This window comes from Rhinolophus sinicus, chromosome 1 (assembly GCF_057876585.1).
Source record: "Rhinolophus sinicus isolate RSI-liver-muscle chromosome 1, RSI-T2T, whole genome shotgun sequence".
In the NCBI taxonomy this organism is placed as follows: Eukaryota; Metazoa; Chordata; class Mammalia; order Chiroptera; family Rhinolophidae; genus Rhinolophus; species Rhinolophus sinicus.
In genome coordinates, this window is record NC_142501.1 from 189,557,131 (window position 1) to 190,133,846 (window position 576,716).

At 37.9% G+C, this 576,716-nt stretch overlaps 3 protein-coding genes, 1 long non-coding RNA gene and 2 pseudogenes across 9 annotated transcripts; 4 read left to right on the forward strand and 2 right to left on the reverse strand.

Annotated features, from left to right (window-relative positions):
• Positions 1-634: 634 nt before the first annotated feature.
• PGCKA1 (PDCD10 and GCKIII kinases associated 1) lies at positions 635-83,700 on the reverse strand. Of its 5 annotated transcripts, none has more exons than XM_088792528.1 (5): positions 83,561-83,699; positions 39,119-39,159; positions 25,132-25,181; positions 8,795-8,848; positions 635-7,821 (listed from the first exon to the last, which is right to left on the reverse strand). In XM_088792528.1, exons 4-5 carry the CDS (start codon positions 8,824-8,826, stop codon positions 6,903-6,905), a joined length of 951 nt encoding a protein of 316 aa, XP_088648654.1. In that variant the 5' UTR covers positions 8,827-8,848; positions 25,132-25,181; positions 39,119-39,159; positions 83,561-83,699; the 3' UTR covers positions 635-6,902. The 5 variants fall into 5 exon arrangements, with proteins under 5 accessions (XP_088648654.1, XP_074178354.1, XP_019597505.2 ...); XM_074322253.2 differs by lacking the exon at positions 39,119-39,159 and adding an exon at positions 38,904-38,966 and having other exon boundaries at positions 83,561-83,692; XM_019741946.3 differs by lacking the exon at positions 39,119-39,159 and having other exon boundaries at positions 83,561-83,700.
• Positions 54,589-54,744, forward strand: LOC109452758 (large ribosomal subunit protein eL39-like; annotated as a pseudogene).
• LOC109452759 (uncharacterized) lies at positions 83,609-109,929 on the forward strand. Of its 2 annotated transcripts, none has more exons than XM_088792537.1 (3): positions 83,609-83,938; positions 84,134-84,367; positions 109,747-109,929. In XM_088792537.1, exons 1-3 carry the CDS (start codon positions 83,615-83,617, stop codon positions 109,753-109,755), a joined length of 567 nt encoding a protein of 188 aa, XP_088648663.1. In that variant the 5' UTR covers positions 83,609-83,614; the 3' UTR covers positions 109,756-109,929. The 2 variants fall into 2 exon arrangements, with proteins under 2 accessions (XP_088648663.1, XP_088648662.1); XM_088792536.1 differs by lacking the exon at positions 109,747-109,929 and adding an exon at positions 84,537-87,683 and having other exon boundaries at positions 84,134-84,371.
• Positions 87,790-258,494, reverse strand: NWD2 (NACHT and WD repeat domain containing 2). The gene is made up of 7 exons (XM_019741957.3): positions 257,233-258,494; positions 189,110-189,198; positions 168,950-169,066; positions 109,726-109,929; positions 103,004-103,148; positions 97,889-98,478; positions 87,790-93,970 (listed from the first exon to the last, which is right to left on the reverse strand). Exons 1-7 carry the CDS (start codon positions 257,381-257,383, stop codon positions 90,038-90,040), a joined length of 5,229 nt encoding a protein of 1,742 aa, XP_019597516.3. The 5' UTR covers positions 257,384-258,494; the 3' UTR covers positions 87,790-90,037.
• LOC141569360 (uncharacterized) lies at positions 166,718-177,116 on the forward strand. Its single transcript, XR_012492901.2, has 3 exons — positions 166,718-166,828; positions 169,938-170,072; positions 176,526-177,116. It is a non-coding gene; the product is annotated as an uncharacterized LOC141569360 (long non-coding RNA).
• Positions 189,436-197,382, forward strand: LOC148759316 (6-pyruvoyl tetrahydrobiopterin synthase pseudogene; annotated as a pseudogene).
• Positions 258,495-576,716: the final 318,222 nt, after the last annotated feature.

Genomic DNA, 576,716 nt, shown 5'->3' on the forward strand with positions numbered 1-576,716 from the left:
ATCCTTAGTGATGTAGGTAGAAAAGGACTTACCTAGTTTAGAAATTGTTTGATATTATTAGAAGTTGTTCAGACAGCTTTGGTGGTCATAGCAACCAAAATTTAGTTTTTTGAAAAAAAGTGTTGAGTGTTACTCCTAAAAAGTGGTCCAATGTGAGATGATTTTTACTGGGTAATAAAATCACACCTAACATTTATTCTCTCCCTCGTGCCACGTATGTGCTAACCACTTGACACTCTGTATCTATATACGTCTCATTATAGCTCAGAGGGAGGTGTAGCCATCACATCTGCTTCATAGGGGACAAAACTGAGGGAAGGAATCTCAAGATACGTTGTACTGGCAGTTCACATGGCAAGCATATATTGGCCCTGGGTCCAACATTTTTAGGATAAGAAATTCGTGGTCCCACGGTCAATGTAAAAACACAACTATCATTGATGGTAGGCAGTCTCAGATATTTTAATGATAAGACCTTGATTATAACTTTTCAATTCTTTATTAAAATCTTCCTCAGAACCAGGAAAAAAAACAAACACCAAAAACTTTTTTTCCAATTGATAATACATGTAACTTCACGTTTCCAAAATTGAATTGTCCTATCTTCGCCGCTTTGTTTTAAAGTCCCCTCACCTTTCAGATATCATAATTCACTTTATTGTTGTGATCATTGAGTTCCATGAAATAACGGAGACCAAAAGCTTTCTCTGCTTAGACGTTTCACATTTTATTCAGCCCATCGTTTTGTCTAATGGCAACGTGGCTGCCTCCACAGAGAGGCTGTATTATGTTTTCCTTAAAAGGACCAATTTGTTGTTCAATCTGGGTTCAATGAGATTCTGCCACTGGCTGGTTGTGTGACTGTGAATGAGGTATGTAGCTTTTTTGAGCCTCCATTCCCCCATCTGTGAAATGGGATAATCATACCAGCACTCATAGGGTAATGGTTGACCTAAGTGAGGTGATGTGTTGTACTAAATGCTCAACAAAGGGTAGTTTTAAAAAACGTTAAGCTACATTTGCACTATCAAAAACCATAACTTGGTGGCTCCCAGAAATTATTACTGAATAAGCTTTGCATATCAATAATTGCACAATTTGGCTAATAATGATAAAATAGTTTCTTTGCAGACATGTTTTTCTTGTTATAAATTTTTTTCCCCTACAAACTTTTATTTTAAATACTGTAACAATTCTTGGTTCCTCTCCTGGCTAATAGCTTATGTCATAAAATTGTTAGAGCCTACGATCGTACGGCTTCATAAATGGGTAATTGAAAACTTTTGATTCTTTCGTAAGCATCAACATTTAAGACAGGGAGAGCACGTTAGTTAAGAAGAAGAAACCATAAACCCTCCTTGACCTGTGAAATCTTCTTTTCTTATATTAGAACCAAGGTTTACACGCCCCATTCTCCAGAGCTTTAGGACTATTTTGTAGAATGGAAAAGGATGAAATTTTTGTTTCCATCCTGGAAATGAAATTATTTTTGTGGGATTTTTTTTGGTTTGTTTTTAAGGTTGGTAACTGACATCAAAAGAAAATTTTATGGTTTTGCTTTTAAAATAGCAAGATCCAGACTAAACAAATATTCTGATCAGCCTGTCCACCAACTGTCTCATATTAATTAGTTTGGAATGTGTAGGTTTGATAAGGGAGGTAAGTAAAATTCTTTTCCTACCTTTTGGTCTCTTGGTCATATTTTACCCTAGTTTTAGATCAACTATTCCAAAAATGTTTAAAAGCAGAAAATACATGTTTCCTGAAAATCGGGCTCAAAGGGTGAAGTAAGGACGACCAGCAGATGAGTGCTATTGGGATGTGCCTTTTCACGTTTGCTCATATTCTACGTGTATGGCTTACATGCGTACGTATGCCATACTTACATTAGTCTGCTTTTGTCTATTTACAAAGTGCTCTTATAGATAGTTCATTTGAGCTTCTAAATCAGTGGTTTTCAAAGTAGGTTTCACATAACTCGTGGGTGTAGAAAGAAAATATTAAAACTCTAATATTTAATTATCTCATCTTAATATTACTTTATAAAGTACATTATTATTACAAGAGGATAGTACATGTATTTGTGAAAGTACTAGGGGTAAGAGTGCAAAAATTTTTACTGATTAACTGGTGCAAAATCAAAAGGATGTGGCAAATCTTGCCATCGTCTTAGTGTTTCTCTAAATATGCCTGGAAGATTACACATCAACTCTGCAGTTGCCAGCGCCCCACCCAAGACCTACTGACTCCAAATCTCTGAGAAGTGAGGCCGAGAGGATGGCTTTTTTTTTTTTTTTTTAATAAAAAAGCACACTGAAATTTAAGAATGTCTGCTTTCAACTTTGCGACGTAGGAATGATCCCCATTTCACAGGTGAGAAAACTGAGGCTCAGAAAAGCTAAGAAACTTAAACCCAAGGTCATACCATCAGCAAGAGACACAAGCTGATGCCATCCCAGGTTTACGAGAATGAAAGAGGTGCATGTGTGAAGTGCCCTCTGAAGGCCTAGAGGTCACGACGCATGGCTGCAGGTGTTACTACAGAGGCAGCCTCAGGTACTGTTCTCACAATTGGGAGTCAAGAGAAAAGCAACATCTGAGTCTCATTACAGAAATACATAGCTTTTCTTTCTTTCTTTGCCAGGATTTTAAAGATTGAGTTCAAGCTGACTGAAAAATGTGGTCAGCCGAGCTTCCCACTGCTTGTCTCAAACATTGGTTTTCTTATGCTTTTTGTCTCAATTTGGGATTAAGTTCCTGAAGGTAACATGGTCTCACTAGAGACCAAACCTTCACTGGCTGTTCAGATTCTACTTTCTGTCCACAGCCTCCCATAAAGCCTCACTGTTCTAACGGAGCAGGGAAGTCTGAGAGTGAAGACCACGAAAAATAAATGTAATTTCTTTTCTCTCAAATTCATACAGACGTGTACTCCCGCAGCTCTGCATTTATGCCTTTATGACAACATATCACAACTGTACTGTGACAGCTTCGCCCTTTCACTCCACAAATAACATATTGAGTTCCCACCTTGTGCCATAAGCTACTCCAGATCCAGGCAAAAGGCACTTATTAGTCACTTCAATTGGAAAAAAAAATTGCTAATAGTTGACTCCAAGTGACAGACTTAAATGTGCAGCTGTAATCAGCATATTTAATGGGTTTGCATAAAATGTTGTTTCTTGAAGTAGCTGAGGGGACTTCAAAAGTCTGACGTTTAGATATGTCTATACACCTTATACACTGGAGAAACTTACATAGTAAATAAACGAGCAACTTATTTTTTCCATAAATTAACAGGGAAAGCATTTACCATGAAAAATATCCATTTCATTAGCACTAGTTCCAACATAAAAAATTTTAAAATGAAGGAGATTTAATATAGAGGGAGAAAAATAAACAGGAAGGAAGAACTACCACATTTTCATCATAAAGCCTCATGAAAATAGGAGTCCCCTTGGTGAAGTATAAAGTCCAAGACTGGAAATGGGCACATTCCTGTGTCTGCACAGATGACAAAACTAAGGACGTCAGGAAATCTTTGCTTACAGACTTACATTTGGTGCCTCTGTCATTCTTCCTAGGTTCTCCTGCTTGGAGATACTGATGGGAGAGTTAGGAGGAGAGAATATTACCCTTTGGGTCAGAGGCAGAGTGAGGCAGTATGAGGGAAAGGGTGAATGGCCAACAACTAAGCATGGACAAATGAGTGTGCGTGAGAAAGCTCAAATTCTCTTCATTTTACTGGGGATCTGGTTTGACAGCTATAACAACTTGATATTATTTGCCTTGGAAACCAGGGGAAAACCTTTACTTTCATATTTATATGATAGTTCAATTTCCCCCAGTAAAAAGTGAAATGTAACTTCTTATCTCAAGAAAGCTATAGGTAACATAGAAATCTTAAATCCAAATCAAGATTTAACATGGTAAATATCCACATAATGCCATTAGCTAAGATCGTGAACTGGAATGTTCACTGCTAATCATAGCCAGTGGCTTACATTCAAAGCGCATCTGTGCTTTCAAATTGTCTAGAATGTTTGCCAAGGCTCACTGCTGTCAGCATTACTCTTCTGTTACGAGGTAGCACCAGGCCCCAGAAAGAAGACCCTCATAGAGCAGGCTGCTCAGACAGCTGCTAGACAGCCTGGTAGATAAAGCTCAAGTCTGGAGTTGCTTTTCAACCTAAAGATTTTGACTTTCCTCTGACATCCCTTGGAGGAGTCTGGATATTGGGGTGAAAACAAGTGGCCAGGATTGACATAAACAAAAGAAGAAAACAAAGAAACAAACAAAAAACTTGGAATCCTTGGTCTTCTGTTAATCTTTTTGAAGAAATTATTTGCATAGAAGAGAATTCTCAAAACTTAGAGGAGTTCTTAATCATGGTGAAATATTTGCAGCAGTCTTCAAATGTAAAATAATGCACGTATGTAAATGCAGAAGTGTGTTTCTGGGCAAGGGAAGAGAGTTGTCTGCACTAGGACCTCACCTTACCCCTCTCGTCTGAATTTTTTTCTTTCATTCTTCTGTTTGAGATACCAGTGGGAAGTTGAGATGGCTGTAGAGGTCCATCCAGTCTTCCTTCCCCTGGACCAAAAGTTTAAACCCCACTGTGTTCGACTAAATGTAAATATAATCTTCCATCCTCTTGCAAACTGGCTCTATCCCTGGCTTTTGTTTTGAGGACCTGATGTGGTAAACACTGTAAGCTGACCACCTCCAAACTCAGTGTCTGTTTTCCCCTTCTCAGTAGCTGAATCCTGAATTTACTTGGGAAAGCCATACACACAGCTAGAAAAGATAAGTTTTCTTAGCCTTCCTTGCAGCTAGACGTGACCAAATGACCAGATGTTGACCAATGAGGTACAAATGGAAGGGTTGAATGATACCTCCAGGAGGTCCTTCATAGAGAGGGAGATCTTCTGAACCTTTATTGTTTTTCCTACATAGAAAGCAAATGTAATGACTGGAGTCCCAGCAGCCATTTTGGACTACAAAGTGATCTTGAGAAGGAAGCCAAGATAACAAAAGGAACATGTGTCACTGATCCCATGGGACACACTACCAGTCCGAAACGCTACATCCAGACTTTTTTTACTAAGAGGTAAATCTTTATTTTTATAAGCCATTTATCACATGTGGGACCTAATCTCAGCAGATATACTTGGGAAACTGTTGAAGGAAACACTCTGAAATAGTAAGCACTTGGTGTACTAAATACAATAGCAAACGTATCTACAATGCAATTAACAATGGCAACAGTTTATCTTTTAAGGGCTCTGAATAGCCTTGTATGTAGAGATGGTTTGTCACCAAACAAACCCAGGGTAATGTATGTATGTCTGTTAAGCATTTTCAAGGATACCATACTTAAAGATGCTGGAAGGCTCAGAAATCATGTTTTATGTTGAATGATTACCAAAATGCAGTGGTGACGTTGTAGATACTTCACAGTATTAGAGTTTTCAGTTGTGACGATGTAGAAATTCATTTAAAGGATATGTTTTTAATTAATAAGACTTATCATTTTATTGCGTGCTTGCTGTGTGCCAGGCATTGTGCTGAAAACACCTGCGTAATCTTGTTTAATCTTTATGTGTGCATACTATTATTATTCTCACTTAACAGATAGGCAAATAGAGGGGATAAATTACTTGGCCAAGGTCATGTGGCAAAGCTGGAAATCAAATCAAGGCCAGTCCGATTTCAGAGCCTGTTATGAAATACCGTACTATAGCATCTTCCATGTTTCTTTTTTTCTAGTCTTGGTCATCCTATAAATTCTCCATCAAGCCATGTAGAATGGCTGTCCCTGTTTTGTATAAATTAGAAGGCTGAAACCCAGAGCAGGTTTGTTCATCTTTAAGGCACATGTACGTAGTCATGGTGTCGAGAGTTTGGACCCCAGGGGCAGAGAGCCAAAGCCCTTCTCAGCAAACCGACCTGGTTTCCTCCTCAACTGTGGTTTTAGTAGTCTAGCTCTTTAAATTGAAAGAAACATCAAGGGTCATTGACACTCAGTCTGGGAAAATTAGAACCACCATTGACTTATGACAGGCAGCAGTATATGTTGTTATATTTTAATCAGAATCAGACATTAAATGGCATAAAACACTCCATATATCTCTTTGCGATTCCAAATCTTCATGGAATCTGTGGTTCCATGAACTTCAAACCCAAATATGACAAGCAGTTTTAAGAATTATTTTGACCAGCCTCCCCTATCCCAAAGGAGATTTAAAAAGTAATAATGTAAAAAAAGTTAAGGTCAAGTTATCTTAATACCATAGCTAATAACTAACCATTTGTTTACTAGTGGCTGCGGCTCCACCCTGAAAGCCGCTGAGCTTAACTTGCTGTCAAACAAGTGGTTAGTTATTAGTTCCCTGGGTGATTGTCCCTGAAGGTAAGCCATGCTCTGATGACACAATAGGCACTTTAAGTGGGGGTAGTAGTTACCTTTTCCAGTTTGCATCCAACAACGTTTGGCTCTCAAAGGCAAGATAAAGAATTGACAGTCGAACAGAAGGTTCTGTGAGTCTGTGCTCTTGGGATTAAGTGCTGGGATTTCAGAGCTTTCTCAAGAACACCTGTACCAGACGTTCCCGGGGTGCAGGGAAGCTTTGTGGGTTGGCAGCAGGATGTTTAATTTCTAGCCACCCGGCACCATGACCTACTCTGGGTTTTGTTCTCATGTCCTGAGTGACAGCCCATCTCCACAGGGATGCTCTCAATATTCGACAAACTCACAATCATCAGAACAGATGCTGGCTGTAAACAACTGGTGAAGCTGCACCCGTGCACGCAGCAGAGAATCAGCTCAGCGACCACGAGGAAGCAAACACATCTGGAAACGCCCGTGACACTAGCTCCTTGGCCTGCGTAAAGCCTCTCCTCTAATCCACCTCGTCCACGTCTTCTCCTGCAGTCGCTGCTTCGAGAGCTGCGAGGGCTTCTGCCACCTCCGCGTCCTCGTCCGCTGTCTCCCCACTGTCTCCCGCGGAGCCGTGGGCATCCTCTGACCCGTTTCTCGAATCAACCCCAGACGCGGCCTGGGCAGGACCCTCTTTCAAGTAGACGCTAAGGACCTCTGCGGCCACGGCCTCGTTTAATGAATCCCAGCTTCTCTGCACGGAGAAGGGCAGATTCCAGCCCTGCTCCCCCGCCCCGGGGCGCATTCCCTCCAGGGGCTCCTCCTCCGTATGGCTCTTGAAAAGGCAATCCTTTTCTTCGTGATCCCCGTTGTCTCCAGCTGAGCCCCAACGTTGAGGGTAATCTGGGGCTGGTATCTGGAGGACACGGTCTTGTACTTCCACGGCAGGGCATTCTGCCTCGGAAGGGGCTCGAGAGTGTCCATTGTGGATGACCTGGGTCTCTTCTGAGTCCGGCAGCACAGAGGCCTGTGCCCTGGTGCCCCCTCCGTCGAGAAAGGGTTGAGTCGGGTGCATGCTGTCCGCGGGACTGGCCCAGGACCCCCAGCCACCCTGGTGGGGCCCAGGATCCCCAGTGGGCTGCAGAGCTGCCGCGGGGCCAATGCCATTGATGGTACCCCCAGTCTTCACCGCAGAGGGTCCCCCTCCGGTGTCCCCTTGCGGGAGTGCTCCTTGGTGAGGCCAGCAGGGCTCCTGCGGACCAGCTGCTCTGCTTCTGCTCAAAGTCCTCTTCAGACCCTCTCTCGGCACCGCATTTTTATGCACCAGGACTTCGGGGCTCTGTTTGCCTTTTAATTTAACGGTGCCGTCTTCGTCTAACTTGCAGCTGCTCACTTCGTTGACGTAGCCAGGGGAGGGCACTTGAACTGGATCGAAGAGATAGCTGGGGTGAGAATAATGAAGATCAGTCGGGTGAATCATTAACTTTATTAATAACTTTATTAATCATGACCTTTCATTAATACTTTCTACTATAGGATCTGCTTTCTTCCCGTCCTGTTAATTTCTGTGATTACTTTTTTAAGCTTATATGTGTGTCTAAATCAAATAGATATAGTTGGTGTAAAAATATTCTGCCCCTGGAAATAGATCTTCAGAAGAAATCCAAAACAGGGCGGGAAGGAGGTAAATTACAAAGTGGTTCATAGAATTTAAAAAGAAACAAACAAAAAGTAAATAGTAAGTCAAACAAATGTCCAATAATAGGGAAATAAGTGGTTAAGTTGTGATGGTATATATTACCTCAATGGAATATTATACAGTCACTGGAATGATAAATGAGAACTCTGGACTAACATGAAAGATACCTATAATAAATGTTGTTTGAATAAAGCCTAAGATTACACTATGATTACAGTGGAGTAAAATGTATATATGTATATTTGTGTGTATGTATATATATGTATATGTAAAAAAAAATATATATGTAAAAAATATGTGTATATGTATACAGATACAGATAGGGAATAGAACTACAATAATAAAGATGATTTTATTTGTAAAGGAAGCAAAATCATCAGTTCATTTTTTCCTCTTTATTTTATGTAGAATTCTATTTGCTACCCAAATTTTTATGAAATAGAATCTGGACAATATTAGAAACATAGAGGTATGTGACTGGAGTGATTTGTTTTCAGTGATGCCATTTCAGATGCAGTTTACAATCTAGGCCACATCTACAATCTAGGATATCCTCTTAAATGATATCCAAGGAGTTCCAAACTCTTAATTTCCTGGCAATGCTAGTTATGCCCCACGGTGGGTAAATGCACTGAATCCATGCAGGGTCTTTAAAAGTGACACCTTGGTAATCAAGCATTCCTCCATTCGATTGAGGTATTTTTTTTTAACTTTACCTTTGTATCATTTTACAGCACCTGCACCCCATCTGGATTATTTTTTGTTACCATCTGGAAAAGAAAGTGTGAAAAAAAGAAAACATAGTGAATGACATTTTAATAGAAATTTGCTTTTTCTTTCCTAGGTACTCAAAGTTAGTGGGTCAGGGAGGTACTCGAATGTCCTTAGGTATTGATAATCAGTATTTCATAGTTCTCAAGCATTAATGTCTTGTGGGTCTTTGTGCCTGACCCTTTCCCATACCCTAAGAATTACGTATGCCATCTCCATTTTGCAAATGAGGAAATACAGGCTGAACAACACTAGGGACAGAACGGTCGGATTGAAAAGGATCAGTGCATTTTCTAGTCTACTGCCTTCTCTGGGGATACAGGAAACTAACTAGGGTGCAGCCACCGTGCAGTAGCAGGAGATGTGAGAGTGAGAGGCTCCCTTGCCGGGGGATTAACTATTCCAGTATTAAAGGACATCAGGATAAGGCAGCTAATCTGTGTTCCATGTTACAGACCTGAGGAGGTGACGGCCAGAGTCATCACCACAAGCTTTACTTGGACTAAAAACTGCTCCTGCTTTGCCTTTTCTATCCCTGGGCCAATCCTGGCTAGAATTTATCAATTCCATTTTGTTGCAGTTCAAGCATATGCCCTTTTGGACTTCCTGGTGGCAGGTGGACCCAGGTCTGTGTTGCTCTCCTTTCCCACCTGTCCACTGCCCCCCGCCCTTTCCCAAGGTTGCATTATTTTCCTGATAATTGCCCTCTGAATAAAATCTTCTCTTCATGTAAAAACCAACCAACCACATTGTTCTGGTCTTTCCTCTAAAAATCCTAAAAATGAGTGTGAAAGAATCTTTAAGTTGTTCTCCATTTCTAATATCTACAACCTTTAAAAAGACAAGCCAATAACATAATCTAAAGCTCCAGTCCCTCTGTCTCTATAAGATGCGTGCACTTGGAGGAGAGAGATCATTCATTGCTGGCTGTGTCACTGCCTCCCTTGTTCTCTTTCTTTTCTTCTTTCAGTCATGGATGAATTTCCCAGGATGCTACTTCATAAGCCTTTACCACAGAGAAAGTACCTAAGAAGTACAGACTTGTTGGTTGCTTATAGGGGACTAGGTTTACACTGATAGATCAAATCCACAAATAACCTCCTATGGAGGGCTGATGCCCTCCCCGCCCCAAGATATCCACATCTTAATCTCTGAAACTTGTGAATGCTAAAAAAACAAATCTATGCAGCATGATCACAGATCTGAGATGGGGAGATTTGCTTGGATCATCTAGTTCAGAGCCCAACTTTGCCTCTTACTGGCTGTGTGACTTTGGGCCTCAGCTACAGTATTTCATCTGTAAATGGGGATAACATATCTAGTGCATGGCATTGTTGGGGAATATACGAGTTAATAGTCATAATAAACATATACTTATTACTCAGCATATACTTATTAAAGCATACAGTGTGCTTTAAAAAAATGATGGAGGCCCCACACCTAAGAAAGATGCAATCTAGTTGCCATGACATGGACATACAAACAAGAGCATTAAGAACACTACGGAATACTTGTTTCTCGCTTAAGGGCCAAAGGGTATATTTCTATCAAACTGTGGCACCAATTGAAAGACACAAACCCCAAGTGACTAGAAGTTCCACAGAGAAATCACTGGAGTTTAGCCAGTAATGTGTGTACAACCTTTTCCTTCTTAAATTACTCCATTTGCAAAGCCCAGGATTCTGTATTCAGCCTCTGCTCCCCATTTGTGTCCATTTTCTGCTAATAATTCGTGTATCAGCTGGATGAATAGGATAAAAAGTACTATATGAACCTCACCTCCAGGCCTCCCCCTTCCACACCCTGCTCTAAAATCCTGCCCCCTTCCATGCTGGCAGTACCTTTGTTTATCTTGGGTGCTAAAACAAAACAAAACAAAGCAAAACAAACAAAAAACCCCAACCAGCCAGGATAGGGGGCCCAAAGAAAAAGAAAAAAAGGCTTTGAAGTGTTTGAGAGAAGGCAGACTGTAGGTCAAAATAAAGCAATTGAAGCAATTGTGAAATATTAATCATTGGAAAAGATCAGATAGGTCAACTTTAGGATGGTGAGTTCAAGAGCTGCACATAGGGAAGGTTTTCTTCTGAAAGAAAGAGGCACGTCGTGAGTGACACCTTGTGTTCCCAGCGTCGCAGAGACTAAGGTCAACTTTGGGGAACCCTCGCCAGGCTAGAGCTGGAGAATCTGTCCCCACTCTCTGCTGCTGTGGCTGTGGCCACACAAGCAACATGCGTCGAGATGCAATGACGCTGAGATTTCATAGCCCAATTCGGGAGCCACTACTTCCTCGTTTCTTATATAATTCACACACCATCTGTGGCTTTTAGGCTCCCCTCCCTTTCCCCAATGTAAACCACAGGATCTATATTTTTCTTCAAAGCCATGCAATTGTAAAGGGTGTTTTGGTGGTTCTCTTTTCGGGATCAAGTTTCCGTCCCCCACTGCCTCCCTTTAGGGCACACCACATGGGTTTCCTACAGACCGCGTTGCGTACCAGAGGGCTATGCTCTGCGCCTCTCACAAGCTCTATGGAGGCAACCTCTTCCTGGTTAGAGGCTCTGCCCTCTCTCACCTGGCCCTATGTTTTCCTTCCCCAGGGATATTCCTTCTCTCAGTGAGACTGGCTCTAGTGTCCAAGGTTGTGTGACCACTGAAGAAAAGGGTGAGGACTAATGTAGTTACACCCAATCCCCTGCCTACCCATATCTACAATTATTCTTACTTATAGGATGATTCCTAATGTCAAATTCAATTTATTTCTCTTTTCATATGTCACTCCCACATCTATTAGGCTGGTGCAAAAGTTATTACATTTTTTTTGGCAATTATTTTTAACCCTTTAAACGGTATTAATACGTTTGCACCAACCTAAGACACCTTGCTTTTCGTGAGGTGGTCTCCCATTGCCAGATGCAAAAAGGAAACACCCCTTGTCCAGCGTGACATATGGAAATGGAAAAAATATATGTCCTTTTGAAGACTGAGTTCAAAATGGGCAGCCTGTCTACTTCCTCTGCCCTCCCCCTTCCTTCCACCCCATTGACGACAGCTAGCTTAAAGGTGAGAAATCAGCTGTCAGTTGCCTTTTATTACTGAGCAGAATCAAAATTTGCTTTCTCTTTGGAGTATAAAAGAGGAACAGAAAAGCAAAGGGCAAATCCTTCACCACCATCACCTTGTTTACACAGAGGAAAAGCAAATACCGTTAGCGTGGCGTATCCCTCACCACTGGCACCTGCCAGCTCCTGGAGTCCTGTGTTGGGGGTTGACTCTGTCCTGTGTTTTGTGTTGAAGTTAAACAGTCCCGTGCTTGAAGATGGACCTAGCAATGTCCCGCCAGTTACCAGTCAAGTCTTCTTGCTGGGAAGAAGGGGGGAGACTGGGGCGAGCCAGGAGTTTGCTAACCAGGCAGAGAAACTGAGTATTCACCAGGAAATCAAGGGAATGTAGAACAAGGCTCTATCCAGCAGGCAAGGACTGCCGTTGTAGATTAGGTAATGGTATTAAATCAACATTCATTTCCTGATTTCAGTCATTGTACCGGGGTTATATAAGAAAAAGCCCTTGTTCTTAGGAAATACAGAGTTAAGTATTTAGGAGTAAGGAGCAGGGGATCTGAAACTTATTAAAATGATTCAGGGAAAAAATGTGTGTGTGTGTGTGTGCGTGTATGTGTGAGTAAAAAGAGTAAGAGAAAAATGAAGTTAATGTAGTAAATGTTAACATTTGGGAACTCTGGGTAGAGGAGATATGGGGATTCTTTGTGCTTTTCTTGTAACTTTCCTGTATGTCTGAAATAATGTCAACAGAAAAAGTTAAAAGAGAAAAAAAGAAGTGTAAATGAGCTCATCAAAATGCCGCCGGCCTTTCTGAATTTAGCTGTCCTTTTCAGTATGCACTGGAGACCGTTTCTTATTAGTCAGTCCCAGGCCCACAACCCTCGAGGCACATGTGTGGTTCCAGTCCTCAGACTGCTGCATCTGAGACAGGGACTTCCGGTCTCGTGCTGTGGAGTTCGTCAGCTGTCTGCCCACCCTACTCAACCCACGCTCCCCACAGGCAATGCCTAACCCGGCTTAGTGGCCAGCTCACACAGAGCACTTCCTACTTGCTATTCAAAGGAAGGACAGCTGGTGAGTGACAGGTGAGAATGAATGAGTGATGGGTACGACACTGTAGAAGTTATTATTCCAATAGAGGGTCTTCCTTTCCATGATCAAATCTCACACTACCCTGTGGTCCAAAATAAAAAGCCAAGTGCATGCATTGAGAGAGAGGGGTGGGACCGTGGTTTCCCCATCCCTGTTTGGGAAACAGCAAAACTTCCCTTAAGCAATTCCAAGGTCAAGGCTATTCTGCTTCAGGGGCTCTATTCTACGAGCTTTTAAAGCAGCTGCTGGAAAGTGGTTTGAATTTATAGACGTTGGACTGCTTGGAAGAGAGACAGAATAAAATTAAATGTTTAAATCACAGCTCCGTTTTGAACCAAATGGCCAACAATGTTTCTAGAAAACCATTGGGATTTCATGTAACCTAGTCAGCTGGTGAAGTTGACCAATATTTAGTGAGTCGCTTCTGAGCACTGAGCTCCTGGACGCAAGAGGAATGAATGAAAATACCGTGTTTCCCCCAAAATAAGACCTAATTGGAAAATAAGCCCTAGCATGATTTTTCAGGAGGACATCCCCTGAACAGAAGCCCTAATGCGTCTTTTAGAGCAAAACTTAATATAAGACCTGGTCTTATTTTCGGGGAAACATGGTATCTATCAGGCCTGAAGGAACGAACTACCAGCTGCTTTATACAAGCGACTAAAGGCTGCCTGCCCAACTTCACAGTCAATACTCAATCTATAGTTGAAAAAGGACAAGAAGATAAATTCTTCATTACCCAATCTATTTCCTTGGCAGAACCACTACAACCTTTCTGGGCAGGCTTTGAAAACTCTCTGGGACAGATTATTCTGATGTGCTTTCCTTTCTCCTAAAGAGGCTGAGCTTCAGTGACTTTGGAGAACCTGAAAGACCATTTGAAGACCTTTACCAGCACCACCAAACAGTCTATTTCATGCATTCTCAACAGTTGATGCCCTATGATATAAATGTTAGCATCACCGAGAACTGGCTTTGATGGGATGTCTGTGTGTAGATGTGTTTGTGGGTCCTCCCACTGCCCCAAAAGGGTTCCTGGTCAGATAGGTTTGGGAATAGCAGAGAGTAAAGATGAACACATTCATAGTTATGAGAAAGAACTGTTTCACTTTGTATAACCCAGGATTTCCCAAAATTATATGACCACACAACCTGTTTTTTTTTTCCCCCCACGAAAGACTTCTTAACCAACAAAACCTGTATTTTGTGGAATATGTTGAGGAAAACAACTGTCGAAACGACAGTCCCAATCATCAGAGGGAGTTGCGTGCCCTGAGCTAACAGTGTAATGTGGTGTTTGGGTGAACTCAGCCAGGCAAAGTCTGTGCCAGGTGTCCTGGCAGCGGCTCCCTCACCAACCTCGGAGATGCGGGAAAGCTGTTGAATCTTTTGATTCCTCCATCTTTCAACATGAGTCCATGACATCAAAGCTCTCTCCCACATCCAACAATCTAAATGGTGAATCGAGGAAGAAGGGGAACTCTTTAACTTGGTTTACATAGTTACCTCATTGAATCCTGAGATTATACTGCCACGCAGGCACCAATATGACCCTTTTGCAGGTGGGGAACCCCGCTCAACGGTTTGTAAACCACCCCATCATGCTACTGTTGAGGTGTATTTGGGTTCAAAGTCCACACTCACCCACCTATGGTCCTAACTGGATGTAAGACGCTTTTCCTACTGTTCCCTCCGTCCAGGCCCCAAGTTCTCCATCTCATTCCCTTAAGTCTGCAGCTGTCTAGTAGGAGTCTCCTCGGCCTCTCTGCCAGGAGGAACTGCTGGGGTCTTGAGATGCGGAGACAGTGTAACAGCAATGTCCCTGGGAGGGATGAGGACTCAGGCGGGGGGACCCTGTGAGGGAGGAGGAGGTGCATCTGCTGAACCCCCCTCTCCACTGGAATGGGCCAGGGAGGTGCAGGTTACTTGGCCAGAGGGCTCCCAGTGGGTCCCAGAGCACCGGCTGGTGGGTCTTGGTCTCCCGGTAGAACTGTATTTTAATAGGAAATGATGTAAAAATTATGTTTTCAGGAGCCAAAGGAATCAGTTTCTGAGGGTGAAATGTCAGGGTTGAAGTTGGTATTTCTTGATGAAAGGCTGCCCTGGGTCCATGCAAACCGTGTTTCCCTGAAGATAAGACCTAGCCGGACCATCAGCTCTAATGCGTCTTTTGGAGCAAAAATTAATAGAAGACCCGGTATTATTTTACTATAATATAAGACCATGTATAACATAACATAACATAACATAACATAACATAACATAACATAACATAACATAACATAACATAACATAACATAACATAACATAACACCGCCGGGTCTTCTATTAATTTTTGCTCCAAAAGACGCATTAGAGCTGATGGTTCGGGTAGGTCTTACTTTCGGGAAAAATGGAATTTACTTAAAAGGCTGCCTCCCTGTCCTTTTCCAAGGCTGGTGCTGTTCACCTGAAGAGGTGTCTACACTGTTCCGATGGCATCTCCATTGCCTCAACTCTAAGGAATAAGCCAGGTCCTGGTCTCATGACCTTACTGCTGCTACGTGTACAGGACTCTTGATTTCTGTGTCAAATGGGGAAACAAGACTTTTTTTTTTAATACTATAATGGTAATGTCATTCCATTTTTATTTCCTATAGTCCTTATACTAGCATTTACAATCATGTTGATGAATCCTATAAACATTTCATATGATATTTTCCTCTATTCAAGATCTGATACCTTGTTTTTTTCTTTTCTGATGTCATTAGTCTGTGGTCCTTAAGACAGATTTTTTTCATGACTTGTCACCATTGTTACACTGTGCCTTCACTGACGTCCACTGAACCCTGGCATGTATCAGGCACTGTGCTAAGTTCTGGGGACAAAATGGTATCCTGAGTGTTCCCTGAGAAAATTTAATAGTTGTGTGTGTGTGTGTGTGTGTGTGCGCGCGCGCGCGCGCGCGAAGCGGGATGGCACTTATATAAACATTCAGGAGGATTCATCGTAACACACTGGCAGTCCAGCAGAATGGTTACATGAAAAATCTAGAGTTGTGGGTTCCAATTCCACCTCCACCACTTATTAGCTTTCTGACCTTTAGGCAGATTTCTAAGCCTCTGAGAGCATTAGTTGTCTAATCTGCCCAATGGTAATAATAATTCCTGTTTGTCAGGATTGTTTTGAAAATCAGATGAGACAAAAGTATGTAAGGCATTTATTATAATGTCTGGCATATGGCCAGTACTTATTAATAATTATAATAAGTAGGTAACAGTTGAGTGCTTACTGTGCATCAAGAACTCTTTTAGGTATTTTCATGTCCTCGTTCATTTCAACTTTACAATAACCCTTTAAGGTGGAAACTGGTATTTTATAGATAAGTAAATGGACATGAAAGTTAGAAAGTGGTACAGTATAGCTATTATTAATGCTGTTGCTATTGTCTCTATTAATATTTCCTGATTATATTATATATGTTTATATTATATAATATTTATATAATTATGTATATTGTATCTGTAATATAATATTTCCTATTAATTGGTAGGTTCTGTTGTTTTCTGAGTCCACTGGATTACACAATAAGAAGCAGCCTGTGATCCTGTAGCTTTTTTTTTTGCGAAAGGGAACTGGATCGCCTTGATTTGGGTTCTAACCGAATTTCATAGGTGTGGTTTTATCCATTCACCACCAGATGGCAGTATATAGTGGTTATTTAATCTAATTTCAAGAGTGACTTGGTATGAGAAAGGCCTCAGAAAAACAGGAGAATTGGAGCACAAATAGTGTAGGTGTGTTGCCATGTGGCAAAGTTAGGCAGTAGGTGACGTGGTAAATACTTCAGACAATACTGTCACCTTTAACTCCTGGTGGCCATGGTACCACTATATGGCAGGGCCTCCTCAGCTCGGCCAGGCATGAAGTTTAATCTATAGTCTGGCCACACCACTATGGGATCAAAGTCTCCTGCAATTCTATAAGGTCTCTTTTGTCACAATGGCTGCTCATCAACTCCCCAAATGGCTGAGTTCAGATTGCTCTCTTGCACCTGTACATCTGGACAATAATTCTGTGGAAGAGGATGGGGGTGGAAGGCACCTGTGGGTATGGAAAGGTCCAGTTCTTCCCCCGGGACCCCAAGGCCCGCCCATGACATGAGCTAGTCTTGGGGCCCCATCTTCTGAATAGGATATTTGGCCATGCAGCAGGAGGTAAAGATAAACCACAAAATACATATGGCCAAATTTTTGGGAAGAAGTCCATTATTTTTTTAACAATAAATTCAGAATACTGTGTTTGAAAAGGCAAAATTTGCATGTATTAGAATTAAACAAAAGGCGTACAGAAATTGTGAGTAGCTAATGGTCAGCCCTCTAGATGCCTCACCAGCACCCCCAGATCCTTCCGTACGCTTGGTGGGAACTGTTTGAGGGAAAAAGTTTGAGAAACTATGCAACTATTCTCTGGACTGTAATTCCTGGGAGTAGGTTCCTGTCTGGAGCAGACGAGATGCATTTCATTATTGAATAAAAACTGGGGTGTGTGTGTCGCAGTGGTGGGGATCCTGGTGGACACACAGAGGGGTAGAGGGCATGGGGTCCATAAGGAATCCACCTGGGTCTGAGTGGGCCTGATAATGTGCGTTTCTAACAAACTCCAAGGTGGTGCTGGTGATGCTGTCTTTAGTGATGCAAGAAAATCAGGGCAGTCCAGGCTTCTCTGCTTTGCTGTGTTGCTGGTTGGTCTAGGTGAGGTTTACTTAAAGGGGGAGGACTAACACTAAGAATGCTTGTGGCTTGTGGAGTTTTTGGCAAAAAGTGAGGTACTATGTTTCCCCCAAAATAAGACCCGGTCTTATATTAATTTTTGCTCCAAAAGACGCATTAGGGCATAGTTTCAGGGGATGTCTTATTTTTTCATGTACAACAATCTACATTTATTCAAATACAGTCATGTCATCTTCTTCTGGAACATCGTCATAACGTACTAAATGCGTACTGGTTGACGATCTTAACTGGGGCTTATTTTCGGGGTAGGTCTTATTTTCAGGGAAACACGGTAGCTATTATCACCACTGGCCCCTTTGGTGACAAAATATATAGCCCAAATGAAGATGGCCAACATGATAATTTGGTTAGAACATAATTTTGGTCAGAAACTAAGACACATAGTCACTTTTTCCAATCTCATCCCCAACTGGTAGTTTTATAATCCTCTTAAGTTTCTTAAAATTTTGTCTGTTTTTCAGAATTTGCTTTTAAACACTTTCTAATTTATGTTCAGTTTTTTTATTCTTCTCTGTGGGGGTTGTAACAGGGAAAAGTTAAAATAAACCAAGCGTCCAATAATACAGGATTAATTTGAACCCAAATACTTAATAATTGGGGAACAGTTGGAAAAAACCTAAGAATTGCACTGGTCCACTGTCTTCCTGCTTCCCTTGCTTGTTTGGTTTCTCAGGGTCCCATAAAGCTGAGGAACCATTGCCCTCTGGATGCTGGGAGGTCCTACCAATGGAAGGTGCTGGTAGAAGACTAGGTGGGAAAGATAGGAGATGCCAGGGTAGTTTTCCCTTTTGCTCTCTCTGCTTTGGACAGTATCCTGTCCATCTCGGCAATGGCTGTATCTCCTCCACAGCCTAGATGCGCAACAGCTCCACCCTCCACGGTGCCAGTGAGAACCAAGGTGTCTGACCTTGGTTTCAGCTATTGCCCCAGTGTCTGGTTCAGTGTCGCACCCTGGGGTTGTAAGGTCTTCCTGCTCTGACCATCTCTGTGTTACCTCATCATCTCATTTGATTTCCCAGCTCTTCCAATACCTGCATAACCCAATGGCTATATAACTTATCTCTGTTTGAAAGGAGAGGTTCCCCTTCCTGGCTAGACCTTGCCTAATACAAATAGTATCCTGGCCAAGGATTTCTGGCTATGTTACCAAATAATATACAACAACAGTTTTGGACTCTGCAAAAATTAGTATTGTCCACAGTACATATTACCGCTTGCTCCATGCCTGACATAGGACAGATCACAGGAGGATGTCAACTGTGGTTGGGGAAGGGACTTTAGCACCTCCATCATCTCCGTCAAGTTTTCTTCTCTTTCCTATCTCAAATCAGTCTGCTTCACACTGTAACTACTGGACAAGTCTCTTAGATTCCCTTCCAAGCTCCTAAACTCCTCCTATATAGATATTCTAAAACTGTCACTGGAGAAAGCATAAGCAACACAAGGACCTTCACACTATTTTGAGTAATCTCTTGAAAATATTCAACATCTTAAATGGGTGTGAGGTATGGTGGTTGATAAATAAGTTTAGACGTTCTCTATGTCGGCTCACGTACAGAAGGTACTCCCTATTATTTGTACAGGCGCCAGGCCGTATTACCCCATCCCTGTGATCAATACAGGGGAAGGAAGCTGGTTTGTAATACGCCCCTCAATGCCTCAGTGAGGCTGCAGTTCAACAGCTTCAGACAAACATCTAAAACCCTTGGACTTGGTCATCCAGATATCACCACGTGCTTATCACTCTGCTTTTGAAGTATGTAGTGAGGAAGTCACGCACATCATCACACACAGCCCAGAAGAGAAAGTGGCTGAGACCATATAGAGAGATGAATTAATCATACACATAATCTCATTGAAAATGGCAGATGTTCATCAATGATACGGAATTAGACATTTCCCCCAAATTCTGCTACTTGGGTAGCAGCTTGCTCGCTGATGAACAGACCATGCCATTCAAAACCAAACCAAGCGTTATTGTTCAGGGCTAAACACTGCAGCCCCAAAAATCAGACCCAACGGAAGTTGGGGGCAGACAGGACCTTCTGGATAGCTTTCGGTTTCTGGTAATATGAACAAGTACACTTGGGGGAAATCCTCAGGTAACACAAGCACAGTTTATCTGAGAAGCAGATTTTAAACATCTGAAATGAAGATGATGTGTTTTCACTTAACACGTGCCTCTATGTCTTTCGTGTGGGATTTAGTGGGCTCCTTCTATCATCCTCTTGACCACATGGTAACAGTATCATCTGACAAATCTGATCTTGACTCAGCTTGATGGGGTAATTTACTTGACTTTTGTTCAAGTTACATAGGAAGCTCAGTGTCACCAATCTTTCGTAGGGTATCTGCTTAGAAACATCAGAGACACCCTTGGCATTAGTGCCTGACCGATTTTATTTTTATGTCCATATGACCAGAAGGACTGGTCAGAAAATATGTATAAAATCACATAGGGAGTCCAGAATAGCAAGAACTTAAGAATCCAGTACCTAGAAGACAGTCTGTCTGTTGTAACTAAGGGAATGGGCTCTGGAGTTACAATCTGGATTGGCCTGTTCTAAGCTGAGTGACCTTGAGTAAATTGCTTAACTTCTCTGAATCTCAGTTTTGCCAACTAGATGGAGAAAACAGTAGCACTGAATCGTGCAGGGTTCCTATGAGGATCACATGATTTAAACATGTGATGGGCATGACAAAGTGTGTCTGGGAAGTAGTAGGTTCTTAATAAACGTTGGCTGCCACACATGTTCCTGGCTGTCGTCTGTGAAAATATTCTTTACTGGGTGCTAGTTACTTTTAAACATTCCGAATAAAAACGGGTGCTGTTCTGATCAAACTCTGTGGAGCCCCATGGGAATTGGTGCATGTCTCCCATACAGGGTGTGTCTCTACTTTTAGGAAGTACCCACATCTAGGAGGTAGGAGAAATCTGGAAGAAATCTGAAGCATTTAGAAAAACTTAAGTTCTGGAAATGATGAGGAAGTCTTGGAGGAGATGATATGGAGAAAAGTTTATACAATACAGCCTTATTAGGCTGCAAATAATGATGGCTTTAGAAGCAAGGGCAGCTTGGGGTTAGATGCTTGGGAGAACTAGTTCTGGGTAATTCCTGGAATCCTAGCGTGCCCAAGCCACAAAGAATCTTAGAGAACATCCTGCCTGAGCACCTTATTTTAAAAATGTGGACTCAAGGCTGGAAGAATGAAATAGAGGACAAGAAAAAGCCGATTGTCCCATCTTTGTAGATGATGCTATGTGTGTAGAATTGGGACCCCAATGTTTCTTTACATTATAGGAAAAATACATTTTGCATTTGAAAATACTTCAGTAAGGTTCACTACTGAGGACTCACTTGGAGGCAAGACACTCTGCTTGTTACTAGGACATAAAGAGGAAGAAGAGCTCTGTTGTCTGTTAGAAGGGTCATCACCCATTCATGCAACAAATATTCCTGAGCATCTATCATGTGCCAAGTACTGAACTTGATTCCAGGGATCTGGAAAGAGTTTACAGTCCAGCAAGACACACAGGTATACAAATGAATGACTATTACCGTGTTATAAGTACTAGATTGAAATGTCATGTAATATGTTACATAAGGTGAGGAGCCCCTGCATAAACTTGGGAAGACCAAAAAAGGCTTTGTGGGTAAAAGTGAGCAGATCATATGCTGGTGGAGTTCCAGGGCACGGTCCGGGGGGCATGCAATGCCCACTCAGGAATGCAGGGATGCTACTTCTTAGACTGGCTCTCTTAAAGCCACCCTTTTCATGTGCACTGCCATCGCCCTGCTCTAAATAAAATCATCATCACCTCTTCTTACCTGGATGACTGCAATAACCTCCTGTCACCTGTATCGCTCCTGTCTCCTAATCCATTTTCCACATAGGAGTCACATGCTCTTTTTTAGGACATAATTCGAATCATATCACTCCCCCTGCCTAAAACTTCACAAAGGTGTCCAACGCCCTCAGGATATTTAAAAACATGTAACAATGAAGAAGATGATAAAAATATCAAACTTACATAGAGCTTCCTAGATACCGAGTGTCAATCTACATGCTTGAGGTACACAACCGATCCTCTTTATTTGTGGACTCTGTATTTGTAGATTCACTTACTTGCTGAAATTTACTTGTAACCCTAAAACCAATACGTGGGGCCCTTTTGAGGTCATTCGTGGATATGTACAGAGCAGCAAAAAAATTTGAGTCGTCTAATGCACACGTTTCCAGCTAAGCTCAAACAAAGCAACACTCTGTCTTCTCTTCAGCTCTCATATTGTAAGCAAGTGGCCTTTTCAGTCTATTTAGTGCTACATTTTTGTGTTTCTTATTGGTAATTTTGCTGTTTAAATGGCCCCTAAGCAAGGTGCTGAAGTGCTGTCTAGTGTTCTGAAGGGCAAGAAGACTACGATATGCTTTACAGAGAAACTCCTTCCTGAATGAGCTGTGGTGCTCTTAGCCCTGAGATCAGTACTGACGGATTAACACTATATTTATGTTTACATATATAATATGTATGTATATACCAGGGGTGCCAAACAATGTACACATGTTAAGAGATGTTATCTATGTATTACTTTTTGAAGTTGAATTGAATTACAGTAGCAATGTGTAGTATGACGTTCGCTCAAAAGATGGTGTTAATCAAATGAATGCTAGCATCATTCATTGTATTACAATTTTAATACAGTTTTTTTCCTTGCTTAAAATGTGTATACATTTTTTGGCATCCTCTGTATATTAAATAAAGTACCTTTAAACAGAAACCCACATAAAACAAAGTTATGTATTGCTTGATTGATGATAATGTGGTCACCAGAGGTTCCCAGGAACCTAACCACATACGTGTTGAGTATGTATTTCTCCAGGGAGCGATGGTTCACTATCCACTGACTCATTGCTTGAAGTGACTCTATGGAATATAACTACAGTGACTAATGAGAATCGACAGAAATAACTCACTTAAAACTAGTAAGAATCTCCTAAAATAAAAAAACAAGTCTTTCCTATACCCTCTCGTGCATCATCTCTCCTTTTTTCCCGTGGCCACACTAGCTTTCTTTCAAATCTTTAAACTTTTAAATTGTTTTAAATTTATGTTTCCTGCTGGTCATAGGCTATTTCTTTTGCCTTCTCACACCACCTCCAGCCAGCTTAGACCTTGGTTATTCCATACCCATCTCACCTTTCACCTTGCCTTCTTAGCACAACTTAAATAATTTTCTTTAATTAATGGTTGTGATGTCTTTCTTGCCTTTTCCACTATACAGATCCTGTGAGTCTCCTGGTCACTGCCATCCCCCACATAGCTGCTCTTAGTAGGTGAGCTCTTGAGGGAGACTGAGAAGTATGTTCAGAGAAGGAGGAGGGAAACCAGGCATTGTTATCAAGAAGCAAGAGAGGAGGGAGTTAGAAATGAGGGAGTATGTCACCACACGGTGTCAAATGCCTCCGAGAAAAGGAGAGGATGGAAAAGGGCACATTGGTTTTAGTAACAAGGAGGTTAACAGTAAGAAGTGAAGGAAAGTTACAGAACCAGGGAGGTGGGTGTTGGGGTGCAGTGGGTTGAGGAATGAATGGAACACATGAAAAGGAGAATTGGACTTGGATGGCATGGGGACGAAGAAGGGAGTAGTCGTAATGTAGAAAGATACAGGACTATAGGATGCTTTTGCAGGGACTGAGAGTTAACTATGTTACATGCTGAGGAGAAAAAAGATAATTAAAAAAGAAGTTGAAGATAACACAGTGAGGGGAAATAGAGGAAATCAAGTCAAGATCAATCGTGAAGGTATAACCTTTAGAAAGAAGTGAGGATACTCATTTCTTCCTTGGAGGCTAGAAGGAAAGAGGTGAGGCTAAGAGGAGATACTCTAAAGGCTTGACTTTCTTATTGATATGCTAGGCCAGGTTGTCTGTTGGAGGGATTAGGAGTGAAAGCTCAAAGTGTCAAAGGTTTGGAATGCTGTGTGGTGGGGAAAGGCAACCTTTGAAAGATGGCTGAGCAGTGCTGATAGCTAGCTGCAGTCAGTAACCAAAAAGTTGAGTGATGCCAATATGTGTAGTTCTTGTAATGTTTTCCTCTCCCAGCAATGTTCAGCCATCTTGGTAAAGACCCATAAATGTGGGTTATTACATTGGTCCCAGGTTAGGACAACAGGGCTTGGATCTTACGGGTGCTGACAAGAGTGGCCGAAGCAATGAGCCATGGGGTCTATAGTAGATAGGTAGGGCAGTCTGCCAAGAGTTTGGCTAATGGAGAAGGGCGAGTCTTGGGGACTAGCGATCCTAATGAGGTTTAAAAAACACCAGTGGCTCGCACCTTTGAGTATGAGAAATTTGGAGAGCTAAAAGATGGTGTTTCTCCATTGGTATATTTAAGTTTATAGTTAATGACATGGCCCAGGATGTGTCCATGGAAATTAACTGAAATGTAGTGGAAAGGGGATAAGTGGAGTGCAGACAGTCAGGAAGGCTTGGAGCCTAAGGTACCGAATGATCTGGAATAGCTGAAAAGTCCCCAGACAATAGCAACAAGTAGGGACAATGACAGAGTAGGTAGATGTCATGAACCTCAAAGGCAGATAAGGTTTTGAACGAAGGAGGCAGCTTGGCCATGTAGAATTTGCAAAGGGGAACAAAGACAGTGTACATACTACTTTCAGGATCACAATGTCGGGAGAAAAGGCTTGTTCCACTGGAGTAAGATATATAACTAAGCATGTCGCACGTCAGGCTGAAGATGGAAATGAAAAGGGAGTTGGGAGGAAACCCAGAAAAAACAAAAGAAAGGAAGATCTACAATCCCAGGGTGTGGTTCCTAAATTTGAGAGTGTATCAGAATACCTTGGACGGCTGGGCATCACCCCCAGATTTTTGAAAGTAGGTCTGGGGTGGGGCCCAAGAATCTGCATTTCTGACAAGTTACCAGGTGAGACTGATCATGTTGGTTTTGGGACTACACTCCAAGAATCACTATTTTAGAAGGATGGTCTTTATTGGAGGGATGGTCTTTATTGGCGGGATGCCAAATTGCCTGGGGAGATTAACTGAAAATCTTTCAGTGTCAAGATTTAGTTGGGTCATGCCTCATGTCACATGTTTTAGAATTGTATCCATAAACAACAAAAGTAGAAAGGAAATAATGGAGTTCAATTCAAACCCGAACGCACCAGAAAGAAATAGATTTTGGGGATTGTTCTGTCTCCTGGCTTTAACGTTTTAGGTAATAAAAACTGTAGTGAATGACAGAGTAATAGAAAATTTAATGGAAAGTAAAAAAAAAACAAAAACAAAAACAATAGACTTTTTCTTCCTAAAGCATTAAGGAAAAAAAACAATGCTTACCTGTTGAAGAGATTGTCCATTTGATTTCTCTGGAAGTTTAAGTTGTCTTCCTGCAACAACAACAAAATTGAAAGTTGAAGTCTACAAGTTGTCTACGTGTTGCAGCCAAGTTGCACCAACAAAGTGACAGTAGAGAGCATTCTCTGAGGGGCACTAGGCAGTGGTGTGACAGGAATGGTGTTTCGGACCTGGAACAATCAACCCTGACAGACAGGCACTTTAAAATTCACCAGGCCTGCCTGGATTTGCAGTCTCGCTCCTGACACTTGGTAATCAATTAACAATTTACCCACATTTCAGTGTTTCTTCTATAAAATAAGATTGTAGTGATTTTTAAATGGCACATGTGAGCTGTTTATCACATACTGGGCAGGTTGGAATTGTTCAATAACCAAAAGCTATTGCTTTATTACTGTTGACAAACATTACATGACAACATGCCTTTTCTTTGATGGGTAAAATTTCAACTAAGCAGAAAGAAATTCAAGGGATTTGCTTCTTGGAGACATAGCAAAGTTCATGAATATATGTATAATATTTCAACAAAATACATTTACAAAATAGCTTTGCTTATAACGAAAATAATGTATAGAATTTGAAAGTAAAGCAAATGTTTAGATTTTTTTTTACCGACTTCGCCGTGATTATTAGAACTATTCACTATCTATAGACCCAAATTTTTCAAAAAATGCTCTTATCCTACTAGCTACTTCCCTGTTAAAAAGTCTTATGGGGTTACATTGCCTTCCAAGTCTTTAATGAACTCAGCTAAGTACTGAAGCCATCCCTATACGGCACGAATGGCCTTCCAAGATTATCTCTGAAACTCCTCCAGCCATTATTTCCAGCCAGCATGGATTTGTCACTATTTTTGAAACACACCTATATTTTTCTGTGTCTATGCCTTCATACATATTATAATATTTTCCCCAGATGGCATGCCTCCATCCTCATCGATATTTTGCAAAATTCTACTCGTTCTTTAAAACTTATTTCACACACCATTTCCTCCATGAAGATTTTTTTGAATCCCAACTAAAGGCAATTACCCCATTCATTTAATTTCTATAAGATCTTCAACTTCTTGGATGGCTCTGATCACTTTCTGCCTCTGGATGATACGTAGCAATTCATTTATATAACGTTCCCTCCATTAGACTGTAAACTCTCAGTAGGGGAAGGTCATGGCTTCATTGTTTATCTACATGTTATATTTCCTCGCACAGTGACTTGCATTTAGGTGGTATATTGCATGTCTTTTAAGAATTTCACTGGAACATGTCATTGATAATTTTAAGATGCCTAATACCAATGTTTAATATTACAAAACAATAGTGTACATGTTTTATTAAATCCAAGATGCACATGTATTCATTTTTTTTTTTAACAGCTCTAAAATTAGAATGTATCTTACAATCATTGGCACGACATGGTTACACTAGCAGAATTTTTTCTTTTTTTTTTTTTTGGTGAATAAGATAATGGTACATGTTAAAATTAATGACATCTAACATTCAATGAAATATGATATTTGAATCCTACATTATAATTTTATCTCAGGAATATATTATGCATACATTTTATTAAAAATATGCTATGTTAAATGAGTGTCTACCTTGGGCACAATTATACAGAGAAGTATAAGACCTGGTCCAGTTACCAAAGAACTTTCTAAGATAAAGACTGACAATAATAAAAAAAAAAAAAGACTGACACTATCCAGAGATGGAACAAGAATTCTAAGAGCTCTACATACACTAAAGATCATGTATCACAATAAAAACAAAAAATATAAAATAAGACACGTCAAAGAAATTCTGTTTTTTTTCTCAGTCTGACATTTAGAATTAATAAGTTCTTTCAGAAAATATTTTTGGCATATCTGCTTTGCTGGTGCCTTGGGTACATGGCTAAATGATGGGCAAACTAGCATTGACATTATATTGGGTTGTACATGGTGAGGATCCAATAACTAGTACAGCTAATCAGTGCTAAGCATCATGGGAGTTTGGGAGCAAAAGCAATCCCTGTGGGGTTGGGCTTCCAGGAAATGCTTTATGGAAAAATAGAGCCATAAGCGATGGGTAGAAATTAGTTAGGTAGAGAGGACAGTTTTAGTAAAAGCAAAAGGGTAGGAAAGAATATGACTTGTGCAAAGAGACCCATGTTGTGGATTTGGGGGATGGCTCTGGCATGTATGATCAGGCTACCACGGCTCTTGAAAATAGGCCCAGAAGATCAAACATGACATGATTGGCAAACGGGAGTAGATTCTTGAGCAGTGAATGACAGTATGGCAGCGATGTATTAGAAAGCTTTGTCTGCTAGTAGTAAGCAGGGAAAATTAAAAGGGTTAAGTACAGAGCAACTTGCTAAGAGTTGATCCTTTGAATTAAGTGACACATGAAAAGAGCCTGGTGTGAGGTTGTATCCAAGGGAATCCAGAGGAAAAATGCAAATTTAGAAATCTAGTTTTTTAAGTTTTCCTTGATTTTCGAGTTAAGCATTAATTTCTACTATCCCAGCTTTCTCTGAGCACATTGGTTTATACACTTATTTTATATAGTGTCTTGGGAAAGTTTTGTTGCCTCGCTACCTGTTTCCTTATGTGTAAATGACAATTACAATAGCACATTTTTTTGTTTCAGAGAATAGTTAGGATTCAGTAAAAGAACACAGTAGAGTATTAAGCACAATGGTTGGCACAAACTACAATCTAAACATTGTTAGCTATGATTTTTTTCATTCATCATCGTCGTCATCATCATCATCATTTGTTAGTCAGTTTTCTATCTTTTCTCCCTGCCACTATTGGAAATTCCTTGATTCCAAAGACAGCATCTCATTATTGTTGTTTCTTTAAAAAGGAATACAAAGTAGGATTTCCACACATATGTACTGAATTTTGGGGGGTGGGAGGGTGGCGATGCCAGAAATCCATGAAAGCAGGAATCTGTGTGACAAAGGAAGGAATTATTAAAATTATTCTTACTTTTGGAGGCTGATAGATGGGAAGAATGGTGGTTCCATAAACAGAGAAGATGGAAGGAAAACCATGTGCAGTATTTAAGAGATTCTGAATTCAGCATTTAGCCTCCTGAGTTGAAGTGATCGATAAGAGAAAGATGGGAGAGAACAAAGGCATGCAGTCATCTTTCATTAAAAGAAAAAAAAGGGCATGGGGGCAGCCAGTTAGCTCAGTTGGTTAAAGCGCGGTGCTCTTAACAAGGTTGCTGGTTAGATCCCTGCATGGGCCAGTGTGAGCTGCACCCTCCACAGCTAGATTGAAATGACTTGACTTGGAGCTTTAAGTGTGGGAAAACACACTTAAAAAAAGGGGCGGGGGGGCTAAACTTATATAGAGAGCAACAAAAGAGATAAAAACAGAAAGTCCATGGATGTAAAGAAACTGATCTGGTAAGTCAGCAGCTCAATATAGCCTGTAGAATCCTTAAAGGTGTTAGGAAAGTTGGAATGAAGAGGCGAGGACTAAAATCAGGATAATTTGGAAGGTGTTTAAAAAGCAGTTAGGCTCCTAAATCCCTTTTGGTACACCGGGCTTTTGGGTGGTTTCCACTCTCTATCTCAACCAAAGAAGGTAAATTTAGTGTCTAGGAAGAGTAAAAGAGGGTTTCTGGGCCAGGAACACAGTAGCAAACACACAGCAAAGGGTAGGGGTTTTGAACCCCAAAATGGGTGATTAAGTGCATGTATGCACATGGAATGCTGAGACCCTCAGCCTGCTCCCCTCATTGGCTCTGGGAATGCTGGCAGTCACCTATAGTTGTCCCCCAGACATCTGAGGAAACTCTCTAACATGCAAGGCACGAAAACCAAGCAACCAACAAACAAAAAAGTTCTTGAAACAAAGAGTAGGAAGAAGAAAACAAAAACAAAAACAAAAAAAATCAACAATTATAATCTTCATCACGTCACTTTGTATCCAAAAAGAACAAAATGCTATTTTAAAAAAACAGAGAATAACAAAAAACCTCTTTGATTTAAAAATTAAAACAAAACATTTCAGTAGAGAATCTAAGGAAAAAGGAAATCTCACATAAAGTAGCAAACATGATAAAGACATAGAAAATCGAATAGAAAAGATAAAAAAAAAGTTAGCGGTCCATCCATGAGGTCCTATATCCCTATAATAGGAGTTCCGAAAGAGAGAACAAACAAATGGAGGGGAGATTTCATAACAAAATAATTTGAGAATTTCACTTAACCGAAGGAGTAAGTTTTTAAGATGAAAGCGCTCACCAAGTGATCAACACAATAAATAAAAATAAACTCAACGTCAAGACACATCATTGTCATATTTCGGAACTGGGATAAAAGATCCGGCAGGCTTCCAGAAAGGAAAGAAGTGATATACAAAGATCTGGAGGTCAGAATGGTTTAGGACTTCTTCAACAAACACAGAAATCATTCTAAACCTGGCCACACTACCAATTAAGTGAGAGGGTAGAACGAAGACATTTTCAGATATAAAACCTTTACCATCCATATACCTTCCTTTCCTGGGAAGGAAGCTGTTAGAAGATGTAACAAACAATGAAGGAGGGAACCAGGAGGGGGAGGCAAGGATACAGGAAGCAGAGCATTAAACACAGGAGAGAGACCAAAATGTCCCCCAGGACGATGTGATGGGCGACTCTAGAAAGCCAGCAGTGTGCACAGTTGAAAGGACAGCTTGTTCACATTGGAGAAGGTAAGAAGGCTCTGGGCAGTTTTCTTTAAGAGATGAAATTGGTAGAATAATTGAAGTGTCCGAAAGAGAAAGATTTACACAACAGGGAAAAAATTTGCAGTCGAATCAGTGGTAAGTATGTGGGATGCTTAACAGTGGAAAAAAAGGGACAACTGTTACCTCCAGAGAAAAAGCTGTGCAGAAGGGAAATATAATTCTCTACCTGGCTTATTTATGAATAACATTTACACAGTTATAAGAAATACTAGGTATTCATCTAACTAAAACTGGAGGTTGGGTGGGGTGGGATTCCGTGGGGAGTGGGAACATTCCTTATGTGTGGTGGGCCAGAGACTAAGAAGATAAATTATCTTCTGTAGTAGAAGACGATGTTAAAAAAAATAAATAAATCAAGAAATGGTAATAGAAGCATTCATTTAGAGAAATAGGCAAAGAACCAAACCAATGAGAAGGTGATTTCCTTTGAGGAAAGAAAATGTGCTCACAAGTGAGCAGTCTGGGCTGCATTTGAAGATTTGAAACCAATCTAGTCATAAGAGTGAGTTGTGAGAAAGGGTAAGCTAGAGCAGGGGTGTCCAAACTTTTTTCAACGTTTTTCACCAAGGGCCATATGCGGTAAAATACACAAACAGCCGGGCCACTCACTCGAGGTGAAGTACGTATTGCCTCACCTGGTTTATTTAAGTAAACCAAATATATTTTTGGAATTTGCTGCGAGCCAATAAAAAATGGATCGCGGGCCGCAGTTTGGACACCCCTGAGCTAGAGGATAGCGAGTGAAAACAAGGATGCTTTTGAAAATGCAAGCTCACAACCATTTAACCTACATTAATTAGTTAACATCAAGCGCTGTGGGCCAGGCCATGTGCTTACAGATGATCAGAGCAGGATGCATAAGACTTAAAGCTTACAACCGAGTCAGGAAGGCAAAACGTAAACAAATAATTATGATCCAGTGATATAAATGAGCTTATAGGCAAAGTATTATGAAAATGTGGGGACCAGCAATCAACATTGCAGAATAGTCTACAGCTGTGCAGTCCACTATGGCAACTACTAGCCAACTCGCCACATGTGGCTCTTTAAATTTACATTTCTTAAAATTAAATACATGAACAGTTTCTTGGTCACACTGGCCACCTGCATTTCAAATGTCCCAAAGCCACATGTGGTTAGTGGCTACTGTATTGGACAGTGAGACATGGAACGTTTTCCTCATTGCAGAAAGTTCTTCTAGATGGTGTGGGTCTCGAGGTTCTTAAATGGTGATTTTTTTTTTAACAGAGTTTTCAAGTACATTAAATCCCTAAGGGGATCACATTCCATGGGTCTATTAGTAAATAGAGCCTTACAGAGCTTGATATTTAACCAGCTAAATTATCTGTACAAGGAATGGAATTTTTACTCTGTTGGAAATTTAGTTTTCAAGTGGAGCCACCCCTTGAGCCAGGAAGGAGTATTTCTTACACCTCCTGATACTGTTTGGCCACCCACAGATGTTGGGGGCAAATGCTGCTGGAGACCAGAAGTCTGTGAGTTTTGGGAAAGCGCTTATGCGTAGTGGAAAGAGGGGAGAGTTTGAATGTTAGCTTCACTACTTATTAGCTGTGTGACCTGCAGCAAATCTCTCAACTGCCCTGGGCCTTAGTGGTTTTAGATGTGAAGTGTATAGATAATGCATGAAGCAGGATAAGCAGAAGCACAAAATGGCAGTTGTCATTCTTCTCTTGTTCTGAGTCTCCAACTTTCAAGAAGCGGTTGGTAAAGAGGGACCCCCTCAATGAAGAGAGCTGGCTCTCCTCACCTCTCGTTTCTTCTCATCACTTCCATTTTCTGGCTTTCTGTAAAGGAGCTACTATTGACCAGGAACTTAAGACCAATCACAGGAAGGGGGATTTCTGTTCAAAGCAGGGCAGAGGGAAGACGGGGGAAGAGCAGTGACATTTACCTGAAGGCCTAGGGCACGCCAGACCCACTTGCAAGTATTTTATGTCATTCTATAAATCCTCCCAAGGCCTAGAGGGAGTTGAAGAAGTGAGGCAGGTGGCTGGAGGCGAAGGTTTGTGGGTGGTGGGAAAGACAGCCTGGTGGGAGATAAATCCACAGAGATGAGCTGGGGTTAGGTCGGGTGGGACCCTGGATGCCACGCTAAGGGCCTCACTTGATGAGATTCGTTGTTCATAATAATAACTGGTGACAACACGTTGGACGCACTGGAAGAAGCCAAGGTGAATTTGAGCCTGGCGGTGACTTATCCTCAGACAGGTTTTTACTCAGGAGTTTTTACCATACAGTGGATAGCCCATCTCTGTTACCTTGTTTAACTTCCATGAGAAAAGAAAAAAAAAAGTTTCTTTCCAAGGAGAGTTAAATGCTAAATATGATAAGCCTGAATTGGCACCAACACTCCTTGCAAGAATTAACTTTCCCTTGTAATTTGTAAATGCATTCAGGCTTGTTTTCGGCTTTCTTTTATGGGTTTTCCCCACCCCCACCCCCAGGCAGGGCCAATATCTGAATAGAAAGAAAAGCTCTCCAGCTGGGCTCCTTTCTCCGAACAAGCTTTGCAAGCTTCGCAACATCTTCCTTGGATACGGTTCAGCTGGGGGCCTTCCCTGTATTCCAAGAGGAATTCCTGCCTCCTCGCACAGGGGCCCCTTTGTTGTCTGAGGTTATGAGAAGTTAACCACTACTTCGCACAAGGAAATATCTTCTCATTGTGTGAAGGAATGATCAAAGAGGAATGTCATTTAAACCAAGGAAAACAAAACCGTGATTTATATCTAGAATCTCTTCAGAGAAAAGAGAGAGCCTAGTTACTTCAGTAAAGCACAGATACCTGCAGTAGTAGAGTGTAAAATCCACTCATATATTGATGGGTTTTAAAATTGAGTCCTTAGAATATGCCAAATTCTAAGTCTTTTTTTAAAGTAGAAAAACTTTTTTATTTTGCATTTGCTCTGCTCATAAATATCTCTAATCTTTTCCAAATGCTTAAAGACCTTTTACATTAAAAATGATATATTATGTATATTTGTATGTATACATATGTATATCATATATATATATATATATATATATATATATATATATATATATATATATATATAAATCCTCCCAAGGATTTACATTTTACATATAATATACATATGTAAACGTAGATATAATTATAAAAAAGTTTGGGGAAAGGGGGGGGGAAAAAGGTGAGCCATAACCATAGCAACCTCACCTTGTGTTAGGTGTAAAATTTTTTTCCAGGATTTGTTTTAGTTTGTGTCCATCTACATACCAATTTCACATAATATTTACATCCTGTTTTTTTTTTTGTCCACTTAACATGTCTCTCTAGCTTTTTTCCATGACAATACAAAATGTCCACAATGACTGATTTAAATGACCGCATATTATTCCACCAGTGATGCTCTGTTAGCTAACTAACCACTCCTCTCTATAGCTTAATATTTTGGGTACTTTCCATTTTTGGTAAAGTTACCCTCCTTCCAAGTTCAAAGTCTACGTTGCTGATTATAAACTGTACGTAATTGTAATGTGTGAGATGATAATGCTTTTCCTTGCCTTTCCATTTTTTTCATTTTCTTCTGAAAGAAGTCCAGAGGACCTATAGGACCCGGCCGTTAGAGACCAGCCAGGAAGTAGTTTCTCCATCACAAACCAGGAAATGCTGGATCCAAAAGGCATCACTGCTATTCAAATTCAGAACTCCAAGTAAAAGAGCAAGGACAACCTGCCCTGGGCAGCAATGACCTGTCCCAGGCAGAAATCCTCCTTTCCCAAACAGTTCAAGACCCTGCACAATAGACCACAGGGAATCAGACTTGAATTCTTAACTTCTTTTAAAAGTTATTCTTCTCTCTGTCTTTGCAGCACAAGCTCTTCCCAGGTGGAGGCAGCAAGGTGTGTCTCTCTCTCAGCAGCAGGGTTCCCAGGACCTATCATCCCATAACTCTGCAGGTGCCCCAGTGCCCTTTGGATATTACCATTTCTATTGATAAAATTCTTATTCCGTCTCAGTTTTCTCACAGATGCAGCAATAAAGGATTTGTCTCAGATGTGCAAACTATGTTCAGTTACAAAGGCAGGTGAGGGAGGGCAAAGGGAAGCTGAACCCAGGGCCAAGTCCTGCAGCTGTAGCGCTGTCAGCTCTTTATACACAGGGGCTCAGGGAGGCGAGTGCCAGAAGTCACTGGGCCCAGGCAGATAGTATAGCTGCACTCAACAGATTGTCAAACCAAAACTTGGGGCTCTGAATCTGATGCATGAATGTGTGTGTGTGTGTGTGTGTGTGTGTGTGTGTGTGTGTGTATCTGACACTTGAGCATGCATGTGTTTGATACTTTACAGCGTATCATTTTCTTCCCAGCAACTATGAAAATAACCATTACTACTAGCTCCATTTTATGAATAGCAAGTTAACTAACTCACGTAAGTTTACACAACTAGTAAATGGTGGAACAAAGATTCAGAGTTCAAGCTTTTTCATTGACACCCTGGAGTCTTCAATATGACAGGGTGTATGCAACCAAGCCTATCATTGTGAAGGTAGGCAGGGAATGTGGGATACAGGAGGTCAATTACCTGGGCTACCAGGTAATTCATGAAGGGTCTCAAATGCAGACTCTTGACAAGCATCTCCAAATACATGCCCAGTGCTATATTGACAGGATTGAAAGTTAATGTTCGCCACACAGCTTTGAACTTTAGCCCCATTTTTCCATAATAAGTCAGCTGCAGTTTCCTATGAACTAATACTTTATCTTGAGAATAGGAACATTTGATCACCTTTATGCATGTATGCAATATTGTGATTTGTATATGTAAGCATTTAAAATATTTTTCAATTTCTTATAATCCTGTTTTGCCATTATTTCACTACTTTAACATATGGAGAGCCTCGAAAATAACAACAAAATGTAATCTAAGCCTCTTTCAACATCTGAGACCTTGATCGGATACTACTGCTGCTCGAGAAAAACCAGGTTCTATGTTCGCCACAAGTGTGATACCAAAGGAAATACTAGAGACAGATTTCTGTGCAATTAGTTTAAGGGAAATTCTTGGGGGGTGGGGGTCCTACTCTCACATACCTTTTGCAGAGACTCCTCTATGTGTGATTTCCTTAAGTATTGATAGTGTCTCAAGAACCTGAAATGCTGGTAGCTCAGGGATTACATACTCTGTATTAGCGCAGGTAAGCAATCGACCACCAGTAGCCATACTATGATGGCCCTGGTCCTCTAACTTCTGGGCCTCTCATGGAGGCAGGCAAGACCCCTGCAGTCGTGAGCCCATCGCTCTCTGCCCCACAGCTGGCCAGCCACACCACGCGTGACTGAGGCTACATGTACTAACAGGAGGAATTTGAACGCATCACTTAAGTTGTCCCTCGCGGAGTATCTCCCATTCTACAGTGAGATTTGTACGGTGACTTGACAATCTGGTTAGTCTGTTAGTTTTAGCAGAGAGAGACAAAACAAATAAATGGCTATCAAACTGCTGTGAATGAAGACTAAAGTTAGACTCACAGCATTTGTGGGGTGAGAAGGCCCTGGGAAAAGATTAATCCAACCCCCAAGTATTACAGATTGGGAATTGAAGCTCTGAGAAGCTAAGTGACTGCCAGTATTATTTTTGTTAAACCATGCTGCTGTCCTTGTAGAGATTTAGAACTGGAATTAGGCCACTTTTTTTTTTTTTGTAAATAAAGTTTTATTAGAACACAGCTTTGGCCATTCACTTATGTGTTGCCTATGGCTGCGCTTTTTCGCTACATAGCAGAGCTAAGTAGTAGCGACAGATACTGTATGAATGGCAAAGCCTGAAATATTTACTGTCTAGCCCTCTACAGAAAAAGTGCTGACTCCAGCTCTACAGAAGAAAGTATGTGAGCAGAAACTAAGGCATGCCAGCAACCAGGTGAGTGAACTTGAAAGTGAATCTTTCGAGGCCTGCCAAAAGGCACCTGAGTGACCTTGAGGCAGATTCTCCAGCTCCAGTCCATGCTGCAGAGGAAAGACCAGAGCAGCTCTGGCCAACAGCTTGACTACAATCTCAGAGAGACTCTAAGCCAGAGGCGCCCCATTAGGCTGTGTGGATTCCTGACCCACAAAAACAATGAGGTAACAAATGAGGTAATTTGTTACACAGCAATAGGTAACTAATACAATTGTGCCTCTTTAGCTGGGCTCACCCTTTCAAAGTGAGCAAAATTCTACCTTCCATTGTGATCTGCTCTGTGGAGACTTTTGGACCCCTCTTCCCAGCTCCAAATGGTCCCAACCATTTAGATGACACCAACCATCAAAGCACTGTGTCAACTGCTCACTCAGAGTCTATCCCACAGCCATGTGATCAGTTACATAGATGTCTGCCTCCCTGGCTGGTGCTGTCTTACTCAGTTTTATAACCACAGAACCTGATTTAGTGCCCATTATTCATAATGGAATACTAATGATCCTTATTGAATGCTTACTACGTGTCAAGCATTTTCTGTGCATTACCTCATTTAACCCTGAGAACAACCTTATGAGGTTGGTAGTACTTTCACACCTATTTCATAGGGGAGGAAGCAGAAGTATAAGGAACTTGCCTCATATCCTGTAGCTAGCAAGTGGTGGAGCCAAGCTCTGAACTCTGACTGATGCGGAAGCTGCTTGGGATCCAAAGTACCAGGACATGTGGCTCGTGTCTTGGAGCTGCCACTCTGTGGACTTAGCAAAGTCACTTACACAAAGGAAACCAATTTCCTCACCCATAAAGTGATGATGATGATGCCATGTTCCTCTCTCTCATTCAATTGATTTTAGTTTAATAAAAAAAAAAAAAAAATTTCACACATTCTGGCTGTGCTATGCTGGAACGTAAATTTTATAAGGAAACTACTTAGGGTTCCATCCAGTGATAAGCACACAGTAGAAACTCAATAAATTGTTTCTTGGGCCGGCCTGGTGGCTCAGGCGGTTAGAAGTCCATGCTCCTAACTCCGAAGGCTGACGGTTCAATTCCCACATGGGCCAGTGGGCTCTCAACCACAAGATTGCCGGTTCAACTCCTCGAGTCCCGCAAGGGATGGTGGGCTCTGCCCCCTGCAACTAAGATTGAACACGGCACCTTGAGCTGAGCTGCCTCCGGATGGCTCAGTTGTTGGTTGGAGGGCGGGCTCTCAACCACAAGGTTGCCAGTTCAATTCCTCGACTCCTGCAAGGGATGGTGGGCAGCGCCCCCTGCAACTAAAATTGAACATGACACCTTGAGCTGAGCTGCCACTGAGCTCCCGGATGGCTCAGTTGGTTGGAGCATGTCCTCTCAACCACAAGGTTGCCAGTTTGACTCCCACAAGGGATGGTGGGCTGTGCCCCCTGCAACTAGAAAACGGCAACTGGACCTGGAGCTGAGCTGCGCCCGACACAACTAAGACTGAAAGGACAACAACTTGAAGCTGAACGGCACCCTCCACAACTAAGATTGAAAGGACAACAACTTGACTTGGAGAAAGTCCTGGAAGTACACAGTGTTCCCCAATAAAGTCCTGTTCCCCTTCCCCAATAAAGTGTTTAAAAAAAAAAAAGACAATTATAAATTGTTTCTTAACTGACTTGTCCTAAAAATCTGACCTCATACTATTAGATTCAAGATAGTATGGTCTGATTAAAGGAAGTAGAATGCAAGGAATGGCTTCAAGGTTAAGAAGACACCTGACTCGAGCCAAGGCCCTAACTGTAGCCATGCCAGAATGGACTCCAACCTTCTCAGACATGGGTTTTTGTAACTTAAATTCCTAGACTTCATGATACCATAACATCAATGTTGTGTGTCCATCCTCTGGGAAACGTATTATCTATTTTGGTCAGACTGCAGCCAATGACCTTGGATTTAAATTGTATGTTTCCTAGAGCAGTGATTTTCAAAAGTTAAAAAAAAAAAAAAAAAAGATTGCTACTTCTGTATGGACTATCTATCTCATCTTGCTTCTTTAAATGCCACTGAAAAAAAAAACACGAAGAACGAAAAACAATATTGTTCCCCACTAGGGAACAAAAAAATCTCAAGAGTCCAAAAACTTGGTCAGGCTTTCCTTTTAGTATCATTTCTGATGTAGACATCCCAAGAAAATAGAGAACCTGATATTGTTTAATATCAAAACCAGAAAAAATTCTGCCTACGAATCACCAGGAAAATGTACATTGCAAGTAATTCCCACAATTACTTGGCAATTCATCTACTTTTCTAAGGGAACCAAGAACTCAGCAGATATGTTTTGTCTCCATTAGATGACTGTTCAAATTTGAGTCAAATATAACTTGCCCAGTTATTTTTATTCCTTTCACTTAAGCATTCCTAATCCTACATAAACACTTTTTCAGAAAATATTGGAAGTCGTTCTTTCATTCATTCTTTTTTGTTTTTTTATTAACAAACATTAGGTGTCTATCAGAGTAAGATGGGAAGGAAGGCTGTTCTCAAAATTTTGTGTACGAAAGTTTGCTCAGAGAAAGTAAAAACGTTTGGTCACAGAAAGTTTGCTAATTTGTAAGTTAAAATCAACAGAACAGCCCCACCTTCTGCAATGTGGAATGAAATGTAATGCGGAAACACAGTGTTGTGGAAACAGTCCAAAACCAATTAAAGTAGATCTAAGTAACTGAGCATATAAAAATATGCGTGACCATCCACAGATCACAGGAGTATTTCTAGAGAGTGGTACGGGATAGAAGTAAAACAAAACCAGAAATTGATAAGCTCTTGACCTACTTTTAATTCACTCAACTAAGTAAATATGAGACCTATTTAAATTCCCAATTTTTCAAACCTTAATGTTTTCTTAACTTGATATGCTAACACATAAAGTGTATTAATTTACTGTTCTTTGGGTGGGTGGGGGGGAATCCTACTGCGTAAGCCAGAGATAGCTGGCAATGGATCCTATAATCTTCATTAGGAAAAAAGGGCACAGGTACACCCAGAAACAAAATGCATGACATTTCAGGAGAAACATATCGGTAACCCATTTTGGGTAGTTTGAAGATTTCTTGACAGTACTCACTCTTGGCTGGTGGACTAATGCAGACATTTCAACACCAGAAGAAGATGGCATGCTTTTTAGCCTCTTTTTTAAAAAAAAAAACAAAAAAACACACACATCGAGATAAAGAGTTATGTTCCTGTTTCAACTACATTCAAAATAGTGCCAATGTTTTGGGGAAGGCATGAATTTTACCCTGCAGTTCTGGCACGTGAAAAGTTTGTGACCAGTCATACCTCACAGGCAGCGTATGCTGGCAAATGTTTAACAACTGGATCTACAGAAAAAAAAAAAAAGTTTATTATAAATGAAGGCTGTATAGTACACAGTTTACAAAATAAGATAAACAATACTTTCTTTTTATTATAAACTCCACATAGACAAACTGATTGTCACAGAAGCTTTAACTGAATTTTGCTGGACTCTTCTATTCATAGTCAATCTACAGTTGCAACTGATGAACAAGTATAGTTCCGACATGAAGGTTAGTTGATATTTTCATTTATATTAACTAGTTAGGTGACAGTGAAACTATGAGCACATATGTTGGAATGCCACTTGTTTGGTAATGACATGAGCAGATTCTTTGCTGAATCAGATAATAGTTTTTGAATACTGAAAGAAAAATTTCCTCAGGAATTTTGTGTTATTCTCACGTAATGGTTACAGACAACAAACGTTTACGTTTAATTCGCGTTAACATTTTCTTCCTCATATTCTTAAGCATAGTCAAGCAACAAAACATTAAACCGACACTTTGAAGCACTTGCCAGTTTCCATGGTTTAAGTGCTCCTGTCATGGCTGATTTCAAGCTAGTAATTAATGTTAAGTCACTGAACACAAAGTTGAAAAGAAATGTTTAGTTGCGTACCATTATACAGTATTTCTACCACACAGATACAATAGATGTACAGAACACAGAAAACAGTAAAAGAATTAGGAAAGGATGGGTTCTGAGTACTTATTAACTTTGTTTTTAATATAATTTGTTTGCCTATATATTTTCATAGAATTTAATTTTTTAATATCACTTCAAAAAATTTCTGAAATTCTAAAATTCCCCAGCCAGTCCTGGCTGGCTCCAGCACAAGATTTCAGCATTCTGAGCCTGAAGGGCAAATGCATTTCTCATACGTCCCCATGGCTATTTTGTAACTACCAATTTGTACTTCTTAATGCCTTTACCTTTTCTACCCTGCCCCTGAAACCCCTCCCATCTATCATCCCAACAAATTTAGTACCATCTGACACCATACATAGTTATTACAATATTGACTATATTCCTTATGTTATACCCTACATCCCAGTGGTGACTTTGTAAGAACCAATTTGTACTTCTTAATCCCTTCCCCCTTTTCACCCACCCCCAAACCCCCTCCCATCTGGCAACCATCAGCTTAGAAAAGCAATTTTCAAGTGTGACTGACTGAAGAGTTTGACAACAAGCCCGGTCACAATCAGATTACTTGAGTATATGGAAGATTGTTACCTGCCTCCCAATGATTACTATTTTCACCTCTTTTCAGGAAATACAAAAAAAGGAAAGCGAGCAGGTAAATATGTAACTGGAGAGTGTTAGCACAGACCTCAAAGGTAACTTCTGACAGTAAATATTTTAAGTTGGAACCACGGGCTAGAATTTAGGAAGGCTCATTTGCCACCAGTGAAATCAGCACAGACAACTGTCGTTTTGGGGAGCATCATGTTTAAATGAAAGATAAAATCTTTTAGAGTTTGTGATACAATTTTGATAAAATCTTTTAGAGTTTGTGATACTTTCAAAAATATGTTGCCCTGAAATATTTATCATCACTTTTGGGATTCCATGCCGCTTTAAGATCCTTTCTTTACCACTTCTTTTTTATATTTTAAAAGCAGGCATTAAAAAAAAGAAAAAAGAAAACAACAAATACAAAAAGGCTTACATTATTTTTTAATATGTGAAATAGTGGTAATCATGCCGATCTCACAGGCTTATTATATTAAATGAATGAAAGGATTCAGTCCATGAAATGTGTCCAGCACACCGCCTGGGGTGTATAACTAATGGTAGCTGTTGTATGTAGCATACTGCATTCTCCCCTCCATTCAGATCAACTCAAGGTTACCTGCGGTGGAGTGGGGTGCACAGACAAAATACTTATGAAGAAGCCAGCTTCCTCCTGTCTTCTAAATGGTCAGGTAAACTGGTTGGATTGATTCCATTTTTTACCCCTTGATAAGATAGTATTTTCTTCAAAAAAAAAAAAAGAATAGAAGCCCATTTGTGGTAGTTATTAACCAGATCAAATCTCAAAGAAGTCCGAGATTCTAAGAGCTCCCTTGCTTTTTTATTTTATACACATTTATAAACCCTATTTTTTATTCTGGATTTCAGGGACACCAAGGATTCACTGTCAAGCCATGGGCAATTTCAACAAATATCAAGCATTTCAAGCATAGAAGGTACAACAGAGCCACCAGGAGTCAGCCTAGCCTAAAGTAGTAAGAATTTATAGCATCAACAATATATGATCATATGGCTGGGGAGAAAATACAAAGGAAGAATTACATATGAATCATAAAGCTAGAATTAGTAAAAGAAAATAATTAATAGTTGCAATCTAAAGTACCTACATTATAGTACATATATTTATAAAGCACATTATGGAAGACAATTTGGTATGTGTTTCTGGGGAAATCACAAAATTTAGCCTAGAAACATTTGAAGGTATAAAGACTTTAGGTAACCTTGTTAAATTTAGCATCATTCAAATTCTGAGATTTGAGTTCTAGTTGCAATAGCATCAGGTTTCATAAAAACTTGCTATATTCCTGGGCAGAAAACATTCTAAATTGAAAAAAGTATAAAATATGATAAACCAAATGTGACCAGTTGTCAGAAATAAAATCTTAAACCATGAACATTGAACCAGATTACCTAAACAGAATTTTTTAAATAAAAAAATGTGTGTGTGCTGTGTGTGTGCATGCATATGTGCAAACTTAAGCTGGAAAAAAGTAGTAAGTTTTTCTTTCCTGGTGTTTACATAATGTACACTAGGGTTAGAATTATTCATGAGAACAGTTCCTTAAAACTATAAAACTTTTAAACTTGAATATACCCTGCTGTACAGTTCTATATGAATTTGGAAGGAATGCAAAGTAAATTCACAGGATCAGTTTCTCTAATTTAATTGCAAACCCTCCCTTCCCTGGACTATAGTAGGTGGGTTTCCTGCCGAGGGGAACACTGCGGGGAATCAGTATGGGCTTCCTTCTCTCTCTGGGCAACTGCAGGAGGAACTACGTTTTTCTGTATTTTTTCTGAAGCATTTTCTTACCTCACCAGGCTTGTGACGTTATGAGACCTATACTGGAACTGTTGTGCTGGTTCTTCTCCTTTCTTTCCCCAAAAGAGGCGCCCCCAAAGATTACATTCCAAGACTAGCAGGTTCTTAGAACTTTACACAATTGTGCAATGGTTAAAAACCAAACAGAAAACCCAGCCCTGGGCCCTTCTGGCTGGGGTGTGGCTGCAGGTTGGCTGTGTGGCTGAGGGATATTGCTTCACAAAATCAAACACTCAGCACTAACTGCTGATGAAGTTCAGTGATTACATATTAAATAGAAGGAGCTGTATACCTTTCCTCGCTGAAGACATGAATGAAAACATGAAATCCCTTTAGTCAAGGCTCCTCAGGGTCAAATATTGTGGTGTTTTCAACCATTAGCATTCAAGCACTGCCTTGAGTCAAAAAAAAAGCCACTGCTTACTTCCATCTCCTAAAGTTGATGCTTGACATAATTAATTCGGTGGAAATGGAAAAACCTCAATGTAAAAAATTCTAAAATGAATCCAAATATCACCATTTATATTGGCATATTATGGGTTATACTTTATGCTTATTCCCTGATGAAGCTTAATATATGTTAGGAGCAAGGCTCTGAATTGACATTAAAAAAAAAACCCAAAAAAAACTATACAAAATGTGTATACCATTTCCATCACTCATTGCAAATTGCACTGAATAATTTCAAGTGAGCTAGGCAGTTTTTCAATGTCATTAGGTCCACTGAGGCACTTTAGAACTTTGAAGCAAATATAGAATCCTTAGGCCCAAATATTTTGTAAGATATTGCTATAAATTTTAATAATTAAAAAGTGTTTATTGCACACCCATATGTACCTATATGTACTTAGCACTGTGCTAGCCATTGTTGAAAAATTAAAAAGGATATGACTCACTCTCTCCAATAATTTTAATAATCTAATTAGGAAGCCCAATCCAACACATGAAGCAATTTGACAATAACCATAAAATAACATGGTACTGGATTCCAGTGGGATGGCAGTGTTCAACTTAGCTCTGCCTGCATCCACTCTCTCGGCTAAGAATTTACAGGTTTCCTTTACTTTGATGTCTATAATTTACTTCATCTCAACCAGTATGATATAAATGTTTAGCTTATGAAACCCTAGGGGTTGTCAGAAATTTACACTAGTGATCAACTAGTGTGTACTCAGGAAGATCAGACACAGAAGAGTCACTAAATGTAACTCCAGCTGTCCACTGATTAAGATATGAACTAATGAATGGCATAAATGCTTTTTTGTTGGTGAAATCAGTGGCTTATTAATCAGGAAAATAAATGTTACAAAATCCCACTACTTGTGGGTTTCTAGGTATACAGGTGGCTTTTCCAGCCCAGTATGAACAGAGAATAAGAATCCAGTGTCTCCATCCAGACACCTATTAACACGAAGCTGGATTCCTGGTTCTCTGACCTGCCATTGGATTACACGGTTCCTGGTACCTGATGCTGTCAGTAAGAGTAACAGAAATCTAGTACGTATGGAATATTGTCGGGTATGACTCAAGTATCTTTTCCGTAAAGTGGTGGTAGGAGAACCTAGAAGGGTAGAGGATTGGGGTTCCAAGTTTATAAAACAGACTGATGTACTGTTTCGTGCCTGCTTGCTAATAGTAAACGTGGTTTCAAAATATATGTGTGGAATATTTGGTCTGAGACTTGGTTTCATTATATCCTCGCAGGGATGATGTTGAGAGTGGATAATTCTCACCTACTTCAAGCTTTCCTGTGGCTATTATCTAACCTTGATCCAATTTAGTTTGATTTTTCAGATGCTGAGAAGATCTACCATTTTTAAAGTTAAGTACAATGGGCCCTTACTAACTGGTTATGTGGCTGACCATAATCCTCTAGGTTCAATTTTAGTTTCATTTAAGGAGGATCATAACACCTCCTGGGGTTACTGTAAATATTAAAAACAACTGCATACATAGCTCAGTTAGCTGCTCATTCATTGCTGGTTTCCCTTCTCTGCATTACTGTCCCATTATTCTACTTTTCCTATCCCAGAGGAAGCATACAAATGTTTGCAGAACTGAAAGGTATAACCTCTTTCTATTTTCCAATTTTAGTTTCCTGGGACTGAACAAATTTTGGAATTGTAAAATTGGCTCCATCTTCAATCTGGATGCCGTGAATCACCAAAGAGAGGCTGGAATCCTCTGGCCTGTACCTTCCCTTCCCTTTTCTAGTACCCAGAGTTCTTCCTTACCCTCTTCTGGAACCCCTTGTGCCCACTGACACTTCCTGGACTCTCCATGGGCAATCACTGCTTTGGCCTCTCTCGATATCACCTCAGTCATTGCCTTAGATACACTTAGGAAGAGGGTATCTAGTAGTTAGCCTTCATTTCATTAAACAAGCAAAACAAAACAACCCTTTCTTTACTAAACAGTAAAAGGTGAGAAATGGTTAGTAAGGTCACATTCTTGTATAGTGCTCTTCCTTCATTGAATTAGGGCTCGCCTGTGTGACAGACAGAATATGGCAGAGGTGATAAAGTGTGATTGCCGAGGCTGGGTAAGGAAAGGCATTACAGCGTCTGTAATGGTCTCTCCAGTTGCTCACTCTGGGGGAAGCTGGCTGCCATGCTGTGAGTGGAAAAGCCTCATGGGGAGCAATCTACTTAAACAACCGTGGAAGTCTATCCACCAGTCCCAGTGAAGCCTCCATGACTCAAGCCACAACCGACATCTGACTGCACTCTTAATCTTATGAGAGACCCCAGGCTAGAAAGGCCTAAGTAGGCCACGCTCAAATTCCTGAGCCACAGAAGCTGCCAGAGATGATAAATGTTTACTATTGTTTTAAATCACTGAGTTTTGGGGTAACTTGTTATGCAGTGATAACTAATACGTTAAGAATGCATTTCCTGTTCTCCAATGGCTTCATGCTGGAGATAACCTAATGTAGGCAAAGTCTTTCAAAGAAGGAACCCATTTTATACTCCACTGTTATACTCTCTACCACTTTCTCTTTTTGAAATGTAAATGCTAATATAGCTGAGAGGAAAATACTATAAACTGTACCTCCCAAAATTCATGCAGAAGCCCTAATCTCCACTGTGATAGTATTTGGAGGTGGGGTCTTTGGGAGATAATTAGGTTTAGATGAGGTCATGAGGGTGGAGCCCCCATGATGGGATTACATTCAATGTCCCAATAAAAGGGAGAGACTCAAGATCGCTCTCCAGCTCTCTCAGTGTGCCCACACGAAGGGAAGGCCATGTGAGCACATAACCAGGAAGAGGGCCCTCGTCAGGAGCCCGGCTAAGCTGGAACCCTGATCTCAGACTTCCAAGTCTCCAGAGCCAAGAGAAATAAACGTTTGTTGTTTAAGCCACCCAGTCTATGGTAATTTGTTATAGCAGCCTGAACTAAGAAAGGAATGTTTCACATATGTGTATATAACACACAAGACAATGTAATTTGTTCACTTGTGGAGGAAAACAGAGACAGCACATGACCCTCCTTTTGGTCTTTGCTATACACTGAATGTTTGTGTCCCCCCAAATTCCTATGTTGAAACCTAAACACCAATGTTATGGTGTTAGGAGGTGGGGCCTTTGGGAGGTGATTATTAGGTCATGAGGGAAGAGCCCTCAGGAATGGGGGATAGTGCCCTTATCAAAGAGACCCAGAGAGCTCCCTCACCCCTTCTGCCAAGGAAGGACACAGTGAAAAGGTTGACATCTATGAATCAGGAAGTGGCCCTCACTAGACACCGAATCTTCCTGCGCCTTGATCTTAGAATTCTCAGGCTCCAAAACTGTGAGAAATAAATGTGTGTTGTCTACAAGCCATCTAGTGTACGGTCTTCTGTTATAGCAGCCTGAATGGACTAATACAGTTTTGTAAGAAGACGGACTGGCAAACTCCAATAACTGCAAAGTACAGACTCATGTCCTGTTAGGCACACAAGGCTACAGGTGTGTCAGGGAAGTCACCATGAGGGGCTGTTTTATTGCACAAATAATACACGGTCATTGCAGAAGATTCAGAACATACGGATGGAGTAAAAATGTAATGAATACCATGCAAAGATACCCATTATTTGTGATTACCTCTAGCCATTTTATCTATTTAAAATTATACCATGAGTATTTTCCACATCACAATGAATGAGCTGTATAGAACCTGCTACAGTGTTATGGACAAAGCAGATATGCAATAAATGTTTGTTGATTAAGTCCAGAATGATCATTAAAATGATATGCTAGGAAGTGAGAGCTAAAACAAATTTATGTTCACAGGTGCATTAGATTATTTACTTATTTATTTTTTTGATAAACAATTTTAAAAAACCTTATTTTGGAATCCTGTAATTCATTAGTAATTATGATGAATAATTACATGTTCTTGGACTTCTGTGTGGTTACATGTGGGTAAAAACCACCTTTATTTAACAGACTCATCAATTTTGGCCTGCCCCTGAATCCTGTTAAAACTAAAATAATTATATGAGTACACACACACACATACACACATACATATACATGTATATCTTTTCAATAATAGAAGTGGGAGGGTGACACTAACAGCATTTTGGAAGCTAGAAAGCCGGTGGATGAGTGGCCATTGACTCAGTGGACCTGAGAAAGCTGAACTAGAAGCTGGAAGTGAGACAGATGAGTACCCACAATTCACACACAGTGTCCTCAAAAGGCTCCAGGCTTGGTGGCAGCAGGTGCCTCAGGCAGAGGGGGGTACTGAAAGGTAGGAGGGGTTGAACTGTGTTTAAGGAGCAGTTGACACACCCCCTCCTGTCCCCTACTGCGAGCATCTGGGGGACAGCACTTCCTCCACCTCAGCAGAAGCCTAAAAGTTGATCCTGGGGTGAGGGCAAAACCAGAGGGTCTCTGGATTAGAGGAAACACCAGGCAATATTGGGGGTGGGCTACTATATACAGATAGGAGGATGAAGTAAACACGCATGTAGCATACTGAGATTCCTCTAGTTTACTTCTTACCGTCATCTCCCAAACACACACTGACAACCAGGCCCTCACTCTCCAGGCAAGAGTTTGGGGGAGTTTTCTTAGGGGACCTGACCAATCCATGAAGAAATCCTGAAAGATACTGATATGGGAAGTTTCCTAACAACTGGCTCAGCCAGGTCATTCCAGTGAAAGTCACCATCAAGGAGTATCCCCCACCCCCCAAGTTCATGTTTAGAACTTCACTTTTCAGTACCCTACTCTCGCATATGAGCAGAAAACCAAGTTTACCATGTTTCCCCGAAAATAAGACCTAACCAGAAAATAAGCCCTAGCATGATTTTTCAGGAGGACATCTCCTGAACATAAGACTTTTGGAGAAAAATTAATATAAGATCCGGTCTTATTTTTGGGGAAACATGGTACCAACTCGCTGAGGACCACAAGCATCCTGGAGGGATCAAGAACTATACAGGAAAAAGAAACTTTCAAAAATTATTAAAAGCTCATAGAAATACGAGAAATACAAAGTATCATGAAGCAAGATGATGATGCTGTTAAAAAAAAGGCATTCAGATAGCAAAAGAGACCTCTTATAAATTAAAAAACATGACAGTGTAAATAAGGATCTCGACTGAAAGACTCTAAGTTAATATTGAAGAACTTAGAGTGAAAAGACAAAGAAATAAATAACAGGAAAGAAAAGCAGATAAACAATCCAGGAATGTCAAGGAGATCTAGAAAGTAAAACAAAACCAAACACCTATGAGAGAGGAAAACACTAACAAAATAATTCAAGAAAATTCCCCAAAACTAGAAGATTGAGTTTCTAGATTTAAAGGGCAAACTGAGTGCCCAGTACCATGGATTTAAAAAAAAAAAAAAAAAAAAAAATGTACTGAGGTATATCACTGTGAAATTTTACAACACTAGGATAAAGAATATTTAACCAACTTCTAGAGAAGAAAACAGTTATATGTAAAGGACTGGGAATTGGAATGGTGATAGACTTTTCAATAGCCAGAGGAAAAAATGAAGCAATGACACCAAAATTCTGAAGAAAAAAAAAAGTTTTGAGTGAAAATGATTTCCAAAATAGACCTTTCTATATGATCACTCTAACCAATCAAGTGGGGAGGTAGAATACAGACATTTTTAGACAGGCAGGTATGTACTTAAATCATTTTTATCTCCATATAACTTTTTCTTAAAAAAGCCTGTGGAGGATATGGTCCATGAAAATTAGGGATGAAAACAAGCAAAAGGAAGACATGAGGTCTAAGAAACAGGGGCTCCAACACACGAGAGAAGTGAAGGGACTCTTCAGATGGTGTTGACAGGAGATCTCAGTGTTGACAGGAGACCTCAGTGTAACCTGGCAGAGGAGACAACAGTCTAGATAAGCAGGTCAGAAGTGTCTGAGAGAGATTTCTATAAAAGCGTGAATTTGATGTAACACCTGATATGAAACTGACAGAATCATGGAACATATTGAGACACTATTTAGACAACTGGCAAATATCTAAGTATTGAATGAATGGTAATTACATAAAATACACACACAAGAAAAACAAACGGACAAAAATAAATAAACAAGTAGAAAGAAAATTATTAACTCCAGGAATAAGCTGTGGTGGTAAGAAAAAAGTAGTTTCATATATGCCCCATGTCTGAGTAGCATAGATAGTCATAATAATGTAAATCCGGAATATTTTTCTAATCAAAACTGAGCTGTAACTGTATTGTGATGATGGGAATTGATTGTGCGTGGTGTGGATGAGGAGAATAAAGTACAAAGTCCTCATTTTCCATAGGGGAAAGTCACCATACAATGCCCAAAGTGAAAAACTCGGTGGCAATGCTTACGGCCACTAAGGTATAGGAGGGAAGTACAAAGGCAGAGCTGAAAGTGGTTTCTTTGGGGAAGAGGAAATGAGGAACTGGGGAGCTGGGACCTGTTGTTTTTCATAAGAAACATCGTAGAACCAGCAGGTCCTTTAATCTGTTTCCTACCACATAACTTTGATGAAAAATTTTAAAAGTAATTTAAAATGTAATAATGTACGGAGAGCTAACATGTGACTGCTTTTCAAAATAACAACTATACGATTTTGTGAAATAATACTTTGGGTGTTCACTTTCCTTTGTTATATTATAAATTGAGATGCTCAGATTAAATAATTTCTAAGGTCTGTTGACCTCTACATGTGTTTTTTGCATTTCTTTGTACCACTGTCTGGACTTGTGAACACAAACACACAGAGAGCTGATAATCAACAGTGGAACTCCCCTGATTATTCTGATCATTAAAAATTAGTATGCATTATCCACATGTCTACAAAGACACAATCCGATCCTACCGAATGAAGGAGAACAAGGCGGCACAACCGTGTACGCATTTGGAGAGAAACACCTGAGGCTGCATTTCTGTCTTCCTCTGGCCATGTGAGAGGAGACCCAGGAAGAGACGAAAGTTCCCTGCTGTTTAGACTCTGGCCTGTGACGCAAGGTGATGCTGACCGAAAAGTTAATATTTATCCACCTTAGTGAGTTAAGCTTGGCTGGAGAATTTGGTGGGGGGGGGAAGGAAGGAAAGTGCTACAAACCCTGGTAGGGATTTGAGTTAAGTCAATGTTAATCTTAGTAGCATAGCCAAGCCACTTGCCTCCTCTCTAGCACATGCCAAGGAAGGGCATGGCTAGTCCTTTAACAATATCTACACTAAAACAGAGAGGGGCAGGTATGGAGCTTTGAATAAAAGAGAAAAATGAAGATTGTCCAGTTCAAACTTCCCTTTACCTCCTGGCTTTGTGACTATAGGTGAATCACAATCTCTGGGCCCTGAGTTTTTTGTCCATAAATTGAAAATAATAATACCTATTCCATGTGGGTTAGGAGAATTATGTGTGTTAACACCTGTCGAGCACGGAAAATGGTGCCTTGATATAACTTCTCTAAAAATAGATGCAAAGAACATGATTGATTTGCAGAGACCTTGAATCTCTCTTTCCCTCTCTCTCTCAGATAGGTAACCTGATCTTCAGAGTAACAGACGATCTAAGAGGAGAGGATTTCTCATGACAAATTTGGTAAAGTCAATCTCAAAAAGTCAAGGAATATATTGTTCATTTACCATAGCAATCCTGTTTGGTAAAATCTCAGGTTATATTCATTTGCACTAACATTTTGAATCTGACTCTAAAAGTTTCCTTTGGTTGCCAGATGTATTTGGCACTCGGATGCATGAGTATTTTATCAAGTCTTATTCTAGTGCCAAGTCATGTAGTCCAATGACTGATTTAGGAACACTCCTTCTTCTTATCCCAGGTCTTCAACAATATTTGGCACAGAGAAGGTGCCCAATAAATGTTTTGTTGAATTAAAACTGGAAAAATACATTGGGTATGCTTTTTATAGTTTTAAGTTAAATAATCACATCACACAGTCACCCACAATTATCTCATTTAAGAATGTAATCTTATTTTTCTGATTCATTTTTCTGCGTATACTAAAACCTTTATAGGTTAAACCACTATGTTAAATGAAAGGTTACCATATCACAAAATAATATGTGTAATTTACATTTAAAAAAAGTTAATAAAGACTGTCATCCTAGGGAAGTGGTACTCTTTAGTGGTGAGCTATTTTTTTTTCTCCTAAAAATTCCCAGAAATATTAACCCCTTATCAGATATATTGTTTGCAAATGTTTTCTCCCATTCCATAGGTTGCCTCTGCACTCTGTTGGTTACTTCTTTTGCTATGCAGAAGCTTTCGCTCTTGATGTAGTCTCACTTGTCTATTTTTGTTTTTGTGCTTGTGCTTTTGGTATCACACACAAGAAATCACTGCCAAGAAGAGTGTCACGAAGGTTTTCGGTTGTTTTCTTCTTGGAGTTTTATAGTTTCAGGTCTTATGAGTATGTTTACATCTTTAGTCCTTGTGAGTTCATTTTTGTGCATGGTGTAAGATAAGGGTCATCCAATTTCATTCTTTTGTATGTGGGTATTCAGTTTTCTTGTTGAAGAGACTGTCCTTTCCCTATCGTTTATTCTTGGCAGTATGAGTTTATTTGTAGGCTTTCTATTCTGTTCCACTGGTCAATATGCCTATTTATATCAGTACCATACTATTTTAATTACTGTAGCCTTGCAAAATATTTTGAAGTCAGAAAGTGTAATACCAGATTGCTTTATCTAGGGTTTCTGGGCAGGACTTCCCACACGTTCTCAGGAATTTTTTTTTGCTTTCCCGTTCCTGAATCCTGAGAAAAGTTGGTTGGGAAATCAGGAAACTTGGCTCCTTGAACCCAGTAATACCGACAATGGGAAATAAATGTACAACTCACAATGTATCTCTTAGACGTTTTCCCTATTTATCGCTAGGGTTTCTGGGCGGGAATTCCCGCCCATTCTCAGGAATTTTTTTCATTTTTCTGTTCCCGAATCCTGAGAAAAGTTGGTTGGGAAATCAGGAAAATCGGCTCCTTGAACCCAGGTGGTTCATAGTATCGGCCGTTACTTTGTGGAAACGATTCATCTTGGAGAACAGAAAACAGTTTGTATCTTGGGATCCAGGAATGGGAAAGCGAGAAAAATTCCTGAGAATGGGCGGGAATTACTGCCCGGAAACCCTAGTTTTAACTATCTTGGGCCTTGTGTAGCTCCATATAAATTTTAGGATTCTTTCTTTTTTTTTTTTTTTTTGTCAAAAATGCCACTGGGATTTTGACAGGTATTGCGCTGAATCTGTAGATTGCTTTGGGTAGTATATATAGACATTTTAACAATATTAAGTCTTCCAATCCATGAATATGGAATATGTTTCCACTTATTTCTGTCTTTATTTCTTTCATCTATATTTTGTTGTTTTTGGTGTACAAGTCTTTCACTTCCTTAGTTAAATTTATTTCTCAGTATTTTATCCTGTTTGATGCTACTCTACTGAGATTGTTTTAATTTCCCATTTTGGATAGATTGTTATTAGTAAATAGAAATACAACTGATTTTTGTATGTTGATTTTGTATTCTGCAACTTGATCAAATTCATTTATTTGTTCTAATGTGTGTGTGTGTGTGTGTGTGTGTGTGTGTGTGTAAAATCCTTAGACTTTTCTACATATAAGATTCCATGGATTTTTATAATTATTTCATAAATGGTGCCAGGACAACAGGTTATTAGGAAAAAGTTAGATCCTGAATTATATTAAATGAGAACAAAAAATATTTTGAGGGAAATACAAGTGAATATTCATAGAATTTAGGAATAAGGAAGGCCTTTTCCATTATTAAAGTTCTGAAAGAAACGAAGGATTAATAGACTACATAAATAAACATTTTTCACCTTAAAAGACACCATCAACAAAAATGCAAAAACCAAATGAAACAGTATTTGTGACACAGCTAAGTGGTTACTAATCCTTAACTTTAAAAGAGTTCATAATTCATTAGGATATTTATTAAATACACCAAAAAAAATAATAACAAACAGCATGATCAACCAATTAAGAGGAGAATACAACAATGAACATGAAAAATTATTCAACTAAAGAAATAAATGCAAATAACTGGATGACAGTTTCCCCTAATAAATTGACCTTTTTGTTTTTAACAGCTTCCCTTAAGAAATTGACCTTTTTGTTTTTGTTAACAGCTAGTAGTAAAATGCCTTTAAAATAGCAATAACTTTTGCTCCAAAAATTCCTGTTCTTGAAGTCTAACCAATTTTAAAGGGTGTTCCACTTAGTTGTTTTTAATAGTGTAGATCAATGTAAACAACTTTAGTGTCCAAAAATAAAAATATCTTTAACTATGATATATCCATAAATTGGAAAAGGGTAAAATAACACTTATGAGAAAAAACAAAACAAAACAAAAAACAGGCTATGAGACCAAATGAAAAAAAAAAGAAGGGAATGCATATAAAATGTAGTTTCAATTTTAGCATAATCAAATCACCACATATATAATCAAAAGTAATACACCCAAATGCAAACAAAGGTCATCTTGGGATAGGTAGTAGGATGAGCTTATGAGTTTTGTCCAAATTGGGCCAGATTTTTTTTTTTTTAACCATGAAATGTATTATTGGCAGTCTCTCTCCATAGTCGATTTGTTATCTAAAGATGGCATGTATCATATGATGCTGGACAGGAATATTATTCTAAAGCACATTTTGGAAAGAACTATTGAAAAAAAAGCAAAGCATGTTTATTCTACAGATTCAGGGAATATCCTGGGATACTGGAAGAGTTGTGTTAAATTTTCCCTCCACATTTGTCCTTTGTCAATTTCTTCTTTATCTATTACCTTTTTTTCTTTTTATATCTGTGGCTGAGTTATCTGACATATACAAAAATTATAATTTTAATTTTTGTTGGAAACTATACTCTTGACCAAAAATTGAAGTACCATATTTATTTTTTTCTCTTTAAATGTAGTTTTTTCTGCTATTAATATCAACCCCTGAGTTTTCTCTGTTGCATTTGTTTGCTTATCTTTGACTCTCTTTTGATTGTTTACTTCCTGTGTCACATTATTCTGGGTGAACATCAATTAACTTTATTTCTTTTCTCACCCAACCTTCTGTATCTGATGTTTAATTTATAGAGGTTTAAACTATTTACATTTATGTTATGTGCTGAATCTCTCTTCTGTTGTCTTATTTTACCATTTCCTTTTTCTTTTTTTTTAGAGGAGCAGAGATTTTTATTAAAGCAAAAGTACAGCTCTCTTATGAGGGAGGGTACTCGAAACTGGGATGCCCACCATTTTCTTAATGCCTCCTGGTTATTTCCTTTATTTTCAGACTTTTGTTTTTAATTTTTGCTTCAATTTTCTCTAGCATGTTGCAAGGTATATGGTGTGTTTTAAAAATTCTCCTTGTGAGAAAAAAGAATTCTTTTTATCCTCCTCTTTAAAAAGCATATTTACATAAAGTGGTATGCAGATGAAGTTTTCATGCAAGGACAACAAGTGTCAACTGGAAGCATCTTGGGCAAATAGGGATGGATGGTTACCCATCTCTGGGTAATAGGAATAAGGAGGTGGCAGGTGTGAGGATGAGTAGAAGATTTCACTTTGGTACATTCTGTATTTAAGGTACAAAGGGAGGTGTTCAGTTGGCAGATGAATATATCGGCCAGAAACTTATGAGAGAGATTTGGGCTCAATATAAGGACTTCAGAGTCACCAATAATATAGCCAATAAATAGGACCATGAGATTCATAAGAAAACAGAGACACTAAGTATACAGTAATAAAGAAAGAAAAGACTGAATTCTGAAGAACACTGCTTAATATTAAAAACAGCAAACAAACAAACAAACAAACAAACAAAAGACTACAAAAGAGATTCATAAATGGCAGCCAGAGGAAGTAGGGAAAAGAATAAAGAGGGTTGACTCCATCCTTTGCTATGTCTTTTCACGAGACTTTCAGGATCAAGTGATTTCTGGCCAAGAAACAAAAGCAGAATTGTCCTATTCTGTCATGGATTTGGATGAAAACTGGTAATAAAATCAGATACAACTCAAAAAGGAGACATTGGAGAAGAACCAAGCTGGGTCTATAAAGAATCACACTTTGAGATGGCACCATATTTATATTTTACCAAAGTCCCTAGCATCTTCCCACATCAAGCTGAAAACATCACCATTATCTGGATAGTTGGACAAGTCTTATTGGGAAAATAATTTTTCTCTTTGTTTCTATGCTTCTGTACTAGTAGGTTGGCTCAGTAATGTGACACCTTTTATTTGGAAAAAAAAAAGAGAGAGAGAGAGAGAGAGAGAGAGAGAGAGAGAGAGTGTAGTGTAGTAATGGAAGCAGGTAAAGCATTTCAGAGAATAAGGACTGGCCAATCAGTGTTAAATGACTCAGGGGTACAGTAAGAAAAGGACTGTACATGCCTCTTAGAGATAGCACCAAGGAGGTAATTCACAGTTTTGGTGAAGTGACTCCAGAAGCTAGATTGCTATGAGTTAACCAGCAATAGAAGGTGAGAAAGTGGAAATGCTAAGCATATTAACCCTTAGAAGAACTGTGAATGGAAGCTGAGAGTGAGAAAGGAGGAGGTAGGATTAAAGGGAGGTTTGCTTAAATTGGGCGAGTTTTCAAGTTGTTGGGATATGTTGATAGGAGACAGCTGGAAAAAGGTGAAGCGCTGAAGCCAGGAAAGAGATAGGATATCACTTGGGTGAGGTCTATTAGCAGGCAGGAGAGAACAGTGAAGAATTAATGAAACTTAGGAGACAGGTGAGGAATAAGGTGGACTTGAGCACAGGGTCTTCATTTTATGTGTCTTCCTGTTCTGCAGAGACTAGAAAGCAAAACAAATGTCCCAGATTCTCCTGCAGACTTCGATTCAGACAATCCTATGCAAGATGAGGAATGTGGCAGGAAATGAGGCAGAGGTTGTATTCAGCGACTTCTGCTTTTTCTGCTGGCAGGCCCCATGGGGACCCACTGGGTTTTTCTTTAGCTGTGTCTCAGTGTCCAGGTGCTTTGTGGACGGCAAGAGGCAGAATGAGGGGCATGTTTCTTTTTGTCTATGCAGATCCATTAGGCATGGTGCGACTCCTGGGCCATCACTTGCAGCAGCTCACCAGCTCATCACAGCTAAGGCAGTCTTCCTGGAGTCAAGAGTTCCAAGGATCATTCCCAAATCCCCATCCTTTCTGGTTGTGGAAGAGGAGGCAGTACTCGGGGAGGATTCGTTTCTTGGTGTTATCAAGCTTACTTGCTACTCTAACCTTTCCAATGGTATTGTAAGAATTGAATTCTATGCGTTACATTTCATTTTGTTTGCAATAGCTAAAGTAATTTCCGTTTTCTGCAAGTGAATTCTGACAGAGGGGGACATCTATTCTTGAATCAGGAGAGAAGGAAGAAAGGATGAATGTAGGTATAGATAAATTCTTTTGGTGATCGCAATCTCTTCAAATCCAGAAAATTTTAAACTGGGGTGTGCAGAGACAAAGCGGTTCCTAGACAGAATTCAGAGCATCTGTGAACTTAAATGAGAAAAAGTCACATCTCCTTCTTCACTAACTTCTAATTAAAATTTAGTATTTTCTTCCGTTCTGAATGTAGGCATCAAACTATAGCATCATTAGCAGTTTCTGTGACTTTGCCTTAATAGAAATCACAGATATTTTCATATCTTGGAGTTGTTGTAGACCTCAAAATACTGCTTATGCTCGTAACGATGGTAATTATTAGACTCCTGCTGGACCTTGCTCTATAAAGCATTTATAAACAAGCACATATTACTATACCACAATTTTGAAAAAGTACTCTTTTCCTTTTGTAATCCTACGTATGCTATTTTATGCATTTACAAATATCATTCTGAGAAGGGCTCCATAGGGTTCAGCAGACTGATAAAGCATAGTACCTGTTAAGAAGCCTGTTTTATTGTCTTCTATTTTTCCCTGTAGAGCAGGGTTTCTAAACTTCGGCACTACAGACATTTTTGAATGGATAACTTTCTTGTGGGAGACTATTTTTGCATTGTAGGATGTTCAGCAGCCTTGATCCACGGTCGGCTAGTAGCACCCTTCCTGACTACCTGACAATCAAAGACATTGTCACCTGGGGGTGTCAAAGTGACCCTGGTTGAATACCACTACTCTGAAGTAGTACTAAGAGCAAGGGGTAGAAGGTGACTAGGTCTGAGACCTGATTAGAGGAAAGGGAATTTAAAATGGATGCAATAGAGGATGGCAGAGAGAAGTGACAGAAGAAAAAGGCAGTTGAGCGATGTTGAGGGACCAGCTGACATTAACAATGCTAGAGTAGCCCACGGATAAGAGAAGAAGGTCTCAAATTGTTTCTATTCTGTTCAACATACATTGTGAATAATAGCCAAATGACGGACAGTCTGTCATCAACTTCTTGCAGAAGGGGCTGCTTTACAAATGAGATAAGCGGGAGTTACCTACAATATCCAAAGTGCTGTTTTCCCCACCAATCCCTACGCCAACGTGTCTTAACATACTGGTTGAGAAATACGCTGTCTTCAAGCAGAAACATCATTAGAACATTTAGAACCTAAAAATAACTGTTATTGCCCCTTGTTCTGCTATTGTATGGGGAAAATATATATTCTGAACTTGAACGGATTTGGGGGTTTACTGCCCCAAGAAAATCTGAGCCCAGCAACATGACTATGAAGGACATGGAACAACCCTGTGACTCAGCAATCTGATTCCTAGATATTTACCCAACAGAAATGAAAACATGTATCCACATAAAGATTCGCCCAAGAGTGTTTATAGCAGCTTTACTTATAAGAGCCTCAAATTGGAAACAACCCAAGTCTTCATTAACAGTATAATACGCTGTGGTATAGTCTTACAAGGAAACACTACTGAGCAATAAAAAGGAATGAACTATTGGCATTTGCAACAACATGGATGAACCTCAAAAACATGCTGAGTCAAAGAAGCCTTACACAAAAGAGAGCATACTGACAGACTGTATGATTCATTTGTATGAAGTTCTGAACAGGCTAAATTAATTGATGGTTAAAAAAAAAAATCAGAATAGTGACTGAAACCATGGGGATAACAACAAGAATTGATTGCAAAAGGGCATGGGGATTTTCCTGGGGTGTTAATATTCTTTATATACCTCGATGGGGAGCTGGGTTACTCAGTTGTATGTAGTTGCCAAAACTCACCTAATTATACCCTTAGATTTGTGCATTTCACTGTATGTAAATTATCCCCGAGGAAGGGAAGGGGTGGTGGGGGAAAAGGAGAGGAAGAAGAGAACAGTAAGTAAAAACAACTCACAGTTCACAAAATACATGCTGAAATGTTTGAATGTACTGAAATCTGCAACATACTCTGAGATGCAGTTAAAAAAAAGATGGTTTGATGGAGAGCGAGGTGGTTAGATATGTGATAAAGATACAAAATGTTAATTGTGGATTCTAGATGGTAAGTGTGGTTCACGTGCAATTCTTTCAACTTCTCTGTGGCTTGAAAAAATTTCATACTAAAAAGTGTGAGGGTATGTAGGAATATCTTTTTGCCTTTTTGAAAGATTTCATTAACCTTTGGGCAAAGCTACTGTCAAGCAAAGCATTTCATACGGTTCTTGCCCTATTTTAACAAATGGATCTTAAAATGTCACACATAGCATCTTCATTCTGGTAATAACGACTATCGATCACTACCAGTCTGCCACCACCATCTCTGGCTCACTGGGGCTGTCCTAGGCACTACACTAATTACTTTACACATTATCCTCACCTAGAAATTAACAGCTTTATTTATTAACAAAAAGCTCTAGGCTGAGTCATCTTCAGAACGACCAGATGGCCAGGAACTAGAACAAACAGATGTCTAAGAGGAAGACAATGTTTGTGACAGACGTTGTCACAGATCATGTCTGTTAGCAAAATGCATTATTCAAATAGGTTATGACGGTATAGGACGGTGTTTGTTGTGTGTATGTTTGGGGGTAGTAGCTGAACTGAGAGAAGAAACATTTAAGAAATAAGATACATATTATAAGCCATAAAAAGGAACAGTAACTTTAATCCAGTTTCTACAGAGGGAGAAACCTGGTTCCTGTTCTTTTTTTTCTTAAGCTCGTATCCGATGCCATATGATACTGTCACCTGGCAATGGGGTGTGACAAAGGCTGCCCGGATTTGGCACCTCCAGATCTTGTGGCTTTTCTTTCTCAATAAACCTTTGACAAAAGGTCAGGTGTTTGAAAGGCTGGGTTTTTCCTTGTTTGGGCTAAGTGTTTCTTGCTCAGAAGAATGATTAATGTCTGAGTGTCAATAAATAAATGGTTTCAGTGAAGCTTTTTGGAATATATTTCCTTAAAGGTTGCTTGGTGGCGTGCCTGGGATTGGTTTGGTTTTGTGTGAAACTAGTAAATAAACAGTGTAATTACCGGGCTGCCTAGTCCCCATGGCTCCTGATACCTGCAGAGCCACACATGTGACAAGAGAGCAGGGATAAAATATCTTCACCTAAAACAAGGAGTCAGAGGCTCTGAACTTCCACTTTGACTGATAAAGTGCCAAGTTGGGAAAGTGGCAGAAGCTGGATTTGAACTAAAGCCATCTCAGGAGCACTGTGGCAGCTGTGGCAGCACTAGAAACAATATGAGTTATGTAAATATCTACTGGAAAAGAAACATAAAAATCTAGTAAGCTAACCTTGAACAAAGACCTATCGGTCTCTGATTAACTTTTTTTTGAGGTATGGATAGAGGCCATAAATTCAAACCTGATTCATGAAGCAGCTCTACTAGTACTGGCTGTGCACAGGCGGATGTATCAGAACGAACTAGCTATAGGGGCCCCACGTCAGACAAGTTCAGGGAGATCTTGTCAGTTCCTTCTATTTTTATAGATACCCCCCACCCCTTGCTGTGCTGTTATTAGGGAGAGAATAGTGGTTTTTTGTAAAGCAAGGTCAATCTCTTCTCAGGAAGTAGCTGACTGACTTGCAATTAAGCCTCTTCTGTATGTCATGTCGGAACAGGACTCGATTCACGGTATCCAGATTCCAAAAAGCAAGTAGACTTTGAGACTTAATAGGATTGAGGAGAAAAAGAAATCCTGGCTCCTTCTTTAACATAAATTATACATAATCAGCAAATAAGCAGGCAGTTTTTATTGGTTTGTGATTCATTTGAGACTTAATTCCAATAAAGATGATGTGATGACATTTAAAAGCTTGGCTGAAACTGGGAAAACTGCAGGTGTCTTTGGTGGAGAATATAGAATATAAAATAGCGTGCAAAATAACAATAAAATATTTCCTTCTTGGGTGGGTTTAATGAGCTGCTGATTCAATGTACCCATAGTGTTCTGAACATCTGACTACTTTCCTAGTTTGATGGTATGGGATAAGTGAGTCTTATAGGCAGTGTTTTGGTTTGTTTTATTTTAACGATAGAATGATCCATCAACATAATCTTAGTCATTCGCCCAGGATAAGAAAAAGTTGAGTGAACTGCTTTGTGAGCAGAGAGTGAAGTAAGGATCTGAACTTTAGTTCCCATGTATCTCACAGACTGCTTGCCTCGCACCCCACAGGGAAGAGACCTGATTAAACAGATGTTGGTTCACCTAGGCTTAGGTGCTTTGCTGCTTCCAGGTGAAAGGCTGGTCCTTCTGGCTTAGAAGAAAAATCCAGATACATGCTCCCTCCTCCACTAACCTCTCCGTCTTTAATATATGGCTATCGGGTGGATCAGAGGATACTGTTTGCGGCATTTTTCTTATCCTTTGTTGGTATTTTATAGGGTTACTAATAAAACATCTGCATAAGTAACAAAAATCTTTCCACAGTGCGTACTGGGACTTCGCCATGGACAGTGCTGACGACGGGGACATTTTAGGGTGACTCTTCATGACACAAGACCACCAGACCTTGGATGTAGTGTAGGGAGTGGATGCTCAATGGTGGCACCGATTCTAGAAGAGAAAGTTTTTGCGTCTGGGGTTGTTTTGGGCTGAACTGTGTCCCCCCAAAATTTGCATGTTGAAGATGTAACCCTCAGTACCTCAGAATGTGACTGTATTGGGAGAGAGGACCTTTAAAGAGGTAATTCCGGTAAAGTGAGGCCCTTAGACGGGCCCTGACCCAATCTGACTGGTGTCCTTATCAGAGAGATCAGAACATGCAGACAACACTCAGACCAAGGGGTGACCATGTGAAGAGGCAGCAAGTGGTGGCCATGTGCAGGCCAAGGAGAGGCCTCAGGACAAACCAACTCTGCTGACGGGATCTCAGACTTCTGCTCTCTAGAACTGCAAGACAATACATTTCTGTCACTAAAGCACCCCAGTCCGTGGTATTTTGTTATGGCAGCCCTAGCAGTCTAAAACAGGGGTTTTATTTAAAAAAAAAAAAAAAAAAAAAAAAAAAAAAAAAAAATATATATATATATATATATATATATATATATATATATGAAGAATACTTGAAATTGTTTAAAATAAAAGCCCACTTAGCCTAACTCCTAGCTGTCTGAAGGATGTTCCCAGGAAGTTAGTAACTGTTACCGGAAAAAGAAAAGGGGAATTCTGGGCTCAAACGGTTGGGGAAATGCTGGATTATAGTCAGGTTTCTTTGCTATAGAACTTCTCAGAAGCTTTAAGATGCTGCTGCACATATTATTATTGGGTTGGTGCAAAAGTAACTGCAGTTTAAATGGTTAAAACTAACGGCGCAAACCGCAACCTAGCAGGATGCATATGATCTGGATGTCTTCTTTGACACCGTTCTTGCCCTCACTTTTCATTTCCAAACCATAGCCTGATGACTTCATCCCCGAAATAGTTTTTGAACTAGTTTCCTTCTATCTGAACTCTCACTGAAACCTGGACTCTGCCAACATTGCCTGACAATTTCATTTTCTAAATATTTCCTGCATTAGTTCACGTCTCTCTACCAAGCTGCCATTCAAACATGGACGACATGAGCTACAAAACCTTTCTGACGGGTCTCCCCACACCCGCTGGGTGCTCTGCAATCAGTTCTCCACAACACAGCAGGAGGAATCTTTTGCAAATACAGGTTGGATTATGCCAACTCCCTAATTTTAAAGACGTTTCAGTAGCCTCCCATTGCTCCTACGACGAGAAGACAAAATTTGTTCCATTTCTTCAAACTTCTCTTGAACCATCGTCCTCTCTGGGTTCCATCTTATGGGTCTCCTTTCAGCCTCACATTGCTTGGTTCCTGCCCACCAAAAGCCTTTGCTCACGCTCACCTTCTTCCTGGTTAACTCCCCCTGGATAACTCGTCCCCAGAGACGCCTTCCAGTACTTCCCTTATTGGGTCAAATTCCTCCACTACTGATTCACACTGCACTTGTCACCACTGCCAGTTTACATTTGTGTGATTATTAATATTTGGTTAATACCTGACTCTCCTTCTTCTAGGCTGAAAACGCCGAGTTTGTAGAATGTCTTTTATGAAATACCCAGTTAATGTATTGATTAAGGTTTGGGGAAGACACATCTGAAATACAATGTAAAGAAATTTTACAAAGAAAGAAAATGAGCAGGGTTAAAGGAGAAAGGTCTTGTAGTTATTTGCTGTAACTTCGCAGCTTTTGAAATAAATAACCCATTTGAGAAGCTGAATAAGGAAAGGACATGATATTCTGGAGATGTATGTGGATGTTCAACTTTTTTTTTTTAAACTTTTAATTTTGAAAATTTTCAAACTTTTCAATGACTTGAAAGGCTAGTATAATGAACAGGCACATTTTTAATGTTTTGATTTTGCTCCCCCAAAGTTATTCTTTTCTGCTTTCCTGTGGACAGTAATTCTGATTGTCCCTTTAGGAAGATATAAGGCTACATAATTAGATCACAAATGCCCATACTTCAGGAAGGCTAGACATGCTTACTGGCAAATAATTAACTAAGAGATAGCTAGAACTCAGCCTTAACTAAGGCACTGTGGGAGACAGAAAGATGTTTATGGGACACAGTTAAACAATTTATAACCATTTTAGAAAATAACACTTTCACATGAAATAATAACCAGCAATACAAACAACAGATAGGGGTTGAGTGAAGGGGAGGCAGGAAGTGCTGAGAGAGTTAAGACGACGAGATTGTTTCTAGTTATGTTTCTTCATAGAAATGGATTCCCTGTGGAAGGTAGCTCACATTATTATCAACTCATTTCCTTGAGACCAACTCGGGAAAATAATTTTATAAGGTGAATTATAAATATTTCTTTTATGAACAAACTGTAAGAGATCTGGTTCCTTATCAAAGCACTATTTCCAATGTTTTCAGTTTTATTACTGAAGAACAATCTGGAGCTGGGGGATGTTTTTGTTGCTCTAAGTGCCAGCCTTAGTGTGGTGGGCTTGAAGCCGAGGAGTTAATCTTTTTTGTTGCCTAACAAAGAATAGGCACTATATTCATCTGATGTATTAAGTCAGCCCCACGCGAAGAAGTCTCCCAGGGGAGAGTGTGATTTGCCGGCCTAGAGACCCAGGCAGCATTTCCCTCATAACCCATTATTTCCAGAGGTCCCCATACAGGCTTAGAGAAATCGGAACCAGGTAAATAATGAATAATATTACCAACTGGCATAAATAATAAAAGGGAGAAAAATACTGTGTACATGGTGGGGTGGGGTGAGGGAGACAACTAATGGCAGTGCAAAGTTAGTGGGGCTGTGTTATTAAATTAACACAAACTGTGACTGCCTGTTATCTAACCTACACTAGACTGGAATCCATCTTTAGAAAGATGAGATTGTCAGGTCCAAGGGATCATTTTAGAAATGGTTCTATTAAAACGTAGTTCATGTATGTACTTGGCGTGAGAACTTGAGTCTCTAAAACCTAAGTTTTAGATTAGATTTTCCCACCTGCAAAAGAATCCAGAAGGGACATTGTTCTGAGTCACAGGATTGCTTGTGTTCTATAATTTATGCATTGAACGCACACTTCCCTGAGTTTTCCTCAATGTGTATATATTAGGTTGGTGCAAAAGTAATTGCGGTTTTTGCAATTATGTTTAACTTTTTAAACCGCAATTACTTTTGTACCAACCTCACATTAATTTGTAATCAGGAAAAAAACCCAATAAAACTATTAAACAAAGATCAGAGTTGAAGCTTCTTGTTTTTATACAAGGGAAAACTACTGCTCTGGGTTCTCAAAAGCTACAGGCAAGTCAAAAACCCATCTGTGACGGGGTAATTAACAGACGTCTACTGGCCTCTTGTCTAAAAAGTTTTAAGCTTAAAAGGTTACCGAACTCACTTAGAAGTCTGACTCTTTATTATTTTTTAACAGTCTTATTGAGATATAATTCACACACTTTATCATTCACCCCCTTAAAGTACACAATTCAGTGGTGTTTAGTATGTTCACAGAGTTGTGCATCCAGCACAATTAATTTCAGAACTTTTTCATCACCCCCAAAAAGAAATCCTGTATCCTTTAGCCACGAACTTCCAAATCCACCCCTCTCCCCGACCCCCACAGCTCTAGGCAATCACCAACTTACGTTCTGTCTCTGTATTTGTCCATTCTGGACCTTTTATATAAATGGAATCTTGTAATATGTGGCCTTTTCTGCCTGACTTCTTTTACTTAGCATGATATTTTCAAGGTTCATCCATGTTGTAACAGGTATCAGTACTTCGTTCCTTTCTATGGCTACATAATAGTGTACTGTGTGGATGTATCACATTTTATTTGTCCATTCACCAGTCAGTGGATATTTGGGTTGTTTCCTCTTTTTGGCTATTAGCAATAATGCTGCTATGAACATTCGTGTACAAAGTTTTTGGGTGAACATGTTTTTATTTTTCTTGGAGTAGAATTTCTCCGGGAGTGGGACTGCTGAATACTACCGTAATTCTAATCTTAATCTTTTAAGGAACTGTCAGAGTGTTGTCCAAAGTGTGTGCACCATTTTACATTCCTGCCAGCAGTGTCAGAGGGTTCCAACTTCTCTACACCTCACCACCACTTCCTAGTGCCCATATTTTTGCGTATGGCCATTCTTATGGGCTGCTATCATGAAGTAGTGTGTCTTTCAGAGTTGTTTCCTGCTTATAGAAGTCCTACAAAGTAACATACAAAATTTCTTCACATGCATGATTTGATTCCTAGCTTTTAGGCCGACAACAATCCCATCTATGTGTCAGCACAATTTTGATTCCAATTTTACAAAGCAATGGAGACTTACGAGGTTAAGAAGCTCTAGAGCTGGGATTTGAACCCAGTGTCACCCCGTCTCAAGGGCTACTATGTGTACACATAAACACATGACCGTCAAGTGGGGTGATGAAGTAACTCAACTTTTTGAAATTAAAGCATATAGTAATGATGAGCAAGATGCTGAAGGGACATGGCTTTTGGATTACAGCAACAGGCAACTTGGTATCTACTGAGAAATTAAGGAATAGAGAGGTGATTTCTGTGGCCACAGAGCAATTTAAAGGAAGACCTGAGACTAAGCGTCCCTCACCCCACCTGGAAAATGAGAACATCAATTATCCTTGGGTTATGGTGATAAATAGCATTAAAACATGTGCTATTTACCTTTACTTTTTGGTCTGTGCACTTGAGAGAAGGAGGCTAGTTTCTCTTGAATTATGACAGTCTCTGAATGCAACCAGATAGGTCATTTCACTTTTGTGGCTATTTCCCACCTTATATAAAATAGTTCCTTTTACTCCTTGTAGTTGAGGAAACATTATCTTCCAATAATAAAAATTAGTTTGAATTTTGGCCACAATCACAAGCAATTCTGGAAATTAAAATTCCTCATGCTCTAGTTAAACACTGTTAGTAAAAAGGTCCTGCTCACTGCAACCCCTTTCTAGAAATCTATTTTGTGGTGCTACGTATATAATTATATCTCTATCGAGGTTCTTCCCAATTTTCAAACTTGTATATATGGCTCCATTAAATAGAAGAGTTCAAGGAAATTGATCTTCTAAACTAATTCATAAATAGAGCTGTAGGTGGTATATTTTTATATACAATTCCCTGAAGAGAAACTACACCGAAGTTCCCCCAACTTCAAGAATCTTCACAAATACAGCATTCTAGTTTTGTCTGGGACAGAATTAATTAGGACTGGAAAATATAGACTAGAATGCTCATTATTTTAAAAATGTTTATTTTGAGCAAAGGATCCTTGTTATCACAAATCTTTAGCTTGTACTTGGCAGCCTGTATTTAAAGGGTTTATCCTCCGTAGGGGTGGGACTATGGGTGGGGTGGATGAGGATAAGATAGCAGGTCCAGTTTTACCACTCATTAATTTTCTGCTGGGGTTGAAGTGCTCAGAGGAAAAAAGGAGCATTGTTTCTATGAACTGTATAAAAGAGCGGGAAGGAGGAAATGTGAGAAGGATGATTTCTCAATTTTATTTCTTAAAAAGCACTCTTGTGACTGCATGTCCTTGAAATCCAACGTTTTGTGCCCAGTTTGACCAAGACGCCTCTTTCTTGGTCTGGCAGTCTGTGGAAAGATCGAGAACGTGTATTTCCTAAACCAGCATCAGGTCAAGCAGAGAAGTCGGGAGAGCTGATTCTGTTAATGCATCTTCAATAAGTGTCAGTGTTGGTCTTTGAAATCATTAAGCCTGGGTATTCTGATCTGTCTAAAAGGTGAAGGGAGATCTTTTAGCAGGAAATGAAAAAAAAAAGTCTACTAAATGCTGATAAACTAATTTGTGAGTTTCTAAGTATCACTCGATCTTCACAGTCACATCATTAACGCCACTGCATAAAAATCAGTCAGAGGAAATCTAACCCATAAACTAACACGACAGCAGCTACTGTGAGGTGAGGCGGGTAAGACTGAAGAGCAGTCTGCTGGCTAAGAGGGTGGGTTCTGGAGTCACACAGACCTTGACTGAGTCCCAGCATTGTCACTTACTAGCTTTGTCATCTTGAACGGCGTGCTTAACCTCTCTGAGCCCACACCTTTAAGCTAAATAAAGTGTATAAACCACTTAGAATGCCTGGCACATTGGTGCTCAGTAAATGTCAGCTATTCCTGCTCTCCCGACAAAGAGATTGTAACAAATACCAACATGATATGGGGCCTTTCCCTTCTGCTCATCCCCAAATATGTATTCACGTCATTCTATATTTTATTTGGCCTTTGTATTCACTGATTGAGTGTTTCAGTGCTTACTGTTGTCAAGTAGTGGGCATCGTAGGGTCAAAGATGCCCACGCCACAGTCATTGCCCTCCAGGGCCAGGGAAACCAGATGATGTTATCAGCTGAGATAGTAATAGGAGGGAGAGGAAATCAGTGGGGGTGGGGTAGGGCAGTGATGGGTTCCTGATGGTTAGATTTAGAGGCGTCAGGGGGATGCAAGTACATCTGCCCTGCAGGAAGCTGTTTTCAATGGCTCTGTAGCAGTGTGGGGAGAGCAGGGCTGGATGCACGTGTTTGGTGTCATGTGTATATCAGCTATGGGTAGTGCACACACTGTGACACTGTCAGAGGTTGGTCAGTGAGCCAGATGAGTGGGCAGAACTGGGTGGGGGTTAGGAAGAAGCCCAGGGGCACCCCAATACTCGGGAGAAGGAAGTGGCAACAGGGACTTTGGCGTATCCCCTAGGGACCCAAAAGACAAATATGTGCAGTGATTTGGGTTTTTGATTAATATTTAATTTACTAAATAAGTTAAACTACAGTCCAAAATTGTAGTTTTCCCATGAGTTAGGATCAACTACAAATCTTACACTCTATTTAAAATTCTCCAAATCCTGTCAATCCTTGCAAGAGTGATTTTTCAACTTGGTTAATTCAAGTAAAAGACAGTTTAAGCACTTACAAATGTAATAGATTAGATTTTCTTTTTAAGTATTTCAGTTTTCTAACCAATAAACAAACCTTTCCCCAGTACTTAAGCCATTTTATAAAACTAATAAATTATACTCATAAATAAGGTGAAGCTTCACTTCTCGTAAACATTTCAATCTAGTATAAAACATGGCAAAATTACCTCAAAAGTTTCAACTTAAAGATCCAAAGTCTAAATCAATCATCTAATGATATGTTTTAAAGGGGAATCACAAGACTAAATCATGTTAATTAACAAATTATCTTAAACATTGTGAATATTGTATGCATTTAAAATATTAAATACAGACATTTCCACAAACTTATCTGAAAATACAAATGCTTTGGATTTTATTTGGTACATCATATTTATACTTCAGTCTAAACTTTCCAGGGTTAAAACACTATCTTGTAAGGAATTTGCTTCAAGATGGAACCCAAACCTGACAGAGGGTTCAGTCTTCTCACCTCTGTCCCCAGGATTCAAATGACTAGTTACCTAATTCTCAAGTTCTCTTTGATTCTTCACCTCCCACATAGGCTGCTTTGCCAATTGACCTGAATTAATGAATCTAGTCACCATTTAATCCTACTGTGAATGTTCTGTACATCCTTCCTTGATGACAGTCACAACTCATAGGATCTGCCACTGGATTCTATGTCATCATCCCCCCCCCCCCATGTCCCCCAGTCCCCTACACACATCAGACCTGATAAATAGGTGGCAGACGAATAGAGACTGGCCATAGAAGGAGAAAAACCTGAAATGAGGAATGTAATTGTATAACAGAAGTCAAAGGAAAGAGAATTTCAAAGAGGAAGGCATCATTAATGTCAGTAGCTTGAAATGTAACAAAAAAGTTTATAAGGTAAAAAGATGAAATATGACCATTAGCTTTAACAGTCATACATTTACATTTAAGATTTCAAAGTTCATCAATAGCTATATATTAGGAGTGAACTGGAAGGGAGAAATTGGCAATTACATGCAAAGGCAGCGATGTCTCAAGAATCCTTTAAAAAGTTTTAACTTAATATTTTAATAACGGAAACAGTGAAGGAGAGACTGAGAGAAAGATGGGGTAGTGGCCAAAAAGCAGAAGAATGAGGCTCAAAGGAAGAGGTATTTGCTTTGTATTTTAATTAAAAAAAGAAAACAAAAACAAAAACCAGTTGAGTGTATTTACTGAGGAGAGAGCTGACTGCTTTTTGGGGGGAGGGAGGAGGGCTGAGAGAGAGAAGATGCAAGTCAGAGACAGGATTAACTGGTGAAGCACCACCCAGAGGACAGGGGCTAAAAGTAAAGCAGCGTTGTGCAAAGGCTGACCTTGAAGAGGAAAAGGAACACTTTATCCTCTTAGAATGGAGGGAATGAGGAAAGGATTGATACAGAAGTAGATAACGATGTGGATTCGGGTGGACCAGGAAGTTGAGGTAATTTAGCCTGAAGAACTGCCTGAATCTGGCCCGCCCTGGCCAGCCTGGCAGGGACTCAGAGCACAGTTTCTGGGAACACAGAATCTGGGCTGGGATGATGACAGTTCCAGACATGGCCCAAAGCGCAGCCATCACAGCTCCCCAGCTTCCCCGGAAGGTAGCAATTCCTAAGAGGTTTCTATTCAACTCTGATTTCTCAGTTACAGAAAATGAGACAGTGGTGAAGACATGCTCAAGGGCCATGTCATTAGCATCTCTTCAACTAGAAACTGGGTTTCTTGGCTCCCAGAACAATACTCCCCAACTCCTTACACACACACGGTCACACACACACAAACACACACACACACCCTTTTACACACACACACACAACCAATCTTTTACACACACACACCCTTTTACACACACACAACCAATCTTTTACACACACACAACCTTTTACACACACACAACCAACTTTCTACACACACACACAGCCAATCTTACACACACACACACACACACACACACACAAAACCAATCTTCTCCACCCCTCTCCCTGGCTACCTTTCCCTCATTCTTCCACTTTTGGCATGTCACTTTCTCTGAAAAGTCTTCCCTGACCTCTCCCTCCTCCACATCTAAATCAGATCCCATAAAGGATGTTATACACTTCTTTACTTTTCCTTTGTGGTGCCATGATTTCAAATTCTATTTTTATTTACATGATTATTAAATGTTCCTTTTTCCCCTGTAGGTATTATAAGCCACATGAAGGCAGGGACTCTATTTGTTCACTTCTGTATCCTGGTCAGCAGGATACAGCTCAATGTCTAGCATGTAGTTAATGCTCAATAAATGTGATGAATGTGTATTCTAAGCATACAGTGTGGGAGAATAGCATTCAATAATTTTATTTGCAAATTCAAGTTCTGCATTTGTGAAAAATGCCCACTATGGCATTCTGGGAATGTGACTTAATACTTTCTCTGTAGGTCAGGCACATGGGAAATACTCAATACACATTTGCTGAGTGAATAAGAATTTCTGCACTATTAGAATTTTAATTCCCTTAAGAAAAAAAGTACCTTGCCTCCAAGCCACTCAAAATAATTCAAAGGTATTAGTGAAACGTCAAAACAAAACAAAACAAACCTATTTAAACAAGCAAATTAAGATTTTTCCAAAGAATATTTAGAATAAATATTAGACTTCATCAGTACTTTGTTAAAAACTGATTTTAAATGAAAATACTGATCCATATAACTAAGGTAGCTTCTGGGATCATGTATAACTAGAAAACCCCATGTTTAATTCCTGAAGTTTCACACTTTTGAAGTACTTCAGAGATAACTTCTCGTAGACAGGACTCTCAGATACTAAATGAACTTACTAATTTTTAGTACAGAAATCATGCATTAGCAAACATTTAAAAAGAAAAGGTATCACCAATGAATTGCCTACCTCCTTTCTCAGGAACGGAAATTTGTGAACACATGCATGAAGATTAGTACCATACAGTAGGCAAATATTTTTCCATGTCCCACCCAAAGCAAACAAATGAAAATAGAAACTTCAAGGACAATTATGAAATATCTCCAAATTTAAAGACACAGCATCCTTTTCTGCTTTGGATTCCCTCTATCCTTTCATCAGAAATAAATACTCCTTAATCGACCCCAAGTGATAAGTTCTATCAGAAAAACATTTCTGCTCTTTTGATAGTGAAGTAATTAACTTTTTCTTACATTTCTTTATGAAATGAAAAAAAAAAAAAAGGATGGAAGGTATGCAAATGTGTGTTAATATGGACATTAGGAGACAACACCTTGTCTAGCTCTTAATTATAACTACAGACCCTCACTTTCTAATTCTTTTATGGAAATTTTAATTTCCAATAGAGGCTATTACCCCCATTAACAATATCTCCTCCCAAAGTGTTGTAGAGTCGGCATAAAAACGCTTTGTAAATATTCATTTGGGCAAGTTATGGGGAACATCAAGCCTTGAGTTTTCAGGGCAGACTAATTTCAGTCTATCCCGTTGTCCACCTAACACGTTTTGCATTTTATTAGAAAATTTTGTAACTATATCTCATACCAAGATTACTATCAGTGAGATAGATGATTGCTCAGTCCAGCCACAGCTGGAAAAAAGGAAAACAATGAGAAACAACCTTTTCCAGGTATTTCTGAAGGCACACACAGTCCAGGGCTGGGTTATAAGGATATGGTACCAACTCTCTAACAAGCTCAACAGAGCTGTCATCTAGGAATTCTCTGCCTCTAAGGTGTTGAGTGGTTCACTCACACTGCTTCCTGTTCCATTTGTAATGGAGGTCTACTGCTTATTCTCCTGCGGAAGGGCATACCCTCCCCCTTACTACAATCTCAGCCTCTACGTGAGGCTCGTATTTAAGAAGCTACATTTCTGCATTTGTCAAAAGCATAATTTTCTGAGCTTACTGAAAGGCAGATGCATATATAACTGGATGAGGGGAAAATAATCCTTAGTACTCGAAATGTATCCTTACTTTTATTACATGAAACTACTAGATTGCTTGATGAAATTTAAAGGCATATCGCAGTTGTGACACTTAACTATTTTTGTTTTAATAGTTATTTTAAGATAAAAATGTATAAATGCACTATATGGATACTTTAAATACAGCATTGTGAACCCATACAAAATTAGCAATAGAAGGAGAAACTCATTTAAAAGAGCTTAAAATTAAACTTTATATAAAGGTGTGTGTATGTCTCGAGTCTAAAAAATAAAACAGGTGGTAATTTTAAAATGGCAATGTTTAAGATATGGAAAATGCTGAGTTGAAATACATTAATAAAACACTGGAAACAAGCTAACCAAATTTGTAAAGTGGGAGCAGAACAGTTTCCGACAGACAGCGGCCCATTTAGGTGATAAACGCCAGATGCCAAGTGTAGTTCAGTATAGACAAAAGTATTCTGATTAGCTTCAGGGGAGGAGAAAAGAACCAGGCACCAAAGGTGGGAAGCCAAACACAGACCTTAACAGACGGGGCCATGTGGCTCCCTAATCTCCCCAGGGGAACTAACTCCTAGTCCAAGGACAAGGTAGTTCTCTACCCTCATTTCTGTCAGTGAATTCTGATCCAGAAGCGTCCAGTTTGCTGGGCCACCACCACGTGAGGGTGGGCAATCTGAAATATTGCTCTGAGCCCACAATCAGGCTGGGGTTGGCTGCAATTCTGTAAGATAAGAAACAGTCCCTGAAATACACTTTGTGAAAAGGGCCCATGTAGGAAGGGAGCCTTCTGGAGACAGCTGGGAGAAATCACTGACATTATCAATTAATTAGAAGAATCCTAGAGTAGCGATGCCATTTCCCTTAGGAAGTCTAGGATATTGGTGTATTGTTGTAGGGACGTGGTACTCACTGACCCTCCCCAAATCCGAAGTCCATTTCCCCAGGATAACCAATTAGGTAATGCAGCTGAGTGCCCCTAACTTATTCTTACTGTGTGTGGAGGGGTGGGGGGTGAGGGTGGGAGATGGGGGATGGAAGCTGTGTGAGTGACACCCAAGTGTGGGAGTCTCTCTCCTCCCTGTCGTAGTCTTGCCTCTTGGACCTGAAGTCTAACTAACGTCTATCGATTGCTTTAATAAGTGTTTTACAGTATGTCGAACATGATGCTGGATACTGATGGAGTCTGAGCACGTAATTTATTGAAGGAGAAAGACAGATTTATTCACTTGACAGTCCAATAAAAGCCAGGTTATTCATAGATACAGTGAGTGCTAGAGGAGCCTTAGCTTGCTATAGTGGAAAGCATTCTAGACTATGAGTTAGCATATCCCTGGATTCCTGTCTTGGCCCTGCTATTAATTTAGGGTCATGTGATTTTGGCCAAGCCATTCACCTCTCTGGGCCTCAGCTTCCTCAGATGTGAAATGGAGGTGTTGAACTAAATGACCTCTAAAGCCCTTTTTGGGTCTAACACTCTGGAATGAATGTGCTCTGTGTTCAGAACAGGAAGAAATCATTTTGGGATAGAATGATCAGGAAAGATACAAGTAGGATAGTTTGCTTATTTTCTGCAAAGTTTGATTTCTCAGTTGAAAAAAAAAATCTAGAGTGCAGAAATGACAAAATGTAGACTGCAAATGTCCCTGGTAATCTCTGCCTCACAGATTCAATGTCAGGAATTTTTTCTTCCAGATATTTTACTTACATGTACTAATTATAATCATTACTACTGATAAGTGCTAATTAAAATCGTCACTATTTGTACTAAATGGAAAACTAAGTGCACATTTCTTCAACAAATTTTTAAAAATTTAAGATTCTATCCTGGACATCTTTCTACCATGTCATCACATATATATTTCAGTTTTTCCTCAGTGCAGAATATTACATTGTATCCATAAATTGCACTTCATTTAACCATTGTATAATGACGACATATGAATTCTTTCTTTTTTTCTTTTTGGTCACAAACAACACTGCCACAAAATTCCTTGTATATCCTTGTTCTAAAATTCAATCTTAACACCTCCTCCCTCACTTCCCATTTCCTGTCCATCATTAGGTCCTGGTCATTTCACCTAAAATATCTCAGGAACCCATCCACTTCTCTCCATCTAATTACGTCCACTTTATTCAAGTGGAGAATCAACAATATCCATGCAACAGCTCTGTAATTGTTCTCTTCTCTCTCCAAGTCTGGCCTTCCGGTTTCCCAAACTACAGCCAGAGATGCAAATCTTAGTACTTTGCTCTTTAAAAACTTCAATACCTTCTCACTGTTCTTAAGATAAAGGCCATTGCCTTATGATGTACTGTCTATAACTCACTTTGAGATAAGTCAGCATAGACAGTCTGAGATTTGAGTGTGTTTTTAATCTGCCCCCTAGGATGTAGATTAAATTACTTGTCCCAATCAGGAATACACACTTCAGAGAGGATTAGTAAGAATGTTTTTATCAGAAGGCTGGTTCAGAGGCCGTTTCTACAGTTATGTTAGCTTCTCTATCTCTAATCAGCACAAAGAACTTTATTTTATGTGTGTATATTGTCAATCTTTTAATTTTTAAAAGATTTTTTATTAAAAATATAGCTAACTTACAATATTATATTTGTTTCAGGGGTACACTATAGTTATTCAAGATTGATACACCTAAAGAATTGATCATGATAAATCCAGCAACCATCTAACACTGTATACAAAGGACTTTATTAATTAGCAAATGGATGTTAGAAGTTATTTTTCCCTGGTGCAGTCAGTTTTGTGTAAGATGTGTGGACTGGCTGGAAACAGTGTAGAGGCATTCTCATTCTTGTATCAGCATGGGAGATGGGTGGCAATCCAGGAACCTGTGGTTACAACGGTTCCCAATGTTTGCTTCTGAAAAGTGCCATGTCCAGTGGCTAGCTTAAATGGGTCCTGCTGAGTAACTCTTAGGTTAGCTCCACCTTGCCTCTAAAGAGTGTCCATGAAATATATAGTTGGAGAAACTAAAAGAACAGAAGAAGGGACTTCACCAAACTTACAAAACAGAACACATGACTGTTTCAATTCCTGCTTACTAATCAATGTTGGAATGTGGGGGGCTGAATTGAGCTGAAGATTAGCTTTTGGAACAAGTGTGAGGCAGTGAGGAAGGAGACTTTTACCCTCACCCACGTCTCAATATTGGAGGTTTCAACATCCACCCCCCCAAAACCCCTAAATAAATAAGAAGGCCAGACTGGTTGAGGTCAGATTACAGCCTGTGGCCTACAAAGTCCTGCATGATCTAATCTCCACCTACCACCTACCTCTCCAGGTACTCAAGGTACATTTATACAATGGAGTATTACGCAGCCATAAAAAGAATGAAATCTTAACCATTTGCAACAACGTGGATGGACCTAGAGAACATTATGTTAAGTGAAATAAGCCAGACAGAGAAAGACAAATATCATATGATCTCACTTATATGTGAAATCTAAACAAAAGAATAAATGAATGCATTGATCAGAAACAGTCTCAGAGACATAGAGGAAAAACTGAGGGTTGCTAGATGGGAGGGAGGAGTGGGGATAAGGGGCAAGGTGAGGGGATTAGAAAGTACAATCGGTAACCACAAGATTGCCATGGGGATATGAAAGTCAATTTGGGGAATATAATCAATAATGTTGTAAAGATTTTGTAGGGTATCCTAATGTCTCATTAGGAAGACCACCTCAGGGATGATGTAAATGCCGCATCACTACACTGTACACTTGAAGCTGAAGCGGAACAATAATGAATGTCAACTACAATTATATATATATATATATATATATATATATATGTAACTATATATATTTACAAGAAGTGGAGTACAGCATTAGGAATAGAGACAGTGGAAATGTAATGGCTGTGTGCGATGTCAGAGGGGTAGTGGATGGGGGGAGGAGGGTTATCACTGTGTGAGGGATATAAATGATAAATGTTTAACTAGTTCATTGTTTTGTGCACCTGAAAGTAATAATAAAAATAAAACAACACAGACATTTTCAGGAACACTGTCACCTCGAAGTGTGAGAATGCTGTCTACGTCCCCACTGCTGTGACTTCCTTTGCCTGGTGAGATCGTTCTCACCCTTCCTTAGGGAAGGGGTTCCTGCCTCTCAGGACAGATCACAGCTGGCATCGCACCCCTCACCGTGCCCAGGACTTGCCTCCTTGCGGTCCATACAGGAATGCACAGTGCTGTGCCTGTACGGATACCGCATTGCTGACAGTTAAGAGACTGTGTCCAGGTCCATTCTGTTTGCCTTTGCATCCCTGCCACCTGCCACAGCCTCCATTTGTTCAATAGAAGGTTGTTTAGATTTTAGTCTACACAGCATTAATAGGGGGGAAAAAGAGCTTTTTATGTCAACTAAGTTATACTCAGTGGAGTGAGCTTTCCACAGTGAAAACACTACACACAGACAGACAGACAGACAGACAGACAGACACACACACACACACACACACACACACACACACACACACTGGGGATCCCAAAAAAATGTATACAAGTGAACACTTTGGTCAACGTTGCTCAAGCAGTAGTTCGCCATAATCAGAAGTGTCTGGACACTGATGGTAACCACTTTGAGCACCTCTTGTCATTGCAGAAGTCAAACATGACTTGTATTCATCTTTTGTTATCGAGTACCACAAATTTAATTACAATTTAAAATGTGTACACATTTTTGTGGCTCTCTCTCTCTCTCTCTCTCTCTCTCTCTCTCTCTCTATATATATATATATATATATATATATAATTTATGTTAAGTCCAGCTAAACTCATAAAGTGAAGAATGAAGAGTATATAAAATACCAAGCCGAGACGATGGCCCTCTTTTAAATACTACAAATGCCAACTTCCTTATTTTGAAAATTCTTCATGGAAATGAGGACCAGGAAAAAAAAATCACCTCCCTCATCTCTCATTTCTCCATATTGTATAGTTTCTTTTGGCCTCAGCATTTACAGAATGATCATTTCAACTTGCAAATAAGTTCTGCTTTCTCACAGAACTCCACTTTTACTTTGTTTCCTTAAAACTAAGTCATTGCACCATCCCTACTTCCCACTGATACAAACACAGAGCTGTTCCATTTCACCCCAATGGTCTTTACATGCTTGAGGTACAGGAAGCATTTACAAGTACCCTTGGTCTAAAGCTTACACTTTACATTTGAGAAAACTGAAGGCCATAGAGGCTGAGAATCTGATTTATTAAACATTTACGAAGTACAGACATATGCTTGGGGAAACAATTAGCTTCCCAGTTTTATAGATAAGGAAACTGAAACCCAGGGAGATTTGTGAAATTCCTCCGGAGGTCCCACAACAAATGGCAGAGTAAGGATTCAGGCCTTGGGGAGAATCCAGTCCTCATTCCAGTCTCTCCTGGGAGAGGGGCTCACACCTTTTAGTCCTCTGAGACTCACTCAAGAAGTGCATTGGACCACACGGCTTAGTGAAGGATGAAGACACCCCTCCCCCCACCCCAGGTGTCTTTTCAGAGGGTTCACACAAACTAAATAGATGGTGAGCACCTGCAAACAGAAGTGAGTAGAGATTTAATGGGACCAAACAAGCATATGATGCTGTCATCCTTGTTTGAGAGGATGGTTCTGATGATTTCTGACTTATGGGCGTGTGTGTATGTGGGCCTCACCTAGTCACACATGCCATTAAGAGCCCTGCAAAGTGCTAAGGCAGGGAATTTTTGAGTTTTTATTTGTTTGCTTGTTTTGCTATTTGTCTAACTCTTACAGGACAATTGTCTAGCAAGGTTTGCGACTTTAGTAATTTTACTTTCTCTAAAGCTGCTTTAGCTTTTTTTTTTTTTGGGGGGGGGGAGTGGTATATAAGTCACACTCTTTTGCCCTGTTAAATCTTTGAATTTAGGCAGGGTATTTAAAAAACAACAACAACAAAACCCTCTGGCTTTCTCCACATCAGTGGGCTGTGACTTCTCCACCTTCCTTTGAGTTCCGGCTCACCGTTCCAGAGCCACAAACTAGCCCTGTGCTTCAGCACCAGAAAGGGTTTCATCAATAATAGAGCCAGAACTCATTTTAGGGCAGGGGATCAGGCCTCCTCAGCGGACCTTTGAGGCTGGGCCTCTGTGGGGTGGCAGTGTCTCTCTGAAGCTCTCATTACGTCCTCTCCTAGAACACTTGGCTTCCTTCACCAAAACCAAATCCTAGTGAGAATCATAAAACTTGCCCCATCAAGTTGAAAAGAGAATGCAGATATATTGTACTTTGCAAACTAAATCTTGACTGCCTAGCCAATTAATTCTTTTATGATTCTCTTCAGCAATGACTGTAGCAGTAAATACATTTTGTTACACGCTAGGCAGCTAGCATCCCAGGATTCAAACCCAGGTCATTTTGACTTCAAAATGTTCACAGGAGCGCCCCCAACTTCCTCCCACAGGGTCAAAGGCTGGGAAACAGGACAACAGGGAAAGGAATTGCTCTTGAAGTAGTTCAGTCAGAGCGCAGGGCTAGGGGTGAGGGACAAGGGGTCCAACCTTAGTCTGAGTTGTCCTCATGGCGTGCCTAGATGACAGCAAAATCTCACAACCCGTGTCCCGCTCCCCTCCAGCCCACCCTCAAGGCTGCCTGATTAGTCTTCCTAAAAAGCACTTACTCAGGATCTGAGGTGATCCTGTCAGCCTCACACTATTTCCCTCTACTCCAAAAGCATGCCCCCCCTTCTGGAGTGCAGGAACTCCTTCTCGGGCCTGGAAGACTCCAGACTCAGGCCCTCTGCTCTTGCTGTTCTCCCTGCCTAGAAAGTCCTTCCACTAGCCCGTCTGATTAGCAGTCATTTCTGCCATCATGCTCCCTTTAGTGCAAGGCTTCTCAGACTTGACTGTGCTTGTGAATCATCTGGGGATCTTGTTGCAACGCAGATTCGGATTCAATAGATTGGAGGTGGAGTCAAGGCTCTGCAGTTCTAACCAGCTCTCAGGTGCCACCACGCAGCGGCCATCACTCACCGGGGGCACCTTCTGCCTAACGCAGACTAACATGTCTGGGTTTCAGTTTCTTCACCTGTAAAACAGGCATTCTCTCAACCTCCAGTGCTGCTGTGAGAATTCAGTTAGGTAAGTTATGTGAAGTGCTCTGCCAATGTGGGAGATTGCAGAAATGGCCACAATTCTCCATCCCACACCATTCTCTTGACTTGGTTTTAAAAGAGTTTGGAAGACAAACAACTTGTGTCCGTTTTAGGCTTGGCCTCAAAGAGCCTTGCTTCCATGTTCCTCCTTACTATACTGAGCATGCCCAGAGACGGGAGGCATGAGGCTCAGCAGCTCCCCAGCTGACTTAGTCAATGGTCAGCCAATACTCAGAGGCAGAGCCACCCTGTTGACCACAGAAGCCCAAGGTAGCCCGGACAAGACCAGCAGATTCTCCAGGCCCAAACTGCTGATCCACTAAGTCATAAACTAAACACATGGTGGTTGTTTCAAGCCATTGTGGTTTAGAGTGGTTTGTTACATGGTGATAGATAAATGATACTGTATATACAAGTTATTTCTCCATAAATAGTGGCAATAATATTTTAAGAAAAAGGTACTTAACAGAAAATGAATTTTCCATACCACTAAAATTTGCACTTTTGGATCAGTTGTAGGAAGATACCTGAACTGGGAATTGGGACTCTTTGATCCTGGTCCCAGTAGCTTTTCCAGTGGGCGGCCTGAGGACCTTGGACACATCATTTAACCTTTCTGAGCCTCAGTTTCCTCATGTCTAAATTAAGGTGGTTAGACCAAATGACTTCTAAGGTTCTTGTCTAGCTCTAAAAATGATTGACGGTGCATTTTTCTAAAACGCAATACTTACTTCCTTGCTAGCAGATAGTTCTGAACCCAGTTTTTCTTTTCTTGTAGACTTAAGATTTATTCACAGACAACCTGCCTGTGTTGCCTTCGCTATTGAGCAGTTGGTTGTGGCTACGTTTCACACTTACCATAGCCATACACTGAACCTATAAGGCGGGCCTTCTTCCGTGGATCAGGAACCCAGCTAGCCAAGCTCATTAGGAATCAAAAAATAAATAATGCCATATAAGTTCTAGTGAGAATCTAAATATGTGGCCTTAACAACTACTGTGTTTCTTCGAAAATAAGACCTAGTCGGACAATCAGCTCGAATGCATCTTTTGCAGCAAAAATTAATATAAGACCCGGTATTATTTTACTATAAGACCCGGTATTATTTTACTATAAGACCGGGTCTTATCTAACATAAGACCCGGTCTTATGTAAATTTTTGCTCCAAAAGATGCATTAGAGCTGATTGTTTGCCTAGGTCTTATTTTCGGGGAAACACAGCATTTGCAAATGAAGCGGACTTCTTGTGTTCATTTCTAGGTTGCAATAAATATTCTGGAGGAATGAGGTTGTATAGTTTGATCACCAAATAAAAGGGATACTGTTTTACAGCCATCAAGTATGAATCCAATCTGCCTTTATCATACATAAATGACCCAAGATATGTACTCAATTATCAAATGCGGGTGCGGGGAGTAGACTTAACACGAAAATTAAAAACAATTTCAGAACTCGTATGTGTAGAGATTGACTCTGGGACTAACAAACAAGTGAATTACAAATCTATCCAAATACATGTTACATAAAAGCTATGCATGTGGCAGTGAGTCAATAACTAAGGTGACTTTTCTTCTATCACAGGCAGGCAGCGCCTCTCACATACCACTAGCACATACTCTAACACTGTACTCCTGCAAATATAATACAGGTGTGCCTATAGCGGGTTTCGTTCCAGGCCACTACACAAACCGAGTTGTCATCTTTTTGTTGGTGGAGGGTCTTGCCTTCAATTTGTTAAAAACGCAACATCTGTGAAGTGCAATAAAACGGGGTCTGCCTGTACAGTCATCTCTGTGACATATAGCAGGCCATATTGTGGACAACTTAAAAAAAAAAAGCTGTTCTACTGCCCACATCCACTACTGTTACACCATCAAGTCAGGTAGTTTTACTCCTATAGGGGGTTAAGCTAAATCAGAGAATGTATATACAATATGAGGAGAACAGTTTATCTTAACGTGGCCTTCAGATGTATATATTTAAGTCTCCATACATAAAGAAGCACTGGGTTGTTGAAAGTGTGAACTATATTTGGCTCATTCTTTATCAAAAACTTTTTTCTGTGATGGAAACAAACTCTGCAGGGCCCTAGAGTAACTTCAGTCAGTAAGGAAAGCATTGCAATGGGACATGGCTTATGGTTATCTACCTGGAACAAGTGTATTTCAAAATGGCATGTAAATTAACTTTAGACTTGAACTGCCTAATATATTCTGAGTTAATAGCTTAAATACCTTTTTTGCCCCTCTAAATAAGTTAATAGCTTAAATACCCTTACCCCTCTAAATATCTTTTGAATCAATTCACTTCTCTCTCTCCTCATGGATGTTTACAGCAGTTGCCTTGCTTGTATCTTCCCTGTTTCATTCTTCTCATTGCAGCCAGAGTGAACTTGCTAAAATAGAGACCTGCTCTACCCAAAATCCTCCATGGCTTCTCTGAAGACTGTAAGATCCCTGAAGTCAAGGAGTGTGTCCCCAGCATCTCGCTGAGTGTCCGGTGTCCCTGCGTCTACACACATGCCGTCTCCAAGGCCAGATGAAGGTTTCATTTAAGTTGAGAGAGCTACTTGTACTCTGAACAGAACAGTGTTCACTACTCGTAGTGAAATTTGAGACATGATAATTCCTTTTGTCTTATGTTAATAATATTCACTGCAGCTCAGGGGTGTCTTTTCTAAGATGCTTGCCTCCCCTGAGTCAGTACTTTAAATTTTTTTAAGTATCTGCGTGAGGACACATATTCGTCTGATGGGTATGTTAATATACTCAGGTGAAAAGGGTGCAAACAGATAAAATATTTCATTTTCATTTTATCCTTTTAAATAGCATTCAGGTGGTGACCAGACTACAAAAGGCTACAACTGGGTGACCCACCTGACCTGCAGATGGGTGAAGGCTCATGTGTGTCCTCCTTTATGATAACCTATCAACTCTTTTCTAGATACCTAGAAAGTTTATCTGCAACATGATAATCAATCTAAAGACCAAAAAAGGAGGGAAAAAATGGCAGGAGCCAGGTACTATTTAACCAAGATCCCCAAAGAGCCCAACATTCAGGGTTGTTGGAAAAATTGTGGAACTAGTGGAGTTCGAAACATTCCAGGTGGAGGAAACCCAACCACTGGGAGGCTGGTATTCAATTATTTGGAAACTAGAGTCCGTTCCAGTCAGTGGGCTCTTGGGGCACCCAGGGCAGGGGAGTTCTGGAAGGCAGGAGGGCAGTATCTGCCCTGCCTTGGGCTAGGGCTGGTTTCCGGCCAGAGCTTAGCCAGGTGGTGTTTCCAGGCTCAGAGAGGTACTAAGTGCAATCCTTCCATTTTTTTTAGGTTAATGAACATATTTAGTTGATATACAAGTTTCTGTTTTAAATTCTAGATATGCAAAAGCTCTTAGTACACTGGTCAGAATTATCTTTCCATGTCATTAGATACCTAAATCTTTAGAACCATTGATCACCAGGCCCGGGGGCCAGATGCCCTGCGACAGGCACTTGTCACAAACTTGCTGAAGGAAAAAGCAGCATCAGGATGGACTTAGACTAAACAAAGAAAGTAAGACAAATGTGCCTTCCTCTGTTAGCCTCGGCTCCATTTCTCCTCTGTCAGCAAGACAGCGTCCTATCACTGCCTCTTCACACTTCAGAGAAATACAAATAATAACCCCAGAACTTTACCCTTAGAGCTTCAAATGATTGTTTCAATGATCTGTCTCATGACTGTTAAGGTGTTCTTTAGGCACGGGTGGTTAGCCTTAAAAGGCTTTAACATCTGTCTCCTCCTTAAAATAGCATTGGCTGGAGGATTAAATGTGGGAATAAGTGGCAAATATAGAATCTATTGTCTTTAAAAGCAGCAACAACCACTTTTTTTTTTCTCATTCAGCTCTCCAATGTTTCTCATCTTTTCACCAGCCATTACTCCTCACAATAGCTTGTTTACAACCACCCAGGACACTCATAAGCCATGTGAAAAGTGCCATCAGTAATTCTATTAGCGACAGGAAGAAAATAAACACCCTATTCTTTTGATTTCAACCACCTCGAGGAACTCGGACTTCCTCTAAATTCCCAAGGCAAACATCTATACCACAATGTAACATAAAATGTACTAAGTTACTAAAGGGAGTTTTTTTTTTTTTTTTTAGTTTAATTACAGTGCTGGAGAAAAAAACCCAAAACAATGATTTCGGTCTTACATCATTGGAAAAATTCTTCAGTGGTGGTTTGTGAAAATCTCACCTCATCAGAGCGGCCAAGGTCAATGAGACCCAAGTAATCGACCTGGAGGTGCTTGCCTAAATATTAAATATTCAGCAAACAGTTTGTGACCACTTAAGCGTTTGCACCTGGCACCCTCTTTCAACACGTGCCGCTTCCTAGCACTGCACCCTCTTCCCCCCACCCCTCCCCACCGCCACCCAGAGCGCCAGCACCTCAAGGGGGCAAGTTCTGGGACCCAAGGACATTTCAAAGAAACAGCGGCGGTCACATTCCATTTCCGTTTTATTAAAAAAACAAAACACACACACACACACACAAAAAACAAACAAAAAAAAAAACCTCAAATGCTTACAAATGGGGAAGGGGGAACTTAGAAATACGTATGGGAAAATCTCTTGCAGTTTTTCCAATTCAAGTTCTCAGGCACTGTTGAAAGTTCATTAATTAGGGATTTAAAAACAAAAGCGTTTCATACACCAATTAGATGCCAAGTCTTACAAACCGTCTTGATCTTTCGTTTGGGGAATTTGTAAAAGTCCCCCGTCCGCCCCTCATCCAAGACTTTGCCTCTCCTGGCCTTTGTTGAATTACCTGACTCTTCCGAAGTAATCAAACTGAGAATCACCGCACCCCATTTCCCCCCAAGGGCAAAAGGAAATAAAGAAATAAAAGTGACCCACGAGAGCAGGGGGAATAATGCCCCACAGCCAAATTCGCAAAAGTCCGAGTCCTTGACCTCCCCACCGCAGCGCGCGACGCGCAGGGCGAGAGACGGTCCCTACCTGGGGCCGGGCAGCGGCGGCGGCGGTGGCGGCGGTGGCGGGGTCGCGGTGCCCATGGCTTCGCCGGCCTCGGGCAGCCGCGCCGGGAAACACCAGCGGCTCAGCGCCGCCCGGAGCCCGCTGCGCCCGCTGCGGCCGCCCAGGCTCGGTCATTGGGCCCGCGCGTCACGTGGCCCGGCCCGGGGCGAGCCTCCCGGCACGTGTAACCCTTTACCAGCGCGCCCCACACGGCGCGGCTCCCCTGGCGGTCCCCGGGCTGCAGTCAGGGCGCACGCCAACCCTCGGAACCCTACTGCCGACCCCCCGCGGCTGGGGCTGGCCTTCGTGCGCACTGAAGCAGAAAATCCAGGAGCTCGGCCTCTGAGCACCCACACCCAGGTAGCATGCCAGCGGCCTGCCGGTGCTGGGAAACTTTTTAGTGCCTACTTTTCTGTCGTGCTGTCGGGAGAGGGGAGCTTCCTAGGGCTCAGGACGAAAGTAAGAACATAAATAAATGCATCCGTGGTGCAGAGATCTGTACCCCTCACCGCCGCGTACTTGTGTTTTTCTGTTTCCTCTGCACTACCTGCTTAGACCTGTGAGATAGATGATTGGAGAATCAGCGCAGACGCTACCATGATAATTCCCAAGGAAGCTGCACAAACTTGCTGCTTGCACCCTCAAAACCACAGTGGGAGTTCAACGAAATCATGCTGCCCCGCCCCGCACCGTCCTCCTCTTTTCCTGGGGTGTAGGAACCTCGGCTGCAACACTTCGTCCAACCTGCTGAACTCGACGCCCGTACTTGTTGCAATCCACGCACCTAAGGTGGGTGGAGAACTGTTTCTTTACCCTAAAATACTACTTAAGCATGGGACATTCTTTTCACCTGCGCTGCGAAGTAAACTACGGGCTTGACAGGAAAATGTATTAAGCAACTGCGCCACCTAGCTTACCTAACTCTTCTGTTTTTTCCCCCTCCAAATCATCCGGGGAGAATCAGGATGAAACAGGATGCTGGAGAAGCAACGGAACAGAACACTATTTGAAGACAGACATACTGCCCTTAGTTTTTAACGCGTCCACTTTAGAGACTTCAGCGCCATTTACAAGACATGTGCCTTTATGGACTAAAACTCATTTTCTGAATCTCCTCATTCGCGTAGTAGTAGCTGTATGTTTTAAAATGATAGATTTATGAGGGAAGTTATATGCTGTTTTAAATCATTTTCTGATTGAACGGTTTGTCACCACTGCAAGCTGACACGTTAGCAATGTGTACAGGATATTGGCACATTTGTCAGGTTATTCTGACCAAAAATACTTTGGTATTTATCTTGGGTTTTAAAGTGTGGTTACCAAACTGGCAGAATCATCAGCACCACCTGGGGGGAATTTAGTAAAAATGAAAGTTCTTGGGCCCCACCCCAGATATATCAATTCAGAAATAGTGGGGGATAGGGAGAGTGAAGAAATCTGTGTTTTAACAAGTGATGCATAGTCGAGTTTGCAAACCATTGCTTAGTATGCTCCAGCGGCTGTTTAAACTACCCTCATCTAGTAAAGGCTGGGATTCTATACAGCCAGAGATGGTGGTGTTATTGGTAATCTCAAATTACCAGTGTTATATAATTTGTCATATTGATACACTGAAACCCAACACGCTGATGTGTCTATACAAAGTGTAATCTGTGCTTCCTGCAGATCACATGAAGTACTAAATGGAGATTTGTGGGGTCCTTGTGAAAAATACAGAAGAAAAATCTATGGTTTCTTGATGCACGCAGGAATGAAAACATAATATACTGTTTTCAAAGTGTGTTCATGTTTTCGTTGGCATATAAATTGTTTCCAACTGATGAGTCATGGAAGCCAGGAAAGCTAGTTTGAATAATTTGTTAACATAGTTCTAAGTTTGTCAATATAGTTCTAAAAAAAAAGACACAAATTTAAAAAGTGTATGCTATTGGCTTATATCCCAAAAAAGCACCATATGAGGCGTTTTAGCGTCAGCCCATTTCGTATCTCCATCCCTCATACTAGTCTTGATGTGGCCTCTTCTTTATATCCTTAGTTATAGTGGTTCTGTTCAACTAGTGTTGAGATGAATCTTGAGGTTGGTTGTTCTATACTTTATTTGTAATTGTGGTGTCATCCTGGGATGCAGTAGGCATAGGAAGCATTTACCTATTCTGCCATCTTGAATCAAATCCCTCATGAGGCATTTTAGACTTTCGAGAAAGAGATTCTTTATCTCAGCTGGATTCTTTATCTCAGATTTCTCCATTGGATGGATAGCATATTTCCAATTGCCCTGCATAGAGGTCTTAACTTTTGAACTCTCTAGGTCCAACTTTATTATCTCCCCAACTTTCATCTCCTAACCTATTCATTTTACATTTGCACCTCTGCTATCCACCCAATTTCAACTGAAAACTGAAATTATTTGTTTTCCCTCTCCTTCATCTCCCACCACTGTCAGTTAAGTCCTGAAGTCACTCTTGAATTGCTCCCCCTCTTAGCATTCTCACTAAGATAAAGTTCTTACACTTTCTATCTCAGATCATTGCCATAGGCTCTTTACTGGTCTCCCAGCTTCTGGTCTTTTCCATCTCTAATCCATCTGACAGAGTACTGCCTGAGTCATTCTAAAATATCATTCCAATATGACTATTCTCCTTTTCAAAATATTTTTCACGATTCCGTTGACTACCGAATAAAGTCTGAAATCCCAACATAGCATTTGAACTTATCCAAAATATGCTTCGACTCTCCCTGTTTTAGCTCATAGATTCCTTCACCTGAAACGTCTTTTCTGACATTCTGAGAACTAAATTCTACTTATTCTTCAAGCCTCAGCTATCTGTCACCTCGTCTTGAACACCCTTTTTGATTACCAGAGTTAATTGCTCCTCTGCAATGTATTCACTTTTATTAATAACTTTGTATCACAGTCTGTCTCACATCTGATTTAGTTGTGTTTCCTTTAGATTGTAAGGTTCTGGCAGGAATTGTATGTGACTAATTTTCAAATCACCGTAGGGCACAGTATAATGCCTTGGACATAACAAATATGCAGTACTTGTGTTTTTGACCCTGGGATAAAAGATATTTAGTTAAACAACAAATTCCATGTATATGAAATGCTTTTATGCAAATATTGATGGCCAGCTTCTCTACATTTTCTCTTGAGAACCAAGAGAGAAGAGGCTTTAACCTTCAATGAGTCCAAAGGAATTCCCCAGCATGGGTAATGGAATCATTTTCAGCCGGAGTAAATTTTAAATTAAAGTCAGTCTTGAGGTCACATGAAAATGGAGGCAATAAACCCAATGGCTACTCTAATTGTTTTCTTGACACCTTGATTTTAAGTTTCTTGGAGAATAATTGTTTCGTGAAACTAGGTACAAAGTTTCACCTGATTATTTCCTTGTTACCATCACTTAAGCTCTTATTGCTGCCCTGTTTTAAACAATTGTATGTGTGTGGGGTGGGGGTGGGGAGGGGTGGGAGTGGATTCTCAGATCCAAGAGGCAAGAAACAGAAAAAGTACATATGGGAAAATTCCCCATGGCATCTTACCTGTAGAGAATCTATGAGTAGGATGACTCCTTGGTTATCCTTCCCACCTCCACCCCCAGCCCCAGAGGAAAGCACACTGTCCTTGAACTTACGCATAGAACTGTTTCCTATCTGTTTTCCTGTTAAGACTTGGAAATCCTAGAAGGCAGGAGCTATTTTATTAACCTTTGTATTTTTGGCAAAATGTAGGCCCCAATAAATATTTGCTTAACGAATAGTACATCAACTACTGCAGTGCACCTGAAAATCCTGAGAGTTTGCAAAGACTGCCAGTGATCTTCAGAACCTAGCCTGGTTTCTCATCTATAAGTAAGAAAACATCTTATAGGTCATTGTCAGTAAGGGCCTACTGGATACGCAATATTATATTGGTATGTGCTTTGAGAAAGTTGACAAAAAAGACATTGATGATACATTGAAATGCTGTTCAGCTGTTCTCCCTGGACCTGTGTTTCTAGGTTTCTTCATATGTAAATTTGGAATACTAACAGCACCTGCCTCATAAAGCTGTTGTGAAGTTTACATGGCTTAGTATATATGAAGCTCTGAAAATAGTACCTGGTGTACAATAAGCACTCAGTAGGCATGAACTATTACTACTACTACTACTACTACTACAGATCTCTAACTATATCAAAGTTGGGGGAGAAAAACAAACACCACATATCTACATAGTTTATCGTTTATTCATACAAACAAAACATACACAAGACTGTATATTGTTTGAAGACTGCAATAATTTTCTAGTGTAACAACTCTGTAACAAAATTTAACTAAAGGTAACATTTATGAAAATATAAATCTCTGATTGGGTAATTCTTCCCAACAATACAAAGTTTACATAAAAACATTCAATATGAGCTATCAGTTGCAAACAAGTTAGGAAAAATCATTCAAGTCACTTGTTAAACTCTATTGGCTGTTACACAGAACATTCACACACGACATTTAATCCACCTAGACATTTAATTTAGAAATATGTGCCTTGGAGGTCCAACTGATAACGACAGGAGTAAGATGTGTTGCCTCCAAAGAGCTGAAAAAAGCATTGACTCATACAATCAACTGCAGGCGATCTGTACGTGCGCTGGGCCTTTTCCCGGCTACCACCTCCCTGGCTGGTAGCCAGACGAGGAGGAACATACTGGAAAAGTCTTTCAACATGGAGTTGGGTGTTTTATCTGAATCATATCTCTTTCCAAAGTGAAATACAATTGACTTGGATTCCCTATGGGTTAGATTACGTTGTCTTTCCAGTGTCAACAGTCAAGATGTCACTGCATTTTTTCTTATATTGCTCCCCAATATCCCTAGAGGGGCTACAGCAGATGCTACCATGATCTTTATTTAGCAGTTTACATAAACAATACAGTGGGGAGGTTAACGATCTGCCGACAGATACCTGATGAGTTCATGGCAGAGCTGGACCGAAAGTGCGTCAGTTCCTTGTTCATTATTCTGCCTTCTCTACTCACTGCTGCCACTTTGAAATCAAACCAAACCAAACCACCACTACTGACAGGCTTTGGAAGTTATCCAAGGACATGCCAGGTGGAAGATATGGAAGGGAGAAAATCACTCTCCCCTTTCGGGATGTGGTATTTTCTTTTAAATAGATAAAGTAGTTTTTAAAAAAGATTTAATACATTTCACAGCTTCTGCTTTGAAACAGAGAAGACTAGAAAAGTCTCCGAAGAGTCCTCAATTGGAAAGGGTGACAGTTAAAGAAGCATACATACTGTGTGTAGAAGTAAGAAAGTGATTACAAACAGGGACATTAAAGAACCTTTGGACACCCTTAAGATTTATGGAATATTTTAGCACAAAGACAGGCATATTTCAGTTTGTCCCCGAGTATTTGGTCATCTATCTGCATTTTACACAGGAAAAAGGAGGAATGAGAGAGTAAGGCAAATGTCATCAGTATACCATAGATGGCATGTTGAGAAAGCTGTCTTTCTATTAAGAGTTACTGCAGGGAATTAGGAAATAATGTATGCTTCCATACAATTGACTGAATAGCACACACTTTTGTTAATACAATGATAGAAATGAACAGGTGTTTGGACCAAATCTGTAATGCCCTTTCTGTAATTCTTCCTTACACCCAGCACAAATAGGTATTTCAAAAAGACATGAGAAGATTATGGACTCTTATTAAATGTGTTCTTTTGCAGCCCAGGAAATAGTTTAAAAAATACTATGTTCCATTATACGGAAACCCTCGCATGCAATTGTCACAACTCCATTTTCACGAAGACTGACTCTGTGTGTTCAGTAGCCCTATGATAGTGGTAGGTAGTTCGTGTTCCAGTCCAGTTTGTGGCCTCTCATTTCATGTCCTTTCTCTTGTGAAACTGGGGGTACATCTGGGCATTTTTGTTGCATTATTTTGCACCTTTAGACCTTCCATCTACAGACTGGGGTGACACAGTTGTCAGGATTGTAAAATGTAAAGAGAGGTTAAGGCTGTGTTTACTTAAAGCCACACAATCAGGTAAAGTCAAATAGCTGTTTGTGTTCACAATTTCAACCAATTTCTGTAGCACTACTTCCAGTCCAAATGGTCTCTAGCCTCTCTCATCTGAAACAAGGGGGCGAGTTATGCTGCTGCTTTCCACACGATTTTAAAACGACCCTCTCACCTCCAGCTGATGGAGCCATTTACATACGACTTCTAGAAATTCTGTCAAGATTTCATTTCTGGATAAACTTTGACAAAAAGACCAAACTCAGAACCAGCTTCACATTTCTGTACATCTCACGAGCATTTTAATAATGAACAGTGGAACTCTAGCATCTTTCCCATCTCTTAAGAAATGAATAGTTTATCATTTGGGATACAGAAGATACTGTTTTGTTTTTTTCCTTTTCTGTGTGTACCATGTATTTCTGGTGAACAAGATAAACATTTTGTCAGTTGTCAGGGGCATAGCTGTGGCCCCTGGATTCCAGGGCAGAGCACATCCGATCATAGGAAGAATTGTGTTTCTTGGAGGGTGTCGCCTCGTTGGGCTCAGTGGAGTCACTGACGGTGATGGGACTGTCTCTTGCAAAGACCTCAGTGGACTCTCTCCATAAGCAATCTACAGATACTTTGAAACAGTAACTATTACTTTTTGGTCTGGAGGTCTGTGTTGCATTGTTGAATATCTGTCTGCTATTTGAAGTGGCAATTTTAATTTTCAGTGCGGCATCTACGCGGTCCACTACCGTGTATATCCCTATACTCCCGTCGTCAAAACCCACAATGATGTTGAGGTGCCTCTGTGAGAGGGCAAGAAAAGTTGGTGTTTTGTAAAGGGAACAAGCACCAATATTTTTTCCATCAGCCAGTCTCATTACAATTAAACTGGATATTGCCCCATTTTCATCCTCTTCCTCCCCATTTCGGAAACAAATGTAGACCAGGTAGCGACCATCTCGAGACAACTTTTGGCGCCAGATTACCCCAGAGGCGTGAACCACCCGTAATTTACCGCTGTGTAAGTCTAGCACGTTGATATTTTCATCTCCCCGGGATATAATGCCTAGCTTTCCATTGGGAGAAATTTCAAAATCCTCTAGATTTTTCAAGAAGTTGTTTGGAAGCTGCACACGGCGACAGATCACTTCATCTGTCAGACTCCAGATATTCACCGTCTCGGCTGATGTGATAAACACGATGATGTCTGGACAGTCGGGGATCAGTTTAAAGTTCACAATGGTGGTGCCATCTTCACAGCAAAATTTCTTGGTGATACTTCCTGTCCACAGACTGACTGCCAGAACTTTGCTTTTGGTCATTCCCACCACGAAGGTATTTGCAGAGGTTATAAAGGCATTCTGCAAAGTGGTCAGAATGTTACAGACCCGGTGGCCCGTGGCCAGTCTCCAAACCCGGGAGGCATTTTCCTCACAGAGAGAGACCACAAACTGGTCATTGTGTGTAATTAGCAGCTGAGATATTCTCTGCCCATTAATTCGGAAGAGGTTTTCACCACTGCTGGTGTGCCAGACGTACTGGCTGCTTTTGTCATCTGATGTCACCATGATGTCTCCAGAGGACGTCAGCACGCAGTGTTCAACGATTCCTTCATGTTTAAATACCGCTTCAATGAACCCACTGCTGAAGTTCCACTTATGAACACAATCAGAGCCATCGAGGGAGTAAATGATTTCCCCTCTAGCTGGTAACACTAGACTCTGGATGGGTTTTCCAGTCTTATCTATGTTGGACATAGCTGTGATTATATCTATGTCCCAAATGGAAAGAACACCGCTGGTTGATAAAGATAGCAGCATGTTGTGGTGACTGGATTTCACCAACTTAACTATGGTACCTGAGATTTCCTGTAAGCTTGCCATACATTGTCCTGTGTCCCGCCTCCAAAAAAACACGGCTGAGGTATTTTCCATGGTCGCGATGATGCAATCTCCATTTTTGGACAGCACGGCAGATATAAAGCGTTCATTGTGCTTAGCTCTAAACTTTTCAGCCACCTTCCACATGCCTGTATCTAGGAGCTCAATGCCGAGGGCTTTGCAGATAAGAATTGCACTTTGGTCCTCCGAAAGTTCAATGCTGACCACCTCGCTGTCTTCTCGTCGGCAGTCAAAGTCATCAGTCAGCTGGGGGTTGGAAATGTCCTCCGTATTCCAAACAGAAAGGCTTCCCTCACTATCTACCATGACCATTTCTTGAGCCGTGTCCAAGATAAGAAGAAACTTCACAAACCCACCAGAAAATTCAGATGTCACCGTACATAACTTTTCTCCACTCCCTAAATGAAATATGGTGGTGGTGTTCAAGTATTGTCCACAGAAAGCATACACGCCATCCAGAGAACACTGGACACAGGTCACTTCATACCAGCAGTGGAACTGGTAAAGGGGCCATCCGTAGAGCAAATCAATGACAGTGACATCTTTGCTGGCTTCAAGCCATGCAAGGGCATGGTGGACGGACAGTGTGAATCCATTGATGTAGGTGGAGCCACTTCCATGCTTGGTACCTTTGATTTCCACTTCAGACAGCAGACAAGAATTTACATTGTCATAAATCAACAAGGTGTTATTTGTCGTAGCCACCACTAGATACTTTTCATCACTGGTGAGTTTCATGCCCAGGATGACAGACTGGGCTGTTGTGATTTGCCTGAGTAGTTGACGAGTTTCCACATCCCATGTGCTGATAGAACCATTTTCTAAAGCTGTGAGAACAGTACTGGGGTTACACGTAGGCAGAATCTCAGTGACGTGCAGGTGACTAGATGACAAGGGAAGACGCTCTGGGCTATATGTCACATCCATGGATGAATGTAATGGCACAATGGAGCAATATTTGGGCCCGTCTTTATCACACTCTAGTAGAAGGTGTCTCAGTTTGGGCAGGGAACTTATGACAGGCAGCAATCTTTGCTGAAGCTCTGCTGAAAGGGAGCCGGGAAATGCAATGACCTTGTTTTTGATGCTTCGTAGGGTGCTCGCCAGGAATTTCAGCTCCTTCTCTTGTGAGTAGTTGTAAGCCAGCTCGATGTCTGAAAGCACTTTGTCAAATTGGCCGATTTTGATCATGGTGTAAAGCCAGCTGAAATTCATGATGATGCCATAAAGCAGGTCATCGGTTTTTCCACACCTCGTCAGATGGTACAAGAGCTCAGACATTTTCCGATGATTGACGAAAAAGATGTCTGGTTCCAGTGGATTACACTGGAAAACCCAGGGCTGTTCTGGGGCCTGCCTGTCAAAAGAAGCCTGTTCCATGAAGTGCTTTTCTTCCTCAAGTAGGCTTCTGTTCTCCAAATCAAGACAGCCATTCAAGTAGGGATCTTCAAGGCAGAAAGCTTTCCTCCTCCCCCCTGACCAGACCCCCAGAAAATAATCTGCCAGGATGGTGTGCATTTCACGTAGGTCACTGTCGCCCTGCAGATACAACTTCTGGGCTATGAGCTGTAGGTGTCTATTGGCCCAGACCAGGAGTGTGACGTTCTTCACGTGTCTTTCTATTAAGTATCCACTAAGACCCTCCTTGAGCCTTGCGATGTACAAGTAAGGGACTCTCAGGGGATTGCTGGGCCTGGTGTTCTCATTGAGTTCATTCATAACACTGTTGTCTAGAGCCAACACGTCCTCCAGTTCCATTTCACTCAAACCCATTTTGGCCATGGTGATGTAACCAAGAGCCCTGGAGACCAGTTTCTGACCACACTTCTTCTCCAAGGACCAGAATAGCTGCTCTATACTTTCATGAACGGTGACACAAAGGGAGGATTCATCAACATCTTTGTGAGATCGCCAATATCTCACCTCCCTGAAGGTCAGGTTCACAAACATGGGCAGCGTGCACTTGGAGAACGCATTGTTCACGTATATCTGCTGGCCCGAGGTGACCTTCCTTTTGACTCGCAATAGCTGGTGTTTGAGGACCTGGCTGCACATCTTCCTGTCCCTGGCAGTCAGCTCGATGTAGTTGTTTTCTTCATGGATAAGGCACCTTAGTTTCTGCAGGATCCCGTGTTTGTTGGGCAGTGTGGAGAGGATTATCCGTACGAAACGGGGAAGGTGAGCTGGGAGCCACCAAAGCTTCCTTGCCTCGTCACTCTCGGAGAGCTGCTCTAGGGCGTCAAATATTATTACCAGAGGTCTCTGCAATGAAGACTCATTCAAAAGATTTATAAACAAGTCACGGAGGTCATGTATCTTCTTAGGGTAGCTCTGAACCAGACAGCGGTAGTTAACTGCCAGTTGTTCACAAACACTTACAAGGAGAGTCCTGAGGTCAGTGCTCATGTCTGTGCTTCCTAGAAATCGCACAACTATTACGGGGTCCGATTCTGGTCCTGTGTCTTCATGTAGCCAGCCATAAGCCTAAAACATAAACGTGGCGTTCAGAATGGTAATATACATTCACATGGTCATACACTACGTTTCTCATCTCCACAGGTTAGACTTCTGGTAACCTTGACCATGCACAAAGTAGTCTAGAACCAGGAAATGGAAAAACCTTGTGAGAAGGTCAAAGAACGATCACAAAGCTCATGCACTCAAATCTATGGGTGAGACCCTCAGGATTACGCTACTAAAGGTAATAAAATAGTGATTACCTTTTATTAATAAAATAGTGATGATAGTGTTATTCAACCATGTGGCAACATTTCGATTGTATTTTAAAAGTTACAAAGTGTTTCATAAACAGTAAGTCTGAATATCTAATACGGTCAGTTTTTCATCGCTGCATCCCATTTCCTGGCATGGTTGTCGGCATATAGTAGGTTCTTAGTACATATTTGTTTAATGAATAGATTAAATAATGATTTAAATATTATAGAGTCAAATATTTTCATTGGTTGAGGTCATATAATGCCATATATGGCTGACCAAATTTCTAGTTAATTAAAACGTGATAAAAAATACTCAGTACTAAAATGACACTGACTTTAATCTTTTATGATTCAGAGACATTTTATTATATTGTGATGCTATAGGGTCATCATTAGGATTATTTATCACTGTCATAAAAATCTGGTTAAAATAGATAATGCTGGTTAAAAGAGTTTTGCTAAATTTGTGCATTGTAACAGTTACTATATAAACAGGTAGTTTATATAGTCCTCACATTCTCTCTCTGTAGGGCACATGTGAATTACAGTATCATGTAACAGAAGGGGAAACTGAGGTCCAGGCTGGAGAAATGACTTTCTCTGAGTTAAATGGTTACCAGCAGATGAAGTTGGAGAATTCAATCAGACTTTCATTCTAGTGTACGCGTTCTCTCTCTCTCTCTCTCTCTCTCTCTCTCCCCTCTCAATTATGAAGTTACAGAGATAAAATATATGAGGGGTTTGCTAAATTTAGTATTTTTCTGTCTGGAAACACAACGAGAAGGGATATGATCCAAGTGTAAAACACTCCAAAGCGTATTTTCAGGGTGATAATCTTTCAGTAATCCTTGGAATTCACAAGGATAATCCTTAGGAAAGGAGGTATAATTTAATACATTACAAAGCAAGTTTATGAAATTTCGTTCCTCAAGAGAAAGTTCAGGTTAAAGTATGAATATGTTTAGAAAAGATTTATGGCTGTCCATTTCAGAATGAGCTATTAAGGAAAATAAGCATTTTATTGTTGTTGCTTAGCCCCAACCTTGGAAGCTGATTTGGAGGAAGATAATCCTGCCATTCTACGGCTGCCTTTGGTGGCAAATCAGAAACAGAACACAATTTGTGGTCCCTACATGGATCGCTTCTGGCGATTATGTGCATCGTCCTCCGTCCTCCCAATTCTGTGTTGCTGACTGTGTAACAGCTGTAGAGAGTGTTCCTCTGATCATGAGCTCACACCCACGGACATGTTGGATACACAGGAGGTACCCATGAGATTAACACACGTGTCTGCATCCTCACAAATGACACGAAGTCACGAGAGCACAGGTTGTTGTTGGTGGTGGTGGTTGGGGGCAGACGTTGCCCAGGAGAGAGGCAAAAGAAACACGGGCAGGGAACCTAGAAACAGGCAAGGCTCCTGGGGGGCCCAGAGTCCCAGGATGTGACCAGATGCACTCTGATAGTTGGACAAAATATCCAGAACAGTGAGAGCTCAGAAAGCCATTTTCATGTTGATCAACTGGACTGTCACCACCCTGTGTCCGCTTCGATTGCTTGTGTATACAGGCCTACCAGCATGTCCTACGTGATCGTTTACCTCCTGTGCTAGAGAACGTGGCGTTGCATAACACGCACATTTCACATAGCCAAAGTCAACAGTACTTGGCCTCCAGCCACTTGTACCCTTCCTTCCTCCACAACGAAAAAACTCTAGAGTGAGAAATAGCACATGTGAATGTTTTCTCTCTCTCTTTCTTTGCAGTTCCTGTGGGCCTGTCATAGTGTTACTATCTTGCTTACTTGGAATACTTCTGAAGTTTGAAAATTCACATACAAATTTGAGTTCAAAGATACACACACACACACACACACACTCACACACAGATATTTATTTTGATGCAACGTGACCCCTAAATGTAAGCCAGCCACTTCATCTGGTGTTCAACTAAAGAAAGAGCTGTATCTTCTGACACAAGAAGGAAAACCAGCAGCTGGGCTTGGCATATTGAGCAATGGTCAATTGGTCTTCCTAAGGACTTTTTAAGAGTAAGTTGGAGATACCTGATTTTCACCTGTGAGCATACTTTGGCACCTAATCCCCATATAAGGTGCAACACAACTGTCCCTGTTCTCGTCCTCATGATGACCTAATTGAATGTCATAGATTATGAGAATGTTCATGAAGTTAAAGAAAACCCTGTTCTTAAGAGAGTAAGCACAGGAAGAACACTACAGAGATTCTGAAGTTACACCAGATAATAGAAACCATCAGATGTTGATATTAAGTGTAAGAGAAGGTTAAAAATGGAAGTAATTGAGTCCAGTTTAGACTGAGGGGCCAAGACAATAGATAGCACATTCCAGGGTGAGGTTCCAGACCTTCATGCAGGACTTGAAAGGAAGTTGTGAGAACCAGTTTTTCCACCTTTAGTGGACTAACCCTCTCTAGACTTAAAAAAGAGAATCAAGAGGCCAAGAAAAAAGTTGGAGATTAGGGTACTGTGGGTTGTGTCTGTCACCACCTCTCTCCTAAAGGGAAGGCTGAGAGATGCCCACCCCTCACTTCCAGTCTAGGGAAAGGGGCTACAATGGACCGCTTACATGGTGTCCCCCGCAGCTTGGGGGATATGGCCATTTGTGTCTGAGAAATATGGAGGTTGCCTGACTGAGGCTGGCTAGCTGCTGTGATGGAGGAGTGAGAGAGAACTGCTGTATTGGAGCTGAAATTTCTCAGGGAAAAAAATACCCGATTGCTTCCCATGTGCCAGATGTGGGCCACTGAAAAGAGTGAGCTGAAAAAAAGTTTTCGTTGGTTTTTCCCAGGTCCTGTCTAAGGGAGTTTGCTGGGCTGTGGAGAGGATCTTGGTAGAAAGATGCTTAGACATGTGTTGCTGGATGTCTAGGAGCCAAGGAAGTGACCAGCTAGAAAAAGATGCATTCCCTGTGTCTAGGGAACTGTAGGTGAGAGCTGCTCAGTAAGGACAGGGGATGCAGAGAGGAAGGACCTCTAGGAAACCATGAAAAAATCTCAGAAGAGACAGGACGCAGCTTTAAACACCTGGCAACACCAGAAAGTACAGAGCCCAGTTCAGAACAGTACTGGCCATGTAAGAACTTTCTGGCCACTTACCTTTCCTACATCCTCTGAACTGCAACCTTACACGGTTCATAAATGTGGTTGGGATTAGGGACAGAGGGGAGGGAGTGCCATGTGGAGAAAGAAAGGAGAAGATGGCCATGTCCCTATCTACCACTAAAGATACCCTGCTTATGGTAAGCCTCCGCTGGGGGAGAGAATTGGAGACTGAACTTTAATGTTTCATTTTAGACTAGACATATTCATTGCTGAACTAAGACTGATTTCATGAACTAACTGGAGGGTTTGTCTTTGTGGAGGAATGAGAAGGGTTGTGAGATCTGCCCTCGTTTTTATCCAAATGAAAGCTAGACCCACAACATGAGTTTGAACAGTGGGAGAAAAAAATCAAGCTGTTCTGTAATTACACCCCTATTCTTTCAGTATGACTTACACTAGCAAAAAAGGAACAGTGAAATGTCCATCCAAACGGACTAGTTATAATTCAGATAGTAAACACAGAAAATGGAAATGAATTTGATCAGTTTATCTCTTCCCAAAAGTAAAGGCGTTTACAAATATACTCATAAAAGAATAGGCTTTTACCTTCTTTGCTGCTTCAGCTAGCAGAAGGGTCTTCCCAGTACATGGTCCACCATATATAATAAGTGGGTTGATGTGCCCGGTTTTGCTTGGAAGAATGTATTTATGCACTATGTTTAGAGATTCGCATTTGTACTCGTAGAAAGAGGCATACGTTTTACATAATGACGAATGCTGGAGGATTTCGTCATAGAGTGTATCAGTTTCAGTGTCAAAATTCTGTTGAACCGTTGCCTGTATTATATCAATCATGTCCTCATAAAATTGTTTACCAAGTCCTTCTATGTAATGATTTTCTATTTCCTGGGAATAGCCTAGTTTCATGTCACAATGAGTAACAGATGTGTACACTCTCAGATTAGATGACGCAACAATCGTAGGAATAAATTCATCCCTGAGTTTTATCAGCTTCTCTTGGGCTTCTGGGTCCCGAACAATCCTTGGTTCTGTTCCTGTTATATCCATGTATTTTCCCATCTCTGGGATTTTCACAAAACGCTCAATGTTAGCAATTTTCCTGATGTAGCAGACGCACTTCTTTAGGAATGCTGGAGTTTGCTTTCCTAGAGCGAAGTCAAACTCATCCTCTACAGCTGCAAGAGAATAAAACAAGGAGTTCACTGCCTAGAACAAAGGAGCCACGGGGCACGCTCCCAGCACTTAACTCTCAACTCATTCCTGGTAGATTATTTTGCTTATAGTGTGTAGCAGAGTCGTCTCTACAATGAATTCTTAATTTCCTATTTCTGTTTTCCTAGACAGCCTGGAACCTGGAACACTGGGTTTTAAATAAAATTCTTTAATTTCTTCCCCAATTGGAGGGAGAGGTTGAACATAAGCATAAGAAAGAAAGCATACCAAGTGTGTAGCTGATTATTTTAAGTTCCTGCTTAACTTTCCTCTCAGACTTCAATGGGTTCTAAGAGTGAAGAGCAGGGACGAATTAGGGCCAGGAAAGAACTAGGAAGAGGCCAAAAGACATATCTACGTTACTCCTTTTTTGTCAGTCTCCCCTTTACATTGTAGCTTCACCATTTGTTTGAGGTGCATTGTACCTCAGGTAGATACGTCTAAATATAAATATAATAGCATGTTCAAAATATAATGTTCTTATTATTGATTGATCTGAATTATTTATGTCACTGTTAAATCCCATTATATCTATCAGCATAGGTACAGAAAAATAACTTAATATGTAACTTTATTCTAAGATAAACCATGTGTTGGTTTACAATACATACTCTTACATACAAGTAAATATACATCACAAGTCACTTGAGGCCCCATAAGAACATTTAAAATTATATCTGTAGTAATAAAAACATCACTTGTGCATGATTTTAGGAAAGAAAAAGAAATGAAATAATTAAACCAATGGAAATGAATTTTAAGGCAAGCGGTCTTTTAAAACTAGCTGTCCTCCCTTCTTTCTTTTCTCCCTCCCCTTTTGCTTTCCTTCATCCAGTTGGTCTTAACTGAGCACCTACTATGTGCCAGGTATGCTGCTAGGTGCTCAAGATACAAAGGTGAGAGAAAACAGACAATCTTGAGAGAAAAGGCCATTATAGAGCTTACCGTCTAGTAGAGGACGGCAGACGTGAATCACAGAGTCCCACAAATACATGTATTTATTATGATTGCTTTTGGTGCCATGAAGAAGAACATGGTGTGATGAGAACAAATTTTGGGGGGTGGGTCTAACCCACTTGGAGAGGTTAGGGAAGGCTTTCCAAAGGAAGTGACTACTGAGCTGGATTGGATGGAAGCATGGGTGAAGGGGTGGGGTTCTGAGTACACAGGGCTGAGCTGGCCCTAGGCTGAAACCATTTCAATGTGCTGGCCGCAATTCCAACATCAGTGCATACATGTATTCTATTAAGTAACTATTTAGGTGGGAAGTTTTTAAAAAAATGATGCCTTTTAGTAGGACTCTCGTGATGGTATTTTTTCAGTAATAATTGATAAAAATTTGTGACTCACATGAAAAAGATATATTTATAGCCACCTGTGTTGAGCGAGTTGTGCCATTTTCGTCAGTATTGTTTTGCACAGGGTTTTAATCAGGCAAGTTGGTTAAGAAGGCCAGTTAAAGGAGCCTGTACAACAAATGTCTCGTCTTCTATTTATAGAAAAATAAGAGCTTATAACGTAGACAAGGGAAGATGCAAAAAATCTCAACATTATGGGATTCTGTAGAAAGCAGCTTTTGGCCTATATCTTTTCCAGGCATTTGTGCAAAATGCTAGGGGCATGCAAGATTAGATGGGTGCTACATTCTGAGTATCACAAAGAGAAAGAAAGTGGCCAAACTATAGTACCTACAAATAATGGATGATAATCAGAGATGCACACTATGACCTCTGACGCCCAGAGAAGAAGTCAACTGTACTGTAACCTAACTGACATTGTCATCACCTCTTTGGAAAGAGTATGTCAATGAGGGGTGTTGACAGTAAATGCAACATAGAAAGAGATGCAGACAAACTAAGGTGGCAGAGCCCATCTAAGCTTGGCTCAAGGGGAAAAAAAGAGGGTATACATGAGAGTGCCTGGCTGATGGTATAGACTTAATAAATATACCTGAATAAATGAATCATCTGAGACAAAGCCAACTTTATAGAGTTATTTTTATAAGCAAAGTGCATCCTCATGATTTTAGAGGAGTTCTATGAATAATTTCTGATATTTGCTTGTCTATAAATATTACAAACTTTCCCCCTTCTTACAAGAATATTATATAGTATTTGTTTTCTGTCTTTGCATTTTTCTTAATATCCTAAAATTTAACCAGTCACAGCACCTGATGGAGGAGATGCCCAGCCCTGGCAACTATCATTCATGAGACATTCATCTCTTCACTACCCGCAAGACCACTCATTTTTGATATTCACAGTAGTGTACCATTTTGAGGTCTAATTTATTTCTCTTCCTCTCCTGCCAGTTAAAAATGTGAACCTGGAAGTGTTGCAAAATGTTACACTCAAATATAAATATTATACCTTTCCAGATTCTACTATCCATATTTTCAAGATTTCTGAAAATAATAAATATTCTACATTTTACCCTTAAATACCATGGGTTTGAACTGAGCAGGTCCACTAATATATGGATTTTTTTTCAATACACGTAGTACTGTAAATGTATTTTCTTTTCCTTATGATTTTCTTTTCTCTAGCTCACTCTTGCAAGAACACAGTATATAATACATAAAACATACAACATATATGTTAATTGAATAATTTATGTTACTGGTAAAGCTTCTAGTCAACAGTAAGCTATTAGTAGTTAAGTTATGGGGGAGTCAAGTATACGTGGATTTTCTACTGCTCCTTGAACCCCTACGTTGTTCCAGGGTCCTCTGTAGATCCATTTTAGAGAGTTGGCACTTCTCCAGCAATTTTCACTGTACAGCATGGTCTTCCAATGAGTTTGAAATGTAAAATAAATAAAATTGTTCTGAGCATGTGTATCTTTAAGAGATGTAACCCCAAGCAGAAAACAGTTCACTTGTAGTAGTTCATACTACATAGTATGGAATTATTTATTTAATTTGGCTATCCACATAGACAGAGTTCTTCAGCATGGAGAAAATTAGGAGAAAGCATTTGCCAATGAAGTAGTTGAACAACTATTTGAACAAATAGTTGAGCTGTATGATTCTAAATGAGAGAATGCCTTCCTCAAAGTGGTGTCTCTTATATTAAGAACAGGAAAGCTTTTGCTCTGGGCATTTTTTCCCCCTAACACAGAATGTTTTTTAAACAATATGGTTTTACCTTTGATAAAAATGAAGAACCAGAGCCTCAAAAAACGGATCAAAAAGATCCCAAAGGAACAAGGTATTTGTTAATCTGTATATTCTGAAGATAGTACTTTTTGCTGCCAATTTTAGTATTTTCAGGAAGACCTGAAATAGGACCTAATTTTTGACACCTTCCAGAGAATGAATTTTTCAGAATTATTTATAATTTCTCTGAGCTGGAATACATACATCCAGGGAGAATGGCATCGAGTACCTTTTAGGTTTTCACAAATGCTTTGCCAAGCGCCATTCCCAAAACCAATCTGAAGATGCAAATACTATATTGCTTTTTCCGCAATAATTCTTTACTATCAACTTTCAAAATAAATGTTACATATCTGATTAATTTTACCCAGTAGTTTTTGTCCTCTGAAAACTGGCATATTCCTTCAGCTCTGTAGTTTCCTGTGCAACTTCTACAAATAAAGCTTCCTTTCTATGACTGAGAAAGGTGGGCAAATGCGCCTCTGCTTACTAGTTGGGGAGATTTTTATTTTAAGGTTAAATTAGTCCTGCTATTCCCTTACTTCATAACCTTGGATAGCTTCCCCTCCTACCCAGAATAAAACATAAGATTCTTATTATGGCCTGGGCCCACTTCCAGGATGTGGCTACCTTCATCTTCTTCCTTTCCTGGAGCTCACTAAGCACATTCCTGTCTTAAGGATCTTGAACTTGGTGATCTCTCTGCCAGGAATTCTCTACCTTAGATACAGGACTGCTGGCTCTGATTCCGTCTGTCATGCAGCTCAAAAGCCATCTCTTTCTTGCCCACTCCGTCTAAATCTGGACTCCTGCACTCTTCATCAGCCCCTATCATCCTATTACTGTGTTTTGTTTTATTCATAGCACTTATCTTTCTGAAATAACCTTGTTCGTTTATTTGATTACTTGCCTATCATTTATTTTGCCTACTAACAAATAAATTTTGGGAGAGCAGAGACCATGCCTTCTTATTCACTGTTGTATTCTTAGTGTTTGACACATAGTATGCATTCAATAAATGTTTGCTGAGTGAGTGAGTGAATGAGTGAATGAACAAACAGTTCAACTGAGAAACACTGGCAGAGTTTGGTCTATTATATCCAGCCTCCTCTGACTTCTTTTAAAATCACATTTTCTGGAGAAATCCTCAAGTAAAGTCTTATCTATGAGTGAAAACAAAAGAACACTTGTCTCTCCAGTGGATAGAAACATTTAGAAAAATTAAATTTCACCAGGCAGTAAATGAAATGAAATTTATGGGACCATCAAAGGGAAGCAGTGAAAACATCTATTATTTATTCCTCAGTGTCCTGAGGATGTATAAAAATTACCTGAGAACAGGTACCTCTTAGCTTGGCTGTGTTTTATTTTCCCCTTTTCATGTAACAGTTTTACAGCAGCCTTAAATATCTTCTTAATCTCATCTGACATCTCTTGCCAGGTCTTCTCATTCTCAGCATTAGCGGAAGGCTGCAACTATGGAAATGTAAAAGTGAGATATAGTCTTAAAACCATCAAAGAAAAACCAACATTTAAGAGCAAAAGAACTTTTATTATATGAAGGTTTACTATGTGCCAATGCTATGATAGGTGCTTAGCAGACAGTATCTAATTTAACACCCCCACTAACCATAAAAGTTAGAAATCATTTCCATGTTATATGTGAACTTGCCCAAGTTATACATGGGTGTGAATCCAAGCAGGATTTGTTTGTTGGGCTTTCTTATTATGCCGTGTATTTCCCTTTGGTTTGGTACAACTGTCATCACAAAATTATCTCTTCTGTATACTCTCAAGAGGAGAGAAAGTTAAAGGGGAGGTGCTCCTATATTACTATTTAATTGTCTTTAGTTGTTTCTTCATCATTTGTTTTTATGATCCTTTAGGAAATGAAATAGGAGGATTGCCTACCAAGAAAGTAACATTCATAGAGTCTTGAGGATAATTTTATTCATATATTCACTTATTTAATCATAGTTTATGCAGAAACATCATGCAAGGTTTAGAGAAAAATTTAAGTTCCCCTAGACGATCATAGAATCAAAAGAAGGAGGAGCAACTAAAGCCAATTAAATAGTAACATAGGAGCAAGTACTCCCAAGCCACAGCGTAAACCTGGTTTCTTGAGGTATCATGTTTAATGATAGATACATTTACGTTTACTCCTGGCATATTTAACTGGGGAATGGTTTGTGTTCACCTCGACATTCCTCTTCACAGAAGCAATATTCTTGCAGATAATTACTTTGAATAATACATGTGAAGGGGGAAAAAGAATCAAGGATTCTGACATGATTTCATATTGCATGTATAAAATGGTTTATGTTAAATATCAGAATGGCAATTATACAAGGTCCTTCAATGAAGAAATATCACTGATCCAGGTCCTTCCTCCTCTTGCAGCTGCCTGGGTGCTAAATGTATTGAGGATATTTTCTTCGGAAAGGGATGGAATCTATGCCTTCTTTACAATCTCTCCAAAAATTCTATGCAATGAATGGGCTCACCCATTTTCTTTTTCCCTTTCATGTAGTATTAGGGCACACATAGTAGATACATTTGGGAACCACGGTGGAAAGGAGACAACAACGTTTCCACCATACTCATGCATGAATCAACCTCACTCCAAGATTCTACATACGAGGCAAGAATATAAATTAGCTATGTACGAAATGTTAAAGGAACAGTATTGAATTAAAAAATGAAAGATTATTAAAAATAAGCAGATTTAAAAAGACTACCCCACCAAACAAACAAACAAACAAACAAAAAAACTTAAACAGATTAAAAATATAACTGCTGAACTTGAAAACTCAGTGATGGACAGAGTGGACACATGCTGAAGAAAAAAAACTGGTGAACTGGAAAAGAGATCTAAAATAATCTTCTGGAAAGCACCACAGAGATATAAGGAAATTGTTAATGTGAAAGAGAAATAAGAGACATAGAAGATAGATGGAGATGATCTAATGTACGTCTAATTAAAGAGCAGAACAGAAAAAAATGGCGGCGTGAGGTGAGCCTCTGTAAAGCTCCCCTGGAATTTACAACAAATTGAACAACGATAACTCCACAAAGGACTCCCTGCACAGCAGACAGGCAAGACGAAGAGGCCGACTACCGAAATCACCTACAGGTGGGCTAATCGCGCGAGTGGGGGAGGAGGAAAGGGAGAAGTGCGGAGACGGAGTCGCGCGGGCGCAGGACGCAGACCCAGCTCAGTGCGCCGAGCTCGCTGCTTCCCGGAACTACCGCAGCTGCGGGAGAGGGAAGAACTCGGACTGCTAGGGCTCCGCTTATGGCCCACAGGGCTGAGGGGACAGCATATAACACGGCTGAACCCAACGCTCACAGCAGAGACCTCGGAGAAAAGACTGAGGGAAAAAGGCTGAAAACGGTGGTTTAAGCCCTCACTGCCTAGCAGAGAATGGAAGCCTTAGGCACTGAGACTAGCCGCCCCCTCCCTACCCATCATAGAATACCACCACACAGAAATACTATACAACAACAAAAAGGCAAAGAAACAATTGAGACACAGTCTTACCAGAAAACTAAAGATAGAATGACAGGAAATCATCACATATCAATAATCACCCTAAACGTAAATGGACTGAACTCACCAATAAAAAGGCACAGAGTAGCAGATTGGATCAAAAAACTAAACCCAACCATATGCTGTGTCCAAGAGATGCATCTCAGTTACAAGGATAAGCATAGACTCAAAGGGAAAGGATGGAAATTGACACTCCAAGCAAATGGTACCCAGAGAAAATCAGGTGTAGCCATAATGATATCAGATGAAACAGACTTCAGGGTGAAAAAGATAACAAGAGACAAAGATGGACATTTCATAATGGTAAAGGGGACTATATACAACAATAAGACATAACAGTCATCAATATTTATGCCCCCAATCAGGGAGCACCGAAATATACCAAGCAACTACTAACAGAACTAAAGGGAGAAATTGACCAAAACACAATTATACTAGGGGACTTAAATACATCATTGACAGCTATGGATAGATCATCCAAACAGAAAATAAATAAAGAAATAGCAGCCCTAAATGACACATTAGATGAAATGGACATAATTGACATATATAGACCACTTCATCCTAAAACATCAGACTATACATTCTTTTCTAGTGTACATGGAACATTCTCAAGGATAGACCATATATTGGGACATAAAATCAGCCTCAGCAAATTTAAGAAGATTGAAATCATACCAAGCATATTCTCTGATCACAAGGCTTTGAAATTGGATATCAACTGCAAAAAGAAAGCAGGAAAAAACACAAATACATGGAGGTTAAACAACATACTTTTAAAGAATGACTGGGTCAAAGAAGAAATTAGAGGAGAGATCAAAAGATACATAGAAACAAATGACAATGAAAACACATCCTACCAAAATTTTTGGGATGCAGCGAAAGCAGTTTTAAGAGGGAAATTTATATCATTACAGGCCTATCTCAAGAAATAAGAAAAATCCCAAATAAATAACCTCATGATACACCTTAAAGAACTAGCAAAAGAAGAACAAATGAAACCCAAGGTCAGCAGAAGAAAGGAAATAATAAAAATCAGAGCAAAACTAAATGAAATAGAAAACAAAAAGACAATAGAAAAAAATTAATGTGACAAAGAACTGGTTCTTTAAAAAGATTAACAAAATTGACAAACCCTTGGCTAGACTCAATAAGATAAAAAGAGAGAAGACACTAATTAACAAAATCAGAAATGAAAAAGGGGAAGTTATCACAGACACCACAGAAATACAAAGGATCATGCAAGAATACTACGAAGGACTATATGCCACCACATTCAATAACCTAGAAGAAATGGACAAGTTCTTAGAAACATAGCCTTCCAAGGCTGAACCATGAAGTCTGGAAAATCTAAACAGACCAATGACCGGTAACGAAATTGAATCAGTCATCCAAAACCTTCCCAAAAGCAAAAGTCCGGGACCAAATGGCTTCACTAGTGAATTCTACCAAACCTTCAAAGAGGATCTAATACCAGTCCTGCTCAAACTCTTCCAAAAAATTGAAGAAGAGACAGTACTCCCTAACTCATTTTATGAGGCCAACATTACCCTGATACCAAAACCTGGTAAGGACAGCACAAAAAAAAGAAAACTACAGACCAATATCTCTGATGAATACAGATGCAAAAATCCTGACCAAAATTCTAGCAAATCGAATACAACAATGCATTAAAAAGATTATTTATCACGACCAAGTGGGGTTCATCCCCGGGCACAAGGATGGTTCAACATCTGCAAATCCATCAATGTGATACATCACATAAGCAAAATAAAGGACAAAAATCATATGATTTTATCAATTGATGCAGAAAAAGCATTTGACAAGATACAACATCCATTTATGATTAAAACACTTAATAAAATAGGTATAGAAGGAAAATACCTTAACATAATATATGACAAGCCCTCAGCTAATCTCATAATTAACAGTGAAAAACTGAAGCCCTTTGCTCTACGTTCAGGAACACGACAGGGCTGTCCCCTATCACCTCTGCTTTTCAACATAGTGTTGAAGTCCTTGCCAGAGCAATCAGGCAAGAGAAAGAAATAAAAGGCATCCAAATTGGGAATGAAGAAGTTAAATTATCACTCTTTTCAGATGACATGATGCTATATATAGAAAACCCTAAAGACTCCACCAAAAAGCTATTAGAAACAATCAATGAATACAGTAAAGTTGCTGGCTACAAAATCAACGTACAAAAGTCCATTGCATTCCTATATACTAACAATGAAATCTCAGGAAAAGAAATACAAAAAACAATTCCTTTTGCAATTGCAGCAAAAAGAATAAAATACCTAGGAATAAACTTAACCAAGGATGTGAAGGACCTATATGCTGAAAACTATAAGACACTTTTGAAAGAAATTGAAGAAGACACAAAGAAATGGAAAGACATTCTGTGCTCATGGATTGGAAGAATCAACAGTTAAAATGGCCATATTACCCAAAGCTATATGCAGATTTAATGCAATCCCCATCAAAATCCCAATGCATTTTTTAATGAAATAGAACAAAAAATCATCAGATTTGTTTGGAACCACAAAAGACCCCGAATGGCCAAAGCAATCTTAAGAAAAAAGAACAATACTGGAGGTATCACACTCCCTGACTTTAGCTTGTACTACAGGGCTACAATCATCAAAACGGCATGGTATTGGCAGAAAAACAGACACATAGACTAACGGAATAGAATTAGAACCCAGAAATAAAATCACATAAATATGGACAGATAATTTTTGACAAAGAAGCTAAAAACATACAATGGAGGAAAGACAGCCTCTTCAATAAATGGTGCTGGGAGAATTGGATAGCCACGTGCAAAAGAATGAAACTGGACTGCTATCTGTCACCATGTACCAAAATTAATTCAAAATGGATCAAAGACTTAAGCATAAGACCTGACACAATAAACTGCATAGAAGAAAACATAGGTACTAAACTTATGGACCTTGGGTTCAAAGAGCATTTTATGAATTTGACTCCAAAGGCAATGGAAGTAAAAGCTAAAATAAATGAATGGGACTATATGAAACTTAAAAGCTTCTGCACGGCAAAAGAAACCATTGACAAAATAAAGAGGCCACCAACTGAATGGGAGAAGATTTTTGCAAACAGTGCCTCCGATAAGGGGCTAGTATCCAAAATATACAAGGAACTCATGAAACTCAACAACAAAAAAACAAACAACCCAATTGAAAAATGGGCAGAGGACCTGAAGAGACATTTCTCCAGAGAGGACATACAAATGGCAAATAGATATATGAAAAAATGCTCAACATCGCTAATCATCAGAGAAATTCAAATAAAAACCACAATAAGATATCACCTCACCCCAGTCAGAATGGCTATCATGAACAAGACAAATAGTAACAAGTGTTGGAGAGGCTGTGGAGAAAAAGGAACCCTTATGCACTGTTGGGAATGCAGACCGGTGCAGCCATTATGGAAGGCAGTGTGGAGGTTCCTCAAAAAATTACGAATAGAATTACCGTATGACCCAGCAATCCCTCTCCTGGGTATCTACCCAAAAAATTCTGAGAACATTTATCCATAAAGACATGTGTGCTCCAATGTTCCTTGCAGCTTTGTTTACGGTGTCCAAGACATGGAAACAACCAAAACGTCCTTCGATAGATGAATGGATAAAGAAGTTGTGGTATATATACACAATGGAATAATATTCGGCAGTAAGAAAAGATGATATAGGAACATTTGTGACAACATGGATGGATCTTAAACAAGTCAGACAGAAAAAGCAGAGAACCGTATGATTTCACTGATATGAGGTATATAAACCAAAAACAACAGAAGAACAAGACAAACAAATGAGAAACAAAAACTCATAGACACAGACAATAGTTTAGTGGTTACCAGAGGGTAAAGGGGGTGGGGGGTGGGAGATGAGGGTAAGGGGGATCAAATATATGGTGATGGAGGGAGAACTGACTCTGGGTGGTGAACACACAATGGGATTTATAGATGATGTAATACAGAATTGTACACCTGAAATCTATGTAATTTTACTAACAATTGTCACCCCAATAAATTGAAAAAAAACCAAAAAACAGAGGTAATAGAGAATAGACAGTATTTAATGAGATGATGGCTGAGAATTTTCCAGAACTGATAGAATACATGAATTCACAAACATGAAGCATGTGTATATCAATCAGAATAAATAAATATATAGCAAAACGGGAAAAATAAGAATATTTTCATATAAACAAACACTGGGACAGTTTCTCTCTAGTAGACCTTCATAAGTGGAATTTCCAAAAGGTATACTTCAGGAAGAAGGGAATGACCCCAGAAGGAAAGTCTGAGGTGCTCAAAAGAAAGATGAGACAAAAATTGGAAGGTTTCTTAGCTTTGAATTTTGTTGTTAAAAGGAAATTTAGGGCCCAAGGCAGAATAAATTTGTGTCTACTGTGCCTTTTTTGTGGAGAAAACCACTCCTGAATGACAAACCGTTTAAAGTAATGGACAGACACTTACTGTATTTTTATTGCCTTTCAGCATTTCTGATTTGGGTCTGAGGTAATAAGCTGCTGGCACTGAGTTCTCATCTCGACAGTACCATTCTTCCAGTAACTTGGTCTCCAGCTTTGCCTCTATGGCAGCATCCAAAATCATTTCAAACTCTGAGGCTTCCACTTCTCCAGGGATTCGGATGTTCCCATATTTTTCACCTAATAGTCCCTGTGTATCAACAAGAAAGTTCATTTTAGTATTCAACATCATGTGGTCACTCAATAAATACGAACAAATAGATTATAAGATACACTGTTCCATCAGTTTTCTCTTCTAATTACAGTGGATAGTTCTTTCCCATGGATTATTTCACAACTAAAATTATATTGTAGTTATAACAAATTCTTCACATACTGAGCAATGAGATTGGATATCATGGATAAATTAAAAATACAGAATTTTGTGATAGATTTATGTTCCTTAAGTTTACATAATACAACAAAAGTTGTTCTACTCATGAGATCTTTTGTTTGTTCATGACAAAGAAAAATGACATGCTGGACCCTATGAAATATGAAACACGTGAACTCTCAAACAAAAGAATTGTTTTGTAAGGAGTTAATAGTATGATGTTTAAGCCCCAGATTTAACAGCTATAAATGAAAGAAGTATGAAATCATTGAATGCAATGTTACTATCAACCCCACTGCTACTGAAAACAACTCAAAATATTAAAAATATATCATATTCTCCCGATTAAATTGGCAGAAACTTGTGGAGGCAATGTTGTGTGGAAGTGTGAGAAAATACCCACGTAGTGCTGATGGGTCTATAAATTGATCCAATGTTTCTTTGAAGGGTATTCTGGCAGTATGTATTAAAAGCCTTAAAAAAAATCTATATAAATTTATACAAAAATCTATATAAATTTTGACTTAGCAATTTTTCTTCTGGGAATTTGACTTTAGAAAACAATTAAGGGTGTACATAAAGATTTACCAGAATATTTATGCTGAACCAATTTTAACAGTAAAGTGCTGGAGTAATAACTTAAGTGCCCAACAAAGGGGAACACTGAAAAACAGAGGGTGCCAAAAAAATGTATACACATTTTAAGAAAGAAAAACTATTAAAATTGTAATACTTAATATATACTGATAACAAAATATGAATACAAGTCACATTTGGCTTCTGCAATTACACAAGGTGCTCAAAGTGGTTACCATCAGCGTCCAGACACTTCTGATTACAGCGAACTACTGCTTGAGCAACACTGATCAAAGTGTCCACTTGTATACATTTTTTTGGCACCCCTGGTATTTATAGTATCTCTCTTCAGATGTACCAAATTGTGTTCTAGAACTGTATTGACAGAAAAAGATGTTTATAGTATACTATTAATTGAAAAGGTAAATTACAAAACAGTATCTATGATTCCAATGTTTCAGATATAAATTCTCTCACATATATGAGAATATTGTTTATGTACATACATAAACATACACATACACATGAAAGAGGTTGTATAAGGATACACAGCAAGGTTATCAATGGCTATCTTTGAGTCGGTTGTTTAAACTCACTTAGGCTGTTTTATGAATTTATTGCTTTTTTATTAGAAACATGTAGTTTTTTTGGCAATACATATGTATTGTTTCGTAGTGAGTAAAACACCAGATGTTTAAAAAATTTAAACCTAGTGATGCTGTCTACACCCCTTTGTGGAGCAACACTTTGAATTCCTCTAAATGTTTACATAAGCTCGTGATTCTCAAAATGTGGTCCTTGGACTAGGAGCATGGCAACACCTGGGAACTTGTTAGGCATGCGAATTCTCAGGCCCCACCCCAGACCCATTGAACAGAAACTCTGGGGACAGGACCGAGCGATCTGTTTCAGCAAGCCCTCCAGCTGCCTGAACCACTGGCTTAAACTCATAAAAATATTAGCTTGGGAGCACCCAGTATTTCACTTTATCTTCAATGACTAATGTGATGGAAACAAGGAAGGAACATAAAGGAACTCTAACACAAATCTATCTATACTTTGTCTGCGTGATAGTATCCATGGGAAGATTTCTGTCTCATTTGTGGGCATCTTCATCCTTTCCTCCTGTTGACTAGCACCTTTACCATGAACTTTAAGCCTGTTCACCCAAGGAATGTGACTGGGTGGTGAACTCCAGTTTGGCTTCCTTGGGGCACTTCTTACTACGTCTACTGCCTATTACTACAATACCTACAGTGTTCTTTTCATCTTCTACAGGCAGGTGAGAGAATGTAAGTTCTGGGTAGATCTATGTCCAAAATAAATTCATAACCTAAACTCTATTACAAGATGGTAAACCCCAGGATGACATAGGCTGGAGCTGTTTATTCCTAGAACATAGAAAATATTAGAAAACATATTTGTTGAATAAATGAAGAAACCAAGACAGAAAGAAATCCCTAGAGTTTATTCTATTCTCTGCAGCTTTTTCTTGTATTCAAGTTCAGCTCTCAACAGGTAGAGTAACAATTTGGGATGGTACCAGTTTTGTCTGCAATCCTCTTTTCAGCCCTTAGTCTTTTAGCAGGTACTGTTTAAACACATCCCTGGTTGGGCCATGCCCTCTCTATCTCCTTGGGACATAATCCATCTCATCTAACTGGTTTACTCAAGGTGACTGTGGCTAATTGAACTCACTGTTTTGAGCTCGGGTCACCTCAGTACGAACCTCAAGTACGAGGCCGGAGGCAGGTACAACCTGTTTATTCTCTTTAGCTGCATAAGTCCCTTTAGAAGAGACTTGAATGGAGGAACTCCACATCATCTGTCTCCATATTTCAGCATGGTAAACGAGGGTTTATAATGGGTTCTTTTGAGATAAGGGTATTCTAACTCCAACTCAGTGTATCAGCCTGAAGGCCAATTAAAAACATTTTTACTTTAATTTGCATCTATTTTGGGCTATTCTTGACCACAGGCTGTATGCAACAAAAAGGTTATTTTGAGTTTTCTCACTTTTACCAGTCCCTCTTCTAAGATCTCCTATGTTAAACTTGGGTATATGAGTGGGCATGATCTCTCATTCTGCCACAGATACAGAGGAAGATGATCTTTTTTGGAGCAGCCAGCCTCCTGATTATCCTATACCCCTTGGTCGATTCTGGACACAGACAATCAACATCCTCAATAAGGTCTGGCTGTCATGAGGAGTGAGGTTTTAGTGCAGGGATAAGCCATCCAGCAAACCCACATGGGCAAGGTCTGCAATAAGAAGTCTTGTAAAACAGTAGCCACAAGAAGAATCCAAAATAGGCATACAGGTGGAGTCTGGCCAGGTTGGAGGACCTGGTGGACAGGCAGAACATTACATATGGGATTTAGTAGTTGATAGTTCTCCATCCAGCAGTCCATGAAGCCCAGGAAGGTCATGGACTCAGCTGCCAAGATCCAAGGCTGGACTTTGGGCATGAAGTGGGGAAGAAGACAAAGTGATGGCTAGTGACACAAGATCATGTCCAAGGGCAATAACATCATCACTGCACCAGCAAGTTACAAACTGTTGGTTCTTCCTCTTCTCTCTACCCTAAATAGGGCTGGTTCCAGAGTCTAGGGCCGGGTCACGTCTATGGATCAGTTTCTAATATGCTCCATGGATTACCTGCATCTGGATCACCCAGAAGGCTTGTTACAATATAGGTTATTAGATCCCTTCTCAGACCTATAGGACACTGTGGTAGGGGAGCCGAGGAATCTGGGCTTTAAAATGAGATTATAAATGAATCTAAAAAATGAGAACGACTGCGATGGAGAAGCCATGCATATGTGATCTCCTGAGTAATAGTCAGCAAACACTGAAGGGGCAGGATGGGGAACACAGCAGATGACTACAAAATCGAAGGCTAATTTAAAAATAATTTTTTATTGGAGTTGAACAGCTGGCACCATATACTATAATTATTTAATCGATATAGTAAGGCAAAATGTTCCTTAGAGTAGAGATTACTGAAGAAGAAAAAAATCCTCATCCAATTCAAATAACAAATATATATCGAGCGCCTACTATGTATAAAGTGGTAATATAGAACTTCAGAACAGTAATAATGTGCTATAGGCTTAAAGTTACTTATTGGATTGTTCTCCCCAAACCTTTTCCTTCTCTCTATTGATTCTTCCTATAGATGGAATGCTCATAAATCATGAAGCAGTTACTTTTCAGGCATCTTAGACAGGATTTGGCCTCACTCAATCTTATCTTGCTACTTGAGAAAACAGAAAAAAAGAGAAATAGAAGAGAAGTTTGCTACCATATTTTTCAGGAAGACTTTTTTTTGGGTTCTAGTTGGTTTTTAGTTCTAAGGTGAAACGCAAAGCATGTCTATATCTACCAGGGCTAGAAGAGAGTCAATTTAGAGAAAAAGTTAGCCCAACTCAGTCGCAAGGTCCAGTTCCTATGGCCAATGGTTCAGAGCAGGGGTAGCAATGCGGGGCTAAGGCTAAGAGACTGGCGGGAAAGGTGGAGGTGGCAAGAGGGAGTCCAGGCTCAGTTTCCTAATCAGCCTACTTCTTAGCTCTGAAGCCATGAGGCGTATGCGTGGATGACCCTAGGGCAGCTACAGAAAGCATGAGCAGGAAAACAAACTTCTCTCTTCAGTGGCAATAGAATATTCACTCCCGCCACCAAAAAGTAACAGATTTGACATATCTTTCTGACAACAATGTTTAAGAAGTTCATTTTTTGCATAGTTAAACCAACTTTGCCAGTTTGTAGAAGAAATTTGGTGGAGAGTTGAGGGACGATATTTGATTTTGCATTGAGGCCCGTGTTTATTAGTTATACCTTTGAGCAATCTGCCTGTGTGATCCTGTATGGAAAAAACGCATACTCTTATGTCTGAAATAATTTTCCACTTTTTATTGAGTTGTTCAAACACTGTCAATAAACATAAACATATGGGATTTCACCTGTCGGAAGAAATCCATAGGCACCTCTCCTATCCATCTAATTTAAGGTGAAAACATTTAAATTGGCCCATTCTCAGACACTGAAGATACATCACATTAGTTAGACCGGAAGCAACAATCCAATGGAGTGCTCAAATACAGTCGGGGAGTTAAGTCAAAATGGATGAAAAGTCTAAGAAAATATTCGAAAGTTTTTAAGTGTACTTTTTACTTCTAGCCTAAGAAATACTTCCAGATGCTGTGGGACTAGACAGAGAAGGCAGTTGCTCAACATTGTCAATGTACTAAATGCCACTGTATTGTTTACTTTAAAATGGTTAATTTTATGTTATATGAAGTTTACCTCAATTAAAAAAATATTTTATGAACTATTGAGTTCCTTATAACTGGGAACTTAAATGTAAAAGGACTCTCTACTTTTTGTATCTCCCTTTCCTTCTCTATATGCTGATAGAGATACATCTAAACCACTGCTTTCAAAGCCTTAGAGATAACATTTTCTATCCCCTCAAATGATTTTTCTTTTCCATTGGGCAAACAGTGATTCCCCCTCCCCCAGCCCCCCTTTGCTCTTTATAGGCAGTTAGTTCTGGCCAGGCTTGCGATCTGAGAATCTTTTGGGGCTGAGTCTGATTGTATGCGATTTTTATTGTAGCAAACAGAACAGAGGGATTTAGGTATTGTCGAAGGTGTTGGTGACCTCACTATGTCCTTGTCATTACTCTGTTGTAGGATGTCAGGAAAGAAGTGAGGACAGAGTCTTTTGGGGGGCTATGGATGCCATGCTTTGCAGGGAGGTGGGCAAGTGCTCCCTGGGCTGCTGTTTCCGGAGGCAGCTGGAAGGGAAAGGAGAAATTCCCCCCAACAACGGGTGCTGTAACAGGCTGAAGCACCTACTCTGTAAATGTCCCATTCCTCCTAACCCAGTCACTAAAGCAAGGCAGGTGGGACTATTCCTTCCTTTCTATAAGCTTCCCCTTTAATTATGAAAATAAAGCCCCCATTTATAGATACAATTTTCCCTCATACAGAATCTCTTTTAATGTTCATGATTCTGTGAAGTAGGGTAAGTTGCAGCAGAGGACATCAAGGCTCACAGCCCTCAGCTGGCTTGCCCAAGACCACTGCTCTAAGAAGATACAATAGTACCAGCACCTGAATGGGGGGTGTTTAATTCAATAACTCCTCCCTCCCTTCCCTCTCTTCTCCCCCCCTCCCTTCCTCTCTCCCTCCCTCTCTTCTTCCCTCCTTCCCTCCCTCCTTCCCTCCCTCCCTCCCTTTTATAGTCTGTGAAGCACAAGCTCACTATGTACAAATTGTGGAAATGGATTTTTTTTTTGCCCACAAACAGATGCCAGCACTATCTAATCATTATATACTGTGAATTCCGTCATCGATATCTGGATAATTGAATGCATTGAAATGAAAAATACTAAACTTCATATGCTAAATATGTCTGCTGGTATCCATTCTTGGCAACCCGGCATGCAACAGTGTGTCTCTAATACTGGAGAGATGAACAGTTTTCTAAAGATATTACCCTTATGTATGTTGGTGCCAAAGATATGACCTTTCTTAAATATCTTATCCAGATCAATATAAGATCTAGTATCTTTGGTAACTCATCATAAAATCGTTGTAAGGGGTAAAGTCATAAATGATTTACCAATTTCATTTATGCAAAGAATAACTAAGTTGGTGCTTCAATCTAGTTTCTTTGAGAGTCTCTGCTTTCTCACAGTCAAATTATGTTACCTTTTTTTCCCCTTAAAACTGGTATTTATGGTTTAACTATGGTTATGAAATTTACATACTTAAATCACTGCTGAATTTAGGTCAAAAATTACTTATATCAATAATAATTCTGCTATTTTTACTGCTTGTAATGTGCTTTTGTCTGTAAGAAAGTTTCATTACCTGGAAAATACTGAACACAAGTATTATTCTTGAGAAACATCAGAACAAAGGGAACCATAAAGGTGAAACAACTGGATTAACAGACCACTGGGAATGGACTCATTTTGAATAGAATCATCAGTTCCAAAGAACAGATTACAACCCTAACCCTGATCGGTTATCTTACAAAACTGAGAACTGAGAAATGTGTCAGGATTATTGGAATTCTACAATGTTGGAGAAAAAATTCACTGAGAAAGTGAATACAAAAGAGCAGGTTTTTTTTTTTTTTTTTTTTGTGTGTGTGTGTGTGTGGGGGGGGGGTAGAGGTGGAAGGAGTTCTGGACATATTAGAAGTGGGATGCCTACTATTCAAGTGGTGCTCTCCATGAAGCAATTAGAGAGCTGGAGGTCAAAAGAGTCATCTGGCTGGAAAAGTAGTCTTGGAAGTCATCATGCATTCATTCAACAGACATTTGTTGAGCCCCTAACTTAACCTGTAGGATGACCAGCTGTTTCAGTTTGGTCAGGGTTATCCCAGTTTGAGCACTGAAAGTCCCGGACACCCCTTTATTCTCAGGCAAGCTGGGACAGCGGATGACATTTACATGACCATCACAGTCCCTGCTCCTTTTGAGTTTTCATTCTAAGGGAGCAGTCATGCAGGTATACCTCATTTTATTGCGCTTCACAGGTATGTTTTTTTACAAACTGAAGGCAAGACCCTCCACCAGCAAAATGATTACAACTTGTTATGCTGCAATACGTGCTTTACTGCAGTGGTCTGGAACTGCACCCACAATATCTCCGAGTTATGCCTGTATCTGCAGGGATTCGATAGCTCAAGGGGGACTTACAGAGTGGAAAGAGCAGGGCTGAGGACCACCAACCTTTATGGCGGCATAGAAGCAGGAGGAGGAAGCGTGAAATGGTGTTACAGAAGTCCAGAAGAAGAGAATGATAATAATCAAAACACTTATACAGGGCTCTATAACGCAATGGAAAAATGGACAAAGGACACGGATAACTCTTGGAAGAAGAAAAACAATTACCAGCAAGCATGAAAAAGAATGCTCAACTCTATTAACAATCATAGGATTACAAATGAAAACACATGTGATAAGATCTTTTTGCTTATCAAACGAATCGGGGAAAATAATAATAATAACACCTAGTGGTGTCTAGGCAAGGAAATGGGCACACTCAGACCAGAGTACCAATAAAAACAGGCATAACCCTGCTGAGAAGGTAATCTGGCAGTTGGGATAAAATTCCACTTTTAGAAATCCACCCTACTTTTTGCATAAAGATGTGTATACACAGAAGTTGAGCAATGTTTAGCTTATATCCTGGACTTATTCTATGAGACTTTTAATGTACTAGTGTTAATAGAAACAGGAAAATGGAGAGTAAAATTGTCCAATATAATTACAAATTCACAATGTGTAGGACAGAATTATTTTCAAGTTTCTATTTTTCTAATCCTGAGAAACTGAAAAAAAAAAAAAAAAGAGAACATACAAGCATAAAATAACTATGTTTCCACAGTGCAGCTTGACAACTCAACATTTGGTCATATTTTCGATGTGATTTTTAAAAACATTAATAGACTGTTTTTTAGAACAGTTTTAGACTTACAGAAAAATCAAGTAGATAATACTGGAAATTCCCATTTAGCACCCCCTCCACCAATTTTCCCTATTATTAACATCTTACATAAGTATGGTGCATTTGTTACAATCATTGAACCAATACTGGTAGAGTTTAGTTGTAATTTTGATATGGTTGGGAGAAGAGGCAAGCAGTATTTACCTGCTCTATCATCTTCACCAGAAACTTCTCCAACAGATAGTTTTTAAATAAAAGAAATAAAACATAACACATAAAGTTGAATTCCCCTTTGACCTGCAAATTTGGGCTGATACCCCCTCTTCCTTCTCAAGATGCACATATTACAAATTTTCTATACACCCTTTCAGTCTATTTTTATATTTTATATTTACAAATGTATATATATATGGGCATATTCTGCACCTTTTTCATTCTTATATTTTTGTGATGACGGTCGATAAATTTAGATGTAGTTTATTCCTTTGTATTAGTTATAATATCCCACCATAAGCATACTCCCGGTATTCTTCACCCTTTTCCTTACTGATATTTAGGTTCTTCCAATTTCTTTTTTCTTTTATAAAAACTACCACACTCAATATCCCACACTAAGCTAGCAAATATTGAGGGCCTTATTTCAGTGGAAAGGGCATCAATTATTTAACGGATAAGAAGTCCCATACTCAGATCTGATTTCTCACCCCATCCTTAAAAACATGGATTCCAGTCATGTTTCAGTGCCTGCGGAGCCTGGTTCTTGCAGCCCCCATCCAGCTGGCTGGGTACTTATCCAGGCTTGGATGCACTGCACAATGCCTGGTCCACAGCAGGCTCCCACTTCTCATTCTGCGGCCTTGCAGGGGTCAGCATGCTTAAGGCTTCTTTACAAACTGCCTGTGTGTGTGCACAGGTCCTGGGGAGGTCTTTTAGCGCTGCTCTGCAAGCCTTACAGAAAAGCTGAATTGCCCCTGCGCACTGCTGGTCCACAGTTCCAAGAAAACGTTCTTCTTTGGAACTGGGGATGGAGCAGACAGGCCTAGGAGGAAGGCTGGCATATGCACTATGGGCCTGAGAACTGGACAGAAGGAAAGCTGGCTCATTCAGTGTTACTGTCTGAATGACAACACCAGCATTATTAATGGGTATCCACTATAAGAAGGCCTAGGCGACTGAAGGTCCACTGCAATTTACAAGTGTCTCTGTCAGCATATGCCTAATCTGTAATCGGGAGTTTCACATTTATAAGTCCTTCTAACATCTTGCATAATATTCTCTCTCCTTAGATCAGGGGTGTCCAAACTTTTTTCAACATTTTTATACCAAGGGCCATATGCGGTAAAATACACAAACAGCCGGGCCACTCACTTGAGGTGAAGTATGTAAACTAAATATATTTTTGGAATTTGCTGCAGGCCAAATAACAATGGATTGCGGACCGCAGTTGGCCCGCAGGCCGCAGTTTTGACAGCCCTGCCTTAGATGGTAGTAAATTGACCCAGTATTTTAAAATGCATTTCAGCAGTTTTCATTAAAAGGGATATGCATGTGAATATCATCTTTCTTTCCTGTTGGAAAATATTGAGTATATGTGGAAATGCTCCTCATCCATATTTCCTAGGCTCTAGCAGCTGGTGATAAACGAGGTTCAAAATCATTGCCACGAAATGGGATTTATCTGGCAGTGCATCTACTTTCTGTGGAGCTTAGGATGCCTTGAATTCCTCTACAATAGTTCTGGGAGGTATGAGGGGGGATTTTAGCTATACTCTGGGGGCTGGTGCTCTCGGTGTGGCTGTCTGCCTTTTTACCTTGGCAAGCCTTCTTTGTCTAAGGCAGTGTCTCCAGAAGCAGTGGCCAAAAGCAGCCCCTGGGTTGTTGGGGCCTAAAAAGTGCAGCTGCTGCCATCAGTACCCACCATGGACCATGATGCTGGAGTTGATGTCTGAAGACGTTTATGCCAAGGTTACTGGTGACTGATGTCAAAGCCAGGTGTTTGCACAGAAGGTTGTCCCTCACTCCTACTATCCTCCACGGCTTCCCAGGGGCAGGCGCTGCCTTCTGGTCCCTGCAGATGCACGGGCTCCCGTACCACTGAGTCCCACGCTCTTCCCTGTCCTCAGCTCCATTTGCTCTGAGCCCCTCCCCTTCCTCTTCCCAGTCTTAGGACAGGTTATACTCAGACCACCCCTCCCTTCCATGCTGGCTCATTTCCTTGGGACCAAACTGTTTTGTCTTGGTTTACTTTTCCTGGAGCTAAGGTATTTCCATAGGCTTTTCACATAACCTTCTCTTGAAGGAGCCCTCCACCATTCCTCTCATCTGCTAATTTGCCTGAATTCTGGGATAAGGGCAGTTGATGTGGGTGCATTTTAGGATTTGTCTTACAGTAATTTTGATGATTGTGCTTATTATAAAGTAACAGCTCATTTATCTCGCACCACTAGCTTTTCCACATGAGGGGGAGGAATATGGTTTTCAAAGTGTGGGCCCTGGGCCAGCAGCTTCAGCATCTCCTGGAGCACGAGGGGAAATGCAAATTCTCTTCTCAGACCCCATCCTGTCTTACTGAAGCAAACTCTGGGAGCGTGGCCCAGTGATCTGTGTTTTAACAAACCCACCAGGACCAGATTGGGTATCACTGCTGTTGACTATCCCACTGTGTAAATTTGGCCGATTGACACATCCTGTTGTCACTTACCTTCTTTAATTAGCCTCCACATTTCCTATAAACTGGCAATTAGATTTAGAGCCTTGATTATATTTAGGTTCAGTTTTTTTTTGTTTTTTTTTTGGCAAGAATAGTTCACAGATGATGCTATGTTTTCCTACTGCATCAATCATGAGGCCGTAAGATCTGTCTGACCCAAGGTCAATAATGCTGAGACTGACCAGGGCCAGGGTGGCGTCCACCCAATATCTGCTTCACTAAGTGGTTTTACTGACCACTGATGATTGTTGTCTAGACCTATTATTTCCTTTAAGATCACAAGCTGATTTCTAACATCTTCCATTCTGCAGTTATTAATCATTTCAGCCCCTGATGTCACCACTTATTTGGGACCATGACAACCTCCATAGCATATTTACAGTCTAAAAGCAGCATGAATTAATGTGACTCTGTTTACAAATTAAAAAAAAAATCTTTAGAGAATTTTTTTGATAATCCTTACCATAATCACAGACCCGATTTGCATGATTTTCATTTCCTGAGAAACTACTCATTTAATTAGTGAGGAAACTGCAATTTAACAGTTTGAGTCTGGGTCCTGGTTCTGAGTCAGTTACTGTCTACCTGTGTGCCTGTGTTAAGGCAAATGGGCTGGTCTCCCATGGTCCGTTCATTACTCTGTTTAAATGCCTCAGCCCCCGTGACTCTATGATGACATCACATACTCCTACCCGCCTGATAAAAATTTTAACATAGTCTGAGATAATGTATGTCAGAGTACTTTGGGTGAAATCATGAAAATGTCTCTTAGACCTCTTTATGAGATAGAGCAATATGTTTGTCAAACTTTTTCAGCAGTGACCTAGAGTAAGAAACCCATTTTATATTGTGACCCTGTTCAGACACACACACACACACACACACACACACACACACAATTGTTAGAAATGAAAGTCTTGGTCTTAATGGAATTTAAAGGACAGGTGGCCCAACCAAGTGGGACTGGTGGGGGAATGTGGGCATGATTCCACAGCCTCTGACTACTGTGATGTTAACTGTTACGGAAAAGGAATCACTGTAGTTGTAATGAAAAATTATTAGGGCGAGTAACAGTGACCTTCTTACTAATTTCCATTGTTATACATTCCTGAATGGGACTAAAAGGGGCAGAGTGCCACACATGGCTCATGACCTGAAGCCTACTTCTTTTACGCCATGGGCCATAGAAATACCTGGGTCTGCCCACAGCAGACTTGCATCAATGTAAACCTCATCTTGTCATTAAAAAAAACAAAACAAAACAAGTGGAGGGTTGCTGTTATATGATATCAAAGATTATCTATGCATTTTAGCTCTGCCCTACAGAGAATCTGAGCTTTGAATTGGGTCTGAAGTTGCCTCACCTTTAGAGAATCTGTCACCACTGGGGAAAATGGACCTGACTCCTAGTTTGTTTCCCCTAGAATAGGCCCACTAAAACCCTGACTTATGTTTGGGGAGCCTGACTGGGGCCCCCAGGTTTTCATGTGTGATTGACCGAGTCATTCTAGTGTCAGCTCAGATGTCACCTTCTCTGTCTGCTTGAACTACATTAGCGATTCAAGTACCTATTATAACACTTTGCCTTGTTTCTTATTGTGCCTTATGTATTTCTTAATTCTTATGTTATTGTACTAAAATGACCTTTTAAAAATTCATGTATTTTCTTATTCATTATCTGTTTTCTCTACTATAAGCTCCAAGAATGCAGGGTCCTTATCTGTCTTGCCCATCAGTATATTCTCGTGCCTACAACAGTGCCTGACACATCAAAAAGGTTCAGTAATTATTGTTGGATGAATACACGGCAGCTCATGGGAGTGGTGTGCTGTGGGCCTGGTAATATTCCCAATGCTTTTTCTTCCAGTAGACTTTATTCTTGGTGATTTCATAGAAATATCAGGAAGAAATAAACACCCTAATTCTCTCTTCCAGAGGTTCATGACTTGGATTGAGACCTCTTGACCATCAAGAAATCCTCAGCATTCAAAGTATAGTTGCCTATGCTATGAAAATGGTTCTTCAAACTTAACAACTAGTATGTTTTGTATAACAAGATCTGACAAAAGATAATGGTGATGGCTAAAATAATAAAATCTTAGACTTGGTAGAAACCTTAGGAAAAATGTAGTGCTAACCCCTCACTTTACAGATTGACATGCAGGGTGTCATGCGGGGGTCTCTGGTTCTGCTCCCCACATAAGAACGCAGGGCATGGTAAGGTCAAAAAGGAACATCCACAGAGCCATAGCTAGGGGAGTCATACCACTATAGTCTCGCTGGCGGGTAGGTTGGAGACACAGGAAGCAGGAGCCACACGAACTGCAATCCATACTCTGCCACTTGCTAGCTCAGCCACCATCTTCTTGCTACCCCCATTTACTGCGAGAGTAGCCACAGCAGTTATATTACTGGCCAATGGCTCACTGGTTGCAGCTGACGGCCAACTAGCCACAGCTGATGGCCATGCAATCACAGTTGATGGTCATTTACTACCTGAACCAGCACCTTTCCACGTGAGGCCGACAGCCTGGAAACTGCACTCCTGGCTCTGTCCCCACACAGATAAAGAAACTGAGTCCTCCCCAAAGATTAAATGACATGCCAGAACCTATGGTGCTGAATTAGTGAAGAAGAACCAGGGCTAGAACTTCGAATTTCTAATTTTAGCCTTTTCTTTCTACCTCACACAAGGGATTCCATAATGGTGAGGAAAGAGTGAAAATAGGGAATATATAAAATGGAGTCATTTTAACCAAGCTACTAAACTTATTAACATTATGAAGGTTGAGGCATGAGGAAAGACTCCCTTCTTGTTCTAACTAGCCTGGGAACTTAAACTTTTTTGAACTTTCCAGAACTTTTTTGAACTTTCCAGTCCTGCGTCAATGCCTGGATATAAATCTGGACCTGCAGTTAACTGTTTAATTTTCCCCTGAAGGACTCACATATCCATCCACCTGCTATCCATTAACCAGACCATTGGGAGTGACCAGATCTCCTGGTACCCATCATCGTGACTGCCTGACAGCTGACTGATAACTGTCCTGGATGAATCCTAGGGCTAAGAATGCAGGACTGATACTTATCAAGAATGTACTTTTTACTATAAGAACTTCTAACTTTTCTTTCTTCTTTGGAACACTTCTAGAGTTTTGCCTAGCTGTGTTCCCAGTTTGCAAACTCCAAGACCCTTAACTAAATCTCTATCATTCATATTTACCAAAGCCTATAGACTCTTTTTGAGTTTGTTTAACAATTATTTCTTCAAATGAGAATTTAATTGATCAATAGACACATATTGTAAATATGGGTGAAGTACATTGCATTTAAGAAATATTGCAGAACAAGAAAATATCTGATAAAAATGAGCTAACGTTCTTTTCTTCCCTGTAATGCCTCTGTGGTTATCTACTTGGTTAACAGCATACAATTTAATTCAGTGCCTAAACATCAGTAACTCATCACATTTGTCACTGGGAAATTAATAATTTTGTTTTTCTAATTCTTTTTGGATATCACTGAGTTTTTGAGTAGGGTACTATTAATAACACAATCACATATGTCTATTAACAAGGTAACCCTGGTATAACATGCTAAGAAACAAGCTGCCATCATAGGGACTAGTTTAGAGTCCAGGTGAGAAAAGATGAGGGTTGTTGTCCAAAGCAATGGAATGAGAGTCACGGAGGGGAGAGACTCCAAGTTTGTAAGTCACATAGAGATACTAGCAGACAGAGAGGAACTGAAGATACATAAGAGAAAGAGGTAATTGGCGGCGAAGATCCTAGGGCAGCTGAGGCTGAGGTGGTATCTTTGAAGAGCAACTTTTCATGCTGAGATACTTGGCAAATTGAGCCAAATGGAGATGAGGCGATATTCTGAGGTGGAGATGAATATGGGCAGCTAGGGGTTCCTGGTGAATGTCCTGTTTCTCAAAAAGAGGGACATGAGATTTCTTTCCAAGGAGAGAGAGTAGACAGGTTTTGTGATTGGATAAGTGAAAAAGAGCTCCACAAATTACACATTATGTGCTCTTTCAGGAGACACGGTTCCAATTTAATGAGGGATTTATGGATACTTCTATTTTTCTTAAAATGATTGTTATTCTTACTTGTTCTTCTTGACAAATATCAGTGCCTTGTACGAAATGACTACACATCAATTAATGATAGCACATGTCACTGAATCCCGAATGCTACTTCTTGCTAAATGTATCCTGTTGAAGTTCACTTTTAAACATAATTTAATTGTAAGAACCACAACAAAAGAAGTATAACCATTGTTCTATAGGGAAAGGCTATCAGGCTTTTCCAAACCTCATTTCAAGCAATGTAGACTGATTGAGATTAAAACGTATATATTCTGCATTTCGTTCATACTGCAGTAAGAGCCACAATAAAAGCAAAACACTCCATCATGGCTTCCACAAAATGCCCATCTGTCAGCCACTGTCAAGAACAAATACACAAAGTAATTAGTCACACAGCTGAAAAGCAGTATATTAGAGTTTTTAGTTGGCTTTCTAAACCTTGGCAAGAATCAGGACGATTTTTATTCTTAAAATGGCCCTTCTAAGTGAATTGATGATGACTGAGAAGTCTGTCTCCTGGGAGGGGGAAATATATGCCATCACTCTGATTTTCTAAGACTGGGCAATTCCTTCCCATTGCAGTTTGGTTAATAGCCACAGCCAAATGGAACAACAAAAAAAAAATCTGTGCTGAACAGCAAGCTCTAAACCCCAAAACACAATCTGGGAAGATAATTTCTTTTTGTTTTCCCACTGGAAGGATTACTGTGGTGGGAAATTGAGCTGTTAGCACTGTGCTTCTTCATTACTTCAGATACATAGGAGAGGAACACTTTTGGAGACTAACACTAGGAATATTAAAGTGGATGGGAAGGCAGACTAATGATAAGGGATTTTTAAGAGAAGCAATTTACCCATGTGTATCTGTTTAGATTCAGTCGACTTCCAAAGTGATTGAAGCTCTCAAGTTCTGAGATGGTTAGGGATGCAGTGCCTACAATCTGGCTTAGCTCCAGGTACTTGCTACTTACTGATTTGGAAAATTGGGATTGTTCCAACACAGATCTGAGCCCCACCCCAGAGTTTTTGATTCTGTAGGGAGGTGATGGAGAATCTACACACTAGTCTTCTCTTATCCTCCCTTCCTGCAGTTTCAGTTACCTGCAGTCAACTGCAGTCCAAAAATATTAAGTGGAAAATTCCTGAAATCCTGTGTTAAATTACACACCATTCTGAGTAGCGTAATGAAATCTTGTCATTCAGCTGCGTCCTCCTCCCTGTGCTGGACAAAAATCACCTTTGTCCAGCATGTCCATGCTAGAGATGCTGCTCCCTTTTAGTCACTTAGCAGTGGCCTCGGTTATCAGACGGCCTGTTGTGGTATCACAGTGCTTGTGTTCAAGTCACCCTTATTTTGCTTAAATACGGGCCTCAAAGCACAAGAATAGTGATGCAGGCAATTCTGATATCTAAAGAGACGCCGTAATGTGCTTCCTTTAAGTGAAAAGGTGAGTATAGTACAATAAGATATTTTGAAAGGGAGAGACCACGTTTCACATAACTTTTATTACTGCATAGTGTTTTTATTATTAGTTACCTCTTACTGTGCCTAATTGATAAATGAAACTATCATAGGTATGTATGTTTAGGAAAAAACAGTATAGGTAGGGTTTCGTGCTATGTGTGCTTTCAGAAATCACTAGGGGTCTTGGGACATCTCCTCCATGAATAAGCAGAGATGACTGTATTTTCAAGCAGCTTGTAGGTGACACAGTTGCTGCTGGGATGGGAATATACCCAAAGGAAGCAGCAGTAAAGTTATGATCTTAAGTAAAAACACGGAGACAGGACTTTACTGAAACGCTAAAGAATTAAATTAATTCTGGAGAAAGAGGCCGATGAGGCAAACCATATTACCAACTGAAGGTCTGGATTAGAAATTTACTTCATATCACCAATAGGCAGAAAGTGGTCTTAAGTCTCAAGGAGATCTATTGTAAGGTTAGGTATAAGGGAAATATTTGGCCACCAAAGTATACGATGGATTCTTCAAATGAGTGATCTAAAAAGGAAATCCATCATTTAAATTCAAAAGTACTAACTTTAATACTTGTAGCTCATGAAGTAAGTGCATTTGAAAGAAGCAAAAAAAAAAAAAAAAAAAAAAGGAACTAAAAAAAAGCACTTATGTTAACCAAGATGTTTGGAATTGAAAAAAAAAAATATATATCTATCTGGCATAAGGAGTTCATGTTGCCTAAATCCAGGTCTCTTCCTACTGTGTTTCCCCAAAAATAAGACCTAACCGGAAAATAAGCCCTAGCATGATTTTTCAGGATGATATCCCCTGAACATAAGCATCTGTTGGAGCAAAAATTAATATAAGACCCGGTCTTATTTTTGGGGAAACATGGTATTGTATTCCTTAGAGCCAGATGACAGCCAGAGAGGATTAAACAGTGAGTACTGCAGCTGAGACACCCATTTAATGAAAAAATGTGATTAGCTCTGCCTGTGAGAGAAGCTCTTTATCTGAATTTTTCTTGAGGGGGTTGTGTGGGAAAATTACAAAGAGATAAACTTCTCATTGACCTTTATATGTGGACACTTCTGCTTTGCTTTAAAATTACAATTGAAGACCAAAGCCATTTTAAAAAAATACACACAGGATAAGTTCCTTTCACAATTCAGTGTTATAAATTTGGACTCCATGAACTGCGATGCTTCCTTCTTATCATATGATGAAAGATGTGAAATTTACTATGTTCTTCTTTTGGTCACAGCAGCCAGATACCCCAGAGCTAAGTTTTCTGTTCAAGTCTGGCAGCTTCCCTTGAAATGCTTTCTCGATATAATTGTCTCTCCCTAACTCCTTAATTCTTAGCCAGTAATTGTTTTTGTCTCTTTCAATGTTAAAAAAAAAAAAAAAAAAAAGCGTAAAAGCAAAACTTACTGTTTAATATCAATTCCTGCCAAAACCTTTTTGGTGTAGATATGGTGACATATAATGAATTAAAAATATATAATCCTATTCAGTCACAAATAAGTATTTGTAAAATATGTAAAACTCTCTCTGTTTATGAAGATATGGCTGGCCATCAAACAGGTATGCTTTTTGGGGACCGTAGGGTTGCAGTAAAGAACATAGGCTTTGAAGCCATGCTGCTGGGATCTCAATCTTGTCCGTGCACATTGGCTGAGTGACCCTGGCTATGTTATTTAACCTCTGTGGGCCTCAGGTCTGTCATCTGTAAAATGGCCTTACTTACAGTACCAACCTCCAAAGAATCTTGTGCAGACTAATTATGTAGTGCTTTGAACAAAGTGCTTTGAACAGGGCCTGGACCACAGGAAGCATTTAGTAAATGTTAGCTATTTCAATTAGAAACAGTGGTGATGAGATTGTGCAACTCACTCAGTTGTGGAGTTAAAGGCACCATTTCAATCACGGGTTCACATTCCTGGGCCGTGGGTGCTCGGGTTTTAATTTGGATTTAACTTGAAAGATGCATTTCCACCAAAGGAGGGCTCATGATGGCCATAGTGTGGCTGTTGCAGAGTCCCGGGCAGTGAAAAGAGAGCAACAGAAAGATGCAGAAAGAGAGAGAGAGAGAGAGACCATTCCCAAGGAAACAGGTTGCTAGGAGCAAGCATTTGGCCAAGAGCACTGAGGAAATGCAATTTCCTTGAACAACATCTAATGAAAATACTCTGTACTTACAGTGAACTGTAAGCAAGTGGGAAGTGAACCTGAGAATGTTGGGGAATTAGAAATAAGGGTTCTGAAATAAGCCTCACTCCAGCACAGGCTACGTTATGTTGAGAATATGGGCACACAAGGGAACAGAATGGGCAGACAGTCAGAGACTGGGAGACACAAGAGGAAACTGCAGTTGAGCATGATAGATTTAACTCCCTATTTTCGGGAAAGCAATTTGGAAACTAATGTCGCAATCAGATGGATAGTGTATGTGGCTGTGTACATTTGTATGCCAGACAATTATATAGGTTCTTATTTCCTCATATGTGATGTCACCCTCTGGTAATCCTTATTAGCTTTTCCTCCATTCCGCCTCCCTTTGAATGACCTACAGGATCCAGAAGCAGCATGTTGAGGACCACGAGGCTGGGTGTAGGTTGAAGGGAGAACAAGGAGGAAAGGTACAAGAACTGGCACCCTTCTCTATTCCAGACCTGAGAACCTGAACCGAGGAGAGGCAAACACTCTAAACTGGGTGTGAGGTGAACACTTTGATTGAAACTCACCTGATCTTTTTAATACTTGAAAGTGAGTCTTGAAAGTGTCTGGCTGAGAGAGCTTTCAGGGTGGGGAAGGAATCCAGCAAAGCATATTGATGCAAGAAAATAAATTCTTTCCTTATGTCACTGGTCACACAAATTTAAAAAGACTCATGTGAGTTTCGTGTGCATCGCCACTGTCCTGATGTATCATACACTTCGGAGTGCTCTGTGGCCCTCCACATGTCTGGGCTCTGTATCTCTGTAAACCTAGGACCAGAAGGAGGGTGAGATCTGGGTCAAGAATGAAAGCAAAGTCTCCCAATAGAGGAATATAAGCTAATTTGTACAGCGTTCCAACTACATGAGCCAATCAAGGACAGAAAGGTCCCAGGTGCATGGTTGTGTATCCACCACAAACCCACGCTTCTAATCTTGCTGTTCCTCTAGACTTGGACTAGCTTTCAGAGAAGAGAAATAGAAAAAGGAATTAGGGATGACGGCAGATACACAGAATACTAATGCTATGGCTTATAGGTAACCCCTTTTCTAATTCAATGTGGGCAGTCTGCCCCTCACTTATGAGTATTATCAAAAGTACTTAAAGGCCTATTTCTGGGGATCACTGTCACTTGCGATCCATACCATACAAGGCAACAGGTTGATTTTTCAGCTTGTATCAGTCGATAAATCTGTTATTTGTGTCCAGCCATCCTGATGTTCACCAGTTTTACTCTCTCCCCTGCAAAGCCTGGCTCTCTCCCTCCCTCCCCCACTGAGACTTTTTGCTTAATCATGTGAAAATAATACAGATCAATAAGTAAGAAAAATACCGACAAGGAAAGATTTCAGAATGAAAACAGATGCTAAACAGGTAACAATGAAGTGAGATTATACATTTACTTCAGTGCTTAGTGTGGTTTTGTTAAGGGTTGGAAAACATTAGGCAGATTAGAGCTGCAAAGGCTTCCATATTCATATCAAATATTTCTCCTCCCCCACTTCAGTTTTCTTCTTAGAAGACACCTGAAAGGAATAATACTCCTGTTTGCAGTGCCATTCTTAGCCATTGGAGGACCATTCTTTTTGGACGTCTTTACCAAAGTAAAATCATTTTTCAAAGGTAAACCTTGTACTCTCCGCCTGGAGACTAGGGAATCAGATCAACTCAAGTGGCTCATGGCTTTGAGCCTTAAAGAGAAGGAAGTGCTGAGAGGCAGATGTTAGCTAAGGGGAACACCACAGAAGGCGTAGGAATGGACAAAGCCCATGTTACTTCAGGAGCTGTGAAGAGTGTCAGAAGGGAAGTTAGGAAACCAGAAACCTCCAAATAAGTCAGCAGAGTGCTATCTACTGTGCAGAATTCAGCTTTCCAATGTATTTGGAAAGAAAAACTTACTAACAGTGGTCCCTACCAAGAAACACTAGGGTCCATGAAGGTGTCTGAGGTAGTATTTGCATCCATTTTGCATATAAAAAAATACACCTGGACTATCTTCTCTGGAAATTTTCAAGTGATATTGGGTAATTAGGAATTTTCTCCATTCATTATCACATTCAGACATTTCTTCTCATGACAACACAGAGACCAGGAAACAGTAAAGGGTCTTGATTAACAAAAACTACTAAAATTCCTGGAGAACCTCTTCCAAAAATTTGCTTTGATGGGCAATTGCTTCTCTTGTAAATTTGGTAATCTAGATGGTGCTGACAGAAACAATACGATAAAAAGTCCAACAAAATGATTATTATTCATAGCATGAGAGAGTTTTCTTTGAATCCCATCTTTTATTTGATTATAATCAAGGTCAGAGTTTTTTCTGGATGTTTCCTGCCAGCCTAAAGTGGATTCTTTGTTTTCTAAGAAAAAGGCCCAACATTCACTGCTTGGCCTCACTGCCCGATGCTTCCACTTCCTGTGGCTCAGTGCATCAGAGCCAATGCATTCTGAGAGGCGGCCTGCATGCCAGCCTGCTTTGGATCTGCTGTTTACTTGAATGGGGCTGGAGATGATTTTATGTCAGACAGAGACTGGGGTTAGGAGAGTTCTGAAGTGTCCACAATATCCACAGACATCCTAGTGTGAATGAGAGAATTTCCTGCTACTTGGAAATTCTCTAAAAGGGAGACCAGTTCATGTAGTGTTAAGGAGACTCCAGAAGGGTCAGACAGCTCTGACTGGTGGAGACAATATTAAGGTGAATAACCTGACACCTGCTGAGTCGGTCTTTGCTCACAGAGATGTTTATGGAGTGCCCTGCTGAGTGTAGGAGCAATTAGCAAAAACTAAGATCAGCTGTACAAAACCGAGCTACCAGGGTCCTGGCAGGTCCACTGCCAGCTACTTCCTGCCCACTTCTTTCTAATCATGAATCCGAGATTAACTAACTGTACTCCCAAATATTCTTATGTCAGCTACATCAATGGTTCCCATTTGGGAAGCAGGGATTCTGCCCCCACCTCCCCATAGGGGACATTTTTGGTTGTCACAACCTGGGGGAGGAATGGTGGAAGAGTTGCTACAGATACCTAATGGGTAGAGGCCAGGAACACTGCTACATTTCCAATAATGCTGGTACATGAGAAAGCCTCGACCTAAAATGTTAATGGAGCTGAGGTTCAGAAGCCCTGATCTCAATGGTCTAGTTTAAGCTGTTTAATGATTGTGTTTTATTGTCTATACTCTAGTTTTCAATTTTTATGGGAGCTTATTCGGCTCATACCTATGTAATAGATTCTTATGGATTTGAAAGGTTGTTTTTTACCTTTATGAATTAAAATTTTAATTTATCAAATCATTATTTTTAAGCTGATGAAGATTATGTACCGAGTATACTGATTCTTTTTTTTTTTTTTTTTTTTTTTTTTTTTTTTTTTTTTTTTTTTTAATTAGTTTCAGGTGCACAAGACAAAGCAAAACTTAGACATTTATCATTTATATCCCTCACACTGTGTGAACCCCCCTCCCCCCATCCACTATCCCTCTGTACGTTCCCAAAACCTCTCACCTTCCCCTTATCCCCACCCCCCCGCCCCTCTAGCAACCCTCTGTTTTTCCTCCATGTTTCCAAAACTGTTTCTGATTAGTTCATTCACTTATTCTTTTCTTTAGATTCCGCATATAAGTGAGATCATATGGTATTTGTCTTTCTCTTTCTGACTTATTTCACTTAACATAATGTTTTCTAGGTCCATCCATGTTGTTGCAAATGGTAAGATTTCTTTCTTCTTTATGGCTGCGTAATACTCCATTGTATAAATGTACCACAGTTTCTTAATCCAGTCATCTACTGATGGGCATTTCGGTTGTTTCCAGGTCTTGGCTATTGTATATAGTGCTGCAATAAACATAGGAGTGCATAAAGATTTTTGAATTGGTGTTTTGGATTTCTCCGGATAGATACCTAGGAGTGGGATTGCTGGATCATAAGGTAGTTCCATTTTCAGATTTTTGAGATATCTCCAAACTGTTTTCCATAGTGGCTGCACCAATCTGCATTCCCACCAACAGTGCACCAGCGTTCCCTTTTCTCCGCATCCACGCCAGCACTTGTTGTTTGTTGATTTATTGATGATAGCCATCCTGACTGGGGTGAGGTGGTATCTCATTGTGGTTTTTATTTGCATTTCTCTAATGGTTAGTGAGGTTGAACATTTCTTCATATGTCTGTTTGCCATCTGTGTGTCCTTTTTAGAAAAATGTCTCTTCATGTCCTCTGCCCATTTTTTAATTGGGTTGTTTGTTTTTTTGGAGTTGAGTTGAGTGAGTTTTTTATAAATTTGTGATATTAACCCCTTATCAGATATATCATTGGCAAATATATTTTCCCAATCAGTAGGATCCCTTTTTGTTTTATTGATGGTTTCCTTTGCTGTGAAAAAGCTTTTTAGTTTGATGTAATCCCACATGTTTATTTTTCCTCTTACTTCCCTCGCGCGAGGGGATATATCAGTAAAAATCTTACTCCGGGTAATGTCTGTGAAGTTTCTTCCTATATTTTCTTCTAGGAATTTTATGGTTTCAGATCTTACATTTAAATCTTTAAGCCATTTTGAATTTATTTTTGTATGTGGTGTAAGGAGGTGATCCAGCTTCATCTTTTTGCATGTGTCTGTCCAAGTTTCCCAGCACCATTTATTGAATAGACTGTCTTTACCCCACCGTACATTCTTGCTTCCATTGTCATAGATTAAGTGGCCATATAGGCATGGATTTATTTCTGGACTCTCTATTCTGTTCCATTGATCTATGGGTCTGTTTTTATGCCAGTACCATGCTGTTTTGATTACTGTAGCCTTGTAGTATAATTTGAAGTCAGGTATTGTTATACCTCCCACTTTGTTCTTATTTCTCAAGATTGTTGAAGATATCCGGGGTCTTTTGTTATCCCATATAAATTTTAGGATTATATGTTCTATTTCTGTGAAAAATGTCGTTGGTAGTTTGATAGGAATTGCGTTGAATATATATATTGCCTTAGGCAGTATGGACATTTTAACTATATTAATTCTTCCTATCCATGAACATGGTATGTGTTTCCATCTATTTGTATCTTCTTTCATTTCTTTCTTCAGTGTCTTATAATTTTCTGAGTACAGATCTTTTACTTCTTTGGTTAAATTTATTCCCAGGTATTTTATAGTCTTTGGAGCAATTGTAAACGGAATTGCTTTTTTAATTTCTCCTTCTGATGTTTTATTATTGGTATATACAAATGCAACTGATTTCTGAATATTAATTTTGTATCCTGCTACTTTACTAAATTCATCTATCAGCTCTAATAGTTTCTTGGTGGAGTCTTTAGGGTTCTCTAAATATAGTATCATATCATCTGCATATAATGACAGTTTTACTTCCTCCTTACCGATTTGGATGCCTTTTATTTCTTTTTCTTGTCTGATTGCTGTGGCTAGAACTTCCAGCACTATGTTGAATAGAAGTGGAGAAAGTGGGCAGCCTTGCCTTGTTCCTGATTTTAAGGGGAATGGTTTTAGTTTTTCCCCATTGAGTATGATGTTAGCTGTGGGTCTATCATATATGGCCTTTATTATGTTGAGATATGATCCCTCTATTCCCACTTTCTTAAGGGTTTTTATCATGAATGGCTGCTGAATTTTATCAAATGCTTTTTCTGCGTCAATTGATATGATCATATGATTTTTATTTTTCATTTTGTTAATGTGGTGTATCACATTAATTGATTTGCGGATGTTGAACCACCCTTGCATGCCAGGGATGAATCCCACTTGATCATGGTGTATAATCTTTTTAATATATTGCTGAATTCTGTTTGCTAGTATTTTGTTGAGGATTTTTGCATCTATGTTCATTAGCGATATCGGCCTGTAGTTTTCTTTTTTTGTGGTGTCTTTGTCTGATTTTGGGATCAGGGTGATAGTGGCTTCGTAAAAAGTGTTTGGGAGTCTTCCCTCTCTCTGGATTTTTTGGAAGAGTTTGAGGAGAATAGGTGACAATTCTTTTTGGAACGCTCTGTAAAATTCACCTGTAAAGCCATCTGGTCCAGGGCTTTTGTTTGTTGGGAGATTGTTGATTACTGATTCAATTTCCTTGGTGGTAATCAGTCTGTTCAGGTTTTCTGTCTCCTCTTGAGTTAGCCTTGGGAGGTTGTATGCATCTAGGAAATTGTCCATTTCTTCCAGGTTGTCAAATTTGTTGGCATACAGTTGCTCATAGAAATTTCTTAGGATTTTTTGTATCTCTGCGGTGTCTGTTGTCACTTCTCCTCTTTCATTACTGATTTTATTAATTTGGGTCCTCTCTCTCTTTTTTTTAATGAGTCTGGCTAAAGGTTTGTCAATTTTGTTTATCTTCTCTAAGAACCAACTCTTGGATTCATTGATCTTTTGTATTGTTTTTCTGGTTTCTATTTCATTTATTTCCGCTCTGATCTTTATTATCTCCTTCCTTGTACTCCCTTTGGGCTTATTTTGTTGTTCTTTTTCCAGATCCCTTAAGTGTGAAGATAAACTGTTGATTAGTGATGTTTCTTGTTTCTTTAGGTAGGCCTGCAGTGCTATGAACTTCCCTCTTAGGACTGCTTTCGCTGCATCCCATAGATTTTGGGTCGTTGTATTTTCATTTTCGTTTGTCTCGAGATATCTTTTGATTTCTTCCTTGATCTCCTGTTTGACCCATTCATTGTTTAGTAACATATTATTCAGCCTCCATGAATTTGTGTGTCTTCCAGTCTTTTTCCTGTAGTTCATTTCTAATTTCATAGCACTGTGGTCAGAGAAGACAATTGGTATGATTTCAATTTTCTTAAATTTATCCAGACTTGCTTTGTGGCCTAACATATGGTCTATCTTGGAGAATGTTCCATGTGCGCTTGAGAAGAACGTGTATTCTGCAGCATTGGGGTGGAATGCTCTGAAAATATCGGTTAAATCCAAGTGGTCCAATGTGTCATTTAAGGCTGTTGTTTCCGTATTGATTTTCTGTCTGGAAGACCTGTCCCTTGTTGTCAGAGGTGTGTTGAAGTCCCCTACTATGATAGTGTTACTGTTGATCTCCATCTTTATGTCAGTCAATATCTGTTTTATATATTTAGGTGCTCCTATGTTGGGTGCATAGATGTTTACTAGAGTTATATCCTCTTGTCGAATTGATCCCTTTATTATTATATAGTGTCCATCTTTGTCTTTTAATATTTTCTTCATTTTAAAGTCTATTTTGTCAGAGATAAGTATTGCAACTCCAGCTTTTTTCTCATTTCCATTTGCATGGAATATCTTACTCCAACCCTTCACTTTTAGCCTGTGTGTGTCTTTTGATCTGAGGTGAGTCTCTTGTATACAGCATATACAAGGGTCTTGCTTTCTTATCCATTCAGCCACCCTATGTCTCTTGATTGGAGCATTTAAACCATTTACATTTAAAGTGATTATTGATAAGTACATAGTTATTGCCATTTTTAAATTTGTGGATAAATTGTTTTCGTCTTTCTTCTATTTACAGAAGTCCTTTTAGTATTTCTTGCAATGCTGGCTTGGTGGTAATGAATTCCTTTAGCTTATTCTTTTCTGGGAAGCTCTTTATCTCCCCATCAATTTTAAGTGATAGCCTTGCTGGATAAAGCAACCTAGGTTGTAGGCCTTTGTTTTCCATCACTTTGAGTATCTCCTGCCACTCCCTCCTGGCCTTCAATGTTTCTGCAGAAAAGTCATTTGATAGTCTTATGGGAGTTCCCTTGTATGTAACCCTCTGTCTTTCTCTTGCTGCTTTTAGGATTCTCTCTTTGTCTTTAATCTTTGCCATTTTAGCTATAATGTGTCTTGGAGTGGACCTGTTTGGGTTTATCCTGGTTGGAACTCTCTGCACTTCCTGGACTTGTATGTTGGTTTCCTTCATCAGGTTAGGGAAATTTTCAGACATTATTACTTCAAATATGTTCTCAATCCCTTGTTTCTTCTCTTCACCTTCTGGTATTCCTATGATGCGCATGTTGTTGCGCTTGATGTTATCCCATAGGTCTCTTAAACCATCTTCATTGTTTTTTATTCTTTTTTCTTTCTGTTGTTCTGTTTGGGTGATCTCTGCTAACTTGTCTTCTAAGTCGCTGATTCGATCCTCTGCTTCATCTAACCTGCTGTTAATTCCTTCAAGTGAGTTCTTTATTTCGGTAACTGTGTTCTTTAGTTCTAACTGGTTGTTCGTTATGATTTCTACATCCTTCTTGATGTCCTCTCTAAGTTCCTTAAACATTCTTATCATCAGTATTCTGAACTCTGTCTCTGACAGTTTGGTTACCTCTGCTTCATTTAGTTCCATTTCTGAAGGTTTCTTCTGTTCTTTTATTTGGGATATGTTTCTTTGTTTCCTCATTCTGGCTGACTCTCTGTGTTTGCTTCGATGTATTAGATAGGTGCCCTGGAGTTCTTAGTTCTTGCTGGATTAGTATATAATAAATGTCCTTTATATTTGACTTGCACTACTTCGTTCTTCTCCCCTACGTGTGCTCTAAAAGTGACTCTTGTGTTGTGTATATTGTCCTGTTAAAGAAGATCCTTAATTGCTTTTCGCTTGTGAGTAGGTGGAGTTAACTCCTAGGCTGACTAGTTGTAAGACTTGGCTTTGCCCACGCAAGGTATTCTGCTGCGTGAGGATTGACCGCTTAGATGTGGTTTGCCCTTTGGCCTCTATGTGCCTGTAAAGAATCCCCTCTGAGTGTATCACTTGTAGGTCAAACCCGGTAGTACTCTGGCTTGGTCTGGAGTTGGCCGCTGGGTATGTTGAATCTTGTGCCTCTTAAGCTGGGCACTGGTAGGGCAATTACAGAACAAAGCAAATCACCAAGCACAACAATAACAACAAGGAAAAAGTCAAATACATTCACATGTAAAAAAACAATCGACAACCCCCACTCGACATAGGCAAAGATGTCAAAAATATAAAGACAAATCAACACAGAACAAAAACAAACAAACAAACAAAAAACAAACAAACAAAAAACAAACAAACAAACAAAAAACACAGCGCCAGTTGTGGCTTAAGCCCGCCAAGTGATCTCCAAGTTGTTCTCTGCTGTAGCACAGAATCCTCACTCGACAGAGGCAAAGATGTCAAAAATATAAAGACAAATCAAAACAGAAAGAAAAGAAAGAAAAAGAAAAAAAAAAAAAAAAAAAAAAAAGACAGCGCCAGTTGTGGCTTAAGCCCACCAAGTGATCTCCAAGTTGTTCTCTGCTGTAGCACAGAATCCTCACTCGACAGAGGCAAAGATGTCAAAAATATAAAGACAAATCAAAACAGAAAGAAAAGAAAGAAAAAGAAAAAAAAAAAAAAAAAAAAAAAAAGACAGCGCCAGTTGTGGCTTAAGCCCACCAAGTAATCCCCTGCGTATTGTGCAGGTAGAGCCGGTCACCTGATGCCCAGAGTGACTCTGAGGCTGCAGCTTTAGATGCGTGGGGCTGAGGGGTCTGGACAGTAGGTTTTACAAAGTCAGTGCAGTTTCTGCCCTTGCCGGCACATATGCACACCGAGAATAGCACCACCAGCCCTGTGTCCAGCTCTCCTGAGTCTTAGGGCACCTCTTCCCTGTGTGTGTGTGTGGCCGGCAGGGAATTCCTCAGCTGCTGAAAGCTGAGTGCTGTATATACCACTTACTGCTGATCCCTGGGAGTGCCTCCGCCGATGTAATTGCCACGCCCTAGGCAGGCCAGAAAGTGTGGGGGCTGGGGATGGAAAGAGGGGTCTTCTCTTTCCCAGCCCAGCTGTGTCACACCCCACCCACAGGCCAGAAACGGTGGTATCTGGGGGTGGATGAGTCTTCTGTCTCCTAGTCCAGGGCAAACCACACTCTTCTCAGCCTCTTCCCTGGACCAAAGCCAGCGGCCAGTCTTCCCTTAGCCCAAACCCCAAGGCTCCTCTGTAATCTGACACTGCTCTTCAGATCAGGAGCCAGTTTAAGTCTCTGGAAGGGTGGGGGTAGGATTGGAAGAGCGGGGGGAGGGGCCCAGGTATGGAGTTTAATAGTCTCAAATGCTAGATATCCTCCCTCTGCGGGAGGGAGAGGTCTGCTCTGGGACGCAAAGTAGAGTCCGGCACTTGGCTTTTGTGTTCTCTCTTTTGTCCTGGGAACCCCTGCGTCTCTGCAGCTGGGGATGTGTTTACCCCGCTCTAGGCTGGCTAGAAAGGGTGGGGGCTGGGGATGGAAGGAGGGGTCTTCTCTTTCCCAGCCCCGCTGTCTTAACACTCTTCCCGCAGGCCAGAAAAGGTGGTGGCTGGGGGCGGAAGATTCCCAGCTCCTAGCCTCCTCCCTGGGCCCGCCTGTCTTCCCGGAGCCGGGGCTCCAAGGCGCCTCTGTAATCTGCCGCTGCTCCTTAGTGCAGGGGCTAGATCAAGTCTCTAGAAAGGCGGGGGCAGGGTCAGAAGAGCGGGGGAAGGTGCCCAGGCACGGAGTCTGTGTTCCTTGTCCGGCCCAAGGACCAACTGAGGTTATTAGCTGAAGTTAATGCTGGATATGCTGCGCCTGCAGCGGGAGAGGTCCGCTGTGGGACGCAGGGCAAAACGCCCACCTCGTGGCTTCCGGGCTCTCCTCCGTCCTGGGATATCCTGCGTATCTGTAGCCGTGGGTGTGGGCTGGAATTTCACAGGCACAGGTGCGGAGCAGATTTCCACAACCCGAGGGTGGGGGCCGAATTTCTACCGCCACAGGTGTGGACCGCGATCCCAACCCGCGTCCCCACCGCCGCCGCAGGTGCGGCGTGTCTCCGCTTCGCTCCCTTCCTTCTTCCCCTGCTCGCCCAATTTTTCCCCACCTGCAAGAAATCCCTGCGCGAGTCTCTTCGCTGTTCTGCGTGATGAGCAGAGAGTCCTTTGATGGGTTATAAGCTTCCCGTTTCTGATAAGATCCGACGGAGAACTCAAAAAGTGCGCCCCGCTGCCGCCATTGCTATGACGTCACTCCTCCTGATTCTTAATTATCTCTCAAATTTGGTGAGGTGAGGCAGCTCACTATATAGCCCAGAGAAATACAGGAGAGAGAGGGAGTGAGAACTTGGGGGTGGGGCAATGCTGCCACTTCGGTGAGGTCTTCACGTCTCAGCTTCCTCCCCTATACAATGAGGAGGATGGGCTTTATGTCAAAGTTCTTTTGGGGCTCTGCCATGCTATCATTAAAAACTCCTGGTAATGGAAACCCATATGCCCATTTCACCTATTTGTATGTCTTCACCAAGTATTTCTCTTTCCCTCTCTCACACGTACCAGAATCCCTTCCCAAAGATTATTCTTTTCCATTACAAAGGGTTTTATTTGTTTATTTTTTACTTTAATTTACATAAGATGATAGCCAACTTTGTTATTTCAAGCCTTCACTTAAATCTAAACCTTTCTCCCCACTCAAAAGTCATCTTCTGGAAGCTTCCCCAACCCCATCATACCCACTGCTCTAGTACCTGTGTGTTGTCCTTCCAGTGGGCTGTTTGGCACCTTTACATACGGACATGCTCCTACTTTGCCGCTCTGTTTTTTATGCCCTTTTATCCTAAAAATCTACCTGTGTGTCTTCTCTCTCTGGAAATCAAAGAATTCTTGATTATCAGCACCACAGCATTTCATCATACTTTATAGAATGTGGAGTTTTTGATGGACAGTCACAAGTGCTTTCCTATTTATTAGTAAGAGACAAGGCGTCACCAACACAACTGCAGTTTCTGAGAGAAAAATAACAAAGGTAAAACTATCTTATTGCAGTCAAGGATGGAGGCTGCAAATGCCCTCAACCAGATTTTGTCAAAACAAAACAAAACAAAACAAAAATCAGTGATGTAGATTGTGTTGACACAGATACTTTAATTCAAATTAGCTCTGTAACTGAAAATTTAACACATAAATTCCACAAACTTACTTTGTTGAAACATAAAAATCAATTTATAACTTGGGAAGCAGATTAGATAGGCACTATATAGTCTCCATTTTATCTTCCCTCTCCCTTTTTAAAGCCCTCCAAACAATAAAATAAAACATTTCCTGAACTTCTGACAGGTTCCAAAATATCCACCAAGGTCCTTCATGACACCTCCCTACTAATTACCAGTGTGAATTTTGGCGAGTCATTTAAACTCTCATGTACAAAACTCGGAAGCTTGACCATCATCTCCAAGATTCTAATTTTCCATGGATCTAAGACTATTAGTGCCAACCTTGGCTACACAGGGAATCACCAGGTGGCTTTTAAAAATCCTGATGCCCAGGTGACAAGTTCAAACCTGCTGACTTAGAATAAATCAAGTTTCCTAGACCAGTGACTTACTAAATGTTTTAAAAACGGACCACTGTCAGAAAAAGCATTTCCTATTGTGCCTCAGTACACACACAAATATGTTTGAATATTTCAATAAAGTAAGTCTGTGGAATGCATTTGTTAAATTTTATAAAAGAATTTTTATGCAATCTGATATTTCTATTCTATTTTATTCTAGAAATTAATTAATTTTTTTTCCCCCCCACAACCCACAGGTTGAAAAACAGCGCCCTAGTCACAGGCTATATCTTACAATTTGACCACTAGATGGAACCCTCACATTTAAAGAAAGGAAAGTGCAATCCCAGATTCTGAACTCCACAGAGCAAAGTAAAAATAAACATGCGTATGACTTAATATTAATTTTACATCCGGACAAAAGTTATTTAAATTATAAGAAAAGGAGTGTGGCTGTTGTAAAATGATGGTTATATTAGTAGTTAACACTGGTGAAAGATGTGACCCTGTGTTGAGTGAGTCACGGGCTCCTTCACCAACCACAACCACCTGAGGAGGTTGGATGACATCCTTTTCCCGGTGGAAGGAGCTGAGAACCAGCAGAGAGGAGAGAAGGGTTTTAAATCTAGTCACAAAGATATAGAGACAGAAGTAGAATTAAGTCCAAATGTTTTGGGCTTTTGCTTCTAACAATGACAAAATTTCAGAGATTTAAGGTTTGTAACATTAATAAACAGACTGAATTTGTACAAAATCGAAGCACACTGGAATTTTTTTTCTTTCTGTGAATCTAAGCTTTGAAGCATGTACATTGAAAAGGGATGCAGAGCACCACAGGGAGAAGCAGGTGGGCCTGCGGCAGAGGCTCTGATGAGTGGCCTCCTGGGCTAAGGGACGAGTTTTGGTTTTACTCAAAGTGCAGGGAAGTCTCACTGAAGGGTTTTCAACAGGGGAAGGACTTGGTGGCATTTGTGCATGACCAACTCCTTCACTTCACGCCTTTCTGGGCAAAAAGTCTTTTCCTAGGAGAGGCCTGGCATGTGTCGGATTGTTGGTAATAGCAGCTCAATCCTCCATCTCCTTACATGGTTTCCTCTTTACCAGCATTTAGCATTAGCTTAGCAGACATTGTGGTAAATACCTTATTTATTTACTCTCTGTCTCTCCTCAACTAGGTCTAGATTCCATAATGCAAGTTGAAAAATCAGTAATCCATGCCAGGGGCTGGGGGAAGGGGGAAATGGGGAGTTAACGTTTAATGTGTACAAAGGTTCAGTTTGGGGTGATGAAAAAGTTTTGGAAATAGCTAGTGGTGATGATGGTTGTGCAGCATTGTAAATATAATTAATACCACTGAATTGCACAATGGTTAAAATGACAAATTTTATGTTATATTTTGTCACAATATCAAAATCATTAAAAAAGTCTGTAACCTAAAGTTCAAACCTGCAGAATGACTTAAAAAGTATCATTTTCTATGTACCAAGCACTTTACATCTATTTACTAACTGGATTGTCACAGCAACCCCACTATTGTTGTTCCCATTTTACAGATGAGAAAAATTAAGGCACAGTTTGGTTCAGCAACTTACCCAAGGTCACTCAGCTAGTAAGTAGAGGCAGGATTTGTACCTGGATAAGCTGCTCTTAACCTTTACACTACTGCTGTATCTAACACCTAAAATAGAGCCTGGCACATAAGAATATTTCAAAATGGTTACTTTGGCTGCTGAGGGGGGAGAGGAGCTGTGAGAAGTAGTAAGGAGGTTGCCCTAGAAGGTAAAAGATGAAAAGGTCAAGAGGTACGGACAAGTGGATGGTTTACATATATTTCAAGATAGATACAACAGGACATGCTGATGTATCTGATTGGAGAGATGAAAGATGAAGCTTAGAGTTAAGAATGCACTATCCAATATAGTGGCCATTAGCCACAGATCGCTACTGAGCACTTGAAATGTCGGTAAGAAATGAGATGCAAAATACATTGTTGAGTGTAAAATATATTCTGGATCCCAAAGACTTAGCAAAAAGAGTAAAACATCTTAACATTTATACTGATGTAGAAATGGCAATATTTTGATAGGTGGGGTTAAATACATTACTAATAAATATATATTAATTAAACAATTTAAATGTGACTGTAAGAAAATGTAAATGACATATGTGGCTCACATTATATTTCTATTGGATGGTGCTGATCTAGGATAATGTCCTGGTTTTTTTTTTTTTTTTTGCTTGAACTATGTAATTAATGGTGGTGCATTTACTGAACTATAACAAATGGGGAGAGGGAGGCTTAAGGATGAAAATAAAAAATTTCCACTCCGGACATATAAAGTTTGTGAGATATCCAGCGGGAGATGGGGAGCCCAGAGCTCGGGGCAGAGGTAGAGATGGCACTACACAATTGGGAGCCACCAGCCTGCAGATGACACTACGAGTCAAGTTAGTATATGAGACCCCATCTGAAGAGCCTTATATATACAGAAGGAGAGCCCAGTAAGCACACAGGCCCATGCCCTGAGACACTCCAACATTTAGGGGTAGGACACAAATAGATAGCCAGTATTATAGAAATGACACTACATTTCTATGTTCAATTTTCTAGCTAAAACAAACAAACAAAAAACAAACCTATAAATTCATTATGGTTTCATGTCAGTGTAGTTTTGTTTGAAATTCATGATTTTTTGTGAACTGCAGTTTATTTCAATATACACTTAGGATTTTTTTATTTTCTAAACATTAGTACAGTTTAGCTGCAGAGATCCCTGGAAAGCTTCCTTCATACAAAAGTAACAAAAGTTAGCATGATGAACACATACTATAGCTAAATCTCACAAAATCCCTAACTACCCAACACCAAGGGAAGAAATAATGCTGCTTGAGTTCTCAAGTGGACACTTCATGGCAACCATCGTGGTAGGATGATGTGCTCTCTCAGAGAAGGACATGCTTTTAGAGATTTAGAAAACTTCCTTTAATCCCCAAAGTATTTCTTTAGAGAACTCAGTTTTAGAAAACAATTAATGGTCACATAGTGAAGAGCTTAAACTTTGTGGTCAAGTACATCTGAGTTAATGAATGCACTTAGCAGTTTCTGACCTGCAGTTAGCACTGGTACATGCTATTATTATTCTAATTGTTAATCATATCAGAAATCCCTCCCTGTCCCCCCCAATTAATTTCTATCATATAATAAGGGTGTGTGCATACATCATATATCATATGTTATAACATCTAAAACCAGCTTATGTGTTTCCTGTCCTTGTTCTGATCATAAGCACATGTTTTCCCAGTGGATGTCTTCCTGGTCTTGGAGTGAGGTTGGAACTTTGTGCCCCTGGTGTTTCCATGTGGAGGGACCCCCATTAGAGTAACACTTCCTATTTCTCGCCCCCCTTCAATCACTCCTCTCCAGGGTTGGCGAATGACTCTGCAAAGGCTTTGGGAGATGGAAATGGGCTTTTTTTGTTGTTTGTATCTACCTGTTGGCAGACAGAATGCATTGTGCTCTGCTCCTCTGAGCAGCTAGTTGCTTAGGGACAGGACCACTTGGAGACGTCTGAGGCTCTCCAGCTGTGAATGGTAAATGATTGGAAAATTTAACAAACCCACTTACCTGGCAGTTCACAGATTCACAGAAAAGGTGCCTGACTCCTGTGTTTATCTCTCAGTTGGTTCAGAATTTAAGATGGGGTAAGAGGAGTGGTATTTACTGATCTCTTTAAATTCCCAGTGTCCACCGCGTTCAACTGGGAACTTGGAGAAATAGACCAAGAATGGAGAGGGTTTTCCTGGGGCCAAGGCACATGGCTTTGGGCCTCTAGTCAGCAGAGAGGGGGTCATGTGTTTTAATCTTGGAAGTTGCCAGGTGTCTCTATTGTGCCACCCAGCTGGTTTTTACCATGGCTTTTAACTGGTGTGACTGAGCAGGCTTCAGGCTTTGGCAAGTGTGGGTCTTGTGGGATTCTTACTCTGGCTCAGGATGGCTTTATTTACAGGTGAATGGCTTACCTATACAGGTAAGAAGATATTTCCTTGTAGGCAGGACTGTAGTTGCCAGCCTTGGAAAGCAGGCATACTGGAGGCCAAGATGGGGAAAGTGGTCCTTGGGGTACAGGCCTCTTAGATATTCAGCAGCTGACTGATGTTTTGCTGCTGTTTCTCAGCTCAGCCTCTTGGCCAGGACCCACAGACAGAGCTGAGTGCCACGTGCAGTGCACAACACCGGTAGGTTCTAGCTTTAAATTATTAGTGCCGGGCCGAGGGAGGAAGCATTATTCTGGCTGCCTCAGGATCCATGAACTACATTCAGGGCCAAAAGAAGGAATTAATATGGCTTAACCTCTTGTAATTATGTGCTTGCCAAAGGCTCTTTCAAGAGTCCCTTGTGAAAGGTAGGTAGCATATTCAGAATAAATAAATAGAATAGGCCATCTTCTTGGGTTGAAGTAGAGAACAACTTAATAAAATCATTGCACACCGAAAGGCCTGTTACTAGGAATCAGAATGAAGACAGAACTCAAGCGCTTAGAAAAATATGCTTCAGTGTGACAATCATTTCAGGAGCAGTGGAAGACTGAAAACAAAATAAAGAAAGCAAACTGATTAAAAGGTAAAGGAAAGAAAGATTTCCTTGAGGGAAAGGCTGACATCTTAGAAGACAGGCTAAATACATACGAAATCTCTGAAGGCCTGAAGAGAAAGCTATGAAACAAAAGATGTGCCTAAGTCTTGGGCTCCTAAAAAAGGGGAGACCTTTACGTTGAAATTTGATCAGAGTAACTTAAGCCCAACAAAACCCAGCAAAGGACGGACGGCAAGAGCTCAGAAAACAACCTAAAGTTACTCCCCTAGAGGGCGCTGGAATCCAGAAAACGTTTGCAAACACCTAAAAACAAAAACCAAAAAAAAACGGGCAGAGCCCACAGTGAAAGCCATGGAGAACCCACATCCTGATGATTGGTTCAGTGTAGAAATGAGTTGCATAGGTGGACAGACTGATATGAAAAGACTGGGGAAAGGAACAAAGAATGCCTCAGTGAGTTTTCAGGTGACAGAGTCACTGCAGGAGGCATGCAGGTGTTTCCCACACCATGAGGGATTTGCTTGAGAAATGTATGACATTAGAACTCCAACAGAGACAAGCTGAGACATACTACATGGGAACAGGCAGGAGGGACAATAATGGAGCAAGTCCAGTGACTGTGACCTGTGAATCTAGATTCATCTGAAATCAAATTCACATCAAATCATTAATTTTGGCACTCTGTTTACCATATTCAGGAGGACTTTTCTCTCTAGATGTACTGTGCATACAGAGACCAACTGGCATCCAGGACTCTCCCTGTTGACTCTTTCACTTGCTACCCCTCAATCTCTGCTATGCTTTTTGGCAATATGAAGTATGGATTTGGGGAACATAAGGGTGCCTGGGTTAATGTCTTTGGGGCGTGGGGTTGGCTTGTTTTCTAAATTTCATGTGTGTGTGGCCAGCATTACGTTATGATAGTTGAGTTTTATTATCTCTTTGGAAACACAGAATAATAGTTTATTTACGAGATGCTGAAGTAGTAACAACCATCCAGAGGAGGAAGGCCCGCCCAAGCATCAAGAATGTCTCTGAATGAGACTAACAGAATAAGATGTTTAAGATCAATTTTGAACTTTAATTTTGAAAATGTTATCCAATAAAAGAGAATATTCTTTTCACTCTTTTGAAATTTGACCTAACTACTTTGTACTTTTAATTTTTTGACTGTTAAACTTTAACATGTTGCGTACGGCGGGGTTTAAATCCCTCATGCAGATTCTCGTGATCCGTACGCAACGTGTTAAATTTTAATCTCTCCCTGTGTAATTAATGGGATGAGATTTATATTCAAACGTAGAACTGATTTATATTATAGCATTTATTGGAACAGCTATACATTGTCTCTAAATATCATTACAGAACCTCTAAAGGGCTATGTTAGACAATGTAGCTTCACATAATTTGGGATGTGAAATAGAATACAGAGTGAATTTCCGATGTAGGTTCAGAGTAGTCTTGGTATTCATTTAATAATGGTATACTTATTACTGTTTTGGAACTTTCTGGGGACAAAATGAATGCTGCCTAGCTATGGTCCAGGGAGGAAACCCAAAGAAGCAGTTGTTGGTCTGGGGAGAGGCCTCATGAAGTTGGGACCAGCCCTGACCTGACAGTTGTTAGTTAATCTCCTCACCCGAGGGGGGCAGTCACACATCTGGATGATCCACAGCCTTAATGGTGGAACCCAATGAATTTGTAAGGACACAAATCTGGGAATGTTAGATGGGATTCCTATACTCAACTCAGGGTCTTCCCATTTGGAGGAGACCTATTAGAGTAACACCCTGACCTTTTTCTACCCCCACTTACTCTGCCTAGGAGAGGAGTCATTTATCCAACTGGTGATGTAGGAGGAAAAATGGAATGTGAGTGAGTGGGCCCTTCTATCTTTCTGGGATGTGTCTGCCTGCAGAAAGTCCTCTCTCAGCTCCAATCCTCCACAAGGCAGGCTGTATGGGGTGGGAGTGGGGGCTGAGGTGTTAGGTTAGCCAGTGGGTGGGTCATTTTGGCTCATGAAAGATTTAATAATTTTGCTTGGGATCAAATCTAAGCCAAGTTCTTTAACAGCTTTATCATAAAAATGGTGACATTTTAATTTCCATGTACCCAATTCCTGCCACCTCCTCTCAACGGGTTCTGAATTTAAGCAGGAAAAAAGAAGGGCATTTTCCCAGTCTGCTAAATCCTTAACACTTGAACTCCATCAAGACTGGGGAAAGTCTGTCTTAACTGGTTTGTCAGAATGAGAGAAGAATGGTGATGAGGGCTCAGAATCCCACTGCCTGGGGCACATTCCAGCTCCATCACTTACTGGCTATGAACATGCGAGAAAAATGTTCATGAAAAAAACTCCAAATATCATTTATGAAATTGGAATAATGAAGCAAACACTTCATAAAAGTTTTGGTGAAAACAAAATGTGATAATGTAGGCTACTTATAAAATCTGCTTTCTTTGGTCTCTTGCCCATGGTTCCTTAGCATACAATTCCTAATAGTAACCATGGCTTAATAATCATTTACAGTAGGTCCTCACTTTACATCACCGATAGTTTCTTGGAATTGCGGCAAAATGTATAATGAAACCAATTTTACTGTAAGCTAATTGCTATGAACAAGAGTTCAGTTCCTATGTCATCTCATCAACGTTATAATGAAACGACGTTGATGAAACGATGTTATTTGTGAGGACCTGGCATATTTAAGGTACATTATGGATAAGATCCTGTGCTAAGTAACCCAGTAGCTCCTTGATTGTCACAGAAACTGTGTAGTAGGTGCTAATGTTATTCTGATTTTATGAATGAGGTAACTGAAGACCAGAAAGACTGAAAATTTTGTCCAAGATCATGTCATGTGAGTAGTAGAGCAAATATTTGAACCCCAACAGTCTGAATTCAGAGTCCATATGCTTAAATAATATGCTGTCTCCCCAAAATAACACTTGTGACTTACTGACTGCCTAATATGTGGCAAGCACATATTAGGAGCTTTATTTCATATAATATCCCCAATCATATGTAGGTTAGGGGCAGATATTGTGTTGAATTCCAACTCTGCAATTTTAGCTTAGCAAACTTGGGGAATTTAGCTAATCTCTCTGAGCCTCATTTTTTCATCTGTAAATTGGGGATAACAGTACCTACATCTCATAGGTTTGCTGTAAAGATTAAGTGAGGGAACGCTTAGTACTTGGCTCACTAGAAGCACTTGGATGAAATGCACTGGTTCTTATTCCCATTTTACAGATGCACAGCGCACTGAAGCTCCCAAGTGGCAGAGCCAAGTTCAAATCCTGACTTACCCAACTACCAAAAGCTTACTTTTTCTTCTATGCTATTCCCGTTTCCAGGAATTTCTGGCCTCTCCAGTGCTAATTTCCCTTATAGCTCTCTGTTTTTCCAGGTGGAACAAATCATTCTTTACCTTTTTGAAAGCTACCATGGGATAAGGCAATAGTTTTCCACTTGTGCTCCATGGAGCCATTTTAGGGGTCCCTGGAGGTGGAACGTTAACGGTGGGGGGTAGGAGAGAAGTCTAAGCATTTTGTCTACCTAACCTCAACTAGGACAGTTCTGCCTTCATTTGTCTTATAAAGAGAGAGTTTAAGTTTTCATTGAGTAAAAATGTTCCTTGGCAAAACACAACACTCCTGAGAGACACAGGTGTGAGAGAAGAATGGGAGACTTGCAGTCAAGAGGCCTAGGTTGAGACAGCATCATCAACTATTAATGGCCTTGGTCACTTCTGCTTCATGCTTCTATGTCTCAGTGTACTCTAGTGAACAAACAGAAATAAAACCTTAATATCTCCTGGGGCTATTAAGAAGATTAAGGGACAAAATGTATTATGAAGTGTGCTTTGTGAAACACTAATGCATGGCACAAGAGTGGATGTACCCTGGAGGTAGAATGTCAGGGTGTGTAATTCCGGCTCCCTCTCTTACTGTGTGACACTGGACAAACCATTCAACCTCTCTGTGCCTTGCTTTGTTCTGTGAAGTGAAAATAACAACAATACCGTTTTCATCATGCTGTTGGAAGGATTGAATGATTGAAAATATGGAAATTTTGCTCCATAAGTGTTTGTTTGCTTATTTATTTGTTAATTATTGTTAGGTTTGACTGACTATATTAGCACTGTCCATCAAAATTCTTCCTGTGAAAACTGTGAAAAACAGACAGAAAGTGCTGCCCTTCTTTGAACCTTAACTACAACGAAACACTGGGCAAATTCATGATCACTGTCATGTGGCTTTTTTCCCACTGAATTACCCAGACAACTCTGGTGAAAGAGTGTTTTGTGGAGGAGGGGATACAGAAGAGCCTAATTAGCAAGCATGTGCCAAACTTCAGCTTTCCTTTATACAATTAGTCTGAAAGCTGAGTTATAAAATGTGAACTGAAATTGTTGCCAGCGTTATAACCTCGACACAAATAAAATCAAACTATTCCATTAGTTTTATAGTTTCTAATGGAAAAACAGTAAAAACAAATGTTCGTTCCCTCAGCTTTAGAACAACAAACAAGTCCTTGTGAATTTCAGCAAACTGTCTGATTCTTTAAATTTCTCAATTTTTAACGAAATCAGTTGTTGAGTTCAGCATTACAGAGAAAGCAGGTTTAAAAAAATGATTTATAAAATTACATTTAGAGAGGACACAAGGGGTGTGTATTGAAAGAAACACAACAGTCACCAAATTATAAGTCCCTCTGACTCAAAGGTCACTCAAATAAAAAAAAAAAAAATAAAAAAAAAATTCAGGGAAATAAGGCAAAACACAAGAGCCAGCAGAAAGGTAATTGCGTAACAGGCCAAGGAATTGTCCTAAGATTCTGACAAAACCAGGTTAGAGTCTGTCTGGCATCAGCCATGGCTGCAAGGGAAAATGGAGCTCCATCTTAACTTTCTTGAAATTGTGGACTGTCACTCCAAATGAATGACAGCTAATTGAAATAATGGCACCCTGTCACACTGCCCACTTCCTTAACCGAGAGCCTTATTGTTGTTATTATTTGGCCTGTCTTTCAGGTTTATTTTTGAGAAAAGAGAAAGCTTAGGCAATAAAATTGGACTTAAACCTTTATGCATATAATGATAACTGTTGTAGATGTCCTTTATTTCAATTCAGACATCAGTTTAGAAGAGCATAATAATAGAACATTTAAAGTTCTCCAAACCAAAGTCATTGTTATTAGTATTTTGTGAAATGATTATTAATCAGGATATGGTACCAACACAGGCCCATAAGTTGGGGCAGGTGGGGTTCGGGGTGGATACAGGGCTAGAGAGCCACACAAAATTTATTTTCTTAATCATCATAACCCAAATCAGGTTTATGAGTATCTATTTTTATTATTAAAAAATTCTCTAACTTAAAATGTTTTATTTTACACTAAAAGTATTTCCCCCCCTGAACTTTTGTAGCAATTTTGGTGTGACAGTAAAAATAAGTTAAGAAACCATGTTGACGTTTTCAGGTCTTTAAAAAACCTTATCAGTGAGTTTCATTTTTTGTTTTACGCCACGATGTAGTGGGAGATGTTTTTGAAAACATTTCTCTTTCAGTGGAAAGAGAAGGAAGAGAGTACCTCTCCACTTGCGAGGTCACCACTTTGTTCATCAAACCACACTGTACTTGGGGTGGTCACTACTCTTGCATTTGCTCTTGAGTTTAGCCTATCTGGCACTGGCTTGTAATTGAGTTTGTCCTACAGAAAAGGGTCAGCAAATAGTTAAAACTCTCAAAGCTGCCTTTGAGAACTTAAATTTGATGACTTCTACTTTTAAAAATTGTGCAATGGGAATATGATAAAATGTTTTAGAGGCTAGTTAGATGGGATCATGACATCCAGTCACAAAATGTCCTTTGGAAGTAATTTTACATTCAGCCCAATACAGCACATGTGTATTCCTAATACACATCAGGCTTTACACTACGTACTGGAGACAGAGGACAAAGATAAAAATTCCTCCTGACAATTCAAAATCTACTGTGGAAGAATGATAAGTACATACCAAACTCTAAAGCAAGTCTAAATAGAGTTCCAAGTAAGTGACATGAAAACAAGGACCAAATGTAAAAGTAGTTACTATTTGGAGGCTAAACACTTTTTTTTTTTGCCGCTATATAATATCTTATTTAATACAGACAATAAGGCAATTCAATATAATTTCCCTCACTTTAAGATGAGGAAACTGAGGTTAAGGTGTGTGGGATCAGGATTAACCTAGATTTCTAGGAGTAACTGGGTAACTTTCCTTGTCAGCCTTTGTGTGAGAACGATATACCTACTATAGTGATGGCCTATTTCTTAGAAGTTGGAAGCTCCAGAGCCTTTGACAAAAATGACTGTGTTCTTGAGCACTAGCCATGTGCTTTTTCAGAGGCAGGAATTAACAGGCAAGTCACATAATAGTACAATGGCTAATGAACATATGAAAATGTTCTTAAGCATACTAGTAGCCAAAGATGTGGCCACCAATAATGTTTTTTTTTCACCTATCAAATTTACAAAAGTTTTAAACAGAGGTACTATTCAGAGCTGATGAGGTTGCTACTGTGTTTCCCCGAAAATAAGACCTAGCCAGACCATCAGCTCTAATGCGTCTTTTGGAGCAAACATTAATATAAGACCGGGTCTTATATAATATAAGAATAAAATGAAATTAATGCTTATTGACAGGGATTTCTAAATTACATTATATAAGACCCGGTATTATATTACATTATACCCGGTCTTATATTATATAAAACCGGGTCTTATATTAATGTTTGCTCCAAAAGACGCATTAGAGCTGATGCGTCTAATTAGAGCCTAGGTCTTATTTTTGGGGAAACATGCTATGAGATGGGCATTTTCAGCTTCTCTGGCTAGAAACACAAATTGCAAAATCTGTCCAGAAAACAAGTAGAAAATCAGGACAGTTCACAAATATTCATGACTTTGACCTAGTAATTATGCATCTTGGAATTTGTCCTCAAAGAAAAAATTAGGCAGTTTGAATTTATATTAAAATGTTAAATGCATTAATATTTGTAATAATAATCAATCAGAAATGACTTACATATTTAAAAATAGGCAATGTTTAAATACAAACAGTTCATTATATGCTAGAATATCATTAAAATCATATTTTAAAAGCATGTATCACTGGAAAATGCCTATGATGAAATACTGGAAAAAAGTTCTCTAAAGAGTCTGTATAACACAATGGTTTAAGGGAGTGATGTAGAATAACACTGCCTGAGTTTGTATCTCACCTATGTAACTACTTGCGCGTCAACCCTGGGTAAGCTACTTGAACCTATGTATCGGTCTCCTCTGTGTATCAGGAAAGTGAGGATTACAACAATTCCACTTACGACAGAAGATTCTTAACAAAACTAAATGAAAACATGCAGATAAGCATTTAGCATAGGGCCTGGCACATGTTTAAAATACTAGTTAAAATATTAATGGTGATTATCTCTGGATGGTGATATTATGATTTTAATATTCTTTCTTTATAATCATCTGTAATTTAGAAATCCCTGTCGATAAGCATTAATTTCATTTTAGGCATGCCTATAGTAATCACAAAGTTGGTTATTAACATATGGCAGATTATTCTTAAAATATAAAGAAAGAATCTGCTGCTGATTTACAAAATCCATCGTTGGTTAGAAATGGGTCTTGAATGCCCTATTGGGGATCAATTAACATATTTTTCATAGTGATTTACTTATTGACTTTCTAATAATAAATCTTTGTTACATTTCTGGGATAAGTATCTAAATACAGTAAATACTTTTAAAACATATTTTTAAATTTGGTTTAGTAATTTTATAAAGAATTTTTGAATCTACATTAAAATTGTAAGGGGCATTAATTTTTGTGTTATGTCAGGTTTGGGGTCAGGATTATGCTAGCTTGAAAAGTAAATAGGATGGCTTTTACGCCTTTATCTGTCTTTGCAATGAAACAACTTAGACCACGTCCTTTGAAAGCTTAGAAGACAACACAGATAATAGCTCTTTGCCTACTTCTTGGAAGCGAAAGGAAGCTTATTTTTAGAAGTTATGCTTTTATGAACTTTCAATTTCTTTTACAACTACCAATTTATCCAAATCTTCCTGAATCTATTTTGGTAATTAACACTTGTCAGAAAACAAATTCGTATCATTTAGCTTTGAAACTTTCTCAGCATTGAGTTTTACATTATATATTCTTTTCATTTTAAAAGTTTACTTGTGATACAAATGTTTAAAACTTGTATATGTCACTCTTAGATGCATGGCACCTTGTCAGTGCCAACTATTACTATTGTTGCTGTTATTTCTGTGGCTAAATCCTCTTGTTACTCCTTTTGCTTCTATGTATTGTCCCTATTTTATTAGATTCGTCAAAGATCTATGTTTTTATTGCTAGTAAAAATCATTTGCCCAGATTTTTTCCCTCCAATTGTGTTTCTGATTATTATTTCTGACCCTAGTGTTTTCCTCCCTGGAAAAACCTATAATTCTAGGGTTGGAGTCCATTCACTGTCCTCTATTTTTTCCTTTTATTTTTCATCTCTCTCTTTTTTTCTGCATACCAAGAAACCATATCATGTTTATTCTCTATACCAATGACTTGATTTTTACTGTTCTAATTCTGTTCTTGATCTTCTTTGTAAGTCACCTATCTCTACAATTTAACTGTTTCTTTTCACATTAGTCTGTTCTAACCATGTGATTTTCAGCCTCAAAAAAGAGTCTTCTGCCTGCTACTGAGATGCCAACATGTTTTCTAAAGTCTTCTGTTTCCTGTAGCAAATCATCTTCAGAGAGAATACCTTCTTTTTAGTGCCTTTTTCTTAACCTGTAAATTGTTTTCAAAAGCTTTCCGTCCCAAACTTGATGTTGGTGAATATGTAGAATGTGTGGCTTGCTTCTTTGTTCTGTTCTCTGTCCATTTGTGTGTTGGTCAACTCCTCTTCTCCATCTGTTGCTGCAGGACTACTTGCTGCCCTTTCTCCTCACTCAGAAACCATGTCTCACAGGCATTAGTGGATCTTCTATCCATCACTGTTGCTAATTCTTTAAGTGTCTTCAGTGATAGGGTAGGTGAATGAATATTTAGAATTCTCAAAATGCAGCACTATTGTTTTTGACCAGCAATTGGTTTCCTGGGACTATCCATGCCAAATTACAATAAGCTACCCAACCTGTATCATGTTCGTTGTTTATGGTGAGTGGCAGGCCCTGAATTTTTGTTGCTTGAAATGTGACAACCCTTTTGGAAAGCTGTGTTTGCATAGCCATGGACGACTGCCCAGTGTACTTCATGTCACTGCCCTGGATTTTCACGCAGAGTAGGTAGTGGGGCCAAAGGAAGCACCTCATATCAAGTAGCAGGAGAAATGTTTAGAGCGGGTAAAACCACCAATCTTAGGGTGGAAGTTAGGAATGCTATTCTTTGACCTTGATAATAGATAAGGTGAAGAGATACTAAAAAGAGTTACTAGTAGATGCTTATGCTCCAAGTGGAATTTAAGACCCATTAATTAAGAGGACTTTGTAAGCTGAGGTGAACATCTTAATCCAGGGGGAACAAAAGCTGACAAAGGCAAACTGAGAAGCAACACCTGGGGTGGTGAATAGGTCACCCCCAGCACCAGACTGCCTGGGTCCCTGTCCTGCATTGTCTCTTACTACCTGCGTGTCCTGGCAAGAATCAGGAAACTTCTTTTTTTCCTCAGTTGCCTCATCTTATATCAATCCTTATAACAATAGCAACTTCCTCATAAATTATTGGTAGTAGTAAATGAATCAATCCACATAAAGTATGCATAGTACAGTCTGAGTAAGTGTCCCACTAATGTACTGTATGTTTATATAGATCTTTAAATTCCAAAATATGAGAAGCTGGACTTTTTTTTTTTTTAAATGCAGAATATGAGTCAAAGAAATGTGTGTTTAGTTTTAATAATGTTGAGGTAGAGATAATATAGTAAGTAAAATGATATACAAATAAAAAGCTGTTAAATGTACAATTATTATTCAGACAAAACTCTTCTTTTAATTTCACCTAACAATGATTTGAAAGGATTCCACAGTAGCATATTTTCAATGTACTATGTGAATATGATACTACTAATTTCCTTATTAAAATATACACTATTTCAAGAAATAGAAATGACTTCGATCCCCTAAAATTTATTGAATTTTTTCTCATGAATGTTATCATCATGTGAATGTTATCATCATGAATACAGCTCTACTTGATTCTAGAAGGACACTGTTAAAATACAAAAAGTTTTCCATTGTAAGAATTCATTTCTTTGCATTGGGAAAGAAAAAAAAAATATTCTGTGCTACAGTTCAAAAGTAGACAGAATACGAGTACCTATTTCAACTTTTTTCTCCAGTGGAATAAAAAAGGTAGAATACAAATTCAGTTGATTGGTTTGTAATGTCAAAAGAGAGAACTGGGTGAGACACTTGAGACCCTCAAGTAAACACGAGTAAGTTCACGTCAACCATAATTATTGATTATACCTCCTAAAGTGAGGAAAGGGAAGCCTCTTGCCTCCATTTCCTGAGTAACTTTGACAGATTTAATTAGAATAAAAGCAAACATCACTATCATATCATTGGTAAACATTAACAACTTTCCATCCTGAGTTTTATTAAAGAAATAGTTTGATAGTCTATTTGGGCCATTTATTAAGAAGAAATTAGAAAACGTAGTGATTATGATTAACAAGAAAGTAAAAGTACAGATGGTAGTCCATGGCAGAGGGGTAGCAAGACCCTCAGCTTACCCTGTGTAGGGTCCCACAGGTACACTAAAAATCAAATAGTATCTTAATTAAATCTGTAGGTTTGTTCATACCAGATAACAGTTACAAAGCTAAGACTAGGCTGAACATTTTATAATTAACCTTTAATCTCATTATTCTTTCTGTCTTGAAGAAATGTGGTATAGAGATGGATTTAATGACTAATCTAGATTCTTTTCATGCTTATCTCATCTGTTACATTTTGGAAAAAGTTGAGTCCAGTACTTCATTGAGGATGCTATAGGCAATAACAAATACATCTTTCTTCTCCTCCTTGGAGAGCTGTCTGCCAAGTATACTCTGTATCTGAAATTGTTTGCAATAACCTTCTCTTTTCTTCCATTAAACAACAGTAACTAATTTGGATTCTCTCCCTATTATCACCCTTCATTTGGAGAATTCCTTTTAAAACATAAAAAAATATATTAAGAAATTAAAACATGGAAAAAAAAGATACAACTGCTTCCCTGTTGTTGGTTAATCAAGGTCACCTCTGTATTTCTAACTGACTCAGGTTGGAGACCAATTAATATCCATTTTCACAGGGACATAATTCAAAGCCTCTTACTCAGCTACATCTTCCAAAGCTGGATAAAAATCCACAAGCTTGCACCCATTTTGGGGCAAGGAAATAATTTTATAGTTAAGGGAAAGCACCATGGTTAATACATTTGCATGAAGAGATACATTTTAAATTATGTATAATATTGCTGGTGGCATATGAGTATTTGATTCTAGTCCAGAAACAATCTAAATGATACATTTGGAAAAACTGGAGCATTCATTTTTAATAACAATATGTTTTCCTATAATAGATAATGTGTAAATGCTGAGCTAAGTAAAAATAAGCAGAGATTCCCTTCCCCCAAGTTAAAATTAAATAGCTAAAAGTATCACCTCTTTTATAGTTAGATATATGTGAAAATAAATAGAAACGCTGAAACATTTAAATTGCCCCAAACCATTTGGTTCATACCTGCAGAATGGCTAGAAAGATGGTTTTGCAACTTGTCATAGCAAAGCAGGAAAGGGGTCAGGAAGCAAATGTAATCCCACAACTAGATCTGCACATCCTCCAGCATCTCAGATGCTAAGGAAGGGAGAGAACAGGAAGAGAAGGACCTCCTGGTCTTTCAGGGGCTGCTATGGACAGCTGAGAATTTAGAAGGCACCATAAAATAGAGAAGTCCCACAAGGCGGTCCCATATATGTACATATTTCTAAGCTGGGAGAACACCTGTCTTGACCTGCACAGCCAGCATTGAATTTGCATTTGGCCCATGATAGACATTTACAAAATTGATCTGCCCGATACTTTAAAGAAGAAAAGTAAAAACCAGTAAGAGAATAAGTGTTGAATTTTAATGGCCCACACTGATCTTGTAATTCACCTTGCTCCTTATTCACTCTCGGTTACTAGCTCCACTGTCCCCCCATACTGCCCAATAGAAAAGAGTGAGAAAGAAAACACAGAGATTGTGAGTAATGAAGAACATTACACACGCTTAGGGTTAATATAGATTTTATTTTCAGAAAATAATTATGTTTTGTAAATCTGGATTGTAGGTGACTCTATCATAGGTGTTTCCCTGTGTATACTTAAGCACCTACGAGGGTAAGATGGACGGAAGAGCTAATAACTCTGGGAATTAATTAACATAATCACATTTGACTTATCTGACTCCTTACCCCCATATTTAAATATTCAACATCAATTCTATTTCTTAACTGTCTCTAATCTATGCCTGCCTCTATATTTCATCTCTCACCACACCGGATTATCTTTTGCCTGGGTCGTGACCTTAGCTGGGCTCCTAGTAAGGCATCTCTCCTCTAGCCTCTTCACAACGCTACCTCCAGAGAGACAAATCTGAACCGAGTGTCCTCTTTACTGCTAACAAGTGTAAGCTGAAACTTATTTCTAAGGTCTGGCCTCAAGCTACATTTCCTGACCCGTGTTCCCCAGTGCCCTGTCATTAAGCCTACATTCTAACTACATTCAGGAACCTGTCGTCTCTGGACAATGAAGGCACTTTCACATCCCCTGCCCTGGACCTATGGACTAGATGGAGAGCTCCTAGTCCTTCAAGCTTCAGTGCGAACATCACTTCCCCTGGAGGTCTTTTTTGACCCCCCGAGTCAGAATAATGGAGTCAGTCAGAATAAAACAGAGAGTCACTTTCTCCATTTGGCTCCCATAGCACTTGCATGACACCATATTATCGGATTTCTCAAATTGTATCATACTTAACTGCATACACATCTCTCCCTGTTTAGGTAGGGGCTCATGAGGACAGATGTTCCTTACTTTTGTACCTCTGAGCACAGAGTACTCAGGCATTGCTCAGAGAACTTACATAGAGTCTTATACATGACAGGCACTATATTGATTTGCTGGTTGTTTTACTGAGCAACACTGTGATATGTGCATTTCCAGAACTGCCAGACTGTAGGTTGGTTTGGTATAGTAGACTTGTACCTTGTACTGTGAGTAGTTACAGGGTAAGCATGAGGGGGAAAAAAATCTAAGAAATCTTCATGATGTTTTCCTAATTTACATGTCTGGCATTTCCAAGTACAGATTTTGGCAGCTTCATGTTTCTCTGTCCAGGGAAATTAGATTAAAAAGACAAAGTTTATCATAGAATTTAATGGTTGGCTTAAGAAATCTTAAGCATTGGGCAGCATAGCTTCATTGCCCACTGGAGAAAAGTACATTGCACACTAGACCAATGATTATTTTAGCTGACTCATTCAACTGTATATGAAAGAATTCCACAGACCAGAAACAGGGCATTATAGTGGAAGAATAGACTGGGAGAAAGGGACTTGGGTTAGACCTCACTATGGCCTCTAAATTAAACCATTTAGGGTCTTGCTGTAGGAAGATTATGCACTTTGGAATTAAAGAGACCTAGGTTGGAATTCTGGCTCCATCTTTGAAGACTTCAGGCAAATTACCAAACCTACTTAAGTCTCAGTGTCCTCATGGATAAAGCTTGAAAAATAATGGCCTCAGTAGGTTGGTATAATAATATATAAAAAATGTTCAGCACAGCACCTGGCATATTTCAGAGCTGAGGAAATAGTGGATTTCCTCAGTTTTTCGGGTGTCAATTTTAAGCTTGTAAAATGTAGGATTTTAAACTACTTAGTTACTTGATCTCAGTACTCTTTCCAGCTCTAAAGTCCTATCATTCTTTCATCCTTAGAGCTACAAATAGTGTTGAGAATCTTTGAAAGTGTTTTAAGAAAGAGCTGTTGCATTCTGATGAATGTGCCTTTTTCTTTTAATCTCTTTCGGTTTAATATTATTTTCTTTTTCTAGCTTCTTGAGATGGACAATTAAATCATTAATTTCCAAACTCTTTTCTAATAGACATTTATTTTCTTATTAAATGTATTGGGGTGACATTGATTAATAAAGTTAATAGGTTTCAAGTTTACAATTCTGTAATACATCATCTGTATATTGCATTGTGTGTTCACCACCCAAAGCCAACTCTCCTTTTGTCACCATATATTTGACCCCCTTTACCACCTCCCTCCTCCCCACTTTCCCTCTGGTAACCACTAAACTGTTGTTTGTGTCTATGACTTTTGGTTTGTCTTGTTCGTTTGTTGCTTTCAGTTTTATACCCCACATATTAGTGAAATCATATGGTTCTCAACTTTTTTCATTTATTTCACTTAGCATTATATGCTCAAGATCTATCCATGTTGTCACAGACAGCAGTATTTCACCTTATGTCTGAGTAATATCCCATTGTTTAATACACAGATTTAACACTGCATTTCCTTCTATTTTTTCTAAGCATTGCTTTAGCTGAATCCCACCTATCTTAATATGTTATTTTCATTTAAGTTCAGTTCAAATTGGGGGTTATCACTTTGTGAGGGGTGTAAATGTTTAACGAGTACATTGTTTTGTACACCTGAAACTAATAAAAATATTTTTTAATTTCCCTTGGATATTTCTTTGAACCATGGTTATTTAGAACTATGTTGCTTAACTTCTACATATTTAGAGATTTTGTAGTTATCTTTCAGTTGTTTTATTAGTGTTTAATCCCATGGAGGTCAGAACACAAATTTAATGATTTCCATCCTTTGAAATTTGTTGAGACTTGTGTTATTACCATGGGGGTGGATCATACTATATACTTTAGCAAATGTTCTATGTGTAATAGAATAAAAGGTATACTCTGTAGTTATTGGTTGTAGCATTCTATAAATGTCAATTAGGTCATTGTGAATAAATCATGTTATTCAAATCTTCTATATACTTACTGATTTTTGTTTTCTGCTTGTTCACTCAGATCAGGGGTGTCCAAACTGCGGCCCGCAATCCATTTTCAATTGGCCCGCAGCAAATTCCAAAAACATATTTAGTTTACTTAAATAAACCAGGTGAGGCAATACGTACTTCACCTCTAGTGAGTGGCCCGGCTGTTTGTGTATTTTACCGCATATGGCCCTTGGTAAAAAACATTGAAAAAAGTTTGGACACCCCTGACTCAGATACTAAAATAAGTTTGTAAAAATCTCCAACTGTTATTATGGGTTTGTCTAATCCTCTTTTAGTTCTGACAAGTTTTGCTTTATATATTTTGAAGCCATGTTATTAGATGTTTATAAATTTATCATTATGAAATGTCCATTTATCTTCTTAAAGCCTACTGTGTAATACTGATATAACTTTTTTTGATCAGTATATACTATATAATTTAATCTCTATTTTAATTGCAGTGTTTAGTCTATTTACATCTAATGAAATAGTTGGGCTTATATTATCTTTCTATTGGTTCCATCCATTCTTTATTCTTCTTTTCCAGCCTTCTCTTAGAGAAATTACTTTTATTCTATTTTTTCTCTTCCATGAGATTTTTATTTGTATCTTTTTGTATTCCTCTTTCGTGGTTTTCCTATATAGAGGGATATGACAATATTCACTGTTATTATAGTTCAGCTTAAATTTCTACTTTTATCACTTCCCAAATACCTTTAAAAGAGGTTAACTACATGTGTCCCTTTTGCCTTTGAGCTGTTTTGCCCTTTGAGCTGTTCCAGACCACCACAATAAAGTATTACAAAAAGGCAAATTGTATCTTTTTGCTGGTGGATGGTCTTGTTACCTTTTTTGTTTTAAACAAATTGAAGACATCAGTGAAGCATAATAAAATGAGATAATCCCTATAAAGCATTATTACTGTTGCTTAATACAGTCAACATTCCTTCATATTACCTTTTCCAGTGCCCTTAATTACTTCTTATGGATTTGAGCTTTTATTTGTGGTCATTTTCCCTAAGGCAGAAAAATATCTTTTATTTTTTCTTTATATGTGGGTTAGTTGATGACAAAGTATTTCTGTTTTTGCCTGACAATGTTTTTATTTCATCTTCACTTTTGCAGGATACTTTCACTAGGTACAACAATCTAGCTTGGCCATTTTATTCCTGGTAGCTTTTTAAAGATGTGATTCAATTATCTTTTGACTTCAAGAGCTTCTCTATTAAAAAGTGAACTGACGGTCTCCTTGTTTTTCTGAAGGTAATGATTTTTTTCTTCTTCTGATGGATTTAAAGGTTTTTTTTTTCCCTTTTACTTTTGGTTTTAAGCAGTTTACTATAAAATTAATTGCCCAGGTGCAATTTTCTTGCTTGGAGTTTACTGTGCTTCTTCAATCTGCATGGATTGATGTCTTTCAACAGTTTTGGAAAATTCTCACTTGTTACTTCTCTCCCATCCTCTGTCTCTTTTCCTGGGACTCCAATTACATAAATGGGAGACTGATGATACCTCACATGTTGCTTCTGCTTTATTCTGTTTTTCCTATTCTTTTTTAAAAATCTGTGCTTCCATTTGGAAATTTTCTGTTGACTTGTCTTTGAGTTCACTAATTCAGTCTTAAACTGTGTTCTGTCTACTATTAAGCCCATCTACTATTAAGCATTTTCTGTTTTAGATATTGTATCTTTTAGTTTTAAAATATCCAGCTGATTTTTTAAACATTCCATTTCTTTGTTGAAATTATCCATCTTCTCATATATTTTACCTATCTTTTCCTATATTTCCATTAACACATTTGTAACAGTTTTTGACTGCCATCATCTTGGTCATCTGGGGAGTTGACTTCTATTGTCTGTCTACCTTTTTTTATTGATCATATTTTCTTGATTCTTTGCATATCTTGTAATTTTCATTGTATTCTGGGCATTGTATTTTTTAAAAGCTGTTATTTAGGGGTTCCTTTTCTATGCTGACAAGAGGCTAATCATGTTAGTTCCTCCAGTATTTGAACTGGATGCAGTTTACTTTGAATTAAAATGTTTCAGTAGCAAGACTTGTTGAATCTTCATGTTAGGGTCTAGTGAACTTTGTCTCCCAAGCACCAAGAGACTGTGGAAGACTTTCCTCTGCTTTTCCATCCCAGCTCTCTATCATCCCATGCTGCCCAATGCTTGCAAATTTCTCATGGAGAAAACTGTTCATGCTTTTGGGGCTACTCTATCTATAAAGCCAGCTCACCATGAAAGGACGTTCCACTCTAGAAATTAAGTTTGTCTAATCTTGTCTCCAAATCGCTACTGTCTCTTTAAACATAACATGTTTATAATTTAATTGTTTTAAGTTGTTGCAGTTTTACTTAGAGGCAGACGTCCTTTGGACTATAGTTTTAAGTAAACATTTTTCTTACCAATTAAGTTATAAAGAGGTTGGCTGCTCTCCAGTTCACTTTTCTCCATATCTCCTTCTACCACACAAAAATAGTCTGTCATACATAAACTGTGAAACAATGGCTTAAACTATGGAAATAGGTTATGTATTAATCAGAATTTATTGTGGAAATACTTTGTTAGCAACCATTAACTAAATGCCTCTCTCTCGGTTTCTACCAATGAGACAACTAGCATTGTTTTCAATGTTAATGTAAAAGTACATTCCATTCTAACATTCTTTTGGTAATAATCAAATAATTGATTATTGGAACCAATTTATTACGGAAGCCTAATTGGAACCTATTTTAGAACTATGATGACTAGTTGATTTCAACTGGACACGCTTAATTTTATATGTAAAAAAGTCCTTGTTTATCTTGATATTACAAAAAAAACATACTTGGAAAATCTGAGGTTTTAATTTTTATTTTAATTTAGATGATTTTCCTGTTAAAATCAATGACTATTTTCGCTTTTTAGTACATTTTGGTTAGTAAACCTGTGCTTATATATGTGAGGACTAACTCATACAAAACACTTGTACATTTTGTTAAAGTAGAAACCAAGATTGAACACGTTTTAATTTTTTATGTATGTACTTTGTTTAGTATACCTAAAGTGGTAAATTAATCATATATTGGAATGTGGATAAAATATTTTCCAAAGTGAACTGTTATAAAAATACTGTAATTCTTTCTTTAAATTCAATGATTTAAGAACTCTCACTGTACAATTTTCTTTAACTGACAATTATTGAAAGTAAGAAACTAAACTGAGTCTGAACTGTCAAGTAGGCATGATTTAACTCTGAAGGAAGAGTGGTGACACAGTTGAGAGATAAAGTACTAATCTATACACTGTAGGTTTAATTCAGTAGTGTCACTCAGTGATGTACAAATATGCAATGGTTTAGTTTTTACCAGTAACAGCTATGGACTTTGCTTTGTCTTGTGTTTATTCTTGTGCCTACTGGCAAAACTGAAACTTGCTGCTATGGACTTTGCTTTGTCTTGTGTTTATTCTTGTGCCTACTGGCAAAACTGAAACTTGCTGAATAATGATGGCTTTCTCAGTTTAATCCCTTAAATTTCCGTATTTCTGGTTTAAAATCTAACCTACTCCAAACATGTAGATCTCTAAGTGTCCTCCTTCCCACTTCGCATACTGTTCTTAAGTGCAGATGCCAGGAGCTGATGGTGGTAAGTAAAAGCCAAGCCTGCTCTCCATTCTCTATCCTGTGCCACTGATGGACTCTGTGTGTATATTGGGGTGGGGATGTAAGTCTGCTCTGGTGTCCACTTACATTAAGGTAAGAATGTCAGTAGTCCACTGTTCTGACCTTGGCTGCTTTCTATCCAATGCTGAGAAAATTATCTCTGTTTATATCTGTGTGATCTGGTAGCCCTAGTGAGGATACTATGTGGCTTTGTCTTCCTGAGACTTCTGGGAATTCACAAAGCATACAGCAGGCAGCATTCTCTTTTTCCTGAATGTAAGACATGGGAATGCCCCTCTGAATGTGCAGTCATGGAATCTCCTCTTACCTGTCTCTTACAGTGGTAACTAGTCCCCTGCCCCTTATTGGATGCACAGGCCTGGCTTGACGTTCCTAGGGTCGCCTGCCAGTGTGTCTCTTCCAGGAAATCTCCACATCAGTTACACCGTGGATTGAGGGGATGTAGTGAGATACTGTCTGGATTCCCTAGAGCTCCCACACACCTAGGGGCAGCCCCCCGCCCCCCGAATGCTGTATTTAAGCTTTTCGAACTCCAGTTCTTCAAGCCAGCAGAGCACTCACTTTTATCAACTTCTGCCACGAGGCTAGACTTTGCTCAAGGTCTAGAGTTAATGCTCAAACTCTGCTGGCAATTTCCTTGGGGTACTCCATATTTGGAGGAAACCCCTCTCCCCCTAAACACACATCATAAAGAGGGACAGGGATGAGATAGGTGGCATTTACATAGACTTTACTCTCTCCAAAAGGCAATATGCCTCTCCCCCTTCGTAACAATTTTTTGTGGACTAAGTGGGTGGGACTGATTGGTGGGGAAGATTCTGTTGAATTTTCTGTACTTGGTGAAGGTGGAGGCAATTCTCTGCATTTCACAGGAGCAGCAAACAGTGACTTTGGACTTAACTGCGAGCTGTCTCCCTGTTCACTGAAGTCCTGTTTAAAATGGCTCTTTGGGAGCAGGTAAAGTTCTTACTAAGTAAATCCCAATCTAGCAAGTTTATACTCTCTGCGTTTTACGAAGTTTGTTAAGAATGAACTAAAAAACCCCTTATTATTTGACTTTTTCACATTATACTGTCTGAAATAAGTCTTAATACTTTGTACATTTAGACTATCATCATTTTCAAAGGCAAAATTTCCCAATATCACATAAATGTCCAGAATGAATTAAAACATTTTATTCTCATTTAAAAATGACTTAAATTGCAATTTAATAATAACTAATGATTGTGTAGTCCCTTATAGTTTACAAAGAAGTCTCACATAATCCCACAGCAAACCTTTGATGTTTATTCAACATTTACCTTTACTTTTAGTTTAGCTGTTATCATTTCCCCATTTTATGGATGTGATCATTAAAACGTGGTGAGGTTAGGGACCTGCCCTGTCAGAACCAGGACTCTAACTCAGGCTGTGAAATAAAAATTCGGGGTTTTTCCCACTCTGTGTTCTTTTTGCTGTACACATGCACAAATGCTGTTCTTCCTCAGTAGACATGATGTCTTCTCAGTACGACATGTCTCCTGAGTTAATATTCTGAAAGTGGGACTGGATACATGTCTGGGCGCCTTAGTCTATCACCCTGTCCTCCTTGCAGGCACAGATTGCATGTCTCTAGGATCTCAGGCCATATCCCAAAGGACAGCTTTTAGGAAATGAAGTTAAAAAGAGCCAAATGCATACAACATTTAAGTTCCCAATTCCCTGGGGATGTAAAATGAAAGCATTGTCTGGCCCTGAATTTACTTGTCTCTCACATAAGGGTTAATATCTGTGAAGCCTTTGAAGATATAAAAACATTTTTTCTTTCAGCAATGGTGAATTTTCTTGCCAAAGACTTTACCATCCAGGGAAGTAACAGGCCACACTTTGCAGCCCACAGGGGTCAACATGACTTCGAGAAATGTCACCAGGGAGCATTGTGCAAGGAAACTGGAGCTCAAAAGTGACACAATATGCCCACTGTTACCATAGTTACAACAGGAAAGGCCACGAGAGCCGTCCCTTGTCCTATAAGCAGTAAGATAAGCCTTTAGTGATTTAGTATCACCAGGGTGAATAATCCCTAGCTCTGTCTACAAGTTCTTGGTTGTCCTGAGTTTCGATATGAAACAGGGAACAGAAGGAAGGATACATGATTTGTGTACCTTCAATAAAGTTGTTACTGATGTTTCATCAGTTAATCTTTGTTCTCAGAACCTGCACTAACTTGCAAAGTCTTTGACTTATTCATTTCCCTACCAGAAAATTGTTGGCATTCATGACCGTGACTAATTTTGGTTAGTTTGGGTCTGACACTCTACAGGGTAACAAAAGGGGGAGAATGTCTCTCTCATTCCTGAACTTCTGAGGCTTGATCAGGATAGAGCTATGGAAATCAGAGCAACTGAGATTTACAGGGCATCCCCACAGCCCTTTATACGTCCCAAATCTGGCTTTCTAAGCATGATGGAATCTGTTCTAACTTGTCTTCCAATGTTTGAATCTCTTCTACAGCACTCATGCCTGCCAGAGGGTTTGTATTCTCCGCTTTGATGACAACTTTTTTTGTGATGTACTCATTCCAAGTTGAGCTAGGTGATTTCATCTTTAGACAGCTTTGTGAGGTGAGGACAGTGACTATACCAACAAATCACCACCACCACTTACTAGTTACTCTACATGAGACACTATAAATGCCCTGTAGTCTCTCTTAATTGTCAGAATGACTCCAGGAGGTAGATGACTATCATCATCATCTTCATTTTTACAGATCAGGAGACTAAGGCTTAGAGTAGTAAAAAACTCCTCCAGTGTCACACAGCTATGACATACATGTCAGTTAGCATCCAGGGGATACATGACTCCAAAACCAAAGGGAAGGAGGAGGAGAGAGGAGGGAGGAGGGAGGAATGAGGAAAAAGGGAGGAGGAGAGAGGAGGGACGTAGTTCACACGCTATATCCTCTATTTCCTTCACCTGGAGCTGAGATCTGTCTCCTTTTAAGTGCCATCCACTACTTGGTCCTTGTTCTATCTTCTGCAGATCCATAGAAAATATCTGAATTCCTTTGCCACCACTAGCTCTTCAGATATCTAGCATGGCTTTCAGGACATTTTGCATTCTGTTCAGACCACAGGGTGCTATTTATGGATGTCCATTGTCCAGCCTCCCAAAACCACATATTTGTCTTGTTTGGCTTATTGCATTAGCTTTCTAACGTGTCTCCCTGTTCTGCCTTCTCTCCTACCCCCAGGAGCCATAGTAGGCCTTAAAATATGTCAGAGCACGTCAGTCTCCTGCTCAAAACTCTCTGTAGCTTCTTATGCCATTCAAAGTAAAGGTGAAATCTTTACAGCCAACATCAAGATAACAAAGCCCCATGACATGGCCTCCACTCCCACACCCTTCCCTTCTGCTCACACTGCTCTGGCACACGGCCTGTGTAGCTGTTCCCTGATTGTGCCTGGAATGCTCTGATCTGGAATATCCTCCCGGTTCTTTCCTGCCCTTTCCTGTCTCCCCTGTGAAGTCACCTTTTCAGTGAGGCCTTCCCCAACCACTCTATTGAAAATAACATCTCTCACCTCACTGCTGTTCCCTCTCCTCCTTCCTTTCTGTATTTTTCTCTATATCACTTATCACCATCTGACCTATTGTTTCTTTGATTTTTGCTCGCCCTCTTCCCTTACTCCTACATAAGAATACCAGTTCCGTGAGGGGAGAAAGTTTCATGTAAGTTCAGTTCTAAGGTGAAATCATAAGAAACTGTGTGACAAAATGACCATTTCACATAGGTCAACCTACCCCATCCCCTGCACTAAGAGCAGCCTCTGGCACAGCGTTCAGTAAGTAGCTGGTGAATCAATTAATAATTTATCCTTATACTGATAACAAAAATACTGTATTATAAAGCTTTTATGTGCTTTATTATCCATAAGAACTTTACTATCAACTGGTCAGATTTCTGTTATCCTCTCTGCCTTAATCCTATGTGGAGCTGAACATAGATGGGTATGCAAATAAGTACTAAAAGCTCTCTTGTTGATACACTGAACCTGGCTTTTAATTGTATGATTTGGTATTTTCTTCATAGCATTAACTAGTTTTACCCCTCATCCATCAGACTCAAAACGTCCCGTGTTGAAAAGGGCAACTTCCCTATCAACTGGGAGGATCTGTTCGGATTCAAGATAAGGTTCTTTCTTAAGCTAAATTAAGTCAGTGATTGAATGTGTAGCTAATAATGTGCAATATAGCTGAAAAATCACTGCAAAAACATTTTCCCCCCACAGGACATTATTTCCTATTGGCAGATTTGGTTTACTTTTGCAATGTTTCAGCCACTGTGTTTTAAAAAATGTTAGAAATTCTAATGTTGAGAAACAGATTCGCTATGATGAAATACATTACTATCCTAATATAAGAAAATTTAGGATAATTATTGTAGGACTGACATAGTAATCCTTATTGCTGATTACAAGGCGTTGTGCAAAGTGTTGTCAAACCCAAATCATCCCTTCGATTACCATTTCCAATTATTCACCACTAATTTGCAGTGCTTTTTACAGACAGCTGAGGGTTTTGTCTCACACGCTGAGGGCAAGGAGAAAGTTTAAAAAATTTAAGTACATGTAGAAAAGCAAGTATCTTCCTCTCATTTAAAAAGCCCCTTAAGAATCCCAAATCAGCAAGAATTCTCACATTCATCTACAATTTAATATAAAGCATTAGTTTTTTATACCCACAACAAAACATGGACCTGCAGAAGTTTTCAAACAATCCTCCAGCAGCTTCATGCGGGTCTTCTGGAGCTCGGGGCTGTGCCACTCATCCTCGTCCACTCCCCAGTACAGATCTATGACCTGGGAACCAAAGGAGGCAGCATTAATTCACCTGCGGGAAAGTTTTATTTATCTATAGGCTTTATTGATATTCACAATGTTAACATGACTTTTAACTTTTCTCTTTGCAACGTTTTTCCCCTTAGAGAGGGAAAATGATTTTAAAGATCCATCGGAAGATATATATATATATATATATATATATATATATATATATATATAGATCCCAAAGTGGATTGGAGATGAACATTACAATTTCTTATGTTCCTGATTACATGGTTGACGTGGGCCCAGAGAAAATGAAATGTTAAATGTCAGAGGCTCTACAGTGTAGGCTTTTATTGTATTGAAACGGTAACAGGATTTCAAAAAAAGCAAAATGTTTGAAAGCATCTGGGACATGGTTACCACATTATTTGAGACAAGTAAATAATAGTGTATATATAATGTTACTGAATGTCTTAATATGAGAAGGGAAAACAATAGGCATTAACATATACTGACGTGAAGTTAAACATCTAGATATTTTTTTAAAGAAAAAACCCTGTCATTATCATGGTTTATCACATAGGGACAGACATTTTTGTTTTAACTATAAGCAGTTCAGCTTTCATCAATATATGTCTGAAAAACATGTATTGGAAAACAATGAAAGGTATGCCTTACTAAGAAGTGAGGATAATAAGCGCTTCTATCTCTTTACTTCAAAGACTACATACAAGGGAAGATTCTGAGAGTCTGTAAAACTTTCACCAGTACACTCTTTGAAAAATGTGCTGTGGAGAGCAGTATGGGTTTCATTCCCTTTACTCAACTGCTATCTGCATAAGGAAAATGTTTCCAATTTTAGCTTTGAAGATGCCTTTTTCTTTTCCTTGTTTCCCATAAGCAGAAAAAAGAACCTCCCTTCCTTACTGGCTATTTGTGTGGCACTCAGTAAGATGGAAGCACAGAGCAGGGGTCCTCCACTGCGCCCCAACCAGATCCCAGGGACTTTGTGTACTTCCCAGGCCATGGCCCCACACAGGTGTGTTTGTACCAGATTCTGCTTACTTGTATTTAAGTGTTTAGATGACTGATAAAGACATAACAGCTTCTTTAAAAAATATTCCCATAGCTCAGTCCATGAGTTTTATATGAAACTGTCAGTACTAATTTTGGGGTTCTTCCCTCTAATCTAGTTTACAAGATTTAATCACAATATTAAGGAAGGGGATATCTGAGATCATAACATCATTGTGCAATAGGAGAGTCTTTAGCTGTGGGTATTTAAAATAAAATGTTAATTAAAATTAAAAATTCCGTTCTTCAAGTGTTCAATAGCCACATGTGGCTACTGATTCCCATATTGGAAAGTGCATATACAGAATGCTTTGCCATCACAGAACGTTTAATTGGAGAGAACTGCAAACTACTGAGCTTCATACACCTTCCACCATCTTCCAATAAATTATCAAAATAAACAGACAAACCTACTGCAATGTTAATGATAACTCTTAGTTGTGCCATGTACACCCAACAACCATACACAGAACCTAGTCTCCATGCTTTTCGCTGACACTGCTTAGATATATCTAAGGGAAGGTCTGATTTAGAACAAATGAAGAGAAACAAATAGTAAATATGAAGATTAATAATAAAAGTTATAAATATATACCTGCTCTTCTCTCATCTTCTTTCAATGACATAAAATTATATAAAGTAATAATGATAACAATATGTCACTGGGTTTGTAACATATAGATATCACATATGTAACAAGAATAGCACAAAAAAAGGAGAAAAGGGAAAAGAGCTATATAGGAGTAATCTTGGTATAGCTCACTGGAATTAAGTTAGTATAAATTATAAGTAGGTTCTCGTAAGTTAAGATGTATATGCCTTAAAATAACTACAAAGAAACTAAGAAATATTGTAAAAAGTCATTAAAGGAATTAAAATGTTATGCTATAAAATATTCACTTACTACAAAGCAAAGAAGTAAAAGGAATGGAGGAACACAAAAGACCTGAGATACGCAGAAAAAGAAAGTAATTCCCCCTAGATGTGAAAGCTATCATTATTTTATGAGGCCTAACACATGAGCCCCTACAGAGTTCATGAAAAGTCAGCTTCTCCAGAATATAGGTTGCTGTTATGGGAGAACTACCTAAACCTCTGATTAATGGCTATATGATGCCATTTTGAGTTCTGTATCTTGCACCAAACGCCACGGTGGCTTAAGGGCTTTTTGAAGCTATTAATTACTACTATAATTTGTATTCTTTTGTTCACTTGATGACACTTTTTATTGTTCTTAGTATATAATAAAACATGTATGTGTATATATCTTTTTTTTTCTGTTGAAATCTTAACCTTTAGAAGGGCTCTGAAAATTTTTATCTGGCAACCAATTTCCGGAAGTTGAGATGTTACAGCAGAACCAGAACACTTAGAAGAACTACAATAGTTCCCCCTTATCCATGATTTTGCTTTTGTGGTTTCAGTTACCCACAGCTAACCATGGCCCAAAAATATTAAGTGGAAAATTCAAGAAATAAGCCATTTATAAGCTCTAAATTGAAAAAAAAAAAGGAAAGTAAAAGTAAAGTGGCAGATTATAAATCCAACCAACTATATGCGGTCTGACAATTAACTTCACGAACTCATCCTAGAAAAAGTGTTACATGCCTCATTGCTGAATATCACTATGGTAACCTTTGAAGTACTCTCCTTGGGAAGCTATGTACAGATACCAGCACCTAATCCACTCTTCAAAGCAATTTTGGAACTCTTTTTCTGGAATGGCCATCAGAGTGGTCATCGTATTAGCCTTGATGTCCTGAATGTCATCAAAATGTCTTCCTTTCAATATTTCCTTTATCTTCGGGTAAAGAAAGAAGTCACTGGGGGCCAGATCAGGTGAGTAGGAAGGGTGTTCCAATATAGTTATTTGTTTACTGGCTAAAAACTCCCTCACAAACAGTGCTGCGTGAGCTGGTGCATTGTTGTGATGCAAGAGCCATGAATTGTTGGCAAAAAATTCAGGTTTTCTAACTTTTACATGCAGCCTTTTCAGCACTTCCAAATAGTAAACTTGGTTAACTGTTTGTCTAGTTGGTACAAATTCATAATGACCAATCCCTCTGATATCAAAAAAGGTTAGCAACATCGTTGCAACAAGTTCGAGAAATTAATTGTCAAGACTTCGTATAAATAATACCATTAAGTGTGATTGGATTGGCAGAGATCAAAGGCAGACTGGATAAAAACAAGACCCAACTATCTGTGGTCTATAGGAGACACTTTTGCTTCAAAAAGGTTGAAAGTAAAAGGAAAGGCAAGATATATCACACAAACAGCAACTATAAGAAAGCTTGCATGTCTATACTAATATCAAATAAAAAAGATTTTAAAACATAAAATGTAACTAGAGATAAAGAGGGACATTTTACGATAAAAGGGTCAATCCATTAGGAAGATATAACAATTATAACTGTATTTGCAACTAACAACAGACTCTTAAAATACATGAAGCACAAACTGACAGACATGCAGGGAGAAGTAGACAATTCAAATATAATAAATGGAAACTTGATATCTCACATTCAGTAATGGGAAGAAAAAACTAGGAAGAAGATAACAAAAAACTAGAAGACTGGAACAATACTGTAAACCAAATAGCTATAGCTTATCTGTAGAATAATCTATACAATAACAACCGAATATACATTCTTGTTAAGTACACAGAGAACATTTTCCAGGATAGAACATATATATTAGATAATAAAACAAGATTCAAAAAACTTAAAAAGATTTAAATCATATAAAGTGTGTTCTCCGAACATATGCAATGATATTAGAAGTCAATAATAGAAAGAAATTTGGGAAATGCACAAATATATGAAAATTAACAAATATTAAATAACCAATAAGTCAAACAAGAAATCACAAGGGCAATTAAAACATACTTTGAGATGAATGAAAACAAAGACACAACATACCAAAACTTATGGGATGCAGTTAAAGCAGTACTTAGAAGAAAATTTATAGCTGGAAATACCTATATTAAAGAAGATCTCAAATCAATAATCTAACATTCTTCATTAACACAACAGAAAAAGAACAAGCATGAGCAAGGTAAGGAAGCAGAGGGAAGAAATAGATTACAATGGAAATTAATGAAAGACTAGAAAAATAATCACTGAAACCAAAAGTTGTTTCTTTGAAGAGATAAACAAAGACAAAACTTTAGCTGGATTGACAAAAAATAAAAAAAGAGAGAGAGAGAGAGAGAGAGAGAGAGAGAAGACTCAAATTACTAAAATCGAGTAAAACAGAGGTAATTACTATTGACCTTAGAGAAAAAAAATTATTAGATAATACTATGAACAACTGTATGCCAATGAATGAAATTACTTAGATGACATGGACAAATTCCCAGAGAGACACAAGTTATGTAAATTAACTCAAGACAAAAATAGAAAATTTTAAAGACATTTTCAACAAGTAAAGAGATTAAATAGTAATTTAAAAAACTGCACAAAAAGAAAAGCTTAATTAATTCCAGATGAACTGGTGAATTCTACCAAGCATTTAAAGAAGTGATACCAATTCTTCAGTTTTCCCCAAATTTGAAGAGAACATTTCCCAACTTATTCTATAAGACCAGTATAATCCTGAGACCAAAGCCAGACAAAAATATCACAAACTACAGAGCAATAACTCTTATGAATATAAAATAAACATTTTCAACAAAAATTCTAAAAATCAAATCCAGCAACATATAAAAAGAATTATACAATTCAACTAGGTGGGATTTATTCTGGGAATGCAAGGTTGATTTAGTATCAGAAAATCAACAAATGTAATACACTATATATCAATAGAATAATGAACAAAAACCATGCGAACAATCTCGACACAGAAAAAAAACATTTGACAAAATCCAACACACCTTCATGAGAAAAACACTCAAGAAATTATCAGGTTTGTGCAAAAGTAATTATGGTTTAAAAGGTTAAAAATAATTGCAAAACCGCAATTATTTTTGCACCAACCTAATAGGAATGGAAATTAACTTCCTCAACTGAAGAAAAGGCAGCATGTATGAAAAAACAACACCTAGTATTAGGAACAGGAGAAGTAAATCCATTCTCAATACTTCTATTCAACACTATACTGGAGGTTCCAGCCAGGACGATTAGGCAAGAAAAAGAAATAAAATGCATTCAGATAGGAAAGGAAGAAGTAGATATATCTTTATTCATAGGTAACATGATCTTGTACAGGTGACCCTTGAACAACATGGGGGTTAGGGATGTTGACACCCCATGCAGTAAAAAATCTGCATATAACTTCTGAGTTCCCAGAAACTTAATACTAATGGCCTACTGCTGACCAGAAGCCTTATCAGTAACAAACAGTCAATTAACACACATTTTACATGTTACGTATATACATATTTTATTCTTACAATAAAGTAAGTTAGAGAAAAGAAAATGTTAAGAAAATCATAGGGAAGAGAAAATACATTTACAGTTATTTATTGAAAAATATCAACATATAAGTGGGCCCAGGCAGTTCAAACCCACATTGTTCAAGGATCAACTGTATGTTGAAAATCCTAAGGAAACCACTAAAAACCTGTTGGAACTAGTGAGTTGAGAAAGGTCATAGGATGCAAGATCAATATACAAAAACCAACTGTACTTCTATACACTAGAAATGAGCAATGTAAGATGAAATACAGAAATTTAAATTCCATTTAAGAGTATCAGAAAGAATAAAAAACTTAGGAATAAATTTAAGAAATGCAAAATTTATACTTAGAAAATTACAAAGCAACCCTGAAAGAAATTAAAGATCTGAATAAGTTGAAAGACATTCCATATAGAAGAATTGGGAGATTTAACATCACTAAGTTGCAATATTTTCTAAATTAATCTACAGATTCAATGTAGTCACTATGAAACTCCCAGCTGGCTTATTTACAGAAACTGACAAACTGATCCTAAATTTCATATGGAAATTCAAGAGACCCAGAATAATCACAACAATCTTGTAAAAGACAAACAAAACACTTCCAGATTTCAAACTTACTACAAAGCTACAATAATTAAGACAGTGTGGCACTGGCAAAAGGATAGTCAATATAATAAAATTGGGAATCCAGAAATAAATCCTCACACTTAGGGTCAACTGATTTGAACACAGGTGCCAAAACAGTTTAATGAGGAATAAACAGTCTTTTCAACAAATGGTTCTGGGATAACTGGATATCCACATGCAGAAGAATGAAGTTTGCCCCCTACCTCATAACATATACAAAATTAACACAAAATACTTCATAGCCATAAAGAATTAAAACTATAAAACTATTTTTTTTTTTTAAAAATAGGGGTAAATATTTGTGACTGGATTATTTGACAGTGGTTTCTTGGACATGGCAGCAAAGTGCAAGTAATTAAAATAAAAAAGATAAATTGAACTTCCTCAAAATTAAAAAATTTTGTGCTTCAAAGGATACATCAAGAAAGTGAAAAGAGCATCTTCAGATTGGAATAAAATACTTGCAAATCATATTTGATAATGGATTTGTATCTAGCACATATAAGGAACTCCTACAACTCAGTAAGACAAATAACCCATTTCTTCACAGAATACAGATTGCCAATAAACACATGAAAAGATGCTCAATATCATTAGTTATCAGGGAAATGCAAATTAAAATTACAATGAGAACACTTCACACCCACTAGGATGGCTATAATCAAAAAGACATAACGAGAAGTATTGATGAGGATATGGAGAAATTGTAATACTCATGCATTGCTGGTGGGAATATAAAATGGTGCATCCACTTTGGAAAATCATCTGGCGGTTTCTCAAATTGTTAAACATAGTTACCATACGACCCAGCAATTCTCCTAGATATATATCCAAGAGAAATAAAAACATACGTCTACACAAAATCTTAAACATGAATGTTCATAGCAGCATTATTAATAGCCAAAAAAGGAGAAACAATCCAAATGTCCATCAAGTGATCAATGGATCAATAAAATGTGGTATATCCATACAATGGAATATTATTTGGTAGTAAGAATTAATTCAGTTATGACACATGCTATCACATGGATGAGCCTTGGAAACATTATCCTAAGTGAAAGAAGCCAGACACAAAGACCACCTGTTGTATGATTCCATTTATACACAATGTCTAGAATAGGCAGATCTACAGAGACAAAAAGTAGATTAGATTAGGGCTGAGAAGGAGGGGAGTAGGGCAATTAGGGAGTCACAGGTAAAAAGCACTGGTGTTCTTTCTGGGGTGTTGAAATGTTCTAAAATTGATTTTGGTAATGTTTAAACAACTGGGAATACACTAAAAAAACCCCACTGAACTGCACAGTCTCAACGGGCCAATTTTATGGTATGTGAATTGAACTATATCTCAATGACTCTTTGCACATTTAATTTGTATTGTGATTTTCCACAGGTCTTACATCTCCCTACTCATAGATTTGAGTGCAAGAACAGTATAAATTGAAATCAAGCACCTGGCACGTAAAGAGCTAAAGAATAAGATCTAACTAAATATATGCAGACCAAATGACCAAGGTAAAAGTCAAAATAAGACTGTCACTTATATTTTTAAATAGAAGCCTAAGTGTCACATTATTTATTTGCCACAGGCAGAAGTCTTTTGTAATAGTTTTGCCCTCTGTTATTTCCTTTAAGTTTGGCCACTACTGCCCTCATCCAGACCTTCATAACTCCACATCTCCTTACTTCCGTAGCTTTGTTTAAATATTCTCCTGTTTCCAGCTTTTCTCCTTTAAATTGTGTTTTTCTCAAATGTCTTTATGGGAAGATGATGAAAAAAGATAAAATCCAGCGCCATTGAAGACAAAGGGGAAATAAATCAATGAAACACGTAACTTATGTAATACAAAACACCATTTGGGGCCAACAGAAATGCCATATATCCGCATGATCAATAACTGGCAAAATGCAGTTGGAACCCAAAGTGCTCAACAAGACAAGATTTATTATATACTTAAAAAAATTAAGTTTAGCTTTTAGCCTAATGTCCAGGCAATGCAGACACTGGAATTTAATTTACTATTTATTGGACTACTAACTTGTTGACAGCACATTTTATGTGCCTTTACTTATTTCATCACTGAGTATAAAAGCTCAGGAAAGTAATTTGATTTTATCTCTTTTTACTTAAAACCATCTAACTTGTTTCAAAATATTCTTAGGGAAGCTGATTTATCATGCTCAGCATAAAATGCTGAATTGGTCTGAAAACAAAAAGCCAGCAAATAAAGGCCCTAACAAATTTAACCACTTGAAATCAGACATAATTATTTAAGTACCAAGATTACTGAACAAACAATAAAGCAAACTGTAATAAATAACTTCATGCTTTATTAAAAAATAGTCAAATTTGAATTCACAACCACTTCACACTATCATTTCTTTAAAGCTAGCCTTTGAAATTTTTTTCAAAATATTTTCCTTCTCAACTTTTCCATGCCATATGACACTATCTGAATGCAAAACAAAAATGTAACTACAGATACAATATGACTGATTTTGTTTTTAAACAAAAATAGTACAGAAATGAAGGCTGTTCCTCAAAGTTATTAAAATGGGAGGCTACGCATTCATTCCAATGATTCTGCCACTGCCCAGGGCATTTCCTGTGTAGGAATCATCTCCTTTTGTAATGAAAAAACTCTTGTCCCTGTGTAGTTGGAGTTTATTTTTATTACAAATGGTATTTCTCCTGCTTTACTGGCCTTTACATTGATAAGAAATGGCTTTGAAAAGAACTTTAGCCCTTTTAAAAAATCAACTCAATTCTTAAAGGGATTAATATCTGTTATCACTAACAATATTCTAAAGAATACAGAGCAGGATCAGCACATTTTGAACCAGAACAACATTATTGTGCTATGGTCCTAACTTCTAAGGTCAATAGAGAGGTGCAGACAGCACTCATCTGAATTTGTTTTAGTAGTTGTGTCCTGTTAGTAGAATGTTCCTCTCACAGGAGGCAGTAAGCAGGGAGGCGTCTTAAACCTCAGACTAGATATGCCAGACACTGTTTACCAGTGGTGAGTTGTGCTTCATAGATACGGCAATTCTCACTCTGTTTAGAATGACTTTCTCCAGATGCACGGGATACAAGAAAACAAAACAAAACAACAAAAAAACGTCTCTTCAGGTCCATATTATCCATGGCCACATTTTTACTAGAACTATTGCAAATACTGACTTTAGGTCACCTGCAATGGTTCTTTTGGTCATGTGACATACAGGAACATGACTCAGACAGACATTTCTGGGAAAACGAGGTCCTAAGCCAAGCCCAGGAAGGAATGGCTGGCCCCAGTGGTCACATGCGATCACCAGAAAGAAAGAGGATCTAACAGCACGAGGTAGGATAACGCTTCCTCCAAAGCCTCCTGATGACAACAAACTGCTCAGACCTGATGCCTCTGTGTCTTGGGAGATTTAGCCTCTGCACAGTTTTAACAATTATAATGTGATGCTAAGGAAGAACTAAACCAGGAGCTAAGGCAGCACCTCTGACTATTAGGGCTTAATGAGCATGGCGATGGAGAGAAGGTACGGAAAGTTGTTGGAGGCAAAGAAGGAGCCATAAGCCAGAAGCAACTGCATCTACATGGAGTCTAAACTGGAGAAGCTCACTGCATAGAGACCTTAGCCAGGCTGCAGCAGGTACCAGCTTCCTTCCGTGGCAGGACAGCTGACTGCAGGCAAGTATGTGACTGAGTGAGAAACCCAGCATTGGCTCTGTATCCTGAGCGGTGATACAGCAACCACTGTATCAGAGGGACCCTCGAGCGTGCCTATGTATTATTACTGTGGCTCCCTAAATTATCTCCCTGCTTCCATTCTTGCTCCATCTAATCCATTCACTACGCTGCAGGTAGAGGGATCTTTTAAAAATGCAAATCTAATCACCATAGCTAAGATTTCCTTTCACTCTACCAGACACCACATAGAGTAACTTACTCCTTAAACAAACTTATGAAGTAGACAGAAATAATATCCTTGTCTTATAGATGAAAAAGGTGAGGCACAGAGAAGTAACTTGCCCAAAGTCACCCAGGTAGCAAGTAGTAGAGGTGGGATTTGAACATGGGCTGTTAACATTCTTTCACAGTCCTTTCCGTGCTTAACCTGCCCATCACTCTGAAGACAGTGTATAGAATCTGTGATCTAATGTATGAGCGCCTCTGTGATCCAGTCCCTGCCTGACTCTCCAACTTTGTTCTAGCTACACACACACACTCACACACGCGTACTCTTCACACACGTTTGTACATGTGTATGTTAGTATATATTAAAACATACACATATTTATACACGTGCATACATTTACATATATACTTACATTTACATATATACTTACATTTACATATCTACACTTTCTTTATACATTTTCATGAATGTGAACAGAAGAGGCTTTTTGGTGCAATGTTGAAGAGAACTGACACAGGCCAAACAGCCTTGGTTCAAATCCTGACTCTGCCCTTAGCTGTGGGATCTCTAGCAGTTATTTACTTCTGTTATTTCTAAGTGTCCTTATCTATAATAATAAAGTGGAGAAGATGGAATGTACCTCCTAGACTCATAACAAGGATTAAATAAGTTGATGTATACACAGCAGTGAATACTACATCACATTCAAGTTCTTTCCCCAATTTGCCTATGAAAATAAGTTCCTCTGCCTGAACTATTCTTTTGTACCTGGCCGTCTCCATCTACCCATCCTTCAGGACTCAGACATCAGCTTCTCAGGCCGTCCTGAGGCCTCTAGGTTTGGTGAGGCCCCGGGTTGTACACGGCCAGAGCAGCCTGTATTTCCTTAGCACCAAGCATCACCCTGGTCACTGTTATTCACGACTGTCGTCTCCATAAGACTGTAAACTCCACAAGGGCAGGGACTGTGTGTGTTTTCAATACTGTGGTATCCACTGCACCTACAACTCTGCTAGTGCAGGGCAGGTGCTCAACCAAGTCTGTGAATAAACGAATGAAGTCCTTGAGACCAAGCACCTTAATCTGCCCTTGGGGAATTAGCGTCAACATTAGTGAGGAAGAAAGACAGGGCCCTGGATGTGAAGGACACACAGGAGACTGTTCTTCAGAGCATGAGAGGGACTTCGAGACAGAAAAGCAGAGCAAAGGCAGAACATGACATGGCCTGCCCACAGAGAGGATCAGGTCATCGCATCATAATGTCACACGCGGAAAGGAAACAAAAATCAAGCTCAGTAGAAGAAAACTGAGTTTCCATTACTTTTTCAATGGTTTATAACTAATTATTGACAAAGTGGACCTCTTTAATGAGTGTTCTTTTTACTGTGCAAAGACTTGTTAAAAGGTCTCTCCCTCCTATAAGAAATAAAAATGAGGATGGAAAGAAATAGCTACCTTGTGATCAGAATTGGAGAAAGGTTTTGTGATGATTATACCCAATTGGGACACTTAAATGTCACTTGCAACTGGGATTTCTCAGTCTGTTTATTGAAGGATTCATCTTCTTGGGTGATTTCCAGTGTTGGGGTAATCAGACAACCATAATTTAGCAGAATTAAACGTTCAGCAAAGTACAGCTCCTCCAGTAAATTCTGGAGCTTTCCCACAATGTCCACTGCTCTATTTTTAGGAGAAATGTTAGGTATAAGATTGTCTGTGCACACAAAGTAAAGGAAGAACAATAATGCTGCCTTGGGAAGTCAGGCATGAGAATTCCAGAAGAGCCATTCATTCCATGCTGCAGAAATGGTGAACTGACATTTACAACTAAACTGGAGTAACTGAAGGTCAATTATGACGTAATGTTTTCCTTCCCTTTTATTATGTCTATTAATCTTCAGTCCCCTTTTTATAAACTGGCTCACAGATAGGAGAAAGATGATGTAACATGCTTATATTTTTACATACAATTAGCTTGGTAAGACCTGCTCAGGCTTTGATAGACTGAACCAAAATGTGAAGTGAGCAAGACAGATTGAAGTGCTGGCCTGAGTGAAATGATGTGTGATTCAATGAGCGGACAGATATTCCACTTTAGAAAGAAGCATACATTTGATTAATAGAAAATGGAAACAGGCTGTTTAGTTGAAAATGTGGAGAAAAGACCAAGGGCATCACAACACATCCTGTCAATCATAAAGCCAATGATGTATTTTGACAACTCAGGAGGCAAAATGTATTTTGAAAGAGCCTTCTGAGTAGGCAGAGAGTTGGGAAGAAAAAACATGTACAAAGAAGGAGACTAGGCTCCTTTTAGAACAGGAGGGCTGTGGTGGGAGAAGCAGCGATGGAGGAAAAGTACGTGAAAACAGCTGATGAAGGACCTTCAGTGTGAGACTAAGTAATAGTTCAATTCAGTAAATATCAGTAAGGTCAAGCTAAGATAAAACTCACGTCATTTAACTTAACCTACAACTTTGATGTGTACAGAGAGTGTAGCTACTTTATTTTTTCTAAAACGAGTTTGGGCTTCCTGCCCAAGTCTCCATCCTCTGGTTGGGTGTGCTCTCTCACTGAATTCTCATAACACTCCTGGAAGATACACACTATCCCATTCATTTTACAGAGGAGTCAGCTATGTGTCAATGACAAAGCTCTTTGCCTGGAGTCCCAGGACCGGTAATTTGTAGACCCAGGATTTGAATCCTAGTCTAACAGAAAAATTTATCCTGTTTCCACGATACCCCATAAATGACACAATGTACTGCATTTTATGGAATCTAAAATATCAGTTGTAGGCTGCTCCAATAGTGTACATTCCACTAAAAAAGAAATGCACTGCCAATTACACCATGACACACCACTTATTTGTGAGACAAACCCTGACTTCTGATGTAAAAATGTGAAAAACAACGTGCATCTTAGGATGAGTGAAATCTGGGAAGTACTGTTTAAGAAAGATTATTTAAGCAGCTGTGTACAGTCTGGACCAGAACACAAAACACCCAGGGCAAGGAAAGATTGGGAAAAGACTGCCATGGTCACTCAGCTATTAAGAAACAGAAGCCTGGGTAAAGAGGGAGCCTGGTGAGACGGGAAGAAAGGCAAACTTCTAAGAAACACTGGCAAGTAAGTCAAGGGGAAGAGTGGCAGTTTAGCTCTAGGTTGTAAAGGGTGACAGATGGACTATAAGCCAAGATTTTAAAGTCTGGAAAACTGGGAAATAGTAGCAATTGGAAAACTGGGAAAAGGGAGAAGAAGGATGGGCTCCACTTTAGAGATATTCACATTCAAAAAGCAGAATATTATCTTCACGTAACGATGGAGCGGAGAGAGCTGGAAGTGCTGGTGTGGGGTCACTCACACACACAGGTATCAGCTTAAGGAGAAGATTACACACTAATTGGGGGTCTAGGGAGGGAAAAAAACCAAAATCAGGTGAACAGGTCTGGACCTGCGCTGCTAAAGGAAACACGAAGAGATGGACCCTCAAGCAAAAGAGAGGGAGACCAACTCTAGACCAAATGATGCAACTTTGTTAAGGATGAGCATCCGTGCCCTTGGTGCTGTTGGCTGGCATCACAATGTCGTCATGAGACAGAAAGCAGGCATGGCAAGGACTTCCCGCTGGCAGGCATTGCAGGTTTCACGCTCACACTTCCCTGCACACCTAGGACCCCAACATTTGCCTGTCAGAGAGAAGGAAGAGGCCTGGGGCCAGCACAGGGGAATTCCAGCTCCGAGGCCAAGTTGTCGCCTTTAATTGCAAGGACAAATGGGGGAATTTTTTTTAAAGCTATTATTTAGCAAAGTTGTAAAAGGTAACAAATGGTACCCACCAAGACGGGGCTATTCAACTAAAACTGTGAAGTGTTTCCATCACCTGCCTCTCTTAATTTCAAAGAAAGTCAAGTCTGAAGACAGATGGCAAATGGACTGCTGACCACGTGTTTTAGTTTATTGCCTCATTGTCACTCTGTCCCAATTCCACAGCACTTTGGAAAGTTGCATTAATTATTTCAGGTTATGTACCCTATTAATGCAATGTCCAAACATGATCAAATAAAAAGTTACTAATCTGACAAGTAGAAACATAATTTTCTTAATCATTATCTGGATTTTTTTTTGCACATGTACCAATGAATTTCCACCCTCACTGGAACTCCTCTAGGTGTCTACCTGTCACTCACAGTTGGCCACCTGTCACTGGGCAGTCAGGCTTCCATCCCTATCAAAACAGCCCCACCCTGACGCCACTCCCAGCTGAAGCTGTGCATTCCAGCACGAGAGCCACTGGCCACATATGGTTGTCACACACCTGAAATGGGACCAAACTGGGGTGTATTGTGAGTGTAAAATATAACTGGACTTTGAAGACTTAGTATGAAAAAAGATTGTAAAATACCTTATTAATAATTTTTATATTGACTTACATGTTGAAATGATGTTTTGGATATAATGGCTTAAATAAAATATTGAAATAAATTTTACCTGTGGTTTTTTTTTAAACTTTTTAACACATGGTTAATAGAAAATTTTAAATTACACTTGTGGCTTCCCAGATCTGTGACTTATATCAGAACTGGTCTAGACTCTCAGCTTCTGGATCGTATTAATTTAATCAATAAATTCACAACATTGATTACATATATAGTATGAGCCAGGTACTATAAAAATGCTGGTGACATGAAGGTACAATAATATGATTTCTGACCACTAATAGCTCCCAGTTAGTGGAGTAAGGGCATTTTAAAAGTGATTCAAACAATATGACAAATGCTATTAAAGATTAAGAATAAAGCCTATGTACTTTTACAGAAGGAAGTTTACTATTTCTTGAAGAATGAATAGAAATTTTTCTAGTTATTTGCATGGTGGGCAATTTAAGGGCACCCCATACAGAGGGCACAGTGTGTGTGAAGACTCAGGGAAAAGAAAACTGACAAAGAAAATTGTTTGGAGAACTGAATGTAGTTCGGAATGGCTAAAATAGTCTGCCTGTGGGGAGGGTGACACATAAGACCTCACTGGTAGGCAGGAGTGGAAAAGAGAACTTGCGTGCTGTGCTAAGAAGTGTGGACTGTATCTTGGAGATAAAAGGGTCAGATTTGCATTTCAGAAATACCACTGCAGCAGCATTGTGGAGGGTGGACTAGGCAGTCAAGGGAGGTAGGAGATAGATGCTGGAGAGGAGAAGGCAGAGATGAACGTAAACAGACCAGCAGGGTGTCTATTCAACAGTCAAGACGACCATAATACAGACCTCAACAAATGTGACAGACTATTGAAATATATAGGGAGGCAGAAGCCACAGGCCTGAGATTTACTGGATGTTAAAGGTGAAAAAAGGAACAGGTTTGTGAACACTGGTGACTAAAATGGAATGAGATAAATACTAGCCCACTAAAGAAGTTGGTTATCAGAAGGTATTCTTAAGGGATGATATATTGAGTGGCTGGATTCAAATGAAAATTGCTTTCAAAATGGAGGTGTCCTAAGTCCTTTTATCAGTTCTGATAAAAGTCAAGAACCCCTTTTAGAGGTCCCTGCCCTAGCTAGGTTTACTGGGGTCTCAGGGTACCAGTGGGGGCTGGGTGTGCAGATTTATAAGAGCTCAGGGAGAAGGGGGAGATATTTGGAAATTGAAAAAGACATTTTGGGAAGGCTAGGCCTTGAGCTGGATTTTGAAGGACAGGGGTGGAGAAGAAAGGGTATTTCTGATAAGAGGAGAACTGAAAGAAGTTTTCAAGTTAGGAATAAGCACTCAGCAAGATGTGCGCCAAGGACAGGCTGAGAATGGAGTATTTATGTTGGGAAGAGTGGGAGATGGAGTTGGAGAGACAGCTGGGGTCATGCTCAAGAGCGACCCTGTTGGCAGCCTGGAGTCATTGACAGCTTTTAAGCACAGGAATGGACAACGTGACATTCAAGTAAGATTACGCTGGTGGTGTTGTGTAGGAAAACTCAAGCAGGGTGATGGTGCTGGCAGTTCTTCCTAAAGTACTCTGACGAATGCTCACTAAATGTCAAATACTCTTCCAGGCCCCAAGGACTTAAAAATAAATGAGAACTAGTCTCTTCCTCAAGGACTTGCAACCTACTGGGGGTAAGCAGAGAACAAGATCATTTAAGATGCTTTTTGTTCATACAACTTTTGAAGCAATGAGGGTTGGTCCAGGGACTCATAAATGAGAATGGAGAGGAAACATCTGCAAGCAAGAACGGATGGCACCTATGGATACAAATACAAGCCCTTTACTTACTGGGTCCTGTACCACCTGCTTTTGTCCCAATTTGTCTGTATTTTTCGGAATTTATTCCCTTCATTCTTCCTTTCTATCCTCTTCTCTGTAGCCAAGGGCACCTACTGAACACTGGCAAATCACACAACATATTATTTATACACTTTGTCTCTCTGGGAAGCCATGTGGGTTTTCTGCTCTGAGCGGGGTTGGTATTCTTTCCATTCAGTTGTTTCCATCTCTCGGCAATCAACCTACATACATTACACACCGAATTAACAGACGGTCACATAATCGGAGAGTCTGGAGCATCTTCATTAAATATCTGAGTTTAAATGAAAAAAATAAAAGGAAACACTAGAAAACAGCCTGCCACACAGGCATATAGACAAAAGTACATGTATATGGCCTTGCTTAAAATGTAACTCCATATTCTATCAATTTAATTTAATAAAGATTTAACTAAATGGCCTACTATGTGCCAGAATACTTGACTAATCATTGGGATAAGATGAATAAGTCCTGAGAACTTTCAGATTGTACAGGCAGGTGATGAAAAATTTACCTAACCAGATGTTTCATCTCCACTGCTCACGCAAGTCCACCATAATTTCTTACTTGCACTATCTTCCTGTTTCTACCATTCTTTCCCACCCCTATTCCAGTCTCCTCACAGGTCTTATGCGAAGCTCTTAAATGTAAGTTATATAATATCATGCTTTCCTTTCTTACTCAGTAAAGTTCTCAGTCCTTAATCTTGGCTCGTAAGGTCCCATATGATCTGACTCTGATGTCATCTTCTACAATTATTTCCCGTACTCACTCCACTCCACTCGTACTTGGCTTCTTTGCTGTTCCAAGACTATTCTAAACACACTCCTAACTCAGACCCCTTTCCTGGTTGACTAGCACCTTCCTCCCTAGATGTCTGTGTGATTTGCTCCATCACTTTCTGCAGATCTCTGCTCAAAGGTTGTCTTATCACCGATCCCTTCTCTGACAACCTGCCATTTGCTACCCCCACAATCCTGCTTTATTTTTCTTAAAAGCATTTACTCAGTAAAATGCATCTATTACCACTGGAATTTATCATTTATTTCTGCCTCCCCCAACAATATTGGTTTGCTCCTGTATTCCCAGCACTTGGACTGGCATGTGGCCAATGGTCAACAAATACTTCTTACATGAACTGGATGAATGACTGGGAGTTATGCATAGGCTTTTAGGGGAGTAAAGAACAGGGTACAAGGCATATCCTGGGAGGTATGAGGATCAGGCAAGGCTTCCTTAAGCAAGTGTGGGCTGAGATTTCCTTCATTCATATGCTCATGCATTCATTCAACACATTCTTACGGAGTTTTCCTATGTGGCAAGCACTATTCTAGGACCAGGAATGTAGGTGTCGTGAAACAGACAAGTCCCTGTTCTTGTGGAACTTACAATTGAGTGGGAGAAAGACAATAAGCAAGCCGATACATGAGTAAACAAGAAAAATATTCAATACTGACACATGCCATGCAAAGAACTAAAATAGCGTGATGTCAAAGAGAGTGCCTAGTGGTTACTTTCGATGGGATCATTAGGGAAGCATCTTTAGGAAGTGACATTTCAGTGGAGACCTGAAGGACAATGTGAAAGTGCCCACGTGAAGATGAGGACATGAGCATTCCTAGAGAGAGAGAAGATCCAGGGTGAAATCCCTAAATGGGAATGGGCTTGAAGTGTTCATGGAACCAAATGGCGGACACATAGCTGCAGACCGGTGGGCACGGAGGAGAGGGGCATGACTTAAGATCAGATAGGAAGAGTTTTAAGAATGAAGAGGACTTAGGAGTTGATGCAGGGGAAGAACAAGATTGAACAGCACTGTTGGTGGAGAGAACATAAGCAAAGGCAAGGAGGCATGAAATAGACTGGTACGTTTGAGTAACTCTAAGAAATTCATTTTGCGTGGGTTAATCGCACAACCAAAGATGGAATCCAGACTACTGGATGGGTAAATTGGGTTTTTTCATGAAGCTTCCGGCACCATATTTGGTTGCAGTTGAAAAGAGAACCATATCTCTAGAAAACATATCCTCAGGGAGATGTATAATCAACCTACCAGAAAAATATATTTCTAGAAGGTTCAGTTATTACATATTTGAGTTCCTGTTAAGCTTAGAAGCTGGAAAGCAAATGTAACCTTACATATTTTATTCTAAACACAACCTCAGATCTATAAACTGTCACCACCCTCATTTTAGACGCTGAACTGACTGGCAGGTTACATCACTCACATGAGATCGCTGGGGCTCAGTTCCATGTTTGCTTTGCCCACTGCTGTTTCAGTGCTGTCCAGCATATCTCTTTGATTGATTCCTTGAATCTGCCTAGAATGAGCCTTGCTGTCAATTTATTCCATGGATCTTGCTTGCTACAGTTTGCCTTTTACTGTATGTGTCTTCTGTGCCTACTTATAATTTAGAAATTATACTTCTCTTTTCTTTCCTTCAGCTAATCCTAATCAAGACCATGTTTCATGGAAGCTCTTTTGTAGCTCAAAGACTTCCTCCCTCAACTGACAAAAATGATGCAAACTCAAATTCCCTCAAAGATGGGATTAATATGCTTGGACACGTTTCTTCCTCTGTAGTAACTGAGTTCCCAGCAAGTGTCTAAGTCTTTGGGAATCTTGACAGATCAACATTTTTGTAACAGTTGAGACCCTGTTATCCGTAGAAGCAGATTCCTTGAAGAAGGTAGTGCTGAATTCATGACAAGGAAATTTAACATAGGTTCATAATTTATCAAGTAAATGGTGCCTTATCAGTAACTATTCAGTATGTGTCAATACCCTGCTGCTGACTGAAACTATGCATTGAGACTGATGTCATTTGAGACTATTAGTATATGCATTATATTAGAAGGTATCATAAAGTAGACCAAGATCAAATATATAACTAGGAGGAAACAAATGAAGGGTGACATTTTCTTCCACTAACACTGGTGCATTTTGCACCCTTGTACCACAAACCTCTAGTTTGTACCAATTCCTCACGTAACAGTGTAAATTTATATTTACGATATAGCACTGGAGAATTAAGACTCCCATTGTACATGAGGTTGAAATATTCTGACTAATGTTATCTGTCACGGGAGCCATTTACTTTTCCAATTTTTGGATGTCCAAGAAATACCCAAATTGTTAAGTACTTTTCTATTAGGTGGCAAAATCAACAGTGTCTACAAATGCTAAGCTGTTTGTAAGCTCTAGCAATGACATGCACAGTTACTGTCTCTGGAAAGGCTGATTTAATTGTTTGGTAAATGGTAAATCCCTGAAATGCTTAGGAAAAAGGACATTCTGCAATGTGGGGAATAAAACTAAAAGGTAAGATAGAAGGCAAGGTCTGGCCAGGCTGCTAACAGGAAACAGTTTTGAGAAAGTTGGTCCCAATTATTAGATGCAAAACATTTCTAGAGATCACAGCTTAAAGGCAGGTACTTAACATGCTACCTTCACCTTTTTGATAATAGTGCGATTGTCAAAAGAGCAAATAAACATGGTTTGAAGAAAAAGACAAGCCAATAACCGGCAGGGTTCAAGAAACAGAGCATAAAAGTACAAAACATAAAAACAAAACAAAACAAAACAAAAAAGCCTAAATATTTTATTTCCATTTTCCAGTGTTTCTTTTTACCTACACTTATAGAAATGAAAATTTTCAGGGCTTAAAATCCATCTTTTATAACAACCAAATTGTGACAAGAAACAAACACAAAGCTCAGTTCTTTAGCTGACATCACTAAAAAATGAAATTAATATGAAAGTTACCTGAAATTCTAATCCATAGTTTTCTCTGCAGAATTCTCTCAATTTAGGATACACATTTTCTCTTAGTGCCTGTCTTTCTGCTCCTGTGTCTGTGGTAGAAAAACAAACACAGAAAAAGGGAGTTATGTCCATGTATACATATATATATTTCTGGAAAAAAATATGAAAACTTGTAAATAAATATCAACATTAGTATAATCAAGTTGGGCTGCTGCATTGTGAAATGATGGGATATTTGACTGCTGGGGGGAGACCCGCTCTAAATAGAGCACGGGGAGCAGAGATGCCTCCACCAGGCACACACAAGAAGCCCAGAGGCAGGATGGATGGGAGATCCACTGGTGAGTTCTGAGTGCACTGCCAAAGCTGAGAATTCACAGGTGATCGTTACACCCATCTAGTCCCTCACATGGAGCTCTTAAATAGCCACAGCTACACTGACTTTGGAAGAGGTTGAAGGAAAACTTTAGGGCTATCAGGTGTTCTGGCCCCAAACAATTTCAAAATTCTGTCTCTCTCTCTCTCTCTCTCTCTCTCTCTCTCTTCTCTCTGTCACACACACACACACACACAGATTAATTTCATCATTGACTTCCATAAAATCCAGACTCTATCATCATTTACTATAGTATTTAGAAATACTATGAGTTTTGCAAAATTTAGTGCAATATCCATGCAATTAGCACAATAATTAGGAGAGGCAAACTGTAGGATCCAAGATCCAAAACTAGCTGATTTCAGACAAAATAGATTTAATTGGCCAGCAGTTCAACAGAGTTTAACATTTCCCACCCCAGGCTTAGGGAGTCCTGGTATATCACAGAATGGAATTGTTTTACAGGTGCCACATCATGTAAAAATCATTATATATATATATATATATATATATATATATATATATATATATATATATATGTCTGTGTGTGTGTATATATATATATGTATACATAAAATATATACATATATGTGTATGTATAAAATATATACATATATATATTTTATTTTCCATGTCATTAAAAAATACAAAAAGAAACAGAGAACCTGAAACCAGAAGAACCATAGACTATGTATGTATTTAATGTTGAATGTTTTGAACAGAAAGGGATTCCAAAGCCACCTGTGCTGGACGATGCTCGGTGTCAATGATGACACTATAAGATTCTTAGAGCAAAGAGACGCTGTTCTTTGTCCAACTAACCTCAGTGAAAGATGAGACACAGAGCTTTTAAAAATTAGGTTAATGTGTTATCTTATGAAAAGTACCATTTGCTCAATATACCTCAATCCCAGCCATAACTATGAAACATTTGCACACCACATCTATAACTAAGGAACAAATTTAAAAGAATTTCCTTATTATTCACAAGCACATCTGTCCATGCAAATTCAACCATATGTGTGCTGACCTACTCTACTTTCCTTCTGTTCTCAAGCCTATTTTGAGATGCAAATAACCAATCTCAAGAGTCTGAAATGCAGTTGCAGCTTAACAGAGTGACAGAACCAGTGTTTACATGGAAACCAAAGGTCTTCAATACAAGGTCTTTTAGATGACCCCATGATCCGAATGAATAGGGTCTTTTCCAACTGTACATCCCAACATGGACCGATGTTGTACGGGAACGCAGGAAGACCAAGCTCAGGGGTGGGACATCCAAGCAGCATCCAGGTGCTGTCAGGGAGCTGGTGGAGGCTGTATATTCAGTGTGTATATGACTTTATGTAATTCATATAATCTTGGGATCAGATGCCATCCTCCCTCACCTCATTTTAAGGGTTGAAAACACTAACTTCACATAAAGCTGACAGTATTCAACCACTTTCTAAAGAGTTACAAATATTTAAACTCAAATAACAAAAGAGTCATTTTAAAGATAAACAAAGACATAACCAGGTGTGGAATTTGGGAATGTATTAAACAGGGATTATTGTTAAGATATTCTTTAAAAAGTATCAAGATAATACATGAAAAAATTATGAAATGATATCAGGAACAGAAATTATTTGTTCCTTAAAATTGTTATCGTAAGTCTTATTACTAAGTAGTGAGACCTGAACGTACAATAGTAAGGAGAAGACAGAAATACAGTGTCTAATTACTAACGTTTACTGAGTACTTACTATAGTCTAATAGTATGCCAAGTGTTTCTATGTGTGTTCTCTTAGTCTAACAACAATCCTATGATATAGGTAAAATTATTATTCCTTATTTTTTATACGAGGAAACCGAACAATAGAGGAGCTAAGAGACTTGCCCAAGGTCATATGACCACTAAGTTGGAGAATCCAGATTTGAATCTACAGAGCCGTATGTCATGGTCTGTTCTAACCATGGAAAATATGCAACTGTGCAAAGAATCAATCTTTAAAAATGATGCAGTCATTTCAAAGAATGGTTAAAAGATGTTGAAGTCCTAACATTTATGAAACAAGGAAATCCGAGTTATCTTTGATGGATTTGTCCCTTTCTATAATACACCCTTCAATAGCCAACCCATCAATAAGTTCTCTTGCTCCATCTGCTCAGAACAAATCCTGAATTAATCTACTTCTTTGCACCTCTGGTGCAAGCCAAACTCATCTCTCATCTGGACTCTATCTTCCAGTTTCCACACTTGCCCCCTTCAATCCACTCTCCACAGAGCAGCCAGACTGATCTTTGAAAAATGTAACTCAGATCACATCATTATCTTGTTTCAAACCCTCCAGCAGCTCTTCATGGAACTTGGAATGAAATCCACACTCCTTACCTTTAATGTCCTGCCTCTCCCTGAGCTCATCTCTGACCACTTTCCCTTTTCACGTCACTCCCGCAGCTCTGGCGTTCGTTTGGTTCTGATTACATTCCGACGTGTGGCCTGTGCTCTATCTGTGACTTCCTCCTGGAACACTGAGTCTTGTGACCATCTCAAGGACTTTCGTGTCATTCAAGCATCAGCCTGCTGCCACTTCCTCCGAGAGCCCTTCTCTGAGCCCTCCATGTACAGCACCACTATCACGTCACCCTCTTTAAATCCTCTGCACATCACTCATCACTGTCTTTAGTGTTTGTGTACTATCTGTCGCCCACAATGCAATGTGAGCTCCAAGGGCATCAGACCCTTCTTTTGTCTCATTCGCTGCTGCATCCCCAGTGGTTAGAGTGGTGCTCAATTAAGGAATTAGTGAATGCAAAAACCCACACATGCACCAGTGATAAAAATGAGCGGACAGGCAATGCTTTCCTGCTGCGACTTCTAGAAGAGAAAGGCTTCCTACATTACAGTTTGTCATGGGATAGATACAGAATCAAGACTATGTGTAATTCTGGGAAATAAAACCATGGGGATTAGAAAATTAGTTCCATGAGTTGAGTGAAAACTGAAATACTGATTTCGTTTCTGGTTTCTGTGTTTTGGCAGACTACCAATACGTTTTACCAAGTTATGTCGAACCTTTCTAAAAATGTACAGGGAACCTATGCACATATCTGATAGACATTCTGTTATTACTTATTTACAAATATGACTCATATTTTCCTGTTTTTGTATTAATAGATGATGACTGGCTCTGGAAAGGGAAAAGTGGTGAAGAGAGAATGGATTAATTATGATGGGTGACAGATAAGCTGGCTTCATCACATAAAGAAGCCTGATTCATACCAACAGCAAATCTGGATGTTGGCAATTAAAGAAATTAGAATGTCATGAACAGGAAAAATTAAGTCACAGAAAGTCACACATTAAAAAGGATCTGTTAAAAAAGTGTGCATCAGAGACAAGACATGTCACTCTTGATACACAGCCACTGCATCCATTTGCATCCGCCCCGCTCCTTAATGCTTTGAGGAAAGGTGCATTAACACTTTGGCAGCACTATTAGGTTTTTAAGGAGTTGCTTTCTAAACAATTCCTCAATGATTTCAGGGTTAATGAAGGTCTCTGTATAGCGTCTGAGTTACCCACAGGAAGAACATTAGTTGGGGAGAATTATTAATCAATGCCATTATCTTACTACAAGAAGGGTTTAGATTAATTTCAAATTTTTATTGAAAATAAGAGTGCCAAAATGACCATGTTGGACTGGAACCTCTTACTGCCCCTAACTTACCCAAGCTTCAGACCATGGACATTATATTAAGTCGTTTCTGTTTTGGCAGCTCAGAAAATCTATTTAGAATTCACACATATCCCTTATTGCAACTATCGTTCCATCCCGGTCTCCAGGTTTCTATCTATTTGCTCTTGGCTAGATTCTCCCTCTTACCTGGCCCCTTAGCGAGTGATTCTTCTGGACATCCTATCTGGCTTTTGTTGTTGTTGGTTGGTTTCATTTCTTGTTTGGTGTCTTCCCAGAGGCTGTCTCCTCCCCATGGCCTCTGAGTCCTCTGTGCCCAACCAGCCACACTCACCCCTCCTCACTTCAGTATCACCAAATTCTGTCAATTTTATCATAAACATCTTTTTAATTTGGCCTCTCTCTATTTTTGACCTCACCATCTCTCAATCCTGAGAGTCCCAAAGTCTCTTATTTGATTGGGCAGCTATCTGTCCTTCCTCATTACAGTATTATGCTCCACAGAGCTGCTGGAGATAAATCCCAAGACAAATAAAAAGTGAAAACTAATTTGTTCATTAAAGACCTTGGCTGGCAGCTGGTGGCCCTGAGGATGAAGGCCAGAATGTGTAGCAGATGTACATGTGTCTCCTAGCGAAGTTGCATCTTCTACTGCTCTTCACCATATACCTTGCAGAGCAGTTTTCAGGTATGACTTGAACCTGAACCGTGTCTTTACACACACTGCTCTCCATGCCCAGAATGTCTTATCTGTTACATCTCCTTTGCTTAGCAGATGCCCACTCTTCTGAGTCCTAATCAAAGGCATTCTTACAGACATGCCCTCTCCAGGTCACCCCACAGCACATGGGCAGTGGAAATAGGAGAAGACCTAGTGGAAAGTAAAAGCTGGGACAGATTTAAACACTGGCTAAATTTTGCATGTGTTTTCAATCCACACAGACCCACTGGCAGAGAGTGGAAGCCTTAGTGGCTTGAGGTATTTGAAAAGAAATTCTGACAAATCACTGACTGACACCAAGATATGCAGATAAGTGGGTGACCCCCAGGAAGCCAGGTATCATCACCACCACCATCACCACCATCATCACCATCATCATCAAATAACTGGGCAGAGACATCAGCAGCCCACAGTGGGAAACTGATTCCATAGATTTAGTCCAGGCAAGTTCCTAAACAAACCAGAAACCACAAAGAAACAAATTAAAAAACAGCAAGAGTTGTGTGACAAAGTGAAAGTCAGAGGTAAAAAATCAGACTCTAGATTTGTTACAATGTATTAACCTAAAAGGTCCAGTTTTCAACAAAAATTATGAGATACACAAAGAAATAGAATAATAACACATATTCAGGAGAAATATGAAACCAATAGAAACTGTCCCTGAGTGGATCTCACTCAAGATCATGTATTGGATTTAGCTGACAAAGACTTCAAAGCAGCTATTATCAATATATTCAAAGAACTTAAAGTAACTATGTTTGAAGATTAAAGAAAAATGAACAAGCTTCCAGAAATCTGTGTGACAACATTAATTGTAGTGATCTATATGTAAAGGGAGTCCCAGAAGGATTGGAGAAAGAGGAAGAGAGAAAATATTTTTGAAGAAATAATTAACAAATGTCCCAAATTTAATGGAAAACATTAATCTACATTTCAAAACATTCAGAGAATACAAGTAAGATAAACACTAAGAGAGCTCCACTTAGGCACACAGTCAAATAGTTGAAACCAAAGGTAAAAGAAAATCTTGAAAGTAGCAAAAGAAAAATGACTCATTACATATAGGGGAACAATACAATTAATGGCTGACTTCTCATCAGAAGAAATGGAAGCCAGAAGGCAATGGAATGATATAATCAAAATACTGGGGGACAAAAGTCAACTAAGAATTCTATATCCAACAAAACTATGTAAAGAAAAGACCTGGAGGACATTATGCTAAGTGAAATAAGCCAGACACAGAAAGAAAATTACTGCATGATTTCACTTATATGTAGAATCTAAAATAGTTAAACTCATAGAAGCAGAAAGTAGAATAGTGATTGCCAGGGCCTGGAGAAAGGGGGAAATGAAGAAATGGGGAGATGCTGGTCAAAGGGGACAAGGTTTCAGTCACACATGATGAATAAATTCTGGAGAGCTAATGTACATCAACATGACCATAGTTAACAACACTGTATTGCATTGCACACTTTAAATTTGCCAAGAGGTAGATTTTAAGTGTTCTCACCATACACACACACACAAAATGAAATGAATAAAAAATGGTTAGCTCTTGTGAGGTAATGAATATGTTAATTATAGCTTGATTGTGGTGATTATCGTGATTATCAAACATATACAAATATATATATCAAAATAGCAAGTTGTATACCTTAAATATATACAACTTCTTTTTGTCAATTAGGCTCCATTAAAACTGAAAAAAAAGGTGAAATAAGGATATTACAAATTTTAAGAGATTGTGAGAAACTAGAAGATCTGCTATTAAGGATATACTAAAGAAAGTCCTTCAAGCTAAAAGAACATGACATCAGACAGTAAGAAATTCACATGAAAAATGAAGTAAATATATAAGTATGTATAAAATATAAATACAAGTATATCTTTTTTTATGTTCTTTTGTACAGCTCTCGAAAAAACATAAGGTTGTATAAAGCAATAATTATACCATTACGTCATTGGATTTTAACACATGTGATACATATATAACATATGACAATAATAACACAAAGGAGGAAAGTGGTACAAAATATTTATGTCTTACCAGAATTAAGTTGGTATTCATCTAAAGTAAACTATAATCCATTAAAATATATTTTTTAATCCCCAGAGCACTAAAAAATAACTAAACACAGAAAACAAATTAAAATGATACACTAAAATATTTATTAAACAAAGAAGAGAGTAAAGTGTGAACAGATGAAGAAAATGACAAGAGATATGTAGAAAGAAACAGAAAAACAGAAATAAATTCAAGCATATCAATAATTACTTTAAATAAGAATGGAATAAACACTCAAATGGAGATTGTCAAATTAGATAATGAAACAATGTCCAACACTATGCTGTTTACAAGTGACAAACTTTAGATTTAAAAATACAAATTGGTTGAAAGTAAAAGAACAGAAAGACATAACATGCAAACAGTGACCAAAAGCAGATTGACTATATATCAGACAAAATAAGTTTTAAGAAGTATTACTAGAGAAAAAAAAGCCATGATATAACAATTATAAATGTATACATACTCATAAACAGAGTCCTAAAATACATAAAGTAAAAACAGACAGAAAGAAAAAATAGACATTCCAACAACAGCTGGTGATTTCTACAGCCTACTCAGTAATTGATAAAACAACTAAACAGTAAATAAACAGGGATGTAGACTTGGACACTTTTAAACAACTTGACCTAACTGATATTTATAAAACAATCCACTTAATGATAGCAAAAGACAAATTCTTTTCTAGTGCTCCAATGATAGGTCATTTACTAGGCTGCAAACAAGTCTTATAAATTTAACAATACTGAAATCATAACAAGTGTGATCTCCAACTATAATAGAATTAAAAATCAATAACAAAGAATTTTGGGACATCCCTACATATTTGGAAATTGAATAAATAACTTCTAAATAACTCACGCATCAGAGAACAATATGCAAAGAGACACAGGATGCTCTGAATGGAAGGAAACGAAAACACATGTCGGAAGTTATGAAAAGCAACTAAAGCAGTGGTTAGAAAGCAATTTCTATCCAGGGCACACTGTGGGCTGGGAGAAGAGGTGCTGACCCCGGGCACGCGACTGCAAGGAGACGAGAGCTGCGGACTCTGGCTGTCACCATCCAGCACGAGTGTCCCCCCTAGTCTCCTCAGCTTGACCCACTGGCTCCACAGCAAATCCCTGAGTAATGAAGAAAACTTGAAACTATTTGGGAAATGCAACAATCCAAATGGCCATAGGCACAATTATAAAGATTGATTCTGTTACAGGAATGGTTATGAATTTTACCAACCTCACAGGGTATACAGAGGAGACAATTATGAAGCTCCCTGATCATAAGAATCTGGTTCTAGATGTGCCATACTTAGCACATGTTGTAAGCACCACAGAAAATGTAGCTGTGTATATCTGGGGAAACCTCCAGAAATTTCTTCCTGTGGGAATTCTTTATAAAATAAAAGTATATGAAACTGACAAGAATATATAGTTTATAAAGAAGAATAGCCCCTAGGGGTTAATACGATAGAAAGATTTCACTTCTTTCCATATTTGAAAACTATCTTTATTGGACTATTAAGAATTCATCCCGTAATGATGGCACCTCCACACTGTATTCTGGAGTGCCTGATCTATTGAAATCATTGTTGAGTAAAACTTCTTTTAAATTCAAATCTATTTTAAAACCAAATTTGTAATGTATCCTGAGTATCATTTAGATAATCTTTTTTGTGTAGATTAAAAATTACCTCATTCCAGAAAAATGTTTTGGGGTAGAACTATTTGAAACAAATGCAATCTGTTTTTGTTTTTCCATTATCTCATTTTCAGTATTCATTTTTTTCTGGTATAAATGGCAGAAATGTTCATAACACCGTAGGTGAATCTTATAAAAAAAATAAAATACAGGTGACCACAAGGTCTGAAAACAGAATACATATGTTTCTTAATAGATTGAGCTCCTTTGATTACTTCTTCTTGGGTATGTCAATAGGCACAAGTTTATTCAGTGAAAATTAGAAACACAAATCATCTGAGGTGGTGCATTGTAGTTAGATGTACAAGGATTGATGGAAATCCTGCCTTACTACACATTGTTAACTGCAATTTTGCACTGCTTATTATTGAACTATATAAATTGCTAGTGAGGAACAGCATATTGAACATCTCACAGAATATCAATCAATATCAATAGTACGTATATTTATTTATGTTTCCAGATCTTATGGCCACCTGAACAATTTTAGTCTCAGAAGACTGAAGAATAATCATATATATTAAGTCCCATTAAAATAATCACATCAAAAGGACATATTACTCTGTAAAGCATCTCTTGTATACAATGTTTCCTAATAGATTTCATTTTGTTCTGATCATTAAACTTACCCTCGTAAGTTTTTAAAAAAATCTTTATCTTTAAACACCGACAGCAGAAATGAAAGGTCTCAAATTAGTGACTTAGGATTCCATCTTAAGAAACTAGAAAAGGAAGAGCAAACTCAACCCAAAGTAAGCTGAAAGAAGGAAAGAAAGAACAGAAATCAATGAAATAGAAAACAAAACAAAAAGCCCAGAGAGAATTGAGTCAAAAGTTGGCCCTTTAAAAGATCAATAAAATGTACAAATCTTCATCTAGGTGGACCAAGAAGAAAAGAGAGAAGACAAATTATCAAAATTAGATATGAAAGAGGAGCCACATAGTTCACTGACACTATGGAAGTTCAAAAAATGATCATGGTATATGTACTATGACCAATAATATTTCTAAGAAATTAGAAAATTTGGATGAAATGGACAAATTCTAGAAACATACAAATTACTGAAACTAATTCAATAAAATCTTCAGAGATCTATAAGAAGTAAAAAAAAATTGAATTAGTTATTTAAAATCTTTCCACAAAGAAAATCACCAGCCCAGAGTGTTTAATTGGGAAATAATATCAATATCTAAAGAAGAAACAATCCTCTACATTTTCTGAAAATTGAGAAGAAACAATTCTCAAGTCATTCTTTAAGTCTATATTACCTTAAACCTAAAGCCAGACAAAGACGTTAAAGGAAAAAAACACAAAACAAAACTACAGACCAATAGATCCCTAACGAACATGGATGCAAAAATCTTTAACAAAATACTAGCAAACTAAGTCCAGCAATATGTCCACCACGACCGAGTGGGATTTATTACAAGAATGAGAGGTTAGTTGAACATTTGAAAGTAAATTAATGTAATATGCCACATTAATAGAAGACATAACAATATGATCACTCCACAGATGCAGCAAAAGACATTTGTTAAAATCGAAACCCATTCAGGATAAAAACTCAGCCACATGGAACAGAAAGGAACTTCCTCATCCTGATAAAGGGCATCTACACAAAACACTACAGTTAGCACCACACTTCATGGTGTAAGACTGAATGTTTTCCACTCATGATCAGGAACACTTTGTCACTTCTAGTCAACATTTTACTGGAGATTCCAATTAGTGCAATAAAGACAAAATTAAAAATAAAAACATTTTTATTCTCTGATGACAAGATCTTGTATGTAGAAAATCCTGAGGAATCCAGAGAAAAAACACAATAACTAATAAGCTCAGCAAGGTGGTTGAAGAGACTACTGAATCAATGGTATTGGGTAATGCAACAATCCAAAATTAAAATTAAAAAAAGAATTGCATTTACATATTAAAATAAAACACTGAACGATAAATTTCACAAAAGAAATGAAGACATATGTTACAAAGCCTTGCCAAGAGAAAAAAGATCCAAAGGGAGAGATATTCCATCTTCATGGCTTGGAAGTCTCAATATTGTTAAAATGGAAATCTTCACCAACTATAGGTCTAAGAGTCTCCAAATTGATATATGGATCCAACAGATTCCCTCAAAATCCCAGCACACATTTTGCATTTAGTTTTTGAGTACCATTATTTGAATGAAATATAAAGCACACGTTGGCCAATCTTGCTCATTACCCGCTCTGTGAGGTATACCAGCTGGTATCAAACAGAGAAAACAATACAGGGATTGAATGTAGTTCTGGAACCAAACTCCCTACATCTGATTCCCAGTTCCTTCCCCTACCACATGTGTGATCTTGTAACTAAATCTTTCTGGGTCTCAATTATGTTTTTCCATTTGTCACATCGAATGGAATTACTAGCATCAACCCTATGAGGTTGTTGTGACGATTAAATGGAATCTTTAAACAACACCGGCATATGGCAAATGCTCAATAAATGTTTGCCATTAGTCTGTTAAACGACTTGGGGATCAAACATTTATTAAATCAAATTTTTTAGCTTACGATAATTTTCAGTTTAGTAAGATACTGGAAAATTAATAGTAAAGTACTATAGCTACAGTAATCATGATATCTTGTCCCACATTGTATTCTTAACATGATTAAATTTTCTAGACATTTTTTCAAAGCTTTAGGGAAAACCATTAGTTAAAATATAAATTTTTTTATTTTTAAAAAAATAGCATCAGCTTATCAAAATGGTCTTAAAAGTTTCCAGCAGGAATTCACTAACTGTATTATTTCTATACCTTGATACATTTTAGGAAAAAAGAGTAAATTATAAAAGGTGACAATGCTGGATTTGTTTCCAGTAATATTGAGGAAGAGAAACCTGTGCAAATATCATGCTAAAAATTAAAATATGGCATACAAATATTTTAAAATATATATTTTTAAAATGCGTCCCATAGTTGGAATATAACTAAGCAATGCACAGAAGCCCAAGTCACAGTGTAAGCAGGAATCTCTGAAAATAAGGGATCCCTGAAGCTAGCTTTTATTTTCTGTTAAACCCTGGTGACCTCTAGTGTTGACTTTGTCTTCTGTGGAAGCACAGTAGATTAGAGACAAAGTATAAAGCCCCCAAAATATAGAGTGATGAGTCTAACAGAAAAACCTTGCAAAGGGCTGTGCCCCAAAGAGCTATATCTTTAGTATGAGGGTGAACCACAAATAAATCTTCATCAGCAAGAAAACTTGCTGCCATAACATTTGCATTAGGTGGAAGAGAAAAACAATCTCCTTGATAGTTGCAATCACAGGTTGGGCTTCTTGCAGGTTAGTGTGAAAATTCACCCTATTAAGGTTAGGGACATCTCAAGCCTATAATTTATTTAAAAATAGTCCATTTTGGTAGTGACCCCTGGTGCATGAGAAGCATACTTTCTAATCATTTCTTAATGAATTCCAGAAAATTAAAAGTTTCAAGGAATATTAAGCCCCTGCCACAAATCAATAAACTTACAAGGAAATAAGGCACCATCAGTAAGAACCAGCTGAAACAAACAGCTAAAACAGATCCACACAGAACTATGAAATTATCTGGAATTACAAAAAAATTAATTTGTTTCAAGGAATAAAAGTAGTCATTGAATAAAATAGGAATAAGGAATCAAGAAAGAACAATAAAGCTGATCCAAAAAGGACTCAATACTACCTCTAGAAATTTACAAAAATACGTATTTAAAATAAAACTCAATGGAATAAATAACTGAAAAAGACAAGTGAACAGAAAGGTACATGTGAATAAACTATCCAGAATGCAATACAGAAAGACAAAGAAATGAAAAATGTGGAAGGTTAGCAGATATGGGTAATATACTGAAATTTAACATAAATATTTCAAGTTCCAAAAAGATGGAGAAGAGAGATCAGTGAGAGTCAGTCCTTTAAGAAATAATGGCTGAGTATTTCTCAGATTTGTTGAAATATACCAGTCCTCAGATTCAGGAAGGCCAACAAATTCCAGGCATAATAAACATAAAGAATTCCATATAAATATAGAAACTCCATTTCAGGATGAAAATTATTAACACCCAAAGAATATTTTAGAAACAGCTGGAGAAAAAAGATTATGACAATTATATTTTCAGCTGACATGGCACCAGGAACAGTTAGAAGCCAAAAGAGTGTGAAATACTATCTTCACTATAGTAAAAATCAACTGTCAGCTTAGAATTAAATAACCAACAAAACAGTCTTTCAAGAAGAAGGGTAAAAGAAGATATTTTTAGAAAAGCAGAAAGTGCGTTTCCTTCCATCTTCTTTAGAAGGAAATTCTAAGGAATATATTTCAGGTAGAAGAAAAGTAGTCCCAAATGTAAAGTTTGAAATGCAAACAGTGTCAGTGTGCAAAGAAACTGTAAATATATAGACAGATAAGCATAAAAAATTAGTTGCATAAATAATGTTTAATTTATGGGGGTAAAAAGACAATTAAAATCTTAGCTAAAACTAGCATATAAATCAGGGATGATGAGAATTAAAATCATCTTAGTTCTTTATGTTTTCCAGAGAATAACAATGCTTTGAGTATCTTTATTCTTTGTTCAGTCTGCTTGGTATGATTTCTCGGGTAGCCAATTAACTAGATATTAATGTTATAACCAGGCATGCTGTTAAAAAAAACAAACAAAAAACTTAGATAGATAGTTCTTCGTGCTTCATTATAACAAAATATTTTTCTTTTCAAAAAATAGTTCATATTTATTACAAAATGATTCACAGTAAAATGGAGATACTGCAAAACTGGTGACCTCAGAGTTTCCAGTTTCTTTGTAATTTTGAGAAGAAAAATTTCTTCACATTAGCATAATTTATCTCTAATTATTCTCTTCCTTTCACGTTAAAGTCTATTTAAAGAACACTCAGTAAGTACTCTACGTGGCATCTCTCAGATCTACTCAAATAATACACAATTTTGAGTTTCACACTCTAGTAATATGACTTCATGTACATATAGCTCTCAACAAGAGCTTGCCACCTTAAAATTTATTGGTACCTATAGTGTTTATTTCAAAATTAAAGACATACTGGTGCAACCCTGCCCAACACTCACAATATATTGGGGCCAGACAGCAGTAAGTTAAGAATATGATTCCCAATAAGACATAGTAAGTTCTCGAATAGAGATATAAGAAAAATATTACTGAAGCACAGAGAGAGGAATACTTAATTTTGTCTGATGATTAGGGAAAGTTTATCAGAGAAGATGACAATTAACTTAGGACTTGAAATATAGACAAGATTTTCCTAGGTAGAAAAGAGGAAATATCTTCTAGAAGAGGTCACAGCACGAAGAAGGATTAAGTAAGTACATGATGTGTTTGAGTTCATCAAGTACCCTCTGCTGGGTATCAGGGAATCAAAGGAAGGACTACATGGTCCCCAATGCAAAGGAGCTTGTATTTTAGACAGAGTCAAAACTAAGGTACCTGTAGAAAACAGAAAATGATTCCATATTGAACTGAATGGAGCACATTCTAGACACGAGACTGATTTTGAGGCCCACGTTGGGGAAGATTTTAGGGAAGCAATGACTTGAACAGGAGTAGAATTCAGAAAGAGTAGGGTAGAAGATAGAGCTTTCCTGATGAGAAGACCTGGAGCTTATTATAGAAAGGGGCAGGGGCAGGGAACAACACTTCCTAGTTGGAACAGGGAAAACAAGTTATGAGGCTGGAACCAAACGATTGAGGATCTTGGAAATGAGGATTCTGGATTTGATGAAGTGGGCAATGATGACATGATAAATGTGATCTTATTATGGAGAAGTATGGCAGATTCGAGAAAGAAGAAACTGGAATAGAAAGAACTGCCTGAACATAGCTGTAGGAATCCATATATGAGGTGAAGAGAGCTTATACCTTGATTACAACAGGAAAAGAAAGGATGCAAAGCAAGAGACATTTAAAGGGAAACTGAGTGACAGATTAGATATACGAGAAAGGGATGGAATCATATAGCTGTTAAGAGGAATCCTGGGTTTAATACAGGCTTTGTTAAGCATAAAGCATGTGTCCTAGGGCTAGTTCATAAGCCTTTACAAACCTCAGACAACATCCACACTATCTCCTCAATGGGACTAAAACCCATATAAAGTATGTACTACTCACATAGTAACTTCTCAGTGAAAGTTGGCAGCACCACCACCACCAGCACCATCGTCATAGCAGAGTGATTAAAATCTTTCTACTTTATAAAATAACTTTGTTTCCTTTGTAATTGACAGGTATCTCGTTGGGAAATACTTTTGAGACTATTTGAGACTGTTGCTCCTCAACCTTTCACCCATTAATTAGAGCGTCCGTTGAAGATCCTTGGCTGAAAAAATTATTAGTTGGCAAATAATGATTTTCTATTTCCATCATATTTTACATTTATTAATTAACTTATTACTCTAAGGAAGAGGTCTTTCCCTTCCCATCCATCTGTACTTTCATTGACCTGCCCACTAACCCATTTCTCTATCATCTCCCTCCGTACCTACCTACCTCATTAGGGATGCTTCAAGGGAAATAATGGTAACAAACAAGAAAAAGCAGTCCTTGACTATTATTAAATGGGAGCTGACCTGACTCTCATAACTAGGTGATAGTATTCTTTTCTTGAATATAAATAATTTCATCTAATACCAATATTAAAGTCACTCTGTGACTGTAATGGAGTGACACAAAACCAAAGCCACTACAGTCATTTATTGGCACATAAAATAACAAGAATACTTGTTCCCGTCTCCCTATTGACATGAGTACTGTTGCTTCTTCACCAAATACGGGGTTAGCTTTGCTCTGTTCCTCTTGTCTCCTACTGATCATGACCGTAATCAGTAATGAAATTGCTTGCTTTTCGACACCACCCCTGTAGAGCAAAACCACACTTCCTTGAAACTTCCCCCAAATGATCTAACACAAGTCCAAACCTGATCATCACTGCTCATTACTGAGATGCCCCCCAGTTCCTCATGATGTGTGCCCTCCCTCATTGCAGTGAGCCAACAAACCCAACTTTGTTCAACCACAGGTGTATGCCTGGGGGTCCTTGGCTGGAGGACCTCATCGATAATTTTGTGGTGGAGAAACCTGACAGACACCACCTTAACCAAGCAATCAATTAGCATTACCAGAAATGGAATAAATCAGTATCACATTCCTCCTGAGAAAGTGGGCTGAGGAGAACACCTCACTTTTGTAACATGCCTACCAAAAAAGCACTGATAAAGTCAATCATGAAGAAACATCAAACCATACTGAAGACGTTCTACAAAATAACTGATGTGTACTTTTTAACAACATTAATGTCAACAACTAAGGAACTGTGCCGAATTAAACATGGCTAGAGAGACATGACAGCTGAAGGCAACACATAATCCAGTATTACTAGGGCAATTGGCAAATCCTCATAAGAGCTACAATTAGGTAACGTTCAATTCAGCTTGATTTTCTGATTCTGATAACTGTATTGTGGTTATATGTATAAGAGAATGCCATTATTAATAAATAGACACTAAAGCATTTAGGTGCAAAGGATATACATACTACTCGTATGTGGTAGAATTACATGTGTGGGGGGAAGAGAAAGGGAGGGAAAGCAAATGTGGTAAAATATTAACATTTGGGGAATCTAGGTAATGGGTATAGAGCAAGTCTTCTTACTCTTCTTGCAGCTATTCTGTAAGTCTGAAATTATAGTCAATTCTTTTGCAGTTGTTATGTTCTATAAAGTTGCTGTGAACACACATAGTGCATACTGAAGCCCTGCTCCTAAGAGAAATACATGGTTAGGTACTTGCGGGCCTCTGGTCATGATATTTTCATCAAGTGATCAATACACAACCTATTTTTATGTGTGCTCTTTTTATAGACCCCTTTGTAATACATGCTGTTGATTCATTAACACTGGCCAGCAGCACTCTAACTCATACCTGAACGAAACACATACATTTTCTCCCTAAGGCACTTCACAGCCCTCTTGCACTTGGGAACACATTAGCATGTACTCTGCGGCCATTTTACACCACAAACTCACCAAGATAAAAACACAAAAATATGGAAAATATGGCACGAAATACACTGTGAAAAAGAACACCTGTTTCCAGTATGAGAGCTGAAACAAGAAGGAACAGTGTCATCACCTGGTTTGACCTCCAGAACGGAGCATGTTGGGCAACTCCCACTTTTCACCACTCTGCACATGTCCATGAATGACTGCAAAAGCATTGCAAGTATTGATTTGGGGGATACAAGTAAGTTTTTGCGAGTGGAGAAATTGACAAATATGAAATCTGTGAATAAGGAGGATTGCCTGTGTATAAAAATAAAACGTTAAGAAAATATACTTTTAACCCGTAGGACCAGAAAATGGTAGTGCAATAAAATGAACTGTGGTCATTACACTGTCTCTATTCCTAATGCTGTACTCCAATTCTTATAAATGTGTGTGTGTGTGTGTGTGTGTGTGTGTGTGTATATAAAATTGTAGTTGACATTCTGAAACTAGTAAAAAAATATCTTGGGAGTCACTTGGACATTTCACTTGAAAGTGAACTGCTGTCAGGAAAGTGGAAATACATGTAACTCAGGTGGATTCAAAACAAAACAAAACAAAAAAAACCTTACTTTTCTGCTCAAAAAAAAAAAAAAAAAAGAATTGTGGTCATTGAGCAGGGGAGTTGTTTCTGGGAGGGAGGATACTATTTAATTCAGGATATTACAGGTTGGAAAGGTTGTCCCAGAAATGCCTTAATGACATTTGGAAATGCAGGAGCTGATGAAAGCCAAGGCAGGGGGTTTATTGGTAACAGAGTAGAGATAATTGATGCCAGGAACAGAGCAAAGAAGAGCCAGATTTTGTGTCTTGCCCATAATGCAAATGAGAATTAAATAATTATAAGGAAGAAAGGCAGAATCAAGGCTTATGAATCACACAATGAAACTCACTTTTCCTTTGGCAAAGGTTGTTAAAATACATGAGCTGAGCGAGGAGTAGCAGACAGGTCAGTGAGAAAGTTCCAATCCAAAAGGAGAAAAAATTTGGCTAGCTGGAGCTTTCTAGATAGAATGAAATGATTTAAAAGATGGATTCACTGCTATTGGATATATTTACTCCATTTACTAGGATGGAAATGTCTATGAAATAATTTGATTGGGTGATCCTTTCAGACCTGTGCAATTCTTTTTTTTAATTAAAATTTATTGGGGTGACAAATGGTTAGTAAAGTTACATAGGTTTCAAGTGTACAATTCTATAATATATCATCTATATGTCACATTGTGTGTTCACCACTCAGAATCAGTTCTCCTTCCATCACCATATATTTGGCTCCCTTTACCCTCCTCTACAGACCTGTGTAATTCTAATATAATGTGACTAATGTTTTGCTGACTCTTTGGTGTCTTAACAAGTGATTCCCATATATTTCGTCAATCATAAGTCACGTCTGACACCCTTAAAAATAGTCAAACCTATCAAATTAAGCAAATTCTTGTCATGGGCAAAATAATGTTTGCCACAGGGAAAAAACCAAAGTCCACTTCACTGGAATATCTAGAACACAGAAAAAGGCAGAAGCCACATCTTCACTGATGTTGTCCACTTTCTCCCTTAGTTTGCTGCTGTTATTTTACCATGTTTCCCCGAAAATATGACCAGGTCTTACATTACGGTTTGCTCCAAAAGATGAATTAGGGCTTATGTTCAGGGACGGTCATCTTGAAAAATCATGCTAGGGCTTATTTTGCGGTTAGGTTTTATTTTCGGGGAAACACAGTAGGAATAAGCAATAGGTGAGTTGGACATGTGGGGCCTGGGACACATCCTTCTTAACTGCTCCTTATGGAAGGTCAGCATGAGAGGAATCCTTCAGTGAAAGGAGCAAGTACTTGGGCTTGAGGGAGGGTGTGGGGCTTATAAAAGCACACAGTCCTGAAGATTCCATCCTAGGTTGTGGTCTTTGGTACCAAGGATGTTTCTGAAATAGCCTAGCATCCCTCCCAGTTAGTGGTACACTAAAGATAAAATTGTCAAGCGCATAACACTAATTCCCAAAGTGTTGTATGCCCTCTTCCACTGCTGTGTGGAAGCCCTGGGGGCATTAGAGATTGTTTGTTACAACAAAACTGGAAGCTCTCACGCCTGTCTTATTGTATCAATTCTGCGGTTCCCTTCCATTACTTTCCCTCACCAGATAACACAGAGAGCCTTGCTCTCTGTAAGGGTGTAAAGGGGGATGAGAGACTTCCTGTGACTTGTGCAACACTCGTGAGCTGTCTTCTGACATTTACCTGTAGTCCTTAACTGTGCTTCTGACTGGCTCAGAACACAGAAGCATGCTCACTGACAGGCCTCCTCTGGTTTGCTGAAGCCCAACTCTCTCCCTTCTTAAAAACGCACAGTGTCCCAGGCTTACCGTTTGCAGAGTACTAACCAATTAATGCATGATCTGCAACAGCTGGGAGAAATCATAATAGATGAAGGCGTCTCCCACATTAATGAGAACACATTTTAAATCCTTAACATTGTTAGGAAAAGCAAATATTTATTCTTCATATACATTTTTTTTCACTACACACTGTCAACACAATCCTCCAAATAAACATACAATTCATCATCTGGTTACAAAAGAAACTAAATGTACAAATGTATAAGAGATCTGTACTAAAGGGAATTAATATGATATACTATACACAGGTAGAGAGGAAGGTAATTAATCCATTTTGGCAACGTATGAAATACCAACGTGATAAACATGCGTGTCATAGTTGATATGTTCATTAACAATGAGCAAATTGGAAGACCATATTTAAGTTGATATTTTTGTTCTAAAATAATTTGCATGAAGACATCAAATAAGTATTACAATAGTTCCCATAATGACTGCTTTTAAGAACATGGATTTGTTAGATACCACTAATGAATTAAATTATTAGCAAATATGTATGAACATCTAACGGGCAAATAGACATTGATACAAATATCTATAAATCAAGAGAGCATGTGGTGTTAAAACTTAATAATAATCTTTCTTCTGGTTTCAGAAAGGAGGGGGGTTATTGATTGATTTTGAGTTATTGATTCCATGTGGAAATTGAGGAAAATAAAACAACAAATATTGACTTGTTCAAACAAACCATTTTGTTGAGTTAATGTTACCATTAGTCCCAGTGCTAGCTAACCTCTTGACAACTAATTGGAACTGATCAGTCTTGACTGGTCATTTGAAAAAACATTTTCAGAAATAGATTTTATCTTTTTAATAGGCATAGATATTTTAGAGAACGCAGTTTGGATCTTCATGTATGTCAGGATACCTCGGTGTCTTGATACCTACTTGGATGGGAGCTTGGGGCAGGAGGTGAGTCAGGTAAGACTCACTGGCCCCGGGTCTCTGCGTGGATCTCTGGAGCACCTGAGAATTGATACTGGCAATGCATCTCCTAGGGGAATGCACCCCACACATGGGGCTCCACGGAGAAGTCATCAAATGTACTAAGGTATGTACAAATGCACTCGCCTTGAAATATTTGAGGATCGTTAGATCCGACTTTTAGCAACATTAAAAAAAAAAATCTAGTGCTGTGTGATCCTGTTCAGATAATTAACCCAGTCAAACTGAGCTGCAGTTTGAAGTGCTTCAGTGTCTAAGGAGTCAACTCAGATTCAGACAATGTTTCCCACATTTTCAAGAAATGACGTAATTCCAGTAGGGAGTTCAAGATGCTACCTATACCAAAGGTATAGGGTAAATGGGGCATTGATTTTAATGTTTTGAGATAAACTTAAATACCTTGATCGTTATATATTAATGGATGATGTGCTTATCTGGTCTCATCACTAAAGGGATGAGTTATCTTAGTCAGCTCAGACTATACGAAGAACATTAACACAGTTTTTCAAAGAAAACAGCAAAACAGTTTTAGTAGTTATCCTCTCACTCTAATACATTTATGAATATATTATTACTATTATTATTTTTAATGTGAACTTCTAAATACTACTCACAGCTAAAGTTGTAAAGATTCCCTTTTAATCCATTAAAGGATGTTTTCACTTTTTCACAAAGTATCAATATTGAATGTTATAAAAGTACTTTTAGCATTTGTTTTCAAATAAAATATTCAATGCTCAATGCTTCTATGGAACATTTTCCCTTAAAAATCCATTATACTGAAAGTAAATATCTGCGTGGAGCCACTACACTGATGTAATTAAAATCAAATTTACAAAAGGGTAATGGGCGATTTTATCAGCAAAAGCATGCAATTCAATGCAGCAGGAGAATCACTGGGGTTTTTTCCTATAGAATCTTATTTGGGATGGAAAAAATGTTGCATTTAAGGTATTTTTTAAGTCTTACAGCAATCCTCAAATTAGATTATTATTTTTGTTATGACAATTTTATTACAAGGTACTAAATAATGCAAGGAAATCAAAGTGATATGAAGGTAAGAATTCGGCCACATTTAGTTTTTTTGTAATTCTTGAAGTAAGCACTCAGCGAAGGCCTGCTAACGAGTCTGGTTCCTGCTGCAGCACCTGGGCTGATTTCGACCCCTGAAGGAGCAGGCTACATTTAGTACTTTGGTCCAAGAATCCCTGTGATCTTTTTTAGGTTTGTTGTCAGGGTTCCAGACTAGACAGACCGCATATTTTAACAAGTCTGATTAACCCAAAATCTTCTCATATCATTCCTTAACTCTAGGACTCCTTAACCCTTGGTCTTAGAATTGCTTCTTTCTGAAACAAGAGCACAACCAATTCTAGATCACACTCAAAAGCTAATCCAATAAATCAATTGATCTGGGGTGTGAAGAGCAAACTTGATGATGGCTGTTCATGAGCAATACTCTTACCTTCTCATGATAAATGTTCTAAGAATCTACTGGATTCCCCCATCTTCACCAGCTTTCACTTTTTGTCTATTTCCAATATTCTAACGTGCCGTATGTTTTATCTTGTGTGCCCTGTAATCTACCTCCTGCATACCCCCTTTACCCCAGCTCCTGCTTTTTCCTTTAGGTATGTATCAGCTTAAAGGCAGTTTCTTCCAGGAGGCCTTCTCTGACTACTTACATCTGCTCCGAAGGCCTGAGTTATATCTGCCTGCGCTACACTCCTGTAACACTCTGCACTTGTAATTCCTGAGATTTACCACACTTAAAATCATGAAGAATTGCCTTCAACTCTGGGCTGAAGCTCCTGAGGGCAAGAACCGTGTTTATCTTGTTCAGGGCTGCATCCCCATGGCCCGGCACAGAGGACAGGCTCAGTAAATATTTTTTGAACACAGTAAATGAATGATTAACAGTGATTGGTTTATATCTCTATCTCCTATATTGTGACTTCTACATGTTTTATTCATCTTGGTAGCCTCTATGTCTAGCCCAGTAATCGGTATCACTTAAGCCCTTGATAAATGCTGGCTGAATTTATTTCTGAAATAGTGTGCTTATCTAACTTATCAAGGACAGTTTCCTCCACCCTCCGCTTACCTATAATTATGAGAAAGGAATTAGAAGATGGTAGGAATATTATGGAGAAGGGCAAGGGAGCCATTGAAAAAGAAGCAGAAATAGCCTCAGAAAATTATGCTGATGTGAGAACGGAAAATGAATTGCTCATTCAATATTCAGGCAGGGTACCTATGCACGCAGCCAAACCCAACAAATACTTTTTTACTTTTTATGTTTTTTTAAAGATTTTTATTAAAAATATAGCCAACATACAATATTATATTAGTTTCAGGGGTATACTGTTATTCAACATTTACACACCAAAAGAAGTGATCACCATGAGAAATCCAGCAACCATGGTGACACCGTACTATGCTATCACAATATTATTGACTATATTCCCCATGCTGTACATTACATCCCCATGACGTATTTGTTTTATACCTGGAACTGAACCTCTTATTCCCCTTCACCTTTCCCTCCTTTTAAAAATTTTCAACTACAGTTGACATTCAATATTTTACATTAATTTCAGGTGTACATCAGAGCGGTTAGATATTTGTATAATTGAAGAAGTGATACCCCTGGCTAGTCTAGTACCCATCTGGAACTATACCTAGTTATTACCATATTACCAGTGCTTTTTTTTTTTCTCTTTCAATGGGGAAAAAAGAATTTGCTAATGACTAGTTGCTTGGAACTAATCTATGGTGGAAAAAATCAGAACCGTGGTAGCCTCTGGGGTGGGGACAGTTCTGACTGGGAAGGGACATGAGGTAACTTTGATGGGATGAAAATGTTCTATATTTAGCTTCAGGTTTATTCTATGCAGATGTAGGCATTTGTCAAATCAGCAAACAGTGCACTTAGGATTTGTACATTTCATGGCATGTAAATTTTACCTCAAAAAATAAATGAAAGATCGGTCAACAAATATTGAATTCTATTAAATAATATGCATGACATGATATGTTAAGGATGGCGTACACTGATGATTGCAATTTACTTTGAAGTGCATATAATAAAAAACTGATGGAGAAACAGATGACAAAGCAAATACGTAAAATATTCATTGTAGATCTAGGTGGTAGGTATATGATTGTTTACTATACAATTCTCTCATCATTCCTGTATGTTTGAAAATTTTCATTGAAAAATGTTGGGGGAAGATGGTCATTTGGCCTCATTTTGTTGCAGGTGCATTAGCACCTGCAAGTTAAGTACTGGGTTGTCTCCAGGGAGTCCTTCAGCTGCGCAAAGTCAGAAATTAAGATCATGGATGACAGGTTAGAATGGAGCAATGGAGAAATTCTAAAAATCTCAGGAAAATGGAAAAAGTTCTCATTATCTGTGATTGATTGACTCATTCATTTATTTGATGAATATTTATGGGACTCCTAGTTTTGTAAATACCAGAAACTGTTTTAGACACATGAAAGAAAATAATCAAAATTATGGGTCTTCTTGGAGTTTAGATTTTCATCATGATTTCAAGGGGATTCCTCCAAAGATAGTAAGAGAAGTGCTGGTGGGCAGAGGGGGTTAGCAGGTGACAGGTGGCAGTTCTGTTCTTGTTTCAAGCCTAAGACTATCCTTTGAAGGGAAAAATACCACATATGGACATAAAATGGACAAAGGCATTGTGAACTGGAATGTACTGGCAATCCACTGAGGGTAACAGCATCTTCAGCTGAGTCCATTTTAGTTTATGGTGGTAAATTAGCTTACTGCCAAAGTAGCAAAATCATTGTCTTTGATATTCTCAACTCATGCTACAGTCTGCCCTGGCAGAATGTGTCATGTACAATATATGGAACACCTATATGCTGTAACCTTTTAAAACAACCACACCATATACAAACTCATGCGAGCTCCCTCTAGTGAAGGAGGCAGAGTGGTGATAAGGATTTTCACCACATGAATGACATTTCTTTAAAAAGAAATCTGGAGATTATCATGCTAAGCAGAATAAGCCAGACAGAAAAAGCTGAAAACCATGATTTCACTCATATGTAGGATATAAAACTCAAAGGAACAAGACAAACAAATAACCAAAAACTCATAGTTTAGTGGTTACCAGAGGGGAAGAGAGGAGAGGGGATGGTAGAGGGTCAAATATTTGGTAATGGAAGGAGAACTGACTCTGGGTGGAGAACATACAATGTGATATATAGATGATATATTACAGAACTGTACACTTGAAATCTATATAGTTTTACTAACCAATGTCACCACAGTAAATTTAATAAAAATAAGTCTGTGGGAGAATTGGATCGCCACGTGCAAAAGAATGAAACTGGACTGCTATCTGTCACCATGTACCAAAATTAATTCAAAATGGATCAAAGACTCAAGCATAAGACCTGACACAATAAACTGCATAGAAGAAAACATAGGTACTAAACTTATGGACCTTGGGTTCAAAGAGCATTTTATGAATTTGACTCCAAAGGCAATGGAAGTAAAAGCTGAAATAAACGAATGGGACTATATGAAACTTAAAAGCTTCTGCACAGCAAAAGAAACCATCGACAAAATAAAGAGGCAACCAACTGAATGGGAGAAGATTTTTGCAAACAGTGCCTCCGATAAGGGGCTAATATCCAAAATATACAAGGAACTCATGCAACTCAACAACAAAAAAACAAACAACCCAATTGAAAAATAGGCAGAGGACCTGAAGAGACATTTCTCCAAAGAGGACATACTAATGGCAAATAGACATATGAAAAAATGCTCAACATCACTAATCATCAGAGAAATGCAAATAAAAACCACAATGAGATATCACCTCACCCCAGTCAGAATGGCTATCATCAACAAGACAAATAGTAACAAGTGTTGGAGAGGCTGTGGAGAAAAAGGAACCCTCACACACTGTTGGTGGGAATGCAGACTGGTGCAGCCGTTATGGAAGGCAGTGTGGAGGTTCCTCAAAAAATTACGAATAGAATTGCCATATGACCCAGCAATCCCTCTCCTGGGTATCTACCCTCAAAATCTGAAAACATTTATCCATAAAGACACGTGTGCTCCAATGTTCATTGCAGCTTTGCTTTCGGTGGCCAAGACATGGAAACAACCAAAATGTCCTTCGATATGTGAATGGATAAAGAAATTGTGGTGTATATGTACACAATGGAATACTATTCGACGGTAAGAAAAGATGATATAGGAACATTTGTGACAACATGATTGGATCTTGAGAGTATAATGCTAAGTGAAATAAGTCAGACAGAAAAAGCAGAGAACCGTATGATTTCACTGATATGAGGTATATAAACCAAAAACAACAAAAGAACAAGACAAACAAATGAGAAACAAAAACTTATAGACACAGACAATAGTTTAGTGGTTACCAGAGGGTAAGGGGGGTGGGGGGTGGGAGATGAGGGTAAGGGGGATCAAATACATGGTGATGGAGGGAGAACTGACTCTGGGTGGTGAACACACAATGGGATTTATAGATGATGTAATACAGAATTGTACACCTGAAATCTATGTAATTTTACTAACAATTGTCACCCCAATAAATTAAAAAAAAAAGAGAAAAAAAGAAGTACAAACTGATAGTTACAAAATATGGGGATGTAGAGTAAAGTATAGGGAATATAGTCAGTAATATGGTAATTATGTATAGTGCCAGGTGGGTACTAGAATAGTCAAGGGGATCACTTCTTAAATTATGTAAATGTCTAACTACTATGTTGTACACCTGAAAATAATATAATATTCAATGTCAACTGTAATTGAAAAAATTAAAGTGGGGGGCGGAAAGGTGAAGGGAAATAAGAAGTCCAAATTTCCAGGTATAAAACTAATAAGTCATGGGGCTGTAATGTACAGCATGGGGAATATAGTCCTAGTACTAGATAGCACGGTACAGTGTCAGATGGTTGCTGGACTTCAGGTGAGCACTTCTTTAGATATATGAGTGTTGAATAACTGTGGTGTACCCCTGAAAGTAATATTGTATGTTAGCTATATTTTAATAAAAATCTTTTAAAAAATAAAATAAAATAAATTGAAAAAAAAAATAGATATGAAGAAACCACATCTCTTTTTCTTATTCCAACTAGAAGTTAAGAATTTTTCAAATGAAAATACTCAGTCAAGAACTCTTGTTTATATCTCCCCTGTCCCCCATGCTCTATGTATTTTTTTATGGGATGTTTTTATAAACCCAGCAATAAACTACATCTGAAGAAAAAAAAAGTCTGAAGCCGATGTGGGAAACCTTTTCTGAATCTGGGTGGTGCATTTTCTGCATGTTTAAAAATTTTCAAAATTAAAAATTTCATAATTAAATTACAGAAAAAAATGTTAAGAAACTATAATGGGAGTACCAATGACATCGATTAACCATATACTATACTGGGTTCTCTGGCATGTGCTTAAGGGAGAAGAGAGAAAAAAAATAAATAAAGAAAGAATGCAACTATCAAAATAACAACCTATCTCCTGAGTAAAAATGCTTTTCTTAGTAGATTCACTTACAAAAATAGTCCTTCATACAAAACAATATACTGGGGGGAAAATGGGTGAAATGACCTTATTTATTCAAGAAACAATACTCACTAGTATTGCAATTTCTGACATTAACAATTTGATTTAATTCATTTATTAGTAAGTAATTTGCTTATTTTTGGAAAATGGTGCCTCTGCAAATATGTGGTATATTACAAATGAGAACTGATGATGATTGATGGCTCGTGAAAAAATACAGATGTTATGTGGAAATTTCCAATGTCTATCACCCAAAGCTAAAGTATCTGGGGTAGTAAAATTGGAATACTGCAACTATGTTGAAGGTATTTGTCCCAAAATCCATTAATAGTTAGGCAACAGCTTGATTTCTAGGTTAAGAGTCATTACGAAGTCATTGGAAACCTCAGGGATTAAAAAGAAAATAAGGCAAAGCAAAAATACCGATGTAAAGCATATGTGGAGTTAAGGTAAAGACAGTGATAAAAAAACCCCAAAAAACAATTACTAATAAGTTAGCACAATTTTATAACCTTTTTTTCCTCAAGAGCTCAGTTTCATGTAAATAGCTGCCAAATATGACTCATCCCTTATGATCATGCCCATTCCTCTATGTTTTTAACAACTGGGTTCAGTTAATCCTGTGAAAAACCACCACTAATAGTTCTATTGTTTAGCACTGTGTAACAAACGAAAATGGGCAGCTCACAGCAATTTCTCCTTTCCTACTGATCCTGCTGTTGTGCATATGGACTCTGCCAGAGGAGGCATAAGAGAATCTGACGCCTGAATTCTATGCCAGAACACAACCACTAAACCTCCATGGAAATAATGGGTGGCTGATCACATTTCTGTCCATGCTTTCTTGAAAAATTAATACATAAATTAGGTTGACAATTAGAAATACTATAATAACATGTTTAATTTGATAGCTTGGCTACTGTAATAAATTTAACAACTGTTTTTCCCTCTTACTGGATTCATTTTCACCTTGGGGTTAAGTGATACTGGCTAAAGTGATCCAGGAACAGGAGGCATTTGCAGAAAGCTGATGTGTGAAATTAATTTTCCTTGCCTGGCTTTATTCCTGTCCACCTAAGGGATCCACATAAAATATTTTACACTAGAAAATATCTTCTTTATACTGATTTTTATCTTTCAGTGTCATTAAACAAAGTTAAGTTTTGTGAGAATACAAGCAGTAGACATTCATATTCAACTAACATTTATTAAGACCTCCTCAGTAACTGCTACAGGTACTTTGACATACATTGTTTCACTAAAACCTCACAATAATCATGTGAATAGTATCATGATCTCTATTTCATACATGAGCAAACTCAAAGTTGCTAAGTAACTTGCCCAAGTGTAAGCAAGTTGTACTGGTTGATTCATTGTTTAATCCTGGGCCACACACTCCAAAGTCCATGTTCTTTCTATTGCTCCAAACACTGATTCTAATTCTTTACCTTCTCTATCCCATTTATAATAATTGTCTCTGCACATGCACACTTCAATGTGAACTGGGCTTCTATCTGACTAATATTTAAGTTAGTATCTTCGGAAGGAAGGTATTTGCATATTCTAGGATGGAAGTCCATTCCCAGTCATATAACATGGCAAGAAAGAGTTAAATGTGCTTTTCCAACTCAGACATTGGGAGAAACCTGACCCAGTGAGCACAAGTGTAATTTGGATGATATTTCAACACTAGGATATCTTGGGGTTTTCATTATCACTGCTGTTACTGTTAATACAAGTGCTAAGTACAGAAGAATCTCTAAAGCTGATGCTAGATAAAACACACTACATAAAAATGATTAACTTACCCAATTATATTAGAAAGTTAAAAATTTTTTTATAGATGGCAATAAAAGTTTTATTTGAAAATAACTGCTATGCATTAAACAATACTCTGTGATGCTATATCCTTTTTGTTCAGGGAACTAAACACAGTAAAATTGTTCTCTGTAGGTTTCTAGTGGCAATACCTTTAAATGACTCTCCTCCATACGTATGGCTTATGGCCAGTTGATGTCATGATTCGAACACCAAGCTGCTTCAAAAATCTTCACTTACCTGATGAGTCTTCAAAAATCAGAGAAAAATTATTTTCGGCATAGGTTTCATACTAAAGTCATTAAAAAAATGCTATCACTTGAATGGCATAATTGATACTATTAAACAGAATACACTGTATTCTAAGCATTAAAGAGGAGAGAATTTTATGTACATAACATTTTTGATGAGAAAAATCAGTTTACTGTAAACTTCTGCATGAAACTTTCAACAGAATCATGTGAAGATGAAATACATAGACATTATTAGAATCCCAAATAAAGTAAAAATATATGGTTAACTAAAGATAATTTAGAAAATATTACCCATTCCAAATGAAACCAAAATATGTATGCTTTCTCAAAGAAAATTAAATGTGAGAAAACAGAATCCTTCATGCAGACAGCATCTGTTAATACAATGAATTTGTAAAAACAATGCCTAATCACCTTTTCCATTTGATTCTTGGGTACTTATAAAATTATAAATTAGGATGGCCTTATTGTTCTTGTGTACATTACTATAAATACATTATTATATTGTGCATCAACAGAAAGTCTTAGGTATCAGCCAATGAAATCATATTTCAACATACAGGAGAAAATTTTAGGAAAATTATTTACAAATTTGTTTTGGCAACCCTAGTGTCTTTTTCCAACAATTTCAGAGCTTTGGAAAAATAACCAAATGTTAAGAGTTACAGGGAGCATGTATCCGAGATCATTATAAAAAACCCTACAAAATAGAAAGTTGATTTTCTTAAAAGTTACAAAGTGCATCAGAAAGGAAGATGCATGGACTAAATTCAAGTTCTGCCAATAACTACCATAGCTTGACTAGGCTTCTGTTCCTCACTGGTAAAATGAGTGTATTGGGATGGGGGGCGGGTCCGGTGTGTGAGGGAAGGAGTATTAAATGATATGGTATCCAAGGTCAAGTTCCAAGATTTTGAAAAATCAGTCCTACCCATCTTTAGACATGGAAGTAAATGCCTAATTGTGGAGTCGGCTAAAGACGCACTTCACTGGTGAAATGACTACTGAGAGTGTCATCCCCTGGGGCCTACAGGCTCCCAGCATTTCTGTCCACAACCCACTCGGATACCCCCAACCACAGGTCTCCAGTCATTGAAGGGACACAAGGAGAGTACACAGCTGCAAATATACAAATGTGCAGCCTTGGTTCTGGGGGTCAGTTAACCACAAGGGCTATCAAAGCCTCCTGAGCACTAGCTACTCATTAGTGCTGGGTAGAGAGAGGTATGTGCACGTCACCTACATTCTACTCTTCCAAATAAACTACAAGGTCAAACAATTAAGTTTGCAAACTCATCCTAGAAAAAGTGCTACATACCTCATTGCTGAATATCACTATGGTCACCTTGGAAGTATATCCCTTGGGAAGCTATGCACTGACACCAGCGCCTAGTCCACCCTTCAAAGCAATTTTGGAACTCTTTTTCTGGAATGGTCATCAGAGTGGTCGTCATATTACCCTTGATGTCCTCAATGTCCTCAAAATGTCTTCCTTTCAATATTTCCTTTATCTTCGGGTAAAGAAAGAAGTCATTGGGGACCAGATCAGGTGAGTAGGTAGGCTGTTCCAATATAGTTATTTGTTTACTGGCTAAAAACTCTCTCACAGACAGTGCCCTGTGAGCTGGTGCATTGTCATGATGCAAGAGCCATGAATTGTCAGTGAAAAGTTCAGGTCGTCTAACTTTTTCACGTAGCCTTTTCAGCACTTCCAAATAGTAAACTTGGTTAACTGTTTGTCCAGTTGGTACAAATTCATAATGAATAATCCCTCTGATATATAAAAAGGTTAGCAACATCGTTGCAACAAGTTCATGAACTTAATTATCACACCTCGTATGTCTTCCTTCACTCCCTAATTTTATAGGATTCATGCTAAAAGGAAGTTCCTGTAAATGGACTGGAGAGAGAGGGCCATTAGATGCGTGGGTGTTTCTGGCTGAGGGAGAACCTGGAGGTCAGGGGCCCAGTAAAGGAGTCCAGTGAGCACTGGTGGCGCTAAGGAATCGAGGGCCCCTCAAGATGGGCCATGAGGTTCTGATACTGGTGGTGAATCCTGGGCTTTGGATTAGAAGGGCTATATTGATTTATAATAACTTAATGCTAATGACCTTCCAAAGGATACTGCCAAAATAGCTTTTAAAATAAATTTAAATAAAATATTAGCACTGTTTCTTTAATTTCATATAGTATATAGTAAACTGATCAAGAGCCAACCCCTTAGTTTAAATGAGAAAACTGAAACCGCCAGAGCTTTGAGGACATTCCCCAGAATCTCCATCTCCTGACCCCACCTAAGAGCATGTAGGAAGGTCTTAAATATACTCCCCAGAGATGACAGTTTTGTTGATCACTTTTTACCCCTCAGATACTATTGAGATATCAAGAAAAATCTTGGTTAAATTATTAGACTCCCCTTACATGTAAATTTCCATGACTCACATAAATAAAATTTAAGTTCTAATTTTTTAAAACTACTACATAAATCATAAGACATATACATCCTATTACCTGTCAAATTGCTCTAATACACAAGGTTTTTTTAGAGGGAGCGTAGGATTTCAATAAACTGTGGTAGCAGTACAATTCCACATTTGAAATTGATTAAAACATTGACCACTACAATTACCATAAGATAGAACTAAAATCTTCATTAAGAACTCTTAGATAACATATACAAGCACATTGAATTAAAAATTAAGCACACACATTAGAGAGAACATGAGTGCTATCTTTCAGAAATTATTTTGTCTGTCAGAAAAGCTGGTTGGTCTTCACAGAGAATTTTTCCTAAAGCCATATGAGTATTGAACCTAATATTCCTCCATAGTTGGATAGAACAGATGCTTTTCATTGATTGCAGAAGGCTGGATTTGAGGCAAGTTCAGTAGATGATTCTATAATGACTGCAGCGCAGCAAGTAGCCTGGAGCTTTTGAGTCAGACAGATCAAGATGTGAGTTCTGCCTCCACCAACCACCAGCTGTGTGACCTTGGGCAAATTTCTAAACTTCTCTGAGCTTTGGTTTACTTATCTGTAAAACAGGGATAGAAATAATGCCTTCCTAATAATCTGCAATATTCTGTATATAACTTAGTAATCATGCAAAGTCCTGGGTTAAGTTGTTAATTAAATGATACCTATTATAATTACATTATTGACATTTGTCCATCAATTTATTTCTCACAACCACCCTAAAGAAGGAACTATGATACACCTTTGCAGTTACAGAAATGGGAGCATTGAAAGGTTAAGTAATTTCTCCAAGGGTACTCATAATGTAAATTTATTTGCAATAGTCAGTAAATGCTATATAAGCAGAACCCAAGGAAGCTAATGTTTCAAAATCTAAAATAGAGATATGTTATGTGAACATGCCTAGAATAATACCTGGAGAGAAATACAATTCCAGTCAATGGTGAGTATGTATGACAGAACCGCACCTAAATATTTGTACAAGTCATATTGTGCAAGGATTCAGACTGAGTGGAAGGTCAATGGGTCTCACTTACTGAATTACTGATGCTTAACAGGGAGAGGGTTTACTATTTTTACAGCCACAAGCTGCATTTACCGTGTAAGAAATAGTATCCGAGCACACTAAAAGTTGTAACATGCTTTCCGAAGCACCTAAATTACTTCAAGGCCAGGAAATAAAGCAGACTCAGGGGAGGAAAACCATTGTTATTCTGCAATTCTTTTCCTACCTCAGAAATAAAATACGGTTATAACGCAATCAGATTACAAACAATTTGTTTTTTTCAGTCTGAGCAGATTACACACCCCATGCTTCAGGTCTTGGGGATTTTTGTTTTGTTTTGTTTGGTTTTCATTTTTAACAGCCTTTCATGGAGAGAACCATGACTTTTACAAAAAGTATGCAGGTGATTTAAAATTGAGATGATTAACTTATATTGAACACTAAAGGTATATGCATAGCTGCTCTAAAATATTGCTGAGATAAGCAACATTTTATTCAGTGTATTGAAGAGAAATCTTGAAGACAGTGTACATATGGAAAAGACAGATATTTCTATTTCTCCCTAGGTAATCGTAAACGTTGTATAGAGTTTATGAAGCTATGTTTAGCCAGACTATTTTGATTTACTAGCTACTTTGATTTAGTTACTGTGTGTAAAGGAGAGAGTTTAACTGATTTTTATATCCATAAATTAAAATGAAAATATTTTCATATGAACCATAACAATTAAAATATTATATAATAGTATAGAGTAAATATATATATGGAAAGTGTTTATATTGATGTTACTAACATTTCTTCTATTTTAAATAGTGATGAATCTCATTATATGGTCACATATGATGGGTGTAAGGTACCCACTGCAAAGCATTCATAGAGACTTGGTGTGAGACTTGAATAATTACTCCATGCTTTTAACGTCTTTTAGCACAGGTGGTTGATAAGATTAAATAAACGTTAATTGATTCTTTAGCACAGGAATTCCTGTTGGGTTAAAAAAATATAAAAGGGATCAATGCAATGTGGGGACACAGTAGTTCCTCCTTAAATGACAGCCATTACCATCATTAAAAATACTTCCTCCTATCACTCTTGCTATTTTTCTTAGGTACCTTTCAGAATTGGGAAGAGGGTAGGAGGGCACTGGAATGATTAGGATGGGAGAGGGGCTAGAGCAACACCACCGAGCTCAAATCCCACCTTTGTTTCTTGCTCATTGTGTGACCTTGGTCATATTATTCAAACTTTTCGTGCCTCAGTCTTCTCATATGTAAATGGGAATTATAACAGAATGAATCCCATCGAGTTAGAGGAAGAATGATTTGATACATATAAAGTACTTAAGAGGAGAAATGGGTCCCAGTCCTCCATCTCCCCTTTTGTGTCTGTTCTGCTCCCTTGAGAGGTCCTTCCAGACATTGTTTAAGGATGTCTTCCTTTCCTCTCATCCTATCAGGCCTTGAGGGCTGGAATGAAGCCCTTTATTCTACCAACTTTATATTACCAACTTTTAACAGAATGTCTGGCACATAGTAGCTTTTCAAGAAAATGTAGAATTCTACTAAACTCTTCAGCTAGTCCCAGAAATACTTGTGGTTAAAAAGAGAGGGGGCCACAATTTGTCCCATGAAGATACCCAGTAGGTGGGTAGTTTATCTGAGATGGGAGGGAAATCCTTCATAAAAATGTTTGGATCCAAGTCCTGTAATGGACACTTAACGTTTTTCTCCTTGGTGTTCATATTTAATTTTGTTGTTTTTGATCAGGTCTCTTCACTGGACTGTAGGTTCCATAAGAGCAGTATTCTAAAACTGCACATGGGTCAGTTTTCTTCTATTTGACCCTCTACATCCACACCCCACCCTTCTCCACCTCTTCTCTCCCAAAGCAGGAGGCTGTTCTGTAGAAACTATACCAATGGGTCCCCGAGCTTCCTGTGATGTGGGGACACTGTGCCACTGCATGTGGCCAAAGACAGACAGGAAAGTTAGGGTCTTTATTCCTCCTAGAGTCCTGACCTGTAGAGTCCACTCAGAAGGCCCTTTTCTGTACGACTCTGTAAATGTGTGTTTTTGGGAGACCTCTGGACCTGGGCTGATAACAGCTCTATTATTATTGGCACGAGGGTGCTGAACTATCCCTTGTAAATTCTCTCCATTTTTCTCCCAGCTTTGTTGAAAGTCCCTTTCTTAAACCCCTAGAAATAATCTCGTTTGAAAGTGCCACGTGTTTCCTGCTCGAACCCTGATTAAGGCAGTACTCTAGATATCCAGAAGGAGAACCACAAAACAACTGTTATGTTTCCTTTAGCTATGGTACCAGATAGCAACTACTTTTCCTCTTTTGTGCCTAGTTAAGACCCAAATGCTTTCCCCTCACTGCTCCCAAATGATTTCTATAAATCTCTCGATGAATTCTGAAATGATAAAGGCTTCTCTATTCATTTTTCTTCTTCAGAGAATTATTTTAAGAGAAAAAATCTCTACCACAACTTAGGGATAATTTTCTATTTCTAGATTTTATTTTTGGTTTTGTTTGGTATTATTTAGAGGCATCAATTCACTTGATTATATTCTGCTGTCCATGTTTAAATTTAACTATAGGTGATAATATATTCTGAGTGTAAACCAGTAAATTTTTCAAATGAAATTTTGGTCCTAATCACTGAATTTTTTTTCAGTGAGTAAGGTTTTAAATAAACGTACAAACATGCAATTAACAAGAAATGTAATGAAGAACAAATTATTTTTGAGCTAGTACAGATGTAATTGAGATGCTTCTACTTTTCACTGTGTATTTCTTACAATCTAGTCTAGATGCTAAAGCAACTTTAAAATATATTTGGGAATTTCATTTACAATGAACTTGTCTCTACATATTATTTGTGAAGATTCCACTAAGGACTAGGGAAATGAAAAACAAATTACTATGCTATTTTTTTTCTTCTGCAGGTGTAGTTTTATTGCTGCACAACTCTTTTTGTTCATCAATCAACCCTTGTATTTGGTGAGGAGGAATACCGTGTTTTCCCCAAAATAAGACGTAAATGCAAAATAAGCCCTAGCATGATTTTTCAGGAGGCCATCCCCTGAACACAGCCCTAATGCATCTTTTGGAGCAAAACTTAATGTAAGACCTGGTCTTATATTTGGGGAAACACGGCAGGACAAAACACCAAAGGCTTTGTCCTATTTCTCTTTACAGTGTTACCTCGATTTTTGAATGTCTCTTTTGATGAACATTTCAGTTTACGAACGCAGTAAACCTGGAAGTAAATGCTTTGGTTTTCGAGCACGCCTTGGAAGTTGAACATGTCATGCAGCTTCCGCTGAGTGCAAGATCCTGAGGCCTAGCTGTTGGTTGTTTTCGAATATTTCAGAACTCGAACGATCTTCCGGAATGGATTACGTTTGAAAACCGAGGTACTACTGTATTTTCGTTTCCAAAAAGATTGATATTCAAAAGTAAAAGACTGTAGAAGTAAGTGATAATCAAGCTCTTTGCCACAAACAGACCTAAAATCCAGAAAAGTCTAGTAATGAATTCTATATCTTCCCTATTTAAAAATATGGTTTCGTATTTGCCATATGTATTTTTCCATCTTATTTTCATCTTCCGTTGCATTCTATCTTCCTTTTTGTGGCCATTATTCTTGATGTTTTATCAACAGTGGTAAATACCTATACAAAGTCAGTCAGGTTTGTCCTATCTTGTAATGTTTTAACAGAATTAACAGTAATAGAAGATCTTTATCAGGGAGCTGAATAAACTGCGCTACACTGATAAATGGCCAAGGAAGTGAGTGATGGTTTCCATGAAGTTTCAGAGCATGGCAGAATGATCAAAACTCTCACAAAGGCTGTTTTGCATTTCAGGATTCACGTAAGTGCTGCTTTTCCAACTGATATAACCATGTTTCATCAATTTCTGGTTGCACATTTGAAAAAAAAAGTGTTGCAATTACTGGTGTCTCACAACTGCTGCTGGCCAGCAAGGTTGACATGGAGGTTCAATAATTGATAGAACAACTGGGAAGAATAGCAGCAAGGATAGGCCATACGGTTGGCATTTTTTCTGCTGCAGGTAAAAGAGTTCACTTGATTTGGAGTGGTGGGGGATATCCATTTTCAATGGCATGTTTATACTTATGTTCAAAGAAGTAAAGGGAATTTGAAGATAGTGGAATAGAAATAATCCAACCTGAAGAGCTGACAATAAAGATTAATGAACAGAGTCTTAGACACCGGTGGTACATCAAGCATATTAACATATGTGGGAGTCCCAGAAGGAGAGAAGATTGCGAAGACAGAAAAATTCTTGAAAAATGTTATGAAACTTTTAAAATTGATGAAGAATATTAATCTATGCATCCATGAAGCTCAATGCGATGCAAGTAAGATACATTCACAGAGATTCACACCTGGATACATCATAGCTGTGGGGACAGAGCCAGGAGAACAGTTTCCAGGCTCTGAACCTCAGGTGGAAAGGTGCTGGCTCAGGTAGTAGATGGCTATCAGCTGTTACCAGTTAGCCATTAGCCACTAAAATAACTGCCATGGCTACACTAGGGGGTTGGTTGGTTGGCAGAGAAGCGGACAGGCAGATTGCGGCTCCTGCTTCCTGTGTCTCTGACCCAGCCAGCCTCGAGTATATATTGGTATGACTCCCCTATCCATGGCTCTGTCGGTGATCCTTTTTGGCCTTACCATATCCTGCGTTCTTGTGTGGGGAGCGGGACCAGAGACCCTGCATGACAATAGTAAAACTATGAAAAGCCAAAGACAGAAAATCCTGAATACAGAAAAACAAGTCGTCCCATACAGTAGAGGAGCAATACAATCGGCCGACTTCTCCTCAGAAACAATGAAGGCCAGAAGGCAATGGAATGACAAAATCAAAATATTGAAAGAAAATTTTAAAACCTGTAAGCCAAGAATTCTATATCCACTAAAACTATCCCTCGAAACAAAAACAAAATTCATTTATGAAAACTGAGAGAATTTGTTGCTACCAGTATACATTATTTATAAGGAATACTAAAGAGAATCCTTCAGGCTAAAAGGAAATGACTCTAGACAGTGACTCCAATCCACTGGGTAAAATGCAGAACACTAGAAATGGTAAATATGTGTATTAATATAAAATACTCTATACATGTATTTTTTTCTCATTTCCCATTTAAGTTATTTAAAAGACAAGTTATATAAAGCAATAATCATAACATGATTTTATTGGGCTTATTACTTATATAGCTATAACTATATATGACAATATTAATACAAAAGGGGGTGAATGGAGCCATTTTGAAACAAATTTTCTACATTTTACTAGAATGAAGTTAGTATTAACCTGAAGGAGAATGTGAAAAAAAAAAATAAAATTAATGTTTTAATCCATATAACCACTAAGAAAATAAAAATTTAAAATACAGTTTAAAAATCCACAAAGGAATTAAAATGGTATACTAAAAGTATTTACTTACGACAAAAGAAGACAGTCAAGGAGAAAGAGAGGAATGAAAAAGACAGGAGCCACACAGAAAAGTAGTAAAATGGGAAATCTGAACTATATTAAAGACAACTATATTACTTATCACATTACATGGAATGGCCTAAAAACTCTAATCAAAAGGAAGTAAAAGAAAAAAATAAACATAAGGGATTACATCAAACTTAAAAGTTTTTTCATAGCAAAGGAAACAATCAATAAAACAAAAAGGCAGCCAGCTGAATGGGAGAAGATATTTGTCAATGATACATCTGATAAGGGGCTAATATCCAAAAGTTACAAAACACTCATTCAACTCAATATCAAAAAACACCAACAACCCAATTAAAAAATGGGCAGAGTACATGAAGAGACAGTTCTCTAAAGAAGACATACAGATGGCCAACAGACATATGAAAAAATGCTCAATCAACCTCACTAACCATAGAGAAATAAAAATAAAAACCATAATGAGATACCACTTCATTCTGGTCAGAATGACTATCATCAGTAAATCAACAAACAAGTGCTGGTGCGGATGTGGAGAAAAGGGAATGCTTGTGCACTGTTGGTGGGATTGCAATTTGGTGCAGCCACTATGGAAATCAGGTATCTCAAGAAATTGGAAATGGAACTACCTTATGACCCAACAATTCCACTCTTAGGTATCTATCCAGAGAAATCGAAGATGCTAATTTGAAAAAATATATGCACCCCTATGTTTATTGCAGTGCTATCTACATAACCAAGACTTGGAAACAACTGGAATGCCCATCGGTAGATTAAGAAACTGTGGTACATTTATACAATGGAGTATTACTCGGATATAAAGAAAAATGCAATCGTACCATTTGCAACAATATGGATGGATCTAGACAACATTATGCTAAGTGAAATAATTCAGTTGGAGAAAGACAAATACCATATGATCTCACTTATATATGGAATCTAAAGAACTGAATAAATGAGCAAAGTAAACAGAAATTGTCTCAGAGTTATAGAGGAAAAACTGATGGTTGCTAGATGCGAGAGGGGTGGGGATGAGAGAGAAGGGGAAAAGATTAGACAGCATAATTTGGTAACTATAATATTGCCACAGGGATATGAAAGACAGTTTGGGGAATATAATCAATAATGTAAAGATTTTGTAGGGTGTCAGATGGGCGCATGTCTTATTAGGGAGACCACCTCATAGACAGTGTAGATGCTTAACCACTGCACTGTATACCTGAAGCTGAAAAATGTATGTCAACTATAATAATATATGTATGTATAGTCACAGGATATGGAGTACAGCATAGGGAATAGAATCAATGGAATTGTAATAGATATATATGATGTCAGAGGGGCAATACATTGGGGGAGGAGGGTTATCACTTTGTGAAGGGAGCAATGTCTATTACATTGTTTTGTACACCTGAAACTAATAAAAGTCAGTTATCAGACTTGATTTTAAAAAGCAAACCAAGTACATACTGTCTACAAGAAAGATGCTCTAGATTCAAGGATATAACTAAATTCAATGTGAAATGTGGAAACAGATATGAATGCAAACAGTAGCCACGAGTGTGCTGGAGTGGCTATATTAACATCAGGCAAAATAGACTCCACAACAAAAACTATTACTAGATACAAAGAGAGATGCTTTAAATAAAAGGGTCACTACATCAGGAGGATTTAAATGATAAGTATATATGTACCTGACAACACAGCAAAAACTGACATAATCAAAAGTAAAAAACAATATTAATTGGAGATTTCAATAATTGGTAGAATAACTGGGCAGAATAGCAGCAAGGTTAGAAAACACTATCAACCAACTCAACCTGACATTTATAGAACTTCACTCAATGTATGGCGGAATACACATTCTCTTCAAGCTTGAATTTCTCCAGGTTAGACCACGCTATGCCATAAATGCTTGAATTTGAAGAGTGGTTCAAAATCAATAAAGTTTCACTGTATGATGACAGAAAAAGGGTAAAATAAATCCAAAGTGAGGACAGGAAATAAGAGCAGAAAGCAATGAAATAGAAAGCAAACATAAAATTAACACAGTCAAAAGATAGCTTTCTAAAGATTAATAAGTAAAACTATGATTATTATCATAATTAATTAAGAAAAAAGGAGAGAAAACTCAAATTATCAGTATCAGGAATAGAGGCGATACCACTAGGAATCCGACAGCTATCAATAAGTAACAGAATGTTATACACAATTTTATGCTAATAAATTCAATAACTTCAATGAAATAGACAAATTCCTCGAAAACCTCAATCTACCAGAATTGATGCAAGATAAAATAGCAAATCTGAATTGTCCCACGCCAATTAAAAAATTGAATTATAAAACGTTCCCTCAAAGAAAACATTGGCCTACATGGCTTCAGTGGTATATTCTTTCAACCATTTAATGAAATAATATCAATCTTACACAAACTAATTAAAAAACAGAAGTGGTGGTAAAAATTCTCAGCTCAATTAAGGTCAGCAGTATTGATGCTCAAATCAGACAACTACATGACAAGAAAACAGATCAGCATCCTTCATGAGCACAGCCTGAAGTTCCTTAAAATATCAGCAAATCAAATTAATCAATATATAAAAAGGTAATAATCATGACCAAGTTAGGTTTATCCCAGGAAGGAAAAGTTGGTTTAAGGGCAAAGAACCGACAGCTCACATCATACTTTATAGTGAAATATTCTCCCTAAGATTGGAAAGAAGGAAAAATATCTACTCTTATCACTTTTGCTCAACAACTTATTCTAGAGTACAATAAGCTAGTGCAATAATGGAAGAAATAGCAAAATGTATAAAGACATAAAAAACAGAAGTATAATGTTTTATTTCCAGATGACATGACTGTGTATCTAGAAAATGCTAAGGAATTTACAAAAGAATTACCGATGAATTGCCAAAGCCTTATGCTAAGTGACAGAACCCAAATGAAAGAGTACCTAATATGATTCCATTTGAATGAAGTTCAAAAGTGAAATTAATAATTGGTGATGGAAATCAGAAGTGGGCAGGTTATATAGGGTGCATGTTGACAAGTGGGGAACACAGGCAGGAACAGGGTAATGGAAGTGTTCTATAGCTTCATCAGGGCATGGCTACACAAGTGAGTATACTGTCAAAACTCATCAAATGGAAGATCCGTACGTTTCAGTGTATATAAATTTTACCTCATAAAAAGATTGCTAGTAATGAGACTGTAGATTAACCTTCCACTTTTTACTTTAATATTCTACACATCAGTTTTGTGCAGCACATACTTTCCCTAATTAAAAGCAAAACACCACTAAGAACAGCATGAACAGACAAGCCTCTGGATGTCCTGAACCAAACCAAACAGTGGCTGGCATCGCCATTTTCAGGATGTGCAGTTTTTATTTTAAAATTCTTATTTATGATTGTAATACAATTATGTGTTCTTTACTCTAGCCAAAGATACGGACTATTTTATTTAATTCCTATAAAATCCTCAATGCACACATCTACATAATACTAATAAAAATAAATCCCATAATGGCAAAGGAATTCTTCAAAGACTGGGCATAAAAATCACTGCTGTGGGAAATCTCAAATTCACCCTAACTGACCTTACTTTGCTAAAAATGGACTCTTCCTTCATTAGTTAATTGAAAAATTCTGATGATTTATTTCCATTTGTCACATGAGCAACATTTAAATAACTGAAAGAATGCTGATGGGCTTTGCTAGGTTTTTGGGAAAATCCTGGCCCAGTACTCACCTCTTATGCTTTTACCACATCTGCCTCGTTGCTTGTCTACCTGCCTCCAGTCTCCCTCACCTCCGCAACACACCATGCATACGGCTGCCAGAATCATTTTGTTAAAAACTGACTTCCTCATGCCAACCATCTTTTCCCCCTACATATTACTAAATAGCCTTTTTTTAAAAAAAATTAGTTTCAGGTATACAAAACAATGTAATAGTTAGACATTTATACCCCTCACAAAGTGATAACCCACCTCCCCTAATCTACTACCCCTCTGACATCGCACACAGCCATTACATTGCCACGGTCTCTATTCCTAATGCAGTACTCCACTTCTTGTGAATGCGTGTATATATATACATATATACATATGTATATACACACACACACATGCACACACACACATATATATAAAATTATAGTTGGCATTCATTATTGTTCAGCTTCAGCTTCAGGTGTACAGCACAGTGATCAGGCATCTACACCATCCCTGAGGTGGTCTCCCTAATAAGACAAGTGTTCATCAGATACTCTACAAAATCTTTACAACATTATTGATGATATTCCCCAAACTGTCTTTCATGTCACCATGGCAATCTTGTGGTTACTGATTGTGCTTTCTAATTCCCTCACCTTCTCCTTCATCCTCACCCCCCTCCCATCTAGCAACCCTCAGTTTTTCCTCTATGTCTCTGAGACTGTTTCTGATTAATTCGTTCATTTATTCTATTCTTTAGATTCCACATACAAGTGAGATCATATGGTATTTGTCTTTCTCTGTCTGACTTATTTCACTTAGCATAATGCTCTCTGGTTCCAAAATCCATAGCGTTCCAAATGGTAAGATTTCATTCTTCTTTATAGCCAAGTAATACTCCATTGTATAAATGTACCCCAGTTTCTGTGGTATATTTAAACAGCCTTTTAAATCTCTTAGCAATCACAGGACATCACTAATGCCAGCGAGTGATCTTACTGAATAAAAGTACCATATATCAATCTACATTTGTAATTTCAACATTCAAGCTATGTATCACAATACTACATATTCATTGGGTGCCTTTCTGGCCAGGCCCTGTCCAAGGTGCTTTAAATCAATAAATTAATATAACAGTTTTCTTTATTAGTTAACAAATTTAGGAAACAAGGCATAAACATTAAAGAGAAGCAATAATGCAAAAGGTTTCTGATTCAAAATCACTATTTAAGTAATAATTTCCTTAGGAGTTCATTCAGGACAGCTTCCTGCTGAAGGTAGGTGTTAAAACGGAAACAGAAAGTCTTCATTTGAGGGAGTATGTGAGGATAGGTTACAGGAAGAAATCAGCTAGGTGGGAGAATGATGCCGATTTATGGGAGTTTCGGCCAATCAGGTGCTTGAGTTTCACACTTCATCCCACAGGTGGTGAGGGGTAGCCTAGATGTTTCTAGGCTGAGAAGGAGCACATGGAAATTGTTTTTTGAGCACAAAACTATCTTCTTTGTACCGAGGACTCCTATAGGAAATAAGACATGCCATAGGAGCAGGTCAGGGTAGAAGCAGATTAAGAAGAGCAAACAGCGTTTGAGGAATCCGGACTGGAGGCGCACCGTGTCCCATAACTCTGGGGTCAAACGGCTTGCACAATTCTCATCATATCCAATTATTTTCTACTTCTGTTTCTCTCCCTCATCAGACAAGAAGTCCTTACCCTCTGGTAACCACTAAACTATTGTCTGTGTCTATGAGTTTTTGTTCATTTGCTTCTCTTGTTCCTTTGTCACCTTCAGTTTGATATCCCAGGTATGAGTGAAGTCATATGGTTCTCGACTTTTTCTGTCTGACTTATTTCACTTAGCATGATACTCTCACGATCCATCCATGTTGTCACAAATGGCACTATTTCATCTTTTCTTATGGCAGAGTAGTATCCCACTGTGTATAAACACCACATCTTCTTTATCCATTCATCTATCGAAGGGCACTTTAGTTGTTTCCATGTCTTGGCCACAGTAAATAAAGCTGCAATGAACATCAGAATACATACATCTTTACAGATAAATGTTTTCAGATTTTTCGGGTATCCCCAGGAGAGGGATTGCTGGGTCATATGGTAATTCTATTCTTAATTTTTTGAGGGGCTTCCACACTGCCTTCCATAGCAACTGCACCAGTCTGCATTCCCACCAACAGTGTATGAGGGTTCCTTTTTCTCCACAGCCTCTCCAACACTTGTTACTATTTGTCTTGTTGACGATAGCCATTCTAACAGGTGTGAGGTGATATCTCATCGTGGTTTTTATTTGCATTTCCCTAACAGCTAATGAGGTTGCGCATTTTGGATGGTAGAAGAGGGTAAAGGGGGTCAAATACATGGTGATGGAAGGAGAACTGACTCTGGATGGTGAATACATAATGCAATATAGAGATGATGTATTATAGAATTGTACACTTGAAACCTATGTAGTTCTGTTGACCATTGTCACACCAATAAATTAAAAAACAACAACAATGAAGTCCTTGGAGGCAGAATCTATCAATTGTAACTGCATCAGTTATTGTTTTTAATTATGTTGTAATGAAAATTAATATTAATTCCTGGCATATGATAGGGACTCACATCTTCATTTAAAAAACGCATTAACACCAGGAGGTATTTCAAGACTCCCAGGATTTTCACTACTCCAGATTTACAGCCTTTAATGTCTGGAAATCTATAGATTGTGACTAGATGTAGCTTTGGGTGAAGTCCTCAATTCAAAGGCCACAGGTTTGTCATCATGGGCACTACATTTCCTAGAGAAGAGGCACATTAAAAATGTGCATGACCTTTTGGTATCTGCATTAGAGGTTAAAGATACTCCTTTTGTCCTGACTGATAGGTTCTTACGAATTCTTAAAAGTTGTAGGCTCTGATGAAGTTGCAACTGTCAGCGGTGGCACTGCTTTCCTCCAATTCCTACTCCACGCTCTTTTCCCACAGCTCTTTACCTCCCTCTTTGAAGCACTAGTAGGTTCCTTAACATGAGTGACAGCCCTTACGGTGTATCAATATAAATAATCACAAAAAACCCCCAATAAGTAATTAAATGAATGATTGGTGAAATGAATCATTGCAAGATGTGGAAAAAACTGCTATTCTGCAATAACAATTTCTAATTAATGTCATCATGAAATATTTATGATTTATAGCAACAGAGTCATAGAAGAAGGTCCCAGAATCAGGAAACATAGGGGACACAGAAAACTTGATTTCTGTTTCTCTGTGTTTCCTTTGTGGTCACATGCATTCTGTAATAACCCATATTCTTTGCTACCTGTCTATCTAAATTCTACTCATCTTTCAAGTCCCAGCTCAAGCTATGACATTTTCTCAAGTTATTAAGCACCGTAGTGCCCTTCATTTTCCTGAAATTTTAGCTCTTATTTTAATTAACCTTGAGCTGCCTTGAGGTATCTCTTCTAAAGTGTTATTTTCAACTCAACTCAACACATGTACTATCAGTGTGGCACAGCACTAGGTGCTCGGTGGGAGAGGTGGGGTGAAAATCAGAAAGACATAAGCACTTCCTTCAAGGACTCAGTATGTTAGTATAATGATCCAAGGCATATAACATATGACCAATGCCATGAAAGAAAAACAGAGAAAATACAGATGTTACAATTAACAGTGATATAAATTAAGATGAATACAAATAAAATATAATGGGATTGGAGAAGAAGTCACACCAGATTGGTGGCTACAGCAAGTATTATTTATTCCATTCAACACCTTTGCCTTCCTTCCATCTGTTTAAATATTTTTCCCAGTTCTGCTCTCTAGCTTCAATACATGACCATCTGGCCATCGTGATTAGTCCAAGGGTTGGACATGTGACCTAACCAAGCCAGTCTGAGTCTTACTCTCAGGAGGATGCACTTAGAGGTTTTTCCCAAACTCTAGCTGAGGGAGAGAGCTTCTTTTTCTTTCTGGTTAAAAGCTCTAAAATGATAAGCTTGAAGTAACCTGTGGCCATGTACACTTCACAAAGTTAGAAGAGATGGCCTGAGCAAATCTGGCCGGCATGTAGGGAGAACTGAAACCCGGCAGCCAGGCAGTCCTGATCACGTTCAAGTTCCTGATTGCTATGGATCGAATGTTTGTGGTCCCCACACCCCCAGATCCATAAGTTAAAGCCTTACTTCCTAATGTGATGATATTGAGGTGGGGTCTTTGGGAGGTAATTAGGTTTAGATGAGGGCATGAGGCGGGAGCTCCCAAGATGGGATTAGTGCCCTTGTAAGAAGAGAAGACCAGAGCCCTCTCGCCATGTGAGGATACAATAAGAAGGGGTACATCTCCATTCCAAGAAGAGGGCCCTTACGAGGAACCAAATCTCCTGGCACCCTGATCTTGGACTTCCCAGCCTCCAGAACTTTGAGACATAAGTGTCTGTCGTTTGAGCTAACCTGTCTGTGGTATTTTGTTATAGCAACCTGAGCTGACTAAGACACTGATCCTAGCTGTTTCTAGCCCAGATCTACCTCTGCCCTTACACAATTCAATTATTTGTGTTAATAAAATCTCCAGTATTTGCTTAAGTGAGTTTCAGCTGGGTTTGTCACCTGCAAAAAAAGTGTCCAGGCTCATCTGGGAATATCAGAAATACTGAATGGGGAACAGAGCATTTGAGACTGGCCTTGAAGGATGGCAAGGATTCTGAAAAGTGAGCAGGATATAGGAGCATTCACACACAGAAGGAGAGAGGGGGAAAGCACAGGACTGTAGCCAGAAGGGAGGCACTTAGAGGTTTGGTGGGAAAGGAAGCTGAAGAGGAAACAGTGGCCTTATTACAGAATCCTGAAATTGAGGTTGCAAAGACGTTTTAGTCTTAAAGCTTTCAATGTTGTGGTCGGCTAAATAGCGACCCCCAACGATGTCCACATCTTATTCCCTGGAATGTGTGACGGTTACCTTACATGGCAAAATGGACATTGCAGATGAGATGAAACTGGATCTTGTGATGGGGGGATTATTTTGGATTATATGGGAAGGCCCAATATAATGATCAGGGTCAGAGTGAGAGGAGGAAATGTGACAATGGAAGCAGAATCAGACAAGGAGATGTGACAATGGAAGCAGAGGTCCTCCAGGGAGATATGGAAGAAGCTCGTGACTGGCTTCGAAGGTGAAAGAGGGGGGCATGCGCCAAGAAATGCAGGCAGACTCTAGCTGCTGGAAAAGGCAAGGGAACAGAGTCTCCCCTAGATCGTCAAGAAAGAATGCAAGCCTGTCAACACCTGGATGTTAGCCCAGTGAAACGGAATTCAGTCTTCTGGTCTCCAGAACTATCAGCTAATATATTTGTGTTGTGATAGCCACTAATTGTGGTAACTTGTTACAGAAGTGCTAGGAAACTAATACAAATGTTTTATGTTTGTTAGGAGCTTTCTAACTTGTCAGATGTCAATGACAGGAGCCGTATTGTACACTCTTGGGTGTAAGTCCCATGTCTCATACTTCTGGGTGTCTCTGCACAGAGACTGGGCAGAGTAGGGTCAAGTAAATTTTACTAGTTCGGATAATTCACTGTAAGTCACCCCATTAGAAGTGTATCATTTTATAGCTGAATATAAAAAAGGTCTTACTCTTTTTAAAAAAAATTATTCAGTGTTGTCATGACCTTCACAAAGCATTCCTTCTTTTCCTTCTTCTCCAGTTTTACGCAGGTGTAGAAAAATGGACAATCAAGTCACAGAATGGACTGTACTCGGGCCTGAAATATAACATTATGTTTTGGTCTGATTTTAGTATTGTTGAAACTTGTGTCAATTTAAGCGTTTAATGGCTGGGAGACCTCTTCTCTGTAGTTCATTCCCCCTTATAGATGATGCAGTAAACATTCTCCAGCATATTTTGATAGTATACCTGTGATGGCAGGAGAGCTATGCCAAAAACGAATGCTCTGCATTTTATTTTTTATCTTGCAGGTATTATTTTGATTACAAAACAGTATTAAATGTCTAAAATATTAAAAGCATACTATATGCATCTAACTGTGATCAGTCTGTTATAGAACTTAAATGAGCAATTAAATATTTACATGTATACCCAGAATATAACTACATTAATTTAAAAAAGGGCTAGATCCTGTATTTATTTTAGCTACAGATTTTATTTCTTATAGAATAAAGCTTCATTTTTACATCTTTTGCACTTTTGAAAATGTCTAGTTATATGTTAAGGGTATTTGTTTTTATTTTATTTGTGGAGCCGGGAATTTCATCAGGCTACAACCTCAATAGCTTTCAAATACAGATTGAAATATCTGTTTGACATATGGACTCATCCAGATATAAATATATTCAACCTCCTTGGGCAAAAAATCTCCAGAACGCTGAGTCTACTGGCTGTACAACAAAGTGACCTATTTAGGGAAAAAGGTCAGCTGGTTATTTGAAAAAAAAAAAAAAAAATCAAAATTATAAACAAAAGAACTCCAGGATGAGGAGGAAGAGAGAAACATCATTTTACCTCTGGGAGAGAAACTATCCAAATTACACATCCACCAAAGCTAAAGCAGGCTCTTCTGCCGTGCGAGGGACAATGAGGTCTAGGCCAGCTATTTAACCTTCAGCAGGCCACTCAAGTTCTCCAGGTCTTCCTATTATGCAGGAAGGGACTGATTAAAAAAATAGTCACCTATCACATCTGATTCAGCCAGGCACTAAATTAAGCGGACAGCTGTCTGTTAGAATTGGGCGTGGGTAGACAGATTGAAGAAGTCTGGGTCTAAAAATTTCCCGAAATGAATGCAATAGCTATTAAGTGCCTTGTTGCCCTGCATGAGACTCTCTATTTTAATAGCCATCAGATACGACCCTCATGCTGTTTAACTGCTATGTTGTTTCAGGGTTGCTCAGAAAGTATTATTCACCTCACTGTTTACATGAACTCAGTCAATGGTCAGGAATAAAGGCAATCTTTAATCACTTCCAATGACCATCCAAAACCCTACTGCTAAAATCGTTTCTTCTTTTTTGGTTTAAATAACTTAGGGCCCATTCTAGTCTATCATTCTCTTGTCTTTAAACACTTTTTCTGACTCTTAAAACTTACAAGGAACTTGAACGTTTTGTCTTCACACAGCTTGGCACAGCTGTTTGATATTGTTTCCTGCTGTATTTTTCCTAGACAGTCTTCTTTCCTCTTCCTTCCCTCCCCCTGCTCCTTCTTCCTCTTTTCCTCTTCTCTGTGCTCCCCCCCTCCACTTACCACTTACACATTCTATAATTCTACTTTCATTTTGAATCATCAAAAAGTCTAGCATTAATGAGTCTATTACGCCAGGCAGTGCCAAGTGTTGCCCATACATCATTTAATTAATCCTCATAGGAACCTTACAGGTCAAATAGTTTCAACGCTAAGGAAACCAAGGCTCAGAGAGGTTAAGCAAGAAGACACACTGCTACAAAGTGGGGTAGCCCAGGTACCAGAGCTAGCATTTTCTGATTCCTGAGTCAAAGGCCACACAATTCTTTGTTTTTGTTAACATCTCGAAAAGTATTGTAGTAACCCCTGATCCCTCAGCTTCCAAACCAGAGTGGGGGAGGGAAACTGGTAGACAGCTCCAACCATACTGTGTTTCTTGGGTGAATGGATGCATGCATGAATAAAAAATAGGCAGTATGAGACTCCTGGTCACCGGCTATGAAACCCATGGCTCATGTGTTGTCCTTGTGGGTAATTTCCCTTTCCTGCTACAATTACAAGTTCTAATATGTATATCCAAAATGCGCTGGGATCTTAGCAGCTGCCAAAACTGTACCACGCAGCCCCTGGATGGCCCCGACGGGGGTCACATCACAGCTGCTGCTGCTGGGCTGCAACGTGTCCCGGGTGACGTTCACCTAGGCCTCTGGCATTGATCTCCATCAATCTCACAGTGGTTGCTGTGCCCAGAGACAGACAAGGTCGAGCTGATGGTCCTTGCTCACCAACTTTATAATGGGCTCCCGAACTGCTGCCTTAGTTTGCCCTCTCAAAGAATTTTTGACAAGTTTCCTGGGAGCTTTGTTTAAAGGATGTGGCAGGGAATTCACCTAGAGCTATACCAAGAAGCAGCCTGTGCCACTTTCTAGCACCCAGGACCAAGACTGACCGTACTCTCTGCCATCTCAGAGAGGATGTCCTGCCTACCCAGGTCACAGATGAGTAGGTGGCTTTTACTCTCCATGTGAGTTTTAGTCTCAAGGTTTGGGGCACTTTGCCACCTCGAAAGATCCAGTTACTATTTCTCTCATTCCCTTTCATTTTAGTTCCTAGGGGCCATGGTAGCCAGGAGATGTAGGACACCGAAGGAAGGAACTGATGAATTTCCCCCTCCACCACCACCACCAAAAACACCCCAAAACATAGATACAATTTGTTTAAACAAAACCTACTGGAACATATACACCCATGTGAATGATGAACTATCCTTCTTCTCCTAGAATCTACGTGATTCTCTTAAAATCACTTTGAAAAATAAGTTGAATCAATGAATGAATATGCTCCCCAAATAAATAGTAGTAATCTTTATCTTTGGAGGGGTAAAGTTGGTTTCTGGGGCTAAGTCTAGAAATCACGGTGAGAGAACACACTGGCCCCACAGGATCTGGCCTCCTTAAGGTCCCCAATGTCACGTCCTACGAGGGCTGATGCTCAGCAGAGACACCTTATGCTGGCTGCTTCCACATGGCTCCTGAGCTGGCTGGCTGGTACCGTCACATGGGGGTGTTAAATTTTGTGAAAACTGCCCTCTATCTATTCTCCACCATGCTGACCTTGTAGCTCCTTGTACACCCAAGGTGTGCTCTGCCACAGGGTCTTTGCACTTACTGCACTTTCTTCGGATTTACTTCTGGGCAGAAATGCGTGACTCCCTTCCTCATTCCATTCATGTCTCTGTTCAAATATTATCTCACCAGACATCCCTCCTCTGACCACTCATTACTGGGAGAGAGAAACTCTGCCCCATTAGTTTTCCTCCTTACCTTGTATTTTTCTTCACAATACAGATCATCACTTCCACAAACATAAACATTTTATTTAATTTGCTTTTTCACATTATGGTCCCTCCATTAGAATGTGAACGCCATATGGCGATGGTAGGAGAAATGTGTACATTAAATAAACATAAGTTATTTAACATTGTTAAATTCTATACCCTTAAGACATAGAACAGTATCTTGCATGTAGAAAACCCTCAATAAATATTTGATAAATGACTGTTGTGAATTCCAGATTAAAAAGGGGGTCTGACTATAATGTAATAAACTATGCCTATTCTTGTGGCTTGTAAACTTATCTGCTGATAATTCTACAAAAGCACTCTTTAAAATGTTTATAACTATGGCCTCTTAAGATGTCAACCTTGACAGACAGTTGGAAATAAACATTCTGGCTTAATATAAATAAACAGAATATAAATGCTTTCTAACTACATCATCATGTCACATATCTTTCCCTCTCCTATTGAGTGGGTAACAAAGACACCACTGGCAGATGAGTATTTTTTGTTGTTTTTAATGATTGCCAGCTAGTTGAGCCAGGCTTGATGTCATTTCTTCACTAGCTGGGTTACCAGCCTCTCCCAGGTAAGGAGATAATGGAGCTCATAATAACGGTAATAATCTTAGTTACATTTAATGAGAGTTTATTTTGTGCCAGGCATGTGATAAGTATTTCACAAGCTTTGTCTTATTTAAGCCTCATAAGAATCCTATGATACTTTCAATTTCAGAGATAAGCATATCTAGGATTAGAGAAATTAAGTAATTTGCTTAAGGTCATGGAGTCAGAAAATGGCACAGAGCAAGGTCTCAAACCCACGTGTTTCCAACGCCAGATTCTGAAGCTCTAACCTCTATTACTTACTAATGCCTGTGTGTGTCATGTGTTGTACGTGTACACATGATCGGTTGCATCGTACAATTCAGGGGAGAGAGCCCATCCTTTCTACCCAGAAGTTCACATTCAGCCACCCAGTGATTTTATCATCCGAAAGTCTCATTTGCAGAGACTTAAGCATAAGTCGCTCCATAAGCATAAAGAAGAGGTTCTTTATGATTATTTCCTCCTACTCATACTCTGCAGTTTTAGTATTGAACATTTGGGAAGGGTTTCTAAGTCCTGATGTTTCCCACCAACTTTATTGTACGCTGTTACACTTCCCAGTTGTAAATATTCAACAGTGTACATTTACATTGTACACTGCAGTTTCAAAAGTGCTTTTCCGTCCATCATCATGACAAACTTCTGAAGCGAGGAGGACAGGTGGTATTTTTCTAATGACAGAGTAGACATGTTCACAAAGTTAGGACAAAGAGCTAGACCCCACACTTCCTCTCTTTAGAAAGAAAGAAAAAGTGAACTGCTGGAGAGTTTCAAAGAAATGGAATAATGTAACACCAAAGTTGGAAGGAGCCCCAGAAGTCTGGTTTTTCATCCACCTCATTCTACAGAGGAAGCAAGAGAGTCCCGGAGAAACCGCCCAAGGTCACAGAGCTCCTGATCAAACCAGAAGTAGAAGCCAAGACATTTGAGGCCACTGTATGCCCTCATCCCACCTCCTGAGGTCTTGAGGACAAGAACATGCACACAATGCTATTAGAAAACAAGGAGAAAGTTCTTTTGTGAAAACACTCCAACACCTACATGACTGTGACACAAGCCTGACTGCAGGTGATTTAAATGGAACACAAAATGAAACTTGCCACAAAAATAACGTTACAGAAGTGGCAGGGTTCCTAACTGGCCCAAGTCATAATGCAGCTAGACCATAATACTAGCAATCGTTGATTTCTCATTGTTTTTGTGAGACACATGGGAATTTAAAACTGCACTGCTGTTGTTCAGTTTCACAGTAGAAATCTCTTCTCGCCTCACCCCTCAGTCCCTGCTTTCCTGGGAGGAAGGCATCCTTCTCTTCCCATTTTTCCCTCCCTTGGGTGGCTGCAGCAGAAAATGGGGAGCTGTATGCATGGACAGTGGCTTCCTGGGAGCCCCTCTGCAGGCGGGGGGTGGGGAGGGGGAGGCAGAATGCTGAGCATCAGCGGGGTACAAGAGGCTGGGAGGCTGCTATCCCGGATGTGCCTGCTAGGATTATCTGAAGAAAAGGACATTTAGGGCTTAGCCCAATGTCTGGGTCTTTTTCTGAGATTAAAAAATAAATAAATAAAATTTGAAACTCACTTTTTTCTTTTTTTTTGATTCAATACTTCATGTACAATCTTTTCTTTTTGTTTTTCCTTACCCATTTCCTTTTAGAAAATTAAGGTCTATCTCGACTGTATCAAAGACGAAAAGAAAAAGTTATACTTTTGCTGATGCCATGAGTAGGATCAAAGCAGTCCTGTGCTCTGGGGACAGCTCCAGTGGAGGTGAAAGTGGGGGAGGGGTCCCCCTCTTAACACTCAGCTGACCTCAAAATGTGTATGTAAATTCCTTCTCTGCCAGGATCTGCATGTGCCAGGGGAATCGCAGCTTAGGTTTCTAAGCCCCGAGCTTCGTTTGCTCCCAGGGCATCCAAGGATCACACCACCTGAATTCTGGATTCAGAGCCACCCAGTGCTTACCAGCTGTGTGACCTGGGGCAGGTTCTAGGACCTTTAGTCTCAAACTTCCCTTCTGTCAAAATAAAAACAAAATTTTAAAAACACCTGAAACTAATTAAAAAAAATAGTGGCTTTTAACCAGAAAGACACAAACAAAAACAAAAAAACCCCCAAAAATCGTATGTTGCATATCTTATGGGATTCTGAGGAATAAATTCAGATGTAGTTACAGTGAGCCCGAGACAGAAACATTATTTTTTTCTTAAAACTCTTCCAAACACATGAGTCTTCAACTGACTCTTAAGCCAATGTTGAGTAGTTATCTTACAGTATTGTATACTAAAGTAACTAACGTTCAGTACTCACACAAAATAGGTACTCAAGAAATACTCGAACTTAAAAATGCTGTAAGAGAAACAAAAGTGGAGAGGGGGAAATGGGGGCAGTCTTCCTCCTGACCTGGCCTTCCCTGGGGTTCCTGTAGGTCGTGCAACTGCCAGGACCAACTCTAGTTCACACAACCCATTCCCCTATGTTCCTATGTTCCCTGTCATCTCGCAATCCTGCCACCAGCAGAGCTAACCCCGTCAGTAGACCAAACTCCTCCCACCTGTATGGCTGCTCACCTCCTCTACCCCTAGGCTGATGGGACCTCACCCGGAGGCCAGCTGGATCCCCAAAGGGATAGTTGTAGAGAGCCAGCCCTCGAGTCCCTACCCCCTAAGGCCAGAGTTCCCAATAAATCACATTCCAGGAACACAGCCCCTCATTTTTAAGTAGTAACAAACCCCAAACTTAAGAAACAAACACTGTTTTTGTTTCCAAACTCCTCGATTCTAGGGCCTTCTCCTACATTCCCTTTCACTCTCAGATCTGCAGGGAAGAACCAATGAACAAATGGATGATTAACCCTGTCCAGGTTCAGCTTATCATCTAGGAGTAGTATCTATCCCTGGCCCATGTGCTGATTCACTCAAGAGACCCACCTCTCCCTTCTCTTTACATCCCCTCTATCCCCTCACTCACCCCAAACACCAGCATCTACAGGAACACCTGTATTGTTTCCTCAGTATAATGTGGGCTCACAGTAACTACCACGGCACACAATGAGAATTACCAACTTACATACGGGTTGGGTCATTCCACCACAACAGCCCCTTGGAATGAAAGAGTTTTCAATCACAGATGAGATTTGTATGGAAATTCTTCCTAGGTAAAACAGGCTGCTCATTTTTATAGAGTGGTCCTTCCCACATAAATGTGGGCACCACACATTCCTTGGAACATCTGTGGCAAGCACACTGCGCGCCAAGGTCTAAAAGATTAACAGGAGTTGGAAAAATGACATATGAATCTTTATGTAGAATAAAAACAAACATCAAAGGCATTGTTTATGTATGAAAGAAATTGATTTTTAGTATGCAATGTTAGCACATCTTATATTAAAAGGCATTAGTGCTATCTTTTTATTCTCTCTGAATGTCATTTTATTGAAATCTACTTGCTATCTGTGATTTTAAAAGTTTTTTTTATAAGTAGCTTCTGCTTTTTTGTAAACATGAAAATTTTAAACTTAATACCTTATAATCTGAGCTGAAATTATGTTTATGTGTTAAATCAACTTTTTGAAATATGCTGTTTTATGTAGTCTTCTAGCTAAAAGTATACATGTTTATATAGGTGGCATAATTTGTGAATAATGACCCATGTCATACCATGATTTACTAAAAAGGAAGTTATTCAAGTGATTTTCATTCCCTTGTAATCCTTATACCTCTTCTTTTATCTCCAATGGCTTTTAGCAAACTCTGATCTATAATTTTTGAGTCCTTGTTGTCTTTCAGGCATTGTTTTAGTATTTCATTTATTTCTTGCAGTAATCCTATGAAGTAGTTATGATTATGCCCAAATTTCAGAAGGGACAATGAAGCTTGAGGAAATTAAATACTTTACCCAAGATTATAACAAATCTTGGGATTCAAATTCAGATCTAACCTCCAAATTCTTTAATTATAGCAAGCATACACTATAATGCATGTTTTATTTTACTACTTGTATTTCTCTACTGCTGTATATCAAAATCATTTGCTTAAAACAATAACGGTCATTCTTTTTCCCCTTGAATCTGAGATTTGAGCAGGGTTCCGTGGGGGTAGGCCAGTCTCCACCCACACAGCCTCAACAGCTGGGACAGCTCAAGGGCTGGAGGGAGACCCATGTACAAGACAGCGCCTTCTCCTGGCTGGCAAGGTGGTACAGGCAGTTCCCTTCTTTCACAGGTGCCTCTTCATGGGGTGGCTGGGTTCTAAAGAACGACTGTTTCAAAAGACCAAAACTGAAAGTGGCCAATTTCTAAGTCTGGACCTAAATATGATACTGTGCCATTTCTTCCATATTCTATTTGCCAGAAACAGTTCAAGATCCCAGATTCAAGGACAGAAGTCATATATTCTACCTTTCAACGGCAGGTGTGCCAAAATATTTGAGGAGCATGTGACAAAACCCCCACACCTGATAAGATTTCCAGTTCAGCAGTGATTCCATTATTTGTGAAATTCCTATTTTATGAATGCTCTTACCCCAATGACTTCACAGAAAAATACTTCCAAATGGTAGCTTCTCACAGTTGAGAAACTCTGGATCTTTGTTCATTTCTCCCACATATGTTCCTCATTGGTTCTGCAATTCCATCTCTATATTGATGCTTTAGACTTCTGAATAAAGACCCTGGGCTTAAAAAGGGAAATTTAATTTTCATGTCTTCTTTTCAGTGTTTTCGGCAATGTTTTTTTCTTTAACAATTGATATCTTTGGTTAAACTTTATTGCTTTTTATCACACAGCGGCCTCAGTCATTTTTGAACTCTGTTTTAGAGAATTTTCTAGAATATTGTCAATTGAGTGTAAGCTGCTCAAGCTACACTTTTTGCTTAGCAACTAACTAGTATGCAGGTTCTACCACACACAAGTAGATTTTCAGTCTATGTAACAGTTTCAACACATTTTCCTCCTTTAGGAAGCAATGATTCTACTAATTCTGTCATTTGGGCAAGAAAATTTCCCACCAATTGTTTCTTGGGCAAACTTTTCCTTTCACTCTGGCTTGTCTTCTCTGCTTTGGCCAAACAAAACAAAACTCAAGCCTTTCCACTTTTTGTTGCTAACACTGGCCCGTTCATTCCAGTGTTCACAAGTGCAAACGCTCTGCACAAACAAGGACATATATTATTCTGAATTCCTTATTGATACTGAATAACCCTTCCTGCTGCCCAGCCCTGCATCTATTCTCGGAGATACCTGAAGCCACAATTTGTGCCACCTGTAGTGCTGGCTGTTCCCAGACGCTGGACCCAATAGTGACCTCAGGAAACATTTCATATTACTTGTATCCCAGTCCTCTGAGTCTCAGGGTCAAGTCACTCAGGCAGCCCTTCTGGCCCTAGCTTGGGTTCTAGTCCTGACAGCAGCCTTATAACTTGTCCTAGGACCTCAGTGCCACCTTATGACTAGGGGCTGGGATTCTGCCTTGATTTTTTGCCAAAGGCTTCCTGCTATGTTCCCATCTCAGGATGAGGATCTTGTGCCCAAATCCTGTTTCACCTTCACGCTTTGTACCTGCCCGAACTTCTCTATTATCTGAGTAAACGTCTGAGTTATTTTTCTGATATTCAAGGAAATTAAACAGATTTCAGCATATGCTTTGCTCACTTGCTGAGTAAACTTTTATATTAGAATCTCTGGTACCAAATGCTTTTCCTTCAAAAACTGTGCCCCTCTCTTGGATCTGGACTTGTTTTCATCACTTAAAGATGGACTAGCTCCCCACTATTGTATAAAGGTCTGTTTCTCAGATTTGATACATCTTGGTCTTTCCATCTGGACTAAATGTGACCAGCTCATGCCTGACTGGTGTATCAGATAGCACAAGACTGATGCCAATTATTCCAATTGGCCCTTGCATGTAAATATCCTTCTCACAACCACAGTGCTGGTATTTTTAGTAGTTGGTCCTGCCTTATAGATGGATGAGTCTAATGAACAAAGCCAGCAATATGTAGTTCTTACTTCCTTGTAACTCTCCACACCAACCAGTTAGGAGTTTTGTTGTACACAATGGGTATCTAATCACTATCGCAGCTGATGCTTAGAATAAAATATGAAGGAAATATATTCAGTGGCAAGACTCCCTCTGAATGACACTACATATAATGGAACAGATAAAGCATTATGAAGGGTACCCTTTCAATTTTGTGGTTTCATTTCTGAGTTAGATTCTGTAATCACTCTTAGAATAAGACACCTGACATCTGGGTTTTGCTCTTCGCTTTGAGTGAATCCATGTCAAAGTCTTTGATATATTTTGGATTGAAAATGAGATTTCCAGGAAGTATTTCATTAGAAGTGGGTATTACTCCCTTTGAATTGCATCCAAAGCTGCAGTTTTTTATCCTTTTATTAATGTTCTATCATATAACTCCTTTTTTTCTAATTATGCATCAGCCAAATACTTTAATTTGCTTAATAAATCTTGCTTGATTTCAACAAAAAAATATGATGGAAGCCAAAGCTTTGATGAAGCGATAACAAAGGTGTCTATCTTTAAGTTAGTAACACGAGACTTTCTTCTCGACCGATTGTACATAACTCAGCACCTATATGCACTTCAGAGACACCAACTACAAGTTTTATATTTATTTAAATCATATATGACCAAGAGCAAAACTTAAAATAATTTTTTGAGTTGAAAAAAACTTTAAGCTTACTGTATCAAACCCAATTACACAGTAGATGAGTTCCTGTTACTCTGTAGGAATCGCATCATTTGCTATTTTAAAATGTGTTTGTGAATTTGTATGTTGTTTTCAAGTGTCCATTGCTGCATTTCACTCTATCTCAAGACTCAGTGGTTTAAAACAATGTATTATTTCTACAGAGATGAGAGGACTTTCCCCAAGGTCATGTTAAGCATTTCTCCTACAAAAGTATTCTGATGCTGATATTTGATACACTTCCTGCTGTCGTATGTAAAGCATGTCATGCCTTATAGCTCACTGTATTCTCCATTTTGTATAAAGACACTTGGCCATCACATAATTTGCACTATGTCAAATGAGACATCTAATTTAAAATGATTCTGAGTATTTAAAGGACTCCACTGTGCACAAATGTTAAAACTGAAATAATATTCATATTAGGGGAGAAGCCCTTCTTCCTCTAACCGGAGTTCTCTTCTGGAGCATATGACTCCTGGACCCTCTTTACCTCTTCACTTGCCCTTCCCAGATGTGGGATGGGGGGCGTACGGGGTGGCTAACGTGATTGGAAAATGTGGGATGAATAAGCCATGCAAGCTCGACCCACTTGCTCACTCCTTCCCCGGGGACTGACTGACCTGTCCACAGAGAGTGTGTGCGGGTTATGCTCTCTCCCCAGGCTCCATGTGTCACGGGGCAGACTCTCTGCAGGTCCCCCAGTATGTGGGTGGAAGAATGTCTGGTCTGGCATTTAGCATTAGGAAGCACAAAAGCATTCTCCATTATTATCTTTATCAGAAAAAATAGGGATGTTTTTATCTCCTATCTGCAAACTCTTTGGCCTTTTTTCCTCAGTTCAGAGCTGGACAGGTTCAGGAAGGGTATTGTTCACAGAGTCACTGTCCGTCCTCAACGACTCATCATCATCATCATCACAACTCTGACTACTAGCACTCGTACAGCATGGAGCCAGGCTACTAGTCTACTCACTTTGCGTGCATTCTCTCATTTCATCTAATTGTAACGAAGGTCAAAGGAACTACACACTATAACTGGGGGATTTGCTGCTACCGTTCAACCCTCCCCTCCTCGCGGCACACACATGCCTCTCCTCACATCAGGATGGGGTATGTTTCCTCTCCCTTTGAATCTAAGCTAGCCTCATGACTTGCATGGATAGGATGCAGTGAAAGGGACATTCTGGGACTCCTAAGCCCAGGCCTCAAGAGGCCCAGAAGCTACCATTTCCTTTCTCTTGGAAGCCCCTAGGATGAATCCTGTGCTAGACTCCTGAATGATGAGAGAAAAGCTGGAGAGAGTGAGCCCTCAAGGAGGAGCCGTGCGGAGCCAGACGTAGGCGGGAAGCCTTCTTCTACCACCCAGCCCCACCCAGGCCTAGCTGAATTCCATCAAGTGAGTGTCTCCGACCAACACCGCATGTTATAGAACAGAAGAAGCACCCTTCTTCTGCAGGCCAACCCTGGCCCAAATTCCCAGACATTCAATTCTAAGAAATGATAAATTGCTGTGTTAAGTCACTGAGTTTGGGGGGGGTAGGTTGATTATCAGCAATAGACAACTGCTACAGAAATAAAACACAAACTTGCAGACACCCTTTAAAATGGCCAATGGTGTCACTGCTATGGTGTAGCAAGGTCTGTCGATGATTTATTAAACCATCAAGTCACGATCTATTCGTATACAGCATACCTATATGGTCCCAGTCATGCTTTCTGTTAAATTTCATCCTAAATGAGCCACATTCAAAGGACAAATGATATCACCTCAAGATTTCGGCTCCACTCTTATTCAAAGGGGTAAAAGCTCTTCATTGAATAATAAAGATAATCCTTTTCTACTGCCTGCAGAGATTTCTTCATCACTTTGCCTCATATGCAATTAACTGTCCATCCTCAACGGATAGTGTCGGATAGTTTCTACACCCAGGCTCCATTCATGCCTCTGAGGAGCCGTCCCAACCCCTCACTCTGAGCTCCCAAGGTGGCTTACTCCTTCTAGGTGTCTCTTTAATACTCTGCACATATTCTAGCACAGTGTCCATCACATGTATTACATTATTAATGTAACCCCATGAAAGCAGACCTGCCTGTTTTGTTACTGCTGTATTCTAAGCACCAGAACAGTACCCCATATAGAGTGGGTGCTTTATGCATATTTACTGGTTGAGTAAGTGAATGAGTGAACATGCCTGCTTTCCCTGGGCTAGAATACTGTTTCGTGATGCTGAGTATCCATTACCACTTCCTTTCACTCTCTCCCTTGTGGTGTAGGGGCTGGAAGCCTGAAGTTCCTAGTCTTACTTTTTGCCAGGGTCCAAATGCAATTCTGGTTCTGCCAGAGGAATGTACCTGCAAGAGATCTGGAGGGCAAAGAGAGCCAGAGAAGTTCCTTGGCCACCAGCTGTGGCAGTTGACGTGCAGTTTCAGCAGATGTGCCTGTTTCTCGAAGCAGACTAGCTACCCCGTATCCAGTGGCAACTGTGATACTCGCAGTGGCTTCTGCAGTTTCTTGCCCTCTGAGTGATGGCTTTGGCAATGTCACCTAAATGCCTTCACTGCTCAGATCCTTACAATGACTTTTCAGAGCACCTAGTTCCCTGAATATTTGGAGTAGTTTCGTTTTAACTATTGAATTCTAAGTGATAGGCCCCTATAGACTGAAATCCTTGAGGGCAGGAAATGCTTTATTCATCTTTGCACACCCATATCTGCAGTGTCTGGATCACAGTGGAAACTAACAGTAATAAAGATAATAAGAATAATATCAAACATTTATTCAATGTTTACTATGTGCCCAGCATTGTTCTAAGTGCTTTATATCTATTAGCTTATTTAATCTACTATGATTGTCCTCTTTTACAGATTAGGAAACTGAAAACAGAAAAGTTAAGCAACTTGCTCAAGAAACCACAGCATTAAATGGTGGGCTGAGTTGTCAAATCCAGGCAGGCAGCTGGCCCTCAAGTCCATAGTTGTATCTAATACTCTCTTCCTGCCTCAACAATGCTTGCTACAGGACTTGGCAATAAAACCACTACAATTTTAGAACTCATTCATTATATATGTCCTGTTTGCACTTATCATAAAGGAGAATATCCTGACCTGCTATTTTAAGACTCTTACCCTTTAAAGATGTTCCTGGGTATCAAAACAGCTGTGTGTGTGTATACATACACACATACACATGTTCTTTTGCTGCGTTCAACTGTAGTTTGTCTGATTACTCATTAAAACAATGAAAAAAACAGGGAGCCTCGGAAATAATTATCATTGTAAGAAAGGTAAGAAGAACCATGGTGAAGGGTATTCATAGGTTTTATATGAATTGCTTCATGCATGTCTTTCTGCCTCTTGTCTGGGAGCATTTGCTAAAGTAGATGGCCACTGGCTGCAGGAACAGTAGGGGAAATATTTCTCTCTTTACTGTGTCTTCTCCCAAAATGGAGAATAAGCTTTTCTACTGAGACTCCAAAGATATGGGGTAGAGAACCAGGGAAGATGCAAAGACATGCAATGTAAAAAAACATGAGTGGGAAGGGATTGACCATCTGATCGGTGATATTGTGGACAAAAGTGAACAATCCTCAAAGATGACCAGAGCATAAATCTGGGTGGGGGGAATATGTACGAAAATAAGTATTAGAGTATCTATGGTATTCTCCCCTCCACATTGTCTGCTGACACATGGAGAGAGATCCACTAGTATAGCAGCCCTGGACAGAGCTATCACTTACTCCTTAGGGGAGAAGTGTCTTCATCTGATGGATGTATTTGGAAGGAAAATCAGAGCACAAAGAGCTTAACCCTTTTGTTCTCTCTCATAAGTTAACTTATCATTCTTCTCTGCGTCTCCAAGTCTTACATTTTAAAGAGGTCAACTCTGCCCACTAGCGGTGGGAGGGGGCAAGTTTGTGCCCTGTCCATTGCTAATACCGTGTTTCCCCGAAAATAAGACCGGGCCTTATATTAATTTCTGCTCCAAAAGACGCATTAGGGCTTATGTGCAGGGGATGTCATCCTGAAAAATCATACTAGGGCTTATTTTCCGGTTAGGTCTTATTTTTGGGGAAACACAGTAGTGACCGGGAGTGTAAGTTAGTGAAATTGTGAGGTTTGGTATTGGGAAATCCACTTGTCTAGAGTAAAAAGCCACATTCCCCAATAAAGGTCCACAGCCCTTACCTGCAATTCCAAACTCCTCAAGTGTTGAAAATGAAAAATGTCCCCCAATTAGTAAAACCCAAAGAGATCTGAGTCATTGGTAGCAAAACCTGACCTTAACTGACATAAGCTACTTACAGTCTTTTTTACTCCACTTAGAACTTTGTGTCCCATACAATCACCAGTAGCTGCAAGTGCTTAGGTAAATTTAAATTACAATAAAATATTAAAAATTCAGATTCTTAGTCACACTAGCCACATTTCAAAACCTCAATAGCTATATATGTAACTAGAGCGACCATACAGGACACCACCAATAAAGACCCTGCAGCACTGCAAAAAACTCTATTGTACAACACTGACTTACAGTGAAGCAAATGTTTCCATAGAGACATATTCATACAGACATATTCATACCCCAGACTCCATATAATAATCAGTATATGTGCCATTTCCCCCAAATTTAAAAAGTTTAGAATTCCAAAATCACATCTAGCCCAAAAGACCACCGATAAGGGAGTGTGGGTCAGCATCAGTTTTTAATCAGTAAGAAAGGCAGTATTTTGGTTTTCCATTTGCTTTAGACTTTACCTGTTAGGGACTGAATATTTGTGCCTCCCGATGCCATATGTTGAAGCCCTAGCCCCAAATGTGATGATGTTTTGGGGTGATACTTTGGGAGGTATAGATGGTAGGGCCCCCATTAGGGGATTAGTGTCCTTATAAGACGAGGAAGAGACACAAGAGTTCTCTCTCTCTCCCAAACCCCCCCACCCTCCCCGCACCATGGGAGACATGGCCTTCTTCCCTGTGACAATGCAGGCAGAGATTGAAGTGATATACCAACAAGCCAAGGGACACCAAGGATTGTCAGGAGTCACCCAAAGCTGGGAAGAGGCAAGGAAAGATTTTTTTCTAGTCAGTAAGAGCATGACCCATCTGACACCTTGATTTTGGACTTCTAGATTCCAGAATCATGAGACTACAAATTTCTGTTGTTTAAAGCCCAGTTTGTGGTAATTTGTTATTGCAATCCTAAGAAACTGAGACAGACTTTGGCACTGAGAAGTGGGGTACTCCCATAACAAATGCCTAAAAATGTAGAAATAGCGTTAGAACTGGGTGATGGGTAGAGGCTGGAAGAGTTTTGAGGTACACGCTAAAATAAAAAAGCCAACATTGCCATGAAGGGACCAGTAAGGGCAATTCTGGCGAGGACTCAGAAAAAAAAGAGTAGAGCTGTACTGGAAGTTTCTATCTCCTTAGAGAATACATAAATCCTCATGGATGGTAAAGACCATTCGGGTGAAGTATCAGACAAGTGAAGAGCAGTTACTGGACATTGGAGAAATGGCAGTTGTTATGAAGTAGCAAAGAACTTGGCTGAAGTGTGTTCTAGTGTTCTGTGGAAGGTAGAACTTGTGAGCAACGAAACTGGGTATTTAGCTGAGAAGATTAAGAAAGCATTCAAGGAGTGGTTTGGTTCTTCCTGACTGCTTAAGGAGAAAGATGAACTGAGGAAAAAATTGTTAAGCAAAAAGAAACCAGAACTCAAAGACCTGGGAAATTCTCAAGCCTATCCATAATGCAAAAAATGAGAAAGCTTGTTCTGATGAGAACACTAAGAAGGTGGTTGCACAACCATCTGACCAAGAAATTAGTATGGGTGTAAACCATGGCGTTTGAACTGAAGGAAACAGACAGGATGAAACGAAGGAAGGCTGTCAGATTTCTTAGATCCTGTATGACTGGACCATATTGCTACTCAGCTGTGAATGTGAGCGATTCATCGAGAAGGACCCCAAAGGAGATTTGGAGATCATCGGGGTTTCAAAGGTGTGGGAGGGCATCATCCGGGTTTCAAAAAGGCAGATGGCCTCTGCCGATAGCCTTAGGAGCAGGGCACCATGGAACCTTGGTGGATGACTCCCTCCCCACAGAACTACGGAGGTTGGGCTGCACCCCAGTGGTCTAGAAGACAGAGCATCAAACCAAAGAGGATTATCCTACAGCCTTGCGCTATAATGGAATTTGCCTTGCTAGGTTTTTACCTTGTTTGGGCCCCTTCATATTTTCTTTCTTCCAATGTCTCCCTTTTGGAGTGAGAATGTCTATCCCATGCCTGTCCTATCATTTTGTTTTGAAAACCACCTACCTTACCTGGTTTCACAGGTTCACAGCTGGAGAGGAATTTTGTCTCCGAATAAATCACATCTGGAGTTTCACCCATATATCAAATCTAGAGCCTCACCCATATCTGATTTAGATGATATTTAGGTAAGACTTTGGGCTTTAGAATTTAGAGCTAATGCTGGAACATGTCAAGACTTTTGGAGCTGTTGGGATGGAACGAATGTATTTTGTATGTGATAAGAATGTGAATTTGGGGGGTCAGGGTCAGAATGGTATGAACTAAATAATTGTATGCCCCAAATCATATGTTGAAGTTCTAATCTCCAACATGATGGTATTTGGAGTGAGGCCTTTGGGAGGTAATTAGGTTTAGATGTGGTCATGAAGATGAGGCCTCCATTATGGGATTTGTGCCCTTAGAAGAACAAGGAAGACCAGAGCTCATTCTCTTTCTCTTCCACCTGAGGACACAGTGAGAAGATGGCCATCTGACAACCAGGACTCTTCCTTGCCAGGAACCGAATCTGCCAGCACCTTGATCTTGGACTTTCCAGCCTCCAGACCTATGAGAAACAACTGTCTGTTGTTGAAGCCACTCAGTCTATGGTATTTTGTTATAGCAGCCCGAGCTAAGACTGCTATAGCTAAACTGGTTAAGAACTGAGGCAGGGAAGAATAATATTATTTATCAGGCCCCCTTCGAATTCCAATAATAGAGAATTGTATAGGCTCCTCTCCTCTGCATATTCATGGACAATTCAGGCTAATCACAGTGGAAGATTTTATATGTGTTTTAGAATTGTTCCAAGGAGGAACAAATGCCATTCTGGCAGAGAGACAGTGACTAAATGACCAGGAAAGTTCCAAAGATTAATAAAGATGCCACAAATGTTGAATGGGAGGTGGGATTAGATGAAGTCCAGGGCCTATCCCTGTAAGAGAATCTGGGACAATGCTATTGCCTCCCCCACACTGGTTCTCCAGTGAGTTTCACTGGTAAGGACTGGTCTGATGCAGAGAAGCTTTTGGACAGAAACATGTCCATCAGAGCTCAGAACATTCTGAAATTTCCTTGAATGTCCCTAAGGCTACCTCTTGGTGGAGGTGAAGTGAGTCAGGGCAGCCATGTTCCCTTCCTGCTACTCAACTTCTCCTGGCTGTCAGGCTTCAAGAGTAAGGATAACACTAAACCACTACATCTAGCCTATTTTCTTGTCCATATAGGTATAAGATGTATTACAGAAATATGGCATGAACCTAGCCCGGGCCAAAGAGTACCAAGAGAAACATTTGAGTTCCCTGCAGGTTCTACCTTGTTTCATTTTACTATATGAGTTCAGGCAAGTGCCATAGCTTGGTGCAGCCTCAGTTTTCATATCTGTAAATCAGAGAGAACACTCTGGTCCACCATCCTCACAGGGTTTGAGGATGGAAATCAACATAAAAATATTGAATGAATGGGTAAAAATGGTGAAGGGATCAAGAAGTACAAATTGGTAGTTATAAAACAGTCATGGTGATGTAAAGTACAGCATTGGGAATATAGTCAATAATATTGTAATCTCTATGTATAGTGTCAGGTGGGTACTAGACTAACGGGGAATCATTCTGTAAATTATATAAATGTCTAACCACTATGATGTACACCTGAAACTAATATAGAATAACATTGAAAGCCAACTATAATTGAAAAAAAAAAAGTTAAAAAAATATTGAATGTGCTAATACATGGGAAAGTAATTTTTCCATTCTAAAGACATGTATTATCTTTATTACTGACAGAGAAATTCCATACAGCCTTGTAAAGCAATACCTATTAAAACAGACCCTTGCTGAATGGAATCTTAAAAGTATTGTTATGAGTTCAACACAAAGCAGCTTTTACTTAGAGCATAAATTGGACTTCCGCTTGTAAAAGAAAGCATGAGATGATGTTCTTTGTCTTAATTTGACAGTGGAGAGGCTCTTGAGTATTGGCCAAGAATCCAATATTGGATTGTACCAAAACACACCATTTGCTTCCTGAATTGTATCCATAAAGGTCTCATGGTAAAATGCTGCCTCTGACAGAACATTTACCAAGACTGCAAGGCTTCACGTTCAGCTCCTAAAAAATATCCATCTTCATTTTTTCTATTCAACATATCTTCAACTGTCCAACTTGTACAAAATTTGACATTCTGGTCCTATTGAAATTTCTCAGGTGAGCTTCACGTGTCTGGTCTTTTAAGATCAATGTGCAAGCTGCTCAGCTCAAACAGTGACCAAAAGACATGATCAGCAACTCTCTCCTGTTTGCTTTCCTAAGCTAAAGCTTTTATTTCAAGAAACTAGAGAATCTGAAGAATCTCATGGATAGGCTTAAGGAAAGTTACATTAACCTCGAATGTTAATTCAATATTTAGCTGACTCGATGCAAATTCATTATCATTGGTTTTTATCCTAGATACTACAAATTTAACAAAAATTTATCAATGATATTAACAGAATTTTCACTGTATTTTAGAGGCAACTTATCTACAGAAAAATAGTAATTTAGCTAGTTTTACAGCAGCGCATTTTTGATGAAATACTTCTCATGAGATTTTTTTCCAGCTCAGGAGAATTGAAAATTTGAAGATTAAACATTTTCTAACACAATTCTCTCAAACACTTTAAAAATGTTTTAGCAATATTTTTGAAAACAACAATGGAAACTTAAGTTGCAGATTTTCTTAAGTCCTTAAACAGGCTGCATATATCCATGGTTTTCTTATCCAGATTTAAGTAAAAATCCTGGAAGACATATTTGAGATAAAAGGATTTTTAAGAGCGTACTGTGGCTTCCTAAAAGCCTCCTTAATTATTAAACCCCTTGAAAGTGAGTCATGCACTGATAAAGGCCAATCTGCCCCCCTAAAATGTACAAAGTCCTTGAAATACTAATTAGAATTAGTGGGTTACCGATCTAAGTCGTTCCTCAAGCCCCTTGTCATAATGGGAGCTTTACCTGAAATTCCTTCTAGCACTTTTTCTGAAACACACATTTTTTAGAAAGTAATTTTTGTTGGTTCTCGCTGCTTACTTTTAAAAGGCAACCAGAGTCTTGGGTTTTCAATGATTCTATCCAATGACTGAGTGTCAACGTTCTTTTTTCCTTTTACTTTTTTGTCAGACCCTAGGCTTGTTAGAGGGCAGAAAAAGTTAGTCTCGGCTCTCGCACGTCTATTTGCTCTCCTAAAAACTCATCTTAACAGCTGAACATTTATTGTTCTAGAAAAGAGCAATTCCTGCAGTTTTAATCGAGTTCAAGTCAAATGCATCCTACTTTTTCTTCACTTACTGGGAACGAAAGTTAACATTCAGACCGAGAACTGAAAAAGCAGTAAGGAGCCAGGAATTAACCACCCAGCGCTCAGCCGCTGTGATTTGTGAATGCAATAATCAACAAGTTTTCACTTAGCGTCCGCCATCCAGGTGCCTAGCCTTAGGCAGCAAACACAACTGAGAAGGCCAGGTTCTGTACTGGGGAGGTCAAGCCGGGACCCAACTGTGGAGATGGGTTCATCCTGGGCACTTCACCGCGAAACCAGCGCCCAGGTGAGCGCCAGCCTGTCCCGGGACCCCGCGGGTCGTTTCTTCTCCATCTTCACGGGCCTTCGGTTCACAGGGGTCTGTCTCCTCGGTCCCCCAAGGCAAAGGGTACCACTGTACCCGCCGAGAGGCGAGTCTCGAGGAACACTTCACCTGGGTCTGAACAAGTAGCAAAGGAGGGAGCCCCCATTCGGGAACCTGACGCGGAATGTAAAGCAAGAGCTACTACTTGCGTCTGCGTTAACCACAGCGAAGAAACAGCTAAAAGAAAGGGAAAGTGGGTGGCAGTCGCAGGTCGGAGCTTCCAGAAGGATCTGCTAATGCCTGGGACGTTTCTTATCTCGACGCGGCGGAGTAACCCATGGGGTGAGAATGGGTGTCCTAGGAGAAGTCAGCAGGCAGAGGAATTGAGTGAAGGGAGAATAAAAGTGGTTCAAATGAAATTCCCATGCGCTCAGGGCAGCCAAGGCTTTAGGGGGAGGAAGGGAGCGCAGAGACGCACGGCGCACCCGGCTGTGCTGCGGTCATTCTCTGCCGCTCCCGCCGCGCGGACGGACAGAAGGACAAACAGACAATTCCGAGCGAGGGACTTACCTTCAGGGTTGGCGCTGATGAAGACCCGGACGCTGCGGCCGGCGGGCACGAGGTGAGAAGGCAGGGCGGTGAGGTTCCCGGAGAAAGCCGCCCGCCGGAGCGCAGAGTCCCGGGGACAGGGCAGCTTGGTGCCCGCACCGGCCGGCCACATCGCCCTTTGGAGGACTAGTCGCCGCCGCCGCCTCCTGCTCCTCGGGTTCCTGCCCGCGGCTCCGCAGAACAGCAAGGTCGATCCCCGCAGGCGGCGGGGCTTAGAGCCGCTCCGAGCCCGAGGCGCCGCCGGCGAGCTCCGTGGCGCACACCACCGGCCGGCGGAGAGCGGCCATACGGACCCTCGAGCCCCTGTCGCCGCCGCCTCCTGCCCCGCTGGGCGTCCGCCTTCCCTCGCCGCCGGAGTTCAGAGCAGCAGCCGACTGGAGCCGGAGGTCAGCGTGGCGGCGGCTACGCGCGCGGCGCCCCTTTGCGTGGGGAAGCGCCCGCGCCTGTCGCCGAGTCCGCGACCATCTCCCTGCCCGCGTTCACCGCGGAAGGAGGGGGCAGCAAAGGAGGCTGGGACGTAGCGGGCGAGGAGAGCAGACCAAACTTTATCTACGAAAGGCGTCTGGAGTTTATCGGAAGCAGCCTGTCGCGGGGCGCAGGAATCACCCACGGTTTAAAGGGCTGCGGGGGCTGGGGCCTGGGGCTGCCCACGGTCTTCCGGGGCTTCACTGAGGACGATCCCGGCACTCGCGGCTGTCTCCTTGGTGGAGGACAGGAAAGAAATTAGCCGCAGATTCCTGCTACTCCCCCACCTCTCCTAAAGGTCAAAGAAGCCCTGAGAATTTTCGGGAATGCATGCGTGTCGGCGTCTGTTCCTCTTTGCCTAAGTGCCGGGAATCCGAACTCAAAGTTAGACACATGCACCTGGGGCCGGACCCTAGGGTCTGACGCATCTAAACGCGGGACCGGCTCCGGCGTCTGGGAGGGAGTGTCACTGCCGCCCTGTCCCTCGTGGCGCAGGTGGCCGTGTCCTGCCGCTCCTCACGCGCAGCAGAGCCGGGGTTTTTATAGCGAAGCCCCGCCGCTCACGTGCTCTTCGCCGCGTGGTCGCGGAACCTTTCCAAGAGCGGATCCCTGCGGGGAGCCCTCCAGAGGTCTCTAAGGCCCCAGGGGTCCTTTCTGCTCCCACCCGGGCGCATTCAAAGGCCATTCCTCCAGCCCCACGGCTCCGTGCCCGCGCAGGCCTTGAAGATGCCGGAAGCTCCGCGCCGCCCGGCGTGTGCCAGGACCAGGCGGATGGGTGTGGGCCCCGGTGGGCGCTGATCTGCGCATCGGCTCGCAAAATGCAGGTGGGGCGGGGTGCGAGAGGTCAGAGCTGGCGTTGGGCCGCTTTTCCAAGTCCGTTCAACGCCTGAGTCGGCTCCACCTGACGCTGGTCTAAGGTGGCCAGGCTCGAGAGGGTCTGGTCCACGTCCGGGGTGACGTGAGATGAAAAGGGACCCAGCCATAAAATTGCTATCTGTGGGCCACACTCCACTGTATCTATGGAAATACTGCAAATTCCCGGATAGGAAGGGAGACCTGGGGTAAGGGAAGAGGGAGTGTTTGGATCTTCAGTGGGAGTTTGGTCTCCAAACCCCTCATTTTGAGCTTAAGGGCAGGAACTCCTGCTTTTAGAGAGGAAGAGAGAACGGCTTTTCCAAATTTTTGAGATTGGCCGAGGTGCGGGAAGGCACAGGGTGAAGGCAGCTCAGATGCAAGATTCATCCTCTCACCTGGGGCTTATGGAGGCAGCTCCTTGCCCCTTCCAGGCCTGCACTTCTCCTGGGTCCTGCTGGTGGCAGTGAAGTCGGAGGCACTGCTGTTTACTTTGTTAGACCGCGACTTCCGCAACACACTTTCTGGGGTAACCTTTTTGGAAGAATTCGGTCTGTAGGTTTTTAAGTCTGCCTCTGCACTACTGAGAACCAGAGGACGAAAAGCAGTTCTTACTTTGTAATAATTTGATGCAACCAATAAAAAAGCCTTGAACATACCCAGGCATTTGTTCAACTGATTCCATTTAGCAAATTATCTCCTTCGCCTCTCCAGCCCCATTACTCCCAGGTGGGAAGTTCTCCAGCAGGAAAGAGGTCTCTGAAAGACCTCCTGATGTCCCAGGAGGTATGGACTGAGAGCTCTGGAACAGGTTATGAATATATAGTGTCTATTACAGTATCATCCTTGATGAATACACAATACTTATTAGTGGAGAGAGGAGCCAGGACCACTTTATGATGATCTCAATGTTGTTCATAAGAGACTGATAAGGAGTTGCCCGATTGCCAAGGACTTGCCTTCCCCCCCCCATTTATTTGGGGTTTCTCTCTTAAAAATTAGATTAATACTTGTGTCTTCTGACTTTTGCTTCGGATCACAAAGTGTTGCACTTTCTTAGGATGACTTCGGGATTTTTGGCAGCCTCTGTAACCTAATTAACTGCTCTAGACAGGCCGAAGTTTAGCATCTGCCAATGTGACTCCAGACCAAGGATGCAGAGAGAATTTCACATTATCTATGGGCCCATGCTTTAAAGTCTCCCTGCACAACCAGCTTTGCATCAGGTAGAGCAGGCTGTTCTGTGAGTTATCTCAGAGGGTTCTAGCTAAGGATACCAGGTCACCCACCCACCCCGTACACACACACACACACACACACACACACACACACACACACACACACAAACAGTTCTACCTCCTTCCATCCTGTCTCTTGCTAACATCTGATATCCTAGAGCCAGAGATTCATTCATTAGCATGCAGATGGCATAAGAGAAGAGTCACCCATGGTGCTAACACTTTGTTATGAATTAAATAGATTTATTTCCCACCCTAAAGAACTGTTGGCTACACAAGGGAGGGAGGAGAGAGAGAGAGAGAAAGAGAAACTGCAAAGGAAAGAGAAAGAGCAGGCATGAATGTGGAAGGCAGGCCCTGACTTATAGCTTTGTTTTTATGTCTCTTTAAAATTCTTTGCAAACATTTTCTCCTCTTCAGTAAATATTGAACATAGTATTATGACTCCCATTTAATACACGAGAAAACCAAGCCTCATAAAAGAGAAATGACTTGTCCAAGGTCATATAACTATAGTAGTTAATGCTAGAGCCAGGATGCAGGTATTGTGGCCCCTGTCTCTGTACTCTTTGCAACACACCACCTCTACTTTGAATTTTGCTTAGGTCTGGCTCTTGCTGACATCTTTGGTAACCTGGAAAATAGATGTTCAGGCCTGTGTTCACATGTGTGGAAGGTTAGTTATTACTTCTGCTTTCAAAATAGGAAAGAAGGTCTATGTCCACAAGATCACACAGGCCTAGACTGTTCCAACTTGTAGTAAGTTGATCAGATGACAAACACAAATTCCTTGTTTTCTTTGGGTCCTATTCTTTCCCCATAAGACCACGGGCAAACACACTTCATCCCTGAAGTTTGTTGAATAATTTAAAGCATCTAGAAACAGGAAGATAAAAGTACATGGAAAATGGGCTTGAGACCATGATTGTGACCAAAAACAGGTATATTCCCTTCTCCATCTTCTCCCTCACCCCAACTAGCAGGCCAGGGGACCACAGAAGGTGTCCTATCTTCATAAAACAATGGTCCCAGACCTTGATAAAACAGGGCTACTCAAAGGTAAAATTACTGCTAGTTTCATCCTACTCATAGAACTAGAAGGACCATTGTGGTAATGAAATCCACCTCCCCTTGATGTAAAAATAATGTCCCTCCCACAAAGTAATTTTGTAAAATAGGAAGGAAAACTAATGTCTAATAATATTGATATACTGAACATCTGTAAGGTAGATACTATATTAGGCTTTTAAAAGGCATCTCATTTAATCCTACTGGACCTGGTCTGGGACCAACACCTCCTATCATCATCATGATGTATGTGCAAATTGCCTGTTCTAAAGTCCATGATACGTAAATATACCTTACCCACTCCCTTCCCTGAGATTGCTGGTTGTTTTTCACCCGTCAGCATGGCTGTATCACATGTCCAGTTCCTTCTGGTGAGATGACGGTGTGGTGATCATAGCACATAACCAGAGCCACCGTAACCGACTCTGCCCCAGTAGAAGGGAGATCCATCACCCAATCTGTATTTGCCTGCATATACACTCACATATGTGTTTGTCCAATATCCTGGCTTGGATGCTTCTGGACCAGTGTTCATATTGTGGATAGAAGTAGAAATAGAGTCCCTAGTGTTAGAAAACTGAGCAAATTAACATACCATGCTACTCTAACTATCTCAGGAAATCTAGCCAAGGGAGCCAATGATGTGTTTTTGTGTTTCCCAAACTTGAAGAAGAGTATCAGACTTAATATTACATTAATGTCCATAGTGGCTCTCTGATTTGAGTAATAAATATTTAAATTGGCTTTGCTAATGTGACAAATGAATTATCAGGATCACTCAAGTGAGGACTCTACTTTCCAAAGTTTGTTCTCAGGATATAAACCAGAACATCAGGAACCCACTTACTTGTTTACAAAATGGAAATTTTCAGTTTATGTGAGAATTTGTCAGCATAACAATATGCCAACAGAGATTGTTGAGTCAGAGGTGTCTGCAGCATGATAGAATTCACAGCAGCTCAGTTTTAAATAAAGTTACACCTTTCTGAAATTGCTATCTGATGTTTTCATGACTCAGAAATGCTAACTTTATATCCACCCCCTTCCAAATCTGTTTAATGTTTTTTTGATCAGTCTGCCTTTTACAACCTTCTAAACAGTCACATTGTTATGAGAGCACTATGCATACCACACAAGTGGAAGAAAGTAAGGTTGGTTTCTTAATAAAAATTTGTAGATCATATTTTTAAATTAAATGATTTGTTTTATGATTGCCAAGTTTTTTCCTTTTCCCGACAGTAATCTCAAATACAGTACCTTTAAACATCCTCTTCTCTCTTGCTCTATCAGCTGATACTTATTTGGAGAATTGCTTTTTACAAAGCACTTTCATACATGTTAACTCATCTTGATTCTAACCCTGTGAAGTAGGTTCTGCGTTCACTATATTCCCCCACCATTTCTTTTTAATATGAAAAAGTCGATCAAGAGATTTTACTGGCATGTCCAAGTTCGCTCAGTTGGTGGATAGAAGAGCTAGTATCAAAACTAGATCTCTGAATGCCAAACCATAGATTAATTAAAAAATACCCATTGCCACCAACTTATAACAAGATCCCTTTGGCCAAATTGATGACCACCATTTGTACCTTTTTATAAAAGGTATACTGGTTGTTAGGCAAACCAAATAATACAGGGTATAAAACACTCTATTTGGATGGCAATGTTAGTTACATTGCCTATTTACATTGATTTATGTATTTTTATTGAGGAAAAGCTAAATTCCATACCTTTTAATTCTGTTAACCGCTCAGTTTTGTGGATGAGCGCAAGAGTCTCAGAGAGTTTAAATGACTTGTCCAAATTCAGATAGCTAGCAAGTGGCAAAGCTAGAATGTGAACCAGATTTATAACACTGTGATATTAGATGGAGTCCTTCTACCACGCAACATTAAATCATATAAATAAGAAAACTCTTCCCTTTACAGTAATCCATGCTGACATGGCCCAAATATCTTAAATATATTGCTCAGTAAATTATTATATTATTATAAATAATTATAAAGCATTTTTAAAATGCTTGTACTTAGCTAGAACAGTGTTGAGCTTAAATGTATGTTGATTGTACTTTTATTTCCAAAATACTTTAATGGAATAAAGTGTTTCCCCTGGATATTTTCACTGCAAAAATTTAATATGATAATTCTATCACAGCCTTTCTAAACATAAATCCATTATTTCTTCACAAAATTATGACCCCTATCATAGTCCTTTAGCCTGAATAAGTTATAGTTTCACTATACAACATCTTGGGTCACCAATCAGTAATGTAAATTATCCTATTGAAATTTACAAAACAATATGCAGAAATTGACAGATTATATACATTTCATTGAAGGTCGAGTATAGGCAGTCATTTATGATAGCTTTTAAGATTTGAAAATATTTACAGAATAGTGAGGGTCTTGTCAAGATGGTGAGTAGCTAAATGCTGTGATTGCCTCCTCCCATAACCACCTCAAAATTACAACTAAACTACAGAACAACCATCATTGAAAATTGCCTGAACTCGAGCTGCATAAAAGTCCTATAACTACAGATATACAGAAGAAGCCATATCAAGACTGGTAGGAGGGACTGGCCCCACACCCATGTGTGATGGTTAAAAATTGGGAGGGGTATTTTAGCTGTGGAGGTCCCCCCTGAGGAGTGAGGGGTCCCAGTCTTACACCACGATCCCAATCCAAGGTTCCAGTGCTGAGGACAAAAGTCCTCACAATTTCTGGCTGTGAAAACAAGTAGAGATTGTGGCTAAGTGAGACAAAGGGCTGCTGGAGACCCAGGCATTCCTGTTAAAGAAACTTATTTGCTGACAGACTCACTTGCTCTGAGCTCCAGTGCAAGGGCAGCAGCTCAAAAGGACATACAGGGAGAAACTGAATTGTCTGGCATCAGGGAGAGTGAAACACTGTTCCTTTCTTGAGCCCTCTACCCTCCCAGTGTGCAGATACAGCTGAGTGCCATATCTGAATCTCCATCAACCTAGCTAACACCATTTTCCCTGCCCTGGTGATTCCCTGAGACCTTGCCCCACCCAACTTTCAGGCCCATCTAAGCCACTTCCAGTGATTTTTCCATACAAATGGTCTGTCTTCGCTCATGCTCTGGACTTTCCTAAAATCTCTCAAAGATTCACAAACCCCAAACAAGTAGCATCTGACCTTGGCATACCCTATACAATTTGTTAAGCAGCCTCAAGCATGGCACTAGCAGCAGCCGGTCTCAGTTCACACCTTAGCCTCTCCCAGGCACCTCCCAGCTCAGCACAAGTGGCAACCATGTGCAGATCACTTTGTAGCTCATATCAAGTGTCCTGGTAAGAGCACAAGCAGCAGCTGACCTTGACCTGTACCAGAGCACCTCCCAAGAGGCCCCAGAAACAACTCACCTGGTGGCCAGCTTCAGACTACACCAGAGCACCACCAAACTACCTCCATAAATAACACATCCAAAGGGCAGACTTGGAAGGAAGCAGAGCCCCATTAAGGTGAATGTTACTCTGTAGGGTCAGCCACTACACAACAGTTGCTCCACTGCTGTCATGGCCAGTCTTCACAACGAATCAGCCTGAGGGTCAACCCCACCCACTGATGTGCCAACAACAATCAATGCTCAACTACAACAGGAGGGCACACACAACCCACACAAGAGACACACCTGGAGCACAAAGCTCAGTTTACCAGGGACAGTGTACTGCTGGGTCCCACAGCATACCTACTACATAAGGCCACTCCACTGAGAGGAATAGCAGCTCTACCAAATGCATAGACATAAACACATGGAAGCAGCCAAAGTGAGGAGGCAAATGCCCCTAATGAAAGAACAGAACAAAGCTCCAGAAAGACAACTAAACAAAATGGAGACAAGTAATCTACCAGATGCAAAGTTCAAAACACTAGCTATAAAGATGAACAGTGAGCCCAGTGAGAACTTCAACAAAGAGATAGAAAACATAAAAATGGATATGGAAACCATGAAAAAGAATGAGTCAGCAATAAAGAATAACTGAAAGGAAGAATACATTAGAGGGAGTCAACAGTAGATTAGATAAAGCATAGGATCGAATAAGCAATTTGGAAGATAAGGTAGTAGAAAACAATCAATCAGATCACAAAAAAGGAAAAAGAACCCTTTCTCCCCCCAAAAAGGATAGTTTAAAGGGCTTCTGGGACAACATTAAATGTACCAACATTCACGTCATAGGGGTACCAGAAAGAGAAGAGAGATAACAAGCAATTGAAAACCTATTTGAAGAAACTATGATGGAGAACTTTCCTAACCTATTGAAGGAAATAGACACACAAGCCAAGGAAGCACAGAGAGTTCCAAACAGATGAACCTAAAGAGGCCCACACAAGGACACATCATAATTAAAATGACAAAGGTTAAAGACAAAGAAAGAATCTTAAAAATAGCAAGAGAAAAGCAGTTAGTTACCTACAAGGGAGCTCCCATAAGACTGTCAGCTGATTTCTCAACAGAAACTTTACAGGCCAGAAGGGATTCACATATTTAAAGTGATGAAAAGCAAGGACCTACAACCAAGATTACTCTACCCAGCAAGGCTATCATTTAGAATCGAAGGACAGATAAAGAGCTTCCCATACAAGGAAAAACTAAAAGAGTTCATCACCAACAAACCAGTAGTACAAAAACTGTTAAAGGGACTTCTATAAGAAGAAGGACAAATAAAAAAATAAAAATTATAAATGATAAAATGGCAGTAACTATATATCTACCAACAATTACTTTCTACGTAAATGGATTAAATGCTCCAATCAAAAGACAGGCTGGCTGAATGGATAAGAAAACAAGACTCATACATATGCTGCCTACAAGAGACTCACTTCAGATCAAAACACACACACAAACTAAAAGTAAACGAATGGAAGAAGATATTTCATGAAAATGGAAATGGAAAAAAAAAAAAGAAAGCTGGGGTTGCAATACTTATACCAGAGAAAACATGCTTTCAAGCAAAGGCTATAACAAGAGACAAAGAAAGACCCAGTAATTCTACTTTTGGGTATTTATTCACAGAAACCCAAAACACTATTTTGAAGGGACATGTGCATCCATATATTCATTGCAGCATTATTTACAATACCCAAGATATGAAAGTAACCTAAGGGTCTGTCAATAGATGAATGGATAAAGAAAAAGTGTTACATACAGTGGAATATTACTAACCATAAAAAAGAATGAAACCTTGCCATCTACAACAACATGGATGGACCTAGAGGGTATTATGCTAAGTGAAATAATTCAGACAGAGAAATACAAATAGCATATGATATTATTTATATGTGGAATCTGAAAAACAACATAAACAAACAGAAACACATTCATAGATGTAGAGAACATTTTGATGGCTGTCAGATGGGAGGGGTTTGGGGGGGCTGGATGAAAAAGGAAAAGGGATTAAGAAGTACAAATTGGTTGTTATGTAATAGTCATAGGAATATAAAGTATAGCATAGGGAATATAGTCAACAATATTGCAATAACTATTATGGTGCCAGATGGGTACTAGATTTATTGGGGTGATCACTTTGTAAGTTACATAAATGTCTAACCACTATGCTGTACACTTGAAACTAATATAATATTATATGTCAACTGTAACTGAAAAGTAAAAAACTATTTAAAAAAATTCACAAGTCAAATGATTCAAAAACAGGTTTTAAATTCTCAACTGTCATTTCATGATAGGTATGGGAAGCTCATTGTGCTATCATTTGGAGCATTGGGAGTGAATTTAAAATTTAGGAGACTAATTTTCTTCCCCTCAAAGTAAATGTGGTGTAGCTTTTTATTATAAAAATGTAATATATTAATCCATATTTGTTTATATATGTATAATATGTGTTTTATTATAAAATATAATTGTACATAACATTTCTAAAGACACTAAATACAGATCTAATTCTTTATTAGTCAAGATTCTTTTAGTGATGAATAACTGAAACCAACAAGAAATTTCTTTTAAAAATATAGGATTTTATTACAGAACACAGGGCAGGAATAGAATTGAAGCTCATGGAAAAGTGGAACCTGGAATTGGAAATGTCCTTAGGAAAAAGACATTATTGTCTTTCGATGTGACATCCATAGTTCTCTCTTGGCATCATGAATCTCTCTCTCTCTCTCTTTCTCTCTCTCATGCTCGCTTGCTTGCATGTGTGTACACACACACACACACACACACACACACACACACACACACTTCTTTGGTATTTAATATCCATGATGGAATATGGTCAACCCACAGTTCAGGCCACATGGAAGACAGACCAACTCTTCCTTGAACTCTATTTTAGGAGTTAGTAGTCTGCAGAATAATTGAATAAACACATTTGTGTTTGTTTTAATTGATGTTTGCCTGTGGATCTTTCCACTCTTCTAGGAAGTTACCATACCTTAACACAAATATTAAAGTCAAATTGAAGCTGAAGTAGAATAATATTGAATGTCAACTATAATTAAATATATATAGTCATATATATATATATATATATATATATATATATATATATATATAGTCATATATATATATATACACATTCAAGGGATGTGGAGTACAGCACAGGAAATATAGTCAATGGTATTGTGATAGTTATATAAGAGTACAATGTCAAAGGGGTAGTAGATTGGGGGGGTTATCATTTTGTGAGGAGTATCAGCATCTAACTATTACATTGCTTTGTATACTTGAAACTAATAAAAAAATAACAATGAAAAATATTGTGGTAGTTTGTCTTTGGAAGTAGCAGAAAATTATCTAGATTCCTTCCCTCCCCCACTATCAAGAAAGAATTGCCATGTTCTTCATATAAGTGAGGACATCTTAGTATTCCTCCAAACTGTCCTTTGCTTGCAAAGACTTTTATAAGACTTCTTTTTCATTAAAAAAATGGATTTTTAAACCACTTTATTGAAGTATTTTTGACATGTAAAAAGCTCTATATATTTAATGTATACAACTTGATGAGTTTGGAGCTAAGTATACAATATCACCTTCAAGACCATTGACATGTCCATCAACTCCCAAGGTTTCTTCCTGCATTCTTTTTTTTATGTGTGTGTGTGTATGTGAGTGTGTGTGTGTGTGTGTGTGTGTGTGTGTGTTAAGAACACTTAATGTAAGGTCTGCCTCCTTAGTAAGTTTAAGAATAATATACAGTTTTGTTAATTATATTTACTGTGCTGCATACTAGATTTCCAGAACTCATTTATCTTGCATAACTAGAACTTTGTACCTTTTGACCATTACCTCCCTATTTTCCCCTACCTCCAGCACCTGGTAACCACCATTCTACTCTCTGTATCTATGAGTTTGGCTATTTTTGATTTCTCATATAAGTGAGATCATATCGTATTTATCTTTCTGTGCATAGCTTGTTTAATTAAACATAATGTCCTCCAGGTCTGTCCACATTGTTTTAAATGGCTGGCTTTCCTTCCTTTTTAAGGTTGAATAATATTCCATTATATGTATATATCACATTTTACTTATCCATTCACCCACTGATGCACATTTAGGTTGTTTCCATATCTTGGCTATTGTATTGCAGTAAACAGAAAACATGTTTATTGTTTACAAGCAGTACTGCAATAAACATGGGAGTGCAGATATCTATTCAAGATCCTGATTTCAATTACTTTGGGTATATAACCAGAAGTAGGATTGCTGGATCATACGGTGGTTCTAGTTTTAATTTTTTGAGGAAGCTTCATACTGTTTTCCATAAAGACTTTACCAATTTACATTCCCACCAAGAGTTTATAAGGATTCCCTTTTCTCTACATCCTTGCCAATACATGTTATCTTTGCTTTTTAAATAGTAACTTTCCTAATGGGTTTGAGGTGATACATCACCGTGGTTTTCATTTGCATTTCCCTGATGATTAGTGATGTTGTGCATTTTTCATATACCTGTTGGCCATTTGTATGTCTTCTTTGAAGAAATGTCTATTCAGGTCCTTTGCCCATATTTTAATTGGATTATTATTATTATTATTATTATTATTATTATTATTCTGGAGTCTTATGAGTTCATTCTGTATTTTAAATATTGATTCCCTATCAGACATATGGTTTACAAATATTTTCTCCCATTCTGTAAGCTTGTTGATTGTTTCCTTTGCTCTGAAGAGCTTTTCATTTTGATGTTTATTACTTGTTTATTCTTGCTTTTGTTGCCTATGCTTTTGGTGTCATATCCAACAAATCATTGCCAACATTACTAGAGACAAAAAGAAAAAACAACCCTAAAATTCATATAGATCCATGAAAGACTCCGAATAGCCAAAACACTTTGCAAAAGAAGAACAAAGCTGGAGGTGTCACACTTCCTGATTTCAAATTATATTAAAAACTAGAGTAATCAAAATAGCATGATATTGGCTTAGAAACAGCCACATAAACCAATGAAACACAATAGAGAGCCCAGAAATAGATCCATGCATATACTGTCAACTAATCTACAACAGAGGTACCAATAATATATAACAGAGAAAAGATATTCTCCAATAAATATTGTTAAGAAAACTAGATATCCATATGCAAAATAATTAAATTTGTCCCTATCTTATGCCATACACAAAAATCAATTCAACATGGACTGGAAACGTAAATATAAGACCTGAAACCATAAAACTCCTAGAAGAAAACATAGGGGAAATAAGTGATTTTTAGAAATGATTTAAACACTATCCGCTAGTAGGTTCTAAGATACTCTGGGGAGTGAAACTAAATAGGAAGTGGTAAGTCGAAAGTGGATTTTGCCACCTTCTCTGACTAATTGTGTTAATAACAATATGACAATAAAATGCACTTCATATAATCTAGTATATGGCTAAACTACCCTTTGAAATCAAGTGCTTGCTTTCATATGATTTAGGTAGAAAAATAAGAAATCATCCATCTTTCTCAACAGGGTTCTTGGCTGAAAAGAACAAAACTGGTGCTGAGTGACTTGAGCATAAAAGTATTTTACTGGAAATTTCTTAGATAGTCACAGTATTGTTGGAGGCATGGAGAACCAGACTTGGAAAATGGGAGAGGACCAGAAGAGGTCAGCTCGCTGTATCCACACCCAATGTGTCACACAAACAGACATCTAGGAACGAAGTGACACTGCTGCTGACACTGCAGGCCAATCTTGGTGTCACCAGTACCATTGGCTGGATATCACCATGGGCACCACTGCCACTCGGCAGTAGATATTGCGATCCCTGTTCCCCTGTACAGTTCTTCACTGTGGCTTCTGGGATCAGGGAACCAGGAAGAGTGACTATCTACATCTAGACTTGGGCTGTGCAGAATTTTCTAAACACTGGAAGGAGATTCAGAGGTGAGGGTGTCAAAACCCTCACACACCTCCCCCGACTTCTTCTGCTCTGATATGGCCCAGAACATTTAATGCTGTGGATAAGAAATGGATTAAATGCTTTCTGCATTCCTTGTAATAAAATTAAAATAATGATGTTGCCCCTCTCTAAGAGTCAGATGCCTGGCAAAGCTCGCCTCTCCTGAACCATGACCGACAATATGAATGTGATCTAAAAAGAATCTTCTAAGCAGACAGACTATATGTTACAAGGTTCACACTCACCCTCTTGACTCATGGGAGATCCCCAGGGGCTTTCTGTCAGGGTCTCTTCACATCTACTGTATACACGATTCAAACAAGCTGTTTTTTCCTGGTTGGCAAAAGCACAGAAGATCAGACAATCAATCAGAAGCAGGGCTGTTACGTGGAAATGAGAAATGGCTGCTTACAGCAAAGAGTTAGAAAACACATGGCAGCAGAGGTGATGCATATTCACACACACACACACACACACACACACACACACACACACATCACTCAGTGATCTAGGCACCACCTAATTTTGGAACAATAGAAATCTATATATCTCAAAATGGGACAGACAAGAAATGGATAGATCCTGAAGTTGAGACAGACTAACTTCAGGAAATTTCAAGTACTTGGGGGGCAATTTTTAGAAGCAAACAACTCAGAGAATTTAGAGAGAGACAACTGGCACTCATGTTATCTAGTAGTAAACATCAGGAAGGAGGAGACCAAGAGCAAATGATGTAGGCAGAGATTTTGGTAGAATTCTACCTCCAAGAAGAACATGGTAGGGCTCTTTTACTTACGTGTCTGAAGTAATGGTAATAGTAGTAGTATTAATGATAATGATAATCCTATCAATAACAATAATAATAAACATTTAAATGCCTTTAATTGGGCTAGATAGAGTTCTATTAGCTTTCAGACATTAACTTATTTAATTCTAAGCTATCATCCTTGTGAAGAAGACACTGTTTTTATTCCCATTTTCCAGATGAGGATACTAAGGCAAGGTAACATCAAGCCCCTTGCCAAGATCACACAGGTAGGATGTGGTGAGAGCTGGACTTTAATGCAGGCAGTCTGAATCTGAGTTTCAAATATTGTGATAGACTCTCTGTAGTGCTAGCATACCAATACAAGTACCCAGGCAAAGGAGAACCAGCTGAAGACAAGGAAACTAGGAAGAAACTCAGGTTGCATTACTTGCCTTAAAAGGAAGGGAAGGGAAGTAGCATTCAATGAATGTTTACTCTGCATTGCATTCATTACCTTCTCTGTGTCAAATGGCCTTTTACATGCAGTTGATATTATTGCTCATTTTACAAATGAACAATCTGAGGCTTAGAGAGGTTAAGTAATGTATCCATCCTTACGGAGCTTGTAAGTGATGAAACTGGGATTCAATCTCCCTACCTGACTCGATGCTCCTTCTGCTACAGGGTGATAATGCTACTAAACAGAGCAAACGCCAATTGCAAGAATGAGTAAATAAACTTGTCCATTCATATATTCAAAAATTTCATTTATTTGTTTACTTATTTATCAAACATTTGTTAAGTATGTATGGTGTCATGCAGGGTGTCAGGTGGGGTCTCAGCTCCCACTCTCCACATAAGAATGCAGGACATGGTGAGGCCAAAAAGGAACACCCATGGAGCCATAGATAGGGGAGTCATATCACTATAGTCTCGCTGGTGGCTGGGTTGGAGACACAGGACGCAGGATCCACATGATCTGCAACCTGCTGTCTGCTTCTCTGCTAACCGACCAACCTCACTTGCTAACTGCAATCCTCCCTGCTAACTGCAATCCGCGCTTGCTAGCTCAGACACCATCTTCTTGCCAGCCCCCATTTTTCTGTTAGCATAGCCACGGCAGTTATATTAGAGGCCAATGGTTCACTGGTTACAGCTGATGGCCAACTAGCCACAGCTGATGGCCATTCAATCACAGTTGATAGCCATTTACTACCCGAGTGAGCACCTTTCCACGTGAGGGCAAGAGCCTGGAAACTGCACTTCTGGCTCTGTCCCCACATATGGGTTCTAAGGACAAACCCTATTTTCAGGAAGTGCAATCTAATTTCGGAAAAGATGGTGTCCGTCTGGGGCAAGATCTAATGAAATGATCACCAATCAGCTTAGATTTTAAAACACAAGTAAACCCAGCAAGACAAGTACATGTCTGAAAAGAAATCAGTTGACACTCTAGAAAAAGGGTTACGTGGAAGCAGAGAGTTACAATGACCAATGATCCTAGAGAAGGGATCTAAAAGGGATTTGATGAGCTCTGTTTAAAAAGGCGGTAGGCTATAATAGCTGGTTGTAGGTTTTAGAGACAAACAGATAAATGTGGATTCCAATACCATCTGCAGTACTTACTAATTGTGGCTGTGGGCTAGTAAATCTTCTTCTGAAGGCCTCCGTGTCCTTCTCTGTGAAATGGACATAAGATGCTTACTTTGTAGTGGTGAGTGATAAACATATTAAAAGACCTAGCACAGTGCCTTGTACTCAGGGATGGTAAATATTATTAGACAAGAAACCTAGCTAAACTCACAGATATTGATTCAAAGGGGATTGTGACAGCAAAACTATGTCAGGTTTAAAAATTTGGAGTTTTTGTTATTTCTTGTTTATATTCATAGGGTCTAATAAAAGCAAACAAACACAGCTAAACAACTGAAATAGTTTAACAAAACTATTTTTGAGGAATTTTGGCCTTTTGTGTCTTGTTTCTGTGTGGTTGGGGACAAGGGTTATTGGGCCACCCCAGTAGGAACTAAGGACACTGGGTTTTACTCCACAGGAATTCTAGCTGAAATGAAGAAATCTAGATAAGAAATGAGCTAGAGCAACATGAAAAAAGCAAGAGAAGCACATCGAGTCTTGGGTCTCTGTCAAAGCAGAAAAGGAGATCACAGAATCTCAAAGGCAATCTTGCAATTTGAAAGTGAGAAAACCAACTGTTCCTGATATTGGGGTCCAAGATCAAAATGGCGCTAGGAACAAGGCTCACCATTAGACTCATGCTCAATGGAGTTGGGGGACTCTAGAAGCCTGGATAGATAAGAGTGAGGTACTGTTGAAGTTCTAAATGTGAACACCGGAGAGAGGTGGGAACAGGAAGCACTAACTACTTTTTAGCTCTGGCACCTGCTGTTTCCTTTCTAGACTTTTGCAATAGCCTCCTATTGACCATTTATCTGCATTCTCAATTCTGTTTCACAAATATTCTGTTCCTAACTTGTATTTTCTGCCTTCTCTCTACTTTTCCTTTACAGATTTATTCTCAGTCAACATATACAACTCAATATTGTATTTTCCCCCCCATACTAATGGCTTTACTTGCATCCTTCAAGACTTATCCTCTCCAGGTCACTCTTACAAAAGCCTTCCCTGATTTTGCCAACTAAATGGAATCTATCTCTATTTTGTTCCTTCTAACATTTACATTATTGATATAAAGGCAATATTATGTTGTAATAACAACCAACCTCAAAATCTCAGGGATTCTTTTCTTCAATATCATACTGGAGGCTCTAGACAGGAAAATTAGGAAAGAAAAAACAGGCATTAAATTGGAAATGAAGAAGTAAAACTATCTTTATTTTCAGACGTTATCTTCTTTGTAGAAAATCCCAAGGAATTCACTATAATAAATACTAGAACAAACGAATTCAGTAAGGTTGAAGGCTATAAGCTAAGCATACAAAAATCAACTGCATTTTTATTCACTTACTATGAACAATACAAAAAGGAAATTAAGAAAACAATGTAATTCACCGTAGCATCCAAAAAATAAAAATAAACTTAGCCAAATTAATATAAACTTAAATATAAACTTAGCAAAAGAAATGCAAGACTTGTACACAAAAAAACTACAAAATATTATTGGAAGAATTAAAGATCTGAAGAAATGAAACGATACCTTTTGTTCATGGATCAGAAGACAATATTGTTATGATGCCAATACTCCCCAAATTGATCTATATTTTTAATGCGATCCTAATTCCAGCTGGGATTTTTTTTTTTTCTTGCAGAAATTGACAAGCTGAGCATAAAATTCATGGAATTACAAAAACTTAGACGAGCCAAATCAATCCTGAAAAAGAATGACATGGTTGAAGGATTTACACTACCTGATTTCAAAACCTATTACAAAGCTATAGTAAATAATACATTGTGTTACTTGCCTAAATAGACACATGTAGAATAACATTGGAAGAACAGAGTTAGGAGACCAAAACTAATCCCTTATGTTTATGGTCAACTGCTTTTTCACAAAGGCACCAACATAATTCAATGGGAGAAATAAGAATTTCTTAAATAATGGTTTGGAGACAACTGGATATCAACGTATGAATTTGGACCCCTACCTCATACTGTACACAAAACTGTACTGGAAATGGATCACAGATCTAAACGGAAAAAGTGATACTGTGAAACTCCTACAAGAAGCCATAGGAGTAAATCTTTGTCACCTTGGCTTAGCCAATAGTTTCTTAGATATAATAACAAAAGCACAATGTTAAAAGAAAATATTAAAACACTGACTTCACCAAAATTAAAAACCTTTGTCTTGCAAACATGTCATCAGGAAAGTAAAAGGAATCGACAGAATGGAAAACATATTTGTAAATTATATACCTGATAAAGGACTTGTGTACAATTTATACAATAATTTTTATAACCCAATTATAAAATGATCAAAGGATTTAGTAGACATTTCTCTAAAAAAGATTTACAAATGATAAATAAGTACATGAAAGGATGCACAACATCATTACACATTAGAGAAATGTAGATCAAAACCACTGTAAGATATCACTGCATACCCATGTGAACAACTATAATTAAAAAAACAGATAATAACAATTGTTGGTGAGGATGTGAAGAAATCAGAACCGTCTTACAGTGCTGATATGAATTTAAAATGGTTCAATCACTTTGGAAAATAGTTTGGCAGTTCCTCAAATTGTTAAACACAATTATCATATAATCCAGCAATTTCACTCCTAGAGAAATTGCAAGAGAAACAAAAATATACATCCACACAAAACTTGTACACAGATGTTTGTAAAAGCATTATACATAGATGCCAAAAATGTGGAAACAATACAAGTGTCCATCACATGATGAATGTGGTACATTCATACAACATATGCAGACATAAAAAAGGGATACATCACTGAGAGATGCTACAACATTGATGAACCTTCAAAACATTATGCTTAGTGAAAAAAAAAAAACAGTCACAAAAGATCACATATTGTATAAGTCATTTATGTGAAATGCCCAAAATATGTAAATTTGTAGAGACACAAGTAGATTAGTGATTGCCTGGGACTGAGTGAATGAGGGAGAAGTGGAAAGTGAATGCTAATGCATACAACATTTCTTATTCATGAAATCTCCTAAAGGATGTTCTGATGAAAATGTTCTAAAATTAGATTATGGTGATGGTTAGACAACTTTATAAATACACTAAAAAACATTAAACTGTACACTTAAAACAGGAGAATTTTGTGATATGAAAATTATTTCATATCAACTTTACTTCATAAAGTTGTTAAAAAATCACAGTGATTTAATACAGCAAAACTTGATTTCTCACTCACGTTACATATTCAGTGAAGCTAAGGGCTTTGCTCATAGTGGACACCCTAAAACCCTGGCTGTGGGAAACTCTACCTTACCATATACTCTATGCTCACTAAGGTAGGACAAAAAGAATGTGGTGAATTTCCTACTGACCCTTAAAACTTCCACCTGGCAGTTATACACATCACTTGAACTCATGTTTCATTTGCCAAAAGACGTCACATGCTCACACCCAACTTCAGAGAGGGAGAGTAATTTCAACTCAACTGTACACATAAGGGAAAAGAAGAACTAGAATATTTGTGGAGACTCCTAATCAACACTGGATGAGTCCTGTCTTCTTTCCTTGGTTTTAAATCCTGAGGACAGTGACTCCTCATTGCAATTGAAAACCAAGTTTCCTTAAATTATTTTTCTTCTTTTTGAATAAGATAGAAGTATTTACATGAGTAAGATTAAAAGAAAAAAAAAAACACACACAGTCTATCAATAGTATAGTGCTTTTTTCACAGTAAATGTTTCATAATTGTGTGCCAGTTGAATAAATGAACATGAAATGATTAAGCGACGATGGAAGAGTTGTGAATGATTAATTCACATCCTTAAATATGTGAATTAAGGATGAGTAAGGCAGGGGTTCAGAAAAGAGGAAATCAAGGTGAGTAGAGGTGGCAGTGGCACAGTAATCGGTGTTCCCAACCTGTATCTCTTGTATCAGTACAGATGGATCACTAAGAACTGCTGCAGTGACCCAGATGGATGGTGTTATCTGTGTCACAGTTTGTTTTCTTCCCAGATATGGCTTGGGCAGAGCCCTGCAAGCTTAATGAGGCCAGAAAAGGATAGGATCTGGAATCACTTAACCTTCTGAATCTCTGTTTGCAAATCAAGATTTGTAGATGTAGCTGTATAACACCCTAGTGCCCTGTGATAAAAGATGCTATTAGTATTTTGTGCAAAATTTAGTAGGGAGCAAAATGGTACTTAATGGATGTGGAGTTGCTGAATATGTCAAAGCCTGAATAGTCAGTCTGGAGGTCAACCCTGTATTCTGTTGAATTCAAAGTTTTCACAGAAATGCTTATTTCCAAAAATTCATTAGGCTGTATAGTTATACATACACTGGAGTCAGTTTTACATTACGATGGGGTTGTTAAATTAAAAGGAGTGCTTTGATGACATTGCTAATTCTTTCATTATATATGGACTTTCAAGCAAAAGTTTAATGCATGAGCTAGCAGAAATAAAAATCTCTACTTCCTTCATGTTCCTAGTAGACATATATCTTTACTAACTTCAGTTCTTAAGGAAAGGACCTACTCCCTCAAGAAAGCTTTTTATGGGGCGGCCGGTTGGCTCAGTTGGTTAGAGCGCAGTGCTCTTAGCAACAGGGTTGCTTGTTCAATCCCCACATGGGCCACTGTGAGCTGCGCCCTCCACAACTAGATTGAAACTCCTACTTGTCTTGGAGCTGATGGGTCCTGGAAACACTTGGAAAAAAAAAAAAGAGAGAGAGATCTTTTTGTGTGTCCATTATCAGTATTAGTTGTTATAGCGACCAAATTAAACTGATAGTGACCACACTTCACTACCTGGTTTGCAGACAACTCTAAATGTGGAAATAACAGTTAACATAGTCTTAGAAAATAGTTCTTATTTTTTAAATCTTCAGTTGTTAAAAAATATTTTCAGTTAAAATATTTTTCCCTTTCTATCACCAGAAGGGAACAGTAAGAATTTCAGTTAAATTAAAAGGCATCTTAGAGAGTTCCTTAAGATGAAAAGATAAATACATAAAAATATGAATAATAAAATGTCAATAACTACATATCTATCAACAATTACTTTCAATGTAAATCGATTAAATCTTCCAATCAAAAGATAGGGTGGCTGAATGGATAAGAAAACAAGGCACATAGCTATGCTGCCTACAAGAGATTTACTTCAGATCATAAGACATACACAGACTGAAAGTAAAGGGATGGAAAAAGATATTTCATGAAAATGGAGACAAACAAACAAACAAAAAGCTGGGGTTGCAATACTTATACTAAACAAAATAGACTTTAAAAACAAAAGCTATAACAAGAGACAAAGAAGGGCCCAGTAATACCACTTCTGGGTGTTTATCTGAAGAAACCCAAAACGCTACTTTGATGTGATGCATGCATCCATATGTTTATTGCAGCATTGGCCAACATGTGGAGGGAGCCTGAGTGTACATAGCTGGATGAATGGATAGAGTAGGTGGTACATATACACAATGGAATATTGCTCGGCCATAGAAGGGAATGGGTTCTTGATGGACCTGGAAGGTATTGTGCTGAGTGGAGTGTGTCAGAGAGAGAAAGACAGATGTAATATGATTTCACTTATATGTGGAATCTAAGGAACAAAATAAAGAAACATACAAAACGGAAACAAACTCATAGATATAAGGAACATTTTGATGGTTGCCAGATGGGAGGAAGGTTAGGGGTGGGTGAAAAGGGGGAAGGGATTAAGAAGTAGAAATTGGTTGTTACAAATTAGTCATGGGGATGTAGGGTATAGCATAAGGATTATAATCAATAATATTGTAATAACTATGTATGGTGTCAGATGGAGTGACACCATAGATTTATTGGAGTGATAGATAGGAGGGGGTTGGGGACCAGGGTGAAAAAGGTGAAGGGATTAAGAAGTACAAATTAGTGGTTACAAAACAGTCATGGAGATGTAAAGTAAAGCATAGAGAACATAATCAATAATATAGTAATAACTATGTATGGTACCATGTAGGTTCTAGACTAGTCAGGGTTCACTCCCTAAGTTATATAAATGTCTAATAACTATGCTGTACACCTGAAATTAATATAAAATAATAGTGAATGTCAACTGTAATTGAAAAAATTAAAAAGGGGGACAAAGGTGAAGGGGAATAAGACGTTCAAATTTCCACGTATAAAACAAATGAGTCATGAGGATGTAATGTACAGCAGAAGGAATATAGTCAATAATATTGCTATAACAGAGTACGGTGTCAGATGGCTGCTGGACTTATCATGGTGATCACATCTTTAGGTATGTAAATGTTGAATAACTATGGTGTATACACCTGAAATGAATATAATATTGTATGTTAGCTATATTTTAATAAAAATCTTTAAAAAATAATACTCCAGAAATATCCATAAAGAACTTCTTAAGTACACTGATGTATACATAAACATTTGTCTCTTTCCCTTTGCTTCTTCCATAAGAGGAGAGATGACAAAATCAGTCATGTGACACTTTGCACTTATTAGATAAACACAGTTTATTTCAACAAGAAATAATTGAGCACCTACTACCTTCTGGGTACTGTGAAGTGCATATATCTCACCAGAGGATATAGATGATTCAAGTAGGACCTTGAGGAAAGACACACAAAGGAAGCAAAAAAAAACTAACATTAAAGTTTTAGTTCTAAAAAAAAAGAAACAACAATTAAGATTTACTTTATGCATTGTTATTTTATAATCTCCTTACTCCCATCTGGCTCAGTGACATGACAATTACAGTAAGTGGAGAAAACTCTCCGTCTGTTAAAAATTTAGAATAAAGCACTTAATCTTGTGGACAACCACATAGAGTGCCAAGAAATTTCTCACAATTGAAATGATAAGAGCAGGATCTCATCTTTAGTTAAGTGTAGCTGTTATAGATTTCTGAAAGATCTCTACTATATGGGTAGATACATTTGCAAATATATCTAAGGGTGTAGTGCTCTTATTTGTTCTCAAGTGAGATGAGATACATTAGGTGACTGGTATGATATTCATAAATTAGGAAGACAATTTGCCATGCATTGTAAGACAATTATGCAGTAGCTACTCATTATGTCCAGGAAGAAGTTCAAAAGTTTTATAAGAATTGTTCACAAGAATTCCAAGTATCCCTGGGCCTTCTTATTTTTTTTAAAACTTAATAACCTGGCCCAAACTCCTCCCCCACCCCCAAGCTAGTTCATTTAAACAAATGAGTCATCTTCTGAACTTGCTTTTATTCCATTAATGTATTTGTCTTTTGTCCTCATCCTTTCATTCTTGGTGCACTTTTGCATATTTTTCCATAAAGTTGTAATCACTTTTATATTTACTACAATATTTTGTGTCCCTTGCTCTACCACTCTGAGAGTTCCTTTCACGTGGTTGTAGGACAGGCTCCAGCTGCCATGTTCGTATAACATTAATTCAGCTCCTCGCCTATTGATCGGTTCAAGAGTAGACTTATCAGCATCCTTTCCCTGTGAATCTGGGTGGCTGGACATGTAACAGGTAAATCCAGGAGGCATCAGTGGTCATGTGTCTTCCATGTGCACCTGAGAAGTGGAAGAAGCTGGTTTAGACAGAGTTGGAGTAAGTCAAGGACTACAGTGAGCACCAGGGCGTGAGACAGAGCTGGAAAGCAAGAGAGAAGAGTGAGAGAGGGAAAGAAAGGCAACAGACACAGAGGCAGGAGAAAGAGATAAAACATGGATCCAGACAGAGCTTGAATCCCTACGTCACAGTTACCCTTGAGGTCTGCCTGCTTCCCAGCATTCCATGAGATAGCCTTCCCCTACAATGAAGTTCCCCTTATTTGTTGAAACACCTTAAATGTTTTCTGTTACTTGCAACCTTGTCAGTGTAATATCTCCAAGCAATAATGTGGTTCTTTGTGGTCATTTTACCTCCCCGCTCTTCTCTCTCACTTGATCCAGGAGGGACTTTCTCCCTCTACCACCTCACACCAAAGTAGGAACAGTGATTTAAACAAGTCTTCTATCTAAGGGACAGATAAGAAGCTTGCCTAAAAGTTATTTTCTCTGTAAGCGGGGAGTGATTAGATATTACTGCCTCTGGAGGAAGGGGAAAAAGGCAAAAAGTTATCTAACAATCAACGGGATGGTCAGGAGGATCAAGAGCAGAATGGAAGAAATGAGGTTGAACTTTTCCCTGACCGCTCTCATTACCTGCCATTCAATAGTCCTTGGTCCTGGGAAGTTCTCTGATTAGAGAGGAGGAGAATTGGACCTCTGCATGGGGTTGGATTGGGTTAACAAAACTGCAAATGGTTACACCTAATAGAAACCATAGTTCACAACATTATGGCTATTTCTCCATTAGCAGAGTGAAATGCAAGTGACCAGATATTTTAGATAATTAAAAGGAAAATTGTTAAGACTGAAAACTATCAGCCAGATTATCACATTTCGGTCAAGGTCTATGATGCAGGAATTCTCACTGGATGCCTGTCTTTTTTTTGAGGACATGCTCTTTTGCAGGTATACTTGGAGCAGAGTCCCTTTCACTAAACATTAAAAGGAAAGAACTAGAACAGGACTTTACTTGAAGGGAAAAGGATGCCATCTGTTTTTTGAAGCTATGGCTGAGAAAGCACAGATAACTCGGATATCACGGGGACAATTCAAGCCCCAGTAAACCCCTGTTCCATTTGGATTGCCTTGGCTCTTGGGACTATGTATTAACAAGAAGCATTAATGAGCATTAGGAGGTTTTAGCTAATCCTGCTGTCTTCGTGTCTCTAAGAAACAGATCTTTGATGAGACACATGGTTTGTATGCCTGGCCCTGTCTGATTCTCTCTGTTGTGCTCCTCCAGAAAGAAATGATAGCTGAGGCTAGGCCCTGGTCAGACAGCCAGTCCATTAACTTTTGTTATTAACCCTATATCCATAGCCAACTTTGTCACATTTTTTTCCCACGTGATTCCCAGCCTGCCTGGTGTCTCCAATCTTTTTTTCCCTATTCTCCCACTCAGTTTATTCCAAACTCCACAGCCATGTACACTTTGATCATGCACTCAACTCCCAGGCTACTACTACTCTGCCTGCACTAGTCATGGAGGATGCCATCTGCCTCAGGGGAAGGGGAAGTGGGAGGTTCCATCTGCTCAAACACATGACAGGAAACTCAGGGTATGAGGAAATGGGACAAAGGAAAGCCTGCAATTAGTCAGAGTGTAGAAGGAATTCAGCCAGGAGCTCAGAAATTTGGCACAATATAAGGCTTGTTAATTATCTAGGCACAGTTCTAGGCACTGAAGATAATGAGATGAACAGGAACTTCATGTTTTCATAGAGCACATGGAAAATAAACATCTAGTTATTGATAAGAACTATGATTTTACAAAGAAGGCATTATATAAAGAATTTGGGAGGGGGTCCAATTTACATAGGGTGGTCAGGGTAGGTGTCTCCGAAGAAGTGGCATTTGCATTAAGACCTGAATGATGAAAAGGATCCACCCACGCCGTGATCTGGGGGAGTCACATGATAGGTAGGGAAAACACCAAGAGCAGGAGCCCTGAGTGGAGACACGCTTGCCTGTGTTGGAGAGTCAGTGAGGTTGAGGAGCAATTAATGAGGGGAAGGATGGTCCTAAGATGCCTTGAAGGAAATCTTCCTGTAGGGTTTTGCAGGGTATGGTAAGGTGCTTAGGCAGCCATTGGAAGGTTTTAAACCTGAAAATAATACCATCAGATTTATGTTGTGAAAAGCTCATTTGGGCATGGGAATGAGCTGTTGGAGGGCAAGAGAACAATCAGAAGGACTCCAGTTGGCTTGGCCTAGGAATGTTGAGTAATTTTCTCATAAACAGTCAGTGAATAAGTAAAAAACAAGTGGCATGGGGTCACTGGGAGTAGAGGAGTTGAATGGATACACAGCCTTCCCTGTTGACCCTCTGGTTCTCCCTGATCTAGAATGTTGATTGATATTCCACTCTGCTGAGAAACCAAGGGAGTGGACATTTGTCATTCTTCTGAGCAGTCTGGCACCTTTGCATATGCCTACTATGGAGAGTTCTCTACTTTAAGAGTCTGCATGTCCCTATGGAAGCTATGAGAAATGAATTTTTCCAGCCTTTTTGCAGTTATGGTACGAGCATGTAACCTAGGTGCTGCCAACCGAAGACTGACATGTAAGTCATAGGTCTGGAAGGTCGTGATGGGAAAGAATGGGTGCTGAGAAGAACCCATTGTGGGGCAGGCAACCCCAGAGATCTGTGGGTTCCAGAGCCAGCAGAGGAGGAGGCTCTGAAGATGTCTCCAGGGCCCAGTGTTTCTGATGCCAACAGTGCAGTGTCCATTAGACCTAATAAAATAACATTTATTTGGCCACACAGCCTCCAAGCCTGGTTCTATATCCTCCCAGAGATGCCAAAAAGCTACCTAGAGTCTGTAATACATTCCTTTTCTGCTTAAGTCAATTGGTCCTCCTTATAAACCATGACCGATACCTCCATTTTCTGACACAATACAATGGTGGGGTCAAGAAAGTCAGAGGAAAGACTCCTTATCAAGGTTAAATGCTATGGTTTCAGAAGACTCTCTCCCATCCCAGCTTGCCCGCAAGTTCTGCAAAACCTTCCCCCTTTCCATTATAAAACCGAGAGCTGTTTACCATGACCAACGTACTTCTCGTCAGAAAGGGCGAAGTGAAATTTGTCAGTGAGCTAAAAACTGGGCAGACAGCCCTGCCTGTTACTGAAAGTGATTTCTCACCAAAGAGAGGGCAAAGGGAGAATCAGTAACCATAGTTTCGGGCTCTTCCACAGAAATCATTTTGCAAATGGTAGTGTTCACTCAGTACTTGGCTTCTTACTGGTGTCACCAGAGAATGTGCAGTTCTGACTCATCAGAAATATTTGTAGGCACTTTTCCCACTACAATTGGAAATCAGTAAAAAAGGAGTGAAAAATAAAACCACAACAAAACAAAACAACTCTACCAACTACCATCATGTGAGGAATTCTAGTAATAATAGCTTAAAATATGCCATGAGCTCCCAATTCGCAGGATCCAGGTTAGTTGCTCATTATAAATTATAAGGAAATAATAGAGAAAAAATTGAGACTTTCAGGAAGATTTAAGAATATGCCTTTTAATATTAATTTTAATTATTCATTACTTCTAAATAGATTTCTCTCAAGAGAAAATCGAAAATGTATAATAAATCTGAGTCTCAAATACAGGTTACATCCTTTTAATGCGTGGCTTTCTCCTTGGGGTGTAAGTTCAAGCTGATGATTAGCTAAGGCCTCAGGACATGATTTTCCTTAGGCCACAAAAGGAGAAAGATGACAAATGCACCTCACAAATTACCATCGACCAAAGTCTGCCTCTTGGTGCCATTGTGAAGAAATAGTATACCCTGTAGTAAAACTGCCTTATGTGTAAAGTATTTCATAAATTGGTGCCCCTTTATCAATAAGAAATACTTGACATATCTGGCTTCATAACCATATTGTACTCAGAACTGAGGTCTCATCATTTTTTTTTACTTTCCTTACTCCTCTTACCTTCATGTAAGCAGTGCTGTGGGTACCACCTTGCCGATGCAGCTGCCACACGGGGCAAACCTTAGTGGTTTATACTCCTTAGGAGAATCAGGGCAGGGAAAGAGCAGGTGCTTTAGATGCATGTGAAAAGCTTAGTGTTGGATCTTTTGTGAGCATGTCTCCAAAATGTGCTTTCCCTCCATTTATGACATGCTTCCTAGTGAATTAATCTGTTGATTTAATAATTGACTATCGATTAATTGATCATACGGATTGCTATAGACTGAATATTTGTGTCCACCCCAAATTCAGATGTTGAAACTCAACTCCCAGTGTGATTGATTTAGGAGGTGAGGTCTTTGGGAGGGTTGAGCCCTCATGAATGGAATTAGTGTCCTCATGAAAAAGAGCACGGAGAGTTCCCTTACCCCTCTGCTATGTGAGGCCACAGCAAGAAAATGGCCAAACCTGAACCAGGAAGTGGGTTCTCACTAGACACTGAATTTGCCAGTGCCATAATCTTGGACTTCTCAGCCTCCAAAAATTGTGAGAAATAAATTTCTGTTGTATATAAGCCACCCAGTGTGTGGTATTTTTGTTGTAGCAGCCCGAATGGACTAAGACAGAGGTATAATCAAGTGCTGTGGAAGCTGGCCTCACGGATTAGCTGAGGCTTTATGAAGGCAGCGCTTTTGACCTAATCCTTTGGAAAAGGAAAAAGATTTCAAAGGAAGGAGAAGGCCATTTTTGGATGAGCAAAGGTAAGGAAGCAGAAAGATTAGTGGACTGTTGCGGAACTTTACAGATGTACGGAGCTTTTATATCAGGCAAGATATAGGAAAGGTGTAGGGAACCAATCCCGGAAGCTTCATGTTTGCTGTGGTGTCCCCACTTCCTGGCCCAGAATAAGTATTTCATAACTACTTCTTGAATGAATCGTGCTTTGTGTAGGGGTTTGAACTGTATGGCGAGGGCAAGGAGGGAAAGTTATTAAAAACATTTTGGGAGCTTTATTTCGTATGAACAACATTTTTTTCCTCAGCTTCACCTTTACCACTTCCCTTAACCCATTATTTTTTTCAAATACTGCTATTACCTCTGAATTTTAATATGCATTTCAGTGATGTTTGACTTTGCACCTGTCATTCCCTTAGAACTGTGTGCTGCCATTTACTTTTGTTGATGTGCTACTATTCCAAAATATTTTTTTGTTAAAAGACTGTAAACTCCTTGCACATGAATTTTGGAGAAACTCTTGAGGAACCTCTACATCGCTCTACATAGGAAAGGTACTCTAATGTCTTTTGACAAATGTGTGGGCTCACTTACGATGACAGCCTTGGGCCAGACACTTTTAGCCCAGAAAGATAGGGCAGCAGGAAGTAGAACATAATTTCTCTTTCTGCTCCGGTCAATCAGATAAGACACACAAAGATAAGAATACCCAACGTGGTTTGGAACGCTGAAGAGATGTTATAACCTAGAGTGCTATAAATTTTAGTTGAAGTTTAGATAGGTTTTGATGGCAGATAAACTTTACAAATACAATTTACACTTGCCTCCCCATCTTCACTTCAATTCTGCGAGCATATTTTCTTTCCATACTAAAGGCAGCTCTATGTCGAACCAATCAGCAAAGATGAGAATTGAGTTGCATGCTACAGTGATTTATTTTATTAACATTTAGTTTAGGTATCAAATGCTAAAATCATTTCTCAAGTTACCTCAGCCAGGATTTCCTATCTTAATTTATAATGTTGCAAAAAATTTGAATATACAAATCTTATAGTGCAATCTCTATCAATTGTCATTGATTTTACCTTGTCCTGTGAAACAAGATTAAAAACTAATTAAAATCTGATAGTGTTAGAAATAACATTTATATGGAACTTAATTTACTAAAGCACTGTAACATATATGCTCATTTTTGTATCTTGCAATTACTCTGGTTGATGATATCAATTTTACAGGTGAAAAATAGGCTCTAAGAGGTCAGGTGACTTACCCAAGTTAACCCAGCATATTCTTCTTTGGGGTAGAATCAAGACTAAAACACAGATTCATGTACCCTGTATTCCCCAGGTTTATCAGTCTGTGGTTCATCAATGAGAAGTTATTCATTTAGGTAACATGACAGGCTAGTTTACAGAATAGATTTTGGTTTCTCTGCTTTGTGAAAGATAATACTGTGCACTGGAAAAGAAATCATGAAAAATAAGATATGAAAGGAAGGGGAATGAAAGAAGGATAAAGGGAAGAAAACAACTTGCCAAACAATGATGCCTTTTAAATAGCATGTGATTGTCTCGTCCTTCCCACTTGACTGTTGTATGACACAGTGGGCACGGCGGACCTCCCTCAAGCCATTCTCACTATGCATATATCAACAAAATTGATTAGCTGACACTTTTCATCCACAGGCCGATATGTTGAAAACCATAAGTGTTGTTTGCTTTTACTATGTTATTTTGTAGAGATGAGAGATGATGATGGATGAATTGGTTATGGTGGATAATAGGAGTGGTTCTAGGAACATCTTTCTACTAAGCATACAGCCTCACGATGACTCTCAGAGACCTCCAGGGAGACTGCTGGCAGGACGTCTGGGAGAGGATTCCAAGTGGTGGGTTCAGACTCATGCTCTCCAATGCCCTTCTAGCCTTTATCTTATAGCTGCACGAAGACAAACACAGTCATTTTTACATATACACCCCACCCACCCACCCACCCCCCAAAAAAAACAGAAATATATATTTTTTTTCTGAAGAAAAGCAATGAAGCTGAATATCAGGCACTTGAAAATAATTGCTTGCCTTTCGATGTTAGATGTCAGGGAGCCTGGATACCAATCCTTACTCTGCCTAACTCTAACTAGTCTGCCTCTAATTAGTTCAGCTTAATTTTTCTAACTGCTTTCTCAGGTGACAAAGGGGGTAATGCTCCTTCATCAAAGTATAGTAGATCAGGATTTGAAAGAATGGTCAGGGAGCACAAAATATCTCCTCTCCTTGCCCTGTGAGACCTCACATTAAGCAAGAACGGGAACAGGGACGAACTGATAGAAAGGACTAGAAAATAATCTACACCTGGAGTGAGGGTCAGAAAGGATATCCAGCTCTTGAGTAATAATTTTCTGAGATTCAACCTTCTCATTTACAAAATGAAGACATGGGACTAGATGGTCCTTAACAGTGATTCCAATTCTCAGAAATGTTAGACTTGACGATGTTATCAGTACATTGGATTTGTGTGCAATGACAATCTTTTAGAAACCCTTGAAAGCTGTGACCCAGCATGATAGGTTTTGCAAACACATGTAGGGAAATAAAACTGTTTTTATGTGCGCACGCGCACACACACACACACACACACGAATGTGTATTTTTCATGTATAGAGATGGTAAAAATGAATGTCAGCCTTCACGTACCAGTATTCCACGATGTGGAAATTATTAGCATATCTGAGATTTTGCGTTTGCATAGTTATCACTTATTTTCATTAATTATCAATTTAGAGCTTCAGTATTATATGCCTATGATATAGATACACAGCACCGATGTTATATGCTTCTTCTCAAAACAATTGAAGAAGGAATTTCCCATGACAAGATAACATGCTCATTACAGACTTTTCTCCTATTTATCAGAGAGAGATGGCATTCTATTTTTGGTAGTGAGCATCCCTCTCTCCCCTCCTGCCAGAGCTCAATGACAAGAACATGATTAATGAGTGCGTTCCACATTACTGTCAGCAGGAATCCAGTCCAGGCATGGGGAAAGCCTGAATAATTGAAGGGAAGAGGTAACGGTGGTAACATTAGTTATTACAGGTCAGAGAAGCTTTATTCCTGCTTTTTTTTGCCCAGTTTAAAGGACAGTTTACACACTTCGGAGTTTGGTTTGCTTTGTAATTGGTAAGCAACCCTTATGGCTCAAAATTATAGCATAGGGTTCCCTGTGAGGTTAGAGAGGGAGGTTGGGCAGAACTGCACATTCTCATTAGCGAAACCTTTTGTGACAACAGTTGCAATAGAGGCTTTACCTAATGTTTGATAAATGACCACATTCCAGATGGGTACCCTATCTCATTTATCATCAGCTCCAGAGTAGAGGGTCACTGGACTCAAAACAATTAAATAGGTCTATACTTTGGATTTACTTTTGATTTTTTCACATCTTTTTTTTCCTTTGTAACAGATAAGAAGATATTGTGTGGCTAGTGGAATTGGGGCAGTGGTGAAGGGATACGTGAGTAAAAACCACTTCACTGATTAAAGCACTTTAACATACCCTATCCATGCAATAGTATTAAACCAAAACCAAATTGAACTGCAGACTCAAAGGAGCGAGAGCAGATTAATCTGTACGAAGTCAGCGTGAGAGGAAGAGGCAGAGTTGTAATGACTGACAGTGGGAGGGGGGCATTGGATAGGCTGAGATGAAGGACATGCTTTACAACAGCCTACATGCACCCTGCTTCCAGGTTTTGGGTCTTGTTAGCTACTTAAACATATGGAAAATGACCCTATCTTCAACAGTCTCTTGAAATATGAAAGAGGTGGCTTATATTCACACACACACACACACACACACACACACACACTCACACGCGCGCACACACACGGTTATTAATGATATAAGGAGCTATCACGGAGATATGAGTTGTTGATGTTAGGTCAAAAAGAGAAGCAACCAAATGATGCCATTAAAGCAAAAACAAATGCAAACCTGGACCAAACAATATGTTATCGGCTGAAAATCAAGGGAATATGATACCATAAAGGTCAGCAAAATTATGGATGCTTCTTATTGAAACAGATCTTTAAATGGTAGCCCTCAGTCTGACATTACCTTTTAAGGAGGAATTATTAAGGTAATTTTGTTATTTTTGTCATCTAAAAATTTACAAAATAATCATGCTGTTTATAATAAATAAAAATAGAAACTTTGTAAGAGGTTAAGAATTCTAGAATATTTTCATAAAATCAAATTTTAATGTAAAGTTGACTTGCACTAAAAACAAAAAAATTGAAGTGAAATAAATTCAGCGAGAACAGATTATAAAAAGTGGCTCTAAGTTTGAGGTTAAGAAAGAACTTGGACATTTCCTTTCAAAATTTGGAACTCATTTTAAGATGCAAGAATCAATTAATGCATTTTAGAAGTGAATACACCTTAGGCCCATTTCTAATTCTTTATGTTTTATCTCCTATGCCACAATATTAAAAAACTCAAACCAACACAAAAGAAGCAACTTTTAAATGTTGCACATATTGTGCGGCTTGAAGTTTGCTTTTTTAAAATTCCAATCTCAAAAGATATTAAAGTCCTGACTCAGCTTAAATATGTAGAAAATGGTATTTATAAACATGAGGTATAAGTGAGAGGCAAATAACTTAGCCTATAATCTTCCCATTTTTGTCTGTTATTAATAGATTTCAAGTTGAAACATTTTTAGATATTTGCACCTCACTTGCTGAAAATCATATCTAATAAATCCAAAAAGACATAGCTTGTCACTGTGACCAAATGAACCAGCATATCCTCAAATGTAGGTCAACTCTCTCCCTAGCCAATGGGTCAGAAAGGTTCTCCTAGAACAAGACTTTGAAAACATGCGTTCCATCTTCCTTCTGAGGACTATTTACCTTCAGCCTGCTCACAAAATACTGAAGCAGGCCAAGTCCCTTTTATTTGAGTCAAATAATTTTTAAGGTGGAAACTGGTAGTTAATGTACAAAGTGTATGATTTATTCTGTAAAGTTGGATTCATTCAACTTTAACTGGATATCGAATGCAACATTTTCCCTTAAACCAAGAATTCTCATTCTTTCTGTGATGAACTTCAGACATAAATCTCAAGTTTGGTCAAAATTGTTCTGTTTGTTCTCACTAGAACTTCACTTGGAGTTCTGTTATATCCTGAATTCTACCCAACATCTCTTTAGCCAGTTTGTTTCCCTTCCGTCTATAAGCTAAACATATTAAACTATGTTTAATACAGTTGTAAACAGAGAAGTTTCTGGAAGCAACATGCTTGTATTCATCACTTATAGCTATGAGATTGGGGAAAACTCCATATTGGAGACTCCTCATTGCTAGTGGAAGTGCAAACTTTGAAAAACAATTTGGTGTTATCTTGGAAAGTTGAATATTTGCATTCTGAACCACGCAGACACGGCATCCTGATGTATACTGAGACATACATAAGAGTGTCCGCACATTTCGCTCATGTTCCACAAACAAGCCTAGACATTTACAATGGGCACATATTTCAAATGTTTTCTACTACCCCCTTCCCCAACCCTAAATATCTACAGCAGACACTACTAATTGATCCTCACTGTCTTTCCTGGGCAGTCCAGGCTTAGTCTCATAATTCTTTTCAACCCAGCTCCACAGGCACCATCCCCAATCAATTGGAATCTTGAAAAGACACTTTTTTTGCCTTCCTGGCCTTAGGATACCTAGGGCCATTTGGAGTGAACATCCTTTTTTTTCAATTTTTTAAAAATTAAATTTATTGGGGTGATATTATTAGTAAAATTATATAGGTTTCAAGTGTACATTTCTATAAAACATCATCTATATATTACATTGTGTGTTCACCATCCAGAGTCAGTTCTCCTTCTATCACCATGTATTTGATCCCTTTTCCCTCTTCTACTAACCTCCCTCCCCACTTAACCTCTGGTAACCACTAAACTGTTCTCTGTGTCTATGAGTTATTGTTTCTTTGTTTGTTTTGTTCCTTTGTTGCTTTCAGTTTTATACCCCACATATGAGTGAAGTTATATGGTTCTTGACTTTTTCTGTCTGATAATCTTAAGATGCATCCATGTTGTTGCAAATAGCACCATTTCATCTTTTCTTGTGGCTGAGTAATATTCCATTGTGAATATGTAACATATCTTCTTTATCCAATCATCTATTGAAAGACACTTTGGTAGTTTCCATGTCTTGGCCACTGTAAATAAGCTGGAATGAACACTAGGGTACATATATCTTTATGGATAAATGTTTTCAGATTTTTTGGGGTAGATATCCAGGAGAAGGCTTGCTGGTTTGTATGGTAATTCTATTCTTAATTTTTTGAGAAAACTCTATACTGTTTTCCATAGTGGCTGTACCAATTTACATTCCCACCAGCAGCCTCTCCAACACTTATTATTTGTCTTGATGACAGCAATTCCAACAAGTGTAAGGTGGTATTTCATTATGGTTTTGATTTGCATTTCCCTAATAGCTAGTGAAGTTGAGCATTTTTTCATAAATCTGTTAGATTTGGCTGTTAGAATGTCTTCTTGGGAGTAGTGTTTGTTCAGGTCCCCTGCCCATTTTTCCATTGGATTGTTTTGTGTTTTTTTTTCTGTTGTTGTTGTTGTTGTTGATGTTGTTGAGTTGTATGAGTTCTTTATACATAAATTTTGGACATTAGCCCCTTATAATAGGAATGGTTTGCAAGTATCTTCTCCCATTTGGTTGACTGCCTCTTTGTTTAGTTGATCATTTCTTTTGCTGTGCAGAAGCTTTTTAGTTTGATATAATCCCATTTCTTTGTCTTTGCTTTTACTTTTTCCTTTGTAGTCAAATTTATAAAATCCTCTCTGAACCCAAGGTCCATAAGTTTAGTATTTATGCTTTCTTTTACGCAGTTTATTGTGTCAGGTCTTATGTTTAGGTCTTTGATGAGTTACCTTTGGTGTATGGTGACAGACAGCATTCTAGTTTTATTCTTTTGGCAGTTTACTTAAAATGGTTTCAAATGTAGGTAATGATAAACAGACTTCCAAAAGCTTATTTAATCCCTCTTTGTATATCATCTCATCCTGAAAAACAGGCTCATTTCACTAACACTTATTCCTTGTATTTTCTCTTACACTTTTGAGAACTGAGTTATATAAAGGTTTTACTGTGAAAAATGGTGTTTTCATCTCTTAAATGTTTTTAACTTCTTGTCCAAATGTTCAGATTTATTTTGCTTTTATAATTCATATTGATCCATTATATAATCCAGCTAATTTTCATTCAATTGTTTTATGACATTTTCTGTTTAGATTATTGATAAATTGCCTTTCTGAAAATTGCTTTGGCCTCTTTTATATATAGCAATCAATGGAAAAAAAAGTCTAATAGGATACAGGGATAAGTTATATTAATATGCCATTAGATCTACACGTAGATTCCCCAAATGGGAGGAGAATTGCCAAATCTATAATGTTCTTCTTTTCAAATGTTGATATAGTATCCTGAGCCACAGTATATATTGCAATTCTCTCCAGCAAAGTGGTTTAGAAGAAGAAGCACTGAATCACTTAGCAATAATTTTAAATTACGGAGGCAAGGGAAACAAGGAAAAATATGGCTTCACATATAATCTGAGAATTTTCAATGTTTCCTGTGGCTGATGATGTAGGCTTTTTAGTTTTTGGATTTAAGAGACCCTGGTTAATAAGGGACTACTATGGAAACAGTGTATGTGGCTGAGTATCATTTTAGCTAAAAAATACCTGAATTTGTCATTGAGGCAAGTTCCTGAACAAACTTTTCTTTCAATTAAGAGGCATGTTTATGCTTGGGAGATAAACTGGATTAAATTGGTGCCTGTGGAGGCAGGGGCCATCATTATTTCATCCTCAGAGTTATTCATGGACAGCATTTGTTTTGCAGTAGCATCCACATCCAAACTTTAAAGTGGATGAACTAAGGTGGCGGGCCAAGATGCCAATTAGGAAGACCTTTTGTTTGAGATGCTGTCCTTGCTTTTAGGAACCCATCCGATACTCCCCAAAGCTGCTTCCTTTTACAGTTGGGTAGAATATTTCACAATGAGGTTCAGGAGCTTAGAGAAGTTCTCCGGTAGGTCTAAAAGCTGGGGGAATAAGGAAAGCAGACGCCCTTTCGCGCAAAATTGCATAGGATGCTAAGAATTGTAGAGCTCAAGGGCTCTGGAAATTAAGCTTCCTCCATCCATTTCGAGATAGAACAATATTTGAAATGTTTGTAAAGCTAAGGAGTTTCTCTCATCCTTTGATGCTCACGCTAGTAGATTCAAAAACCCTTAATTTTAGTAATACTCTAAAGGTATACAATGCTTTTTGATGAGAAACAAGAAGAGGAAGGGCCAATAACTTAATTTTATGAATGCTGAAATTTAGACATGTAAATTTTAGTCACTATTCTAAAGTTAACACAATAGTGTAGAATCGTAACCCAGGATTCCTGACTGTTGGACTCACGGCCTATCTAATTGTGATACCTAATACCCTGTCTCTGTCAATCTTCAATCCCTTTTTCTTTCTCTCTCCTCCCCCCCTCCTATACTGCCCCTCCCCACAGCCCCCAAGAGGTAGTTTTACATAATGGCTAAGAGCATGGACTTTAGGATTAGAATGGCTGGCTCTTCTACTCTCTAGCAGTGTGACTAAAAGCATCATCTCTGATATCCTGTTGCTACAGGTTCCTCATCTCTAAGACGGGTCTAATAATAGTACCTACTTCAATGGTTGTTGTGAAGACTAAATAGGTAATTATAGGTAAAACACCTGGCACAGAGTAAGGTCCTCAATACATGTTAAATAGTGGAATCTATTCTCACAGCTTCCCTTGTGGCTAATTCCTTGCTTTCCTCTTTCTGACTTCTTTTTATCAACAGTTACCATCAACTCTTTCATTTGTGTTTGGGCCCCTTATCTCAGTCTTGGTTGGGTACCCGACTTTCTTCACGTCCTTTGCACGACTTTACTATGATTCTTGGTCTGTAAATGGCTTATTTGTCTGCTGATGAACATTCAACTTTGGACAGGGAAATCATAGCAGGGGATGTGCTTGATACTAAGATCACAGGGAGATGTGAAGAGGAGGTCTTGAAAGGGACAAGGATGGAGGCAAGAAGACTGGTAAGGAGGCAATTGTACCGGTGAAAGCCAACACTAAAAGAATGGTGGTGGTGATGGAGAGGAGGTGCAGGAAGAGGAATTAAACTAGGAGGCAGAATCTATAGGATCTGATTGTCAAGGATGTGTGGGAAAAAGGAGCCAAGGATGATGTCTGGGTTTCTGACATAGACAATTGGGTCTGGAGATACAGCTATGTATTTGGAGTAACTGAAGTAACCGGCATTGGTAAGACTGCCCAGGGAGCAGTAGTACACATAGGAAAGAGAGAGGAGGGCCAAGGCAGATCTTGGAGAAGTGCCAACATTTAGGGATTGGACAGAGTGAGAAGAACATAAAGCAACTTGAGGATAAAGCTTAAGGCAGAGAAAGTGAGCCAAGTTTGAGTGATGGGACCTGAGAAAGACTTGCACCACTGAACTATAAGTTGTATTTAATCAATGAGTTAGATTTTCTAATTATACTTTACAGAAATTTGGAGAAAATAAGAAATAAATATTTATTAAAACTCGGCAGAGGCCCTAAATTTCTAAGCTTAAAAATGGCAAACAAACAAAAGGAACCCAACAAAACAAGAAAACAAACATTGGAATAAAGAGATTTACGTAAACATAGAACTAAATATTTTCAATGTTAAAGCAATCAAAACAAAAAGGCAAGCATCAAGTTGGGGAAAATGTTTCTAAATGGTTATGGTCAGGAAATATTGCCTTTAGAAAAGGAGATTGTATGAATTGTTACGGTAAAACCACTAAGAATGGGATAGATCAATGGGTAAAGGACCTGATGGGAGAATTCATAAAATGTTCTAACCACAAAAAGAAATGATAATTGTTGGACATGATGGGGGTGTTAGCTAACGTTAAGGTAGCAATCATATTACAATATATAAATGTGTCAAATCAACACAATATACACCTTCAACATACAATGTTATATGTCAATTATATCTCAATTTTTAAAAAAGGAGCAAATATAACTAATAAACATATGGGAAAATGTTTATTTTCCACTAATAGCAAAGAAGTGTTTTGTAGAATAAAGACGCACTATTTTCCTCTTATTAATTAGCAAAAAAGATTAAATAATAATACAATTCTAACAAATGTTTGGTGAAACCAGCATTCCTAATGATTGTTGGTGACACTGTATATTACTATAGACTTTTAAGAAAAAAATTTGTTGGAATGAAGTTAAACCAAAAATTATTCTTGTACAGAGCTTGGCTGGTGTCTGCTAAAAAATTCAAATGATAGAACATATGTACAAAGTATTTTTGTTAATTAACATAATCAGAAGTAATTATGAAAAATTAGAATTTACCAATAATGCTGTTGTTAAATAATATGGAGTGTGGTCTATTATAAAGGTTATAAAGATGATGTAACAACACCCTAAAATGATTACGATATAAAGTTTGTGAGTTAAAAAACAGCATCTCTATTCATATGCACATTAAATCTAGCTATGTGGAATATGAATATTAGAAAACTAGAAAGAGCTTACACTAAAATGTTGACAATGGTTGTTTTAGTATGGTTGGATTAAACATGATATTTCTCCCTCTGTTTCCCATCATTCTTGCTTTCTTCTTAGATTGTTTATATAACTAAAATGAACATGATCACTGAATAATTATTGGCCTTCATTTATTTTTCTCTTTTTCAGGCTAAATGAAACCATATTGTTTAGTCTTTGATGAGATATGACTTTTTATCATTAAAACTGTCTTGAAAAGTGTCTACAAGTCAAATAAAATCATGATGCTAATATTTGTTATCAAATGATAGATTTTGCTAATGGCTCTTTTACAAAGTGACTCACTCGTGGTGATGACAATGATGGTGATATTATTGGTCATCACGACCATAATGAGATATTACACTACTGAATTGCTACTGTTACTTTGAGCCCATATTTAATAAATCACAGTAGACTTTACCTTTTGGTTCCATAGAAATTAAAAGCCTTTTTATCTTCCAGGTCTAAAATTGGGGAAATGTATCCCTTATGATGATTAATATGTAATCATTAGCAAACCCACACCCTAACTTGAGGTTTTGTTTGTAGGTGCTACAGGTGAGAGCTTCTGAGCTCATTACAAATTCCATGAGTCATTTAGTTAATTCCTTCATTGATAATGTTAAATTACCCTGCATAATGAGGCATCTGTTCAGAATAAGAATAAGATTCTGACAGGGTCTGGACAATTGACCAGCTCTCCACGTCTAGACAGAAGCTGTTAGGGAGTATTAACAGTGAGCCAGAACGTCCCTGAAATCTAATTCATCAATGTTATTTTTACATGATCTGATTCAGTATTCAGTTTTCCTTCATTGGGTGACGTCAATGGCAAGACGTTTTTTCCTCCAAAACACTTCAAGTCTCACTAGCTGACTTTGGACTATTTTTTTACCTAATTCTTGAGATGGCATAGTGTTGACTGAAAAGCCTACTCCTTCTGAATTTTCCTTCACTCAAGTTTGAAATTCCTGACATTTAAAGTACACCTTTACATCAGCATTTATGATGCGCTGTTTCTATGTTCTTAGAAGCCCATCGTGGTACTGGTGGTGGTTAGCGTGTGGATGGGGAAAGAGTTCTGTTCATGACATTTTGATACTGAAGACTCAATTGACAATTTGAGCTTGACTTTGCAAAAGCCTTAAAAAACTTGTCAATTATTTTCTTTACTCCAGTTAGTTTTCCTCAGATATTACTAGCATATAAAGTCTACTAGAACTTAGGTTTCAAAGGGGCAGAAATTAACATGTGTATTTTGTTCACCTGTGCAGAACAGAGCCTGATACATATTAAGCATGTGATGAATAATTTTTTGAAAGAACAGGGTTTAAAAATAGAAGAAAGAGGTAAGACTTCTTTAACACACACACACACACACACACACACACACACACACTCACAAAGTTCCCAGTGGAAAGTTCACGAACTTAATTGTCCAACCTTCGTGTGTGTAAGTGTATGTGTGTGTGTGTGTGTGTGTGTGTGTGTGTGTGTGTATTTGCTATTACTATTTAATATTATGTGAAATATCTTCCTTAACGCTATATTTGAAATTACATTTTGTGAGCTACTAACTCTTTAAAAACAAAATGCATTAGGCACTACTTGAAAACACCCAATATTCTTCATAATCACAAAGCAACAGAAACTGTGGATTGGCTCCCGTGCCCATCAAGCCTTCTTTCCCTTTTGTTTCTCTACTTTCGAGACTAGGAAGCTGAAACTTCTCCGCATCTCCCTGCAGCTAATGTTGGCCACAACACAACATTTCTAGTATATGAGACAAAGACAAACGCCTCTAAGGAAGGCTTCCTTCCCCAAAGTAAAAGTCTAAGCCTTGCCTCATCTTCCTGCTTGGATCATGGACTTGACACTTGTAGGAGCAGGAGCCATACGATACCATGAGGACTAACGCCACAACTGGAGATGGCAGAGTAGGAAGGTGGAAGGAGACTGGGACATGAAACATACCCCTGAACTGTCTTACCAGTCCTTGGACCTTCTTATGATGGGAGCCAAAAGCTTCTTCATTGTTTAAGCCAACACAGTGGCATTTTCTGCTCCTCTCAGCCAAAGACAAACTGAACTGATGCAACGTCTTGCAAATGGCTGTTTGATGCTGTAGTAAATGAACAGCCTGGAAATCTCAGTGGCTACACCATAAAAGGAGTTTATTTCTTGCTCAGCATTCCAGGCTGAGTGATGGCAAGTCCATGTCAACACATGGCTCCCATGACCACTGCAGCAGGGGAAAGAACCAGAGTTGGAGATGTGCTCAAACACAGTTAAATACTCTGGCTGGAAGTGATACAGTCCACAGCTGCACACATTTCACTGACAAAACCAAATCACCTGGCCAGGACTAACCTCAAGAGTGTAGAGAAGGACAGTGTCCTTATATGCCTGGCAAGAGGAGCCTGGAAAGATGCGTGAGCAGCATTAATGTCTGCCACACAACAGAGACCTTCGTTGTCAGTTGAAAACGTAAGGAATGACGTTATTGAAAAAAATGACCAGATGGTTTGATAAAATAAGTATGCTAATAGCAAAATCTTCCAGTGCCAGTAGAGTAAATAATACCATCCTCTTATCTTTCCTATGTAGTGCTGGCTCAGAGCGGAGTTTGCTAGTAATTGGCATGGAAGCAGGTGTGATGTGCACAAGAGTTACACAACACAGTGGAATTTGGAGACATTCTTACTCACCCACCGGTGATTTTCCTCCAAACTTTGAATCTGCTGTGATTCTAAAGATGAAATAGGAAGAAATGCTGCTGATCTGTAATTGCTCAGGATATTTTCCAGCTGCCCTCTCAGCAGGTCCTTCTGTATAACTTGTTTTCTCATCCTTGTAACTCCAGTAAACTGATTTTGAAAATTCTCTGGGAGTTTGGTAAATAGAATTGAGTGAACTGTGACTCAGAACACCAGGCTCTCACGTGGACTCAGGGAGGAAATTGTTGGCCCACTAGAGGGTAAATAAATGGTTCAAGCTGGAAGTATCAGTCAATAAAATGGGACTTCTGCAACTAGTTCTCTATTGGGTTATTACACAGACATTCAGTGAGTGAAACAAGGAAGTGAGAAAGTGAGGAAGCATGTTGGGCGGGGGGAATAAAACTACCACAGCGTTGGGTCTACTGCTGGGTACAATGTTTTGTACTATAATGATACTTGAAGACACTTGAGGCTTCTATTCTAACACTGACACTTTCTAGTTGGGTAGCTCAGCCACCTCCTCTCCTTAAACCTCCATTATCTCATATGTGCAACGGAGATGGTACAACGTATCTCACAAGATTTCTGAGAGGACAGACGACTGTAAGAATTTGAGATTTATTGGCTCTGTTGCTTTCTCTTGTTCTGTGTAGAGGGGACATAATTGGGGTTAAGGTGATTTCCATACTTCAGGATAGGAATAATTTAAAATTTTATACTTCATTGAAATATTTCTCACTTAAAGGAAAAAAGCCAGTTCCTTTCTTCTCAGAAGCCTTTAGAAAATGAGGTAGTAAAAGTTACCATGTGAATTAGTTTTTATTTTGAGGGGCTTTCTAATGCAGGGTTAAAATGCAGGGAACAGATGTTTTGATTAAAATTTGGACTTGCCCTATCTATCGGAGGCTAGACTCAGGGGTATCAGGGAAGAGCTGTGAATTCAGGCCAGACATAGACCAGGGACGTGAAGGTGGGAAAATGTTGGCAGGACAGGACAGATACCGTCAGGGTTGATGTATTAAAGGCCTCAGATGGTGGTTGTGATGGGTTCTGACCACACCGAAATGTCGTAGCATCTGTTGGGCCAGGCAGATTAGGTTCAGGATCTGGCCTTGAAGAAGGCAAGGGTGCAGAGAGAAAGAAGAGTTGGAAGGTGATATAGACAATAATGATAATAATTACAGTGAATACATAAGAGCTATCACGTGATAATGTGCTAATGGTAATAAAAGTCACTAGCTTATTGTGGGACTTATTGTGGGTTGGCTGTCATACTAAGTGCTTTATAACTGCCATCTCATGCAATCTTCAAAATAACCCTATGTGACAGTTTCTACTATTATCCCCACTTTACAGACAAGAACACTGCAGCTTCTCAATTTCAAGTCAATGGAAGGAAGGAAATAAATGGTCAAGTCGCAATGTGAACTCAGCTCTGCTGGATTATAAATTCTGTTCCTTCTCCCCTGCTTTGCTATACTGTCTCCATATTAATGAGCTTGCAAGAGGCCTTGAATTTCTCAAAAGAGTCGCAGAGATCAGACATGAGACAACAAAGGAACGAAGCTGAAGCAGTTAAGGGAAGGCATAGATAACAGAGAGTTTAACTGGATCATGTGAGGAAGGTGAAACTACCCTATGGCTGTGTGTGGTTTAACCCATCAGCAAGGAGACATCTCCAGCTCTTTCCAGGTCCTGACTCTGCCTCCTATTTGGCCACTCTTGTTGACTATGGATGCCACCATCACGTGCAATATAACCAATGGAGAGTCTGTTCTCTCAGTTGCCTATAAATGTGATTTAAAAAGTAATGAACACTGAGATGAGGAGTTGACCATATTTGAGAAATGATTTCAAAGTTAGTCCTTTCCTTTCTCCTTGGAATATAGGGTGCTGCGGGAGAATAGGCATAATACCGTAAAGCCAGTACTCGATTCTGTTATTCAATGCCAGACTATGACAATCTCATAGTCAACAGACAAAATTTCAGCAAGCAAAACTAATTTCCAAGCAATCCAAGTCTTCTATATATTCTTATATTTCCTAAGCATCATGATTCTTAGAATCCCCACTCAATTTTAAGTGTCTCCAACATCCTGTCCCATCCACTGCCTTCATATACTTCAGCTGTTCTCATATTTTCTACTTCAAAATTCCCTGACTGCTCTTCTAGCCTAAGTGTACACTCTTGTTGTTTCCTTCGTGACCCTTTTTGTGCATCACAAATCTCCTCCTCTCATGGTGGAAGACAGAAAGAGAGCAAGAGGGTCAAGGTCGAATCCTCCTCAATAGGCCGTATAAGGAAGACTCCTGGAAAAACTTTTATGTTAGTAACCTGTCCGATAACATTTGCTGACCGTCCATTCTTGAAATAGGGTGTGGGGGGTGAGTGTGCATAGGACAGCTGCTTTCACATATGGCATTGAAAGTGTTGTGGTGGCACTAGGAGACCAGTTTTCCATTTTTGAGAGGTAGGCCATCAGTTTCTGATTGTCCAGAGAATCATGAAAGGCTATTAGTTTAAAGTTAATTTTGTGCTGGAGAATGCTCTTAATGCATGCAGGCTCATGCAGGCAGCTCTCAATCATGCTCAGATATTCACTGAGGGACAGCCTGGGCCTCTAGAAATAATTCATACTCAGTAATCCAGAAAGAAGAATCCCCAGTAGGCAAAACAAAGATAACTTTCTCCCATGCAACAGCAAAATGTATTATCGCTCCAAGCCAAACACCTACAGTTCATAATTGTATCTCATTATGGTTCCTTAACCCTAGCGTCACTGTAGTGTTGCCCAGTGCAGAAGGCAAATGTTTATTAATTTGAGGCCAGATGGAAAGCTTGATAGATTTTACTATTATGCCCATGAGAGCAGTATTTGAAAAATATAATTGATTCTTAGCAAATTGAATACATACTTTGATTGCAATACTTTCCTGCTCAGGTTTAGTGTATCATTTTCTGAACTGATGTCAAGTTGCCAAAGTTATGATTCAGCTGAGCATTTTAAGGCAAGAACTTATAGATAACTAGAGGTATGCACACAATTTTTTAAAAAAAGGGATGCAATAACTGTATTTTTGGAAGAGGGCTTATTTGTAGGAAGCAAGATTTACACCATTGGAGTGAAAAGTACGAAAAATAAGGTTGACTTAATTTTATTTCCCATCTATATAAATAAGGGATACACACAAGCTGACCAACAGTTGAGAGGTCCCATAAAATAGCAAGTTTTATGTGTGGGCTGAGAGACTGTGATAATATATACCAGGTTTTATAGAATAAACCAGCAATAACAATAATAATAAAGGAGACCATAAATGACTAAAGTACCAGAGTAACCAGAAACCTTACTGTGACCAACAATCCAATAAAATCTTTTTTCCCCATAAAATCTTTTATCTTTAGGTCTAATATGGAGGTAAAATGGAGAACTTTTGTTTCATGTTTGAGGCACCAACTGACAATTCATGTCCACTACTCATTTCTCCCCATTTTCCTTTAGTAATAGAACCTCTCAGATTTCGATTGGGCACACTGCTGACGAGGTAATGACTAAATCCCTGAGGCTCTTTTGTGATTGGACCGGACCATCTGGCTAAGTTCGGGACACTGACATGTGAACACATGCCCTGTAAATGAAGAAGCATGCTTGCACTTCTTGCCTCTCTCCTGCTTGCTGGATGCAGACATGATGATGAGAGTGGAGCGGCCACCTTGGAAGCAGAGATGGAAACTATATGTTGACACTGGTGGCGTTCTTCTCCTAGAGCTTGTCTGTAATTCCTGAGCTATTGCATGGGAAAGAAAGAAACTTCTGTCTTGTTGAACCTGTGTATTTTTATTCTCTTTGTTAGATTGTGTGATAATTAATATAGAATCATAATATTTTGTACCCATTCTTTGGGAGAGGGTTGTCAATCAGCAATGAAATTCCCTCAAGAGCGGCAGTTGGAAGAAGGAACCTCAAGGTAGTGTATTGTCCTTTCTAAATGGAGATGTGATTAAAGCATGTCAGAAGAAAAGGGAAGATGCCATTAATTCTGTGTAAGACATTGGGGAAAGCCTCACAGAAAAAAAGTGACATTTACACTGAGATTTAAATGATAAGTTGGCATTTGCCAGCTCAGGAATATCTGAACCAAGACTTGGAAGTATGCGGCTAAAAACGTAGAGGTTCTGGGAAGATTGTAAAAGTAATTTGAAGAGGCTATATTTGCACGATCACTTTCACTTTGTTAAAGAGTGTGGGCTTTATTCCATAAGCAATGGAGAAGCGTTACATAATTTAAATTGTAGCACTGAAAGGATCAAATCTGTGATTAGAAAAAATACTTTGGCATCGCTGAAGGAGAAAAATTGGAATGGGGAGAAAATGGAGGAAGGAGATCAGAATTTCCAAAGTCCTGTCATTCACCTAATCTTTGTCAAGGTATGTATGTATGTATGTATGTACAAGTATGTATATATGTGTGTACAAGTATGTATGTATGTATGTACAAGGATGTATGTATGATCTATATCTATGTATCTATGTATCTATCTATCTTCTATCTCTCTAATCTATCATCTATTTTACACTAAGTATATTTCAAAATTTGGCCTGAGTGTATTATATTTAACAAATAATAAAAACACATATCTTATTTTTAAAAGTTTATGTAGCTTTTAAGCTATCCTTTGTACCTGTATGGGACACATGCCATACTCAGGACAACTCTTCAGCTGGTACATACTGGCATAATTTTAAAGTGTTAAACTATGGAAATAACACCTACCAGTTGTGAAAAAGCTGCTCCCTGTGTCCCCACTCCCACAGCTCTGGCTCCGTGGTGCACCCCAGGAACCCAGAGCCTCCTCTTGACTTAGCAACCATTGACTGTGTCTTCAGGGCCCTGTCCTGTCCTGCAGCTGACTTCTGCTTTGACTGGTCAAGCTTAGTGATAACTAGTTTTTAAATGTTTTGAATAGCAAATCATAGATTATTTGCTATTTTGTACAAATCATAGATTATTTTGGCGATAGAAGCAGCAGGAGGAAAGAAGAAAAGGGAACAAATTTGAGACACATTTTGACTATAAAATGAACAGGACTTGGTGACTGATTAAATGTGGGAGTGAAGAAGAGGAAGTGTTAAAAATTCTGGGGTTTTCATTTGTGTAAGTAGATAGTTGGTGGTGCTGTTAATTAGAAAATGAATACAGGGCACACACACTTGAACAGGGGAGATAGTAAGGTTGGTTTTAGACATATGGAGATTGAAATGGCATGAGCACATCCACGTGGAGATGGTTCAGAACTGACTGGGTATGGTGGTGTGCTGGTAAATGTTTAACAACTGACTCTCAACCAGTAAAAAAGAAAGCTCTTTGGGGGTATAGATTTGCTGCTTTCCATGGTGTAAATATTCCCATTGTATCCAATTTCAAGCTACCAATGTGATATCACTCACGTCGAGTTGAGGAGAGCAGGGCACAATCTGCTCTCCAAGCCCACTCCACCCACCACAGGGTGAATATGCAGCTTTGGTTCTCAGCATGACGTGTGAAGATGTATGTAGTTTTGGCAGTCAACATACTGCGAGTATCTTAAAACCTTTAAAATGTTTTCAGTTTTGTTATTTGCCCTAACATTTGGTAAGTTGAAAAAATAACTCTGGTGTGCTTTTGAATAGAATGTATATTCTGCAGATGATCTCTCTCTCTCTCATATATATCATATATATATCCATTAGATGAGGTTTTACACACACACACACCAGTCTGCATTCCCACCAACAGTGTATGAGGGTTCCTTTTTCTCCACAGCCTCTCCAACATTTGTTACTATTTGTCTTGTTGATGATAGCCATTCTGACTGGGGTGAGGTGATATCTCATTGTGGTTTTGATTTGCATTTCTCTGATGATTAGTGATGTTGAACATTTTTTTATATGTCTATTTGCCATTTGTATGTCCTCTTTGGAGAAATGTCTCTTCAAGTCCTCTGCCCATTTTTCAATTGGGTTGTTTGTCTTTTTGTTGTTGAGTTGCATGAGTTCCTTGTATATTCTGGATACTAGCCCCTTATCGGAGGCACTGTTTGCAAAAATCTTCTCCCATTCAGTTGGTGGCCTCTTTATTTTGTCAATGGTTTCTTTTGCTGTGCAGAAGCTTTTAAGTTTCATATAGTCCCGTTCGTTTATTTTAGCTTTTACTTCCATTGCCTTTGGAGTCAAGTTCATAAAATGCTCTTTGAACCCAAGGTCCATAAGTTTAGTACCTATGTTTTCTTCTATGCAGTTTATTGTGTCAGGTCTTATGCTTAAGTCTTTGATCCATTTTGAATTAACTTTGGTACATGGTGACAAATAGCAGTCCAGTTTCATTCTTTTGCACGTGGCTATCCAATTCTCCCAGCACCATTTATTGAAGAGGCTGTCTTTGCTCCATTGTTTAGTTGGAACTTTTATTCCATTTTCTTTTGTATCAATGAGGGTTCAATTAGGAGACAGAAGTTACACAGTAATTTGAAGAGGGCTGATTTAATATTAAACATTATAAACTATTCACAGGAGATTAGCTACTAAGAGGAAATAAAAGAGAACTCTAAAGAATACCCTAGGGCTGAGGGACAAAATCTAAGGAAAGAAACACATGGACGTCCTCTTCTGTCCCACCCAAGGCTACGATTCCTACATATTCAGAAGGATATGTCTGTAGTACACCAGAGCTTGCAATGAAAGCTTTGGATTGTTCTGGGCCAAGGCTGCTCCACATTTGGTGGGCCAATATTAGAGGGCAGGAAAGTAGGAGCTGAGGCGTGCAAGAAGAAAATACCGTTTCTCCGAAAGCAAGACCTAGCTGGACCATGAGCTCTAATGCGTCTTTTGGAGCAAAGAATAATATAATGGGTCTTATATTAATTTTTGTTCCAAAAGATGCATTAGAGCTCATGGTCCAGCTAGGTCTTGTTTTTGGGGAAACATGGTAGTTAACAAATACAAATAAACTTATTCGTACCATAAGCGAAGAGAAAATATACAAAACTACTATAATTCTCATTTCTATAATTGTTTACAAGGTTGTAGTTGGTATTTGGGTACCTTTTCTACTCCCCACTACATTTTACCCTTCTCTGCTGCCAGAACCTCAGTTAATTGGGGTTCTTTCCCTGGTGAAGTGACTCATTTCTGAAGTGTCCAAAATCCACAATTGTTCTGCCTTTTTTGTTACTATAGTTTTCCATGAACTATTATTATTGGACATAGTAATATCATGAGGTGCCCTGGAACCCCTGGCTTCCACAACCCTCCTTGTCTTTGTTGTGTAAAAACAGTAACTTGATTTTCCCTTGGAAGCTGGAGTCAGTCACTCTAGGAGTAGAGTTACCACCTTTCCTGCCTATTGGGTCAGTAGCATAAAGAGACCCAAATGGCCTGGTGGCAGTCTCATCTTACAATTAATTCTGTGACACCATAAATGATAGCATTACAGGCATGAAAGGCAAACCCTTATCCAGAATATATGTGTCTTCCAGTGAGAATCAATCTTTGCTACCCTCCATGATACAAGCAGTCCAGTGTAATCTATTTGCTACAATGTTCCTGGCAGTTCTCTCCAGGGAATGCTGCCATATCTAGTATTCAGTGTTGAATTCTGCTTTTGGCAGATTAGGTACTCAGGAGTAGCTTTAGCCAGGTCAGCTGTGGTAAGGAGAAGTCCATTTTGTTGATACCGTATGTAGCCTCCATCCCTGCAACCATGGCCACTTTGTTTATGGGCCAAAAGAGGAAACACTGTGTCTTGGGAAAGATGATCACTAATATCCACAGGACATGTCATTTTGTCCCTCTGATTAAGAAATTACTCTGCAGTGGAAACCCTTTGGTGGGCATTTACATAGGGTACAAATATCTTCACAATCTGTCCATTCTAAGGGGTCCATTCACACAGCTGTTTCCCAGAATTCTTTGACACAAATTTTCCAATCTTGTTCTTTTCAAGTCCCTGACCAGAAAATCCATCCTCAATGGCCCAGGAATGAGTATGGATCTGTTTTATCGGCCATCTATCACCAAAGACAAGGAAGAAAGATGAAGTGTTACTTGAAGTTCTGCCCACTGGAAGGATTTTCTTTTCTCAGTCCATCAAGGTAGCTCATGAGTGGAATGGTAGCATTGTAGCTGCCCACTTTTTAGTGGTAACAAAATAATATATAGACCCATTTGTCAACCAGTCTTCTTCAGTCACTTGTTCAAGAGGAATTCCCCATGAGACCACAGGCATGAATTGAGGGAGAGGAGACAAGAAAGGGACAAACTTAGAAGGGGGCCCTCTGTATTCGTGAGGTTTCATTGTGTCTAATATGCTATTAGTCCCACTCTTAGTTGTAATTATTGTATTCTTAAGAATTTCTATACGGATCTTTTCAAAGCTCTGTCAATTTTCAGAATTTTCTGTTCTCTACTGAGCTTTTATTTTTAAACATCTCTTTTCCATGATCATTCCAAGTACATTTATGTTTAAAGCCTATGCCTGATAATTCTCAATATCTAGAGCCCTTGTGGATCAGTTTCTATTGGCTAAGATTTCTGTCAGTTGGTATTTATTTATTTATTTATTTATTTATTATTTGCTGATGTGTATGATTATCTTAGACTATGTGCTTGACATTATATTTGAAGAATATTTTATAAAAATAATTTGAGGCCTAGTATGTGATCTCCCATTAGAAGGAATTTACCTTTGTTTCTCCCAATGCTGAAAATGATCACGCTGGAACTTAATTCAATTTCAGTGATTTAGATTGACTGGGCCAGAAAACTCAAAGCTGACTCAAAGCTAGCATATAGACCATGTAAATAGTTGCTTAGTTTTGTTTCACCTTTGTTTCTAGAATGCAACATTTTTAGAACGAACTTCAAACATATGGTAGTTATCAGATGATCCTCAGCAGGTCCTGGATGGTAACTTTTGTCCCTCTAGTATGTGAGGCAGTCCATAGCTTTGTTCACGTTCTCAGTTCCACTCACCTCTTCCAGTTCTGCTGTGCTGGCTGTTCTGCGTTTGCCTTTCTAGACCTACTTCCCACCCCCACGCCCCTCCTACTCTGCTTTGTGTCCTGAAAGACTGATCCCCTATAAGCAGCATGAGTGGGCTTCCTTTCCCTCTAGATATTGGTTGGATTTAGACAATGAGAGGCATCATCAGGAGAGAGGAGGATGGAGGGAATATGAGGTCAGGGGCTTTAATCTGTCAGTCCCTTCCCTGCTGGCCCCTGAGTTAGCAGTGGCTACTGAAGCCCCGCGTTCCTGCCAGGCAGCCCTTTCCCATACCTTTTTATAGGTTTTGTAACTACTTCCTTTCCCTGCCACTTTAGATAACCCAACAACCTGTTGTTGCTAGTCCTACGGTATTTTCTCATCTCTCACTGGTTTCCCTTAATCCTACCCACATCTTTATAAATTATACCTTCAATGATCACTCATCAATTATGCCACTTGAATATGCCATGTGTTTCTTGCTGGTCCCTTAATGACATAAGCCCCCAGGGCTAAGCTTTTCTGTTTGGATTTCCATCTTCTCACGGTAATACTTATTTCACTTGTTAGTATGCCAATGTTTTCAAGCTGAACTCATACTCATATATTTTGTTCTGTTTTCTAGTTATTCTTACCAGGGATAACTAATATTCCATTACTTAATATATTGTTACTGCAAACAAAGTGTCCCTCAACCTTGCATTTATTTAAGTTTTATCATATGTGAATTTGTCTCTAAATAACCAGTTTTTAATTTTGTATACTTTGAACATATCAAAGGAGCCATATGGCAAATAGCCTTCTGAGATGTGTTTTTCTCATTCAACATTATGTTTTGAGATTCCCCCCTTTTGATTTGCATAGCTGTAGTTCATTCATTGCACTGTTTGACTATTCCAAAATATACCTCTCTATCCTGTTGTTTCTCACTCTTCATTTATATTTTTCCTAGTTTCTTGGTCACAATGCCATTTTGGCTCTATATTTTATCTTCTATCCTTCACCTAGCACTCTTGGTTGACACGTGTGACACCCAATTTGTTATAATTTCCATAGCTGTGCCTTTGGTACCTCTTTAAGACTTGATATATTTGTCACATGAATTACTTGGGTAAGATGTCCCATACCATCCCTCACCTCCTTGCACCTTTCCCCAAGACCCTGCCTTCTGGATTTTTTTCCTTTCATGTATTTAAGTCAATACCCATTTTATCTCTATCTTGATAGTCAAAACTTATTTAACTAAGAGAAGACTTGAGGATGCAAAGAAACCGTTTCTTCCTTTTATTTAGGGGAATTACTATGATTTTCATTCATAAAAAGTAATATATTATAAAAAAGGAAGAACACACTGGTTTGGACATAAGTTACCTTGAAAATAAACAAAACAGAAACAAACTCATAGCTACAGAGAACAAATTGATGGTTGCCAGATGGGAGGGGATTGAGGGGATAAGTAAAAAATGAGAAAAGGATGAAGAAGTACAAATTGGTAGTTAAGGAAACAGTTACAGGGATGTAAAGTATAGCACAAGGGAATATAGTCAATGATATTGTAATAACTATATATGGTGTCAGATGGGTACTAGACTAGTCGGGGGGGGGATCACATCGTAAGGCATATAAATGTCTAATCATTATGCTGTACACCTGAAACTAATATGATAATGTATGCCAAGTGTAATTCAAAAATAAATTAATTAAAAAAGAAAGTTCACACACATGAAACAGGTTAAAAAGTGATTGTTGACACTTTTTCAAAAGGATTCATTATGTTCACTTAATATATATCTTGATTTATAAAAAATAAATTTACACTGCTGGCCAGATGTCAATTTATTAAGTAAGACAAGGTATATTTGAAATTATATTTGGAAATACAGTCACTCTTCCCATAACTTGCCTTTTATTTAATAACACCAAACTGTTTTTCCCTCTGAGGGAACAATGAAATAAATGGTTATGATTTTGGATTTTGCTAGCATGTTTTACTGAGAAGCAAAGATGTACAGAGCCAGGAGGATTCAGCAAAAGCACAATGAAAACATAACTTTAAATAATGTCTAAAAATGACAGGTTAAATATTAGGAAATGATTATGTAGTTGTGGGCGTTCGGAGTTTCAAACTCTTAAGGGAGAGACATATAACATTCTGACTGTCCACGTGTTGGTCCTCAGCCTTTCTTATTCAGATCTCAGAGTCAGAGGGCACAAGGAAAGTATCTCCAAACCATCAGCATAGAGCACCACTCGAAGCTTGGTTGCCAGCTGAACTGCTTGTGAGTCAATGACATAAAACTGACAAAAAAAATTATACTTAAAAAGGAATATGTATTAAGCTGAATAAGTGACACTTTAAAAATATGGAATAATATCTAATAATATAACAGATTCTCCCTAAGTAGTGTAACGTCATAATCATTCAGTGAATTCTTGTGTTATAGGTAAGATAGCAAAATTGAATTCAAATACATTCTTGAAATGAAGTCATGTAATATTAAAATGTGGTATATAAACCAAAAACAACAAAAGAACAAGACAAACAAATGAGAAACAGAAACTCATAGACACAGACAATAGTTTAGTGGTTACCAGAGGGTAAGGGGGGTTGGGGGTGGGAGATGAGGGTAAGTGGGATCAAATATATGGTGATGGAAGGAGAACTGACTCTGGGTGGTGAACACACAATGGGATTTATAGATGATGTAATACAGAATTGTGCACCTGAAATCTCTGTAATTTTACTAACAATTGTCACCCCAATAAATTTGAAAAATAAATAAAAAATAAAAAATTCAATCCCAAGTTATTTTAAGGTATGTGAAAAATTGAGATGGGCTGGGGAGGAAAGTTAAAGTAGTTTATATAGTGGATAGTGACAAATGCTATTTCATTTTGGATGGTATTAAACTTCCAATATTCATTAATGAAAGTTTGGGAATACCTTAATTGTAAAAATCTGTAGGCAATAAACAAACACAATATGTAACTTTCAAAAGATTGGAGAAGAAAAATAATCCTATAGAAACAAAAGAATAGCAAGAAAGCATAGAAAATAAAAGCATAAAATATCATAATACCAAATATTTAAATTATGACAGCAATGGCAATATATTAAAATCCTATTAAATGGCTAAGACTTTTAGACTCATTAGATCAAAGAATAAAGCATAAGAAGATTGTCACCTGTAATTTTTTTTTTTCTAAATTTTTAGCTTGATTTCAAGATAGGGAAGATCTTTACAGTCATAAACATATTGGAAAACTGATTTAAAATATCAATATATTTGATTATTTATATGAAATCCTATACTGCACATTTCACAATAACGAAAATTAAAGACAAATGACAAACTGAGGTATCTATAACAAATGTAAATGTCACAATTCCTAATATGTAAAATTCTTACAAATCAATGATTAAAACACAAACAGCCCCCCAATGAATAAAATACAAAGATGCTAAAAAATGGGCAAAAAAGACATTATTAAAATATTAATGGTGAATAACTATAGTAAAATGTTTAATTAACTATTAATCACAGAACTGCATATGTAAACAAGTTATAAATTTTTATTTATCAAATTATCAAAGATTAAAAAATAGTGTTATTCGATGCTATTAAGGGTTTGCAGAGCATGATACTATTTTATGCTGGTTGAAGCATTAACTGGTACATGCTTTCTGAAAAGCAATTTATCCATATGTATCAAGAAGAGTAGTTTTCTATTCTTTTACTCAATAATTTCACTTCTAGGAATCTATTACAAAGAAATAAGCAGAGATGCAGAATGTGGTCAATATATGAGGTTACAATTAGACCATAAATTTTAGCAGTAGTGAAAAAAACAACTGGATTACAGAATATCATATAAAGGACTATATTTAAGTCATTAAAATTACATTTCCAAATATTAATTCCCTGTAATGAAAAAAACAGGAGGTGGATCTTTCTGCAAAGTTTTTTCTAGTATCTCTGGATATTTGTTTTCTGCTATACATTTTTTCCAAAAATTTTTAATGATCATACATTACTTTCACAATTACTGAAATGTTGTATTGATAATTAGTGTGCAGTAGCTTCTTCTGTGAGGGCTCTTGTTCCTGTTTACTCAGCAAGTAAACGGAAATGTGGATGTCACCATCATGCTCAACTTTTCCATTCAACCTTGTCCAGCTGAGGATGTCAAACAGGTCCTTCTATAACTGACTTTTCTACTCTTCTACTCACTAGAGAAGTAACGGATGCAGTGGCATAATCAAGCATGGTGAAGAGCCAAACTTGTCTAATTCTTTTTTGATTCCATCTTGTGACATTCCGTTTCCCACCTTGTAGATATCAAAGTTTTAAGATGGTATGCTATGCTGGCCTTTTAAGGTTGATTCTGATTGCCATAATTACTAGAATCATAAAATCATCTGGGTTATGAGTCTTCAAGGCATTTTTGAGGTTTTAAATAAATATCCAAGCTTGAATTGATTTGATGATATAAGTCCAAGGAATCATCAGAGAATTGTCAGAGGCAGAGCCTTTGGGGTGGGGAGAGCACCTCTAGCTGTCATCTTCTATTTCACTGGGACCACTAATCTTGTGACATTATTGGGATAGCTTGCCAGATCGTTCTGAAAGGGAAGCTTTATGAAAAACATATCAAACATCATGTTGATTGCATCCAGGTAAAATACAGAGATTTTTGGTTAAAATGTTTTTTTCTTCAGCATCATTTTCTATGATTAGGTGATACCAAATGATGAGTTTCACAGGCTATTTTTCCAAATTCTAATCATGTGATTTTATTATGGGAAAATCGGTCTTCAATGAGTAATCGACTTGGATGCAATCTAAATTCTTCCTCCCTTCTTTCCTTGCTTCCTTCCTCCTTCCCTTCCCCTCTCCCTCCACGGCTCACTTCTACCTTCCTTCCTTCCTTTGTCTTTTTGTCTGTTTCCTCTCCTTTCATTTATTCTTCCTTCCCTGTATTCATTCCTTCTTAACGCCTTTTTCTTTTGGATTTGGATTTGAGAAGGGCTGTCCCACTGCTTGGCAAAATTATACTCATTCTCCAAGACAAAAAACTTCAGGGCTTTGTTGCCTCTTAACCCTCTAAGAATAATCTGAGCTTCTCCTTTTCTGCTGCTACAGGGTGTTGGAAATGATGCTGGTGTATACCTCACATTGTGTCAGAGCTGAGTTGTGTGTTTTCTACCAGACTATGAACAGGCACCACATCACATTCAGATTATATCCCCTGAGTTTAAGTCAGTGCCTGGCACAAAGGTGGTCTGTCCTTCATGAATGGGGAAGGACTTCTGGTGTTCTGGTGATGAATATCTAGACCTTTCTTGTTATTTCACTTGTGGGAAAACTTTGAGAAATGGAAGAAGAAAAACATCCAAGAGCTTTACACTTTGCATTCTATTCCCTCTAGATAACTAAATATAACCTGGAAATAGCTAATGTCCCTTATAAAAGAAAAGCAGCAATGATTAAGTTGAACAAAACAAATATTAAGGTTTAAAAGTAGGTGGGAGTTTCTTTGTTAGATTTACTCCCCACTTTTATCAATAAGGCTTTAAAAATAATGTGAGCTCTTTGGTAAAATTTACATTATAACTGAGCTTCTGACAGAATTTCTTTTCTTGCAGACATTTCCTTACTCGGGCATCACATCTCCCTTAGGGAGAGCAAAGGGCACCCTGCAGTTATTTCTTCCCTCCGTGAATAGGAATAAATAAATACAAAAATATTCTGACAAGTATTTATTACTTGCCTGTAAAGGACATGCATTGTTGGGCAATTTTACACATATAATTGGCTATGATTTTTTTAAGTTTTGTATTTGCATATTTCCATGAAGTTCTATAACAAAAAATAACTAAATTAGAAACCTTTTGAAATTTTTAGATATACATTGTTTATCAGTGAAAAGAATTTTGTGGTAAGGCTAGATCATGAGGGAAAGGGATCGAGGTTAGTGACTAAGCCTACGAAATTCATCTTAGCCAGGTGGCCTGCTGAGAGCCTGACAATTGGTTAGCACAGACCTTTAAAGAATCTGCTCCAGGTAAGAGACAGTATAAGATGTTGGGGTACTTTTAACAACGCAAGACACTGTGGCCATTCTCTTCCAGTCAGCTGCTGAATGGAGAATGCTGTTTTGATGGAGATGCTCGGAAGCATTGCATAAAAGGCGATTCCTTGAAGGGTGAGGTTATTTCATGCATCTATTGCTTGTGCTGTGAAACAGAACCCCTATTTGATTATGTGTGTTTTGGTGCTGCATTAGAATCATATTCTACTTCTGTAGCTCTCAAAGAGCAGAAACAGAATAGAGGGGGAGACAATACTAACATTCAGCAGCTCCGGGTGCCAGAGGTCAAATCCCTTCTACAGGAACAACGAAAGAAGACCAACTGGAGTAGCTGCAGGGACAATGAAGGGGCTTGAAGTGAAACAGTTATCACTTCATGGGAGGTGGTGACGCAGACAAGGAATGGACCCTGAGAGGGAGTAAATCTTCAGCCGGGGCTCTTCTCTAAACATAACAGAAGAATAATAAGCTAATTAGATCATTTTTGAAGATAACGAAAGGACTTTAACCTGGGAAATCACTATGTTTGAAGTAAATGGTTTTTCATTCCCTCTGAATTTCCAGATAATTGTTTTATTACCCACCCTGTAATATATGTGCCTGTAAAATTTCCTTCTTTGTAGCATGTTTACTCTAACTACAATAAGATGATGATTCTGTGGACGAACGCTCACCATGTCCCTAGAAAACTGAATTTGTTAAGGAACTGGCAGACTCCAGTTCTACAGGTTTATTCCAAGTGTCCTAGAATACTTGCTGTAACTTTATAGGCTTGAGAGCATATGCATAGTTCTCACTTTAAAATATCTAGAATCTTGATGGCCAGTGTATCCAGAGTTGGTTTAATCCAAGGGGATATTTACTAACGCTATTCCCAATCAAATGACGATTTCTTCGAATTCTTAACGCACATGTCTAAAGTGGACGGGCTTAGGTGCTGGGATGTAGCAATGAACGCAGCAGGCAAAACCTCTGTCATGGATCTCATCTTTATTCACTCACTGATACACTAAGTTTCTGTGGGAAACAAGACGATAGAGATGACTCAAGATCTCGAGTGAGAACACTTAGAACTGATCTCAGTTTTCCATAAAATGGAACTTTTTGGTTTTTTGTTCTGTTTTTTTTTTTTTTTTTTTTTTTTTATAACACTGAAGACCATAAAAGACAATAGCAAAAGCTCAGAATTCAGACTGCCGACATTCCAATTGCAATTCACTTCTCACTAGCTGTGCAGGTTACTTTTGTGCAGGTTACTTAACCTTCCTGTACCTAAATTCCTAACTGGAAAGTGAGGAGGATAATACATTCGTCTATGCTGCAGCATTCTGTGAGGGCTTAGAACAGGGCTCAACAAATGTTAGCAGCTATTCTGACAATGGATCTGGCCACATGTGGAGGTGTAAGAATCAAATGAGAGTGAACGTGAGGCTCTAGGGAAAGAGCAAAGCACTAGACACATGGTTCATTTAGCCACTCATGTACAGATATTTAATGAGTGCCATGCTCTGTGCTATAAGCTGAGGGGAGAAAATAAAAGACAGATGGGGCCTGCACTCAAGGAACTCACAATCTAATGCAGGATAAAAAGCACCTTGTTGAAAAATTTTTATACAGTATTGTGACTCAAGAAATGTTTCTTGATATTTACAAGCATACAGCTTAGTAAAGGAGGGATATGGCATCTATAGAAATGACATGATAGAAGCCCGAAGGGAGTTATAAAAGTGTCCGTGGCATTCAGGGAGACGTTCCTTGCAGCTAAAGAGGGCAGGAGGGTCATTTAAAAAGAGAAATTTGAGTTGGGTCCCAAAGGCTCTATTGTTTTTAGAAATTTTTCAATTTAATTTCCCTTCAGATCATATTCAAGAGAGAGACTTACAAGTCTGGTTGGATACTCTGGATGCACGGTCAGGTTGCCTGTTGAGCTTCACTGTGGAGTGTTGGTGGGGAATAATTAGTTCACTGGGGATCCTGCTAATATCATCAGGTCTTTTCTGTTGTGCCAGCTAGTTTATCCTGGGGGAAACTCTCCAGTCTTTTGCCTGGGGTGTCAATGCCTAACTTCCAGTGTTCTGGGACCTCAGCGGACAAAATCGTCTGGCACCATTCAGGAAAAGAGCTTTCTTATCCCCCCATCTTCAGGTCCTTGTTTTCTCCCTGCCCTCTGTCGTGCTTGGTTTCAGGCTCCCGTGTCTCTCTGGTTCAATGTTTCTAGAAAGTAATGGTGATAGGCAGAATTCTACGTGTCCCCACAAGATTCCCATTCCCCTGGTTATCCCAGCAAGCAGTAATCTAGGTTCTGCAGTGAGGGGACTTAGCAGATGAACTTAAGGAAACTTAGCAGCTGACTTTAAGATATGGAGGTTATTCTGGATTTCCCCGGTGGGCACAATGTAGTCACGCGTGGCCTTAACATCAGGAGAGGTGTACACAAGAGGAAGGCAGAAAAGAAGACACAAGAGATGTGGCAGGAGGAAAGTCAGAGAGAGCTGAAGTATGAGAAGTAGTCCACGTGCCATTGTGCCATTGCTGGTGTGATTGAGAGGGTGATGTGACAAAGAAGGTAGGGAGCTTCTCAGAGTTAAGGGTGGCTTCCAGGTGACGGCCAGTGAGGAAATGGGGACCTTAGTCTGACAACCTCAAGGAACTAAATTCTGCCAACAACCTGAATGAGCTGGAAAGTGGATTTGTCCCAGAATTTTCTGATGAGTCTAAATAGTCGACAACTGTGATTTCAGCCTGTGAAATCCAGAGCAGAGAAACCAGTCGAGCCCTGGACTTGAAACCAACAGAACTGTGAGGTAATAAATAGCTGTTGTCTTAGCTTGCTAAGTTTGTGGTAATTTGTAATAGCAGCAATAAAAAATCAACACAGTAACCAACTGCTGGTATCCTGCTGGCCTGGGGAAGCATGTAGTTGTTTAATAACTGGTGGGGAGAAGGGAATGATGGAATCTGGAATCTATCTTCTTATTTTACACTTTCAACTAATCTCTCAAGATTTAGTCCCACCCCTTACCCAGTCTTCAGAGGTACCTATGCTTTTCTGGGGTTCTGCAGCAAAAACTGGCTTACTTGTAGCTGGCCTCGCCTCTGTAGGCACTTGCATTTCAGCATTTCCTTCTTTTGAAAATTAGTTGTGCCTCACACCCAATTCCCACTTTCCACATTTTGTTGATTTATCTCATTTGCTATCACTTCCTTTGCAGTTCCTTCCTGTCCTTGAGGACTTCTTTTAAAAAATATTCTATATTGTCATCTGAGTGGGATTTTGGGAGCTAGGGTGGTGGTGGGGGTAAGTGTGTAAAATTAGTCTGTCGTATGAAACTGAAGTCTTTATACAGAATTATAATAAAAAGATATGGAAGAGAAGAAAGTGATAAAAGAAGAAAAATACAAGCAGACATGAGGGAGGGAAAGTTTGGGATATAAGCAGAAGGATTGGGCAGTTGGTTTTGATTTGAGATGCTCAGGAGAATAGAAGGAAATAAGGCTGGGAAGGTTAGTGAAGAAAAATCACTGAGGACTGTGAAGGCCAGAGGTTAAGAAGTTTGGAATTGATTCATGGCCCTGGAAAGCCTTGAAAGTCTTTGAACAGAAATAATCAGAAATTTGCTTTGGAATGATTAATGTATCAGCTCTATATAAAAGGATTACAGTGAAGGGAATTAGAAGGAAATTAGTTAGGAGGCTCTGAAAATAATTTGCAAGAGTAATAAGTCTGAACCTGTACTGTCTGATATGGTAGCAACTTACCACATGTGGCCCATTGAGAACTTGATACGTGGCCAGTGCAACTGAGGTACTGAATTTTAAATTTAGTTACATTTAAATTAAAAAAAAATGCTGCACCATTTCAAATATTTGAAAATTATTACGTTTGAAACAACATGGGGATGTGAATCTATTTTTCAACTGTAAATTTTATGAAATCTAAATGTAGATCAAGTACTTCTAATGAAAATTTAGTATCTGAACTCACATATGTTGTAAGTATAAAATATACACCTGATTTTGAATACTTAGGTAAAAAAGAATGCAAATAATCTCATTAATACTTTTTATATTACGGACATGTTGAAATTATAATATTTTGGACATACTGGGTTAAATACAATATATTATTAAAATTAATTTTACCTGCTTTTTAAACTTTTTATAATGTGGCTACTGGAAAATTTAGAATTGCATGTGTGGCTTATATGATATTTCTATTGGACAACTCTGGTCTGAACTACATTTGCAGAATTGTTCATCAGAGGGCAATCTGTATTTGAGAAGCATTATAGGTAGAGTAGACTGTCAGAATTTGGGTGGATTTATGCATAAGAGGCAGGGATCTGACAATGTAGAAGGTGAGGAAATGTGGACGGAGCAGAAACCTACTCTGTCATGAGAAACCTCAAGCTGGGGGAGAAGAGGCTCATGCAAATGCCCTGGAGAGACTATCTGGACATTTGAGACATATCATGTAAGGGGAAACAATGGTCTTACAACTGATATTAGAAGTGATAGCTATTGTCAGAGCATCCAAGCATGTGGACTACGTCTAATAATATGGAGTCCAGATATGGCAAGGGCAATGGTGAGATTCTATATTGAGATTCAATATATTCTATATTGATAGACTCATCAATATACAGAGATTGCCAAAAAAAGGAAACACATTTTAAGAAAGGAAAAAACTATTAAAATGCTAATAATATATACTGATAACAAAAGATGAATACAAGTCATGTGTACATATGTTTTTGGCACCCCCAGTATAGCAGAGGGATCCAGAAAGAATGGAGGTCCATAAAAGGGTACTGAGAAGACCCAAGCAATGTATCTGAACCAATTTCATCAGAACTGAGGTTAGGATGGGCTCCAGTCTTACAGGGTAAAAACCATTGGGAAGAGTAGAAGTGCTTTGACTTGACCTACAGGCCACATGTACATCAGTGGGTTGGGATTGCATATACGAGTCCTAGGTGTGGTTGGTAGGAAAGAAATCTAAACACTCAGCAATTGTCCCTGGATACAAACCTGGATCATGAAGGAGCATCAATTTGAAGATCCAATGTATTATAGAAGGAGAGTTAGCTAGAGAGTTTTAACATACTTCTGAACTCTTGAAATGGATGAGAAAATTGGTGAGGACATCTGTGGATTCAGGAATGAAAATTTAAGGGCGAACAAAAGTGGGCAGTGAAGGTGGAGAAGAGGCAATTACCATTTTGGATAAAAGGAAACAAGGAAGGGAGAGGAGAGGATTATTATCTATTAATAGTTGCTGCCAATGACAGAAAAAGGAAACAGAGGAGTAGGACTGATTTTGGATAGGAGATAAAGGATTCTATTTACTTTATATGGAATTTCTTTATATGCATTGAGATGTTGACAAGACATCAGCCAGGACTACAGTATGAAAAAGTTGTCAGTGTTGGAGACACAAATTTGAGAGTTTCCCTCATATGATAAATTGCTTGCAATGAGATTGCCGAGGTTGAAGACAATGAAAGAATACAAGCCAAATATGTAAAGTGTCTTACTATCTTTAAAGAGTCTATGCTTCCATTCTAATCAGAATCCTAATCATTGATTAGTAATGGGATGTGCCTGCCAAGTGATCAGAATGTTCTTGTTGGCTCGTCAATGTTATTATCTTTCTAATAAGCAACAGAAAACATAGACATTACTTTGGAAAGTAATATTGGAAATATATAATGTTAGAAAACAGAATTAGATGGTTTTAAGGAACATTTTCACCAGAGTATGGGAGCCCAGTGAATCGCAGTTTCCTATTAAATGGAAAAACTTTTAAAGTTATTGTTATATGTTCTTTGTCAGCCAGACAGAGCAACTTCTTTCCAAGCCATGTTTCTGGGAGAGCAATATCTCAACTATACTCTTTATAGATTCCAGGCGTGCTGCTTTTTGTTTGTTTGTAATGACTTTGCAACATCATCTATCATTTCAGCAGACTTTCACGACATGTTATAATTCATTTTATATTGATCATCTCTTTAGTTAGACTATAAGGACGTCCTTGGTTTTAACAGAACTAATACGACACAATGGTTACAGTTGGGAAGCTTTCCTGTAGGCTTCTCATTTCATTCCTGTTGGCATGCAGGGTTGGTCTCTATCAACTTCATCACAGAAGGATGTCGGTTTGGCCAGGAGAAACTAGGTTGTGCAGTGTAACAGATGATACCAAAAATCTCTCTGGCTTGAGAAAACAATGTCTATCATGACTCTGCCCCATATCATTTCACTCTGGGATCCACACTGATGGAGCAGCCTTCATCTGGAACAGTGCCAATTGTTGTGGCATGGGGAAAAGAGTACATGGGGAAGCCCACACTGGCTCTTGAGGTTTCTAGTGGAAAAGTCATAGCTCAGACAGTCCTATCCAAGTTCACTAGAGTGAGAATCCTCACACAGGGAAGGGCAACCAATATTGATGAATCAATCACAGCGATCCCTTTGGAATATCCTCACCCATTTATGTCTGTTGAATCAGTTTTTTATTGTCAAAGACCTTAGGGCCCAAGTACTATGTTTTCGTTACATGTTTTAGTCAACAAAAAGGTAATCTAATGGACCAGTGTGATGTTTTCTCCAGGGTTGAGATGATGGAGGTCTCTTCAGACTATATTATGACAGTGAAAGAGGAGCATAGTTGAGGCAAGAAAATGTGACCTGCTATGGACCTGTGCTGATGAGAACTTCTTTTGATTTTCCTCCTGATGGTATTGAAAATAATGTACTAACCCGATCAATTGGCACATACTAATGCCAAAGGCCATGTTGGTTTGTTCTAGTGAAGACATCACATGTGGCACCATGGCTGCAGTTAATGCTACCATATGGTTAAGTGGATGGTAGTCTCCAGTTAGCTGCCATGATCTCTTGCGTTTATGGAGGGGCTACCCTGTGCATTCTTTTTGAGAGTGGTACTCATCACTGATACTCTAGCTGGCATTTGGTAATGCTTCTGATTTATGATCTTGGCTGAGGAAAGGGGACTCTTGCAAGGGTTTGGCCATTGTATCACGAGCAATCTTATTCTGCAGTCAGGGATCTATTGGGAGAATAGTACGGCCACTATGAGTATACACCCCAGTTACACACTCAGGGACTAGGGATATGACAACAGCATGAACCCTTGGAACTATCAGACATACAGTGATGTGGACATGGGCTAAGACTATTCATAGCTTATCTCTGCATGTCTCCATTTTAACAGATGGGTCATGATGACATTTTAGTTCCCTTGGTGTCAGTCACCACTCAGATCCTGTATATAACAGTCCTCAAAAAAACTGGCTATTTTCCTTTCCTTAGTTTGGTTCATCTAGTAAGTGGCTGCATATTGCTTTGGGGAAAGATTTTGGGAATATTAATCGTATATACCTTCTGTGGTGTTACGCAGTCCTTCTTTACGGGGTTCCAGATTCCCCTTCAACTGATGTTCTCTGGAACTGAAAACTGGTTCAGGTCTGGGAAGTGGAAGAGGGATTATGATTTTCCCAGGCTGCAGCTGTTCATCAGCTCTTAAGCATTTTTGTTCGTATAAGTCAACCTATGTCCTTGTTGACTGCTTAACTTACCTCGCCCTTAGGAACCCAGTGTTCTATAGTCCCTTGTCTCCATCCTAGCCTTTGCCTATTGTAGTGATTATACCCATCTTGCCTCTGATAAACAATTGCAATATCTAGCCTCTGATGTTTCAGAACACCATCATCCACATTGTGCCTTTGACAGCAGGGAAACCAGTTTCATAGCAACACATCCTATCATCGACCTTGGCTTCAGAGGACAGACATACTGAGATTCTCAGCAATGTCAGTGTTCTCCTCATTAATCAATTCCTTATTGACTCAGTGGAGTCACTGTTGTTTTTTTCTCACTCCCTCAGGATCACACAGCTTGTAGGTTCTCTGGTCTCACATAATAATACACTGTTTGCCCTTTGCTCTAAGCCTACTGATCCCTTTTCAATACCGCCAAGACAGTTCTAGGCACCTTCATGATCTTTAGTGTAGGTCATCAACATGTACAACAACCTGTAGGTAGTCCTTCCAGCAGCATATGAGGACCATCTTCAGGCATATGTAACCACCCCACAATTTACATGCTAAAGCAGTGCTTTTCAAAATGGAGTCCACATCAGAATTCCCTGGAGGGCATGTTAGAACACAGATGGCTGAACACTCCCCCAAAGTTTCTGACTTAGTAGGTCTTGGTTGGGGTCTGAAAATTTGTATCTCTAAGAAATGCCCAGGTGATGCTGATGCTGCTGGTCCAGGGACAATACTCTGAGAACCATTTGGCTGGAACATTGGGTAAAGTTAGCACTCAGCCTTGGGTTCTCTCTATTGTCCAAGCCCAAATTACTCAATGTTGAAGGCTATCTTCTTCATATGCTTTGCAACGTTGGTGACACAGATGGACAGTGTTTGATAAAGTTCAGATAAATGAGAACATATGATAAACATGTTTAAGTACGCATTTTTGCTTATTTATTTAAAGTGGCACCGCAATAATGCATAATACTTCCTTTGGGGTTCGTTTTGATTCTCTCTGCTGCCTCAGCCATTCCTCAATTTTTATTCTTAGGGTACATAAGCAGTAAATGTTCATTTCAGTGATGCCCAAGGTCTGTCCTGATTGCACTCTGACTGGCTTCCACATTTAAGGGAGATTAGACTCTCAACAGGCATTATAACAATCCATATTTTAAAAGTATAAACCAGAAAATATCATTTCTCAAATTAAAATTTTGTTTGCTACTGAATTTTAAATATAATATTTCAGTCACTGAATACATTCCAAGATAATAAAATGAGCCAGAATAGAGTGCTTGAAGAAAACTGACAGTGAGAAATTTACTGTCCAATTAATGTTCAGATTTGGCTCTTCACCCCAGCTTACCATTTCCTCCTTAAAGTCAGCTTTTCTCGGTACAGGCTACCAAGATCAACTGTTGTGAATTTCAGATGTTCAGCAAGCTGTCAGATGCTGCTTAGACGTTTCCAAGGAAACAGCTTTGCTTATCAGCAGTTGTCTCCACAGACTTTAAATACATGATTTCTTGGATACAGAAGCAATCAGCTAGGGTACTTGTACCACTGAAAAGCCCACATACCTTATTTAAATTATACTATAGACAAAAATAAAGGCATTTCACAATCTTCTTAATTTGAAAGATAGGTCCAATGAAAAATTATATAAATGAGATTCCTGCATGTTCAATAGTTCAATATAAATGAAAGATTTATGTGTAAAACTCTTAAATCATCAAATAAGCTAGTTTATGCACAATATTTGAATTTTATAGATTTCTCCTGCATCATGGCATTACTTTGAGATTTAAAAAATATATATGTTTGAAACTTTATGACATAATATTGTAACCTATATAGCTGATCACATATGTAAATTAATTCCAGCACATTCTAGGAGCACGACTCCTAGAATTTTGAATTTTAGTAAAATTTGAGAACCTATGTTCCTGTATAATGTTTAAAATTGTCCATATGGAAGAAAATTAAGTGTATTCTGAGAAACACTAACTGAATTAAACACACTCCTCTGACAGCATAAACCTGCAACAAGCACATTTACCTGGCAGCAAATCTGGCCAGTAATTGCCAGCAGTCCCTAGAGGGTTGCATGGGCGATCTGGTTCTCCTTAAATCCACTGTGGGTGAGTGTACAGATCTCTCCCAAAGAGCTGAGAATATACTTGTAGGAAATGCACTGCAGCCTATTATTGATTGGTTAACCTTTAAAATAACCTTTTGTCTCAGAGGTTTTAAAATTTCTTCACCTTTTCTTTTCCAAGGAATGCACTATTAAGTAAGGTAAAAGGGCAGAGAAGTAAATGGCACCAGTTGGGAAGAAGACAAATTTTGTTTCTTTTCTAACTGGGACTAATTTGGTTGAATATTCTTAATGTGTTTGGGCCATATCAAGGAAAAAATATGGTTATGTGCATAATTACCAGAAGTTTACAAAATAGTTGGAAAATTAAACCTATTAATATATGAAAAACAGAACAATACATGGGAATTTATAATCAAAAGCTACACTGCTTGGTTCAGGGAAGGATAGCTGTGAGTCATAGTCAGAGAAAGCTTCATGCAAGGACAGAGAGCCAAGCTGGGTCTTGAAAAAACACAGGATGTATTTAATATGTATGTGTAATAATGGGAGGTATAAAAAATGCAAGATGTATAAGGCTGATCTTAATACTTCTTTACAAATGGATGTTCTTTTCTAGAAATTTATTCAAAAGAAATCATTGGAAAGGTGAACAAAGACTTGTGTACATGTTGGTTCATGACCTCTTTCTTTAAATCCATTTAAATGAGACACGGTAGGGGATTATGATAAATTACTAAATTATGATATTATCATTCAATTGCCACATTAGGCAGTAGTTAAAGAGATAATATAACCTTTACTTCACGTATTGTGTGAAAATAAGAGGTCGTGGAAGAGCATGATACCTTTGCTAGTGTTTTTATGGTCTTCGAAAGCTTGATTTTTATACTAATAGTAATTACTAGTTAGTGTGTGTGTGTGTGTGTGTGTGTGTGTGTTAAGAACACAACATGAGATATATTCTCTTCAAACATTTTAGAGTGTACAATAAAGTAATGCTAACTATAATCACAGTGTTGGGCAGCAGATCTCTAGAACTTACTCATTGTACGTGACTGAACTATACCCAGTGAACAGCAACGCCCTCTTTCGGAACCACCATTCTATTCTCTGTTTCTATGAGCTTGACTAGTTTAGCTACATCATGAAAGTGAATCATGTAGTATTTCTCTTTCTTTGACGGCTTGTTTCACACTTAGCATAAAGGTCCTCCAGGCTTATTCATATTGTTGCCTATGACAGGATTTCCTTCTTTTTGAAGGCTCAATAGTACCTTCCTGTATATATCTACCATATTTCCATTATCCATTTGTCAATGGATATTTAAGCCTGCTGCCATATCTTGACTATTGTGAGCAGTGCTGCAATGAACGTGGGAGTGCAGATGTCACTTCAAGATTCTGATTTCAATTCTTTAGGCTCAGAAGTGGGATTGCTAGATCAGATGGTAGACATAGTTTTAAGTTTTTGAGGAGACTCCATACTGTTTTTCATAGGGGCTGCACCATTTTATATTCTCACCAACATTGTACAAGTGTTGCAATTTCTCCATATCCTTGCGGACACATTATTATTATTATTATTATTATTATTATTATTATTATTATTTGAAATAGCCATCCTAACAGGTGTGAGGTGATATCTCATTGTGGTTTTGATTTGCATTTCCCTGATGATTAGTCACGTTGAGCATCTTTTCATATACCTGTTGGCCATTTGTATGTCCTCTTGGAGAAAGTTCAAAGTCCTTTGTCCTTATTTCAATAGGGTTGTTTCCTTGTTTTTTGTTTTTTTAATTGTTTTTTATATGAAGTTATAGGAGTTCCTTAAATTTTTAAAATATTAATCCTTTAACATATGGATTTCAAGTACTTCTCTAATTCCACAAATTGCCTTTTTACTCTACTGATTATTTCCTTTGCCGTGTAGAAGCTTTTAAGTTTGATGTAATCCCATATGTCTATTTTTGCTTTTGTTGCTTGCTTTTGTTGTCATATCCAAGAAATCACCAAGACCAATGTCATGAAAGCTTTCCTGTACGTTTTCTTCTGGGAATTTTACAATTTCAGATTCTGTGTTTGAATCTGTAAACCACTGTGAGTTGATTTTTATGTATGGTGTCAAATAAAGAGTCCAATTTCATTCTTTTGTATTCGTATGTTGATTTCTAGTTTTCTCAAGATGATTTGCTGAAGAGATCATCTTTTCCCCCATTGTATAGTCTTCGTACCCTTGTTGAAAATTTGTATATCATATATGCATGGGTTTATTTCTGGACTCTGTTCTGTTCTATTGGTCTATATATCTGTTTTTATGCCAGTATCATATTGTTTTAACTATTGTAGCTTTGTAATGTATTTTGAAATCATGATGTGTGATGCCTCCATCTTTGTTCTCCTTGCTTAAGATTGCTTTGCCTATTTGGAGTCTTTTGTGTTTCCACATGAATTTTGGATTTTTTTTTCTATTTCTGTGAAAAACATCATTGGGATTTTGATAGGGAATGTGTTGAATCTGTAGATTGCGTTGGGTAGTATGGACTTTTAAACAATATTAACTCTTTCAATCTATGACAGGGGATTGTCTTTCAATTTATTATGTCTTTTTTAATTTCTTCCATCAATGTTTTATAATTTTCAGTGTACAAGTCTTTCACAGCTTTGGTTAAATTTATTACTAAGTATCTAATTCTTTTTTATTTTCTTAATTTCCTATTCAGATAGTTCATTGCTAGTGTAAAGAAACAGAACTGATTTTTGGACCATGATTTTGTATCCTGCAACTTTACTGTCAGTTATGTCAGCACTCTGAGTGAGATGAGACAGAAATCAGTACCTCAGGCAGGCATCAAAAGGCTGGGACTTTGGAAGTATGTTCCATTCCTCTCTCTCCCTCCTTGGGAAGAAGCCTCAGGTTCTGTATCTTCTCCATGTTGATCAGAACCATGCCAACTGCAGCAATCCTTTTCAGCTCTGAGCTGTGCCAGCTTGGAAGAGGGGCTGATGTGAGTATAGTGAAATTCCCTTCTTACCCATTTCAATGTGGCTATTCTTGATTTTGGTCTTGTCTGGAGTACTACAATTTCTCAACTGTATTCTGGACTTCCCATAAAGGTATTTTGGTCCATATGTTATTGTTAAGTCAGTGTTTCTGTTGGGGAAGGAGTTTTGGGACAGCTTATTTCACCATCTTTTTGACGGAAATAGCTAATGTTGCCTGAGTTTGAATCCATACTCTGTCACTTAACTCACTCTGTTACTTGAATCAATTCACCCAATCTTTTTCAACCTCACATTTCTTATCTGTAAAATAGGGATAATAGTCACCTCTACCAACAGGGTTTTGTGAGGATTTAATGAATTAATATCTGCTAGGCCACTAAGAAAATGATAGGGATAGGGTACAATCTTGATCAATATTGGCTTTATTATTAATTTTATTATTATTTTTATATTCTGGACTGATGACATTTCTGAATTTAATTACCACCCATATACTGACTCTAACATTAACATCTTTAACTTTCACATTACTACTTTTGCCCTCCAGATTTGCTTACTTAACATTACGTCCATGTTTAACATATTGGAAATTGCATTTATGACTGTCCCTGAGACTTGTTTCTCTTTCAGTGTTGCTTATATTAATGAATGGCATAATCATGCACCTATTTGTACAAGTTAGAAACATAGTCACTTTTAATATCCTTTTCTTTTAACTGACTTCATCAAGTCCTGTTAGTTTTAGCTTCCAAACAACTTTCACATTTTTCCTGTTTTCTAACTGCAACGTCACTACTTTGGTATAAGCCACCATTACAACTTGCCTGAACTATTGCACAAATTTCCTAAAAGCTCTCGTTGCATCTACCCTTTCTACTTAGCCCATCCATTCTGTGAACAGAAGTGAGAATGATGAGAAGCCATACCTAATCATATCACTTGCCTACTGAAAACCCTTAGGGGGCTAACTATTATTTTTACAATAAGACATAAGTCAGTAACATAATTCCAAAAATTTCAGTATAATTTCCTATGTGTCCAGGGTCAACTTGTATCATTCTATATCTTACACTCTGGGCTACAGCCATCCTGGCCTTCTTTCAGTTCCTCCAATACAATATGAACATTTTTGCTTCAGTACCTCTGCACAGTGCACATGCTGTCCCTTCCCCCTGGAATATTTCTCCTCCTTCACCCAGGAACATCCATAAATCTTTCAGGTCTTAACTTAAATGTGTTTTTTATAGGAATATCTCTCCTATTACCTGGGTGTATATCAGGACCATATTTATATTCTCTGTATACCTTATGTTTACTTCTAAAATCACTTATTGTTGTTTTAATGTAACAATTAATTATGCACTTATTGGTTTAATGTTATTGTTCGGAATGCTTTTCCAGATAGAAGGTAAGTTCTAGGAGGTCAGAGTGTATGTGTATCTTATTCATACTTTATCTTCTGCATCTGTATGATGTCCAGCAAAAAGATTATTCCTAATAAACATTTGTTGAATGAACGAAGAAAGAAATGGATGAGGTGGCATCTGAGCTGAGTTTTGGAGAGCAAGTAAGAGGTAACCACATGACTAGGGATGGAGAGGGTATCAGGAGAGGGTATCAGGGGATACTGGAAGGAAGGGGGTACCAGAAAGTGGAATGCAAGTAGTTGGAAGATGACAATGGCAAGAGATGAGGAGGACATTCATGCAAAGTAATGAAAAGCACGGCATGCCATTCTAAGACATATGGCTTTTACCATGAAGACAGTTGGAAACCATAAAAGGCATTTAAATTGCTAAGTACCCGGTTCAGATTTGGGCTTTGGCATAAAATACTTAGCAGAAGTGTAGAGAATGGATTAGAGAGAAGCAAATTTTGCAACAGGGAGACCAGGAATCTGTTAGAATTGACTTGAGAAATGATAGCACCCTGAAATAAAGCAGTTGTGTAGTGATGAGAAGAGATGAGAAGAGATGAACTCTGAAGATGTGGAAAGGGTCTAATCGAGAAGACTTCATCACTAATTGAATTTGGAAAGCGGGGGAGGGGCTATGGATTAGTACTTGGTTTACACTTTGACAACTGGATGGATAGCATTGGAATTCATGAAGATAGCAGATAAGGTACAAGACACAAATTTAAGGATAGTGCTAACATAATGATTTGCTTTTGTATTGTTGTGTTTGAGGCACTTGAGAGATATCAGTGGAGCTGTCTAGTGACGGGTACAGGAAGCAGCTGATATCTTAAGAATAAATGTGTTTGTATAATGAGCAATGTAGAACTTTATTTCTAGAAGCCTTTGTGTACTCAGTTAATCCTCAGTCCCAAAAATATGCACACATATGGGTATAAAATTTTGGACACAATTTTAGGGGGTTCACCGACATTCTGAAGGCCATATTTCTTTCTTTGCTTAAAAAGGAGAAAATGGAGGAGATAAAGTATAAAGAAGTGACAAGCAAGATAAGTGCAAAACGGATACTGAAATGAGTTGAGTGGAGACATGAGTGACAATAAATAAAAAATTGTGTCAGAGCAAACAAGAGAAAGGGGAATTTTAAAAAGAAATGAACAACCAGGAGTGTTCAGATGTTTTAGAAATGTAGAGTGACAAGACTGAGAATAATGGTTTCAATGATGTTGTAGGGGTGGAAGCCAGATAACCTCCAAAGTTAATGAAAAGTAACAAAGCAAAATCAAGTGTACAATACTCTTTTCCAGAAACTTGATGTTATGGAAGAAGATTGTTAAGGCAATCAATAGCCTGAGAAAACACAGGTTTAAGGCAAGGATTTTTCTTTTTCTTTTATTAATTGCTGTATCATAACTATGTTTTTGTATTGAGGGTAAAGAGGCATTAAAAGTTATTTAAGGGCTATCTAGAAATTTAGTTTTTAATTTAGAAGAGAAGACATATAAGATAATGACAGTGGAGTTCAAATATCTGATTTATAATTTGTGGGACAGTAACCACGTAGTGTTGCCCTATAGTGCAGAATAGGTCCCATTGAGAGCCTGCTAAGGCAGCAATTGCACTGTCATAGGAAGTGTGCAAGCACAGACTGGTGACAGCTTGTTAGGTATAGTGTAGAGGGAATTCCCAATTAAGTGGGTAATTGAGCTACGTGAACACCAGCGTTCCTTTTACCTGTGGGATGCTACGCTTCTTTTTTTCAGGAATTCCTAGGGAGAATCAGAAAACCTTTTTTACTTCTTGTTTGAGAAAATTGATGCCCTAAATTTTGAAAGGCAAGTTGCACTGCAAGCAATATTTGAATAGTTTTGGGTTGATATGCCATGGGAACTATCTGTCAGATCTAGTTATAAAAAACATGTGATGCATTAGATTTAATCAAAGGCGATATGTCAGAGCTTCTGCCTGGGGAATTTGCTAATGATGATGCGTTAGTTTTTTTTCTTCTTTGAAGCCATCTGGGATCAAATTTTGGGATCATACAATGATATTTTCTACTTTTACCTTAACTCTTAAAAATAAGTGATTATTTTCATATTTGCCCTCCTTCATGTACAAAACACGAAAACACTCAAGACATGAATGGCATTTAGACTTTGAATGGTTCTATATGTGCAAGGAGACAAGATATGTTCACAACTCAAATCCTGAAGAATATGCTGGAAAACTCCAAGAATATAATTTTATCATAAACAATTGCAGAATGTGAGATTGCTAATGCAACACTAAGTATAACTTTAAAGCACTGTTTCCTTTAGAATAAAGTACCCCAAACACCTCTACTGGATATGTTTGAATGAATTTGACAAAGTAGCATTATTAAATATTCCAAAATCAGAGTTTAATAACTGGGTGATCCAAAATCGCTGACTTCATTACATCAAAAAAGAAAGAGTGTAACATATTTATTTTCCTAATTTTATTTTACATACTGTGTGTCTGGGTATATATGGGTCTTGCAAAACAGCTCTTAGAACCTGACATTGTAAGTGGAAGGAGCTGGCTAACCTGGTTCACTGAATTTAAGCACCAAATGATGATGTCAATTAGATCTGCTCAGTGCAAGTATCTCTAAGTGGTGTATCTAACTCTAGACTTCATAAGACTAACAGATTTGTTAACAAAAACTAAAATCATACAATGGTGCAATGTTTTTCAGATGACTACTGAGTGCTTTTGAGAATAACAGCCATTGTCTGCCCACTAACCAATACATGAAACTCATATTCGGAAGTAGTTAGATTAGCGTCATGGGTCATTGCCTTTCAATAAATTGGTTCTGTTCCCACTATGTTATTTTTATTCATTTATGTAACATATTTATTGGGCACTCTTATGGGCTGCATTGTGTACCCCAAGATCCATATGTAAAAGTCCTAACTACCAGTTAGTACCTACCATGTTTCCCCGAAAATAAGACCTAGCCGGACAATCAGCTCTAATGCATCTTTTGGAGCAAAAATTAATATAAGACCCGGTCTTATTTCACTATAATATAGGACTGGGTCTAATATAATATAATATAATATAATATAATATAATATAATATAATATAATATAATATAATATAATATAATATAAGGTCTTATATTAATTTTTGCTACAAAAGATGCATTAAAGCTGATTGTCCAGCTAGGTCTTATTTTCAGGGAAACATGGGAAGAATATAAGCAGTAATGAAAGTTAAATGAGGTCATTGACATGGATCGTAATTCATTGACTTTATTCATTGTCCTTATAAGAAAAGGAGATTAGGATACAGACACACACAGAGAAAAGACCATGTGAAAATGAAGGGGAAAAGATAGCTATCTACAACACAGCAAGCCAAGGAGAGAGACCATGCCAATGAAACCAGAGCTGCTGATACCTTGATTATGGACTTCTAGACTCCAGAAAAGTAAGGAAGTAAATTTCTGTTGTTTAAGCTATTACTTAGTTATGACAGGCCTAGCAAGCTACTCTAGACACCAAAATACATGTTAGATATTGCACTATTATTTAGTTAGTACGTCTTAAACCTTAGTGTGCACAAGAATTACCTGGGTGCTTGTTAAAGTAGAGATTCCTGATGCAGACTGGTGCAGTCACTATGGAAGGCAGTGTGGAGGTTCCTCAAAAAATTACGAATAGTATTGCCATATAACCCAGCAATCCCTCTCCTGGGTATCTACCCAAAAAATCTGAAAACATTTAGAGATAAAGACATGTGTGCTCCAATGTTCATTGCAGCTTTGTTTACGGTGGCCAAGACATGGAAACAACCAAAATGTCTTTCGATAGATGAATGGATAAAGAAGTTGTGGTATATATACACAATGGAATACTATTCGGCGGTAAGAAAAGATGAAATAGGACATTTGTGACAACATGGATGGATCTTGAGAGTGTAATGCTGAGTGAAATAAGTCAGACAGAAAAAGCAGAGAACCATGTGATTTCACTGATATGTGGTATATAAACCAAAAACAACAAAAGAACAAGACAAACAAATGAGAAACAGAAACTCATAGACACAGACAATAGTTTAGTGGTTACCAGAGGGTAAGGGGGGTGGGGGGTGGGGGGTGGGAGATGAAGGTAAGGTGGATCAAATATATGGTGATGGATGGAGAACTGACTCTAGGTGATGAAAACACAATGGGATTTACAGATGATGTAATACAGAATTGTACACCTGAAATCTATGTAATTTTACTAACAATTGTCACCCCAATAAATTTATTAAAAAATAAATAAAATTAAAACAAACAAACAAAAAAAAAAAAGTAGAGGTTCCTGAGCCCCACCATCAGCGTTTCGGATTCAAGTTTGGAGTGGAGCCCAAGAATTTACATTTCCAATCACTTTCCAGGTGGAACCATACTTTGAGGAGACACACTGCCTTAGTATGCCTTTCAGAGGATCATAAATAATCTTCATCATTGATTTAGTCACTGATGATTAATTTTTCAGGAACTTTGTGATCTCATTGTTAAAGACATCCATTCTTGAAACTGGCAATAGAGGAAGTGTTTACATCACAGAAACTAGCAAATGCTACAAAACACGGCTTTTTACCACTGGAGAGCCAGTGGATGAGTTTATTAGGTTGCTGTTCAAAACTTATGAAAGGTAGAGAAAAGCTGAGGGTAGGGGACCACAGGGAATTCCCTACGGCTAGAAAGACACAGAGAGTGAGGGCATAAAATGGCTAAATTCTTGTATCAATGACTTCAAAGGACCTAGAATCAGAAATTTTACTACTGTGTTAATGGTTCTAACAGATCACTTTCAACCAGGCAGGTTGCAAAAAAGGCAGGTAATTTGAACCTCAATTACTGCCCTGGTGGTCACTGGCTGTTGGGCTATACTATTTAATCTTTAGAGCAAAAAATCCTCTTTTTTAGATAAAATGTAGGTGGACAGGATAATGTGAACTACTTCTTACATTTTGAAAGTTGTGAGTGTAGGAGCCTAATAAAGTGCCTAATTCCCACCCACTCTAAGATCATTTTTTTTGAGGCTCAAAATTTGGGGTGGGGGTCATGATTATGTAAATGCCTGAGCTGAGGGAGCATGGGACTGTTCTAATTACCTCTCAAAGGTGGTTGTAAAGATTAAATGAGATGATGTGTTTTTTTTTAAATTTAAGTATAATTGGTACACAATATTATATTAGTTATATTAGTTTCAGTGTACAATAAAGTGATTTGACATTTTTATACCTTACAATGTGATCACCCCACTAATTCTAGTACTCATCTGTCTCTGTGCAAACTTATCACTATATTATTGACTATATTCCCCTTCACCTTCTTCACCCATATCCCGAGCCCCCTACCCTCTAGCAACCATGAGTCTGTTTTTGTTTTGTTCGTTATTTTTTTTTATTCCACAAATAAGTGAAACCATATGGTATTTGTTTTTCTCTGTCTGACTTATTTCACTTAACATAATACCCTCCAGATCCATGCATGTTGTTGCAAATGTCAAGATTTCATCCTTTTTTATTTCTGTGTAATAGTCCATTTTATATATGTACCACATCTTCTTTATCCACTCTTCTATCGATGGACACTCAGGTTGCTTTCATGTCCTGGCTATTGTAAATATACTGAGATGAACATAGGGGTGTATATATCTTTTCAAATTTGTGTTTTCATTTTCTTCAGATAAATATCCTGAAGTGGAATTTCTGGGTCGTAGGGTAGATATATTTAATTTTTTGAGGAATCTCCATACTGTTTTCCTTAGTGGCAGCACCAATTTGCAGTCCTACAAACAGTGCACAAGAGTTCTAACAGAGCTTTACAAACTACTGAGTTACACACATGCAAGGTCAAATTACCATGAGTTTGTGATTTGGGAGTTTTGATGGATTGTGATTTGGAAGTGTTTGGAGTTTTGGTGGGCAAAATTTAAGAACAGTCATTTGTGTAGTACTCTAGTGGTTAATGTGACTGTCCTTGACATATCTTCCTTTGCTTGCAAGAAATGGAGAGTAAACTTTAGCAACTTAATTTAACAGAATTCTAGAGAAATTTCTTCCTCACAGACTGAAAATATGCTAACGTTCATATTTATATTAATTTACATTACATTAATTAATTGTTTACATTAATTTCTTCACTATTCATTCTTTTACCAAATATCTATTGAGCTTCTACTGTGTGTCAGACTTGAATTACATAGAAGGGATGGACATAAGACAGGCATGTTTTCTCTTCACAAGGTACTTACAAGTCTAGAGAAATTGAAGATTAAAGGGCATTTAAAAAAATTATGGCATTTTGATTAAAATAAACTTATCTTTGAAGGTTTGCTATACTCTACCCCCTATCCCCCCACTAAAATACAATATGGTTTCTAAAGGAAAATGGAGTTATTTGGGGCAAGATGGTGAGATCAGTATTTGGGATTGAGTATGATATAGAATAATTATATATGTATTAGACTAATTGTAGTAACTGTGTAAACACTACAATTAATCTTATTTAAAAGCAAACTGGAAAGTATCTCTTTATTCAAGCACTTAACTAAGGCTGCCTCTTCACAGTGGAAAGTCATAGCAACTACCTTACCTGGAAAATAAGACCTCTAAACAGTCTAGCCAAAACAATCTGAACACTTGAGTAATTTCATTTTGAAAAAAAAATATGTTTTTAACAGTGTGTAGCTTATTTATTTGTAAGATTATTGAAATTGAACATTTACATGGCACAGAAGAAAATTTAAAATACACACAATTGAAATACTGTAACTCAATGAACTGGAGCATAAGTCTGTTAATCATGCTTTTTCTTCTTCATCTTATGATACTTTGATATCTTGGGGGCCTGGGTGATAAGGAAGAGACCGCCCCTCCCAGGGCTAGCTAATTCCTAGAAATAATAAATGACTTGTCTCTTAGCACACTTTTGATATGCAAACAAACCAATCCAGAGCCCATACTCTGAACCACCTCCTCTATCAGACTGTCACACTCCAGGAGGCAATATTTCCCTGCCCTGATCATCCCAGGGCTCTGGGCCAGACAACGAGGGACCAGCCCTACAGCTCAGAGTCCACAGAAATGAGTAAAACTAGCCAAACCTAAGCTGCTTCCCTGCCTCACAATTCCTTCCCACAAAAGCCACAATAAAGGATTTTGCTTATGCTTTCCCCTCACTCCTTCTGTACCCTGATGAACCCTGGTGCTTCCCTGTGTGGGCCTGAATGGTGTGCCATGCCCCCTCCTCTGGGGAACTGTAAATAACAAACTCTTTTCAATGGCAATTGTGGTCTCCTGATATGCTGGCCTCACCTCATATGAATAAAACAAAATCCTGGGTACCTTTTAAAACAATGTCATAGGATTTCAGGAGTGGCCCCAGGAAGAAGTCAGAAGTAAGAGTGAATTAGAAACACCTTAGGCCCAAATATAGGAAATCACTGAACAGGGAGTGACTGATGGAACAGGAACTGTCTGATAACAGAATGAAGGTGACAGAGAGGAAAGGTACATGTGGATGATAAATAATCATCAAAATGAAAAGCAGGTCTACTCAGGCATCCATCTACGACCCATACCCGACAGATGAAAAATCTGCAACCTGCATATTGCTCAGTTAAACCTTAAAGAAAGTCCTTCTTAATCCTGAGTGAATTAACTGATAATACAGATCCATCCAGAAAAAGGTGATAACAGGCAGCCAGTATGCACAATGTACAACTGCCTTTGGGAAGTGTAGCTATTAGGAGGACAGCCCGGTCCCCTGTAGTCCCACGTGCACCTGTCACACGATAGGCCCAGTATTATAGTTTTAAGACCATCACTGATGATAACTGTTTTATGATTATGCCCTATGCTATGATGTGGATACAATACCTTCTCAGTAGATGAGGAAACTGAGGTAGAGAGGGATTAAACAACCTGCCTCCCTATATACAAATGTAGGTACATGGCAGAAACTCATTATGAATTCAAGCATTCTGACTCCAGTTCCCTTTAACCCTAAGACTCTACTGTCTCCTCCTTCCTTCCATCTAGTTGATACTCAAATTTCAAATGCCAGTGTATCTTGTGAAAACTTCCCTTTGCCACTTCCTTTGTGGTTTATAGGACATGAGGCATTCTTGTGTTGTAGCCTGTCTCAGCAATGGCTTAAACAGATTGCAATTTATTTGTCTTAATTGCAAATAAGTTGGGAGGCCATACAGAGTTACTCAAGGGTATTATCAGGAAGCTTATCTTTTTTCATTTTTCTACACTGCCATCCATAGACGTAGAATTGAATTCTCAGGCTTGCTGACTCAGCTAGTTGTACAATGGCTGCTGCACTTGCTGGTCTCTCTTCCAAGTTCTTGCGAATAGGGATGGACAAAGGGGCATGGAGCTAAATTGTATATTCTAGAGAGATTATGACTCTTTATTCAGGAAGCAATAACCTCTCCATAAACTTCTGCCTTTATCTCATTGGCAGCACCCAACTGCATGATTACCAAACTTTGATGGGTATCAAAAGCTCCTGGGAATCTTGGTAAAAACACAGAGAGGTGGATCTTAACTTACTTCAACACACCTAGGCCTCTACATTCTTTGTTATTTCTCCAGGTGACTGAATACACACCAATGTTCGAGAACAACTGTTCTAGGGCAAGTGTTCACCTATTCCCAACATACACAGACATTTTTTCTTTTCTAGAAATGGCTTGGTTATTCTTGCCTTTTGCTTTTTAAGTTAATTTAAAAAAATCTATTTGTTCGTTTTACATGATTTATGTTTGGATTTAATTGGAGATAACATTAGATCTGCAGATTATTTTGTAAAAATTTGCCTAAAATTTCTTTTTTTCTTTCTAACGTGATCCTATGTAAATTGGTTTCTACCCCACCACTCTACTGGAAAAGTCTTAAATTATAGCTCTTATTAAACACCATGGCATACATTTTCATTTTAAAATATACATTTGAGGAACAGTAGAAAACAAAAATTTGCATGGAGAGAAAGATGCTCTGTGCATCTTACATCAGTGTGTTGGTTATAAGAACTGTGTTGCTAAAGAAGTTGGGGAGTGATTAAGGGAATTTGTCCCTCAAATTCATCTTTCCCACAAATGCTAATAAAAACTAAAACTTGCATATGCTCAGAGACTATATCACAATTCACTTGAATTTATCTGTAAGATGCTGGAGTGAATAAAATGCTTAAGTTCCATCAAGTTCCATCACGGAAAATGTTCTCATTGTATTGATTTCCAGGGAAAAAATCAATAGCAGTATTGATTGACGTGACAGTTCTTTTACTTCTGAAGAAGTAAAAGAAATGGTGCTTAAAACGAGAATGATGAGAAACAACACCATCCTTACCACTATGTACTGCTGCACAGAGATTAGAAAACACATTAACTAGACAGGAAGATCAGTTTTCTTGAGCTGTGAACACAATTCCAGAAATTCTCAAAGGAATGGCAAGGTGGTCACCATTTGCCTTCAGTTACTGGCATCTCCACTGACTTTGGGGCAATTTTCTAGCTCCTACCCCTTTCTTAGAACTGAGAGTGAAGCTGGTATAAGAGGCAAAAGAAAACAGATGGAGAGACCATCTATATTTTTTCATTTTTTTTTCCTTCTGTTCTTTTCTTTTTAAGCATTTTGCATGCTGACTAAGAGATTGAAACATATATAAAACAATTTAGTAGTTTAATCTGTTTAAATTCTAGCTCTGCCATTTATGAATTGTAGGATCTTAGGATAGTTGTTAAAACATGTACCTCATTAAAAAAAAATTGGGATGATAAGCTCCTTGGAAGGTTGTTACAAGTGCTAAATTAATAAATACATGTGCAGAGTCTTAGCATTGGACAGTGTTTTTCAAATGGTTCTATATGATTTTTTAGCATGAAATGAATAGCGTGGGTAGTAACCTACTTAAAAACATGCAAATAGAAAATATCAGTGTGTCACATTAAGGAGGGTATGTATCAGATACTAAAAGTTTTTTTGCTTCAGTTTCTAATATATACATACACACATGTATATACTGGGTCACTATGAAAAATGTATTTCCTACTATGGGTTGAAGTAAAAGAAGTTTGAAGAACACTAGTATAGGACAGAGTATACAGTCAATAAAAATTAATACCTTTCTTTTCCTTTTTTATTTCATCTTTTCACAACCTTGTGTACTGGAATTTGGTCATAATAAATACAGTTGACCCTTGGAATTCATGAGGGTACAATAAAGCCCCATTATGATGTGGCCACTGGGTAGTCTCCCAGGCACTGTTGTCAGACGCCCAGAGCATGTGTGATATAAATGGAGCCTTGGCAGTTACAATTTACTACATGTCACGGATCATCCGATACACTCGCAAATAATGAAAACGTCAGTGGAATTCCAAATTTCCATAAGAGATCAACGTGAAATATATGTTTGTCCCATATCTAATTTTCAAATCATCATATTAGGCTTCATATAAGTCATTTAACCCTCTCTAAACCTAAAGGTTCTCATCTATCATCTGGGGATCATATTTTTGGGTAAGCTCCGAATGAGTTAACATGTGCAAAGTGTTTAGCACATAATAAACATTCCAAGGATGTTAGCTACTGTCTCAGATCAGGGGCCCAGGAAAACAGACCCTGAGATGCAGGAGGTGTGTGGGGGCATGATCTCAGGAACATCACCTAGAAGCAAACGAGGAAAGCAAACTGGACAGAGGAAGAATCAAATGTGTAGTTGCAACAGAGGCCCTTGGGGACGCTGGTGCTGACAAGGCTGCTCAGGTTGTCCTGAATTGAGGCAAGGGAATCAGATCTCTTTTACCACTGATCAAACAGGTAATCTTGGGCAAAGTAACTCTTTGTCGAGGGAAAACTCCAGAGAGAAATTCAATGGAGAGAAATCAGCAGCCAACTCTGGCAGCAGCACTGGCAGGGAGCATGTTCCGTCCCGGCGGAGCTGGGTCACCGACCACAGCACCCACCATGGCTCATCCAGGTCGCTCTTGGATCTACTTTCACACAGAAAGTTCATTCCATCTGGGATCAGTGCCTCCAGGATTTTGGGGCGGGGGGGCGCATGGAGGGGGGAGTGTCCACGGGAAACATACAAGAGGAAGTTAGTGAGAGAAACCACACCTCTGGTCACTGCAACTGTCTCGAGGCCAGAAGTGATTGATTCTCCTCATCTCTCTCCTCTCCCACACACCCTAGAGTCTCCTCACCCTCAGGTGGAGGTGGCACAGCTGGTGGGCAACCCAGATCTGCCTCCCTTGTCTCCATGCCCATCTTGGGCCATGGCTGTTTTCCTTGTCCATTTACCATCCTGACAGGGCGGGAGACAGGGACACCCTTGTGGCCACCTGGGCGCTAAATGTATTCTTCCCTGCCTTTCTCACGTGCTACCCTCCTCCCGAGGATCAGGATTCCAGCCCTGCCCGAAAGGTGACTCCTTTCTTTGACTTCTGGTCTTTTGTCATGAACAACTTGAAGTGACCTGGCAGAAGCTATAGCTTGAAGATTAAAGGGATGCTTCCTCTATCTTCTGGAGGGAACATTCTCTTCTAGAAACCAGGACCTTTAGACTCATACAGCATGAAGGTGTGGCAATGGGAAGTACAAATACTATAGGGAAAGCAGATCCTTCAAACGCACAGAGGCTAATAATGTAGGACAGAAAGCACCAATTCCTCAGACGGGTCTTTTGGGCGTTATCGTGAGTGAGGCCATTTCTATTTCTACCCTTTGGTACCCAGATGCATGCATTCTACCGACAAGGGACATAACGCCAGGACCCATAATGGTAACTTGCCTTAGGTCACTCAGCTAATATGTAGAAGGGCCACAGTTTTAAAACATGTGGTGCTGACTGTACTGGCACTGAGTCCAGAGATGTAAGAGATTAATGCAGGAATCAGAAAAGCCTCTGAGAGAAGTGGGAGCAAAACCTCTTTTCTCCTTTTCACTATTTCACCACCACCTGTAGTGAAACAGTGATCTGGTGTCTTGAAGGCATCCTTTAAATTACTTGAACTGTTGTAAACATGTATGAAAATTTATTTTTGATCTGTTTGTCAAACTTACTCACACAGATGCATGATTTTTATGTGAAAGAGATTATTTCATACTTGCTTTTAATATATTTGCCTGACTTAAGTGTCCGTAATAGTCATTATAATCACAGTAACACAGCTATTCCTGTCCCAGATCCTTCCTGACTGCTCTCTCTGTCTTTGACTGGCTAAGAGGGTCTCTTGGTTCATAGTATCTGCCCTTGAGCTCATGCGAGTTCTGCTGTCAACAAGTCATGCCAGACCCCTTTATGTGGGTTTTGAGAGTCTAAGTTCTTCAAAACACCTCCCTTCCAGTATGTAGTCCCTGATAATCATACACAATTTCACCTCTTATTTAATTCCCCACGTGCCAGGTTCTAATTGTATGTGCAAGGTTATTTTTAAAAAATTTTCTGAGCCCTTGATTGAAAATATTTAAAGAACTTTCCAGGGACCATGTAAGCTCAGGTCAAAATAAACCCACACAGCCTTTCATTCTAAGTACTGCATTCATATCTAGTCTAGGTCAAGAATGAGTGACAGCAACAACTTTAGCACCCCTTGGGAGAGGGACTAATTCCATTTCTGGACCTAGTCAATTTGATCTAAGTCTTTTGAGACTTTTGGGAATAAGTCTCAGAGAGCCACAGAAATGGTTGGGAGGCGCCATGGCTTTGTGGAATGAGACCATGTTTTAAAGTCAGAGCCAATTAGGGATTTGTCCTGGCTCTACCTCATGCTACACGACCTGAGAGAGAACACTTCACCTCTATTCGACTTAGTTTCCTCATTTATAAAATTGGAATAACAGTATATTCTCTCCAGGGATTGCTGTGAGGAGCTGGATAGATGCAGACAGACAGAGACAGACAGACAGACACAGACAGACACAGACAGACACAGACAGACAGACAGACACAGACAGACAGACAGACACACACACACACACACACACACACACACACACACACCACTCTCAATGTGCCAAGCACTGTTTAAAACACTTTACAAATATTAAATCTTTTAATACTCATTACCACTTATGAAGGGGGAAATATTAATATCCCATTTTACGTATGAGAGAACTGAGGCTCAGAGCAGTTAAGTAACTTATCCAATGTCATACAGCTAATAAGTGGTAGAACTAAGTTTCAAGTTTAAGCAGTCTGGTTTCAGAGTCGTGCTTGCTATGGACTGAAGCGCTTGGGTAGTGATTTGGCCACCAGTGGGGAGCCCTCCTAAATGGGATCAGTGCCTTATGAAAGAGACCCCAGGGAGTTCTATCACCCCCCTACCAGGCGATGATACAGTGAGAAGACAGTTGTCTATGAAACATAAAGAGGACTCACCAGACACCAAACCTGCTGTGTCTTGATCTCGGACTTGCCAATCTCTAGAACTGTGAGAAATAAATTTCTGTTGTTTATAAGCCACCCAGTCTACGGTATACCATTATAGCAGCCCAAACAGACTAAGATAGTTTTAAGTTCAGTCTGTCTGGTTCCAGAGTCCACGCTCTTAACTGTTATTATGCTACCTTAAATGGTAGCTATTTTTATAATCTAGTTTTAAAATGTTTAATACAATGACAATGTTGCAAGATGTGGGCGTGTATGCATTGCTTCTGTAGGAGGTTTAACTACAATCACTTTCCTGTAGGAAATCAAATGAGCTTTACTTATCACTAGGCCTTTACTAAAAATAAAATAGTGCTACAACATTTCAAATCGGTTACTTAAGGATGGTTTGAGCAGTTCCTTGAAACTGAGAATGATTGGATATATTGCTTAGTACATTTAAGAAATGCTTCTTTACTTAGTACCCAGCATTTACACTGACATTCTAAAGAAATATAGCATCTTATTGCAGAATTTTTCTGGGATTTACTCATAGAAATGTACCAAAAAACAGACATCACACCAATGAACAACCACTGAGTTTTCATAATAAGTATATAATAATAATCTCCAAAATCAGCAATTCTAATAAGGGTGGGAAATCCTAGATAAAAGTTGAATAGTTTACTTTTAAACTGAAGGCCTTTGAAGCCTTTGATAAACTAATGTGCTATCAGTCTCAGAGAGAAATATAGCCTGTCTAACTTGCTGGCTATGGAATTTAGGGTGGCTTTGTAATGTGTCAATTTGGCTAGGCTGAACTACATTTCCCAGAATTCCCTCCTCTGTTATGTTTTTGGTTAGCATAGGCCACAAGAGACATTCTTGTGGAATACTTGGAAGGTGCAAATGAGGCAGCAACCATTGTGTTGCTCTCACACATTGTTGCTTATCTGCTGGGTCACCTCATTGATGTGGGGCAGCAGCTGGGCCTGCAAATGCTCCACCTTTCCATGAATCCTCCTTCAGCTTCCCCAACTCATGGGCCAGGTGAATGTTTACCTACAAGATGAAGGGCACCAGCTTCTCCTACAGGACGCCCATGCCATCAAGTTCAGAGGAAGTAAGAACTAACATGGGTTTCAGCTGTGTGAATGTATTTTAGCTAATCCTTGTTCTCCCCACTTTCCATTTTTCCTTCCTGATTACCTGTTCTGTGGACTTTAAGCTTCAACGGAGAAGAAGAAAACAACTTGACAGAGATTTCTTAAATAGTTCCCACGATTACATAAGATGAAATCCCTTGTTTGTAAACTATATGATATATATGTGATGTATGATGTACAATACATAATGATATATAACATCAAACATGGTATATCTCACCTACTGGTACTCTAATTGGGACCCTAATAAATATATAACCCTTGAGTCATGGCATAGCTAATTACATCTTCAGAAACAGTACTCTGCAGAATACTCCTTAGGAAATTCTAATGTAGTTGAGTCATCTTTTGGATGGGATTTTCCCAACAGTTGTGTTAGGTAAGTTATCACATAATAGCATCTAATTTGCCATTTCACTGTAGCCTGTGATAAGAAATAACATTGAGGGTTCTTTGTGGATTGAATTATATCCTCCAAAAAGATATGTTCAAGTCCAAAACCCTGGTTCTTGTGCATGTGACTTTGGAAACAGAGTCTCTGTAGACATAATTAAGATGGAAGTTAAGATGAGGTCATCCAGCACTAGGGTGGACCATAAGGACAATCATGGGTATCCTTATAAGAAGAGACCAGAGAGAAAACAGCCACGTGAACATGGAGGCAGAGATTAGAGTTATGCTGCAACAACCAATGAACTTGAAGGATTGCCAGCAACCACCAGAAGGTAAAAGAGGCAAGGGGGCATTCTTCCTAGTGCCTTCAAAGGGACCATGGCTTTGCCTTCCCCTGGATTTCACATTTCTTAACCTCCAGAACTGTGAGATAATACATTTCTGTTGTTTTAAGCCACCCAGTCTGTGATAATTTGTTATAGCAGCCCTAGGAAATTCATACACGTTCTAAATAAATTTCCCTGATGCCTGTTTTGTCGGTCATAGGAGTGACCTCCCACACTTCATAAAATCTATAGTAGGACAAGGCTAATGGGGACATTGGTGACCGTCCACAAAGTCTCGGTTGCCACCCCAATAAACCTTCATTTAAAAAAAAAAAAAGCATTTGAATTTAACCCCGAATGGACAGTTTCGGATTATTTCCTACTACTCTCATGCCACAGTTATCCATATCTGTTTTGTGCTGGTTTCAGCCTATCGATAACCAATATTGTGGCTGGACCAGGCTTTGTGGTTCTTATTAGGGTTGCAAGATACCCTCAGCAATAACCATCAAAAACAAAACAAAACAAAAAAAACGTTTATTACTTACAGGCCCTGGAACTTACATGGCATATCTGGGGACACACAGTAAGGTGGCAGGTAGACAGAAGGAAGGCCTGGGCTTCTGTTGTTATTGGGGTCGAGGGTGGGGGCCTAGGGTTTTTTGGCTCACTCTTTATCGGTGAATTTAAAATCTAAGAGTGGGAATTTAAAGCAAGGATGGTAAGTTATTGAAATCAACAAGGATTTCTAAAAGAAAGGAGCCTGGCTCTATGGGGGGGTGGGGTAGGCAGGGTGGGAAGGCCCCTGGTTCTCGAATCTTATGGCTGGCAATGTGCTTACTGGAGATAGCCATTTTTGAAGTACATTCCTCTTTGAAGTGGATGCCTGGGCAACTAAAGCTTGAGTCAGGCACTTGTATCACAAAAAGAAAAGCCAACTGTCGGGGCTTACACTACAATGTCCCTCGTACCAGATCTCTGGGTTGTGAAAGTCCAGGATGTTCCAGGTGGGCAGAAGCCAGGGTGGCATCTCCAATGCCCCGACCAGTTATCTCCAAACAGATGCTATCTGGGCAGGAGGCTGACCCTGGACAATTGGACCTCCTGGGATGTGAGGAGACATGACAACTTAGAACTAAGTCAGTCTGGCCTCATTTCCCATGTACACTCAAAGGAAGGTCCCGCCTCACCCTCCCATTCTAAACCTTACTCCTACTGGCCTTGAAGTTTTTCTGTGTCTTCCCCTCTTATGCTATCTGAATTTGCCACATAGTATGAAAACCCGCTCTGTAGGTGTGTCTGAATCTTTCTGACTCAAGTCAATTTTATTTTTGTTTTAGTTTCCATAGTGACTTACAAGTTGAGGGCAGAGGTAGGGGTGGGTAGATTGTGCAAGGTGGGAAGAGGCCTCTGGGGTAGAACAGTTAAGACTTAGAAATATTATCCCATCACATGAGACTCCTTCCTTCCTCCCTCCTTCCCATCCATCTTCCCCTTCCTTCCTTCCTTCCTTCCTTCCTTCCTTCCTTCCTTCCTTCCTCCCTCCCTCCCTCCCTCCCTCCCTCCCTCCCTCCCTCCCTCCTTCCCTCCCTCCCTTCCTTCTTTTATCATCCACATACTGATCACATAATAGGCACCATACCCTTTGCTAATCACACCAGTATGATGTTCCACAATTCCGACTTTCTCAGGGTTCACAGCCTATCAGTGATACTGATACACAGAATCTACAATGTGTCCACTACTTAACAGGAGGGCCATGTACGTCCTGAGGTCAGTGATGGAGGGGAGCAGGGCAGGCCAAGTGGAAGAAACAGCATAGGCCAATACCCGAGGGCGCAAAAGGCACTGTGTGTAGTTGGGGCCTGTTATGGGAATGTTGAGAGAAGAAACTAGAAAGGAGGGTGAGAGCTTTGAAAGGAATTGAATGATATACTAAGAAGTTGGGAATTTATTATCTTTACTAAATAGGGTTCCAAAGTTCCTGAATAAGGAAATGATCATTGCGCTATAGATCTACCTTTCTTAGGACCCTGCACATAACATGTACTCCAACTGGACAATAATGCCACACAGACAGGGGCCATGTCTGGTTCTCATGTCTCTAGAGCCTGCACGGTGCTCAGGGCAGAAACAGTGCTCCCCAATTGTGTGCTGAGTGAATGAATGAAGCTTAGAGAATTAATGTCATGTGGCCAAAGCCTGACATTTGAATCATGATTCTGGGAGATTTGCAACAGATAACAGAAAATAAGTCAGAGAAACCTGCCAGCTCTGTTCTCACCATCCTCTTTCCTGTACGTACACTCAATGCTTCATGCTGTGATTAGGCCTGGAGCCCCTTATCCTCCGTGGAAATGGAGGGTAACTGAGTGGCACCTTCCTTGTAGCATTGACATTGGAGTGCTTGATCCTCACTGACTTGTCCTCAGTGTCTCCAGAAGAAACAACTCCTAATTTTAAAATTACTTTTTTTCCACAAATCTCATTTTCCAACTATTTAATCATCTTTGCAGCTGACCTGGATTTTCTGTCGCTTCCCCTCTTTTGGCTGCCAATATCTTGTCTGGAAAAGATGCAGCTTGAGCTTCATGGTCTCTAAGGGAACAAATTCTGGCTAAATTACCTTTAGGCTGATAAGGAAGGACTAGACATTAGTGCATAGGAAATGCTCCATATCTAATATTTGGATAATGTTTGGGTTCTAGTCAATAAATTAATAAAAATTACAAAATTACTACATTCCTGACTTGAAAGGAAGAAGAATGCTGTAGAATGCAGTGCAAAAATGATAACAAATTGCTTTCTGAGATTGTTGAGAAACCAAGGTGATTTGGTTTTGAAATGAGAGGGAAAACAACAGATGTTGAGTGCTATCTACGAGGAACTCTGTACTTTATTTCTTTTAATTCTTAAAAGAACTGTAAGACATAGGTATTTGTCCCTGTGCCATGAATGAGAAGGTAAGAGTTAGAAAGCATAAGTAAATTGTCCACGGTCTCACAGCTACTGATTGAGAGAGTCAGGATTTGAACTCACATCTGTCCAACTAAAAATTGGGCAGAAAGATAGAAGGAATAGCCCAGGGCACTTAGCTATTTATAAAAATTGCCATCACCATTTATTAAGCACTTCTTAAGCATCAGGCTTTAGGCTAGATAAGTTTCACATAGAGTATCAGGTAAAATTTAATCTCCTCTGCCATGAAGCTGTTTCTTGAGAATTATCATTCCCATTTCACAAATAACAGAACTGAGGCCCAGAGAATTTAAATAATGCTTCCATTTTTACACCGTAAGTAAGGAACAGAGCCGGGGAGCCAAGCCCCAGGGATGTTGCTCCTTATACTTCATCAGTGCCATCAGTTATGTCAGTAGGGAAAGGCTGCTCCTGGTGCGAAAGCAGGAGTGCCATGGGGTGCCTGCCAACTGTGGGAAGCAGCCCAAGCTTTAATTAGAGCTGTAGCACTGAGGCAAATAGTGCTGGATTTCACCTTATCAGCTTGACAATTTTGCTGCTCTGAGCAATCATACTCAAAGATAAGAAGAGCGAATGTTTCTACTTTAGGTCCTTTTTTCCCTCGAAGGCTGGGACATTTAACCAGTCAGTGTCTTTCTGAATGGTAGAGGGAGTGGAGTGTTTCTCACACTTTAATGTTCATAAGAATCATCCTGGATACCTGATTAAAATATGATTCCTGGAGCCCACTTCTAGAAAGTCTTATTCCATAGGTCTGGACTGGACCTGAACAATCTGCATCTTTACCAAGTACTCCAGATGCTGTTGATACAGATAGTACAACCCATGTGTAGAAGTTGAAATTCTGAGTCTGAATCACTGGCTCCATCATGACTAGACTAGCTTTGTTATGGTGAGCAAGTTACTCAACCTTTTAGCCTCAGTTTACCTATCTATAAAATGGGCACAATGACATCTACCTACCTCTCAGTCACGTGAAGATTAAATAAAGCGATCCATGTAAAATGTTCAATGTGGTTCTGGCACATAGTAAATGCTCAGTTAATATTAACTACTATTATACTACTGAGAAGTTAGTTATTTAGAGAAAAAAGAGTTATTCTCTTTACTAGAAATTTTTTACGTCCTTGTGACTATGGAGGTAGGAGTTGGGGGAAGGAATTAACTTGTTCCTGGAGAGGTCAATAATACCAGCTTGTTTTCCTTTGGGGTATCTTTCTTATATGTTCTTTTTTTTTCTTTTGTTTGTGATGTAAATTAATCTTTGGGGTGCCAATAGATTCTGTGGAAAGTAATTCCTTTCTCAGTGATAAACACTGAATGTATCTCTGGTTGATGGGGCACTTGTTTTTCTATAGGCCTTATAAGGGCTGCTGGGAAAATTTTCTTTCCTCTGGCTTTTTAAGAGAAATGATAATGAAGAGGCGAAACAGAGCGTTTAGAACAACCTTCTCTTTCCTTTCATTCACCTGGGTCAGAGATACCAACATCCCTCTCCCAGAGAGAGCCCTCCTCTGGACTAGCAGAGTAATGACAGGAGCCAAGTAGGTTTCCACTCAATTCGTCTGAGTTCAGGTCTGGGCCAGACTCCCACGCACAGAATCTGATGAAAAATGCCAGTGGATCCTAGCTTCAGTTGGGATAAAATCTAAACCCTTTCAAATGTGTTTATGGTTTTTCAAATTTCCTTGTCTGGATTCCTGCTTATCTTTTCAGGTTCCTTTCCTGCCACTCTCATCTCTTCTGTCTGCTTTATTCTTTCAGTATTTTTTTGTTTATGTTTGTTTTGTTATTCGAGCTTTATTTTCTCCCTACTTTAGACTTTTCTTATGCTGTCTCTCTGTCTAAACATGTTTTCTTCTGCTGGGTTTACCTTCATATTGTCTTTAGATCTCACTTGGATGTTCTTTACTATGGGAAGTCTTCACTAGGTATTAGTTGCCCTCCTATGTGTTTCTATAACCTAATGATTATCGCTCTCATGCATTTAGCAAAATCTAACATTATTTGCTTTTGCATTTGTCTCCCTTACTTTATCGGCAGTGCTTTGACTTAGGGACCTGGTCTGTCTTACTCACTCTCTATCCCTATTACCCCATCACACACACAAAGTAGAAACTCATTAACTATTTACTCAGTGAATAAACAAGTTGTCTTCTAGCATCTGTTGGAGTACCTCCAATGATAGGAAACTTATTACCTCCTGAGGCTGCGGATCCATTTTTAGAAGTTTCTGCCTATCTGAAAACTCTTCCTGATTAATGAGCTGAAATTAGTGGTCCTGTAACTTTCCAGGAGAGAAAAATGCCACAGTCTTGGAAGCTGAGACAAATTCTCTGTTCCTGCCATCATATCACGGTCTTGGAAAGGCTCTCTAGTTAACGACTCAAGTGTCAAATGAAGACTGCTTTCTTAAGGAAGGGCTACTAGATATAGAAATGCAAAGGTTTAAAGAGTAAAGCTGATAGCTCATGTGGGACGGACCACATTGCCATTTTCTTATTTTGCAAGCAAGAGAGGCAAAAGGAGTGCCTCTGAGGGATGGGGATACAGTGCCTTTCAAACAGGGCCTCCCAGAGAAGGATGTTGTGCCCGGAACAATAGACTTGGCAATAAACCAAGAAGGCTTTGAATTGTTCTAGGACATTTCAATTCATGAATGAAGATATCTGAGTGAAGGAGCTAATGCCCTTTGCTTTGAAAATGGAGGGAGAACAATGAGAAGGTTATAATCTATTATGTTCCAGGTGGTGGTAGGTGTTGTGACTCATAGTGCATCATTTTTATTCCTCACCCTAACCCCAGGTGGGAGATTTAATCCTCATTTTAGAGAAGAGAAACAAACTTTATGAAGTAATTGACCCGAGGTGACACAGTGAATAATTGTGGGGCTGAGACCTTATCCCAGTATTTTGCCATCACAGGACTAAATTCCCTTCATTTTTACAATATGCAAAACATATTATCATTTATGTAAACACCAAATTTCCAAAGATAAAATAAAAAAGTGAAAAAGATTCCAGCCCACCATTTTTAAAGCGCTTTTTTCTTCCCCTTTCAATGTCCCTTGTTTGAGAAGTGACATGCAGTGGTATATAAATGCTAAATTACATAAAACACAAGAACCTAAAATAGTGCCATTTTCTTCACTGCTTGTTACATGTTTTAACATTTTAAAACAGCAATTAGAACACATACTGAATTTCTCAACTTCAGTCAGAAGAGTACTCAAATTGCCTCAAACAAGCACATGATTACAATATGTCCCAAGAAAATGCTTCCACATCAGGGATAAATGTATAGACCAAACAACCCATTGAAAAATGACAGTAAGGGTGGTTCTTACAGCAGAAATAGTGATAATTTTCTTCAAAATAACTGACAGAAGAGTATACTGCTAGCCATTATTCTTCCTCTTTCAAGCCCTGAGACACTGAATCAAAAGCTTCACTAGGCCTTGGCAATTATTTGTCAAAAGTGCAACCATTGCAGCCAAATACCCACTGAAGTCAATGGTACTTGATGAGTCTGAGGGCTGCCCAGAAAGCCCTAGCTGGGCTACAGAGCTGAAGGTTTACTCAGAATCACGGGATCAGAGTTTACCTTTGGCATTAAGGTCGTAACTTTTGCAGAACAAAATTTGGTCCTTGAAAGAGAATTCATGAAAATGGATGTTTAGGATCTATCCTGGGTACACTGTCAGCTTGGCAATTACTTTATTTTGCAGTTTCTCTCCAACTTCCTTGAGCCCCTCATTCTCTGGCAACCTGACAACCAAGGCACCTTCCTGCAGCACCAAACCCAGTATCCATTCATTCCCTCCCCTCTTCTCCACCTGAACGTTATTCTATAAAAATAGATTTCTTTCCTTCCCTCAGCCCCATTCATTCAGAGCATTTCCAGATGATTGAGCTAATTTCTGATAAATTCATTCAAAAAGGTAATGGTTTATAGTGTCAGACATTTAAGAAGACTTGCATTTTAAGGGATTAATCCTAATCATGGGAGAAATCTTAGGAATTTCAAGCACAGTATGTAAAAGAACAGAAAACTGTTTCTATGATTTGTGAAAACTGTTCAATAGAAACATGGGCCATAAATATGACCTGCATGTGATATAAAATTTTCTAGTAGTTACTTGAAAAAGGAAAGAGAAACAGGTGAAATAAACTTTAATAATTGTATATTTAACCCAATATATAGAAAACATTATCTTTTAAACATGTAATTGATGTAAAAATTATTAATGAAATCTTTTGCCTTCTTTTATTTGTTGTTCTAAGTTTTTGAAATATATTTTGACATGCATTTTACATTCACAGCACGTATCAATTTGGATAGCCACATTTCAAGTACTTAATAGCCGTATGTGGCCTGTGGCTACCACACAGGAGAGCGCAATTATATTCGGGAAAATGAAGAGCACATTTTCTGTGTGTCTGTGTGGAGATACAGCATGATAAAGGAATGTATGTGTGAGTGAAAGACATTATTGAGAGTGTAATGAAATGATAGTCATGGTGGCAACAAAGGACAGAAAAGTGTGTGTGTGTGTGTGTGTGTGTGTGTGTGTGTGTGTTTAATTTCTAACTGAATTTAGGAAGCAGTGTGGTGTAATAGAAAGAGTTTGTATTTAGACTACAATTGAAACTCTGCTATGTGTTACTGGACACATTACATAAGTTCTCTGAGGCGCAGATTGCTGATTTGTAAAAGGGAGAGAGTAACAACCACTTTAGAGGATTGCTGTTGAGGAATTTAATAATAAAATATACAGAAAAATACTTAGTGGAGAGGTCTCAATGCATGCAAATCTGCCTGTACATTTTTTCTCTCCCTCTCAGAAACCTTTATATTTTTCCTTCTCTTCTCCACACCACCTACCCAACCCACTCCTCCGTGAGTACTAGCTCAATTCTCAACTTCTCTGTGAAACTTTAACAAAAAAAATTCTGTAGTTCTACCTCAACATCCTTAAAAATTTGGCAAGACCATGAGATTTGATATCAAGAAACAGGTTGGCCATATATTTAGCAAATTAATCCCATTTTTGTGGCTAACATTTTGTTATCTATCTGAGGAACGCTTTGTTCCTTTCTCTTTGCCTATCCAAATTCTATTCTATTTATTTCCTTGCTCACATTTCAACTTGTACTTGAAGCATTCTTAGATTACTTGAGTCTACAATGATCTGACTTTTGCTAAAAATCATATCACTTCTACCGCAGGGTTTACCAAGCTAGATTTCATGAAGCTTAGTTCCTATGGATAAATAACAGGTACTTTGCAAAAAAAAAAAAAAAAAAAAAAAGTTCTATGAATAGAAAAAATAAATTGGTAAACTTCCAGGTTAGAAGTTTAGTTTAGGAACTCAAACAACTCAACAACAAAAAGCAAACAACCCTATTGATAAATGGGCAGAGGACCTGAAAGGACATTTCTCCAAAGAGGATATACAATTGGCCAATAGACATGAAAAAATGCTCAAAATCACTAATCATCATAGAAATGCAAATAAATGAGATATCACCTCATCCTGGTTAGAATGACTATCATCAACAAGACAAATAGTAACAAGTGTTGGAGAGGCTGTGGAGAAAAAGGAACCCTCATACACTGTTGGTGGGAATGCAGACTGGTGCAGCTGCTATGGAAGGCAGTGTGGAGGTTCTTAAAAAAATTAAGAATAGAATTACCATATGACCCAGCAATCCCTCTCCTGGGTATCTACCCCAAAAATCTGAAAACATTTATCCATAAAGACATATGTGCTCCAATGTTCACTGCAGCTTTATTTATGATGGCCAAGACATGGAAACAACCAAAATGTCCTTCGATAGATGAATGGATAAAGAAGTTGTGGTATATATACACAATGGAATACTATTTAGCAGTAAGAAAAGATGAAATAGTACCATTTGTGACAACGGATGGATCTTGAGATTATAATGCTAAGCGAAATAAGTCAGACAGAAAAAGTAGAGAACCATATGATTTCACTGATGTGTGGTATATAAAACTGTAAACAACAAAAGAACAAGACAAACAAATGAAGGAACAAAAACCCATAGACACAGATAATAGTTTAAGGGTCACCAGAGGGTAAAGGGGCGGAGGGCTCTAGAAGAGGGTAAACAGGGTCTAATATATAGTGATAAAAAGAGAACTGACTCTGGGTGGTGAACACACAATGTGAGATATAGACAATGTATCACAGAATTGTACACCTGAAATCTATGTACCTTTACTAACAATTGTCACCCCAATAAACTTAAATTTAAAAAATAAGAAACTAGATTATTTTATTTTCCAGTGCTCCATCGGGTATTATATATTGTGAAGCTTGCAGTTTCACTACAAAGGTGGAAAGGGACAATTATTTGAAGCATTTCCCTAATTTATTAAGCTAAGTAAAACGTCCCTATTTTATTCTTTTGATTATTTCATAAACTAGCATTTAAAGGAATTCATGGGATACACTAATATACTTTATACAATATGTCCTTCATCATCTTCTCAAATGCACTTTACTCTCATTTGTTTATGCCTGATTGTCCCAGTAACAATATCTTGATGCATGTTAGGATTTTAAGCTCAGAAGAAAAACTTTCATAAATTCTTTAATTTGATCTTCCCATCAATATTCTCAGCCAGTGATATATAACAAGAGACATGAAGTCTTCATTCAAGTTTTTAACCAGTATTGACTTAGCAATGATGTGGCAGGCACCCATTTAAGCTCTGCAAATGCAATGGGTCATCAAGAGAGACTGGGGGCCGACAGTTAACAACACCGTCACAAAATCCACAAGTACTTTGAAGAAGAGTAGTAATTGCTAACACTTTTGAATACTGACTGAGTTCCAGCCCTTGTTCTAAATACTTCCATAATTCACAAAACAACCTAGAGGCAGGTCTATCATCCCCATTTTATAGATAGAAATTGAGACGGGAGATACAGTGACATGCCTAAGGTTACATGGAGCCAAGATTCAAACCCTGGCCATCTGCTCTAGAGTTTGCCCTTTTCTATACTGCCTTTAAATACAGACCTAGCAGGTATAGCAAGAACGTGTAGCTGGAGACCTTGCCTAGTTAAGCATTCATAGAGAAAGAACTAAGTTTAGGTTCTATCTTCAATAATGAGTAGGATTTGGCTAGTAAAGTGGGTGGGAAAGAGCATTTTCAGCATTGGGAAAAGTATGTCTGAAGGCTGAGGAAGGAACAAGCATGGCACATACAGTACAAGGAACTGTATAAAGGCCAGAGTCACCTGACTATAGTGACCCAGGGTAGAGAACAGTTCATACTTGTCATACCTGTTATGTAACGAAAATGTTAATTTTCCAGAGACAGATGATGGTGATGGTTGCACAACAAGATCTAGTTAATGACCTGAAAGGTACACTTAAAAATGGTTAAAATGGTACATTTTATGTTATGTATATATTACCAAAATAAAAATAAATAAAAAATAAATTGACAGAGGAAATATGGTTAAATTATAACAATTATTAAGACTAGGGGATGGATATATGTGAATTTATTATAATGGTCTCCCTGCTTTGAAGCATATTTTATTTTTTATAATAATGTTAAAATAAATGTAAAAAATGTAATTTTCAACTTAAAAACAATGAAAAGCAATTGACAGATTTTAAGGACATCTGTATGGAAGGTTTTAAGATTATGACTAGGTGCTGTATGGAGAAAAATATTGTTGGGAATAAAAAGAAAACTTTAGACGGTGAGGTAGAAGAATATTATTTTGTTCATGATGGCATCATTAGCTGTTAGGAAAAGTGGATGCATTTAAATATATTTAAAATAAAGAATCATCAGGCTTGGTGATTAAATATTGTGAAATTTATGACATGAGCTATGAAGCAGATGATGGAGGAGGTAAGAAGATAAGAAGACAACCAGGAGAGTGTGATCTTATGGAAGCCAAAGAAAAAGGCAGTCAATGTTGAATGCTGAGGAAAGCGCAAGTGAAATAATCATTGAAATTAGGATTACGGAAATTATTTGTAACCTTACTTGGAAGATTTTTGGTGGAGTAGGTAGGAGTTAGTCGTAGACTGATTCAGTTATAAACTGCACATTTATGTCCTCCTGAAATTCATAAACTGAAGCCCTAACCCCCAATGTGACGTTATTAGGAGGTAGGGCTTTTGGGAGGACATTAGGTTTAGATGAGGTCATAAGGGTGCATATGGATGTGTTGATATGCGGTTGGAGTGTTAAGAGAATTTCTATCTAGTGGCTTCCATTTTTCCAGTGAAAATATATTAGAATAACATTATAGTAAACTTTTACTGATGGTTTATTGACAACAGGCACTACTGTAAAAGATTTACATGTACTTAATCATCTACTACTTACAATAACATTATGAGGCAGGAACTCTTATTGTCTCTATTTTGCCAAAAAGGAACTAAGGCACAGAACTGTCAAGAAATATATTCTGAAAGTTGCCTTTAGACAAATTGCTGGAACCTGAACACCAAGTCAGGCAGTCTGCTTTCAGAGCCCACCGTCTTTAACTACAAGCCACATTTAGCAAAGGCCATCCACTGACGTTGAAGGGGGACGTAGGAAGTGTTGGTTATCTAAGGAGTGTAAAGGGCCAAAAGAGTCCCTGCAGAAACTGATTGGAACACACTGATTGTAATAATGTGATAAGATCCTAAGGGATGTTGAGAGCTCAGTTGAGACTGAGAATTACAAATTGAAAGTGCTGTCAATCAACCTGGTGATGTGATTTGCTCCAGAGAATCTCAGCTACTTGAATGCAGGCACTGAGAAGACAGACTGTTGGGTCTGCCTCAGGTTAGGACTTAGAGGTGTGGCAGAATGACAAAAAGACAATGGAGAGTGAGGGTGGCTGCAATGTTCTACAGGGAAAGAGGCTTAGAGGATAATATACTTCTTATTAAAAAGCAATTTCTACTATGGTAGTATTTTTTTTCTCTCATTTTTCTTTCCTGGCAAAAACTTTTGGTGAATACAGCAGATTTACAATTCAGCTAAGTTTAACCCACTGTTGCAGAGAATTTAGTATATGCTAGCCTCTCTGCTACATGCGAGGTGTTTTGAACTAGGACTTTGCTATTAATCTACTACGAAGGCCATTAGTGCGTTGGATTTTGTCTAAAAGCAGTGCAGCAGATACTTAAGTGCCTTCACATTGGACTATCCTATGTATTCCATCTTGGTTACAAGGTCATACTATTGATTAACTTTCAGATGTCTTTTATGTCACTATGTTACTCCATAATAAAAGATGGTAATGTTCTAGTAATATGAACAGACCCTAAATATACCCTTACATTTTATTTTACAATTTAAAAACTCAAAATTTGCATCTGAGAAAAAGCAAAAGCAGAGTCAAATACACAATTCTGTATATATCATAGTGACCTATTCCAGCAAATCTTTAATAATTAAGACTTGGGTAATTGGGCAGCTCTGAATAATGGCAGTTGATTGGGCATTAACTGATTGCTAATATTCTGTGAAAATTTACTCTTATTTTGAGTCTGTTGGACTGATTGTGGACTGGGTTCTAAATCATAAAATTTGGATATAATTAAACAATAATGAGATGAATCATTGGACATGATTTTACTTTGACCTATTAATGACATGTGTGGACTTTGAACTCAAAGACACTAGAATTAGTTGTCAGAAATACAGAATCTTGGGTCCCATTACAAATCTCCTGACTCAGAATCTGCATTTTAATTAGATCCCCAGGGTATTTATATGTACATTACAGTTTGAGAAGCACTGGTCTAGGTCATCATTATAGAAATTAAGTATTGTGATGGATTGAAATGCAAACTCACATACAATACCTGTTGGTTTCTGTTTTTGGTTTAGAGATGAGCTGACCACATGTGATCCCTAATTTTTAGGTAAAAGGCTAGTTTGAAAGGAAAACAGGGAGAAAGACCTGGGGTCTCATTTTATTTTAGACTGATGTGACTGGTCATAAAAGCATTTATTCACAATTCTGATATCCATTTTCTTCAGTCTTCTTTATAGTCATGATATGGCTTTCCTCTTTCCTTCTGCATTTTTTCATGCCCCTCAATGTAAAATCTATGATTTGCAAAAGCCATAGTTGCTAGATTCTCAGTAGCCTGATATTTGTTGACTAGAAAAGAATTAGCCCAAAGACACATAAATTTGGCAGCATTCTGATGGTTCAGGAAATTTTGAAAATCATCACAAAGGGCTCTATTAGAATGGTCGATGAGTTTTTTTTTTTCACGCCATGGCAGAATGTTAACTCACAGGAAATATTGTAATTAACCTTCAACCATAGCATGTTTGAGTGCAAGAGGTGAATCTGACTCTGATTAGTTCTTTAGTTCTGATTAGTTTTTAGTTCTGGAGCAATAAAGGATCATGGCATTTGCCCTGTTCATGCCCTGTCAAACATAGATCGTCCCAATTATGTCATTATTGATCCGTTTTTTTTTTTTTTCTTCTCCATGTTTCTTTTTCCAAAACATAAAGTGCCGAGGTGAATAAAAAGCCAGTCAAATATTTCCATTGAGAGCACTTTTGTTTTTTCTTCTCATAAGGGAGATAATAAATGAGCACCAAAGCAGGCAATGGAAGACCTCCAAACAGACAGGCAAAGGCAGTTTCTATTGCTCCCTGCATGATTTCCTTCTTATCTTTAGGATTTAGGTAAATGCTTTTAGATATGCAATGATCTATGGAGCAAAAGGGAGAATTTTTATACTTAGAATAACGGCTCAATTATTCTAGGTATAAAAGCCAATTGTCATGATTTTTGAATTAATGTTAGATATTTATGAGAATGAATTAAAGCTAGGGGCACTTGTGAATATAAAAATAGACAGAATGTTCATATCTCTGACCTGTCCAGCGCAAATAGTACATACTGATAATAGTAACATTTCTTGAGGATGACAACACACATTGTCTAAGTTAACACTCAGGGTACTCATATAAGAGGTATTACAATTCTCCTTATTCACATGAGGACATTGAGATGAAGAGACAGACAACTTGCTCAAGATCATGCAGCTGATCAGGGACACGGTCCCCCTGTACCCCATCTTCCCCACCGCTGGTGTACTGGTTACAGGGAATGTGAAGGTATTCATCCATAATGGCTCCATTCTCCCCATTTATCTCCTCTCATACACCTTATAAAGCCCTTTACTACATAAAGAAATGTTTCAAAAATCACATTCCTCTTAATCTCCAAATAAAATTGGGGATTTATAGCAATTAGGGGCAGGAGTCATGATTTCTCTTTCTGTCGGCCACAGACAAGGTGTTGATGTAGAACACATTGTCCCCTCAGCTCATAAAGTGAATTAAAACATTAGCTGTGAAGAGAATCTTAAAAAGAGACTTCTAATGTCCCTTAATATTCAAATTCATTAAACTGAGAAGAGCAAAACTGAGTCCATTGGCAATGGGCTCACTTTTAATTCCCTAGGAACTTCACTTTCTAATCTATATCAAGTCTCCACCTACAGAAAGGAGATGACTAAATAAAGCAGTGCAATTTTTGTTATGTGGGCTATGTGGGTCATCTTATTTATTTGTCATGTTCTCTTTCCTCACTCTCAGAGACCCTGACCCAATACTTATTCTTTTTGCCCTGTTATCATCCCCCTTCCTCTACTGACCATGACCTTAATTTAACCATGACCTTAATATTTAAACATATCACATGTCCTATCCCAAGCAATGATAATAATAAACCTTCCATATATTGTTCTAGTCTCTTTCCCTTTGCAATCAGGCTTTTCAAAAGAGTTGCTGAAAATTTAAATTTCTTCTCATTACTCCCCAGCCCACTCCAATCTTGCCCCACTGCTGTACCAAACAGCATTTCCCGAGATCACCAGTGACTTTCTCATCTTCATACTTATTTGGAAAAAATATAATTAACTCTCAGTCTACTTTAACTCAGAGCAGCATTTGATATGGTTAAACATGAGCTCCTCTAGAAAGTCTCTCCTCCTTTTGTTCCACGATACACAGGTGCTCCTGGTTTTTCTCCCATATTTCTAATGGCACAGCCACACTTTCCAGTTCCTCCTCTGCCTGCTCCTTTTTTGGTACTGCTTAGACTCTATCCTCTCCTTTCACTTTACTTCCTCTCCTGAGGCAATCTTAGTCATTCTCCTGGCTCTAATTACAACGGATATGCCAGTACTATCAACAATAATAACATTTATCAAATGATTATAAGGTGCCAGGCCTGGTACTAAGCTCTTTATGTGATACATCTAATTTATTTCTCATAACTCTTAAGTGTTTAACTTCACCCCGTGCTTTTTCCTAAGTCCCAGAACTGCTTATACACATGTATGCTAGAAAATTCCCTTGACTGCCTTGCAGGCATCCCGAAAGCAAAATATTCAATATGGCATTCTTTATCTTTCCCATGCCACTTCATCTAAAACCTGCTCTTCTGACATTGCTTCCTAAACCAACTCATGGTATCATCAACCACCAATTAATAGCTTGAGCCAGAAACCCAAGAGTCAAACACTTTTTGCTAGTTCTGCATGATTACTCTGTTTAATCACTAAATCTCATTAATTTTACCTCCAATTACTTTTCTAATAGGCAACATCTCTTCATTTCCATTACTTCCAATCTACTCCAGGGTTTTTCAACCTTAACATGTCAGACTAGATCATTCTTTGTTGTGGTAGATTGTCCTGTGCAACGTAGGATGCTTAACAGCATCCCTATCCTCTACCAACTAGACAGCAAACCTTCCTTCTTCCCCGCAGAGTTGTGGCAATCAGAAACGTCTCCACGCATTATAAAATGTCTACTGTGAAGCAATAATGCCCCCAGTTGAGAATCACGGCTTTAGTCCCAGTCAAGATTATCTCCTTCTCTATTCAATGCAACAGACTTAATGTGTCCTGAATGGTGAAAGAGGCAAATCTGATTGTCACCACAACTTCTTAAAAAGTTATTTACCTTCTCCATGGCTATAGAATAAAATCCAAAGTTCTTAAATGCAGTTCCAAAGTTTTTTAAATAGCTTATTGAGGTATCATTTATATACAAAAGACTGCCCATATCTAATGTGTACAATTTGATGAGTTTGGACATATGCATACTTGTGAAACCATCACCACAATCAAAGTAATAAACTTATCAATCACCTCCAAAAATTTTCTCGTGCCCTCCCTTTCTTTTGTGGTAAGAACATTTAACATACTATCTACTATCTTAATTTTTAAAAATTGCACAACAAAGTATTATTAACTATAGGCACTGTGTTGTACAATAGATCTCTAGAACTTATTTATCCTGCGTAACTGAAACTTTGCACCCATTGAACAACTTTCAATTTCTTCCTCCTACTACTAGCCTCTGGCAGAGTAGAACCTCATTCTAGGTTCTACTTCTATTAGTTGGACTATTTTAGGTACTTTATGTAAGTGAAATCATGTCCTTCTGTGACTGGCTTATTTCACTTAGTACAATGCCTTCCAGGTTTACCTATGTAGTCACATATGACAGGATTTTCTTCTTTTTTATGGCAAAATTAATATTCCAGTGTGTGCGTGTGTGTACACAAATACACACACACACACACACAGAGATATATAACATTTTTATACATCCATCAATGGGCACTTAGGTTATCATATCTTGGCTACTGTTAATAATGTTTAATAACATGGAAATGCAGATATCACTTGTAGGCAATAATTTAATTTCCTTTGTATAAATACCCAGAAGTGGGATTAGTAGATCATATCGTAGTTCTACTTCTAATTTCTTGAGGAAACTCCATACTACTTTTCATAGTGCCTTCACCATTTATAGTCTCACCAACAGTGTACAAGGATTCCAATTTCTTCACATCCTTGCTAACATTTATTATTTTTTTATAATCCTAACATGTATAAGGTGATATCTCACTGGGGTTTTGATTTGCATTTCCCCCACGATTAGTGATGAGCATCTTTCCATGTACCTGTTGGTCTTTTATATGTTTATGGAGAAATGTCTGTTCAAGTCTTTTCTTCATTTTTAAATTGAGTTATGTGGGGCTCTTTGTTGTTTTTTTATTGTATTTTTTGCTATTGAGTTGTAGGAGTTCTTATGTATTTTGAATATTAACTCCTTATCAGATGTATGGTTTGCAAATATTTTCTCCCATTCCATAGGCTGCCTTTTCATTCTGTTGCTTCCTTTGCCGTACAGAAGAGTTTTAGTTTGCTATAGTCTCACTTGTTTATTTTTGCTTTTGTTGCTTGTGATTTTGGTGTCATACCTACAAAATCATTTCTAAGACCAATATCAAGAACTTTTCCATTGTTTTATTCTAGAAATCTTACATTTGATTTTTAAATCTATTTTGAGTTAAATTTTGTGTATGGGTAAGATAAGATCCAATTTCATTCTTTTGTATGTGGATATCCAGTTTTTCCAACACCATTGTTAAAGCGATCCTTTTCCCATTTTGTATTCTTGGCAATTGAACTCATGAGTGTGGATTTCTTTCTGGGCTCTTTATTCTGTTTCTGTTGCTCTATATGTCTGTCTTTATGCCCACGCAACACCGCTCATTAACTAAAGTGATCTACTGATTCAATGCTATCCCCATCAAAATCCCAATGACAGTTTTTCTAGAAATAGAAAAACAATCCTAAAATTCATATGGAACCACAAAGACCTCAAGTAGCCAAAGAAATCTTGAGAAAGAACAAAGTTGGAGGCATTAAATTTCCTGATTTCAAAATATATGCATATTACACATATACAGTAATTAAAAAAGGATTTCTAAGTTTTGATTCTTATTTCCCTCTTCAGTTTCTTTTTGAGCTGTATTGGATTTTCTCATATTAGCATTTCCCCAAAATACCAATTCTCTATCCTGGGCCTTCACAGAGCTCTTACCTTTGCCTCTGCTGGGAATGTTGACACTTACCCCTCTCCTTTCACTAGTCAATGGACATCATCTGTCAGGTTTCAGCTGGTATGTTACTTCCTCAAAGAAAGCCTCCTCCTTAACCAATATCAATATCTCTCTCTCCCAGGCAAATGACTAGTAGACTCATGTTACTTAACGACTCATGTTATCCAAACTATATCCTTCCATAACAGATTGTACTTTCACTTTCACAATGTTTTTGGTATAATTATCTATTTAAGGCTTCTCTTTTCTGTCAAACAGAAAGATCTGTGAGGATGGTTACCATGTCCATCTCATACTCTGTTGTCTACTTAGTACCTGCTACAATGCTGGGCACACAGTACAAACTCAATGAGTATTTGTTGATTGAATGCTTTGGAGAATCTATTGGAAGGAAGCAGTGCTATCTCATAGACCATCAGGACAGGAAAAACAGAGAAGTCTCATTAGCTACTATAAGGAAATATAAAGCCAAGGAACAAGGTCACATTTTCCATTTGCTAGGGCCAAACCATCTCTTACCTCTATTTTTCTTGCACACTTGATTTGCCTGATCCTCTCTGCACTTCACTCTCCCTTTTTACTGGTGTCAAATCAGCCTTGACTCAACAAGACCTCCATTACTGGCTTGTCTAATACCAAGTAAAAAGTGTTACTAACTTGTAAGTGTTCTGTAGTGATTAGTGGACAATTCCCTGGCCTCATGTACTGAAATTAGTGGGGAAGAACAGTGAGATGTATGCCCTTATTTCTATGGCTGCCCCTTTGGCTTTTAAGAAGCCAATAAGAGGAGCTGTGACACTCAGATGAAATAAAGAATAATTTTTGTTTTTAAGGTCCCTTAAAGGAACCCTCAGAAACATGCCTGATAGGGATATTCTTGGAATTAAATATTACAGCAATGAGGAGATGGGAACATTTCAGGTATAAAGTGAGAGAGCGAGGCCTTGGAGAATTTCCTATCCCAAGCACCTCATGAATCGTCCTCCACAAAGCATCAGTGTTTGGTTCCAAGGAAGCAAAGTAAGAACTCTCATAGTCTCCAAATGCTAACAGGACCACCACTGAACATGGCAGCCAGCCAACATGGACTGGCCCTTTCTCTTAATAAAGGGACAGCATAGGAAATGATCATTAATGAAATAACTGACTTGATTTGTTTGATGGTCCTACATAGACAACATTTTATTTGCTTTTTTAAAGAGAACTAGCTTCTCAACAAATTTTATTTCACTGTAAATGCTTGCTACCAGGCATAGGAAATTAGATATCATTGAAGCGTCTGTATGGTGAAGCAGAAGCATTTATGCCGAGACACATTCAGAGAGGGAAAATTATGTGGGGGCATATGGGCTTTGGTAACACACTCAGCCAGCCAATTGTTCTCACATTTCAAGAGCGAGACACATTTTATATTTTGGAAAAACTGAAATCAGACATTTTCTGTGGACGTAGATAAACACTCAAATGTGATAATATCAGGCAGCAGAGGCTGCTACTTGGAGCAATACTGATTTATTTTAGGAAAGCTAAGTCAAGGGAAACCCATAATTTTCTAAGGAAGAGATTTTGCAATCATCTTTAAACTTTCATATGCTAATTCCTATCTTATTTCTATAACCACTAGCTCTAGAGCATGTTTAATGAAAATAAGAGATGATGGCTGTCATATCTTAAGTGAGCTAAATTTTATCTGCGCTGAAAACCACTGTGAAATAATCTCTAATTATAAAGCTGGGAAACAGAACATTTCAGCGCATGTGCGTTGAAGGAGTAAGTCCCCAGTCCTTACCACTAGATCTGTCTTGAAAATTACTCGCATCTGCTAAAAGGGGAAAAGATTGAGCTTCTTCATCAGTGTTTTAAAAAAATCGAAATATTTTGTAATCATGATGAAGTTTGGCCTGAAGACCTATTTTTCTATGTCGGTGATTACAGACATTTTATTTTACATGTAAAATGTCTCTGATTTGTGTAATATGGAATGTAGCAATTATATACCATACATAACTTTGCTAATGCTAAATGGAGGCTATGTGCCAGGTGTCACGCTAAATGCCTCACATGTTATCTGCCTTATGTTTACTTCCCAGCTGAGATAATGATGAAGTGGCAAAAATGCCACATGGGATTATCTTGACTAAGAAATTTCCGAAAGATACAGAAATCTACTTCAAATCTTCAGACAACAATAAGGCAAATGTAAAAGGATAGAGAAAAGAACATATAAAATGTTTTTATCTGATATATAGTTACTTTTAATATTTTAAAGGGTGGGATTTTTATGTATTGGGAAATACAGTAATATCAATTATTTACCTTTATACCTAAATAACAATAGTCATATTTAATCGAAATCAAATTACTAATCTATTAATATGTATGCTATATACTGCTATGTGCTGAGACACATAGAGGAGGTTTCCACACAGCTATACACATAACCTCATTCCTTCAGCTTCCTTTTCAACTCAATAGTCCACTTTCAAAATTGTGGTTAAAAAAGAGGCAAAACATAGCAAACGTAAGAGGAGTCCTGAAAATATCACAAAGAATTGTGCCATATAACATTTGATGGTCTTTTTTTAGATTGAGGCTCACGTTTTGAAAACTGCATTTTCTTCCTCAGTTTCCAAAGCCACCAGTGAAAACACTGATTTTTGTGAGGATCCCCAGAGAATCATGCCCCCTTAAAGCTGAATGGACAAATGCTCATCTAAACCATGTGGATAATTCTTTCTAGACTGGTTATCTTCATTCTTCAAATTTCATATAACTTTGTGTTCAACTTAACATAGTGTACTGATCTTAAATCAACTGTCAGATTTTTTGTTTGTTTAGAGATATACTTAATGGAAATATTGCTGTTAGCTTAAGATGCTCTCTCAGGTTCATAAGAAACCTGCCTATAAACATCAAAAATCCAAAACAACCTCAGGTCTTCTCACTAAAGGAAAATAGATTTGATCACATTTATCTATGTGGAAAAAAAATCAAACAAATCAACTCTTATGAGGCATTATTAAGTCTTTTTGAATTGTTGTATCAGGCATTAATGGAACACTGATTAGCAACTAAAAGCCAAAATAGACTTAGTTAATCAAGGGAAAAAAAAAAAAAAAAAGACTGAAAAATGTTGCCCTTATTATTTCAGTTTTTCAGGCATATCCTTAAGGCTGGGTCAAATCAATCCATCAACAATTCAACTGAACACTTGGTATTGTCAAAATCTTTTATGCTAAGAAGGAATATGTGCTAGCTGAAATTTCATGGCTGAATTTTGATGAATTTTGTGCATTTCTTGATGATATAATGTTGCTTCTCAGTATAGTTCAATGTCTTCTGACTTAAAAAATCACCTATAATACTACCACTTTTGAACTGGGAAGACTGTTTTATATTAAAATGATGTTTACTATTCTGCAGAGGCATTGTAAGGGATAGAAAGGAAATTTGCACAGCGTTCTACCCTCGGCTGCCTTTAAGAAGCTGCCTTAACTGACAATCACATCCCAGAATATACTTTCATGAAGTCATTTGGTCAGAAATGTGTTTCTTCATTCACCTGCCATTTCCACTTGTCTTTTCAGTATGAACTCTATGCCACTCAACTGTGAACAACATTTAATTATAGGTATAATTATTTATTGAAAATGACAGGATCTTATACATAAAATTGTCAAATTGACTACTGTGTGAAAATGAAGATTGAACATAAATCTGGAAGCTCTACTACAGTTACCTAATAGGAAATGCCCTTCCTTCCACTTGGAATAGTAGGTCCTAAAAAAATCCTACGATGTGGACTCTGTGGTATTTTCCAATGTCAGATGGTCAATAATTTACTCAGTACTTACTTTGTACATATGTTTATTGTATAATAAATTTCAATATTTTCATGTTGGGTTGAGGAAACAAAAGCCCAGAGAGCCATTTGTAGTTATCACATAATTTTTTTAATGAGAAAATTAAGACTATATCCTAAATCTTTCAACTCACAACTCATTTGATTTGTATCTATATTGTTCTAAGGGTTTTTTCCAACTCCTTGATGCTCAAAGCTAGTCTGTAGCTCATCTGTCATATGGAGCTTGTTAGAATACTAGCAAACCAGATATCTGATAAGGAGTTAATATCCAAAATATATAAGAAATATACAACTCAATAGCAAAAAACAAAACAAAACAAAAAAACAAACAAACAAAAACAAAACCCCCCACAATCTTATTAAAAAGTGGGCAGAGGACCTGAATAGATTTTCCCAAAGAAGAATGCAAACCTCCAACAGGTATGTAAAAAGATGCTTGACATAACTAATCATCAAGGAAATGAAAAACAGCATAGAGGGTCTTCAAAAATTCAAAAATACAACTATCATATGATCTAGCAATTCCCTTCTGGGAATATAGCTGAAGGAAATTACATCAGTATTTTCAAAAGATATCTGCATGCCATGTTTATTGTATCATTATTCACAATAGGCCAGACATAGCAGCAACCCAAGTATCTATCAATTGATGAATGGATAAAGAAAATGTGGACACATACATATATACGTACATATGCATACACATAATTGAATGTTATTCAACCCTTTTAAAAAAGGAAATCCTGTCCTTTGTGATGACATGAATGGATTTTGAGGGCATTATGCTAAGTAAAATAAGTCATCCAGAGAAAACAAATACTGCGTGATTTAAGTTATATGTGGAACCTAGAAATGCTGAACTGATAGAAGCAGAGAGTAAAACAATGGTTGCCAGAAGCTGGGAGTGGTGGTGTAGAAATGGGGGATGTTGGGCATAGAGTACAAACTTCCACTTAGAAGATGAAGATTAGAAGTTCTGGATCTTATATATGCACAGCATGGTAACTACAACTGAAAATACTGTATTATATACTTGAACGTTGCTAATAGAGTAAATCTTACATGTTCTGAACATACACACACACACACACACACACACACACACACACATAATTATGTGAGTTGATAGAGACATGAACTATCCCTATATTCATTTCACAATATATATGTGTATAAAATGATTACATTGTACACTTCAAACTTATATAATGTTATATGTGAGTTATAATAAAGCTGCAAAAAAATGAAGGTTAAAATAATAAAAACCATTTCTCAAGTCCCACACCAGATCTACTGAATCAGAATCTGCATTTTAACATGATCCACAGGTGACTAGTAAGCTTGAGAGGCACTGTAATATACTGTACCAGGAAATGAGAAATTTAAAATATAACTTCAATACTGGAGGAAAGAATTATTAATATATAACATATTATATGAATAAACTAAGTGAATTAAAAAATAATTACTCATTATTATTAACTGGTTTACAAATAGTTTGAAATTTTTGCTTCACGAGAGAGCAATATTTACACGACAACAAAATAACTCACTAAGAATTAAGAAATATAACACAAGATATTTTTGCATGATACTAAATAATCAGTTTGGATTACATTTAGTTTCTGAATTAAAACATTTATTTTGGAGGGATGTATATGAAATTTATCATTTGGATAACCGATTATAATAAGTGCTTTGCATCTAACATGTTAGGTGCAAAAGTGTGGTAGATTCCATTACCCAAATTTATAGGTGGAGAAAATAGGCCAAATAATTGAAGCAAATATCCAATATAGTGTAATATGTGTCTTGTGCCTTTTCATTTGCCACAGATAAAAACCCAATTCAAACCAGCATAAGCATAACCCAAGTTTCTAGAATGTTTGAATCCAGAATATAGCAGGCATGAAAGCTGCTCAACTCAAGACACATCTCATCAACTTAACATCCTCAGTGGAAAAAGTAAAAATTGCCCTCTCCTTAGTGGCTCTGGTAGAAAATACTGTCAAGTACCTTCAATGGCTCATTTTGAGTCACTGTGGCCAGAGGCACACAATTAGTTGATTGAATAGAGCTGGATCATGTGACCACAAGAAGAGCTGATTAAAGAAAGAACAGGATTCAGTGCCCACAAAGCACAAGGAAGAGGTAGCCCCTGCAAATTGGGCTTTTTGCTTTAGAAGGGTAAAAATAAATCAGTATGATGGTTAAGTGTTTGAGCTTGGTCAAGATCATAAACTGAGACATTTTGATTTCTCTTTTCAATTACACTTTATTGAAGCATTTGAAGCAGTAGTTTTCATTTGGTTGTAGTGATGGGATATGTTCATACCGACTGTTGAAGCACACATTCATTCACCTGCATAAAACACTAGACTGATATAGTTAGAATCTTGGGTGAGAATGGGTGGGACAATATAAGGCTAAATCCAAGGTTTCAAGAGATACCTAACTGTACTTATGTATTTTAATTTATTCAAAATGTTCTCTAAATTGCATCTCAATTTGTCAGTGACAAATGATTAGTAAATATAAGGCTTCTTGGTTTTAATAATGTTAGTTTTTAAAGAAAACAAATGTGTGTCATATTAATGTTTTAGGTAACCACACTTATGGAAAGTCCATCTATGCAAATTATGGCACAGAATTCATTTTAGTATGGCAGGCAGAAGGTGGGGCCTAACCTAGGAGAAATAAATAGTCTCTCAGCTCTTGCCTTGCAAAACCTTGCAAACAACACATCATTAAAACTCAAACTGATTGCCACATTGCTTTAATGCTCCTAGTATGTATAATGATCAAAACTATTGATTAAAATGAGAATTACCAATCTTAAGGTTATTAATTACTAAGGTCTTGCTAGCCACATTTATAGGAAGAAATGAGACAAAAATATCAACCAATGCTATTTTGCTTAGGTAGTCTTTTTACTGCATGCATGTGAGGGTTAAGCCATTGTAAGTCTTCACGCCCTTAGGAAAATATACCAATTTCTTCAATGCTTCATTAAACATGTACGAATATTAATGTATTCTTTATCTCTTCTTGAATTGTCCCTAATTCTAAAGTATTTTTCACTTTTGGGTCTTTTTTCTTTTTGTAGAATGTTTTATTTAAATCTCTCTTTTCTAATCTCTACGGGTAATAGCTAATGATCATCTTCAAATCAGTTGTTCATTTCTTCCAATGTCACATGATTAATCACCCCAGTTCTTTGGTAACTACCACATCTGTAATAATAGAATGCTGCTTATTCTTGTTTTAAATCCCCTTGCACTTTCTAATATCTGCCCTTCTATAACCTTTTCCCTTTTTCAACAGATGCTTGATAAGATATCAATCTCTAATCATTTAGTTCATAGAAAAATCCCCTGAAGTCTTTTCAACCTCAGTTTCTTTTTAACCTGAACACCGAAATCCCCTCCTGTGTAGTACAAATCTTTCTTCATCTTCTGAAAGTCATTTCAAAAGGTGTTTCATTTTTCTAGAAAACTAGCAAACCTTATTGTACTCAGATGCCATCTTGTTCAAAGCTTTTAATACTCTATTTAAGGCATGTTACTACAGTGCTGGATAAGGCTTACCACATGTAAAGATATTTACAGCTTATGAGTGGGCTGTGAAAGCCAATCACCTTGGGCAAAATAGCCAGAATGTGAAGAGCACTAAAATTAAGATGCTCTCTTTCTATTTCTTGACTGTAACTACTTTCAACTTCATACCTTTTGAAAAATCAAAGCCTACTATTCACATAAAAACACATAGAAATAAGTCCTCGTCTTAAAGTGTCTCAGAAAAAATGAATTTAATTTAATTGATGCCCTTCAAATTAAGCTCCCTGTGGTTTCATTTTCAACAGCGAAAAAAAAAGATTATTAAAAAAGAAATCAAAATCCAAAATTCTGACTTACTCTTCCACTGCTAAATTTAAGAAGCTTTGTATGGCGTAGACATTAAATATGCATGTGTGTTCATAAGATATTTTAAGCATAAAGGCAAGCCATCTGCCCATCTTGGTGTCTCCTCACTCTTCATGCTATTCTTCCTATCTTTACTAGCTCTTCTGTTTAGTTTTAAAGCAACACACAGATTTAAGAAAAAATGAGCTAATTTGAAATAAAACCCATGTATGCATCATCTATGTTTGTGAAGTATCTATTACTACATACATACCATTGTATTAATATGGATACATAGAAAAAGCACTGGAAGAATACCCACCACGTTGTTTAACTAAGTGAAGAGGAGTGGGATGGGTTGGTGTAGAGGGCAGGGTATGAAAACAGACTTCCACATACATGTTTCATTTTTCACATTACCGTAAAACCATAACTTTGTTTAAGTTGTGTGAACATTTTACCAAATTAAATCACTTTTAAACTATTGCTTGCCACTACAAGAGAATTTTGGAACAAGGCTGAAATCTCAACTCTTTGGTCACTGACCTCCTACCCTTCTAAGCATCTAAGTGAAAAGAGATGAGTCTCCATAAGATAGAAGAGCAAGCAACACTAAACAGAGAAGTTGAGGAAGATGAAGAATGGAAAAGAGCCATTGCTTTGGTAATAAGAACTGACTGGCAACTTCAAAAAAAAAAATAAATTCCTTTTAGTAATGTAGCAAGAGTAGAAATCAGGAGTTGGAGTAAGCAAGGGGTAAAGAATGTTAAATTTATTCAGCTGAGTGTGAACTACATTTTTAAGACAGTGATGCTTCAGACAACAAGATAAGCAGAATCACAGCTCAAAAGAATAACAGAGAAGGATTTTTATTATGGGAGGAGAGACTTTATCATGTTGGAGACTGAGGGAATTAAGAATATAGTGGAAATCTCCTGGAAATACAAGAAATTGGGTACTGAATGTAACAAACTCCAGTAGGAGGCCTTGAAATGGTGGGGGTGGGGGGGGGAGGAGGTTTAAAACAAGTCTATTTAAAAAGATGCAATGATGGCTACTTTTATTGAAAGGCCGAAATCTTCACATAGTAAAAATAAATTTGGCCAAGTAAACACTAGCCTGTTTACAAAGAAAAGAATTACAGTGTAATTTTTCTACCTAAAAGAACTCCATTAATAAAAACGAGCTGCAATGATGATTTATTTTTTATTTAAGAACTTCATCTGTGTCTACCTCAGCAATAACACAGTAATGGGCAGACATTCCAACAAACCTTTGTAACCTGGTTAACTTTCAGTTCCTCCTAGCATGTGATGTTGAAATCTCATGGGGGGGAACTGTGCTACTTTTTAGTAAAAACTACCTGGACAGCAGTTAACTGGAGCATTACTGTTTAGGAGAAAAATAAATCTGCTGACATGTGCATGTCTCTGGAAATTAAATGACCAAAAGAAAAATATAAGTGACACTTCTAAATTTAGAGAGTAAAGAAAGATTAATTAAGGACCCAAGTAGATGCTCATATAAAATCATATATATATATATATATTTGTGATAGATGCATATGAATTTATAGGATACCTATAACATGCAAGATGCTACATTGGGTACTGGGTAAATAAAATAAGTTTAGATATTTGAAGAACATGAACATTTTAAAAATATATTTAGAATTATATATTTAACCTTGTAAAAATCTCTCATATACCTATAAAAGTACAATATAATCTTGCTATATAAATTTTACATGATCAGTAAATAAATTTTGGAAAATACAGAAAAGTATAAAATGGAAAATTAAAGTCACCTTTAATCCCTTTACTCAGAAGTGGCCACAATTAATGTTTGATGTGTTTACATGCAGTCTTTTTTCCCCATGCAAATAGCCTATCATCTCCATTGGATGGAGTTCTCAGAGAGGAATTACCAAATCAAAAGGTACGGAGGTTTTAAGATGCTTGAAATTATTACTAAATTGGCTTCAGCTCATGTACATTCAGTGTAAATCTCTGAAAAATCTTCAACAATCTACTAGACGAAAAATTCAGTTTTACTGTTTTAATTTTTATTTGTTAGTTTGAACTGACATTCATTGAAACACTGTTATGTACTGGACACTATTCTAGGTCTTAGTTAGACATATGATTGTCACTGTCTTCAAGGAGCTCAAAACAGAGGACAACACTCATATAGGAAGCAACGGATAAGTAAATGCTCTGATGATGCACCGCGTACACCCTAAGTGATGGGAGCAAAAAGGAAGGACAATTTCACTTTTCCTGGAGGAATGTGCTAAATAGAACTTTTTTTTTCCTCTGGGGGATGAAGAGTAAACTGAAAGTTGTAAACACCCTTCCATTTGAATACAAAGAAGGTTATTGTGTTCATTTTATAGACGAAGAGCCAAATTTAAAGATATAATGATTTACTTTGGGTAACAGCTTCAGCAAACAATAGAGAGCAAATTAAGCTGCACAGCTAACTTGCTTCAAAGCCCCCACATCTTATCTTCCTACATAGTAGCTTCTGTACATCTCCCAACAAGATTGCTTACTTGTCACAATCTTTTTTTGTTTTAAGATATGTAAGAAATATATCATGTATACATATTCTGTTTGTTTAACTGGAGAATCCTGGCTTAATTTAGAGCTCAACTTGATTTTTTAGTCCTGTTTCTGCTCAGATGTTCAAGTCATTGAGTGTGAGCCTCCAACTCTGAGTGGCCCACCCAGGCCGTCAAGTTCAACCTGCTCTTGTTTCAGAGGAGGAAGTCGGAAGCTCGGAGCAGGGGACATCACAGTTACTTACGGTGGGGCAGACACTCATATATCCTGATTTCTACTCCAGTGGCCTTCCTTTATATCACACTATCCTCAGTGTTTACATTTTGGTTCAATACAATTTGAGATCTGGACCCTAAATCAAGTGCAATATTTTAAAATTTGTGGGTCAATATTCACTTTTGTTAAAATTCTTGCTCTGTCCTGGCTGAATTATGAGAGATATTTAGTCTTCTGTGCTCCTTCCAACAGGAGAAAGGAAGGAGGGAAAAAATGAACATTTGAGTTCCAACTAACTATACTCCAGACACTTATGTACTTTATACCACAAAGAGATCCTCACAACTCTTTGATGTCGCTATTATAATCTCCAAGGCACAGATGGTAGCATAGGAGAAAATGTACAGGGAGTTTAAAAAACTTGTTTAAGTTAAATTGCTTAAGCAGAAGTGGGAGGATTGGAACTCAAGTCTGTTTAACACCAAAGCCTATGCCCATCCCACTGACTCCCACAGCTTCTACATCCTCAACAAATCTTGAAAACTGGGCATATATGATGATGATCTGGTCATAAATACCAACTCCTGCTTCATCTCCTGCCATTGCTGAATCCAATTCCATGCCCTCACCATTCTCAGCTCCCAGCATATGGAATGTATTTCAGTTCCTGGAATGAGGCATTGGATCTTTCGCTTGGGCCTCAGCAGAGGCACTGCAGGATAGTGGTTAATCATGGGGATTCTAGGGCCAGACTATTTTGGGTTCAAGTCTATATTCAACTCCTTACCAGCTGCATCGTTGTGGGCAAGAGCCATAAACTCACTGCTCCTTACTTTTCCGACCTAGAAAATGGAATTAATCATAGAGTGTACCTCACTGGGTTGTTGTGAGGAGGAAATGAATTTGTATATGTAAAGCATAGGGCCTAGCATATTCAATAAATATTGGTGATTTTATACTGTTGCCTCTGCATTTACCCATGTTCTATCTGCCTGGAACACTCTTTGCTAGGACCCCATATGTCTAGCTAATTTCTCCATTTCAGTGCCATTTCCCCAGACTATCTAACATTGGGTGCAGTGCCTCTCCAAAATGGACAAAAGGAAGCCTGCATTTCTCTATGAAAGAACATACATACTGTATTAAATGGGGTTCTCCTCTCTCCATTCAAAAACTAATCACTCCCCATCTTCAACTGAACTTTTCAGATGCTCCAGTGGAAGGCTCCAACCTCGCCACCTCATCTCAGCAGGCTGTTCCCTCTTTCCTACACACACAGGCTCATCCACGTGTGCCTCTGTGTTAACGTCAGCTGTTTCGGATTGGATTCTAACTGAAAGAGGCACCAGATCCCTCAGCTCTACAGCAATGTGGATGCTCGAGTTTTGTTAACACTCCAAAGGAATGGCATGTCTCAAATGCGCTTGTTTTAGACAATTGATGATTTTCTCAAATGTTTCTGTAAATTATATTTCTGTAATTCCAACAATATGCTATATGCACTAAGAGTGATGGATTTTAAAAAGTGTTTTTTGGTGCATTATTTTATAAAGAATTCTTTCATAAAAATGAATATTCACCCCATAATGCATCTCTGCTATTGATCTGAATTTCGTGTGTACTCAAAGATGTGGTTAAGTTCTGAAGCACAAACTGCAGAGTAGAAGAAAGAAAGCTACCTTATGTTTTACTAAGGAAGATTTTAATCTCATGTCCCCTAATTCCTCGTGGAGTCAGTTCTGGGCTTTGATAGTCAATTCCTGGTTTTCTCAGTTAATCATTACCTTTACTTACCTCAGTGCCAATACTTTGCCTAACCCTTGAGGATCTGATCTAGTGTTGAGGTATGAGGCTGAGGATGTAGCATGCAGGAAGGAACATGTGGCCCTTAGACGTCCGGGGTGGTGTCCCCTGAGATACCCTGAGCATCCGCCATTCTTTACTTGTTGGCCCATGTAAATTAATTCAGTGCTCTCACCATGTTGACAATCCAGGTTGCCAGGGGCCAGAGCTCTCAGCTCTCTACGCTGTGCCCTCATCATTCCTGGCCACATCAGGAGAAGTTCGGTTCCTTCTGGTGCCACACTGGGAAGTAGGAGAACTCCATGAGGTTGCCTTAGGTGTGTTTACTTTGCTACGTTTTATAGCCATTTTTACTTGACTGTTCCTCAGTAATGAGGAGCAAAGGCATCTTTTCCTGCAAGGCAAGGCACATGTTCCATACTTCTACTTTCAATTCTTCAACCCCATATCCTCTTGAACATGAGGACTTAAAAAATCTAACACTTCCGGTTCCTATAACATGTCATTGAAATTACAGACCTGTAATTTACATAAAGGTTATAGAAACTCTTCAGCTGCTTTTGGACCTCAGGGGTGAGGGGGTAAGACATAACAGCATCCTCATCAGGGTCACATTGAAATATGAGGTCTGCCAATTAAATTCATAGACTTGTTGCAACGATGTTGCTAACCTTTTTAGATATCAGAAGGATTATTCATTATGAATTTGTACCAACTGGACAAACAGTTAACCAAGTTTACTATTTGGAAGTGCTGAAAAGGCTGCGTGAAAAAGGCGCCCTGAACTTTTCACCAACAATTCATGTCTCTTGCATCACGACAATGCACCAGCTCACATGGCACTGTCTGTGAGGGAGTTTTTAGCCAGTAAACAAATAACTGTATTGGAACACCCTCCCTACTCACTTCATCTGGCCCCCAGTGACTTCTTTCTTTACCTGAAGATAAAGGAAATATTGAAAGGAAGACATTTTGATGACATTCAGGGCATCAAGTGTAATACGACAGCTCTGATGGCCGTTCCAGAAAAAGAGTTCCAAAAGTGCTCTGAAGGGTGGACTAGGCGCTGGTGTCAGTGCATATTTCCCCAATAGGACTACTTCGAAGGTGACCGAAGTGATATTCAGCAATGAGGTGGGTAGCACTTTTTCTAGGATGAGTTCGTGAACTTAATTGTCAGACCTCGTATGTTTTCTCTTCTTTCTCTTGGCAATTCCTCCTCCTCTGCCAATTTATAGATCTTCATTTAGTGGCAGAGTTATCCTGGCTTTCATCTATATTCGCAAATGTACTTTTTATGACACAAACTTTATGTTTCAGATTCTTCAGGGCTTCACTTTGAATCTCAAAACAACTTTTCTTTCAAACTCGTGCCTCTGTCATAAATTTCAAGAGAATTCAGATTATTCAAATGTAATGCAGATGACTCTCTTGTGATGTGTTCATTTGTTATAACCCATCCTGTGACAAGGGATATGTCAATCTAATTTAAGTGGAGAAGGGCCAGGTGGTCCAAGAAAATGCCTTAGGAAGAAAGTGTGGGTGGGACACATTCATATTTAAACTATTATTCAGATATACATTCTTTGATTATACATGTCCCTTATACTTAGAAGTTTTTATCATGAAATGTTTTTAGAACATGTTATACAGCCTTCTATGTTTATTTTCCCCCTTTCATATCATATGACATAACACAGAAGCCACATTTCCTTATAAGAAGTGAGTATTTGACGTGTTATTTCTTTAAGTAACGAAACACCTCTAAATATGCGAATACCCAAGAAAATCAACCTGCCTTCTGTTGTTGGGAGCATGCTAAGTAAATTGAACTATCCATCATTATATGACTCTATTTGGAGCAGACTAAAGGAGAGAAAACGTTCATTTATTTTATTTTATTTTCAGCTGCTCTCTTCCATGAGCCATCTCTTGATGAAGCATTGAATTCTAGCAGCATATTCTTGTTTCCAAAAACAGAGGCACTTTTTTTAATTTTGAAAAGATTTAATGTGAAGTGACAACATGCCCTCTTACCCTGATTCAATTTTTAGACAATCTAAAGTCTGCTAATTAATTTATTTCCATCCTTCTTAGCATTTATTGATTTATGGGTTAATCAAAAGCAACATTTCTACTGAAAGCAAATGTAGCACCAAATCAAATAATTTCTCCTTGTGGGAGATTATGTTACAATGCTCTCATTTGTACCATAATTTCCAAGACACAGAAAGAAAATGGAATATCTTTTAGAAGCACCACGTAACCTCCTTGGTCCCAGCGCATGCCTCCCAATGTGTTTCTGTCCATCAGCCTTGTTTTACTTCACCGCCCCGTTTTCCAATGAAGACTTCAAGTTTTTTGCTAAAAAGATGTTCTCACAAGTCTCCCTTGCTCCTTCTTCTTTTTGTCACACTTTATAGCTAAACCACAAAATAGATAAACTTGACCATCTTCTTTCTCTGTGCCTGCACCCAAACAGCTTTGGAAAAAAAACAGCCAGTGTTGAAACAGTGGACGCATGAGCCATGACCTGGTGTATGGAACAGAGGATTTTGGATTTTGAGGCCCCACTCAACCATAAGCAATTGCAGATAGAAATATTGTGAATTCCCCTCAATTTGCATAGTGCTCCTGAAACAAGAAAACAACTGGGCCAGCAAAACCTTAATTAGGAAGCAGATTCAGGTGGCTTAGGCCAGAGACATGAAATCCAGGTAACGAAGCAGGAGGTGGATATAAAACGAAGTGGACTAAAGAGTGAACTGTAAACTATGGACTTCAGGTGATTATGATGTGTCCATATAGGTTCAATTGTAACAAATGTGGACTACATTGGGGGGAACTGTCCATAACGGGGGAGGCTACGCATGTGTGGGAGCAAAGGGCATATTGGAAATCTCTGTACCGTCCCGTCAACTTGGTCGTGAGTCTAAAACTGCTTTAAAAAATCAAGCTCTTCCTTTCTGTAGCCATCACTGAAGTACCAGTGGCGAAAATGAACTTCAATCCCTTTGTGACTTCTGACCAGAGCAAGAACCATAAAAGGCAGTTCAGTGCACCTTCCCACATTCGCAAGAAGATATTTCTTTGCCTCTTTCCAAAGAGCTGAGACAGAAGTACAATGTTCGATCCATGCCCATCCGAAAGGATGATGAGATTCAGGCTGTCCGAGGACGTTACAAAGGGCAGCAGATTGGCAAAGGAGTCCAGGTTTACAGACAGAAATACGTCATCTACACTGAATGAGGGCAGTGGGCGAAGGCGAATGACAACTGTTCATGGGGGCATTCACCCCAGCAAGGTGATTATCACTAGACTAAAGCTGGACAAAGACCACAATAAGGTCCTTGAATGGAAAGCCAAATCTCGCCAAGTAGGAAAGGAAAAGGGCAAATCCTTATGTCTGAACAATTGAGAAGATGCAGGAATAAAGTTATCTGATATACAGCTTTCCTTAAAATGGCTGGCACATTCCTTTTTGTCTCTTCATCCCTTCCTTAATCCTGCCACCTAGAATGTAGTTTCTAACATAATGAACCTTAAGAGCGAGGGGCCCAGCCTGAGGATGGTGGAGCTGTGAAGAGGAAGGAGCCTGGGTAAGTGAGATTCCATGGAGTGAAACTGTCTTGCCAGACCTAGAAACTGGCCTCCAGACTCCATTGATAGGACAGGCAAATAAACTTCAAACTTGGTTAGGCACTAGCAGTTTGGTTTTTCTGTCACTCATAGCAGAAGCCCATCTAATACCTATATCTTTTCTATCCTGTTATTTTCAAGCGACTGTGGTTGTTTTAGGTGTGTCTTTTTTTCTGCACAAAAATTTTGTTTTATTTATCCAGCCTGAAAATCTCTGTCTTTCAATTGGTATGTTTAATTATTATAATTTAATTCTATTCCACAGAACATCTTTTCTATTAATGTTTTTCCAGAAAAATTTTCTTAACAGTACCTTCTTAGAACATCCCTTTATTTTATTACTTTTTAAAATCTCCTTTATGTTTTCTGTTGGCTAGTAGATAATTCTGTATTTGTTTTTCTTCCTTCTTCCTTCTTATGGTTTGTAAATCATAGATTGTATTTATAGTCTTCTGGTGGTAACCTTACATTTTCACAATGCATACTAAATCATAATTTTGCATTTTTGTGTACCTACGGAAAAGTCATTGATGGAGGACATTAACTGCTCACTCAACATCTGCTAATGTTATTGTTTTCCAGAACTTTAGTTTTTCTCATTTTAACACAAAAAGTAAGATTTTAAAAATTCAACTCACTGTCCTATTTTACTGATTTCAATGTTCCCTGGTTTTATCTTATTCCTCATTCTGGGTCAGTTTTCTTCTTAACAGAATTTTCCTTCAATAGAATTTCTCCTTCATTAATTCCTTCAATAAAGGTGCTTGGTAGGTAAATTCTACTTGCGTGTCTGATTATGTCCTTAGTTTGCTTTTGCTGTTGAATAATATTAGATTGGATATCAAATTCAAGGTTGAGAATTATTTCTTCCTCAGCATGTGGAAGATATTTCTCCTTTGCCTTCTGGCATCTATTGTTTCTGATGAGAAGTCTGTTGTCAATCTGATTGTCATTTTTGTAGTTAATTTCTCTTTTCCTTCGGGTAACTTTTAAGATTCCTGCCTTCTTCCCTTCCACTCCATTCCCTTGAAGTTTTATAGTGTCAGTAAGATAGATTAGTAAAATAGATCTAGGTATAGATTAATTTTTATTTTTCCTGCTCTAGAATCATACTGTACTTTTGATTTTGAGGACTCATGTCTTTCTTTAACTGTGAAAATTCCTTGTTTTTATCTTTTTAAATTGTGTTTTTCTATCCCCTCCATTCTCTTTTGGATCTGACGTTAGAACTGTTAGAACTTCCTACCCATCCTCCCTGTCTCTTTTTTTTTTTCAGTAGTTATAAGTGATGGTTTATTGCTTTAAGTTTATTTTAATTAAAGTTTATTGGAGTGACAATTGTTAGTAAAGTTACATAGATTTCAGGTGTACAATTCTGTAATACATCATCTATATATGTCCCATTGTGTGTTCCCCACCCAGAGTCAGTTCTCCTTCCATCACCATATATTTGATCCCTTTTAACTTCATCGCCCACCTCCCAGCCCCCTTACCCTTTGGTGACCACTAAACTACTGTCTATGTCTATCCGTTTTTGTTTCTTCATTTCTTTGTCTTGTTCCTTTGTTGTTTTCAGTTTTATACCCCACATATCAGTGAAGTCATATAGTTCTTGACTTTTTCCGTCTGACTTATTTGGCTTAGTATTATAATTTCAAGATCCATTCATATTTTTGCAGATGGTACTATTTCATCTTTTCTTATGGTCAAATAGTGTTCCATTGTGTATATATACCACAACTTCTTTATCCATTCATCTACCAAAGGATGCTTTGGTTGTTTCCATGTCTTGGCCACTGTAAATAAAGCTGCAATGAACATTGGAGCACATATGTCTTTATGGACAAATGTTTTCAGATTTTTGGGGTAGATCCCAGGAGAAGAATTGCTGGGTCATATGGTAATTCTACTGTTAACTTTTTGAGGAACCTCTACACTGCTTTCCATAGCGGCTGCACTCTGTCTCTTAACTTCTCTCATATTTTAAGTTTATTCATCTACTTCTGATGCATGATGGGTAAAATTCTTACCAATACCTTCCAATTCACTAATTCACTTCTTTGTTTCCAATTTAGAGTTTATTTTATCTAATAATTATTAAAATTCTTTTCAATGATAATTTTTTTACTTCCAAATTTTCTAATTGTTTTGCATATTTACTTCTTTGTGTTGCGTCTATCTCCCTTTCTAGTAAATACCTTTTAGTTCAATGTTAGCAAATGTTATTCCTTTATTCATCTCTTTGAGCATCTTAAACTAAATATAATTCAATTTATAAAATAAATGTGTTTTGAAATGAACACAATCCCACTTTAATAAATTTATGTACACATGTATCAAAGAACACAAACATTTATAAAACTCATCTAATGTCAAGTTTTGCCTCTAGCTTTAGGCAGGGCTAACACATGTCTGTATGACCACTGTCCTGATTTTTTTATTGTTTCATGTCTGTGCAATGTTGGTTGCTATATGTTTTGAATATCTCTCTGGCTTTAGGTATAATAAGTGGCTCATAGCAAAAATACTTGTTGCCCTTTCTTAGTGACAGAAGGAACTGCAACAGGAAGGAATAAGAAAGAAGCTGGAGAGAGAAGCACTGTATAATTAGCAATTAATCCACTAAGGCACAGTTAACCCAAACACTGGAATTCACAGCTTCCTTGTTAATAATACTTAAAAAGGAAAAGTATGCATTCAGCTTTGGCATTTTCCTTCTAGAAGAGGAACTATTACACAGAACCATACAATATTAGAATTGAGAAGGATCACATAGCCCACCAAGTAAAGTTCTCTAATTTCACAAAAGGAGAAATTGAGAAATGTGCCAAGATCTGACTAGAGAGTGTTCAGTCAGGGATATGGTTCAGTACCTGATGCTCAATCCTGTATGCCTTTCCCTGTTTCATGGTTGCCTTTAATTCCCAGAAGACTCCAGCCTCCCTAGCATTTTTTTTCCCATGATTCTGACAAATGCCAGCAAAACTATTCAAATATGTCAACGTCTGCTCATCCTCCCTTAGCCAGATTTTTCACTAACTTTATCTCTCTTGAAAGAAACATAAGAAGTACTTCTTTTTAGCATGCAAACCAGCAAGATCAATTCCCAAAACAGTTGTTTGGTTTCATATGCTTTAATTAGCAAAGTGATTTTTTTTTCGGTATTATTTTCCACCAATGTGTTATTCTCTTTAAAATAGTTTTAAGCATAACATGCTTGTTTTCTAAAAATATTGGGAGCATGTGAAAAATGTCTTTTAATTTAGTTTCAGTACATTCTTTTCTCTTTAACAAAGGTCAATTTCTAAATGATGAACACCTTAAAAATATAGGTAATGCCTCTTCTCATAGTTTTTATGCTGTTTCATTAACATTAGAACTTCTAAGATTAAATTAACTATTAAATAACTAAAATCTAAAGAGTCTATATCTGTGTATATTCCATATATTTTATCCATAAGTTTTCAATATATATTTGAACATATAGTTGTACTTTTCAAAAGTTAAGACCCCTCAGAATTTATGCATTAATAGTATCTATTATGATGATTATTGTGAATTATTATATACGAGTATGAGAGTCTATTAAGTGTCAAATTCAGTGTTTTATCTATTTCGCCTAATTTATTTCTCACAGCAAGTTAGTAAGGTAGATGCTATTGTTCTCATGCCTTACATAGGTCCCGGGAAACTGAGGAAAGCAGAGCAAGGAAATTTTCCCAAGGAAATTGCTAGCTGATGCAGAGGTGAGATATAACCCCCATCTGTCAAATCTAGTGCTTAATTTCTTTGCTATTATATCAGTGCTTCTCATCTTCCCTTTGCTTCTTCTTTGCAGCTCTCTTTAGTTTATTCCAACTGTTCTCACATTTTTTCAAATTTCCACTTTCCTTTATTCATGATTCAATAATTAATTCTCCCCTTCCTAAGTCTCTTAAGGTTTATTATTAGTCACACAAAATGTGACTACATTAAACTATGCCATGACAGTAACAAAGATTTAAAAATTGGAACAGTGTTACTAAATATTGAACTATGGAATAAGCTCTGCTGCTTACAAATTGCTTACCAGTTGCTTACATTACATTCATTTCCTCTACATATCTGGTAGATTGATCCCTTCCTTCAAATTTCTGTCCAACTGGTACTTTATCAAAGATGATTTCTTTTTTTCTCTTGTTTTATTTTAGTGAGATATAATTCATCCACCATAAACTTCACCATTTTGAAGTGTACAACTCAGTGCTTTTAGTATATTCAAAAGCTTGCATAACTAACACTACCGTGTTTCCCCAAAAATAAGACCTAGCCAGGCAATCAGCTCTAATGCGTCTTTTGGAGCAAAACATTAATATAAGACCCGGTCTTATTTCACTATAATATAAGATCCGGTCTTATATAAGACCAGGTATAATATAATATATAATATAATATAATATAATATAATATAATATAATATAATATAATATAATATAATATAATATAATATAATACCGGGTATAATATAAGACCGGGTCTTATATTAATTTTTGCTCCAAAACACGCATTAGAGCTGATTGTCTGGCTAGGTCTTATTTTCGGGGAAACACGGTACTAATTCCAGAACATTTTCATAACCCAAAAAGAAATTTTATAAACATACAGCAGTTGCGCCCCCTTCTCCTCTCCATCCAGCCCCTGGCAAACACTAATCTACTTTCTGTCTCTATGAATTTACCTATTTTGACCCTTTCCAAAAAATAGAGCCATACAATATATAGCATTTAGTGTCTGGCTTCTTTCACTTTGCACAAGGTTTTTAAGGTTTATCCATGTTGTAGCATGCCCTTCATTATTTTATTTTCTTTTATATTTTTATGTCTGGAAACTATTCCATTGTATAGTTATACTACTTTTGTGTATCCATTAATTAGGTGATGGCCATTTGTTTTATTTCCACTTTTTAGCTATTATGAATAATGTTCCTATAAACTTTCGTGTTCAAGATTTTTTGTTAACATATGTTTTTCAGTTTTCTTGTGCATATATCTATGAGTTAAATGGCTGGGTTTTGTGTTAAATCTAAATTTAACTTCTTGAGGAACTTACAAACTCTTCCCAAAGTGACTGCACCATTTTACATTTGCAGCAACAATTTATAAGTGTTCTAATTTCTCCACATCCTTGCCAACATTTGTTATTTCTCTTTTTATTATACCTGTCTTAGTGGGTATAAAGCAGTATCTCTTTGTGGTTTTAATTTGCATTTCCCTGATGTTAATGATATTGAGAATCTTTTCATGTGCTTTTTGGCCATTTGTATGTCCTTCTTTGTAGCAATACTTATTGAAACCCTTCGTCCATTTTTCCACTCAGTTCTCTTTTCATTGTTGAGATTTCAGAGTTCTTTATATATAAGTTCTAGATTCAAGATTCTTATCAGATACATAATTTGAAAATATATTTTATTCTGGGGGTTACCTTTACACTTTCTTGATAGTGTCTTTTGATGCACAAAAGTGTTTAAGTCCTATTGATGAAGTCTAACTTATCTATTTTTGTTGTTGATTACTTGTGTTTTGGTGACATGTCTAAGAAACTGTTGCCTAATCGCAGGTCACAGAGATTTACACCTATGTTTTCTCCTAAGAGTTATATAGTTTTAGCTCTTACATTTAGGTCTTTGATCCATTTGGAGTTAATATTTGTATATCCTATTTCCTTGTTAATCTTTTGTCTACTTTTTTTCAATCCATTATTGAAGTCACATGCTAAAGTCTCCAACTATTATTGCTGCATTGTCTATTTCGTCTTTTAGTTCAGTCAATTTCTGTTTCATGTATTTTAGGTCTCTGTGGTCAGGGTCATATAGTTTTATAATTGTTATAACTTAATAGATTTAACTTTTTAGCATTATACATTTTTTGTCTCTCATAACAATTTTTGTCTTAAGGTATATTTTGTCTTCTATTAGTATAGTCAACACAGTTCTCTTTTGATGGTTGTATGTATGATATGACTTTTTTCATCCTTTTAGTTTCAACCTATTTGTATCTTTTAATATAACATGTATCTTCTATAGACAGAATATAGTTGGAACATGGTGTTTTATCCATCCTACCCATCTCCGAATTTTGACTGGAGTGTTTAATACTTTACTATTTAATGTAATTACTGATATGGTAAGATTTATTCTGCCATTTGTCTTTTTGTTTTCTATGTCTTATACCTTTATCCCCGCTTCATTACTCTAGTACTGATTTCTTTTGTGTTAATTAGGTATTTTCTAGTGTACCATTTTAATTCCCTTGTCATTTCTTGTACTATATTTTTGAATTATTTTATTAGTGCTCCCCTGATGGTTATAATTAAAATAGTTATTTATAACATCTAGTTCAGATTTATATGAACTTAATTTTAGTAGTGTATAGAATTTCACTCCTATATAGCTCTACTCCTTCCCCTTTTCTCTGTGCTATTATAGTTGTACATAACACATCTTTATACATTGTATGCCTATCAATACAAACATACATTATTGGTCTATACCGTTATTTAAAATCATATAAGAGGGGAGAAAAGAGGAACCAACAAAAATACACATTTATACTGTCTTTTACATTTAACTATACCAATGCACCTTATTTTTTCCTGTAGATTCATGTTACTGTCTAATATCTTTTGAACTCAGCCTGCCTGAAGGACTCCGTTTAATATTTTTTATAGGGCTGGTCTGCTAGTGACAACTTATCTCAGACCTGATATCCTGGACAGCAACCATCCCTCCCCCCACCCCAACTGTGACGGCAGAGCACAGTCTCCAGCCCCACTCAACTGTGGGGTACAACTGGAGGTCCCGCCCAACCAGAGAGCTCACCAAAGAGCAGAAGCCACAAGGGCAGGAGCTTAGTTTGTTTAGTTCATTGTTTTATCCCAGCACTAAACAATGTGATCGGCCCATGCAGACAGGTTGATGAATATCAGAATCAATTGTGTCACACTTCCCTTACTCTTCCAGGTAACTCACATGCCAACTGAGCTAAGTGGTAATTGTTATCATAATATTTTGGTAACACTTTAACATTTCAATCAATTCACATAGCTCCTCTCCCTCATCAGTATTGTACTGACATTCAAATTTTAAAATAATCTCATGATGAGTCATGGACCAATATTTTGCCTAGAAAGTTATTTTCAACTTGTTTTACTGACAATGGAGGCAAAAAAAAAAAAAAAATGAACAAAAAGACCCTGACAGTTTCACATAAGAAATTGCTAAAATGTTTCCTGCAAATAATTTTTTCCTATATGGACAATTAAATTCCATGAAAGGTTAAATTAGGAAAAAAATAAATGCTTTATTAGCAGCAAGGTTACTTGGCAACATTCTAGTCCAATGAGAATTAAATAAAAATTCCAAAGGAATTCCTAAATTCTAGAAAAGTACTCTCGTAGGACTTACAAATACCAGACTATTAAAAAAAAAAAAAAATGAAGCTCCTGATTTGGTTAGGAGAACAAAGATGAAATAGTGGAGGTTTACTTTCCATTGCTTATTCTGGACTTTGCCTTCCCCTTCGTGCAAGCTAGAATACAGATGTGCCCAGGACCCAACTCTGACATATAGACAAGGACAATGCCCTAGAGCAGGGGTGTCCAAACTTTTTTCAACGTTTTTTACCAAGGGTCATATGCGGTAAAATACACAAACAGCCAGGGCCACTCACTCGAGGTGAAGTCCGTATTGTGTCACCTGGGTTTATTTAAGTAAACTAAATGTATTTTTGGAATTTGCTGCAGGCCAATTAACAATGGATTGCGGGCCGCAGTTTGGACACCCCTGCCCTAGAGGATGGTGAAGCAACACCAATATGGGGATATTCTTGATCTCTAAATGATCATGTGAATCAGAACCTCCCCTCTGCTGTGAGACTCTGAGCCCACCTAGGACCCTTCCATGTACAGGTTACTGATGCATTCTAAGTATCTAAGTCACAAGCTGTGTTTCATGGTATTAACTTTGGGAAATGGCAAGAGTATAGTATTTAAAATTAAGTGCAAATTGCTGCAAGCCCAAAACACAGAGCTTAAAGGAAATTCACGGTAATTTCTCTCTGATGTAATAGTGCTGAGGAGAGCCACTAGGCGGGTGGTGCTTTCAAATGGTCATTCAGGGACAGTTGAATAATAAAGAAAACAAGAGACAAGAAACCCAAAATTTAGGAACCTGATTAGCTCTGAGTGGGGACAGGTAGGTAAGGGACATATAGGAGCTGTATAGGCGTGGTAATGATCAATTTCTAGTTAGTTAGCTTATTTAACTTTATGCCAAATACACGTTTCATAAATACTTTATTCACTATTTGATAAAAATGATTTAAAGTAAAAAGAAGTTAAAAATAGCTCTTGGTAACAGATGAGGAGGAAGATCAGAATTGCTTCTACCGATTCTGATTGGTAACTAAAAAGAAGGGAGAGATTAGAAGAAACTAATATTTATTGAACACCTACTCTATGCCAGTCACTGTCAAAGAACGGCTACAAAAATTATTTCATTTACTCACAATAATACCTTTAAAGTGGGTACTAAGAATTTTTTAATGAGAAAACTGACACTTGGATTGAATGATTTTCCAAGACTGCACAGCTAGTAATCAGCAAAACAGGGATGGAAGCTCATGTATTTCTTGACATCAAAGCCCATGCAAGTAGCTTAGTGGTTGGTATAGGGTACTGTTTCCCAATCATTAGTTGATGGCTTAATATCGCCCTGAATTTTGCCATATCTCAGCATCTCTGACTCCCACTCTAATAATTTCTATCACAGTGAATGTACCACATTGTAACTGACTTAATTCTTTTTACTTCAAAACTTTCTTGAGTTTATTTTGAAAGGAAACTTTGCCTAATAGGTGAAAATGAGGAACCAGTATCATTTGCCATAAATAAAAGATAATATTAAGATAAAATTGTGATTAAATCTTATGTGGATACTGTTGAGCCTGAGACCTGTTTTTTATTAATTGGAAGAGGAAGATTAGCAAGTGTGTGTGTAAAGGGAATGCTGGCCCTAGATTGAGTCATAATAAGATGGATTGAGAGCAAATGAGAGGAGAACTAGTCTCAGCAGGTGATGCCAAGGTATTTATTGCCATATCTGTATCAGTAGCTTTCACTGGTTTAGAAATGTGGGAACTTATGGACTGACAATGAGTTCGAGCATTTGTTCCAATAGTTTCAAGTTAATGAAGTTCGCTCACATAATATGTTCTCACTTGTAAAATGGAAATGTACCTCATATTGTTTTGAATATTAAATGTGATAGTACACAGCTCGCCCTTAACAAACATGTCAGGAAATGTTCAGGAAATGAACCATTATGTGATCATTATGGTCTATGCAGTCTGTTATGTTCTTGTGCAAATACCTGAGCTTGTAATTGTAGTTGTAAAATTGTTACTTCCCATCCCACTCAGGCCTTCATTGAGATGCTTCTGACCAATCAAAGCCTACTTGCCACATAAACAGCTCAGGGGGGAAAATGATCAGTCAGGAGGTATATCATGTCAAGAAATAGTTATTGAGCACCCGGACCGATATGAGGATGATGCATTTTATTTTCTCTGCACAAAGGTGGCTTGGGCAGAGGGAGCAAGTGGGCACTGAAATTTGGCTTGTTATGCCAGCTACACCACAGGCCCTGGTGTGGAACACACTCACTTCAGCAGGGGCTTTTTCCTGATTTGTACAGAAGTGCCATATCAGTAGCAGCAGCCTCCTTCATCCTGATTGCCATTATTTGGTTAATATGGGGCACTGATCTGTGTGTTAAGAGTGACAATAGAAGAATCAGATAGTAAAGAATCTTAAGGCCCTTGGCTAGGGAGGCCCCAGTCACAGCAGGTCCCTGAACCCTGCCCAGCTCTGTCTCCAGCCAGGGTCATCTTTCCCTCCTGTATCGGCTGATGCTCACAGCAGCTCTGATGGTCTTCCCAAGCAATGCCAAAGTTCAGTTTTCAAGTAAAAGTTTTAATCCCCCGTGGAATTTTGAAGGTGGAGCTGAAGGATGGATAGCGACTGGGCAAGAGAGAGAGAGAGAGAAAGGATGGAGAAATCCAAATTTAGCTTGGCATAGCTGGGTTATTTTTATTTTGGCTAATAAGCAAAATTCAGACATGGATCTTTCCTTTTTGTTAACTTTTAAATAAAGAGGGCTCTACCTGTGTCACCGCAGTAGTTTCAGGGACTATATTTATCCTTTTAAGGGGAGGGAAAGGAGAAAACTGATGGGCTCAAGCTTTTTTTTATCTGGTTTTACCCTCTTTTCCTCATCTATTTGCACTTTTCCCACCTGTGAGCTAGGATAGTAGAGGGTTCTGTGCCTAGGACACAAGCAGTCATGACACTCAGGCCGTCCCCTCCCTGGGTACTCCTGGGTAGGGTCTTGGACAGGTCCCTTAGTCTCTCTTCATCAGTGTCATTGAGTTCTCACTATATGCTGGAAAATGTGACCAATGCTTTATACGACGAGGTGTGATCTAACAATATGGTGAATGTTTAAATAAAAAAAAAAAGTATGATAGTAAAAGACACATTGCCATTCATGCCTCTCAAAATACTCCCCCTCTCTTTGAACACACTTATCCAACCCATCGTTCTTGTCACTTCCTGAAGCAGTTCTGAAGTCCTCTGTCGTGAATGTCTTTAGTTGCACTGTCATGGCTGCCTTGATGTTCTCAATTATTTTGACTTTGGGGAAGAGCCAGAAGTCGCACAGTCCCAGATCCGGTGAATAAGGCAGATGAGGACACACCATAATGTTTTTACTGGACAGAAATTGCCTTACCAGAAGTGATGTGTGACATGCAACCTTTCTGTTGTGATCACAAAATACAGTGAATGCTGCTGCTGAGGGCCATCCAACGGAAAGAGAGGGATCTTCAATAAGGAAAGCAGTGCATGGAACCTTAGTAACAGTGTGACAAGTTTCACCTTGTTTGGTGCAGTCAGTGGAGTGTGAGCTGCAGTTGAGAGAAGGTGTGTTTTAAAGTGTGCCATAAATCCTCCTCCATCATGACAATGCTCTGTGTCACACATCGCTTCTGGTATGGACATTTCTGTGCGTCCTCCACCTCATTCACTGGATCTGACACCATGTGACTTCTGGTTCTTCCCCAAAGTCAAAATGATTCAGGACATCGAGGCAGCCATGACAGCACAACTAAAGACACTCATGAAAGAGGACCTTCAGACTGCTTCAAAAAGTGGCAAACAATAAGATAAGTGTGTTTGAAGTGTGGGGGAGTATTTTGAGAGGGATTAATGGCAATGTGTCTTTTACTGTAATGTTTTATTTAAATATTCACCATATTGTTTGACCACACCTCATATGCATCATTTCACGTAATCTTCGTAACAATTCTAATAAAAATTCTGGCATTTAAAAATACTCTTACTATTATTCCCATTTTAGAACAGGAAAAAAAGTGTGAATAACTTGCTCAAAGAAATAAAATTATTAAGTAGTAAAGCGTCGTTTAGAAGGTAGGACTTGACCAGTTCTAAGAAGGCTTGTGTTCTCGGGTTCCTCTTAGTACTTAGACCTTTACTTCTATGAGGTCTAAGCTAACAAATCAAGTGACTTTTTATCAACCAATGCATAAATGCCTTATCTTTAGGGGGTTTAAATAAAGTGTGTAAATGTGGCATTTGTTCAGTCTTATATTCCGAGAGATGTTCTGTATACATGGTGTAAGGGACTAGAGAACCCTGGTACGAGAGGTGGTGCTGGCAGCTCCAAGGCTGCTGTACTGATGTGGGCCACCGGGGCCAATGTGAGCACCATCATCCAGTGGGAGAGATGGCTCAGCATCTCTTGGATTCCAGGAAAGTGGAAGAAAAAAGAAAACAAAAGATATCACGGTGGGTAAAGCAGAAACATTCTGTGAATGCCTTAGCAGATATCGGGAAAAGGAGAAATAAAAAGAGTAACTTTATCATCAAGACACTTCTGAATTAGGTCCTACTATATCTGTAATGTACTGCCTGCTATAAATGAAGATAAATTTGCAGATGGAACCCTGGAATCTTAGCCTGGAAACTCTAAAAGATAGTCTGGGCAGGTGAATGTGAGCTTCTCTAACTTAGAGTACGAAATGAACTATTAATCACTTATGATAGTCAACTTAAATGATACAACTGCAAAATGCAATTGCGAAAGTAGTTTTTCTTCCCTCGGTGAGGTCTTTGCTCCTTTGATAACTCCATGAACCTTTGGGTTTTTCAATCCAAGAACCAGCCAGTGCTAGTCTTTATCATGAGAAGGAGAGTCTACCTACTGTTGTGTTTGCAAAGATTAATTGGTGGTCCTGCACTGATATCATCACTACCTGCTGGGGGTGTGTGTGTGGCTGAGGCACCACTCCAGGGATGGTTCTCCATTGCAAGAGTTCTTGCTCTTCTGGCATAGGGTTACTATATCCTATTACAATCCAGGGATACCAGGGACTCAGTTTACTCAGAGCTTCTCCCTCATGGGTCGCCCTCCAACTCCATTTTTTCGCTTTCCTATCCATAAGATATTTTCTTGTGTTAACCCCATCATTTCTAGGTCAGTAGGTCTCTAAGTATCCACAACATTCAGTGCCTCTAGCTAGTCCTTACTGAAGACTTTGGGCATTGTCATAGGCTGCTCAGGCTGCTCTAACAAAATACCACAGACTTGGCAGCTTACGCAACAGACATTTATTCCTCACAGTTCCGGAGGCTGAGAACTACAAGATCTCTTGAGCACTTCCTATTATAAGGATACTAATTTCATCATGGGGCTCTACACGTATGACCTAATGTAAACCTAATTACCTTTCAAAGGCCCCACCTCCAAATATCGTCATACTGGGGATTAAGGCTTCTAGATATGAATTTGGTGGGAGGACACAAACTCATTCTATAGCAGGCACGAACTCTGTGTTTCCTGTGTTACACCTGGTGCAGTGGATGTAAGTATGATGGAGTCTCTGTAAATTGGGGTTACAGCTCTGATTGCATCTGTCACCAATGGGGAAGGGGGAAGCTGGACCAGGAGTCCTTGCCTCCACAAAGCCAGTATCATTTACCTTCACGTCTGTAATTCCTGAAAGTGAACTCTATACCTCTCATGTGGACGTTATTGGTGAGATATTGTTATTTTCTCCTCTTTTCCCAAGGCTCACCTTTTCTCATCTCTGTTGAATGGCAGTGGAACTAACAAATGTATATTTCCAACTTGATTGATCATTCTTCCCATTGGTCACTCGGTTACATGTGTCTAGTCTATTTACATATTTTTTACCTGGAGATTGGTTTAAAATGATGGGATTGAAGGGACTTGATGTTTGATAGGAACTCCAGAACCCCTTGGAGATTGGTCTCATGGACCCCTTGCCTTGGGCAGTGCACTTGATGGCTACCTCCATTTCTTACAGAGTAGGTCATCCAAGGTTGATGTAGCAACCTCAGGTAGTAGCAAACTTAGATGAAAGGAGGAAGGAGAGAGATCCAGGGGAATCAGGTGCCTGGTAACTCTGGGGTATGATAAAGAAAGAAAATAATTGGAAAGCCACTGAAAGATGATAGAGAGAGGAAATTTCAGATGATTATTGATTTTATGGCTTAGCTATAAACAGTTTTGGTAGATAAGGGTTTGAATCCCAGCTCTGGCACTGATTATCTGACGTAAATAAATTACTTCATCTTTTTAGACTCCAGTTTCTTCACCAAAAATTAAGGATAACAAAGAACCTATCTCTCAAGTCTGCTGTATGGCCTAAATAAGACAATACAGGTACAACACTCAGTGCCTGGTCTGGTAAGACCCTCTCAGTACTCTCAAGGCCACATTTTGAGGCTATTGTGAGTTGCTAATGGGCACATGAATCGTCTCCAATAATCCTAAACTCTGAGAAATGACATTTGACATAACGGTTACATTTTATCACAAATCCTGTCTCCAAAAATGTTAGAGAGATTTTATATGACTTCATTACAAATGAGTTCAAAAGCCTCAGGCTGAATTGTCATTGATCATCTTTAGAAGCAAAAATGAAAAGCATATTTATTCCTAAATACTTTATTGTTTTAGAAGTAATTATACATGGGTTGTTTTCTTAATTTCTCATTCTGGTAGTTTGTTATTGGTATATACAAATGCACTGATTTCTGAATATTGATTTTGTATCCTGCCACTTTACTAAATTCATTTATCAGTTCTAATTGGTTTTTGGTGGACTTTTCAGGGTTCCCTATATATAGTATCAAATCTTCTGCACATAATGACAATTTTACTTCCTCATTTCTAATTTGGATGCCTTTTATTTCTTTCTCTTGTTTTATTGCTGTGGCTAGAACTTCCAGTACTACTATGTTTCTCCGAAAATAAGACCTAGCTGAACCATCAGCTCTAACGTGTCTTTTGGAGCAAAAATTAATATAACATCCAGTTTTATTTTACTATAAGACATGGTCTTATATAATATAATGTAAGACCCGGTCTTATATTAATTTTTGCTCCCAAAGACGCATTAGAGCTGATGGTCCGTCTAGGTCTTATTTTTGGGGAAACATGGTATGTTGGATAAAAGTAGTGAAAGTAGGCATGCTTATGCTATTCCTGATCTTAAGGGGAATGCTTTTAGCTTTTCCCCATTGAATATGACGTTAATTGTGGGTTTATCATATATGGACTTTATTATGTTGAGGTATGATCCCTCTATTCCCACTTTCATAAGAGTTTTTATCATAAATGGATGTTAGATTTTGTCATATGCTTTTTCTACATCTATTCATATGACCATATGATTTTTATTTTTCATTTTGGTAATACAGTATATCACGTTAATTGATTTGTGAATATTGAACCAACCTTGCATACCGGGAATGACAGATACGTAGAAAAAAATAAAACTGGACCACCTTCTTACACCATATAAAAGAATAAATTCAAAATAGATTAAAGACTTAAATGTAAGACCTGAAGCCATAAAACTCCCAGAAGAAAATATAGGAAGTAAATTTGCAGCCATTTCCCTTAGTAATATATTTTACTGATATATCCTCTAGGGCAAGGGAAGCAAAAGAATAAATAACCATACGAGATTACATCAAACTAAGAAGTTTTTACAGCAAAGGAAACCATCAATTAAAAAAAAAAAGGCATCCTACCAAATGGGAGAAGATATTTTCCAGTGATACATCTGATAAGGGCTTAATATCCAAACTGTATAAAAAAAACTCATACTGCTCAACACCAAAAAAAAAAAAACAAACAAAAAACTATCCAATTAAGAAATGGGCAGAGGACATGAAGAGACATTTCTCTAAAGAGGACATACAGATGGCCAATAGACTTATGAAAAAATGCTTAATGTCACTAATCATTAGAGAAATGCAAATAAAAACCACAATGAGATACCATCTCACTCTGGTCAGAATGGCTATCATCAATAAATCAACAAACAACATGATTGGCAAGGATGTGGAGAAAAGGGAACCCTCGTGCACTGTTGGTGGGATTACAGATTGGGGCAGCCATTATGGAAAATAGTATGGAGGTACCTCAAAAAATTGAAAATGGAACTACCTTATAACCCAGCAATTCCACTCCTGGGTATCTATCCAAAGGAATTCAAAACACTAATTAAAAAAAACATATGCACCCTTATGTTTACTTCAGCTCTATTCACAATAGCCGAGATGTGGAAAGAACCAAAATTCTCATCAATAGGTGATTGGATAAAGAAACTGTGGTACATTTCCACAATGGAATATTACTCAGCTATAAAAAGAATGAAATCTTACCATCTGCAACAACATCCTAAGTGAAATAAGTCAGACGGAGAAAGACAAATACCATACAATCTTACTTACATATGGAATCTAAAGAACAGGATAAATGAGCAAACTAAAGAGAAATAGACTGAGAGATATGGAGAAAAAAACTGAGGGGAGAGGGCTAGGGATGTGGGAGAAGGTGAAGGGATCAGAAAGCGCAAATTAGTAGTCATAACATAGTCTCAGGTATACGAAATATGGTATGGGGAATATAATCAATAATGTTGTAAACATTATGTAGGGTGCCAGATGGGCACTGGACTTATCAGGGGATCATTTTATAGACTGTGTAGATGCCTGAGTAATACACTATACATCTGAAGCTGAAATAGAATAATATTGAATGTCAACTATATTTAAATATATGTATACAGAGGGTACCAAAAAATGTATACACATTTTAAGAAAGGAAAGAGCTATATTAAAATTATAATACTCCACATATACCAATAACACAAGATGAATAAAAGTCACGTTTGACTTCTGCAACTACAAGAGATGCTCAAAGTGGTTACCATCAATGTAATTTTAATACAGTTTTTTCCTTTTTTAAAATGTGTATACTTTTTTTTGCACCCTCTGTATATATAGTCATGAGATGTGGAGTACAGCATAGGGAATAGTCAATGGTATTGTAACAGATATATAAGATGCCAGAGGGGTAGTAGACTGGGGGTGGTTATCACTTTGTGAGGGGCGTAAATCTCTATTACATTGCTTTGTACACCTGAAACTAATAAAAAAGAAAAATAAAGTGAAAATCAGGAAAAAAAAAAAGAAAGGCAATACCTTTTTACAGAGGCTAACACCCCCCCCCCCCCCCCCATATATTGAGCCTTATTTAAATCTGCATCTTAAAGTTTTAAGGCTCAGTGTTACCAGAATGAGCTTGGCAGTCCTGAGCTCTGTTCAGGGTTTGAAACAGGAATGGGATTTGAATGTGTTTTTCCTGTTCCCCTGCTAGCTGCCCTTGAAACATTTTGTGGTTTGAGAGAAACAGAAAGGAAGGGGAGGGAGAGAAAAGAGAAGTGGATGGAGGCCAATCAGGGCAGTGAAGGGATTACAAGAGGGAAGAGGAAGGGAATGGAGATTCAGCCACTGAACGGTGACTAGAAAACTCTCAGTCCTAATTCCTTCCTTTCCTCTCCTCAGCTCTGGAGAAGCTCTATGCTCATGTGCACAATCTAGCATCTGTTAAGGCTTTAACTTTTGTCTGTAGCCTCCATGCATTCTGGCAGTCTTTGCCTCAAGCATACAAATTTGCATTTTCCCTTGACATTCTTTTAATATGCACTGTACAAGTAGTTTTCTAAATTTGCCTGAAATATAGCATTTGCAAGATATTTTGGGAGATTTATGAAGAACCGAACTGGAGTTAAGCTTAATTATTATTTTATATACTTTCTTTTTTTTTCTTCCTCTAATTTCTAAGGAAACTGTTAAACTGCCCATAATTTGAGAAATTCAAAGTGATAAAACAAAAAGAACTATAATTTTACTGGCAGAAAGATGGATGAGATGATTCAAGATTGTTTCTAAATTAATTAAAAACATTTGTAACCACTGCAAGCACTGTGCTAGGACACTAGATAAAGATGTACCTTGTATAAATAGATGTAATACCTCCAAGCCCTTTCTACTTTTCCATGGACTAATAAATACTGCCTCTCTGGGATGCGAAGTCCACCTATTTATCCTGATTAGATTAACAACTTCACAAAGTTGACGTTAGTCCCCTTTATTCACTAATTACTAGTCAGTTCTACGCTTTCAAAGGACCTGATTACACAGTTTATAGAACTGAATTAACAACAATGTAGGAAATCATTTGGGCTTTTTTTCTTAGAAGATCCTTAACATAATGAGGTGTAACAGCTTTTAATTAGTCTGACAATGGGACCAGATGTTTCAAACAGGGAGCAGGCTGGATGAGGGTTGAGGTGGCAGGTCCCTTCTGAAGCACTATAGATGGAAGTCTGTTGCCTGGCCTTGATAATTGCCTACGAAGAGACTGATGAGAGGCTGGGGTTGAAGTTGACATCAGAATCGCCTTGTCCCCAATGAAAAGATAACGGCTTAGCCCATGTTCACTGTGAAACTTCTTCTGGTTCCCTGACATCTCTCTTCTAGCCCTCCAAGAGTAGTTTGTTTCCTTATTTCCCTATTAGAATGTTTCGTGAAAAAAAGGTATGCGGCTCAGTATGTTTATTTTAACCCAATATAGTTTAGCCATTCAGAGCAGAAACTTGAGGTTAAAGGAAAAGTCTCAGGTTGAATTCTACTTTAATCTTTCATCACTTTCTAGTTTGTGATTTCAAGCAAGTTACTCTAGGTGGACAAATGTCAATTTCTTCATTTGTAAAATGGGAATAATAATGCTTACTCAATAGTGTTATTGTAGGCCATTAAGGTATTTGAATTCAAACTGGGACTCAGATGCCTGTTAAGCTGGTAGAGGGAAAGGTGAGTTGGATGAGTGAGATGGAGAGGGTGTCATGCTCTTTGTCATTTTCCAAGGCCCTTGGTTTGATCTTGGTTTCTGTGGACAGAGAAATTGGAGCCAGAAGTCAACACAGCGCACTTTTAGGATCTCAGGTTACAGTGGGACACCATTTGAGAGCTAGGGCATTCTCCTCCTCCTGCATAGGTCTCACCACCACTTTAGCACCTGGGTGACTACTGGCTCTGAGAGAAGCAAGAGGCAGCACTTAGCACTTAGGACGGTATTTTCATGGTGATCAAAGTCTGCAGTGGTAGCTAGAGGCATTCTCTTACGGCTTAGAGGGAAGAGGATACCACTCAGATTCAGAAGGGGTATGACCAACAAAACACTGGAAATGGTGGCTTTAAAATGGTTTGAGATTAGGACCAGTTTGTGAGCAAATGGGAAATAAAAATACCAGATTTGGCCATGATGTGTGTGTGTGTGTGTGTGTGTGTGTGTGTGTGTGTGTGTGTGAAAATTTAAGTTACTATTATTATCACCCTATTTCTGTCCAAAAACTTATAAGGACATCCACACTAAAAAAAACACATAAAAAAATAAATGCAGTAATGCACATATAAAGTGCCTACTATTGAAACAGATTAACTGTTTACTGAATGACAATTACAGTTATAAATTACTTATAGTATTTGTTGAGTGTTTGTTATGCGCCAAACAGTGTTCTAGGCATGGGAGATGTAGCAAGAAACAACTACGACAACAACAATAAAACAAAACCCTGATATCATAAAGCTGATATGCTAATGGGGGAGAAAAAAATAAGCAAAAAATACAATTTTGGATAATCATATACATTATAGAAAAAAAGAGACAATCAGAGATATTGGTGAGACGTTAGGGAGTTACATTTGCGAAAAGGGTGTGTGTGTGTGTGTGTGTGTGTGTGTCAGGGGAGTTCCCTAATCATGCTGTTTGATGTGTGTAGAACAACTGGATGACCATGCAAACAGAAGACCTCACATTCCACATGAAAATATTTCAACATGTATAAATCAGCATTTTCTCTTTGTTCCAATTTTGTATTCTTTTAAAATGAGCCATTACAACCATTTTCTCAACATTCCAGTAGTTCAGTTGCAATTCAAACCCCAGTGTTTTAAAAGTACCCTTACTACTATGAGATGGCATAAAGCGTGTCTGGAAGGCCTAGAGAAATTACAGCATGGCTGTGAGTAGCTTTATTTTATCTGGTGCACATCTCCTGATATAACAACAGGGTTGATCTTGCAGAGCAAAGACAAAAATCATCTTAAAATTTTTCATGTTTTCTCATCCAATAGTCTGGCTACGTAGCCTCCTATAGATTCATTCTACTACAAGCTTCTCTAGCCACACTGTATATTCAATTTACCTCTTGAGCAGGGTGCCCCCTGCTGGCACTCATTGGTAAAGCCAGATCAATTGCTTAGACTATTGAGTTGGTGCCCAAACTGTACTTTGTAGTTGGTAAATATTTTGAATTGCAGTCCTGTTTTTAAGCACATACCAATAAAGGTAATTTTAGAAACCTATAACAGTATATGTAAATACATCGCTACTCATTATTTGCCCATATTTTCTACAACATGAGAAACTAACTATTCACACATCTCTCTTCACATTCCGACTTGAGATGTTGTCTTTGTCCCTGGTTCCACTTTCTTGTAACTCTCACAGATGGTTAGTTTGTTACCGCAGGGGCCAAGGGTTGCTCATCTTTGCTTCACAGAAGCCAGCTGAATATTTTCTATAAAGAGACAACTAATGAATGTGCCAATTAAGGAACAGTGTCCCAACTTATTTTTTTCCCTGTAGAAGAGATTAAGTGGAATTTTAAAGAAATTGTTGATAGGTCATTAACACACTCATGTGATATGTGATTTGGGTTGGTGAGGCTGCTTTTAATCTCTAAATTTGAATGTTGCCCAGCTGAGGAGATGGCACTTTCAGTGATAGCTTCCCTAGCCTACTCAGCTTTTCGCCCAGGCCAGACTCACTCTCAAGTGGTTTTCTGATTCTGCAAGTCTCCCTCAGCCATACATTTATTATGGGCACCAGAGCTGTAAAATTGGGGATGACAGGATGATAGAGTATTTCCAAAGTCACTTCATGAGGCAAGTTGTAATAAGAGTGGATCAAAAATCATTCATGTTTTTCCAGTAAATAGTACAGGCATATTTGGGATTGTAATACCTTGATGAAAACTTATTAGACAGCATGAGCAAATAAAAACTTAAAATCTGCTGAACGGACTATTTAGATTGAACACACTGTGCGAATATGGGAATTTTTTTTATTATTATTATGACAAGTGACCTCGTCTTTTGTATGTTCTTTTAACACAATTGACTTTTAAGCATTAATTCAAATAGAAATTCACTTTGCATTTCTGAACACCTGGAATTCTGCCCAAGTTAGCCCCTACCATAGCTTTAGAGTCAGCTAAAAATACATATGTTAACAGTCTCTAATGGGGGTCCTGCTAGTGGGGGCCTGTTCATTTCATTTTCTAATGAAAATGAACAAGATGATGCATTTTAAAAGCTTGTCCTTCTATACATTATACTAAACAGTACACTGACATACTAGAGAATTAGTGCATAGAATCTGCCTGAATAAACAATCTCTGATAAGGCTGTCTAGCTATTGATGAGTGTGATTTCAAGTCTAGGTCGGATCAATGATAAATTTTTAGATTGACTCTTTCAATATCGACTGTTAGTGAGAATTAAAAATATATACATATGTACTTATATGTATATACCCTTTACTTATATGACATTTATTATTATTTTTCCAAGAGGTCTGTGGCCATCAGTTGACCAAATCTACTTTCTCTTCTAGGTTCTGCAGCTAGATATGGTCATATGACTGCATTCTCAGCAGTGGGATGTGAGTGGAAGTGATACGTTCTAGTTCCAGGTCTAAATATCAGAAACCTTCATGTGTGATTGATCTGTCATATTCTTTCTCCTTCAGGATTGAGGCAAACACAGTGACCTTGGAAATTCAGTCTTGAAGATGTTAGAGATACATGAGCAAAGAGCCTGAATCCCTGACTCACTGATTGGAGAAGAGCTACTGGCAAATTAGGAATATCTATTGGAAATTTAAATGTGTGCAAATAAACTTTTATCCTGTTGAGTCATTGCAAATTTTGGAGTTTATTAGAATAGCTAAATCTCTTGTTTATTCATTTCCAAACAACCTGTGAATATGAAGAGCTGCTGCCACTGGCTGTCCCTGATTCCAGTCATTACAGGTGTGCAAGATGCTTCTGCTTCTTGTCTGGTCTCTCTAACCTGCCATGTGTTAGGTGATGGTGAGTTGGAAGGTTACTCTCTTTTCCTCACCATCCCGTTAGAACTGGAGAGATGGAGAGTTCAGGGTTTAGAGAACGGGACTTTTAGTACATGCAAGTTATGAATTAAATAAGTTACACTAAAATGTGCTAGACTGGGTACCTGTGGAGGCTTTCTTGAATGACAGGTGTTACAAATGAATGTCAAGGGGACAGACAAATGAGAATACAGAACATATTCTCCTTCCTTTTCCCCTCTCTCAAGACAAAAGGAAAAGTTCTGAGTCATTACAATTATTTAAACATGATTTCAAAGTAATTCACTTTTTCCCTTCTCTGGCCATCTTTCAGTAGTTACATCTTGCCTGTAGTCTCTGCTTAAATGTCATCTTTTTATTTTATTTTAAAATGTCATCTCTATTCTGTTCTTTTCTCCCATCATTGAGTTTTCCTTCATGAGGTTGAGAACTGCTGAGAGACTGAAGAGCAGTAACCATTGTCCGGAGTTAGGAAAAACTCCAGCACCCTAGGGTAGAAGAATTTCCTAGTTCCATGGACAGGGGTCCACTCTTCTTCCTACAACATTCATGTTGATGGCCCTTATGGTATATCCTTAATGGGCTACTGTCATGCAGGATGTCATGTGGGGTCTGTGGTCCCATTCCCCAGATAAGAATGCAGGATATGGTGAGGCCAAAAAGGAACATCCATGGAGCCATAGATAGGGGAGTCATACCACCATAGTCTCGCTGGTGGCTGGGTTGGAGACACAGGAAAGAGGATCCACACGATCTGCAACCTGCCATCTGCTTCTCTGCCAACCAACCAACCCCACTTGCTAGCTTCAATCCGCCATGCTGACTGCAATCTGCACTTGCTAGCTCAGCCATGGAAGTTATATTAGTTGCTAATGGCTAAGTGATAACAGCTGATGGCCAACTAGTCACAGCTGAGACCATCTACTACCTGAGCCAGCACCTTTCCACCTGAGGCCGAGAGCCCGGAAACTGCTGTCTGGGACTCTGTCCGCACAGCTAGAGATGTATAAACTTGATTCCCTTTGTTTTTCCCTTAATATAGTGAGATGGAGTCTCTCATTTATTGCCTTGATACTAAAGGAGGATGTATTATAAATTCAAAATAACATTTTCTTATTACAAAGAAAAAAGACGAGGATAATACCAAAGCTGCCAATGGCTAAGATAAAAAATCCAGATCCAACAGGCTTCCATTGCTATGTTGTCACAACTAGAACACAGAGGGGGCTACTGTGAGAAAACCTAACCAGTTCAATTATTGGAACAAATTAAGATGGAAAATAGCTATTAAATCAAGAACTATTAATAAAACGTCTGGTAGAGTTTGACTCAGAGATTCTCTGTGGAAAAAGACTCCTTTATAATCAACAGTTCTGGTAAGCAGTTTTGATGAAACACTTGACTAAAACAAAGATTTTTAATTTTCCATAGAGATTAACCTTTTTTTTTTTAAGTGTTTTATCTAGGTTCCTAGTATTACTACAAAGAGCTTGAAACTGACAGTATGAGTTTTCCTTATCGATGTCATGAAACATTCTCAGGCAATGAAACATATATATGTTTTTCATAAAATATTACCTCAAGAGGTTTTATTTCTAATGAGCTAAGTTTATTGCTTAAGTTTACATGAAAAGAGCCTTCTCAAAAGCAATCAACTTCCCTCAAAAAAGAAAACTTGCTACTGGTGTGCTCAGAATCTATCCCACTCTGCCACTAATAATAAAAGATTTTACAGCTCCTTAGATTTAGGTTGATGGGGAGAAAGCCTCACTAACTCGTTAGGCCTGAAGAATTCCTGTGGAGGTCAAGCAATCTAGTTTGCTATTGAAACTAATTTCAAGTTTTTCATTAAAGGTATTCTCAATGTCGGCACTACTGACATTTTCGTCTGGATGATTCTTTGTTGTAGGAGCTGTTCTGTGTACCACTGAAGAATGTTTAGCAGCATCCCCAGCCTCTACCCACTAGATGCCAGTAGCACACACACCCTCTGCCCCTCAGTGTAACAAACAAAACTGCCCAGGCATTATTAATGCTACCTGGAGGGTGGGGGCACAATTGGCTCCAGCTGAGAACCACCATCTTAAAGGATTACGTTAGTGCTAACCCTGAAGACAGCCCTCCACCCCCTGCCCCAACATGAACACGTTTCAAGTCCAGCTCCTATTATCTGTAAAATAAGGATAAAAATTATTTACATCATCAAGATTCAATAAAGCGATGGGGAAGAACCACTTAGAAGAATGCCTGGAACATAGCAAGCCCCTAACCAGCACTGCAAATTATTTTTATTATAATCCCCTTAGCCTTTGAATAAAACTTTAATTTTCACAGTAATGCAAGATTTAAAGGTTTCCTCGCCAACCCACTGAGAGTTATATAAGTGATATTAATTAGTGGGTAATTTTTTCTTTTTAATCCCAGTTAAAATAATTACAGAGACAATTAATTTCTCTAACTAATTTTTAAGAAGGAACAAACACATGCCATAAATGCCATAAGATTCCCTAGGATGAGAGGTTGCCCACCATTCTGGGGATAAAATCCATAATGTGTTCAAAGGAAAGCATTTTGTGAAATTTCTTTCTGTTTTTTTTTTTTTTTTTTTTTTTAATCATAGGCTAACTCAAGAAGGTCTAGTCAGGCCAAACTTTTACTTTAATAGTAATCGACACAAATGCCAATAGCTCAACACCTCTAGATTTCAGAACACAGAAGTAGTAGCTGAGGCTGCATTTAAAATCTCAGCAGGCCCTTCTCTTAATGCTTCCTATGAACCTGAGGGCTACAATAGAGAGGTATGATTAAACCTGTGCTCAATAACAGGCAGGCACCCTCAGGTTTGGAAATGGCAACTGAATCCTTCCATTAAATTTCAGCCTGAAACAGTCACCTGACATTAAAAAAAAAAAAAAAAAAAGTTTTTTTTTTTTTTTTTTTAAATACAGTTCTATGGTGCTGTTAAGGAAATAGGTGCTTAAATCATCTCCCTTGGTAGGACTTTAAATGGCATCAAAATACAGATACAGCAGTCTCCCATATCCACAGAGGACACATTCTAAGACCCAGTGGATACTGGAACTGCAGATAGTACCAAACTCTATACACACTGTTATTTCCTATCGATACACACTTATGGTAATTTAATTTATAAATTAGGCAGATTAAGAGATTAACAACAAATAATAATAGAACAATTATAACAGTATACTGTAACAAAAGTTATGCAAATGGCTTTGGAGACATTATTAAGTAAAATAAGGGTTACATCAACACAAACACTGTGATATCATGACAGTCCATTTGATAACTGAGATGGCTACTAAGTGACCAGTGGGTGGATAACAGGCTGGACAAAGGGATGATTCACGTCCCTAGGGGGACTGAGTGGGATCTAGCCGGATGACGGTGACAGATTTATGCTACTCAGAACAACAGTGTGTAATTTAAAACTTATGAAATTGTTTATTTCTGGAATTTTCCATTTCATATTTTCAGATCCCAGTTGACAGTGGGTCACTAAAACTGTGAAAAGCAAAACTGAGGATAATTGGGAACTATTATACTTAGCCCACACTCCTGACATTTTGATTCAGTAATAACTAAGGTATAGCTCAGGAATTAGATATTTATGAAGCTCTCCAGGTGACTTTCAGATGTCCACTTTTCAAACAGATTTGGAAGCTATTGCCTAAAGAAACAGCAGAATACCTACAGAGCTTAAGTATATTTCTATAAATAAAATTTTCTCGATGACTGATCATAAAATGAATGATTAATGTATGCATTCATTCTACATACACTTCTTGAGCGTCTACTACATGGCAAGAACTAAGTCAGCCATAGGCAAGATGAACAAGAGGGAAACAAAATAGATGTGGTCTCTGCTTTCATGGAGATTATTATTGACCAAGATGGCCTTAACAGTCTGTTGGTTTGACTAAACTTTAGACGATTTCTTCCTGACTACTGGCTCCTGACCTCCCTTTTATTAGTATATTTACTTCAGAAAATTTTCAATTACTTTTCTGCCCCACTGAGATGTAAATATTCTAAAACCCTGAAACATCTTTGTGAAGGAGCTGGGAGCCATCATTTGAAATGTAATCATCAAGAAAGACAGGGCCCCTCTCTCCCAGTTTCTGTAGGATGATCAAAGCCTGCCTTGGATAAATTCCAATTAGTGAACACAGACGGCCTGATCACATTGACCAACCTCCTTCCCAATGTCCTCCAGTTCTTTTCCATGAGCTCACCCCAGCACTTACAAACCCTCTCACCTTTTATTTCAGTGGAATTCAGTTCAATCTCTGTCTCTAAGCTTATAACCTTAGTCTTGGAGCCTACTGCAATAGTTGTGAATAAAGTCTTCCTTGCTTGCTTTTTCTTTCACATTACCTATATCATCAATTTTGATTTTAATTGTTCATAAAAATCATTTGAGTTTGCTAATTCAGTATATTTTTGAATGAATAAGGAATCTATATTTGTAAGCACCTGGGTGGCATGAACAGAACATACGGTAGAGAGATCAGAGAAACATTGAGAAATATAGGTGCCTTCGTCCCACCATACGTTACACTAAGGAATATACATTGAAACCAATAGTACCTATGACTTTGATTAAATTTAGCTTTAAATACAGCTCTAGAAATCATATCTCTCTCTCTCTCTCTCTCTCTCTCTCTCTCTCTCTCTCTCTCTCTCTCTTTCCCCCAATAATCAGCAACCCCCGAGACAGCAGAAGACAAGAGCCGAAATTGACTAAAGGTCACAAGGTCTGGACCTTTGGTAGGCTAAAGATAACATCTTAACCTAAGTTATGTTTCAGCTCCTGAGCCCTATGGTAGAACGACCCACTGGCTACTTTCCCATGAAATCTGACAGAGGGACACCAGAACAGACCTCAGAGCTGTCTTCAGGACCTAAAGAAATGATTTGTTACCCTTGCCTCACTTCCCACCAATCAGCTCCAAGCGTGACCCCAACACCCTAACCCACAGTATCTTGTGAGTTTGCCCTATGTAATTTGTAACCTACACACGACTGGGGAGTCGGGTCTCTAGAGCAGTAGCTCCCCGAACTTCAGACTGCCCAATTCAATATTAAACTCTTTTTCTTTCTATACTGCAAATTCCTGCTCATGTATTTCTTTTGGGATAGTGCATGCAGATAGACATGCAGACTCAACTATTGGGGTCTCAGTAATACCATCTGGGGTATGTCACAAAGACCTAGAAGTCAGCATCAGGTGTTCACTAAGGCAAAATTTTGGATATTTTGAGCACCAAAATAATTAAGTATAATAATAAATTCAGAAACATTGAACAAAATTGAAATCTATGAGTACACACTGATTATAAATAAATGAGTAAATAATCAGGGAGAAGGGAAGGCTCTTGATTAACAGAAGAAGGCTGAGTGATTATGGATAAATGTGCACAGAGTGCCAGAATTTGAAAATCATGAAAGTGCCAGAGTTTGCAACGATCACAAAAAGATTACTTTATGCTACAATCACCAATAAATGATAAACCCAAGGAGAAATTTTTGATGGAGAGCAGAACATATGCATGGTCTTAAAATGTCTCTCTATAGATTGCTTGTTAATCACAGGAGGAAAAAAAACTCAGAAACTACACAATGGAGTAACTGGTCCATACCTTGGCCAAATGAGGGAAAATACCATCAACGATGAAGGGCAGATGGACATAGCGTGCCTCCACATGTGATACCCTGAAAAGGACATAAAATTACTTGTATAATATTTAAAGTCTTAAGAATGTTAATCTATTCATCAGGAATCAGACAAACTCCAAATGATGACCCTTTTATTAGTGAGGGGAATAAGGAAGGACATAGTCTTCAAAATGTCAAGTCATAAAAGATAAATAAAGGCGGAGGAATGACTCCACATTAAAAGAAGACTCAAGAAGCCTGAAAAGCAATGGACTATGTGACCCTAGACTGGATGTTGTACTGAAGAAATACATGCCATATAGGTCTTGGTTCTGCCTATTCATAAAATTGCAGCACAGTTGGTAAATCACTAAAAGTTAAGAACTATATAATGATTTTGTAAGAGAATATCCTAATTCTTAGGAAATACACACTGACTCATTGAGGGGTAAAGGGTCACATGGTACATAATTTATACTCACATGGTTCAGTAAAACTCTAGAGATAGCAAACAATACAAGTAAAGCAAATGGGGCAAAATATTAACAATGGGTGAATGTGTAAAACAGAGACAAGTGTTCTTTGTACTATTTTTGTAACTTTCCTGCATGTTCAAAACTTAAAAGCTTAAAACGTACCATTTTTTCTAACTGCATGTTTATATAATGAGAAAACCAGTAATTTCATAAAGCAACCCATCACATGGTCTTCACATTGCTGAACTAAACACTATGCCCTTAGTCTTTACAGAGGGTTGATTACAGAAATGCTTTTTGAATATTATTTATTCAGTTGTTTAATGTGAAAAATAAAAACACAATCCATTTTTTAACTTCTCTAAAACTGCAGAACAAAAGCAAAGCTTGGTTAGGTACAAGCTTCACTCAGGAAAAATGTAATAAATTGGTTAGACTTCCTTTACTTCAACATGGAGAGCCAAGTTAAAGAGAACCCTTTGGTTCTCTTCACCTTGACTGTTCAGAACCAACTTTATTACATTGCAACAACTCTCTTCAGCCTAGGTTGGCTGGAACAAGAGACAGCACCTTTTTTCAAAATCCCACCACTTTTCCTATTATTTTCATGTTTCAGGTCTATATTAACGGTCTTCAGCCTTGGGTGATATTTTGGGAGTGAAATGGCAAACTGCATGAAAATGTTGAAAATGGTTGCACTATAAATTTATAAATATATAAATGGAAATGTTATACTGAAACAAAAAAGCACAAGGTTTATCCTCCAGACATCAAAGGCAACTTGGAGATTTGACTCAAATGCCACAATCTGGGGAGTCTCCTGAGAAATATACCTCAGACAGCCATGCTTTTCCCCCCTCTCCCCACTATGGTAATTCTCTGTCACTTTACCCTGCTCTATTTATCTGCATAGTATTTAGCACTGACTTTCTGTATTTATTTGTATGTACTGTATGTCTTTTTCTAAAACATAAATTCAATGTTCATAAATTCAGCAAGAACTTTGCCTATCTTTTGTTTACTGCTAGAACAATGTTTACCAAATGAATGAATGAGAGAAAGTTGCATGTTTCTATAAATTCTGGATCTTTATTTCTCATTACATGGCAATTTTTACCTCTGTAACAAGATATAAATGTTCAGTATATGTATGTGTATATGTATATTTTAGTCTTTGCTGATTTATAAGGCAGATATTGCCTACGTCATATCCTCACCAGCAGCAAGGGAATGGAGATGGAGGAACTGTGTGTGCATATGCGTGTGTTATTATTATACCTATTTATTTATTTTATAGAAAAGCTCAGTCATTAAGGAAGGAGAAAACATGAGACTAATGATTTTTAGAGTGCTTTTTATTATTTTGTGGTGAGTGGTGTAAGGACAGTGGAGGGAATGCTGGAAAAATTGGGATAAGAAGAAGGAAGGAGGAACAGAAACAACGGAGGTCTCAAAGCTGCAAGCGTGGACAAAGAGTGGGGCTGTTGACTGGGAAATGCTGGAAGAAAGCAGCTGAAGAAGGAAGGGTGTACAAGCTCAAAGGCCATGTTGACTACTAGGAGTTCTCATCAGCTAGTGATGCAGTCCACTGACTGCCCAAGGCATCATGGGAGTGGAACATGGACAACTAGGGAAAGAGAGGGGGACAAGAAGGCTGCCAGGTTAAGCAGTTCCAATTGTTCCATGGCAAAGGGATTATTTGCCATGCAAAGGACTGGAGTTTATCCTGCAGGGAGTCACTGAAGTTTTTTTGTTTTGGTTTGGTTTTTTTTGCTTATAACTACAATAGGTTTAAGCAAAGGAATATCACAATCACGTTGTTAATTCATAAAGTTATCTGGTGGTGATGAATATGTTAATTAGCTTGATTGTGGGAACTACAATGTGTACAAATATTAAAATTTCAAGTTGTATACCTTAAATATATATAAATTTTATTTTTCAATTATACAACAATAAAGCTTGGGGGAAAAATATCTGGTGGTAAGATGGAGAATAGTTTGGAGAAAAGGAAGACCAGAAACAAGGAAACCAGAGTTACTGATAAAAAGCTGAAGGATGGCAGTGGCAGCCCTTTCTTACACACGACTGAATCTTCTGAATTAAAAAACTAGCAATAATTATTGGAAAGATAACCAATAGATTTTTCCTCTAAGTGAAAAAATACATATATGTTTTTAAAAAAGTAATAACTTTTCACATTTCTGTAAATGTTGGGCCAATTTAGGAATTGCTTTGTTTCTATCCATGGATCATTAAAATGGCTGTTATTTTTAATTCACTAATGCATAGAATATGAATCTCTTCTACCAAGATACTGATAAATTTTTTAGATCCTCTGAAATTTCAATTGACAGCGTGATGGAAGGATGAAACATCAGGCTGTGGCTATTATTTTCTTCTGAAGAGTTCATCCATTTTGTTATTTGCTCTGAAGTAGTGGATCCAGAGCTATAATATTTCATTGTTCTCTCGATGGTGACAGCCACATTCATTATAAGCAGCCTATTAATTCTACAGTGCTTTCTTCGGCTCAAGGATCAATAAGTTTATCAGACACCTATCTTCTGGAAGTCTGAAGTTCGTAGCAAGGAGCCATGTTAGGTGAGAGCACAGATGCATCAGTTGAAAATTTGACTATTTTTGTAATAAAATTCACTGGTAAGCTCTTTGAGCAAGCAAATAGAACTGGCACACACTGCCTAGTATATTATTGGGCAGTGACAGAGTATAAACTAACTACAGAACCGAGGCAGAAATGTGAAGAGAGGAGGGAGACTTTCCAAAAGGATTGCTTTGCAAATTTCAAAGGTAGTTCTGAACATCTGACTAGACAGTGATATCAGGATGCCTGTTCTTGTCTGTATTTGAAGCTTTTAATGTTTTCTCTCCAAAAAGTAAAATAAAACGTCAGTACAACTGAGCTATCAAGTTTAATTGTAGCAAATGGGGAAAAACTTGAGGGTTAAATAACATCCAAATAACTCTTTCAATACTTTTCTTCACCTATTATGAATATTAAGCCCCTCTTTTTCCTTTCAGTCCTTTTTATCTGAGTTTAACACTCATATTTTCTACATCTGTCTAACATGTTTAAGTTATTAACTTATTTGTCAATATATAGCTACCATATCTTATGAGTTTTTCCTGTCTTTATAAGCTACTACCTTATTTATTAATTGTGCTTAGCAAATCATGACTTTCACCTAGTCCATTTGTTGTTTTTATCCTCCATATCAGAATTGAAAATTTTTAAATAATGCAAAATGAGGCTTCTGATCATGTTATTGCAATTATTAACTGAGTCATATCAGCAGTGACTAATAAATTTAAGCAATTTGGATAACCCAAAAAGGGAGAATTGTAGAATTAAAAAATATACTGTCTTAACAAGATTTAAAAATCATTTGTTACCTAACATCAAGGTGGCATTATTTTTAGTCTATCCTTTAATTTTGTTTTAGTTGGTACTAAGCTAGCTTGAGTGACAGTAAATAGTCAAAATAACAATACTTAAATAAAAATAAAAATAAAAGTTAATTCCTCTGTCATGTGAGTAAAATCAGTTTTCCAGCTAGCAAGAATGAGGAGCAAATAAAGGGAAGGGCAAACCCTCTTGTAAAAAGTTAAATACATGATGCTTATTCTTAATGCATCTGCTGGAACTTCATATTACCACACTTAATTCGCGGGATGCTGGAAATGCTGTCTTTTTTCCCACCGGCCATGAGTCTAGCTAAAAATTAGGGGAAAAAGAGATGATGTATATTGAAAGAGAAATATCAAGCTGTGTCACAAAAGTCTGAATAGAAACAAAATTTCCACCGAAGTGTAAAAATGTGATTGACCTATAAATAGGACAAATGTCCTGTCACATTGTGGGAAGCTTATCATTTTCTTTCTAATCTAAAACTCAGTGTAAATCCAAATCCATATTATTACAATTCCTCTTAAAAAGTGCATAAATATGATCAAGTTAGCATATGATTAAACATTCCTTTCCTAAGACTTCAGAATCAAAGCAACCAATAATTATCTTGTGCAACATACTTAGCAAATTTATCTTATTATCATATAACATCAAGATTATATCATTAAATCAAATATAACCCTTTGAAAACAATTAAAAATGAATCCAACACTACCCAAACAGATGCATGCTTGTCTTCTATAAGTCTAAAGAACACTACCTTTTTCTATTTGCTTGACTTGTTCTCCCCCTGAACTTCACGTTTTCAGAAAAATAAGCTACTCATCTGTCTTTAAACATGGGCTGTCATTTATTGAAAGCTAGAGCTTTATTTCTCTTCTAATCATTGGCTCTAATCAATTTGAGTGGTTGATCTCCAGATTTTCTTTGATCTTTAGTAAGAAATGGCCTACACGGGCCTTATAATTGGTTTCCACATTAAATTTTCATTCATTGAAGTTTCCTTACAATAAAATTGCTGGCACTTTCTACCCTCTCAGTTGACATCTGCCCTACCAGCTTTAGGAGAAAAGACTTAGGCTGTGCAGGGAGCTGTAATGCTGTCTTCACTGTACCCTTGTGGGGGAGGAAAAATAATTTTTGACCTCCTTTCTAAGTTATTCTGGCTGGACTAATAATCTAATTAGCATGAGACAGATTAGTAGCAGAAAATGACCAAATTTATTATGTCTGTATCTATAGGGGTTCCATAAGAATCTGGGACCTGAGGGCAGATTGCGCAGTTAAGGATTATATATATACCATCTTGGGCCGAGGAGAAGAGGTGTTGGATGTGGTTTGGAACTTCAAATGGAAGGAAGGCAACCCACATGGAGATGGAAAAGCAAATGTTTGGTAAACAAATGTTTGCTGGGACATCTTTAACAGTGGGACACAGAGAGGACTTTGATCAATGGGGCCTTGCTAGGTTCCCCCTATCACACACTAGTTTAGTTATCTATGATAACATCTCCCTTCCTGGAGCAGATCCTCTATCTAAACTCTTTAGGCAGTTAAAGGAAAGGTCAAAGGTTTTTCTGAGTCTTTCACATCTTGAAAATAACCAGCTTAAAATAATAATGAATGGATAAAGTAGTTGTGGTATATATACAGAATGGAATACTATTCTGCCATAAGATGAAATAGTACCATTTGCGACAACATGGATGGATCCTGAGATTACAATGCTAAGGGAAATAATTCAGACAGAAAAAGTAGAGAACCATATGGTTTCACTGATATGTGGTATATAAAACTGAAAACAACAAAAGAACAAGACAAACAAAGGCAGAAAGAAAAACTCACAGGCACAGACAATAGTTTAGTGGTTACCAGAGGGTAAGGTGGGAGGGAGGTGGTAGATAAGGGTAAAGGGGATCAACTATATGGTGATGGAAAGAGAACTGACTCTGGGTGGTGAACACACAGTGTGATATACAGATGATGTATTACAGAACTGTACACCTGAAATCTATGTAACTTTACCAACAATTGTCACACCAATAAGCTTTAATAAAAAAAGAGAAAAAAAATTCCAAAAGGCACATTTTGGGGTGGCAAACTCTGCTTCACCTCACCCTGAAGTCTACAGGACTGGAACTCATTTTCATAGAAACAATTAATCATTGCTGGACACCACAGATTAAAGTTTTAGTTGCTATACTTCAGCAGTTGTATTGTTTTCTTAAATAATCATATGCATTTCTTATTAATTGTATTCTTGGGTATTTTATGTTTAGTTGTCATCAACGTCTTTTTCCACTATATTTTCTAGTTGATTATCCTTAGAACATAAGACAACTGTTGACTTCTCTATATTAATTTTGTAGCTAGCTATCACATACTCTGACTTCCATATATTAATTTTGTAGCTAGCTAACACAAACTCTTTCATACTGCTTTAAATAATGTTTTACCCAATTCTCTTAGGTTTTCCAAATACACAATGGTATAATATTCAAATATTTATGCCTCATATTTTATTCTGTTGCTTATTTTGTTTCAGAGGTTTATTGCTAATCACCATGGAGAAAGCTAGTCCTTGATTTATAACTTCTGACTCAATCTGAGATATTAGGAACTTTACCCCTATTTACTGTATTAAGCTTCACAACTACTGACAAAGTGGGAATTATCCATGTTTCACAAAGGGAAAATTGCCTAAGGTCACAAAAGCAAATAAGAGAAATAAACATTTTTTGAACCCAGATAGTTTCTCAAATTTCATGTATTTTCTATGATTTAACAGAATAACCCCAAAAGGAGAAAACATAAGATTCTGTAAAAAGGTAGAATCTATTCACTAGCTAATGCTGGAGATTTTCATCATAGGAAAATCATAAATCAGAAAAGTATCTGTTCCAATTATAAATTGCTGTGCATTACATAACCCCAGACTCAGTAGTATACGACTACATATATTTTATTATGCTCATGCTATAGGGCAGATATTTGGACAAGGCACAGAGAAGATGGTTTATCTCTGTGTAGGGCAGCACATGGCATGCCATGCTCTGCAAACAGAACTTTATACTACACTTAGTGTTGTAGGTTTGTCTATAGGGGTGGCAAAATGAGGCTAGATAGAGAGAGAGATGATAGACTTTGGAGGCTCTTGCCTGGCAGACCAAAAAGTTTGGATGTTATTCTGTAGGTAGCTTTTAAAGGACATGACCAAATTTGCACTTCAGTTTATTCTAGCAGTGTTTTGGAAGCTATATTGGAGGTGGTTGAAGCAGGAGGTGGGGAAATACATTAAGGAGGAATGACGAATATTTTTACTGGGACAACAGCAGTGAGAACTGCCATGATTTGCTGGTGGATTATATATGGAAGTTGGGGAGAGGGATTTTGTCTAGGAATATTCCAAGATTTCAGAACTGGATTTCCTTCAGACAATGATGCCCTACAGAAGGTGAGAATGACACAGAGAAGCAAAATGACCTGGAGAGGAAGAGGGATGATGGATTCCATTTTGAAATATTAGAATTTTCTGTGGGAATTCCCCTCCCCACCATTACCTCAAGGGGAACTGTCAGGTAGGTAGTTGGATTTATGAGTCTGAAACTCAAGGAATCAGTCTGTGGTACAGTTTGAGAAGTCAGCATATAGATGGAAACTGATACCAAGTGTATGGATGAGATTGTAAGGAGATTTTCAGAGTAGTAATAATAATAATAAAGAATAAGAACACACATTGGAAAGTACCCATATTTCAATCCCAAGCTGAGTAGGAAGACCAGAAAGCTAGAAGAAAAACCAGGAGAAAGTGGATCTGTAAAGTAATTGAAGGAGAATGCCCATAGCTTCATTTGAACTCTGTGTATTCTTTCTACATATATTGCTAAGGACAGGGCTCCTTAAGTCATCAAGAGAAGAAATTTTTAGTGACAGCATAGCATGTAATAGTGGTTCTTGCTTTTGTATGCCTATTTCTTTTCCTTCCGGCATTCCGTCCACCTGACTGGTTGTATACGTGGGTCTATGACTGAGGCTGAGCCAATCATAGCAGTCTGTCTTGCTGCCCATAGTAATCGGTTCATAGCATGTGGGTGCGAGGAGCATGATCAACCTGTGCTAATCAGATTCTACTACCTGGGAAATTTTAGTCTTGAGAGAAGACACACAGAGGCAGAAAGTAGTTAGAGCTAAGTCATTTGACAACAGTACCAGAGAGAAGTTTGAAGATATTTTGCTGCTAAGATTCCTAGACCTGCCTTTATTCTTGTCCTTACAAGCCTGTGTTGTTCAGTCCATTTTTTTTTTTTTTTTTTTGCCACTTGGCTATGAGCCACCCTATTTTCTTTTCTCTTCTCTTCTCTTCTCTTCTCTTCTCTTCTCTTCTCTTCTCTTCTCTTCTCTTCTCTTCTCTTCTCTTTCTTTTCTCTCTCTCTCTCTCTCTCTCTCTCTCTCTCTCTCTCTCTGCCTCCTCCTCTTCCTTTTCTGAAGTTGTTTCCTATTGGTTACAATAAGAGCTGATATTGGCTGCTGTTAACAACTGACATTTTTAAATTTGGTATCTGTTCCAATTGGTCAGTTGTTTCATAAATTAAATATAACTCCTATTGCCATCAACAAATGCTAAGTGATTCAGATATTTTGACTAACTGAAGAACAGAATTTGATTTGAAAGGAAGCTGTAAAGCACCAAAAACAGTCATCCTCTATATTATTACCCACTTATTTTCTGGAAATACCAATGTAAAATGAGGATTTATAAGTTGGAAAATACTTAAGGTTGTCCTGTTGCATCATAAGAACAAATGAGGGCCGGCCTGGTGGCTTAGGCGATTGGAGCTCCATGCTCCTGACTCTGAAGGCTGCGATTTGATTCCCACACAGGCCAGTGGGCTCTCAACCACAAGGTTGCTAGTTCAATTCCTCGAGTCCCACAAGGGATGGTGGGCAGTGCCCCCTGCAACTAAAATTGAACACAGCACCTTGAGCTGAGCTGCCTCCCGGATGGCTCAGTTGGTTGGTGTGCGGGCTCTCAACCACAAGGTTGCCAGTTCAATTCCTCAAGTCCCGCAAGGGATGGTGGGCTGTGCTCCCTGCAGCTGGCAATGGCAACTGGACCAGGAGCTGAGCTGCACCCTCCACAACAAAGACTGAAAGGACAACAACTTGAAGCTGAATGGCATCCTTCACAACTAAGATTGAAAGGACAACAACTTGACTTGGAAAAAAGTCCTGGAGGTACACACTGTTACCCAATAAAGTCCTGTCCCCCTTCCCCAATAAAATCTTTAAAAAAAAAGAAAAAGAAAAAATGAGTGAGCATGTTCAGAGTGTCAGACAGGAAGCTGTTGAAATGATGCACCAGGAAAAAAATAGAGTCCAAAAAGGGCTCATTGGAAACAGATTGGAGTCCTAGGACTTGAGATCTCTATGGGGCCACAGTGAAAATAAGGGGGCCAGACAGATAGGAGATTGAAAATTTATGGCTAGGGAATGAGGAGCTGGAGTGCTATTTTTAATATATAAATAATAACCTTGGTTGATGACAAGTTCTAAGAGGTGAGTAAGGAATGAGTTAATGGAGTGAAGTGGAAGCTCACCGTGAATTGAGAAATAGTGAGGGTAGGACTTTGGATGAATTTGCTATACGGATGCCCAACATCTTTTAGGATGTCAGGAGGAGAAAAGTGAATTAAGAAACATATGTCATCACTGTTGCATTCTGTCTCACTATATCTTTATGGATTAGATTTCAAGTTGTTTAAGGATATTTCTTTGACTCTTAGCTTTCCTGATAATGGGTCTACATGCTTAGGTCCTCCCTCATTTTCTATTGTTAGGGTTATATTAAAACCGGTGCTATGGGAAAATATAAATATATTTTTATATATTTAATATATAAAAATATATATTTAAATATAAACATATTGAATATGTAAATATAGATTCAATATATGTATGTATAATATTTACTTATAACATAAATATATATTACATTATATGTTTATATATAATGTAAATCTTGACAGTCAGATATTTTATAGATGAACATGCTTTTTCAACACTGAAATTCAGTGTTTCTGAATTTATAATATGCTACAACAGCATTCTCCCCAAAACAAGAGTGGATCGTCTTACAAATTATTTTCTCTTGAGAATATATTTCCCATTTTCTGGTCTCACTTACTTGAAATCATTTTCCATAGTTTTATGGAATAATAGTTTAAGTATTTCTAAGTCATGGAGATACTCAGTATGATTTGCGATATAGTTACAGATCAACATGTAGAAGTGCTAAAACTGAGACATTTTTCTAATTTCAATAGTAACACCAGCATTTGTTTCAGAGAATATTGTCTCAAAAAGAGGAGGCAATTACAGTTGCAGCTGCAAGAAGAGGAGTCTCCAAATCAAACGGAAGTGTGGTCATTCTGAAGTTATGAATTTTTGAGTCTTGCTCCCAGAGATTCAAATGTAATCGATCCATTTGAAATGGTAGTAGTAGGGAAAAAATGGTAGTGGTGTGAGGGTGGGTAAGATCTAAACTGCTTAAATTATCTGCAGGTATATCTAACAATTATTTAGATTGGGAAGCTACTCTGTATTCAGCAATCTTAGTATCTTCTGATAACATTATTTGCATGAGGAGGTCAAAGGTTATAAAGAAAGTCTGTAAATGGAAATTGTGCTCTCTGGGATTTAGGTCCTTGTTTACTATTTATTATTTGTAGGAACTTGGGCCAATCACAGAACCCAAGTCTCAGGAATTACACCTGTGAAATGAAGTCAGGAATTTAAGTATGTTTTACAATGCTCCTAAAATGCCTGTGTAAATAATAAAACTTTAAAAATGGAATTAAAATGAATTGAAAGTTATCTATGAATGAATATTGATAGTGTTTGATAAAAATTGATATTTCTTGTTTGGAAAGTTCTCTAAAGTCATAACATAACGCAAATATTGAAAAACATTTATTTTTCTGACATTTGCTTAAATGATTCTGGAACTATAAACTTTTCGTAAAAAGGTCTGATATGACTTTCTTTTATATCTCTTTATCCTTTAATTTTATATCAGAAAACATGATCAAAATGTACTTCAGCAGGTTAGCATAGAAGCAAATACAGTTGAAGGGAAAGACAAACTGTCATCATGTCCAAATACATTTAAAAATAAACAATAAGAGATTTAAAAAGTCTCTAGAAAGATTCATAGGGTCTGTGAATATAGTTTGTTTAAATGAACCAAAGGCAAAGGAAAATACTAAAGACTGAACCCCAAGAATGAGAAGAAAAATAAGACTAAATCAGGGAAGATTAAAATGTACTAATCCTTCCTTGCTTGCGTGACTAAGAGCGATGATATAAAAAATTATGAGTCACTCAGAGACACACAGTGAGCTAGACAGAATAATTTAGTTCCCTTAATCCTCTCTTCTTTGGAATTGAGAACAATTATAGATGGGGGCCCTTGCATATCACATCACATCCATTCCAGTTTTTAATTATTTCCATATTCTCTATTTTTAAATACCATCCTATAAAACTACATTTAAAAATGAGCAAGGAGCAACTGCAATACTTAAAAAAACAAAACAAAAAAACTTAAATCCAATACTTTCACATATAGTTTATTCAAATATAAATAAGATGGAATATAATTAACACCTTATAAACAAAAGTACACCTAAGATCAATGAAAATTCTGTATACCAAAGAGAACAGGAAAAAAAGTGACCGCATCCAGGTCGCCTCAGACTGAAAAAAAAAATCTGTTTCTGAATTAAGAGGACTCAATCTGCAATTACCTGCTGCTTATTAGATATGTAACTTTGAACATGGTATTTAATCTTTCTGAGGCTCAGTGAGAGAATGTTTTTGAGGTGGGCTGACAGAGGGGCACAAATGAAATTGATGGGAACTATATTTATGGACTTCAGAGGCAGAAATATTTTCTCACTCTGCTTTGGCCTGTGTCTTCTCCTATGGGAGTTTCTGGACAGAACATAAACATTTAAAATACATTGCATTTTCCTAAGCATGAATAGTGAAAACTGCATTCCTTTTTGTTTCGTTTATTAGTAATAATTAAAACTGTTCAACTTGGGTTCCAGGTCCTTGTTTTCCATTATTTGTGGGAGTTGGGCAAATCACAGATAATTAAACTAGCTATAATTTTGTACCTTGAACTATTGATGGAGCTTAGTAACTTTTCATTCACAACTTGGATTACTGTTTTCTCTACAGGCGTGTCTACGTGTCTATATTTTCATACTGCTATTGCTTCACGTGGTGAGCTGCCTTTTCCTTTCTCATGCAACCCCTGAACTTCCCTGGCCTACTCTCACAACACCCCACCTCTCCTCTCCCCCTTCCCTTCCGATTCCTTTCTATTCTTTTCTCTCATGGTGTAGATCTCTATTTCTTTCACTAGTTTATTATTCTAATTGCAGTTTTTATTTTATCTTGTGATTATTTACACGTGTGTCCAAATCCTAGCTTGTAAACTCTTTTTGTACTGGATAAATCTTTGATTTGCCTTGAATTTTCATATATCATAATACTGTACAGAGTAAGTACTTGGTAAATGCATAAGGGCTGAACAAATGCCTGTGTTTGAGTGGTAGAGAATTATAGGATATTAAAACCAGCTGAATTGACCCAGGAATTCAGTGGAAAAAAAAAATCCTAGCTTAACAGGTGGGTAGCAGGTCCAGAAAACAATCAATGCCAAATTGGAACTGGAATTCAGCAGGCTTCAAGGATGCCCTTAGGAAGATGAATGGGGATTCCAAGCGATAAACAGAGTGAAAAATGAGCTGGATGACAGTAGTGACACAGTGAAGAAAGCATATGCTTCTTTTCTCAAAAAGAATAAATGAGACAGAAACTCCAGGAAAAATAACAGCTAAATATATTTTAAAAAGTCATTGTCCAACGTGAGAAATAGTAAATAAGGCGTGATTTTGAGCAAATAGTGAAATATAACTGTAGAGAACACATTTGACCTGGATATTTGGGATCATTGCACATTGATTAGTACAAGGGTGGTGCTCCTGGACTTAACATGAAGGAAAGAGAACCTCAGCATATTAGTTAGCTCTCCACTGAATATGTATACAGTCATTATACTGTAACTGCTGTATTAGGTTTCACTCCTAGAACACCTCTACAGCCAGAACATGAGAATTTAATTATGTACAATATATGGAACAGAACCTAAATGTTAATAAACCTCACAATGTAGAGATGTTACTGATGGAAGGTAGGAGGTAAAGGGGGCATTATAAATGAGGGCTCAAAAGAAGGGGGTCAAGTAATTAAAGCTCATGGAATGAAATGGATGGCTACATATATTATTTCACTCAGAAAGTTTACCAACATGAGAAATCAAATTATAGAATTACTCTTGATGTTTCCAAGTGGGTTTAATACATAGCATTTTGCTTCCTCACCTGGGTCTCTAAGTAATTGAGAAAAATAAGGAATGGCAGGCAGAAGGCAAAATACCACTTTGGTTACTGGCAAGTGCTCAGTGCAGAATGTGTAAGGTCAAGTACTGCTTGCTAAGTGAACCTTACTAAGTTGGACAGACTAATCACCTGTAGAGCAGGGCCAGGGCAGTTCTTTCCTCACAGTAGAGAGACAGCAGCAGAGACTTCTGGAGAAGTCCAGAAAAAGAAAGGCAGGATTAGGAGAGAACCATGCTCCGCTTATTTGTCCAGACTTGATCAATCAGACATCTCTCTTTACCTCCTCTGGTGTGGAAAAAAAGACACAGAGAGGGGCCAAGGAAGTTAAAGCCAGTGGAGTCCCCACACATAGAAGGTACCACTGGGCGTGGGAACTAAGCATCAGTCTCACCACCACACCCACCGGCTTGAGGGAAATGGAATGGGGGCCAGTGGGGTGGGGCTGGTATAAGTGAACTGATTTTTCATCTTTCACAGTGGAATGTTGGTGAATATCATCTAAAATAAATAAATCAAGAAAAAGCAGGTTTCCTATTTAGCAGTAAGAAAGTATCCCTTCGAAGAACTAGTATTTAAACAAATTAGGTTCATTCTATAGATGAGGAGGAGCAGGGTGGGTAGAAGATAATTGATTTTCATTATAAGCTTTTCCATTTATTTTTTGTTTTCTTTTAGTTTCGTGGATGAGTTACTGTGGTTATAAATATCAGAATAAAGTGATATATTACCATCTTATAATTAAACTTCAAAATAACATTCTCCATAATGGTAACATTTTAGAATTAATAATAGAATTTTATCTGATTAAAACTCACCTTTCTCATTTCTTTTCTCCACAATGTTAAATACAGATATATAATGCTCTAATAATAATAATACTTTTGTAAAAATGAAAACAAAAACATAAAAAACCCCTAACATTTGTTGTATGCTTTGTGCCATGCTATGTATGAAGAGATTTCTGTGGATAACTATGATTAATCTAATCAACACCTCCATGTCACAGATGAGGGACTAGGTGACTTGTTCACATAACTGTGCATGAGCCCTGCAACAGAATTCAGCCCAGTCTGACTGCAATATGAAACACATCACCTCACAGATTACATTCCATCAAGACAGCCCCTGCACTGTTTGTAGGACTACACTTATAGAAAACAATCAAATTAAACTGAACATTTTCTTTTAAATAGCTTTCTTGGGGTATAATTTACACACCATGAAAATCATTCACCTGCTCTAAGTGTATCTGCTATGTTACAGATGACGTGTGAATAGAGATGGATGTTCCAAAGATTAATTAAGAGGCCCATGCTCAAAGTGTTCACAATCTAGTTGAAAGAACAGGAATGGGTTACCAAAAATATAATAACACTGGTATGATTACAATTAGAATAAGATATAAAATTCACTCTGTCAATGTTAGAGTGTAATTTCAAAATTAACATGCAGATCCTATTAAGTATTCGAATGAGTAACTAGGTTGCAATTTTAATTTTCAATTAGGAGTCTTCTGTCTCTTTAAGGGAACATAAATAAATCTCAGAGCTTAAATAAGGGACCAATTCCACTTTTAAAATTACCCATAGGAAAGCATCAGTAATGAACATGAATGTCATTTCCTTAGAACAACAATTAAATTAAAATTTCCTTTATATTTTCCCACAGGCACTAAGATTCACAAATCAGAATAATATATTATGCAAATTTTCTGCTAAAGAGAGAAACTCCTTTGGCATATATTGATTCAAGAAAATGAGGAAATGTATCCTCAGATGATTCTGAAATAATTCTTCCTGAGAACCGAAACCAAATCTACATAAAGAATAAGAAAGCATCAAGGCTTAATGGCTCCATGCTGATTAGAACTATTTAAATACACGGATATATATGTTTGCTATTTACTAGTAAATACTAGGTTTTGCTGGGATTTTCTGAGTAAGAAGATCACACGTAATATCTCTGTTTGGGGACTTGATACCAAAGCATAAGAAATATCATGTACTTCACAGAAAACTAATTTTTAAGGAATCTCATTCTAATATTTAGCATTTTGCAATTTTGATTTGGACTCAATGACAACTCACGTTGAAAGGATAGTTACCAAAGAGAACTAATATGTTTTAGATACTTTCTGGTGTTCAGGTTATATCAAGACCTTACTTTTGTCACTAGTGGTGTATAATAAAGGTTGTAATTCTCAGTACCAAGGGAGAACATCTACAATTAAAAGACTTAACAAATTAATGATAAAAAATGACCATTCCCAATTCTTTCCCTGAGCAGCATACTATGCTTTGATTCATATATATGATTTCATTTAATTGTCATGGTACCATCCGAGCAACCTGGTTATGTTTCCATTTTACACATGAGAAAAAAAACCAAAGGCATTATGTAGTGAATAAACATCCCTAAGTTCACATGACACATATGTGGTAGAGTGAAGCTGTAAAGAAAAGTGCCAGCCCTGGAGCCTACCCTACGAATCCCTATGCCATCCTGTTTACTTGTATGTCCTTCCTGATTGGGAACATTTGCAATTCGATTTAGTATTTTCTAATTTACGGTATACATTCTTTCTGTGCAAAGGTTCCTTAAGTTTCTGGAACATGTTTGGATGCAGTGTAATTTCCTTAGAAATTTGCAAGTGACGGCAGTTGATCAACTCTTTCCTTCAAAATATACCTGGATTATCAACAATTGGAGGCATAAAATGAATTTTAAGAGACTCACTTTCCTCATCCAGGACATTAGGGAGTTCCTCTGAGGTTGTGAATGTCTATTCTTTGCCAAAGACATCAGACGGTGCTTGGTGCAAATGGGATGTACCCACATCTCACCAGGTGACCACATGTTTTGGCGTCATCATATTAAGTGTGAAATAAGCCAAGGTAATGTGGAGAGTTAGAGCAATTGTTAGAGCAGGTGATGAAAGAAAGGCATGTTTTAGTGAGAGCTGCTTCTCCCTCATCCAAAGCCTCAGCCCCCACCCAGGCTCTCTCTTTGATGTTAAAACCTGGCTAATGCCTTTTCCTCCGGGTTGGTCTGAGGATTAAAAGAAATCATCTGTGTGAAATGATTACTCCAGTGTCTGATACATAATAAGAACTCAAGAACCATTAGCCATTTTTGTAATTACTCATGCTTCACAAACTGCTTTCATACAGTCCCTTTTAATCCTGATCATAATTCACTGCCAGAGGGATTCTCATCCCCATTTTTTAAATAAAAAATCTGAGGCTCAGCGATGCTAAGTATTAGCCAATTCAACACAGTCAGTCCTAAAAGCACAATCTTCAAACTAAATCTCGTATTTTCACACACGTTCTAAAAGACACACCAAACCTTCCTATCTGGTTAAATGCTCATATACGTTGTGCTCTAATGTGCTTTGCTCCAGCTCTCCCTCCAGCTTTTCTGGCAGTGTTACCTCCATCCAGGTGCCAGGCTTGGTCCACAGAGCTACTAAGTAGTCCAAGACATTGCCTGTTTTCATTGAGCTCTGATTGCACATTTGTCCTTGCCACCTGATTCTTGGCATTGCTTTATATTTTCCATATTTCCATCTTTTCCAGGGAGTCTCTTATCTCCTTATTTACATTTGAAATTTCCCCAGGTCAGTGACTATACCTAATAATTATTTGATTCTCTCATAGTGCCTATTGATTGGTCCATTTCGTCAGTCAAGAAACCATTCACGAAATATGTCTACTGGTCTCCTACATGCTAAGGATATATTTCTGGATAGAGCAGACAAATTCTCTGCTCTTATCCTAGTGTGAGGTGGAAGATACTGAAAGCAAATCAATACATACATACATACATAAATACATAAATAAATTAGAAAAACATCAGAGTTATCAGGGCTATGCTGAGAATTAAAATAAGAAGTGGTAGAAAATGAGTAGGCTCTTAGTCTGGATGAAGGACTCTCTGAGGTGGTGACTTTGAAGGTGACCTATGATTTGCAAGAAGGAATCTGTGGTATATTCATTTTCATAAACTCAATTCAATAACCACAAAGTAACAAATTAGGTCTGGAGGAATTGAAAATCTGGTTCAAGATATAAATGATATGTCAATAATTCTTCCTTCTGACCCTTGTTAGAGGCAAGAAACTTTAGGGCAGTTTACAAACGTTAACCATCCATTCACTCCAATTCAATATTCTGGCACTCAAGTGACATTACAATAGAATACAGGCAAAAATTTATGGTTTTCTGTGATTTGTTAGCTTAAAATCATTGTTAAAAAGGTCACAGAAGGAGGCAATACATTTGACTTCAAGCAAACAAAAAACATTAGCTTAAACAATGAGTCCATCTCACCCAAAGAGCAGTCTAGAAGTAAGCTGTCAGTGACTGGAACAGCAGCTCTAAAATGTTACCAAATATTGGTCCTGTTTCTAACTTCTTACTCTACCGTCCTAAGCATGAAGCTCTCACCCTCATGGGAGCAATATGGTAGCTCCATCACCAGGTATTACAACTGCATTCCAAGAAGGAAGAAGGGCAAAAATAAGAGTCTCTGTCTTTTTATTTAGAAGGATGCCCTCTTTATGGACTTGCATTCGTGTGTCATTGGTTAGAGAAGTGAGGTTTCCATCTGGACACCTTGCTGTCCCAGTTTTGATTGCTATCCTAGCCAAAATCTAGGTGTTACTAATTAATAAGATGGGGAAATAGATACTGGATTGGTTATAACAGTGTACGGTGCAATAACATGCAAACCTTGCTCCACTACAGATCATAGTCTTATCAGATAATAACATTAACCAGTTCTCTGAGAGCTCTCAGAGGGCTCACTTGTGCTTTGCTCAAATATTTGAAGCATACTAAGCATGGTACTAGACACTAAAGAAACAAAGATTAACAATACTGCAGGATGGGCATACATTTTCACTAATATGTTAGTTAAATTTATCATAAATTTGATGCAATTGGATTATTTACTCAGTTGTATTGTATATTAGCTACTGCTGGTTGGTGACTTTCCTTTCTATAAGAATAAAATTTTAAATGAATTAAAAATGAGCACAACTTTAAACGCTAGTTAATCATTCAACTCAGTAAAATCAACAAATAAACATACCAAAAAGAGATTAAAGCCAGAAAATATTAAGTTTTCAATTAGCTTTTTGGACAATGTGAAATGATTCACACTGTTTCACAAAGACTATTCACAATTAGATAGTCTTTATCAATTAGTTCTTGAAACTTGACTGCTCTCCTGTACAAGCATTTGACAATCAACTACTTTTCCCATTTGACATTGGAATGGATGGCTTCCAACGTCTTTTGCATTTCTCTCTCTTGGTGATCTATTGGGCTGAGTCACCATCCACAGACCTATTTCTTTAGTAAGGTGCATCTCCAAATGAGACTGTCATACTTCTGTAGTACCTTTATGAGGCTGCAATTCATCTACTCAATTTGGGAATGGAAAAATCCTTCGGGAAATATGGAAGTAATAGAGGTTGGTTGGTGATTTGTTTTATAAGTAAAAATTGATGTTCACAGTGGCCCTTAAGTTCAAACACACATAACCACAAGGGCATCGTCTTAAACCTTCTGTAAGCCAAAGGCTTAAATCGTTTTACAGCAGAACAATTGCATCATTCCTTTCAACTTCTTTCTAGATACATTCAGAATTTGCTTCTAACAGTTAAAAATTTTAGTAAAACCATTGATCAAATATTATTTTCACATTATTTAACGTTAATAGAAGGGAAACACATAACTACTGATTACTCTTTCTGTCGTTCTATTTTAATAGTAGATATATTTCATTTTGGACTTGGAATTATATAACACAATTTCCTTGCATTTTAATAGTTTCACATGTGCAATAAGAACCCAGCTTTATGACTGTGTATTGTATGAAATGCATGGAAATTTAGAGAGTCATCAAATGACTTATTTTGGATGTGTGCCATTTTGCTTCCTGGTAGCACCTAGGAGTGAGTTAGTTCCCTTGTATCCCACACTGTGGAGATTGAATCTTAAGATTGGACCTCCTGGGTGCTTTCAAGTAGTGAGAGACAGTGATTCAACAACATCCAGCACTTTTTTAAACTTGGGGAAAAGTCTCTTCAAATAACCATCAGTAGAATTAAATTATTTTATGTCTTTCCTGAGATTATTAGAACTGAGCTAATTTCAGGAAGCTGGTGGGCTTTCATAACTGTCCTTGTCACAAGAGGGGGGCCTAGATGTCTCCAATTAGAGTGCATCGTCTAACCTCTCCTGATCTCACATTCCTGGATTTGGCTCGTGGGTCTTTAACTTTTCCCTGGAGTTTAATACCTTTATTGATCTGAAGCATTACTAGCAGCAATTACCTTAGATTAAGCATGATTCATTAACACTAACATCAGAGATCTGACAACCACAAACAAGTTTGATATTCTTACTGTGCCATAGAGCAGTGGGTCTTACCTGTTAAATGATTCTGAGACATCAGGTGGCTGACAAGTAAGCATTAAAGAAAGGTAAACTATGTTACCTATGGAGTTCTGCAATAAAGAATGTTTGTTGCAAGTTTAATGACCCTTTGTCCTTTTAGCGCACGTTGCTAGATGGTTTCATACGTTCTATCTGCTGCCTCTGATTCAAAATGACCTCTCTGCCAATCTTTCTGATTTATTCCTCTATCCTGAAATACTCCAGCACTCTCCAGGTCCAGTGGAATTCTTCCTTTTCTCCATTCCCAAAACACCTTGTTTGGACTACTATTCCAACAGCTTACCTTAAATTATGGTGATTGGCATACACGGCCGATATTCCTCATGGGACTGGGTTCCTAAGAGCAGAAATACAGTCTTCTATGTGTCCCTGGCATGTCTGGGACTTCATGAGTACTGCATCAAATTGTGCAGAATCCATGCTGGGTTTCTTTTTCTTCTTGGTGATGCAGGTAGTCATTTTTCTTTTCAATGGAACTGAACTGTAAAAGAGAAAAAATTGAGACTGATTTCCTTATAATATTTCTTTTGGTCATAATGGAGGAGATGAATGAAATATAATTTAAAACCTAAAACATACTTAACAGCATTTTAACACAAGTACAGTTGACCCTTAAACAACACGAGTTTGAACTGCAAGAGTCCACTTAATTGCAGATTGTTTTCAATACTGTTGGTTTTTTGTATCCCAGGTTCCACAACTGCAGATTCAACCAGAGTTAACCATGGCTGCAAAACAGTATTTTCACATTCCCAGCTGCAGATTCGCAACCACGGACGGCTAATGATGTTTTCTACCTGCGGTTGGTTGACTACTTGGATATGAAGGGCTGACTGTAATTAAGTTCCAGGGAGTCAAACATTGTATGCAGATTTTCAACTGTGTGGGGGTTGGCAGCCTTAACATGGGTGATGGTCATGGGTCAACTGTATATATTTTAAAATCCAACATTAAAATAGAGGCAATTATTTCTCACCAATAGGAAGAATTGAAGATATAAATGTTAGTTCTAGTTAGCAGTTCAAATAATCTCAGAGATACCAATGTGTGCAGTATTTGGAGATCTAAAATAGTGACTTCATTTGCCATTTGCATTAGTGATATCTCAGGGCAACCTAAACAAAAGAATAGAATCCCAGCCCTGGAAGAAATTTCAAGGAATGGTTAGCAAATGCCGGATGTTTTTGTCGGTCCCCATGCACCAGACCGAGTGATGACACAGAAGGGTGAGGTTTCATAACCAAACCATGGATCTTAGAAGATAATGAGGCAGACATGATAAATGTCTATAGAAAGATGTAGCACCCTAGGAGGTATGCAGCTCAGATCTTTCTTCTAGAAGGAAATTGACGTTCAGCTGCAAGGAGTATGATATGCGGGTATGATTGGCTACCATATGCAATGAGGAGTATGATTGGCTCTTTTAGTTTGCTCCTGCCTCAGTTTATGGACCAACGAATCCTCTTTCATAGTGGCTCTGGGACAATGGCTGAGTAAGGTGGTGGTATAATGGCCGTTTCCACCCAGTATGGGACTTCTGTAATGAATAATCTTCTCCCTGGAACTCCCTGCTTGGGCTGGCAGAGAACAAGTCAGCTTTTCATGGTGATCTGCTAGCTCCCCTGCCCAACTTTTACCTCTTTTCTCCCACAGGTGTTACTCCCTAATGAATTTCGTGTGCTCCTAACTAGGTCTCAGTGTCTGCCTCTTGGAGAAATCAATCTGCACTTCTCACTCAGTTTCAGTGTTTTCTTCCTGGAGAAACAAAACTGCAACAAAGTGCAGCAGTATCATATGACAAAAGACCAAACCTATCCCCAGAGCCAGCTGGCATCCAATGACTGTTGTCATGTGGGGGTCTCTGGTCCCACTCCCCACGTAAGAATGCAGGATACGATGAGGCCAAAACAGAACAACAATGGAGCCATAGATGGGGGGGGGGTCATACCACTATATTCTCGATGGAGGCTGGGTTGGACACAAAGGCAAACATCCACTAGTACCCCAATGAGGGATCTTCCTGCACCCACACCCTAGTCTCGCTGGCAGCCAGGCAAGACACAGGAAGTAGGATCCACATGATCCGCAATTTCCTATCCACACTTACTAACCCCACTCACTAGCCGCAATCTGCCGGCCGCTTCTCTGCCAACCAACAAACCCCTTGCTAACTGAAATCCAAGCTTGTCAGGGGCCAATGGCTAACTGGTTACAGCTGATGGCCAACTAGTTACAGCTGATGGCTATCTACTACCCCAGCCAGCACCTTTCCATGTGAGGCTGAGAGCCTGGAAACTGCTCTCTGGGACTCTATCCTCACACTGTTCTATGTGTACAGCACAAATGCCTGGCCCAGCTTGCTTGCCTCAGTCAATATAACACTAATGCATGTTCCAGATCCAGAGTTCCCTATAGAATAGAATAAGGCTTCTGTTGCAACTGCATCACAGAGGTGCTTTCCTCACCTCTCTCAGCTGTAGTTTCTGAGAACACTCCACAATAATCTCCTATAGGCAATCTCATAGTCTCAGAATCTCTTTCCTATGATATTAGGAGGAGTACTTTCAAATGTTAACAAACTACCAAAGTGTGTAGATATATAGTAAATAGTAGATAAACATGTATATATCTCACTATCTATACTGAATTATTTTAAAGTAGACTACAAAAATATACTACCTCCTTTTCCCATGACTGTGCCCTCCTATATACAGACCCTATACTATGCAATAGCTGTACTGAAGTCTTTGCAGGTCCCCGAGGCAGGGTCAGTGATTCTATTTTAGGCATTGGTTCATGTACATTTCTCTGTTTTGGATTGCATCTTTCTGTCTACTCGGACAACAATTCCTCTTTCCTGCAAAACAGTTCAGACATCTTCACTGAAGGTTTCTTTGAGGACCTGAAAATAATTTCATCATTTCTATTTTTCATCACACTACACCTGGCATATGCTCTGGCTTTGTAATCAATCACTTAAAAGTAAAGGAGTCAGAGAGAACAAAATTTTGGAAGGGGAATATAATCACTGTTTTTAAAGTATCTTCAATTTTAGAAAACATCTAAGTGCATATGTTTAGAAGGCTGCTAAATGTGAGGATCCTGATATACTGGTTTGGGTATCGTTGCTCATTAGCACTTAAAGATCATTATAGAAAGCATAATTGGAGCTTAATCCACTGTGAAAACTATGTTGGAAGCAAAAAGCACTATAACTAGACTATATGCATGGTTAAATGATTAAGATAAACTGAAAGTTGGAAACATCTACCTCTCTTTCTTGAATTCAGTGACTAGTCGCCTAGAAACGGGAATTGTGATTGGCATTACTAGGCAACTCTTCCTTGAGATTACTATTAATAAACCAAACAAATTTATAAATGAGTTTCTTTGAGGAGAAGACAGTTAAGTTTAAGAAATCCTAAAACCATAAACTATTTCAGGCTGGAAATAGAACCAGTTTATTGAATGAGGTCAACATGGTAGAAGCAGGCAGAAAACAATTTTCTTCTTTCTCTTGTCTGTTTGAATTAGCTTTCTTTCTTTCAATAACTTTGTGCAAGTATAAAAAGATACACAATAAACTATACATACTTAAAGTGCACAATTTGATAAGTTTTGGTATATGACATGCCAGTGAAATCACAACTAGGATGAAAATAATGAATGTATTTATCATCCCCAGAAGTTTCCAATTGTTTGTTACTAGTTTATAGAAATACAGTTGATTTTGTATATCTGAATTTTTACCCTGCAACCTCGCTAAACTCACATATTAGTTCTAGTAGCATTTTAATAGTTTTCATATAACGCTCTCTATAGACAATTACATCATCTGTGAATAAAGACTGTTTCACTTTTTAAAAAATTTATATGCCTTTTATTAAATTCGTTGGCCTTATTGTACTGACCAGAATCTATAATGCAATGTTGATATATGTTGGCAGTGGACATCCTTGCCTCACTTGCAACCTAATGGGAAAGCCCCAGTGTTTTATCATTGATCATGATACTAGTTGTAGGATTTTTGTAGATACAAATATCAGGTTGAGAAATTTCCTTTCTATTTCTAGTTTGCTGAGAGTTTTCATTAGGAATAGATGTTGGATTTTGTCAAATGCTTTTCTTCATCTATTGAGACGATTATATATGTCATGCAGGGAGTCATGCGGGGTCTCTGGTCCCGCTCCCCACATAAGAATGCAGGATATGGTGAGGCCAAAAAGGAACACCCACGGAGCCATAGGTAGGGGAGTCATACCACTATATTCTCTCTGGCGGCACTATACTCTCACTGGAGGCTGGATCCACACTGTCCGCAAACCGCCATCCACACTTGCCAGCCCAGCCAACATCTTCTTGCTAGACCCCATTCTTTCTCTCTCCCTCTCTGCTAGCACAGCCACAGCAGTTATATTGGCGGCTAATTGGCTAACTGGCCACAGCTGACGGCCATCTACTACCCGAGCCAGCACTCCTCCACGTGAGGCCGAGAGCCTGTAAACTACTTTCTGGGGCTCTGTCCCCACAATATATATTTGCAGTTTATTAGTATAGTGAATTACATTGATCCTCACATGTTAAACTCACTGTGGGGGCAGAGCCCCAGAAAGTAGTTTCCAGGCTCTCGGCCTCACATAGACAGGTGCTGGCTCAGGTAGTAAATGGCCATCAATGTGATTGGATGGCCATCAGCTGTGGCTAGTTGGCCATCAGCTGTAACCAGTGAGCCATTGGCCACTAATATAACTGCTGTGGCTACGCTAGCAGAAAGAGAAGAGAGGAAGAATGGGGGCTAGCAAGAAGATGGCGGCTGGGCTGGCAAGCGTGGATGGCGGTTTGCGGACAGTGTGGATCCAGCCTCCAGTGAGAGTATAGTGCCGCCAGAGAGAATATAGTGGTATGACTCCCCCATCTATGGCTCCGTGGGTGTTCCTTTTTGGCCTCACCATGTCCTGCGTTCTTGTATGGGGAGCGGGAACAGAGACCCCGCAGGCTGCCCCACATGACAAATGGCGCAGCGAGCAGGGTCTCCCGCATGACACTCACTTTAAAGAACTGCTGGCAGTTTTGTGCTGAAGGATGAACAGACATCTGTTATTTCATTAATTCATGTGCTATTTACTTCATGCCACCTGGATATTATGTGCTGTTCTAGATGTTGGGTTCTATAGTGAATAGGACAAAACAAAGTCTGCTGCCAGAAAGCCCATATTCTAGTTGGGTAAATAGTCAATAAGTAAACAAACATATATACTATGTCAAGTACTGCTAAGTTTTATTAAGAAAAATGTAGAAGGGTAAATTAATGAGTACATTGAAGTGAGGCTGGTAATGTGCTCTTTTTATAGATGGCAGCCAGGAGAGAGCTTTCTGATACTGTGACATGGGGCAAATATCTGGATAAAATGAAGGAGCATGAAGACATTTAGACAACTGGAGGAAGGAAACTTCAGTCAGAAGGTACAGTTAATGCTAAGGTGGGAACTGCTTGATATGTTTCTGAAAATGCAAGGAGATCGCTATAGCTGGATTAACTTTCAGTATGATTGTTAATGAATGCAAATAAAAATGAAGACAGAAGGGACTTTAACTCTATTAAAAAATTCAAAGGGATAACATTACTGATATCCCAGTAAAACATTCAAATTGACAGTTCAAGTATATTGGTATGTATTAATTCCTTCTTGCTAGCATTGTTCTCATTCTTTCTTAGTCTAAAGTTGAGACATAAAAAACTGCATGTAACATTAACATGTTCAAGTTTATGTCTGGACTAGTTTTGCTCACACATCATTATTTGCTCACACATCATTAATAATGTTTTATTATGGAATTATTCCATGTGAACATTTAGTTTTATGTGTCTGACATTATTTTGTTATGTAATAGAGTTGATACTTCAAATTTCAACTTCTAAGACTACTGGAAGTATTGCTTTGAAGAAGGATTGAAAATTGATGTTATTTTCCTTACACACTCTTCCTTCAGAAGAAGTTATTCATATCGGAAGAATATGAAAAATATTTGGAGCATAAAAATGTTTCTGAGGGCAAATAAGTATAAGTGATGCTGTTTTATTTTTTTTTAAGCTAATTATTTTTCTTAGCTGTGGAATTTTTAGATGTTTATGAAATGCTAATGTAGATTGTGAACCTCCAAAAAGAGTATATCCCATTACAAGAGATAGCCTTCTAACAGAATGAAGAAATCTTGAGAAAAGCTGTCCTGAAAAGCTAAGGACACTGGTCTGTTGAGTTCCTCTTTACGTTTATGGGAGTGGTGAGCAGCTGCGGTCTGAATAGCACACCATGGGACCACAATCAAAAGGTCAGAAATGATACCATTAAAAAATTATAAGCAGAAGCTTATAAATTTTTATCACTCCCTGCTTTTAATTAACCTTTAAAAGCTATTCATGTAGGAATGCATAGGTCTTGGCTTTTGAAGACAGCAGGTTTTAATACAGCTGTGTTTTCTAATGAGGACCATTGGAGGCTTCTCTTGCAGTGTGGCTATGACATTTCAAGTTTCGATAATACCATGCCTTGTCAAAGTACCACTAACTGAGATTCAAGATGGGCATTAGTAGAAGGATAGTATTTCAATTTCTTCATCATATTTCCCTTACTCTCAGACATTTAACAAGATTACTATTTTTCAGATATGATTAATATAATTGCATAATTAGTCAGACAGTTCTGTTCCAAAACTCTCCATGCTAAACTTTCTATAAACTTATAGAATAAATCTTTAGCAATGAGCTATATAACTTGTCTTCAAGAAAGCAAACAGTTAAAGAAGGATAGTGTATTTGTTTTCTATTGCTGCATAATAAGTTAGCACACGTATAGTAATCGAGACCAACCCACATTTGTTATCTAATCGTTTCTTGGATCGAGAGTCCATGAACCTCTTAGCTGGGGCCTCTTCTTTGAGTCTTACCACGCTGTAATTAAACTGTTGGCTGGGCTGGGTTCTCATCTAGAAGCTCCACTGGGGGAGAATCCTCTTCCAACTTCTCTTTGGTTGTTGGCAGAGCTTACTTCCATATATCTGTAGGACTGCGAGCCCTGACTTCTTGCTGGCAGTCAGATGGAGTCTATCCTCTGCTCCTAGAGGGTGTCATATGGACGGCTTCACATCCAGAAAGAAAAAAGTCTCCAGAGCAATTCTGTTAGCAAGTTGGAATCCTATATACTGTGTTCCTATGTAATCCTGTACAATGTACCTTATGCCTTAGTCACAGATCCTGCCATGTTCAAGGTAAGAGGATTATACAAAGGTGTGAAATCGAGGAGGCAAGAATTATTTTGGCCCATCCTCATTTGTCCACCACACAGAGCATCCGTATTAACAGATAATTTAGATCATTAGATGGACTATTAATATAGTCTATTGAAAAATTATAGACTTTGGAGCCAGGTAGGACCAGGATTGAAACTGGGCTTCAGCACTAACTAGCTGTGTGCTCTTGGGTAAGGGATTTACCATCTCTGTATCTTAATATGTTTATCTATAAAGTGAGGAGAGGTATTAAAAAAATAAAATCAAATGAGATCATGTATGCAAAGTGCTTATAATAGTGTGTAGCACGGAACGAGTGTTCAATAACAATAGCTGCTCATAATAGTAACGGTAGTAATAGTATTGGTGGTGAAAATAACTCCCCATCTATGATTGATTGATAACAGAAGTCTGTTTTATTTTCTCCTTTGGTATATATTAAAATATATTTAATGCATATTTTGCATTTATTCTTCTGTATGTAACAAACATAATATAAATTATAATTCTAAGATCCATTTATTTGTCATGTGCATCTGTGGTTTATTAATTATTGCTTCTGTATAATATTCTATATGTGATTATACTATAGTATAGTTATCTATTCACAATATGCTTTTGCATTCTCTGGTCAATAGGCATTTGGTTTGTTTCCAGATTAAAAAACAAAACAAAACAAAACTCTTATTAACAGCAAGGAAACAACATGCAAAATGGATGTATGTTCAGACCTTAAGAACTTATATTACCTTCTCTATGATAAACCCTTTGAAAATAGAAAATTAATTCATTGAATATGTATTAAGCATCAAGAAAAGTATTATATGCTAGGGACTAGAGGCAAAACACTGCCTTCAAAGAATTTAAGAGTTTAATGAGGGAAACACAAATTTTAAAAAGTGACTAGCTAGGGGTTCAGGTCTCACTCTGGTAATGTGACCAATCATCCCGCTTTGCTTTGTCCTAATTTTAACGTTGCAAGTCCCACATTCCTGAACACCGCAGTTCCAGGCAAATTTGAGGCTTGGGGCAGTAGACATTTCATTAAGAACATCCACTGCACTGTGGAATGGAGGCATAATAGATGCTGGTCAGGAAACAACAGGTGTCCAGTAGAAAGGACATCTAACTCAGGAGAGTGACTAAGTCAGTCAGAGAAGTCTTCCCAGAAGAGAAGTGAGTATATGAGAGGAGAAGTAGGTGAGTTAGGACTGGGAAAGACAAATAATATTCTCTAGGCAGAGGAGGGAACTGGAAAAAAAAAAAAGAAGATTCCGGGCAGAGCAAGTACTGTGAGGCAAGGAAGTGTTAAGAAGTGTTCAAATGCAGGGAATTCAGCAGTTCAGTATTATTGGAACATAGACTCTGTGTAGGAAAGAGGCAAGAGATGCAGTGAGAGTGGTCAACAGTAGTCACAGTGACAAGATGTGTGTGTCGTATTAAGTAAGCACTTTGGACTGGCTAAGCAGGATGGAATGGCAGGGCTGGGACACAAGATCAGATCTGTCTTTAAGACATTATTGTGGCAGTGTGGAAGTGGGCAGCACTGCATGTTGGTGTGTTACAGTTTTTGTTTCCCCATAGATTCCCTAGAGAGCTGTATAGTATTCGAGTCCATGTACACCATTTAATGTTTGAATAGAAATTAACAGTAAAAGCAAACAAAGTAAGAAAACAATGACAACAAAGACCAAAACTACAAAATAAACCTCTTTAGCCTCTTTTCACTAGAGGTGAATATTCAGAGCATGCCAAAAAAATGTATACACATTTTAAGAAAGGAGAAAACTATTAAAATTGTAATAATATATACTGATAACAAAAGATGAATACAATCATGTGTATATATGTTTTTGGCACTCTCAGTATATGTGTGTGTGTGTGTGTGTGTATATATATATATATATATATATATATATATATATATATATATATATATATATAATTTAAAAAAAATTACATTTTGATAAGCCTAGTTAATACTCTGGGCTCACATTTTAAAAGTTGCTTCCATGTTCACTCAGCAAATTGTAGGAGATGAAATGAAAAAAGCAATTTCAACCACATAGGCACACATATATGACATATGCCCCAAAGGGCCTTGGCCATAAAATGCACCAGTGGCACCAGGACACCAGAACTCATCAACCTAGTAGCCATGACCCCGTGAAAAACAGCATTTCTTACAGGAAAATGGATGCTGGTGTGGCTCACAGGCACTTTAGAAGTTTTTCTAACCACCTGGCATCCACAGTGCCATGAGAATCTGACAAGATCCCTGACAAGGCCTGACTCAGACAGGGAAAACCTCACAGATAGTTCATAATACCCACTATTTTACTATTTTCTAGAGTCTCCTTCCAGTTCTCCTTTTTCCATCAACATGACAATACTGATTGAAAAATGAGCCAAAAGAGAGATTTATAGAATTTATCTTGCCTGGGATCCCTATTTCATCCTATGCTTTACAACCAGACAGGTCACACGTGGACTCCAAACTATCCCACATCCACACCATACAATCTAAATGACCTTGACTTTATAGGACAGATTGGTGGAACAATCTTCCCTTTTTTTTACCTTCACTTTGCTCACAGAAGCTGAAGTTGGCTGGCCAGAAAAATAAACACACACCTACACACTAGTCTAAATCACTTCCTAAAGTGATTAACTGGGAAGAAATGAAATTGTCTGGGTAGGCCTGCAGTCTCTTGGCTTAATAGAGAATGGGAATGGAAGCAAATTTCTACTGTCTCAACTCACTCTGCTTCTGTTGAATATTAATCTTTTGTAATACTAGGCTTCTTCAAGCTTAATATTTTGATTTCTTTAATAATGTACAGTGGGTTGGATTCTTGATTCAAAGAATAGAAATGATCTGGTGTCTTTGCAAATGTTTTGCATGTGTTGTATGCATACACTGTACATGGTATGAATATCCAAAGTGTGACTCTAAAGCAAGGTGACTGTTTACCAACCAGAGGAGCACGATGACTTCCTGATGAGTAATGCCTCGTGTGGGACAGCCATCCATCCCTTTCCTAAGGATCGTGCCATGGGATAAAACATGTGGAACTCAACCATAGTGTTTCAGAGCCTAGTTCTGTGTCTTCAATGGGGGAAAAACTTCATATCTTAAAAAGAGATTTAGTATTTGAAAACAACCAAAGGTTATTCACACAGAGCCATTTTAATTGAATGAGATCAGTGAGTGTGGGAAACAACACTCTGTGTGGTTGACATGGAGATGAGACTTTGATATAAAAATGATCATCATATTTGGCTTCTAAACCATCTCTGAAGGCAATTGCCAAAGCTGTACTGCATACAGATTTTAATCAATGATGGCAGTATAGGGATGAACATATGTCTCTAGTAATTCTTCCTAGGAGATAATACCTACCTTAACATGTAATCTAGGTGTATATGCTAAACATATATTTTGTTAATTTATAGATACTTCTACGCTACTACGTTGACCATAGAGCTCTTTGATACTTTATCTGCTTGCTTTCCCATTAGGCATTTATGCACAATCTATCAGCAGTAGTTTTGATCAAGGAATCTGTACTCCATATCTCCAAAGCTAAAAAAAAAAAAAAAGAATAGAATAATGTAAACTCTTTTTAAAGAGAATAAGCAAAATTATCATATATTGGGTGATTTAGAATCTGAATCAGAGCTCATCAAGTTAGATTTAATGGGAGTTTTTATATAATTGCTCTATAATTGTGATTCTTGCTTTCTAAAATGTGACAGCTCTCTAAAATGTGAAAGATTTTAAAAGGTGAAAGATAGTCACCTTCAAGGAAAAGTACATTTTCTTCTTCCTTCTTCTTTACTATTTTCAAAGCCATTATAAAACTCAATTGTCTTTCATTTGTCTTAAGAACTCCTGAGTACTACTATTTTTAGAAAATTGAGAAACCCATTCTCCTTCTACTTTTGTATATTATAATTTAATTGGTTTTAAATTTGTTAATAATTAAATTATTTAAAACAAGTAAATACAAATTTGTTTAAACAATATGCCTTCTGTGCACAAAGCATTTGGCACTAAATTATTAACAAAATATTCGTACCATGCTGTGTAAAACTACCAGAGTCTTTCAGATGACTTTTCTCATTTTATCTTAATTGTATTGGTATTGTAATCTCTACTTCAAAGTTGAGGAAAAGAATGCTTGACAAAGTTCAATGCTACTATAGGTCAGAAGGCCAGGTAATGATGGAGTCTACACTACAACCCGGTATAGCCATAGATATAGGCTTGTGTTTTAAAGCATATTCGCTGACTCCATCTACATCCATAGCAGCTTCTTGTTTCCTCCCTGCCACAGCTCTGAGTTAATAAACTAAAGACAATTCATACTTCATAGGCATTTTTTATTTAGTCCCTACCTCCACCTAAAAATTTTTCATATGATCTTCAATGTATGTAAAGTAAAAAAGAGAAGTAAGCCAGAATGTCGGGTAAAGAGAAAGGAGGAGTAGGAAAAGTCAGGTGTAGCTAGTGGTAATATTGGTGCAAAATATATGTGCTACAGCTGTGCTGTCTCATGAACTTGACAGAATTGGGGTTGGAAATCACTCTCTGAGCTTTCTGGAAGTTGCTGAGAATATCACGCATGGTGCCTTATACAATTTCCAGCACTCATAGAATGAAAATAAACCAGTGGGTGGGGAGAAACATAGGTATCTCTGGTACTAAGAACTAAAAAAATAACAAAAAACAAAAAAACAAAACCCAACTTTTCCCTGTGGATATAAGGAAATAAGAATGTTCCCTGCTTACAGGCAGTGATGGTCCTAACCAAACCCAAGCACCCTGTTAATGTTCAGACAAGGACAAGACAGAGAAACTTGCTAACCAACCCAGACAAGGCTGTACCACAACCATTAAATAACTTATGGTCCCTGTTGTGAGGACAGAGCCAGGAGTGCAGTTTCCAGGATCTCACCCTCACATTGAAAGGTGCTGGCTCAGGTAGTAAACGGCCATCAACTGTGATTGGATGGCCATCAGCTGTGGCTATTTGGCCATCAGCTGTAACCAGTGAGCCATTGGCCACTAATATAACTGGCGTGGTTACGCTAGCAGAAAATGGGGGCTAGCAAGAAGATGGTAGGCTGAGCTAGCAAGTGCAAATTGCAGTTAGCACAGCAGATTGCAGTTAGCAGGATGGATTGCAGCTAGCAAGTGGGATTGGTTGGTTGACAGAGAAGTGGACAGTAGGTTGCAGGTTGTGTGGATCCTGTTTCCTGTGTCTCCAAACCAGCTGCAAGAGAGACTATAGTGGTAACACTCCTATCTATGGCTCTGTGGGTGTTCCTTTTTGGCACCACCGTATCCTGCGTTCTTATGTGGGGAGCGGGAGCTGAGACCCCGCACGGCACCCTGCATGACACCTGTTTTGAATGAGCTCTGCTTCCTTACAATGACAATATGGTCCTTGTTTTAATTATCCTACTTCTGGGGGAAAAAAATCATTAAGATACCCAATCACTGAATTTCTTCTACTTCTGGTAAACATGTAACCCACTTTCTTAATCTGGGCCACCTCTCACAACTCACCCCGCCCCTGTCCCCACCTATCTAGGCGGATACCTGCAGTAGTAAACAGAGCTGCTGAAACACAGGGGCTCTGAATCTGGTGCAGGAAGAGCTTTAGAATTTCAAAAGCTCTCTGCATCCCCACAGGGACGAGGTGCCCTCTGACCCAGGCGAACTGTTAACAGAGGAGAAGGCCCTCTTCCAGGGAATCCCCCCATTGTGTGAGAAGCTGGAATAGTGCAGAGAAAACATAACACTATAGTGTGTGAGAGAGAAAAAAGAGCCACAGTTGGAGAGAAAATAAAACATTCTACCAACACGTACTAGAAAACAAAAGAAAGACCTCTTCCTATCAACCTGTTGCAGAACCCACTCCTGTAGATGTCTAGGAAGAGAAATAATAAATCATTAACTGCCGTGAATAACCAAGGCAACAAGACAGCTCAGAAAGGAAGAATTCCCAAAGAATGAAATAACCAGCTTAGGAAGTAGAGTTGACCAGATGGAGGAAAGAATCAGTGACATCAAAGATAGAAACCTGGAAATGACATGGATGGAAGAAGAAAGAGACTTGAGACTTAAAAGAAATGAAAGAACTGTACAAGAACTTTCTGGCTCCATCAGAAAGAACAATATAAGAATAATGGGCATACCAGAAGGAGAAGAAAGAGACAAGGAAACAGAGTATATTCAAACAAATAGTCCACGAGAACTTTCCAAACTTGTGGAAAGAACTGGGTTCTCGAATCCAAGAAGCAAATAGAACACCTAATTACCTCAACCCCAACAGGCCTTCGCCAAGGCACATTGTATTGAAGCTGTCAAAAATCAATGTGAAAGGAAGAATCCTCAAGGCAGCCAGGGAAAAGAAGACGGTAACCTACAAAGGAAAGCCCATTAGATTATCATCAGATTTCTCAGCAGAAACTCTACAAACTGTTGAAAGAGAGAAATTATGAGCCAAGAATAATATACTCAGCAAAAATATCCTTTAGATATGAAGGCGGAACAAAGACCTTTCCAGACATACAGAAGCTGAGGGAATTTTCTAATACACGACTTGCACTACAAGAAATACTAAAGGAGGCTATACGACCACCATCAACAGAGACAATTTATCACAACCTAAACATAAAAAGGGGGAGAGTAAAGGCCTGAACCAGAATATGGGAATGGAGAAAGTAAATGTGCTGAAGAAAATGGAATACTCTAAATATCAAACTTTCTTTTACATAAACTTAAGGGTAACCATTCAAAAATAAATCCAGAACTGAAATATATACTGTAATAAAAGAAGAAACAGAGGGAAACTCTATAGACTACCACCTCACAGAAATAATAGACAAAAACAAAAAGGCAAAGAAACCATGGAGACACAATATTACCAGAAAACTAATGATAGAATGATAGGAAATCCTCACACATCAATAATCACCCTAAATGTTAATGGACTGAACTCACCAATAAAAAGGCACAGAGTAGCAGATTGGATCATAAAACTAAACCCAACCATATGCTGCCTCAAAGAGACACATCTCAGCTACAAGGATAAGCATAGACTCAAAGTGAAAGGGTAGAAATTGACACTCCAAGCAAATGGTATCCAAAGAAAATCAGGTGTAGCCATAATGATATCAGATGAAACGGACTTCAGGGGGAAAAAGATAACAAGAGACAAAGATGGACATTTCGTAATGGTAAAGGGGACTGTACAACAAGAAGACATAACAGTCATCAATATTTATAACCCCAATCAGGGAGCACCGAAATATACCAAGCAACTACTAACAGAACTAAAGGGAAAAATTGACCAAAACACAATTATACTAGGGGACTTAAACACATCATTGACAGCTATGGATAGATCATCCAAACAGAAAATAAATAACGAAATAGCAGCCCTAAATGACACATTAGATGAAATGGACATAATTGGTATTTATAGAGCACTTCATCCTAAAATATCAGACTACACATTTTTTTCTATTGTACATGGAACATTCTCAAGGATAGACCATATATTGGGACATAAAACTAATCTCAGCAAATTTAAGAAGATTGAAATTGTACCAAGCATATTCTCTGATCACACGGCTTTGAAATTGGACATCAACTGCAAAAAGAAAGCAGGAAAATAAAAAGTACATGGAAATTAAACAATATACTTTTAAAGAACCACTGGGTCAAAGAAGAAATTAGAAGAGAAATCAAAAGATACATAGAAACAAATGACAATGAAAATACATCCTACCAAAATTTTAGGGATGCAGCAAAAGCAGTTTTAAGAGGGAAATTTATATAATTACAGGCCTATCTCAAGAAACAAGAAAAATCCCAAATAACCCAAATAAATAAGCTCACATTACACCTCAAAGAACTAGAAAAAGAAGAACAAATGAAACCTAAAATCAGAAGAAAGGAAATAATAAAAATCAGAGCAGAACTAAATGAAATAGAGAACAAAAAGACAATAGAAAAAATTAGTGTGACAAAGAGCTAGTTCTTTGAAAAGATTAACAAAATTGACAAACCCTTGGCTAGGCTTACTAAGATAAAAAGAGAGAAGACACTAATAAACAAAATCAGAAATGAAAAAGGGGACGTTATCACGGATGCCACAGAAATACAAAGGATCATCCAAGAATACTATGAAGGACTATATACAACCAAATTCAATAACCTAGAAGAAATGGACAAGTTCTTAGAAACCTATAGCCTTCCTAGGTTGAACCATGAAGAACTGGAAAATCTAAACAGACCGATCACCAGTAACGATATTGAATCAGTCATCCAAAACCTTCCCAAAAGCAAAAGTCTGGGACCAGATGGCTTCACTAGTGAATTCTACCAAACCTTCAAAGAGGATCTAATACCAGTCCTGCTCAAACTCTTCCAAAAAATTGAAGAAGAGACTGTACTCCCTAACTCATTTTATGAGGCCAACATTACCCTGATACCGAAATCTGGCAAGGACAACATAAAAAAAGAGAACTACAGACCAACATCTCTGATGAATACAAATGCAAACATCCTAAACAAAATTCTAGCAAATCGAATGCAACAATGCATTAAAAGATTATTCATCACGACCAAGTGGGGTTCATCCCCGGGGCACAAGGATGGTTCAATATATGCAAATCCATCATCGTGATACATCACATAAGCAAAATAAAAGATAAAAATCATATGATTATGTCAATTGATGCAGAAAAAGCATTTCACAAGATACAACATCCATTTATGATTAAAACACTTAATAAAATAGGTATAGAAGGAAAATACCTTAACATAATAAAGGCCATATATGACAAACCCTCAGCTAATCTCATAATTAATGGTGAAAAACTGAAGCCCTTTGCTCTACATTCAGGAACACGACAGGGCTGTCCCCTATCACCTCTGCTTTTCAACACAGTGTTTGAAGTCATCACCAGAGCAATCAGGCAAGAGAAAGAAATAAAAGGCATCCAAATTTAGAATGAAGAAATTAAATTGTCACTCTTTGCAGATGACATGATGCTGTATATAGAAAACCCTAAAGACTCCACCAAAAAGCTATTAGAAACAACGAATACAGTAAAGTTACTGGCTACAAAATCAATGTACAAAAGTCCATTGCATTCCTACATACTAACAATGAAATCTCAGAAAAAGAAATACAAAAAACAATTCCTTTTGCAATTGCAGCAAAAGAATAAAATACCTAGGAATAAACTTAACCAAGGATGTGAAAGACCTATAGACCTATATGCTGAAAACTATAAGACATTTTTAAAAGAAATTGAAGAAGACACAAAGAAATGGAAAGACATTCCATGCTCATGGATTGAAAGAATCAACATTGTTAAAATGGCCATATTACCCAAAGCAATATACAGATTTAATGCAGTCCCCATCAAAATCCCAATGGCATTTTTTAAAAGAAATAGAACAAAAAAATCATCAGATTTGTTTGGAACCACAAAAGACCCCGAATAGCCAAAGCAATCTTAAGAAAAAAGAACAATGCTGGAGGTATCACGCTCCCTGACTTTAACTTGTACTACAGGGCAACAATAATCAAAACAGCATGGTATTGGCAGAAAAACAGACACGTAGACCAATGGAATAGAATTGAGAACCCAGAAATAAAACCACATTAATATGCACAGACAATTTTTGACAAAGAAGCAAAAAACATACAATGGAGAAAAGACAGCCTCTTCAATAAATGGTGCTGGGAGAATTGGAAAACCACGTGCAAAAGAATGAAACTGGACTGCTCTCTGTCACCATGTACCAAAATTAATTCAAAATGGATCAAAGACTTAAGCATAAGACCTGAAACAATAAACTGCATAGAAGAAAACATAGGTACTAATCTTATGGACCTTGGGTTCAAAGAGCATTTTATGAATTTGACTCCAAAGGCAAGGGAAATAAAAGCTAAAATAAATGAATGGGACTATATCAAACTTAAAAGCTTCTGCACAGCAAAAGCAACCATCGACAAAATAAAGAGGCAACCAACTGAATGGGAGAAGATTTTTGCAAACAATGCCTCCGATAAAGGGCTAATATGCAAAATGTACAAGGAACTCATGAAACTCAACAACAACAACAAAAAGCACCAAACAACCCAATTGAAAAATGGGCAGAGGACCTGAAGAGACATTTCTCCAAAGAGGACATACAAATGGCAAATAGACATATGAAAAAATGCTCAACATCACTAATCATCAGAGAAATGCAAATCAAAACCACAATGAGATATCACCTCACCCCAGTTAGAATGGCTATCATCAACAAGACAAATAGTAACAAGTGTTGGAGAGGCTGTGGAGAAAAAGGAACCCTCATACACTGTTGGTGGGAATGCAGACTGGTGCAGCCACTTTGGAAAGCAGTGTGGAGGTTTCTCAAAAAGTTAAGAATAGAATTACCGTATGATCCAGCGATACCCCTCCTGCGTATCTACCCAAAAATCTGAAAACATTTATCCATAAAGACACGTGTGCTCCAATGTTCATTGCAGCTTTGTTTACGGTGGCCAAGACATGGAAACAACCAAAATGTCCTTCGATAGGTGAATGGATAAAGAAGTTGTGGTATATATACACAATGGAATACTATTTGGAGGTCAGAAAAGATGAAATAGGAACATTTGTGACAACATGGATGGATCTTGTGATTATAATGTTAAGCGAAATAAGTCAGACAGAAAAAGCAGAGAACCATATGATTTCACTGATATGTGGTATATAAACCAAAAACAACAAAAGAACAAGACAAACAAATGAGAAACAAAAACTAATAGACACAGACAATAGTTTAGTGGTTACCAGAGGGTAAGGGGGCAGAGGGGTGGTAGATGGGGTAAAGGGGATCAAATATGTGGTGATGGAAGGAGAACTGACTCTGGATGGTGAACACACAATGGGATTTATAGATGATGTAATACAGAATTGTACACCTGAAATCTATGTAACTTTACTAACAATTGTCACCCCAATAAACTTTAATTAAAAAAAAAGTTTTTCTTATGCATTAGCCATCAGTGGAAGATTCTTCTTCTCACAGAAACACAATTCATATCATTGACTTAAACAACTCATCATTCTGTTTGGGACGACAGTAAGTAGAGGGTGAAACACTACAAAGTAAAACTTTGGGAAAATGTAAAGGCTTTTTAATTATACACAGGCTAAAGTTGAAACTAAAGTGATGGACATTTGGTTTTCAATTTTTTTTTTGAGATGATTCATATTTCTCAAACATGCTCTCTGCTCTCTTAACACTTGCTGGGGTTTTCCATCTGCCTGCCCTTTTATCCATAATGTTCTAAATATGAATTTTCTGGCTTTAAAGAACAAGTTTCAATGTCAAAGCTATTTTCTACAAACACAGTTTATCGTTCCAGTGTCAGGTTAGCACTTTATGGATATATGCAATCTCTTCAGAGGGAGTGTAACGAAATATGAAATTCTCGTTCTAGAACTAAATTCTCTAAAATATTCCTAATCTTTCTGGATGAGAAATCAATCCCTGGATAAATGCCTTTTTGGTCAAGATGGTATATACATATCAACATCCAAAAGTTGGAAATAGGCCTTACCTACAGCTTTTAAAAAACAGGGTGAAATTTTTCTTTTGGTATTAAGATGGTATTATTAATATAACGATGAATCCAGGAATACCAAAATGCTGTACCTGACCAAGCCACACTTTCTGAAAAAGCTCTGGAGGGAAATGTATGTGTAAGAAACAATGAGCAAAGAACACAAAGGTAACACGTTATAAACTTCCAGACTGGAGGCACAAGTCTGGTACCTATGTAGTAAGTCTTGTCACCCAGGCTATTTACACAGAACATCCCTTTTTCTAAGCTAGCAAGTATCTGTCAGCATCGGGGGGAAGATAAGTTTGGAGATTTATTTACTTGCAACATGAAGAATGCTATTTATTATGAAATTCAGTGTGGAGGAGTCCTACCCCACAGGGAAATCAGAAGTGGTTATCTGGAGATGGGATAGTAGAGGAACAGCAACAACAGCAACAACAAAAAATCAGCCAGTTGCACCACGGATAAAATTTATGTCTCAGGACTCAACCGAATGCTCACTGCACTTTTGCTACCCTATCACTCCAGAGAAAATTCTATGAACCCTGAAGAAATTGGGCTATCCTGTGAAAATATTTGAAATAATTTTACATTTAATTTGTCGTTTTGCAGGATCTAGCATCATTTTGGGCCTCCAGAAAATTCTCCAAGAACGAGATGATAACGGAAAATAACACACACACAAAATAGCTGGATTATATCTCTCAGATAAAATTTAATATTGTTTTGTTTCCTTAAAAGGAGACAGGCTACTTAAAATGTTTTACGTCCTTATAAGGATCTCTGAAGCATTAATAATTTCTGAGGGACATTTTTCTCTTTATTAACTTTTTAGAACACAGAAAATACTACCATACAGTATACCACAGAGGTTGTTATTTATTTGGAATATAAAAACCGTTTGAAGACAGTGTGTTCAGCGAAGTGTTTGAAGACATTTAAAATTTTTTTCAAACCAATATGAGGACTTGAATAACTTGACAATTCAGTCAATCAGTTGAAATAAATGGTCTATGAAAAGTCAAAATGTTTGTGTACATAAACATAGCTGGTGTGAAAGGAAGAGAGCAAGATGACCATCTATTCATTTATACTGCTATGCTTCCTTATTAAGTGTGCATGTGTGTGTTGCAGAAATATTTCCCTATTCAAATGGGAAAAATCTGAGAACTCTGTGGGAACATCACTTAGATATATTGTACCTTGGACATGCATACGTAAAAGGACTTTACATTGGCTTTTCCAGAGTTTTATTGTCAGTAGTTGCTAAATTCCTCCTTTTAACTCCATTTTTAATATTCCTAAATATCAATTCACATACAACCTCTATTCAGCAACCTATTGCAGTCTCTAAGGTAAAGTCATTTTATTAAAGTTTCATTTCACAGTAGGGAATGACATTTATTGGCTTGAGAACACTGATTAAATTGGAGTGCAATTCCAGTATGTATAAAATTACCTACAATAGCAGGATGACATGAATCTGAATAAATAAGAAATTACAAAGTCAGCCAGAATGAAAGTCAGGGCTAGTAAATAAAAACACAGTAACTCCCAGGAATAAAAGAAATGAAAAATAAGATAACAATAATTTTTAATATACATAAAAGTATCAGGAAATGCATGTAATGTGGAGGTTATTGATGAGGAGGTGTTAAAAAACAAAATCTTGGTGAGAATTACACTATGTGCTCAGGAAGACTAAATGAATGCAAAGGAAGAATATAGCTGTTGTCAAACTAACAGAAAAATGATTGGGGAGAAATAGATTTTTGTTGTCAATAAGGGTTATAATTCAGTGCCTATCATCCTTATTTTAATAAACATGAAAGTTGAATAATGTTAGAAAATCTGTAAAATTTAGCAGCTGAAATAAAGCATGAATGTGAAGTAATCTGAAAAACACAACCAAAAAAAAAATCAAGATAGACTGAGAAATGAAAAAAATAACAGGTCAATTCAAACATAGCTCCATATTCTAATGCAAAAAGAAATTAAAGCTTAAAAAGTGTGGGCATTAAAAAGCATGTGCAGAGAAAGCATATAAAACAAATATATGGAATTTAAAGATTTAAGAGAAAGCCAATATTCACTGATACACCAAAGAGAAGCAGTTATCAACAAAAGAAAAAAGAAAGAAAGAAACTTCTGAGGTCAGGGACAGACGAAACCTTGGGTGGAGGAAAATGGCAGTGTACAGAAAATAGTGAACATTGTCAGAATTAACTTTGTAATTTACAGATGAGGCCCGTATTACTAAGTCTAATATCCAATTTCTATCCTCATTTCACTTAACGTGTCATAGTTGTCCAAGTTGATCACTCTGATGCACTTTCTTCAGCTGCATTTTAAGAACACCACACGCTCTCCTAGCTTCTCTCCTAACTCTCTGGTTGCTCCTTCCTAGCCCTTTTGTTCATCCTCCTCCTCATCCTGCCCTCTTAACATCAGAGTGCCCAAGAGTTCATCATTGGTCCACACACTCTTGGTTTCATCCAGGCTGGTGGCTTTCAATATCATCTATATGCTGATAAGTCCCCAATTTATATCTTCAGCCTGAAATCTATTTCACCTGAAATCCAGATTCGTATACCCAACTGCCCTATATTTCTACTTGTATCTATCCTAGATAGACAATGTCTTAAACTGACTCCTGACCTTCCTCCTCTAACCTCCTTCATGTAGTTTTTCTCATTCTAAATGTGGGAAATTCCGTCTTTGGAATTGCCCAGGCCTAACCTTTGGAGTTATCTTTGGTCCCCCTTTTCATAACATGCCCCTTATTAAATCGATTGAGAGGTCCTTTTGTTCTAACTTCAAATTACACTCCACCATTACCGCCCCGATCTGAGCCACCATCAGCCGTCACTGGGTTACTGCAACAGTCTTCTATTGGTCACTCTGCATTTATCCTCCTCTTCCCTCAGTCTGTACTCCACGCAGCAGCAGAATAATCCATTCAAAATCCACATCTGAGTAGATAATTTTTCTACTTGGAATTCTGCAATGGCTCTGCATTGTTCTCCGTAAAAGCAGGTGTTTAGACAGTCACCCATCAGGCTCTGTATGTCCCAGCCTGCTCCCTTATTACCTACCTATCTGATCTTATTCTCAACAACTCTTCTTTGCTGCCACTACCCCAGAGAGACACATTTAGCCCCTTGCTTATCCTTGCGCACGTCAGGCTCATTCTCACCTGATACCCTTTGCTCTGGAAGTTGCCTTTCCCTGGAATGCTGTAGAGCATCTGCTTGGCCACCTCGTCCAACTTCTCAAACCTTTGCTCAAATCTCACCTCAATGAGGCTTTTCTTGACTAACCCTTTCTATATTGTGATTTGAGAACAGTCCACACCCCTGCCGTTCAAGATTTCAAATCCCCTTTCTTTGCTCTGCTTTTTCTTTTGTTCCAAAGCATGTATAAGTTTTTAAAACACGGCGTAATCATTTGTTATATCTATTATTTATTGGTTGTATCCTCTTGCTAGGATACAAGATTCATAAGAGCACAGTTTTTTGACTGTTTAGTTCCCTAATGTACCCAAATTGCATTGGACTGAATTACTAGTTGAATTGAATGGGCTCATCCTCATAGAATGAACTTTAGATTAAGATCTATGAACACATATTTTTTTTTATGCCACTGCGGATACCTCAGCACATTCCCCAAATAACATGTTTATTCAATATGAATTCAGGATTCATTATTGTCTTTATTCAAGAGTTACTTAGTGCTAGATTCTAATTAAAAGATCACCAATTTACATAAACCATTACAGTTGCAATTACATATTAAGTATTTAGTAGATTGAAACCTCTGTGTGGTGAGAAATATAGTAATATAAAAGCATGGTCTCTAAAAATTGACTAGTCTAGTAGGGAAGAATATCATAATTTTCATATTTATCTGACTGGTGAATTTCTTCCTAGCTGCAGTCCTCCATTGTAAAACTAAATAAAATAGTATCTTTTTTCAGGAGTCCAGGCAAAAAAATTTTATTCTCCCTACTTTTTCTAAGTCTCTTTAGAATTGTAGTAAATGAAACATCTGGTTACCTGGTTAACTCTTCTCTAAATGCTAATGGGATCACAAATTCATTTAATTCTGGCTTCTCAGGGAGTTCCCTGGAGGCCAAGCCAGCACACTGAATTAAACTAATAGGCTTTTAGCATCAAAATCCAGGTACACATTTTTATTTAAATGCCACAGGGACCTTAAAATGGTTTAAAGTAGATGAAGTATAATTGTTATGTTCGTATATGATGTTGTGTAGTGGTGAGGTTTTTTTTAAATGTTTGATATTTTTAACAAAGTAATAAAATACACAATCTGTCCCTGGATGTTACAACTGAAACTATATCTATGGAAACGGAACTCAGTGACCATGAATGTTAATCCATCTGCATTTTCACAAAGAGACGCAAAATGAAAATCTCAGTTCCAACCACATGTTTTGCAAATGCAGTCTCCTGTCAAAAGTGAGTGGGTGAGTAGGGAGAAAAATGTTTTCTCCCTAATGTGTGAATATTAATACCCTATCCTTTTCAATCTTTTAGATTTTAGGGACTGGCCTTACTTGTAATGAGTAGACAACTAAGAATGATAGAATTCTTGCACTTGGTTGAGCACCTATGTTAATACTCCAAGGCTCATGTTTGTAGTATGAGGTTTGATTTAAACAGGAAGATACTTTCCCCATTACCCAAATACCTGCACACCACTGCCTGTCAATCTAAATGATTGACTTTATTTTGTCATGTTGTTTCAAATTCCTTTAGTCAAAATATCCATTTCTTCCTAAAACTGCTTTTAAAATGAAATTTTCTGATAGTGTCTTCTGATACTACTAGCTGAGGGCAGATACCTATGAAAAGGAGAGTTTTGTTTTGAGAAAAGAGAGAAGTACTTATACAAAATGACGTAGGGTAATGGTGATTTATGCCAATGACTTTACCTATAATTACAGCTATACCTATAGGTATACCTGTATGCTTCTGTATCTACATTTGAATCAGAGCCAATTAAAAAATATATATACAATTTTATGAGCCGCATTTTTCCCATTAAAGAAAAAATAGTTATACTGAGTTCGATAGGGGAAAATGGAGATTTTTGCAACTTAGGTATCATTTTGTAGAATAGAATGACTTATTCTATTGAATAGAAAAATGACAATGAGAAATTTGATATTGTTTGCTAGCCATCAATATGTTAGCACCTTTGGGCACCTTTGAGAAGTTGTAATCTGGAGTAGCTGTCTTCTCTTTCAATCTGAAATCAGATTTAGAGTAGGCTTGGCAGATGGGATCACTGGACATTTTTGCATGAGATTGAAGGTGGGGAGCTAGAGAGCACCATGAGCACCCCCAGAGTGGAGAAGAGAGGGCTCCAGAAGCTGGAAATGGGTGGGAGAAGGAAATGGGTGCAGGGGCTCCATAGACAGTTCTCAGCTATTTCATCATTTTTCCAGAGTCCAAGTCTTACACATCACCCATCACCCATATTCCTTTTGATTTAATATGTAATTTTGATCTTAAACCTTTTTCCTTGTAAAATCACTTAAAATATGGTTCACAACATTATATCTATATCTATATCTATATCTATATCTATATCTATATCTATATCTATATCTATATCTATATCTATATCTATATCTATATCTATATCTATCTATATCAATAACATTCTAAGAAGCAAAATGCATTTTACTCACCCTTTAAAATATAATTGCAAAATTTACCACTAAATTTTCATATCAACAAACATATTTAGAAATGAATGATACTCATTGTTCTTATTTTTTGCCTAAAACAGAAAGTGTACCCTCTTACCTCATGGAAGTTCAGTGCCACACTCTGGGGAAAAATAGGTCACAAAGGTTATTAGGGGGCAGTTTGCTGTTGCATGTGAATTACTGTTTTGGGAATAATTAAGCCCTATAATTTTGGCTAATTTGTAAAGATAGCCATTTCTATTGACAGGTGGTTTAAAACTAATCATAAATGATCAATCATCTTGCAAAATAAGAAAAATTGATGTAACATTATATTCCATAATCAATATTGGAACAACCACAGTACTCTATTTGCTAGCAAAAAATGTATGATATATACTGTTACTGATACTCACTCTGGTGTAATAGTATTTTGTAGAATGCAAATAATTACAAAAAATATTGTGCATAAAATACTTGTATTTTTAAATTGGTCCTCATGCCAATACATATCTATATCAATATGGACACAGATAAAATGATGCTGGGCCGAGGGCAGACCACTAATGATTTGGAAGAAAGGGCAAAACCCCCTGGTGCAGTGTCAGTGTCCACAGAATTTAAAGATACCTCACTGATTCATTAAATTAAATGGGAGAAAAAAATCAAACAGATTTTCCAGTGTCATGAACAAATTGTGACTAGCAGGAAAGTTACTATCCATACTAATACATGTTGCAAGTACCTTGTGTACTGGACAGTGCAGAAAAAGTAACTTATATTTATGACATTAAACACTGAGGTTTCCATTTTCCAGTAGTTGTGACAGGGTGTGAACAATAGTTAATGAATACAATTTTGGGTGAATAGAAGTTGAAATCAGGAGTTATCCATTCTCTTCCAGAAATTTAGTCACATATTTCACAGGGAATGGGGATCAGAATACCCCCTAGAATTCCCTTGGGGGATGGTGAAATTCAGATGCTATCAGATGGAAAAAGAAAAACTCTGGAACCATAATATAGATAATAAATAGCTGTCATTTAGGCAATCTTGCTATTTTTTTCTACAGTCTCCATTTGATTCTATACACGGTAGCTTAAGTCTTGACTCTCTACGTTCTAAGCTTGGAAATCATAGCCTCTTAAAAATCAGCTAAACATGTTTACTTCTGCCAAAGGCATTTTTTCCCCTGAAACAGGGTTAAGTTTGCCTTAAAAAGATTTAAACCATGTTTCAGATTCTCAAAATTACTTCTGACGGGGGGGGGGGGGGGGGGAAGAGAACTCTATTTAAGCATATAGCTAGAGATATTTAAGAAACTTTAAAACATTTAGACTTTAAAAACTGTTCAGAAATATTACAGCAGAAATGTCTAAATGACCCAAGTAGAAAAACATTTCTTTTGTAAAAAGGACATACTTTCAACATTGGTTTGTTGATTATATGTTGTAATGCTACTGAAATGCTTTCAACAAGGCACTTGGCATTACCTTTTTCTCTCATGAAACATTGCTTAAAGACTATACAAATGATTCCTTTGCATCTTTGGAAAATCTCCAATAAAGAAATCATTTCTCCCTTCACCATTTCTAAAAGGATTTCAAAATGATAAGTAGGGGTTTATCCAAAAGCTTAAGGGATTACAAATTACAAGAAAGTATAAAATTCCTTCTGCAGAAAACTTCATTCCTGGTAATTATCATACAAATGAATTCTGTGGCTGATTGGTTGGATAAACTTCAAGCAAATAAAAGTTTGATAGAAAGAAAACATTTCTCTCCTTTATAATTGCTCTCGCCAAGTTAATCATTATGACAAATGGATTCATTATTTAGTTCAGATGAACATGTTTCCAACACGACTTCTTACTGACCTTATCTAGTCTAATTTCAGGAAGACATAAGTCTTAGTTCTAATGAATATTTATGGCCTACACAATCTCATGGGGTGACTATGTCATTAGTGAGATCATGTAACATTCTTTGGCTTCTGGGATAAATGTCAATAAAAGTAACAGCCCCATGAAATTGGAGGGTACATTAACTGCCTTCCTCAAGGAGGTATGGAAGAGGTCATCCTGGGAGAGCTGCAGCTCTACCATGGCCTGCATATAATTCAAAGAAAGGAGGAAAGCTTGGGCCACCCTTCTAGGACAGCACGTCAATATTTCATTGAAATTACAGATTGAATTTTTTACAATAAACAGAAGCCAGAGAAGGACACAGGGCAGTGGGCACCTGTGGCCTGGGCAAGAAAAGAATAATGAAAATACAAAAGGGGAGGATGAAGAAGATTGCCAGGCGTAACCCTTGTTTTCTATCAATTGCCATTGCTTTGAACCTCAACTTCCAATATTCTATTTGTGCAGAGCCAGCTTTTATCGCTTTCTCTGCTCTCTTTGAAGCTGGTTTGCTTATAAACCATTCCTCCTTATGAAGAGAGCAATGCAAATCTTTCAATTCTTCAAGGTCATGTGGAAGTAGACTTGTCAGTTAAACTATAGCCTTCATGATTCCTCTTCAGCAATTTATTTACTAGACTCACATTTTGGATTGGGTTCCTAGAAAAGCAGTCTTTGGGACAAGAATTTGACAAGATTGGGCACTCAGAAGGCACAAATGACAGCAGGGAGGGGAATGCAGAGGTTGGAACAGAAGGTATAAATGTACAGGTTATCACCACGGAACCCCGGGAATCAATTCTTCTGGTGACCTTCCAAAGGATGGGGTGGCTGAGCATCTCCCCTCCCTTGTTTTTCTTCCATTGCCTGAACATTGCTAGTACAGGCATTATCTTCCTGGCACTTGTAGGTTGCATGTAAATGCAGGCTGGCAAGCTCCTGAGGTGCTGGAGAGAACGCTCAGGCAGAGAGAATGAGAGGCAGAGAGAGAACAGGCCTGTGTGATGGCAAAGTGTCTGCAGCTCTGAGAGAACTCAGGGTGGCAGAGGGGCTCTGAAATCACAGCCAGTTTCTCCTCATAAAGTTTAAGAATGACTAGGAGTAACATTGTGTAACTTCTCCATGGCTCTGGTTTCCATTGATTCTTTTACACACAGAATCAATGTTGTGCCCTTAATGCACGTTACTTTTCCTCGATGGCTGGGTGACACTTTTTACTTCAACTTCCTCATTTGCAACATAGAGATCATCATTACTATGTCACTAAGGTTGCCAGGTAAAATACAGGAAACCTAAATACATTTGTATTTCATATAAACAATAAATACTTTTTTAGTATGAGTATATCCCTTGCGTGCAATATTTGGGGCATATGTTTTAACCAATGTTCTGTATTTTTATTTGTTAAATTTGATAACTCTAGAAACAGTCTTTGGGACAAGAATTGGACAGGTTTTGGCTGGTTATACTATAAGCAATAATGATATATAGTAATATACAATAATACTATAAACAACGATACCATAATAGAATCAGTGTTGTACAGTTAAAGTATATTGCTTTTCTTTTAGTAGTTATATGACAGTGGGCCCATTCTTTTTCTATGCTTCGATATTCTTATTGGTAAAGTGAAGATTAAAAACAGAATATTGGGAGTTTATTTGTTAATTTGTGTAAAAGTTTTAGCAGGATATAAGAGTATAGTGGGCACAGATATTATTATTGAACATTTGGCTAATAGCCATCATTGAAGCCATCCTATGAACAGTAACTTCTTTGTTTCTAATTTTCAAATAGTTTTGAATGTGTGGACGGGGTAGAGGGAGACACAGTGTAGTTAGAGTTGATAAAAATTTTGGACAAAACTACACCACTCCACCAAAAGATATAAGGATATTTCAAATATTCTTTCATTTCTCAATAAAAACAGATTATCTCAGATCAGTCATTCAAATACATTTGTACAGGTTTTCACTTGGTAGGTGAGAAAGTAAGAGCTGGAGAACAGATTTTTTTCTTTTTTTTTTAAATTTTTTATCTTATTGGTTTTGTCAAAAAGCATATTTACTCTCCAACAAATTAATCTAATGATCAATTTCTTTTCTACCTAGATGATTTACTTTAGTAATAAATGAATTAGTTTTATTGGTTTTGATACAATTCATAGGCACAGACAAGTAAAAGCAATTTTTCAGAATGGCTTTTGGTTTAAATTTCATTAGAATATGGATCTTCAAATCAAGCCCTATATTATCTATGTTTATACCTGCATGCTCAGTTTTTATTGAAGAGTACAGTTTTCATAATAGTTAACACTTTGATCCAATCAAAAACACTGCACGTGATTCTTTTATTATAAGGATGGGTCTCTGAGCTTCTTTCTTTAGTAATCCTTAACCATGTCACTGATGTGTTCTCCTTGCATGCCTAAGTAAAGTCTAGAATTCATGCTGGAGACTTCTGAAGTGATATACAGGGACTTCATTGGCAGGACTTGGTGACAGCAGGCACAGGGCATAGAGCAGATCAAAAGCTTGCATGAAACTCATTGTGCTTAATTCTGCTCTCATTGTAAAATAAGACAGCGATGCGGAAGAAAATGAAAAACAAACTAAGCTTGGAAGTCATCACTCTCCCTTTTACATGAAGAAAAACTGTACATACTGAAAATTGGTAATTTTTCTTGGACATAAAACTAAGGTCAAAGACTTCAATATGAAAAGTGGGGGAAAAAAGAATAACTTTATAGTGGAGAAACCCGACAAACACTACCTTAGCCAGGTGGTCAAGATTAATATCAACAGTTTAAATGATGTTGGTAGCATTTACTTATGATATGATGTGACGAGAATGTCATTCTATCTTTGTGGTTTCCCTCCCAGAACCCATAATTTTATTATAATTATGAGAAAAACCTCAGGCAAGCCCAAAATATCTGACAAGTACTCCTAAAACTGTCAAGGTTGTCGAAACCCAGGAGCTTCTGAGACAGTATCACAGTCAAGAGGAACCTAAGGAGACATGACCAGTAACTTTAATGTGGTATCCTGGATAGGATATTGGAACAGAAAAAGGAAATTGGAGAAATACTGAGAGAACCTGAAGAAGCATGGACTTTCATTAATAATAAATTGTTCCACTAGTTGTGACAAGTATACCATACTAAAGTATGAAATTAATAGTAGGAGAAACTGGTGTGTGGAACATGGAAATTCTGTACTATCTTCACAATGCTTTTGTCAATTTTAAATTATTCTAAATACACACATTTAAGAAAAAGATAACAAATGAGGAAATGAAGCAAATGAAGAAAAATATGCATGAATAAAGTTCAGTAGAAGAAATAAGCCGCAGTTTTAGAATCTCAAACAAAACCATTTGCACCAGATAAAGATATAGAATATGCACAGAAAATATTTTTTTAAAAAATAAAAAAATAAAAATAAGCAGGAAATAAGGAATCACCAAAAAGCAGACAGATTTTTTAGAAAGGTACTGAGAAGTATGTGCTTTTAGAAAAACAAAATACGGTTATTGAAATTAAGAACTTTATAGATATTTCATAGCATATTAAGCAAAGCTAAAGAAAGAAATCCTTAACTGGAAGACATAACTTAAGAAGTTATCCAGAATTTAGCTCAGAGAGACAGGAGATGGAAAATAAAAAAAGACGTTAAGAGATATGGATAAAAGAATGAGAAAGTACAATACACAGCTATTCTAATTTCCAGAGGCACAAGAGAACTGTTCTAGAGAAAATATTTAAGGAGGTAATGGTTTACATAATTTTTTTTTTTGTTATCCCTTAAAGCAATAACTAGATCTATCCAGCAATGGAAATAATCAATATCAAGCATCATTTATATTACTTGTAGAGCAACCTACAGTTGCCATGTGCATCTTTTGTGAATACGGCACCGATTCCTAAATACTACTGGAACCAGCTGACTGAAATACATAAAAAAAAAAAAAAAAATGCATGCTTAGCGCTCAGAAAAATGACACTTCTTTGTGCAAGAAGCTATTGTATTCATACTATAATGACCTATTAATTAAAATGCCTTTTCTATTTTTTTAAGCTCACATACCTTGCCTCCATTTAGATCTCTCTGAATTAACTTCATCGGTATGGAAACAGACCCAGGAGTGCAGTTTCCAGGCTGTCGGCCTCACATGGAAAGGTGCTGGCTCAGGTAGTAAATGGCCATCAATTGTGATTGCATGGCCATCAGCTGTGGCTAGTTGGCCATCAGCTATAACCAGTGAGCCATTGGCCACTAATATAACTGCCGTGGCTATGTTAGCAGTAAATGAGGGCTAGCAAGAAGATGGTAGCTGAGCTAGCAAAAGCGGATTGCAGCTAGCAAGTGAGGTTGGTTGGTAGAGAGAAGTGGACAGCAGGTTGTGGATAGTGTGGCTCCTGCTTCCTGTGTCTCCAACCCAGCCTCCAGCAAGAGTATAGTGGTATGACTCCCCTACCTACGGCTCCATGGGTGTTCCTTTTTGGCCTCACCATATCCTGCGTTCTTATGTGGGGAGCAGGAGCTGAGACCCCGTCTGACACCCTGCACGACAATTGGGTAATCCACAATGTCTTTTAAATAACTAGTGAAAATGAGAAACTGCTCCAAAATGTTGATTTAATGGTTCCCAAAAGTGAACAGTTTACCTAGAGGAAGGGCAAGAAAGATGTCCCTCACTCTTATCTTTTTATAGTCTAATTCTTTTAAGTGGAATCTGAATAGATGTTGTTCAATCTTGTCTCTTGTTAGCTCCAGAGAAAAAAAGAAGAAACAGTTGAAGAATTAGGATCAGAACTGTCATGCAGGGTGTCATGCAGGGTCTCAGCTCCCGCTCCCCACATAAGAATGCAGGATATGGTGAGGCCCAAAAAGGAACACCCACGGAGCCATAGATGGCGGAGTCATACCACTATATTCTCACTGGCGGCTGGGTTGGAGAAACAGGAAGCAGGATCCACACTGTTCGCAACCCTCACTGCACTGCTTGCAGCCTCAGCCACCATCTTCTTGCTAGCCCCCATTTTCTGCTAGCGTAGCCATGGCAGTTATATTAGTGGCCAATGGCTCACTGGTTACAGCTGATGGCCAACTAGCCACAGCTGATGGCCATGCAATCACAGTTGATGGCCGTTTACTACCTGAGCCAGCACCTTTCTATGTGAGGCCAAGAGCCTGGAAACTGTTCTTTGGGGCTGTATTCCCACAAGAACCTAAGAAGAGGCTAAAAAGCATTGCTAGCCAAATCCTAGGCAGAACTGAGATAGAATATATTATATTAGGGGAACTTGGGGACATTGCCATGCTCATTATTAGGGACTGCTCACCAGTCATCTACAGTGTCCAGTGTTCAGGGAAAAATCACGTGTATGTCCCTACTAAGACATCTGTATTTGGATAATCACCTTCTACAAAATGTTGCCTTTCTCATCACTCCGAGGAGCAATTCTTTCAGTGTGGATTCCAGATAGGACAAATAGAATCACAAACTAGACCTGCGGGGTCAGCTCAGCGATGCAGTTTACATACAGTTCTGAAAGGATTCTTTTGAAGGTGAAGAAGAAATTAAGGTGAGCAGAAGCATTTTTTGTTCAGTATCCTCATTAAAAATATAGCAGTAGGTTGCAGAATACTAGAATGTTTTTGTTTTTTTCTTCAAGGAAAATCTGAGTCAATTCTATCACCTGAATATTTCTGGAAAGACATAAAGTAATGTCTTGATGGTAGAATGACCAGTGAGTTAATATCTTTACAAAGATTGCTGAGATAATTTTTCTCACGAACAACACAATGCAAGGTAAACAAAGTTGAATGCCCGTTGCTCTTTCTGAAGTCTAAATAAAAACAGAACAAAGACACAGTACAAAAGCAGAGGAAAAAAAATGAGAACTAAGATATGATCTGTCTCTTCATAGTTCACAGGCCACAAAAGTTTCCCCAAATTCTTCAGTAGGAAACTACTGTGGGATCAGACCCTTGGAGTTCCATGAAAGGTTTTGAGAAAGCAAGGGCAGCTTATGTTTTAATCGTTCATGTAGCTGGCTTAATTTAGCATTTGATATAATAAAGCATAGACATGATGATATCCCATTCCTTCAAAATAGGCTGCGTTCGAAGTTTTCATCGATGGTTTGAGAGAAATTATAGCTGAAGAAAAAGACTGTTGAATTCATGCCTTAACTTATTACACATTTATTGAGAACTTGTTTTGTGCCAAGCATTGTGCTATACCAGACCTACCAGGACAATGAAGATATTGTTCTTAACACTGTTTTCAAGGAACTCAGAGTCTAGTGGAAGAAATTGGCTTATTAACAGGTGACTATTATGTGAGGTGGCAAATGCAATGTGAGACATTAGCACAAAGGGTTTAGGTGGGTCTAATACCAGAACTATGATTAAAAAAATAAGTACTGACTATCTAGGCTAAGGAGAGAAATGGCCTCAGGACGGAGGCCTTTCCAGGCTGTTTGACCTCCAAAGGTCCTTTTTGGCCCTGCACTTCTAAGCACATCAGTATAATTAATTCATTTCATTATTCCCCAAAGTCCTACTATTTAATAAGTGGAAGAAAATTTAAAACAATCAATTAACAGCTAGAGAACTCAAAACCTAAATTAGCAGAAGACTATTAATAGATGTATGCCTCATTTAGCTAGCTTCATTGGAGAATAAGATATACTGCACAAGTGAAATTTCCAATTAAATGAACACTATCCCTTGGAATATCAACACTTTCAACATTTTAACATATTTATTATGATATATTTTTAAAATGTACAGTTTGATTTCTTGTCTGCTTAAGTGGAAGGTAATTGAAGAAGGCATTTGTAGCTTTTGTGGCTATCCCAGAATTATAATTAAGAACTAGGTTTGGCCCTTATCTCAATAGCAGACCATCATCTGTCTCTACTTCCGTTGGGTTAGCAGCTTCGAAAAGACCTTCTAAGTATCCTTTCCAGTTCACTGCCTCTGATCTGCAACACTGGATGAACCATTAATTTTAAGTTTTTAATTTTGGGGGTTATGTAGAAAGGTTTAACTTTCAGAAGGATAAGTAAGCATTTATTGGGTGTCTAGTAGGTGCCAGGCCTTGTGCTTAATACTTGTCTTGTGTCTTGGTCTGCTTGGGCTGCCATAACAAAATACCATAGACAGGATTGGGTGACATAACGGAAAAGTGTTTCTCACAGTTCTGGAGGTTAGAAGTCTCCCAGATCAATGTCCCACATGGGAGGTTTCTGGTGAGAGCTCCCTTCCTGGCTTGCCAATGGCTGCCTTTGTGCTATATCCTCACATGGCGGAGAGAGAGAATAAGCTTTCTGGTGTCTCTTCTTATAGGGACACTGATCCTATTGGTTCAAGGCCCCACCCTTATGATCCATTTAAACTTGATTACCACTATAAAGGCCCTATCTCCAAATAGTCACCTGAGAGGTTGGGACTTCAACATAGAAATTTTGGGATACACAAACAGTCAGTCCGTAACACCTTCTTATTTCACCTAAACCTCACATCTGTCCTGAGATTCAGGCATTATTATCTACAGCTCAGGTGAACTTCAGAAAGGTGAAGGGCATGCTGAAATTTAGAGAGCTTGTATGTGTCAAGGTTGGCAATTCAATAGATGTTTCAACTCCACATCTGCCTCTCGTTTTACCACTTATCATGACCTCTATGAATGGTACCAAGTCTTCCAGTTGTTCAAATCACTAATCTCACCCTCATTTTGAACTTCTCTCTGTTGTTTACCACCCTTCTCTTCAGCCCAATCCATCTCCATATCAGAAATTCTACCTTCTACATCTCTCTCAAATCAAGCCCAGTTTTTTTTCAGATCTATTACTGTCACTTTAACCAGGCTCATCCTCTTTTCTGTGGATTATTGCAAAAGCTTCACAACTGATCTCACCACCTTCATTCCCCCCATCTCCTATCACCCTCGTACAAGTATCTGTAGCTAAACTGATCTTCCTAAAGTGCAAACCTGATAGAGTCACTTCCTCCTAAACACTCTTTGATGAGCCAATACCTTTAGGATAAAGTTTTTGTTTGGCATAGAAGGCTCTTCATGATCTGACTCTCATGCTCTCTCACTTGGGAGCATTTGTACACATGGCTGCCGTTTTCTGGAACATTCTCTTCCATGTTCTTCATTTGGGTAGCTTCCCATCATCCTTCAAACTCATCTTCAATATCTCTTGCTCTAGACAGGCTGCCCGAACCCCGTCTGCCCCATCTAGATCAGACACCACTCCTTTGTATCCTTTGATTTCATTATTATAACAATTTTCATACTATTTAGAAATTTAATGTTTTACTGCCTAACTGATCCATGAAACTGTAACATTTTGATGCTGGCATTCTATTTTTGTAATACTTAGTTCTCACTCTATGTAACAGAGAAACACCTTTAAATAAAAGTGGCTTAAACAAAATTGATTTCTTCTTATATAAATGGGCAGGTTAGGAAGTCTAAGGGTTATATTACATCTTCTCTATTGTCAAGATACAAACTTCTTCCTCTTTACTCTCTTTTTAATATGTTGGTAAACTAGTGCCCATAGGGTATCTACTTGTTTTGTAAATAAAGGTTTATTGGAACACGTCTATTCTTTTAGGCATTGTCTATGGCTATTTTCTTGCTGTAATTGTAGACTTAAATAGTTATAAGAGAGACCTTGTGGCCAATAAAGTCTAATGCTATTAACTGGCTTCTTCCTTTAGCATCTTAGAGAATGGTTTTAATGGTCTTTGCCACTTCATATTCCAGGTACTTCTTTCATATAATTGATACCAGGAAAAAGGAAATGCAGAAGTGCACGGACCTTCCTTTTCATAACATGTCTCAGAACTTCTAGCCCACACTTCTCTTACATCGCACTGGTCAGAATTCAGTCACAAGGCCATCCCAAGGAGCAAGGAAGTCAGAGAAATGTAATCTTGGCTTGTGGGCAGCAATGTGCCCAGATAAGTGTCAGTGAGGAGGAAATGTTGGAAAGATTCTGTAGTAAGCATCTAAAGTCTCTGCTACAATCTCATTGAATACTTTCTCCCCAGCATCCAGCACCTAGTGGGCACAAAATAAACTTCTGATGAATACAGAATTGTCTGTAATGAGTACTATTCCCAGAGCTCAAGCCAGTAATCTCTGATTATGTTACAAAGAACCAAAGTTGCTAGAAGGTTGACCTCTGGGTAAGTGTGTTGTGGCAACCCTGAAAAGAGTTTTATTATAGCAATTTCAGGGCTCCAGTTTGCCTTTTTTTGGTGTATACTACTTTTGCTAGCAATTTCACTTATTTAAATTTGCATTTATCAGTCAGTAGTCTATAATTTAATGGTACGAAATTTAATATAATTATTTATTTGCTTCGAAGACAAAGCCCTCTTCCTTTCTCCTCTAAGTAGATAATGTGGGTGGAGTTTAGCAGACACTGTTTCAGGGTTAGGCATGCAGGAGTGAGAGGAAAAACCAAATAATGATTGTTTTCTTCAATGGGTACTGGAAGCAAAATTACTGAAGGTAGGATGTCTCACTGTTGTATGTTCTGTGGTTTCCAAAGTTCTCAGTGCTCCTATGATGCTTTCCATAGATGCTTATGTTGGCCTTGGACTTGAACTCAAGCAGTGTGGTGGTCAGCAATCAGCTCTCGTAGACGGGACATAAAACCGTGGGCTGTGGGTGAGAGCTGTGACCCCACAGACATCGCTCATCCTTCTTTGTTCGTGTCCTCTTTTCACTCATATGTCCTCCTTCTTTCCAACCTTCCTCTCTTATAGTTTTGTGTAGGCCTACACTATGGCGTCGTAGTGGCTGGACTGAAGAGAGATGCTGCCTGGGATTTTGTCTGAGACTCCTTCAGCTCCAAAGGCTCCTATCGCCCATGGGCAAGGGCTCAGCTATGGTTTCACCACCTGTTTAAACTTTTGGAAATTATTCTTTATGGCATGATTGCCTAGTCCAAAGGGGCATTTTTCAGTGATTAGGGAGGAGAGTTAACGCTCTTTTTTCCCCCCTACATTATTTCATTAGTGCGGTAAAGGCTATGCTAGTCAAACAAACAGTCCAACAAAAGGGAGAGTAGTGCTGGGTTGAATAATATAGGTTGGCTATGGATAGAACACCGTCTGCCAATTCATTCTTTCCTTGCTCTAAATACACTGCATTGAAATTTTCTTTTCCACATTTGTAGCTTCTAATTAGCTTTGAAATGATTCTGTGGTTCAGTTTAAAGTCTGCCTCCTCCCTTCAGTGATTCCTTTGGGACTGGCTGTTCATTTAAAAAAAAGAGAGAACATTTTGCATTTTTATAGTTCTGTGCGCTGGACCATGGAGGGGCAGCAGATGTTGCTTGAATTCTCTCACCCACGTATCCAAATGCGAATAATCTTTGTACGCCTGGCAAACATCTACCTCATACGGCATTCCTCTCCTAGCATTGACAGACTTCATCCTACAAAATTTCGTGAAGAAAAAATTCAAACAATAACACTTTATGGTAACATGTATTTTGTGTAGTTGAAAGAGTTTTCAACTTGCAATTGAATAATCCTTGATCTGCTAGTAAGCTGTGTGACCTTGGGTAAATTTTAGATTCTTTTTTGTCCTCAATTTTCTTATATGTAAACTCAAAATAATGCTGTTCATATTATAAGATTGTGCTGGACACATACTTGGCACTCACCAATTCCTTTTTACATTTGATCAGGACATACAAAATGTTTAAAATCACTTCAATAACACTCAACTGTTTGGTACTGTGATATTGTCATTCATAATAAGGAAGATGTATTTCATCTTCCTTCCTGTTTCTGGCACAGAACTCCTAAAACCTCTGGCATTTCCTAAGTGATGAGAACCATAAAGGTTATGTCAATGAGGAGACTTTTGGAATTCACCTAAGGATTCAGGCTGGTTGCCAGTGGAGCCAACCATGTGATTAGAGGGTTGGAACTTTCAGTCCCATCCCCTGACATTCAGGGAGAGGAGAGGGGACGGGGATTGAGTTCAATTGCCAATGGTCAATGATTTAATCAATCATACCTATGTAATGAGATCTCCAGGAAAACTCAGAAGGATGGGGTTCAGAGAGCTTCTGGGTTGGTGAGCACATGGTGATTCAGGGAGAGTGCTGCACCTGGAGAGGGCTTGGAAGCTCTGAGGCCTCTCCTCAGACCTTTCCTTCTGCATCTCTTCCATGTGGTTGTTCCTTAGCTATAGCCTTTTATAATAAACCAGTTATCTACTAAGTAAGTTTCTGAATTCTGTGAGTCAGTCTAGCAAATTAATCAAACCTAAAGAGGAGGAGGTTGTTGGAACTTCTCATCTATAGCTGGTTGGTCAAAGGAACAGGTGACAATCTAGACTTACAATTGGTTTCTGGAGCTGGGAAGGGGAGCACAGTCTTGTGGGACTGAGTCCTTAACCTGTGGGATCTGATACTATCTCCAGGTAGCTAATGGCAGAATGGAGTTAATTATAGGATGCCCAGCTGGAGACTAAGAATTGCTTGGATATGTGGGGAAATCTCTCCCTCCACATACATCCTAAAGTATTCATAGCTTTCTCTCCTCAACATTTCCTTCAATTTTGACTTCTGGGAAGTAGTCTTTTATCCTCTCAGTGATAGTCTAGCTTCTTTATTTTCTTTAAATAATTCTTTCACGTAGATTATTTCTTACATTTCTTTGTATATCTATCTATACATCTGTAATGTATTTGTAATAACGTATTGAATTTCTCCCTTTTGAATATTTAAACATTTCCTAATGCTCTAATTTAAGGTGTTGTGGGTGAAACGAAGGTAATTTGACCATAGGTCCTATCTCCCTGAGTACTGATGCTGTTGATAATGATACTTACCATGTGTCAGGTATTTACATTCATTATTTAATTTAATTCTTCCTACATCCATTTAAAAAAGTATGTGCTCAAAGCCACCGCTGTAGTGGCCTCATGAGTAGTGAAGGCAAAGTAGTCAAGACCCAAATCTGAGCTTTCCAACAAGAAAAAGCTTACTCTGAACCACTACATAATACTGCCTTTAATCTCTTCTGTGCTTTGTGGAATATCTTATATTTCAATGATTTGGATGATTTCTTTTTCTATTTTCTATCTTGATCTTTCCTAACGTCCTTTTGTTATCCTATAGTTTTCCTCCAGTTTCTTGTATAGTTTATCTTTAGCCAATTTTAATTAATAAAAATGATCTCAACTTTTTAAAATTATAATTTATTGGGGTGACATTGGTTAGTAAAATTACATAGGTTTCAAGTGTACAATTCTGTAACACATCATCTATATCTCACATTGTGTGTTCACCACCCAGAGTTAGTTCTCCTTCCATCACCCCCTTTACCCTCATCTACCACCCACCTCTCCCCCTACCCTCTGGTAACCACTAAACTATTGTCTGTGTCTATGAGTTTTCAGTTTTTTTTATTTAGTTTGAAATTCTCTTCTTTCCTACCATAATTTTCTAGCACTGGGAATTTTGACTGTAAATATAGAAACAAGGAATTTTAAATATTTTCATTATACTTTCATGCCTCATTTAAATGTTCAACCTTTTAAACTTTTCCTTTTCTCTGCATTTCTGTGAGATTTCTAGGCCTTTGGCATTGTCTCTATCACACTTTCATCACTGGTTACTTGCTTCTGTCTTAACATCAATGTCTCTCCAGACTTTCAGTGAAACAGCTTGTGCCAGGATGCTTAGAAATGTCTTTCATCTGCCACTTTGAACATAGCACATCTTTTCTCTTAATTTCCAATTGTTTTCAAGGTTTGCTGCTATGTTTCCTTAATTTTCATATTTTAATATTTGGACCAATGGTGTGGAGTTGAATTTATCATGTTCTTTAGTTCATGGTACACTATCATCACTGGTCCATGCTTCTTTCCCTTTGTACTTATTTTTTTTTTCTTTTACTTTACATTCTGACCCTTATTTTCTCCCCCACAGAAATCCACTCTAACTGCATATTAAATGTCTTTGTATGCATACGCATCCTGCATACACATCCTTAAATATATGTAATGTTGTTTTGTGTATTTATGTGTTTTGATAATAATTTACATAAATGTATTGTTATGTATTTTATTCTCTTACAAACTTAAAACTTGATATTATCTGATTTTGTTTTTTTCTTTTTTTTTCTCATCTAAAGGGTACATAGAGCTATTTTATTGTTTTAATTTCCATTATGTGTAATATTAGCAATGTTAGGCATCTTTATACATTTGTTAGTTTTTTGGAATCCCCCTTCTGTGAACTGCCAATTTGTAACTTTTACCTATTTTTCTATTAAATTTTATGGTTTTTAATCTTTTTTTTGGGGGGGGGATTGCTTAGGTAATTGATGCAACTGTCAGTTTTAGATGGATCACTTACTTTATACTGGATTTACAGAAAAATTGAGCAGATAATACAGATAATTATTTTCATATGCCTCATCCCAGCATGCACAGTTTCCCTTATTATAACATCTCCATTGTTGTGGCACATTTTTTACAATTAATGAATCAATATTAAAACATGATTATTAACTTACATCTATATTCTACATTAAGGTTCACTTTGTGTTGTATGGTTCTATGGCTTTTGACCAATGCATATGTCATTTGATATCATTATAGTATCAAAGAGAAGTTTCACTGCACTAAAACTCCTCTGTACTTCATCTTTTTTCCCCTCTACCAAGCCATTGAACCCCTGAGAATAACTGATCCTAGTATTATTTTTATAGTTTTGCCGTATCTAGACTGTCTTACAGTTGGAGCATTCAATATGTAACTTATATGTAACTTTTTTCATTTAGCTCCTTTCATGCATCATACTTTCATGTTGTATCTAAAAAGTTATCATCAAAACCAAGTTCATCTAGGTTTTATCCTATGCTATCTTCCAGAAAGTTTGCATTTTACATTTAGGTCTATGATTCATTTTGAGTGATTTTTTTGTGTGAAACGTAGTCTGTGTGTAGATTTTCTTTCTTTCTTTCTTTCTTTCTTTCTTTCTTTCTTTCTTTCTTTCTTTCTTTTTTTTTTTTTTTTTTTTTTGCGTATGAATATGTGATTGTTCCAGTATCCGTTTGTTGAAAAGACAATTCTATCTCCATTAAAATGCTTTTGCTCCTTTGTCAAAGATCATTTGACTATGTCTATATAAGTCTATTTCTCGTCTCTCTATTATGTCCCATTTATCTTTGTGTCTATTCTTTCTCCAACACCACCTATGATAACTTTGTAGTAAGTCTTGAAGTAAGTCTCACTAGTTTAATAAGTCTAGTGTCAGTCCTTCGACTTTGTTCTTCCATATTGTGTTTTCTTTTCTTAGTCTTTTACTTTTCCATATAACCTTTAAAAGCATTTTGTTGATATCTACAAAATAACTTGTTGGAATTTTGATTTGGGGTGCATTAATAAAATAATCAAAATAATATAAATTACTTTCAACTAGTGGCCTATGTGTGTGTATAGTAGGTATGTGTATAATTATGATTTAGTATAAATCATAGATATTACACACATTTAGTGTAAACAAACATTTGCTCCACTTATTGCCAGTGATACGTATTTTTTTATCTAAGATTCTAGATAATGATGTAACAATTGCTTGAAACGTACTACTTGAAAAAATCTAATGAAAATTCAATAGCTATGTATTTTTCTCCTTAGGCGAAACTCCTTAGGAATTAATTCTTCATTCTATTCAAGGAATGAGAGATATATTTACTTATGGAAAGAGTCTTATATTACAAGATAATTTTCTTATAATTCTATTCTAAGATCAGGTTTAGTTGATCACTTTACCAGTGGTGATTTAAAGGGCAAGTCACAGCAACAGAAAGAACCAAAAATGCTACCCATTTTTCCTGTGCCGAGGCTGTTGATTATAAAGTAAGCACGACAAGAGTAAGCTGGAAAATAGGACATGTTGAAAAGGCTGATGCAAGAAGCCACGAAAATCATCCTCTGAATCATAAAGCCATCAGCTTGAGCAGGCTTGAGGGGAATATTAACGTTATCCCTGAGAATGAGCAGCAGATGCCCTCTTGAATTTACTCTATTGTTTTCTGGAAGATTTTGTGAACAAGTATGGCCAAAGCATCCTTCTTTGGGGAAATTGCTTCTACTAAGGGAGATAGGTAGCAGATGTATAAAAAGTATCTTAAATCTGTTTGCTCACAGGGTCACTGGAAGATCAAAACTAATTATCCCATTAGGAAGTATAAGCTCATCCAGGAAATGCCTGAATACTTTCTTAACTAATTGATTTTGTCAAATACATGAATACCTTATGTCCAATTTACATTTAGCACTGATACATATTGTCAATGGTCATTGGAAATAACATGATTTATTTACCTAGTGCACACTGTCTGGAAGGGTGGGTAGGTACAGTTTGTTTCCCCAAATAAAAATAATTCTGTATTAGAAGTCAATTATAAACATGCAAGAATATTTAGTGGTTGGTATAAGATAAGTTTTTGCTCTTTGGGTGGTAATATTAGAGTCATGCAGAGTCACCTTGGGTGTATGCTTGGTTCTCTGGAGTTTCTTTATTCTCTATGCTCCCACAATCTCTCTTTTCTAATACCACTCTGGATTTCCCTGTTCCCAGGAGTCTCAGCTCTATTCTGAAGATTGTTCTTCCTGCTGGCTGTGTCTGGGGATGACAGTAGTAGATCTCTTTGGACAATAATCATCACAATAGTAGATTGTTTAGAATCGAGCATCTACAAGATAAGCATTCACTTGTCAGTGTTAATGCTTTTCATAGGATACCATCAATACAATTTTATACTAAAAGACTCCACTTTCAGCAAGGTTGAGAGAAGAAACAAAAATCTCTCTCCTGATGAAATAAAAACAAAAAACACACAATTAGTTAGAAAAGAAGTTGTCATTGCAATCCATTGTTTTGTTCTTTTTGGTTTGTTTTTTGATATTAGCATACTTGTATAAGGTATTTGTCAAGGTGTGGGTTTTATGGAACAATGGAAATATCTATTATCATTCTGTTTGACCCACTGTATAAAATACAAAATGTCCCCAGAAGCTAGATATCACAGAGGAATAACAAAGGTGAAGGCAGAAGCAGGTGGGAATGAAAGAGACAGCATTTTCAAAGCTGTTGTACATCGATAGGCTATTTCAGAAGGATAATGCCTTATAATGGTAATTCCTATAGATAAAACCTTTCAGTGATATTTTTGATGCTTTAGTTATTAAATACTTTTTATGCACAGCACTTTTCTATGATACAATATGCTAGACCCCCACCCCATTTCTTTTCCCCCCTTGGTAATGTTAATATATATACTCTGAAAAACATGAATATTCCAACTCAAGATTTTTTTTTTTCTGGGAACAAATTTACGAGCCAATGCATGTGGGATGCCAGAGATAACTCATCCTTAACTAAAGAAAAATAAAGTATGTTTTTAAGTTTGTTAACAAGCATTGGTGTTAACTGCTTTTTGACTCTCAGTGCACATATACTGGTGAAATACAGAAAAATGGAAATAGGGGAGAAGGGTGGTAGGCAAGTGGGAAATACTTTACAGCTAATCAAAAAATGAATTTTAGCATCTCTTTTTAAAAATAACATACCTCACTCATAACCAATGAGCAGTACAGTGAATATGCGGCATATTATTATGATATAATTAAAAGTCAGAGATAAAAATGGATAAAGCAATGAAGGCACTGCTCAGCTAAATGGTTAATTCATTTAACTGCTGAAGAGGTGATTTGGAATGAGTAGCTGAGATTTGAGAGGCAACAGCATAAATCCCAATCTTATTGGTCTGTATGGCTGATAATTTCATTAAGAAATGGTCCCACAGGGTCAAAGAGGTGAATATATGAGATTGAAATAGGTAACTCCATTAGTTCACAGTGTTTTTCATACACTGTGCCTGTCAAAACAGTGTGAATAAGAGGGTGCATTGCTTAATTAATACTTATGGGAAGGGGAAGGGAATTCAGAGGGCTTGTATTTCATTTACTGTAATATAACTGGTATCTAGGTCTCTTTAGAAAGAACTCCAGAACTATATCAGCAGTCTTAACAATTCAATAACAAATAGCTTGGCGGTTAAGTTGGTTAAAAATGCCAAGACATTTAGTAATTTCTAACAAATCTTATAAAAGCCCCTCTTGTGTGGTTAGACTAGCAGGCACTTCCGTTGCCCAGGATTACAACTAGGTTGATTTTATTATTTAGGATAACAGGTAGTGAAAAAAAAAATCCCGTTGTAGAGACCACAATGTATGTAAGAAACCTTAGAATTTGTTATGAGTTGGTAGGTATTATTTACGTAGTTTTTCACTATCTAAGGAACGAGTTGGCTCTAACTCTGGTATGGCAGAGACAAAATAATTGCTAATCAAAACCCACTATTTTTTTCCTCCTGAGTGCAAAGGTCACCCACTTTGCAATTAAGTGGGGCCATGTGATGGAGACCTGACCACCTAATGAAATGTAGGTGGAAGTGATACATGCCATTCCCAGGTGTGGTCCAATTCAACCTCATGTTTTTTCCCATTCTCTCTCTTTCTCCTCTTGGCTATATGTGGAATCCCAGAGAGAAGATGCCAGAATTTATATTAGACTTGGTGAATTGCTGCATGGAGCAGAACATGCCATTGTCATGTTTTGACATTTCTGGTGAGCTAGAAATAAAGTATGCCATATAGGGCATTGAAATTTTCATACAGCGCATACATTTACTGTAATATAACTGGAATCTCTATTATCTCCCTTAGTTATCTTATATTAGTGCATTTCCTGAGCAAGTATTGAGGGTTATTTCTGTACCACAGACATTGCTACCAACTAGAAATATGAACTACAAGGTGGCAAACTCAGGTGACAAACTAACATTAGAGCTCAGGCATCTGTGCAATGGCCATGGGGCTCAAAATTTTGTTCTGAGGCAGTTTTGTTGAACCAAATGTTTTGTCTCCTTGTATTGAGCACTTCTTTCCTACCTAGGTTTACTATTTGTACTATATGACAAAATTTGGTAAGTTCTGACTCTGTAGTCAGAGCATGTTAGTTTGCAGTAGTTATTTTTTTTTTTTTTCCAGCTTAGGTGTATATTAACTAAAAGTTTTTCCTTTTGCAAAATTCATTTTATAGAGAGTTCTTTTTCTTTTGTCCTAGAGGCTGTCATTCCTTATACAATATTATTAACCAGACACAAAGAAAGTCTTTATCGCTAACCCAGAATCACAGTTATAAATAGCTGTAGGTTCTATACATATTCATTTTCATTTAGCTTCATTTCTTCTCTTATTATAACCACTTTGTGCAAAGGTCACCTCACAACAAGGGAGACCTATAATATTTCCAGTGAGATTGTACCAGAAGAAGTGTTATAGGTGATTTCAATCACAAAAGTCTCTTCCTTTCAATGGAAGCAGAAGCTGTGATAGACAGATAATAGGTATAAAATTGAGGGTATATTTTGTGATCAGAAGTTTAGCTATTTCCCATCCTTGATATGAATTTTGCACTCAGTGGATGGAACATTTGGAACCAGACTTCTGATATTAGGTTGATGATAAATGTGCATCACGTTTTACTTCAGGAACAGGTAGTAATTTAAGAAATGAAAACCTTATGATTAAAAAGGTACACAAACCTTTTAAAGATTAATTCTTCTTGTCATCAAGCAAATGACCTGCTTTGCTGACCTCGGTAAATGAAGTTTCCAAGACAAGTAACCAGTTGCAATTAGATAAGTTTGATTCCTTTGATGCGGTGATCTTTAAATTTGGGCAGGAGGTGGGGAGCCACTTGAGATTCGTAAAAAAGTTAAAGATCTTCACCCCAGAAAAATAGAAAATCACTGCACATTGCATGTATAATTCAGGGGATTCTTGATCCGCAAAGTTCAGCAACTCCAAAGTAATAAAGAATCTCTGCTTTGTGCAAATAAACTTGGAGAATCTGTCTTTCCAATAGATTGTTTTTAAAACCCATCAGGTCATTAGTTGAAATCTGCAGTGGAGGATGAAGCAATTGAAAATTCGGCAGGATAAGCCATTGATTCAATGCTTTTCAAAACTTCCCATGCATCAAAGTTATCTAGAGATGATTTTTAAAAAGGGCTGATTCCTGGGCTACAATTCTAGAGATTTTGAATGAATCATTCTGAAGTAGGAACCAGGAATCTGAATTTTAAATAATTAATCTTAGTGATTCTTAGGTAGATCTTGTGTGGACCACATTTTGAGGAACACTGCCTAATCTTCACTTCACTTCTTTAGATTACTGGCCACCGAGACAGCATACAACCCTTGGAGTTCCTATGTCCCGCTTTCTGCTGAAAGCTAACTTAGGCTGGATAGCTTTTCCCCTCTTCACTTTTCCAGAGTGAACAAAATAAAATGTTTCAGTGAGCGGAGTGTCTTTGAGTAGCTAACTTGTCTGGCTGACCTAACTTAGCCTGCCATTGTCAATAATTTCAGAGGGAATCATTCCTGATCACCTGATAAGTTTCTTAATATAATAACTATCAATCATTGCAGAGTGTTCATCAATGTTTGAAAACAATAAATGGCACCAACTAAAGGGCATTCCTAATGGGAGGAATGGAATAATAAATCTAGTCTTACTCTACATTACTGTTTGTTCCCTTCAGCACATGTTTTCTTGGGGAAAGAATTGAGAAAAGGGAAACAAAATCAGTATTTAAATCTGGATCATGGTGAAAACATGTCCATAGCTAAAATAATAGTTTTCGTGGTACCTTCAAATACAAACTATACTTTCTATCTTCCATAGAAATTCTATTTCCCACAATTAGATTTTAATTGGTATTCTGGGTCCAAGTTTTCATATGTTCTTAGGTCTTCATTTTAAGTAATAATATCATTAATATATTTATCATTATTACATTATTATTAAAATTATAATTTTAATGTTATCATTAATCATATAGCTATAACATTATTATTAATTTAAAATATAAATTAATATAACATTTAAAAATAAAATATAGACTAAAATGTAATATTATTATATTATATAGTACTATACAATTAATACAATAGCAAATTTATTGACGTTGTTAGACTATTAATGATATATTATTAACTTTCTCCTCACTTTGCTTGTTTCGTTTATTATCTTGTCAAGGAGACTTATAGAAGAGTTATCCTGAAATAAAAAACTAAGGCAGATACTTCTTAAGTTTCTAAAGTTGAATCAGAGTGCTCTCTTTTTTAATATAGAACTTCTTTACAACTCTACGTTCTTCCTAAGGAATCAACTCACCAAAGAACTTTTATCTAATAAGTCCTCTGTCAAACATTTGATACTTTCTTGATTATTTAAATGTGGAGGCTGCCAGACTCTGTTGTGAACTATTTATGAAGAAGAAACTTGGTCTGTATATTTTGTTATGACCAATAAATCCAAAATAATCAAACCCTATTAATAATCAGGGGAAAAGAAAAAGTATGCCTTGGGGGGAAAAAAAGTTTTTGTTAAGCATAAATGAGGTAAAAACATCCAAATGCTGAAAAAAATCATTACATTGAAATATTGAAACATGCCTAAGGGTCAACGGTTGGTAAAACAACCTGAATAAAAGCTGGTGAAGATTGTCATTTAAGGGTCATACAATCTCGAAATTGTATTGTTCTTGGCTGCTTTCCCACTCCGACAACAGAGCATAGTTGAGAAGTCCCAATAGGGACTAAGGGAACCTCAATGCCTACAATAGTTACTATCAGGCCTTTTACAGAAAATGCTTGCTGACCCCTGTTCTAAAATTGTATGAGTTTTCAATATTTGAGAGCACTGTAAGTGAAACAAAAATTCAGAGTTAAATTACTTTAAATTTATACCTTCTTAAAGTTCAGTATAAAAATAACACACATCTACCAAAAATTTCATCCCTAAAAATTTAAAGTAATGTATAATGACCTATATATTTTTCTAAGTATATACATTAATATCTGCATTGATGCTTTGGGAGCAAGTTAACTTCTTCCAGGGAGACTGAATAGAAAATGACAAAGCCCTCTAAATTTACATTTCATGTCCATGGAGTGAGACATGGAACGGATGCTAAGAGCCCTGTTCCATGTGATGGGTGGCAGCCATTTGAATTTCATGTGTCTACCTTTGAAACAAATATAAGTTTAAAGTAGTGATTTTTAGGTGGTTCAACATTTGATGCCTCAAATAACGTAATCTCTATAAATAAATAGAGACACAAGGAGATTTGTTTTAGTGGAGAAGGGGAAGGATTCTAATCAAGCAGTGGTATTTGCAAAGGATTAGAGGTAGAAATAAACAAATCTCATGCAAGAGACAGCAAACAGCCTGCTTGGCAGCCCCTGTCCCAGGGCTTCTCGTTAGGGAGGACACATTATTTTGTTCCTTCCGTTTGGCAGGGGTTGGGGGGGCTGGGTGTGGGGGGTGACTTCCACTTCCCACCCCAGGAGAGGACATATTGGGAGAACACTTCTGGCCATGGCCACACCCTCCTTGGTGCTTCTCCCTGTAGGAGGTGGAGTGATTGATCTGATGACTGAAAGTAGTGAGAGGGGCTCTGTCTAGTTGAACTGTCCCTTCTCACCTCTCATTGGCTGTTTGCAAGCTGCCTATCTATAGGCTGTTCCTTCTACTCCCATCCTCCATGTATTAGCACAGGGCAACCTCCTATAAGGGGCAAGGAGAGAGGCGCGTGAGAGTTAGAAGTCAGTTTTAGCCTCTGCTCAATAAGTTTTGTGAACAATAAAGCCTACATTCTGACATTCTGATGACTATCTGCATCTGCTATTACTCAAATGATTTTGAATTCAAAGAGGAGAGTGATTAATTAGCCTCTCAAAACCTCAACAGTTCTTAATAGGGCTCCAGGTTATAGTGAAATGATGACCGGTTCTGTGCAGATCCACAGAGATTTATTTGGGCTTGTTTTTGAGAGATTTATTTGTTTGTGAGGCTCAGGTAAGGAAAGGATTGGCTCTGATTGTCTCAGAGTAGAAGAATCTGTCCCCATGGTCTGGCCTTCACAGTACAACTGAGAATTCAAGTGACCTTCTGAGTCTGGAATGATGATCTATGACCAATAAGACATCATCGAACAAGAATTAATGCTCTATGTTAGGCACAAAAATTAAACCATCACCACCAATAATTACAAAAAACACTAGCTCAGCGATAGAATGGGAGAAACCTGACATGAGTAAAGTTTATATGAAAATGAAGATACAGTCTCAGTATAAGATAAAAATATTATATTAATATTATCAAGGCTGATTAAATCTCAGACAGCCTTAGCAAGAGTAGAATGTCTGGATTAATAGAGATAATTATCCCACTGTACTTTGTTCTGGTTAGACTGTATTAGATTATGGGCAATGGTTTTTATAAGAACTCCATATACCTTGAGTGTTCTCAATAGGGATGATCAAGATGAAAGATTAGATGATATGTCATTGGGGAACAGCTGAGATAATTTACTCGGGACAAAAAAAGACTTAAAGAGGGACAGGCTAACTCTTTTATAATATTTGAAGAGCTTTTGTGGGAAAAGATGAAAACATTCTCTTTTTTTTTCTAGACTCAAAGATAAAGGAAGAATATTTCAAATCAGATCATTTTATAAAAATTAAAACAGTCCAGCAAATGGAACTGCTGATTTTTGAAGTAATAAGATCCTGACCTGTGGGTGGATGCAAGCAAAGACAGAACAAACTTTTTAAGGGAGATATTGCAGAAATGTTCTTTCTTAGATTACTAAGCAGGATGATTGCTCAAGACACAACACCTTCACGTTACATGAAGACTATGTACTAATCCTGACTATACCACTGAACAGTGGTGACCTCACCAGTCAGCTTCTCTAGGCTTCGGTTCTTACCTTCCTAGAATGGGAAGCAATAGTACCTGTCCATGTCTCACAAGATTCTTAAAAAAGAAAACTGATATGAAACGGCTTTGAAAAGGACTTACATAAAGGCAGTCCACTATTATATTTGGAGCAGAGACTAAAGTAGTTCAGCTATAAAATGATAAGTGCAAATTGAAGTAGAATAGAATTTCTTAAACTTGAATGTGCAAGCATATGTCCTGTGGAATCTTTTTAAATACAGGTCAAGGGTAGGGTCTGAGACTGTGCGTTTCTAACAAGTGCCACGTGATGGTGGCTGGTCTATGGACTAGTCTTTGCTTGGCACAAAGGTAGGAGACTAGAGTCATGTCTCTGCATATCCATCTATGTAGCTCTCGGCCTACTCCATCTTGTAGGGAATATATCCTGGCAAAGTTCTCCATGAAGCAATAAACAAAATGTATGCTTCTGGAATAGGCTGACAGCAGAAGTTGCAAACACACCCACCAACTGTATATATTCATTTTCAGAATGACTGTATTATGACTACTGTGTCTTAATTAGCTGTTTGCTATGATAACATAGATGTGAAGCGATAGTTCATGACATTTAAGTGTTAAAGCTATTTGCACAATGAATCCAATGAATCAGATGAAAAGTGAGTTTTAAAATGCAACCAAAATATGTAGGTGTCGTTATGGTTATTTGAATGGAGGCATTAAAATAGACTTTTTATAATTTAACTGAAAAGAGAATTTGTTACATACATCTATATGAGGGAAGGGGATTCTAAGTGAGGCTGAAGATAGACTGGTAGCTGCAGGAGGTTTTAAAAGCATGATATACTCAGCATTCATTGTTACAATAAATAAACTTTGGCCATTTCATCTGTCATTACTGTCAAGAGCCCAATTCATAGGAATGAGCATTTGATTGGCCCAGTGTAGTTCCTGTGCTTACTTCCTGGCATTCCAGAGCAGGGAAGGGAAGCATCTGGTGGGAGGAGCTTCTGGTGTCCTGCCAAGGGGAGAATGTGGGAAATGGGACTGCTCTAGGGAAAGGTACCACTGATGCTGAGACACCAAATGTTGATATAATTATCTGAAACATATCTGTATCTTATCCTCTCTCTCTCTGTCTCTCTGTTTCTCTGTCTCTCTGTCTCTCTGTCTCTGTCTCTGTCTCTCTGTCTCTCTCTCTCTCACATCTCCATCTCAATGAAAACATACAATGTATACCAAGTAATCTTATGTCATGCCAGTAAATATTTTCTTAAAATTCAATGCTAAAATAAGTCATTTTTTCATATCTGTTTATAATGTTAGTTCCTCTTTTATGAAATGTTTATGCTTTTCCTATTTACTTATTAAAACTCACTTGTTTTCCTATCAATTTCCATTAGCTCTTTATATAACAAATTATTAAAGCTTTGAGTGTAAAAAATAAAACTAATCATATGGAAATATTCTTTTCAAAGGTAGTACCTGTTATTAATGATTTATTTTTCTTTTGGAGGGGAAGAAGTTGCTGGAGGGACTCTGGGAAACCATTGCCTTAAAAGTTATCAATGGAATCTAAATATAATGGAGGGTTTGTGTAGTAACATGTCTTATTCATAAAAGCAGCAGCCTAACAGAAATATATTATTAAAAGATATTTAAGTCTCTACTTGGTGCCTCAAGAAAACACCAAAGTTGATATTGAGTGGGGTTTGGGTAATTATAATACAATCATAGTGGTTAGCAAGCAAACATTTTAAACGAGCTCTCTTTCCACATCAAGCATTCAGTTTCCAACCAAAAATTCTCTCCAACTATAGAAACAGCTGTTGTGTGTTTTTTTCTAAACTTTCACACTTTTGGTATGGGAAAAAAAAAATTCCCTTGGACATATCCACACCGTCCCACTGCTGGCCTACTGGCCCTGTCATCCCCAAGCTAACCATAGCACACTGCATAGCCAAGCAGGACCCTCCTCACCATAATTGGCCCCAATGGGAAGTGTAGGCTGGACTCCAGGTCTACTTTCTCAGGATCACTTTTATGCATAACAAAATTGACTCAACACACTAGAAAGCAGGAGTTTGGTGGGGGAAGTTTTCATAACTATTGTCTCTTGCAGTCATGAGATTGTTTTAAATGCTGAGACAGTTAATAGAATAATTTCTATGGGTCAGATGTTGATTTAAATCAGAGTTAAACCTCTAATGGCTTTGAACCTCTTTAATGGATTCTTCAGAATTTGGGCATATCCACTATGGACAGATGAATTTGCCAATTTTTTAAAGAGAATATTGCGGACAGTGGGTTTTGTATAGACATCTTTCATATTAGTGTTGTCATCGAGGGTGTGCCTTCTTTATTGGTTAACTGAAATCTCTGGAAAAGGGAAAAAAGTTTTAATTTTGTAATTTGCAGACAGAAAAGAAGACCCTAGAGCCGTGTGTCCAAATCTCAGTGGTATTTCTGCATGCCTGGGGCACAGTCCCACACACTGTACATTTCAGAGACCTTTTCTTTTTCTTAGCTGAGGAAGGAGGGTCATAGGTATTCCCAAGCAATCAACATCCTGTCAGCTTCAAACTTCACTCCATTATTTAGAACAAAAGAGACACATTGTCTTTATAATCCCCCTAAGGAGAGAGGGACTTTTGAACATAGGCAAAATAAATTCTGTTTAATGGTAATACACAGGTAAGTATTATAAAACATATGTACTCATACTTTGCACTCTAGTTTCCTTCCAGCTGGATGAACAATAAGTTGAGTTAGAGTGGTCTGAAGTTACAGTTAATTTTCTCTCTTTTTTTTCAGCAGCATACTTGGTGGCAGAAGGTGCTAAAGTTTAATTGCCATTTACCATATCTGTAGAGTTATTTCCAGGGAACAGGTGACCTAGAAAGTTGTCTGAGTTCCACAAAAGAAAAAAAGAAAAAAAAGAAGGAAATAACAAAAAGGCTGGTAAACATAGGATTGTGATTTAATGAAAGCCGTTGTCATAAAAAATGTAGTTGATTTCACAGACCTGGCAAAGTCATTCTAAAGACAGGCTGTTAGAGAATAAGCAAAACGCGTTTGGGGTAAGTTCCTATTTAACTGAATTTCACCTCCTCTACTGAGGCTATATTTGGTTATCTGATGGGAATTTCAGTTAAGCCCACACTGTTTAGGATGTGGGTTTCTCCAAAGCCGTAGTGTGTGTGGATGGAAGGGGCTGTGGAATGCATCTCTGCTAATAGTCTGCCTCCTGAGAGAGGCTCACTCCACCCCGTCACCTGTGGAGCTCTGGGCTATTGAATGCCCAAATTGGATGGAAAAAAGAGAGAGATTTCCATTTCAGAACATTTTAGCTTCACAAGATGTAGAGCAGAGTGGTTAAGAATCTGGGCTTTGGAGTTAGGACCAAATTGAAATTCTACCATCTATTTGTCGTGTGGCAATGCGGAAGTCACAGTATTTTCAGCTAGAATAAAATACCAATAGTAGATAGGATTTTTTGTTGTTGTTTGTTTGCAAGGACTAAGTCCTTGTAAAATACATAAAATGGTTCTTAGAAACGAGTAAGCATGCAATAAACGGTAATCATCAATATTATGTTGGTATATTATTATCAAGCCCTTCCACTTTTCTCCTACACTTCTATCTGCTCTTCCTCTGCTGAAAATGTAATGACATCTCTCCTCATCCCTGCACCTGCAAACAAAAGTCCACGCACACAATCCCCATCAGACACCATGGTGAACTATGTGCTGTCTGTTGCTTGTCTCAGAAACAATTCCGTAGCTTTTTTGACAAGTTTTCATCCTAAGAGATTTGGTTGAACTCTGTAGATTAAATTTCTCTTCTGTAGATGTAGTGCAGATGTATTGAATTAGTGATTCACCAGGCTCATCTTAGGAAAGAGATAAGGAGATGAAATATATTTTTCTGTAAATAACATGGGGGGAGGGGGTTGGAAGCAGAAACAAGTGATAAGAGGAATGTGGGGATTTCTTCAAAATATGTACAAAGTGATTTCATAACTTGCACAGATGTAGATTACAATAAAGAGACATAGTTTGGCAAAGTTTCTTTTACTCTGAAGAACAAGACTCTTCGCTCTATGGGCAAATGTCTGGTTGCAAAGCCAAATATGACGGGGGAGCAGAATGTGGTAACTGATCAGGCAATGCTCATATTATTTTTAGTGACTCACAGATCCACTGGGGATGGCTTCGATTTGTAAAGAAAACAATTTATCAGACTGCAGAAGACGTCATACTTCAGATTGGCATTTTCCTCTATGTTTGTTTGTCTCACAAAGACCTAATACTGGTATGGGTTTGGAAAATCTGGGAAGTTTTATTTAGAATTATTCACATTTTTTTATTGTAATATTATAGAGCATTGTACTTGCTTAAGTCCAAGAGAAATAACACTGAACTGGCTTTTAGTAAAACCCCGCTATTTGCTGTAGAAATTTGGGCATATTTTTCATCTTCTCCCTGCCTTGGATGGGCTCTGATGAATAACGCTTTTTTACTGGAACTGTTCGATTCTTACATTTCTTTCATTAGGAAAGTGAGATTCAGATAGTGTCTTGTCAGCATCTATTATCATTCATTTCCCATTATAATTTTATTGACTTCTCTTTGGAAGCTTCTTCTTGATTACCTGGACCTCTTACTTCCTGATTGTTTTCCTTTGCTAGAGCAGTTTTTCTATCTTTTCTAAAAATATTAGCCCCACAAATGCTCTGAAGAAAAAGATAATGTGATGAAATACTTGGAAAATGCTATTTTTCTGTTGTCCGGGTGACAATTTATTTTAACAGAAACAGTATGATGTGTATATGTATAAATTAATTTTAACCCAACTTCTAGAGGCGGTTAGGGATTACAGACCTGCAATGGTCAGGAACCTATACCCATTGGTGGTTTGCCAATTAGCACAAGATTTATTGGTAATAACTTTTCTTTCATAAATAACAGTCTTGCAAGTTCAACTAGGTCTTTATAACGGAGCTCAATATTAGGAGCTCAATATTAGTTCTCTATCCTCCTACTTCATGAAGATCTCTGTTGGCAGATCTCATTAGACGATTGCTGAAGCAGTGATAGGTCATTCGGTCAACGTGCAAATAAACGTATGTATGATTGGCAGAACTTTGTCTAAAACTTGCATTTCTTGTAATGTTCCTTTTGGTATTAAGGCAGTAAGGAAGAAATGTGTATCTCCCATTTATCTCTAATTACTGAATTTTATCAAAAGAACCCTGAAGATTTTTAAATAGTCAAAGTGGCTTAGGTTAGTTAACAATAGCTGAAAAATATATTCCTCTTTTCAAATTTCATGATGCACAGGAGAATCTCTCAGCAAACACACAAACAAACAAACAAACAAAAAACAAACAGAAAAACTTATTTGAGTACAGAGTTCTTTTTTCCTTGGTAAATGCCTATTACATTTCAAGTTATTTTTAACCTGTCCTCCCCCTTTTTTTAAAATCAAAATTCATTTGTATTATAGTCTTTTCCTTTTTTGGGAGTTAATTGCTCTGAAGGAATCCAACCACCACATTGTGAAGAAACTCAAGAACCCTTTGTAGAGGCTCACATGGCAAGGAACCGAGACTTCCAATAGCCACTGGGCCAGCCGACTTGGAAGTGTATCTTCCAGCCTTGGTCAAGCCTTCATTAACTGCAGCCCCAGCTGACATCTTGACTGCAGCCTCATGAGTGACCCTGAGCCAGAAACACCCAGCACAGCCTCTCCCAAATCCCCGACTCATACAAAAGGTGAGATAACAAATGTTATTTAAGCTGTTAAGCCTGAAGTAATCTCTTATGCAGCAATAGATAACTAACAGCAATATTAATGGCTTTAATAAAACATCAGTCAAGTTATATCAAAAGGTTCTAATGGTCAAAAGTGACTCTACAGGTGTACCTCATTTTATTGTGTTTTACTTCATTGTTCTTCACAGGTGCTGCTTTTTTTTTTTTTTTTTTTTTTTTTTTTTTTTTTTTTTTTTTAAAAGAAGGCAAAAATCCTTTACCAGCAAAAAAATTACGACTTGCTTTATTGTGACACTTGCTTTATTGCAGTGGTCTGGAACCGAACCGGCAATATCTCTGAGGTATGCATGTATTTTTGTTTTCAAGGAGTATTTGCTTTTCAGCTGCAGTGCACTCTATATAAAGGGGTAATGAAAGGAGAATTAATTTTCAGATTGGAGAATCAGTGAGTCCTCAAAGCACATCATAAAGTTGGCTGGCTAGTCTGTCTTTAACTAAGGCTGTCCTGCAATTTCCCTGAATTCTCACTCTCTTGTCAGCCTTTCCCCTCAACTCAACTATGTACTTCCTTCCATCCTTCCTTCTTGGCCTCAATTCCTACAGGAGTGTTATCACATAATGTTACAAATACATTTTCATATCTTTGAATAACTCAAAAGGAAAAGTATATATGGTATGTAAATATATTTTTATTGACTAAAATGGGAGGAATATTATGAATGAATCTGATGTGGCAAAATCAAAGACAGGTAGGTATGTAGGGAGAATGGAGAAAGGTGTAAGTGATTAAGCTCCTTCATAATCTCCATCAGACTCCACCAGCCAGTTCAATAAACATACCATCCTTGTGAAAACTGTATGTGCTTCTTACATAAATTCTCAAGACAAATTTCTAGCCCCTACTCCCAAAGGGATTACAGCCACTAAATCCCTCAGATACAGAAATTCCTGATGCTATTACAAACCATGGTCATACTTATTACTTAATGCTATTCTTAAAATCAGCACAACTGTTAAGAATGCATATTAATAAATTAATAGGAGGCTCAGACTCTCATAGTTACTCATATTTTGATCAAATTAGTTGCTGGGTCAGTGAGAAATTTAATTCTCTTTGATCAACTAAATTGACTAAAGCAAGAATCATATCCCAAGTTTTGCACTAAAGGATAATTTAAAATAATTAATGTACAATGATGGCTTACTTCCAAAAACATTTGATGATCTGAAGCTCTTTAAAAGTTTTGCTGCTAAATCATAAACTAATTGCTATCTAACATTGAATTATAAAGAATCAAATAAAATATTAATTACGCAGCCATGCTATAATTTATGGCACTAAGTTACCATCACTGCAGATTTCTTTAATTATGATATAGAACCCAAAATATTGGGCCAGCTCAGTAAATGCTAAATTTTGGAATAGTTGTATTTTCTGTTGGCTATTTATTAGAATTTTTTCTCCTGTACATGAGACTTAACAACTTTTACTTTGATATTATTAATTATTACCTGCTGGATCTTCCCATTAATCAATTTTCAAGCAGTTATTTCTATCACAAATGGAAAGTATTGACCAAATTAAAGGTAGAGGCTCTACCTTTAGCCTCTAATTCTAGTCCAGAATTAGACTATGGGAATTAATTTCCTGGTTTATACATTAATAAGTTGTCATATGTTGTTTGGCAGACATTAATTAGAGTTTACATCAGCCATGCAAATTAACACAGGGCTATTGGCCACCCTGTTGGAAAAAGTAAGGCTGGGCTTTAAAAGAAAAAAGACAGGATGCAGAATCAGAGCCCACTACACTGCTGGGGAGCCTATGTTTTCTCCTTTCCAAAGATATATCATTATTAGAGACTTTCAGATGCTTTTCATGTCTCCACAGATTCAATTTAGAATACTTTCTTGGCTGCCCTGAATGCAATCAAGCGTAGCCACATTTCTAGTTTAATTGCAAGGTGTATAATATTAAGCATGGGAGAATTTTTATGCTTTGGGAAAGTTTTGTACTCAGCTGTGGAAAAGGCATTGCTATGAGAATACAATATTAAAGTATTTGAATTACATTTTCTAAAATATAAAATGTGAATTCATTTATAAAATATAATACATGAATTCATTTTAAAATTGTAGCCATGAACTTAGGCAATCATATAATTTATTAATTTTTTCAGCCATTTTTGTTTTTTGCCACACCAATGTATGCAATGCTTCTTCAGTTTCTTAAAAATGGTTTGTAATTAATGTATTTTCATGTATGAAATATTTCAAACTAATGACAAAATACAGAGAATAGTATGACAGACACTAATGTGTATCTCTTCCAAACTTAACAGATGTGAATATTTTCATGTTTTTACTTCCAATCTCTTTGTGTAAAAGTAATAAAAATAAAACCTTACAGATACAGCCAAAAGTCACCTCCATTCTTTCTTCCCTTCTTTCCCCTATTTTCATAGAGATTGCAGTATCCTAAAGTTGGTGCATATTATTTCTATGTTTTTTAACATCCTTTGTAATTGACATGAGCAATGGTTGGGTTTTTTATATTTGACTTTCATAGGTATTTCTAAATTGCATTTTATATATATATATATATATATATATATATATATATATATATATATATATATGTGTATATATCTGTTAGAGAGCATAGGGTTAAATGTGTGTGGTGTGTGGTGGTGGTGGTGTGTGTGTGTGTGTGCGTGCGTGTGTGTGTATGTGGTGTATTCCTCCTATGTCATATAACAGACTTTTAAAATGTTGTATTCCTATGTCATATAACAGACTCCAATATGTATCACATTGTTGTAATTTGTATTTTCAATAATGAATTTGAGCATCTTTCAAATGTTTATTGAACACTAATTTTTGTTCATCTGTGAATTGAATTGAATATTCATATCTTTTTGCCCATTTTTTTCTACCGTATTGATTTTCTTATTTATATAGGAGTGCTTCACATATTATGAATGCTAAATTTTTGTTGATTCTATACAATTAAAATCCATTTCCAAGACTGGCTTGTATTTTAACTTTGGTTGTTTTTAATTACATTTTTAAAAATTTTAATACAAATTTATCAATCTTTTGTTTTAGTTTGTACTTTTTGTGCCTTGTTTAATAACTTATTCTCTACCTCGAAGTCATACATTCTTCTATGTGTACTTCAGAAGTATTTAAATGTTTGCTTTTTCCTGTTTAGGTCTTTCATTTTCCTGGAATTTATTTTTGTGTATAGTTTGAGGTTTGCATCCAATTTGATTATTTTCCATATAGATGGCCAATTCTTCCAGCATCCATTTATTGAATTGTGCATTATTTTTCCATTGACAAATAATACACTCTATCAACTACCCAATTCCCCCGTGTAGGTGGTCTATTTTTTGGCTGTTCATTTTGCTCCACTGATGTGTCTAACTATCTCCTGTAGCAATACCATAACAATTTAATTATAGACTTATAATGTGTCTCAGTATTTGAGAGAACATATACCCTTTCTTCTTCAAAATTGACTTGGTTGTTTCTAGCACTTTATGTAGAGCTTTAGGATTACCATTTCAAATTCTGTGAATAATTGGAACTTTGGCTCGTTGCATTAAATTTGTAGTTAAAAGTCAAGGAGGAAAGACTCTCCTTATAATATTGAGTCTTCCAATTCCTGAATACAGTATATCTTCTCATTTATCTAGGCATTCTTTATGTACTTACAGTGTTTTCATTTTATCTTTTGCTAGGTTTATTCTTCAGATCTTTATATGCTTCTCCAAGATAGCCCAGTACTAAAGAACCTAAGATTTTGGAGAGAAGGGGAAAGCACTGAGCTGGGTCTGACATTTTGCACCAATTTGCTTAGCAAGGATTTTGCCTATTTTTAAGTGTCACATCTGATAGAATAAGATAAGCAGAAGGAGCTAGCTAAGGATCTAAGAACCTGAGCAGACTTTCTGGCATTCTAAAGAGGGGGGGGGGGGGGAATTCAGGGCCCAGGACTGAAAAGATAGCCAGGATTCATAGCAGGAGAAAATTCCAGAGAGAAGGGATATAAGGAGGAATGAGCACTACATTTGGAATGCTTTTCCCTCTTATACATTTTCTGATTTTTAAGTAGAGCAGGGCTAAGGTAAAAAACCCAACCAGAGAGAATAAGATAAGCAGCTGAGAAGTGGAATGAAGATTTTAGAAGTCTCTCAAGGGTCTGAGAAATAAAATGTATAGCTCAATATCGACTAAGGAAAATAGACATTTGTAAACATCGTAAGCTTTCAATTGAGACACTGAATAACTAAATTACTTGGCTAAGAACAAACCAAAATAAACCCTCATACAGACTAAAACAAAATTTTGAAATCATTTGGGTTGAAATTATCTGCTTCTATCTTTAATACTCCCTGAAGCAACAGTAAATCATCATTATAGGAAAATAATGTCACACAGAGCCTCAGACTTTTTTCATATGTAATGTCCAGTAGACAATGAAAATTTACTAGACATGCCAGGAGACAGGATCAAGAAAACAAAACAGATACTAGAAATGGACTCATAGATATACACATACAAATTTACATATGTAGATTAACATATTCAAGAAAATAAATGACTAGATGAAGAATTTCAAGAGAGAACAAAAAAGATCTATGAAAATATCAAATGGAAGTCTTAGAACTTAAAAGTATAATAAGTTAATACCTCAGTAGAGTTTTTCAAAAGAGCTAAAGGGAGGGTAGCGACCTTGAAGATACGACAGAAGAAAATAATTTACTGATCATGAAGTTAATAAAGGAAGAAAATTCAGACTAGTGAATAGAAGGCAAATGGTATAAGGTGAAAAATGTCTTAGATAGGCGTAACTGGAGTCTAAAAATAAGCTAGAGAGAAAAAGTGACACAGGCCATATTTTAGAAAATGATGGCCCAAATTTTGTTTTAAATAAAATTCCAATTTACAGAATCAAAATGCATTATAAATTGTAAGCAGGGTACATATAATATAAAGAAAAACATACTTAGGCATAATAAATATTTTGTGTACATTTCTTTGGCACCCTCTGTATATTTGTTGTTTGGCATGCAGCATCTATTTTTCCAAAAGTACATTATAAGAGGTCTATTATTTTTAGATTAGATATGTTTCACATAGTTTATTTGAAGTAAAAAATGTTAAATTTGGAAGTAATCTTAGTAGTAATGCAATTAAATTTTCTCATTATATCAGGGGTGACACTAGGTCCAGAAAACTTGTGTCACTTATCTAAAAGTACTTCATCATGAAGAGCAATAATTTTAAAATAGTAAATTAAAAAAAATGTTGACAATAATGCAATATAATAAGAACAGTTAAATGTTTAATTCAAATTCTAGTTGTCACAGAAACCATTATTTGTTAACCAAAATATCCCTTCCAATCTTTATACTGACAGGACTCTGATTTTGTGTGTCCAATTGTTGGGGGACAATTCTCCATAAATACATTTGTGCATGACTATAGATTTCTGAGCAATCACTGACAAGGTTTGTTAAATGATAAAGACCTAACATGTCTGGAAAGCTACCAATAGTTAATGCCTTAGGAGAGATTTAGAGATGTAGCTCTAGAAACAGTTGCTTACATTCCAGGGTAAGATACCTAGAGATTTAACCCATCTCTCACCTCCCAGAGAATATTTGTTTATATTCCAGAGAAAAAGTCTTTTTCCTTTTGGAGGAGAAGTTGGGCAATTGTGCTAGAATTCTCTCTGTAAAATCTGAGTCTCATAATTTTTTTGGTGTTCCTCTCCTGTGATGTAAGTGCATTGCATATGCAGATATCTTGATTCTTAGTTATATTGTCTTGTGAGGAATTGGAGTGTGGGGAACTGACATGGTCTTGAGTAATTAACTCTCTGAATCTATCTCTCAGAAATCTTGTGGCTCCTATCAGTACTTATACATAAAGACTTTTAGTGTGTAAATAGAGTAAAATCTTCACCGTTTTTAACTTAGTGCCAATGCCCAAACAAGATACTGTATTTCCAGTCTGTCCTGTGGTTAAAAGTGGTCCAATGACCAAACTGTAATCAAAGATATGAATGCAGAAATTGGTATTTGGGAGTTTTAGAACATGCCCTTTCTCTTAATTTTCCTGTTTCTTGAAATACGGTTATGATGGATGGAGATACATTTTACCATAAAGTGATTTTGAGAATCGGATAATGAAGATTTGGATGCAATAAGGAGAAAAACGTCATTCCTAACCAAAAATACATGCCATTAAAGAGATAAGATATTCTTTCATCCATTTCCTAAAGCAACACATATGTCATATTGGTAGAATCTGTGCTCGGTGCTAAAGACACAAAGATGAATAAAACCCAGTTCCTACCCTCAAAGAGCTCTAATGGGGAAGGAGAGTCAAAATCAAATAATTAAAATAATTTGTAAGAACTGTATAATGACATGCATATTATATAATCAATCTTTATAATTACAAATGACTTCAACTCCCATGTCTTTTTCTTGCTTCTAGTACATGCTTGGCTGAACCAATCCTGATAATAACCAACTCGGCCTACTTAATGCCTTTCCTCATGAAGTTGAATGGGACTGGAAAAACACATACAAGACTATTCCCAGAAATCAGTCTATTCACTTTCCCATTCTCTTAGATGAAATTTGTTCCTTATCTCTTTTCTAATTACTAACATCTACTCTACACCTACCTCCTCTATTACGTGTACTTTCACGTTCAACTGAAGAACTTCATTCTTATTTCACTGAGAAAATAGACTCAATTGGAAAAGAACTTCCATGAGTTTCCATGAACACATCTATTTATTTACCTGCATATGTTTGTCTACATTTACTCTACTTTTTTCTCCTATTACTATGGATTAATTTTACTTTCTCAAACCTTAAACTAACCTTTCCACTTATATACAATTTCCTATCCCTTTTTTATACTTCAAGACATTGCTCCATACATTTTCTCACTCTTCTGAATCAAAATTTTTGTTTTTCTCTATTGGATTATTTCCATAAGCTAATAAATCCCGGAGACATGTTATTCAACTGAGAATCCAAAGCCTGAAGAGATCTCAAGATAAATAAGCACGAGGAAGACTCAGAATAATATAGGTTGTTCAACAAATGGAGACTAGAGGATGAAATAGACATCTCTACCAAGGTAAACAAGTACAAATAGTTGCAAAGTACCAATGCCCCTTCTGCTGCCTTGACACTACATATATACAAAGGAATTTAGGTGCAACTCTGGGACAAAAAGGGAGAGAAAGAAAATATTGAAAAAACTGAGGACACTTTTGACCTGATTATAATTGTTTGTTATCAGTAGAATGGAGACTTGTGATGGTTTTATATGTCAACTTGACTGTGCTAAGGGGTGCAGAGAGCTGGTAATACATTTTCTTTGGGTATGTCTGTGAGAGTGTTTCCAGAACAGATTATCATTTGAATAGGTAGACTGAGTAAACAGAGTCTTCTCACCAGTGCTGGTGGGCATGATCTAATCTACTGAGAGTTTGAATAGAACATAAAAGTAGACAAAAGGTGAATTCACTTTCTTTCTGGAGCTGGACAACCATGTACTCCTGCCCTGAGATATTGGTGCTCCTGGTTCTCAGGCCTTTGGATTTGGACTGGAACTACACCGTTGGCTTCTCTGGGGCTCTAAAATAGAGGTGGCAGATCATGGAACTTCTCAGCCTCTGTAATCGTATGAGCCAATCCCTCATAATAAATCTCTTTCTATATATTTATGTATAGCCTATGGTGTCTGTTTCTGGGGAACCCTGACTAATACAACCCCTAATATATAAAATACTTACATACAAATAAAACAGTTTTTTGTTGTTTTTTTTTTGAGCAGGGGAACATCTGAATTTGTAGCCTCAGATGCTATATATACCACAAGTATTACTTTTAGAAAACTGTATCTAATTTTTATCATATAATTTAGGAGTTTGACAGAAAACCTTGTAAATTTAAAATTCTAGTGTGAAAATGATACCTAAAACCACAAATAAAAAAATAACATACACTGTTTAAAGTTTCAATAAATTGTACTCTAACAATAACTGAAGAGTCATATGATATGATTGGCCTTTGGAAGGATACTCTAATCAACAGAAGAAGTAATGGAGTTCAGCAGGTGCTTGGGAAACTAAAATTACATTCTAGCATATTATACTGAAATTAAGATGCAAATCAAGTTGCATTCTTTTGGTCCCCATTTTAACTAAACTGAATATGTATCCCAAAGGAGAGATTGTCAGCTAACTAGAAGTTTCATATTCTAAACTCCTAAATGTCTTCCTTTTACTTAATCTTAATTACCTTTTTTTCCCCAGTTTTCTTCTTTGCTTGCTATAACGTTCAATAGAATACAAAGATATTGTTTACCTGTATAGTGTCTCCCTAGATATTCAAGACCAGTGATTATGTCTCTCTATTCCCTAGTGTCCAGGCCAATCAGAAACAAGCCTAATTATATGCTTTCCATTATCACTTGACTAGTTTTCACAGCTTGATGTTTCATCAATTTCAAGATTCTTCTAAATTTAGAAAATAAGTTTGACCATAACTTGAGTTGATGAGGTCCTTTGTCTTTAGTTTTTGAAAACATGACTACTGAAGCAAATAAAGCACTATCCTACTTGTTTCTAAAAAGAGATAGAAAGTAAGTCGAAAGCACATTGTTATTTTGCTTCCTCGAAAATATACTCTCTTGGGGTGATTGTTGTGCCTTCTGCTAATGAGTTTGAAAGCCTAATCTGACATTGATGTTCTTTATGCATCATTTGTTTCATGTTTAATTGCATTACAACAAAGCCAACATCTGTGGCAATGAAGATATAAAGGATATTTTATAAACTTAGAAAAGTAGAATGGAGTCACAGAGCACACTTCCTCATGGGAAAACATTTCTCTGAAATAAACTTACCATCTCAATTATATTAAAGACAGAGAAGGCCATCAGAAATCAAAAGCCAGCAAATTAGTAAAAGACACAGAATTTAAGGACCGATACTAGAGCTTAATTGATTGACGGCATAAGCCATTCATTTCCTTTGTTTTAGAGTAAGAAGAGAGGTTTTAAATTTTACCCCCATTTCTTCTATCATATGATAAATGTTATTAATGAGATGCCTTAAAATATTTAGGTAATAAAATGTATGACTTACTGATGTTCATTCTTAGAGGTTACAGTGGTTTAATTTTGTCTTCATGAAATAAAAAAATATTTTTTAAATGGTTTACATATGGTAATTCTAAGATTAATATGTGCATTTTCATGCCATGGAAATAATTTCTATTAAAATGCACAGAAAAGCAATACCTGGTATATAGTAGAGAGATAACGCTTATTTGATAAATGGAAAAAATAAATTTATAAATTGTCTTAGAGACTGGCATGGGATATGCAAGGAATGCACTAGACCAAGATATTGAATTTGAAAAAAAGCATGAAATCCTGAAAGTCAATTTTTAATTACTCATATTTTTACAGTGCAATCAGGGTTTGAATATTCTTCTTAAATAACTAGTGGTGGCCCCAGGGAAAAGATTTAAGAGTAACAGAGGTGATTATATTTGTGTCTATTAGAGAAAATTACCATTTGTGTAGGTCTAGAAAAGATGCACACACTTCCTGTGGGGACAGAGCCCCAAAGAGCAGTTTCCAGGCTCTCGGCCTCATATGGAGGGGTGCTGGCTCGGGTGGTAGATGGCCATCAGCTGCGGCTGGTTGGCCGTCAGCTGTAACCATTGAGCCATTGGCCACTAATATAACTGCTGCGGCTATGGAGGAGAGTAGAGGAGCAGAGGAGAGGAGAGTGGAGGAGAGTCGTCGGGTCGGTTGGCAGAAAAGCGGACAGCAGTTCGCACGTCCTGTGAACCCAGCCTCCAGTGAGACCATAGTGGTATGACTTCCCTACCTATGGCTCCGTGGGTGTTCCTTTTGGGCCTGGCCACATCCTGCGTTCTTATATGGGGAGCAGCACCAGAGACCCCGCAGGCCGCCCCGCACGACACTTCCATTGGTGGCTCCTATAAGTTATTATTGTACTTTTATCCTCTAAATTTCTATAATATCAAGAAACCAATTTATTTTGAAGTATTTCCTGTGGTGCATAACAACACCTAGATTGTTGATTTTAGAGAAAACTAAAACATGCAGGAATTCTTATAATTTTATCATCCCTTTGATTAAATAATTGAACAAGTGAACAAATTGTATTATTGGCCAGATACTCTAATTTGTAAGCAAACACAGAATCCCTCCCAGATGTAGCTTATTAAGCTAGAGCAGAAGACAGACATGGAATAGAATTCAAAATGTGCTGAGTATACAGTGTTATTGGATATAGAACTAACCTGGCCTGGGCATTTGTGAGCATTCCCTGAGAAGTGACCTTTAAATTGAGACTTGGTAAACGGGCAGGAATTAATTAGGAAAGGAAAGAGGGGACAGAAAATAGAGGATCTGGCAGAAGGCAGAGCAGGCAAAAATCTTGAAACAAAGAAGAACAGGGCAAAGAATGCAACTTGATTTGCATCTTAATTTCAGTATAATATGCTAGAACGTAATTTTAGTTTCCCAAGCACCTGCTCAACTTCATTACTTCTTCTGTTGATTAGAGTATCCTTCCAAAGGCCAATAATACCATATGCCTCTTCAGATATTGTTAGAGTACAATTTCCAAGAAGCTGAAGGAAGTCCAGCACCGCTGGTGCATAGACAGCAAGTGGGGCGTGGAAAGAAAGAAAACAAGCAGGGTAAAGGTCACTGCCTCCTATATTAAACGGAAATCACAAAGCTCCAAAACACTGCAATTCCCTCAAAATGATCTCAGAATGGGTTTTGTCAGTAGATGTCAGCCTCCAATCAAGTCCACTTTCCCTCTTGCTTTCTTCTTCTGGAAACCTACATGCTGAATCTCCCCACTACATGGGCAGCGAAGTTGTGCCATATTCTGGGCAATGAGATATTTGTAAAGTTCCAGTGGAGGTCGTCACTTTTGAATCAAAAACAAAGCTCCATTAGAAAAAAATCATTTATACCCCATTTGCCTTTCTCTGCTTTTGCTGTCTGGATGGCAAATACGAAGCCTGGTGATGCAACAACCATCTTAAAACAGGAGGACCAGTTCCTGCATGTTAAGGATGGTGATGCAAAAGACAGAAAGAGCCTGAGGTTAGTGGGAAAGGATCAGATGTACTCTGCAGTCTATGCCGCGGGCTGCCCCTAGCATTGTGCACTGCACAAGATGGTGGGGCCATATGCAGATACCTTGCCTGGGTTCCCGATAGTAAGTGTCATTGAGCCACCTGACCAGAACTGAGTGCTTTATTCCCATACTTATTTTGGTGTGAGACAAATAAACTTCTATCTACTAAAAGGCACCGAATTTGCGTTTTCTAGTAACTGCTGCCAATCACCTTTTTAACTTTCAATAGCGTTATATTTTACCTATTTATAAAGCAAACATCTTTGGTGAAAGCCTGTATATTGTCTGAGGAAAAAAATATTTTTGACAGCCTGCTCTTTCTCTCTATGTGAATATAAGAGTAAAATTGCTATCCTGGAGTACTAATTTCTCCCCCAGGCAATGTTCTAAACAACTCAAATGTTATCTCCTTAGGGAGTCAGTCCCTATTCCCTCAAGGCAAAATTAGTGATTTCCAGGGTTTCTAAGGAATGTTATACATTGACCACTTATCATGTCCTCTCACAATTCTTTGTTCATACTACCTCCATTTTCCCCATAAGCTGTGAGATCTACAGGGCACTGTTCTTATATTTATTTTCTAATGCTACTGCCTAGAATATTATACTATTAACTTATAATATTTGTACTAGTAAATATTATTATCCAAATTACATTTAAATTTTAACAAGCACTTATGTGCTTACCATATTCCATGCACTCTTTTAAATACTTTACATTGTATAATTCAAGAAATTTAATAGTCATAACCACCCATTGAGGTAGGCACTATTATTATTGTCCCCATTTTATAGGTGAGGAAACTGAGACCTAGAGGGCTGAATTAACTTTCTTAAGGTTACAGATCTAGTAAATTATGGCACTTAGATCAGAACTTAGATAAGCATGTTTGTGTTTGAAATAGAGTCTCAGAATCAAATTTTAGATAGAAGGAATCTTAGAAGTGAGCTGCTCTCTTTTCATATACAAGGAAATATTACATACGCCATACAGAAACATGGAGATATTAGGTGACTTTATTAAGTCAATTACTAATTATTAAGTGTTAATATATTAATATATATTAATTATCAAGTGTCAGAACATTAACTGGTATAAGAGTTGAGACTTTGGTTCAAGTTTCCTTATTTACAGGTTAATGCTGCTTCCTTGGCTCCCCAAGCTGAGTTGATGTCAAAATCACCTGGGAAACTGTTGTGATAATACAGATTCTAAGGTCCACCATCTAAAGATTCTGGTTTGGAATGGAGACTTTTAAAATTGTCCCAAGATTATTTAGTTATATAAATAGGTTTTTTAAAATTGTTAGTCTGCAGTACATATGTATCATTCTAGGTTTGATCAGAAAAACAGCACCACTACAACTATTACGAAAATAAAATATTGACTGTAGGCATTAGGGAAGAAGCTGGGGTAATAAAGGTCTGGAAGAGTGTAGCCAGAGGATCCGAGAAACAGCCAGTAATGACTTTAACCAGAAGCACTGGAGCACATGGAGCGGACAGAACTTGGGGAAAATCCAAGAAGCTGCCGTAACTATAACAAGAGACCTGAGGAGGTCTGTAAAGTCTCTACTTCTGGGTGTTACAACCTTCTAAGAATAGTGGCTTTCATTTGACTTCCACTTCCCAAATTATATAAAAAGGTTCCTCTTGTTGGCAATCTCTAACCTGGAGTCACATACATAAGTTAGAAGATTCTGGGAACATAATTGCCCCTTTAGAGTGGACAATAGATGTGGTGCCCCCGTGATTTTCATCTCAAGTGTTCACATCCTTGTTTGATCCCATCTTCTTATGAGTGGGCAGGGTCTGGGACTGGCTTCTAACCAACAGAATATGGCAAAAGTAATGGGATGTACGTGATTACGTTTATGCGATTACTTAAGATTATAGTACCTCTCCTGCTGGGCTGAAGTCTCTTTCTCCATCATTGTCTTTAGTGAAGCTAGAGGGTATGGATTTTACAGCTGCAAGGAAATGAATTTTGCCACCAACCATGCAAGTAGGCAAGTGGCCTTTTCCCTAGTCGAGCTTCCAGATAAGACCCCATCTCTAGTCACACTTTAATTGCAACTTCATGAGAGATCTTGAAGCAAAGACTCCAGCTAAGCCATGCCACGATTCCTGTCTCCCAGAAACTGAGATAACAAATGTTTATTATTTTAAGCCAATACATTTGTTGTAATGTATTACATAGCATTAGTAACTAATATGACAGACAGCCTGGTACAAATGTACTTAAAAGTAGATTGCTGACATTACTAAAACCTGAATTGTGGGGCATTAGCTTTGGGAATAAGTGGTGAGCAGGAAGAAATTTTTCACTGGATGTGGAAAAATGATGAGCTGTTTTAGTGAGTGGAAAAATATTTGTTGAAACCTGGCCTGCTCTGACTTGGAAGACAGTATATATAGTGAATAATCTTATAGCTTTGGTCTAGGTGTTATTGAGACAAAATACTGGAAGTGAAAGCTGGTTGCAACTAAGTGCACTTGACAAGGTATTGAAGAAAGAAATAAGCTCAGGGGAAAAAACGAATAGTTTGCAAGCAGAATTTAGAGGGGATATAAATAATTCAGAAATTGCAGTGTTATAAATAACACTACTTCTCAGCAAATCCAAAGTGTGGCCATTATGGCATAGCTTTAGTTTAAAGACCAAATCAGCCTAGACTAAAAGAATTAAAGATGTATTTGAGATGCAAAAGGGAGTCTCGTTTCCACTGAAAAGCATACGTTCTCTCATGCCCTCTTCAGCAGTAGATGTTCAAAATTGGGAAAAGGAAGGACTTCCCAGAAAGCAGGGCCATGAACTATGGAGAACGATGGGTCAGGAAGCTACTCCTGGCAGAAAAAGTGGAGGCTAATGAAGGGAAATTATCTGCTTCACAGTAGAGCAAACTTACAACATTTATACAACAGAAGTTTTGAGGAGTGATGACTGCTGTGCGTCAGTAATTCTTCGGCATTTTGGACAGAAATGGTATCATAGTTATTCTCTTCCTCTTCCACCATTAGATGTTGGCAGTGAGGGGCGTATAACTTGTTTCTTTAGTTTAGATACCTCTGGATCATGGGGAACACAATTTGAATTTGAAAACTACACAGCATTCTGTATTGAGAGCCTGATACCATAACTGGATGCAACACTTGGCGCATCTTCTTTTGGGAACGGTATTTTGCAGGAAAAAGCTACATAAATATTTTCGAACAAGAAAGTGGAAAGTGGTAGATTATTTAGCAAATATTCACCCCCCTTCTTTAGAAAAGTATATTTTCCTGCCCTACGGTTATTGGACTTTGCATTATAACTTAATTGGCCAAAGGAATGTAGACAGAGGTAGCAATGTGCAGTTTCAAGTTTAGGCTTTAGCGCCAAATGTTACTGCTTGTCCCTCTTGAAACTCAAGAACTTTCCACTGAGAAAAACATGGCCCTGAGTGGCTATTATCCCTTCAGCCTTGGTCCAGAATGAATATATGTGGAGTGGAGAAACAGATCTGTGAGTGAGAGTAAATAAATGCTTGTTGTTGTATGCCACTGATGTTGGGGGTGGTTTGTCACTGAAAAAAAGCTACCTGACACCATGCTTGGTTAAATTCTTTGATTCATATTCTGGCCCATATCCTAATTAGAACAACCAGTCACCCTAGTGCTTAATTAATACTTAATGCTTTATATATAGATTCAAAAGGATAATAGAAACCACTGTTCATTCATTCAAATGTGTGCTATACACATTAAGTACATAGGAGTAAAGCACCATGATGTATGTGAGCCACTCTCAAAGGTAAAACAAATGTATATATGTATGCAAGTATGTATGTACTGTAAATAAATAAACATAATATACACATGTACATATAGAAGTTCTGACAATTAGGTTTGTGAACTTGTTGCAATGATGCTGCTAACCTTTTTTGATATCAGAGGGATTAGTCATTATGAATTTGTACCAACTGGACAAACAGTTAACCAAGTTTACTTGGAAGTGCTAAAAAGGCTGCGTGAAAAAGTTAGATGACCTGAACTTTTCGCCAACAATTCATGGCTCCTGCATCACGACATTGCCCCAGCTCACACTGCACTGTTCGAGGGAGTTTTTAGCCAATAAACAAATAAGTGTATTGCAACACCCTCCCTACTTACCTGATCTGGCCCCCAATGACTTCTTTTTTTACCCAAAGATAAAGGAAATATTGAAAAGAAGACATTTTGATGACATTCTGGACATCAAGAGTAATACGATGACAGCTCTGATGGCCATTCCAGAAAAAGAGTCCCAAAATTGCTTTGAAGGGTGGACTAGGTGCTGGCATTGGTGCATAGCTTCCCAAGGGGAGTATTTCGAAGGTGACCATAGTGATATTCAGCAATGAGGTATGTGGCACTTTATCTAGGATGAGTTCACTAACTTAATTGTCATACCTCGTGGTGTGTGTGTGTGTGTGTGTGTGTGTGTGTGTGTGTGTGAGAGAGAGAGAGAGAGAGACAGAGAGATATTAAATTTTATTCACCTAAGTCTTCCTTATTATCACTGTATCTTCATGTGTGCAACTCCAGGGGTGGGTGGGGAAAAGGTGAAGTACAAGGAAAAGGTACAAGGAACTATAAAGTAGAAAGTTATAAGCCAGGAAACACACCTGTAGTTGTACTTGGAGCAACTTAAAAGGGTCCTCATATTTGTGTACGTTGGGATGGGCAGAAGTACACAAATTCAATTTGCTCTGACTTCTGTTGTTAATGTTGTTAGTGTACTTCCTGAACGGGGGAAAAATTCTCTCTCTTCTTGTCATGTTGACAGCTTTTGCTACATAAATAGATAGCTACGTAGGCAGATACCAAGGTGTGAACTTCCCTCATGCATTTTAATTGGATGTTAGATTTGAAGTGTGGGGTTGAGCATTTAAATGGCAAGGATGCCCATCAAATAAATTCCAGATATCTATTTTATATCAGTGAAGTGGGCACTGCATAGTTAACACAGGGACTAGTGAGTTGTGCATTAGTAACTAACTCATAGGTCCTAGAAGCAACCCAAAGTAAGGTGTTTTGTGATTTACAGAGAAAACACATCTCTCCACGTTCTGTCTTAAATCATCCCTGAAAAGGACTGCTTCGGAAAACAAACTTTGGACATCAAGTTTTCTGCAAACCAAAGATAAATCTCTTTGATTTATTTTTTACCCTAGAAGCTTTTTTGAAGCACACAGGAAATATTAATGGACATGTCATCAATCAGTTGACTAACTGATTGAACAAGTATTTACTTATATTTAAATATTACAGGTCCTGAAGTCATCAGAGAAAAAGCACAGAAATGCTCACTGCTACCCTGAAGCTTATATATGAAAAAACAGTAAATTAATAAAAGGAGAAATATATGAGATGATCATAAATTTTAATGTTTTATAGAAATAAGGGACTGAGACAGGCCAAAGAAGTCCTCCCTGAAAAGTGAAATTTAAGCCAAAATTTAAAGGGGGGAGAAAGGAGCTGACATGTGCGTAGGGAAGATACAGCATTTCAGCAGAAAGAAAAGCAGGTGCAAAGGACCTAATATGGGGAAGCATGACGTCACCAAGAAAGAGGAAGGAGGTTGATGAGTGAGGCCCGAGGAGAAGGGTTGTATGAGATAGGGTGGGGGTGACAGCTAGGGACTACGTCAAACAAAATCTTGTAGGCCATAGTAAGGAATTTTATCAATGTGTAACACATAGCCTTTGAGAGGTCAGGCAGAGTGGCATGATAGGTTTATGTTTTAAGGTGTCTTTGGCCCATGTGTGGAGAATGTATTGGAGGGCCAACAATGGAAACAGGGAGGCCAGTCAGAAGGTCAGATGAAAGCGCATCCTGACCAGAAAGATGATCTGACCAGATTGAAGTGAATAAAACAGGAGATAATTGGTAGGTTCCAGGTATGTTTCAGAGGTAGGTCTAATGAAATATATTGATAGGTTATTCATCACGAGTGAAAGAGATAAAGAGGGCACGCCTCATGGGTTTCTGATTGAGTAATTTAATAAATAGAAATTATGATGGGCAGAGGTCAAAAGTTTCATTTTCAGATGTCTGTGAAGCATCTAAATATTGAACTGAAATAGTTGTATGTACTATCTCTTGGGACTGCAAGGAGAAGACTGGACTGGAGATTTAAATGTAGTAGACAGAAGCATAAAATGGGCTGGTAGCGATAGTCAAGAGAGTAGAAAGGTAAGAGAAGGTCCATGGTGCAGTCCTCAGGAACCAGAACATTAAACGCTTAGTTGTAGGATGATAAACTGGCAATGGAGCTCACATGACTAGTGTAGGAAAGCGAGAATGAAACACACATGTGCCTTTATGTGAGTGTGAACTCATGAGCAGGTGGGAAGTTCCTGCATTTATAGGGCAGACACAGGTAAAACCAAATTTCCCTCTGAAGCACAGACTCTGGCCGCTGAGAATCACTTTCTAATGCCTTTCTAGTGTGGCATTTAATGTCTTCAACTATCACCCTAAAACATTTCCTTTCATGTCAACATGCAAAAATTTTTCCCCCCTGAGGTTTTGTCTTCTGTTGAGAAGAGAAACATAGAAAGGTTGGTTTTTGACAGGGTGACCATAAAATTTATGGACCAAATTGGGACCTTTCTGAGAGTGAAAAGGGAGTTAGTAATAATAAAAATGAAAACAAGTGTAAACCTGACATGTCCTGAGCACACCTGGACCTGTGCCCACACAGCCTTTCGCAATATTGAAATTGGATGTTTCCTGTCTTCAGCTCCCCCCTCACTTACTTTCCACATTTCAGTTCTTTGTAGGTTTTCACCCCAAACTCTGAGAGTGTAGTTTCCCTCTTCTGGATTATGGCAAAGTATTTTAGAATCCAATTGTACCAAGTGTCTCTGCTCTGAGCTGCACTTATGTTTCTTAAATTTCCAATGTTTTTCCTCATGAAGAAACCTAATGTGCTTATTATAAATCAAGTACCTTATACCTAATCCAAGCTAATCAGTGATTACTAGTTGGTTAATGTATTTCCCCTTTTTTTTTAAAGCAACAGAATCTGCATTATAAAGAGAACATGCAGAGAAAAGGCATTTAAGCCAGGAGAGGAATTATTGAGAAACATTCAGGCATTTAAAATGATTTTTGAGCATCCACGTCTTTCATGCTGCATTTTTTTCTACTGTAGAGTTCACTGTCTAGTGAATATCCTTGGAGTACCAGCCCTGAATTATATAAAAGTTAGATGGGTATTAAAGATGTAAAATTTATCCTGCAGAAAGGATGTCTTTAAGCACATTGAAATCACATGATATTCTTCAAGAAGCTGGATCCTTTCCTTATTGCAGGAAGTATTTCTATGTTCCTTGCCCCACAAGGAAAAGAAGCCCTTTAGAGAAAAGAGCATCCACACCCACAGTAAAGGTCTAACCTTCTGCAACAGGACACGGGATTATTGCTTGGCCTTTTCACTCTTTCATTCCATCCTGTGCTTCTCCTTGGTGCCTATTGTCTGCCATTCCCTTATGTGGTGCTGACTAATCCAAAGACTATGGCTACAGCCATTTGTCTGGAAGCAATTTAAACTATTTAATGCCTTTCCCTTTTTTTGTTTGTTTGTTTTCCCTTTGAAACAGCTGAAGTTTGGTTTCTTTTATTGTCAATTTATTCTATACCCATTCTGTTTTCCTCCCACTCAAGGGGCAAATATTCTTTAAATTCAGGAAGGAAAGAGGAACCTATGAAATCTCCATAGTTAAAAATCTTTAGGCTTCAATGATGATAGCTTAGCTGTGGGATAAGGCTATAACTATAAAGTTTTGGATTTGGGCTTTGCATTATGTGCATAAAACAAAAGATTGTTTTCTGTTTTTCCTAACAATTCTCTAACTGCATGCTAAGTGATTAGACAAAACTCTTTCATTTGCTCATTGTCACTAATTTTCTGAAATAGAATAAAATTAACAATAATTAATGTGTTGGCAAACCAGTAGGAATGATTAGAGAGATTATAAAGTAGGTTGGAAGAAAATCTCTGATGACTCGACTCCCTTTGTCACTTAAGCCCATTATGAACCTTGTTTATTTTGGAAAAAACCATCCCTTTTTGGATTGAAAAAATACACATACATGTATTAATGTCAACTATCTACTAGATTTTTCCTCTCTGCCTATCTTTGGTCTAATTGCAGTAACCGAGATCATGTCATATAAGGATGTATTATAGAAAGAAAGTTCATAAACCAAAAGAAGTGACTCTAGAATTTTTACATAAGCATGGTGAAAATTCATTGGGTGTCACTCTAAGGAAATGGAACTGCATAATTATGAAACGCAGAGAAGATAAAACTTTGGGAAATATACATCTCCACTTTGAGAGAGTCTTGGGAATTCTGTGGTTACACTATTAAAGAAGGACTTTAAAACCAGATGACAAGTTCTACGTGAATTTTGTTATGGAGCTCATTGCCAAGGTCAGCAAGACCGCCTGTCAGTTAAAATCTACAGAATGAACGCATGCTCATCAAAATGGAATTAAGATAAGAATATCTAATGGTAGCTACAGTAGTGGACCAGGAGTGGAAAGAATGAGTAAAAGTTCCGGATTTGGAAAAGTAAATCCTTCCTCTAAGTCATAAATTTCTAATACATGGTTGAGTTCAGAAAAACTCTTTTTTTGAGGTCAAAAACAGAAACTAGAAATTGTGTCACTACATGTGTGACATTTTATTTTCTGGAACAGAGTCTATAGCTGTTTTCAGAATCTTGTGATGTGAAAGGTTTGAAATTTACTCGAGCCCTATAGACGGGCATAAATATAAAATTCTATGGCAAATAGAATAATGAGATTTTAGGAAATCTTTTGTTTCAGTGCAACTCCATTATTTCTTAAAAACAAATTACTTCAGCGACAGAGCTCCTAATATTCCAGTCTTGAATGGACATGTCAAATAAGGCATACTGGTGGTAGAGCAAGTATATCAGACACAATTTGGACAAGAAACAAAATTACGATATGTAACTGACTTTGAAGATCCTGCCTCCAGAGCCTCTAAGAGTCCACTACTGTCTGTGTGTCCCCTGGGCCACAGTCTTGCTCTGTTCTTTATCGGTAAACACAGGGGACAAAGACCACTTCACATTTGTTTACACTTCCTCATTATTGTACTAAAAAATGACCATTGGTGGGAATGACCATAAACTCTAATGGTCATTGAAACCACATTTTGCCTGTAAGCAGATAATTCCTCTAGAAATTATAAACGACAGGGAATAACTTGGCCCTGGTCCCTTCTCTGACCCTGTATCAGTTAGTCACTTAAGTTGTCACATTCAGGAACTTTTAATGAAGGGAGAACTGTACATTGCATTTTCATCTTGCTGCATGTTATGGTACAGATAATCTTGTTTTATAAATGTTTATCAAATCTGTCAGTTACTAGAGACTGAAATTGGCATTTCTGTTCTTTAATCCCCAGTGACTCACAGAAACGTATCCTTTGACTCATCCATACACTTAAATCTCTTCTCACATTAAAAAAAATGTTCTGGAAATTAAAGTGTATGCTATTTGTATTCTTTTCTAAGTTGGTCCAAGAAGTAGGTACAATAAAGCTTCGTGTACTGTATCAGCATTCTCCAGATGGTAGAAGGAAAATTAAGTGTCAGAGCCACATGCTCTCTTTCCTCTTCCTTTTCTGAATGTACAATATAATAATGGTCATTGGTCTGAAAGTCAGACATTTCATTAGCCTTTAAAGCTGTACTGAAAACAAGAATAAATTCAAAATAATATTAATTTGAACTCTCTTTGTTTTAAAAATGTTGTAGTTTTTTTCCCTCTATAGCAAACTCATCCATGCCCATTCACTGCAATTACTTCCTGTAGGACATCAAATTCCAAATTTTGTTGCCAAATTGTACTCTCTTTTTGAGCTTCAAACCAATACACCCTACTCACTCCCTGATAACCATATTATAATTAGAATGATCTTGTAAAAGTACAAATTAAATTATATCATTCTTTTGCTTAAAGCCATTAATTTCTTTCCTATGTTTTAGATATAACTCAGTAGCTTAGTGAACTATAGGACTGTATCATGTAGCATCTGTTTAGCTCTCTGGCCTCAGCTTTTTATCTCTCATCTCTCTTTGTGGCAAAGTCTGCATAGATATGCATCCTTTCTGAACATAAAAGGAAGATTATATTTCTCCTTTACACTCATAGCTAGGTTGGAAACAAATGAACAATTTTCAGTTAAGGAATGTGAGTGAGAGGGATATACCCCTCTTGTAATAACTAACATTTCCCATGTGATCCTTTTTTGTCCTTGAAAGAGAAAGATTCTAAAATGGCAAACCCACCCAATGACAAAAGTCTGTATGCCTGAATCACCATTTGGAGGAGAGGCATGCAGAACTGCCACCTGACCTGCTTCGGACAGCAGCAAAAATGAATTTTTATTATGTTATATTGCTGAGACTTTGTGTTCGTGTTCTTTACTAGAACACTTGAGGTTTTTTAATTCTAACTCAAGCTTCTATCACAAGAACTTTTAACATTATTTCTTGATCACATCAAATTCTTCCTGCCATAGGGCCTTTGCACACATTCTAACTATCAGGATTGCTCATTCATCTGTTCCTCTTCTAATTAATTCCTCCTCACTTTCCAGCTATCAGCTTAAAACTGCAATCTACTGCAATCTATATTAGATTGCTCTATTCCACTAAAAAAATCTGTATTTCATAAATGCATTAAAATTTTATATATATACATAAAATTTGAGCCAGTTCACACACACACACACACACACACACACGTGTGTGTGTGTATATATATATATATAGATAGATATAGATATAGATACAGATATAGATATAGATATAGATATAGATATAGATATAGATATAGATATAGATAGATGCCTTATATGATATATGGCATCGAAACAGAAACAGGAAACACTAAATCCCATTTTTCTTGATTTAGCCCTATCTAGTAAAAAATTCTGCTGATGCCAGAGGTTGCAACATTGAGTTAATAGTTACTCATAAAGAACTTGGGGTAAATGAATAGTTGTTGACTCAGCCACAGTGGGGAGATATGACTCTGAGATAAAGAAGTATTCATAGATAGTTGATAAAAATAAAGGCTGAAATTTCAAAGGCCTTTGATTTAGTGATTAAAGCTATATATCCTTACCCATGCTGTATTAAACACCCCATTCATATGAAACTTATAGCTGTTCTCTATCTTGTAATCACAAAAATGTGCCAGATACTTTCTAAGAAGTCCACTTGAGACATCTAGATTTCATAAATTTAATGTTATTTTCTGTGAAATATCAATACACACTAAATGGTTATCTTGGAAGAAATCTGCATTTAACCGACCAGCTGCAATTTCACATATATAAGCAACTTTGATTCCTTCATTATGTGTAAAACACACTCTTTATCTAAGAATACTTTCTGGGTTTATTATAATAATATGTCAGGCCATTCAACATATTTTTTCTTTTCTTAAAAACAATATTACTATGAGAAGAATTTTTTTGAAAATAGTTTCCTTGACCATGGATTTCTAAAGTCCCCGAGAAGGGAGCCAGGATCAGGACTTCTCCAACTGAAACACAGATCCCCAGGAAAGAGACAGCCCGAGCCGCATACAGGCTTTAGTAAGAAGGGCTCGAATCTCGTCTCTCTTCTGTTGGGAATCATGTCAGTGCGAGACTGCTTTCCCCTTGGGAATCTTTTTCAGTCATTGAAAGAATGCATATGTCTACCTTGGAAATGCCTCCTATGGCTCAGAAATACTGTCAATAAGTGCTTTGTATTTTTTTTAACAGTGGAAGAAAAAAGTTGGTACATCCTCCAAGTGTGGCTGTTTCCTTTCTATAAATTGAGGCTTAGTTGAATCTAAGGATTTTATCTGACTCAGTGGGAGTGTGGGAGCAGACAGTAAAATCTTTAGGATCTTAGGGATTATCCCTGATCCAAGTGTGGTTATGTATCCACTAAAGGGAACCCTGCCCTTCGAGAATTAGTCCTCAAATAAAGATTATTATGTACAGGGAAAACTCAGGAATTGATAGTCTGAATGTGTATGTTTTTTCTGAAATTCAATTATAGAGGGTATACAGAAAACACTCTCCTTGTTTAGACTGAAATATTTGGAATATGAGTAGAACTTTCACTGAAAAAGATATATTTATATATATACAAATTTGACCCAGTTCACAAAATATCAAAATGTAGAGTATGCTTATAAAAGAATGATCATTTCTTCAAAAGCTGTCTCTCTGAATTTTGTCCTAGCAACTATTAGAGTTTATTGGGCTAAGTTGATAGCACAGTTCTCTAAGCATTCATTCATTCATTCATTCATTCATTCATTCATTCATTCATTCAACAAATGAGTAACTGAAGACACTGCTTTATGCATTATGGGTACAAAAGTGTACAAAGTAGACAAAATCCATTGCATTTATGGACCTAATATTCTATATGGGGAAATGCAATAATAAATAAATTAAAATGGGTAAATTATGAGTAAGTTAGAAGGTAATAAGTGCCACAGGTAAAATAAAAAGGAAACAAGAAGAATAGAGATTTGTTGGGGAGTTATGTGTATATACATAACATAACTAGGCAATGTCACACTAAAAGATAAAATATGAGCAAGGCTTGAAAGTGGTGAGGCAGTTACTTTTCTAGAGAAAGACAAATCAAGGTAGAGAGAAGAGGAAGTAAAAATTCTAGTAAGATTCCAAATTTCTGAGAAGATTCCTTGAGTGTCTTTTTTCCTCTTTCCTTCCTAAATCAAGAACTTTCACATTTTTATTTAGTGGAAACACTTTACAGCTTCTCTTTGGCATATCCAAATTGTCAGCATCACTACTTTTACTCTTTGGAATCATTATTAAGTAAAATAAGGGTTGTTTGAAATGCAAGCACGGTGACGTCTCAACAGTTGATCTGATAACCAAGATGGCTGCGAAGTACTAACGGATGGGAAGTGTATACAGTGTAGAAGCGTAGACAAAGGGATGATTTGTGTCCCAGGTGGGACACTGCAAGATTTCACCATGCTAGTCAGAATGGCACTCAATTTAGAACTTCTAAATTGTTTATTTCTGGAATTTTTTATTTGATATTTTTGGACCATGGTTGACCGTGGGTAACTGAAACCTCAGAAAGTAAAACTGGATAGGGGAGACTACTGCATGTTGATATCTAAAATTGCATGTTGTTGCAATTTAATGGCTCCCACATAAGCTAATCATTTACCAGGTGCTCTATCTCTGTTGTGCTCCTCCTCATACACACTAACTTGGTTAACTTTCTGCATCCAAGACAGAGAACTAATACTTTTCCTTTATCTTCCTTTTCTACATATTCACATTTAATATGATTGTAAATCTCATCAATCAAATTTATAATTATGACTCAAAATTCTTATTTTGTTCTATTCTTTAAGCTATTCTTTAAGGATCTTAATTTTTTTTTTTTTTCACATATCTATTTCCTTGAAACTTCTTGAGAGAACAGGATCACAGCATCTATATTTATATTGTAACCTGGGGGCGAGGTTAGGAAGAGAAGGGCCTACATGGTTCTCCCCAAATTTCTAGAAAGGGTACTATACTTTAATTATCTTTACCTTTTGTCTTTTCTCATTTGTTCCTCTAATGACTTTTCACTATGATCTTAACTACAAACAAACTTTTGCATGATAACAATTTTAGTTTAATCTATGAATCCTCCATAATATCAAAACAGAGACCAGAACTAGTAGACACTTAATAAACTTTTTTGAAATGAATATACCTGCATATGTTTATTATTTAAAGTTTTGATTTTGAATGAAAAAGGTCTAGAACACTGATTTATTTTTGAATGTAAAACACTAGCATTATCCTTTATGTTCACATTTATTCAGACCTACTTTACAAGTTTTGTATGAAAAAAATATTATTTTCCCTTGTTATGCATTTCTGATTCATTTTATTCCCTCATTTCTGCTTTTTATATTGCACTTCTATTTCTCTTCTCCTAAATTTTATTTTTTCTTCATTCAATTTATTAAAAACATTTTTAGGTTTTCAATGACAATAAAAAACTTCTACATCATCATGGAGAGGTTTTTACCTTGGAAAATGACCTTAACATTTTCACTCGTGATTTTCTGCTACTCAATTCAATCATAATCTTTATTTTAATCATTATTGTGGATTAAAATGTTTAGATTTCAAAGGCTTGAAAAGAAATATGAGCAGTTTCTCTTTTTTTTGGGTGGCTGCAACACAAGTTGGCTTTGTGGCAGGTAATTTAAACCACAAATACCTGCCATGTTCAAATTTTGTTCTGAATAGCACTTTGTGTTTTGAAACTATTTATGGCATGCAATTTCATTTCTGGAATTACCATCATAAATTGATGGACAAAATGCCAGGAAAGAAAAGAGGATAAAATATGATGGAATAATGAAGTTGGGTGAACTCAAATGGATAGATTATTTAACCTCAAATTGCTTGAACACCTCAACCACCCAGGTAGATGTCTACCTTTAATCATTACGTCCTCATAGCTCCTCCAAGATGAGGTGAAATGTTAATTATTCTGCAGGGAGACCACTCAAGTTTGATCAAAAAACAACTTGTGCTTACTCTCATTTTGTGCACTAGAAACTAACATTATTTCTCTCCCATTCAAGTATTTGAAGAACTAGAGAGAAAATGTAATCACTCTCAGGTTCGTTTCAAATTTTCATATGCGTTTTTCCAGCTTTTCAAATTGCTGTTCTTTTAAAATCTTGGTTGCTACTCATTAGGCCATCTGCAGGTCTTTCATATATTTACTTTAACGTAGACACCAAACTTTATGTAATCCTTTAGAGGAGATATAACATACAGTGTAAAGAATTATTTATGCCTTGATATTGCTTAGAATTGTCACATCTTACCACTTTTGTATTTTCTTGTTTCAAAAAAAATGCCAAGTTATTCACTTAATAAAGTTATGGGTCCGAAAATATTGTGGTTCCCTTTCAAGACAACTGAAAACATCCTCAAATCATTGCAAAATGTCTAGGCCTAGTAATAATTTAGGACATTCACTAAAAACTTATTAATTTTAACCAAAATTAGGTTAAATGTGCAGCCAGCCCCTCTGGAAGAATAATTACCATGGCAAAAATATCAATCCAGACAGCTAGCCTATGGTACTGAAATGTTGGACACAAATCTTTTTAACCTGAGTACCTATTGTTCAAATACATCATATATATATATATATATATATATATATATATATATATATATATATACACACACACACACACACACACATATACACACAGGCACACAAATACACACACACATATATGTATATACACAATACATACATACATATAAATATTTCAAACAATGTAGAATTGTCAATATAATTTTTGGATCCTGTCTATTACTAGGATCTATTCTTGAAGCAATCAATTGCTTTCATAACTTATCAAATGCATTCACATTTGAATAGAGATAATGCCAAACATTGCTCTGAATAGGTACCCCAAATGATAATGAACTGTGTTACTACTGAATTACTTAAAGAGGAAGCATGCCATTTTGGAGTTGAGAAATGTAAGTTTTAATTTTCAGTTTTGAACTGTGCTAATAATGCATGACATTACGCCAAGGCCCGCAGCTGAAAGTCATCTTACATATTCTACCTGTATGTCCTCAGCAAAGTGACTAAATATGAGTTTGTGTGTGTGTTTCAGTATCTTCATTCCTAAAATAAGAAAATTAGACTAATATTTTTTTCTAATATTACACCTCATGAAACTCATTAAATTCAGGAATGTCTAAAATATCAGGCCTTATGCTATGACATGATAACTTGTGCTGTATTTGAAGTGAATATACAAAGCAAAGAAAAATATCTTCAAGATATATTATTAAATGAAAAAGTCTGTTCATATAAACTATATATAAGATCCCATCACATTTTTCATATATTTTCTCAAATTTTACTTCAACAGACAGTATTAACCAGCCCAACCTCTTTACCCAAATCACTCCCTGCCACTGTTCGTTGTCTTCTTTGGCTTCAGAGTAAGTACCACACCGCTTGATATCATATTTAATATTTATTTCTTTTTTCAGTTCTTCCTTTCCATGAAAAGAAGTTTCCTATGAAAACTGTTAGAGGTCAGAGTACTTGCCTTGCTCACTGCTGAATTCCTAGGATTTAAAAATAGGGCTTCACATAAAACAGATGTTCATTGTGTGTATAAATACATTTTGGAAACATGATGATTACTTTTTTTTTTTTTTTTTACCATTTAGAGTTTGATAGGAAGAGAAGGGGTTTTAAATGAAGACATTTCCTTTTCATTTTGTATCCTTTATGCCATTTGCATTTATCATATGTCTGCATTATATTCATAATAAAATATATATGAATGTAGGGCATTAAACATACCACCAAAAACATGAGGCCTAGCGTAAATCTCAGGGGGTTATATTTCTGACTCATGGACCTTGCAGAAGACGACAAAGGTAGAAATTAGATCCTTACTTTCTAAAGCCAAAAATGTGATCTGCTTAAAAAATAAGCTAAAAATAAATATTAAAATTATAAATATGAAATGCTTGTTTCCTCATTCTAGAAATGTTTTAAATGTATTTATTTGTAACACATTAGCAATCTGGATAAGTTTTGCCATTAAACCAATAATATGAGATGGTTTTGCATTTCTTTAAATTTTTTTAATGTATTCTCCAAATTTTCTGTATTACTACACAGTTCGCAGTTATTTATGGCTACAAAGAATAAAACATAACCCCCTCCAAAAACAATAAAAAACCATAGTGGCTTCAACACATTAGGGATTTGGGGGTAGGGGCGGGTCATAACCTCACATAACAGAAGTTTGGAGATAGAGAGAATGAGGTTGGTATAATGGTTTCAGGAAGACATCAGGGACCCACGCTACTTCTAAACTTCTGCTCCACAATTCTTAGCAAGAGCTGCTAAAGCTCCAGCCATCAAATCCATATTTCAGGCATCAATAATAAAGCCAAGGAAAAAGACAACAAAACCAGTACACTTCCATGCAGAGGCAGCTCTTTCATGGAGCCTTCCTCAATTTTCCTCCAAATTATCTGCTTACATCATTATCATTTTTGGCAGACTTTAATCTTATGGCTATGTCCAGCTCCAAGGAAAGCCAAGTAATGTGTTTCTGGGACTGGTCATATTAATGGTCTGAATAAATTTGACATCTTTAAAATGGAAGAAGGGAAAAATAGATGTTGAATAGACATAGAGTCTCTGCCATAATCAGTTACTGCTTTGCAGTAAGAAATATATGATATATATGAGTATGTCTATGAGTATGCAAGTAAAAACAAAGCAAAGCAAAGCAAACACCTTGGTGAAATCCTGCTACTCCTAGAAATTCAATTTTTCCTTAGGTATCCATTTCTAGCCATGCAAATGGGCTTTCCTAAAAAGAAAATGCTAGCTGATATTTGTGGCAGAGGGATCGCACAATGATTTCTCTGCTGTTGAGAGCAGTAGCTTTGGTTCATATCTCTGTATTTCAGGGGAAAAAATAAGATGCAGAAGTAAATGATGGCGCTCAGATAGACAGGAAATGCTTCATCTCTATGGAGACCCTGGGTGTTTGGAAGACAAGCTGTCTTTTTTCTCAGTGCTTTATCATACAGCCACTAGCAGCAGAAACAATCAGTTTAAGGCAGCATTTGGTAGAGATCTTGGAATGAGGAGAGAGCAGGGATGGACTCCTCCAGTGACTATGAGCGATAAGTATAGTTCACGCTTGATGTTTTCAATTTTTATATGCAACTCAAATATTTCATGTGTGCAATATTATTTCTGTTTAATTATACCTCTTCATACAAATCATGTTTAGCATCCTTTGAGCTGGGGTCTTTTGGGAGACAATTCTCACATATTTCTGCATGTCTAGCAAGCAGAGGCAGCAGTTGCCTTTTGCTCTGAACTATCCTTCAAAGATGTTTGGCTAGTGAACAACCTTGGAAGACAGGAATACTTTCTTCATCTGGAGCAAAATCCAGCTTTGTTTACTGTCTAACACTGTTTTAGCCATTTGGGCTGTCATTACAAAACACCACAGATGGTGGTTTATAAAGAACAGAAAATAATCCCAGTTCTGGAGGCTGGAAGTCTGAGATCAGAGCGCCTGTGTGGTCTGGTGATGGTCGTCTTCCACGTTGCTGACTTCTCATTGTATCCTCATGTTGTGGAAAGGGTGAGGAATCTCGGTGGGGTCTCTTTTATAAGAACATTAACCCCATTTATGAGGGTTGCACTCTCCTGAACTAAGCATCTCTCAAAAACCCCATCTCCTAATACTATCGCATTGGGCATTAGAATTTCAACATACGAATTTGGGGGTAGGGGCACAAACTTTCAGACTACAGCAAGTATAATAAAGATAATGTCTCTCTCTGGAGAAAGCTGCAGGAAGGCTTAGTGTCCATTTAAAAAGATTCAGGTTCCCTAAGCTTGGGATTTCTCTTGTGCAGGTATCACTTTGCCCTCTTCCTACTGCCCTGTGGGAATTGTGGCTTGGCAAAGTGGTACAAAATGATGGTGCTTGGGCTATCATTATTGCAATAACCAATCAATGAATAAAACTGTTCATTTTCTCTGACTCAGAAATCTCTTATCTTCAGCTGGCAACCATGAAACTGTGGCAGGCTAATGTGTTAGTGGCAGGTAGGTTGAAATGTCAGATCCTTTACAGTTCTTGAGAGGATCTTTACACTAAGATGCATTGGAAAATAATTTATTAGGTTCTCCATGCTTACAACTTCCATATTTCTTTCAGAGGGAACCTAATAATGTGATTTGCCCTTCTTGACAATGGTGGCTTGAAGCAGAAGTGGATTTATGTCCATGGGAGGGCTACCCAATTGTCAGAGTCCATCTGAACTAATCTAATTCACTTTTTTGGGAGCGTGACTGTGAGACATAGACAGAACACTAATGGTTGGGAATGGTTATAAGCCAACAAGAGCATTGAATCAGAGTACAGAGGAATGGTTATGCATTTTTAAGAGTCAAACTCTTTGAGAAAGACACCACAGCTTCTCTTGGACATCTGGGGAAACTACTAATTCCTGAGCGGTAATATGCATTTCCAGGGTGTGTGATTTTCCTTGCTTCTCCATGTTTACTTGTAATATCTCTCCCTGACTGAAAGTAACCAGAATGTGCTTCTGCATCTCTTAACTGGAAAGACGACAAGCTAACATGGGGAGAGGTTATCATCATAACCTCCCTAAATGAAACATGAACTCTTAGGACAAGGATTTATCTGACACAAATTTTGACTAAACTGTACTTCAGGTATTTCCTGGATGAAAGGACTTAGAAATCCTGATCTGGTAATCAGGTATTAAATCTGCTAGCAACAGTTGCTGCTAAAACATGAATTTAAACAGCTTATTTGTGTTGGTACAACATTAGGATCATTTCAGAATAACTGATTAAAATGTGCCTGTGGATTTTCTACCCGCTGTGCTTCAACACCTGTCTTTAGAGTTAGCAGTGACGTCCATGAAGATTAATCAGATAAAATAGAACCTCAAAAGTCGTAACAGAGGGCTTCAAGGAAGCAAAGTGTGCTTTTTTTTTTTTTGGTATATGATTGATAATTTTTTTCAAGTGTAACTTAATCTACAATTGATTAAAAAACAAAGCAGCATCAAAAGGTGTGGATTTTAGCAAGTACTTCTATTTTGGTCATCTAGATTTTTATATAAAAATTTACTCAGTAAAAACTCCAGTACAAATGAATAAATGGTCACTGGGAAGAGAATCCCAGCCTTTGATTACCTGTACTAAAGTGAATGCGGTGCTTGAGCAGGCAGGAAGGAAAACTTGTTTAGCTTTTCTTGACTAACGTTAATTCAAAATTTAGACCCTCTTATTATAGCTAACAGTGTTGCGATGGCCACGTGTGAGACAACTTACCTGAGGGGAAGAAACAATCTCACTGTCTCACTGCTTAGGACAAAATAGAATATATGATGCAGATTAGTAGAATAAGATTACTAGCTCTGGTAATTTTCCAAGGAAGATCTCTCTCTCTCTCTCTCTCTCTCTCTCTCTCTCTCTCTCTCTCTCTCTCTCTCTCTCTCCTTCTGTGTCTGTGTGGGTATGAGTGATCGTACATAGCCTGGATCTGGATCTCCTGACTTTATGTTTAATAATAGCATAGATGCTTTATGTTGAGCCAAACCATTGTTTCCCAAAGGGTGTTCTGTGGAGTACTAATTATGTATGATGGGGTAAGGGTGAGAAACCAATTACAAGTAAAAAGTGCCAATTCACTGTATCCCAGATCTTTCCAGTTCAAAACAATTCCTGACAAACATATATTCGTTTTTTTGGTAAATATCCATAAGTTAGAGACTCTTCTTGCCTCCAACCCTATTCCTAGATAAACTTGGAATCAAGTGGGATGATGACTAAAAATGGGGATTATGACCTTGGACCCATAAGTGGTATTAAGCAGTGGTTTTGATTTCCTCCTTGAGAGCTTTTCCACTGACTGTTCTGCTAGAATTTACTCCTGGCACCTGCACTGGTGTATTCATGGTCTGTCCTACTGGTCTGGTCAAAATCCTTGATGACTTGGCCTCACTTTGTTTTTTCCTAACATCACAGACATCCTGGTCTCAGCCAGCCTTCGCTCTCTCAACCCTATCGTCATGTTGCCTTGTGTCAGAGCAATCCTATGGCTTTCTTTTGAACTTTCTAAACACAAACAATCTCTCTCTTCTCCTCCAGCATATGCATGAATTTCTAGACCAATTTCACACCACAGGGAAGCAAAACTCAAACCCTCTCTGTGCCTAAACATTAATGACTCCACTTACACATCACCTATGCATTTACATGAGGCACAGTGGCACTTTTTGGGCTAATCTGTATATGGCTAATCTGTATATGGCAGATTTAAAACATAAAGTCAGGTATAGCCCCCCCCCCCCCTGTTTTTTTGGAGCTTCTTCTTAATCTCTCTGAGTCTTCTATTGAGTCACGTTTCCCTCCAGCCTCCTTTTCTATTTCTTGACTTGAACTTTGACCCTGTGGAAATGAGGTTGTTGGCAGTGAGGAAAGCTGTATCTGAACTCTCTGTAGAATAGAGAGGTAAGTAAAGTATAGCATCAAAAGCATTATCTCTGGACCCAGAATTCTTGAGTTTGAACCCACCCTTTGCCACTTATAACTGTAAACTTGGGCACGTTACTTAAAATGCCGACCTTTGTTTGCATATTTCCATGTCTACATAATGAAGAAAATATCAGAAAAGTAGAATAAAGATTGAATGAGATACTGTGTATTAAATCCTTGACAAGTACCTGGAATATGGAGATGCTCAAAATTATCGACTGCATTATTTCTTCCCCTCTTTCTACCCAAAGACTTCTATTTCTGTTTGTACAAGGATGCAACTTCATAATATTTTGAATTCTCTCTAATCACTTTTTATAGTAAATTTCTATAGCAAGTTTTCCTGGTCTAGCAGTCAAGGCTGTTGTCTTGCTTTGGAAAAACAAGAACAAACTATCTAAATTGAGAGTCAAAAAGGACCAATGGCTTTATTTTTCTACCTAATATCTACTCTTCTGAAATCTTGAAAATCATCACTTTAACACATGGAGAACCACTGAGCATTACAATTCAAGTATAATGAAAAATCCATGAATTAACATTATCAGAAATATATCTATTATATATGGAATAAATATTGGAAAATGCTGAGTTATATTAATATTTGAATATTAGGTAGCAAACTTACCTCTTCTTTTTCTTTCTTTTCTGCCATTGTCTTTTGAGAAGGGAACTGCTCAAAAGTTTTCTCAAGTTCTCAAGAAATCCCCTACCCCTCTTCCCATTTACCTCTCTGACTCTTCCCCCAAGGAAGAAAAAGGTGTTAGTCTAGTCACTGGACCTCATTATATCATGGACTGAGTTACCATACCTTATATATATATATATATGTGTGAATCAATTCCATTAATAAGCACAACCAGGGCATGGCTGGCCTTCTAGATGCAGGCTCTATCATACCTGAGTGCTCTGTTTCAGCTTCTCTATTAGAGATTGGTGAGTAAGGCAGTCCTGCCATATACAGTCATGTCAACTACCCAGGAAGTGGACCCAGAGTCTTCTTGGCCAACATAGCCTTCCATATTTGAGTAAGTAGAGAACAGATTCTAAGCCAGGCTGCTGCTTGTAAGGAGAGACATCAACCAGCATGTTGGCAAAACTCACAAGCAGGGAAACAAAGAGAGGGAGAAGTAAAGTCAAGGACTCCATATGTGCTTCCTTCCCTTCATTCTTAACTGACTGTGGGTCTAACTATAAAATCATATTATTGGAAAGGAAATAGATTCAGTACTCTTAGAATTTTCAACTTCTGAAAATTTGATTTTACCAATGATAAATCTGTCCCTGAGGAGATTGCTTGGAAAGGGAGAATTTCTCATAACAAATGAATACATTCATTTTTTTATATAAATGTAAGGGATTTTTCCCCCATTTTTAACTCCAAGAGTAACATCCTATGTTGATTTTTTTCTCTGAAGCTGCGGTTTGTTAACCCATCTCAAGGTGAATGGTAATGATATATTTGACCTAATTACGAGTTTCAGAGAAATGAATTCTATTTAAGGAAATACCTTAATAGAAAACCTATTTGCATACCATTTACACCAACAATTTCTGCCTCTTTAGAAATATAACATGCTAGCATGCTTTGGCATAATTTTGAAAACTTTTCTAATGTGGTCACACCATTTTCAAAAAAATGAATATTCTAATTAAAAATATTATGCACTGGGTTCTCTGTTTAAAACATTTCCTTTTCCTTCTTCAAATAAAAAAAATCCTCAATCTTTTTAAAGGAATACATTCTTAGTATATATTAGTCTATTATTTTATTACTATAATTGATTTGAAAAAGGCTGAATGTCAGGCAGAAAATTGTGAAAAAATGTCAGAAATCAAATCTGAAGATGTTAATTATTGTATGTCTGTTTTTCTAGTTTCAGCATTTATGCCAGAAAAAAAATAAAAATAAGATTGATGCTAGCATACCTTGGTAGCACCTTTTCCTTAAAAGCTCCTATAAATAACTCTTTATAAAATAGAATTACTGCATTCAACATGGAATGACAGAACAATTTGGGGGTGAAAAATGGAATTTCATTGCTAGGCAATGTTGCCTTTGTCCTGCTTGAGGAGGCAGCAAAGGCAGGTTAGCAATAACTTCTATTAAATTTTATTTAAGAAATAGCATGATGGACTCAAGTCTGTCAGTATCTACAAAAATCCACATGTTGTGGTGACAACAAGAAAGGAAGGGGGTTGGAGAACTCAGTCACATACTTGCTGGGATAAATCTGTGCGAAGACATATAGATTAAAGGTACTCATAGTGGTTATTTGAAGGTGATATTATAAGATCTTTAAAAATACCCTATTCTGAAACTTCCATTTTCACCGAACACACCAATTATTGAGTACATCCTCTGTGCACAGATCTATCCTGGGCACTGAGTGAGAGTGTTGAAGAAATAGAGAATTGATGATATGGTTTGTGAAAAAGCGTGGAAACATCTTTTAGCACTGTGAAGCTCTAACTGCATGCATGAGTGTGAGGCAAGCAGAGCAGAAGGGAGAGCTCTAAATTGAGCATAGAGTGGAGCCCAATGAAAATCACCTATTCCCTGTCATCCCTTTCTTTCCACCCTGATCTTAGCCCGCTGCTGTCCACTTTACTCTTGTTCATGATTACACACCACTCCTGCCATTTCCTCACAGCTGTCCTCCCCGACCTGTTCTCTCCACTGCAGAGTTAGATGCCCTTTCAAAGCTCCATGTTCTTACCCCACACACCATTGTTGAAGCCCAAGTTGCGTAAGTTCTCTGGAGGCAGGTAATTTATCTCACTATTCATTTATCCTCAAAGAGCGATGGCTACTATATCTGAGGAGCTCACTGGAATGAACAGGAATGACTTTTGGATGGAGTGGGGCTTGAGATAAACCTCAGAGTAAAGTATTGAGAAGTTTACTGCACACTATGATGAATATGTCTCACTTGCTCTTAGGACTATAAGCATGAATCAAATAAAAATGCTGTATAAGATCATTCAAATGGAACTATTGGAGGAGATAAATTTTGTTTTTCTGTGGAGAAAAATTGATTACTATCATTAAACTTATACTCATAAAAAAACTCCTCTAAACTATATATTGAAAATTTCATGACTTTTGGTTATTTGTTCTCATTAGGGTTGGCACTTGTGTGTCCTTGGTATCATTTGTTTTGTTCAAGTAAGTTATTGTAAATAGTGTGCCCAAAGAATTTGAGCTAACTCAGAATATTTTGGCATACCTAGCAATTCAGTTATTTTACAGCCCTGGTAAATGTGCTGTCAGATTGGTCCACTGTTGTGTTAATGTTAATAATACATGGTCTGTTGGTTCAAAAATGGCTTGGTGCCAGATAAGTCAGACAATTCATCACCGCTGGTTATTTACATAGACTTGTATTAGTTTTGTCCATTAACAATAGATTAATTCAGGAAACGAATGAAACACATAGACTCTGACTTGCTGAACTAACTGACATCAATGAACATTTTTTTCCCCTTTCCTTCTCTTTGCCATTTCATCATTTAGGCTTGAGTTTAGGAATGCGAATATTAGTAAAGTATCAAATAATCAAAAAAATTCATGTATGAAATAGTGTGTCTGTTTTATAACAAGTATAAAATTGTGTTTAGCTATGAACAGGATTTAAATACCTTCCAAGATTATTACTAAGGTAACAGAAGAGCCAAAAAGAAATTGCTGCATACATAGCATGTGTTTTTGCTTTGTTCTTTTTCATACTTTTTATCATCAACTCAGAATTATCCAATATTTAAAACGTGAGTAGGAACAGAGCTATAGCTATACGTCAAACATGTCAACTAATTGTATTATAGTTGGCTGGACCTACACAGGTCATACATTAATTTTGAGTTTACCTTGCAATTAGGACATTGTTTTAAACAGGGGTGAAAAATTGTGTATTTTGGGAAGCTCACCTTTCTTCTTATTTTCTTTTAAATAACATACCAGTAATCAATTTGCCTTTTAATTCTGTCCCGTTTGAAAAAACAGATGTTATGCCCTTCAATAGTTCTGTTTGAATAAATATATAGGATTTTGAGTTGATTCAATCTCATAGTTCTAAGACACTAAGTTATTTCTATTTTCTTCATTTTCCATTGTCATCTTTAAGGTAAATAGGGGTCATGTGCAAGGAATTGAGAGGGTCACGTGGAAGGAAAACAGACTTCCAATAAAGGAAACTATTCCTATTTCTTTTCCTTTTCCTTTTCTATATCCTTGTTGAAATTGTTAACAAATTGTCATGCTCTGGATTTGAATCAACCAAAAATGTCTGTCAGGAAATGATTTTAGAAAGATCAGCAGTTCTCTCTGGATTCCAATGATAACCCCATAGTAAATTTCATAGTTTCCAGATCACTTTTCCATTTACCTAACTGGAGTCATACAAAACTCCTGTGAGTTAGTTATAACTATCCTCATTTTACAGATGAGAAATCTGACTGTCAGAGAGAAAATGAATCCATTCAGGCCACCTAAATAGTCATCTCTGATAAAACTTAAATCCAAATTTTCTAACTCTGTATTTCGTTTGTTTATTTTTGCATTCTGTTTTATTCTCTTGGTGTACAACAGATCTCCATTAGAATAAAATTGCTTTGTTTATGAAATGGTTCGTTGGATTAACTGGACACAGCAGGATACAAACAGAAAGTACACTTTTCCACATATATACACCCCGCTGTTGTGTTGATTCTCCTTAAACCATTTTTGCAATACCTTCATGATCGCACAGTCTTTTTCAACACATTCAGGTAAATTAGATCTTAATTCCAGGTATTAAAAACCCGGTGCAGTCTATCATCAAAGTGTCTATCCTGTATTCCCCATTTTGGACCTACCTCAAATAGGAAGGCTACAGCTATAGCACAGAAGAGGGGATTTAACATAAAAAAAAAAAAAAAAAAAAAAACTAGTTACATGGCAAGCACATACTAAATGTTGGAGATATTGTAGTGATCTAACAGAGATCCACCCATTGGGAGCTTGTGTTCAGCTTACATGTCATGGAAAACAGAAAAAGCTGAGCAGAGTAAGAAAGAGCATAAGAGAGAGCATAGGCCTTGTGGGAAAACTGATATTTGATAAAAGTGTTGAATAATGTTAAGGAGTTCACCATGCTTGTACCTGGAGGTGAGCGCCTTCTACACAGAGGGAGCTAAGAATGGGTCCGACATATTCCAGGCATGGTGAGGAGACCAGAGGGCAAGGCAGAGTGAATGAAGTGAAGAGTAGGAGAGATCAGGACATCAAAGTACAAAGCGCCAGATCCTGGTCAGTTTGGGTCTCCCAGTAAGCAGATGCTGAGACAGAGTTGGGAGTGAAAGAAGTTTACTGGGGGTCAACACCCTATGGATAAAAAAGGAGAGGGGTGAATTGATTAGGGAAAGTCTTCAGACAGAAACGTAAATCTAATGTCTGTGAAAGGCAAGAGGAAAGGAGACAGAATTGAGCAAAGACTACCTTAACCGTGAGTCATATTTGACATAGTCTCAGCCAGACCAATGGTTAAGAGCAAAGATTGCCTGTAAGGGAGCCTTATATTTGGCCGGAATAGCTGGGTCTTGTATCCCCACTATACTTAGGTCATTGGCTGAGGACTTCCTGGGAATGGTGTGGCCTCAAATGCTACAGCTAGAAGCTATCAGTTAACTCTAATCTGAGCAACTGGATGTCAAATTAGTTTTTGAAGAGATCTGAGCAGCACACCTTCTGTTCCAGGCCTATAGGTCATTGTATGGCTGACTTTTAGTCTAAGAGAAAGCGGGTTTGAGAAGATGAAATACATGATTTGACTTAATTTCAAAAAGAATCATTTTGGCTATGTGATGAAAAGGGTAGAAGCAGGGAGGAGGTTAGTGTAGTAATCCATAAGACCACCTTCTTATACCATATACGTAACAAATTAAAAATGGATTAAAGACTTAAATGTAAGATCTGAAACTATAAAACTCCTAGAAGAAAATTTAGGGGGTAAACGATTTGAAATCATTCTTAGCAATATTGTTCTGGACATGTCTCCTCAGGCAAGGAAAACAAAAGAAAAAAATACACTAACGGGACTACATCAAACGAAATTTTTTTTCACAGCAAAGGAAACCATCAACAGAATGAAAATACAACCTCCTGAATGGGAGAATATGTTTACCAATGATACATCTGATAAAAAATATACAATGAACTCATACAACTTAACACCAAAAACAACAACAACAACAACCTAACAATCTTTTTTAAAAATGGACAAAAAACCTGATAGACATTTCTCCAAAGAAAACATACAGATGGTCAATAGACATATGAAAAGATACTTAACATCACTAATCATCAAGGATGCAAATTAAAACCTCAATGAGATATCACCTCACACCTGTCAGAATGGTTATCATCAATAAATCAACAAATCACAACTGCTGACAAGGATATGGAGAAGAGGGAACCCTTGAGCACTCTTGGTGGGATTCCAAATTGATGTAGCTGCTATAGAAAACAGTATGGAATTTCCTCCAAAAATTAAAAACAGAACTACCACATGACCCAGTAATTCCACTTCTGAATATTCATCTGAAGAAATCCAAAACGCTAATTTGAAAAGATATATGCATCCCTGTGTTCATTGCAACATTATTTACAATAGCCAAGATAAGGAAGCAACCTGCGTCCATTGATAGATGAATGGATGAAGAATATGTGGTACATATATACAATGGAATATTATTCATCCATAAAAAAGGAATGAAAGCTTACCATTTGTGACAACTTGGATGGACCTAGAGGACATCATGCTAATTTAAATAAGTTAGGCAAAGATAGACAAATACCATATGATTTCACTTATATGTGGAATCTAAAAAAAACAAAATAAACAAACAAAACTGAAACAAATTCATAGATATAGAAAACAAATTGATGGTCACAAGATGGAGGCAAATGGGTGAAAAGGTGAAGGGATTAAGAAGTACGAATTGGCAGTTATAAAAATAGTCATGGCTATGTAAAATGCAGCATAGGGAATATAGCCAATAACAGTGTAATAACTACATATGGTACCAGATGAGTACTAGATTTATCAGGGTGATCATTTCATAAGATAGATAGATGTATAATCCCTGTGTATAACCTGAAACTAATATAATATTGTATGTCAACTGTAATTAAAATACAAATTTTTAAAAAATTTAAAAAAGAGTTGATGGAGGCTTGGACCAGGGCAATGGTGGTAGAGGTGGTAAGAAGTGGTCATATTCTGGATGCACAATGTCACTAAGCTGCTCACTGATGTTGCTGAATTCTTCAATACTTAGCTTTGCTCTTCTATTCTATTCCTCCTCTCCCAATTACTTTGTTGCCTTAGGTCTTCCATTGTTGAAGCTAAGGGACAGAAGACAGATAAGGGTCAGAAAAATCTTACTTGATTGTTGGAGTTGTAATCTAGTGTGGTATGATCTGTTGGGTAACAAATATCAACATTCATATTCTATATTGGGGATTTTTTTGGGGGGTTAGGCGCACAGTTCTTCCAATACAACTAGTAGTTTCCTCCAACTATAATTTCCTAGTAGGGTCAAAAATCTCTGCTATCTGGCTACTTATATTTTACCCTCTGTTCCTATTTTTCAGCTGTCTACTCCACAACAGACTTGCCTGAAGGACATCTTTTTGGATAGAGACCTTTCAATACGTCTCACTGTAATTCTGCAGGGTTTACACATATCCCACAGAAAACATGTATATTTATCTCTACATGCAAGATAGTACATATTCCTCCCTCTGTAGCCATCAGACTCTTCCGTTAGCCTTGATTTTAGTCTTTGGGTCACATACCAGGCTCTGAATTTTTAACATTTCAAAAAATACAGGCCAAATTCTACAGGTGGTTATCTCAGAATAGGCTTTACTTGACAGGGTAAGAGTGCAAAAATCACCCAAATTCTCCACTTATTCCTGTATCCACACTCTTCAATGTGATTTTGCAGCTCTTCCCATCAAACTGTGGAGTTCCTTTCTCTACCCTTAAAAATGGACTTAATATCGGCTGATAAAAGCAATTTTGAGACACTCTCAAGGCTAGTACACAAAAGACCTTGCACGTTTTTACTCTCCCACTTGGGACACTTATCACCTCTGCCATGTAAACAAGCATGGGTTAACCTGACCCATGAGAGTATGTGGAATCCAGATATGCTATCTGAGCTGAACTCCCACTAAATCAGCCATCTCCTATCTGACCGGACAGCTGATGCAGAAGCATGAGTCCAGCCAACACCAGAAGACTGGCCAGCCTACTGCAGCCCCAATAGTTGAACTGAAGAATTATGAGCTAAATAAATTGTTGTTTTAAGCCACTACATTTGTGGTGGTTAGTTATATGGCAAAAACTAATTGATATCCTTGGATTAATTTGAGGGGAGTAATCCCACCATAGGAAAGAGAAAGACCTACACTCTAAAAGTACCCTTCTTTCTAAAGAAATTCTCATTGTCTTAATCAATATTCAAGTCTTTCTTTATATACCTTCAAGGTCATTGAAAGGTCATTAACCTGATTTTTAGTGGTTACCATTTAGCAATTTCTCTAAAGTTGGTGCAATGTTTCTTTCTAGAATGCTTACATATTAAATAAACATTCTCAGCTTTGGGGATTTATCCGAATGTGACACAAAAGAGAAAGTCTTATTTCAGCAACTTTTTTAATGTTCAAGGACCACGTATGCTTCAGCCTTCAAGAGGTGACACAGGTTAGTGGTGACACATATGGACCTCAAGGTGCTAGTGAGAAACTGCACCAACCTGGACAAGTTAGTTAACTTCTATGATGCACGGTTTTCACATGGTAAAATAGGAATAAAATAGTACCTATATAATATGTTGTGTGGATCAAATGAGAATATATCTAAAATGCTTAAAAAAGGATTTGAATTAGAATATGCACTCAGTGAATGCCAGTGTCTTGTTTAGCACAGTAAAGAGTATGACAAGAGTACAAAAAATATATTAAAAGACCCAGCTTTCTGGGATTACTATGGAATTCCATTTAGCTATGGAATTCTATGTAATTTTATGTAGCTACTATGCTATTTCCATGCGTAGTCATTACTAATGTTGGGTGTCTAAAAATGGTGTGTGGCTTAAGAATCATTTAATATAAAAGATCAAATAACAAATGCAGCCAAATTTATAAGAAATCATTGATATCACTTCAAATGTAACACCATCAGTTGTACCAAAGTTTAAGACTGAGTCCTGGTTCTGAATTCTGCAAATGACTGACCAAAGCCTCCATTAGTAATTAAAATTTTTCCATTATATCTTCTTTTCAACTACTAAAGTAAATTACATGCAAAAAATCAACTTTGTGATCAGAAATTCCAATATATTAAGATATGATGAGTGATGATTGTTAGTATCTCAATTCCTATTTATACTTGTTAGTTTGTGTTTTTGTTATGAATTATTTTAATTGAGTATATTAGGTTTCCTATTGGTTAATTTAATATTGGTGCTGTTCTACATCAACAATTTTCAATTAATGGTGCCAAACATCCAATGAGATAGAAGTAATTATTTTCATGATTACTTATGGCCGTCTCCGTAAGGATAGAAAATAAGATAATGCCTAAAGACACAGTTATGAATTATTGAATGTTACTTGTGACTATCTCAGCAGTTTTAAAACATTTTCTCTCAGATAGCCCATAAAATCATCTCTTGAAACTTCTGAATTAACAACTATTAAATCAAAAAATATCATACAGAAATTCATTAAATACTTAGCAAGGTGGTTATCAACCATATGTTGCCAAGAGCTGATAAGATGCAAAAGAATTCACTTTTCAGTTACAGCTCTGTCACCAACATGTCTTCAGCACAGATCGAAAAGAATGGCAAGAATAACAATTTATTTTTTTCAAAAAACTTTCTTTCAATGCGAACATCAAATACCTCTTGTCATTATTTTCCTACAGGAATGAATTCACATAATTTCAAATCTTATTACTGTCGATGTATCGCAGAACCAGTATTATCCGTGGCAGCATCTTATCATTGATTAGTCTCGGAGATGGATCAATATTTCAGCAAAGCGTAAAAGATACAGGCATTCAAAACAAAACTTGGTAAGCTTACAAATGTTTCCACATACTTCCTCAAGTCCTTTTTTTGGTTTAAATGTTGTTACAACACAGGTTAAATCTCTATTTTGGCACCCTTTTAATTTCCCATTCAGAGAAATTGCTCCTATTTCATGCATTGAAGCTCTGATATACTGTGAAAATTTATGCTATCATTGTGGCATGTTAGAGAACACGTGGAATGTTGTCTAATCAAACTGAAGAATTGCTTCTACAGCACTTTGTATTGCTTCTCCTCCAGGCCCCAGCTGCAGAGCTTAGTACATCCATAAAGAGTTACTTCCACCATTAAAAGACTCTCATGTTAGAACTGTTTGTTTTTAATTTACCAAGAGTCTGTCACTCTATAATCTCCACTCACTAAAAGTACATCTGTCTCCTGAAACTACACCAAAAAGAAATTACATTTTGAAGTCCTTCAAATATTTGAAGACAATCATCATGTTCTTTGAATCTTTTCTTTTCCAGGCTCGATTTTGCTGTTTTGTTTTATTTTTTTTCCATTCCTATTAAATGTGGCATGTATTATATAACTTTTGCAAGAAATGTAATTTCCATTATTTTTCTTTAACGACATTAAATTTCTTTCTTTCTTTTTTTTTTTTTTTTTTTTCAAATACCGACTGTACATGCAATTTAATTTCTATCACAAGCTCCCCTTCTGCTAAGTGGTTAGAAACTTTATCTCAATTTAGCATCCTCACCAGTTTCTTGATCTTCTGAGGGACATAAGCATTCTGGAGGCTCTAGGAGTTGAGGAGTACCTGGTCCTGTGTGGCCATTTGCCCACACTGATGCCCAATGAGACATTTTTCTTCTTGTAGGGAGTTAGGTTCATGAATGTCAACTCTACATTCTCTTCATCTCAATTTTACGTGGCTTTCAAGATACTGCTGAGGTTCCTCCACTCTGGTAGAAGAAAATATTTCAATCTTCCATGAATTTTGCTCATAAAACAGGTCTTCTGTGATATTGACCTAAGTCTATTTGCTTAGAATTTCAAGTATGTCTCTTTAACCCTTGAAGCATTTAGGCACTAGGAAAACTTTGGACTCTTGCTACTTCCCTGGAATTTACCCCCCAAAGAAGGAGAGAAGTCCCTGTCTGCTTTCCCTAAACTTCTTCGGGAGACCTAACAATTCTACTCTACATATCCATCTTCTCTCCTCAACTGTAAATCTTTTATGTGATGTGAGTGGGAATTTTTGATATTTTATTGATGCTTTATTGATCTATATTCTTTTATATCTGGAGAATTATGTTTTCAGATTATCTGTTATACCAATCCTCTCTTGCTTTAATAGAAATCTCTTAGTCTAGTCTAATTTGATTAATGACTAGAGATCCAAAAGAAATACCAGAAATTAATTTCAAGCTTAATCAATTTAGTACATCTTTTTCTCAGCCCATAACTATTATTTTCTCTAGATAATTATTATATAGCTTTTGCAACAATGAGAATTAGACTGTAAGATTTCCTTGGTCTCTAAAATTTTTCCCATCAGTTTTTCTCTTTTATTTAAATGTTAGTTTAAACTTCTTTTTATGAGTACACATAAGTATCTACTTCTGATACTCAAGAGGACTTGTTAGATTCTTGCCAAGAGTCTGTTCATCATTGTACTATAATATTTCTTGGTTTAGGAACCAAAATCCTATCTTTTAATGTCATCAATATAACCATCTCTTTTCTTCTTAGGACTTCCTAACTTTCAATGCTTTGACTTTCAATTGTAGTCCCAAATTCTTTAGTGTCATGCACAGAATAACAACATCAAGTCATTCATTAATTCACTCATTCATATATTTTTGTATCTATTACTTTTGAGAGGCTTTGTATTCATTTAAGCTAAGACCTTTAAGATGAATAATTGTACATACAATTATAACTGTATTAACTGAATGCTATGATTAAGTATGTACAAATTGAGGGGGTGAATGGTGCCAAGGGAAAGAATCTTATAGGAGTTCATATTTCAGCAAAGTCTGGGAATAGATAAACATTTTTAGGTAGCCATCAGGTAGGGATTACTGCTATGAAACATGTTCAGGATAGAGTGAGCAAGATCAGCAAAATCACATGGGTGCTTCCAGAAAAAATAAGTTGGTCTGTATTAACAAAGAGAAGATTTTAAAGTGAAAGTTTTGAAACTTGGGACCAGGTCATACATGTGTTTGTGGCTACGCTATGGTATTTGTATTTATTATGAAGATTAAAGAATCCTTTGAGGAGTTATTGAGAGTGGAATATGAGTGTCCATTACATGTTAACTTACATATGAGGTCAGATAATTAAGTTCTCGAACTCATTCTAGAAAAAGTGCTATGTACATCATTAATGAATATCACTATGGTCACCTTTGAAATATTCCCCTTGGGAAGCTATGCACTGATGCCAGCTCCTAGTCCACCCTTCAAAGCAATTTTGGACCTCTTTTTCTGGAATGGCCATCAGAGCTGTCATTGTACTATCTTTTTCATGCAGCCTTTTCAGCACTTCCAAATAGTAAACTTGGTTAACTGTCCAGTTGGTACAAATTTATAAAGACTAATCCCTCTGATATAAAAAAAACCGTTGGAAACATTGTTGAAACAAGTTCTCAAGCTTAATTGTCAGACCTTGTATTTTTCACACATATGATATGAAGTAACCAATGTTCAGCAAAGTTAGAAAACTTGCATCAAAACCAGATGCTTCTTCCATTGCGTCTCTTTGACGGTGGTCTAAATAGAGTAGTAACAAGAGGAATAAAATATACAGTTAGTAAAATAACAAAGAACTATGGCTGAATAAATGTAGAGTTAAGGGAGTTAGGAAAATAAATAATGGTGATTGAGTGACTGATTCTAGTGACTTGAGTAGGTAAGTGCATTCTTGATTAGACAGGGAATTCAGCAGTATTCCTAATGGAAAAGATATATTGTGTTAGGCAGGTTGAGTTTGAAATCCCTGAGGGATATCTAAGTGGAAATGTAAATTAAAAAGGTGGCTATATGGTTTGTTGTCTAGGGATTGATATCTGGAGTAAACATACAGATTTGGAAGAAGAGGTCTTGATTAATGACATGACAGTAAGTAAAAGAACTCATAAAAGTTTTGAATGTGAGAATAGGAGTGAGATAAGTACAGACCCTGAGAATCAGCAGTATGTAAAGTATGGGTACAAAAATGTAAGCTTGAAAAGAGACTAAGAAGAAATGACATGAGAAGGAGGACTAAGGACAAATAAAGTTGATTTTAGGAAAACCCAGAGAGGAGGACAGATACCAAAACAAGATGAACCCAAAGAGGCCAACGCCAAAACACATCATAATTAAAACGCCAAAGGTTAAAGACAAAGAAAGAATCTTTAAAGCAGCAAGAGAAAAGCAGTTAGCTACCTACAAGGGAACTCCCATAAGACTATCAGCTGATTTCTCAACAGAAACTTTGCAGGCCAGAAGCAATTGGCACAATATATTCAAAGTGATGAAAAGCCAATGATCTACAACTAAGATTACTCTACCCAGCAAAGCCATCATTTAGAATCAAAGGACAGATAAAGAACTTCCCAGACAAGAAAAAGTAAAGGAGTTCATCATCACCAAACCAATATTATAAAGAATCTTAGAGGAATTTCATTGGGATGAAAAAAATATGTAAAAATGTGAATAATAAAATGGCAATAACTATGTATCTATCAACAATTACTTTGAATCTCAATGGATTAAATGTTCCAATCAAAATATAGGGTAGTTGAATGGATAAGAGAACAAATCGTTACGTATGCTGCCTATAAGAGACTCACTTCAGATCAAAAGACACACACAGACTGAAAGTAAAGATGGGAAAAAGATATTTCATTAAAATGGAAACAAACAAACAAAAGCTAGGGTAGAAATACTCAGAAAATAAACTTTAAAACAAAGGCTATAAGAAGTGACAAAGAAGGACTCAGTAATCCCACTTTTGGGTGTTTATCTGAAGAAACCCAAAATGCTACTTCGAGGGAACATGTGCATCCATATGTTCATTGCAGCATTATTTACAATGGCCAAGATGTGGAAGCAGCCTGGTGTCTGTAGATGGAAGAATGGATAAAGAGGCGGTGGTACATATATAAAATGGAATATTGCTCAGCCATAGAATGGAATAGGTTATTGCTATCTGCAGTGGCATGAATGGACCTGGAGGGTACTGTGCTGAGTGAATTGTCAGGCAGAAAAAGACAGATGCAATGTGATTTTGCTTATATGTGGAATCTGAAGAACAAAGTAAATAAAACAGAAACAAACTTATAGATACAGGGAACATTTTGATGGTTGCTAGATGGGAGTGGGTTTGGGTGTGGGTGAAAAAGGGCTTAAGATGTACACATTGGTTGTTACAAAGCAGTTATGGGGATGTAGGGTATAGCATAACAAATATAGTCAATAATCTTGTAATAGCTGTGGATAGTGTCAGATTGGTCCTAGATTTTTCAGGATGATAGATGGGAAGGGGTTGGCAGTCAGGGTGAAAAAGGTGAAGGTTTTAAGAAGTACAAATTGGTAGCTACAAAAGGGTCATGGGGATGTAAAGTAAAGCATAGGGAATATAGTCAACAATATGGTAATAACTAAGTATAGTGCCAGGTGGGTGGGTATTACACTAATCAGGAAGGTCACTTCTTAAATTATATAAATGTCTAACCACTATGCTGTACACCTGAAATTAATATAAAATAATATTGAATGTCAGCTGTAATTGAAAAAAATTAAAGTGTGCGAAACGGTGAGGAGAGTAAGAGGTCCAAATTTCCAGGTATAAAACAGATAAGTCATGGGGATGTAATGTACAGCAGAGGGAATATAGTCAATAATATTGTGATAGCGTGGTACGGTGTCACATGGTTGCTGGACTTACCATAGTGATCACTTCATTAGGTCTATAAATGTTGGATAACTATGGTGCACACCTGAAACTAATATAATATTGCATGTTAGCTGTATTTCAATTGAAATCTTTTAAAAACGTATTATTAAAATCAATTGTACCTGTTTCTTTATAACGTGGATATTGGAAATTTTTTAAATTGCATATGTGTCTCACAATACATTTTTTTGGAACAGTGTAGCTCCAGGAAGACTCTGGGCCTCAGGTTAGAACCTGTGACTATGTTTAGGCACAAAACACGTGCCCAGCAAGCTGTCACTGACCATCATCACACATATATTATTCCAAAGAATTGGCCCTGTGTTCCTCCTATGAATCCTTGTTTTTGTTTTACTGCACTTCCTTGAAAGTCAAGTCTGACTTACAAAAGTCAGGAGAGAGGCCTCTCGTGATGCTTCAATCTCCAGTAGCATGTAGTTCCTTTTCTTTGTTGCATGTCATGTTCTCTTACTAATTCTAATTTTCTTTTGCTTTTGAGCAATTATTTTTGTTGTTGCTGTGACCTCCTTTATTCTTATCCTTCCTTGAGGTCCTCATCTTGCCTAATAATTTGCTCAAGCTCTTTCCGTTCTCTCTAGCAAACATATTGATCATTTTTATAGCAACTATAATTTGTCCAAAGGTCCCCTGTAAACTGCTAGGGTAAGTGGCCTTTTTGCTGCGCCTGTTACAGTTTGAGCTACTAATCAAGAAGAAACTCCTGGCAATTCTTATTTGCAGCCTGTTGACACACTGTTCTCTTCTACCCTCCTATCCTCACCCATTGGACCTAGAGCCCCTTGCAAACTTTCTGGGTGTTAGGAATGATCAATCATTTTTACCAGCTAGGGTCATTCTCCTCCAGAAAACATCAACACAAACTGTTGACCCAAATATTCTAAATTTCCCCCCTATCACTCTTTGTCCGTTGCTGGGTCAGTTAGTTCACTGAGACCTACTACTGAAAAAGCCTGGTTTTTATCTTGTCTACTGAAGAGCTAATGAAAGTTAGAAAGTTTACATGAATATGTACATGTTTATTTCAATCACCACGGCACTCTTTGGTGACTGTCTTGATGTTTAGTGTCACGCTAATTTAAAGATTTTAAACATATACTCAAGGTCCCTCCAAGGCTCTATAAAGAGTCTAAAAACTAGGTCTGTGTTTTGACAAAAGTACTTTTTAACTTGTGTGACATACTTCATTGATTATAGTGAAATTTTAATGGAAATCCTCCTTAGTTCCTGTATCTTTCAATGCTCCTGTCAATAGTTTTAGCCATAAAAGAGGAATAATGTGTTTATTACTAGTAACTGGAAGACAATATACAGTCTTAATTAAATTTCCTCACAAAAAATTACTCTGTTGCTCTCTATGCTTTCCTCCAGAGTTCTTTTTTATTAAATGATATTTCATTGCCAATATCCTCCTATAAATTTTCTGTATGTTCTGAAACAAAGCAGCAGCTGTCTAAATGCCTCCTTGTCTTATAGAATAGAAAGAACCTTAAATAGAAAGACAGGGAAACAACATTTTGCATTCAGCTAGTTTTTAATTAGAAAACCTTTTTAGAATAGCAATTTTTCTCCTAACCAGAGTTCATAAATAGTTGTGCAATTACACAGAGATTTCAATCCCAGATTGTTTATACCTTTCAGTCATTTAAAAACTGATAAAAATCTATGGTGAAAATATAGTTAATAATTTTCAAGAAAGTCTTATTCTCATTGGTCAGTACAAATTTAAAAATTCCAGGGCTTGGCAATAATTCTTTGGGAAAAAAAAAAAAAAAAAAAAAAAAATATATATATATATATATATATATATATATATATATATATATATATACACATACATACACACACACCAGGGTGCCAAAAAATGTATACAAGTGGACACTTTGGTCAATGTTGCTCAACCAGTAGTTTGCTATAATCAGAAGTGTCTGAATGCTGATGGTAACCACTTTGAGCACCTCTTGTAGTTGCAGAAGGCAAACGTAACTTGTATTCATCTTTTGTTATTGGTATATATTGAGTAATACAATTTTAATAGTTTTTTCCTTTCTCAAATGTGTATACATTGTTTTGGCACCGTGTGTGTGTGTGTGTGTGTGTGTGTGTGTGTGTGTATGTGTATGTATATATATGTGTGTGTGTATATATACATACACATACAATTGAGATATAATTGACTTAAACATTGTATAAGTTTAAGGTGTACAATGTGTTGATTTGATACATTTATATATTGTAATATGATTACCCCATAGCATCATCTAGCACCTCTGTCATATCACATAATTATAATTTTTTGTGTGTGATGAGAACTTTGAAGATCTAATTTCTTAGCAACTTTGAAGTATATAATACAGTATTAATATAATTACTATGCTGTGCATTAGATCTCCAAGATGTATCCATCTTCTATTTGCAAGTTTGTTTTTACTCATTCACATGTTCAACACATTATACTCCACCTTTCTGGAGAAATCTGGTTACTCAGCTATGAATGATTTCAGAGTTGAGGCAATCTTTCTCCCTGTCATATTTCATAAAAAACCAATACACATGGTCCACAGACTGAGAGTGTTCTGTAATGCATTACTTTTTGGCTGCCAACTGCAAAAAACTGAAAAAGTGAAGATAGATTAATGTTATTAAAAATGCATCAGCCAGTTATTCTTCAATAACTGCCTTTAATGTGGAAATTGTCTCAAATGACTTTCTCTCTTACAGAAAGGCCACTGCACCTTTACCTGTATTCTGTAGCAAGCTGTGGGCGGAGTTATCCCTCATCCCATTATTCTAGTGCTCACACTGGCACTTAGATTCCTGAGGGTTCCTTAGCTGCATAGTGCCAGAGAGTCCTTTGTCATTCCTAACCAACAACTGTAAAGAAAAAGTTAAACAAGCTTCTTACACTATTATGGTCAGACAGGTTGTTCAGAGCAGACAGGTAGAAGAGGGGAGACTCTGTGGTGCCCACTGTTGACTACTGAGTGCTGATTATATCTGTGCCTGTGCCAGGATCATCACATCGTGGTCACTTCCCACTGAGGAAAGAAGGGGATTTAGCTCAGTTGCCACGGAAAGTGCTGAGAAATAATAAGGGTTTCAGAAGAAAACCCTTAATTGTTACAGAAGGATTTAATTCCAACCAAAATTAACTGCTGTACATAACTCCAGAAATACTCAAAGAATACAGACACCAATATTGATTTATGTAACAAAGGAAGTCTACCGGAAACATCCAGAATTTCTTGGACCAGAGACAATTCTCTAAGCTTCCATTTGTTACTCTAAAGCTGTGAGTAGCAGGTTTTCCCATTCCTTATTTCCAAGAGGTTGGAGGGTTTCGAAGAGGATAAATGTAAGTTTATTTTTCAGAGTTTCAGCCAAAGCCGAGAACAATGCAATAGATCCCAAGGATTCCAGATCACATGGCAAGGTGGTTAAATATCAAAGGGGGCCATGCTAAGAAGGCGTGAAGCTCTACCACTATCGACTCATCAACCATCTCAAGGCTAAGCCAAGAGAAAACTAGAGATTTGTTAGAACATTCAAGAGGGCAAGAATAATAATTTTTTCGGAGAGAAGTGTGCTATGCATTTTCAGCCCCTGACGTGGGGAGAAAGGAGGAGAGTGCTTCCCCACCACTGCAAGTCTAGAAAGAAAAATTCAGCAATAGGTTCCCAAGTGTAGTAAATGCTCTTAGCATCTTGCCGAGATCCCCTGAACTGAGTGTCACCCCCCAGCTCCTAGCTGAGCTGCCTGTAGCCAATGATAACTGATACAAAATGCGTGCTCCCTTGCTTTAGGAACCAATTACGTTCTTGCTCCGGAGACCCTCAAGAGATCAGCTGAAATGAAACTTCAGCTAAAATTATGTCCTTTTTTACATTATCCTGCTTCTCTCACTTTCTTTCTCCTGAGAGATGCCCTTATTAAACCAACTGTTTTCAAATTCCCACTTCAATTTTTGTTTTAAGGAAACCCTCCTAAGAAAACAGGCATCTGTAGCTTTTGGGGCATGGGGTCCGGTACCTGATTCATACCTAGAAAAGTCTGGTATGTGAGGCTGTGGCTTGTAGAGTTTGGGCAGCAGAGTCATACACACACCCCATGAAAGCGGGCAGCTACAGCTGTCTCGGAAAGGACCTTGCTCAACCAAGGCCTTTTTTCATGGAGTGAACCAATTTCTATAAGGATTCTTAGGTGTCCAGAAAGAGAAGGAATCCAAGCAGTTAGATACACACGGTATCACATCGTCACTAGGGATAGAGATCTGTGAGGGACCCACACGACAGCCCTTGTAAGAAAGAACAGGATTAAAAATCTGTTACACCCTGACGGCACTACTGTAAGATTTTTAACACAAAGGGTAGCATTTATTCTATGACTATTATTTCTTCATTCTCTGCCTCCTCCAATGCTGGATGGGCCTACATCAGAAGCTACTGAGGGACAGAGGTAGAGTGAAGAAATAGGGGAGAAACCCTCCGTAATCTCCTGCAGGCTTCCATCCTGCAGGCTTCCAGGCCTAAGGAGGTCCAAGTTGAGTAAATAAAGACATTTTATATTATTTTAGAGTGTGAAGATTTGATATTAGACTGGACTAGATTTTTATTACTTGAGAGTTAGTTGGAAAGCCATGGAGACTTCGAAATTCATACAAGAGACAGAGGGGTACAGATCCATGTAGGAGGAAATACAAATGAATAGTTACTTTCTGTTTGCTCCTTACAGATTCTGGTTTATTCATGAAACCTGTAGCGTTCCTCTGCATGTATACCAAATATTAATAAGGCCCTCTTTGTTCCTTGCTATCTAGTGAATTACTTCGAACCTTCCATTCTGCGACCTGGTATATCCAAAGTCCTTCCCAAGATTTCCATAGATTCCCAGGAGAATGTACGTTCTCACGCTCACGTTTGTTTCTGGCAAACTCCATTTCCTTTACATCAATGCTCCCTTTCCACGCGTCTTCAACAAAATTAACTCAGTGTCAGAAAGGTCTAATGGACACTTCTATATATTGCCCAGGACATGATATCTTTCATTTGATGAAGAGCTTAATTCCCATGTATTAGTTATTCTAGGATTTCTGGCTGCTAAAGTGTGGACAGTATAAAGCACAAATTGGTCTAGTCAGGTACGTCTACCCATGAGCAGGTGGCACCAAGAAGTAGAAACAGTGGAGAATTCATTCATTTATGAGTGGTGGTAGTAATGCCCAGCCACAGGCCTAGCATTGTCAGCAGTGCCAGTGCTAGTGTCCGGCAATCTGGACCAGTGGTGACAGTGATATGCACAGCAGTAGCAATAGGTGGCCTATGGAAGCAGCAGTAGGTGGTTGGATTCTATGGTGTGGTTTGGTTGTGTTTCTGTCTGTTGTGTTTCCACTGGTTTCTGCCTGTTTCTGAGCCAGTGTCTTTCAGACTTCCCAAAGATTCTGTGAACTACCAAAAAGTGTTTCAAGAATATCTTTTTTTCCAGTTACATTACCCAGAGTCAATTTTATTTGCTTTAATATGAATCTTAATTAAAAACGCAAGAATAAAAATAGAATTTAACAACGTATTAGAGTCATGGAGAGGATCACATTGCAGAATGCTTTTTATAACTTTGTTTTGTTCTCTCTTTTCTTATTTATTTTTTTGCCTTCTGCAATCCATTTACTCTCCCTTTACCTTTCTTTCCTCCAAGAGGTCCAAATATTATATCCTCCCTTCATTATGAAGAATTCCACTCATTCCAGTACCTGATCAATCCTAAAAGTGCTCGTCTTTATAACGGAAACTCCAGTCAACTGGACCTAATCACCTTCAAGGCAATGGGAGTTATAGCAATCATAAACAAATGAATAAAAGTCTATGTATTTGATCAGTGTGATTTATATGCACACTTTTGTATGTACGAGTATATGTACCATATACATATATATGTATGTCTCACATTTGTCTACATTTCGATAATTATTTCAGACCTAGTGTGTATTTATTGCCATCATTTACAGCCTATAGTAGAGGACTACAACTAATGCATTTCAAAATTATAGTACATATAGTGATTATTATGGTATATTTTGATGTATTATAGTCAGTGCTCAGACAAACTGATTCAATGACTTAAATGTGGGAGAGTGATCTGCAAACCTACAAACAAGTCCTTCTTTATATGATAAACTGAATCAAAATCTTAAATAAACCATATTGCAAAAGCTAAGTGACACTTATAGCCTAAGGATTACTATGAGAAATAAAAGAAGTATCTGGTAACAATAGGTAACATTTCCTGGGAGCTTACTGTGTACAGCATACTTTTCTAAGTGCTAACTCACTTATCTACTAACTCACTTATAGACTGTTCAGAACATCCTATAAAGTAAGTACTGTTAGTACTCCCATTTTATAGATGAGAAAACTAAGGCACCAGATTGACATGTTCAAGATGACACATCTGTAAAGTTTTAGAACCAGATTTCAAACGCAGACAGTCTGACTTAGGAGTCCATGCTTACAGCCATTGGGCAGTGGTGCCTTGAAGTAAGTGATATTAGTACCAGAAAAAACATAGAGGAAGCATATGAAAACTGTCAGTTTTCCTTACACTTTTGTCCCCTTTACGACAAAATTTTATAATAAGTATATCATTTGGTGTAAATTATGCAACTTTGAGTATCACCAACTTTCTCAAGCCTAGAATATAATGATAAAAACAATGTGACAACAATACAAACGTTAGGTGCCTTTCAGATGCTTGTAACTTCCAACATTCTAAGCTTAAACTATTGGCCTGATCGCCTTAAATTAACTTTAGTTTCCATTTGTCTATCATTCACCACATTTAAACTAAGAATTATATAGCTTCTTCTCCCACACGTACATTGAAACCATCACGATAATACTTTAGTCATTTTTAGTGGGTTCTTCTCTTCTTCAACCTCACAATATGGTTTTCCCTCTTACAGCTTCCTTTTAGGTTGTGTCCCTTCTCTTTCTCCCTATCTCCATATACTCCCAAATCGTTCTGCTCATTCCATGTTCTTTTCGTCTGTCTTATGTGTTTGCTTTCTGTACTTTTTCATTTCTTGAACATCCTTAAAAGCATGGCCACTGGCCCCATACAGTTCTTGTTCTGCCAGCTGAGTTTCATGGTCTCCTCTATTATGCTCACACCATTTCTTTCCAAGGAAATATCTTTAACATTTATTGTAATCCTTTTATGTTTATAGTAAAAATTGCCTTAGGGTGCAGGTAGAAAGGCACAGAGGAGAGAACTCATTTCGTTCCAATCTGCCTTCTCCATCTATGGTATTCACCTTTATGTTTATTAGTTTCTGATTTGACTTACAGAACACCTCCCGTGGAATACTCTGTAGTCACTTTATTTGTTACATTTTGCTTGATCCTTATCTCCCTATATAAAATGCCCTTCTCTTCTTTGTGCCTTCCCTCAATATGTAAAATACATCATTATACTCTCCACGTTTTCTCCAATGATAATTTTTTAAATTCTTCACCCATATCAAGTGAGAACTTCGTAGCCTGTGCCTAAGGCAAAAAGTTCATGGGTAGTTTATTTACTTATCTTTGCACCCCTATTCATTCATAGCACTATTAAGTATTGGTTTTGGAGGCTTTTTAAATTTTTAATTTAATTTTTATTATGTTTATTGAAATATAATTGACATAACTTTGTATAAGTTTATGGTGTCCAATGTGTTGATAGGACAAATATTGCAATATGATTACCTCTGTAGCATTAGGTAATAGCTCTATCTCATTACATAATTATTATTACTTATTTGTGGTGAGAACAACTAAGATCTAGTCTCTTAGCAATCATAAAGTTTATGATATAGTATTGTTAACTATAATCACTATACTGGGGTATGTACATACAATGGAATATAATTCAGCCATGAGAAAGAAGGAAACCCTGCTGTTTGCGACAACATGGATGGAACTTGACGGCATTATGTCAAGTTAGGTAAGTCAGACAGAGAAGGAAAAATACTGTATGATATTACTTATATGTGGAATCTAAAAGGGCTGAACTCAAACTCACAAAAACAGAGTAGAATGGTTACCCGGAGCTGGGGGGTGGAAGAATGGGGAGATGTTACTTAAGGGACAAACGTGCAACTAGGAGATAATTTCTAGAGTGCTTGGTTCTTCAAATACAACTTTCTTGATGTCACACTCTTTCTCAAGAATTTGTTATCATTAGTTTATGCTGAATTTCACAGCTGTACATCTAAAGTATTTAATTGACTCTTTTATGTAAACAAAGTCCTCAGGATGTCTCTCTCCACAATGGATCATCGGCAAAATTAAGCCATTTCCCCCATTCTTTTCACATCCAAGCTCATTTCTGTTTCTGTGACTTGCCTGAAGACTCAACTTCAATCCATGTTTATCTTTAATAAAATAATCTTTTTTGCTTCTGATATTTTACATTATCTTACATATCTGACTAAAAATTAATTCATGTCATTCTCTTTTTCTTCCACATAACTACGAGTTCTGACAATTAAGTTCGCGAACTTGACACCATGCGTTTACGTTGGCAGCACTGAACAAACAGCTTGGTAAGGTTTCATAACGTTGGTATATCAGTGTCTCACAGCTGTGTTCATGTCGACATGTGGCGGTGTCTTGCTGAGTGGCGTTCATCATTGTTGTTACATGTTTTTCTGTGCCGTTGCGAGAATGTCTGAGATTGAATTAGAGCAACGAACAAACATTAAATTTTTTGTTAAACTTTGCAAGAGTCGAAGTGAAATCAGGGGCAAGTTTATGAGGATAATGCCATATAGAAAATAGCAGCGTACAAATGGATTAAATGTTTTTCTGAGGGGAGAGAACGTGTTACTGATGCAGAGAGGTCAGAGTGGCCAATAGTGATTAGAACTGATGAAAACATATAAAAATTCTTTGACTTGTGTCTCAAAATCGTTGGTTGACTGTGAGAAGCATAGCAGACCAAGTAAACATTAACAGAGAAACAGTTAGGAAAATTTGAACTGAAAACCTTGGCATGAAAATGTGTGAGCAAAAATGGTCCCAAAGGAGCTCTTACATTACGACAATGCACCAGCTCACACGGCACTGTTTGTGAGGAAGTTTTTAGCCAGTAAATAAATAACCATATTGGAACACCCTCCCTACTCACCTGATTTGGCCCCCAATGACTTATTTCTTTACCTGAAGATAAAGGAAATATTGAAAGGAAGACATTTTGATGACATTCAGGACATCAAGGGTAATACGACAATTCTGATGGCCGTTCGAGAAAGAGTTCCAAACTTGCTTTGAAGGGTGGACTAGGCACTGGTGATGATGCATAGCTTCCCAAGGGGAGTACTTCGAAGGCGACCATAGTGATATTCAGCAATGAGGTATATAGCGCTTTTTCTAGGATGAGTTTGCGAAATTAATTGTCAGAACTGGTATAAACACAGCTTGAAAATGAGGTAAGATTTATAAGAAACTTAGAAATCACACGACCTTAGGTATTATGTATAGTATTCTCCCTTACCTTTGGTTTCACTTTCCGCAGTTTCAGTTACTCCTGGTCTGCTGTGGTCTGAAAATGCTAAGTGGAAATTTCCAGAGGTAAACAACTCATAAGTTTTAAATTGCGCACGGTTGTGAGTAGCATGATGAAATCTCTCGCGTTTTGCTCTGTCCCCCCCAGGACATAAATCATTTATCTGATGTCTTCACGCAACAGATGCTCTCTGACCTTTGTTCACGCAGGACATCTGATTGTTGTGGTATTGGTATCACACTGCTTGTGTTCAAGTAACCCTTATTTTACTCAACAATGTCCCCAGAATGCAAGAGTAGTGATGCTAGAAATCTATATATGCCAGAGAAGCCATAAAGTGCTTCCTTTAAGTGAAAAGGTGAAAATTCTCAACCTAATCAATTCACATCATTACAAGAAGAAAAACAGTGAGTGCAATAGGATACTTTGAGAGAAAAATCCACATTCACCTGAGTTCTGTTACAGTATATTGTTATAATTGTTCTATTTTATTATTGTTGTTGTTTATCTCTTACTGTGCCTAATTTAAAAACTTTACATAGGTATGTGTGTTTAGGGGGAAAAAATGGTATATATAGGATTTGGTATTATCCATGGCTTCCAGCATCCACTGTGGACCTTGAAACTTATCCTCTGCTGCTAAGTGTGGTATGGACTACTATAGTTATGTTGCTTTACTTTGCAGGAAGGAAACTTTCAGAAAGTTTCTCTTAAATTCTGGATCCTCAGGGTACATGGTGCTCTCTCTTTGGCATTCATCACAGACGCTTCAGTCCCAGTAGATGCTTAGTAAAATGTGTTGGATTTATTTTTATTAGAAATGAGAAGAATGTCAGTAAATTTTAATTTTCACTGGGAGTACTTAGGCAAACTCATTTCAAACCAGCCTCTGGGAACTTTGAAACAACAGAGTAATGATTCATTAATCTACCTCCCAGATCTTGCTAATATAAAATTATGACTTTGGCAAATAGCTTTCAGTACCACAGATACCATCTGTTACTCTTTTCTGGTTGAGTCATACAGCATTGTACTTCCCCAAAAGGAAAAAAGAACCCAAGTAATGCACCTATCAAAACATATCAGGCTAGGGCCTGAATGAAAAAGAGAAAGCAGTTTATTAAGTGAAAATTATGTACATCTATAATAAGTATTATAGTAAATTGCATATTTTCATTTTAGCACATTAAGTTGCATAGCCTCGGTAATATATATCTTCACCGTTTACATATTCTAGTGTTTGATTTCTAAATCACATTTCCTGAAACACACACTCCTAAAATTAATATTATTCAGAACCAACATCAGGTAAAGGCAGACTTAATTTCTATTTGCTTGTGCTCAAATAGGAGATAAGCTTCTTTGTTGATACAATATTACTCATTATTTCAAAATTATTATCTCTCACATGTCTTCCAGGATATTCATTAGGTAAAATCGGTATATCTTCTACAGGCCTTGTTATACTACTCTATTGTATCACAGATAATTTAAAATATATCTAAAATATAAACTTGAGATCAGGGACTATGACTTACTCAACTTCTTTATACATTTACTGCACATTATGCATAGCAGGTATTCAAAAAATGTATAACTGACTTGTTTCCTTATTGTCTTTGTGACAAATCAATGGCCACACAGGTAATATAATACATAAAATCTTTACAACAAAATGTACCACACAATGTAGAGACTTTCCTGTACTCTCTATGTTCTTTATTCTGTATTCTCTAGTTTATTTTTATACCACTATTATCCTGTCTTAATTACTGAAGTTTTAGAGTGGTCTTGAAGTCCAGTAACATATGTCCTCTGACTTGTTCTTAATGCTGGTCTTCCATAGTCTAGGTTCTCTGCACTTCCATATACATTTTGGATTCAAAAATTAATTTTTACGAAATGCTGTGCTCTGATTTTGTTTTGATTGTATTGAATGTAATGATCGGTATCAGAACAATAGGCATCTTAACAATATAGAGTATTCCAATCCATGAAAATGGTGCAACTCTCCATTTGATTGTCTCCTTTTATTTCACTCAGCAGTGACTTATAGTTTTCTGTATGGAGGTATTTCACATATTTTTTAAAGATTTATGTCTTGATACTTGATTTTTTTGATGGTCTTATAAATACCATGTTTCCCTGAAAATAAGACCTTGCCAGACAATCAGCTCTAATGCATCTTTTGGAGCAAAAATTAATATAAGACCTGGTCTTAATTTATTATAATGTAAGGCCCAGTTTTTATTATATTATATTATATTATATTGTATTGTATTGTATTGTATTGTATTGTATTGTATTGTATTGTATTGTATTGTATTGTATTGTATTGTATTATAATGTAAGACCGGGTCTTATATTAATTTTTGCTCCAAAAGAATCATTAGAACTGATTTTCTGGCTAGGTGTTATTTTCGGGAGACAAAGTGGTATTTATTTAATTTTCTTTTTCTGATGCTTTCTTGCTAGAGTATAGAAATATTGAACGTTTCATCTTTTGACTATCTAATATTTGATTAATTAAAATATTTTGCAGACTTTTGGATTTTTAATGTTATAATCATGTTATCTGAGAATAAAAATTTTCATTTTTTCCTTTCCAATATTTATACCTTTTATTTCTTTTTCTTATAATATTGCACTGACTAGAATTTTTAGTATGATGTTGATAGGTGTGACAGTAGTTGTAACATTCTCTTTTGCCTGATCTTAAGGAAGAGTCTTCAAAACTTAATCATTTATGTGTTAGCTGTAGGTTTTGTGTTTCTTCCCTTTTTCCAGTTCTTCGTGAAGATCTGCTTTAATCAAATACCTGTTCTATATCTATTTAGATCATTATATGTTTTTTTCTTCTTTCTTTTTCAATGTGGTATATTAAGCCTTATCTTCCTAAGGTAAAACTGAGATTCAATATGTTAATATTTGCTTATAATTTTTGCACTTATGCTTATAAGACACGTTGGTCTGTAATGATTTCTAATATCTTTCTCAGGTTTTGGTATCACATTCAAAGTTTCTTCTTTCTCTGTTTTTTGAAAGACTGCAAAGTTTTTGTTTTATATTTTTCACAAATGTTTGGAAGAATTCATTAGCAATAATAATCTCAATTGGTGTGTTGTTTGTAGGAAGCTTTGTTTTTATTACTGATTCAGTTCCTTTAACAGATGTATGACCTTTTAGATAATCTATATTTTTTCTGTTGGTTTTAATACATTTTAAAGGCTCTAAGACATTTCATCCTACCTATCAAATTATTGGCATAACTTTAAAATAATATTTTATTATTATTTTTTTAATATCTATGGTATCTGAATTGATGTCCCACTTTTTTCCTTCCTGATTTACTAATGTGTTTTTCTCTGTTTATCTTGATCAATCTTTCCATAAGTTTATCATTTTCAAAATTCAAATTTTTGCCTTTTTGTTTTGTTTTATACTTTTATAATGTTTCATTGATTTCTGGCTAAATCTTTATTTCTTCCATTCTGCTTTCATTGGCCTTAAATTGCTTTTATTTTCCTGAGATGGAAACTTTGATAATTGATTTTAAAACATTTTTGTTTCCTAATATGCGCTAAAATGTGTGCTATTCCCTCCTGACTCAGATAGTCTACAGCCACTAACAGAGCTCCATTACTCTTTCTTTGGACATCTTAGATCTATTATTTTAGTCATAACTCTGAAGGTTATTGGAAAAAACACTTCACTCTTTATGGGATGAGAAAGAGTGAAATGAACAGTAAAAAGAAGGAAGAAGGTAAAAAACAAAAAGGAAAAGAGGAAAGATAGTTGGACCAGACCCTTTCTACAATTCTTTCTGGTACAAAAATTCTGACTCTTAAATAGCCTGAATGACTTTACTCCGTGCTTTTCAATCCACTCTGTATAAAACATATGCAGCTACCATAGGTCAGTGTACAAATGGGCTTTTATATCTGGAAAGGCCAGGCAAGCTGCTTGTTCAAAGGCTGGCAGAGGACAACTGGAGTGCTGAGTGTTTGCTGTAGGAGATATAGTCACTTGTCCCTTTGGATGGGAATTGTCCCATACGTGGTGAAATTTATGTGTGTTCAGCTCCTTAAGGTCTTAATCTGAAAACTTTCCTCTGCATTTCTATGTTAAAGTTAATGTACTCTAGTCAGAACGTGTCTGACTCACTTATACATTTTTCTTTTAACCTAAACTCAAGGTCATAAATTCAAATGCCTATAGGAAATGTGTGGGTAAATGAATGAATTAGCAAGGTATAATGGTTTTGTTATTATATAATTTTTTTTTTTTAAACATTGCAACCAAAATTTAGCCTTGGTGTAACTGGGACAATGAGAAGTGAAGGTGACTTTTGGGATATTGGAGAGCATATAACCTTCTGTTGAGAAAGAGTGTCAGCTACCTAGCTTGAGTAGATGATTGCCATGCAGGAAAATGGGTTTGCGATATCAAGATATTCTAATTTCTCAAAAGGAGCAAGAAACTGAGATTTTGGCATAATATCTCCCAATTTCTAAACATGGATACATTTTAATATTCTTTTGTATAAGAAGAATTCACATCTGTGTGCCAACTATGGATCTCTGTGGTAGGGCTGTCAAGGTGGATTTTGGGTTTTTACTAAGGCTTTTGTTTTTATTTAACAGAGTAAATTTTTAGTTGCTTTTGCTTGTTTCCTCTCATTCTGAAAAGCATAAGTACTCCTAAATGTTGATATGAAGCAATACTAAAAGAAGAATCAATAAGGGGGAAACTGCTGCCCCAATCATAACAGAATAGAAGCTTCTTTCTTCTGAGTAGCTTTGGGTTGGCTGTTCTTTGACTGAAAAGCAAACCTTCAATATTGGCTCTTAATCATATCTACTGGTTTTACAGTTTCTCATTATTTTATTTCTGGCACATTCCCATTGTTTTATTTCTGACACTAAAATCCATGTTCTTTGATATGCACAATTGTCAGACTAATCATTTCTTGTGAGGGTCATAAATGAGAAATAATCACATGTTTTATTAGTTTACTAATTCATTCAGTAAGTATTTACTGAGTATCTGTTAAATGTCAGACAACCATGCTAAGTACTGGCAATAAATGGTAAACAAAACCTGACTGGGTCTCTGTTTTCGTGGTACTTTTAGTTGAGTGAGAGATACAGGCAGTAGTGCAACAATCATGAGAAATGTAAAATGACCACTGTCACAAGTACTGTGACAAGGCACTGATGTCAGGGAAGAGCTTCACCTCAATTATTCAGACCTCATCCTACCGAAGGGATGCTATAAACACATTTCTTGTGCTAGCCAGCTTCAAGGAAAATTTAGAATAAATATTTCACCTACTTCCTAAAGAGGTTTTTAAAAAAGAATCCTCTTTATAAAAGGGAGTTTTGTGCAACTCTTTTCTGGAATCCTGAGGCACAATGGGCATGTGGGTTGAATTTGAGTTATCCAGAGGAAGGTTTTTCGGATGGGAACTATTATTCTTGTCTTTGTTTCTTCATAACAAGTTTCTTAACATTCTCTACTTACTGGGGGAAATGTATTCCCTGCTTATTTTCCATTTCTTCACAAGAATTCCCTGTATTTATCTAAGTAGAACATAGTAGATTTTATAATGCATTCAGAGATTATGAGAGTAAAGCAAATACATACAGGAACTAGATTCTAGCACTACATGTCCAACCTAGTTGCTAGGAGAATCCCATTGACTGTCACTTTGGGTTGAGTGACACCCAGTTTCCTTTTTTGTAGGGAATCCCATTTCATCTAGGATTCTGATCCAGTCAACTAGAAATATAGGTCTTTTACCATTTTTCACTTTAACCAAAATATTCCAGGGATGCAAATGAAATGCATAGGGAAACTCATATTTCATATAAAACAAAGATTTCTGAAAGTCAATTTGTAGAGGATATATACCAAATATGCCAAAAAACACTCCACTTCAGACAAAAAAACAGGGCATGAGATTTCAATCAAACTACTGTGTAAATTGCAACTCTGCTATTTTAATGTGTGATCTTGGGCAACTGAAAAACAAAGATAATAATAATTCCAACGTCACAGAAATAGTCTAAGAATCAAATGTAATAAGCCTGTGAAATACTTACCACAGTGGTTGGCCATAAATGTGCTTGGCTCAGTAAATGTAAGGTAATAATACCTATTGTTTATTCCTACTATTTGTAAAAGTTGTATTCCTTTGGCTTGGGTACTAGAATCTCTTGCAACAAAAATATCATCTTTTCTGAGATGTTTTTCTGAGATATTCTCGGATGGTAGACCCAAGCTTCTGGGCAATATAAGGGATGGTTCCTGGCCTTCAGCACATGACAGATCTTTAGCAAAATAGATACAATAATTTTGATGTAAAAGAAGGAAAAGAGAGAAAGAGAGAGGGATAGAGGAGGGAGCAAGCAAGTTAGTGGAATGTTATATATTGTGCAATGTGACAGGCATCTCTTTTAATCTCCAAATCAGCAGTCAACTCTCTATTGTTTAGTGGTGCTTTGTTTTAGTGGATGTGAGTATGTGAATGCACGTGTATGTGTGTGCCCTCTGTTCCATCTCCTGGAGAATATGAAACTAAAAATGGTCAATCTAGGTGGAGAAGGTCACAGATGCCATCTGTATGTTATACCCTCAGTGTTGATTCATGTTTCCTTTGACAGGAATGAGAGAATTCTGGCACTGGCTGATGAAATTGGTGTGAAAGTCTTGCCTACCAATTCTAGTCCATAATTGTTAAATAACCTTGGGATTCCAATTTAATTATCTTCAGGATCTTCATATGCAAAACAGCAGTAATTGTAGTTAGCAGATGCTCACACAATCTATTGGGATTGCCCATCAAACTAGTATCAACAGTTATATAACAATGTAACAGACATACCACAGTTAACAACCAAGTCATGACAGGAATTTGATAAACTCCCTGGCATTTTATAAAGGCTCTCTAAAAGTAATCCAATAATTATGCATGCCTTTTAAAATCTTCCTCTCACAAAGAAAGCTACGATGACTTTTATTGACTCTCTATACAAATTTGTAAAACAAAGACAAATTTCACCTTATTCTCCACATTTTTTGTGTTTTCTCTTCTCTTCACATCCACTCTCTTACCTGCCAATCTTCTCTGCTTCCACTTTACCTCTTTCTTCCTAGTAAATTATCTTGGCCTCTTTCCATATTAAATAAATTCATCAGCAATAAATTTTCTTTGCTCCTCTGGCATCCATTGATTGAAAATCTGGTAGGTCAAAGACCTGCGGGGTATAAAAAGATGACTCAGATTTTGCCTCAGTCTTTGAAGTAGACCTGTTGTTCCTGTCTGGCTGCCTCCTCTCCTTGGGGAAATCACCTTTCAAGATACAGAATGGGCATATGACCATGGCTAGAGCCAAGAATGGGCATATGAGCCAGGCAAGGTCAGACAGAGTTTTTTTTTTAGTGATTCATATGGGAAAAAAAAAGAAGAAGAAGAAGAAGCATTTTCTACTGTAATTGTTAAACTAGGATGATGTGAGCCTGGAGCTTCTGGCAGCCATCTTGCCTGGCAACTTGACTTCATGCAAAATAAATTCAAATGGAGAATTGCGTTGTTGAATTCCCAGGAATATTTGGCAATAGATTCCCTTTTAGCTTAAGCTAATTTGAATTGGTTTTCTGTCACTGGCAATCCAGAATGCAGAATGTCCTGATGAATACTGCCTTCTAAGAGGTTATAATCTAATAAAAGAATACAGGTAGAGTTGCAACATTGGCCTGCAGTGACAAAGTTTAACAGTACATATATTTGCACGTGTGACTGCAAACAACAGCAGTATTGCAATAATATATCGTTTAGTGCCCCAACCTTGTTTCACATTGATTCCTAGGTTCCAAAGTTTCAAAGGAACCCCCAGTTTTAGTGGTGTATGCAGGATGTGTGTGGGGTGAGGAGAATAAAGCTGAAGCCAACTTCCTGACAATTTCACCACCCCCATGATCTTTATTAGCTTCCCTCTACTGCTGTAAATATGCAGGTAACCTCGGTGAAAAAGCATAAAATTAAGTAAAACAGTTAAGTGTATATAACTGTACAAATGGCAGGCCCCTAACTCTTTTATCCAATTGGCTTGCCACACTAATGCTCTGCCTATTTATTTCTGCAGCCACCACCAGCTGTATTAACTAGGAAATAGTTTTGTACTAAAATTCTAACACATGTTAACACCTGTCCTGAACTCTTATTTGCAAGGTGGACAGATGGTAGCAACTTGTGAAAAGACTTCTTTTGACATCTGCCATATTTGGCTTCCTTCTTTTGAAAATGCCTTTTTAAACTACAATCATAAGTGGCAAATGATACTCTTTCAAAATCTATTAAGAGTGTTGGTAATAATAAAAGTCATATAATAAAGTCTGATGAGCACAAAGTACTAGAAATGCCTTATTGATTAAAAATGACAAATTTATAATTCTTTCTTCCCAATAGTAAACTTTCCACCTGTACATTTCATCTCACACAGCATTGTAATGGTTAAGAACAAACTGCAGACAGTAAAATAAGAGATATTAAAGAGCAATTGTTAAAGTGAAAAAAGCAAAGGGAAAAGAACTAGGTGTAACATACTATCTTTTATTGCAGAAAGATGGACAAATAAGACATTAATTTCTTTAAAGAAATTAACCCAAGAAAGACATATAAGAAAACAGGAAAGGTGGTTACCTGCAGGAAATGAGGGAGCAGCATGGAGGGATGGGCAAGGAAGTGACACATTTTTGCTTATAGCTTTTGTATACTTTTGACTTAAGGAGCATGCTCATGTTCCATAGATTCCCCAAAGAACTCTTAATAATAACAATAGAAAAATATTTAAGAGTAAACTTAAAAAAATGAACACAACTGTTTTTCAAATGAATAACACATTCATACTGAAGAAAGGAAAATGTATAAAAGGACTAATCCAAGTGGCTTTTTACAAAATATTTGACTACATACTCTCAGTCTTGCATTTGGGGGGAAAAAGAGCAAACAAAACCTGGACTATTTTGAGGGGATTTGTTTTGTCATCATGGTATGGTGAAACCTTTCTGAAATTATTTTAGTTTTATTGAGGGATTGAACAAATGAGTAAATGTTGAAATTATTGAGAGCGGCAGCTCTCAATGTAGAAGAAAGGAGATGAAAAGATAAAATGAGAAAAAGCAAGGAGGAAATATGTAGAAATGGATTGGAGTAGAAGACATCAGTCTGAACTAATAACAGCATGCCCTCAATAGCTGGTGTTTTTATCATCATCACCATCACCATCATCATCATGGATTTCAACTGCCCTGGTGACCTTTCCCTCCCTGGATGGAGCTGCAGCTCTACATGAAGAACTGCACTGGGATTTCCTCAGGTTCTCTGGACGCTGTGGCAGCCAGTGGGGCTAAGTCTAACATTGATAGGCATCTACATCAATTGTTGTTTTTGTGAATATTATATGCCATTACTGTGCTGAGTTTGGTCATCAAATTAACTTCAGTAAAGATTGGTAAATATATTAATGTAGGAAGACACCATATTCGTAGTTATCAAACTTTCAGAATTCGTGCAGTCAATTCAATCCTCGAAGTCTCAGTTTCTTCATCTATAAAATTTGCACACTGGAACAACCAATTTAAAAACCAGTTTGTCATTGTCTAGTAAAATAGAAGAAACACATTTTCTGTGATACCAGCAATTACAACTCTTATGCGTATACCTTAAAGAAACTCTTGCATGTGTGTACCAAGATATACTTGTACAAACAGAATGTTTATAAAAACATTGCTTATAGTAGCTGAATGCTGGGAACAACCCAAATGCCCATTAATACTTAAACGAATAAATAAATTGTGTTATGATTACACCTTAATGAAAATGAGAAAATCAAAACAAAACTAAAGCAAAAGGATAAATCTCACAAATATTAGGATGAGCCAAAGAATCAAAACTCAAAAGAATATACACAGTGTATTATCCATTTACAGGTTTAAAATGAGTCATATTACTTTGGGATGAATACATAGATGGTAAAACTATTTACTTAAAGGTAAAGGATCAATTATCACAAAATTCTGGAAAGTAGTTGCCTCTACAGAGGTGGGAGGGTCTTGGGACCTTGAAGGGGGTTGGTATGATAATATTCTATGTCTTAATCTGGATTCCCTTATTATCATTTTGCTGGTGAAAATATGGGAGCTCATGGAGTTGTGTTACGTGGGTGTTAGCTTTATAATTATTAAGCTAAACACATTCATTTTATGTATCTTTAAATATATATTCATATAATAAAGTAGTGGCACTTTTTATAAAGGCAGTTATAACTGGCAAATTCTTTAAATGGTTTGAAAAATCTTGCAATCATTGAAGTTATGTTTAAAACAAAGGGTAAAATATTAAAAACAATATTACGGTTGTAGTCTTATATAATTAAGAAAATATGGTCACAAATTTTAGTATGTAGGATGATATTCATTTAGATGTATAAATTTTGTTATATTTAGTTAGAAAATCAAGCTTCATGTTACAGTTACACGTCCTTCATGTTGATGTGATTTATAGGGATTTTCTAGGATAAGAGAAATCAGATCTAATAGTCCCTCTAATGTTTCTAAGTGTGTTTCAATAGAATAAGGTGATCAAGACTGAATGATCAAAATGTAGATTACTTTTCTGGTATTAATGAATGCCTTAGAGGGTATATAATAACTCTAGCTGTTTGATAAACTAATTGAGAAAGGCACCCACACAAATGTATTCTAATGATATCAACATTTGGGTAAAATCTTTGCAGTGATCATAGAAGTTTTGAGATTGAACACCTCCATTATTATTATTTCTTTTTAGGAGTTAAAATAAAAAATTCATAGTGATTTAGGTATTATAATATGAATTATGTATTGGCTCCAAAAAGCACATGCTTATTTAGGAAGCTCTGTGGAAAGACTCTGGCTTGGAATGTGTAAACAACAAAAGAAGGGAAAGTTCCAAAATACATAAATATCCTTCAAGATGAGAAGAAAAGGCTATTTGATAATGTTAATGGAGAAGAACAGTGATCAGTGTTAGTAACTTGTATGTGTCTTTCACTTTAGAATTTACATTGAGTTTTTTACGCATACCATCCACACAAATAATTCTGGATAGAGATAAAGCTTATAACATGCCTGTTTTCAGGTGAGCATGTGAAAGTTCATTGAGTGTAAGCATTTAGAACAGGATTGCTCATGTACTTATCTGTCTATGTTTCTTTCTAAAAAAAACAACAAAAAAAACACAAAAAAACCTGTAGGACACTAAATGACCAAGAGGTATACGACAAAGTCTGTGCCACGAGGCACTCCTTTTCTTCTTATTCACAAACTAAGAGAGCAGTGTACGTAATCCAGTGCTAAATGTTATATTCAGATTAAGTACTGAAAGAATGTACAGAGAAAGAAGGAACAATTCTTTATCACCTTCCCTGCTTCTGTCCTTGGTGTAGATCTGTACAATGGAATTACTCAATGTGGTACTGGTATTGTATTTATAACTTTTATCCAGGAATACAATTAAACAGTGGGTAGTCATTAAAAAAAAATCAATCGTGATTCTTCAGGTTGTCTGTTCTTTTCCATTTTCTTTATTAAAAATTACTAAAGGGCCGGCCCAGTGGCTCAGGCGGTTAGAGCTCCATGCTCATATCTCCGAAGGCTGCCGGTTCAATTCCCACATGGGCCAGTGGGCTCTCAACCACAAGGTTGCCAGTTCGATTCCTCGAGTCCCGCAAGGGATGGTGGGCAGTGCCCCCTGCAACTAAGATTGAACACGGCACCTTGAGCTGAGCTACCGCTGAGCTCCCGGATGGCTCAGTTGGTTGGAGCGCGTCCTCTCAACCACAAGGTTGCCGGTTCGACTCCCGCAAGGGATGGTGGGCTGCGCCCCTTGCAACTATCAACAGCAACTGGACTGGAGCTGAGCTGCACCTTCCACAACTAAGATTGAAAGGACAACAACTTGACTTGGAAAAAAAGTCTTGGAAGTACACACTGTTCCCCCAATAAAGTCCTGTTCCCCTTCCCCAATAAAAAATCTTTAAAAAACAATTATTGGTCTAAAAGCTAGTATCATTTTGAAAAAAAAAATTACTAAAGATTTGGGTATGAATTAATTTCAGAATGTGTTATTCTTCTGATATCTTTTCCATAATAAAGCTCAGTAATAGAACTGAATTCTATTTCATTTGCTAAAAATTGATAAATAAGATATTAACAGAATCCAATTGTATTTTATTTCTTTTTTAATTGTTTCAATTAGTTATGATTGTCTTTTAATGTAAGAAAATCAATTCATGTCGTTTTATTATAAATTAAAGTATTGACTACTCACTATAGAGGTAACGTTTTAGGAGGTAGAAAGAGTATGCTTAAGAATGCATTAACTTTATACCTCCTGGCAATGATTCCTCTTGTTTAAAAAAACAAAAAGGTAAATTACTTCCCCCATTGTTTTCAGACAAATTATTTCAATTAACTCTTGCAAGATCATTAAGTACAACTACTTTTAATGTAAATCATGTTACTTATAAAATAATCCTAGGAGAACTATAAAAAATACATACACCTGTTATTTTTGTTAAAACTAGTATTTTGATAATTGCTACGCTTTGGATTTCAGTTCAATTTATATTTCTTAAAACCATGTCATGTGCCAAGTTATTATCTACGAGCAAAGCCTGAGACCGTGATTCTAGCTCAAGCATTCTAAGGGGAGAAAATGAGGCATGAGAACAGAGCAGAGGAAGAAGGTTAATCAGGAAGCAGTTTCAGTTGTTCTGGCTTCAGGGAAGCTTTAGAGCATAACTTGTAGCATAGGCTTTGTCCCACCCTGCAGCAAGGGGCAGATCATTTATACTCCTGTGTCAGTTAGTCAGGGATTGAGGTCAGCCCTACGTCAGTGTGGTGGATTTCTTTTGCATGGAGTCATTTGTTAGAAAAAAAGTGGAGGCAGCTATGAGGCTCCATTTAACTCGTGCTGGGGGCTAGTGCACTGGCTTGTAAAGGATATTTTGGTGTGGATCCAACGTCTATTAACATAAGAATGAGAATCTGCCCTCTCGATATTTACAATCTAAACAAATAGTGCCCCATGGTTATATTGTAAAGATACCACTCCAAGAATATCTACCGAATACATTCAAGAAAATTTCCACAGAATTGGAGACTTAATGGAGACCATGGTTAAATTTATCTGTTTGAAGTGAAGGCACCATGCAGAAAGCAGAGAAAATGAATTCAGAACTAAGAGTCAATGATCTCATTTACAGAGAGATCACAATTTCTGATTCAGGGTCAGAGAGCATATTTCCCAAAGGGACCTAGAACAAATCTGTGTAATAACAGTTCTGTGCTTTGGGGCTTGGGAGGGCAGCCTCAAAAGAGAGAATGATGTTCCATCACAGTTCTCCTTTTACATTACCCACTGACTTAATATGAGTAAAAGCAAATGTAATTATGCCCTATGCATGGGAAGTACTCTCGTAATTTGCTGGGTTTGCTCATGCTCTAGGCTCTGCCTGGAATGTTCTTCCCTGCATTCTCTTGCTGGTGAACTCCTGCGCATCCTCTAAGACCAAGCTCCTGTGAACACTTTCTGACTCTTCCAGGAAGAACAGCCGATGAATCCTTCCCACCTCTACACTACTTTTTACATCACTTGTTTGTCATCACACACATTTCATGTTTGAATTTTGTTTACCAGATAAACCGTCTTCGTAAGCAGAAACTATCTTATTCACTGAAAGAAGGCCAGAAGACAGCTGATAGGGAAACAGACCAGTAATTTAGGTGTACAAAACATCATTATTTTGCTCTCCCTTCACAAATTGAAAAATAAGGAAGGTTTGGGGAAAAGCAATCTATCTTTGAATCTGTCACGTGTTGTAGCCTGGAGCGAGCTACTTCCCCAGTATGGACCTGGACTCAATCTCTCTATTTGTAATTTGGGTCATTTGGATTAACAGTGTCCAAGGCTCTATTACTATGAAAAATAGCTTTGAAAAAGTATTCATAGCAATGTGTTTGCCACCTGTAGGGGCTCATTAAATAATTGTTGAATGAATTAATCGGTTATAGCATAAGGCTTAAATATGTCGGTTCCCCTGATCTTAGAAGCTTCATGCTGTTGGGAATGCTATTGAACCTCTTAAATCTCAGAGGCTTGTTGGATATTAAATGAGATTCTCCCTCCATCCCTGCTTTTCTCCCTCCCTCTTTCTTTTCCTTGCTCTCTTCTTCCTTCCCTCCCTTCCTCCCTCCCTTCTTGCCTTCCTTCCTTCCTTCCTTTTTTTCATAGGCAAAATTGTATTTCTCACAATTAGTGCATTGACATCCTAACCCCTAGTACCTTAGAATGTAGACTTGTTTGGGAATTTGTTGCAGCTGAAGTCATACTGGAGTAGATTGCGCTTCTAATCCAATCTGATTGATGTGCTTATAAAATGGAGAAATTTGGATGCAGACGTTGTTTTGTGTCAGTCTCCCCTTATCGATAACCAATGCTGTGGCAAGACTAGCCCTTATGGTTCTTATTATGATTGCAAGATATCCTCAGCAATAACCATCAGAAAACTTTGGGGGAAAAAAGACATTATTTTCAGGTTCCAGGAATTCTATGGCACACCTGGGACCACACAGAGAGCTTGGACAGGGGTAGGACTGGGGTTCTGCTTTTATTGGGACCAAGAGTGGGAGCCTAAGGTTTTGTGAATTCACCCTTTATTGGTTAATTTAGAATATGAAAACAGGAATTTAAAACATGGGGAGAGAGGAAAAACAAGCTGCCCCGAATTGTCAGTTATTGAAATCAACCAAGATTTCTATAACAAAGGAGCCTGGGGATTGGGGGGCCTGACTTCCAATTGAGTCTTGTCTCTGGCAATATGCTTATTTGAGATAGCATCTTTGAAGCTGATGCCTCTTTGAAGTGGATGCCTCAGCAATCAAAGCTTAAATCAGGCACTTGCATCACAAAAAGAAAAGCCAACTGTTAGGGCTTACATTGCAGACATGCTTAGAGAAAAGGCAATGAGAAGAGACAAGGGAGAAGACAGCCATCTACATAAGCCAGAGAGATGCCTGGAACAGGGTCTTTCCTCACAACCCTGAGGGGGAACCAATCCTACTGAACTTTGTGGGGACAGAGCCCCAGAAAGTAGTTTACAGGCTCTCGGCCTCACGAGGAAGGGTGCTGGCTCGGGTAGTGGATGGCCCTCGGCTGGGGCTGATTGGCCGTCGGCTGTGGCCGGTTAGCCAATTGGCCACTGATATAACTGCGGTGGCTACAGAAGAGAACCGAGGATTGCTGAGGAAAGTGGAGGAGAGCGGAAGAGAGCAGAGGAACAGAGTTGAGGAGAGTGGAGGAGAGTCGTCGGTCGGTTGGCAGAAAAACGGACAGCAGGTCGCATGCCCAGTGAACCCAGCCTCCAGTGAGACCGTAGTGGTATGACTCCCCTACCTATGGCTCCGTGGGTGTTCCTTTTTGGCCTCACCATATCCTGCGTTCTTATGTGGGGAGCGGGAACAGAGACCCCGCAGGCTGCCCCACACAACAAATGGCGCAGCGAGCAGGGTCTCCCGCACGACAACTTTCATTAGACTTCTACCTTCCAGAACTGTGAGACAATAAATTTGTGTTGTTAAAGCCACCCAGTTTGTGGGACTTTGTTAAGGCAAATCTATTTGTCTGTCTGTCTGTCTGTCTGTCTATCTATCTATCTATCTATCTATCTATCTATCTATCTATCTATCTATCATCTACCAACCTACCTACCTACCTACCTACCTACCTACCTACCTACCTATTATCTATCATCTATATGATCTACAGTGCTGTAACAGTGCCTGAAATATTGTTGATGCTCAAGAGCTACAGTAAAATAGGAACATATGAAGAGGGACTATTGCACAGAATACATGTCACTCTAAAACCGGGGCTTCTATTCAATTAGTAGTAGCTTTGTGAAGGAAAGTTAGAACCCAGAGTTAATTTGGGCAAAATATGAAACTTATTTATTAGGATCAGGAAGATGTCAGAGCTTGACATTCTTGTCCTTTCATTTTTATTTTATAATTTAATTTTTTTACAGTTTTCTTGTAGATTGTTGATTAAATTTTGTGTTGCTATTTTACACTGAAGTTTATTTTCATGGGAATAGATGGATTAAAGATATTTTCTCTTCCCAATGAATCTATGTGAAAAGAAAGCCTTAACACTTGGCCATGTATGGTGACAATATCACTCCAGGCTACTTGACAAAAGACATCTCATATCGAACACTGATACCTTAAAAAAATAACATTCCAAGTTTAGAGGATGATCAACTGACGGACTTTTCCTGGCACAGTAGTTGTGCCTTTCTCCTTCACCACTTCTCATATACATATACTTTGACACCCACAATATCCCAACCCATTTCACCACACACACACACACACACACACACACACACACACACACACACACACACAGGACCTAGATGGCACTGAAAGAAAAGTTGTCACTATCACCATCATGACTCAGTATGCACTAATACCTAATACTACATAATTAGAACTCTATTAGAACCATACTTAGATTTTCCAAACACAAAGATGAGATAACATGGAAACCTATATCATAGTTTAAGTAAAATGTGAAAAATACATCTGTTCCTCAAACAACTTATGTTTAAAATGCTCTTTTGCCTTGAATGTGCTTTTCCTTTGAGTGATAAACCAAAGTTGTGCAATCAAAAGTGAGGACTGGAATGGTTTGTGTTATGCCTAATGGCAGAGAAAGACGAGAAAATAAGATTTGAGGGCCGATGAGGTTGGCCTTATGAATTATATGATTCGATAATCTGCAAAAATTCGTTCAGTAGTCCTATTTCCTTGGATTCTAGACATGGAGAGATTAGTGATAGGAAGGAAAGAATTGGTGTCAGAGAATAAGATCAATCTTATAATTATCCAGATTCTGAAGGTAGGGACCAGGACTGACTACATAATTTGGGGAGCCCAGGGAAAAACGAAAATATAGGGCCCCTGTTTAAGTATTATTAAATTTTAAGGCAGCTACAGCAGAGTATTAAACCAAGCATGGGCCCTTTAGAGTGTGGGCACACTTCACACACCCATGAAAGTGGTCCTGGGAGCCACCCTCAGATAATAGTAATGATAGCTAAGATTCATCATGTCTTTACAACACATTGCACGTTACTCTAAGTAATTTATAGGAATTAACTCATTTCATCCTTACAGTAATCAATGAAGCATGATTTGTACATAACCATATTTAAAGATTAAAGAACAGCAACAACCCCACCAAAAACAAACACAAAAAACTAAGGCGCACAAACATTATACTAATTTGCTCAGAGTTATGCATCTTGTTCATGCCAGAGCAATAAAATCCAGACATTTATTTTCAGAGCCATATTTCTAACTACTAGCTATTCCACTTCCTTCTAGATGAAAGCCTCTCTATAGAAAATAGTGTCAAATAAATATTATCTCTTGCTGAAGATTCAGCACAGAAGTATTCCCCAATCTCTTGGACCGATGATTCCCCACGATGGCAGTTTGAGCTTGGAGAAGGCATCTTGCCATTTCATAATTGGTTTGTAAGTCATTAGAACCACCATTAAAAAAAAGTGTTGTGTGTGTAGCATTGATTTTATAAGGCACTGAACCTTATTATGATTCTTTAAATGAGACTCCTATAGACTGAGTAAATCTGATTTTCTCTGACATTATTTTTAATGGTTCTGCATACATTGGATCTTTTTATTTTTTAAGAGCAAAGCCACATTTATTTTTTCTTTTTAGATGTTAACCTATTAGTTGATGAGTTTTTCTATTGTTTTCTGTGCACTTACAAAGTAATCCTGATCACAGCAGATTATCATAATACAATCTGGATATTTTATTAATCAAAACTGGCACAGCTGGAACACAAAGCAACAAGGGATTCAGTGGCACACCCAAAGACCAAGTTTAATTACCAAGGAAATGACCTCCTTAGGTAAGAGGCAGTCATAGTTCCGGCTTGCTTAGGTGCCAAGAGAAACAGGTGATAATCTTGGCATTTTTAGGAAGTTGTGGTTGATGGAGGAAACTGACCTTCTTGTTAGCGCGGCTCCTGAGAGCAAAGCCAGATAGACTGAGTGAGCACCTTAGCCAAGGAGATGCCCTCATTTCCATTCTGATTTGTGAGAATGGTGGGGGCTGAAATATCTAACCTAATAGAGTCCAAGTACCTGCTGATCTGGGAGGTGGTAGGACACCGGTGTTCTCTGGGAGACCTGGGATAACTGGGATGACTGGATGAGAAGCAAGAGCAACAGAAGGAGCAACACTAGATTTAAATTCTATTCTAAATGTATTTGGTAAATATTGGTTTGAAACATTTGTTTATATTGTAATCCAATCAGATAAGTGTCCAACCTCAATTTTTAAGATAATGTATTCTTCTTTCAAGTAGAAAATATTTCCTTCTTTCAAGGATGTTATGATTAGACTGCAAATGTTATCAGCTTCCAACATAATACTTGTACTATGGTACATAGTCACAGATCATTTGTTGAACGAAGGTATGAATAAATGAATGACTAATGAAATAATGATTTTTGTTTGGGGAGGTGGGTAGGAAGGAAAAACATCCAAGCTTATTTCAGAAAATAATAGTTTTTCCTTTTGAGCAATTCTGTCACTCATTTCTGGGGCTAAAGTGCTCTGATAGTCTTCTGAATAACTGTATTTTCTTGCTGTTCAATTCTCCACATATAAAGTAATGCTTGGCTTTTATAGCTTGTATGAAACATATCACTTTATTGAGCAGTATAGAACAGTGTCCTAATAGGCCTATTGAAGGGATGGATTGTAATTTGTTTTAGATAAAAATTGTTTTTTAAGACATGTCATACCCGTACTTGAGGCCAGCATAAAACATGGGTTTATCACTCCATGCTTTTTTTTGTTGTTGTTTCCCCACCCCCCTCGTTAATCAACTCCATCTCAATCTTAACATAATCGCTTCCACTGAGTCATGAGTAAATGTAAGATGACCTGTCTTTGAATATCTTTGAGAAAACCATTTGGTTTCTATATTTCATAAAATGATGATTAACTGACTACTCTTTTCTCTCATTCAATGTCCTCCAAACAACAGTCTTCATAATAAATTTCTAAGAAAAGTTTTATTCCAGACAAAAATTGTTGGTACGTGTGACTACTTGTATCTATCCATACTATTTGCTATTAGCTGTTTTGCTTCATTTAAAAATGATTGTTTAGTTTTATCTACAAATGCCTTTTATTTTTTTTAAATGTGTTTTTCTATAAGTACTTCAAATTCTCTCACGAATAGGCAAGAGACTCACAATAATGCAATTGATGAAAACTTGCATTGTTACGAATTAGGAGTTAGAGTCATGGTATGAAAAAAAAACATATTGTATGGAATAGGATAACCAAGCTGTCATCCTATCTGTGATTTTCAGAAAGATATTTAATCTGTTTTGGCTCCTGTTTTTCTTTGATAAAATGAGAAATGAGCCCCAACATCCAATAATGTGCTAGAGTTGAATGGCTGGCAAGAGCTGATTGCTGAATATTCATAAACATTGCACACCCACATTTAAATCATTGGTCAGTTGAAATTGAGCATGGTGGAAGTATTTATGCTACAGAAATAATGATCATTCACTATAAATCAGGACTTTTTTTTTTTGAGAGCCAGTTTATTAGCATACTGCCTATTATTATAGAGAACCAATGAGATAATGTATGTAAAAGTGTTTTGTATTCCTCAAAAATCTATGCTTAAAAATCAGGGTAGTAGAGTCAAACTGATTTATCATTAAATTTTGTATATATATATATATATATATATATATATATATATTTCTTAGTTATTACTTAATCCATAATTCAAAATGTCCATTTTTATAAAAGATTATGGCAAAAGTCTTATGGAAAAAAACATTAAAAAAAGTTTATCTCTGAAGAAATATCAGTGGAAAGGTTTTAAAAAGTAATAAATTTTTTTCTCTTGGAAGATATGAAACAATTCAAACAAACAAATCCACATGGGATAAAAAAGGTAAATGAATTCAGGTGAGCAGAGAAGAAAACATAAAATAGTAACTCCTAAGCAGAAAGGAATCAGGAAACTAATTATTGGAAAAACAGTTCTAGCTACAAAATCTTTTATGTTGTGTAAAGATATTTTTCTATCCTTACTGAGGTATAATTCAGAAATAAAAATTGTACATGTTTAAGGTTTTCGACTCTGTTATGATATACATTGTGAAATAATCACCACAATCAAGTTAATTAACATATCCATCACCTCACATAGTTAGCATTTCCTCGTGGGTATGTGTAATGAGAACTCTTAAAATCTACTCTCTTTGTAAATTTCAAATATACAATATAATATTCTTAACTATAGTCATATTGCTGTTCATTAGAATTCCAGAACTTATCTTGTGTAACTTAAACTTTGTACCCTTTAGCCAATAGCTCCCCATTTCCCCCTCCTGTCAGCCCCTAGCAACCACCATTCTACTCTCTGCTTCTATTAGTTTGATTATTTTAGATTTCACACATAAGTGAGATCCTGCAGTATTTGTCTTTCTGTGTCTGGCTTATTTCACTTAGTATAATGTCCTCTAGGTTCATCCATATTGATGCAAATGGTAAGATTTCCTTCTTTTTTAAGGTTGGATAATATTACATATGAGTATATCACATATTCTTATCTGATGATGGACATTTACATTTCTGTACACACACAAAAAACAAACTATTTGAAAAGAAAGTTAAGTAAACAATCCCATTCACATTACCAACAGAATAAGAAACAGCCAAAGAGGTGCAAGATTGTATACTGAAAATTATAAAACATACATGAAGAAAATTAAGCAAACACAGGAAAATAAAAAAACATCTCATGTTCATGGATTGTACAAATTAATGTTGATAAAATCCCCATACTACTCAAGTAATTTATATTTTCAATGCAATCTCCACTACAATCTCAATGGCATTCTTTAAAGAAATAGAATAAACAATCCTAAAATTCACATGGAACCACAAAATACCTTGAAAAACCACAGCAATCGTGACCAAGATAAATAAGGCTGGAGGCATCACACTTCCTGATTTCAAGATTGTGTAAAAACTTTAAATTAGATATTTCTGATATTATCAGAGCATGAAAATACAGGGACTTGCTGTTCTCTTTCAAAAATATTCTCCTCAAATACCTGTACTTCAGAGGGACAACAGTGACCAGGAATCTCACTCTCTGGGTCTCATGCTCCTCCGCCACAGGAATAGTACTTTTTGGTACTCTGCTCCATCTCCTTCTCCAATGGCTTCCATGCTGGTTTTCTTCCTTCTCACAATTCCTCTCTTTCTCACCTCCATGCCCCACATCACCTGTTCTCTTCTGCTCTCTTCTAATTCCCCAAATTATTCACTTACCATTCTAAGATACTGAAAAACTTACTTCCTCTTCCCTTCAAGTATTCCCAACACCTAGGCTTTATTCAGGTATTCATTAGATCTTCAAGGAATGCCACACATGATAGGCTCTGAATGTCCAAATATAATTCACCTTCGCGACCCAACCCAAATGCAATCTCTGTAATGACATTACATTCATTTCCTAGGGCTGCTATAACAAATTATTGCAAGCGTGGTAGCTTAAAATAACAGAAATCAATCCTGTCACAGTTTTGGAGGTCAGAAGCCAAAATCGAGGTGTTGACAGTGTCACGCCGTTTCTGAAGGCTCTGGGGAGATTCTTGGCTTGCTGCTTCCGGCTCTGGGGGCTCCAAGCTTTTTTATGTGGCAGCATAATTCTAATCTCTGCCTTCTCCTTGACATGGCCTTCTCCCCTGTGTCTTTGTGTCTCAAATTTCTCTCTCTTTTGTCCTATAAAGATAACAGTTATTAGGTTAGGGCTCACCCTAACTCCAAAATTATATCATCTAGAGAGACTTTACTTAATTACATCTGAACAGACAAAAAATTCCAAATAAGGTCACATTTACAGGTACTGAGGGTTAGGACATGATATGTCTTTTTCAGAGACAAAATTCAATTCCACTGTATCCAGTAAAAATCTGAAACAGAGACTTGTTTAAAAGGAAGGCCAACAAATATTGATTAAATGAATGCCTATGAGAAAACACATCAAATAATCATTTGTATTTATTCCTCTAGTCCTATAGGAGTGATAATTCCAAGTATTTTTGTTCATAAACTATATCATTCAAAGTCATGACCTTGACCAAGATAATGCGAAGTAAAAAGATTATAGACGAATCAACTCTGATATTGGGCAGTACTTGCAACCAAACAGTATTTGCATCAAGGAAAAACATTCTAGCAAAGTATTTCTCAGTGTTTATTTTTATTATAAACACTGGTAAATTTCTCCAGACAATAAAAGACTGTTAAAAAATACACTGCAATGAAGATCTCATTTTTATGTAAATCATTACAGATCACACGTCAAAGACTAGTGAGCAGGCTCATTTCTGTAGAAGACAACTATCTTCAGAAGTGACAAGGCTGTCATAAATTTTGTAAGGTGGATTTTCGTACATTACAACTTTGAGCTTCAATCTGGTTTGACATGAACAAGAAGTCAGAGTAACCAAGTATTCGAGTAAGAAACACATTCCCATCCATAATAACTTAACATGCTGTGCAATTTCCATAACCTCAAAATAATCCCCCCCAAGGATTTGCTGATAGGTAATCAAATATAATTTCATCTCTTTTCAATGTTTTTAAAATTTATTGGTTGATATTGCTTAGTGGAATTCAATAACTGCCATTTATCATTTTGCAAATGTGCAATTTAGTCATTTATTACAGGATTTATATTTATTTCAGATCAGATTGTTTGATTGGAATTTCAAATCTCTAAAGTCTCAATTTCATCTATGTGCATTTATGTAAAAAACATGTGTCAATTTCCAAATAAAATCAGTCTATATTTATACTTTTACTACATCTAGTGGGAGTTGGCCTTTTGGAATAGCTTCTGGCAAATGTTCTTGTCATCAGATTTAAAGATTGTAAGAGAAAGACATTCCGCACTCCCATTTTATGGTTTGAAATGTTCCTGGCCATTGTTTTATATCTTAGGAAAGAAAGTCAAACATTACAAGCTTCTGTAAACCACAGCCAGACCAAAGTGCAGTTGTGACAGTATGTATCAACTTGGAAAAGAAAAAATTAACGGTGAAGGAAAATGTATAATTAGTCTCTTCCTACTTGAAAATAGAAATTTACCACTTGACAGATTGTCATGCAAATATCAACGGTGACAAAATAGCTTTGGCATATTTGTATAAACTCCTGTTGGGGATACTGTGCATTTAAAGGAATAAAGAAAAAGCTGCAGATAAGCCTGTTTGCATGGGACCTGGCATCATAAATTCATGTTTCTGTCTGTGAAAAGGAAAAATCAAGAGAGGTTACCCATGATGGAAGCAACCGGGGTCATTGAAGGACTGTGATTTGTGCCACATGCCCTTCTGCAGCTTACACTACAGTTGTTTCTAAGTCTCCTTTTTATATGACTCAACCTCACAAGCAGTTGTCGGTTCTTTAGAACTTAGTGTATCTTTTATGCTTTTGCATTTTCTATGCTGTTAAATAGGAGATAGTGTGGCTTAATGGCTATTTGAAGTAATCCCACCATTCAACATTTTTTCTTGGAACACTTGGGTAGGCCATGTTCTAAAAAAAAGCAATGGTAACTATGACTGCAGGATGGTAGGAAGCTCCAGGAGTTTCTTTGTCCTCATGGAATTTATCTGAGAAGACAGGAAATTAAGCTGGTTAAATGTTCTGAGAGGGAGCTGGAGTGTCCTAGGAAAGCTTGTGGCATAAGCACGCAACACAGTTAGAGAAGGAGCAGCCTGCCGAGAAAGGCTTTCCGGATGAAGTGCCTATTAATCTTGAGGCATAGAGGTGGAAGGAAGAGATTAAATCCCATGCGCAAAGGCCTGTATTCAAGTGAGAGCATATCTCCTTTCAAATATGTGGGGGAAAATGTTCATTCCATTAAAGGGGAGCCAAATTAATTCCACTTTATTGATGATCAATAAGAGAAGGTCAACACTCTAGGAAATGGTGTCACTAAATCAACACTTTTTCGCTTCGGGTTGGAATGCGCCTAAGTGGAATTAGAACTTCACTTTGGCAGATGACATCTATCAAGCACATAGCTGTTTGCCTCCACTGGCAGGTGAATCACAGCCCTCTGTCCCAACGGCTTAAATGTCTATAAATTAAGACAGGCATAGATCAGGAAGGGTCTAGATGGAAACAAGAAAGCTACTGTAGGAGTTTCAGTCAGAGGAATTGAGTTCAAGGAATTGGCTACAGAGGTGTTTGAAGAACTAAAACTGTACAAGACAAAAGGAAGGGAGCAGCAGAAGAAAAAAAGGTGATACTATGAAATCCAAAATTAAGAGTAACTGTGGGTGGGAATCCAGGATTCTGCAGCTGCACTGTTGGATACACTATGGTGACCAGTTCTGGATCTGCCGAATAGGTGCTGCTCTGATCAGGGCTGTCGTTTATGAAAAGGTACTACGTCAGTCCAGGCTGCTGAATCTAAAATCAACCTCCTTTTGCTGCAGACACTACAATTCCCTTCAATGGCCATACTGCTATACTATTGGAACCAGAAGCAGAAAGCTTTCCTTTGTCTCAATCTTTTGATCTCTCACAAATCTTCCTATTGGTAGAACATAGACACAATGGAAAATCAGCTAGCAGCAGATCATGGGAAATGTAGTTTGCAGAGTCCCACCCCATCAGCGCAGAGCAGAATGTAGAAGAGTATGCAAAGGGGCTAAGAGACAGCTAAATGTTCTTATCAACTTAGGTTCGTGATTAGAGCTGGAATCAAAATGAAATCAACTACAGAGCCAAGATGGAATTTTTGCCCTATGAATATTTAAATGAGGATTTAGTTGGGTAAAAGTTATATTAGAATCTCACTGAGGTTTTAATTCAATTAACCAACTAATAAATATCATTTTCAATTAAATTAAGTATAGGGAAATACCATAAGGCATTATTTTGGTATATCTGATTGATGTTCACAGCAGAGAGAGAGAGACTCAATCAAAGCCACAGGGAGTCTGTGCTTCAGTTTTCTTGCACGTTTTTCCGCCTCCAAAGCAGTAGACTCCTGGTGGGGCAGGGGTGGCAGGGTTGGGGAGACTTTATCTGCTATCCTAGGTCAGCCTCGTTCCTGGGGTTGGGACCTTCTTAATGATTCTTCCCTCCTTGGTGGCTGGCAATCTCTGATGGTCTAGACTCAGAACATTTTCCTGCCCCTCTCTCAGGGATATATGGTTATTGTCTCCTACCTTCCCCAGCTATACTGGCTCTTCACCCACGCCCTGAGGGCAACAGTGTTCTGCTCTTCCCACAGAGGTTTAAAGCATTTGTTCTCTGGGGGGAGAAGAGAGAAGGATCCCAGATGGAAATGTCATGCCTTTTTCACAACAGCTGCTGCTGCCCTCCCCTGCTTTCTCAGATCTCACCCTGCTTTGATCAATTTTACAAGCACTCAGTGAGGTCAGTGGAGAAGCTCCTGTGAGTTGCTAATTTCCTTATGTCTGTGGTTCCCTGTCATTCTACACTCGCATACTAGCCAACAATTGGCCTGTAGCAATTCGTTAAAAAAAATAAAAGAAAAAAATAACCGAATTTTTCTTATCTGCTTGCATGTCACAGGTAAGCAAGTACAGTCCTAGGTAAGCAAGTACAGTCAGGTCTCCACATGCATGGATTCAACCAACTGTAGATCAAAATATTGTAAAAAACAAAATTATGTTTTTGCTGATGTATACTCTGTAGTGAGGCCTGTAATAGTTGCTTCTGTACTGATCATACACAGACTTTTTTTTGTGTCATAATCCCTAAACAATACAGTACAACAACTATTTACATGGCATTTACATTGTGTTAGGTATTACTAGTATAGGTAATCTAGAGATGATTTAAAGTATACAGGATGATGTAAGTAGGTTATATGAGGTCAGACAATTAAGTTCACAAACTCATCCTAGAGAAAGTACTACATACCTCATTGCTGGATATCTCTATAGTCACCTTCGAAGCACTCCCCTTGGGAAGCTATGCACTGACGCCAGTACCTTGTCCACCCTTCAAAGCAATTCTGGAACTCTTTTTTTGGAATGGCCATCAGAGCTGTCATCGTATTACTCTTGATGTCACAAATGTCAGCAAAACGTCTTCCTTTCAATATTTTCTTTATCCCCGGGTAAAGAAAGAAGTCATTGGGGTCTAGATCAGGTATGTAGGGAGGGTGTTCCAATACAGTTATTTGTTTACTGGCTAAAAACTCCCTCACTGACAGTGCCGTGTGAGCTGGTACATTGCCATGATGCAAGAGCCATGAATTATTGGTAAAAAGTTCAGGTCATTTTCATCTAACTTTTTCATGCAGACTTTTCAGCACTTCCAAGCAATAAACTTGGTTAACATTTGTCCAGTTGGTACGAACTTTGTTGTCAGACCTCGTATGCAAATATTATACCATTTTATGCAAGGGACTTGAGCACAAGCAGATTTTGATATGGAAATGGGGAGTCTTGGAACCAATCCTCCGTGGATTCTGAGGGTGTTCTGTAATCACATTCCTCTCTCTTTAGAAACATCTGTCTGAACTTAGATTTTCGGTAAATTGGTTTCCTTGCAACCTCAACATTTTTATGGGTTCAAGAAAAGTTGTACATTTATAGGTTATCCAATTTTCTCTTGTTATAAGTTTGGAGTTAAACTCTTTTATACTATTTACATACTAAGCATAGGCCAGAAACCCACTATACTCTTGGTTCAGTCATTTCTGGGGTTAAAGGTATTCTACAGCTTTCGCCTCCTTATTTTATCTATTTCTTTACAATCTTTCTAGTTCAATGATCCACATGCTCTATTTGAATTTACTTTTCCTAACGTTTCCCCCTCTTGCAATATAATAGATGCTACCTCTGACCTACACTGTTAATCCAGCTTTCTTAAACTCTTTCATGAAGAAATTCTTAAGGAGATTTTTTTTGGTAGGAATTGTCTATTGTAATGAGTAACTACTTGTTTTAAGTACAGCAAATGAGGAATCACTTACCCTGCTTCTCATTTTTGTGCCAATTAGAGGAAATCACTAAAAATGGTGATTAGGAAGCCAACTTTTCCATGCTGAGTTTTGACATGATGGTTACTTAAGATTTGATGTCTAAAAATTGAGGCAGGATACATTTAAAAGTAGATACCATTTCTTTGTGATGGCATGCTTTTGAATTTCTTTTTCAATTCTAAAGTTTATACTTATTTTCTTACGTGAAATAAATAAGGAAACTTCATTTAAAAATGAGTCTGGAAGCCCTGAAAGGGGAGCTGTCATGCATGTACCACTGGTTGCAGCTTATGAGTATGTAACCAAAAGGAAGAAGGAAGATAAGAATCGCTTTGACAAGGGAGGACATTTTTCACATAGGAATTTTATCTCCTGCTTTTAAGAAAAGGAAGTAAATTCCCTCCCTGCCCTAGCAACAACCCACTAACCCCTGCTCGCAGACACTGAAAAACAGCCACAACCTCAAACTCTTGTTCTTCTCCAATAAAGTTTTGTTCAAAACAATCCTCCTCAATTTCCTCCTAAAACCTAATAAAAGCTAACCTTCCTTTTGTTTCTTCGAACTTACCTATAGTTCTTCATAGCTTGCTTGCTCTGAATTGCAATTCTGTGCTATTCCTGCATAAACTCATTTTGCTGGTAAAAAAAAATCATTATTTTAATTTGAGGTTGACAGAAAGAAAACAGGATAATGTCTTAGCAATGTACATATTCAACACTTTTAAAAAATATAATCTTCATAAAACAGTATTAAATGTGTTGTGATAGCCTCTTGAATTAAATTCCCATAGCTAACCTTAGTAAAATGTTCTAGTGATATTTTCTTTAAATATCAAGGGGGAAATATATATATATATATATATATATATATATATATATATATATATCACATATGTATAGTATGTTACACACACACACACACACACACACACACACACACACACACACATGAGCCAGGTATATATAATAGTATGTATATGTATATACAGAAATATATACATATATACACATACAGAGCATTACTCTCATTTCTATCTAATTATAATTTTTTTCACGTATACATAAGTCAGATATTATTAGTATGCCTTATTGATACTCAAAAAGATGTTTATAATATTATAATCTCTAAAGTAAATGCATTCTTTGCCTGTCCCACTTAAAAATTGATAAATCTTTGTGTTACATTTTCATATACTATTGCAATATACTTCATACAATCCCATGCTTAAGTGCTTTATTTTTTCCTAATTTGATATACTGTAGAGATTTTTCATGACATTCTGATTTGTCTGAAATGTTACCTCTCTGATTTCATATGCTACATTATCCAGAACTCTAAAATTATTCATTTGTAAAATCCTAGTTTCCAAATCCATAGCTGACCTTGTACAATAATAGGTCCAAAAGTGGAGGAGGGTTGGAATATTGGAGGATATGCATTTTCCTGGTATCCGAGGACCAGATATGATCTATCTGTGTAGTGATGGAAGGTTGTTTAGCAGAGTTAAGACAACAGACTTTAAAGTCAGGAATACGTAAATTTGAATTCTGTTTCCACCACTTGCTATAGTAACTATATGACTTCAGACATTTCAGTTAACATTTCAAGCTTCAGTTTCCTTGTCTGAAAAGGATATAATAATGGCAACTAACTCATAGGACTACCGTAATGACTAAATAACAATCACACACACACACACACACACACACACACACCCGAAGGTCTTAACCAAGACCCTATACATACACCCACTGCCTGGGAGGTATAGTGTGATGTTGATAGTGGGAGGCAAGAGGAAGTTATGGAGGAAAATGAAGTATCATTTACTGAGGACCCACTATGAGACAAACACGATGCTAACAATTTCATGTGACCTTATCTTCTCCTCACAATAATCCTAGAATGTAGGTATTGTTATTTTCACTTTGTAGATTGCTGAATGAAGGGAAGGATGAATTAATGGGAACTTGAGGCATATAACTTTTACATCTCTTTCCCAAGTTTAGACAGCCCAATGACAGACCAGAATTCAACTAAGGACTTGAAATATATCTGGTTTCGTCTATATTACTCTGTATTTTTTTCTGTATAAGTAGAAAAAAGAAGACTATACATCTTTAAAACAGATGGAATTTAATACAGGACGTTGAGTACAGGTCATAGAAAAGCCAGGGAGACAAAGAGGGACATTGAGGCAACACAAAGATACATGAAGTAGGGGCGACCACTCCTAGAATAGAAGATCTAAGTGAAGAGATAGGGAATGGAGCCTGGGGGCTTGGGTCACTTGGCTGGAATTACGATGGAGTTTTCTAGGAGGCACTGGAACCAGGGAAGCATCTCAGAAGCTGAGAAGACACAACCGGAAGCAGAGAGGGCAGGGGAGATTTAGCTTCCTGTTTCCTCTCACTAGCTCTCCAATCTTCTGCTGTTTCCTCTCATTGTCTAAAACGAGTGTAAGCTCCCTAATACAAAAACAAAGAAAACAGAGTCTGCAGGGATCAGTCATACAGAGAAGAGCAAAGCATGAAAAAATTGACCTAAGAAAACAAACAAACTGCCAACGATAAGCATCATTATTCTTTCACACTCCTTTCCAAAGTGCCCCCACTTTCTTTAGTCTACTTTGTGAGAGCCTGTGTCAAAGACACTCTTGTTTTTTTCCACTTGGTCAATTTTCTGTTACATATTTTACAGAGATGCTAATTTTCTCTGTTTTTCATGTCACTTATGTAAATCTCTTGAGGACTGGGATCATATCACTTCAATCTGACAGAGACCCAACCTGTCCTCATATTGAGAGAGGTGCCTGCTAGACACTGAATGATAATTAAGATGGGTTTTGCATTGTGACAGATGAGTGTACTTTTCCTGTGCCATATGCTTCTTGAAGTGAGTTGCAGACAGGTTGTTTACATTGACTCATGTTTAGCTACTACCTTATTAGTAGCCATTAAGTTATTTATTCCTAAAATGCCTGAGTAGGACTGATTTGGTTTCTTTGCTGGCAAAGTTTGTGTTGATTTTTGTATTTATGAACTTACAACTTTTATTTATATTGGTAGTCTTTCAATGGTTTGTTATTTGTTTGATTTTTTTATGTTTGGCTGACTCTCCTGGCAAGAACGTAAGCTCCAAAGGATAGAAACTTTATACATTTTGCAAGGCCACCTGTCTCAGAATAAGTGCTCAGTTAATGTTGGTGGTTGAATAAATGCATGATTTATCTAACTAATTTTTTCACCTATTATTGTATTTTTGTGATTAAAAATTGTCTCCTTCTAAGTATTGAAATACTTTATATATCTTGACAGGTAATTTTATTCAACTTGTCTTAGATGTCCTAGTGCCTTTGCTACTATAGCAACCATTTTTCCTATTATGATTGTGTACATCTTAAAAGACAACTATGTACAATCTATTTTTGTTTGTATTTTTTTCTATCATTTATTTAATCTATTTAACCAATGTCAGTATTTTCGTTGGGTTGTAACTTTACCGTATCCAGTACTTAAGATAATTTTAAGACTACTTTCCCCAGTTTAAAACCACGCGTTATTGTCAAGAATTTAAACCATCTCTTATTAAAACAATCTCATGAGAATCTGATTACTTAACATAACCCAAAACTGATTTTCATAAGAATGTTGAAATGTATTCAAGTATTCATTGCTTAAATTATTTATGTCTGCCCAACAAAAACCCTAATAGTTTTTGTGGTGGTTTTCTAACTATTATAGTTGTGTAACTTGAGATGAGTGCTTAGCTACTTAGAATCTCATTATGACTATCACATAAAAAACTTTCATGTATGCTTAAGTTACAAAATTCTTTGATTTTAATAGCTACACTATAATATGGTCCTATAGAGGAAGAATAATTGCTGTTCCTACTGATCCCAGAATAGATGATGTTTGCTCAACATCCCTGATTTTGAGTTTGAACAAGACCCACAAACTAATGCAACACAGTAAGATACAGGACCCAAATTCTGAAGCTAAACTGTCTGGATTTAAATCTTGGCTCTGCTACTTAATAGGTTTGCAATCTTGGACAAGGCACTTAATCTCTCAATAACTTGGGGTCCTCTTCTATTACATAAAATGGAATAATAATAGTACCTATATCAAATGGTTATTATGAGGATTAAATGAGTAAATAATGTTTGTAAACAGGTCTGTAACAATCCTTGGTACTTGGCAAGTGCTATATAAATGTTAGCTGTTATTTAGTATGTAAAATTGTAGAAGTAATTGTATGATGTCACTGCTTAGAACACCTCAGTAGTTTCTTAACACCCTTGGAATATACCATCCAAATTCCTTACCATGTGCTATGTGGCTCTGCATCACTTGGCCCTTACTTATTCCTTGGCTTATTCTAATGAGTAACTCTGGCCATCTTTAAGTTTCCAGACATGCCAAGCTACCTCTCTTCTCAGAGACCTTGTGTTTGTCAGCACGCCCCCCTGGAAGGTTCTTCACATGATTGCCTCCTTCTCATCTCTGGGTCTTAAAGGAAAATGCCTTCTCCACAGAAAGGCTTTCCTTGCTTATCCTATGTAATTACTGCCCCGCACCGCCATGTTTGGTTTTCTTTCATAGAAGTCTGTTTGTTTTCTTCCAAGTCCTTACGGTAACCTGTCTTTATTTTTTTGGTTTTCTTTTTATTGTGTCTTCCTCAGGAGAATTTAAGTTCCTCAAAGTCAGGGAACTTCTATGTGTTGTACACTATTTTATTTCCAGTGGCTGGCACAGCATCTAACACAAAAGAGGGACTCGATAACTATTTGCTCACTACCTACATGAGAAAATTAGCAAATGAATGAATATAATGAATTGAATGTTGTGTGTTTTAAGTTTCAAAGAGGTAAAACCTTGAAATAATAATAAATAATGAATATGGAGAGAGCAGTGGGGTTAGACTCTCTGGATTATTATTACATTTATAGATAAATACCAGAGCTCTCTGAATATCTACAAATTGCTTTGGCACTGCTTCAGGTCATGTGAAGACTTCAAAAAAACAAAACAAACACACACACACAAAAAACAATAGCATCCATGAAAACTTTAGGATCTAGTATAAATGTGTGTAATTAAGAGCTGAGCTGTGAAGTATAGACTCTCTGAGGAAAATGAAGATTCCTAAGTTAAGAAACTAAGTAAAGAAACTTAGTTATGGCTCATGAATGCAGCTTCCAATATACTGGGAGGTAGCTCTGACTGTAAGTTCGGCTTCTAGAGTGAAAACACCATGAGGGCAGGGATCACGCACCTTGGCCCCTCCTCCCTGCAGCTATATCTCAGCCACCTGTGTGCTCAGTCCATGGTTTTTGAATGAAGAGGAAAAATGGTTCACATCTATTGTCCTTATCTGTGGGAAAACAATCCAAATTGTAAGTTTACCTAGTAGGAACAAAAATATACGGTTATTTAAAAACGTGTGGTTATAGGGGCATTTATTAGAAATTGTTGCCATGGCAGAATGCATTATTTTATTTAAAGCTGCAAAATTCTATGAAATGAATTCTCTTAGTATTTCATTCTGCACATGAGACACTAGGGCTTAAGATACCCACTGAGCTATTAAATGATAGAGTTTCTGCCTAAACTCAGATTGGCTTGCTCCTCGAAACAAGTATCTCACTCAAGTCCTCACTATAATAGTCTGTCTCCTGTTTGTTGTAAGGGGGTGGATACAGAATTTGTGTGGAACAGAGCCACAGCGCAAACTTTATCCACATAAAGGTGACTGACTACTACTAACTGCAGTTTGGAAGTGTCATAGGCATTAGGACAAAGGTGCAGGCGTCAGAGATAATTATAGCTAAATAGCATGATTCTGTGAACACAAGATATTTTGAGTTTCCACCCTTTACATACCAACTGTGTCCTGAGTCAAAGTGAACAAATATATAATTGAACATTCTTTTCTGAGAGGGAGCAAAGTAAGTAGATGGCTGTAGAGTTTACACCCTATTTGTGCGAAGGTTGAAAGTGTGTTTTAGTGTATAAAACCACCGTTGTTGTCACCCCAACTGTCTTTTCAATGTTTCTGTTTCAGCTGAAAATAACCAATGTCAACCTTTCTCCAAAGGCCCAACAGAAGAGTTAAACTGATTATTTTAAATAAAGTTGAACACACATGAACTTTACCACTGCATGCCAGATTTGGAGAATTCGAATCTTATAGCTTTTGAAATCAAAACAAACTTTAATGATTAAAATACCTGATGTTACTCTCAATAAATTAGGGGAATGACAATACATATATCAACCAAGGCACATTAAGAGAGATAACGCTTGTACAAGTCAGGTGGATGGTTGAAATTTAGCATCTCTCAGTAACCCTAATTAAGGCATCCCTCTGCTACAAAGATTTTGGTTTTTCTATGTGTCACTTAGAATTACCACAATGCCTCCCCTCCAGCTACCGTCAATTAATCATATTTATTGACAGACTTCTGCTAATAAAACCCCTTTCTCTAACTAACCAGAAACTACAGGATATAGAATAATAACTCAGGTTGGATTTCTAATTCTTCCAAATGAGGCTACAGCCTTTCTTTTGGTATATGTCCCATTATTCCCTTTCACAATGTTCTAGTCCAAATAAAATTACCTATTCCCATCCCTCAATTTTTATTAAAAAAGTCACAGTAATTGGTAAAGTTCTTGACCAGTTGCTTTTTTGTCTCTTCATCAATTCTTAGAACTAACTCTTAGTCTGTAGAACTAACATCACCAGTCATGTGATGCTTAGAATTATTAGTTAAAAGTAGGGACTCTGCATTGATATTCAAAAGCAGGCTTTCCCACTTGTTGGGGTGCAGCTTTAGATATATTACTTAACCTCATGATAGACTATAAATCCCTCTGCCCATAATGGTGTGAATTTGTGATTTTCTTCTCTGAAGGTGGAATATATTTTTCTGCTTCATTGTCCAGATTCACCATAAGATTTGCTTTGCCAATAGCATGAGAGTTCCCCTAAAGGTTTTAAGAGAAGCTAAGTAGTTCAAACCACCACACTTTTGTTTCAACCTACTTATTAGAATACATGGAATAGAGCTTTAGCAGTAATTGTAAACAACAACAACCACACACAAAATAAGCTATGTTATTTATTATTGAAAGCCACCAAAATCTAGGGTTATTTTGTTACTATAGCAAAGCTAACCAATACAAATTTTATTTATAAAATGTCGAAACAATAAAAATACTGACCTCTTAAGTACTATGAAGATTAAATGAGAGATTCAATATAACATATTCATGTCAATGCTTGGTATATAACAACCTCCTAAATGATGATGTCAATTAATGTTAATATTATTATTAGAATAAACCTGTTTTCTTCACAATTGGAGAATAAGTATTTTGAGAATAAAAGTGGTGACTTCACCTTAATATAGGTGAGAAAATGGAGGAAAAAAGGGAACAAACATTTCTGGCATACTTAATTTATTCTGGCTAGGCTTTCTACACAGATTAAATAATTTAATTCCCACAACACTGAGTTGTAAATGCCAGTACTATTACTACCCTTAGCAAATCATAAAATTGAGTTTCAGAAACTTACAAAAGTTCCCCTAAGTCATATAGCCAAATAAGTGGTGGACCCAAGATTTGGACCTGACTACTAAATTCTTGCTTTTCCTATTGTACAAAACTGTCCACATAGTATCTTATGCATGGTGAATTCTTACAAGATTGTTCCTCAAGCTGGCCAAAGGGCTCCACCAACACAACTTCCAGAACACCTCATAACTGACTTGTGCTATAATGCTGCAGCTTTTAACTTAAGTAAGTCCTCATAGGAGGCTTTGTTAGTCTGTGAAGCTAAGGGTGATAAATGAGAACTGGGTACATATGTGAATGTATGTACTCCGTAGTTATAGTGAATATTGCATAATACCAAGATAGAAGGGGAGGACTGGCTCAAGTTAGCTGGTCCCCAACATATTCAGAGTAACCTGTGCACTGAAATACTCCTACCTTATATATATATATATATAGATAGATAGATAGATAGATAGATAGATAGATAGATAGATAGATAGATATGGACTCAAAAGGACCACTGAGCAATCAGCAGTTCTGAGATCACACTTAACTCACAAATATGTGTGTCCGCTGGTATGTGGCCCTTTTGGGGGACCTGGATGCTTGTACTTCACTTGACAATGGAAAATATCTACCATGTATCCTGATTGTGCTGACTTCCTTCCATAACGTTTAAGTAACTAAGCCTTGATACATTTACACAGCTAGAATCTACATCTGGTCTCATTGTCAGTCTCAACATAGCACTGACATTTGTCCATATGGTGGTTGTGAAACCCTGAATGAATAAGTATTGACTGATTGATGCTAAATTTTGAAACAGGCCTGACGAAGCATAAGAAGTCTACTTAACATTCCCTGTGCATTTTATTTAAAAATGCAGATTAATTTACAACTTTAGCCTTGGTTTTCTGACAACATAAAGGCTGTGTATAAAAACACATCTCTATTTTCTTATGTAACTAATGAAACATTCAGAGAGGGACCTCTTTGTATATTTCTAATTTCACATATTTTTAAATACTTCATAATCATTCTTTAAAGGGGGAACTACTTGACTTAAAATGGATTATTTTTATTTTTCAAATCTCAAGATTAACATGTCTCAATGAGGTAGTTTTCTAAGAGGAAATAATATAGGATTGGCAGTCAAATAGTATATGATATAGAAATGATGAATAAAAAGATTTGCACATTTGAAAGAGTGAACGAAGCCATTTATTGATGAAATAAGACAATAGAGAAGAAAATGTCTCATGTGAATATTGCTTGTGATATGTCAGACATCACCAAACTCATTTGTGCTTCATGGTTACAATTTCCCAAAACAGGCTCCAGGTCTTGAGAATAATGACCCATGTTTGAGTGCTATTCTCTTGAATTTCTTTGGAAAATCACCTTAAAACAATGAATCTTGTTCACCCTTAACCCGATTTCATTTTTATTGGAAAACATAACATGAGCAATAAAAGAAGAATGCTATCTATTCTCTTTCACAACTGCTCTATCCTTTGTAACACTGAAAGTGAATTCCAGTTGTAAAAGAACGCCTACAGACTTTTAAGGAGTTCTTGGGCTCCATTTCAGGAGTGAAAGCTACACCCTGTTCACAGGAATGTGGTGTGACTTAGTTGCAGGCAACCTATTTCCCATATGTGAAATAGAGATTCTCTTCTCCAGCTGTGATCGTCTTGGTAGTCTGGGAAAATCTACTCTGTTCTGACTTTGCTTTCACCTCCTTGCTTCCTTCTCTTCTCTCGCCACCTCATTCCTCTTGCCGGAACAAGAGAGTAGTAGTGGACAAAAGACATGCCATTAATCTATATACCTGACCCATGAAGTTCCTTGCCTGGCAGGCCACAGTGAACTCAACTATGTTATGCTGAATTACAACACATTTGAGAGATATAAGGACATTTTTTCCAAAGATCGTTATTCTCCTGTTAATCACACTGTAAAATATTTTACTTTCAGCCTTAAGTTCCTGATACTACTTATCTCACGTTAGGGAATATTGTGTATATACATGTATATACACATGTACCTTTGTGTATATATATGCAAGTGCATACATTTATGGGTAAAATTTGTGGAGCAAAAAATATTTCACTATTTTTGTCTATAAAAGACTACCTTAAGGAAACACTGCTATGTTTTAAAAAAACTATTTAAACATGATCTAACATTTTTAAATGTTCTGATGTGTTTCGCTAGTAAAAGTCTAAAACGAAGAGATAGTGATTTTTAAAAACTTCTTGGGGAAACCATGCATTCCCTGTATTAGAATGATGGATGTTAAGTAACATTTCATAATGCTTGCAGCTCCTAAAATGTTCATTCTTTGTTCAAGTTATGCGGTAACTAATATGAGTGTCTGCTCTAAGAAAAAGGCAAGATGCATGTCTTATTTGCAAATAGTATAGGTATATTAACTGCCTATTGTATATAAACATAAGATACATGTCTATCCATCATCTATGATTATTTTTTATTTTTTATTACATGAGAGAGCTTTCCACCTTTCCTATGAACTACACCTTGTTTTTAAGCACAGGCCATGGAATCTTACATTGAAAGCCAATGTTTATATCGCAGGTCGATTTGCAGTTATTCTATTTGAAGCAGGGAATTGAAAATTTATTGGAAATCTTCACCCCGATGTCACAGAGGCAGCTTTCTCTTAACATATTCATAATATGACTCATCCTTCCACCCCGCCTCCCTGATATAAACATTTGTCATTTGATTAATGGCAGTACCCTCATCCCATTTCCTAAGCTAAAATCCTCGGGGTCATTTTCTATTCCCTCATCTCCCTTTCCTGACAGAACCCATCAGTCACCTAGTCTTGTTATTTTGATTTCTGCAGAAACTCTAAAGTCATTCTTCTCTTCTTCATGCCAAATAAAGCTGTCTCACTTTAGGCTCTGTGTTAGTTAAGGTACTAGGTAAGGTTAGATAAAAGGAGACCCCCCAAATGCAAGGAGGACAAGTGGTCCAGGATGGGTGAGTGACTGCTTTTTGAGGAGTGGAGTCCTTCTTTATTGTTGTATTTTCACCATCTGGGGGATCAGATTTGATTCATTCATAATTTCCAGGTTGCAGCCTGTAGGAGGAGAACATGAGAGGTAGAGAGACTTGAGTGCTGCAGATCACTTATGAGTATGTTTATGTATTTTGTCTAGAACTTAGTTACTGGCCTCCAACTACATACAGGATATAACTGTATATGTAATTCAAATGGGAGGCCATCTGCCACAGATTTATTCATTTGACATGATTGTATAGAACACTATTTTGTTTCAGACCCTGTTATAAATGTTGGGGATTCAATAATAACCAAAATAGAGTCTTATGTATATAATACTTACATGATGACGGAGGAAGGCCAATAATACACAAATAAGCAAATACGTTTATTTACTACTAAGTATTATAAGTGGTATAAAAGAACACGAGGTAAAGTAAAGGAACAGAGAATAACACAATGCCTCATTGGATAAGATACAAGACATAGGTTGAAGTATTTGATGAGAGGTCTGATGAAATTGGGGGAATGTGTTGATGTGGCTATCCAGGGTAAATTCATACCAACCTGGAGGACTTGAGGTGGGGAGTGATCCTGGCACATTTGAGGAAGAGAAGCAAGACATTCAGTGTGGCTAGAGAAGGGGAAGAGTGCTAGGACATAAGCTTGGAGAGTTGGTTGGGAGACATGGTAAAAACCTTGGGTTTTAGTCTGATAAAGGATTCTGAGAAAAGGCATGATAAGTTATAACTCTGGCCTATGAGACAGTGCCTACAGCAGGATGACAGTCATGGACCTGGAAGCTGTTGTAGGGAGAGTGTCACCAGCTAGGTTGGCATGAAGGACTTACTATATACTGTGCGTTGTGCTAATGAAATACTCTATAAGGATTTTCCCCAATTTTTACACATGTATTTCTGAGCATCAATGCAAGATCACTTCAGCATAATACTTTGCCTCCCTGAGCTACAATTTCTCTACCTAAAAAATGAGAATTATTCTTTGATAGTATCAATGCAAGGATTGAATCATGCATCACATAAGAAGCATGAAGAAGAGTGCTTAGCCCATAGCAGACGATAAGGACTAGGTCCCGTCTTTCTGGGAAGCCACTCTTAAGTCATTTTCAGCAAGCAAGCAAGTTGCAAGGGAGAAGTCTCTAGAATAACTGAATGCAAGTGAGAGATAAGAAAAAGGAAAGAGAAATGAGAAAGGAAAAAGAGTTGCTTATGCTACCAGCAGCTCAAAAATATTTTGTGATAGTGAGTAGGATGAATTTCAACAAATAAAGAATGAATGAAGTAAAGGTGGAGCTACGCTTTCCCTTTCATAGCTTTAATTGCATATTCTTTGACTTTTATTTTCTATTAGAAGCCACAATCCAGGGGCCAAAGCATATCTCACTGGGCCAAGTGTCAGTGGCATTTATCTAAGATTTTCTTTCCACCAAAATTGTAATCCAATTTAAACTTGTAAAAATTAGTGAATTTGAAAATAACTTTTTAAAGGTGCCTCCTGTTAAATTTGGAAAAGGTGAATACTTCTATTATAATGCAAAATAATTTCATTCAATAGGTTTTGTTTCTGCATATATGAGATCATTGACGTAGATTTGTTATGATTATTTAAGGATTTCTATTTGTGTGTGCGGATACTGAGATCCATTCCTTTTCTTCAATTGAGAGTAAGGCTTGGGCCTCTCCTGTTTTTAACAAGTAATTCTAGTAGTGAGTGCAAGAATGCATTCATACTTCAGAGCAGGAATGTCCAAACTTTTTTCAACATTTTTTACCAAGGGCCATATGCGGTAAAATACACAAAGAGCCGGTCACTCACTCGAGGTGAAGTACGTATTGCCTCAGTTGCTGGCAATACATACATAAAATTGCTTTAGTTACTGGTTTATTTAAGTAAACTAAATATATTTTTGGAATTTGCTGCGGGCCAATTAAAAATGGATTGCGGCCGCAGTTGGCTGGCGGGCCGCAGTTTGGACACCCCTGCTCCAGAGCTATACTGGATTTACCTCACGACTCTGCCAATTTACTGTGTGCATGATAACAAACAAGTTACTTACACCCCTAATTTGCTTGTCTACGAATTGAGGATACTATTAGTATCTACCACAAAGGAGCTATATGAGGATTGATAAAAGATTAACTAATGCATATGTGGGGACAGAGCCCCAGAGAGCAGGTTCCAGGCTCTTGGCCTCATGTAGAGGGGTGCTGGCTAGGGTGGTAGATGGCCGTCAGCTGTGGCTAGTTGGCCGTCAGCTGTAACCATTGAGCCATTGGCCACTGTTATAACTGCTGCACCTACGGAGGGAAGAAGAGCAGAGTTGAGGAGAGTGGAGGAGAGTCATCGGCCGGTTGGCAGAAAAGCGGACAGCAGGTCGCACGTCGTGTGAACCCAGCCTCCAGTGAGACCACAGTGGTATGACTCCCCTACCTATGGCTCCGTGGGTGTTCCTTTTGAGCCTGGCCACATCCTGTGTTCTTATATGGGGAGCGGGAGTAGAGACCCCACAGGCTGCCCTGCACGACACCTGTGTTCTTGTGCAGGGAGCAGGAGCAGAGACCCCGCATGACACCCTACACAACAGCATATTAAAAATTTTAAGAGTTTACTTGAGCAAAAATCAGTTGGAATAGGGCAACACAAACCCAGAAGCGGTTGCTTCTTCATAGACAGGAACCAGGGGAGAGACGTATA

Bases quoted from the DNA above. Each gene is read 5' to 3' on its own strand.
- PGCKA1 (XM_019741946.3), bottom strand. From the start codon at position 8,826: ATGGGGTGCAGGTGCTGTAAAATGATACAAAG. The intron at 7,822-8,794 runs GTAAAGTTAAAA...TTCTCACCCCAG, and splicing joins TGCTGTAAAATGATACAAAG to CTATCTCTTCGATCCAGTTC.
- NWD2 (XM_019741957.3), bottom strand. From the start codon at position 257,383: ATGTGGCCGGCCGGTGCGGGCACCAAGCTGCCCTGTCCCCGGGACTCT. The intron at 103,149-109,725 runs GTAAGTGTCTGT...ACATTTCCATAG, and splicing joins TGAAAGGCAATAAAAATACA to TTGCAGCCTTCCGCTAATGC. The intron at 93,971-97,888 runs GTAAAAGCCTAT...TTTATGTTTTAG, and splicing joins TAGCTGAAGCAGCAAAGAAG to GCTTATGGCTGGCTACATGA.
- LOC109452759 (XM_088792536.1), top strand. From the start codon at position 83,615: ATGGCTTCGCCGGCCTCGGGCAGCCGCGCCGGGAAACACCAGCGGCTC. The intron at 83,939-84,133 runs GTAGCATGCCAG...CTACCTGCTTAG, and splicing joins CTCTGAGCACCCACACCCAG to ACCTGTGAGATAGATGATTG.